Source organism: Lepidochelys olivacea (genome assembly GCF_965140295.1).
Source record: "Lepidochelys olivacea isolate rLepOli2 genome assembly, chromosome: 4".
NCBI lineage: Eukaryota > Metazoa > Chordata > Testudines > Cheloniidae > Lepidochelys > Lepidochelys olivacea.
Genome location: NC_140414.1, coordinates 133,420,307 through 133,997,022, shown reverse-complemented (window position 1 = coordinate 133,997,022; position 576,716 = coordinate 133,420,307). Strand labels below are relative to the sequence as shown.

Here is a 576,716-nt window from a genome sequence, read left to right as displayed (position 1 = left end):
TATGAGGGAGATTGTCAAAAGCACCAAGTGCACTTAGGTGCCCAACTTCCATTAAATATCAGTAAGAGTTGGACACACATCTCCCATTAGTCGGGGGGTACTACCAGGGGGCAGAACCCCAGAGAAAGGGGCACCGGGGGTCTGTAGGGGACACGGGGGCCAGAGCTATGGTGGCTCACCAGCCTGCAGAAGGCACTCCACGCTGGAAAAGAGCTAATTCCCAATGACCAGCAGGAGGCGCCGCAGGGGTGAATCTCCTTGTTTACAGTGCCATATGATCTTTAATGCTCAACAGTGATCAAGTCAGTCTTACTCTCACTTGAAAGATGGCATCTCCAACAACACAATGCCTCTGGCATCTTGACACAGCATCCGAACAGATTAACCTGGGTCACTGAACAATACTATAGAGGGAACAGTTTGTTGGTATAGCAAAGGAAACATTTAAAAGTAAAAAACCAGAGATTCCATTATAATAAATTAGCCATAATGGGCCAAATTAATCTTTTAGCATAATTCCACCAAAATTAGAGATAAATTTAATCCAGTGTTAATTTCTTCAAAGAACTAGATAGGAGGGGAAAAGGCAACACCAACCCTGTTAACTAAACATCTATTTGTGTTTAATAATTTCTAGAGATTGTCCAAAACACAGTTTATACTTGAGAATATATTCCTCTAGTAACGCTGCCAAGAACTTCCAGAGCATGGATTATCTGCTTTGGATGTGAGTATAATTTATGCACCTAGGGCCCTATTCCTGCACCTCCTGAGATCAATGGGAATTTTGTCATTGATTTTAATGAAAGTACAAGTAGGCCCCATGCTTTTGTGAAGATGTACTTGTTGTACTATTCACAAATTGATTTACTTTTACAGTTATGCCAGATGGCTTCTGTTCTTTCCCCACAGAACTGTCCCCTTTTCAAATGGCTATTACAGACTTCAGCAATATGCTGGACAAGAGTCCTGAAGTGCATTAAATCAACTATATGTTGATTACTTTTATTTTCACAATGGTTACACACTGGAGATACATAATACATTTTCCCATTCAATTTACAACTTGTTAATGTCCAGACCCTGTACAGAACTTTGTAAACGCAAAAAGCAACTGTTGTTCAGATCTTGTCACTAATGACTTTCCCAACTGTTGGCTGATGGTCAAGTACAGCTTGAACAGTATTTTGCACAATATGTGGAGAGCACAAACAACATCCATTAACTATCTTTTGCAACTCAGATATTATATTTTGTCAAGATATATAGCCCTTCCAAAGTCCATGTTCACAGAATGATCTGCTACCTTGTCTATATTACACTGTATGTAAACAGCAAGGATTTACAAGAGTATGCCTCATAAGAAGTTTAAAGAAACAAATACTCAAGAGCAGCTTGAAATATTTTATGGCTCACACATGCCATTGCATAGTAATGTATTTGTGAAATTTCCACAGAAATTACTCACCTGAGGTAAATGGTGTGTCACAAAATATTGAGCACAAAATTGCCCAAGCCAAGGAAAATTTTTTAGCCTGCAAAATGCTGAGCACCTTGCACCAATCTAGCAAAGAACATTCTTAGCTTTAAACACAGGTAGTTCCACTGATGACTACCCATGTACTTAAAGTTAGGCACATGCTTAGGTAATTTGTTCGATTGGTCCAGAATGTTCAATATCTTGCAGGACCAAGTCCATAAAGAGAAAGAGCTGGATAAAGTCCCTGATAGGGAAGTTATTGAATATCCAGAGCCAAGAAACAGATAGCTTAATGAAGAAGTTTCCTTTACTTCCCCACCTACTAATAAATCACTGATGTGTTTGCCGCACACAATGCAAAACAGGTAGATTTTGTCTTTTAAACTTCACACACACACACACACACACACACACCCTTTCTTTTTGCTTTGTGTTAAATATTTGACAAAACATTTTAACTTTGTACCATGTGTGTGAAAGATTCCTCTCTCACACAGCAATGGACTCTACCTCAGGAGAACAGACCCGGAAATGTTTGTTTTGTTTTTAAGGGTTTTTTTGTGGGGTGTGGGAGGGGGCTAATTAGGTAGATTTTGCAACACAGGAAGCAGGAAGTGGGTGCGAATATGGGTTAGTAAAGTAAAACCTTGTTTGTTTGCTTTTAACCGATACTGTAAAATTATGAATCCAGGTTATTGGGGTTTCTTCCCTGAAACTCCAATAAGTCAGAACTCATCCACTTGGCACAACTATGACTTTTAAAAAAATGTTTGTTTTGACTTGAAAAGATCACTGTTTGATGGACAGAGACAGGAGTTAGCAGGGTTGGATTAAAACACAGATAGAAACTAGATGCGATATAACCAAGTAGCCCTAATCAGTGCATTCAGGGCAGATGGGATGGCTGAGGAATGCAAGGTGATATTTTCCACTCTATAGAGGAGTTGTGTGTGCATTCAGAGACATTTAGTATCTACTTTCTTGTTTAGAAGGAAAATACTTTTAGATCCACTATATGAAATGCAAGTATAGTATTGCTACCCTATACGTATCCTCCATGAACTTATCTAGTTTTCTTTAATCCTGTTATAGTTTTGACCTTCACAACATCCCCTGGCAAAGAGCGCCACAGGTTGACTGTGCATAGTATGAAGAAATACTTCCTTTTTTTTAAACCTGCTGCCTATTAATTTCAGTGTATCCCCTAGTTCATATGTTATGTGAAGGAGTAAATAACACTTCCTTATTCACTTTCTGCACACAAGTCAATATTTTATAGACCTTTAGCATATCCTCTCTTTTCCAAAGTTCCAGACTTTGTAATCTCTCCTCATACGGAAGCTGTTCTATACCAGTAATCATTTTTGTTGCCCTTCTCTGTATCTTTTCCACTTCCAATATATCTTTTTTTTTTTTGAGATGGGGCAAGCAGATCTGCACTTAGTATTCAAGATATGGGCATATCATGGATTTATATGGACGTATATGTTCTGTCTTATTATCTATCCCTTTTCTAATGGTTCCTAACACTGTTAGCTTTTTTGATCACATGGAGTGGATTTTTCAGTGGGCAAAGAAAGGGAGGAAACTGTGGCCTGTTTAAAGTTCATAATTAACTCATTTGGTTACATGTCTTGTTACATAAATTCTATCTTAGGGTTTTCTATAGTCCCCGTCCAAGTAGTATTTAAGTACTTCCCAGGTAAATTACATCTGCAGGCCAATGTCCCTCCCTAGTGGACTTCATGGACTCTGCCACTTTTTTCAATTCCCTGGTATTGGAGTCCCTACATCTTTAATTATATAGCTCTAGCATGGATTTTACTGGCTTGTTAGTGATAGGTCACTTTAATAGAGAAAAAGGGATACTTCAACTAGATACATCTATTTTCCTATTTTCATTTCAGCTAATTTCTATTAATTTTTAGGAAAGCTCTTTGGTTCCATTCAGGGATTATTTTTGCAGCTACTTGACCTTTTTAAACAAACAATTTTAAGACAGGGCTCAGCACAGCTGAACCAAGTGAGGGAGAATCACAGAAATGCCCTTCTCTCCCCACTTCATCCAGAGTCCTCCAGATCTGCTCCCAGGTTAAATTATAGCAGCCCGATGAAAATCCCAAAGGATCTAGTTCATATTAATTAGTACATCCATGTCCAACTGTCCACCTCCACCTTTTACCAGCAGGAAAGTGGGGTGGGAGGAGGTATTTTTTCATGCTTTGTGTGTATAAAAAGATCTTCTACACTTTCCACAGTATGCATCCGATGAAGTGAGCTGTAGCTCACGAAAGCTTATGCTCAAATAAATTGGTTAGTCTCTAAGGTGCCACAAGTACTCCTTTTCTTTTTGCGAATACAGACTAACACAGCTGTTACTCTGAAACCTTTTTTAGAATGTATATCCAAAATGTATCAATTTACACCATTACTTAAAACCAACACCACCAACAATCTCCAGGGAGGGCTCCTCCCTTGTAGCCTTCCAAATAGAATCATAAAAGTGTAGGACTGGAAGGGACCTCAATAGATCTTCTAGTCCAGTCCTGTCCTGTGCGGACAGGACTCAGTATTATCTATACCACCCCTGGCAGGTGTTTGTCTAACTTGCTCTTAAAAGCTTCCAATGATGGAAATTCCACGATCTCCCTAGGTAATTTGTTCCAGTGCTTAACTACCTTTATAGTTAGGAATATTTTCCTATTGTGTAGACTAAATCTCCCTTACTGCAATTTAAACCCATTACTTTTTGTTCTGTCCTAAGTGGATAAGGAGAACAATTTGTCGCCCTCGTCTTTAAAACAACCTTTTACGTGCTTGAAGACTGTTATCACGTCTCCCCTCAGTCTTCTCTTCTCCAGACTAAACAAACCCAATTTTTTAAATCTTTCCTCATCAGTCATGTTTTCTTCAGTTATTTTTGTTGCTCTTCACTTGCCTTTTTCCAATTTGTCCACATCTTTCGCAATATGTGGGGCCCAGAAAAGACATCAAGTTGAGGGCCTTATCAATGCTGAGTAGACTGAAAGACTTACTTCTTGTGCCTTGCTTACAACACTCCTGCTAATATATCGCTTTTTTAAAACAGCATTACGTTGCTGACTCATATTTAGTTTGTGATCAACTAAAATGCCCATATCCTTTTCTGCAGTGCCGCATTACCATAATATTCCAAGAAACAAGAAACAAAATCAAAACAAGCCAACAGTCTCCACGGTGTGCTTTCCCTCACTACTTCCTTTGAAGCAGTCAAGGACCTTTGCTTTCTTCTGCTATTGCTTTGGAAATTCCAAGTCCAGTAAAAGTTTCAACAGAGAAAATCTACAGTAGTTTAGCTCACTCTTGCTCAGACAAAAGCCTATCATTGTAGCAGGGCTAAGGTTTAAAACACTTTTCTATGCTCACGGCAGTCTACTCCTCCTAACAGATTAGCCAGGTTACAATCATACTTCATCTCTAGTTCCGACATCCCATACTACTCCCAAGAATGTACCCACACCTTCTTATAATTTTCAATCTAGTTCTTTTTCCTTCTCCATATATTACATATACAAAATGAGCTCAAGCCACAAAATTTGGAGCATCCCTTTGTTCAGAGGTTTTCAAAGATGTTCAGATATCATGGTGGTGATGAATAAATAAGATAGATACAAACAAATGTAGTTTTTTGTTGAATACATCTCTAATTGGCGATAGTACAACAGCATCAGTTCAAGCTGAATGGCAGTCAAGCTGGTAGTGTCTGATATGGAGTAGAAGTTACTGTCAATCCAGAGTCAGGAGGTTTCCATATGTTCTATTGCCCTTTTAATTGGTATTCTTTTTCCGGAACTTTTGGAGTCTCAATTTATGACTCTAGCCACAGCCAGTTTCTTTAAATGTAACACCCTTGCATAATAAGCTCTTTTCATATTTTACTGCTGTTTTATTTGCATCTCATGGAAAAATGCCATTTAATATTTTTAAACCACCCCTAGGAAGAGAATCTACTGTCCTCAAGGCACCTCACAGAAGTTTGGAAAGAGAGCCCAAAAGTTCCAGCCACACCCCCCAGTACAACATAAAGCACTTTCTTTTATGGGGTCCACATTACAAAATACACAGCATGCCTATTTGCTGGCATATTTTAAATTATCCTTTTTCTGGATAAACACCTTTTTGAGGTGTTTGTGTTGCTATTTTGCCCCTGACACCACTCTGAGGTTTCTCCATTAAAATCCAGAGGCAGAGTGGGAAGCAGGCTGGATCCATAAATATTGCAGGATTAGCTTATCCAGCTCAAGCAAGCTCTTGAAACCTCACAAAGCAGCCTTCTTTCAAACAGTTGTCTCTCTTCCCCCCTCCCATTCTTACAGTAACAATGGCATGTATTTAGTATCCTACTGTCACTTTTCTGTGCCTATTTTCTGTCCTATCCTTTTTCTGATTTGTCTAAATAGACTGTAAATTCTTTATGTTTGTACAGAACCTAGCACAGTGGGGTCTTGATCTCCATTAGGCCTCTGAGTGCTACCATAATGCAAATAATAAATAAATATAATAATAAATAATAATAATGTTGCAAGTTAAAATACATATTCTCTTTATGAACTGACAATTTGCTGCCTGCACAAGATATTTCTGGGCCACTTGGCCCAATTTTTACTCCTGGTTGTGAGTTCTCCTATTAATATGAATTTGCAGCTCATGGGAAAGAAAGCTTAGACAGTGTAGCAAATACAAAGTCTTCATCCACGGAGCAGTGCCTGTAGATCCTCCTTCCCCCACTTAAATTCTTGCTGAGACCCATGTTTAGTACAGACATGTTTGACTTGTATACAACAGCAGTCTGGATAGTTGTGGTTGTGAGGCTTTTTTTTTGTTTTTGGGAAGTCAGTAAACATCAAGTGCAGTTCCCGTCATATATACAAGAAATGTAAACTGGATTCTATCTGGAAAATATCATTCTCACTGTGTTTAAAACAGAAAAATCATGTCATGATGATTCATTGTGACAATATATTCATTGCAAAAATAATGTATTATCCACATATTGCGCTAGCTAAGAGCTTGCAGGTGGCATGTGCCATTGAGATCCAGCTCATATATGCCATGCTGCCACATGGGAAATACTAGGAGGTATTCTATACAGAGACTACCTACCTTCTCCCCATTTCCAGTCATGGGCTCTGTTGGTAGCTCAGCTCTGTGGTAGGGATGTCTGCCCCTTCCTTGGTCCAACCCCAACTGAGCTGTAGGGCTCTGCTTTTATACTTCCTGTCCTGCCCTGGCACTTCCTGCAAAGGGGGTGGGGTTAGCTGCACCAAACAAGATGAGTTAACCCCCTCTGCACTGGGGTGGGGACACTCTGCCTTACTACAAGCCCCCATGCCCTTCTGCATACAGGCTGTAGTTCTGCCTGGCACTCAAGTAAGCCTCATGAAGGACAGGGTGAAAACATACATGTAAGAGCCAGGCAGGTTCTGACCCACAGTCCGGATTCAGATTCATTTTTATTCACCTTTTAAATTTAAAGTGAGCTTCCAGCTCATGAAGGGTCCCGACTGGCAGCCATCGAGGCTTTAGGCCATGTCTACATTTGAGCTGGGAATGGTGATTCCCACCCAACTAGAAGTAGCCACGCTGGCACTGCTTGAATAGCACTTTGTCTGCAGCAGCACAGGTGGCCACTTGGCCTCACCACCCAAGTACGATCCCAGCCGACTCCCCAGCTATGTTCTCAGGTGGCTAGCCACTGCCCATGCTGCTGTGGATGCACTACTGGTGGTAGGTACTAGCTGGCACAGAGCTAATTATCTTAGGGTAACATCTATGAGAGCTGGGAATCACACTCCAGCTCAAACATAGACGTAACCTAAGGTACTGGAACAGATAGCATATGGACAGGGTTAATACAGCACTGCCTTAATATCAACATATTCCAATCTCAGTAACACCAATGCAAATGTACAGTAAATTCACTGGTTTCAGAGTGGTAGCCATGTTAGTCTGTATCAGCAAAAACAACGAGGAGTCCTTGTGGCACCTTAGAGACTAACCAATTTATTTAGGCATAAGCTTTCGTGGGCTAAAACCCACTTCATCAGATGCATGGAGTGAAAAACACAGTAGAGAGGTATAAATACACAGCATAAGACTAACAAATTTATTTGGGCATAAGCTTTCTACTGTATTTTCCAATCCATGCATCTGATGAAGTGGGTTTTAGCCCATGAAAGCTTATACCCAAATAAATTTGTTAGTCTCTAAGGTGCCCGAGTAAACTCACTCACTCCAACAGTTTTACTCTGAATGGACGTGCAATTGCCTGTCCCAGTGTATCTCAATCCTGTTCTGGTAGGATCAGTACATGAGAGGTGAGGACTTTGCTTTCTATGCCTATTCAAACCTTGAACTCTCTGTTGAGATCAACAGTGCTCATTATGTTGAGAGCACCTCTCTACAAGGAACTAAACAGAGGTCATCAACTCATTCCCCATAGGTTAGAAAATAGATATCATTTGATAATGATCTTGAAACAATATTGAGCAGCAATGAATTCAAACAAACAACTTTGGGGACAAATTCTGATGTCATTTAGTCCAGTGTAAAGACAGAGTAATCACACCTAGTTACTATACCTTGGCAGTGGAGTAAATGACACCAGAATCTGGCCCTAAAGATAAAAAGCTACATAATGTATCCCATTACTAACTGCCCTCAGCCAACCAGGTCCTGCTCTTTGCTGCTCTTTATGATATATGAACTTTCATTGTTTGTTTTACCTTTCAATGGGGAAACTGAGAAAATATTTCTGAAACTCTTCCAGACTTTGACAGATGCAGAGATTAATATGTAACCCTACAAAAATGGAAGTAATGATGCTTGTCCTTCACTTCAGATGTAAAATTCTACATTAAAAGTATAATTATTGTTATGATTCAACTGCATAGATGTCACAGGGATAACATAATACAGTTAATCCATCTTATCTTTGTAATAATCATAGTTTACAGAAATGTTTCTGTGTAGTTAACCATCAAACTCCAGGGGTAGGATTTCAATAAAGTGCCTGACCAAGTTAAGTGTACATCTCCTAATGAAAAAATAAATAAATGAGAATTGGGTGCCTAACTTCTTTAGGCACTTCTGAAAAATCTCAATTTATATTAATTGTATTGTATAAAAGTATTGTATAATGGACATGGGTGTCAGAGGAACAGAATGTCTCTCAATACAATAGAGCATTAAAAAAACAGCTGGGAAGAGTGCCACATTGCCCTTTAAAAGGGTAACATACCCTACTGTGAGATATTGGATGAAAGATTCCATAACATCAAAGGATGGATTATTGCAGAATACAAATTCCAGTATTCTGCTGGAATGTATAACATACTCCACCCCCAAAGGCTGCAGAAGTGTAGGAGATGTCCTGAAATGGTTCCAATCCTTCCTTTCAGACCATCAGAGAACCTCATCAGCAGAATCCCTCCAGTCTCAATCCTCTACCCCAGCGATACTCCAAGAGAGGCTTGAGAGCCACAAGTGTACCTTTAATGTGTCTTCTGTGGCTCTTTGCAGAACAGGATATTAAAACACCATGTGATTTAATTATTAACCAGTCTAAGTTATTAACCAATCAGGATGCTTTTACTATGTTATTAACCAACTGTAGTTGATAAAATAATACCTGGATAGTTATTTTGCTGTGAGAATGTATATAGATTGATAGATAGTAAATGAAACAAATTCACACTACTGTGGCTCTTTTGAGATCTGAGAATCACTGAGCTACCCTGTATTAATCAACATGTGGATTAAGCCATTGGGAGAGGTAGTGAGACAACATGAGATGGGATTGAAGTACCAGCAGTAGACGTATAGCTCTCTTTTACATCATATGAAAACAGCACCATCTCCCAGATTTCTCAGTGATTAGCCTGGACTAATAATATCTGGCTAAAGCTGAACCCAGACAACACTGAGGGAATGCTAGTAAGAAGAAAGCCTTCAAAATAATTTTCCTCATTTGTATCACCCCCTAGTTTTTAGGGTACCTATCCTCAGACTGATAAATTGATGTATAGCCTTGAGGTCCTTTTGGGACTCCTCAATGCTACTGCAATCCCAAATAGGGACAGTAGCAAAAAACAGACTTCTGTCTGAGACTGGACTGAAGATCTCACTTATTATATCAGTCACAGACCCATCCACAGAGATCCACACATTTGTGACATCAGCTCCAGGCTTGGTTATTGCAACTCTAACCCACAAAAAGCTCCAAGTGTTTTTTTTTTAAAAAAGGCAACCTCCCATATGTTTAGCAACACAAGTTATGGTAAGCACCACCTTGGTACTTCACTCTACACCAGCTCATCATTGAATATAGAGGCCTGGATCAAAGTCTCGATATTCAAGGTCCTTCATAGATTTTACCCCAGCTACCTGAGATATCGGCTCTCCTCTCAAAGGACAGCTACATTCCAGTGGAACCATGAAACTACTGGCCACTAAAAGAAACGTCATAAACAGAAACAGAACTTTCACAGGGACTAGACCAGTCCTTTGGAACGGACTCCTACAAGAGATAAGCAAGTGAACCTCACCACATTGAGAATATGCATAAACAACACTATTCAATAATAAAACTATTTCTCCTAAAGATTGTGACAGAAAGAAGCAAGTAAGCAAGCAAATGACGTCCATTTTTAAATACTTGGCAGGTAATGGGATACTATGTTGACTGGGGATATCTAGGTAGGTGGACATATAGGGCCACAATTTTCTCTTTCTGCTCAGATGTGCTAGGTGCAGGAATAAGGAGATAGCAAAGATAGTTTTTAGACACAAACGTTAGGCTATGTTAGCACATATATGAATAAATGTGCTAGTCATTCTCAGGGCACCACTCTAGTCTGGGGACTTATCCCAAAGGCCAGTTTTCCCATTTACACTTCTGAGCATAATAAAGGGAACAGGAGAGACTGAAGAATCAAGCCCCACGGTATCAACTTAGATGATATCTAAAAGCATTTAAGAAAACAAACTCCTTTTATCAACTGGCGCTTAGATGGTCCATAACAAAGCTGAGTCAAAAGTTACAAAAATACAAATCTATCTTACAAATGCCCTCTCTTCCGATTCACCTTTTTTATTTTACTGTGCTGTGATTGTTTTATGATCCTTTGTGTTCCAGTTGTTGCAGGCTAGTGGGCTGACAAGGACTGTGCCCCATTTATGTCAGAAAATAGGCTGCATAGGAAACTTTGTAAGAATTTCTGCCTCATAGCTGCCCGTCTTCACTTTCTTCTGAGGGCAGATCTTCAGCGTACTCAAGTGAACTCCATGATTTGCACTACGAGTAACTGAAAAGCCTAACAATGATTGGTAATAGGCAATACTCAAGGAGGTCGGGAGCTTGTTTTTTTTTTTTTTTATTACAGGTGATTTGCTTTTAATTATCCTTTATTTTGTTGCTTAGTTGTTTTGCTTTACTTTTTCCTCTTCTGTAGTTTTGACTGCTTTTGCTGAAGTAAGAGTTTTCTTCTCTTTTCTTGTCTTCATAAAGGTTGCTGAGATGGAAGTGGTCTGATTCCAGAGAGAAGAGATTGAGTCCTGCAGCTCCATGAGCTCCAGTTAGTGTATGGTTAAAAAACCAAAATGAGTAGTGGAGAGCCCCAGTTCCAACATTTGTATTAGAAAAAGAATTTTACATTCTCAAAGTCAAGGGAAAAATATAAATACCATTTTATTTGTAATAGGACTATACTTTGTAACAGGACTAAGTGGTTTGGTTAAGATCAGGGAGAGTGCAAGTCAAAGTCAAGGCCATCTGAGTTCTATTTCAACTGCTCACAGGCTTGCATAGAACCAGGGCTTGGCTGTGTTGGGAGGTGCTGTCACTCAGCAAGGGACAGCAGCTTCGTGGGATAGCACTGGCTAAGTCAACTGCACTGCTGTAGCTCCAGCACCTGCATTTCTTGTCTACACTGCATTAATACAGTGAGAGTGGGCAGGAAAACAATGCTTGGCCTTGCTCAGAGCAAAAGCAACCCACAACACTTGTGAACAGCTGCAAGCAGGTGTGTATAGACATAGTATGTCACAGGTTTATAGAAGGTTAGAATGGTGCTGGAAACATCAAAATGCTCTCATGTAGTCAGACAAAGACTCACAAGACAGCAGAAGAATTAGAATGGAAATCTGTGAGTGCTAACTCATGGCCTTTTTAGCCCTTTGCATGGGTTATCCCTGCATGGGGTAATGTGGGACCCTAAAGGGACCCCCCTGCCCCAAGTAAGCAACACGAAAGATTTCCAGGGAGAGACCTCTGGGCGAGCAAAGCAGAATCCTTCTGTGGAACTACCAAGTAAAACTTAGATTTTTTTTTTAACAAATATTTGGGAATCATAAGAAATCTCAAAACACTGCCTCCATTTTATTTTAAGTGTAGTTTAGCTTCGTCTATGTATACTCATCTACTGCAGGAAGCAATTGACAACCATTTTCCAGAAGTTTAATAACCTGCAGTTTTTAACTTAAAATATTGACATATTTCCATTTAAGATAGGTAACTGCTAGGGAGGTGTGAAAGACTAGACACCAATATTTGAGATTTTAAATCCAGTATTTGTAGTAACTTGACTTTGGCATTTAAAAGAATTTGTTCATGTGATTAATTACTCAAGCTAAACAAGGTGGCAAAGGGTTTATAAAAGTATCAGAGTCTAAATAAGCTTATTCAGCTTATTTTACTATGTGTTTAGATGATGTTCCCTTTTGTTATCATTCAGTAGTAGTAGATGCTTTATCATCCTCAGGTTTGGTATGGAACCTAAGAGGGCAATGTAAAATAATACACTTTCCAGTTCCTTCAGTATCATTTATTTTCCTGAACATAGGATAAGTTTGAAAGGACCCGAGAGTTTTATTTGTTACTCTATACACACCAAGGGTCATAATCCCTCCCTTCCTTCCACATGTCTGGCACTTCAGAGGGCCAATATGGTCTAGTGGGATGAGCACAGGACTGAAAACCAGGAAACCCTGTTTATAATCCTGCAGCTGCCTGGGACTTGCTTTTAAACTTCAGGTAAGTAATTGGGCCCAACCCTGTGAGGTGCTGAAGCCCTCAGCTCCTAGTGAAGAAAATGGAAATTGGTGCTCAGCAAGTTGCAGAATCAAGCATTTAAGCTGCCCATGTCTCAGTTTCTCCATCTGTAAAATGGAGATAATTATACTGACCTCCTCTGAAAAGTGCTTTGGTCTTTACTGATGAAAAGTGCCAAATAAGAACAAGATATTATGAATTATTAGTATCTACAAAGCGTTTTGAAGACATAAATTACTCATTATAATTGGCCCAGATTATCCTTCAGAGATGCACAGATGTGGAGCACTCTACACACATGGATTTCCCCTCTCCCACACAGGAAGAGGGCTCAGTCACATCCACAGCACCTTCGCTTCCCGACCCTCTGGTGCCCAGGCTATGGGCAGGGGTAGGGGAGCACACACATTATCCCTTCTACTGCCCCTGTGGAACTGAATCAGAAAAGATAATATGGCTTCAGGCTGTATTATTTCCACGGGACTACACCCCTCTCCTCACCCCATCTGCATCCTGAAGCAGCAGCAGCCAAGGAGAGTCCCTTGTAGCAACTGACTTCTGCAAGAGAAGGTGGAGGCCAGAAATGGTGTGGATACACAGACCTACCATCTGGATGACCCTGGCCACCTTGGGATCTACAAGATTTGGGGACAGAGTCTGTGGCATTTTCCACAATGTGGTAAACCCCAGCCCCTGACACGATGATGGGTTTTGTTGTAGGAGGGGATGATCTAAATCATTCTTACTATGCCAATGTGAAGAATTCACAATGAAATTCAAAAGGCTCAAAATCTGAGCTCCTTTCACCCCTTTACTACTCTGCGCATTCATGAGTAAAATTTATTACCCCTTGATGAAGATCATAGAATCATAGAATATCAGGGTTGGAAGGGACCCCTGAAGGTCATCTAGTCCAACCCCCTGCTCGAAGCAGGACCAATTCCCAGTTAAATCATCCCAGCCAGGGCTTTGTCAAGCCTGACCTTAAAAACCTCTAAGGAAGGAGATTCTACCACCTCCCTAGGTAACGCATTCCAGTGTTTCACCACCCTCTTAGTGAAAAAGTTTTTCCTAATATCCAATCTAAACCTCCCCCACTGCAACTTGAAGATAGACTCCCTCTCCACATAGGCCTTGATTTTGAAAACTTAGCCACTCAGGGGGTGACCTGCTTGCTGTCTGTGAGGGGCCCAGGTTGGAAACTACAGCAGGAAAGCATTGTGAGGCACCCAAAGTTATAGGGCAGGTGGACATAACCACTCACTGGTCTGGATTGCTCCCCAGAATGTGATAGCCTTCTATTTACTTTGTTCTCTTTACGTAGTTTCCTACAGGATGGATTTGACACCCGCAGTACCTTTTTCTTGATGCATCTTGTTCTTTTAATGAAGTCACAATCTCTGTTTGCATTCACTGCTGCCCATCTACTATCAGATGTGGACTGCATTGCACCATTTAAGTAGATTAATGTTCTTGATGGACCTTACTACAAGTCCCTCTTCCAGCTGGACACAGTAATCAGGTTGACTTACACTAACCAACAAAAAGTTTAATCCTCAATTCCTACATCTTCAATAAATCTGTCTATAGAGAGCCACTGCTGAAATTCTTTGTAGTTTATGTCATATTTTATAAAATCTGTTGAGTCTGCCCCTTGTGTTTTGACTTTTTCTGAAGAACAGAGACTCTCTTGAGGGAAAATTTGAACCTTGGCATTTATCTTTCCATGCATTCAGATAAGCAGTTGTGAAACCTTCTCTCACAGGAATATCGTTCCAATGAGATATTTACTTTCTCTGGACTGACAAATGAGACAGCTAAATATTGATATCTTGCAGTGATAGTCAGCTGGAAGTCTGTTTGCAAATAAAGTGACAGGGCCTAGTCCTAACTCATAAGAACATGAGAACGGCCATACTGGGTCAGACCAAAGGTCCATCTAGGTCAGCATCCTATCTTCCAACAGTGGCCAATGCCATCTGCCCCAGAGGGAATGAACAGAACAGGTGATCCAATCTGTGATCCAAAGTGATCCAATCTGTGTCGCCCATTCCCAGCTTCTGGCAAACAGAGGCTAGGGACACCATCCCTACCCCTCTTGGCAAATAGCCACTGATGGACCTATTCTCCATGAACTTACCTAGTTCTTTTTTGAATCCTGTTATATTCTTGGCCTTCAACATCCTCTGGGAAGGAGTTCCACAGACTGACTCTGCGTTGTGTGAAAAAATACTTCCTTTTGTTTGTTTTAAACCTGCTGCCTATTAATTTCATTGGGTGACCTCTAGTTCTTGTGTTATGAAAAGGACTAAATAACACTTACTTATTTACTTTCTCCACACCACTCATGATTTTATAGACCTCAATCATACCCCACCTTAGTTGTCTCTTTTCCAAGCTGAAAAGTCCCAATCTTATTAATTTCTCCTCATATGGAAGCCCCTCCATACCCGTAAACATTTTTGTTGCCCTTTTCTGAATATTTTTCAATTCCAATATATCTTTTTTGAGATGGGGTGACCAGATCTGCACGCAGTATTCAAGATGTGGGCATACCATGGATTTATATAGAGGCAACATGATATTTTCTGTCTTATTATCGGTCCCTTTCCTAATGATTCCCAACATTCTGTTTGCTTTTTTGATTGCTGCTGCACATTGAGTGGATGTTTTCAGAGAACTATTCACAATCACTCAAAGATCTCTTTTTTGCATAGTAACAGCTAATTTAGACCCCATCATTTTATATTTATAGTTCGGATTATGTTTTCCGATGTGCATTACTTTGCATTTATCAACATTGAATTTCATCTGCCATTTTGTTGCCCAGTCACCCAGTTTTGTGAGATCTATTTGTAGCTCTTCGCAGTCTGCTTGGGACTTAACTATCTTTTTGTATCATCTGCAAATTTTGCCATCTCAACTCAAACAAATGTCCCACTGAAATAAATGGGAAGCAATGTATTTTATTGGATCAGCTTCTGTTGGTGAAAGAGACAAGCTTCTGAGCTCCACAGAGCTCTTCCTCAGGTCTGGGAAAGGTAACCAGAGTGTCACAGCTAAATACAAGGTTGAACAGACTGAGTTAACACAGTCTGCAAGAAGCCATTCAAAATGAAGTGGACAGTTAACATCTCTGCAGTCATAGGACAAAGGAGAGTTAGTGTGTTACAGATTGTTGTCATGAGACATAAAACCAGTGTCTTTACTGAGTTCATGATGTTTGGGATCTAGCAGACTTATGAATTTAATTTCCCAAGCTCATCCTTTGGAGGTGTTGTGCAGGTTTCCTTTGAAGATGAGGACTGATAGGTCCGATATGGAGTGATGGTTTTGTGAAAAGTGTTTGCCCATGGATGATATGGTGCTTGTCTGTTATCATTTTTCTGTGTGAGTTCATGCAAGAGCATAGTCATGGTTTAGCTTCACCCATATGGTTGTTGGTGGCGCATTTGATGTACTGGATGAGGTACACCATGTGTTACAACAGGCATGGGTAAGATCCATGGATCCTGAAAGGTGTGTTGAGACACATATTGATCATCATAGTAGTGGAGATATTGCTGCAGGTTTTGCAGCTGTTATGGCAGGGTCTGGTGCTGTGTTGAGTGGGTGTGTTCTGGTCTGTAGGGCTTGTTTGAAGGCCAGAAGAGGGGGGTTAAGGAAAGATTTCTTTCAGGATGTGGTCCCCTTCAAGTATGGGTTGGAATTGTTTGATACTCCATTTAGGGGTTCCTGTATGGGGTGGTAGGTGACAACTAGGGGTATGCTGTCAGTGGGTTTTTTCCCCTGTATTGAAGCAAGTTCTCTCAGGGTATTTCAATGGTCCATCCATGATGCAATCTACTTCTCTGGTGGAGTGTCCTGTTTGGTGAAAGGCAGTTTTAAATGTGTTAAGGTATATATCCTAGATTTTCTCTTCAGAGCATATTCTGTGGTATCTGAGTGCCGGGCTGTAGATATAATCATTCTTGGTGTTTTGGAGGTGGTTACAGGATTTATGAAGGTAGGTGTAGTGATCCATGGGTTTTTTGTATATGGTAGTCTGTAGGGTTATATTGTTGAAGCTGATCATGGTATCCTGGAAGTTGATGCTTCATGGAGTGTTTCAGAGTTTGATGGATGGGTGGTAGTTGTTGAAGTTATGATGGAAATCATAGAATCATAGAATATCAGGGTTGGAAGGGACCTCAGGAGGTCATCTAGTCCAACCCCCTGCTCAAAGCAGGACCCATCCCCAATTAAATCATCCCAGCCAGGGCTTTGTCAAGCCTGACCTTAAAAAATTCTAAGGAAGGAGATTCCACCACCTCCCTAGGTAATGCATTCCAGTGTTTCACCACCCTCCTAGTGAAAAAGTTTTTCTTAATATCCAACCTAAATCTCCCCCACTGCAATTTGAGACCATTACTCCTTGTTCTCTCATCTGCTACCACTGAGAACAGACTAGAGCCATCCTCTTTGGAACCCCCTTTCAGGTAGTTGAAAGCAGCTATCAAATCCCCCCTCATTCTTCTCTTTCGCAGACTAAACAATCCCAGTTCCCTCAGCCTCTCCTCATAAGTCATGTGTTCCAGTCCCCTAAACATTTTTGTTGCCCTACGCTGGACTCTTTCCAATTTATCCACATCCTTCTTGTAGTATGGGGCCCAAAACTGGACACAGTACTCCAGATGAGGCCTCATCAGTGTCGAATAGAGGGGAACGATCACGTCCCTCGATTTGCTGGCAATGCCCCATCTTATACAGCCCAAAATGCCATTGGCCTTCTTGGCAACAATTGCACACTGTTGACTCATATCCACCTTCTCGTCCACTTTAACCCCTAGATCCTTTTCTGCAGAACTGCTGCCTAGCCATTCGGTCCCTAGTCTGTAGCGGTGCATTGGATTCTTCCGTCCTAAGTGCAAGACTCTGCACTTGTCCTTGTTGAACCTCATCAGATTTCTTTTGGCCCAATCCTCCAATTTGTCTAGGGCCCTCTGTAACCTATCCCTACCCTCCAGCGTATCTATCTCTCTTCCCAGTTTAGTGTCATCTGCAAACTTGCTGAGGGTGCAATCCACACCATCCTCCAGATCATTTATGAAGATATTGAACAAAACCGGCCCCAGGACCGACCCTTGGGGCACTCCACTTGATACCAGCTGCCAACTAGACATGGAGCCATTGATCACTACCCGTTGAACCCGACAATCTAGCCAGCTTTCTATCCACCTTATAGTCCATTCATCCAGTCCATACTTCTTTAACTTGCTGGCAAGAATACTGTGGGACACAGTGTCAAAAGCTTTGCTAAAGTCAAGGAACAACACATCCGCTGCTTTCCCTTCATCCACAGAACCAGTTATCTCATCATAGAAGGCAATTAGATTAGTCAGGCATGACTTGCCCTTGGTGAATCCATGCTGACTCTTCCTGATCATTTTCCTCTCCTCTAAGTGCTTCAGAATTGATTCCTTGAGGACCTGCTCCATGATTTTTCCAGGTACTGAGGTGAGGTTGACTGGCCTGTAGTTCCCAGGATCCTCCTTCTTTCCTTTTTTAAAGATGGGCACTTTTCCAGGCGTCCGGGACTTCCCCCGATCGCCATGAGTTTTCAAAGATAATGGCCAATGGCTCTGCAATCACATCCGCCAACTCCTTTAGCACTCTCGGATGCAACGCATCCGGCCCCATGGACTTGTGCACATCCAGCTTTTCTAAATAGTCCCGAACCACTTCTTTCTCCACAGAGGGCTGGTCACCTCCTCCCCATGCTGTGCTGCCCAGTGCAGTAGTCTGGGAGCTGACCTTGTTCGTGAAGACAGAGGCAAAAAAAGCCTTGAGTACATTAGCTTTTTCCACATCCTCTGTCACTAGGTTGCCTCCCTCATTCAGTAAGGGGCCCACACTTTCCTTGACTTTCTTCTTGTCGCTCACATACCTGAAGAAACTCTTCTTGTTACTCTTAACAATCTGTGAGGGTACTTAAGTTGGCTGTCTAGAGGATGAAAATGTCACTGTATCTCAGGTATATCACTAGTTTTGTATTGCATTTTTCCAGAAATTATTCCTCAAGGAAACCCATAAAGAGGTTGTCATATTTATTTTGAATGGTTTCTTGCAAAATGTGTTACTTAACAATCTGTTCCACCTTGTATTTAGCTGTGACACTGATTAGCTTTCCCGGACCTGAAGAAAAGCTTTGTGGAGGTCAAAAGCTTGTCTCTTTCACCACCCTAATAAAAGATTATCCCACTCACCTTGTCTCTTTCATATCATGGGACCAACACAGCTACAACAAACACTGCTCAAAAAAGATGAGCTGAAGAGACAATGGGAGGGCTTTTCAAAAGCACGTAAGAGTACCAGTGACAATGAAGGTCCCTTTGGAAACCTGTGATCCCAAGTCAGTTAAGCACATTGAAAATCTTTTCCATTTTTTCAGATCTAGATTGGATTAAATTTCAGGCTAGAATTCAAAGTTAGAGGCCAAGAATGAACCAGGTGTAGGGCTCAGGCTTCCATTCAATTGCACTGAAATCTTTCAAACTGTACTTGTAAAAATTTGGCTCAAAGTGACAGAAATCATGTGAGATCAGATGTTTTGGCACTATTTTAGCCATTTGGGGAGGAGGCTATTTTTCTGGTTCTGAGCGTGTGATGGAACCAAAATAATAGGGACAGGTTGTTGGTTTTTTCGGCGGGGGCAGTGGGGAAATGAACCAGGGGTTCAAATCCAGACCTCCCTGAAAACTGATAGATTTAATAAGATTCAAGGTACTGACCCATCTCAAGTGAATAATGATTGCAGAGTCAGGTGCAAACATTATAGAAGTTCTATCCCAAAATTTTAACATTACTTGTGCCTGAGAAAGGAATGAGTAGGAACTCTGGGATTTGGCCCTCGAAGTTCATTAATAAACACTTCTAAGAGGTATTTGTACTTAAAATACAGGAAAAGGAAAATAATGCATAAGTGCACTAACCTCTTTTTGATAATCCTGAATACATATCCGGTGCACGAATCAATAATTCAGCACAACAATAATCAAACTTGTCAGCAAGTTAAAGAAGTACGGGCTGGATGAATGCACTATAAGGTGGGTAGAAAGTTGGCTAGATTGTCGGGCTCAACGGGTAGTGATCAATGGCTCCATGTCTAGTTGGCAGCCGGTGTCAAGTGGAGTGCCCCAGGGGTCGGTCCTGGGCCCGGTTTTGTTCAATATCTTCATAAATGATCTGGAGGATGGTGTGGATTGCACTCTCAGCAAATTTGCGGATGATACTAAACTGGGAGGAGTGGTAGATATGCTGGAGGGCAGGGATAGGATACAGAGGGACCTAGACAAATTGGAGGATTGGGCCAAAAGAAATCTGATGAGGTTCAATAAGGATAAGTGCAGGGTCCTGCACTTAGGACGGAAGAACCCAATGCACAGCTACAGACTAGGGACCGAATGGCTAGGCAGCAGTTCTGCGGAAAAGGACCTAGGGGTGAGAGTGGACGAGAAGCTGGATATGAGTCAGCAGTGTGCCCTTGTTACCAAGAAGGCCAATGGCTTTTTGGGATGTATAAGTAGGGGCATAGCGAGCAGATCGAGGGACGTGATCGTCCCCCTCTATTCGACATTGGTGAGGCCTCATCTGGAGTACTGTGTCCAGTTTTGGGCCCCACACTACAAGAAGGATGTGGATAAATTGGAAAGAGTCCAGCGAAGGGCAACAAAAATGATTAGGGGTCTGGAACACATGACTTATGAGGAGAGGCTGAGGGAACTGGGATTGTTTAGTCTGCGGAAGAGAAGAATGAGGGGGGATTTGATAGCTGCTTTCAACTACCTGAGAGGTGGTTCCAGAGAGGATGGTTCTAGACTATTCTCAGTGGTGGAAGAGGACAGGACAAGGAGTAATGGTCTCAAGTTGCAGTGGGGGAGGTTTAGGTTGGATATTAGAAAAAACTTTTTCACTAGGAGGGTGGTGAAACACTGGAATGCGTTGCCTAGGGAGGTGGTGGAATCTCCTTCCTTAGAAGTTTTTAAGGTCAGGCTTGACAAAGCCCTGGCTGGGATGATTTAATTGGGGATGGGTCCTGCTTTTGAGCAGGGGTTTGGACTAGATGACCTCCTGAGGTCCCTTCCAACCCTGATATTCTATGATTTTATGAAAGAAAGGTAACAACAAGAAGAGTTGCAGGGGTAGAGGCACAGAACCTAGCCATGCAAGACTTTGCTCACTTTTATCATTGCCACATAACACACACAGTTAAACAACTGAGCTACAGCCTTGGAAAAAAATGCCATTTCTTTTGGAACTAAACTTAAAGAGCAAAACAAAAACATCATGACTTTAGTAGCTAATCCCTATTCAGCCTGGATCTTTCCCTTCGTTCTGTTAAATGGGATTGAGTTCTCTAGTTCTGGTTAAGATATTTAGCTATTTTCCACAAGACAGCTTACCGTCTCATATTTTTTAATTTTGCCTGTCATCGGCACTTTTTTCTTGTTAACGTCAACTTTTGTATTTAAATAGGAAAATATATTGTCAAATTAATCCAAAAAAACAGAACTCCATGAATCACAAAACTGCTATAAATATTAGATCATGATTTACTCTCCAAACAGACTTCAGCCTTATTAAACAGAAGCAATAAATTAGCTCTTCAAATACAAAAAGAAAGTTGTTCTTCACATAAAATTGAAGCCTGATCAGGACTACTGCCTTACACCTAACCCAGATGATTTTAATTAGCAGCGCTACTGAAAGACAGGTCACTTCTTCAGTCATTCCTTTAAATCCAGCATGCCCTCTGGACGGATTAGCTGAATGAAGTAGTTCTTAGGAGGGGGAGATTGGCGCATGATTATTTTCCCCTTTCTTAGTAAGGCTGCCATCCAATGCCCACTCAAATCTTTGAGAGTCTTTCCATGGGCTCTGGGTCAGTCCCTAAATCAGTGGCACCGATCAGTGGGCTGTGTTTATCTGAAAGGAAGTGGTTCCTAGCAATAGAAGTTGCACATTATATCAGCTCAGGAAAAGCCCTGGAGTTCAGGGGTGCACAGTTCACAGGCACCAACAGACGTAAAAGAAGGAAGAGATCCCTCCCTCGCATGTGCAGTCATCGATCAACACTTAGCTATCCTGTCCTATGTGCTTATACAGTCCCCATTACCATTGTATCTGAGCAACTCACAATCTTGGAGTGTACTTATAATACTCCTGTGAGGTAGATAAGTTACCCCATTGCCAAATGGGGACAAAGGAAGAAAGAGACGAAAGGCCAGATTTTTAAGATGTAACAAGGCACCTAAAGATGCATCTAGGCACCCAGTGGAATTTTCAGGCATTAGGGGTCTAGCTGCATCTTTAGATGCCAAGATACCTTTAAAAAGCTGTTTGTTGATCATTTGCTCAAAGGTCACATGCAGAGTCAGTGGCAGAGCTGGGAATCCCAAGTACCAGGCTAGCACCCTGACCACTGATCCATCCTCCCTCCTCTGGCAAAAGGAACCTTAAAAACCAATACTTTGGCTTGAGTGGAACCCTAGGAAGCCTGAACAATGGAGAGGGATTAACTCACAAAATGTTCTAAATCTGCAGATGGTAAGGAACAGAACCAGTCTGGTATTCTCTCTCCACCCTAGGCCTTGTGACCACCCCTGAAAAACTACCGTGAGTGGAACTGGGGAGCAGCTGCTGTACACAACAGGCACTTCTCAAGATTCCCATGGATGCTCTCCTCCCCTTCTCCCCAAAAATCCATGCAGGAATTAATGATGCTAAAAGCAATACTAATTCCTAAAAAAATCCTCTCCCCTGCTCCTGGTTCTCAGACGCAGGGGATGTGGTCATCACAGCACCACCTTGGGATGGAAGGCCTACAAACCAGTGCCCTGAGGTAGTCATTAGGACAGTCCTATAGATACTGGTAAACTGCATAGCATGGGGGAAATGGTCACAAGGCTGATAACCCCTCACTCCAAGGGGATCTCTACAGAGAGCCATCATGCCAGTACCACAGATACTTTCATTTAGTTTTTCCACTCCCAGGAAGGTCACGTAGGTCCTGTAGTCCATCTCACCCTTGCTACAAAAGTATCTCAGTGGTTTGAGCATTGGCCTGCTAAACTCAGGGTTGTGAGTTCTGTGATTTATTCCAATATACTGTCTAGGACTTTGTATAGTCTACTTTTAAATGGCTCAAGCAGAAGGAATATATTGTTTATATTATCATTAAGTAAATGTTCCCAGTATTCAGCTACATTTTCCTCTGTTTAATTTTATTACTCCTATTTCCATTACTGCCTTTTACCAACCTAATTCTTGGTGCATACTTGTCAACTATTGTGTCCTCCCACCATTTAGCCAAGTGTTTTTAGGCTGAGTGTACATCAGCCAAACCCAAGATAAGGCTGGATTGAGCAGCCTTTCAAGCATTACTTCCTGGGACCGGCAACTATCTGAAAGGGGTTTCTTTTGTGAAAGAGGCTTTTGTTTAAAACTTTTTAAAGAGACAACAGATGTTGAACCAGCATGCTTATTTTGAGGACTTCACCCCATAGTGCTTGAATAAATAATATTTTTTTTTAAATGAACTCACAAGTGGCGTTTTGGAGATGGTGCCTGATGACACCCAACCCACAAAGAGACTGTGTAATTAAATACAAAGTTTATTTGTGTATTGAACGTGCTAGACGTGGTATTCAAATGTGTGATCACATGTTTCCATCAGCTGCTGGGTCTCTTCATTATGCTGAGTGCAGGCAGGTTAAATTCACTCAGTCAAAATGGTGACCTTTAGGATACAGAATGCCAGCCATGTCCAGCATTTATCATTTTAATAAATGGAATGGATCATGGCCCAAATATTAAAAAATGTTAAATTAATAAATAGTTATGGAGCTAAAGCTATATGTAGGCATCCAGATACTGTCAAAGTGGATTGATTTTCCAAGGTGCTGAGCACTTGCAACTCCCATGCACCTCTGAAATTCCAGGCACCTTTATTTAGATGCACAGCTTTAGACAACCAAGAGTGAAAATTTTGATCTAATCATCCATTCCTGTAGAGTATTGGCAATTAATTGACCTTTAACTATTCATGGTAAATAGGCCCAATGGCCTGGGATGGGATATTAGATGGGGTGGGATCTGAGTTACTACAGAGAATTCTTTCCTGGGTATCTGGCTGGTGAATCTTGCAGATATGCTCAGGGTTCAGTTGATCGCCATATTTGGGGTCGGGAAGGAATTTTCCTCCAGGGCAGATTGGAAGAGGCCTTGGGGTTTTTTCGCCTTCCTCTGTAGCATGGGGCACGGGTCACTTGCTGGAGGATTCTCTGCACCTTGAAGTCTTTAAACCATGATTTGAGGACTTCTATAGCTCAGACATAGGTGAGAGGTTTATTGCAGGAGTGGGTGGGTGAGATTCTGTGGCCTGCATTGTGCAGGAGGCCAGGCTAGATGATCATAATGGTCCCTTCTGACCTTAATATCTATGAGTTTATGAGTCTTTGAATATGGAACAGTGACATAGATCAGTCTCTGGCAGTACCACAGTCATTGCAAATCTAGTCTTGATCTGCAACCAGTCTGACAATGCAGTTATACAGTTGTCCTATTCTCAGATTCAGGGTTCAATTTTCAAAAGTCCCATTTTCAATAGAGACAGGCATTTAGGAGTTTCAGTCCCATTGTGTTATAATGTGACTTGGGCTCTTAAGTGCCTAAGTCTGTTTTGAAAATGGGATTTAAGCACTCCCAAAAGCACATAAGAGCCTAGGTGGTTGTGAAAATTTTACTCCAAAACTCTATTCAGTTGTTAGGGCTAGTGTTGTGTTACATGGTTCCGAGGGACATCTTGTGAATTGTAGAGTTGGGGGAGATTGACTGTACAGTTATAATTTTTGCCATTTTTTCCCAACTGACTTTTTGTATCCTTTACCATAACAAACCAGTCTCCTAGTTATAATACTACCACTCTTAGAAACTAAGGATAATATCTCGCATGCAGATGTCATAACACAATCCCACAGTTAAAGATAAACCAGTTTAATGCATTAATGATTTAAATTACAGCATAGTAGCCTAACATCAGATTCTAAACACTGAGATACCATCTACTATATACTGTGGAGTTCAGGGCCTGATCTAATTCCCATTGAAATGAATGGAAAGTTGGTTTCAATAGGAGTTGGATCAGGCCGTAACTGAATAAGCCAGCATACATCTTCTTTATATAGATGCAGTTGTTTTAGCCATTGTTGATTAGAGGATTGTACTACACATCATTTACTAAGGCAATTAGGCAATTTAATTGCTTCCAGTAACTGAAATCATCATCATAAGCCTGATCAGAACTAGTTCTTAGCATTAAATTGTAGACCATTTGGTCCCGATTTTTAAGCTAGCTCTCAATCTAGCTTCTGATATTGCCAGCACAATTTTCTGCCTGTAATGAAACGTGGGTGTAAAATTTCTGGTGCAATCATTTACATCCCAAATTGCATGCACTGAGATGTTCAGCAGTTTGATTTGCAGATGCAAATTGACACCTGTAGTCCTGATTCCATGTCTCTTAATCTAAGCACGAGACCATACTTTGTAACCTACAAGGAACATTGTCAAGGAGATGGTAATGGTCTTTTTGTTAGAAGACACTATTCCTTCTCTTCTCAAAGCAGTGAAGCATCTTAAAAAGCTAAATCTGGATTTCAAGGACCAGGGTGCAAGTAACACTGTAATTTCTCCAGCCAAAATGAAGGCTGTGGAAGTCTTTCCACTGATATTAATGAGAGTTGGAGCAATCCAGAACTACAACACATATCCATACGCCACGAATGACAAGGAGGCTAGAAGATTTTGAGACTTAAAGAAAGACGTGCTTGACGATGCTATGGAACCAATTGCTGAATGAACTGAAGTCTGTACCAGACAATGTTTCTATGAAACGTCTCTCTTCTTTTGGACTACAGTATGCTTTCTGATTCAGGACCCATCCTTTAGAAATGTTGATTTGTGTGTCCTGTATGTTTTGCTGGCATTTTTCTTGCAACTCTGTTCAGAAACAATGATCCGAATATTCTCTCTTTTTAAAAACTTTTGATTCTCTGTTTAAAATGACTCCTGCTTTGGAAGCCATTGCTGGCTTGGAATCTGTACTTCTTGTGAAATGATGTATTGCTATTTTTGTTCCTTATTTCCTTCTGTGCTGGAGGATTTGTTTATGTACGATGATTTGTTCCTGGTCACTGGATGGGGATTTAGTCTATTGAAGGAATATTTTCTGGAGTTGAGTGATATTGGGAAAGGATGGTCGTTTAGCCATACCATGCTCCAGATTTTGAGCTTCTGCTTTTTACATAACTGACAGCTTTTTCAAATCTAGCTGTTGTTGATAAGTGTACTATAATGTTTTACGATGTATCTTTGCTCTGCCTGGTTCCCTTACGATATTAATCTTTTATGTGCTTCCCCTTGTGTCCTTGCTGACCAGGACATTGACAAAAAGGTAAGTGGGTCTTCTGTAATACTTTATTGATTTATAGTTAGTGAGCAAAAGGATTATATTCTTATAATTGAAGGCTCTGTTTTGAGTCTGATACTTACATACAAACTAGCAATTTACACAAGCTGAGGATCTGCTCCATGCTGCTTTTGAAGTATATGCATTGAAGATTATGTTTATTCACTACTTGACCACATAGTGCATGCATTTAAAACTTATGATTTCACACAAATAAAAAAATGTGGCTATTGAGAAAAATATTCTAAAGCAGATAGAGTAGTTTTAAAAACAGCAGCTTGGAGCTTTAAAACTACGTAATTACCCCTTAGCTGTAGCAAAAGTTAAAGAAAGTAAAAGGTCTGGATGAAACTGGATGAAAAGGTGTTGCATCATGGATTCACCGTGAGTAATAGTAACATTAAAAAATATCAGTATCTCTCTTCAATTTAACCAAACACCAAATACCTAAAGTCAGAGGTTAGGACTTGTGAACAGCCCTTGAAAAGTCAAAATACATAAAATTATCCTCTTCAGAAAACAAAGAATAATAATAGACCCATGCACTTGACCAGGTGTTTTTTAGAAGCATCATTTAACTCTATGGTGTCCTTGGTAAAGTTAGCTAATATAATCAAGCAGAATACCGAATATATCCTCTGTGCAGTCCAAAATTTGATCTAGCAGGAGCATAGATAAGATGATCTAATGCATCTTTTCCCCTCTCTAAATACAATCATTATTATGTGACTATAATATAGATATATACACATACACACACATTTTTTTCTGTAAAGGAACTAATGTTTGGCCAATTTTTCAATAGCACATATCAGTAAAATCCCAAACATATCAAACTGTGAGCTGAAGTGGGTAGTGACTGAAAGATAAGGCATTCAGAGCATGTAAAATTACCTAAACAAAAATGTTATGTATGGCTCTAAGTAATGTTATTCTTTTTTTCCTAACCCTTAAATAGAGTCACTAAATGATACTTCCAAATTTAGTTATATTTACAAATGGACTAAAGTGCACAGTTACAGAGGGACACTGGCTAGAAATGAGGCGAGAAGCGCATAATTTAAACTCATATTGGTGCCAGCACAGACCAAATTAACTCAGTGTTCAAAGTTTATTACTGGGGTATTTTTGGTCAAGGGGAATTCTCTTCTTTCCCTAAGAGACAAGTCCAGAGAAAGAAAAGGAGTACTTGTGGCACCTTAGAGACTAACCAATTTATTTGAGCATGAGCTTTCGTGAGCTACAGCTCACTTCATCGGATGCATACCGTGGAAACTGCAGCAGACTTTATATACACACAGAGAATATGAAACAATACCTCCTCCCACCCCACTGTCCTGCTGGTAATAGCTTATCTAAAGTGATCATCAAGTTGGGCCATTTCCAGCACAAATCCAGGTTTTCTCGCCCTGCACCCCCCCACACAAATTCACTCTCCTGCTGGTGATAGCCCATCCAAAGTGACAACTCTCCACACAATGTGCATGACAATCAAGTTGGGCCATTTCCTGCACAAATCCAGGCTCTCCCACCCCCTCCCAAAAACCACACACACGTTTGTGTGTGTGGTTTCTGGGAGGGGGGTGGGGGGGCGAGAGAACCCGGACCCGTGCAGGAAATGGCCCAACCGGACTGCCATGCACACCGCGCGGAGAGCCGCCACCCCGGATGGGCCATCACCAGCAGGAGAGCGAATCCGCGTGGGGGGGGTGGAGGGCGAGAAAACCTGGACCCGCGCCGGAAATGGCCCAACTTTTTGTATGTGAAAAACGACCTTACTGTTTTTCCTACTTATTTAGGTGTGCATGGGACTTTAAACACATACAGCAAACAACAATGAGGTCACACTCCTTAGCATCCACATAAAGGCCTGAACATGAAAATTCTGCACAGAGAATGGCTGGACTTCTATATAAGACAGATAACATATAATGGCAACTGACCACAGAGATAGGGATTGTTCACAGGAAATAAGGTGAAGGGAAGACAGTTCAATATGTGGGATTTATGCATCTCCTCATTTAGCCATCGTAATCCTGAAATCCACGCCTATTAAAAAGCTTATTTCCCAGGGTCTCAGAACTGGTGTTTTTTAACCCAAGGCAGGCAGGATAAATGCCTCTGTTGGGGGTGGAGGGGGAAATCAAGAGAGCAATGGTCATTGGGTTTGGAGCTGGTTAATCTAAGCAAGCTCTGGCGCCCTCACGGGTCCCAGGTGGGCTCGATGCTACCTGGTCTGACTCAGCTAGGCTTGGCCCAGCATGGTACAGCCAAGCTCAGCTATGTTCAACCCAAAAAGAAAAGTTTCAGAGTGGCAGCCGTGTTGGTCTGTATTCGCAGGGGGAGGGGGAGTGCTTGTGGCACCTTGGAGACTAGCCAGTTTGTTTGAGCGTGGGCTTTCGTGGGCTGCGGCTCGCTTCGTCGGATGCGTGCCGTGGAGGCTGCGGCAGACTTTGTATGCACACGGAGAGTGTGGGGCGGTGCCTCCTCCCACCCCACTGTCCTGCTGGTGGTGGCTTGTCTGGAGTGATCATCGGGTTGGGCCATTTCCGGCGCAGGTCCAGGTTTTCTCGCCCTCCACCCCCCCACGCGGATTCGCTCTCCTGCTGGTGATGGCCCATCCGGGGTGGCGGCTCTCCGTGCGGTGTGCATGGCAGTCCGGTTGGGCCATTTCCTGCACAGGTCTGGGTTCTCTCGCCCCCCCACCCCCCTCCCAGAAACCACACACACAAATGTGTGTGTGGTTTTTGGGAAGGGGGGGGGGCTGGGAGAGCCTGGATTTGTGCAGGAAATGGCCCAACTTGATTGTCATGCACATTGTGTGGAGAGTTGTCACTTTGGATGGGCTATCACCAGCAGGAGAGTGAATTTGTGTGGGGGGGTGGAGGGCGAGAAAACCTAGATTTGTGCTGGAAATGGCCCAACTTGATGATCACTTTAGATAAGCTATTACCAGCAGGACAGTGGGGTGGGAGGAGGTATTGTTTCATATTCTCTGTGTGTATATAAAGTCTGCTGCAGTTTCCACGGTATGCATCCGATGAAGTGAGCTGTAGCTCACGAAAGCTCATGCTCAAATAAATTGGTTAGTCTCTAAGGTGCCACAAGTACTCCTTTTCTTTTTGCGAATACAGACTAACACGGCTGTTACTCTGAAAAAAGTCCAGAGAAAGTGTTTTTTAATAACATCCTCCAATTCTGGCATTCAAGCCTTCTGCAAGCAGTCAGGACAAGTCATCCTTTCTTTTAAAAATGCTAGGAAATAAATATGCAGCTGAGTTTTGCTGGGACAGTGATTTTCAAGATAGTTTGTATGGACCTCTCAGTTTTTAAAAACAATTTAAAAAAAGAATTAGTAGGTGTGCCCTGAAATATATGTTTCTTGCTAGAGGTTACTTAGAATCAACAGCACTGACCCCTTAACAAAAGCATCTTAAGATATGAAAAAGTTCATAATGAGATTGTCAGTTTTTATAACTAAAATCAGGAGGAGCATTTTCTAAAGATTGTCATTCTGCAGTCAGTTGTCCTATTATTCTCCAAAGAGTTCTCTCACCCTGGGATTTCCAGGGAGCTTTCTAACATCTAAGTACTTTGCTGTATAGTATCTGTCACATTGCATCCATCCCCTGTATCTGAGCAGAGAACCATTGTACAACTGTAGAATCTGAAAAGACATGCCAAGTAGTAAGTAACCTCAAGAAAATCAGATGGATGATCATGATTTATAGAAAATTAAAAAATTATTTTTGGCAGAAGCATACTGAAGCCTGTGTAAAACTGATCTGGGCAGGGGAATGATGAGTTCAGAAAGTAACATCAATCCACAGAATCACGTTTGGATTAAGACAAGCTACTGGCTTAGCAAGATTTTGATTTAAAAAAAAAAACCAGCAAGGAAGTATTGTAGATATTGCTAGATTCCATTGAGAGGTGCATCTGCAGCACACATGGGCATACCCAGCATGGGTGGTGGTATGGGCTAGCTGTCCAACTACAACCTACATACTCGACCATAACCTATGCCGCTGCCTATACTGTCATAGCTACACTGCTACTTTTAGCACGCTAGCTCCATCAAAGCTACACATGCTGCCCTCACCCCTCCTGACTGCAGTTTAGTGTGTTTAGAATCGCATCATTTCTATGAAGATGCTTATAGAATTCAAGCCAAACAAACAAGTGAGAACCAATAAGGTAAATCTACAGGGCTGTGTCTAGTTTTCATTTCTCGGTCTTTGCTTGGGAGGAAAATTCCCTACCAAATGACCTTTGGGCTCCAAAGCAGCATAGTTAGCTTAACTTTTCATGTCATGGTGCTAGTATTTAAGGGCTAAAACAGGATTCACAAGCAGAATGCCTGGGTTCTTTTCCAAAGGCAGTATGTGCCCTTGGGAAAGTCACTTAGGCCAAAATATTAAATCTCAGGAGTCTAATGCTAGGGCCCTAAATCCATATTTTGGGGGAATAAATAAGGGTCCTGCATTTTTCAGAGGTGCTGAGCACCCACACCTCCCACTGAAGCAACTGATGGTCTCGTTGATAAACTCTGCTGGAGTTGTGGATGCTCAGAATCTCTAAAAATAAAGAACCCTTATTTAGGTGTCTGACTTTAGACTCCCAATGGCTGACTTTCTCTGTGCCTCTATTTGTATCTATAAAATGGAAATAAAAATTTTAAAACTAAGTGAAGATCCGATATTATATAAGAGATGAATGTTAAGGATCTAAACCTGAAAAAAGGAGTGGGAGATTAAGACTTTTAACTCTGCCCTGTAGCGACACTAGAAGAGGAAAATGTATAAGAGACGGGGGAAGCTAATGTGCCTTTAAAAAGAAGTTATCTATCAGGGACCACAAACACTAACATTTCTTGATCATAATTGTATGATTATTGCACAGTGTCACTACAGGGCAGAGTTAAGGTTGTCTGGGTGCCTTAAATGAAATTCTGACCACATGGAAGTCAATGACAGTTTTGCCATTCAGTGCGGTCAGGATTTCACCCATACATACTTTAACATGTTTGGATTTTTTAAAAATGCAAATGTAACTCTGAATATCCTGGCTTTGTAATACTCAGTTTGGGTATACTTACAACATCCCTGTAATTTCTTTAATCTGAAGTTACTGATTTGGACTCTAAAAATTAATTCCATTTTTTCTCTTGGATATGTATGGATATAAATTACTTGATCCTGAGCTCTTAGAAACTTGTTGATTAAATGTAATCTATTTCATTTCCACATTAAAATGTAGCGTGTGTGAAACTTTGCTGTCTGGTTAACAGCTATTGGTCTCTTGTTTCCGGGTTTGTTTTTGTCACTATATTTCCTATATTTAGAGTTGCATGTGTTTTCTTTCAACAGTTCTCTAGATCTCATTTTGCAGACTGTTTTCACCAAGATCATGAATAATTAGGTATACGATAGTGGTTTTGTAACCTGTAATCAGAACTGAAAATCGTAATGATGTTGTTTGCACAATTATAGTTTAAGATTGTATCAGTCTTTCCATTTTAAGCCTCTACTTTTAAGAACTGATACCTGGGACACTGGTTTTACATTGGTGCCAAATATTTTTGCACGTTTTCAACAAGAAAGAATATTTAATTTTTAAAGTTGAAACAGTTACATGATCTCAGAAAAAAAAAACAAAAAAAAACCTCTCTCCTGTAACAAAAAATTTTCCCTGATTTTACATGCACTAATCATACTTCAGCCAAGGAAGGTTAGATGGGATTCCCTGCAAAGCCCTGTAGTGCTGGTCCTATAGGAGATTAAGGGATTAACTAGAGAGTGACTGAAAGTACTTCCTTTCCCCAGGAGCATATTGTGTTGCCTCCGAATAGCTCCAAGGTTTTTCCTGCCCTGAGGAACAAAAGAATCAAACCTAGATCTTTCATGTTGAAGAGCATTAATGATAGAACCACTATCTCACATACACTGTCATCTGAAATGTTGTAGACCTTGGGCCAGATTCATACGAGGGTCTTCTTCTAGCAGAGCTTCTGGCAGAAGACCCCAGTAGCAGGAAGCCCTCCAGGTGAGGTGGTTGCATAGGTGAAACTAAGCAAAAACTTCCATCTGCGGGAGCTGGAGTGCTAAGGGGATGGCAAGGCCTGAAAAAAAAACTTGGTAGGGTGTCCAAGAGATGTGCTGATGCAGGGCTACCCCTCAACATCTTCCACTTGTGGGAGATCTATGCAACCTGGTTTGTAAATCAAAGTTGCTCTCCCAACAAACCATCAACCAGAAAATGTTGCAAGCAACACTGTCTGCCTTCTCCTGTTCCTTCTATGCCTTTAGCAGGATAGAACCACAGTATAATTTCACTAAAAGTAAGCCCCCCAAACTCCCAAGCCTTCTGTCATTTGCCTAGTAGGCTTATTCAAATTCAGCCCATAAGAAGCAAGGCCACAAAGACCAGCTTCTACCCATTCAGCTAACCCTCTCCCTCTGCAATGCTGCTGGTTTTGCTGATCTCACTACTTAGCCTTCAGTATTCTTGACCTTTCAGATGTTTGCTCTGCTCTGTTTTAGGTCATTCTAATTAGGTTAAAGTATCCAAAAGTTAAAATGGTTGGTAGGGCACCAGCCTGGGGCTCGGGAGGCAGAGTTTCAATTTCCTGCTCCACCCCAGACTTCCTATAAATTGGGGACAATAGCACTGTCCTACCTCACCAGGGCATTGTGAGGATTAAATACATTAGATTCTGAGACTCTCAAATAATGTAGTAACAGGGGCCATATAAGTGTGATAGATATAAATCTCATCCAAAGCTTCATCCAAACTGCATGAGCCCCTTGGGTTTGTAAAATTAGGCAGAAACCTGGTGAGAATAGGCTTTCTCCTGAGATTTCCAGCATTTTTACTTCCGGTACCAGATGGAAATACAGCAAGACAGACTCTTGATATTTTGGCACTTCCAATTCTGGTCCTGCCTGGACAGGGAGTATGAGAGTTATTGTTTTTTCCAATCAATGTGACCATCTCTCCCCACCACTTTAATGAAATACTTGGTTTATAAAGCCCATATGCTTTTTATAAAAGAAGTAATGATGCTGCTATGTAACATGTGAGTTTGCCCAGGGAGAGAGAAATATCATGATGTCAATTTTTATGCACATTCCCACTGAATGCAATGACAGTAAAAGCACAAATCAATCAATAGCAGAATACTGCATAACCTTCTATGGATTTTCTCCAACTCTCTGTGTAGTATCACTGAAGTTAATATATAGGGAACATCTTCTGTGTTTGAACTAGATACCTTAGAACTAGGTTCTATAGAAATGCAGACACACAGAATGGGAATGGGAGTTGCAAGTAGTGTATAGCCCTCAAGCTGTAACATGACTTAATGTAACTGATCAGTTAGAGCACTAATAAAGATGACAGATAGATGTAGATGCAATGGGCCATATGTAAGCGGGGGAATAGTCCTGCTATTGTGGGGAATTTTCCTGGCTTCTGTACTACCCCGGTGAAGTGGGCAAGCAAAAGGACCTGAGTCCTCGCTCCCACTTCCTTTACCCAGTGGCCTCCCTGCCCTTGAGGACTCCCCTTCCACTCTCCTGTCTGGCAGAGTCCTTGTAACCCCAACAAGGCTGGGCCCAGGATTCCTGGGGGGCTCGACCCCCAACCCTGCTGTGGTCACCTAGGACAGGGGCTAGGGTGACCCCACTCCGGGGTACTCTCTCTGCACTGGGCACTTCTCTGACCCACTGACCATTACATACAAGTTAAAGCAAATGCAAGTTATTTAATCAACAATTAATTTTAAAAAGAATAAGGAAAAATGGGAAAGGTTAAAGGAAACACATCACCCCGCTCTGTGGCAGGGAACATCACAAGCAGGGTCTCTGGAACGTCCGGGCCATTCACAGTCTGCTCCTTGTAAGTCCCCGGCCTTCTTCTCAGGCCCTGGCTGTGCTGTAGAGATGCTGTGGGTTGGACACTTGCTCTGGTGGTGGCCACACGCTCTCAGGCTCTAAGTGGTAGGACCCTTCTTTCCAGGGTCGCCCCCGCCCTGTCAGGGTTATGATCCAAGCCTGGCCTGCAGAGCCCCTTGGCTGAGGCGTCTCCCTGTGCTGGGCCCGCTGCCCAGGGTCCCCCTCGCTCTCCCCAGCTGCTCACCGCACCCAGCTCCAGACTGCTCCAGCCCCAGCTCCACCACTCGGTCTCTGCACGGCTGCTGCTGCTCTGCCTCCAGCTCCCGGGGCTGCTTCTTCGGCCCCTCTGGCTCTGGTTGCTGCAGCTCTGCTCCCAGGACAGGTCTGCTCTGCAGGCTGCTTCTGTGACTCTGCTCCCAGCACTGACCTGCTTCCTGGTTGCTGCAGCTCTGCTCCCAGGGCAAGTCTGCTCTCTCTGGGCTGTGCCTCTGGCTGTGGGGCTGCAGCTCTGCTCCCAGGACAGGGGCTGCTCTCACTGGATCTGGCCCAGCTCTGTTCCCCAGCTCAGCTTGGACCCCTGCTTTCTCCTTAGCTCAGCCCCACTCTGTCTGACCCAGGCAAATCCAGCTCACACAGAGGACGGGACCTCCCTGGCCTCCTGACTCCCCGATTAGCCTGCCCGCCCTGTCATTCAGGCTGACATGGAGCATTGGCCTCTCCCCATTGTTCCTGGGGGCTGTCAGTCTCAGGGTCCTGATTCCCCATCGACCCTTCCCCCTTTTAGTACTGGGAGCTAGCCAACCAAAACATCCCCACTGAATATTAGTAAGGGGGCAACAGTCCCCTTACACATATACACCAGAACAATAGTGAATATTTGCTATATTTGTTTGGTTTGTAAAAATCTGGGGCCTGATTCTGCTTTCTCTAAGTTTTACAGTAGTGGGACTGTCCATTGGGGCAGAGCCTCAAGTATGCTCCAGTCACTTTGCACTGCTCCAGGGGTGCACCTCAACCCTAAAGCCAGCAAATACAGCCCCTTCAGATTTTTCTTGTGTAGGTACGTTCTCCAGCAGCATACAGCTGCCATAACAGTTCATGTGCCGCACTTCTCCCTGTCCTCTGTAACAGCTTCTGGGGTTTCTTAGTAGCTAGCACAGGTGGTAGCAACCTCATGGGTTTGCTTCACCCTATATTGTATCTAAGAGAGCGCCCATATTAAGGATAGTGTCCTGCCAGTCTTATTCATGCAAGTAGTCCCACTGATTTCACTGCGAGTAATCAAACTAATCAAAATCCATTCACTCCACAGAGAGCTAGCTCAAGTCCCGTTGCCTATTTAGGAGGTGCAAGGGTGGCCCATTGGCATACCAGCCACACAGGAGATGCCTCCACACCCTACGAATCACAGAAAGGGTCTCTAGCCCCACAGTTGAAGTAGGCTGGGGGTCAGGCCAGAAGATCCACAGAACCACTTTGGGACTGCTCCAGTAAACTCCTGACCCCATGCAACCGGTGCATAGGCACTGTGACCACTCTTCCAACTCCTCGACTGGAGTAGCTACTCTAAGGGGCAGTGCAGAAGCCCTGCTCTCTAATTCTGGGTTGGACTTCGCTAGCTGCGCTGCATTCCACGCGCATAGACCGTGAGCACCGGGGCTGTATGGTGTTGATTTCACCCTTAAATAAAGAATACTCTCCTAAGTAAAGCTTTGCAGAGGCAGGCCCTTAATAAGAGTAATTTTTTTGTCCTTTGCAAACTTTACAGGTGAAACCCTTGGGAATGTGACCCAATCTAAACAGAGAGCTCATAAACATTTGGGAATAGATTCTATACTTCCCCGTAGTTTATTGGTGAATTAATTCTAATATATTCAGATTACATCATGAAGTGCAATGTAAAAATATTTCAAAAAGTGTGTCTTAATAGGGAGTGAAAATCTGATGAACAGCAGTAATTCAGAGAAGGAACCCATGGTCCATCTTCTATTTATTTGGAAACATTATTGCCTTAAAAACCCTTAAATATATTGCTGTTTTTATGGCTCAAAAATCTTTATTTTGAAGATTTTTATTATTCTCTTACAATAAACATAGATTTACAAATGGTTTAAGCTAAAATGGATCATTTACTACCAACAGTGCTTCAGGCACATCATTGATTAATCCAAGTGTGATAAAACAACCTAGTGTTTATTATTCTCTTAAAGTCGGAGTTAAATCTGCATACTTGGAAACACTGAAGCAATATCTTAGTCCAGAGCTATTGGAGTATGAATTATTCAAGTCTAGTTTTTTTTCCTTTTACATTCATGAATCCCCAGAATGCTTTTGTAATATATATTAGTGCAAGCCATGTTTCTAATTATTAAAGAAAAAACAAATCAGAAGGCACTGTATATGTGAGGGGGGGGTCAATGTTTTATTTGTCTTCTTTTGAGAAGAAGTATGAATCTCCTTGGAAGTAAGTCATTCAATATTTGCAGTATATTTAAAGTTGTGGTCCACAGAGAGAGTACAGTTTGCATAGCAACATTCCTCAGTTCAAATCAGTTTTGCAAATAAACTTCTTCTTACATCCTGTTAGACTGGAAATACCCAAGATATACCCATTCAAGAGCAGCACTGGCAACTTACCAGAAGCCTGTGGGCCACAACTCATTTTGAATAAATGCAGCCAACTGCCAGAGTAGAAATCTTATGTGCATGTGTTCTCCAGAACAAGGTTCACGCAGCTGAGTTAAGTTAAATGCTTAACTTGATTGCACAAACATTTGTGAACAGGTCCATTGCCTTAACTGCTGCAAAATGGCATAGGAATGCCACAGAGGTACTTTGTAGAACAGGTCAAAAAAAGCAAACACACACAACAATCATGCTACTCCTGGATCCTATTATTTGTACTTAAAAAGAAAAGGAGTACTTGTGGCACCTTAGAGACTAACCAATTTATTTGAGCATGAGCTTTCATGAGCTACAGCTCACTTCATCGGATGCATACCGTGGAAACTGCAGCAGACTTTATATACAAATGATCTCTGTGTGTATATAAAGTCTGCTGCAGTTTCCACGGTATGCATCCGATGAAGTGAGCTGTACCTCACGAAAGCTCATGCTCAAATAAATTGGTTAGTCTCTAAGGTGCCACAAGTACTCCTTTTCTTTTTGCGAATACAGACTAACACGGCTGTTACTCTGAAACCTATTTGTACTTAGTGTCTTCTTCAGCAATACCTATGCAGCTTAGTGGTGCTCTCGATCAACCCCAGGGATTGAACTGAGAAAACATGGTTCAGCAGTAGAGCATTGGAAATTCAGAAAAGCTGGCTTCTATTTCTGGCTCTGCCACTGAACTGCTGTGGGACCTCATGCAACTCACTGCATCTACTGTACTTCTGTTTCCCGTCCACCCTCCTGTCTATTTAGATTGTATGTTTCTTCAGGGCAGACAATATTTCTTACTATGGGATTGTTCTAGGCACTATGCAATCAGACCTCAGTCTTTGGTGGGATTCGACTGTAATAATAACAAAGACAGAATTTTGAAAAATTCATCATCTGCCTGTAACCATTTCACTTCTTGCCTTTTTGCTCCTTAAAGTATGCTTGTTTTCCTTACCAATAATTAACGCTTAATACAAGAGTGACACTCATTTAGTCAGGATGCTATTGCATACATGGGGCTATGATCATAAGCATACAGAACATCAGTAAAAATACACCACCTTTTCTGTAATAATATAACAGGAGTTAATACTTACCAGATGGAAGGCAGGGAGATACAGCAAGCAGCAGTCAGTCACAAAATGGCTGCAGCTTCTTGGTTCTGCCCATTTTAAAGGGGCAGCCCCAGAAGGACATGCTGGAGAAAAGGCTCCTGTAAAAAGACAATTAAGTGAGAAGAGCTGATAGGGACTTAGGCCGAGATCCACAAAGGGACTTCGGTATTGCTACACCTAACTTTTAGGTGCCCTGAAAAATCATGGGAATCCACAAACCCTGGGTCTGGCACTTAGGCTCCCTATACAATGCATGAAGAGAGATAGGCATCTGAGAATGGGATCCACAAAAGCCGGCACACTAGATGAGCAGTCATCTAACCTAGCCAATAGCAGCCACCACCAAAGAGGGGTGTGTCCTTAAGCAGGATTGCCAACCCCCCTGGTTTCTCTCGGAGTCTCCCGGAATAGGGGTCTCTCTCCTGGAGACTACTGAAGCCAAACCGGGAGATTTTAGGCCACTAAAGTCTGGCGGCACAGCAGGGCTAAGGCAGGCTCCTGCCTGCCCTGGCGCCACGCCACTCCTGAAAGCGGCCGCCATGTTCCTGTGGCCCCAGGGGGGTGGGGAGGGGGATGAAGGGGGCAGGTGTCTCCACACACTGCCCCCACCTTGAGCCACGACTCCACAGCTTCCATTGTCCAGGAACTGCAGCTAATGGGAGCTGCGGGGGCGGTACCTTCAGGCAGGGGCAGTGCGCGAGATCCCTGACCCCCCACTCCCCGGGGCCACAGGAACGTGGCAGCCACTTCAAGGAGCAGCATGCGGAAGGGGCAGTGTGCGGAGACCTTGGCCCCACTTACCTTGGGCAGCTCCTGGTCAGCAGCGCAGTGGGGCTAAGGCAGGCTCCACCTCTGCAGCTCCCATTAGTCGCAGTTCCCAGCCAATGGGAGCTGTGGAGTCGGTGCTCGGGGATTGGGCAGTGCATGGAGACCCCTGTCCTCCTAGGGGCCACAGGGATGTGCTGACCACTTTCAGGAGTGGCACGAGGCCAGGGTCAGGGCAAGCAGAGAGTCTGCCTTAGCCCTACCGTGCTGCTGACTGGGAACCGCCCAAGGTAAGTGCCACCCGGCCAAAGCCAGCAGGACCAGGACCAGGGGAGTGAGAGGCTCCTGGCTGGCTGCTAGGACTGAGCCTAAGATAGTTTGCTAGCAGGGACCAGGGGAGCATTGAGGGAGCTCCTGGTTGGCTATGGGGACTGAGCAGGGACGGAGCCTGGTCAGGGCTACAGGAAAATAGTGTCTCCATGGAAGAAGCTCTGGGGATATGGCCCCATACCAGAACTGGACTGGTTTATAGATTGTGGCCACACCCAACCAGAGGGGTGCTCGTGAGAGGTGACCCTGTTACAGTAAGGGTGTCAGAATCAGACCCCTAAAATAATCTTGACATAGGATAATGGCTTTCAGATAGCACAGTAACAAGCTTAACCTCTATGTGGGCTTCATAAAAAGATGTCAAAACTAGAAATCCTGCCATTGACTTCAATGGGTGCAGATTCTGGCTCTGAATGATTGTGCGCCAAATTCCACAGTCCTTAACTGAGCACAACTCCCATTAAATTCAAGGGAGTGTTGCTTGATTAAGACAAGCAAAAATGGACCCTTGGATCTTAAGCCAGTCCAGCCTTCTAATAAGGCGGAATATTCCTAATACCAACTTCATTTGTTGAAAATATCAATTATTTTGTACCATATGTTAAAAATAATCCATATTGCTCTTGAGTTAAACTGAAACTAGTAAGTGAAACCTCCATTTGTTCATTTTATCAATGCCTGGGGAGCCTACCTGTATAAAAAGCAGGTGGTTAATTAAGCAAAAAAACCAGCCCTAAGGGCAGCATGGAATTCCCACCCCCCCCCCCGGCTTATTTATTGATTAAATCATCTCATCTCAATTCAAGGAAGGAAGACAATTGACCATTCAGGTCCATCTCTTGATTAATCCTTTCACAAGATCATTTAGCTTTACAAATTACTAGCACTTTAAACTGTAGGCTTGACCGGTCTCATGCAAAAATTTGGCAGCTGTTGGGTTACAAAGATTATAACTACAGGAAAGTTATTTCAGCAAGAATTTTTTTTAATTGAAAATTTATTTAAATATAGCATTATGGTCCGGGGATATATAATCTTTCCAGCTACCAAATGTATGAGCTAACATGACTGAGTTTATCAAGTTTACATCAGTATGAAATTGATTAAATGACCTGGCAAATTTTGTTACTCAGCTTGGGAGAAGAAAAGCCCAGTGCAATGTTTCAACAGCTGTTTCATTGCTTGCCCATTACTTAACAAATAAACTACAGCTGTTGGTATTGTTAGGCAAGATACAGATATTGTTTTAAGTTATGATTATAACTGGTAAATAGGCTTTGACTAAGTGTATGAAAGCAACATCATTATTTTCTGTAGAAGTGTTTAAATGTTTTTTGATTGGCTAGATAACTGACTGTTGTCCCAATGAACCATGCATAACTTGCCTGTGTACCATACGGTTAACAGCTGAAAGACAGATGTTATAAAAATATACTGTGAGAGAAGCACAGTAGTGGGTTGACTAGGTGACCAGATGCCAAGAATTCCAGAGTTCTGATCCTAACACCAACTTTCTAGTGTCCTTGGGCAAATTACTTAGTCTATGACTTTCAAAGGTGATAAGCACCCCCAGCTACAACTGACTTCAGGCACACAGGTGACAGCTCAGTAACTATGAAAATCAGGTCCTTAACTTCTCCGCTTGTTTTCCTGTCTATACCAGGGGAGAAGTTACCTTTACTAAATCTTCGCAAAAAAAAAAAGTAATTAATATTTGTAAAGTCAGCAGGTTCTGCTAGTTTTGATACTATAGTCTAACCATATTACTGTATAACATGTATAAGCCCCATTTTCAGAGGTTTATAACTCAAATTAATATACTAATTCCAATGTATTTAAAATTCTCATGAGAGATACTGAATCTCCTAACTAAACAATCTGTGTGTAAGCAGTGTCAGGATGAGCTCCACCCTGACATCTGGTGGTGAGGTGTGGCAAGTTGTGGAAAAGAACTTCAGGGGCCGATCTCATTTGCATAGGCACACCCACCACGCCTAGAATGAGACCATAGCTGCCCAAATGGTCACTTTGGCTGCTGTGGGATCCCCAGTGTCTCTGTTATTGGGGCAGGAAGAATAAATTGCTATTACCCTGATTATGGGAACTGTGCTTGGAACTGTACGTGGCCTTTTGTTATGATGGAGGGATTCACCATTAACTAAGTAGCACTCGCTAGGCAAGGGTCATGGGTTCCAAAACTGTGTGAATGGAGAGAGGCTGGGGACAAGTATTAATACTTGGTGGCATGGGCCCCTTGGTGAGGGCCTTACATGCTGATTGCACTTCCTCCTCTCTCCACTGTGGAATATCAGAGCTAATTTTGATTTCATTAGAAGTCTAGTTATAGGCTGCTGAGCTCACTTTGGGCTGACAGTGCACCAGCACTGGGGCTCCCCTACTATAAGCTGAATTCACCTAAGAGCTGAAATCACTGAGTGTTGTGTTAAGTAGTGGGGGAGCCTGAAGATATATTGTGGAGCAATTTGCGGGACGGCTGGTGAAGCAGTTCGACGCGGAGCAGTGTGTGGATGGCAGGAGCTGCTTGTGGGCCGTGGAGCTGAGTGAAGGAGTTCATGGGGCGGCTGGCGGAGCGGAGCGCAGCTGAGTGAAGGAGTTCGTGGGGCGGCTGGCGGAGCGGAGCGCAGCTGAGCGAAGGAGTTCGTGGGGCGGCTGGCGGAGCGGAGCGCCGCTATGGAGCTATGGGGCGGTCAGCTTCAGATCACGTAAGGTGCCTCTTACCCCTGTCCCATTTCCACCCAGATTGGGAGGTAAAGCTCCGCCGATAAACTTTCGAACTCTGGGGCTGCCCTGACCAGGGACAGAGACTTTTGGGGCATTGGACTTTTGGGACTTTGGGTGATTTGGGGTTGCTGGACTCAAGAACCAAAGGGAAAAGGGCATGCCCCAATTTGCCTGGGGTGGGGTTGTTTTTGCTCATGGGTTGTGTTATGAATCCTGTTGGTGGTGTTTCCCCAACATAATGCCACATTGTTTCTCTCTGTTATTAAAAGACTTTTGCTACACTCAGACTATGTGCTTGCGAGAGGGGAAGTATTGCCTCTTGGAGGCGCCCAGCGGGGGTGGTATATATTGGTCCCAGGTCACTGGGTGGGGGCTCGAGCCGGTTTGCATTGTGTTATTGGAATGGAACCCCTAGATATTGAACCCGGCCCTTGTTGCTGCCAACTCTGACGGGCAGAAGGGTTACATGTGCAAGGCCAAACTTTCAAATACTGATGCCAAAGTTGTGGTCACGAGCACAAAATAAATAGTTGCTCATGCAGTTACCCATTTCACAGACAAGGTCAGCTCCCAGACTGCTGCACTGAGCAGCACAGTATGGGGAGGAGGTGAGCAGCCCTCAGTGGGGAAAGTACAGGTTAAAGCCTATTTAGAAAAGCTGGACATGCACAAATCCATGGGGCCAAATCTAATGCATCCGAGGGTGCTGAGGGAGATGGATGATGTGATTGCAGAGCCATTGGCCATTATCTTTGAAAACTCATGGCAATAGGGGGAGGTCCCGGATGACTGGAAAAAGGCAAACATAGTTCCCATCTTTTAAAAAGGGAAGGAGGAGAATCTGGGCAACTACAGACCAGTCAGCCTCACCTCAGTCCCTGGAAAAATCATGGAGGAGGTCCTCAAGCAATCCATTTTGAAGCACTTGGAGGAGAGGAAGGTGATCAGGAACAGTCAACATGGATTCACAAAGGGCAAGTCATGCCTGATCAACCTGATTGACTTCTATGATGAGATAACTGTCTGTGGATATGGGGAAAGCAATGGACGTGATATATCTTGACTTTAGCAAAGCTTTTGATATGGTCTCCCACAGCATTCTTGCCAGCAAGTTAAAAAAGTATGGTTTGGATGAATGGACTATAAGGTGGATAAAAAGCTGGCTAGATCGTCAGGCTCAACGGGTATTGATCAACAGCTCGATGTCTAGTTGGCAGCAGGTGTCAAGCGGAGTCCCCCAGGGATCGGTCCTGGGGCAGGTTTTGTTCAACATCTTCATTAATGAACTGGATGATGGGATGGATTGCACCCTCAGAAAGTTTGCAGATGACACTAAGCGGGGCGCAGTGCGGGGAGGGGGAGAGAGAGGTAGATATGCTGGAGGGAAGGGATAGGGTCCAGAGTGACCTAAAGAAATTGGAGGATTGGGCTAAAAGAAATCTGATGAGGTTCAACAAGGACAAGTGCAGAGTCCTGCACTTAGGACCGAAGAATCCCATGCACTGCTACAAGCTGGGGACCAACTGGCTAAGCGGCAGTTCTGCAGAAAAGGACATGGGGATTACAGTGGACGAGAAGCTGGATATTAGTCAATGTTCCCTTGTTGCCAAGAAGGCTAATGGCATATTGGGCTGAATTAGTTGGAGCATTGCCAGCAGATCGAGGGAAGTGATTATTCCCCTCTATTCGGCACTGGTGAGGCCACATCTGGAGCATTGTGTCCAGTTTTGGGCCCCCCACTACAGAAAGGATGTGGACAAATTGGAGAGAGTCCAGCAGAGGGGAACAAAACTCATTGGGGGTTGGGGCATGTGACTTATGAGGAGAGCCTGCAGGAACTGGGCTTATTTAGTCTGCAGAGGAAAAGAATGAGGGGGGATTTGATAGCAGTCTTCAACTACCTGAAGGGTGGTTCCAAAGAGGATGGCGCTCGGCTGTTCTCAGTGGTGGCAGATGACAGAACAAGGAGTAATGGTCTTAAGTTGAAGTGGAAGAGGTCTAGGTTGGATATTAGGGAAAACTATTTCACTAGGAGGGTGGTGAAGCACTAGGGAGGTGGTGGAATCTCCTTTCTTAGAAGTTTAAGGCCCAGCTTGACAAAGCCCTGGCTGGGATAATTTAGTTGGGGTTGGTCCTGCTTTGAGCAGGGGGTTAGGCTAGATGACCTCATGAGGTCTCTTCCAACCCTAGTCTTCTGTGATTCTATGATTTCAGCACACAAAGGTTGTACATATACATTTTATAGGCTCAACCTACATTGCTCGCCATTAAAAACATCAGCCTTTGCCAACGTTTACTACTCAGCAATTTATGAAAAACCAATTATCCCAATATGTAGAATAGGAAAGGTATTACCGTCTTGTGAACACTGGCAAATCTCTACTATTTAATGAATGAGTCACTGATTGACTGCACATTGGAAAATTAGGCCAATGTAGAGTAGAACTAGGAGGAAATATTTTTAATCTAATATGGGGGAAAATATGTTGAAGGGGAGCATGGGGGGAGACGGGGAGTCAGATTTAAAATCTTTTCTCTCCTAAAATGCATTGTAATAGATTTAAGAGACAAACAGTATATTAAGTTGGCTGACATTTTGAAAGTTGCAGACTCAGCACGCTGCCTCAAGTTTCTTGCTGAACTTCGCACTTTTTTATTCTTTGAAACACGTCTATGATTCAGTGCAATAGATTTTAATATACAGACACCAGAGCAAGATGTTTCAGGAGAAAAACAACAACAACATTCATCAGTATAAATAACCGCTGCTCGCTAGTTCTAGAACACTCACTTTTCACATTATAATGAACAATAGCTTTCACTCCAGATTGCTACCATCTATTCAGAATATGTATTTATAATAAGTGAAATCAGAGCCTACAAAGGGATTATTTCCCCCCATAAGAAAGTACCATTTTAGATTGAAATTTTGACTTACTGCAACAAAATAAAATATTAGCCAGAGGGTGAATTTTTCATCACTTTAATACATTAAATTAAAAATTGAAAAAAATATAACTTTTGGTTAGACCCTGTGGAGATGGACACATCACATTCTGTAGAAAGCTCCCATTCTATTGGCTCTCAGTCTGGTTTGTGTCAGTCTCATTCACTGGGAATAAATAAACCAGTTCAGTGAGGAGGAAAACAATGGTACCTCCACTCTTACATAGACCTAGTTGTGTCTTTATTGACTTTTCCAGAGGGATTCTCTTTTTGTGTGTGGAGGTTTTTTTAAATACACAAACGTGTGTCAGCACATGCAAAGAGATGCTCTTTGGAACAGGTAGTGTGTTTCCCCTCTGCATGTGTACAGCACCTAACACAGTGCTGTCACAATCCTGACATGGGGCTTCTAGGTGCTTCCACAGATTATTTATTTAATAATCAAAGGAAAAGCACCTTTTGGTGATGTCAGCGTTGGATATAGCGAGGTGCCAAATTAGAAACTCTTTATGCAACCTCTTCTCCAAATTCTGGTGGGGAGGGAGCTGTGATTCAGTAGGCCCCCCTGTCTGAAACAGCTCCGTTCTTGGATTTTCAAGAACACAACGATCTAGAATTTCATAATTATAAAAAAAAAAACCACCCCACCAAACAGCCAGTTCTATCCATGATTTCATGTAGGATTTTATGTAGTATGGGCCCACTCCTACTCAGACCACCATGCAATTGTTTTGATTTCCACACGACTTGCAAAGGGTATGAGAGCAGAACTGATCCCCAAGGGAGTTGTGTAAAATGGTCGGTGCCCAGTTCATTGCCAGCTCAAGCACCCATAACAAAGTGCTGAGGTTCTTCCTCTAGTTACCAAAAAAAAAAAACAACCCCAAACAAACCCAGAATACAGTATTTAACCTCATGTTCATTCACACTCCTTTACTGGATTAATTTCTTAAGGCAGATACTGACACTCAAAAACTGTGCGAGCATGTAATTGGAATAAGGAACTGATCCAAATGAGAGATGCAAGGTACTTCACAGCTGTCATCATGCATAAATCTTAGAATCATAGAATTGGAAGGGACCTCGAGAGGTCATCTAGTCCAGTCCCATGCACTCAAGGCAGGACTAAGTATTATCTAGACCATCCCTGACAGGTGTTTGTCCAACCTGCTCTTAAAAATCCCCAATGATGGAGATTCCACCACCTCCCTAGGCAATTTATTCCAGTGCTTAACCACTCTGACAGTTAGGAAGTTTTTCCTAATGTCCAACCTAAACCACCCTTGCTGCAATTTAAGCCCATTGCTTCTTGTCCTATCCTCAGAGGCTAAGAACAACAATTTTTCTCCCTCCTCCTTGTAACAACCTTTTATGTTCTTGAAAACTGTTATGTCCCCTCTTAGTCTTCTCTTCTCCAGACTAAACAAACCCAATTTTTTCAATCTTCCCTCATAGGTCATGTTTTCTAGACCTTTAATCATTTTTGTTGCTCTTCTCTGGACTTTCTCCAATTTGTCCACATCTTTCCTGAAATGTGGTGCCCAGAACTGGACTCACACTCCAGTTGAGGCCTAATCAACACAGAGTAGAGCAGAAGAATTGCTTTTCGTGTCTTGCTTACAATACTGCTAATACATCCCAGAATGATGTTTGCTTTTGTAACCCTTCTGCCCATCATAGTTGGCAGCAACAAGGGCTGGGTTCAGTATCTAGAGGTTCCGTTCCAATAACGCAATGCAAAACCGGCTCGAGCCCCCCCCACCCCCCCGGGCGCCTCTAAGAGGCAATACTTCCCCTCTTGCCAACACAGAGTCAGAGTGTAGCAAAAGCCTTTTAATAACAGAGAAAACCAATGTGGCATTATGTTGGGGAAACACCATCAACAGGATTCATAACACAAACCATGAGCAAAAACCTACCCCAAGCAAATTGGGCTGTGTCCTTTCCCTTTGGTTCTTGAGTCCAGCAATCCAAAAGTCACCCAAAGTCCCAAAGTCCAGCAACCCCAAAGTTTCTGTCCTTGGTGAGTCCAGAGTTCCAAAGTTCATCTGCAGAGTTTTAGCCCCCCCAGCCTGTGTGGAAATGGTGGGGGAGTAAAGGGGCACCTTACGTGCTCTGACGGCCAACTGCCCCGCCTCTCCATGGTTTCTGTTGCAGCCTTCACCGCCAGCCACTCATCTCCACCAGCTGCTAATCTCCAGTAGTCATCCAGTGAGCCATTCTGCCAGCTGCTCCGCCCCAGTACCCGTCCTGCGAGCCGCTCTGCCAGCTGCTCCTCGCTGGTAGCCATCCTGTGAGCTGCTCACCAATATATCTTCAGGCCCCCTACTACTTAACACAGTACTCAGTGATTTCAGCTCATAGTAGGGGAGCCCTAGTGCACCATCAGCCCAAAGTGAATTCAGCTCTGCAATCTGTAACCAGACTCCTAGTGGAATCAAAATTAGCTCTGCTATTACACAGTGGAGAGAGGTGGTGGTGCAGTTGGCATTTAGGGCCCTCAGAAGGGGCCCATACTACAAGATACAAATACCTGTCCCCAACCTCTCTTCATTCACTGGGCGTTGGAACCCATGTCCCTTGTCTAGAGAGTACTACTTAGTTGATGGCGAGTCCCTCTGTCATAAAACAGTTCCACTGTCCTTGATTCACATAATCAGGGTAACAACACTTTATTCTTCCTGTCCCAATAACAGAGAAACTGGGGATCCCACAGCAAAGTGACCATTGGGGCTGCTGTGGGCTCATGCTAGGCGGGGTGGGTGTGGCTATGCAAAGAAGATCAGCTCCTGAAGTTCTTTTCCACAACTCACCACAATTCACCAACAGATGTCAGGGTAGAGCTCATCCTGACTCTGCTTACACTTTTTTTTGCAACAGCATTACACTGTTGACTCATATTTAGTTTGTGATCCACTATGAGCCCCAGATCCCTTTCTGCAGTGCTCCTTTCTAGGCAGTCATTTCCCATTTTGTATGTGTGCAACTGATTGTTCCTTTCTAAGTGGAGTACTTTGCATTGGTCCTTATTGAATTTCATCCTATTTACTTCAGACCATTTCTCCAGTTTGTCCAGATCATTTTGAATTTTAATTCTATCTTCCAAAGCACTTGCAACCCCTCCCAGTTTGGTATCGTCCACCAACTTTATAAGTGTACTCTCTGCCATAATCTAAATCATTGATGAAGATATTGAACAGAACTGTACCCAGACCCGATCCCTGTGGGACCTCACTTGTTATGCCCTTCCAGCATGACTGTGAACCACTGATAACTACTCCCTGGGACTGATTTTCCAACCAGTTATGCTACCTACCTTATAGTAGTTTCATCTAGATTGTATTTCCCTAGTTTATGAGAGGGACATGCGAGACAGTATCAAAAGCCTTACTAAATGCCAAGGTCCACTGTGCTCTACCACAGCCAGGGATGGTTCTGGCCTCAGGAGAGAAATGTCTCCTCCCCAGCATCTCCCGGAGTCCAGAGTAGCCTTTTTCCACCATGCTATATCGGGAATGTTGTATGGAAGATAGAGTACAGAGTGGATGTAGGCATTCATGGCCAAATACATTAGAATGCACAGACTTTTATGCAGAATTCCCTGAAAACTATGGTCAATACTGCAAATTGTTCTCTGCAGGAAGATCCTTAGTTTGCCAAGAGTTCCACTGACTACAGGATGCAGAATCAGGTCCCATTTTTGGAGCTCCTTCTAGTGCCTGCAGTGATAGGAACTACAGGAGACTGCTCCTGAAGTGAGAGAATCTTGCAGAAGGCTTTTCTGTCCCAGTTTCTCAACACTGAGAGAGAGAAAAAAATAATAAAGATCAGCTACAGGGAGCAGCGCCTATGTTCACAGAGTCAAACATTCCAGGCTATATCCCTGCTCTCTGGAGAGAATCATTCACACAGAGAAGATTAGTCAAACGGATTAGCATGCAGCAGGATTATCCACACACACAGTTTAGTCAACTAATAAAACAGTATCTCTCAGCCTGTAGGTTTCTCAAATCCCAGCATTTATCCCTTTAAGCACCACCATACTTTGTGGAATGCAGAATACACAAATGACAGATACATTTGCAACTGATCTCTCATGTTTGTGTCATCTCCAATCAGCCACAAGATGTCAGTGCTGCAGAACATTATTGTTCTTATATGTGAAGGAACATCTGTCTGTGTTGCTTTGGGTAGCTGTCAGTGCTGGGCTGTACTAGTCAGGGTCAGTGAGCGTACCCAGGCCGTAACAGTCTGGGACAGTAAATGAGATTGTGCTGCCTGATGCTGCTTGTTATTCAATTATATTTTTAATAATGCAGCACTCTCCTAGAGTGATGCAAAAGTTATTCTAGCCGCTTTCGCAGCTCCTAAACCAACTCATGGAAAACTTGAACTAGGCAGACATCAAGTGCGTAAGACACTGCTAAGTATGCACCAGCAAAAAAAAAATTGCCAAATTACACAGGACACCACTTTATGATAAAAAAACAGTAGATGTTCCAAACAAAGAAACCACCATTCTGGAGCTACTACTTCTCAGCTAATTGGGGAATTAGTACTGAAGACCACAAGCTATTAGAGTTTGAAAGTAGCCATACCAAACCTATTCACTCCCTACTTATGTATAATAGTGTCACACCAAGTTTTTCATATAACTTGGCTAACCTCTGACTCTTACTTGTTTACAAATAGGTTTGCAGAGGTGCCGACTCCATGCGTCTCCAAGCACGCTCCCTGGAAAATTACAAAGTCGGTGCCTAGGTTTGCATCACCAAATACCAACTTGACTTCCAGTCACCAATGTAGCAATGTACTTTTACATCACCGTGGTAATTCCTGTTTGCATGATTTGCCTGTGTAAGTTCACGTGTTCTGTATACCTGTTTATGTAAATTTACCTGTATAATCTTGGGGATATTATCTCTGCCTTCCTCTAACTAATTCATTTGAATCAAAAGTAAATGGTCAAATGAGTATTTTAAAATATGGTTTCACAGAAGGCAGCACAAGGTATCAGATCCAAAGTATCAGACTAAGAAAACAGTTTGGAGAACTAAGAAATCTAAAGGCAGCATGTGCATTGTGAGGCTCAAGGAAACAACAAAATCTACAGATGCAGCAGGTGTCTGGAGAGTTCTAGAGGCATAACAGACCACAGCTCCATCAATAATGAAGGATGCAAGGAACAAGAATCAGTCAATATGGCTTACCAAGGCCTGACTCAAAGATGCGAAGCTTATAACTGACTCTCCGCATTCCTGTTTGGTTCCTGCTCTTTATTTTAAGTTCCAATAGAAGTTGAATATATGGAGATAAACAGAGGTACAGATGTAGACATATACAGTGGCAATTTTAAAATTACACATTTGTATTGGCAGGGAGTTGCATACCATACATTTAATAGATCTTTTCTATTAACTTCTATGAATTTATCAGAAAAAAAGAACCTTCCTATACCCTACCCAATGTCAGGATCCAATATATTCTGGGGTGCCTCCAACCCAGGTGCTCTGGAGCAAACATCTGAAAGCGTCTAGCCAGCCTCGCAAAAACAGATACACCTGTTGACACCCTACAGTAGAGACCTTAGAGAGGAAGAGGTTGGGTGTCAGGAAAACTTCTGCCAAAATTTTAAGGTGTGAGGGAGTGAACAGGGGTTATCTGGTCCCGTTTATGTGCACATAGAGGGCAAATATCAGTCTGAGAATGCAGTGTCCTATGAATAGAGAGATTCAGAAACTATTTGAGGAAGCGTAGCCAGGAATGGAAGGGGGAAGGATTTAGTTGGTTTTGTCAATGCCTAGGACATGGATACAGATTACTGGCTCATAAAGTTTTATGCTTCCAGGGGCCAGACTCTGGCCTGAGTTATACCAGTGTAAAGATGAAGCAGCCCCATTAAAGTTAGTACTAGTGTAAATGGGATCTGAATCTGGCACCCAGTATTTCCCTGTGTCTTAGGTCTGCACGGTTTTTCGGTGAGCTGTCTCTTTTTTATCGCTCTAGGGTTTGGGGAGGTTCTTTTTTAGAAAAAGAAAAATCTAATTTAGATTTTAAATTATAAAAGGGCAAACTGACTGCATTGCTTAATTCAGTTTCACATGCAATAACCTTTCAAATGGTGCTTGAAAGTCAAGTCAAATTTCAATATAAATGATGTTGCCGGGTTAACATTAATGTGAGACACTGCCCTTTATGTTTCACTATCATCCCCTTGAATGTGTTGAATAGTAATTTTAATAGAATCATAAAAATCTTCAATTTCCTCTTTGTAGACTTAACCAAGGCCAAGTGCAGTACATGAAGTATACTTCTGTCTCACTCATAGGGCTTGTGATTATTTCAACATCTCATTTCTTGAAGCTCTTGTGTATGCAAATTACAGGACTGTTAAATGTTTTTTTAGAAATAGCTTTACTTAAATACTATCTAAATGAGCTTTTCCCTTGCTTATTTCTTCAAATAAATATATCAGAATTAGGGACCATAGGCAAGAAAGGGGGATTCTGCCAAAGGTATGTGTAACAATCTGACTTTAAGTGAACAGTTAGTACCATGAATTAAATAAGGTCCTTAGAAAGGTATTTCAGTGCTTATCAGTTTATGATACACACTTGCCTTTTTAAAGGAGAGATTTAAGTCCCAAAAGAATTTTTTTTGGGGGGAGGGGGTCGAGAAAGTGCCATCTCAGCCTTAACCATTGTGACACTTCAGTAAAGAAAGGAATACACTGAAATTGCAATGAAGGGCAAAATGAGATGCAAAAAAGCTTGTGGAAGGGAGAGCCAAGCTCAGTTAAGCCACATCAGTGGCAGTGGGCCTGATTCGTTGTTACCCTGCACCTCTTTGCACTCACGTTGCCATGATGTAAATAACTGAGGTGCAGGGCAATGGAGAATCAGGCCCACACTGTTCCCAGCTGGATGATGAGAGACAGTCCCTCCTCATCACACAGCAACCTCTTTTGACTAATTAACAAGCAGTATCGATCAGTGCAGAAGGGAATCTGTCTCATCCATTCTTCCAACACCAAAAATCACAAGCTTTCACATCGACCCCACGTAAATACACACTGTTCTGTAGCCCAGAGACGGAGTTTGAGTCGCTGACATACCAGTATATTGGCATATAAATTATGATCCATCCAAGTACTCAAGACAGCTGTGGAGGTAGGAGCAGGTTTCTAACATCCTTCCTGAACTTCTGTTTCCCACTTAAAAAAAAATAAATTTGCAGTGACTGACATATCTGTACAGAATAAATGCATCACACACAAAATTCTTTGTTCTATGTACAAGCAAGCTGTGACTACCTAGGCAGAATGTTTGTGATTACGAAGTACAGTAGTAATCAAACAAATTGGATTAATTTTAAAAACGGCTTTCTTTTCCGAAATACGTGACTGCAACATTTCTTGCCATCTGGGCAACTGTTTGGAGTATGAAATCAGCAAGCAAGAAATCTAGGTGTTATACAGACACATTCTACCCTCTGATATGCATGCATAACTCCCACTGGCCTCAGTGTGAGTTACATGGGTGCATATTTGAATTGCATATTTGGAAGAATTGAATCCAGAAACAAGTCATGCCAGTTATCAGTCACTTTATTGTGCCACACCAATATTCATCCCTTTGCTGGTGCTATGGATACTTCACTGAGTATCATACAGCTTGTCCTTGAGTTGGGCCTGTGGTTTCCAATTGCCTCCTGAGGTTCCTACTTCCCTCACAAGCTTGAAGGAGGAGTCTACATGTCATCATCTCCCTGAAATTTCATCTATTGCTTGCTCAGCTACACATACCTGTTTCTGTCTCACCATCAGGACTTAAAGCCGCTCCCTAAAAGGAGTAGCAGAGCTTAGCCTTCTTAAAAGCATGATAACTTTAAAAAGGGAAAAGAGCCATCACTCTGATTTGCCACTGTTCTCCATGAAATTCAGTCTTTAATTCTTTGTACTGTTGCAACACCATAATTAAGGTTGATTTCAGAAGGGAGTTAAAGGTCTGTTTTAGACAAGTGCAGGTAGCTATATCTATTAAGATTGCTCAACACTTTCCATTATAAGATCCTGAGGTTTAGTTGCTTGTAACTGCCAAACTTTAATTGTTGGAGCTGAAACTTTCCATGCCAGGTGTCTGCCTTGGACTGATTTTTTTCCACACAAAAACAAAGCAAAAACAGTTCAGCTGTTTCTAAGAACACGGTTAGGGGAAAATATGTTGTTTTGCCCATGTTAAAAATATTCTATCAATCATTTCACTGAGAAATTAACAAATCTATGCTTTGGAGCAGGAGCTTGAAATGTGGCAGGCGTGTTTCCCTGGGTTTATTGATCTGCCTTTTGCTGTCCCTGTGAAAATCTATCCAAATTTGGCCAAGTTATGAGCTTCTGAAAAATCTCAGCTTGCACATGGTCAGTAGAGACATGTTCGTGTTGGACAGCTAAACTATCCAGAAATTCTGTAGGCACTGAGCATTATATCACACCCATTTGTAATTTCAGACATCTCAATCAGCTAGCTTCAGAGACTTCTCTGGTGAGTTAGAATGAAATTGGCATCTCTTTTGCTTTTCTTCGTAAGTATTCTGAAAAGCTGAAGTACTCCTGGTTGCCCTAGGTGATTCGCTCAGTCACAAACATACCTCTTCTATAATGAGGTGACCCAACTGAACACATTGTGCTTTAATGAGGTCTAACTAGTCAGTGCTTCGTTTACATGATTAACCAAATTGATTCTTCAGATTTTTAGCCTATCCCTCTGCTAGTTCATACCAGTGGCCTGTCTGCATTCTTTATTGCAACCAGTGGGTGAATAGCTTTAAGGATCCTTCTGCAATAACCATTAAATCTCTTTCCAGAAGAATCTCTATGCAATCTAATTAATTTAGTTTCTACATTACACTGCAATTTTTCTTACCACTTAGTCTTGGGAAGTAACCACTACAGCATGCTACCACTATTTGCCATCTTACAAAACTTAAAATGAAACTCAAGAGCACACCCAAGTCATTTGGTGCTATATAACCTTTGACTAGCCAAGTGGTTTTGTGTCTTATGAAAGGTCCATGTTTGCCACAGCCTTAAATATAAAAAATGTGACTGGTTGTAGCAATCAAACACAAATTCCTCCTTCAGAATAAGGCTACATCTACAGATGATGCTAGGGAGGGTATTCCCAGTTCTCGCAGACATAGTCATGCTATCTCTGCTCAAGCTACGGCTCTAAAAATAGTGCAGCTGCAGTAACATGGGCCATGGCAAGTGATGGTATGGGCTAGCCACCCCAAGTACAAACCTGCCCAGACTCCTTGGGTACATTCATGGGGCAGCTAGCCCAGGCTGCTTCTGCTACCACAGCTGCGCTGCTATTTTTAGCATGCCAGCTCAAGTAGAGCGAGCACGGGCACTTCTAAGAAGGCAGGGAATCACCCCTCACTTCCAAATGTAGCCATAGTCAGTCTAACGCCAAGTTGGGGTGCCTGAATTTTTGGGTGTTCAAACCTCAGACACCTTAAAAAGTTTCCAGAAAGTGCTAAGCATCCACCCTTTGAAAATCATGCTTCTTTTAAGTATCTCAAGCTGAGCAACCAAAAGCGCTAATCGCTTTTGAAAACGTTGGCAAAATATACAGGAAAAAAAATTTAGGTTGGCCACCTGTCATGGGGGTCAAAAAAGGCAAATAATATATGATATAATATTCTATAAATCACTGGTGTGCCCTCACCTGGAACATTATTTCCATTGCTGGTCCTCACTCTCAAAAAAGTATACAGTAAAACTTGGAAGGTCCAGTAAAAAAGGGCATTGAAAATGAATAGCAGCCTGGAAACCGATCCATAGGAAGAAAAATGTTACAAAAATAGGGCTTAGGTTAGGAAGGAGAAAAATAAGAGGTGACAGGATAGAAGTATATAAAACAAATGAACAATTTAGAGAAGGTAGATTGGAATCACCTATTTCTAAAAAGAATAGGAGTACTTGTGGCACCTTAGAGACTAACCAATTTATTTGAGCATAAGCTTTCGTGAGCTCAAATTGGTTAAATAAATTGGTTAGTCTCTAAGGTGCCACAAGTACTCCTTTTCTTTTTGCGAATACAGACTAACACGGCTGTTACTCTGAAACCTGTTTATTTCTAGAATACAAGGACGAAAAGACCCCAATTAAATTTAAATGAAATAAAAATGATTCAAAGACATAATTGACACAATGTGTAATTAACTTGTGGAACTTGTTGCTATGAGATGTCATGAAGGCCAAGAGTTCAGCAGCATTCAAAAGATGACTCGACATTTACAAAGAAGAATATCTGCAGTCCCACTAACTGGGATAAAAATGGATAAAGGAGATCAATTCCCAGGCTTCAGAACAAAAAAGTCTATCACCGATTGCCTGGGGCCAGGAAGGAATTTTCCTCTTAGGCAAATTTAAAAGACTAATTGGACACACCCGTAGAAAAATGTAACAAGCCTGCATTGGTAAGGTGGCTAGACCAGCCCATTTAGTAGGCCTTTTCTCTCTCTTGAATCTTCATGACAAAGCTCTCTAAATTCACTTAATCCTGACTCAGTGCAGGAATGGACTGGATGACCTCTTAAAGTCCCTTCCAGCCCTACACTTCTATGGTTGCAAGCTGAAGCTGCTGTAACGTCATGTATTTTACAGCGGCTCCCTTAGTCGACTACTAAATAAGATAATACAAAGTCATATTTCCATATTTTGATATGTGCATACCTCATTCTTTATGCCAAGTTTCTCGATGTTATTTTGCAATATTTTGTGTTTTATACAAGCAGCTATAATATATATTAGTAAAATATTCATAGAGTTTAGAGATGAAAGTTTGTTGGGTATAGTTAGTCTGTCAGTCAACACAGGTTTTTTCCCCCAGTAGTATATTTTCTTGTGCCTTTTCCATAGGAAAGTATCTAGCATCTTGACTCAGGGTATCCTCTGGCTTCAATCCCAGCGAAAGGAATGGGAATTTGAAGCCATTTTGAACGGGGAGAAGAGTTCATGAGTTTGGTGCCAGAAATTAGATGGAGGGGAACCTTTTAAAGTCTGCGTGACAAGTGATGTCTTGGATGAAACTGGGTGTTACACTTTGGGACCCTCCAGAGCTAAAAGGCTGAGAGAGACATATCACAGGCTGACTAGTTGATTGCCTACTTTCTGTAGACAGAGGAAGCTCATCCCCAAGCATCTGAGGTCCAAACCAGTTTGAATCCTGGACAAGCCCCCACTTCAATGACAGCCAACATCTTACCTGAAACATCTGGGATTGAATCGAGGAACTTTAGAGCCACACTGCACAGCATGAGATGAGCATTATGAATGTGAATGGACTTGTTTTCATACAATGGAAGGAGGCACTATGGAGTACAGTAAGTACCTTAAAAAAAGCTAACATTTTGCACACTGCCGTATTCGCCTACCATGTCATTTGCACATTTCCCTGGGAAATGCTGCACATAATTTGGTAAATATGAACTACTACAGGTGGTAAATTACAGTTTTAATTGGTTGCATTGTATATGCAATGCACACACAAATCACCTGGCATATAACTGGAAGTCTGCAAAAATCTGACTTCCATGGGTTAATCATTCACACCGTTGGTGTAGCAGAGAAGTATTTTTAAGATTGCCACAGCATATGGTAATTTCCCATGTGCATTTCCTGCAGGTTTCCAAGAAATAGCCTCTGTCTGGCTCAAATGATTTTGCAATTGTTTACATAAATCCAATACGAAGTATCAGGGCCACATTGTTTAGCAAAGTCAAAGAAAATAATTTGTCATTCTGCTGTCTGAGGCCACACCAGCACAATTCCAGCATTAGCCAACTTGCTTTACTTTTTTGTTTTGTGGGGTACTGTACTACATGGCCAAAAAAAAAAAAAAAATCTAGAAACTTTGCTTGGCTAAGTCATTGTGCAATCTTTTGTACCCAACAGCCTAATAGAGTGTTTCTAAGGCATGAAATACAAAGATTAGCTTCATATCTTGTAAGCAGGGCTTGTTTTCTACCTTTTAAGTTTATTTTTCTGTTATTCATAAGTAATACAGCATAACCACTGAGAACTCAAAGAAATAAATACAGCAGATTCAATGTCAGATCCTTAACTCCATTGGCAAATTGTCATTAAAACAGCCTTTCTGGGGAGGTGCCTTGTCATAGAATATTAGGGTTGGAAGAGACATCTAGAGGTTATCTAGTCCAACGTCCTGCTCAAAGCAGGACAAACCCCAACTAAGTCATCCCAGCCAGGGCTTTGTCAAGCTGGGCCTTAAAAACCTCTAAGGATGGAAATTCCACCACCTCTCTAGGTAACCCACTCCACCCTCCTAATGAAATAGCTTTTCTTAATATCCAACCTAGACTACTCCCACTGCAACTTGGGACAATTGCTCATTGCTTCTCTCAAAACTGTGTGACTGGGCAACAAAATGGCAGATGAAATTTAATGTTGATAAATACAAAGTAATGCACACTGGAAAGCACAATCCCAACTATACATATATAATGATGGGGTCTAAATTAGCTGTTACCACTCAAGAAAGAGATCTTGGAGTCATTGTGGATAGTTCTCTGAAAACATCCACTCAATGTGCAGCGGCAGTCAAAAAAGCAAACAGAATGCTTGGAATAAGTAAGAAAGGGACAGATAATAGGACAGAAAATATCATGTTGCCACTATATTAATTCATGGTAGGCCCACATCTTGAATACTGTGTGCAGATGTAGTTGCCCCATCTCAAAAAAGATCTATTGGAATTGGAAAAGGTTCAGAAAAGGGCAACAAAAATGATTAGGGGTATGGAACAGCTTCTGTGCAAGGAGAGATTAATAAGACTGGCACTTTTCAGATTGGAAAAGAGACGGTTAAGGGGAGTTATGATTGAAGTCTATAAAATCGTGGCTGGTGTAAAGAAAGTAGATAAGGAAGTGCTATTTACTACTTCTCATAACATAAGAACTAGGGGTCACCAAATGAAATTAACAGGCAGCAGGTTTAAAACAAATAAAATGAAGTATTTCTTCATACAACGCACAGTCAACCTGTGGAACTCCTTCCAGAGGATGTTGTGAAGGCCAAGACCATAACAGGATTCAGAAAAGAACTAGATAAATTCATGAGGAAAGGTCCATCAATGGCTATTAGCCAGGATGGGGAAGAATGGTGTCCCTAGCCTCTGTTTGCCAGAAGCTGGGTATGAGCGACAGGGGATGGATCATTTGATGATTACCTGTTTTGTTCATTCCCTCTGGGGCACCTGGCACAGGCCACTGTTGGAAGACAGGATACTAGGCTAAATGAACCTTTGGTCTGAACCAGTAGGGCCATTCTTATGTTATTTTCTTGTTCTGGTATCTGCCACCACTGAGAACAGCCTAGCTCCATCCTCTTTGGAACCCCTTCAGGTAGCTGAAGGCTGCTATCAAATCTGCCCTCACTCTTCTCTTCTGCAGACTAAATAAGCCAGGTTCCCTCAGCCTCTCCTCGTAAGTCATGTGCCCCAACCCCCTAATCATTTTCATTGTCCTCTGTTGGTCTCTCTCCAATTTGTCTAAATCCTTTCTGTAGTGGGGGACCCAAAACTGGATGCAATACTCCAGATGTGGCCTCACCAGTGCCAAATAGAGGGGAATAATCACTTCCCTTGATCTGCTGGCAATGATCCTACTAATTCAGCCCAATATGGTGTTAGCCTTCTTGGCTACAAGGGCACATGGTTGACTCATATCCAGCTTCTCGTCCACTGTAGTCCTCACGTTCTTTTTTGCAGAACTCCTGCTTAGCAAGTCGGTCCCCAGCCTGTAGCAGTGCCTGGGATTCTTCCGTCCTAAGGGCAGGACTCTGCACTTGTCCTTGTTGAACCGCCTCAGATATTTTTTGGCCCAATCCTCCAATTTCTCTAGGTCACTCTGGACCCTATCCCTCCAGCATATCGACCTCTCCCCACAGCTTAGTGTCATCCGCGAACTTGCTGAGGGTGCAATCCATCCCATCATCCAGATCATTAATGAAGATGTTGAACAAAACCAGCCCCAGGATCGACCCCTGGGGCACTCTGCTTGATTCCAGCTGCCAACTAGACATTGAGCCGTTGATCACCACCACCGATGATCTAGCCAGCTTTCTATCCACCTTATAGTTCATTCATCCAAGCCATGCTTTTTTAATTTGTTGACAAGAATACTGTGGGAGACTGTATCAAAAGCTTTGCTAAAGTTGAGATATAGCAGTCACGTCCACTGCTTTCCGCATATCCACAGAGCCAATTATCTCATCATAGAAGACAACCAGGTTGATCAGGCATGACTCGCCCTTGGTGAATCCATGATGACTGTTCCTGATCACCTTCCTCTCCTCCAAGTGCTTCAAAATGGATTCCTTGAGGACCTGCTCCATGATTTTTCTTATCTCCCACTGAAGTCAATAGTGGGAGATAGTGACCAACACTGGAGTCAGTAGCAATTGAGTCAATCATCCCCTAGGTTTCCTAAAAGGACAGATTAGTGTCCTTCTGCCAGTTAGGCCGCCTGTCTTAGCAGGGAATCTCATCCTGGAGTTGACATGTTTGCCAGACTTGCCTTCTAAGCCTGTTAATAAAATAGCATTTTAAATTATAGTAACATCTTCAAGAAGAGTGAGTTGGCTGCACATTTAATGACTGATCCTCCTTTCTGTGTACCTCACTGGGGCACAGGTGTCCTGCATCTTATCTCAAATTTATATCAAAGTACTATCTGAACACCTCCTAAATCAGACCATTAATCGCCTGGTATTTTTTTCTGGAAGTTCTTTCTCACCAGGAAGATACCAGGGTTCAGATGGCAAAAGGGCTTTGAATTTTTATTTGGATCAGACTAACTTATTTAGAAAGCCATCCTAGCTATTTAGTAGCCTTTTGAGAGGAGTGTAAACAGAATGCCATTTACACTCTGTACCAGTCAGAGTGGCTTAAACTGTGCCTAGAGACATATTGGGTGAAATCCTGGCCTTATGTAAGTCAATCGGGGTTTTGCCACTGACTTCTATGGGACCAGGATTTTACCCACAATACGTTAGCAGTGATGATACACACAGCCTTTTTCTAACACTGTTTTAAGAAAGGTTCCTGAACATCTTCAGGGGCCACATCCCCCAAGAGAGACGACTACAGTTAGTATGTACTTCCATTCCAAGAACTTGTACAGCACAGTATAGCTGATTGCCACAACCCACGTATACAGTGAAATTTTCTTTCAAAATTACAAGAGATTTTACATACTATGAGAAAATGTTGAATTTTGTTTCACTCATCTAGATGACTCTGTCTTGACAGCAGAGAACATGGCATTACATAGTCCCTTCCTGTTTTTTTTCTTGCTGTCACAAGTTGGCCCCAATGCAGTTCTGAGAGCTGGCTCAGAATCACTTATAAAAAATAAACCTCTGTCTCAATAGATTATTTACAACAAAACTCTAGAAATATAACAAGTGGGTAACAGATGGTATAACTGACAGTCAGACTTTAAGGAAGCAAAGAGACCAGAATGTATCCTGCTGTCATGTGTTACACTCTCAGATAGCCTAAGTACTCATGACAGATATTGCAACCCCATGCAGTATCTTTGAAGACCATTGTATTACATTTATAAAGGACTGATGTATGATAATGGGGAAGATTTACCACAGCTCCTCCAGGAACCAAAAGAAGTGGGGGGGAGAGGGGGAAGAGGCCGGGACAGATGATCACTGCAAATCATTGAGACTAAACAACTCTAGGGAGGTTTGCGTAGACAGGTTCAAACTGGGCTTTCCAGAGACTCAAAGAAAGGGCTTTTGGTATGATAATGGGGCCTTCTTTCCAGTTCAGCAAATTATCATGAACTCCTCGTCCAAGTGTCCCCAATGTTGCTGAAGGGTTGCTAGGACTTTGGCCTAATAAGGCACCAATAGAAAGATGGGTGATGCCTGGTAAGCTTTTACACTGGGAGTTTTAACCTAGATTTCATGCCTGGGAATATTTGTTGGGGCTTCATAATATGGGGGTTAACTGCAATTTTAGCAAGCCCAGTCTCTCTCCATTCAGTGGTCAGAGTGGACAATCCCAACGGGCTACAGATGGGACACCACTTTCCCCCACTCATCCTGGAGCCTCTCAGAGTTGGCTTCCTTCCCCCCGTCCTCTGATCCCATTCCAACCCTGTCAGATTTTCTGTCAAACCCAGGCCGACTATCCACATAACGGTCTTTGACTATTAACCAGGGTGGCAGAGTTTATAGAATTGTTCTAAACCCACTAATTCATAGGCCTCAATGACCATGGTAACCCCTCAGCCAATTCCCCATTTTCTTATGTAACCCCTAATTTGGGATGACACCTCAGCATTGGTCATATTCCCTGTTTTCTGAATTCCCTGAAACGTCTGAACTCCCTGAAACGTCCTTCCCCACACTTCAGGGGTCAATTTAAACTTGTGACAAAGCTTTTTTTTTTTTAAACACAGCCTATAGCCTTTATGGTCCTTTCTTTCCATGTGGGTGAAAATGTTTAATGTCTTCATCCCCAACGGTAGTGGACCCAAATATCATACCATGTTCTCCTGCCCCACCTTGTTTAATTCACACCTCATTTCAAAAGCATTTAGAAACACATCCATGTCATCCCCTTCCCTAAAACAAGGGAATAATTTGGCATCTACACCACCTCCCAGGACAGACACCCAGGTCTGGCTCCATCTATCAAATTAGGGTTTTGCTGGCTGGCACAATATCTGGAATGCCTAAGGAAATTGCTTTTATGATTTCTTGTTAGCCCATGTGGTGAAGCAGAAATTTACTTTTGTTGCTGGTTTGGTATATCCTGTAGGGGTTAGCCACCAGTCTTGGGGTGTATCTGCCCTATTTTTCAGCAGTTTGTCCTGAATTTGGCACTCTCAGTTGTGGCCCACTGAGGCACGGTTACACTGACGCTCCTTCTCTACTCTCATTGCTTGTTGCTCTCTCTCACCTCATGCTGATGCTGCTTCTCCCAGTCCACTTCCTCTCACTTCTGGTCCACAAGCATCTGGGCTTCCAGACACAGGCTGTCCCTCTCCATCTGCAGCCTCTCTGGCTCGGTCTGTGGATGTCTATGGTCTCTGCTGCAGTCATACATTCAATCTGGATGGCGCATGAGTGCTGCCTCTGTCAGCCTCTTCCCTGCACAGAGGCATCTCCAAGATTTCTCCCACCTGCTGGTCTCTCTGCCAGTGGGCTGGATGTTCCCTGTGATCCTGGACCATCATTCCTTTTCTGGTCCTTAGAGTACAGCAGGTCAACTAGCCGGGCCTTCGTCTGCTCCTCAGCGTTGAGTTGCCTTTCTCTGCATATCTCAGCCAGCTGACTTTTTTTCATCTGTTCGTAACTCATTTCCCCCGTCTCTCTTTTCATTATTCCTTTCCCAAAGAGGCTATGAGACACTTCTCTCTGCGCCTTCCCCTTCCAAAGTACTTGCTTTCATTGCTCTGGCACTTCACTGGAAAGTTCCCACTGACAGATCACATGTGCTGCCACCATATATTTCAGAGTTTCCGGGCTAACTGCACCTTTGCCCTCTTCCCCCCAACTCCCTCCCCCCCGGGTTGTCCTCTCAAGCACCCATTTAAAGTTCCAGGCTCCCACTCCAACCATCACCTCTTTCAGGCAGAGACTTGTGTCTGTCTCACTCCAATCTGAGGGTTTAGATCCCTCTGGCACCTAACTGTGATTTTCCCAGCAGGTCTGACCTTACAAGACCTCACCCATCAGTCTTAGGGGCCCCAATAGGCCAACGTCCTTGCAACCCTTCAGCAGGATTAGAGCCCCTTAGACAAAGAGTTTGTCTTTTTGCCAGATCAGAAAGAATGCCCATGTTAGTTCAAACTCTGCCTTCTTATACCAAAAGCCTTTTCTTTGTTTGAGTCTCTGGAAAACCCAGTTTGAACCAGTCGTCTCTGGGGGGTGGTATTTCCCCAGAGTTGTTTAGTCTCAGTGACTTGCCGTAATCACCTCCCACTGTTTTTAGCTCCTGGAGCAGCTGTGGTAATGCTTGCCAATGGAATAGAATGCGATCATACATAAACTATTCATAAATTTAATACAATAGTCCCCAAAGATAATACATGGTGTTGCAATATCTGTCACTCAAACTAACTCAAGAATTTGATTACAATAAGATAGCCATCCTTATCTGAAAAGAATATACATGCGCTGTAAGTGCATAGTTATCCCCCTTTCCAGGGATTTGACTCTTTTGGTAACTTAAATAACATTGCAACATGAATCTCAGCCTAAACTTTCTCCCAAGCATGGCAGTTCTTCAGGTTTTCCCTGCATGCCCTGTCTGCCCTAGACAGTAGTTCATTCTGCCCCCGGAACAGGCCCTATTCCCTCTAAGAGCTAATGAATGAGTATGTCTCAGTAGTATTTACACAGCACCTTCATTGTAGGGTTTGAGGTCCTAATTATAGGATGACTCAGAAGAACCCATAATCAAATGTTTAGATAATATTCCTGTTAAATTCCCTATTCCCTTTCCCTACTCCTACCACATTTCTCTCTCTTCCCATAGCTGTGATTTTTAAGATACTATTACAGTCTGCAGTCTGTCCTACTATAGGTCCCCCTATTATTTCAAAACACTACCTCACCCAATATTCAGCCATTTAGTTAACAATTAGCCAAATGTATTTTTCAGTCAGTAGTATTCTGTACCAGATCTCCTAAAAATACCTGAGGTGTCTGTGCTGTTTGTTCTGAATGCTGGGAAATATGAATCCTTTTGTACCAAGTCTTGCAGCGCTGAAACTGCTTGGACACATGAACATATCATTGAAGCACACTGCCATCATTTTTAAGCCTTTTGAAGATCAAAGAGTCATCTCTAGCCTTTGAAGCTTGTCTCTTTTAAACCTAACTTCACAATTATTGGATAAGTCTTTCAAAATCTCTGGTTTTCTATCAGACCTTTGTGAATCTCTCTCCCCACCCCCACTACCCTAGTTCCAACTTTGGTGTGGCCACCACACACTTAAATGCAGTGGAATCCTACCACAGTGGTTCATAGGCTTTATGGTAGAGGTTTTTCTGTTCAGTTCCAGCGATCAGCCAGAGATGCTGGATACCATGGAGCTGTACAGGTTCACAGTGGGGTAGGAGTTATGAAAGAGCATGCAACAGCAGGGTCCATATGAACAGCTTTAGTACGTGCCTGCCACAGGGTGGTCTACTCACTGCTAGGTGGCACCTCCTTCTGGTGATTCGCTTCAGCCAGTTCAGCATCCCCTTTCTTCTCTTCCACCGTTGCCACTCTCCTTCTGCCCATGGAGGCACAGTACAGTCCTTTCGTGACTGGGCTCTCCAGCCGGGTCACTCTGTGTTTTTCCCTTCTGGGGGAGTCTGTTAAAGTCCCTCTGCACCAGCAGAGCTAGGCAGTCTTCACACCTGCCGCCCTGACAACATCAGTCCCACAGTGACTTGGGCATTCTTCCCATTCACTGCCCCTAGCGAGATCACTCTGCAGCAGCTGCTAGGGGAACCCAGGCCCACCCTCTACTCTGGGTTCCAGGCCAGGACCCTACAACAAGCCGTTAAGGTCTGTGGCTACTCCAAACTTACTGCTCTAACCCCGGACGACTTCCTACCATGTTTCTCCAAGCTTTTCATTCTCCAGCCTTCCTGGTCAGACAACTCTCTCTTAGATCTACTAGGTGATCTCTTTCTCACTAGGTTGCTGTCCCCTTTCCTTCTCCCTTACCTCAGGGAGAGAGAATCTGCAGGCTTTCCCCCTGCTGCCTCCTCACTGTTGCCAGCATCCTGACTTTATAGGATCCCTGCCTGTTCCCTCACAGGTGAGCTTCCTTCCAATTAGCACACTCTACAAAGCCTAAATCTTCCCCATGTGCAGCTTAATTGGCTGACTGGACGCACCTGACCTAATTCATCTCTCGCAGGGCCTGTGTTGGGAGCACACCCCATCACAGTGCCTTATGGGTCCCAGTCAAAAAGGAATTTCAAGGGGAGTTTCAACAAACTTTTTGGAGAGATGTTAATTATTATTTTGGAGAGACGGCAGTTTTGCAGTATGGAAAGCCAGTTTTTCCTCCCTGCTTTTCTGCTCCCTATATAAATCCAAATATGAATCTGATCTGAAGCTTGGTTTCCAACATGCTGAAAAATAAACCAGTCTCCAATGTAGTGATATTTTGGCCCTACTACAATGCATGGTCCTAAGTCACAGTCCTTCTCAGGCTGCATGGAACGAAACACAATGATACAGACACACATTTCGCATTCTGTAGCTTCAGAAAACGCCAAGTCCTGGGAATCCAAAAAGTGAACTGCAATTTAAACAATAAGAAATCATAACCACAAAGTAATGACGAAAAAACATAAAACTAATGAAAAAATACATTCTCCTCATATCTCATTAATAGCACTTTACACTGCAGAGCTAGACAATAATCCTAATTACATGTACAAACTTCTCTCTCCTTGGAATGCAAATGGGAATTCAAACCAATTTAACAATATGCCTGACACCGTGAAGAAGAGAATAGTCCCATCTATTTACATCTTGTATAAAACAGAACTGTGCTTTACAACAGTGGTTTTGTTAGTGCCTGAACAACTGGGAAACTGCCCACGGCTGCTTCCTTGAGAAAAGCCAGACGTATATAAATTCAGCTGGGCGGACAAGCCTATAGTCAGCAAATGCAGTTGCAGAACTATTACCTGTTTTCAAAAGACAACGCAGAGGAAGCATTTTTTAATTCATAGGATTCCATTATTAAAAAAAAAATTTGAAAAGGCACGGATGGCTCAGTATTATCCCTTTGAGAAAACACTCGCTTATGCAGAAGCTCTCTGCAAGGCGGAAATTCTCTCAGACTCAGTAACAAAAGGACATAGACACACAGTGACTGAAGAGGTTCTCCCTCAGAACAATTAAACAATAAAACCAACAAAACCAAAGTGAAAAGCTCTGGGAGTCTGAAACCACTGTCCCCATCCTCCCTGGTAAATAAAGGGTAAGTAATTACCTTAGCCTAAAGACAACATTTCACACTATATCATAGGCTGTAAACAGGAATTATAAAAACCTCTCTGAATTCTTGTGGATCCCGCAGTACAGTGCTGCACAATGTGATCCTGAGGGATTAAGAGAGAGTAATTATTCTCTGTGATAGTTTCTCTCTGAGGCCTTGTCTACACTATGTGAGGAAGTTGATCTAAGCTATGCGATCTGAGTTACGTTGGTCGACGTAGCTTAGATCTACTTACTGCGGGGTCCACACTGTGGTATGTCGATGGGAGATGCTCTCCTGTTGGCTCCCTTACTCTTCTCGTTACGGTGGAGTATGGGAATCGACAGGAGAGTGATCTGCAGTCGATTTAGCGGGTCTTCACTAGACCCGCTAAATCGACCACCGCTGCATCGATTGCCGTGCGTCAATCCCCCAGTAAGTGTGGACAAGCCCTGGGTTGCTTTGCTTTACAAATGCTGTAAGAACTGCTTGTCTCTCAATACCTGGAGTAAACTACTTGCCATAGCCTAGAACTCGTATCACAGTACAAGGCTACCAACAAATTAAGCTACTAGCACTATATGAAGTCTACTCTCACACCAGCTAATTGTAGAGGGGTGCATGTGTGCACGTGTGTGTATATATGTGTATATACACATATAACAAAGTAAATTTCCAAAAACCTCCAGGCATGACTACTGAACAGCTTTAAATGGTACAGAGGAATTGCTTATGTAACCCTTCTGCCAGGTGAAGCCAGCAGCAACCAGGGCCAGGTTCAATATCTAGGGGTTCCTTTTCAACAATACAACACAGGACCAGCTTGAGCCCTCACCCAGTAACCTGGGAAAATTACACACTACCCCTGGGCACCTCTGAGAGGCAATACTTCCTGTCACTGGACACAGACTCACCGGCAGTGCCTCCTGCTGGTCATCTCAGGGAATTAGCTCACCAGCCTCCGGAGCGCCCTCTTCAGGCCAGTGTCTCGCCTTGCTGCTGGCTCCCGTGTCCCTCCCAGGACCCCGGTGCCCCTTTAACTTGATGCTGCCCCCTGGCAGTACCCCCACACTTCTGGGTCTCCCCCTCCCAGGGGAACAACCCACCCACTATCCATACCTCACCTCAGTCGTAGGCTCCTGCCAGTCACCAGCTAGCCCCCGCGCCCTGGCCCAGACTGCAGTATGAGCCACTCATCACAGGCAAGGTTGGGTTTGGACCTGCTGCCTCTGCCTACCTATGGCTGCCCCTGCAACCCCCGTACCTAATAGACCTTCCCAGGCCTGCAGCCTGGGGCTTTCCTAGGCCAGGGCTCCCCAGCTCCCTTGGCCTTTCCCAAGCCCTGCTCCAAACTAGGTCCTCTATTCAGGTCTCTGCAGCCAGGTCCCTCCCTCTCAGAGCTAGAGAGAGAGTGCTCCTGGCTTCCCTGGCTTTTATAAGGCCTGCTGGGTCTGTTTGGAGCGTGGCCCCCAGCTGTGGCTGCTCTGCCAATCCACCCAGCTCTTCCCCTGTCCCAGCCCTCTCCCAGGGCTATCTTAAACCCCTCTGGGCCCGAGCAGGTGTCCACCCCACTACACTTCCCCACTCACACGCACAGAGTCTGAGTGTAGAAAAGAAACTTGTAATGAAAGGAGAGAAGTCACCCAACATTACTTAGGGAAGATGCCACAAGCAGGATTCATAAACATAAAACTGTGAGCAGGACACTCACCCCAGAGTGTGTGGGACAGAGTCTTCTGCCTCATGTTATTGAGTTCTTCAATCAAAAGTTCCTTTACTGTGCCCCCCTCTGCTTCCTCACCATACCCCACTGACACTGGTTGTCCTTGGTCAGTGAGGACCCATGGTTCAGAGGTGCATCTGTGTGAGTTCACCTCCCATCTGGGGAAGAAGGCACCTTGCTTGCTTTGCCATCTGAGCTCTTGCTCTACCTGGCTGCCCCGCCGGCCGCTGTTCCTTGCCGCCTGGCCGCCCCGCTGGCCACTGTTCCTCGCCGCCCCGCCAGTTGCTCCCACCAGCCGACTGCTTTCCACTTTCGCCAGCCGCCCATCAGTTACCTTCTGCTGCCATCTGCCTCTCTGCTGTGATCTCTGTAAGTCAGTCTCTTGTGATTTTTAGCTCTCAGCAGGCTGGGCAGAAACACTGCCCCACCATGAGTAATTTCAGCTCTTATTGAATACTTGACATAACAAAAGGCTCCTAATGAAGCCTATTTTGGTCTATCTCTGAACAGTGGGGAGGAACAAGTTAAACCAGACCGGGGACCCTTGAGACTTAGGCTCAGACTCATAGCCCTGGCCTACACTGGAGGGGGCGGGGGTTGACCTAAGATATGCAACTTCAGCTACGCTATTCGCGTACCTGAAATCGGCATATCTTAGGTGGACTTACCTGGCATTGAGGACAGCGGTGAGTCAACCGCTGCTGCTCCCCAGTCGACTCCACTTCTGCCTCTCGGGATAAATCGATCCCCAATAGAGAGATCACTACCTGTCGATCCGGTGGGTAGTGAAGACCGGCCCATAGACTTTAAGGCCAGAAGAAACCATTGTGATAATCTAGTCTGACCTCTCTGACTTTACCTGAATCCTTTTCAGTACCCCATCCTTGAGAACCCACATCACAGCTACAATCATCTGAGACAAAAAGAACCAGCTGGCACTTCCTCCGGAGATCATCATAATGGTGCCATTAATGGCAGGTGGGGTCATGGATCATCCTAGGCCTGAATCTTGCAACTTATGCATATGAACATCTCCATTGAAATAAATGCCTAGCCAGGCTGTGGCCTGTCAAATTTCCGTTTCTGTGACCAGGGGAAGCTTATTCTGTCAGGGATCCCCTCTCCTGATTGTCCTGCTGCCCATCTCTCCATTGCCTGCTGACTTCAAGGGAAAAAGCCTTTTGTGGCAATAGACTGGAATGCTGAATGGCGCTTCTGCAGCTTGTACTATGAGCACTCTCTTTAAAACTCCCACGGCTGGACACTGAAGCTTGTTTGATATGTGGAAGAGGTGGTGTCCCCCACTTCCTTTTTGCTATGGGATGCATCAGAAATTGCAGATTTATTCTCTTTTCACTCTTCTGGAGTTTATTTTCCCTGGCTCAGAACACATATCTGAAAAGTAGATGGGGACTGGATTTTATTGTATAGACTGAGGCCTGGTCTACACTTCAGGGTTAGGTTGATGTAAGCTGCCTTGCATTGACCTAGCTGTGGAAGTGTCTTCACTTAAATTTGGCTCCCACCAACGTAAGCATCTCTCTACGCCGATTTAGTAACACCACCTCCCCCAGCAGCGTAGAGTCACAGTTGATGTAATTAGCTCGATGCAGTGTCAGAGCAGATGACACTGCATTGCTTACATTGATTGTTACTGGCTTTCAGGAGTCGTCCCCCACTGCCTCACACTGACAATGCAATCGATACAAGTGCTCCTGGCAAGGACACGCTCCGCTGACACAAGGACCAAAGTGTGCAGGCACACACAGGCGATTTAATAACTGACATGGCTGTATGCCGATGTAAGTTAGGTCAACTTAATTTTGTAGTGTAGACAGTAGATGTGGGGAGAGGATGGCTAAAGGATCACCAAAGTGGCTTGTGCCTAGGACGGGTAACTTTTGAAATATCTCAAATTAATCTGCTGAGACTCTTTAGGAAGGACTAGTTTCTAAGACTAATTTAGATTAATATCCTGCCAGGTAGATCTACAGGTAGATCTGTAGTTCCCAGCATGTCCCCTGGATAGACGACCTAAGCACCCACATAGATTTCCACCACAACTTCAACAACCACCCACCCATCCATCCAACTCTTTCTCATCAACTTCCTGGACACCACAATCAGCTTCAGCAATTGATCCCTAAAGACAACCAGATACAAGAAGGACACCAACCACACATTCTTAGTTGTCACCTACTACCCTACACTGGAACTCTCATGAAGTATTATCAAACAATTCAAACTCCACATCCTGAAAAAAAACTATTTCCTGAACTCACTCTTCAGGCCTTCGAACAACCCCCCCCATGAACAAGCCCATGATCAGAAGTAAACTCCCCACAGACCAGGACACACCAACTCAAAGTGGCACCAGACTCTACCATAACAACAGATAGAAAACCCGCAGGCATGTCCCCAGGCCTATGATGATCAATGTCCCCCACAATACACCTTTCAAGATCCATGGGTCCTACACATGCCTATGACAACATGTGATGACCTCATCCAGATCATCAAATGCCCCAACAACAATAACTATGTCAGGGAAATTAGACATTGCTATGCTCTCGAATGAACTCTCACAGTGTGATTTTGTCTGTTATTTTTCTATCTCACATGAGCACTTTTCACAAAACTATAACTCCATATCTGACCTGTCAGTCCTAGTCCTCAAAGGAAACCTGCACAACACCTTCAAAAGAGGAGCAGTAGAACTTAAATTCATAACTCTGCAAGACACTAAGCACTTGTCTATGCTACGGCTTATGTCAATACAACTTACATTGCTCAGAGGTGTGAAAAAGCCACCCCCCTAACTGATGCAAGTTACACCAACTGAAGAGCTGGTGTGGACAGTGCTATGTCGGCAGGAGACGCTATCCCGCTGACATAGCTACTGCCTTGCATGGAGATGGAGTTCTCTCCCGTCAGCATAGAGCGTCTTCACCAGGTGTGCTACAGATGCACCAATGAAGTGCTTCTAGTGTAGACTAGCCCTAAATATCATGGTATCAACAGAAACACAGGTTTAATGACTCATTACAACCGGTGGTGAGCTGGAGTCTGTTCGCACCGGTTCACTAGAACCGGTTGTTAAATTTAGAAGCCCTTTTAGAACTGGTTGTTCTGCGAGGGACAACCGGTTCTAAAAGAGCTTCTAAATTTAACCAGCCAAAAGTGGCACCTTAGGCGCCGACTCCACGGGTGCTCCAGCCCTGGAGCACCCATGGGGAAAATTTGGTAGGTGCAGAGCACCCGCCGGCAGCTCCCCGCCCCACCCCTGCCCCCAGCTCACCTCCGCTCCACCTCCGCCCCCGAACGCACCGCCCCGCTCTGCTTCTCTGCTGTCCCCACCTCGCTTCCTGCGAATCAGCTGTTCATGCGGGAAGCTGGGGCGGGCTGAGAAGCAGGTGGCGGTTTCCTGCTCAGGCCCAGGGAGGTAGAGGTGAGCTGGGGCAGGGGGGCGCAAGGAGGGCCGCCCGTGCCGCAGCAGGTGCGCGCAGGGGAACCTCTCCCCGCCCCAGCTCACCTCCGCCACCCTCGGCATGAGCGGGAAGCCACCACCTGCTTCTCAGCCCTCCCCAGCTTCCGGCCGAACAGCTGATTCGCGGGAAGCTGGGGGTAGGGCACGGAGAAGCAGAGTGGGGCAGTGCGTTCAGGGGAGGAGGCGGAGGCAGAGCAAAGGTGAGACGGGGCCGGGGGTGGAGCAGGGAGCTACTGGTCGGTGCTCTGCACCCATCAAATTTTCCCCATGGGTGCTCCAGCGCCCCGGAGCACCCAGGGAGTCGACACCTAAGGCTCCCCACTGGGGAGCTGCCCCAGGTAAGCACCGCCGGGACTCCCCTCCTCGCCCCCCTGGCAGGTGCCTCTGGCTCTTAGGGGTGGGATGGGCACCCACTATGGTGGCCCACGAGACCTTCCTGCCCAGTTCTGGGGGCAGTCAGGGGACAGGGGAGGGGAGCAGATGGGGCAGGAGTCCCGGGGGGGGCAGGAGTGAGCAAGGACCCCCTCATGGGGTGAGGAGGGAACCCCTTGTTCAGATTTTGGCAGCTTATCACTGATTACAATCATATGTAACCTACTAACCTTCCTTTGTCATATGACTGTAGAGGTGTTAATTGCCCACTTCATTTCAAGTGGTTTCTTGCAACATGAATTAACCCCTGGTACATTTAACAATCCCACCTTGTATTTAGCTGTGACACTCTGATTACCTTTTTCCAGACCTGAAGAGCTCTGTGTAGCACCAAGCTTGTTTCTTCCACCAACGGAAATTGGTGCAATGAAAGATACCACCTCACCCACCTTTATCTTATTAGAATCAGGAGAAGTTAGGTACCTAATGTGCTTAGTTTTGGGGTGTTTTTTTTTAAATCCCACAGGGCATCTATCTGCATCTTGAAGAGCCTAAACACCCTTGGAAACCAGGTGCAAAGTCTTGATCTTACGCTCATTGAAATCCATGGAAAAGCACCCATTGACTTTAAATGGTGCAGGATCAGGGCCTAAGATCCTGGAATTCTCTGCCTCCTATTCAGCTGTGCATGCTTTAATCAGGCATGGAGGTTGGGATGCTCTATACTCCATTCTTGAGACCCTGTGTATAGAATCATATAATAGTAGGACTGGAAGGGACCTCGAGAGGTCATCTTCTATCTGTGTGTTTATCTTCAAGCCTAAAGATTTTTTTTAAATGCTTTCATTGGTTTGCATTAGAAGGTAGATGGTAGGATTAATAGCTGTTCTTCAAAGCTATAAACCGCCTGGTGTGTTTTCTCAGACTTTGAGCCATGAGTTACTGCTGTAATTATATCCAGAAGGAGAGACCATAATAACATTCTGACTTGATTTCCACTGGCAGAGCATTGATTAAAAGAGCTACATAATAAATGAAAGGCATTTCAGAATCACACTGTTGATATCTGTAATATTTTTATAATTAGAAAAGCCTACCAAAATTGTATATTATAATTACATGTATTATTAATCCTGCTCTGTTATTATAAGAATTATTCTATGATTGCAGGTTGCAGAGAGTTTTTCTGTAATTTTTTTAAAAAGGCACTGCAGTTTGGATTACAATACAAAGCCTTTTTACAGAGCAGATAAATTGGGCTATATTTTTTTCAAACTAATGCAAACCAAATGATCTATAAGCTGAAGATAGGCAAATTCAAAGAGGAACAAACAATTGAGGGGTAATGTTTTTGCCTGTTAGAAGTCTGCAGTGTAAGGAAAAGAATGTTCAAATAGCCTCTTTTATATGTTGCTTCCGAACAAAAGTCTTAAATACCTAACAGTCAAAGAGGGTATTTAATGACATTTTTGAACAATTTGTGGTTAGCCTCTTTTGAGTAAAGCCACATACATGCAGGATTTTATTCCTGAAAACAATTCTATTATACTCTAAGTTTAATATATAATTTTTTCAGCCCAATTCACCATGAATAGGAATACTGTACTTAATTTAGACTATACAAAGGTTCTCAGATTATTTACTGACAAAACATCCAGGAACACACATTACACTGTGATTTTTGGTTAGGCCCATGTTTTCCAGGGACCATGGCAAACCTAAAAGGTAAATTACAAGTTATATGAACCATAATGATCAGTTACTTACCTAAGTAGTCCCATTGGTGTCCATTGAATACTCCTATGAGTAACTGGCCACCAATATGACAAGTAGTCCCAATGGTGTCCATTGATTACTCTGGTGACTAACTGGTCACCAATGTAAACAAAGAGGTTGCAATCTGACTTTAAGTGATTTATCTCAGCTCTGATTTATTTCTAGTCTAATTCATTGTGGCTTGATATAGCAGATAAGATCCAGGCTCCATCATTTCCCCCCCAATTCTCTGTCCCTGCATTGTTAGATTAAGGGTAATTCAAAGTAACATTTTAAGGGAACATTATCAGAACAGCTCTCTTTCTGTCTCTCTTTTGCTGACATAAAAATATTTATAATAGTAAAATTAAATGTGATACAAATGTCAGTACTTGCATCTTTAACTATCCGGGGTTTTTTTACCCGCTATTTAATTACAGGAACAAAAGTTGATGGTATACATTGCCCTGAAAAAAAAATCCTCTTAAAAAGTAGAATTCAGGAGGATCTCACCTACTACTTTAGGTAGAATTATTATGTGAAGCCCAGTAGGGTGGATTTTACTCTCTCCACTAAAGGGTGTTTCAGGTTTGAACTAAATGGAATGACCAGATTGACACTAAGTAAAGAAACAGACCTGGAAATGGAAGCAGAGTCATTTGCAATGTCAAAAGCACCTTGAACCTGACCAAGTAGCACCCACAAACTTATCTCTATCACCACCACCCAAATTAAACAACCAACACCAAGCAAGAAAACACCTACTCAGCCAGAGCCAAGCATCTTAATCAGTTCTAACAAAGGCAAAACTACAAAGAGCCATTTTGTTATTAGCCACAAACCTATCCACAATTGTTCACTATGAGAACATGTCGCATCAGGAGGCCTGGAAGTGGAAAGGACAATCAAATGCAAACCTGTAATTTTCTCGTCCCTGTTGCTATTATGCATCATAATAATTTTGCCTTACTGGGAATGTCACTAGTGCACTAGGAACTTCAGCATTAGTTCTTCCCAGAACTAACACCAACCTGCCAGGACCACCCAAAACTAGCTATTACCAGAAAAGCTCCAGTTTGGCTACTGCAAGTAGGACGTCGTTCAGAGGATTAAAAACAATGGTTTTAGGTGGTTCTGAATTCATTCCAGGCAGTGAGTGTTGATTCTGGCAGGCATTGACTGACTCATGCTTGGTTCCATGCTGAGTCTGTGCATTGCAATTTAGGGTTTTGTTCCAGCTGGTTACAGATGATTTTGAATGGCTCCCAGCTGGTTAATGGTTTTTCTGCCTTGGTTACATTTGGATAAAGATTTCCACATCTTGGTTACAGATAATGGAAAGTGGTTTTTCTTAATGCACACCAGGCTGGATCGTGTTGTTTTCATCACAAGAGGAAAAGGCGTTGTGGCAAGTTATAGGAAGATTTCATGGGTTTATAGGTGATTCCCATTTTGACTCAACTCTTTACTCAACCCTATTAAAATGCCCAAGCCAGTGCTATGACACTACTCTGCTGATTTCATTCTTCACCACCCTCTTCCCTGCAGAGTCAGTGAACAGGCTTTTTTTTAAAAAAAACAAAAACTTGTTTGATGCAGCTTTGCCAAATAAATTTCCTTTCTGGGACAGACAGTCCACCACATTTGGCCTGCACCCCATTCCTCCCAGGTCTATCTTCACTAGAGCATGTCAGGAATTTTGCAACCAAATGGAAAATGCTAATTCACCAAAACCAGAACTTTTTGTGGGAAAGGCTGAGTTTTGAGGACACTTTTGCTGGGAAGGATTCTCAGGTCCAGGATGAAATTTCTGGTCACAACCAGAGAGAGACAGAGAGAGCGCGAATAAGAGAGAGCTCAGAACAGGTAATAGTTTGGTGGTTAGAGTACTTGCTGGGTCCAATTTGGAGCAGAGATTTGAACCTGTTTCTCTCACATCCCACTAGAGCACCCTAAACACCAGTCTGTTATCTGTTCTGGGGTGAGAGGGATCTGTTGTTTTTTGAATGAAAACATTTGAAAGGGCTCAGTTTTTGTCCTGATGCAGAACAGGATATTTTTTTGAAATCTCAAAAAATATAATAGGATGGGAAAAACCATTTCCCACCCAGCTCTAATCTTCACCCCTACGTGGACAATTCTCTGTTGGGGGTAAGAGAACTCATTTTTAAGGTCCTGATCCAAAGGCCATTGAAGTCGATGGAAAGACTCCCAGTGATTTCAGTGGGAGCTGGAATAGTCTTTAAGGTGATCATGAAGGAAGCATGGAGAACTTCCTGTGAATTCCCTCGGATGAATATACTGCCTAACAATCCTCATATCAATCTCTTTATGAACACTCCGGAAGCAGAGGACAGACTGAAAGGTAATATTTTGTAATAGAGCTGTTTCCATAGGCAAACCAAAGAAATTACAGGTAAAAAGGCCTGGTGGGAATCTTCCACCAACTAACTTCAGCATTAGATGGTCACTTGCAGAGGCTGCAGTGCCAATAGACGCTAACGTGTCCATCTGAATTTCATCTTCTTTATCAACTTATTCAGACTCTTGAGATCCAAGACAGCTTCAGCTACTCCTGACAATTTCCTTGCTATGGAATAGAACCCTGAGCACATTTCACCTGGAGGAAAACATTCTAGATCCTCGAGCTCTCACAGATGAGAGATTCCCTTCAGAACAGTTTGGTGATTCTTGTCATCCCTGAACATTACAAAGGGAATGAAGAAACAATGTGCAGAACATATCCTGTACCCTAGGTTTAATTCTGTGCTGGAAGGTGGCATTGCATCCATTTTCTGATCTAGGCTTCTCTCTAGTTTTTCTCCTCCGGGTCTTGCCCCTTGAATAAACTGAACCCCTTCTCCGGTATCTTTATTGGTGGTGGGAATAGAAAGCACTTCTGACCTTCTCTGAGGGCATGTAGCCTTTCCTGTACTTTGCTACAATGGGGCGTGAACATTTTTGTTTGTCTGTATTATCAGCCCCCACCTTACCAAGCTCCCTGAACAGAAGATTTGCATTCCACAGTTATCCCATGTCCACTTGGTTTGCACATTTGAAACCTATATTCTCTACCAATGTTCCTATTATGAACAAGAGACTAGGGTCCCACAGTACTGGTGAACATTATAGCTCATTTCACTAGTAAGTCTGATTTGATATTATCCCAGGGCTTAGGGGTGTTTTCATCAAAGACCCTGTGCAGATTAATGGGGGGAGTTTCCAGATTCCAGAAAGCATGCTCCTGGGCACTGCAGGGCAGTCTGATACGTTCACATTTTCTTTTCCACATACTGCAGTTTGAGCTCTAAAGGATTCTCTCATTCTTAAAGTAAGGCTAAGGCCTTGTCTACACTACCAAGTTTTGCTGACAAAAACTGCCTTTTTCCAACCAAACAGCGAATATGTACACACTGTGATGTGACTTTTGTTGGGAAAAATGCCCATTTTGGGTGACAAAATACAACCACCCCAATGAGAGACATACATCCTTTTCCTTTACGTCTTTCTTGACAAAGTGCCAGTGTAGACACCACGCTTGATTTCATCACTTTAATTGGCCTCCAGGAGGTATCCCACAATGTCCATCCTGACTGCTCTGGTCAGCAGTTTCAACTCCCCTGCCCTGCAGCCAGGTAAACTACCCTCCTTCCCTCCCCCTGGGAATTTTTGAAATTCCATTTCCTGCTGACTCAACGTGGAGAGGTCTCATCACATCTTCCCAGGTGACGATTGCTGGTTATCGCGCCAAACGATCTCCCACGTGGACCACTGCTGAGCTGTTGGATCTGATCAGTATATGGGGAGAGAAGGCTGCGCAATCATGGCTGCGCTTGAGCTGTAGGAATTGGGATACCTAATTGGGATAGCTATGGGCACATTTCTTGAGGTTTGTGTGAAAAGGGCTACGATCGGGACATGCTTCAGTGCAGAGCAAAGATAAAGGAGCTGAGGCAGGCAAGGGAGGCAAACTGTTGCTCCGGTGCTTCACTTAAGACCAGCCAGTTCTATAAAGAGCTGGACACTGTTCTCGGTGGCGACCCCTCCTCCACCGCCAAGAGCCCCATGGATACTTCGGCAGGCCTGGAGGTGGCGGAAAGAGGACCTAACCTGAAGGATGAAGTTATTGATGAAGAGGTGTAGTTAGATGATGATGTGCAGCTCCCAGCAGGGTCGCCTGGTGGGGCAGGCAGCCAAGAACTGTTCTCCATGCCAGAAGGATCTAGCCAGTCTCAGCAGTTGCTCTCCAGCAAGCAAGAAGCAGGAGAGGAGATGCCTATAAGTGGCTTGTGGTTTCTGTAGTGCGGAGGTGGGTTCAGGGTATAGAAATGTGGAAGTCTGGCTATGTTTCTGAGCTGTACATTTCCCTATGTAGCTCATCGGTACAGTGGAACAGGGTGTTGATGCACAATGAGATCTCACAGGAATCATTCAGAGAGATCTCCAGGAAAGTTTCCTGGAGGTACTCGGCCATCCTCTGCCCCAGGTTCTGTGGCAGAGCAGCTTTGTTCCTTCCCCCATTGTAGGAAACTTTCCTGCGCCATTTGGCAATCACTTGTACAGGGGCCAAAGCAGCACATAGGCGAGCAGCATAGGGAGGAGGGCAGAAGCCACAAGCATGAAGTAGATATACCCTCATTTCCCTGCTTACCCTTAGCAGTGAGATGTCTGCTAGAATGACGCCCCACCTGTGGAAAAGTGTGTGGGAATTTTAGAATTTTTCTCCTAGCATGCTGCACCATGACCCTTGCAAAGGGTGTGTGCTCTTTTCTCCTTGAGGAGCGACTCCCCACCCCCAACACTCAACATGCTTTGGTTGTTCGCAGAGATGCATGCCTGGCAAGAGTCAGAGAAAGTGATGGCAATGTCGCAAAAGGTGTATTTAACTGAAATGCTTCAATGTCATGTGTGAATTTAACAATTCTGCTTCTGTGCATTATCCCTTGTGCTTCGGCAGCTGTGGTCTTCAGGAACACCCCACGCACCCAGTGTATCCGCCAGATAAGAAAGTTCCCAAGATGCAGCAAAGAAGACATGTTCTGGGAGATACTGCAGTGTTGCGACGCAGAGAAAAGGGAACACAAGGCGTACTAGGAAGCTGAACGGCACGACAGAAAAGAGAGTCAGGAGTTTGTTAAGGACGCAACCGAGCGGATGATTAAAGTCGTGGAGGAGCAAACGCAGATACTGAAGTCCTCAATAATGCTGCAGACTGAGCAGATCCATGCTCGTCTTCAGAACTCTTTTCTTGTCCCACCCAAATTCCACCCACACAGTCCTTTCCACTCTCTGGGACTTCTGGGTTTCCCCTTCACTCCGCCCCCTCGGACAACTTTCACAATGATAGCTGGACCTACACCCAGCTGTGAAAGTCTGCCCTTCCCTGGTTCCTCCTTTCCCACCAAGTGTCTTTGTTTGTTTGTGTGTGTGTGCTGTTTCTTGTGCAATAAAAGCAAAGTTTTCGAACGGTAACTCATCTTTATTCGTTCTCTCCAGATTGAGATTGCAGGCACTACCAATACATGCATAAGCATGTTAATCATTTGCTTACTGGAATGTAAGGCCCCAGATGTCACCATTGCTATGGGCATTTCAACATCCCCCACTGTAATCTTCTGGTTTGGAAAGACAGTCTCAGCTTGTAGCTTTCTATACAGGCCGGTGTTCCTGAAGATGCATGCGTTATGCTCCTTCCTGGACCACCCCACGTTGGTGTCAGTGAAACGGCCATGGTGATCCACAAGCACCAGCAACACCATGGAGAAGTACGCCTTCATGTTGATGTACTCTGTCGCAAGGTGGTCTGGTGCTAAAATTGGAATATGTGCACAATCTGTCCCCCCGCCACAGTTAGGGAAACCCATTTCTGCAAAGCCGTCCACTATTTCACATGCATTTCCCAGAGTCACAGTCCTTCATAGCAGGATGTAATTCATTGCCCTGTATACTTGCATTAATGCAGCCCCAGTGGTAGACTTCCCACTCCAGATTGATTCACAACCAACTGATAGCAATCTGGAGTCACCAGCTTCCACACAGTGAGTGCCACCGATAGGGCAGCTCTCATTCTGGAGTCCTTGCACCACAGGTGAGCTCCATGCACAATTCCAGGAAGGTGGCTTTCCACATGCACAAGTTCTGTAGCCACTGCTCTTCATCCCAGACCTGCATGACAATACGATCCCACCATCCAGTGCTTGTTTCCTGAGACCAAAAGCGATGGTCTATTCTATCCAGCTGTTCTGTGAATGCCAAAAGCAATCTAAGGTTGCTTCTATCCATATCACGCAGGTGCCTGCAAATCATCTTCAGTTAGGAACTTCACGATTAACTGCACTGCCACGCATTATGTCTTCATGACAGTTAACAGAGCATAAGAGAACAGTGCGGCATCCATCCCTTCTCACAAAGCTGCCGGAGTGGACAGCAAAGAGGGCTGTTGCAAAAATGCCAGGAAAGAAAGCTGGACAGTGCTGGGACAGAAAGCAATGTATCATTGCAGTGCTGGGACAGAAAGCAATGTATCATGGGACATTGAGCCTGGTCCCAGGGTGCACCATGGTCTGCTCTGCCTTTCCACCACACCTAGCAACAGAAGGTGTCAAGCTGGACTGTGGGATAGGTACCCACAATGCATTGCTCACACTTAGTGCCCCCACTGTGAATGCGCTCTGCCAACAGAGGGAGCGAGTGTGAACATGAGATTCCAATTTTTAGTATGTTGACTTTTGGGTGTTGACATCACTTTTGTCGACAGAACTTGGTAGTGTAGACATGGCCTAAGTCTCAGTTTGGACCTAGGGGGTATGATTCCCAGGTAGCATAGACACACCTGTGCTAGCTCTGCTCAAGCTAGTGTGCTAAAAATAGCAGTGTAGCCGCAGTAGCACGGGCAGAGGCTCGCAGCAGCATAAACCTGCCTGGACTCCCTGGGTACGTACTCAGCCCTGATAGTCTGTACCACTGCTGCCCATGCTACTGCAGCTACCCTACTATTTGTAGCACGCTAGCGAAACAGTGCGAGTATGTCTAAATGAGCTGGAAATCACACCTCTATCTACAAGTATAGACACAGCCTAAATGGGGTAGCAGAAGGATGTAGATTACACCAGCATGCACACAAACTGAGTGAATCTACTAACTGATAATTGACTTCTTTATGAGAATCCATATTACACGTCACTATAGGAAGGTGTCCAATGAGCTGCTTCAAGATCAGGTCCTGGAGTACATAGTTATTGCCGGAACCAGAACTAATTTTATCGAAAGCTGTACTGACCACTAGTCTGCTATAGCAGTGTGTAAAGTGATTCACGTGACTACAGAATGTGCAGGCAGTTAATTCATTAACACTGCAGTCTCTGGGTGGGCAAAGGTATGGCAGATGAACTCATGTGTCTCGTAAATGCCAGGAATATCAGCATCCACTCTAAACAAAGTCATTGCAGACCCAGACTGCCTATCAATTCCAGTGTGGGAAGATAGGCCATTTCAGCAAGAATGTGACAGGCTTCATTCCAGACAACAGATTTGTCAAGACACTTTTCCTAACACTCCTGTCCTGAGCATGGGTTATTTCAGTACAATCTCACACCATTAAGAAACTGTTTTGCTCCTGTATGCTGACATTTGTACCCCGGGGGACATGTCGCATTCTACTGACACTAGATACTAGTCAAGCTATGACAATTCTGCCTGAATTGCTTACCAAAAATGGCTTCTATCATTTCTAAGACGTGCCCTCAGATCCCTTCTAGGGCATAGCTAGCAATATCTGAACTACCTTAGAAAGCGATCCTTGTGCTGACTTGTCTGAAGACACTGATGATTGTATGATATTTGCTGTATAGCTGCAAAGTTATGGTGCAAGCCAATATGCCTGTTATTTGAATAATTTTTTTTCATTGTTTTAAGCCTTCAGGTTATTAATGACTGTGGTTCTTCCACACCTGATCCTACTATTTGAACCGCTGTCCCCAACGGTGACAAGTTGCGCTGAGCCTGACATGTTGGGCTGTGCATCTCCATTCATACAGAAGGTAAAATTCAGTAGGAATCTAGGTCTTTTTACCGGAAAATCTCAGACATTCTCCTTTGTCTGTGAGGTGTCCCAAATGCTACAAAATGAGACAAACGTGAACAGGAAACAGATATATGCCATCATGTTAATGTATACAGAATTCCAGTGGGCTCTTTTGTAAGAATTGGTAAAAAGATTTATCAAAGGAAAAAAAGGCCCAGGTAAATGTAGTGATCAGCTCTGAATGTGAGGAGAAAGGCCCATTCACATCAGAACATAAAAATACGGAACACCGCATACCCCTACATTAGAAACAGAGCATCCATTTTCTCAAAGGACTGGACTATGATGCTTAGAGGTTGTCCTGTAAGACAGGACTACACCATTAGAACAGAAGAGCACATGCCAAGAGACTGTGAATGCATATGCATTACTATATTGATGTAAGCAGTGTCAGGATGAGCTCTACCCTGACATCTGGTGGTGAGGTATGGCAACTTGTCGAATAGAACTTCAGGGGCTGATCTCATTTGCATAGGCACACCCACCCCGCCTAGAATGAGGCCATAGCTGCCCAAATGGTCACTTTGGCTGCTGTGGCATCCCCAGTGTCTCTGTTATTGGGGCAGGAAGAATAAATTGTTATTACCCTGATTATGGGAATCAAGGACAGTGGAACTGTACTTGGCCTTTTGTTATGATGGAGGGTCTCGCCATCAACTAAGTAGCACTCGCTAGGCAAGGGACATGGGTTCCAAAACTCTGTGAATTGAGAAAGACTGGGAACAGGTATTAATACTTGGTGGCATAGGCTCCCTGGTGAGGGCCTTACATGCTAATTGCTCTTCCTCCTCTCTCCACTGTGGAATATCAGAGCTAATTTTGATTCCATTAGGAGTCTAGTTATAGGGTGCTGAGCTGAATTCACTTTGGGCTAATGGTGCACCAGCACTGAGGCTCCCCTACTACAAGCTGAAATCACAAAAGAGCTAAACTTACTAAGAGCTGAAATCACTGAGTGTTGTGTTAAGTAGTGGGGGAGCCTGAAGCAATATGGTGGAGCAGTTTGCGGGACGGCGAGCGGAGTGGCTGGCAGAGCAGAGCCCCACGGAGAGGTGGGGCCATCAGCGTTGGACCACGTAAGGTTGAGCTACACGAAAGCTTATGCTCAAATAAATTCATTAGTCTCTAAGGTGCCATAAGTCCTCCTTTTCTTTTTGAGGTAGTGGAGAAGCAGTCAAGTTCCTGGACCTCTCTGATTTATTTATTGTTGTGGATGTGACAGGGTCATAGGAATTGATTTAATTGTTGGAAACAGTCTATAATCATGAAAACAGGCTCACAGCACTGGTGTCACAGGACATGTACATATGAAGATGTGCCAAATGCTGAAGAGCTTTAGCTTGACAGGGTTGAGGAAACATCAGTTGGCAGGAGGCAGCTTTGTAAGGAAGAGGACAGGGGTTCCATCTGCATGTTCTCTTGTGGATATGCACAACATGCCAATGTGGTCTGCAGTCTCAGCTATGGTTGGGAGTGCCTTTTTCATGTGAGGCTGGTGAGAAAGCTGTGACCATTTCTCTAGGATGCAGGTCCTTGCCACAGTGATCCACATCATTGTCATCTCTGGGCTGTAAAATGCTTATTGTGTGCGTCTTTGGCAGGGTGGGGAGGTGGAATCTAGAAGCTGATGAAGAATGCATGATCATGAAATGTGTCTTGAGTAGGCTGGGTCAATGTTTTTAAGATAATGCTGGTGTCCTATGCGCTGCACTGGCTTCTAAATTACTTCTGGATGAAGTTCAAGGTGTTAACCATGAGCATCTTTGAAGTCCTAAAAAGAAAAGGAGTACTTGTGGCACCTTAGAGACTAACCAATTTATTTGAGCATAAGCTTTCGTGAGCTACAGCTCACTTCATTGGATGCATACTGTGGAAAATACGGAAGATGTTCTTATACACACAAACCATGAAAAAATGGGTGTTTACCACTACAAAAGGTTTTCTCTCCCCCCACCCCACTCTCCTGCTGGTAATAGCTTATGTATAAGAACATCTTCTGTATTTTCCACAGTATGCATCCGATGAAGTGAGCTGTAACCAGACTCCCCACACAGTCCATTAGACCCTGATTCCAATGAACATCAGGGCACAATTCAAGGCTTATATGTTCAAATAAGCGTTTGACCGCTTGGCATTTATCACCCACCAGTTCAATGTCTTTTTGTACATTCTGTGCTTTTATTTTTTATTTTTTGAAATAGCACCAAGGGTTAAAATAAACAAGCAACATCTTTATGGCTTTGCCACCAGTATATGTGGTCTTTGCCTCACTGATCTTGTCATCCCTTACTATTTGAAGAGAGAATGCAATGGAGTACGGTGCCTTCAAAAGCAAAAGGGGTCAACCCTGCAAACCTGATACTTACATGAGTAAAGGCTGCTCACATGAGGAAACAACGATAGGGGCATGTCCTTACTTTATTCCTTTTGAGCTTCTTATAGTTCAGTCACAGAAAGAAAGCGGGGGGGGGGAGAAATAACAAGACAAACAAATATAGATCTACAGCCCAGTCTTCACATTCTCTTTAACAAAGTTTATTTTCTTTTCCTAACTCAGTAGTGGCAGTGGCCAGTCCCCCACTTAGTTAACCCAGCAATGGTCTGTAAGTCAGGTGAAAGGAAAGTGATTTTTCTAAATCAAACACAGGGAGGATGATGTGATTACATTTGAGCAAATATTTGTTCCTATTCTTATAGGAGGCCCAGGCTTATTTCACAGAACAAAGCCTTTATGGGCTGAGAAAATGCAATTCACTGAAACTTACCGGCTGTCTCCTGTGCATACTACTTACCCCCTACTGGATGGAATCAGACCCGCTTGAGCATTTATGATTGTCTTTCCCTCTGGTGGGCAGTGAATCCTTATATTACTACAGCAAACAGAGATTCTCCTTTAGTTCAAGTGGTAGGTGCCTGACTTTTGGGGGGAAGAAGATCCAGAACTCTGACCTTGATACTGGGCATGGTGTGGTATAGCTGATGTCCCTAGGGTCTGACCACGTTTGCACACATGGATCATTAAAGTGCATACCATATGGGATAGCACGCTTCACATGTATATCTAAGTCAGGGGTGGGCAAACTACAGCCAGCGGACCACATCCGTCCCGCTAGCCAGTTTAATCCAGGCCTCAAGCTCCTGCTGGGGAGCAGGATCTGGGGCTTGCCCTGCTCCCGTGCTCCAGCAGAGGACCGGGGTCAGAGACTGCTCCGGGTGCCGCGGTTCCTGGAAACAGTGGCATATCCCCCTTACTGCTCCTATGTTTAGGAGCAACCAGGGAGCTCCGGGTGCTGCCCCCACACCAAGCACCAGCCCCCACAGTTCCCATTGGCTGGGAACTGCAGGCAATGGGAGCTGCAGGGGCGGCACCTGCAGACAGGGCAGCGTGCAGAGCCTCCTGGCTGCGCCTCTGCTTAGGAGCCAGAGAGGGACATGGTGCTGCTTCTGGAAGCTCTTTGAGGTAAGCACTACCTGGAGCCTGTGCCCCTGAGCTCCTCCCATGCCCCAACCCTCTGCACCAGCCCTGATCCCTCTCCCACCCTCCGAACCCCTCAATTCCAGCCCAGAGCACCCTCCTGAACCCCAAACCCCCCATCCCCACCCCAGAGCCTGCACCCCAAGCCAGAGACCTCACCCCCCCATGCACCCCAACCCCCTGCCCCAGCCGGAGCCCCCCCCACACCCTAAACTCCTCATTTCTGGCCCCACCCCAGAGCCTGCACCCCCAGCCAGAGCCCTCACCCCTCCTGCACCCCAACCCCAATTTTGTGAGCATTTATGGCCCGCCATACAATTTCCATACACAGATGTGGCCCTTGGGCCAAAAAGTTTGCCCACCCCTGATCTAGGTACTTCTATGGCCTTCATTGCCACAGTGCCAGAATGACTGACTTAGGTCTTTCTCTTACAGCACATCATTTACACAATTTGAGGAAATGGACAAAACTGAGAAAACGCCCTGTCTGGGACAGTACCACCTTTAAGCAGTGCATGTAAACTTCTCAAAACCACTGAATTTGGAACAACTGAGCCACATTATCCCCACACACATCAATATGCCCATAAGAAAACAGCAGGGAAATTCCATTTTTTAAGTTTTACCTTAATGAAACATTTAGTTAATGGGGCCTTGGAAACATCAGTGAGTACATCAGGCAGTACTATGCTTCCTGTGTGGAACAGGTTCCTGGAGGCATATTGCTCCAGATCCACACAGGTACTTAAGTGTCTAAACCCACAATTTAGGTGCCTAAGTATGGGGTTTAGGCACCTAAGTGCAAGTTTTAGGCTCTACTGCAATTCACAAAACTCTTGCAAAACCAGAGTAACCCACACCCAGGAGGAAGATAGGCATTCGCCTGCCTACCTCAGGTGCTGTGCCTGATCCAGGAGACATGCTGAGTGTCTGCCTATCAGACAGGGTCCCCTTCAAAATCTGGCAGGGGGATGAGATGCTGTCATTGGTGCCCACCTACCTTACTTTTAGGCCAGTGTTTAGAACATTTACCTGGGATGTGGGAGACCCAGTTTCAATTCCCCGCTCTACCTGAGGGGGAGAGCGGATTTGAACAGGGTTCTCCCACACCTCTCAGGAGAGGGCTCTAACCACTGAGCAATGGAATATACTGATGTGGGGACTGAAGAATCATTGGAGCAGGAGGACTGGATTCTGGTCGTCTCCATCCTCCCATGTGGGTGCCTTCACCACCAGGCTATAGAGTCACGCTCACTCTCTGGCCCAATGATTCTTTAATTATTTATTCACAATGGAATAGCTTCAGCAGGAGAGACTGAGGGAGCCCGGGTCAGAATATCCCATCACGCCATGGTTACAGACCCACACCCCTCTTTCTCCCTCTCAGACAGTGAACCTGGGTCCCCCACATCCCGTGCAAGTGCTCGAACTATGCGTTAAAAGTTATAGAGTGACACCCACACCCCTGTCTTCTGTGGAATTAGGTAGGAGCCTAACTTATTCTCACAAGAAAAAGCATAGGTGTCTAAGCCTTCTGACTCCTACACAAGGGTTCCCATTCATGGATTGCTAAACAGAGATAGGCACCTGTCTCTGGGAAAGGGCTTCGGATACACCCCTCCCAGCAATATATCCCACTTGCTAATGTAGATGGCTCCCCGGCTACCATGCTGGCATTTGTGGATCACATTGAAAGGCACCTATCTCTTCCCATTCATTGTATAGGGAGTCTAGGTGCCAGACTTGGGCTTTGTGGATCACGGCACTGGAACATCTAACTTTCAGGCACTTAAAAGTTAGGTGTTGCAATGCTTACAGACACAAACCAGAGCCTCTGCTGTGGGAGTGAGGGATCATCCTTCAGGATAGGTTGTCCTCTCCAGCGCATCATCAAGGATCTACAACCTATCCTGAAGGATGATCCCTCACTCTCACAGATCTTGGGAGACAGGCCAGTCCTCACTTACAGACAGCCCCCACAACCTGAAGCAAATACTCACCAGCAACGACATACCACTCAACAAAAACACCAACCCAGGAACCAAACCCTGCTACAAACCCTGGTGCCAACTCTGTCCACATATCTACTCAAGGGACACCATCATAGGACCTAACCACATCAGCCACACTATCAAGGGCTCATTCACCTGCACATCTACCAATGTGATATATGCCATCATGTGCCAGCAATGCCCCTCTGCCATGTACATTGGCCAAACCGGACAGTCTCTATGCAAAAGAATAAATGGACACAAATCTGACATCAGGATTCATAGCATTCAAAAACCAGTAGGAGAACACTTCAATCTCTCTGGTCACTCAACAATCGACCTAAGAGTGGCAATTCTTCAACAAAAAAACTTCAAAAACAGACTCCAACGTGAAGCTGCAAAACTGGAATTAATTTGCAAACTGGATACCATCAGATTAGGCCTGAATAGAGACTGGGAGCGGATGGGTCATTACAAAACCTAAACTTAATTTCCCCAATACTAATTTCTCCCTACTGTTACTCACACCTTCTTATCAACTGTCTGTAATGGGCATTATTCCCAAATATTAAATTAAATTGATGGCAAATGAAGAAATTACAATGTAACTATGGCTGATTTTCAGTACTGCACTGTCCTTTGATACAAGCTCTGGCCCCAATCCTGCAAACACCTGAGCACACACTCAGCGTTAAGGATGAATAGTGCTATTGAAGTCAGAGACACCACTCAGGTGAGCAGAGTTAAGCATGTGCATAAGTGTCTGCTAGAATGGAGGCTTAAACACCGATCCTGCTAGTCAGCTAGTGGATCTGAATGGGTAGACTTGCAGAGCTCTACATTGGTGCAAATGTCCATTTACCTTCATTAGATTGCAGGATTTGTTACAATAGTTAATATTTGTAAGATAGCAGCCGGAAAAAAGATTAAAATTATTTGCTAACATTCTAAAAACAGGTTTAATGGGAGCTACGAGTAAGGACATTTTCCTCTCATTTGCTATCTTTTTTTTCTTATGTTGGTCTCCAGCACAACAATTTATTATAAAAGCAGATTAGGTCTAGTATTCATCTGTTGCAGAGATGGTTTTGAATAACTGCCTAGCTGCCATATTTACATCCATTACATCCATCCCTGCTGCAGACAAGGCAGGGTTACTGGGCAAAAATTGCTCTTCTGTTTACTCAGACCTTTCAAGACTAATTCTCAAACTGGTACATTTCAACTAATGAAACAGAGGTTACAAAAAATAATATATGGGTTTAATATCAGATAAATGGATAGATAATCAAAAGAGTAGGATACAGCAGTTGCAAGGTATTTACGTGCCAGATAGGCTAAACATTCGTATGTCCCTTCATGCTTCGGCCACCATTCTAGAGGCCATGCTTCCATGCTGAGGACTCTCATTAAAAAAATAATGCGTCAATTAAATTTGTGACTGAACTCCTTGGGGGAGAATTGCATGTGTCCTGTTCTGTTTTATCCGCATTCTGCCATATATTTCATGTTATAGCCATCTCAGATCATGACCCAGCACATGTTTGTTTTAAAGAACACTTTCACAGCAGATTTGACAAAATGCAAAGAAGGTACCAGTGTGAGATTTCTCAAAAATAGCTGCAGCACTCGACCCAAAGTTTCAGAATCTGAAGTGCCTTCCAAAATCTGAGAGGGATGAGGTGTGGAGCATGCTTTCAGAAGTCTTAAAAGAGCAACACTCTGATGCAGAAACTCCAGAACCCAAACCACCAAAAAAAAAAATCAACCTTCTGCTGGTGGCATCTGACTCAGATGATGAAAATGAACATGCGTCGGTCCGCTCTGCTTTGGAGCGTTATCAGGCAGAACCCATCATCTGTCCTCTGGACGCATGTCCTCTGGAATGGTGGTTGAAGCATGAAGGGACATATGAATCTTTAGCGCATCTAGCACGTAAATATCTTGCCAGCTACAACAGTGCCATGCGAACACCTGTTCTCACTTTCAGGTGACACTGTAAACAAGAAGCAGGCAGCATTATCTCCTGCAAATTGTAACCGAACTTGATTGGCTGAAATAGGACTGAGTGGACTTGTAGGCTCTAAAGTTTTACATTGTTTTATTTTTGAATGCAGTTTTTTTTTGTACATAATTCTACATTTATAAGTTACACTTCACAATAAAGAGATTGCACTACAGTATTTGTATTAGGTGAATTGAAAAATACTATTTCTTTTGTTTTTTACAAATATTTGTAATAAAAAAAAATATAAAGTGAGCACTGCACTTTGTATTCTGTATTGTAATTGAAATCAATATTTTTGAAAATGTAGAAACTATCCAAATATATTTAAATAAGTGGTATTCTATTATTAACAACACAATTAATTGTGATTAGTTTTTTTAATCACGCGATTAATCATGATTTATTTTTTAATAGCTTTTCAGCTCTAATACTACATGCAAATGACATTGAGGGTCTCTTTTTCAACACCCAAAAGCATGGAAATTCAGACTTAAGACTGAATCTCTATTTCCAGTGAGCCTAGGTATTGAAGGGGCTTTAACCAGTGACAAGTGCTGTCTATGGAACACAGCAAGTTAGAGAGACAAAGTTATGAATTAAAGAGATGACTTCAACCTTATCTTAATTTTATGAGTTTTAATCTGGTCCTCAATGTTATCTGAAAACAGTGTTTATGGTTTAATTAGATATAGCTACAATTAGTCAAGCAAATAGCTAGTGTCACATTTTCTGACCTCAAGACTGGAAAGTTACTATAGCATCTAATTCAATGGCAGAGCTAGGATTCTACCTATATGTTCAAAAAGGCTGAAGGTTAGCACACTCTTCCATGTTTACAAATCTGCCCAGTGTCTGTATATCTGGTAATACCCAGAGATGTTTACATTCTGAAGTTTTAAAATAGATTTTTTTTTCTCTTCTCTAAAAACACATCTAACAGCTGGCAATTGGATAGTTTAAATATTTTTCCTTGTTTGTTAAGGTTGCATTAATTTGCACAGGCTGCTATGATTCAATCTGCACCTTATTGATAATGCCACCTAATGGTTTGAATTTACATAAAAATAATACAAGCATCAAAGGCTATCCAGGAGTTTGAAACATCAGAAGTAACCACAGTGCACTGAATAAGATCCTATGAATAATTCAGGGACTCCAACATCTTAGTCATGGGAGCCTTTAAGATCTACATGCACCAGTCTCTTCTCTGGAATTACAAGTTATAATAAAAACACTCTGTAAAGCACCACATTTAAAGCACATGAAGGCTGCTGTCTAGTAAGTTTATTTAACTTATTTGCATATAATATTGCTTCTCCTCTCAGCAACTGTTAAGCCTAAGCATAGATAGGTCACACGAAAACCGTAGCTTTTGGGCAACAAAAATAATGTGATAACTAACATCCCTTCCAAATCTGTAATCATCTGAGGGGAAAAATACAACAAACACCCCTCCCCATATTAACAATTAACAATATTTTTTTTTAAAAAAGTCCATTTTTCAACAACCATCTTTTCATTTTTAAAATGTTGACCAGCTCTATTATTAACCCCTCTTAATGTGGAACCAGGGTAGAGCACAAGCTAGGTCCCCTACTGCCTATCAGAGGCCATCCTTTGCCTAGTGTAAATGCTGACTTCCAAAATTTCCCATCAGTCCTCTCTTGAAGGCATTAGGTGCAGGAGCTATGCCATATTGGCGCTCTCTCCAATTCTTCTCTGTTACTCATCAGACACTCTTTCATACTCACCACCCTGCCTTCCAATGAGGTCCTGTTCAGTGCCCTGTAGAGTTTCAGAAGGCCTTTCCTTGAGTACTTGAGTGCATTTCTGCAGTGCTTTGGAACCTGTATTCCTCAATGCTTTACCTTCCATTTTCTTTGATTAAGTACTTTGATGCCTATTTTCTCAGTAGTTCAGCACCTGCCTTGTTTTTTTAGCTCCCCTTTTCTTGGTGTTCTTGCAACTCATCAGTGAATGTATGTGACAGGTTCCCCTCTGTGCTGATCAACGAAGGATACAAGTTCTTATAGCCCCCGGCTATTGAAGCTTGATTCTTTAGCACAAGCTATAGCAGTTTATGCTTCAAGCTCTGGAAGTCCCTGGTTCAATGTCCAGTGTGTGGGTTGTGAGTGCAGCTCTCCCGCTTTGATGCCTAGCATCCCAGAACCTGTTCTGGTTTGGTCTGTGCTGAGCAACAAGTGATATATTTAGAGATGGGCTCAAACTGCAAAATTCAGAGCTAGATCTTAAACTAGCAAATCGGGGGGAATTTGGTCTTGGGTATTGATGAAGCCCTCTCTCTAAATACATTTATTATAACAGATAAAGCAGGATCTTGTTTGAATAGATAGGAAATTAAGAGATAAGGTTGAAGCTCTAGTCCCTGATTGCCATTAAAAGAAAACAGGTTGCATGGTGAAAGAAAGAGAATTTCGGCCTCCATGTAGCAATGTCCCTCAAAAGCTTCTTTATACAATTATTTCTGTGCAGAATTTTGGCATTAATTTAAAGCAAAAATCATTCACAAATTGTTATAAAATAGCCATATTATGGGAACAGACAGATTGTAATGACTCATTCAGAACACACTGTTATAACCATACATTCAGACATTCAATGCCTGAGACAAATTGTGGCTTGGGGGTTTACAGAGGCATCCTGACAGCGATGGCAGCAGATTACAAAATTCATCCTTTAGACATCAAACGCCCAATTTCCAACATCATCATCATCATCATCATCATCAGGCGTGCTTTGAACAACAAAGGAGGAGTTGCTGTACATCATTTTTCATTGCTTGATAGATGGAGAATGATATGGTAGGGCATATTGCAACTGAACGCATTGATCTCTAAAGTCATTCGTAAACAAAACATCATGTTAAACACCCAGGGTGGCAGTTATTGCGTGAGAGCAGGGAGCTCGCTAAATCTTTGCATCCATGCACATTATTGGTCTTTGCATGGATGTGTGCATATGTTTCAGTGAAGACATGGATACACAGGGTATGTGCATAAGTGTGTGCTTATGCAACAGGAGTGCATGTAATATCTCCATGATAAAGCCATGGAAGTGTTAAAGGAATTGCTGACACCAGCGTGTTGAAATTAACCAGATCCTACAGTCCTAGCTCTGTCTTGACTCAGGTAATTGAGTATTTTAGAAAACATAACACAGGGGTCGGCAACCTTTGGCATGCGGCCCATCAGGATAATGCGCTGGCAGGCCACAAGACATTTTGTTTACATTGATCATCCACAGGCATGGCCCTGCCCAGCTCCTAGTGGCCGCGGTTCACCGTTCCCGGCCACTGACAGCTGCGGGAAGTGGCGTGGGTCGCAGGGATGTGCTGGTCACCACTTTCCACAGCTCCCATTGGCCAGGAATGGTGAACTGCGGCCACTGGGAGCTGCAGGGGGCCATGCCTGCAGATGGTCAACGTAAACAAAATGTCTCGTGGCCGCCAGCAGATTACTCTGACAGGCTGTGTGCTGAAGGTTGCCGACCCCTGAGGCAACATATTGAGTAAAGCAAACTAGAATAGTAATTTAAAATGAGACAGAGTTTAAAGGTTCATTGGGGAGAGGAGATTTAACAACAAAATAAACGAAAATGAAGACAATAACCAACATTGTCAAGTTGTCTGAGGCAGGGAACATTTTTTTGTTCTATGTTTATAAAGTGCCTAGCACAATGGGATCCAGGGCCATTCCTGATCAGCTCCTAGGCGCTTCGGTAACACAAATAATAAAGGGCTAAACTGTAGCTGTGACACAAGTATTGAGCAAGGAGCAGTGTCTAGCAGCACTGTCCCAGGAGCAGATTTACAGAGTGGGGAGTAATAGCTCAGCAGAAGCTGCTGCTCTCCCTCTCTCCCTGCCACCTATGATACACATAGCCAGCCCAAAGCAGTGAAGGGGCGCCAGGCACCACCTTTAATTTCCTGGACAGGTGCATTGGCGGAGCCTAAATCTGCTCCAACATGGAAGTCGTTTATAACAGATTCGAAATAATTCACACACAAAAGGAAGAAAATGAAACATAAAAGCAGCAAACACAGTGTCAGTACAAGACAGACCCAAACATGCATGAATGGATTAAATGAACAAGAAGGTAACAATTTAAGGAATTAAAATCATCTACTTCAAAGAACTCCCAAAGCATAAGAATGTTCATAACTGAAAACTCTAAATAATGTTAATGAGCTTTACCTCCCTGAAAGATATTACATTTTGTAATTTGAATTAAAAAAATACATTTACACTTATTTTAGAAACTAACTGGTGACAAAACAGGGCAGACAGTTAAATAGAAGCAATATTTGAATGTAAAGGTGGGTTTCCCTGTCCTGCATGTGTTTAATTTATTGCAATGGAACAAAACTGCTTCATTTTAAACAGAGCTGGTGAGATCTGCGCAGACTTGATACTGACTATTAAGGCCCTGAGTCTGTAATTGGATTGTCTGTTTGAACCCTCACACCAGTACGAAGCCCCAGTGACTCCAATGGGATTCTATACAGATAGGAGGCTTTGCCAACACTGATCTGATAGCAAGGTTAAGAGCTAAAACGTTTGAGAAGAGAAGACTTTTAATGGCTCATGAATTAATTATTTAAAAAGTTCCAACTTCATAACAAGAAAAGGAGTACTTGTGGCACCTTAGAGACTAACAAATTTATTTGAGCATAAGCTTTCATGAGCTACAGCTCACTTCACTGGATGCATCTGATGAAGTGAGCTGTAGCTCACGAAAGGTTATACTCAAATAAATGTGTTAGTCTCTAAGGTGCCACAAGTACCCCTTTTCTTTTTGCAAATACAGACTAACACGGCTGCTACTCTGAAACTTCATAACAGAAAACCAAAAAATGACACATGCTTTCACTATGAATGCACAATTAATGGTTCCAAGAGCACTTTGTTTAGCAGCAAACAAGCAGCTGACTCACAATAAAGTGGATGTGTAAGGTGGCAAATATACTAGAATGCCCGACAGAGGACAGAGCACTTAACAGAATTGCCCTAGTTCCCATTATTTAGTCCAAACTTTGCTAACTGCTGCTGAAAATAAATCTGAAGTACTGTAGTTACAAAGGCAGCTGAAAGCTCCTTACACTTCCTTCTGGGTGTCTCTATAGACAGTTATACATAATCCAAACTAAGCGTTCATACTCCACCTCTACATAACTGCAAGGGTCAGCAAAGATACAAACTATTTTTCAGCAGATGCTGCCTCCCTTCAACTGAATAACGGTTAAAACAATATTACAGGTTTATCTCATTAGCAGGTAGATGCTAATTCTCTGACACTTCTACATGACAGTTGAGATGTTTCTGAGAGGTATAGGCCCAGTTTTCCTAGGTGATTAGTGATTTTGGATGGCCCATTGACATAACTTTAAAATGGTGGGATTTCTAAGATGGTGAGTGCTCGGCATTTTCTGAAATTCAAATCCCTTTAAAGTATGTCAACGGCGGCACCCAAAATCACGAGTCACTTTTAAAAGCCATTGCTAGTAACTTTTATGGCTGCATAGGAGCTAGAGTTAAAGAAACAGATATGTAGGTCACAAAAATTCAAACATGGCAGTGACCGCTCTGCATCACGAACAATGCTCAGTGTGTATTTTGGTATGTGCCGGGAAAACGGCGTGCTAACCAAAAAAGTGCAAACAGAGGTCACATTCTTAACACAGGCATTTGGATTTTTGAATAATTGCAAAGGGCAGCCAGGTAAGTTTCAACTGAGAAAGTCTGAACCCTCTACACAACTGTGGGCGTGAAAGTTCCAGATGAAACTGGACTTTTCTGAACTTCCATCTGAATTCTCCGGGGGGAGAGGGCAGCGGGGGAAATGACAAGAAGATTATTGTGATTGTGGCTTCCTGATGCTGCTCTGCTTGGCCTCACTACAAATTAAGGTTGCTAAGGGCAACTTTAACTTATACCACTAGCATAAATGTTCCTGGATGTTACACGAGGTAAGACCTAAGCATTGTGAAGCAGCTCGTTCACCACATACCCTGCCTTTAACATGCACCACCGACATCTCCTTTGATCCACCTACTGTCTCTCCTTATGCTGGGCAGTGCAGCCCCAGTGGAAAAGGCAGGCAGGTGATGACACAGGCACAGAAGCATAGCCGCTTTCTTGTGCTTTACGGCAGGTGGAGATTCCCCCTACACAGGGGAAATTCTCCGGGGGGTTCTCTGCTGGTTTGAATTCTTTTTGCCCTGGTTATGCAGTGCCAGGGGAACTGAGCGGACCCAAGAATACAGCCCTTTGTGTTGTATACATGCCTGACTCTTTCAGAATGGCTGGAGGTGTCAAGGGGGAACTGACAGCGTGAAAAGTGAGCCACCAGATCTACTACCCCTCATACTGGTTATCCAGAAAACATTTACCTGTTCACACCCATAGTTCAACAAGAATACCCCATCCCTGTGTCGGGCAGGTATATGTATTGCCTGAGGGAAGGAACAGGATGAAGTCATTGATTATGTGACTGATGTGAACGCTACAATTGCTGTACATACTTATCTACTTCAACACCGCAAAAACAGAGAGCTTAGCAGAAAGTAGCCTTGTTGGCAGACACTTTTGATGCACCAGCAGTTACAGATTTCCCACACAGGCAAGTAATTAGGGTGAGGAAGACAGCATCACAGGAAAGTGGTTTTATATGCTACAGATTAAGACTCTGACTGAAAGGTTTAGTTGATAGGAATATGTCTGTGTGGGGCGGGGGGAAAGGAACGCAGGTGACAGCACTGAGAAAGTTCTCTCAGTTTCAAAGTATAACCCAAAAGCAGTGTTCGATCACAGCCTACCTGTGCTGGCTGCCCCTGTCAGCCGTGGTGTAGATATACCCTCACTTTGTACAGATGACAGACCAGGAGTAAAATTTTCAAGAGAACCTAAGTCATTTAGGAACCTAAGCCCCATTCTCCAAAGCGGTAACTACAGCCCTCTGTGTTTTATACATGCCTGAGTAGTTATCAGTGGTTCATAGTCATGCTGGAAGGGCCTCAGTTCTGGGTCCAGTTCTGTTCAATATCTTCATCAATGATTTAGATAATGGCATAGAGAGAACACTTATAAGGTTGGCAGATGATACCACGCTGGGCGGGGTTGCAAGTGCTTTGGAGGATAGGGTTAAAATTTGAAATGATCTGGACAAACTGGAGAAATGGTCTGAAGTAAATAGGATGAAATTTAATAAGGACAAATGCAAAGTTAGGAAGGAACAATCAGTTGTACACATACAAAATGGGAAATGACTGCCTAGGAAGGAGTACTGCAGAAAGGGATCTGGGGGTCATAGTGGACCACAAGCTAAATATGAGTCAACAGTGTAACACTGTTGCAAAAAAAACCAAACAACATTCTGAGATGTATTAGGAGGAGTGTTGTAAGCAAGACAAGAAGTAATTCTACTCCATGCTGATTAGGCCTCAGCTGGAGTATTGTGTCCTGTTCTGGGCACCACATTTCAGGAAAGATGTGGACAAATTGGAGAACGTCCAGAGAAGATCAACAAAAATGATTAAATGTCTAGAAAACATGACCTATAAGGGAAGATTGAAAAAATTAGGGTTGTTTAGTCTGGGAAAGAGAAGAGTGAGAGGAGACATGGTAACAGTTTTCAAGTACGTAAAAAGTTGTTACAAGAAGGAGGGAGAAGAATTGCTCTTCTTAACCTCTGAGGATAGGGCAAGAAGCAATGGGCTTATTGCAGCGAGGCAGGTTTAGGTTGGACATTAGGAAAAAATTCCTATCAGAGTGGTGAAGCACTGGAATAAATTGCCTACAGAGGTTGTGGAATCTCCATCACTGGAGATTTTTAAGAGCAGGTTAGACAAATACAGTACCTGTCATGAATGGTCTAGATAATACTTAGTCCTGCCATGAGTGCAGGGGACTGGACTAGATGACCTCTCAAGGTCTCTTTCAGTAGAACCTGGGAATGAGCGACAGGGAAAGGATCACTTGATGATTACCTGTTCTGTTCATTCCCTCTGGGGCACCTGGCATTGACCACTGTCGGAAGACAGGATACTGGGCTGGAAAGACCTTTGGTCTGACCCAGTATGGCTGTTCTTATGACTCAGGAACTTTGGAACCTGAATCACAGAGACAAACTCCTAAGGACCTCAGTAACTTATGAAAAAAGCACTTAGGCTCCTTAGAGGCATGTGGTGGGGTGTGTATAAACTGTGATAACAGGATCCAAAGGAAGAAATATCAGGATGCACAGCAGGACTGGTTCTGTCAGGCTCTGAAACATGTGGGAATGAGTGCCATGGGAGTCTCTCCTTAGACTTCTGTGATGCTGAGTCAGGAAGCTGAGCAGTACATGACCTGAGGGAGACGGACGAGACCTCCACCATGACTGCTCCACTGCCACCAAGCCAGTCAAGACTTTTTAGAGCTGTTTAAGGGCTTATAAATGTGCTGGGACTCCCAGTATGATACTTTATGTTGGATTGGGAGGGCAGAGTCATTTCCTCTCTTGCTTTCTGTCTGCCAAGCTAAAGATTGGCTACACTACACATGGCACCTCCAGGGCCTTTCAGCAACCATTGCCTGGATGCTGCTACAGCTGCGGCCCTCTTTATTTTTCCCTGATGGATTACACCGATTGTACCTAATAATGCAGCTTAGAATTCAGTTAATTGGCCAGCCCAGTTTGAAACTGTTCCAAATGTTTACACGGCTCTATTTTACATTTTCTGTTCATGTGTGGAAGTTTTTCAGCTGCAGTGTTCTTTTGTGCTGGGAAATCTCAAGATGTTTTCCACTGTAGCAGTTTCTCTCTCAGACCACTTGGAAACTACCCATTTGCATGATGGCATAATGTGTGTGTTAGAACATCTGGCCAATCTTTAGCTTGGCAGACTAAGAAGGTTACCAGAGATCACTCACAAACCAGGTCACTGCTACAGCACACCTGCTAGCCAGCTGCAGCTTCTCTTTCTGAGTTGTCGCACACAGAACATATCTCCTGAGTGCAAAGGGAAATCTCTCCCACACTCAGTCAACCACAAAATCAATATATATATAAAAAAAACTCAAACACATACTGAATTCCACTCCCACATATCCCTGAAATTCATTTATTTTGACTCATTATTTTAATCTTATGCTTGAAGAGTAAATGGCAGGATGTTGAGGTGGAAGTTAAAGCCAGAGATGCCTGTAGCACGAAGCATTTTCCAGTGCTTTCTCCACAGACAGCACCTTTTGCCTGAACCCAGAGCTATGGTGTACCAATATTTCATTGTTTCTGTAGCCCACTCCTCAGTGTATTATGCTGTGCCTGATCCAGGAGGCTATGCCTCTGCTGTGGCTCCCAGATAAGGGATTTAGCTTTGACTCTAGAGTAGTGGTCTCCAAACTTTTTACGCCCAAGATCACTTTTTTAATCTAAGGGCAACCTAGGATCTACCCTGCCCCTTCCCTGAGGCCCTGCCGCTTCCCCAAAGCCCCACCCCGCTCACTCCATCCTCGCCTCTCCCCCACCCTCACTTTCACCAGGCTGGGACAGGGGGTTGGGGTTCGGGAGGGAATGCGGGCTCTGGGGTGGGGCCGAAGGGTTCACAGTGGGGGTGGGGGCTCTGGGCTGAGCCTGGGGCAGAGGGTTGGGGTGCAGGAGGGGGTACAGGGTGCTGGCTCTGGGCTGGGGAAGGGGGTTGGGGTGCTTGCTCTGGGAGGGGGGTCAGGGCTGGGGGTTGGGGTGCAGGCTCCCACCAGGCAGCACTTACCTCTGGTGGCTCCCGGTCAGCGGCGGACACAGTGAGGCTAAGGCAGGCTCCCTGCCTACTCCATCCCCACACCACTCCCAGAAGGAGCCAATGAGCCCCTGCGGCCCCTGAGGGGGAATGGGGGGCACGTGGATGTGTGCACTGCCTCTTTCTGCAAGCACCACCCCCGCTGCTCTCCCAGCCAATGGGAGCTGCAGGGGCGGTGCTTGCAGGCAGGACCAGCACAAGGAGGGAGACCCCTGACCTCCCTTCCCCAGGAGTGGCATGGGGCCAGGGTTAGCAGGGAGTCTGCCTTAGCAGCAGCCACACTACACCACTGGAGATCGCGATCAACCGGTTGGTGACCACTGCTCTAGAGGCTCAAGCTTTCGCTGTGAAGTTTCCCAGTTTCAATCCTCAGGGATGGCCAGCACAGCAGCTGTTACACTTCCAATGCAGACACATGAGTATTCAAAAGAAAACCAAACTTATTTTTTAAAATTACAAAATAATATTCTAAACATCCATGCAGTACCAATCAGCAAACTAAAACACTGACCCATCAGATGGATCTTGCAGAAGAAACAGTCCTGAAATGGTCCATCTAAGCTTCTTCTTAAGGAAAAGAGCAGGTACAGGGCCTAGGTTCAAAGCAAAAAGCACAAAACAGAACAAATACCGACTGAATAGGTTACATTCTTTGTAGTATGTCCACACAGGGATTAAAAAATGCAGCTGGCCTGGGTCAGCTGACTTGGGCTCGCAGGGCTTGGGCTTCAAGACTGAAACATTGCTGTGTAGACATTCAAGCTTGGGCTGGACCCTCTCAGGTTCCCCAAACATTTACACAGTGATTCTTCAACTCTGGAGCCCGAGCCCTGCGAGCCAGTCAGCTGAACCAGACAAGCCATGGCCATGCTGCAGGTCTTTTGTCCCTGTTTAGACGTACCTTAAGGCTCTCGTATCAGAATACCCTGATGTAGGCCTGCAGCAATGTGTCTATCATCACCACTAAAATATCCTTCTAACTCCTGGGGCCAAACAGAGATCTTGGTATAAGCAGATTCTTGTACAGAAAGAGAAGGGATGGTACGGTAATTAGGATGCTAGCCTAGGACTTGGGAAAACAAGTTCATTTCCATGCTCTGTGACAGATTTCCAGTGTGACCTTGGGTAAGTCACTTCGTCTCTCTAGATCTCATTCACCATCTGTAAAATGAGGTGTAACCAAGCCTGTGAGAGTCACAATGGAGAATACCAAATTCAGGACAAACTGCTGAGAAATAGGGCAGCTAAACCCCAAAAACTGGAGGTTATTCTCCCATGAGATATACCAAACTAGCAACAAAAGTAAACTCCTGTTTCACCACACTGGCTAACAAGAAGTCATAAAAGTGCTTTCCTGTGGCATTCCAGCCCTTATATTATCACCGAAAACACTAGACTTAGAGATGTGTGGTTCTTTAAAACCAATCTCTTCAAATAAAAGGTTCTTCTGATCCCAAAAAACCAGCCACACCCAGGTCAATATATAACTCAGAACTTACCCAAAAATCATGCTGATGCCAATCCTTTAGTATCTAAAATATAAAGGTTTATTTATAGAAAGAAAGAAAGAAAGAAAGAAAGAAAGAAAGAAAGAAAGAAAGAAAGAAAGAAAGAAAGAAAGAAAGAAAGAAAGAAAGAAAGAAAGAAAGAAAGAAGAGTTAAAACTGGTTAAAAGAATCAAATACATAAAATAAATGCAAAATTCTTGGTTCAGGCTTGTAGCAGTGATGGAATAAACTGCTGGCTTATGTCAAACCTCTGACTGCTTCCAAATCATTGGAAGGACCTCAGTACCTTTGGTTAGAATGCTCCCATTATTATAATCCATAGTCCAGAGGTTTGAACAGGAAAGAGGCTGGGGCAGAAAGGAGGCAAAATGGAGGTGTTTCCAGGGCCTTTTATACCTTCTGCCATGTGGCGGGAATCCCATTGTTCTTACTGTGGAAGAGATGGTGGTTGGAGTCACATGGACAAGTCACATGTCCATGCATGATTTCACCTAGTCACAGCAGGAAATTCCATTAGGTGGACATAGGCATCTCCCATGATCCATTGTCAGTTAAATGTTCTTTTGATGGGCCACTCAATTTGAATAGTCCCTCCAAGATGTGCTGGCTAGCTGCCTTGTGGGTGTTACCCCAGGAGCAAACATTTGAAATCCAGGTATAGAGCCAATACTCATAACTTCAAATACAAAAATGATACCTGTGTACAAATAGCAAAATCATATTCAGCAAATCATAACCTTTCCACAGACACCTTACTTGACAACCTTTGTTCAAGATTTATTGCAAATATATAACAGTGGTTTCAACAATGATCTATATGGTCATATTTTAATCAGATAATGTCACATGGGGATAATATCATTTCCTTATCTCACAGTGGTGCTGTGAAGTTAAATACATTAAAAGATTGTGAGGTGCTCAGATGCTATAGAGGGCATATGAGTACCTAAGGGAGGATAGACACAGTGTTTCCTCCCATTTAACTGTGATAAATTTTATTTTTCTGTGTTTTATATACAGAAATTCTAGACTTATTTCTATTAGGGAAGCTCAGAAGTCCTAGCATTTGGGAATCAGGAAATTCTGGTTTCCAAACTAGTGACATTTGGGGAACTTTTAAATTCAAGTTTGGAAAAAGGCAGGGCATTGAACACAATGAAATGCAGATAACACCTACTTTACATTCAACATTCTGTATGAACATTAACTAATCAATCATATAATTAATCAGTCATGAAAATACAATGCAAAGCTGTGTATAATTTGAGGAACCTCTAGTGAGCTGGAGAGTAAGAAAAATGACACAGTCACAGTCAGGTACTTCAGGCTACTTACACCTTGATCCTGAAATTGGTCCTACAGGCTCCACATGAGCCCTTGGGTTTGCACAGATCCAGTTAAGAGAATGAAGGCTATTACTTCACTGCCTTGCAGACTGTTTTTGTTTTAATACCCGTATTAAAGGGCATCAGCAGGGTCCATTGGACAGAGCATCAGTCCGAGTCCAGAAACCTGGGTGTGATTCCTGGTGTTGCTCTTGACTTCTTGTGTGACATTAGGCAAATCATTTAGCATCTGTGTCATCTGTGAAATGCATAAATGTAATTAGCCCACTCTTCATAAAGCACTTTGAGATCTGCAGATGAAGTGTGCTGTACATACTAAACGTTATTGTCAAGGTTCCTCCCCGACTCTGAGCTCTAGGGTACAGATGTGGGGACCTGCATGAAAACCTCCTAAGCTTACTTTTACCAGCTTAGGTTAAAACTTCCCCAAGGTACAAATTAATTTTATCTTTTGTCCTTGGAATAACCACTGCCACCACCAAACTCTAACTGGGTTTACTGGGAAACGTAGTTTGGACACGTCTTTCCCCCCAAAATCCTCCCAACCCTTGCACCCCACTTCCTGGTAAAGGTTTGGTAAAAATCCTCACCAATTTGCATAGGTGACCATAGACCCAAATCCTTGGATCTGAGAACAATGAAAAAGCATTCAGTTTTCTTACAAGAAAACTTTTAATAGAAATAGAAGTAAATAGGAGTAAAGGAATCACCCCTGTAAAATCAGGATGGTAGGTACCTTACAGGGTAATTAGATTCAAAACATAGAGAATCCCTCTAGGCAAAACCTTAAGTTACAAAAAAGACACACAGACAGAAATAGTCATTCTATTCAGCACAATTCTTTTCTCAGCCATTTAAAGAAATCATAATCTAATGCATACCTAGCTAGATTACTTACTAAAAGTTCTAAGACTCCATTCCTGTTCTGTCCCCGGCAAAGCAGCATACCGACAGAGAGGCACCGACCCTTTGTTTCTCTCCCTCCTCCCAGCTTTTGAAAGTATCTTGTCTCCTCATTGGTCATTTTGGTCAGGTGCCAGCGAGGTTACCTTTAGCTTCTTAACCCTTTACAGGTGAGAGGAGTTTTCCTCTGGCCAGGAGGGATTTTAAAGGGGTTTACCCTTCCCTTTATATTTATGACAGTTATATCTGGAAATCCTGTTTGAGTAAAAATTCTGAGTAACTGCAAAAAGGGAGAAACTCTAGGACTCCAAGCAAACAGAGGACAATTGGAACTTACCTCTTGAGAAGGTTTCCAGCAAATGCAGAGGATCAATTCTGCAACCTTTCTTCAGCCAGCGTTGGTTGCCCCACAGGTGTGTTGGTATGTGGACTCCAAAGGGAAACACAAGAGCTGGACTGAGCAGGATCAGTGTTTAATTGCACTTGACTTGGTAATTCCATGAAAAATCTAGACAAAAAGCCAAAGTTGACTGATTTCAAAATATTTTAAGCAGCAAAACTCCTTAGTTCTAGACAGCTTAGAAATTCATTGGGGCATTATTTGAGCAAAACAAGATATCAGTGCAGTTTGCAAGCTTGGACAACTTAATTGACAGGTGATAATGTTGCTTTTTGGAAAAAGCAAGAGAATATAGAAAATGTTGTGAAATTCTGTAACTATACTGGGTGACAAGAAATCATATAAAGACACTGTGACAGTTATGGGAATTTGAGAGAACAGTTTACTTTTTTATAAGGCCTTTTAACTGTGGCTGGGGGAAAACAAAACATCCCTAAAACGGATTTGGTAGCTATAGGTGCTACAAGCCAGACACAGCTCTGGTATTATCAACTCTAAGCCATAGCAGAAGAACGTCATGAAGATCAATGGACTTAAAGATACGTTACTCAGGCTGAGTTACTAGTATCAGCATAAAGAAAAGGAGTACTTGTGACACCTTAGAGACTAACCAACAAGACTTCTTTTCTTTTTGCGAATACAGACTAACACGGCTGTTACTTTGAAATAGTATCAGCATGTTGTTTTCATAAATTACATTGCACAAACAACTCATCCCAACACTAAGTTTTAGCTTTGAGCTGCTAATTTAAAAAAAAAAAAAATTCCATCCCACTCCATTGGTGAATTCCAATGTTTCAAAATTTATTTTCATCATCAGGATGGAAAGTTCCAATTTTTTTTGTCTTGGTAATGTTGAAATTGTGGGTTTGTTTTTTTTGCTTGATTCAGCATTTATCTGTATCTCCCTGAGGTGCCATGGTAAGCCCTCTGTAATCAAGTGCCTGGGATAGACCACACAGATAATGCCACATTCAGGGCAGATTGCAAGAAACAGGGCAGACAATCCCCAGAGCTGGTGGTTTACTTTATACTTAGATTCACCAAATCAGTAACAAAAGAGCCTGTGCAGTACCACACTAGTTAACCGGAAGCCAAACACAGTCCCCTTTAGTCATTTCAGCCCTTGGCTCCATCCAGCCAATCCAATCTAGTATAGTGAGAGGTTATTGAAAACCTATTTCATCTAATGTGAGGTTCTTTCTAATACCAAAGGATCAGACAGATATCCTCAGGTCAATATGAATCTCAGGTCTTACTCAAATATCACTCTGTCAGCCAATCTGTAGTAAATAACTAAACATTTATTATTAAAAGAAAAGAAGAGAGTTATAAATGGTTAATAGATCATATACATACAAATGATTGCAAAGTCCTTATGTCAGGTTTGTAGCAGTGATGGGATAGACTGCTGGCTTGTAAAGTCTCTTTGGTAACTCCCCAAAGATTGGAAGGTCCTCGGTCCATAGTTCAAGATGCTCCTTTTAGCTTTAAATCCACAGTCCAGAGAATTAGAGTAGGAAAGAGGCAACAAGGAGATGTTTCAGGTGTCTCTTTATACCCTCTGCCATGTGCATGGAAATTTACTATCCCAAACAAAGCTCAAGTTACTGACCCAAGATGGAGTCTAGGGTCACATGAGCATATCACATGCCCTTACATGTTTTGCTGAATCACAGGGGGTGACCATTGGCTCCTGGCTGTCTGAGGCAGCCTCAGGAAGAGCTATCTGGACCGGATGAGTTTCTTCAATGGCCCATTGTGTGAGTGGAGTGCCCTTGAGAGGCCATCAACACGTAGCTGTCTAGCCTTAATGTAAATTTTATCGGAGGGGATGTCACCCAGGAACAAACATGTTGAAGATACAAGTACCTAGCCAATATTCATAACTTCACATACAAAGATTTATGATGTTGATTTAACCAGGATAATCTTACTTGGTTGATTGTAACCTTTCCATCCACACCTTACCGTGATACACTTTGTACAAGATTTATGGTAATTGTATAATGGTGACAGTGATATAAATGGTTATCTTTACTCATACAGCATCACACCCTCATTCTCCTATAAGGGCCAGGCTCCCTGGTTGGACTACATCTCTTTTATATCATGGTGGTTCAACTAGAAGGGAGATTGTGGTGCATCCTGGGAGATGTAGTCCATGCAGGGAACTTGCCCATAAAGGAGAAAACGGAATGAGGCACCCAAACTGTGTCTCCCTTTAAGCAGCACAACTGTTCAGGAAGACACAGATTATGGCTAAACTGATCCAAAACAAAATGTTGTAATTCAGGTCAACCCAACTGAAATGAAATATTTTGTTTTGATTTTACTGATGGAAAATTTATGTTTTTATTTTTGCAAAAATCTCAATTTTTCAGTAGAAATTATTGATTTTATAGAAACTGCATTTTCCAACAAAATGCATTTCAGCAGTAAATTCCTGACAAATTCTGCTGCTTTTTTTTTTATGTTATTCCTGTATGTATCAGCCTTGGTTTCAGGATATAGGCCATATATTCTCTTGGGCCCAGACCAACATACAGAAAACATAAAATCCAATTTTTCTCCAACTTCACTAATATTTCGATTGAATTCTGAGCTTACAGGCCTGCCAGTACTGAACTGATCCAGGGCCTCTGCTAATGTGCCCATAAGAATAGAGTTAGGTATCAGATGAACAAGTTACTGCATATTTGTAAGCCAAGAATGACTATGCCATCTGTAAACATTATATGCCCCAGTTAAATTAAACCAGCTAAGTATTTATAACTTTTAAAAAGATAAATATTTAGTTTAGTATTTTATCTGTTTTGGTGGCTGTTCATGTGGCAGGGAATGGGAATGTTTCAAACTAGAATGTAGAAGAGCATTAAGGTCCTCTGCTGTTTGCTCTTTGAGACTGTTGGATTAAGAGGATTAAAAAAAAAACCCACCTGAATACCATATTTCTTCCAATTATTTTGTAACAAAGGCCTTTAATCCCTTGTTTGCACCTTTCTACGTAGATTTAAATATACAAATATATAGAAAAATCAATGCCTATTTAGTGTGTTGTGTTTTACTCTTATAGTTGTATTTCATTGTTAGAATTAGAATAAAATAGATAGTGAAATTGTAAATGGATCTACTATAACTCACAGGACATATCTGTATGAAGGATTTCTGTTTCCACACAATAGAGTATTGATTAGAAGTTGCATTTACATCACAAAACCTTGTGCAGATGTCAGCTCATAACACTGAGGCCATTCAGCCTCCTCTAGCTCTAACCGGGCACTGACAGCAGTGCCGTCAGCATGCCTATGACCCAACAGGCAGAGTTATCCTCACCACTTGCCTTGACTCACTGAGGCCTACGCTCAGTTTCTCTGAAAACACTAGCCAGTAACTAAGGTCAGATACCAAATGCCAGGTTCTCAGTCCAATCTCAGTGAAAAGAAAGAAGTGACTATTGCCAATTTTGTAGAAATAAAGTGTACAGTCAGGTAGTTAAACACCCCCTTTAGGGTCTTGAGAATACCACTGCAGAAAGCATCACTACGTGCTGGTGATTCATTAGCAAGATGTAAGGCAGCGGGCAAACAGAGCTGAAGGAAACAGAACTTGATTCAACATGCTGAGACTCTAGTGTTTGTACAGTGATGGCCTGGCCCCAGTTTACGTCCCTCAGCCTGTGGAGCCATACCAAACTCGGGCCTTCCCTGAAACCTGACCCTCTTTCTCCATTTCCAAGCGTCATATTACAGCTAACAGCTTGAAGTTACAGACTGATACAAGGTTACTTAGATGTATGAACTGGCAGAGCTTTGGCTGGTTTCTCTGCCTCCAGTCAGAGCAGGGTGACCAGTCCCTTTCAAACAACTAGTGCAGTCCCCACTCTTTCATAGAATCATAGAATATCAGGGTTGGAAGGGACCCCAGAAGGTCATCTAGTCCAACCCCCTGCTCGAAGCAGGACCAATTCCCAGTTAAATCATCCCAGCCAGGGCTTTGTCAAGCCTGACCTTAAAAACCTCTAAGGAAGGAGATTCTACCACCTCCCTAGGTAACGCATTCCAGTGTTTCACCACCCTCTTAGTGAAAAAGTTTTTCCTAATATCCAACCTAAACCTCCCGCACTGCAACTTGAGACCATTACTCCTCGTTCTGTCATCTGCTACCATTGAGAACAGTCTAGAGCCATCCTCTTTGGAACCCCCTTTCAGGTAGTTGAAAGCAGCTATCAAATCCCCCCTCATTCTTCTCTTCTGCAGGCTAAACAATCCCAGCTCCCTCAGCCTCTCCTCATAAGTTATGTGTTCCAGTCCCCTAATCATTTTTGTTACCCTTCGCTGGACTCTCTCTTTGCTTATGTAACCCTTCTGCCAGGTGGAGCCGGCAGCAACCAGGGCCAAGTCCAATATCTAGGGGTTCCTTTCCAACAATACAACACAGAACCGGCTTGAGCCCCCACCCCGTAGCCTGGGAAATCTACACGCACTCCTGGGTGCCTCTGAGAGGCAATACTTCCCCACTCACAAGCACAGGGTCTGAGTGTAGAAAAGAAACTTTTAAGGAAAGGAGGAATATCACAAAACATTACTTAGGGAAAATGTCACAAGCAGGGTTCATAATCATAAAACTGTGAACAGGACACCCACCCCAGTGTGTGTGGGGCAGCGCCGTCTGCCTCATGTTCCTGAGTTCCACAAACAGCTCCTTTTCGGTGCCCTTCCCTGCTTCCTCATCATACAGCGGTTGCCCTTGGTCTGTTAGGACTCAGGGTTCAGAGTTGCATCTGTGTGAGTTCACCTCCCACCCGGGGAAGGAGGCTTGCTCTGCTATCTGCACACTTGCTCGGGCTGGCCGCCCTGCCAGCCGTGGTTTCTCTCCACTGGCTGCCCCGCCAGCCGCTCGTTCTGCTCACCACCTCACCAGCTGCTCGTTTGCCGGACTGTCAGTCATGTTCTCCTGCCACCTGCCTCTCTGCGGTGGACTCTGCACATCAGTCTCTTAGTGATTTTCAGCTCTTTGCAGGCTGGGCAGAGACACTGCCCCAACACAAATAGTTTCAGTTCTCATTTGAGCACTTTAACATAGTAAACGGCTCCCAATGAAGCCTATTTAGCTCTGTCTTTGAACAGCGTGGAGGAACAGACCAGGGACCACTAGGGAGAGTCGACACCTCCTGGCTGGGACACCTGTCCCCATCCCTCTTACTTTCACAGGGGTCTGGCATTCAAGCCCCTGACTTAGTGAGTACCCGGGCTCAACGGGTAGTGATCAATGGCTCCATGTCTAGTTGGCAGCCGGTATCAAGTGGAGTGCCCCAAGGGTCGGTCCTGGGGCCGGTTTTATTCAATATCTTCATAAATGATCTGGAGGATGGTGTGGATTGCACTCTCAGCAAATTTGCAGATGATACTAAACTGGGAGGAGTGGTAGATACGCTGGAGGGGAGGGATAGGATACAGAAGGACCTAGACCAATTGGAAGATTGGGCCAAAAGGAATCTGATGAGGTTCAATAAGGATAAGTGCAGGGTCCTGCACTTAGGATGGAAGAACCCAATGCACAGCTACAGACTAGGGACCGAATGGCTAGGCAGCAGTTCTGCGGAAAAGGACCTAGGGGTGACAGTGGACGAGAAGCTGGATATGAGTCAGCAGTGTGCCCTTGTTGCCAAGAAGGCCAATGGCATTTTGGGATGTATAAGTAGGGGCATAGCGAGCAGATCGAGGGACGTGATCGTTCCCCTCTATTCGACATTGGTGAGGCCTCATCTGGAGTACTGTGTCCAGTTTTGGGCCCCACACTTCAAGAAGGATGTGGATAAATTGGAGAGAGTCCAGCGAAGGGCAACAAAAATGATTAGGGGACTGGAACACATGACTTATGAGGAGAGGCTGAGGGAGCTGGGATTGTTTAGCCTGCAGAAGAGAAGAATGAGGGGGGATTTGATAGCTGCTTTCAACTACCTGAAAGGGGGGTCCAAAGAGGATGGCTCTAGACTGTTCTCAATGGTAGCAGATGACAGAACGAGGAGTAATGGTCTCAAGTTGCAGTGGGGGAGGTTTAGATTGGATATTAGGAAAAACTTTTTCACTAAGAGGGTGGTGAAACACTGGAATGCGTTACCTAGGGAGGTGGTAGAATCTCCTTCCTTAGAGGTTTTTAAGGTCAGGCTTGACAAAGCCCTGGCTGGGATGATTTAACTGGGAATTGGTCCTGCTTTGAGCAGGGGGTTGGACTAGATGACCTTCTGGGGTCCCTTCCAACCCTGATATTCTATGATTCTATGATTCCTTTCAGCTGAGGGTGACCCCCTCAACTGGGACAAGCTCAGCACAGTTCTGCTGACCTTTAGTCATAAAATGAAGATAACATTTCACTACCCCTGTGTTCAATATTAAAAAAAATATATAATGCACAGGTTTAAGAAAAGAGTGTCTGTACATCTGGGTATAGTCCTTAGATTATCCACAAATACAAAGTTTGTCTTTAAAGTCATAAGCTACATATAGTGAATAATCAGCAATAATTAAAGTGATTTGTAACCCAACACCAGCCAAAGCTGATTACTTGGAGCTACACAACTCCTGTCTGCTTGATACCTATGCAGAGTAGGTATGTTCATGTAAATGCAGTTTGCTCCTAAAGCCTCTCCCCCTCCTGAACTAGCTGTCAGGGGATAGTTCATTCAGACCCTCCTTATAGTTATAAACCACTTCTCCCATTTATGAACAGATGTCTGCCTTTACACAGTGTGGCTACTGCCTTGGTGTAATTCCCTATTCAATTTCTGACACTTCTTTGTATTGTTTATGAATCAAAACAGCACCCTGAGTCAGGCTGTGCTTAGCCTGTTAACCAGGCAGTTCCAGATGGGTGCTACCTTGCTCACAAACACCAACAGTTCATTACTTAGTCCAGAGAATATGCCAGGAGCATTCACATGTGCACCAGCTGTATGGCCACTGCACGGTCCTTGTGCCATTGAACACTGTGCCTCGTGTGTCCATCACGTGTCTTCGTAAAACACGTCCGTGTTCTGCCATGGGAGACTGTCAATTAATATGAACACTGTGATACCCCTGCTGCCTGCACTCACGAACGCAGCTTTGGTGCTCACTGGGGTCTCACGTGGGACTTCGAGAGTACGTGTCCGGCACAATCACTGTACTGCTCAGGTGACAGAATGGCACTGGTACCATTCACTGCTGTCTGCAGAGGATTTTTTGTTTAATACCAATAAATATGTGCTACTGCCAATCAGCCAGAAATCTCAGTCACTGTGCACTCCTACAACCAGGCTGAGCACCCAGAAGGCCCCTGGTCTCTTCCCAGAACTACTGGCATGTACCAGGCCGTTTCCAGCACTATGTAGGAGGGGAAACAACTCTCTTCATCCAGGACAGGTGCTAAGACAGTTACCCCAGAGTCCTTCAAAGTGAGAATTCAGGTTTCTTCTTGTCAAAGTCCTCCAGAGTAGGTAAACCCAACTAAACAATGCCCAAATGCAAGGCCAAGCAGAGACCTTTGCATCTCGGGACATTCCCCTCAAAACTGTAGAATGTTCTCTGACTTTCTCTGTCCTGAGCTGATTGGCTGTTTGCTCCAACCCTCCCCCTGTCCTTCAGTCTCTTAACCCCAACTTCCCTCCACACCTGCCCATCTGACCATCTTCTCTGCTGCTGTGACCTCCTCAGCCCCTTCCCTCCACTTTTCATTTAGTGATCCTCTCCTATGCAACACCCCCACCCCAAGAAGTTGTGGAACTAAAGTGATGTTTGCTGCTAGCCCATTGTTCATTCTGCTTGCACGTTCTGTCCCTACCCCTATGCTGTCTTCATCATTTATACTGTCTCATTGTTTCCTTGTCTCCTCCATCTGTCTATATCTATCTGTTGTTTCTTGTCTTATACTTAGATTGTAAGCTTTTGGGGCCGGAGACTGTGTGTTTTGTGTTGTACAGCACCTACCACCACAGGGTCCTGGTCCATGACTGCTGGGCGCTATGATACCACAAAGAATAATAATAAAATAAAAATCCATTTATCTTTATTAAAATTAGAGTTCTGGCATGTAACATAAAAGAAAAATCACAACACAAGTGATAAATATATCTGATCACTTACTATTACCAAAATGCACTAGATAGGCACAAAACATAGGTTACAAAGTACAGCTATATCACTTATAGCATAACTAAACTATAGCTGAACAAAGCTAGAATTGCTCAGTCTAAAGATGGACAGACTCGTGGCGAATGGGGGAAGTCCCGGATGACTGGAAAAAGGCTATTGTAGTGCCAATCTTTAAAAAAGGGAAGAAGGAGGATCCTGGAAACTACAGGCCAGTCAGCCTCACTTCAGTCCCTGGAAAAATCATGGAGCAGGTCCTCAAAGAATCAATCCTGAAGCACTTACATGAGAGGAAAGTGATCAGGAACAGTCAGCATGGATTCACCAAGGGAAGGTGTCATAAATATAAAGGGAAGGGTAAACCCCTTTGAAATCCCTCCTGGCCAGGGGAAAGCTCCTCTCACCTGTAAAGGGTTAAGAAGCTAAAGGTAACCTCGCTGGCACCTGACCAAAATGACCAATGAGGAGACAAGATACTTTCAAAAGCTGGGAGGAGGGAGAGAAACAAAGGGTCTGGGTCTGTCTGTATGCTGGGTCTTTACCGGGGATAGACCAGGAATGGAGTCTTAGAACTTTTAGTAAGTAATCTAGCTAGGTATGCGTTAGATTATGATTTCTTTAAATGGCTGAGAAAAGAATTGTGCTGAATAGAATAACTATTTCTGTCTGTGTATCTTTTTTGTAACTTAAGGTTTTGCCTAGAGGGGTTCTCTATGTTTTTGAATCTAATTACCCTGTAAGATATCTACCATCCTGATTTTACAGGGGGGATTTCTTTATTTCTATTTACTTCTATTTTTTATTAAAAGTCTTCTTGTAAAAAACTGAATGCTTTTTCATTGTTCTCAGATCCAAGGGTTTGGGTCTGTGGTCACCTATGCAAATTGGTGAGGCTTTTTATCCAACATTTCCCAGGAAAGGGGGGGTGCAAGTGTTGGGAGGATTGTTCATTGTTCTTAAGATCCAAGGGTCTGGGTCTGTAGTCACCTAGGCAAATTGGTGAGGCTTTTTACCAAACCTTGTCCAGGAAGTGGGGTGCAAGGTTTTGGGAAGTATTTTGGGGGGAAGGACGCGTCCAAACAGCTCTTCCCCAGTAACCAGTATTAGTTTGGTGGTGGTAGCGGCCAGTCCAAGGACAACGGGTGGAAAATTTTGTACCTTGGGGAAGTTTTGACCTAAGCTGGTAAAGATAAGCTTAGGAGGTTTTTCATGCAAGTCCCCACATCTGTACCCTAGAGTTCAGAGTGGGGGAGGAAACTTGACAGAAGGTCATGCCAGACTAATCTAATCGCCTTCTATGATGAGATTATTGGTTCTGTGGATGAAGGGAAAGCAGTGGATGTATTGTTTCTTGACTTTAGCAAAGCTTTTGACACTGTCTCCCACAGTATTCTTGTCAGCAAGTTAAAGAAGCACTGGCTGGATGAATGCACTATAAGGTGGGTAGAAAGTTGGCTAGATTGTCAGGCTCAACGGGTAATGATCAATGGCTCCATGTCTAGTTGGCAGCCGGTGTCAAGTGGAGTCCCCAGGGGTCAGTCCTGGGGCCAGTTTTGTTCAATATCTTCATAAATGGTCTGGAGGATGGTGTGGATTGCACTCTCAGCAAATTTGCGGATGATACTAAACTGGGAGGAGTGGTAGATACGCTGGAGGGCAGGGATAGGATACAGAGGGACCTAGACAAATTGGAGGATTGGGCCAAAAGGAATCTGATGAGGTTCAATAAGGATAAGTGCAGGGTCCTCCACTTAGGACGGAAGAACTCAATGCACCGCTACAGACTAGGGACCGAATGGCTAGGCAGCAGTTCTGCGGAAAAGGACCTAGGGGTGACAGTGGACGAGAAGCTGGATATGAGTCAGCAGCATGCCCTTGTTGCCAAGAAGGCCAATGGCATTTTGGGATGTATAAGTAGGGGCATAGCGAGCAGATCGAGGGACGTGATCATCCCCCTCTATTCGACATTGGTGAGGCCTCATGTGGAATACTGTGTCCAGTTTTGGGCCCCACACTTCAAGAAGGATGTGGATAAATTGGAGAGAGTCCAGCGAAGGGCAACAAAAATGATTAGGGGACTGGAACACATGACTTATGAGGAGAGGCTGAGGGAGCTGGGATTGTTTAGTCTGCAGAAGAGAAGAATGAGGGGGGATTTGATAGCTACTTTCAACTACCTGAGAGGTGGTTCCAGAGAGGATGGTTCTAGACTATTCTCAGTGGTAGAAGAGTACAGGACAAGGAGTAATGGTCTCAAGTTGCAGTGGGGGAGGTTTAGGTTGGATATTAGGAAAAACTTTTTCACTAGGAGGGTGGTGAAACACTGGAATGCATTACCTAGGGAGGTGGTGGAATCTCCTTCCTTAGAAGTTTTTAAGGTCAGGCTTGACAAAGCCCTGGCTGGGATGATTTAATTGGGGATTGGTCCTGCTTTTGAGCAGGGGGTTGGACTAGATGACCTCCTGAGGTCCCTTCCAACCCTGATATTCTATGCTTCTATGATTCTATGATTCAGACATCTTAGATTTTCAGAATCTCTGAAAGTCTAGAGCAAGAGAAACCTCAGTAAATGAAAATAGTTTTCCTTCGATGTGGTAATAAAAAGGTCAGTCATATTTCATTATGGTATGACATCATTGTTCTCAATTAACAGTAATACAAAGCTTTTTTTCTTGTTGCACCACTACATTTAACTTTCCATGTAACACAGGCCCCAATCCTGCAATGCTTTACACACACTTAATTTTACTCATGTCAGGAGTCCTACTGACTTCAGCAGGGCTTCTCAAGTGTGGGAAGACATGCACATGCATTACCCATGGCAGCATCTGGGCCATATGATTTTTGGCTGGCTTATTACTTCTCTTCCTGTTGCCGTTTTTTCAATAATATTGATTTGCATTTAATACAAATATTTTCCCCACACCCACCAAAGAATCCCAGTTAAGGAAAGCCACCAGTTCACATAACATCATACAAGAGAGACGAGGTGGATGAGAGAATATCTTTTGTTGGACCAACTGTTGGTGAGAGAGAGACAAACTGCAGGTCTGAAGAACCCTGTGTAAGCTCAAAAGCCTGTCTCTCTCACCAACAGAAGTTGGTGCAATGAAAGATATTACCTCACCCACCATGTGTCTCTAATATCCTTGGACCAACACTGCTACAACACTACATACACAAAATTACTCTAACTTTTCTCATTCTCCCAAAACCCTTTTTTGAGGTAACGTTCCTTTACCATAACAAATGGCAGTACTGTTATTCTTTTGTGGGCTGTTATACAGCATAATTTAAAGACTATTCTATAAACCCAAGGAGATTTCTATGCCAGGTCAAATTCACCTATCCCAGGATGCACAGTGAACTTCCCTCACTATCTATCAGGGCTGATATAGTATGAGAACAACAATATGAATGTAACTGGGGATAAAAAAAATTAATTCTACTGGACATTGAACATTTGGATAAACAAGGACTGGGAATCTGGAGAGTTTATGCAAAGGAAATCTCTCTCCTGAAGAGTCTGTAAACTCTGCAGACATAAATTATGAAGAACTTCAGTGCATTTAACATTTTTTCCCATAGATAACTTGAGACACTCAAGTTAAACTCTAGGGACCAGATAGAACCTTCATCAAACCAAGAGTTTTGATTAACTAGGGTCTGGATAAACATAGTTCTCTTGCAGTGGCATGGTTGTTGCCTACATGAATTAGGGTAGCTTTCTATCTTCCTACCCATGCCTGATTTACACTACAAATGAAGATTATTCTTGAAAATATCCCCAGGAATTACTTTTGTGAGAGTCAAACAGCTCCATGTTAGAACACTTGATTCAAATCCAAAACATCTGCACAAAATTGGAGGATTCCGTTTCAGCCCTGGATGTCTCAGATTTGGGTTTACACTCACCTCAAATTTTAAACAACAACAAAATCTTCAAGCATCTCTAGGTAACCACAAGTTATTGGGTACAATGCAGGAGCTGCAGTGTGAAATTTTGTGTCCTGCGTTATGCAGGAAGTCATAATTGTCCTTCTGGCCTTAAAAATCTATGAATCCCTGGCACCAAGGAGATGCAGCCTGAAAGGGCAGCAACAAGTTAAACCTCCATCAGACCATGCCCTATAATATTTTCATGAATGTTGCTGTTCAAACAAGCCAAAATGGAAAATGAAGTATAGAAGCACTACTGTATAAATGAGACACCATTAGACAATGCTGAAAATAAAACAAAACATCAAACCTGTGAACTCCTTAGCTAAGGGAGTAAGTACATGGAATGCAAGGGACCTAAGGTTGTGCCTAGACTTCTTTTTAAACAGGCTGGAAATCCCACAATGCAAGTTCCAAATAAATGAGTGGGTTTATCATATTTGGATCTGAAAAAGTACCGTTCACTCGTGACTCCTCACTTCCATACTATTTTAGGTACGCGGTGTGGAACCAAATGCATATGCAGATTGCTAGGTGCTGTGCCATTTTAAGCATTTTGTCAAACAGTAGTTGATTGTTGGAATCAGGGACCAGAGCCATGGGTCAAGAACTAGAGCAAGCAGGGCAGCAGGCAATGAGGGGTTCAAGGCAGGGGCAGGACAGAGGCAAGGATGGGTGACAGGGAGGAGCAGCAGGACCAAGGTAACACAGGAACAGTCATAGGGGTGGGTATGAGCACTGAGCAGCCAGTGAGCTGCTGTTGGCCTAAATGGCTGGCCTCCTGGCCCCTCCAGTCAATCAGGTGGGATGACCAACCAGACAGCCTGCTGCAGGCCAGCTGTACTGATGAGGCTGCCTGGAGGCTAGGCCCTTATTCCTGACAGAAAGCTCTTGGCTACCACTACTTCATAATCTTCTGGGCATAGGTCCAAAATAAGCTATGGATTGCAAACCTCTGTGACAAAGGACTAGCACAAATCTTTAGTCATTGCAAACTCCTCAGAGTCTTCTCCCTACCCACCAGCATCTCCTGGGTCAGTTAGCTTCAGCTACTTCCCCATATCCAGCCCCCATCTCATTCCATTCTTGACAGACAAGTATTTCAATATAAACACTATCATGGGACCATTGCCAACACCACACAATTAAATCAAACCCCGTGGGCTGTTGTACTGGGGTTCATTCTAACAATCAACTGCACTCTGCTGCCAACCATGCAGACAAGGAAAAGCTGGATGGCTCCACAAATAGGACACCTAATACATCCATTGGGGCAGCAGCCTTGTCTTCCTATGTGTGAACTATCCAGTGCACCCTTGCGTCCAGCTACTTAAGTGTGTAGAGGGTTAATTCCATTGAATAACACTGACTTCCTTAAAAAGAAACTGCCTTCCTGTAGGCCAGGCAAACTCTTTAGTTGCTTGGATTGTCTGGTGAACAATACATAGTGGCTCTAGTAGTCCTAAAAAATGACCTATTGCCCATGAGACTGGAACACATAGTAATGGCCAATCTTGACAAATATGCATGCCATGTTCCACGTCATGATATGGTGGTAAAGACCTCACAGTCTTGTCTTCACTGATGTTCCCAGTGGTGCAGCTGAACCAGTGTTATCACTAGAAGGAATTTGACATTAAAGTTTCCTTGTATAGACAAGGCCTTGGAGTGTTGCTATTGACTTCAAAAGAAGAAGGATTTAGTCCACCAGTTGGATCATATTAATGTTCTGGTACTGCAAAGGAATGCATCCAGCTACTTCAGCTGCTAATGGCTGATGCCCTTTGTAGGCTAGGAGCCTAGGCAGCGTAGTTCCATTTTGCATGACAAATTGGTTTGTTTCTACAGAACTATATTTATAAACTATCAGAACCAGCGCCTTCTTCGGTTATATCATGTCTGACTTTAAATCCTCTAGCAATTCCTAAGAGATTTGCTTTGCCATGGTAGCTATTGGACAGGGGACTGAAATTCCTATTGCACTGACTCTGCTCTGGGCACCGCTGCAAAGCAAATTCATTTAAGCAGGCCTAGTGGTAATTCAAGGTTGAAAGAGAAATCAGTCACCTGTAAACATCTCACGCTGCTACTTCTCTGAATTTTGGGTTGTGGGTATGTGTGTGCATGCGCACACAACTGTCTTGTTAAACTCTTAGGTAACTACAGTATACTGTATATATCTTTATATGTCAACACCCAACCATATTTTCTTCTTTCAAAATTCTTTGCCTTTGAAATACACTTTCTTGTGATATTTGGAACAGCATCTGATGCCAGCAAAAAGGCTACAGTGTGAAACTTCTATGGACTTGCCAAATGCGAACTAACTTCCTGCCAGGAAAAGTTCTAGGAAAGTAAATTTTTGACAATGTGATCAGCTGCTGTTAATGCTCAGTTCCAATTTCTAATATTTCTGTCAAGTGCAACAGGCTTATGTTAATTTTACTATGTCATGTCAGATATACATACCTTGCCTATGACATTCCTCCTTTGGAGAATCCTGCATGATACTGATTTATTTTAACCTCTGTTCTGTGATATATTTTTATTTCAATATTTGGCATGTTTATATGGAGAAAGAATTGCCTATGGGTTTATGAGCATGGAACACCCACTAAAATATTAATATGAAAAGTTACAATGTGTATTTTATTGGTCTGTTTAGTTAAGTGTCAAATACCATTGTTTTCCTCTTTGTAGGCATATCATTTTTTGCCTAGTTTAATAAAACCATTTATATTCATCTTTACCGATTCCACTGTCATTTTTCCTTCCTCAGCAAAGTGTATAATACAAACACTTTCATTGTGTGTTTGATCTGTACTATTTACCCGGATCTATTTATCATTATGATGCATCACTATATTATAAAGCATTCAGGCACATTTATCAACACGACTAAGCTTCTGCCATGTAAGTTTGCTCAAGGGAAATAAAGCAACAATAAATATTTTAATGCAGCTCACTTAACAGTGCAAATAATTATAATTACAAAATCCTTAAGTGTGCTTCCTCCATAAGTGGCACTTTTTGCTTAAAATTGCTTTCACAAATGTTGTCAAATTAATACTTCCGATTAATGCAGCCTCCTTGTCTTAATAGAAAAAAACTAAGTTCTCCTATTTCTTAATGTTTTCACCTGGATAATCTCGAGAACATTAGGGCCTTATTTGTGAACTCATTGCTATACTATTGCTAATAACACACTCTATAAAAAGGACTTGTTTATAAATAGCTTATATAGGGTTATCATCATCGTCATCATAACATTAATTCAAGTCCTGTGGCGATGGGCATGGTGAAGCGACAGGTGGAGATGATCACTGGCAGTCATAGCCACAATCTTGCATGTAGGCGGCCTTGGGACTAGTAGCCATTCAGCTCCATCCCGGGGCAGCGGAGAAGTTCGGCAGCATCCTAGGCAACCGAGCAGCCCTTTTTAGGGTAGCACTGCTCACCATTTTTAATGGAAGGGGCTAGAATAGGTGCCCTAAACATTGCCTGCCCCATACTATCTGGCCCGACTACCACAACTGGCAGATCGTCCTTCAGCGGTCAAAAAATAATAAAGAAGAAAAGACTCACCCTAGGAGCATGGAACGTCCGCACCTTTATGGACAGAGGTGATGCACAAAGGGCTGAGAGAAGAACAGCTTTTGTCTCCAGAGAACTTGCCTGCTATAACATTGATATTGCAGCAGTGAGTGAGACTAGGTTAGCAAGAGAAGTTTCCATCAGTGAGCTAGAAGGAAATTACACTTACTTTTGGAAAGGAAAAGCAGCGGATGAAGACAGGATCCATTGAGTTGGATTTGCCATAAGAACGTCACTCCTGAAACTACTTCCTGACCTCCCTGTTGGCCTGAATGAAGGGCTCATGAAACTTTGATTTCCCCGAATCCTTTACGGCATGTGTCAAGGTTCCTTCCCCACTCTCAACTCTAGGGTACAGATGTGGGGACTTGCATGAAAGACCCCCTAAGCTTATTCTTACCAGCTTAGGTTAAAAACCTCCCCAAAGTACAAAGCTTGCCTTGTCCTTGAACAGTATGCTGCCACCACCAAGCGTTTTAAACAAAGAACAGGGAAAGAGCCCACTTGGAGATGTCTTCCCCCAAAATATCCTCCCCAAGCCCTACACCCCCTTTCCTGGGGAAAGCTTGATAATAATCCTCACCAATTGGTACAGGTGAACACAGATGCAAACCCTTGGATCTTAAGAACAATGAAAAATCAATCAGGTTCTTAAAAGAAGAATTTTAATTAAAGAAAAGGTAAAAGAATCACCTCTGTAAAATCAGGATGGTAAATACCTTACAGGGTAATCAGATTCAAAACACAGAGAATCCCTCTAGGCAAAACCTTAATTTACAAAAAGACACAAAAACAGGAATATACATTCCCTCCAGCACAGCTTATTTTACAAGCCATTAAACAAAAGAAAATCTAACGCATTTTCTAGTTAGATTACTTACTAACTGTACAGGAGTTGTAAAGCTTGCATTCTTGATCTGTTCCCGGCAAAAGCAGCACACAGACAGCCCAAACCCTTTGTTCCCCGACCCCCTTCAGATTTGAAAGTATCTTGTCCCCTCATTGGTCATTTTGGGTCAGGTGCCAGTAAGGTTACCTTAGCTTCTTAACCCTTTACAGGTGAAAGGGTTTTGCCTCTGGCCAGGAGGGATTTTATAACACTGAATACAGGAAGGTGGTTACCCTTCTCTTTATATTTATGACAGCATGTCACTCTCATCTATGTCTAAGCACCTACACTGACCAGCACAGAGGAAAACAAGGAGCAGTTCTACTCTGACCTGGACTCCATCATCAGATCAACCCCTGCATATGACAAACTCATCCTGCTGGAAGACTTTAACGCTAGAGTTGGTAGAGACAGCAGTGACTGGAGGGGTGTGATAGGATGACATGGAGTGGGAAGGATGAACAGTAATGGACTCCTCTTGGGTAAATGTACAGAACACAGTCTGTTCATCACTAACACTATCTTTAGGCAAAATGATAAATATTAACCAACATGGATGCACCCATGTTGCAAACAATGGCCCTGATAGACTATGTTATTACATGCCAATGAGACATCCGCGATGTCAGAATTACCAGAGCCATACATGGTGCAGAATGCTGGACAGACTACAGATTGGTAAGAGCAATGCTGAACCTGCATATAATCCCTTCACAGTGCAAGCGTCCAAAATTTAATAGAACAGCCTTCAACATAGCTAAGCTCAAGCATGCCAACTATCAGGTGCAGTTTCAGCAGTCACTTGATGACATACTTTTTTCCTGCCCACCAACCACTGGCAACCACCAAAAAAAAGGGAACGAGTTTAAACATGTGATTATTGACACAGCTAAATCAGTGCTGGGGACAAAGAAAAGGGTACACCAGGATTGGTTCGACGAGAACAATGAGGACATCTCCAAACTCTTAAGTGACAAGCAGAAAGCATTTGTTGAATGGCAGAATGAATTCACTTCCATCTCAAAGAAAGATGGGTTTAAGTATCTACAGAGAAAGGCCCAATCTGAACTAAGGAGAATGCAGGATGAGTGGTGGGAGAGGAAAGCTGCAGAAGTCCAGCATTACGCAGATACAAACAATGCAAAGATGTTCTTTGACTCTCTCAAAGCAGTCTACAGACCATCTAAATCGGGCACAGCTCCCTTGAAGTTGGCGATGGCACAACCCTCATCGAAAACAAGGAGGGAATTGTACGGAGATGGGCTGAACACTTCAGTCGTCTATGCAATAGACCATCCACAGTCAATCAGCATGCCCTTGACCATTTACCTGAGAAACCCATCAAAGAGGATCTCAGTCTCTCTCCATCAGTTGAGGAAGTTATAAAAGCCATCAAACAACTCTGGAAAAACATCTGGAAAGGATGGTATCCCAGCAGAATTGTATAAAGGAGCAGGCCCAAGGGCTATCGGGGTGTTTCATGCCATCCTGAGTAGCATTTAGGAGAAAGAAGAAATGCCACAAGACTTCAAAGATGCTATTATTGTATCACTGTTCAAAAACAAAGGCGGTAAAGCTGACTGTGGAAACTACAGAGGCATTGCTCTCCTCTGTACAGCAGGCAAAAATACTAGCTCACATTCTACTGAACAGACTCATTGCAAACATAGCTGAGGAAAATCTGCCAGAAGTGCAGTGTGGTTTCAGACCAGGTTGTAGCACTATGGACATGATCTTTGCTGTAAGACAGGTCCAGGAAAAATGTTTAGAGCAGAACATGGACCTGTATGCAGTTTTCATCAATTTGACCAAAGCTTTTGATATGATCAACAGAGAGGGTCTATGGGCTATTCTACATAAACTGGCCTGCCCAAGAAGGTTCATACAAATCATCTGTTTGTTCCATGACCACATGACAGTGCAAGTACTCTCCAGTGGTGACTTTTCTGATGCATTTGAAATCTCGAGTGAAGTGAATCAAGGCTGCGTATTTGCTCCAGTGCTGTTCAACTTGTTCTTTGCTTGTGTCCTCAGCCATGCAACAAGGTACTTGGATCAGGCGATATACATCCGCTACCAACTCAATGGCTTCCTCTTTGATCTTCAAAGACTCAATGCTAAGACCAAAACACTGGAGAGGCTTCTCATCAAGGCACTTTTTGCAGATGACTGTGCCTTGATGGCTCATAGACAAGGCAATCTTCAGGTCATCATAGACCGATTTTCTGAAGCATCCCAGCTCTTTGGCCTCACCATCAGTCCTGGGAAGGCAGAGGTCTTGTTCCAGCCGGCACCTTATTCCAATGCCCCAGTGCCAGCCATCTTCATTCAAGGCATACAGTTGAAAAATGTGGATCAGTTCAAGTATTTGGGCAGTACCATCTGAAGTGACTGTTCCCTTGATAAGGAAATCTCCTCCAGAATTAGTAAAGCCAGCCAGGCCCTTGGCCAACTTTGAACAAAAGTTCTTAACCAACAAAACATCATTCTCTCCACCAAATTGAAGATCTACAATGCAGTGGTTCTAACATCTCTCCTGTATGGGTCTGAGATGTGGACTCTTTATAGACATCACATTAAACAGCTTGAGCAATTTCACATGCGCTCCCTCCACTCAATAATGAGCATTCGCTGGCAGGACAGTGTGACCAGTATTAAGGTCCTTGAGAGAGCAAACACAACCAGCACTGAGGAAATGTTATTGAGAGCACAACTTAGGTGGACCGGGTATGTCATCAGAATGGAAGACCACTGTCTCCCAAAACAGATCTTGTATGGGGAGCTGAGTCAGAGCAAAAAGAAAAAAGGGTCATCTGTATAAACTCTTCAAGATAATTGAAGAGTGGTCTCCAGTGGGCTGGCATCAATCCCAAAGAACTTGAGCAAATGGCTCAGAACAGGACTCACTGGTGGTCTCTGACAAGATCAGCATGTGACAAGTTTGAGCAGGATTGATTAAATTATCTCCAGGCTGCACATGAAACTGCATAGATGAGCTGCATCATCAAACAACATAGATACAGACTTTCCCATGCCCTCAGTGCAGCTGATTCTGTGCATCAGGATTTGGACTGTGGAGTCATATGCGTAGCCGTATACAAGAACTGCAACAATACTGTCATCGTCAGCGATGGACTACCAACATATAGGGTTAATAGACCATTAATAGTGGTTATAAGCATGTTAAGGTATAAGTAGTAGACCAGATGGCTATAAGCACATCAGAAGAAAGTGTTAGAGATGGTTATAGATAACCTATTGGACTCAGGAACAACTTACAATTGATTCATCTGTTATGAATGTATAAAGTTTACACCTTTATACTGTGCCCTTCATATAAAGGGTGACCACTAGTTCATGATGGTACAATACTATTTACATTCCCATAGCCTACTGATCTTTGAAAGAAAGACAAATAAGATGTTCTAGTGTAATTTCTGCACTAGCCTCCTTAATATGTTTTTAAATCCTTGGACAATCCGTTACTGCCTCAATGGTAACTTGCATTTCTATTGTTGCCCCAAGATCAAGCCGTAAGAGTTGGGACTGGGACCTTGGCTAACTTGTAACATGTGCGGATGCAAGATGTGATCCAGAAAGATATTCTTTGAGATGAGACTGGGAGTCCTTTCATCCAATCTGCCACCACCACGAATAGTCGGTTCAACTTCCTGAATGGTTTTGTGTGCTCGATGTAGAATGCTAGTACTCTCCGAACATCCAGTGAGTGCAGCCTCTGCTCTTGGGTACTGGTGTGAGGCTTAGGACAGAAGACAGGTAGAAAAATGTCTTGACCAGTGTGGAATTGTGACACTACTTTGGGAAGGAAGGCTGGGTGAGGCCTGAGCTACACCTTGTTCTTGTGAAAGACTGTGTAGCGGGGGCCAGAGGTCAGAGACTTTAATTCAGCCACCCGCATGGCTGATGTGATTGCTACCAGGAAGGACATCTTCCACGACAAATAGAACAGGGAGCAAGTCACCAGCAGTTCAAAAAGAGACCCCATGAGCCTGGAGAGGACCAGGTTGAGGTCCCATGTGGGAACCGGTTGCCTAATCTGTGGATATAGGCATTCCAAGCGCTTGAGGAAATGTCCTACCATGCAGTTAGTGAATACAGAGCATGCAGACATTCCTGGGTGGAAGGCTGAGACAGCAGCAAGGTGCACTGTAATGGATGCTGCAGTTGGCCCTGCTGTTTCAGATGCAGAAGCTACTCTGGGATGAGTGGTATAGACACCTGGAGTGGAGGTGTGTGTTGCTGGGCACACCAGCAAGTGAATCTCTTCCACTTGGCGAGATAAGTAGCCCTGGTGGATGGTTTCCTGCTGCTGAGTAGAACCTCCCTTACCAGCTCCAAACATAGGAGCTCCATAGGGTTTAACCATGAAGCTTCCAAGCCATGAGGTGGAGCGACTGAAGGTCTGGGTGATGGAGGCGATCGTCGTCCTGAGTGATCAGATTGGGGCAGAGTGGTAGCATGATCGGAGTGTCAACTGACAGCTCCAGAAGTGTGGTGTACCAGTGTTGACAGGGCTACACTGGGGCCAGCAGAATCACCTCCGCTTTGTCCCTCCAGATCGTGAGCAGCACCTTGTATATGAGTGGGCCAAGTGGGAAGGTATACATGAGACTGTCTCCCCAAGGTAGCAGAAACTCATCTGTGATTGAACACGGACTGTGTTTCTGGAAGGAGCAGAAGGCTGGGCACTTCTTGTTGCTCCCGGTGGTGAACAGGTTGACCTGGGGAAATCCCCACCTTTGGAAGATGGGATGAAGAACATCGGGGCGGACAGACCATTCGCAGTTGCAGAACGATCTGCTGAGGTGATCCACTAACTCGTTCTGCACTATTGGGAGATAGGATGCCTCCAGGTGAATGGAGTGGGCTATGCAGAACTCCCATAGTTGGAGGGCTTCTCAACATGGGGGGGGAAAATGAGCTTCACCCTGTGTGTTGATGTAGAATATAGCAGTGGTGCATCCATCATCACTGCCATGCTTTAGCTTTGTAGTCGGGACTGGAAAGTTTGGCATGCCAGTTCTCAGTGCTCTGAGCTCCCTGATATTGATGTTAAGGGAGAGCTCGTCCTGCAACCACAGGCCCTGTGTTCGGAGATCTCCCAGATGTGATCCCCAACCCAGATGATGTGTCCATTATTAGGGACAAAGAGGGCTTGGGCTGTTGAAGGGGACACCTGCGCATACCATCTGAGGGTTGAGCCACCACTGTAGGGACTCGAATATGTGCCCTTGCACCGTCACTACCAAGTTTAGCCTGTCCCGCCCCGGTCGGTATATCTGGGTGAGTCACCCTTGAAGGGGTCTGAGCCTCATTCTGGCATGCCTGACGACATACGTGCAGGCCGCCATGTGTGCCAGGAGACTCAGGCATCCCCTTGCAGTAGTGGTCAGGTATTGCCTGAGGCTTTGAATAATGTCTGTCATGGCCTGGAAATGGGTCTCTGGCCTTGCCTGTACCAAGTCCAGCTCCACTCTGATGAATTTTATTCTTTGGATCGGTGATAAGGTTGAATTGTTGAGGAGGAGTCCCAATCTCTGGAAAGTGGACCTGACCAATCATTCATGAGACTCTACCTGCTCCTTGGTACAGCCCCTGAGCAGCCAGTCGTCTATGTTTGGGTATACCTGCACCTGCCTCCTCTGGAGGAAGGCTGCTACGACTGACATGCACTTGGTGAATACTTCGGGGACTGTTGACAGACCAAATGGGAGGACCATGAACTGATAATGTTTGTGGTTGAGCGCAAACCGGAGAAAATGTCTGTGCACAGGTAGAATGGCTATGTGAAGGTACACATCTTTCATGTCAAGGGCAGCGTACCAGTCTCCTGGATCCAAGGAAGGGATAATAGTGCCCAAGGAGACCATGAAGAACTTCAACTTCACCATGAACTGGTTGAGTCCTCGCAGGTCTAAAATGGGTCTGAGACCCCCTTTTGCCTTAGGAATTAGGAAGTAATGGAAGTAGAAACCCTTGCCCCTTAGCTCCTGAGGCACCTCCTCCACTGCTCATGATGTGGAGCAATTGCACCTTCTGGATAAGATGTTGCTCATGAGAAGGGTCCTGAAGAGGGACGGGGAAGGGAGGTGGGAGGGAGGGGAGGAGCAGAATTGGAGAGAGTATGCCACTTCTACCGTGCAAAGAACCTAGTGGTCTGATGTTATTTGGGCCCCATGGTAGAAGTGGGATAAACGATTCAGAACACATGGCTAAGGATCCGGTGGTGTGACAAGTGCGCCATCCTCAGGCGCATCTTCAAAAGGCCAGTTTAGAGCCTGATGAAAGCTTAGACTGGCCATGACCTTGCTCCAAAGGGGGATTGGAAGGTTCCGTCTACCGTTCCTGCCCCTTCGTCTATAAAAATCCTGCCTCCGCCGATTGTGGTTGGGGCTTAAAGTACTTGCATTGGGTTGCTGGCGTATGCATTCCCAATGACTTCATGGTCGCCCCGCAGTCTTTCAAGCTGTGCAGCTTGGAGTTTGTCTCCTACAAGAAGAGCCCCATGCCCTCGAAGGGAAGATCCTGCAGGGTTTGCTGCACTTCTGGGGTTGCCCGGATGCTTGAAGCCATGATGTTCTCCTCATAGCTATGTCTGAGGAGAGACTACCGACGGCCAAATCCACCGAATCTAGGGATGCCTGTAGAGAGACTGCACTACCACCTTCCCTTCCTCTATGATGGTGGAGAATTCAGCCCTAGAGTCTGCAGGTATCAGATCTTTGAACTTCAACATGGAGGACCATGAATTGAAGTTATACCTACTGAGGATAGCTTGCTGGTTAGCCATCCTCAGTTGCAGCCCCCCCCCCCCAGAGGCACAGACCTTTCTACTGAATAGGTCCATCCCTTTTGCCTCCTTAGATTTGGGGGCTGGTCCTTGCTGTCCCTGACACTCTTTCTTGTTAACCGCCGACATGACCAGAGAGCATGGCTGCAAGTGTGAGAATAAATATTCATACCCCTTGGAAGGGACAAAGTATTTGCACTCCACACCCCTGGCCGTCAGCGGAATTGAGACTGGGGTCTGCCATAGGGTCTTTATATTGTTTTGATCAAAGGCTGAGCTATCCATGATGGACCTTCGGGAAAGAGAATATCCACCATGGGGTCCTTGGCCTGACCACATCCTCCGCTTGCAACCCCATGTTGCGGGCAATCTGCCTAAGGAGGTCCTGATGTGCCCTACGGTCAATCAGAGGAGGGCCCGAAGCTGACGCCCTTGTCACAGCTTCATCAGGGAGGAGAACAAGGTGGACAGAGGGGGTACGAGGCCCTCCTGCTTGACCTCCTCTTGGTCAGTGCACGCTCCTGTGGCAGTTACAGCCTCGGGGGCTGTAGCCTGACTCTGCAGCTGGTCCCGTGTCGGGGTCGCCTCTATCGTGACTGGAGCCTGAAGGGGTGGTTGGGACAGAGTGGCCTCGGATCCCTGAGGCGTAGGCCTGTCCCTAGGACAGTGGTGTGGCTGGTGATCTGAGGCTACCAATCTCAACATCCTTGAAAAGGTACCAAGGGCCTGATGTGTCCAAAAGGGGGTCCAAAAGGGCCACTGCGCCAGGGCCTGCCACTGTCACCTCTCGGACCTAGGTCGACTGTGCCTAGAGTAGGACGAGTCAGCATCAGACTCCGAGGAAGTGGATCCCAATTGCAAGGACCACGGTGGCAACAAGGGCCCATGCACCGACAACCGTACTGTGATGAGGCAGGAGACCGGTGCCTGGACGATCTCACTGGGGAAACAGTGATCTGTACATGTAGAACTGGTACAATTTTTCAAGCATTCAAGACAAGGGATTTCTCTCATTTCATTTGGTTTTTAATTTGGTTTTGCAGACAGGACACCGGACTGGCACTCAGGAGACCAAAATTCTGTTTGGGCTCTGCACTGACCTTCTCTCTGACGCTGGGCTGGTCATGTCACCTCTCTGTGCCTCACTTTACCTCAGACCATTTATCTGTCTTGTTGTCTTAAACTGTAATATGTTCAGAGCAGAGCCTGTCTCTCATTATTTGTTTGTACAGCACCTAGCACAATCCTGGTTGGGGGCCAGTAAACACTACTATAATACAAGTAAACAACAATAAAAGATCATTATTGGAAAGAGCAAGCAAGTAAACTTTGTGACTGGGCTGATAAGTTTTAATGACAATCTCACAAGGCTCCCCTAATAAATATTTTCTCTCTCTAACTTCTATCTATCCCTTTATACAAAGAAGCTGAATTCCCACAATGAAATAATCTTAACAAGATTTTAACTCCCAGATATCTGAATGGCTGATATGTAATTAGAAATGAGAACATTCAGAGATATTCTAACTCCATATACTTTGTCGGCAGTACCTAAATATGCCATGGCATCTTGTAAAACTACTCTTTATGGGGTAGCATAAACAGAGTTATAGACCCATTACCGCTAATTGATTGTCACTAGTTATAGTTATAATTTTACACAAAGTGTCTGTTTTGCCACCTAGTGGTTGCTATTGAGAAATTAATTTTGTTTGTACCTCCATCATTCCACTTCTGGACACAGACAAACACAGATAACCTGCTAAATCTGTAAGATTTTGGAGATAAGTAAAACATGAAACAGAAGTACATTCAATGAGCAGCAATTAGAGAAAAAATTACAGTTAAAACTAACTATAAAATTTAACATACACTGCACTTAAACACAGCACAGAAGTCCCTATAAGAAGCATTTGCATCCTTACCAGTGTTAGCAGATCAGAGCCTGAATACAGCCACAGGTTAAAACAGTCGCTAATCTCAAAGGTGGGAATTTTAGAAAGCAAGGATTCAGCATTCTGAATTTGTACCTGTTCTAACTAGCAAAGAGCTGCCTGAAAAAGAGTTTAGATCATGCCTCATAGTGAAGCCAAAGTTTTGGGGCTGCATTCAGCTCTGGTTTGGGAGATTCAGATTTCAGAGTCTGGTTTCGATGAACACAAGCATGCATAGCCTGATGCACCAAGAGTAAGAAACCAAGCGTAAGCTTTCTCTGGTTTGTTACTTTTTAGCATATTTAGGGTGTCAGACTTACAACAACATTGACTGACATCTCCTGCCATAGAAGTGCAATGGAAACACAAGCTTTCTTTCCTACAACTGACCTCAGCATTGAGAGATGGGTGCCCAATTGTGGTGATGTGGACACCTGTCTACTAAGAGATGGGCAGAAATTAGTTTCCCATCAACAAGTTGTTCAGAGATGTTGCATGAGGACTTCAGGGTTTCTCAATGGCAAGGCTCTAAAATACTGTCCCTTTAAACCTCTACACATCCAGCTGAGAAGCAGCTAGTCCAAACCCCTGCCAGAGCAACAAAATGTCCAGGTATAGTCCAAAATCCCAAAGAATCAACCTATTCTCTGGACTCAACCCTTTCGTGGGGTTCCACACTACTTTTCTCCATCTCTAGTATCAAGCACTCTCCTGCCAACCAGTCTGCCTGAGCTCTAGTCTTTGGTGCTTCAGCCCTTCACAGGAGCCAGCCTACCAATCTGTGCCCTGTAGCTTCTTCACCAGCCTAAACATTCTAGTTATAAGGCTCAGGTGTCTGTTGAGTTATCACCTGTTTTTTGTTTTTAATGTAGTCCCGCCCCCTCTGGCCACCCAAGTGAAGAAAAAGTCCCCCCCACCGCCATTACCCCATCACATGAGAGTAATTATTTATCCTAGGTGGCTGTTCTCTAGCATTTGGAATTTTTGGTAATAGATATTGGGGTATTTTCAAATGTGCTAGGTGATTTAGGCATCTAAGTCCCATTTTCATAAGTGCCGGAGTCATTTAGCAGCCTTTGTCCCATTGATTTCCAATGAGTCTTAGGCCCTTAGTGCCAAATTTTTAAAGGCATCTATAAGGCAGATATGTGCCAAGCAGGATTTTCAAAAGCACCTATAACAGGGTAGGTGCCTAATTTCCATTGGTTTCATTGAATGTCCCACTGAAATGGGAACTTAGGCTCCTAAGATCAGTAATGGCTGAAAGTTACCCTCAAACGGCTATTCAGTGAACTATGTGAAGAAAGATATTGGTGTCAGTCTAGACCTTAATTTACAGCTGTTGACATCTCAAACACATAACAAACAGTTGTTAACAACCGGTACCTTTGCTGACCATTGATCGGATCCCTCCGGGTCAGGAATGAAACCTGGTTGGGATCAGAGCAGTGTAGGAAATCTTGCACCACTGCCACCAGAGCAGGACATAATATATGGAGATAGTTCTTCAGTCTCTAATGATGGTTAAATACAGCTCCTGAACACAAGTGAAGTCTTCATTTAAAAGAGAATGACTGTATTGGCATTATAAACACATTTTATTTCAGGTAGCCTGTAAAAACTCAGTGTGGGGGATGCATGCAGCAATCCAGAGTGGACACAACAGGTCTCCCTTACAGAGGTTCTTATTTTTTCTGTGGGGCTGGACCCCTGTCTACCACATTAGTTACTTGTTACAAAGGTGTGCCTCTATATATTGGATTTACAGGTGGTGAATTAGTCTAAAAGCCAAAGTGTGTGGAGCAATGTCTTTTTTCTTTTTATATCCCTGTACTCCCTCACCCTGAGCCTCCTACAGCCTGGATGGAATTCAGTGACCAAAATGATTGGTCTGTAGAAAAAAGGCAACTCCCCAAACCTTGAATGCTGGTTCTCTATTTTTTTAGGTTACCTTTAAATCTATGCTCCCATAGATACATTTAAAATATATAATTTTTGCAGTTTTCCTGCCTTGGTTTCTCGAGCTGAGGTTTGTCCAGTTAGTATTTTCCAACCACCTTTTGTCCTTTTCAGATTGAATTTGAAAGACTAGGACAGATAAGCAGTTACAAACGTTTTGTAAGTACCATAAATTTTCAAGGGCTTGGCCTACTCAAAGAATAATCTACATTGTCCTGGAAGTGTTTCAGTGGATTGCCTTGCATTATCTAAACCGTATTTTACTTTGTATAGTATCCTTGATGTGCGGTGTCACAAATCGCTTTACAGAGAGAGCATCAGCAGAAACCTAAAGGTAAAGTTTCAGAGTAGCAGCCATGTTAGTCTGTATCAGCAAAAAGAAAAGGAGGACTTGTGGCACCTTAAAGACTAACAAATTTATTTGAGCATAAGCTTCCGTGAGCTACAGCTCACTTCATCGGATGAATGCATCTGATGAAGTGAGCTGTAGCTCATGAAAGCTTATGCTCAAATAAATTTGTTAGTCTCGAAGGTGCCACAAGACCTGCTTTTCTTTCTAAAAGCAAAGAAAGTTTCAGAGATTAAAGAGACAAAGTTCTACAAGGAGGGTTTGGGGGAGAAAGTTCCACAGTGATATGGGTGATTCCAAACGCACAAGAGGCTGGATGTGTGATCAGCGTGTTAGAGTGCAGAGAGCTCAGGGGGAGTTGTAAACCGGATCAATACTGAATTGGATTTAGAGATTGACACAACAATGAACATGATCTGTATGAATACTTTTCAATGAAAGTGAGTATTCTGATTGTAGCATTCCAGGTCTCCGGAAAATCAGGGAGAAATTATTTCAGAATAGTATGAGAGAGAGAATTGTAATAGCTGAGGCACAAAGTGATTGAAGAGAGGTGCGGTAGGGTTAAGATAAGGATGAATTCTTTTAAGAGTGCAGGGGTAGTGATAGGCAGATGCATAATCAAGGAAGATATGAGTAAGAAAAAGACTGAGGTCTAGGATAAAGCCACTACTTCTGGTACTTAAGCACATGCTGAAGTGCTGAACAGGATCAGGGCCAAAGTGATAATGGAGCCAGTCATAAGATTAAAGAGGGCTTTTTACCAAGTTTTTGAAGCTTGCATGACTTTGCAGGAAGTTCTGGTTAGCTGAGGAAATAACAGTCAATACTGTCTTGTAGGTAGGAGATATAGATAACAGCAAAAGAATTAGGAGAGATAAATTATATGATTTTGTTTGCATGTGAATAACCACAGTTAAAGCTAGATTCCAGATGAGAAGAAGGCCAAAACAAAAAAAATATAAAGCGGAAAGAACACTTGACACAGTGCATTTGGGAAAGAAAAAAAAGGAAAACAAGATGGAGTGTTGCCTTGATTACAATGTGTAAGTACATTCACTGTGAGAAAATATTCAAGACTGACAGCCTTTCGGAGAGGCAGATTTTAGTCACAGACAAGTTATTGGGCTCAATACAATGGTAAATGGGTGAAATGCAATGGCTTATGATATGCAGGTCAGACCAGATGATCTGATAGTCCCTTCTGGCCTTAACATTATATGAAAAATACCCTGTGCTAGAAGGCTTTTCAATTAGCAGAGAAAGGCCAAACAAGAACCTATAGCTGAAAGCTGAAGCTAGACAAATTTAAAATTGGATGGAGGGCATATATTTTTAAGTCAGGGCAAGTACCACTGGAATAAACTACAACGGGAAGTGGTGGATTCTTCATCTCTTGAGGTCATCAAATCAAGAGAGGATGCCTTTCTGGGAGATATGCTTCATTCAAATACAAGTTATTAGGCTCAGTGGAGGAGTAATTGGGTGAAATTCAATGGCCTATGTTATACAGGAGGTCAGGCTTCATTATTTAATAATTAGCTCCCTTCTGACTTTAAAATCTGTGACTGAATCTATGAATCAGCAAGAGAGGTAGGAGTTGGCTGAATAGAAGAGATGACTGGCAGTGCCATCTTTTAACTCAAGAAAAAGAGAGTGAGAGTACTGAAATATCTATCATTAAACATGAGATCGTTGCCAGAGGTAAGAAATAAGCTGTTAAGCTCTCAGAGCTGGGGCGTCCCCGAGGTGTGAAAAGCACGCTTGATTCATTCAAGGTGGGAATGCTGGATCAGAAATTAACAGAAGAACACTTCCTCCAAAACTTTGTTGAGGAAATGAAGCCCTGAAGTTGGTTATTATAGCCAGCCCTCATTTTTACACAGCAGGGTGTTTAGACTGTTAGCTCTGTAGCTACTGATGTTTGTAAAATAAATTTGTATTTTGTATTCTGTAAAGAACAGGAAATAACTAATTCAAAGATTTAAAAAAGCTAAAACTTAGGAAGCTTGAGGGCCTCTAGCTCACAGATAATTTACAATTCAACAACAAGCTAAAGTAATACATATTCGTATAAAAGAACTGAGCATTTAAAGAATGGAAAAGGAAAGTCTTACACACTGCATGCATCAGTGGATTTGCTTAGGCTCTGATCCTGAAAACGCCTTCTGCACAAGTTCAATTTTAAACATAGAATCACAGAACTGGAAGGGACCTCGAGAGAATATCTAGTCCAGTCCCCTGCACTCATGGCAGGACTAAGTATTATCTACACCATCCCTGACAGGTCTGTCTAACCTGCTCTTAAAAATCTCCAATGATGCAGATTCCACAACCTCCCTAGGCAATTTATTCCAGAGCTTAACCACTCTGACAGTTAGGAAGTTTTTCCTAATGTCCAACTTAAACCACCCTTGCTGCAATTTAAGCCCATTGTTTCTTGTCCTAGCCTCAGAGGCTAAAAAGAACAATTCTTCCCCTCCTCCTTGTAACAACCTTTTATGTACTTGAAAACCATTATCACGTCCCGCCTCAGTCTTCTCTTCTCCAAACTAAACAAATCCAATTTTCTCAATCTTTCCTCATAGGTCATGTTTTCTAGACCTTTAATCATTTTTGTTGATCTTCTCTGGACTTTCTCCAATTTGTCCACATCTTTCCTGAAATGGGACACCCAGAACTGGACACAAAACTCGAGTTGAGGCCTAATCAGTGCTGAGTAGAGCAGAAGAATTACTTCTCATGTCCTGCTTACAAACACTCCTGCGAATACATCCAGAATGATGCTTGCTTTTTTTGCAACAGTGTTACACTGTTGACTCATATTTAGCTTGTGATCCACTATGACCCTTCAGCAGTATTTCTTCCTAGGAAGTCATTTCTCATTTTGTATGCGTGCAACTGATTGTTCCTTCCTAAGTGGAGTACTTTGCATTCGTCCTTATTGAATTTCATCTGATTTACTTCAGATCATTTCTCCACATCATTCTGAATTTTAAACCTGTCCTCTAAAGCACTTGCAACCCCTCCCAGCTTGGTACTGTCCGCAAACTTTATAAGTGTACTCTCTATACCATTAACTAAATCACTGAGTATTTCCATTAAAGTCAACGGATAACATACATACTTGCTGTCAAGCACATGAATATTTGCAAATCTGCGACTTAATTTCTCCCTGCCGTGGATTAACTGTGTGCTCTAAACAAACTCTTTCCCCTGCTCTATATATTGTTGCCTTCATTTCCCTTTTGTTGGTCTATTTACTGATTCACAGGGGAAAAAAAATAACATTACTGGTCTAAAGCCGCATCCGAACGCATGGCCAATGGAGGTGTAAGATAGGCAGGGGCGCCTCTACCAATTTTGCTGCCCAAGCAGCTGCCGCTGAATTGCCACCGTGGGACACGGTCTGCCACCCCATTCTGAAAGCCGCCCCAAGCACCTGCTTGGAAAGCTGGTGCCTGGAGCTGGCCCTGAAGATAGGGGCAAGTCTTGATATCCCAAGGCCATCACCCTGACTGGGCCTGTCTGTGATTTAGTGCCCCCAAAAGTTATATATTTACTTTACTTTCATATATGTCAAAGCAACACTTGGAGATTTACAAAGGTTATTCTTGAGCATAAACTACTGGATTCTAAAACCAAAATCCTACTCACATCATAAGGCCCTGTGTGATTTTCTGCAAGTTCCTGGCCAGGAGATGAGTTGGAATTGTCTGTACCGCAGTAGCTTGCAGTATTACCTCTGTGCTTTCTTGTTATTGCCACGGTAAACAGTCTCAGTGAAATCCTGGCCCCACTGAATTAAAAAACTCCCATTGACTTCAATGGGACCAGGATTTCACTTTCTGACTTTTGATTTTCTCTAATCAACATTCTGGATAGTTCTCTGAAAACATCCACTCAATGTACAGCAGCAGCCAAAAAAGTGAACAGAATGTTGGGAATCATTAAGGAAGGGATAGATAATAAGACAGAAAATATCATATTGCCTCTATATAAATCCATGGTATGCCCACATCTTGAAAACTGTATGCAGATGTGGTTGCCCACCTCAAAAAAGACATATTGGAATTGGAAAAGGTTCAGAAAAGGGCAACAAAAATGATTAGGGGTATGGAACAGCTGCCATGAGGAGAGATGAACAAGACTGGGACTTTTCAGCTTGGAAAGGAGATGACTAAAGGGGGATATGATAGAGGTCTACAAAATCTTGACTGGTGTAGAGAAAGTGGATAAGGAAGTGTTATTTACTCCCTCTCATAACACAAGAATTAGGGGTCATCAAATGAAATTAATAGGCAGCAGGTTTAAGAGAAACAAAGGGAAGTATTTTTTCCACACAACGCACAGTCAACCTGTGGAACTCCTTGCCAGAGGATGTTGTGAAGGCCAAGACTATAAAAAGGCTCATGTAAGAACTAGGTAAGTTCATGGAGGATAGGTCCATCAATGGTTATTAGCCAAGATGGGCAGAGATAGTGTCAGAAGCTGGGAATGGGCAACAGGGGCGGGATCACTTGATGATTACCTGTTCTGTTCATTCCCTCTGCGGCACCTGGCATTGGCCACTGTTGGAAGACAGGATGCTGAGCTAGATAGACCTCTGGTCTGACCCAGAATGGCCGTTCTTATGTTGTTACACGTTTGCGGAGAATAAGGCTCCATGAATAAAATAGATATGGCTTAAAAAATTACTTTTAAGATTTGCAGTAGCTAAAAATAAAACCATACAAGATAAGATGCCGATTGGAAGGCATGAGATGCACTGTCCCAGGGATGGGGGTTCCACAACCACCGCTCCGAAGAGGTGGAGGCGGGTGGTGGTTGTCGGGGACTCTCTCCTCAGGGGGACTGAGTCATCTATCTGCCGCCCCGACGGGGAAAACCAAGAAGTCTGCTGCTTTCCAGGAGCTAGGATTCATGATGTGACGGAGAGACTGCCGAGACTCATCAAGCCCTTGGATCGCTACCCCTTCCTGCTTCTCCACGTGTGCACCAATGATACTGCCAAGAATCACCTTGAGCGGATCACTGCGGACTACGTGGCTTTGGGAAGAAGGATAAAGGAGTTTGAGGCGCAAGTGGTGTTTTCGTCTATCCTCCCCATGGAAGGAAAAGGCCTGGGTAGAGACCGTTGAATTGTGGAAGTCAACAAATGGCTATGCGGGTGGTATCGGAGAGAAGGCTTTGGATTCTTTGACCATGGGATGGTGTTCCAAGAAGGAGAAGTGCGAGGCAGAGATGGGCTCCACCTAACGAAAAGAGGGAAGAGCATCTTCGCAAGCAGGCTGGCTAACCTAGTGAGGAGGGCTTTAAACTAGGTTCCCGGGGGAAGGAGACGAAAGCGCTGAGGTAAGGGGGGGAAGTGGAATGCCGGGAGGAAGCACGAGCAGGTGCGAGCGAGAGGGGAGGGCTCCTGCCTCATACTGAGAAAGAGGGACGATCAGCGAGTTATCTCAAGTCCCTATACACAAATGCAAGAAGCCTGGGAAACAAGCAGGGAGAACTGGAAGTCCTAGCACAGTCAAGGAATTATGATGTGATTGGAATAACAGAGACTTGGGGGATACCTCACATGACTGGAGTACTGTCATGGATGGATATAAACTGTTCAGAAAGGACAGGCAGGGCAGAAAATGTGGGGGAGTTTTACTGTATGTAAGAGAGCAGTATGACTGCTCAGAGCTCCGGTATGAAACTGCAGAAAAACCTGAGTGTCTCTGGATTAAATTTAGAAGTGTGAGCAACAAGGGTGATGTCGTGGTGGGAGTCTGCTACAGACCAGCGGACCAGGGGGATGAGGTGGACGAGGCTTTCTTCCGGCAATTAACGGAAGTTACTAGATCGCAGGCCCTGGTTCTCATGGGAGACTTCAATCACCCTGATATCTGCTGGGAGAGCAATACAGCAGTGCATAGACAATCCAGGAAGTTTTTGGAAAGTGTAGGGGACAATTTCCTGGTGCAAGTGCTGGAGGAACCAACTAGGGGCAGAGCTCTTCTTGACCTGCTGCTCACAAACAGGGAAGAATTAGCAGGGGAAGCAAAAGTGGATGGGAACCTGGGAGGCAGTGATCATGAGATGGTCGAGTTCAGGATCCTGACACAGGGAAGAAAGGAGAGCAGCAGAATACAGACCCTGGACTTCAGAAAAGCAGACTTTGACAACCTCAGGGAACTGATGGGCAAGATCCCCTGGGAGAATAACATGAGGGGGAAAGGAGTCCAGGAGAGCTGGCTGTATTTTAAAGAATCCTTATTGAGGTTACAGGGACAAACGATCCCAATGCGTAGAAAGAATAGTAAATATGGCAGGCGACCAGCTTGGCTTAACAGTGAAATCCTTGCTGATCTTAAACACAAAAAAGAAGCTTACAAGAAGTGGAAGATTGGACAAATGACCAGGGAAGTGTATAAAAATATTGCTCAGGCATGCAGGAGTGAAATCAGGAAGGCCAAATCACACCTGGAAGTGCAGCTAGCAAGAGATGTTAAGAGTAACAAGAAGGGTTTCTTCAGGTATGTTAGCAACAAGAAGAAAATCAAGGAAAGTGTGGGCCCCTTACTGAATGAGGGAGGCAACCTAGTGACAGAGGATGTGGAAAAAGCTAATGTACTCAATGCTTTTTTCGCCTGTCTTCACGAACAAGGTCAGCTCCCAGACTACTGCACTGGGCAGCACAGCATGGGGAGGAGGTGACCAGTCCTCTGTGAAAAAAGAAGTGGTTCGGGACTATTTAGAAAAGCTGGACGAGCACAAGTCCATGGGGCTGGATGCGCTGCATCCGAGAGTACTAAAAGAGTTGGCGGATGTGATTGCAGAGCCATTAGCCATTTTCTTTGAAAACTCATGGCGATCGGGGGAGGTCCCAGACGACTGGAAAAAGGCTATGTAGTGCCCATCTTTAAAAAAGGGAAGGAAGAGGATCCAGGGAACTATAGGCTAGTCAGCCTCACCTCAGTCCCTGGAAAAATCATGGAGCAGGTCCTCAAGGAATCAATTCTAAAGCACTTAGAGGAAAGTGATCAGGAACAGTTAGCATGGATTGACCAAGTGCAAGTCATGCCTGACGAATCTAATTGCCTTCTATGATGAGATAACTGGCTCTGTGGATGAGGGGAAAGCAGTGGATGTGTTGTTCCTTGACTTCAGCAAAGCTTTTGACTCGGTCTCCCACAGTATTCTTGCCAGCAAGTTAAAGTAGTATGGGCTGGATGAATGGACAATAAGGTGGATAGAAAGCTGGCTAGATTGTCAGGCTGAATGGGTAGTGATCAATGGCTCCATGTCTAGTTGGCAGCCAGTATCAAGTGGAGTGCCCCCAGGGTCGGTCCTGGGGCCGGTTTTGTTCAATATCTTCATAAATGATCTGGAGAATGGTGTGGACTGCATCAGCAAGTTTGCAGATGACACTAAACCGGGAAGAGAGATAGATATGCTGGTGGGACACAGAGGGACCTAGACAAATTGGAGGATTGGGCCAAAAGAAATCTGATGAGGTTCAACAAGAACAAGTGCAGAGTCCTGCACTTAGGACGGAAGAATCCCATGCACCGCTACAGACTAGGGGCCGAATGGCTAGGCAACAGTTCTGCAGAAAAGGACCTAAGGGTTACAGTGGACGAGAAGCTGGATATGAGTCAACAGTGTGCAATTGTTGCCAAGAAGGCCAAGGGCATTTTAGGATGTATAAGTAGGGGCATTACCAGCAGATCGAGGGATGTGATCGTTCCCCTCTATTCGACATTGGTGAGGCCTCATCTGGAGTACTGTGTCCAGTTTTGGGCCCCACACTACAAGAATGATGTGGAAAAATTGGAAAACGTCCAGCGGAGCATAACAAAAATGATTAGGGGACTGGAACACATGACTTATGAGGAGAGGCTGAAGGAACTGGGATTGTTTAGCCTGCAGAAGAGAAGAATAAGGGGGGATTTGATAGCTGCTTTCAACTACCTGAAAGTGGGTTCCAAAGAGGATGGCTCTAGACTGTTCTCAGTGGTAGCAGATGACAGAACGAGGAGTAATGGTCTCAAGTTGCAGTGGGGGAGGTTTAGGTTGGATATTAGGAAAAACTTTTTCACTAGGAGGGTGGTGAAACACTGGAATGCGTAACCTAGGGAGGTGGTGGAATCTCCTTCCTGAGATATTTTTAAGGTCAGGCTTGACAAAGCCCTGGCTGGGATGATTTAATTGGGGATGGGTCCTGCTTTGAGCAGGGGGTTGGACTAGATGACCTCCTGAGGCCCCTTCCAGCCCTGATATTCTATTCTATGATTCTAAGAGGACACCTGAAAACAATATCGAAATAAATGCCAAGTGGCTCCACCCGAATCCAACATACTTTAAAACGGTTCTGCAGTTTTGAAGGAAGTATCGTCAGGGTTTTCAATATAATTTTGCCACGCCACACCTCTCCGTGATCATAAAGTAAAATAAACCAAACAACACACCATATTTATGTAGAACTTCCACAAAAGAAGTTTATTATTTTGTTACGGTTGTGCCCCCTCTGCTGTCTCCACAGCATAATAAATATTGTTACCATACTGTAGCTGATGATGCTGGTGCACAAAATGAGGAAGTAAATCAAAAGCTATCTTAATTTCAAACTTCATTAGAAACACAGGATAAAGATCAACATTTATGAAATGGAAAAGGGAAAAATGGTAAGGAAAGAGTTTTTATTTTTCAAGCTTCCAAGAGCGTTTTACAAACAACGGAGAGCAAAGTAAAGCTAGAAATGAAATACTTGACAGCATCCTTTTAAAAATTACATCTAAGAAAGCTAATAAAAGTTGAATAAACAAACAGATACTAGAAATAAAAATTTTTACACATATGATATTTGTCTGGGATTTTTATTTCTTTAAAATAATTCATACAAATGGTTACAGTCACAAACATGATTTTAACCAAAAATATTGCTAGCCTACCACATTACCGGGAAGGAATCAATGTAGGCAATGAAATGCTGCTACTTTTCAGTAGTCTAGTGCCTTTTTCGCAAACCACCAATAATATATACTTTAACTGGTGACAAAAAGCACAATGCTTGTTTATACAAAACCTTTTTTTTTTCCTCAAAATTTCTTTGCAATGTTGACTTCATTTTGAAATAAGGGAAATCATGCCAAAATAAGGAAAAACTGTTTTTTCTTTTGTTTACTAAATCATTCTAAAAAATAAGACAAGCAGGTAGAAAAAACAATGCACTGTGTGGCGTAGAAAGAAAAATGGGAAAAATTCATTGTCCTGAGAAGTTTGCCAACTGCCTCATTTTTGGGCATGTTTTAACATATAAAAGAAAGGATTTTAATCTCAAAATTGGTTTGTTGAATGTCTCCCTTATGTGTTTTTTCCTTGTTGACAGCTAAGCAAAACAAACCCTTTTTAATGTTCTAAAAACTGTACACAGACAAGTACATTCATGATATAATTAACTACTAACTTCTTTTGCTTAACAAAGAACCCATAGGACACAGAAACAGTGAATCAGTCCACTGGACAGGGACAAACTACAATTTATATGGAGGAAAAAACGTTTCCGAATCTTCTTTTTGTCTCCCACCTTTTCTTTTTATACTGTATATTGGACCAGTTTCTAAAACAATTATTGTCTCCTCCTGTAAGTTCATGGTTTTGCCTTTATTCAAAATCCAGATTTTTTCCACACACTCTCTGAAGTTGAAATCTCCAATGTTGGGAATGCTGTTTTCTTAGGCTACAATTGGTCACTTGGGTGGTCTCTATCAGCTTCTGGTTTGACTGTTTGGCCGGGGGAAGGAGCATGTGGTGGATGGGCTACAGCAGGAAGGCCGTGTGATAAAGACATGGGGTTAGGAACTATTCCTTCTACTGCCGTAGGTATGCCAGCTGGAGCCACGCTTACAACACCTGGGGGATACCTGCTAAGAGAGGAAAATGAGAACAATTAAAACTCAGAGATGGCTGACGGCAAAGCCCACCTGGCCCAGGAATTGTGCCATCTTCAAGGAGAATGGCAAAGATTTTTGTTTTGTGTATGTAAAGCTCAAGATGACTGCACCATATACAGGTGTTGTTAATTAAGGTAATCAACACTTTACTTTAACCAGATTAGAAATGGGAATTTGATAATTCCTTCATATTCCTGGCTTGCTGGTTCATCTGACAGCATGAGTGACAACATATATATCAAAAACATGAACTGAAAGAGCCATTCCACTCTAAAATTATGATCCTGATCCTTCACAGTCACTGGGAGTCTTACAATTGACTTCACTGGGTGCAATGCTGGACCCTATCTCCTTATTTTCCTTTCCTCTTGGCTTTTCTGAATTTCTCCTGTGGGACTGAAGCATACCAAAGGATTCTTTTGTAAAGTTTTGAAATCAGTTGAATGGGTTTCAAGATCATGTGAATCTGAAACAATGTCTTTTCTTTTAAAAAGAAAAGGAGGACTTGTGGCACCTTAGAGACTAACCAATTTATTAGAGCATAAGCTTTCGTGAGCTACAGCTCACTTCATCAGATGCATATCGTGGAAACTGCAGCAGACTTTATATATACACAGAGAATATGAAACAATACCTCCTCCCACCCCACTGTCCTGCTGGTAATAGCTTATCTAAAGTGATCATCAGGTGGGCCATTTCCAGCACAAATCCAGGTTTTCTCACCCTCCACCCCCCCACACAAATTCACTCTCCTGCTGGTGATAGCCCATCCAAAGTGACAACTCTTTACACAATGTGCATGACAATCAAGTTGGGCTATTTCCTGCACAAATCCAGGTTTTCTCACATCCCCCCCACCCCCATACACACACAAACTCACTCTCCTGCTGGTAATAGCTCATCCAAACTGACCACTCTTCAAGTTTAAATCCAAGTTAAACCAGAACATCTGGGGGGGGGGGTAGGAAAAAACAAGAGGAAACAGGCTACCTTGCATAATGACTTAGCCACTCCAAGTCTCTATTTAAGCCTAAATTAATAGTAGCCCGTTGCCCGTTGCCAATTGTGCCCACATATCTATTCAGGGGACACCATCACAGGGCCTAATAACATCAGCCACACTATCAGAGGCTCGTTCACCTGCACATCCACCAATGTGATATATGCCATCATGTGCCAGCAATGCCCCTCTGCCATGTACATTGGTCAAACTGGACAGTCTCTACGTAAAAGAATAAATGGACACAAATCAGATGTCAAGAATTATAACATTCATAAACCAGTCGGAGAACACTTCAATCTCTCTGGTCACGCAATCACAGACATGAAGGTCGCTATCTTAAAACAAAAAAACTTCAAATCCAGACTCCAGCGAGAAACTGCTGAATTGGAATTCATTTGCAAATTGGATACTATTAATTTAGGCTTAAATAGAGACTTGGAGTGGCTAAGTCATTATGCAAGGTAGCCTGTTTCCTCTTGTTTTTTCCTACCCCCCCCCCAGATGTTCTGGTTTAACTTGGATTTAAACTTGAAGAGTGGTCAGTTTGGATGAGCTATTACCAGCAGGAGAGTGAGTTTGTGTGTGTATGGGGGTGGGGGGGATGTGAGAAAACCTGGATTTGTGCTGGAAATGGCCCACCTGATGATCACTTTAGATAAGCTATTACCAGCAGGACAGTGGGGTGGGAGGAGGTATTGTTTCATATTCTCTGTGTATATATAAAGTCTGCTGCAGTTTCCACGATATGCATCTGATGAAGTGAGCTGTAGCTTACGAAAGCTTATGCTCAAATAAATTGGTTAGTCTCTAAGGTGCCACAAGTACTCCTTTTCTTTTTGCGAATACAGACTAACACGGCTGTTACTCTGAAACTTTTCTTTTAAAATAAACATACAAACTTAGTCAACTAGGACTGTGTCATAAAACACAGTGGAGTATCTTAGTCCATGAGTAGTCTCATTTAAACCAATGGGACTACTCATGGAGTAAGGTTCTATTCAGTCTAAGGGTGGCAAAATTGAGCCCTAAAAACTTGATTTGGTTTTTGAACTTCAAACTTGCTATAGACCTTCAGCATGTGGGAAGGAATGGGGAGGTCACAAACAAAGAACTGTGTTTGTGTTTTGTTACTTTTCCTGGGCAAGCATCATGGTTAAATATTGTAGGGGTTTGCAAGAGAATAACATTTTCAATCTGGTTTTATAGTGGCCGTGATATTATCAGGGCACCAAAAATGGCAAATTGGCAGCTCATGGTCTCTAGATTCTGTGCAGCTGACATTTCAACAACAGCTATGTGTGTCTATCCTCTTTTGTGAGGTTACCAATTTTTTTTTAATCTTCAGCCAAATGCCTCCAATTCACCTTTAGGGGTTCTCTCATACCAGCCACTTATTGTATCCTATAATTCTCTCTCCCACTCCAATCATAAGAACATGCAATTGTCTTTTGTTGTCCTCAACTGGCATTGTGTTTACCCAAGGGCCTTAATGAGGGTGTTTATTTTAAAAGTAGCAGTGTAATCTGCTGGCCTATTACTCATTTAGGCTAAATGGCAGGAATTACAATTGAAGCCTATTGAAACTTTTCTAAATATCAGGGTGGAATTTGGCTGGAATGGCCAGCAAACTCAGAGGAGAGGATGCAGTATGGAAGCAGCTTTTCTACTTCATCACCTAAATCCCACAGAAGATTCACGTCACAAACACCATACAACTAGAGCTCTGAATGGCTTTTGGGGAAGACATGGCAGGCCAGGAAGTTATCTGTTGGCCTGCTCACTTTGGTGGAGGCTCCCATAGATGTTAATGCTGTTCCTGCTGTTTGGATATCTGTTGATTTAGAGGATCATACCATCTGTCGGCCAACAAATTTAATTCCTCATCCCCCACCCACACGCAACAGAGTACCTTCCATGGAACTCTGCAAGTGTTAATTTATAGAGTAAAAAGAAAAGGAGTACTTGAAGGAGTACTTCATCCGATGAAGTGAGCTGTAGCTCACGAAAGCTCATGCTCAAATAAATTGGTTAGTCTCTAAGGTGCCACAAGTACTCCTTTTCTTTTTGCGAATACAGACTAACACGGCTGTTACTCTGAAACCAACAATTTATAGAGTGCTTCTCTGCCCCTCCAGAGAGTTTATTCCAGATTGAATTGGCAACTGAAAATGAAATTAGTTCCTACTTTCAGTACTTCAATTTGAATCTTATCAAATTTACTTCAATGCCTATGAATACCTTACAGTAGGGCACTGTTTTATTTATTCATATTTAATTTTGAAAAGGGTTTATTCAATAGTGTTTTGTACAAAAATTAAAATACATATCATGAGAGGACAATAATTCTCAAATTAAAAGACACTCCCAACATAGCAGCCCTTGCAACAAAGATTCTCCAGCTTCCAACATCAACCCCTCACCATCTGCCCATTCCTGAAATACTCATGGAAATACACTGTGCTGTCCATGTGCCCACACGGTCAACAAACTTGGGCTCTGACAAATCAGGAAGGGAGCAAAGTCCAAAATTGTGTTCTCTTCATAGAGAATTACCTTCCAGACAGCATCTCCCATTTAAACCATACAGGTTCTAGGTCAGGAGTCTCTACTGAAGAATGATATCAGTGTTTGCACAGTAATCCCAACTAATACTAGTAATGAACTATCTTGTGATCCAAATTCTGACCTTCAACCCCTCTTAGCAGAAAAATGTTTCCTATAAATCTAACATCCAAGAGTCATACAATTACTCTTTTGTCCTGAATCTAAACTGGGCGTTATATCAACCAGAATACTGATAACATGTCTCTTTGCTGATGCCGCACTAGTACTGCTCCTGTACTCCCAATTTATTTTGCCATGAACTTTTGGTAAATTCTGTCTCGTTATTTTCCCTAATTCAACTATAACAGTGTTATTCCAACCTTTTAATCAATCTTACCTTTAAACACATGTCATGTAAATTCAGCAATCATTTTATATATGCACCTGGCATTTGCAGCCCCGTTGCTTCACTGTTTCATTCTCTCTTACACTGTTAATCAGCTGATGAATTCTATCCAGAGTCTTACAGTCCCTCTCTCCCAACCCTTCATCTCTGGCATCAATAATCCAAAAAACAAGCCAGGTAATTGTGTCATAAACTAATCTAATTGCCCCAGCAGAACCAAGACATAGCTGATCTCACCTTTGTCAAGCTGCTCCTCTCCCCTCCGCCCCCATAGCACTTTATAACAAAATCTCTAACCTTCTGACCTGGGATTAACAATCAACTGTTTACCCATTTTCAATTTAATCCACTTTATTATTATTTACATTGTAGTAGTGCCTAGAGGCCCCAGCCCCACTGGGCTAGGTGCTGTACAAACACATGACAAGAGAATGTCTCCATCCCAAAGTGTTTATAATTTAAGTAAAGATTTACTCTTCCAGGCAGAGTGTGTGAATCACTCTTTAAATACTCTTTAACATGCTATTCATTGTATAATTTATTCCAGTACAGGTAACAACAATAATATCTAAAGTATGGTTATGCTATTCTTGTCTGTATCTGTTTGAAGGCAGAAGACATTTCAATATCTGTAAACTGCATGATCTCTGTGTCTACTGTGGGTCATGTCAATGTATCTGGCTGTATCTTGCACTTTGTGTCACAGTAAACAGAGGTGTATTATTTAATAAGTAGTCCAATAATGAATATACAACAATAATACACCACAGTGCATGCCTCTACTTTACCTAAGAATTAAGACTATTACATATAGGTTGGTTCCTTTCCATTTCTCTTACATAATTCATCAAACTTCTCAGGTACATCATTAATCTTTGCTTCTGGAACAGTAACTACAGTCCTCTTTGCCTGACCTTCTTAACAGACCAGCTATCCATGTTTAGCATACAATAAATGAGAGATTTCTTTTCTGCAGGATATTATGATTTTCAAAAGGCATTTGATCTGGATTATGTTCAGCTGGTAATTGCTGAACGTTCTTCTTTGCTTGTAACAACAACATATTTGATTCACTTAGAAGTTCTATCCCTTATCACTATTCAAATAACGATATTTCCAGGATTAAATGTTCTTGTTAGTTTTAGTCTACCAAAAGGCATTTTATACATATTTGCATTTTATACATATAAATGACCATCCACATTCTTATCCATATGGTTTTTAGCACATCTGAAAAATTATACTCCTAGTGAGAGACTGCACAACTCAACTGACTGAATGAAAGTCTCATAAACAGAAGATAAGACAGAAATACTTGTTTCAAACCATCAATTTAACTTTTGTGCTAAAAGCAGAATGGAATTTAACACTAGCAAGTACTGTTATTTAAATTAATTCTTTCATAAAGCCTCAGCTTCAAATCCATATTTTTTGTATCACCACAACCAATATGGCAATTGTTCCCATTGGCATTTCTTAAAGACTACCCTACATTGGTTTGTACAGATACAATTTATCAAGTTATTTCAGAAATCTTCCTCCAAATTAAGAAATTGTACAGTACTTTCTTCTCAGTCACTCAGTAGTATTGCCCTCTCTACTGAATTTAGAAAATCTTAACTAAATGCAAAAGCTGTTTGTATTTATGGAAATATTACAAATTTTCATAGATTCATAGATACTAAGGTCAGAAGGGACCATTATGATCATCTAGTCCGACCTCCTGCACAACGCAGGCCACAGAATCTCACTCACCCACTCCTGTGAAAAACCTCTCACCTATGTCTGAGCTACTGAAGTCCTCAAATCGTGGTTTAAAGACTTCAAGGAGCAGAGAATCCTCCAGCAAGTGACCCGTGCCCCGTGCTACAGAGGAAGGCGAAAAACCTCTAGGGCCTCTTCCAATCTGCCCTGGAGGAAAATTCCTTCCTGACCCCAAATATGGCAATCAGCTAAACCCTGAGCATATGGGCAAGATTCACCAGCCAGATACTACAGAAAGTTCTTTCCTGGGTAACTCAGATCCCACCCCATCTAACATCCCATCACAGGCCATTAGGCCTTTTTACCATGAATATTTAAAGATCAATTAATTACCAAAATCATGTTATCCCATGTTTTCCTTTGAAACTGGCAAATGAAGTTGTGAAATGTTTTAAACTTTTACTATCCTTTTGAAAAAAAATGAATGCATGAACTCGCTATTTTCCTATTCCTAAAAATATTCTTGATACAGTTGGTTTTGGTTACACTTCTGTACTTATATTACTCCAATTAAATACATATTAAAGCTCTGATCCTGTAAAGTCTTATGCATGTGTTTAACTATCCTCTAAATAGAATTATTCTGTGCATAACTTTCCTAAACTATGCTTAACCTTCTGTTGAGGCCAGTAAAAATAGCTTTATTCTTTGATATGTTTTGTTTTTTTACTTAGAGCAATAGATAGGCACATTTAACAAAAATAAATAAATTACAAATTGTTCTGATTTGTATGTATATATCATGATTTTGATCAGACAAAGTTAATATTTTCCTTGAAGCACAGAATACTTGCCAATATATAGATGATGACACTGGACCCTGAGGCCTGGATCCTGAAAGGTATTTAGGCACCTAGCTCCCATGGATTTCAAATACCTATATATCTTTCAGGACATGGGCCTGTCAGCCCAAAGCTACATTCTGATTGGCCACTTGGATCTTTCTGATAATGTTACAACTGTGCTTCACCCAGTGCACAACTAGGGCTTCAACACTGACACACACAGAGACATACACATACAACGTCCCTTCACTCATTATGAGTGAGGGGAAATGCTGATAGGGAGGGCAAAGAAAATAAACAGCCCTTGGAGCATGTGGGAGGAAAGGAACCTGGGGAAGATAAGGAAAAAAGTGAAGGACTGAAGAAGAATTATGACAGTTTTGAACTGTCCCCTCCCTCAAGACATTGCTTTTCAGCAGCAGTTTTGTGGCCTTGTAAACCACTTTAACTCAATTCATAGTGTAAAATCTCAGCTGGGAGCTGCAAGACTGGGCATCTGCTTTTTATAAGAGTAAATGGCTTGAAATTGGCTTGGAGCCATGAACAGCCACTGTTAAAGCATCAGCAGATAAAGAGATGGGAAAAAAGCAGTCAAAACAGTCCCAGGAACTTACAGAAGAGATAAAATAAGCAAAAAATAGAGAAATTCAAAATAGTAGTGAAATAATATTTATAAACTTCTGCCTATTTTATCTTATCAATGTACTATGAACTACTACTTACAGTGGGAGGATAAAATGACTAGTTCCAAAAATGCTTTGTAAAGAACATTTAAAAAAGAAATGAAATGTACAATTAAGACGACACTTTCTCCATATACATTTATAACAGCAAAGAGCTACTCCAGAAAGTGCATTGGTGGGCTTTTTGTACATATCTTAGGGGGTTAAAAGCAACTAAGATGTGTACCAATAGCTTACTAATGTAACCCCGCTGTGGCTTGCAGCCATATTATTACCTTCGGCAAAATGAACATTGGCTGCAATCAGTTCAGTGGAAGCCAGTCAGGACTGCTTCCCTTGCACATACAATCTGCACTGTTCCAAACACTGGCATTGGTGCCTTCCGAAGAGGTAATGAATAGAAGCATACTGACTTATTACATCACTGATTTCAGTCAATCATGTATGTAGCAATTATATAGTAATAAAACTCTATATATACAGGCCAAATCCAACAATAATTTCACAAAATCCTTTTATTAAATGGTGGCTCTTTCTTTCCTTTAAGCTAGAATAGTTGTCTCTGAGATAAACAGCTATTTCTTTTTCTACTTAAGTATCCTTACCTGTACGCAGCACCATTAAGCTCTGGATGAACTACTCCTGGATCCATGCTGGCCCAGTGTGTAGCTGCAGTCAAATGATCTTTGTTAACACAGTTTTTCAGGCTGTCTGGAATACGACCTAGAGAGTGGATATGAAATACAACATGGAATAAAACATGGATATATCATGTATACTCAATAATAAAGTTTAAGTATACTATATGGTATAAATAATAACATATATTACAGATCTCTGTTTCATTTTTGTTTACTCTCTCCCACATCCAGCCTCTTCCTAAATCCTGTCACTGATTTACCTGTGTCATCTCTAAAGTCCATCTTCCCAAATTGCAAAAACCTGTATCCATACTCTGGCTGTCCTTCAGCTCCAACACTGCAGTCTTCTCCTCTCAGTCTCTGACCTTTTCTTCCTGTATTCTGTTTCAGTAACAGCAAACACACACTTCTGAAAAACTGGGATGAAATCATACTTCCACTGCAGTCAATGGGAATTTTGCCATGGACTTGAATGGAACCAGAATTTCACCCCGGACTCTTATTTACCCTCTTCCTTACTCAAATTCCTCCTTAAATATCCACTGCACATTTTCACCTCTCAGTTGCCAAGTATTTCCTACGTTTCTAAAGGTAAATTTAAATACATCTGATGATTGCTCTCTCTCTAACCATTTCCTTCAGTATATTTGCTTAGATTTCATGCAGCCTTCAAGTTACAGCTCTTCAGCTTTTTACAGGCAGATGCAACATGAACCGAAGAAAATGGAAAGACTCCCAAATGATTTCAATGGGTGCTGAATCAGTCTTGAATGTCAGTTTTTGGGATGATCTTGGTTCCCTACTGTAAAATAGATTATAATAATCCCACTCCCATTGAAGTAAATGATTGTATTTCCATTGACTTTAATGGGATCTGGACTGGATCCTGTGTCTATTTTTGGCACCTATCCTGCAAGCATCTTCCTTCTTGGGAAATCCGAGACAAAGGGTTCATTTCATTTCATATATTGATCTTTTCAAATCGCTATATTAGCCTTGCTGCCATTTAGACACCCCACCAGTCCCCCTTGCTAACATTTATTTTGCACTTTTGTTTATTTTAAATGTATTTTGCAATCTTCTTTCAACTTGTGACTTTTACTTTTCTGTGTCACACTCCCTTTTTTCAGAGTGGATCTATATTCATATTCTGTAGGCTTTAGGTTTTTCCTTACCTGTGCTTCTTCCTTTGTACTTTTTTCTACAGCACAACCACACTGGTATTTTTATTTATTTTTAAAATTTGAATGTGTTTCTCTTCCAATGGCATGCATATTACTGAGACATGCAGTCATTTATTATGTGTCTTTTTCCAACTATTCTCTTTCTCTCTGTTCCTCCCAGGGCTTTCATCTACTCAATTTCACTCCACACTTTCTATATCTTTTCTACATTTGTTCTGCTGAAATCCAATGTCTTCTCAATACCCTAATGTTGACTTCACTTTAATCTTACTACAAATCACGTGCAAAAGGTTAAAGTGACAACAGCTTCAATATAAATCAATGCTTTCTAACTTTGATATCACAACCGTCCTGTTCCAGAGCCTTTCCTGTGCACATTTGTGTGTGGGCTATTGCAGAACTTTTAATATATGACCACCTGTTCCTCTGTAGAGCTAACTGATTCATATCCCATACCCCTGACCTAAGAACGACTCCCACCACCAATGCTGCCTCACTGATTGGCCATCCTAGAAATGCAAGGTGGTTTGCACATCCTATCCCAGAGATCAAGAATGTAACTCTTGTGCAAAAAATCCAACCTCCATTAATTTATGGCGCTAGAATCCCTGCCAGCAGAGTTTCCTGAATTGTACAGCAATGTGTTGGCACTCAACCACAGTGCAAGTGAAATAGATAGGTCTTAACATCTACAGAGCACTCAATCTGAACTGCACAGAGAAAAAAATGACCAAATTCTAAAGAACTGACAATAGTGATTAGTGAAACATTTTCCAGCACACAGAATGCCACCTTTTATTTTGGACTCTATGGGATTGAAATCGAAACCAAGTTACCCAAACTTCTCCTTATTTTATTAAAAACAACAAGGAGTCTGGCGGCACCTCAAAGACTAACAGATTTATTTGGGCATAAGCTTTCGTGGTTAAAAAACCACTTCTTCAGATGTATGGAGTGAAAATTAGACATTTTCACTCCATGCATCTGAAGAAGTGGTTTTTTAACCACGAAAGCTTATGCCCAAATAAATCTGTTAGTCTTTGAGGTGCCGCCAGACTCCTTGTTGTTTTTATGGATACATACTAACACGGCTACCCCCTGATACTTATTGTATTAGTATTTTGTATTGAAGACTTCACAGATTTTTCCTATATAAATAGTTAACATTTATATGGTTTGCTGTGATACTGGAGTTATTAGGAACTCAGAGTTGAAGTGATTTTTTATCCTTGAAAATTACCCCTTCAGATGTTGAAATGCAAGATGCATTTAAATACAAACTTGGATGAATTTTGGAAGGTAGAGAGAAGCCAAGAGAGAACAGAACAAAAGAAACAGCACCAATGATGATGAGTGTCAGGGGACATGTAAGACAGTCTACAAAAGGGTGGCTTCAGACCTAAAGCAAAAGCCATGGAAAAGGTCAGTAGACACACCTCCAGCAAGAAAAAGAGGGTGAGATTTTGGTCACAGGGGTACACTCTAAATCATTTGGAAAAATAATTAGTACTGTCAATTAACGGCAGTTAACTCAACCGATTAACTCAAAACAAATTAATTCAATTAAAAAATTAATCGCAACTAATTTTTTTAATTGACCACCCTGAAAATAATTACATCCTGTCTCGTTACTTTTGTTTATCACTGCAAAGTACCAAAACAATTAGTAGCGGTGGGTACAGAGTTGGTGGGTATCAGCTGGTCTATTTACCTCTTCAAGCTGGGGGTTGGGGGGTTAAGAAAACCCAGTTTGGCCCATCTCAACTTCTAATACTCCGACAAAGAGAAGAATCGATATATTTGTTTAATCAAGAAAACGTTCAGTGAAGGAACAAGTACGAAAAGTTAGTACCTGTGATAGCCCTACGGATCTCTCGTGCTGCTTCTTCCCGCATCTCAATTGAAGCTTGTTCACTGTACCAGGCAGCATGTGGGGTGCAGATCAGGTTTGGTGCATCCTTCAGTGGACCCTGACTAAAGCTAAATGAAATTTTAAAACAAGATCAAATGACAAAAAAAAGAATACGTGGGGGGGGGGATGGGGAATGAGGGGATTTTTGCATATCTTTAGAATTAACAGCTACAACCACAGGATGAACTGTACCAATATTTTTTGGGTGGATTTGTTTTTAAATTTTACAGTTAATTTGATGTATTTCTAGTTGTGTAAATAAGTAACAATTATTCTCCTTGGACTCAAGGGGTGGAATAAAAGAGAAAGCAGCACTAGATTCTGACCAGTGCACCTATTTCTAATCACTGCCACTCACAATCAGATAGAGAAAAAGATACGGTGAGCCCAATCCCAACATCTGTTCAAGAAACGACTCCATTTGGGTCCATTATGACAAAATTTATCATCATTTTTACACCCCTAACAAAGCTTTGTTTCTTTAAAGAGACACTGTTAGCTTGAAATCTAGTCAATTAAAAAAAAAAAAGAGTTAAAATTAGTTCCAGGTAATACACTTGCCTGCATCCCCCTGACAATTTTTCCTATTTCACATTTTCCTGTTTTTAATTGGTTTCTCTTTCCTGTTGCAGTGTGAAAAACCCACCTAACAATACTAGAGATGGACTAACTGACCGACTGACTATCCAGGGGAAGCAATGAAACCAACTATACAAAAAGTGCTGTCAAATGTACAAACTAAAACTGAGAAAATAGTGACACTTTCCCCCTCCAATTTCTTTCAGTTATAATAATCTTGAAGCGTTACTTGCAAGAAGAGGAGAGAAAATATTTTTAGACAGAAGTCTGCTCTCAGAGTTGGCAGCAATTCTTAAAGCGACAGACTTCATCTCTAGTTTTAAATACCTGCCAAAACTTTCTCCAATACAATATTTGCACTACAACGGTTAGTCTCTATGGACTAAATGCTGTCCTCAGACAACACACACTGAAGCCCAAGGAAACTATGACCCTGATCTTGCACTTAAATCTACCTTGATGGACCCTTGACCTACAGGGACTCCCCACTCTAGTCAATGCGACTTCTTGTGGGTGCAAGGATTTGCTTGTGCAGATCTGATGGCAGGAGTGGGGATATCTGAAAGCAGAATTTTGCCCCCTGGATATTAGACTGTGGTTTTGCTCACAGTATTGCTCTGTTGTAATGGTTACACTTAGAAGTAAACAAATGCAGGGCCAGAATAAGGATTTTTTTTTTGATGTGGCATCCTGTATACTACAGATGCAAAAACTCTACAGGGAAGGACCCTTTTTATCACTATTTTTAAAAGGGTTATCTCAGATGATCTCTCAGACATCTGATGAGCGGAAAATCACGAAACAGATGTCTCTATAACGGATCCTCAATTCCTGAATCTGTTCCTCTTCAAGTTATGAGGATTGTAGCAGTTTAAACCATCTAATAAGAAATGCAGGCTTCTTCCTGCCCGCACCCAGCAACTGCATGATTGTCAGTTCCTAGGTTTAATCCATTGCAAACCACTCCCAAACTCAGAGGTCAGGCTCAGGACTCATGGAAAGACTGTAATGGTGTTTTCTGTGTTTAAATCATACCACCAAAGCTACTAACTGGAGACACTGGTACATTTGTGGCTGCAACTGTGGACTACCTCATGGTATTCAGCAAACTAAACATAGTGTCACCAGCTCTGCTAATGGCATCAAAAATATCTGGACTCTGGTCATCTCTCTCAATTCCACAAACTTGCCTGCTTATAATTCTCAGGTACCCAGTAGAGAGAATCTGGGTGATGGATACGGAATCTATGCAATGAGGTGGGAGGGTCACACCCATACAGCTTCATAAAAGGATAGTTTTTCCCAAAAAATCTCAACTCCCCTCACCTTACTGAAAAGTACTTATACCACCACTAACTTTCCTCTGGCAGGGAGAGCTGGCCAGGGCTTCCCCCTATCAATGACAGGAAAGGAGTGTGTTCTTTTCCAGGCCATGAGGCACAAAGCCATGCCCAGCATTTGAACTTGGGTTCTTGGGGCAGGGCAGTGCACTTCACTACTGAATTACCCCATGACATTTTTTTAAATCTTGTATTTAACTTTTTTTTCTGCTCCCTCCTGACTGTGTACAAAAGCTCCATCTGCATTTGCATTAATCCAGAGCTGCACAGATGCAGATTGCTTTACTAAGGAGGATTCAACTGCTAGGTGGAAGGAACGCTTCTTTGCTTCATTGTTGTTGGATGCATCATGCACTAATACTTAAAAATAAGAAAGCGAACAAAATATAAAAAAAGAAAAAAGAAAAAAAAAAGGAAAAGCACCTGAATGGTTCTGACTCATGTACATCTAAGGCTGCCCCTCGTATCCTTCCTTCCTTCAGGGCCTGTGCAAGTGCTTTTTCGTCTACTAACCCACCTCGAGCTGTGTTGACCAGGAAAGCCCCTTGTCTCATCTAGGGAAAGTTAAAAACAAGGATGATGAAATAAAAATAAATGAAATAAAATCGTTGTGGCATTATTATTTACTCAAAGGAAGCATCCATTACAACAAAGGCTATTCAACTGGATTAACCTATCACCAGTTGTCTTCCCTTTTGGAAAGTACCACAAAATTTGATGCTTCAAATGTAAAACAATATTTCACAGCACTTATAACGTTTTGTTTCTTATAAGTAGGGTGTCTTGTAACAGAACCAATGCTTTACACACTGTGCAGTATACGATCAGAAGAGGTAAACATGCATATGAAGCTGACAGATTATTATTATTTTTTTATTTCACTGTGAAATTGTATGAGACGGAAGCTATTACACATTACTAACCAAAATCACATGTTGTGGTTTTTAAACTTTAATGCAAATGAAACGCTAAATGGATCTTTTAGAAAACTCAATGATTTTGTATCTTCCAAGACCTTTTGCTTTAGTTAACAAGATGTAGAAGATTTATACTTTATTTACTGCTGATACTTAAACTCACTTCCCCCTCCTCATGAGACTTTTCAAATCAAGACCCAGGAAATTCTCGTTTTATTCAATTAGAAGGCATTGGAATGGTATTGGCTGGGAATATTGTGAGCTTTGGCAAGAGTCTGTGCACTGCGTTGCTCAGATTAGCATTATGGTCCTCCACACTCAGCTTCAGCTACAAGACTTCATGCCATAATGTAATCGCAACATGAACACAAAATGGAGATTTAAATTAGAAAGATGAGAGTCTAGAATGAAGGTGGAAATAAAGACTTCAGGGTCTCACGTCAATCAGCACCAGTATTTAAGCATCCATAGCACGTTTCCCATACGTAGGCCCCGACCCTGCAAACATTACTCCTGGGGGAATTCTGTGCCAAAATGTTAAAAATTCTGCACCAAAACATTTAAAATTCTGCGCACAATATTTTAAATTCTGTAAAATGCTGCATGTTTTATTTGTCAAAATACACAATATAATCATGCTGGTTTCAATTATTTTGGTAATTTCTTTAAACTATAATACAATGGATGGAGAATGGGAGTGGGGAGCATTAGAGGAAATCTCCAAATCCCCTCTGACAGTAATGTAGCTAGGTTTGACCCTTTATTTCTAGTTATTAGTCAACAAATATATGCAGCCATATGCTCAATGTTACATCATAGGCAACTGAAGAGCAAGTGAGGGCTGAGGAATCAAACTAACAATTTATATTGGGTACTGACCATCTCCAAAAACGTCAGCAGCAAACAGTTCATGAAGCACATTTTGATCAGAAATTTTTTCAGTCCAAAAATTTAGACCAGTTCTAATCACTAAAGCACCATAAGCATTTATGAGGCCATACTGTCCTTTACACCACTCTGGCAATGTAAAGGAGCCTTAAAACATTTACACCTGTTTTATACTCCTGGGGGGAATTCACTAAGAACAGTGGGAACAATTTTCACTAAGCATTCTGCTCTGCCTGAGGGGGACAGAGCTTGCACCACAACTGCCTCCTCAGAACCCCCCCAAAATCCTGCCCTTCCACACCAAGCATGCTACAATAGCAAGCGAGAGGGACAGTGTGTCTCTTTCCATCTCACATGCATGACTGCCCAGCCCCGCCAGGCTTCCCACCCCGGCGGTGATTTATGTCTCTACCGGCTGCTCCAGGTGCCAGAACTGACCTGCCTGCACTGACCGAGAGCGGCGTATGACCGCTTTGTTTCCCCATCAGAAGTCATTTTTCTGTGGGAAGCAAAGAAATCTGCATGGCACACGAATTCTGCACGTGCGAAGTGACACAGAATTCCCTCCAGGAGTAATACATTCCCATGCATCAAACTGAACATCTGTAGAAGTGTTTGCAGGATAGGGGTCATAAATAAAGATGGGTGCCCAAGTCCCCATCTTGATCTGATCCCATCATCTCAAAAACAACAACACGATTTTTGAATAGTGAATGAACTCTAACAACTTATTCTAAATGGGAAAAGGATTTTTACAGGATCATCAGTCGCTCTTTTGCGACTAACGCCTTGGCTAGAAATGCCAAACTGATGCACAGTAGGAGTATTTAAAGGAAAAAGTGCAAGGAAAGGAATCTCCTCAAAGTTGTTTGGTAGGATGGTGGGAAACAAAACTAAGATTTACACATATCTGATAAGATCATAACAGAATTCATGTACTATATTGGCCAACCCACTCGTTCTAACCATGGTCTGACCCCTCTCACCTGCAGATTTTTAGCCCTGCCAGGGGACATCTATGGATTCCAGGGAAGCATACATGTGCACCGCCCAATTCAGCACTCACATTAGTGACAGGACGTATTGGCCTTAAGTATCGTGTAGAACATTTATATATCCTCTAAAAAGAGCTTGGAAATTTTAATCATAGTGGATACTGCTCAAATCCATTTTCCATCCACAAAAACCTGCCTTGACTTTTCATCTCCAGTGCTATTTATACAGCTGTAAAGCTAGTAGTAGGATAAATCAAAACCAAACAGAATGTGGATGTGTAACTGTATTCTAGAGGGAGTGAGCTACGTGAGTCACAGTCAACTGCAACGGTAGTTGCATATTAGGAATGACTCTTTTTTACTACTCTAAATTAATCCTGTGTAACTGCTATTATTATACAAGAGATATTGCCATAAATAAAATGTCTCCTTTACGAATTTGTAATGTGATGAACAGGTAAAGATGATTTCTGCTTCAGAAAAAGAGCAATGAGCACTCATTGCCCTGGACTCAGTTTACTTGAGCTACATAGGAGATGGAAGGCCAAATGTGCTGGCTGGGCAATACACCAAATAATTTAGAGGATAAGTCACCCTAACAAGGAAAGAGAGGCTCCTTCCTAAACTTTTCAAAGAGGTTCAAGGACATTCAATTTAAAAGATCCATTAACAAGCAGTTCAGGTTGTGACCTTCCCCTTTGTGTATATATAAATGAGACCTTTTCATTACATTAACACATAACACTGGATAATGTGGCATATTTTATCATTGAAGACATATAGACCAACTATGGCATATGTAGGTATAAAAATGATGGCTAATTTGATAATTTATATACATAAAAATTAAGTCAATTAGATAATTATGGAATATACCATTAGACTATAAACCATTAGAAGACACTGAAGGGTTAACCCTTTTTCATAAATTAAGCAAAGAATTTATATTTTGCAATTTATTTCAGCATAAGCTTTCGTGAGCTACAGCTCACTTCATCGGATGCATTCAGTGGAAAATACAATGAGGAGATTTATATACACACAGAACATGAAAAAATGGATGTTATCATACACATTGTAAGGAGAGTGATCACTTAAGATGAGCTATTACCAGCAGGAGAGTTGGGGGGGGAAGGCGGGGGGAGAAAACCTTTTGTAGTGATAATCAAGGGGGGCCATTTCCAGCAGGTAACAGGAACGTCCAGCTATCTTCGAGACACCACTGACTTCCTGAGGAAACTACAATCCATCGGTGATCTTCCTGAAAACACCATCCTGGCCACTATGGATGTAGAAGCCCTCTACACCAACATTCCACACAAAGATGGATTACAAGCCGTCAGGAACAGTATCCCCGATAATGTCATGGCAAACTTGGTGGCTGAACTTTGTGACTTTGTCCTCACCCATAACTATTTCACATTTGGGGACAATGTATACTTCAAATCATCGGCACTGCTATGGGTACCCGCATGGCCCCACAATATGCCAACATTTTTATGGCTGACTTAGAACAACGCTTCCTCAGCTCTCGTCCCCTAACGCCCCTACTCTACTTGCGCTATATTGATGACATCTTCATCATCTGGACCCATGAAAAAGAAGCCCTGGAGGAATTCCACCATGATTTCAACAATTTCCATCCCACCATCAACCTCAGCCTGGACCAGTCCACACAAGAGATCCACTTCCTGGACACTACGGTGCTAATAAGCGATGGTCACATAAACACCACCCTATACAGGAAACCTACTGACCACTATTTCTACCTACATGCCTCCAGCTTTCACCCAGACCACACCACACGATCCATCGTCTACAGCCAAGCTCTACGATACAACCGCATTTGCTCCAACCCCTCAGACAGAGACAAACACCTACAAGATCTCTATCAAGCATTCTTACAATACCTACCTGCTGAGGTGAACAAACAAATTGACAGAGCCAGAAGAGTACCCAGAAGTCACCTACTACAGGACAGGCCCAGCAAAGAAAATAACAGAACGTCACTAGCCATCACCTTCAGCCCCCAACTAAAACCTCTCCAATGCATCATCAAGGATCTACAACCTATCCTGAAGGACGACCCATCGCTCTCACAAATCTTGGGAGACAGGCCAGTCCTTGCCTACAGAGAGTCCCCCAACCTGAAGCAAATACTCTCCAGCAACCACACACCACACAACAGAACCACTAACCCAGGAACCTATCTTTGCAACAAAGCCCGTTGCCAACTGTGTCCACATATCTATTCAGGGGACACCATCCTAGGACCTAATCACATCAGCCACACTATCAGAGGCTCGTTCACCTGCACACCTACCAATGTGATATATGCCATCATGTGCCAGCAATGCCCCTCTGCCATGTACATTGGTCAAACTGGACAGTCTCTACATAAAAGAATAAACAGACACAAATCAGATGTCAAGAACTGTAACATTCATAAACCAGTCGGAGAACACTTCAATCTCTCTGGTCACTCGATTACAGACCTAAAGGTCGCAATATTACAACAAAAAGACTTCAAAAACAGACTCCAACGAGAGACTATTGAATTGGAATTAATTTGCAAATTGGATACAATTAACTTAGGCTTGAATAGAGACTGGGAGTGGATGTGTCATTACACAAAGTAAAAGTATTTCCCCATGTTTATTTCTCCCCCTCTACCCCCCACTGTTCCTCAGACGTTCCTGTTAACTGCTGGAAATGGCCCACCTTGATTATCACTACAAAAAGGTCCCCCCACCACGCTCTCCTGCTCGTAATAGCTCATCTTAAGTGATCACTCTCCTTATACTCTCCTTACAGTGTGTATGATAACACCCATTTTTTCATGTTCTGTGCGTATATAAATCTCCTCACTGTATTTTCCACTGAATGCATCCAATGAAGTGAGCTGTAGCTCACGAAAACTTATGCTCAAATAAATTGGTTAGTCTCTAAGATGCCACTAGTATTCCTTTTCTTTTTGCAAATACAGACGAACACGGCTGCTACTCTGAAATTTATATTTTGTCACAATAAAGCCAGCTAGTAGCATTGTAACTATGCCCTGGTCTACGCTGGGGGGAGGGGGAGGTGAAATCGATCTAAGTTACGCAACTTCAGCTACGTGAATAACGTAGCTGAAGTCGAAATACTTAGACCTACTCACTGCGGTGTCTTCACTATGGTGAGTCAACTGCTGCCATTCCCCCGTTGACTCTGCCTGTGCCTCTCGCGGCGGTGGAGTACAGAAGTCGCTGGGAGAGCGTTCGGGGGTTGACTAAGTTAGACTAGACACGATAAATCAATCCCCCCTGAATCGATCGCTGCCCGCCGATCTGGCGGGTAGTATAGACATACCCTATGTAAATATTAATAGCATCTCCAAATAATTATACTAATGACAACATTATTTTAAACAGTCATCAAATGTTAATGAAAATATAATAAAAATGGATGAATAACATGTTGTAGCCATGTTAGTGGATATTAGAAAGACAAAGTGGGTGAGGTAATATCTTTTATTGGACCAACTTCTGTTGGAGAGAGACAAGCTTTCGAGCTCACACAAAGCTCTTATTCAGGTCTAAGAAAAGCTCATCATGAGAGTGTGGGATGGGCGTCCAGTGCAGGTACTCTACAAGCTCGAAAGCCTGTCTGTCTCTCACCAACCGAAGTTGGTCCAATAAAAAAAGATATTCCCTCACTCACCTTGCCGCTGAAGAACATATTGTCTAAAATATGATAGGGACTGGAGTTCCTGTGAATTTGCTATATGAATAACAGCTATATTTAATATAAATATTATATAAAGTGAATTTTATATGTTATTACGAATATTTTGTTTTTCAATTTACCTAATACTTTTATGAATTTATACCATATCAGCTGTTAAAGCAAAGACTGTATAACATAATGTATTCATACTCTTTATCCAAACTTCCATTTTATTTGAAGTAACGCATATCTAATATTTTATTACAATTTCTATTTTCTCAATAGAGAGTAATAAATAACAATATAAATGCATTTGATAAAATGCCATTTAAATGACATACTTTCTTATTTAATTTTAATGTGTAGATATCATTCAGCTTTAATTTTTGCTTATGGCTTTTGTTTCTGTACACAGCAGACCAGACAGGTTTTCAAAGTACATACAACTTCTATATCTCAACACTAATAAGTCCTATTAACAAAATACATATGCTGGACCCAATCTCACAATTCACTGGAACGCTGGAGCACTGCTGAGCCTATGTGAAGTCCAAGTGATTTCAGTGGAGCTCCATGTGGGTGCAGATCACTTGCCTCCACAGTGCTTCTTAACACACTGAGACTTTTCTGCTCAGTATTATATGATAACGTAATGAAAAAGTAATCATAATGTACATGAGTGTAGTAGAAGAACCTATACTGAACAGAACAAAAGTCTAGAACAAAGACGTGACAGAGGACAGCTTTCTTTGCTCCCTTCATACTGCATTTCCTAGCTTTTGAGAGAGTTTTAAACTCAGATGATCTTGTACTTGGATTTTTCTACATACAGCCAATTGTCCAATTAAAGTATCCATTATTACATCTCATTAACATGAAGGCATGATCGATCCTATGAGATGTCGAGCATCCTCAACTCATATTGAAATCCCAGTGAAGTCCATGGGCATAGCAGGTATTGGGTATTTCTCAGAAGCTGACCAATCATCATCTTAATTCAGTAGAGATATCTTCCATAGAACTTTTGTGTGGTATCAAATAAATTAATACAATAAATGTATATAGAGCATCAACAATGCAAAATGAACATACATGATTTCTTAGTTCAATTTACCATTTTTACTTATATAATTGCCACACTCATACATTTAAAAAAGCTACACCTTTTAATATACATTATATATACACACCAAGGTTTGAGGCAGCAAATAAATACTGAATGCAAAAACCAAAATGTTTACCTTCTGAATTTCTCCAAAAAGGAACAATTGCTTCAGTTCTACACTTGAATATGTTTTAAGTATTTAGTAATTTTAGAATGCTTCATCTCAAGACCAAATCCATTTTATATATTATTTTCCCCAAATAACCTACTACTGTAGTATAAGCAATTATCAGGGAAACATTCTGCAACCATTAGGAATTAACACAAGAGGTCGCCAGTTAGTCATGATCCTTAAGTTAGGGATACAGAAACTCAAACTGTAATTGAAGTATAAAAGTGAAGTGCAACTTTTGTTACTAATATAAAGAGGATGTATGTACCTGAAGATACAACAGAAGTGCTTTTAAGTAAATGTCAATGAATCAAGCAACTACATCTGATCAGTGTTCAGCATAACACACTATTTCAACAAAAGAGAAATTAGCAAGTAAAATGAATAAAAAATAACACCGTATAAGATATCATCTATTTCTTAACTAGTTATTAACCTGCTTAACAAATAGTGAAATAGCAGATGGAAGAGAAAATTAATACAGATCTGAATTTGCATGTTTACACAGAGAAACTCTACAGTTTGCAGAAAGTCAGTAATTATAAAACTACACCCAGCCTGTAGGGTACATTTGGATGGTTACCTGTTTAATGGTGAAGTCATTAATAAGATGATGATTGTGTTCATTCAAGTTGCAGTGCAGGGTTACACAGTCACTGTGAAATAGCAGGTCCTGTAAAGTGCTCACCCGCTGCAGTCCAAGAGCACGTTCAATGCCATCTGAGAGGTATGGGTCATAAAAAAGAACACTAAAGCCAAAGGCCTTTGCACGTAGTGCGACTGCTTGCCCAACCCGTCCTAGAATGACACAGACATACAAACAAGAGAGAATGTTTCTGGTAGAAAGTGGCATATTTGTGTAACTATTGTTACAAAACATGTACGTGGTGCTGTAAACTTACATGCGATTTTACAGAACATAGGAAAGAGACATCCCATGTCCCATTAGAAATTCTCATTACATAGCTTTATATTTAAGGGTTGGTTTATGCCATCCCTGACCAAAACAAAGCAACAAGACTGCTCTATAAAATATAAACAAAATGGCAAGCTGTAATGCCAAAAGGTGGATTGTATGAGACCTATGGTAACCTGGGTCTGCTCAACAGGTGGCACTATTTGCTGGACGTGCTGACGACAAATCACTGACGTTCCGGACTGTTCCCTGCGGTGTAGTTGTTGCCACGCCAGTCCCAGGTATATGAGAGAGACAAGGTGGGTGAGGTAATACCTGAAGAAGAGCTCTATGTAGCTCAAAACCTTCTCTCTCTCACCAACAGAAGATGGTCCAATAAAAGATATTACCTCACTCACCTTATCCCTGCGAAGTACTCATTTTTCTCCATGTCTGCACAGTCAGCTCGAATAAAAGGTTGTTAAGTGAATGTTTGCAATTTCAGTTAATACGAAATAATTTCTTTAAAGTTCCCTCTCTGCCTGAATTTATGACACACTACACAGCAAGCTGTGACAACATGATTATTTCAAAAACAGGTCAATATTCAAAACATTCAAATTCTTGCAATTGCTATTAGCAGATGAGTCTACCCTCCCAACTTGTTTTCAGTTTATGCAGTCTTTAAAATCCTTTCAGCTCACCTGCCCTGCCCCCGCCCCCATCCCCATGTGCACTTTCTGAGATGGTACTTTCCACTTTTACATCCTTCTTGATGATGGACTTACTCTGTAATGCCTACAAGAAACCTGCCATAGGTCTTCTGTTTGTTCTTTGTCCATATAGCTAAACCATAAACAAAGGGGCTCCATCATAACATGCACTACTCCTGTTGAGTAGCTGCAGTGATAATCTTGTACTGCGTAGTGTCCAGAGGCAACACTGTGGTAGGCACTGTACACCCATCTATAATGAAAAGACAGTCCCTAGCCTAAAATAAACTCATAATCTAAGTAGTACAATCTACCTTATTGCCTTAGTTCTTCCTCATTTACCCTTTCTTACTCTTATTACTTCCTTAAGTCATGTTTTAAATTGGTTTAAGGAAAGGATCCCACCTTGCATGTGTACTGGGAGGTCCTTATCTCACTTATTATAAACACACAGATAAGTAATACTAAATCAAGGTCACAGGACTGGCATGTTCTGTGTGAAGAGAGTTTGGGAATACAAATGTTTTGAAGAAATACAACTATTTGTACGGTACTGTACTTTACATTCAGCTATCAGGTTGAGAATTTGAGACATAAGGATATTTCAGAAGTATCAGAATCACTAGACTCACCAGGAAAGCCAATGCTCAGTCTTAAAAATATCAACGGAAAGTTGTTTTGTAACATCTGTGTCTATTCAAAATGCAACAGAAGAAGATGGAAAGACATGGGATTTTCCTAACCGTGTTTTAAGGGATTTCCCAATGTTCTTCAGTTTTCTTTTTGAATAAACACAAGAAGCCACAAAAAGAGGTTTCTTCTTGACCATCTAACCTGAACACAGTAATTCTGGAGTGTCTGGTGATGGATACATTTAGAATATTGAGCAGTCAGTCAATATAACTGGTACTGTTTGCTATTCCCTTGGGACTTCTATTAAGACACAGTCTTCAAAACATATCGAAATAAAAGACTGTGTATACTAGTTGTTTACTTTTGAGGATCTGTTTATAATGCTTAATATGCAGCAAGGGAGATTTAGGTTGGATATTAGGAAAAACTTTCTAACTATAAGGGCAATTCACCTCTGGAATAGGTTTCCAAGGGAGGTTGTGAAATCGCAATCACTGGAGGCTTTTCAGAACAGGTTGGACAAACACCAGTCAGCAATGATCTAGGTTTACTTGTTCCTGCCACAGCACAAGGAGCTGGACTTGATGACTTCTTGAGGTCCCTTCCAGCCCTACATTTCTAGGATTCTATGAAAATCAGAAATATAGCAAACTTCTAGTGTAATTAAAATATTTTTCAAGATTTGGGACCTATATAGCTCAGTGTACATAATTTGTGAACAATAATTTCACAAAGAATAAAGTGTATTACATGTGCTATCTTCCTGTACCTCTCACCTTCGGAATACATTATGGGTGGGTCTATTGGAATGGACTGACCAGTTTAAAACTGAAACCTTGGTTGTAATCAACAGAATGTTGGTGTGTAGACTAATATATTAGAGCCTTCAAATGCATGTGTGGAACCTCCCACTGAAATCACCGGGAGCCACGTGTATGTGTTTGAGGGAAGAAACTGGCCAATGATGATTTAACTGGCCAATGATGATTTACAGTTTGCTGTAACTGATGGTCCAGATTTAACCATAATCTCTGTACATGGAACAGACTGCATCATGAATCAGCCACGAGTTTAAGAACGTAAGAGCAGCCATACTGGGTCAGACCAATGATCCATCTAGCCCAGTATTCTGTCTTCTGACAATGTCCACTGCCAAATGCTTCAGAGGAAAGTAATAGAACAGGGTAATTATCAAGTGATCCATCCCATCTGATCCATCCCTAACTTCTGGCAGCCAGAGGTTTAGAGACACCCAGAGCATGGGGTTGTGTCCCAACCATCTTGACTAATAGTGATTGATAGATCTATACTCCATGATCTTATCAAATTCTTTTTCTGAACCCAGTTACAATTTTGGCCTTCAAAACATTCCATGACAAAGAGTTCCACAAGTTGACTGTGCGTTGTGTGAAGAAGTACTTCCTTTTTTTTTTTTTTTAAACCTGTTGCCTATTAATTTCCTTGGGTTTACTTTTGAAATTACTGTCAAACAACACAGCACAACTCTACAGCCTGTGACAGCTTTCCTTTCTATCCTGAAAATGTTTCTAATAAATAAATCTAATTTAAGGAAATTACCACAAGGATTAGTTACTAACGAAATGTTGATGTACATTTTGAACAAAATGATAAGTGCAGACAGCATGGGCAACATTCTGTTCCCCCGGCCCTTGTTCACCTCTCTTAAGTATAAGGGGCTAGCAAGAGTGTTATTGAGGGGTGTGGTATTTGCAGTATGCAGATAATACTAACTGTATATTGCCACCTTGTCTGACATGGGCAATGCAACTCAGAACCTCAGACAACATCTAGCTGAAACTGGGGCACTGGTGAAAGCAAGCTGTCTGAAGCTGAATCCAGACAAGACCAAGAGGATGATGGAAAGCAGGAAACAGCCACTGGTAATATCATCCCCTTTGACTGAGGGAGTGCATCTGCTGCTGGTCACCAGGGTTTGCAACTAAGGGGTGATTTCCCAGTTACTGTTAAAGGATAATTGTAGCAGTAACCAGATTGGCTTTCTATTAATCCAAGTACTTCTATGCTCATCTTCAGGAATACCTAAACGCTTTTACCATCTGCAGCTGGCCAGGAGGTTGTGACCTATTCTTTCAGATATAAGCCTGGCTACTATTATCCATGCCTTTGTCACCTCAAGATTAGACTATTTTAACATATTCTATATGGGACTACATCTTAAAACCATTCAGAGACTGAAGCTGATGCAGAATGTAACAGCTCACTTGGGATATCGCATGTGCACACACACAATAATATAGTGTATATTATATGACACTATATATGACTACTCTAGAATCTGTAATGATTGCCAGTTGGTCTCTGGGTAAAGAAATAAGGTAACACAGAAAGCTTGGAATATATGGTATTATTTATGTAGCATTCAAAAGATGTTACACACTTTCTAATGATACAGAGAAACAAAAATCCAGGCCTGAGAAAATTACAGTCTGAACAAACAAGCAGATGAGAGATGGGATGCAAGAGAAGCAAGTGACTGAGCAAAACAGTTTCAGAGTAGCAGCCGTGTTAGTCTGTATTCACAAACAGAAAAGGAGTACTTGTGGCACCTTAGAGACTAACCAATTTATTTGAGCATAAGCTTTCGTGAGCTACAGCTCACTTCATTGGATGCATTCAGTGGAAAATACAGTGGGGAGATTTATATACATAGAGAACATGAAACAATGGGTGTTACCATACACACTGTAACCAGAGTGATCACTTAAGGTGAGCTATTACCAGCAGGAGAGTGGAGAAGGGGAGGGAGAATGGACACAAATCAGACGTCAAGAATTATAACGTTCAAAAACCAGTCGGAGAACACTTCAATCTCTCTGGTCACTCGATTACAGACCAAAAAGTGGCAATACTTCAACAAAAAAACTTCAAAAACAGACTCCAACGAGAGACTGCTGAATTGGAATTAATTTAAACTGGATACAGTTAACTTAGGCTTGAATAGAGACTGGGAGTGGATGGGTCATTACACAAAGTAAAACTATTTCCCCATGTTTATTCCCCCCCCCCCCCCCCACTGTTCCTCAGACTTCTTGTCAACTGCTGGAAATGGCCCACCTTGATCATCACTACAAAAGGTTTTTTCCCCGCCCCTGCTCTCCTGCTGGTAATAGCTCACCTTAAGTGATCACTCTGGTTACAGTGTGTATGGTTACACCCATTGTTTCATGTTCTCTATGTATATAAATCTCCCCACTGTATTTTTCACTGAATGCATCCAATGAAGTGAGCTGTAGCTCACAAAAGCTTATGCTCAAATAAATTGGTTAGTCTCTAAGGTGCCACAAGTACTCCTTTTCTTTGAGGAAAACAGTGTTGATCAGTGAACTTTTTGCTTGTTTTACTTCTCTCATTCTCATTATTACTACAAGCTGAGGAAGGGTGGAGACTGGTTATTAGGCCTTGGGGAAGAAGCGACTTTAAAAGAGGGACATGAAGGATGAGCAGCAGGAGGCTCAGCAAATCAAGTGAGAGTGGAGGTGTCAGAAGTAGGGAATTTGTATGAAAGAAGGCATAGAGAAAAGAGAGTGGGTGAAGGAAATGAAAAGGCCAGTGAGTGATGCAGCTTGGCTAGACCAAAGGGTGTGGAAGTGATTAGTTAGGGCTTTGGAAGGACTGACTATGTGGAGAGCCAAAAGAAGGAGCTAGTCTTAAGAGTTCTTTGGAAGTGAGAATAAGGAAGGGCATTTCTTGTGAAGAAGGCAAGAAGAAGTCAGTGAAAGGATGTTAAGAGACCCCAGACATGGTTAATGTGGCAGACACATTGTATTATCCATAAAGGACAACTTTAGAATGACTGAAGGTTGAGCTAAGATGATGATAGTGGAAATATATTGCAGTGGTTGAGGCCAGGGATGAATATGGACGAAAGTGGCAAAGACATTTTGGAGATGTAGAGAGCAACTTCAGCAGGATTTAGCAATGGCATCAAGGTGACATGGAAGTAGGAGAAGTTGGGACTACTTTATTTTACATGCACAGCATTTTCTATAGCAGCCTTTCATGATTCAGCAGTTGTGATGTCAACACATTTCAGTAATAAACTGAAACAAAACCAAAGAGGAGACAAAATCAACTAGGACTGGAACTGACAGCTATGAAAAGTGGCATCTTCTGCAGAACACAGGGTACCCTAAGGCCAATATGCTGGTGAACAAGATTGCAAATATATTTTAATCTAAAATTAGAGACAGATCACTCTTTCATAGAAATGTAGGGCTGGAAGGAACCTTGGCAGGTCATCAAATCCAGACTCTGCGTTGAGGTAGGACCAAGTAAACTTAGACCATCCCTTGCAGGTGTTTGTCCAACTTGTTTTTTTTAACCCCAATTATGAGGATTCCACAACCTCCTTTAGAAGCCTATTCAAGAACTTAACTATCCTTATAGTTAGACAGATTTTCTTAATATTTAACCTAAATCTACTTTGCAGCAGATTAAGTCACTTACTTCTTGTCCTACCGTCAGTGGACATGGAGAACATAATCAGCGTTCTCTTTATAAAAGCCTGCAACATATTTGAAGACTTATCAGGTCCCGCCTCAATTTTCTTTTCTCAAGACTAAACACACCCTGTTTTTTTAAATCTTTCCTCACAAGTCAGGTTTCCTAAACCTTTTATCATTTTGTTGCTCTCCTCTCCGCAGTTTGTCCACATCCTTCCTAAAGTGTGGTACCCAGAACGGGACACAGTACTCCACCTGGGGCCTCACCAGTGCCAAGCGGAGCAGGATAATTCCTCCCATGTCTTACATACGATGTTTCTGTTAATACCCCTCAATGATATTAGCCTTTGTCGCAACTGCATCACATTGTTGACTCAAATTCAATTTGTGATCTACTAGAACCCCCAGATCCCTTTTCAGCAGTATTACACCTAGCCAGTTATTCCCCATTTTGTAGCTGCATATTTAATTTTTCCTTCCTCGGTGTAGTACTCTGCACTTGTCTTCGATGAATTTCACCTTGTTGATTTCAGACCAATTTTCTAATTTGTCAAGGTCACTTTGAATCCTAATCCTGTCCTCCAAAGAGCTTGCAACCCCTCCGAACTTTGTGTCATTTGCTCATTGTGTCATTTTTATAAGCATACTCTGCACTCCATTATCCAATTCACTAATAAAAATATTTTATGAATCTTGAGGGACCCTTTCTGGTACGTTAAAAACAACAGTAGGAGGGAAAAATATGGGAAAAGTAGAAATGGTGAAATAAGCATTGAACAGCAAGTTAAATAGGATTATGCAATGTAAAACAGCACCAAATAAGGCTAATCTGATATTGGACTAATTAGTCAAGGGCCTCTATGATGGAACAGGGAAGTGATACTCCCTCTTTATATGATTCTGCAGCACCTGTGTGTCTAATTCTCAGAAAGATGTAGAGAAATTCAGGGTAGAACAACAACAAAATTAGATAAGTTGTTGGATGGACTGACTGGGTAGAAATATTAAGCGATGATTTAGGAAGGGGAACAAGGTAACTACCTATAAATATTTGAGAGTTATAAACACCAAGGATGGAGAAGTACTATTCACCATGATACAATGGAGTGTAATTAGAAGTAATGGGATGAAATTAAGAAGAGAAAGATTAAAACTATCAGGAGAAAACTATTAGATTTTGAAGTAGTCTTCTAAGGTAAATAGAGAAAGCCCCATCAGTTGGGGACATTTGTATTTAGCACGGGTATTGCTTATTCAGCATACAAGCTTGGACAAAGCAAATATGATCTAAGCACTGCAGGGGATGGCTTCCATGACTCTTCCATTTTCAATTTCCATAATTCTATCACAATGGGTAAAAAAACTGAAAACCAATTGTCTACTCAGAGTCAACATACCTAATCCAATAATGCCCAAGGTCTCCCCTCTAATCCTGGCAGCTCCAGAAGCAACTTCCCGAATCTGCTCAACACTCTGTACTCTTGTGCCTTCTCGCAAGGCCTGGTGAAGCCAAGTGGTTCGCCTGTAAAGGTTCAGGATGTGGCACATTGTAGAATCTGCTGTCTCTTCTACTGATGCAGCTGGCACATTACATACTGCGATTCCTGAAAGAAAAAGAAGATTATACATTTACTGAATATGTCACACACTCTTTTTTCCCCTCACTCAAAAGTCACCCTAGAAGTTAACGAGTAAATTATTCTAGAGTCAAGGATATTGTAGATTTAATTTTACAATCCACAGATATTTTCACATGCTGTTTGTATAAACATCAGAGTTCATGGCTTGAATGACAGTGGCAGGACTTCAATATGTTTTAAACTTCACAGGAGTAATGCACGAAAAAAATTCCAAAAGGAAAGTTACAGAAGAGATATTGTCTGGTAGTTCAGGCCCCAAAACCACTATTAATAGAAACATATTTATGACATTTCAAAAGTTTTCACAAAAACAAAAATTCTTTGAATGTAAACATCTCTGTGCAAACAGTGGAGCATCTGGCTAATGCATGCCAGAACGCAAGTGCAGCTTTGTAATCTATTTCCATTATCAAAGCTATTTGTTAAATGTATGATTTTTAATATTTTTTTAAGGAGGCTAGTTAAATGGAAATTAAAAGGAACAGTTCCAAAAGTGAAATGCTTGCAAGCTGCAGGGAAACTTTGTAAAAACACCATAATAGAAGCTCAACTAAATGAACACCCCAAATTAAAAGATTGCAAGGGGACTAAAAAAACTGCCACCATGGATAAACAACAGAGTAAATGAAGTGATCAGAGGCAAAAAGACATCCTTTAAAATGGGAAGTGAAATTCTACTGAGGAAAATAGAAGGAAGCATAAACCTCTGGCAAGTCAAGTGTAGAAGTATAATTAGGCAGGGCAAAAAACAATCTGAAGAGCAACTATCCAAAGACTCAAAAACTAACAGCAATTTTTTTTTAAAGCACAACAGAAGCAGGAATCTTGCCAATGAATCAATGGGACCACTGGATGATCAAGGTGCTAAAGGAGCACTCAAAGTAAATATGGCTGTTGCGGAGAAGCTAAATGAATTCTTTGCATTAGTCTTCACTGCAGAAGATGTGAGGAAGATTTCCACACCTGAGCCATTCATTTTAGGTGACAAATCTGAGGAACTGTCCCAGACTGAGGTGTCATTAGAGGTGGTTTTGGAACAAATTGATAAATTAAACAGCAATAAGTCACCAGGACCAGACGATATTCACCCAAGAGTTTTGAAGGAACTCAAATACGAAACTATTAACTAACTAACTGTGGTATGTAAATCAGCTTCTGTACCAGATGACTGGAGGATATCTAATGTGACACCAATTTTTTTTAAAAAGGCTCCAGAAGCAATCCTGGCAATTACAGGCTGGTAAGTCTAACTTCAGTACCTTGCAAATTGGTTGACTCTATATTGTAAACAACAGAATTATCGGACAAATAGATGAACACGATTTCCTGGGGAAAAGTCAACATGGCTTTTGTAACGGGAAATCACATCTCACCGATTTATAAAAATTCTTTGAGGGTATCAACAAACATGTGGACAAAGGTGATCCAGTTGATATAGTGTACTTGGACTTTCAGAAAGCTTTTGACATGGTCCCTCATCAAAGGCTTTTAAGCAAAGTAAGCTGTCATGGGATAAGAGGGAAGATCTTCTCAAGGGTCAGTAACTGGTTAAAAAAAAAAAGGTAGGAAAAAAGGGAGAAATACATGTTCAGTTTTCGGAATGGAGAGAGAGGTAAATAGTGGTGTCCCCCAGGGATCTGTACTGGGACCAGCGATGTTCAATATATTCATCAATGAGCTGGAAAAAGGGGTAAACAGTGAGGTAGCAAAATTTGCAGACAATAAAAACTACTCAAGCAAGTTAAGTCCAAAGCAGATTGCAAAGAGTTACAAATGGATCTCACAAAACTGGGTGACTGGTAACAAAATGGCAGAAGAAATTCAGTGTTGATAAATGCAAAATAATGCATATTGGAAAACATAATCCCAACTATACATAGAAAATGATAGGGTCTAATTTAGCTGACCCTAAAAAAAAAAAAAAAAAAAAAAAAGATTTTTGAGTCATTGTGGATAGTTTTCTGAAAACGTCCTCTCAATAGGTGGTGGCAGTCCAAAAAAGCTAACAGAATGTTAGGAACCATTAGGAAAAGGATAGATAAAACAGAAAATATCACAATACCACTATATAAATCCATGGTATGCCCAAACTTGGAATACTTCATGCAGTTTTATGAGGAGAGATTAAAAAGACTGGGACTTTTCAACTTGGACAAGAGACAACTAAGATGGGCTATGATAGAGGCCTATAAAGTTGTGAACGGTGAGGAGAAAGCAAATAAGGAAATGCTATTTATTCCTTCACATAACAAAAATGAGGGGTCAACCCATGAAATTAATAGGCAGCAGGTTTAAAACAAATAAAGGAAGTACTTCTTCACACAACGCACAATCAACCTGTGAACTAATTGCTAGTGGATGTTGTGAACGCCAAAACTATAATGGGGTTCAAAAAAGAATTAGATACATTCATGGAGGATAGGTGCATTAACAGCTATTTGCCACGTTGGTCACAGACGCAACCCCATGCTCTGGGTGTTCCTAGCCTCTCATTGCCAGAAGCTGGGAATGGGTGACAGGGGATGGATCATCTGATGATTACCTGTTCTGTTCATTCCCTCTGGGGCACCTCGTAGTGCCCACTGTTGGAAGACAGGATATTGGGCTAGGTGGACCATTGGTCTGACCCATTATGACCATTCTTATGTTCTTTTCATACTGAGAAATCCATACTAAGGCCTGATCTTACAAATAGTTATGCCCATGAGTAGTCTCATTAAGCTCAATGGGACTAATTCACGTATTAGTGTATGGAAAACCAGGACTATATGTTTACTTATGGCTTCTCAATATATTTTTGCTGGAGATATTTTATTAGCTATATAATGTGCTCTGTGTTTATATTAGCCAAGGCAAAGTCAAGACTTGTGCCTTGCACTGGCAACAAAAGAAGTGAGGTTTGTGCTGGTTCTTAGAGTTAAACCGCATTAGTTAGAATCATAGAAGGTTAGGGTTGGAAGAGACCTCAGGTGGTCATCTAGTCCAACCCCCTGCTCAAAGCAGGACCAACTCCTACTAAATCATCCCAGCCAGGGCTTTGTCAAGCCCTTTTATACAAGAAAGCTCTGTTTATATAAACTAATGATGATCTCAAACGGTTTTCGAAATATTAGTGAACGCTCGCCAGGCCCCCCTGGGGCAGGTATGATTATATCCACTTCATACATGGGTAAAGTGAGAGAGAGCTTAAAAATGGCTTGCTCAAGATTGCACAACTAGTCAGTAGAATTGCTGTGAACAGAAACAGAAGCCCTGACCCGCAGCCCCCAAGCTAACCAGTAAAGACACACCCTACCTAAATCTTCATATTGAGGTGTTGAGTCTGCTCCTACAAGGTGTTTGAAGATAATAGGAGTTTATGGTGCTAAGCACCTGACAATAGCTGGTCTGTAGTGAGCAAGGCATGGAGGCAAGAAGGTGAGAGAAAGTAATAGAGAAAATCATGCTAACTTCAACAGAAGTTGGATTGGGCACCAGAGATTGAATCCAAAATCTTTGTAGTGAATGGCAGTTATTCCCAAAAATGGAATAGACCCCAGGTGAGTTGGCTTTGCCACTATGGACACGTTTGCCACCTTGTAGTAGTTTTCTGAACAATAATTTCCTTGCAGTACTCAATATATGCTTCACAGTTAAGAAAACCCTTTTTTCTGAAATAACCCTAGCGAATGTTGTTGTTGTTTACTTTAAAAAGCTTTTGTCCTGCTTAAATGTTGCCTCTTCTCAGTTCCATGTACTGTCTGCTCCCTCTCTATTTACCAGCTCTGACTCCTGACAAAGTTTGTGTTCAGACTGCTGATGATTCCTGTCATACCTTTTAATGGAGATGAATATGTACTTTTTTCTTCATCAACTAGTAGGGCATTTTTCACTGTGGATATTTGTACATAAATAAAAATTAAATAAGCTGCTTCAGCTAACAAAGGAGGCAGCTGACCATTCACTTTGGCCTGAGAGAATAACGACAACCTAGCTTTAATATTATGAACTTCACATCTTATGAAGCAAGAGAGACAGAACAGTATTCTCTTCAATAATAGGAACAATGTCAGTAATTTGATAAATTATCATCTCAAACCTATTTATCTACAGTGTGAATCCAAATTTCTTTATTCTGCTGGCTTGCACCTTTATTGACTTTTGAGATCAATAAAAAAATCGATATAGGGAGGCTGCATAACTATTTTTCTTTGCTGTGCGGAATCATCTGCTGAGTCACTGCTCTTAGATTTACTAAGATAAAACAGCTTCCTTTGCTGGCATATCATTCTTGGCATCCTATTAGCATGAACTGTAGTATGAATCCCAACATTGTAAAAGAAAAAAGAAAGAGGCAAAATGAGTATCCTTGTTTAACTGGAGGGTAAAATTATGTTAAACCTATCATATTAAATGGCTGTATTTGGTTATACAAGAAAGAAGTGCCATTTTCATGGAACAAAAATACAAATTGCATGGGACAATATTAAAAGTCATAAACACATATTTTAATTCCCAGCATCTACCAAACGCTGCTTTCTACAGAGTTAGAAATGTTTCATTACATGTCTGGAGAAAGAAACAAGGAATTTCCACTCACCTTGCAGCTTGTTGGAGCTTTTCTTGCTCATCGTATAGTTGTCCCTAGAAGACTGTAGGGAGAAGGGTCACGTAACCTTTCACCTACGTTCTAGAGCTTCTTTTTCCCTTCTCCCACCTCTAAATAGTTTACTACATATAGGCAGCTGAAATAAGGAGCTTGCCCTGCGGGGTTATCCACTTGCAGCAGCAGGAGGAGGACAAGAACAAGGAGAAAGTGGACAAGCACAAGACTTACCATAGAGGGAAAAGGGTATGGCCTTCCCACTTACTGAGAAAACAGCACTATATTATTAGGGAGGGAGGGGGGCAGAATAGCTTCTGTGATTTCTTCTACACACCTTTTCCCCCCCACTGATCTCAGTGGTCTGGTCCACACACACACACCCCCTTAGAGAGCCCAAGAATAGTTGGCTTCACCCAAAGCCCCAGCCCTATTTGCCTTCTATAGGCTCATTCCTACCTCCCTGATTACATCCTCATCTCTCAGGTTTTTCTCAGCACATAAGCAGCAACTCACAAGTTTGTGGAAAAAGTCAGATTTTCAGGTTTTTGCATGGGAAACTCCTGGTTCCACATTTTTTGTGAAATACACATCAACCAAAAATGACAGCATGAAAAGAACGCAGCTGTAACCGTATCTACAAAAATATTTTTTTCTAAAGTGAAAAAATTCTCATGTGATTTCCACTAAGTAGGCTTCTGATAAAATACCTGGCTTCTTCTGAACATTGTTGCTACTACCACAAAACCTACTTCCACAGCACATTTCATCAGCAGATGAAAGTGTTTTACAAACAATAATTAACTCTCACATCACCTCTATCTATGAGGTATGTATTATTTATACCAGTTCTGCAGAGGAGAAACTGGGTGACAGGTAGGTTAAGTGATTTTGCAAGTAATGGTAAGTCAGTGGTTGAATCCCAGTCACTAGCTCTAGCCAGATGGAGCTTAAAAATAAAATCAGACTTTCAACTTTCATCCAGATTTTACTAACTAAAAAGCAAAACCGACAGTTATTTCATTGGGAGGGGACAATTTTATTCATTAAAGATAGGCAAGGATCAATACTTTGGATCCTAATTGTCCAGCTTAAATGAGTCTAATCAAAGCCTCAGACTTGAATGCTCAGAAATGTTGCCATTTAGCATTTAGATCTGAATCAAAACGTTCCCAAAGTCTGGGATGTTCAAGTTTGGACAGCTATGAGGTAGGTTTGAGTTGTGAACTTGTAACCCAGCAAGGATACCTGCCTGTATGTACAGATCATATTCTTGCCTGGAGTCCCATTTGCTTCAGTAGGATTCTGCACAAGTGGAACCTTCTGCAGGACTGGGTCTTAATTCTGAGACCAGAGTTAGGGTTTGGACCTGGTATTTTGCTTCAGGCCCACCTCTATGATGTAAGTTTACAAATGAACATGTCTGCGTTCATCACAATGAATGTGTCTAACCTTATTAATGTAAACTGGAGTTCAAGGTATGCACCAAAGGGAGAACAGTCCCCTAAACATCTTCAGATCTAACCTGCTCCTGAGGCATTTGTCACACTAGAAAAAAATCTATTTTAACTAACGTGTAAAAAATAGAAGCTAAGGAAACTGGTGTTGGGTGACTCACCCTTATTTACTAATAAACAACTCAGTACTACAACCACTCACTACTTCAGTGGGACGGACACTGCAATAAGTACTACACTAGGTAGTAAATGTTTGCAGGACTTAGTCAAAAGTGACAGGAAGAAAATCTTCAGGTAATTTGTTCCCAGTTTATTCAGAAAAACTGAAGAAATAAACTGGAAACTTGTACTTTGAGAATACAGCTTTGTTTTTGACTGTTGTGAAGCAAACAACAGTTCAAACCAGATTGCAGCTTTTGAATAATAGGAGAGTGAAGATCCTCTCCCCAAAATTCTCCAGCGGTTTAGTTTATTTTTCATGTAATTACAACTGATTCTTTGATAAAACTGATGTGCCTGATTTGTCTACCAGGAAAAGCTTCTGAACTAGATCTTACAGTCCAAACACAGGTGCTAGGGCTATTTGTTTATTTTCAAAACAAAATAGTATGCCATAATACTGACAGAATTATACACTGTAACTGGATTACAGTCTGTAGCAATTTAAATAAACAGACAGAAAGTCTCCTGTTTACTGTTTTAAAAAAAGTCTGCTCTTAGTCTTGAAATGTTTCTTGAATGGACAGACTGCCATACTGTCACAAATCCATTATCAGTTAATTAACTAATGTTAATATCACCATAATGATTTTTGAACACTCTGATGAGAAAATTATACAGTTTATATATTATGTTAGCACAAATTATACAGCAAATGTTGATGCAAAGACTTAGATGCTATCACATTTCTGGAGGCAACTATAACATGTTCAAATAAAACAGCGTCTTTAATAATCATACCTAAATCCCCAGCAGATTTGATGTCAATGTTATCAAAACCACTGCCAATTCGGACAATTATTCGAAGTGCTTTGAATTTCTCCAGGTCTTCTCGTGTTAAAGTGATAGTGTGATACATCAGTGCACCCACTGCTTCATTTAGTACCTAGAATTTAAAAAAAAAATAAAAAAAAAGAACAAACCTTGCTTTATGTAATCTGATTTTTTCCCCTTTTCATTGCATTTGGGTTTCATCATGTATTAAAATTTTGCAGGTCTGAAGGACTCTGTAATAATTACAAAAAATCATTTTTAAAAACTTTTCTCCAAATATTTTCAAGCATCTTGGTAAGCCATGTCTTTTTTCACTATAAAATTCAGAGAACAAAACACAGGCCTGATCCTGCAAAAGGATATGCTCATTAGGAGTCCTTGTGATTTTGATGGTACAAGTACTTTCAGGATCGCAAATCAATACCTGTGCACAGTTTAAAGCCTCGAAGGCACAGGTTGGACACCACTGCATTATATCTGGGCCCATTCAGGCTATTGAATGGCACTTGGAAGAGATTGGCTGGGGAGCTGGGAAACAGTTTGAGACATTTTTTACGGAACATGTGGCCCTTTGTTTAAAATAGTGATCTCTGTGTGTGTGTGTGCACATATTTATTTATCAGCCACATGGTAGTAGCATCAATGAAACAAATAGGTGTGCAAGTGACTAATCTTTTTATATTTTATTTTTAAAGTTCAGGACTCTCCTAGAGCTACGGACGACTTGGCAGGATGGTGATCTCCAGTTACTGTATATTATTTCACACTAACTTACTTTCTTGATGATGTTAGAACTCTATGCACCTAGTATACCATATGATTAAAATAAACCATTAAAAATCATGGTTAAGGAGGAAAATATTGAGCTCTCAAAAAGCAAACTGGAGAACTCCATATTTAGACAAAGAACTCCTGTGCTAATGTAAGTTATTAAAATTATTCATGGTTGTTGGATTTCACCTGAATAAAGCTCATCTGAAGTGCATTACAAACCGTATTGTTATTAATGGAAAAAGACTACTTACTAAGGAAGGCTCTTATGCTTTGAAAATACATGTAGAAAATACATTTAATGAAGGAGCTCACACATTACTGAAGTTACTTACGTTCATATAAAGAAGGCTAAAAGGTTGCAAATTGCACTAAAAATGAAGACATGTTTTTTCTACTTTTATATATAAAATATGCAAAAGATGAAATTATAATACAAAATAAATACAGAAGGCTTTAACAAAAAAACCAAAAACAACATTTAGAAAAATCAAACATGCTGCATACAGCTGACTAACTTAACTAGAGCATGTCTGCTAACATATCTGTAAAGTACCATGGGGACTATGGTGATTAGTGCCTTAGAAATAGATTAGTATAGCACAGCATACTATAGTATAAAGTATGTTCTGACTGTTTTTCAGCATTTCCTGTAAAGAGGTTTGTGTATGCTGTAATGTTCAGCTAAAGAAAATGAAGCTTATTCTAGGTACCGTAACATGCAGCACTAATAGTCAAAGACAAGCTGATGTAATTTTATTACAAAACCATCAGCTAGTGTCAATTTCAGTAAGATATGTAAGATAGAAAACTGGAATTTCACATCAGCTCAAATGTGGCAGTATTTTCTCACTCTTGCTCTCTAACATGGGCTTTTTTTTAACTCCGTAAACTAGAAATGTATAAAAATAGCACAGTTCCAGAAATGAAAGTGAATTAAAAAAAATGAAATGGCTCAAATGGTACCAATTAAGTATATGTCCATCTGCAGTCATTCTTGCATCCACCAGATATTTTATCCTGCCATTGTGCTTTTTCTAATAAAAGGTCAGCATAGGACCTTCTGTTACCTGACCTCTATTATAAGTCAGTATCTATTTATTTATTTCCCTTTCGTGGCTGACAAACCAATTTACGTCCATTAGATGCTGTAGCAAACCGCCTGCTTCAAAGTCATTGGGACATTCCTCTTTGCTCTGGCTCATACAGTTTGCTATCGGAACTGGGCAGCCAGGTCTTTCAACTCCTCCTACTTTTCCCCATAATGACTGCACCAGTTTCAAAATGTGTTAAGTCCTCACAGGCCTTAACAGATTCTGTGCCACAGATGTGGTGGACATTTATGTTTTACAGAGCTTTTCAAATATTAACTTGAGTGCTGACTACGTAAGGCTACAATTCCTCTTAGTTTTCCTAATTATTTGTAGTTATATTTTAGCATTGAACTATCACAGCCATTCTGGGTATCATCAGCTGTTCACCACCATAAGAGCTTTAGTTTGTAATTTTTTGGGGGGTGATAACTCTTAATGCTTCCCATTTATACAAAAAGCGAACAGTCTTAGCATAATGTGCTAAAAGCCTCAAATAACCAGGTTGGAAGCAGCACTCAGGACGTAACATAAACTTCAACCCTTATTTTTCTTTTTCTGGTGATCATATATTGCTGGATTCTGTTCAGACACCTGATTCAAACCTCATTTTAGTCAGCAGAAAGATTCCCATTGGCTTCAATGGGCTTTGGATCAGACCCAGCGTACAGAGAATACAGTCAGCAAGGGCTCAGCAGCACCCCCACATGGAGCTGGTCTGCAGCTGTAGCAGAAAGTCACCCTCTGACTCTCTAGCCCTTAAAGGGGCACACACCTTTTCCAGAAAACAGCCCCCACCCACCACTTAATGTGCGGTGAGGTCACTCTGCTGGCCATTACAGTTGCTTTACATGATTTAAAGGAGGTATTCTTTAAAGGAGCAGAAACAGGGTATGTGTGGGGGGGGGAGGGGGGAGGGGTGTTTGGGGCTCCTATGACTGGTGCGGCAGGGAGCCAACACCACCCTTTATATTCCCCCTTAATCCTCATCCCCCTTAACTGGGGGAGGGAGGCAGGGAAGGGGGATAGGTTCTTCAGGTTGGCTGGGGACCAAGATGGGAAAGGGGGATAGCTGGCAGAAGCCCTTTGGGCGTCTATTGAAATGATTATGGAGTTACCTGCACTGTACACTTTTATCTGCTGGGTACTTCCAGATATTTAAGAATAAAGTTGCGACCTAATTAAACCACATCCAATGTCTGGACAATGGTGCAATAGCTCTGAATAAAATTAACATTCCAAAAACTATCAAGAAGCACTACCCATGCAAGCAGGACCTGATCGATCACCAGAAAAACCTGTTAGTTCGTGTTGCCTTTTTATGGTTTCAGTTTTCCAATAAAAAACTAACATCTGAATGTTGATCTCAAATATAGATCTCTGCAGTGTCTTTCACTGCCAATAATGCACTTGCCCAATGATATAACTTTATGCTGTAAGGATCCAAACTAATGCTCACTGACTTCTGTTGATTAGTGGCACTAACTCAGGCCCTAAAAACTGTGACACTTAATGCAAACTATATGCACATGTATACACCCCTCACAACACACATTATGCTATATATAACATTAAAAGAAAACCTGCCTTTATGCTCTCATGTTTACAATATAGTAAAGACTTAAACTTTCTGTTTCTATGGCAGCTTTTTTTTTTTAAAACAAAAAACCACCAAAACAGTTTGCCTAAATTAAACCACTACTTCAATCCCAGAACTACTTGACAGTACATGCAACTGCTTTATCACTGTAGTCAATCTTAGATCAGTCTCTTAGTACACTTTTCTCTTCGTACATTTTATCGTGTTTAAAATAAAGAAAAAAAAAGCCCTCAGTTTTTAAGGAAAGTTCTTTTCAGACTACATAGTTTCTATGCATGGATTCACTTGTGTTTTCTATTAATAAATCTAGAATTATTTAACATTTAAACTCAATCTATTAGAAATGCAAGCTGGATTGAAACCATCTTCACTGGAAGATTCATTATGCCATGAATGTCACTGACAGTAACATATCAACACAATGAGCATGGTCTTAAAAATATTTAAAAAAACAAACAGAGATGCAAAAAAGAGAAATCATCATAATAATCACCAGCATTTTTGAAGCACTAGTGATCCATTGCAAGTATGGTACTGAAAGGAGCAGTGAGATGCTTGCTGATAACTAACTATATTACAGACTCCAAGCTGTCTGCAAGATTGATATACTGCTTCTTGGGCATGGCAGCACTTTAAGAGTTTTGACTTTTTACACTGGCAGCCTGCCCTGATGCACAGTGTTTCACAAGATCTGCAATGTTAGCACATGTAAATGTGACTGTGGCTGGAATTTAGGGGTGACTTGCTGTTGGGATACACCACCTAACACCTTTTTGTCTAATCTGACTAGATTTACTAAACTTTTCTATAATTGTTAAAAATCTTTCATTAGGGGCCTGAGCCAAAGCCCAACTAAGTTAATTCAAAGGCTCTCATGAACTTCAGTGGGCTTTGGATCAGATCCAAGCTGAAAATTCACCCAGCAATATTGGGGAAGATCCCCAATACTGTACAGCAAAAAGGCTGACTCCAAGCCTTCCCTGTGGGTTGGAGGGTGGTTTCCAACACTCTAAGCTATTTTCTCACCCTTAAGGTGCCAAAAGGCTCATTTCCCCTTGAGGGACTAACACAAAACTTTTAAACATGTCATGTTTCAAAATAAATCCACTCTTCCTTCTCCATTTTTAAAAATCATTATGCTTTCCTTGTTTGCTAATTTCTAAAGTATTTATGGCTCAAAGAAGGGCCAGCTACCACTCAGCTCATATTCTTCTAGTTTCTAATCCTGCAGTAAAATTATACTACAGTATCTGTGATATTAAAGTAAACAACAATGATGTTACAAATGCAAGATTATGGCTTCAAAAAGAAGAAGCTAGCGGTGGAGTAAAATGCTTTTATTCATACACAAATATAAGATAAAGAGCATATCAAAGAAAAATCATGGAGCAGGTACTCAAGAAATACATTTTGAAGCACTTGGAGGAAAGGAAGGTGATCAGGAACAGTCAACATGGATTCACCAAGAGCAAGTCATGCCTGACCAACCTGATTGCCTTCTATGATGAGATAACTAATGGCTCTGTGAATGTGGGGAAAGCAGTGGCATGATATACCTTGACTTTACCAAAGCTTTTGATACAGTCTCCCAAAGTATTCTTGCCAGCAAGTTAAAGAAGTATGGATTGGATGAATGGACTATAAGGTGGACAGAAAGCTGGCTAGATTGTCAGGATCAACAGCTCTATGTCTAGTTAGCAGCCGGTATCAAGTGGAGTGCCCCAGGGGTCGGTCCTAGGGCTGGTTTTGTTCAACATCTTCATTAATGATCTTGATGATGGGATGGATTTCACCCTCTGAAAGTTCATGTATGGCACCAAGGAGGGCTGGGAGGTGTGGGGGGAGAGAGACGAAGTAGATACCCTGGAGGGTAGGGATAGGGTCCAGATTTGACCTAGACAAATTGGAGGATTGAGTCAAAAGAAATCTGATGAGGTTCAACAAGGAAAAGTGAAGAGTTCTGTACTTAGGACGGAAGAATCCCATGCAGCGCTACAGGCTGGGGACCGACTGGCTAAGCGGCAGTTCTGCGGAAAAGGGCCTGGGAAGTACATTGGATAAGAAGCTGGATATGAGTCAACAGTGTGCCCTTGTTGCCAAGAAGGCTAACTGCATATCTGGGCTGCATTAGTAGGAGCATTGCCAGCAGATTGAGGGAAGTGATTATTCCCCTCTATTCAGCACTGGTGAGGTCACACCTAGAGTTCTGCATCCAGTTTTGGGCCTTCCACTACAGAAAGGATGTGGACAAATTGGAGAGAGTCCAGCGGAGGCCAAAGAAAATGATCGGTGGGTGGGGGGTGGAGGACATGACTTATGAGGAGAGGCTGAGGGAACTGGGCTTATTTAGTCTGCAAAAGAGAAGAGTGAGGGGAGATTTGATAGCAGCCTTCAACTACCTGAAGGGGGTTCCAAAGGAGATGGAGGTCGGCTGTTCTCAGTGGTTGCAGATGACAGAAAAAGGAGCAATAGTCTCAAGCTGCAGTGGGGGAGGTCTAGATTGGATATTAGTAAAAATTATTTCACTAGGAGGAGGAGGAAGCACTGGAATGGGTTACTTAGGGAGGTGGCAGAATCTCCATCTTTAGAGGTTTTTAAGGCCTAGCTTGACAAAGCCCTGGCTAGGATGATTTAGTTTGCGTTGGTCCTGCTTTGAGCAGGGGATTGGACTAGATGACCTCCTGAGGTCTCCACCAACCCTAGTCTTCTATGATTCTTTGACACAGTAGAATAATATTCACATCTATTTTTTATTGTATATTTTTGAAATGTTTGCTCCACAATGAAAGCTCTCCCTTAGGATAATTTTAGCTCAACTTATAATAAGAAACCTTGTTTTTTAAAATTTCTACATTGAAAATAATCATTACATATTTCTGAGTCCTATAAAAATGGAATTCAACTGAATGTTAACCTTTTAAACTTCTTGAGTTTTTACATTAAACCAGAAATATGGAAATGTAACATTTTTTGTAAGTGACTTTATTTTGTGCTTTTGACTGGAGCAATGAGATGCAACAGTTGCTTTCCAATTGAATTCAGTAGGATTTTGATGCTTGGATTGTATGCTACGTGACATAATAAAAGTCTCCTTTCCAAGACAGCATACAACTCTTTTTAACTTTATTGTTAATTATGTGCATACATTATAAGGAAAATCAGAGGCGATTTGGTTATTTAATTTTCAGCACAGCAGTCCACTTACTCAAAAAATCCAATATTTAGTAGCCTATCTAGGTAGCAAGACATATGATAATGCATAGTTAAAAGAAAGTGAGGAAGTTCAGTTTGAACTGAAACCTGAACCCCAGTCCAGAATATAAACTTTGTTCTGACGATGTGATAAATCAGTCCTTACTGCTGCCCTCCCACCTTCCCCTCTGTGGCCTGAAAATTTGTGGGGATGACTTAATTTCCTTCTCTTTTTGCTTGGCCTAGATTGTTTTTCTAGTTTCATATCTTACATGCTCTGAGGGCTTCCGTTTGGCACTACAAAAAGCACTCTGAGCTGTAAACTGTAACACAGTGATTGGGAAGCCCAAAAAGAGTAAAAAGTTAAGTTCAGGGAGTTCTAGGCACCCCAAAAGCACTAGGGATCTGTTTGACTCTGTAATTCTTTTAACGGGTACACAAGACACATTGTGAAAGTAGATGGTAAAAGATGACTCAGAAGTGTCATGTATGCCACAAAAGGGATATTAATGGCAAACAGAACCGAATGGGAAGGGGGATCTTGGAATTGGGAGAGAAGCGACAGGTTGCAGGTCTATAGAACAGGTTGGAAGGACGGTGCACTGCAACAATGAAGGAAGAGGATATTGCATGAGCCTGGAACATAAGAATGTGAGCAATGTAGCCTTTTGCATATGGAAGAAGAGACGGGAGACAAGGGAAGAATGCTGAATGGCTCAAATAGGAGAGAGGGAAGCTCAGAGATTCAGGTAATGTTCTGAAAGAATCTTTGGATAACCAAACCCAAAGTATTTTAAGTTAACCCACCACAAATTATATTCAGTGAAATCCCCTACTCCAGGGACGGAGAAAAACTGGCAGTTTAATGGAGGAGATTGTGGTCGAATACAGGTAGAGCAGCATTATATTTTGTACCTTTGGGAACACTTTGGGATGATTTCATGAGAGCAGAGACCACCTAAAAAGCATATTTCACTGCATAAAGAAATTAGACAGTTACTATGAATAAGAGCAATGCAAGTTGTTACAGATTTGTTTAATGAGCAATTGCTTAAAATCATTTTTACATCTGAGTGTGACTGAACTGAGTCTCCCCAACTGGATGCAAGGACTCTAGGTCCCAGTTATCACACATTCCATATTACTTGGTTTGAATAAAACACTGCCTTTGGCAAAAACATGCTGTTTAACTCCACACAGTCATTGTTTAGACAAGACTTTGTTCTCTATACTGGTAAGAAAACTCAACATTTACAATAACACGCAACTCAGAAATCAATGTTTAAACATGCTGACTGCCTGTCTTCCCAGCAGTAGTGATCCATGATGGTTAGTGAACATGGGGTAAAAAACTGAAACAGAAAATTCCGGTGTGCTGTTCTGTCATATATATTAACAATCTCTGAACAAACGTAATGAGTTTTCTAACCGCACATTGCATTTGATGCTTTAAAAAAAGCCTTGGGACATGATCAGTAAATATGGAATATTTTCCAGGAGGTGTGAAGCCCCCACTACTTCACTATCCTACCGGTCCTCTCAGGCCTGCCAACAGCAATTGCAGGCCCCAGGGCCAGGGCCATCCCTAGGGGGGGGTGCGAGGCCCAGGGCGGAAGCGACGTATCCTTGGGGCCCAGAGAGGTCACCCTGATTCGCCTTACCCTAGGGACGGCTCTGCCCAGGGCAGAACAATCAATGGGCCCCCGAGAAAGGTCCGCCTGACATTTGGGCGGTTCTGCGCCTGTGCTGGCTGGTGCCCAGGGAGCTGCTGCTGGCTGCACTGCTGGGTGCACTCTTCGGGCACAGCCAGGGCTTCTACATGCCCGCCCAGCTGCTTTCGCGGCTGCCAGTACCGCCCCGCACGCACTTAGGAGCCTTGCAGCCTGCCTGGGCAATTTAAAAGGGCCAGGACTCCCAGCCGCCGCTGCTGCTGCTGCTGCCGCAGTACCAGCAGCCAGGAGCCCTAGGCCTTTTTAAATCATCCGGGTCCGTGGGTAGTTGCCCCATTTGTTCCCGTCCCATCCCATCGGCAGCCCGGTGTCCTCCAAAGTAGCAACCTTGGGGGTTTGTGGCCCAGCATTTTGAGCATGAGATGAAGTATCAGGAATGCAGAGTTCTAATACCAGTTCATACACCAATTATTGCGGTCTTGAACAAGGCACTTAAATTCTGTACTTTAGCTTTGTTACCTGTAAAATGGGAATGAAAATTCTTAGACTATGTAAAGTGATCTGCTCAAGAGAAGAACTGCAGAAGAATTATTTTCAGTCATTACAGTTGAAAACTACTAGATTTGAAACTTTTTTCTGGTTTGAGAGGTTTTTCCTATATTAGTGTATGGGGAACAACAGGAAAATGGGTAAAGACTGGTAATGTTTACCCACTGTTTATTATTAACATCCCAAATACTGGCTCTCCTCCAATTCTGTTGCTCCTCCCTCACTATCTGCTCTAAAATCTTCCCCTCATATATTACACCTCTAATCTTCACCCTGCTCTCATAGCGGACCTTTGTGTCTTTCAAGAAACCAAGAAATATATGAAACAGAAATTCTGTTTTTATTGAGAGAAATGCTTTTTTGAGATCAGTAATTTACTCCCTTTTCCTGAGGTTTCTATCATCTCTCCCTCTTTCTTCCTTTCCTCCATACCCTGAAATGGTCTGATGTAAATACTTGTTTAGCATCAGGGTATGGTAGATGACAGATGTGAAAAAATACATATTTTGAATAACAGAATAATTTAGTGGTGCAGAGTGACAGTTGTTAGTATGCCCAGAAATCTGAATTTAAAGCGTGAAACAATTATTGAACTGTTCAGCAAATCACCTGGTAATTTTCTTTATTTTAAGCCTTTGTTTTTTTAAAATGGAAATACTGAGTTACATTAAGATATAAACTTCATATGTAACATTAACTCCATCCTAATATTGTGTTGTGTGTGAATTTAGTTTTTAAACATTTTGAGAGAAATATTTTTTGCTTGTAAAGCATCATAGCACATTATTAAATAATAATAGTAATAATATGGATACTGTTAGAGTATGACCCTGAGAGGTGTTGAGCTCCCTCCTGTCCCACTGAAGACAATGGAAATAAAGGATGGTCAGCACCACACAGTACTGGGCTCTTAATAAGTGATACAGTTAATTTCAGTGTTCCTGTAGGCAGCAACAAATTGGGATTTGTTACATAAATTCATTCTGTGATCCTGAATACTAGAAAACTCAAAATGTGAACTTTGACCTTTCCATCAGAGGTCACCAAAAGGTCAACAGTCTTCATCAGATTTCAGTCATTGGAGTGCCCTTTTCAAGCTATATTTTGAAACAAGTGCCCCTTTCAGCTACAATTTTGAACTTCTGAATGCTCATTCTGGCTGAACCATGGATTAGAACAAACACATTTGATATTTCTCTGAAACGTCATCAGTCTAACAATTTATACAAATTATATTAATTTCTTCCCTGGGGTGTTTTTGTTGGGTAGGAGACTTCCAATTTGGAGAAATTAAGGGCATTTATAGGTCAATGATTCTATTGATTGCATTTTAGTTAAGAAATCATTTGAAGGTACGAGGACTGCAGGTGCCAACATAAACAACCATGTCCAACTGAAGGGTGGACTGCTGTTATCTAGAAAAAAATGAAGTCTAAAGAATAGTTATGTTCTTTGCCCATAACATCTCCTCCTAGCTCCTTATCAATTGGATCCAGCTATTACCCCTATTAACTTCCTATGAAGATGGCTTAAGGTAGGACACAAAAATGAGGAGTTTAGAACTTTTTAAGGACAATTTAAAATAAATTTAAAGCAATATGCATTTCTTTGTGTTTTAAATATGGATGTACATAAAAATAGGAAACCCTCAAACTTGGTCAGGTTAATATATATTTTAAATTAAGAAATAAGAAATGGCCTTATGCGTGTCACAATTAAGCTCTTAGATCCTTAAAAATTAAATAAAATTTAAAAATGTAAATGCATTTTAAATATTTATGATGTTGTTTTATTCTTCTGCATTTCTCTCAAATCATCCAAAGAAGTCAGAATGGTAAATCTCATATTTGTTTCTAGTAGTTTCCAGTCAATTACACTTTTAGGTTCTCATGTACTTGCACTGTGTTGAAATGTCTGAGTTGCAAACACTACATGGAAATATTTATTTGTTTCAATGGGAAGTAAAAAGAATCATGACATCATTTCTGTTTGTCTTAGGGTTTTGTAAAATGTGATTATTGTTGAAAAAAGCTTATCACAAAACCTAAATTTTGGGACATATTTAAGTTGATATTATCCCTTTCTTCCAAAACATCATTGATTCTGCATAAGGAGAGAGAGTGAGTGTACACTAAGGGCCTAATCCAATGACCACTCAAGTAAATAGAAAAACTCCCGTTGACTTTAATGGGCATTGGTCAGGACTAAAAATTCATCAGCTCGGACCCTTGACTTATAATTTATAATCTTTTATTAAAAGATAACTCCTCCAGAAGTATACTATTTTTTTTTTAAAGCGGCTTCTACTCTGTGGGAAATCAACTGCATATTGAAGAAAGGACATTCAGAAAAATGAAATGGGGTCTCCTTTTTAGAATGAGGAATTTATTTCTCTTTCTTCACTACATATTAAGATTCCTTTATATCTCAAAATAAATAAATAAATAAAAATAAAAAATCAATGGGAACTGAGTCAGAGGAACTAAGACAACACTGATAGTGCAGGAAAACAATATTTAAGATAATTCTTGATAATGATTCTGACAACAGTGGACTACGGTACAATGACTTTTAAAAGCAAGACAGGAAGTCCAAGAATCCACAACAGAGAGGAACTATTTATAGAACTTGAGGAGTATGTAGCCATTCCTCTGTTGAACATTTCCATAAGGAAAAAAAGAACATTTCCCATAAACATGATAAGAATGAGGACTACAAGTCTGTACTGTTGATAAGACATAAAAAATCCTTTAGACTTCTCTTCATATAGTTACGAAACAGCTAGTCCACTATGTTTAAGGATATCATCAAGCTTTCCTTTATAAATTCTAATTTTCAAGAGAGTTTAAAACAACAAAAATCATTTTTTGAATAGAAATCTGATTGCCAAAGAAATAATGAACACAACAGTTGGTTGATTTGATTATACCAGAAAGGCACTGCATAAAATAGAAGTCATTCACTTAATAACTGAAAGGAAACTATTATTGCTTGTACTTTCAAGAGCTGTCTTTAATATATAGCCATCTGAGGGAGGATTAGGTCTTTCCGACATAAAAATGCTTGCCTTTTAAAGGTTTATCAGTGCTATATTTTGTAAGAATGTGGAGCAAATAAAGTTAATAGTTCAGTGATGGTTTCAGTTTCTATCTAACATTTGAAAAAAGAGCCATGAACTGTCACATGCCTAAATATTACAATAATTGGACAGGGACAAGACCAATAATATATTGGCAGAGGCACAAGAACATTAGCTCAATTCAATACACAGACTAAATCCCTAACATTTGGGACATATTCAGCTCTGTATTCACATAGCTCCATCTGCATCAGGAAGCTCACTGCAGCAGACAAAGAAACACTTGTTTAACTGCACCTACCTGGCCTGTCCATCAAGTTAGCATGTGAGCCTGCACTAGCCTGCCATTATACCTCCTTCTGATCTTCTGGGAGCAAGGAGGGAAGACATCCTTGTGGGGTGAATCCCCGTTTCCCCATCTAGTTCTCCTCTGCTACCATGCTCATTGTACATGGTACCGATTTTTGGTAGCTGGAAGATAAGGTTTCCTTAGTTCCCAAGTTGGCAATATGGGTCATATGAGGCCCTGGTCTGTTAGTGAGGAGCAAGAGCAGCAGGGTTTTCCCCATCCTATTGCTCCTGAAATATGGGAGTGAGGTGTTCTCCTCCCCTAGAAAATGCAAGGGAGCTTGGGTGGGGAGCAGACCTTACCATGACACCAGTCCCCCAACAGGGAATACAGGCATACAAGCCAGCTGACAGCCCTAGATAACTGTCTCTTAACAAACCTGGAAGGCCTCCCCTCCCCAGGCTGTTTCACAGGTTCTTGAACTTTTGGGGGAGTCCAGTGAAGTGGCTGATAGGAATGCCTGAATCGGAATAGCAGCTTATTCACCCAACCCCAATACTAATGAACCTTTTGCTAAAATTTGTTTCAGCAATTATTTACTGCAGTTTAAGTTCTCAGTGCATGAGGCACCCACTCAAAGCTTGAGGGACCTATGGCTGAGAGGGCAATCTTTATTGCTTTGTAAGTTCTCAGTTTATATGCTATCATACTAATATTTACAATATACATACTGTTTCTCAGCTACTGTAATTCTCTCTATGAATGAAATTCTACTACACCTCTACCCAGATATAACGCGGTCCTCAGGAGCCAAAAAATCTTACTGTGTTATAGGTGAAACCGTGTTATATCGGGGTAGAGGGATTAGAGTATACAAAGAAATGTGCTTCGAAATTTTACGAGGAAAGATATGTTTATTCCTTTAGGATAAAAATGTTTGTAAACTTGCAAACTAAATCATTTTTGTTAGTAGGGGCAGAGGGTCTCAGGCGGGGGCACGGGAGGGAGGCAGGAGCTGCGCGAAGCAGCGGCTGCAGCAAAACCGCCCAGCCCGGTGGAGGGGCCAGGGAGCGGGAAGCACGGAGCTGGGGCCGGGGCTGCAGCATGGACCTGCTCCCTCCGGTCACAGGCACCCAGGCTGGGGCATGAACTCCCAGCCATGAGCCCCCCCGCCACAGCCCCGCCGCGCTGCCCCTGCATGTCTGAATCGACCCCTGTTCCCCTTCCCCCCGTGGCCCCATTATCCAACCCATCTGCCCCGGCCCGGCACCCTTACTTAACACGCTGCTCAGAGCGGCGTGTGGGAGCCAGACACGCTGAGGCACTGATCCACCGGAGCGCGCAGCCCCACCCCCCAGAGCACTGCTTTACCGCATTATATCCGAATTCGCATTATAGCAGATCACATTATATTGGGGTAGAGGTGTATATGTAGTGGATGAACACAAGGCCAATGTCCCATCTAAGGCAAGGTGCCCAGGGCTATATTTCACTGTGTTTGAATAAAGGTATTATTCTCTGTTTCCCCTCTATATGAAGTTTGCCTAATTCCTGACCAATTTGGGTATCTTTTCAACTGTTAACCAAAATACTGTCACTTACATAATAATGTACATGTTCTCTTGTAACTGTAAAAATGTTTATATTATACTTGCCAACCAGGAGTGTGATTAAAATGTTTTACCTTTTCATGAATTTCTTGTGTGGACTGAGCATCACAAAATGCCACCGTGGCTACATCCTTCAGAATAGGCATTTCTACTGTACAATCCCTGCCATCCAGCAAAGCTACCAAAGGGCGTGGGTGCATGGGCCCATTCATGATCGGAGGTCGAATGCCTACAATGAAATAGAGAAACAGTATTATTTATAAATCGAGAACACCCATTTTTCAAAAACAAATTAAAGTTAACCTCTATATTTGTATGATAGCAAAGAAACATTTCAAGAGATAAAAGCCAGTAAATTAGGAACCGACTTGTTCTCAGCAGCAAACAATAAAAACAAGAAAATGCTGGGAAGCAGACACTTGACAGGTTTGCGTTGCTACATTCTGAAGCAATCGAGTAAAGTACTAGAGCAGCCTCAAGATCCTAGGCCCTGAACTGCAAAAGACTGAAAACAACAAGGAAATAGTACAGTCATTTGCTAAAGACAGGACCTCACTGCACTACTGAGTAGCATCTGTACAAAGCTTGGGTCAGGTGTCACTCTGACAGGATTTCACCAACTCTGAAATCTCAAAATAGCGCAACAAAAATATTCTGCAGGCAGGTGACAGTGAAATTTATAGAACAACGTAACATGCATTCAGTACACTGAGCATTCAGTTTATGATTACAGATAATGATCTGCCGAGACTGAAATCACACTGAGAAATAATTAATGCAATCCTGTGTGATTTGCTGAAGAGCCAGTGTAAAAGTTCATAATGCTGACCTAAAGAGTTCTCTTTTAAAATTTATGAATTTCGTAAAATTCTTCTTTGAGCTTTGTCAAAATTGATGCATCAGTACTTGGTTTTTTCCCTAAAAACAAAACCAATAGCAGCACTTAGGAACAACAGTATGATAACAAAGAAATATACATATTGAGTGGTGGGGGAAAGAATGAGTTAAGGATGCATTGTTATTTATTTTCAAGATTCCAAGATGCTAGAAATGAAAAAAATATTTAAGAAACATCATGAAAATATTTTGAGTATCTTTTTAATGGCATAGAAATTATAAGTACGCAAACCTGATTGAGGAAAGATTCCTGTAAACTTCAATAATATTAAATCATTACATTTATAGGAAAATGACTCTCTCAAAGAGACAATGAAAAATGAATACAAGAGGTAGGGAATACTGTAGTCTTTTCCACTACAGTACATACAGTTTGAACTACTGCAAGAGAAGCAGTCTTGAAATTCCTCATGTATCCATTATAATTTCTATACATGTGTTGTAGTATGAATTTTATATGCTTCGCATTTGCTAAACAATTAATCTTAAAGCTAATGCAAGAGAGCAAGGGGGGGATGAGGGTCCCTGCCCCCTGCACAGGTTCCTTGTTTCATGGGGCAGAGCGTGGGGGGCTGAGCAGCCTCTGTGGGACTGCTACTCAGTCTACTGTGCAGGTGGGTGGAAAACAGGGGAAGCCCTGACTATCCCGTGGAAAGTTGCCGGCCAAAAGAACCGAGTTGCTGTGGAGGGGGATCTACCACGGGCCCATACTAATAGTGGATTACTTCCCCACTAGAGCTGAAGTGCGGGGGAGTGGGAGTGGGGGAACCATTAAACAAATGGTGACTCAAAGTCACAATTCATTCTCTGGTCTGTTCCTGGGGCAGCGCGGCTACTTGTTGCCCCTTACTCGGCAGATTTAAATATACAGTCTAGCCCTACAGTATGATTTCATATTTAAGCCATTTACTTGCTCAAAGAGTATTTTGGTGAAAAAAAGTATTAAAGTCAGCAAAATTTAAATCCGCTTAATACTCTTTCCAATTATTCCTATATTCATGCTTTTTCAGATGGCACAAAATCCCTTGAGAGGCATCTAGAAATAACTCTTGGCTTCATTTTAAATATTACTAGATAATTTTGTCCTCTTTTCAAAAGCAAACAGCAGCAGGATCTCTCAAGCTTAAAGCAGGAGGGCAATGGATTTTACAAACCCCTTCGTATCTGGTCGCCGCCTAAATCTGTTTGGCCCCATTGCCTTCCCAACAGACTGGTCATGCCAATGGAGTGATATGATTACATGGCCGTCCAACATCTTGACAGATGAAAGAACGTGTGACAAAGTTAGTCTGATAGTGGTGCTTAGTGATGGCATGGGAAAAGAAAATGGAGTAGCAATGGCACTCTGTGGATGAGATGCTCATGAAAACCCTTCTCTCTCAAGAAAGGACCAAGCATATCAATTTTCATTATCAATTACAGTGGGTCTCCTCCTTGGTAAGACAGCAGGCTTCTATTTAGTGATATTTCTGGCACACACCACCAAGAATTTCAGTGCTCATTTCAATATACATATATTTGGATCAGCTTCAAAAATTAAGTATGATAGAAACAAAATGTAGAGCTTTTCTTTTTGGCTCTTCTTGAATCATGTATCTAGGATAGCCTAATAGTCATTTGCACCATCCACAAAGGACCATGCGTTATCCTTGACATTGGTAGTATTTTCTTATAAATACATCATACGCTAGTGCATGACACAGAACGTATAACTTAACAAATATATAACTTAACACCAGAAATTTACTTCCACTACCCTGACAACTACTGATCCTTTTCAATGGGAACTTCACTGAAAGCCCCCACTGTAAATTCACCTGGAACTTTGCCATGCTTTCAAAGTAAAGTAACTTACAGAATCCCTGCTGGTATCCTGATATGTAACCCAAAGTGCAATAAAGTACAATCACACTTTGAAAATGAACTGTAAAAATAGTAATTGTGGGATTCCAGGTTTATTGCCTTTCTTATCAACTGGTCACCTAACAAGTAAAAGATTTTTTTCTAACCACCAGTCCAGCAAACCTAGCCTGGGTCTGAGAGACAAATTGGATTCTTTTTTGGCTCATGCCTCATCACCAGTAATAAAGATACTTGCAACCAGAACTTTGGACCAAAACTACAGATGATGAACAAGCCAATATATATAACTCAGAGGAGCCCTCAAAAGTATGTCTCTCTCACCAACAGAAGCTGGCCCAATAAAAGATATTATCCCATCCACCTTGTCTCTCTAATAGTTTTGCAACACTAACATGAAAGTAACAAAATTTATTTTTGTCAGTAGGACAGCAGATATGACTCTGAATAAACACAGAGTACAGAATGGTTGAAGAAGAAAATGCCATTTTTACAATCACTTTCCAGACAAAGCCCATCTTAAGAGTTCACAAAATACTGAACTGCTAACTCAATAGAAAACCACTTTTTAAAACAGGGATTCCTCCAAAAGGCGATCACTAAAAAAATACACAAGGCCTGGTTCTGTTTTCATTTATGTCAGTGTAACAACATGGATTGTAACTGAGTTACACCTGACAGGTTTCAGAGTGGTATTCAGTATCAGCAAAAAGAACGAGGAGTACTTGTGGCACCTTAGAGACTAACAAATTTATTTGAGCATAAGCTTTCGTAGGCTAAAGCCCACTTCATTGGAGGCATGCAGTGGAAAATACAGTAGGAAGATATGTATATACATACACATACATAGAGAACATGAAAACTTGGGTGTTGCCATACCCACTGTAACGAGAGTGATCAGTTAAGGTGAGCTATTATCAGCAGGAGAAAAAAAAACCTTTTGTAGTGCGCCTCTTTAACATTGGCATAAGTGATGTATCAGACTCAGGCCCAAGATATAAAAGGAAAGGTACCAAAATTACGAAGTACACTTCTACTCTACAGAACTTCAGATTGGGTGTAGCCAGTAGTCCTCTCAGAATTTAAGCCTAACCAATGACTTTGACCATGAACACCCAGCTAATCCTTTGTTTGCCAAAGTGCTCCCTAAACTTCAGGCTAGATTTCCTGTTGCACAACTTCTCAGCATAAATACCATATAACTGAACTACAGACTAACTCAACACTTAAGTGAATTTACAGTAATTTCATCTTAATGGCAGTAACCATTTGAAGTTTACATTTGACAAACATGGTTTCACTATGAATCAGAGTCTTCTGAACAAGAAACCATTTCTTCCACCATTTGGGTGCATTCTGTATATATCTTATCTAGAAATGTCATGGTGTGCCATGTGTCTGGTCTCTGCAGCAAGCCCTCAGAGTGGCAGGATAAAGAAATGTGTAATCAAGAGCAATATTTTCCACGCTTGTATTAAAATAAAATATGCAACCTAATGCCAAAAAAAGAATAACTTTAATGTGGATAAAACGGGATTTTTCAACCACAAATACTAACTCAGATTTAAGAGCCAATTTTGCTTGGTTGGCTTTTGCAGGTATATGGTATATCATAGAATCATAGAATATCAGGGTTGGAAGGGACCTCAGGAGGTCATCTAGTCCAACCCCCAGCTCAAAGCAGGACCAATCCCCAACTAAATCATAATATAGGTAGAAGAAGAACTTTCAAACCATCTACCCCAGATCACAGCAGCTTCACAATGTATGATCAAAAAAAAATCTCAGTTTATCCTAACTCCAAACTTTCAGGAACCCCTACCAACCTGACATATTTTAATCTGAGCTTGATTTCCAGGATCATGAATTCGATTTCTCAATGCTTTACAATCTTCAGTATTCTCAGGGAAAATAGCATCCTGTCACTTGATCCTCATTTCCATGTCTTTAACTTTTCTTGCAGTCTCCTGTAATCTTGAACCAAAGCTTTTAAACTTCTTATCCACTGCAACCTCTGTAGCCTGGATCGTGTTCAAATTTTTACTAAAAATTAAACACAAAAAATACATTAAAACAACATTAAGGGTCTGACTCATACGCACAAAAGCGAGGAAATTCAAAGTTGAAGCTTCTCACGGCATCCTTACTTTTCCCCCTTTCACTGCTAGTTTTCCACCACACCTGCGCTGCCATCATCCATTAACATTCCACTGAAATCAATGGAATGTTAAGACATACATGGAACATCCAGCAGCACAGCAGGGGCACGCACTGTAAATGGACATACCTGGAATGTTCAGAGCAGCCATGTGATAAACTTTTTGCCTAGGTGTTGTAGGGTTCTGAGGACAGTTTGTGATCTCCTGTACCATACGGTGCTGGAAAAGCCAGACACATTACTGTGCATTAAAGATGGAGTGAGAAGACTTAACTCTGAATTTGCTGGTTTTGGTGGTATAAGTCAGGCCCTTAATGTTATCTAAATGTATTTAAGAAAAGAATCTTCTGCTAACAGCTCTAAATTCAACAGGCCTCATTCCAGCAATCACTGACACAAGTCTGTCTTGTCAATACATAAAATCATTAAGGCCAAAGTTTCAGCACCACTACAAGGCAATTGTGTCAACAACTGTTCATATTTTACTGAAATAAAAGATAAATAATACGACAGTACAATACGCATTCACATGCACAGTAGCTACACATGTGAAGAGTAACTATTACATATGGACACATAACAGTGCCTTTTAGAACTGAATATTAGGATGATTATTAAAAAAAACCAAAACACATTCAAATCTAGTGTGAAACCAGTTTTCAGTTACAGAATCAGACACAGGGTGAACCTAATACACAAGCAATGTGAGTGATTGCTTGGGTCTTCACACAGACTTGGGGATTCATGCCTGATCACCTGCTCTGGCACTAAGTTTGGAGAGGAAGGCATCTCATGCCCAATTCCCCTCATTCCTCTAGTAGTTGTGCCCTACAAATCATCCATCCAGCCCTTACATGAATCCACAGCATTTATTTTTCTTATTCTCTGGTAACTTAACAAATGGATAAGCCACCTAAAATTTGTTAAACAAAAATCCCAACACACACACACCCCATCGTTGCTGAACTAAGACCTTGTACACCAATTTTCAACGAGGGCTTTTTGGTGAAATAAAATGAAAGGTAGACGTAAACGCTGATGCTAAAATGAAAAATTCTCTGGGTCCTTAACAGACCATCTGTATTTTAGTCACTGATACTTTATTTTAAGCACTTTCTCAGCAACTATCACATAAAAAAAAACTGTAAGTAAAGTAGTCAGATTACACAAATAAAGGGAGATGTCTAATCAGGCTATCATTTGCAGCCATTCATTGGTGTTTAAAAACAACATAGAAGAAATAGAAGAAAAACAGCTATTAAGATTAACAATATTATTTTTACATTTGTCTGCCATTGCTTAACGTAACACTACAAGAATCATTAATTTTTGTCAAATAAAGCATCGATGTTAAAATGAAAGGGACACTGTCAGGTTTGTAGGCCTGAAATTTGACCTACCTTTCATTTTCTTATATCTGTTTGCAAAGTCCATGTAATTCTTTAAATGTGTTTTTCTTTTTTCAAAACAAATGCTTCAATTCTCTTTTTTCTGAAAAATATATCAATGCCAAAAAGCACAACACTCATGAGTAACCCTATAACAACAAACCAGAATGCAAGTGAAAAGGGGGGCAGGGAGGGCACTGGGAAGGAGTTTTTTCATTTTCAAGCGTCCGGGGGATATCATGAATAAGTATGTAAAATAATTATTTTATTATGAAAACTCCCTTGATAACGTCCTTTTAAAAGAATGTTTCCTATTACACTTGTCTTTTAAAATGGCAAAGTGGTTTTAATTTTAAAACAATAAAACACAAACTATTGAACTCCCTCCTCCCCCGCATTCAATTAATGGTAGTGTGGTGTTCTTTAACTAAGACATGCTGGGCAGTCAGGTAACTCATGAGCTTGTATCTGTAACCTGTGCACGTAGTTCTCTATTCCCTTTGGTTTCATCTCACCTTTTTTTCATCTAAATTGTAAATTCTTAAGCGTAGGGAATGTGTCTCTCATTTTTTTTTTAAAACATCTAGAAGACTTTTGGGCATTATAATAATAAAACCTTGGTAACATCATTACTTTCTTTAATTAATCTAAAACAAACAAAAATACATCTTATAATATGACTACAAAGTTGTCATAAATTAGGTTTGCTAATACGCCATTAGTCTTAAAATTAGTAGAAAAATACCAAATTTTACAATACTCATTTGTGGTCTTGCAAGACTAACTTGTAGGAAAATTAGAAATTTTGGAATTTATTTTGGGGCCACATCACTATGTGTTTGTAGGACATGTTCTTACATGATCCTGTTGCGTCCTGGTAAACCAAATTCTGAGAAGAGGTAAATGGCAATGTACTTACAAATTACATATTGCCTGGTAAACTGGTCAAAGAACTGGCTGTAAGAAAGAAAGAGGCAAAGTAGACTACCATGCACCATATGGATATTCAGGGATATGTAAAGTGCATGGAATTTACATACCATGAAATCATGGCCCAGTTGAAATTAATTGCAAAACTCCCATTGATTTCAGAGGGGCCAGGATTTCACGCTAAGGGGCAAGAAAGGAGATTTATCAAGGAAATTAGCAAATAGAAATACATAAGAGGAGGCAGTCGTGAGCCCCACAAATTTCCACTAGCTGGCAGATGAACTCTTCATTTCATTTCACTGGAAGTTCGGAGAAGTAACTGGTATATAGGGACATAAGGGTCAGATACGAAGCTTACTGAAATTGACGGAAAGAATTCATAGAATCATAGAATATCAGGGTTCGAAGGGACCCCAGAAGGTCATCTAGTCCAACCCCCTGCTCAAAGCAGGATCAATTCCCAGTTAAATCATCCCAGCCAGGGCTTTGTCAAGCCTGACCTTAAAAACCTCTAAGGAAGGAGATTCTACCACCTCCCTAGGTAACGCATTCCAGTGTTTCACCACCCTCTTAGTGAAAAAGTTTTTCCTAATGTCCAATCTAAACCTCCCCCACTGCAACTTGAGACCATTACTCCTCGTTCTGTCATCTGCTACCATTGAGAACAGTCTAGAGCCATCCTCTTTGGAACCCCCTTTCAGGTAGTTGAAAGCAGCTATCAAATCCCCCCTCATTCTTCTCTTCTGCAGGCTAAACAATCCCAGCTCCCTCAGCCTCTCCTCATAACTCATGTGTTCCAGTCCCCTAATCATTTTTGTTGCCCTTCGCTGGACTCTCTCCAATTTATCCACATCCTTCTTGAAGTGTGGGGCCCAAAACTGGACACAGTACTCCAGATGAGGCCTCACCAATGTCGAATAGAGGGGAACGATCACGTCCCTCGATCTGCTCGCTATGCCCCTACTTATACATCCCAAAATGCCATTGGCCTTCTTGGCAACAAGGGCACACTGCTGACTCATATCCAGCTTCTCGTCCACTGTCACCCCTAGGTCCTTTTCTGCAGAACTGCTGCCTAGCCATTCGGTCCCTAGTCTGTAGCTGTGCATTGGGTTCTTCCGTCCTAAGTGCAGGACCCTGCACTTATCCTTATTGAACCTCATCAGATTCCTTTTGGCCCAATCTTCCAATTGGTCTAGGTCCTTCTGTATCCTATCCCTCCCCTCCAGCGTATCTACCACTCCTCCCAGTTTAGTATCATCCGCAAATTTGCTGAGAGTGCAATCCACACCATCCTCCAGATCATTTATGAAGATATTGAATAAAACCGGCCCCAGGACCGACCCTTGGGGCACTCCACTTGATACCGGCTGCCAACTAGACATGGAGCCATTGATCACTACCCGTTGAGCCCGACAATTTAGCCAGCTTTCTACCCACCTTATAGTGCATTCATCCAGCCCATACTTCCTTAACTTGCTGACAAGAATACTATGGGAGACCGTGTCAAAAGCTTTGCTAAAGTCAAGAAACAATACATCCACTGCTTTCCCTTCATCCACAGAACCAGTAATCTCATCATAAAAGGCGATTAGATTAGTCAGGCATGACCTTCCCTTGGTGAATCCATGCTGGCTGTTCCTGATCACTTTCCTCTCATGCAAGTGCTTCAGGATTGATTCTTTGAGGACCTGCTCCATGATTTTTCCAGGGACTGAGGTGAGGCTGACTGGCCTGTTCTCATTCTCATTCACTTCAGTGGGGTTTGGGTCCACCCCTAGAAATGCAGATGCAGCAAAGTACTTAAGCACTTGCTTCACTTTAACCATGTAAGTCCCCCTAAGCCAATGGGGCTACTCATATGCTTAATGTAAAACACATGCTGAAGTGCTTTGATGGAGCAGCGCCTAGGTCAGGAGTAACAGTGATCTATGGGTATGAATGCACTCAGCTTTCTGTTTACCAAATTTGGGTAAAAATCAAGTAATTTTTTAAAAAACATAACAGACCTAAAAGGTGTGGTTTCTGGATCAGCGCTCACCTGATGATGTAGGACAAGTTTGCGTGACTGCTTTGTACATCCTCTTGTTAATTGTTTTGCCTGATACACACCCCATTCCTTCTCATTGGTATGTATATTACATTCATTTTCCACACCCAATGAATGTCACATTGGTGCAAATTACATTACTTTACCACTTACATCCAATATATGGCCAATGCCACCAAAATGTATGTCACTGCAATATTTGGCCCAGTGATTTCCACAGGATTGAGATTCACACACACCACAGCTGGATTTTGCCAGTGAGAGGAAGTTCCACCAGCACTCAGTCAGGCAGTGTTATACCAGACAGATGCAAAGGATATAATGACAGGACACTATGTGACTGACTACACGATACATTTTTCCTGTTGGACAAATCCAAACAAGTCGACTCAGTGGTCCTTCTTAAATAGACAATATTTCCACACAGTTACCAGACAACAGTGGCTGCGTCACTATGGACACAAAGTCTTCAGGCAAACTTGTCACAGGGTATAAAAAAAAATAATTCCCTCAACTGCTCAACATATTTTGCAGCCCATAAGCAGAACTAATGGTTATGTAAATAGGAACAAAATAATGGCCTGACAAAATATTCTGTTCATTAAACATTTACTTCAAACAGCCACATGAAATCTGGGCTGGCACCACTTTCACATCTGTCACCAAAATTCACACGTGTTAATGTCTCTGTGCTAGGTACGCTATGATGATATGCCCAATGTTAACTAGAGCTTTTCAAAACAAACCTTGAAACAATATGAATCACACCTTTGTACTGTCAAATTAATGAATGGCGATAACACAATGTGTGACCGAAGAGAATGTTTTAATTGTATATCACGATGAAATAACCCAACACACTCAGAAACAATTACATGAAAGAGACCGTATCAAAAATAGTAATAAAAGCACAGTAAACCAGCTAACTATAGTGTACGCTGAGTGCCAACATTCTGGAACCGCCATTTTGAGATGACAAGAACTTAAAAGCAGGCCTCATAAAAGCAAAACTATTTCAAGGACAGAGCTTTTCATGGACATGCAGGTTCAATGCCAATGCACAGTAAAGACTTTGTTAGGTTTTATCACTGACGTGAAAAGAGAAGGAAGGAAGAGAAGGACATTAGAGACTTTTGATATTTGTTATTTTGAGAGGTTGTATATTTGCAATAATGGCACGAATACGGTATTCGATTCGTGAAACTGAAGCTTTCTACATTTGTGGCCATTGTCTCACTAAACTATAGATTCATAGACCGCAAGGCCAGAAGGAATCATTGTGATCACCTAATCCAGGGGTCTCAAACACGTGGCCCACGGAGTTATTTGCTGCGGCCTGCCAAGCTCCCCGCGCCCCCCTCCTCCTGGAGTTATTTCCTGTGGCTGCCAAGCTCCCCTCACACGCCACCCCCTCTCCCCCCCCAGCACACCGTGTCCCTGCTACTCTGCCTACCTCCAGGCTCTTAGGGCTTTCCAGGAGGGAGGGGGGAGCCGCGCGCCCAGGGGAGGCGGCGGAGAAGAGGTGGGGCAGGGGTGGGGATTTGGTTGGAATAGGGGCATGGAGCGGGCAGAGTTGGGGTGGGGACTTTGGGGAAGGGGTGGAGTGGGGTGGGGCCAGGCTTTTGTATCTTTATATGAAAAGGTGTCAGTGATGCGGCCCTTGGGCCAATGTACTAGTCCTCATGTGGCCCTCGTGGTGATTTGAGTTTGAGATCCCTGACCTAGTCTGACCTCCTGCATAATGCAGGCAATGGAATTTCCCCTAGAACTAGCAACATGTCTACTCTACAACTGGAGCTTTTACTTCCTTAAACCCCCAAAAAACATTCCAATCAACCTGATGGAAAAGCTAGAGACTTATGAAATCACTTTCTGCTCCGAAGTCACAACCAAGTTTCCTATGTACATTACATGGGTCCCACCTCCTTTCTCTCTTCATGCTTTGACTTAATAAACTATTAAGATCTAGAGCAGGGGTTCTCAAACTGGTGGTCGGGACCCCTCAAGGGGTCACGAGGTTATTACACGAGGGGGAGGGGGGGTCACAAGCGGTCAGCCTCCATCCTGAAGCTTTGCCTCCAGCGTTTATAATGGTATTAAATATATAAAAAAGTGTTTTTAATTTATAAGAGGGGTCATAGTCAGAGGCTTGCTATGTGAAAGGCATCACCAGTACAAAAGTTTGTGACCCACTGATCCACAGGAAGACAGAAAAACAAGTTGCCTGTTCATTTTAATAATTATTAGGGCTATCAAGCGATTAAAAAAAAATTAATTGCGAATAATCGCACTGTTAAACAATAATAGAATACCATTTATTTAAATATTTTTGGGTGTTTTCTACATTTTCAAAATATATCAATTTCAATTACAACACAGAATACAAAGTGTACAGTGCTCGCTTTATATTTATTTTTGATTACAAATATTTGCACAGTAAAAAAAAAAAGAAATAGTATTTTTCAATCCACAATGCAAATACTGTAGTGCAATCTCTTTATCATGAAAGTTGAACTTAAAAAAATGTAGAATTATGTACCAAAACCTCACTACATTCAAAAATAAAACAATGTAAAATTTTACAGCCTGCAAGTCCACTCAGTCCTACTTCTTGTTCAGCCAATTGCTCAGACAAACAAGTCTGTTTACATTTGCAGGAGATAATTCTGCACACTTCTTGTTTACGTCACCTGAAAGTAAAAACAGGTGTTCTCATGGCACTTTTGTAGCTGGCGTTGTAAGGTATTTACGTGCCAGAGGCGCTAACGATTCATATGTCCCTTCGTTCTTCCATCACCATGCCAGGGGACACACGTCCATGCTGATGAGGGGTTCTGCTCAATAATAATCCAAAGCAGCTTTCTTTTTTGGTGGTTTGGGTTCTGTAGTTTCCGCATCAGAGTATTGCTTTTTTAAGACTTCTGAGTGCATGCTCCACACCTCATGCCTCTCAGATTTTGGAAGGCACTTCAGATTCTTAAACCTTGGGTCGAGTGCTGTAGTTATCTTTAGAAATCTCACATTGGTACCTTCTTTGCGTTTTCTCAAATCTGCAGTGAAAGTGTTCTTAACAACTTCTGCTGAGTCATCATCCAAGACTGCTATAACATGAAATATATGGCAGAATGCGGTCAAAACAGAGCAGGGGACGTATAATTCTCCCCAAAGGAATTCAGTCACAAATTTAATTAACGTTTGGTTTTTTTAACTAGCAGCAGCATGGAAGCATGTCCTCTGGAATGGTGGCCGAAGCATGACGGGGCATACGAATGTTTAGCGTATCTGGAACTTAAACACCTTACAATGCCAGCTACAAAAGTGTCATGCAAATGCCTGTTCTCACTTTCTGGTGACATTGTAAATAAGAAGAGGGCAGCATTATCTCCTGTAAATGTAAACAAACTTGTTTGTCTTAGTGATTGGCTGAACAAGAAGCAGGACTGAGTGGACTTGTGGGCTCTGAAGTTTTACATGGTTTTTGAGTTTTGAGTAACAAAAAAAATTCTAATTTGTAAGTTGCACTTTCATGACAAATAGATTGCATTACAGTACTTGTACAAGGTGAACTGAAAAATATTTGTTTATAAATATTTGCACTGTAAAAATTATCAAAAATAATATACACTGATTTCAGTTACAACACAGAATACAATATATATGAAAATGTAGAAAAATATCCATAATATTTAATAAATTTCAATTGGTGTTCTATTGTTTAATAGTGCGATTAATCACAATGCATTTTTTAAATCATGATTAATGTTACTGTTAATTGCAGTTAATTCATGCGATTAATCGACAGCCCTAATTATTATTATTATTTGCTGATTGTTAATTGCAGTGCGCGCTCAATTCTGCGCAAGTCCCAAATATCAAGACAGAAGAACCTGCCCTGGAGAATTTACAATCTAGAAGACAGAGGAGCAGACTTCAATGGAGCTATGATAATTTACATCAGCTGAGGATTTGCTACTAAAAAGGTAAGATGCACTGGAAGGCTTAGAGAAAGAGATCGCTTTTGATTACACTATTTCATCTCCCTACTTCAGTCTATTTGTCTTTTAATTTAAGTTTCTGGGTCTGGTGGAAGGAGTGGGTCTTTGTACAAGTCAGCTGGTGAAACTAGTTTTACAGATTAGTTGCAAACACTATTCCAAGATGAAGTCAGATTGTTTGCCTCCTTCCACGTGGTTTTTAATTTTAGGGCCACACTGGAGCTGGACATGCACTGCTGTATATAGAATGGGAGAAGCAAAAGAGTGCCAGGAACCCTTCATTTGCATCTCTATACAGAGGCCATTGCAGTGCTTTACTTGAGCATGGATAGAATAGTGCAACTACTAGCCATCTCAAAACTAGGGAGTGCAGCGAGGGCAGGATCATATCTCTGACTGACCAGAAGAGGCTGGCTGGACACAGATCATAGAATATTAGGGTTGGAAGGGACCTCAGGAGGTCATCTAGTCCAACCCCCTGCTCAAAGCAGGACCAATCCCCAACTAAATCATCCCAGCCAGGGCTTTGTCAAGCCTGACTGTAAAAACCTCTAAGGAAGGAGATTCCACCACCTCCCTAGATAACCCATTCCAGTGTTTCACCACCCTCCTACTGAAAAATTTTTTCCTAATATCCAACCTAAACCTCCCCCACTGCAACTTGAGACCATTACTCCTTGTTCTGTCCTCTGCTACCACTGAGAACAGTTGAGCTCCATCCTCTTTGGAACCCGCTTGAGCCCGATGGTCTAGCCAGCTTTCTATCCACCTTATAGTCCATTCATCCAGCCCATACTTTTTTAACTTGCTGGCAAGAATACTGTGGGAGACTGTCAAAAGCTTTGCTAAAGTCAAGGAACAACATGTCCACCACTTTCCCCTCATCCACAGAGCCAGTTATCTCATCATAGAAGGCAATTAGCTTAATCAGACATGACTTGCCCTTGGTGAATCTATGTGGTCTGTTCCTGATCACTTTCCTCTAAGTGCTTCAAAATTGATTCCTTGAGATGAAAGGAGGAAATGCATATTGCTTCCTACCTAAAGGTGGTGGAGCTGGTCTGGCAGAGTATAATCCCAGGGAGTTCTAGGAGGAATTCTGGCTAAAGTCTGCCAAATTTCTTACTTGCGACACGAGCTGCAGGATGGCTCTGCAACACCCACTCCTGCAAGGGCTGTGGCTTAAGTCACAATCTTGTTTATAACTAGCAGGAAACAGGGCTGATACAGATGCATAGCAATGAAATAATTAACAGTCAAAGGGCTTTACATTTGGTCTTTATTTTCTCTGTAGTCATAGTCACTTTCCAATTACTGATGAGTTTAAGTGTCCCAAAATAAAGAATTCAACAAGAACACCATGCCGCATGACCCAGAGACATCCCTGAGAAGCACCAAAATGTAAGCACTGTATCCCTTGTATGAAGCTATTGCCACTTTCCTGTAAGTGGAATACCTCTGCAGTAGGCTCAGAAATTGCATATTATATATATTAAAAACCCTTTATTTTAAAATATGATGTTTTTTTAGAGGACATGGTGGGAAGTGCACTTTCAGATGGTGGCACTAAGGGAAGTGGGCGTAACTTTCTTTTTCAAAGGTTAGGGAACTCCTACTGACATGAACAAGAAAAACAATCTGCTTTAACAACAGTACTAAGAGCAAAATGATTAGCTCTCCTAGTCGTTCCAACAACAATCTATATTATGCCAAGATATATATCAAGGCACTTTACCAAAGGAGTACTGGATGTATCCTGAGTCTCAGAAGCAGAGCCTTTCACCTCTAGGAATGTGGTTCAAATCTGACCCAGGCTGGAGAAGCATGGCTGAGTTTCTCTATGAAGTGAGAAGAGCTGGTGGTCTCAGTCTAGCTCTTAATGGCAACTGCCCATATCGCAAAACAAACAAGTAGCACTGTCCTCTACCACAGTGATTCTCAACCAGGGGTCCAGGGATCCCTGGGGGGGGGGCCTGTTTCAGGGGGTCCACCAAGCAGGGACAGTATTAGACTCACTGGGGCCCAAGCCAGAAACCTGAAGTCCTACCATATGGGGCTGACACCCGAGCCCTTACACCTGGGACTGGCATCGAGGCCTGGGCAACTTAGCTTCCTAGGGGCCCCCGTGACATGAGGCCCCAGGCAATTGCACTGCTTGCTACCCCCGAATGCCAGTGCTGGTTGTTGCGACACAGGTGAGCCTTGGGAGTTTTTTTATAGCATGTGGGGGGGGGCGACGGGGGCTCAGAAAGAAAAAGGTTGAGAACCCCTGCTCTATCACACCATCATAATTAGCACCCATTGCTGGCAATTGATGAAGACTGGGTGGTCATGTAAAGTGAATTCAGGATGCAACATACTCAGGAACCTTTGTCTTTTGATTTGTCAGTAAAACACCATATAAACTTGAACAACTGTGCAAATGAACAGAAAATAATAAACCTTTCCCTCCCTCTAAAGGTTATTCCCTCCAGAAGAGAAGTAAGGTATACAACACAGGGAAGTTTTCATTACCACTGCCTGGGCTGCAGGTATTTTGTGGATAGAAGATGTCAGTTTATAGGGCTGTCAACCCAGCAGCTTTCATGAGAACTAATTACACAGAATATTTTAAAGACACCACTGAAGAGGCACGACAACATTTCACAATCCCGTCTGTAATGATGATTATTCTCCTTTGTGCTTCTCTCTGTGTATATTAGGTATTGGACAGGGATGCTGTATCAGGCAGGGTAATCAAGGTGGGGACAAACATCAAAGGCTACTCCACCCCTCATCCCAAACACGAAAAGCAATTTCTACAGCAGCACACCTGTACTTTGACCTAGAACGTTAAGAGGCACTCCTTGTTTTTCTTATCAAAAATGTTGAGAATAAACAAATATGGGGCTTTACCAAACCAAATCAGTTTTACAATGTTGAGGGTTTTTCTTTTAAGATTAGCTGAATACATTGAAAAATAAAACTGAACTCTTTTTACATTTTGAACACTTAACTCTCGTCAATGTCTTTAAAATGTCACTTCTTAAGATTTTGTTTTTAGGAAAGCTTTCGTTGTGATTCATCTCCCCTTCAGCTAAATTCACACAGCTATTTGTGGCAGCAATCCTTCCAGTGAAAAAAATAATGACTCTTTTTTAGGGATGGGAGAAGGGAAGAGAAATAAAAATCTCTCCCCAAAGATTTACAACTAAAACTCTGAAAAATCCCCAGGCATTTAAAAAGATCACTGTCATTAGAAACCTCCACTCAATATAGTATTAAGGTTTCTGTAAATGAGGACAATAAACTCTCTCAAATTACACTGCATTATGCTCTTCTGCATGCCAAAGCAACTCCATCAACACTGATCCAGTACAAGGGGCTCTTTAAAGCTCCTTTAATCCCCCGCCCCCGAAGACAGTGACCTCTTTGCTCTTCTCTGTTAATATCTGGAAAATAGTTGATGATTATCACAAATCAGAGGATAGCTCAGTCTTTTAAAAAAATAAATCTAAGAATATGAAGGATAAAGGAATCAAAGACTCATCTTCCATCCAATATATTCTGTAGGCTAACTCATGGTAGCTGAGCTAAATCTTCAGTAAAGAGAATTTTTTAAGAGATGTTCATTCTGAAGGTAAGCAAACAGGATGTATAAAAATGACTAGTTCACTGAGACTGGGCCAGCAACAACAGTGTAACAGCCAAATAAAACAGGCAGTTTACGGCAACAGCTTGGTTTAGATTACCAAATTACATTTAATCACAATATAATAAATCATACCATGATGTGAGATAAATGTTCTAGTGAGTTTTTCTTCACATGCAATTTAGAGTTTCAGTTATGAAGGGGCTGGTCCCAGCACCAGAGTTAAAGTTGTGTTGAAAGTACAGTGAAAGTGGGGACCTATTCCCATGATTTGATGAGAGAAGCCAAACATATCCTTCTCACACATACCACTTTCTAAAGGGTTCTAGATGTGATTTTTGTGAATGTTTTAAGCGTTTCCACTGAATTGGTTAAAAGTCGGAAGTATTAAAAAATTATCTAATTTTGAATTTTTTTTCACTGGCTTTTTGATGTTTCTTGTAGTTCTTGATGTTCTCACATAGTTAAAAATGGTTAAAACTTAGAAACTTCCCTAATGGGACTAGTCACATGAGTAAAATTACTCTGTATGAAGGATAGGGGCCATGTAGTGTAAGCTTTTTAGGCCACAGATATTTACTTATTTCTGTGAAGTGCCTAAGACGTTTCTTAGTGTTTAAAAACCCAACAACAGTCTGGGAAAATCATGGAAAATGTGTTACCGAGGGCTTGTCTATAAAGTGGGATAATGCGCTCTACTGGGGTGTGATTTCTAAAAAACAATCAGCATGTTGCACATCCCTTGGTCTGTGCAGAACTTGCTGGTGCGTGCTAAAGGTTACCTAGTGTGCTTTAAGATAGCACTAGTTCACACAGCACTACGTTAAAGTGCACCTGCAGAGTTTACATAGACCCATTAATGGACATTACCCCACCAGGTAGACAAGCCCTGATTCTACTAAAATCAATTACAACAAAAGATCCATTTCTGGACAATGTGAACAATAAGCCTTTTCCCTTTCTATATCCTGCATTGCTTGTTAAGTTAAAGTTACAGCTACAATACTATATATTCTTGTTTTTGAGCCAGAAATCGGTTGTATTTTAACCCTGCTGGAACATGAAAACTGTCTAATTTGATTCAGAAACAATTTTGGAAAACAAATCCAAGACTACAATCCCTAACAAATAGAAGTTAAACTCTCAGTCAGCAGTATCATTCTGACATCTTCCCGTCATTTTTTATCTTAAAAAAAAAAACAAACTTATTACAGCCTTTGTGTCCACCAATCTGCAGACAAACACTTAGGAAATCTGCCCACAGCATACACGTGCGTCATATAAATGTCATCTCCCCCTCTCTAACTGAAACTTCTTCCTCCTCAGTGACAGCCTAAAACTTCTGCAGCATTAGAAAGGTTATGAAAAACAGAGGGCAGACAAAGCCTGACCTTAGTAACCTCCCTTCAAAATAAAGATTAGATTGGGTAGTAACTAGGTAGGATGCTAGAGTTATGTTACTAATTTCTTCCCAGTAGTTGCAAAAAAAGCATTTTCCAAAGAAAGAAATTGTAATTGGTCTTCTGCTGTATGCCTACATCACATGCTCCTCTGAAGCCAAGAACAAAATGTGGGGTAAGCAGGAAAAAACAACAAAAAAAACAATGCAACTCCAAAAGTTGCATACAAAAAAATAAAATTGGCCACTGCATTTCCAAAAAACCAAATTGCTAGTGCATGTACTCAAAAAAGTTTGGAATCTTTTGGTTATCTTCCAAAGGTAACCAAAACATCACCAATTTAATGGAAATCAAATCAAATCAGACTATTTGATACATATTTTTTAGTACTCAAAAAGAGCCACAGCAACAAGGAAATTTTGGACAGCAAATGCAGCAGTTTCCCTCCCCTTGAAATCTCAGGAAAAAGGGAAGGGGGAAAAAAGGCCACTTGGTTGGCCAACACAAGTGAATAATTTTCAGAAAATCCCCCCAAACCAGATTATTACCATCTTCTATAACAAACAAGAAGATGGTGAGGATAACCCTGCTGGTGAGGCCCAGAAGGAAGAGCAACAGATCTTCATCACTAATTTAATTTTCCATATCACTTTGGAAGTTCAGCCTACGATTAACTCTGAGAGAACAACTGAAATGTAACTGAATCAGCTAAGGTGTTTTCATGGTGGCACTTTACAAAGAAGGAGAGGGAAAAAACTCTGAAGTAAGTTAGTACGGCAGCTTTCTAGCATTAGCTGCATGCAATGGTTTTATGCTTACTATTAGGTATTTACCTTTAGTTTGAGACAACAAAATCCCTCTTCACCCCAGAGTAAACTCTGAGCCAGTTTTACCTCCTGTAGTGTTTTCCCCGTGGACTTTGACCAGATAGATTAACCTTTAAATTCTTTATGTCCCAAACAACTTAGATACGGGTGAAGAGCTATTACCCATCCTTTAACCTGTAGGGTAAAAACAAAAGAATCTTTGAGAATACCTATGGACCACCTTTCTCAAGAGAAATTTTTACATCTGTAGAGTGACTCAGAGGAGAAGACACTCATTTAACTAGGAAGTAGTAAAGGAACTGAGATGAGGGGACACAGAATTTACAGTGGATAACCTTGATAATGTAGTAGTATTGTCCAGTTGCTAAATGTTTCTGGAAGCATATTTCACTTCACTGTTCTTATCCCTTTGAAGCACCAGTTAATCTTACCCAGGATTAGCAGTTTTGGTTGTGATAACGGATATAATGTATTGTGAATACTAATCCTTTTTGGCCTCTCTCCACTAAGCTATTTCTCATTGCTAGAGTAGCAATCACTTTGGAATGGAAGGCTTCCACTGATATTCCATTCACTGAATGTACTTTCAAGTCCTGGAAGCTCATCATAATAAAAAATGATATCTTTTATGCAAATTATGAACAGGGCAACTCCTCATTCAACGTATCCAGCACCTGTGCCTAGAGCAGGAGCGGGCAAACTTTTTGGCCTGAGGGCCGCATCGGGTTTTGGAAATTGTATGGAGGGCCGGTTAGGGGAGGGGGCTGTAGCCCGGGCCCTACCCCCTGCTCCCTGTCCCCTGACCGCCCCCAGAAGCCCCGCCCTGACTGCCCCACGCTGCCCCATCCAACCCCTCCTCTCATTCCTGACAGCCCCCCCTCTCCCCCCGGGACCCTTGCCCCATCCAACCACCCCTCCTCTCTGTCCCCCGACTGCCCCTTGCCGCCCCATCCAACCCCCCCTCACTCCTGATGGCCCCCCGGGACTCCTGCCCCATCCAACCACCCCTCCTCTCTGTCCCCAACTGCCCCTTGCTGCCCCATCCAACCCCCCCTCACTCCTGATGGCCCCCCAGGACTCCTGCCCCATCCAACCACCCCTCCTCTCTGTCCCCCGACTGCCCCTTGCCGCCCCACCCAACCCCCTCTCACTCCTGATGGCCCCCCGGGACTCCTGCCCCATCCAACCACCCCTTCTCTCTGTCCCCTGACTGACCCCAGAACCCCTGCCCCTGACTGCTCCCCACCGCCCCATCCAACCCCCCTCCTTCCTGACTGCCCCCCCAAGACTCCTGCCCCCATTCAACCCCCTTGTTCCCTGCCCTCTGAGTGCCCCCCATCCACCCCCCTGCTCCCTGCCCCCTTGCTGCGCTGCCTGGAGCACTGGTGGCTGGTGGCATTACAGCTCCACCTCCCGGCTGGAGCCAGCCACGCCACCGCGCAGCACAGAGCACCGGGTCAAGCCGGGCTCTGCAGCTGCGCTGCCCCAGGAGCTCGCTGCCTTGCCGCCCAGAGCATTGCACCGGCGGCGCAGTGAGCTGAGGCTGCAGAGGAGGGAAAACAGCCGAGGGCAAGCCTCCCGGGCCAGTAGCTCAGGAGGGTGCCGTGGGCCAAATGTGGCCCGCAGGGCGTAGTTTGCCCACCTTTGGCCTAGAGGCCAACCAGGACAGGGACCCATTCTGCTAGGTACTTTACAAACATAGAGAAAAGTACAGTCCTGGCCCTAATACAATCTAAAATATATAGAATATCCCAAACCTACAGAAGCCAGTAGACTTCACAAATTTCCCCCCTTAATAGCATAATCTCTTTTCTGATAACTTTAATATTACTTTTTATATTTGTTTTTACACATCTGTTCTCTGGGCAGCCTCCAGAGTTCTGTTATAAACAATGCTATGTGATGTGAATCTTTTACCACATACTGACATTTAACTTACTTAAAAAAGATTAAAAATGGAACTAAAGAATAAAAAGAACAACTTTTGAGTCAAAAGTTACCTGTAGGACAAGGTGGTTGGTGGCTTAGTTCTATCAGGATCGATCCTGTAGTCACTGCAGTCCATGGGAGCGTTCTTATGGATATCAATGAATGCAGGATCAGACCCTGTCTTTCAGATCTAGGTACTTTGGTTCAAATAAACAGGGCAACTAAGTAACATGTAACGTTATTTTGGTGATTTTATCCTAATCTTTGGTAGGCATCTGCCCACATCATAAAATTACAACAGACTTGACATGACTGGCAGCTGTTGCTCAAAAGAAGTCCAGAAATATAAGGTGTATTTCTCATCAGACCTGAAGTGCATTTGGGAGAATTTTGTGGGTAAAACTTGTACAGATCTTGCTTGAACTATATATACATAGTGTATCATTCCCTCCCTTTCACAAGCATTAAATCAACTGGAATATATTTAAATACATATTTTTAAATAAATAAAACATACAGCAGAGACTCCTGGATTTATAATTTGATGACATATTCATGGAATCTACTTTTGTAAATATATGTCCAAAGCCATGCTGAATATAGTTACATCTATACAAGAGGTACACTACAGAATGATGACGTCAAGATTCCTTCAGCACTTCAAATTCACTCCTTCATAGTCTTACCCCCAAAGAAGTGGACGCTCCGCCACTAGAGCAAACTTAAATATAAAGGAAGCACTAGAAAACGTACTGTATTATTTGGTGAGTACTGACGCTACATGTTGTTCTCGAAAGAACATAAAGAAAGACAAAGCTCCTACCTCATGGAGTTTACAATCCTGCACTAAGATAGGAAGAAACTAGACAATGTGATCGCTTTTCCATCTCTAATTTCTAAGAGTTAGAGCTAAACAGAGGTTCCGGCCGAGTGCCACCTTCGCAGGAACACCAGCAAGATACTTCCAAGGGTGGAGGGAGGGAAGTAATTTACAGCAACCAAAAAAGGGGCGCATCTTACCTGACCCCGTACCCAGCTAGCTCCACTGGCCAGAGCATTGTGAGGAGAAGGGTGGAGCCATGTCCCTGACTGCTTCTCACTCTTTTCTGCATGCCCACCTGAGACTTGCTCACAGGGAGGAAGGGGGAGGAGGAAGAAAGGGGGAGCAGTGGTTTGCAATGCCAATCTCATGAGATGCAGTCAGTCACAGAGGAAGTTGCAAGACCTAACTTCTTTCACAGTCACATTAGCGCTAGTGAAAAATCTAGTTTGTAAAATGCTGTGAGCAAGAAAAAGAAGGGGGAAAGGTTCTTCCAAGTTTCTTCTGTGATTTCTGTCTTTTAGCTCTAGCAAAGCCAGTTTCAAAGATCTTCATGGAAGGCTCAGAAAGGCCTCAGAAGAAAGGTCTAGTATGAAACAAACTAGTATTTTTATTCAGATGCTACTGGGTCCTAAATAGCCCATATTCCTTTCAAGTTATTTAAACGGAACATTAAAACAGGTAAACTGGGGATTTTTTTCTCTTATTGTTTTTCTGAATAAACAAGTGTAATGATATGAGGGGAGGGGGATATGGCTAGGCAGAAATGAACCACTTGGTTGTAGGGTAATACCACAAAACTAGTAAAAAAAATAATATGGATATAAATAAAGAGTAATAATCATACACAGTGCAAACTTACAGTACTTTTATTGCAATCTGTCAAAATTCTAGACAGACATATCATGTGTTAACAAACTGGACTGAATAGCATGAAATTCAATTTACACTAATCAGCAAAACAGGAGGAGAGAATGAAATAAGTGGGACACGTGCATTTTATTTTATAGTACAATAATGCTCCTAAGTCAGATCACCTGATTAGTTATTACATGTGTAAAGCTAAGTGGAATATCTATATTATCCTTCAAATGTATTCATTTTCTGTTCAATGAGTGACCTTTATGGACCTGTCACTCAAATTACTCACTTGAAAGTTGAAATGGAGTGGGCCAGTGTGAATTCTTATTCTAAGAAGCTTATGCAATTCTTCAGCCAGTGACTCTCATACATTAGAATGAGGCTAAATTTCACCATAAGAAAAATATGTTTAACTCCACTGAAGGCAACAGAGTTGCACCTGGCTGAATTTGTACCTAGACGTTCATAAGACCTACCTCTAAAACAATGCCAATTCAAACAAAATTCATGAATGGCTTTTTGTCCAGCTTAATCTTAACAATCTTTAGATATGAATAAACAAATATCACTGATGTATCACTTTCTGCAGACAAGTGACACCAAAAATGCCATTCCAGACAACTTAAGTCAAGTTAAGTGGAAGGAAGCAAACTGGGTATCACTCACTATGGGACATAATGTAAATTGTCTGACAATTTCAGGAAACAGTGATCATCGTTACATTTGCAAGAGGAATGAACTATTCCCTATTTTCTCCAGTTCCCTGATTGTCTGATGGTGAAATCTATTTGTTTTTCCTGAGACGCAGTCGCTGAAGTGTTCCACAGTCAAGTCAGAAAAGACACTGCTGCAGTAATCATCACAAAAAGCCTGTCACACAAGTTTGCTAATGGCCATAAATAAGATATTTTTGGGAAAAGCCATTGATTTTGCCAAGAACCTAGAAGCCTATTTGGTACAAAAAACCAATCGTGATCATGGTAACATATTGCCGCCTCAATGAAGTGTCTCTGCGTAGGACCCAGTAACTCTTCACTAGAAAGGAGAAGTTCTTTTTTTAAGCCAAAAATGTAGGGACGGTTAACATCAGTAATAACAAATTAATTCATTAATAATAAATAATTTCATTAACTAGGTACTAATTTTCAGTGCAGTATCTCTGCATAACTAGGAAGCTCCATTTGCTTTCTGGGTTTAAACTAATTAAAGGGAAAAAACCCTACCCACACATCCTTCCAGTTAGTTATTCATATTAATTGTTTTATACTGTACACTAATTAATACAGTAATCAACACTCTGAAGAGTATTAACCTCTAATATTTTAGTCTTTTAAAACAAATACGATAATTTTCAAGAACAGAGGGAAAGGTAACTTTATATAGCACTGGAGAGCATGCGTACATTAACAATGGAGAAATGATGAAGAATATAAAGGGCTTCCATTTTCACATTCAAAAAATAAACAAGTAACTACATAGACAGTAAAAGGAAAACACCTATAAAAGAATCATAGAATATCAGGGTTGGAAGGGACCTCAGGAGGTCATCTAGTCCAACCCCCTGCTCAAAGCAGGACCAATCCCCAATTTTTGTCCCAGATCCCAAATGGCCCCCTCAAGGACTGAACTCACAACCCTGGGTTTAGCAGGCCAATGCTCAAACCACTGAGCTATCCCTCCCCCCTAGAGCACCACAACAAACTTTTTCCATGCCATTGGAGCACAGAAATGTATAGAAGTCAAGAAAAAGTAACCTGGAAGTAACCTGCTTTTATTATAAAAAGATAGATAGATAGATAGATCGATCACACACACACACACACACATACGTGTGTGTGTGATCGATCTATCTATCTATCTATTGCTCGTGATTCATACCTATTTTACAGTAACAGAAGAGGACTTGACTACAATGCAATTTATGGCATGTGTGGTATAGGACTAATGGCACTTTGCCATTAAAGTACTTTTAAAAGTTGCCATTTTCTAGTACAAAGGAAAATATTATATTGAACAGCTAAACTAAAAAAGGACTGAAGATTAACATTGATTGGACTTATTCTTACTGAGAGTTTTTACTTGCTAGACATGTAAGAATAAAATTGTTATTCAGCGCTCACAAAAATACCACACCCTACATGTGTTATTCGTTGAGATTTTATTTTTCTACCTCACATATGGCCTTACTTTCCTCCCTTATTTATGTTGAGAAGTACCTTACTCTGCAAATACTCAATAGGGTAACTCACTACGTTGGTACTGTGACAGGGTCGGGCCAGATGGCTATAGGAGAGTAATAGAAGGCAGATATATTAGCCCCAGGCTAAGTAGGTCCCTTTTCCCTGGGTAAGGTAACAGGGAAGGTTTTTTTTTTTTTTGAAACAGAAAGAAAATTTATTGGTAACGCTTACAGAATTACCAAAGAAAACAAAACAACTATGCAACAAAACAACGCAATCAGAAGGTATAACACAGCAGCTTTCAGGAGGGAGAAGTGTTCAGGCTAGCCTGGGCCCAGAGCGGGGGGGCTTCCTCGACACTCGTGGTCTTCCACCCTCCTGAGTTACCTGGTGGCCTAGAGCGGGGGGGCTTCCTCGACACTCGTGGTCTTCCACCCCCTCGAGTTACCCAGTGCCGCGCCCAGTGTCACCGATCCTCCCTCTCCTGAGAGTGCCCGGTAAGATGGGCACGGCTGCGGGGTGGGCAGTTTAGGGGGCGGTAGACACCCATGTAGTATAGGACCCCTCCTAGATGACAGGAATGATGGTATCCACAGCGGCAATGGCTGGGGCTGGCGTCTCTCGCTCTTCCCCTCAATCAAAGGGTCAGACGGAGGAAACCGGACGGGGTCACCGAGCAGAGAACCCCAGACAGCGCCCACCGCTCCTCGAAGGCTTCAAGGGAGTCGGTGGACGCCGCCCAGAGGAACTCCGCCCGGATACGTGAGTGTACTGAGGATCGGAAAACGGCCCCACAATCGCAGGACGTTTCATGGGCCAACCTCCTCTCTCTGGTTTTATAAATGGCTGTTTTAGCCAAAGCTAGGAGGAGGTTGACCAGAAGATCCCGCGACTTTGTGGGGCCACGGATGGGAAGTGTATAGATAAAAAGGTGGGGGGAAAAATGAAGCCAGAAGCATAATAGAATATTTGTGAGGAGCCGGAAAAGGGGCTGCAATCTGGCACACTCTAAATACACGTGCGCTAGGGTTTCCCTCACATTACAAAAAGGACAAGTGTCCGGAATGGGGGTAAACCGTGTCAAAAACACGCCCGTGCTCACAGCTCCGTGAAGGAGCCGCCAACTGATGTCCCCGACGGGCCTTGGGACCAGGGTGGAATACAGGCTGGCCCACCGAGGTTGCTCACCCTCCAAAGGTGGCAGGAGATCCCGCCACTTTGTATCGGGGCGGGACACCAGGGTGTGGGCGTGAAGGGTGTGAAGCGTAAGTGTATATAAGTATTTCCGTGGAGCAATTTGAAAGCTAACCGGCTGCAGTTCGTGCAGCCGGCTTGCAGTAAAAGGGTGAGGGGTTTGTTGGGATCTACGGGGTGGGGACCCGATGGAAAGGTCCGGCGGGCCTGGGGTAAGGGATGGACGGGGTGCGCCCTCGCACAAGGCTCGGCTAACATAAGCCCGAGCAGCGGGGGTCAAGGCGGCCTTCACCTCCTGAAGTACGCGCCGGGGGGTACGAAGGCTGGAGAGCCCCATGCGCCGAGCGAGCATCAGGGGATCCAGCCAGTCTCTCCGGTCGTAGTCCAGGAGGTCTCCGACCCTCGTGACTTCCGCCAGGACCAACCTCTGGCGCACCGAGCGGGACTCCGCCACCTGCACACGGAGCTGGGGGTTGTGTAGCAGGGGCTCCGTGAGGAGATCTGCCCCCACGGTGGCCGCCACGGACCTGGTTGTTAGAAACAATTTCCAGGTCCGGAGGAGGTCCTGGTAGAAGACCGGCAGCCCGGAGAGGTCTCGCGGAAAACCCCTCGGAGAAAGATAAAAGAGCTGCCGGTCATATCAAAGCCCTTGGAAACGGCGCAGGAAGGCGTGCGCCAGTATGCTCCACGCCGAACTACTTGCACTATAAAAGAGCCTCTGCAGGGCCTGGAGGCGGAAAACGCGGACCTGAGTGTACAGACACTTCAGGCCCTGCCCTCCTTCCTTCAGGGGTAGATGAAGAACTCCAACAGGGGCCCAGTGCATTCCTGACCAGAAGAACTCTAGAATCAATCTCCGGAGGTGGGTCAGGAAACCCGGGGCCGGGGCCAGGGTGTTGAGCCGGTACCAGAGCGTGGACAGGACTAGTTGGTTAAGCACCAGTGCTCTCCCTCGGAGGGAGAGACATCGGAGAAGCCTCGTCCATCTCCGGATCCGCTCTATCACCCCGCCCTCTAAATTTTGCCAGTTCTCCGGCGGGGAAGGATGCGTGGCGGAAAGGTAAACGCCGAGATAGAGCAGTGGACCCGCACTCCACCGGATGGTCTGAAGTGCGGGTGGGAGGGAGCTCACCTGCCGCCAGTCCCCTACCGCCAAGCCAGAGCTCTTGACCCAGTTGACTCGGGCGGAGGAGGCTGCCGAATAGATGGCTTGGCATGCCTCCACTCGCGCCAAGTCGCCCGGGTCCTGGACCACGAGGAGTACGTCATCGGCGTACGCCGACAGGACCAGCCGCAGCTCCGGCTCCCGCAGCACCAACCCTGTCATCCTCCTGCGGAGGAGACAAAGGAAAGGCTCGATCGCCAGAGCATACAACTGGCCCGAGAGGGGGCACCCTTGCCGCACTCCTCGCCCGAAGCTGACCGGTTCAGTCAGGGTCCAGTTGAGCCTAACCAAACACTCTGCGGAGGCATACAGCACCCGGAGAAAAATCACAAACTGAGCTCCAAATCCAAACGCCTGCAGAGTGCTCAGGAGGTACCCATGGTCTACTCTATCAAACGCCTTCTCCTGATCAAGAGACACGAGGGCGAACGATAGACCATCTCTCCGCCCGAGTTCCAAAAGGTCTCGGACGAGAAAGAGGTTGTCGAAAATGCTGCGACCCGGGACAGTATAGGTCTGGTCTGGGTGGACCACGTCCGCCATCACGGACCCTAGCCGCAGCGAGATTGCTTTCGCTACGATTTTGTAATCCGTGCTAAGGAGTGAGACGGGACGCCAGTTTCGTAGGTCGCGGAGGTCCCCCTTCTTCGGCAGCAAAGCGAGCACCGCTCGCCTGCATGACAGAGGGAGGACCCCGCTCTGCAAGGACTCAGCCCAGACGGTGACTAGGTCTGGGCCGAGAATGTCCCAGAACGCGCGGTAAAACTCCACGGTCAGCCCGTCCATGCCCGGAGATTTATTGGTGGGCATGCGACGGAGGGCTTCCGAGAACTCGGCCAGGGTGAGAGGCAGCTCTAGTCGGTCTCGGTCGCCCACGCTGACCGTGGGGAGTTCCTCCCAGAGCACCTCGCAAGCGTCAGGATCGGTCGGGTCCGGGGAGAAAAGGCTTGTGTAGAAGTCACGGGCCCTCCCACACATCTCCTCCGGACCCGTGAGGGGGGTGCCGTCTTCCGCAAGAAAGCAGGTGACGTGTTTCTTGGCCCCCCTCGTTTTCTCCAGGGCATAGAAGAAGCGGGAGCCGCGGTCCATCTCCCGAAGGAGGCGGATGCGGGATCGAACGAAGGCACCTCGGGCCCGGTGGTCCTCAAGGGCCCGGAGCTCCTCCCGCTTCTCCCGGCACGCTCCGCAGAGGGACGGGTCCTCGGGATCGGCGGCCAGGCGCCTCTCCATCTCTAAGACCTCCCGTTCCAGCTGCTCTATCGCCGCATTTCGCCGTCGGCTGGTGCCCCGAGTGTAGTCACGGCAGAAGAGCTTGGCGCGCACCTTCCCGAGATCCCACCATCGCCGCACCGAGGGAAAGGCACGCCACTGCTCTCGCCAGGCCAGCCAAAACTCCCGGAAGGACATCACAAAGCTCTCGTCCTCCAACAGGCTGTTATTAAAGTGCCAATAGGCCGGCCCCGGTCCCTCCGTGCAGAGAGAAACCGTTACAGCGACTAAATGATGATCGGAGAATGGGGCCGGCCGAATGGCGGAGGAGTGGGCCTGTGAAAGATGGAAACGGAATAAGTAAATACGGTCCAACCGAGAGTGGTGTGACCGATGGGCCTCCACCCGGACAAAGGTGAACGTGGAGGTGTCATCTGGGTGATGGTCGCGCCAGATGTCCACTAGGGAGTGATGGTCGACTATCCCTTGGAGAATATTCGCGGCGGCCGGACTCGGTTCGGCCCCTGAGCGGTCCCGTTCCTCTAGGGTGGTGTTAAAGTCCCCTCCCAGGACCAGGCACTCGTGCGAATCCAGGGTGCCGAGAAAGTCGGACACCTGCTGATAAAATTGTGGCCGCCTGGAGCTCATTTGTGGGGCATAGATGTTAACAAGATTAACCACGAGCCCCTCCATACGGACTCGAAGGTGCAGCACGTGGCCCGGCACGGCCTCATTGACCCCTAGCACCTCAGGCCGTAGGTTGGGGGAGAATAGGGTTGCCACTCCAGCCTGCCAGGTCGCAAAGTGGCTAAAGTATACCCCGTCCCCACACTCCAGCCGCCACCTGTCCTCGGCGGCCGGGTCTGTATGGGTCTCCTGCAGGAAAACTACAGAGTACCTCCCCTCCCGAAGGTAAGAGAGCACCTGGGACCTGCGGAGAGCCATCCTACAGCCCCTGGTATTCAGGGTCGCAATAATAAAAGGCGTCATACGGAGGGCTGGGGCGGTGGGGGTCTCGTATTGGCGGGGGGGTTCAGGGCCCCCGGAGGGTTGCACAGCAACCCATGACCCATCCCGTGGGTGAGTAGATCGCTTCGGAAGCTGCGGGCTCGCTCGTAGGCCGCAGCACCGCGCTTTCCTTGCCCCCTGCCCTCCTTTATAAGGGCCTTTGTGGCCTGGAGGAGTTGATCAAAGTCCCCCCATAGCCGAAGAGCCAGCTGTGCCCTATTGCGGGCGCCACGGGAGTGCTCTAGGAACTTCCGTAGCGCATGCCGCAGCTCATGGGGGGGTGGGGTTACAATTCCCGAGGTATTCCCTGATGGGCCTCTTAATACAGCCTCGTGGTCCGCTAAGGCAGGTAGACAGGGTGCGGACCACCGACGGGGCGTCTGACAGGCTGGGGTTATTAAATTCATTTCACGCCTTGGGGAGGAGGGGGATGGCAGGGGAAAAATTGCCACTCCTAACGGGTCGCGACTAGAAAGTGCAAAGACTGCTCCCTGGGGGGAGTCTGCAAAAGGCGGAAAGGAAATAACCCCAGGGGCGGCATTAACATTGCAGGAGGAGGGACCTTGGGCAGGGGCAGGGGTAAGGCTCTGGGGTGCAGGAGGTGAGCAGCTAAAGGAGAGTGCCTCCTGAGCAGAGTCAAGGGTTAAGGGGGAAGGGGAGGGGCTCCCAATAATGCTAGGTGCTGGCTCCATGGTGGTTTTAGCGGTCACGGCATCAGGTGGTGGACCGCCTTCTGCAGGATGCTCACCCGGGAAGGCAAAGAGGGGGAGGGAGCATGGGGAAAGGGAGGCTGGGGTAAGGCTGCCCAGCTCGAGGCCAGCCGGCAGCAAATCATCCCCTCCCTGAGTGACCGGGGTCAAATCTAGGGCCTCAATCTCCGCATACACGGAGGAGAGGCCAACTCCTGCCACCCCGGGGGCCTCTCCTCTAGGGCCCGCCTCAACGGCCGCCTCGGGGTCCGCGGGGGGTTTGGGTAGCGTCCAGGCAGAAGGGGTGTCCTCAGAAGTCTCGGAGGGGAGGGTTTCCCGTGGAGGGGGGATTCTGCCCTCCAATGCCAGTCCGTCTTCCCCTCCCGACACCGGCGGATGGATCTCGCTCGCGGCCGTGGCGGGAGGCTCGATAGCAGTGCCTCCTTTGCTGGTCTTCCGGGGGGCTTCTGCGTCGGGTGGATGCAGCGGAGCTCGGGCCTTCCGCTTGCCTCGCTTCCCCTGGACTAGGGTCCAGCCCTCCATAGCATCATCTGGGGGTTGGCTAGCAGGGGTCGTGTCGGGGGGCGGAGGCGATGGTTTAGGGGTTCGGGGAGGTAGCGGTGGGGCAACATGAGGGGCGGGGGCTTCTCCTTGGGGAGGGCCCTCTCTTATACCCGATAATATCCTTGCCACACCCTCCTCCATGGGCTCTATTGGGTTGGTACTAGCAAGGGTGGAAACCCCTTGCTCGCCTGGGCATTGTAGGGAAGGTATCTCTTGGGCCCGGACGGGAGCAGCGATGGGTCGAGTAGGAGGAGGGTTGGTTTCAGGTACTGGGCAGCCAGGGGCGTCGGCAGCGACGGGGCCGATGTCCTGCCGGGTCTCGGGGGTTTCGGGTGCCCCTCCCCCCCGAGCCAAAGGGCAGTCTCTGCGGACATGCCCCGCTGAGCGGCAGAGGTAGCACCGGGCCTCTCCGGTAGAATAAAAGACCCGATAGCGGGCTCCCTCGTAGGGGACTAGAAAGGACCCCTCAAGCGCCTCTCCGTCACGCGCCCCTGCCGGTGGTAGAAGCTGCACTTGCCGGCGGAACGAAAAAATGTGACGAAGGGTGGGGTCCTTGCAGCCCAACGGGAGAGGGCTGATGACAGAAACAAGTTTCCCCAGGGTGGAAAGAGCGGGTAACAGGGCAGCATTGGGTAAGAAGGGAGGAACGGAGGTAAGGACGAGGCGAACGCCCAGGTCTTCTAACGGTTCTAGGGGGACAAACACCCCCCCTACCGTCAGGCCCCTCTCCACCGCCTCCTGGGCGGCATCCTCCGAGGCTAAGAAGAAAACGACCTTCCCATACATCTTGGAGGCCGCCACAATAGCCGTGGGTCCTACCACCTTCGCCAACGCCTGCACGTATGTCTCCACGTGGGGCGAGGCGGGCACCAGGAGGCAACGGACGCCATGCTTCCTGGTCAAGGCGGGGAAAGGGCCTCGGCCGCTGGTGATGGTGGCGGAGGCGGGGGGGGGGCGAGATGACGAGGCGGCAGGCAGCGGGGAGCCCGCTGCCGCCCGGGCATACGTCCTGGGGGCCGGGGGAGGGACAATCGCAGAGCTGGTGGAGGGAAACGCTGGGAGGGGCGCCACGGTTGATGACGAGGCCGCAGCGGTGGGGGCAGCCCCTGCCATGGAGGGCTCAGTGGTTTTAGCGGGGCCCTTTCCTTTCCACCCGCCCTGGCCCTTCTGGCGAACCGGGGGGGGGTTTCCTAGAATCTGGGGGGGTGGTGGGTGCAGCAGCAGCAGCAGCAATCACCCTGGTGCCTCCTGCTACCGGTGCCCCAGCATGGGGGGTGGCAAGTACCTTAACAATAGTAGTAGGGGGGGGACCTTGGGGGTTGGGCAGGGGTGGTGGTGGGGAAGGGACAACTAATTTTATTAAAGCAGTCTCGCCCCTCTCGTTCCCCGCCATTGTGAGCAGGGAGAGACAGGGAGACACCGGAAGGAGGAGGGGGGAGGGGAGAAGGCGGAATAGCCCCTCCTTCCGCTGGCTGCGAACGGGAAGGGAAAAAAATGCCGAGGGAGGGGGGCTGGGAGGAGGGGGGGGGAACAAAATCGGGGTCCAGTAAAAGGGGCAAGTTGTGGGATAAGCAATCCGGGGGGGGGGGTGCAGACCCACACACGTTTGTCCAAAGAGTCTCGGTTGGTCGGTTGTTAGGTCCGGTCCGGAAGGCAAAGTTCAAAGCAAACAGCTGGATCCGAAGGGAGATGGCAGGTTGCCAGCAGGGACAGACTGCGGGGGGGCCGTGACAGTTGTAATAACGATGGGGGGGTAGGGGCACCGATGGATCGGGGGTGGGGGTCTCCACGCCACACCCCCTGTGCCGCCACAAACGTAAGTAATCACAGTCAAACTCCCCCCCACGAGAATATAATTCAGAAAGTTACTCAATCTTACGGCCTTCGTCGCGATGATTTATAATATTTCTTCTGTCTGATGAAATCTCCGTCTCCGGCTGTGTTGGCTGTGTTCCAAGTCCTCCGGTATGTTAAGAATGTTGGAAGGTCCGAGCTGCTGGCAAAACGGCTGGGTCTGGGGGCTTCCACTCCCCCCTCCGGACAGCAAAATCGGCAATCTTCCCCCCCCTCCTCCGGGGGCTCAGCTGAGGCAAATAGCTGCGCCCGAAAGCAGGCGTGGGGGGGGGTGGCTGGCGAAGGACGTAGACGGAAAAAAACACAAAAAATGAAAAGAAAAAACAAAAAAGCGTCTGGCCCGGTCGAGGGGGGACTAAGGCAGGTGCAAAAAGTAAGAAAAATCCGGGCCAGGGGGCTTTAGGAAAGAATAGAAAGCAGATAGCTGAGGAGCAAGCAAAAGACGTTCCGTTTCCCAACAGGGAAGGCTCCAGAACAATCAGGAACCTTCTGGAGACAATTAAGACAGGCTGATTAGAATATCTGCAGCCAATCAAGAAGCTGCTAGAATCAATTAAGGCAGGCTAATCAGGGCACCTGGGTTTTAAAAAGGAGCTCACTTCAGTTTGTGGTGTGTGTGTGTGTGTGTGTGTGAGAAGCTGGGAGCAAGAGGCACTAGGAGCTGAGAGTGAGAACGTGGACTGTTGGAGAACTGAGGTGTACAAGCATTATCAGACACCAGGAGAAAGGTCCTATGGTGAGGATAAAGAAGGTGTTGGGAGGAGGCCATGGGGAAGTAGCCCAGGGAGTTGTAGCTGTCGCAAAGCTGTTCCAGGAGGCACTCTAGACTGCTGCATTCCACAGGGCCCTGGGGTGGAACCCGGAGTAGAGGGTGGGCCCGGGTTCCCCCCAAACCTCTCAACTCCTGGTCAGACACAGGAGTCGTTGACCTGGAGTGTGAATTCAGAAAAACGGCCAAGCTGAGGGCTGCCGTGAAGCTCCAAGGTGAGCAAATCTGCCAATAAGCGCAAGACCCACCAAGGTAGAGCAGGAACTTTGTCACAGTACTCTACGGAGTAAGTGTAGCAAAATTAGGCCTGCTGTGAGTTGTCTAGAAATTATTAAATGACAAAACTGTAGCATTTCAAAGCCACAGCTTTTCTCTGTTACCCAAAGTAAGGAAGAGAGAATGTTAAAAAATTATAATTAAGATGTGGAATTACAAAATTATTTTATGTAGATGGATTAATAGGTTTTCAGTTTGCATGTTGGTGAAAAAGCACTCCCACTTGGTGTGTTACAAGAAAAAAGAATGTAATCTAAAAGTTCATTAATAATTTAAAAGCACAGCACAGTGTATCTAAACTAACTGTGGTTATTTTAAACAATGTTAAATGGAAATGAATGACAAAGATCTAAGAGCAGCAAATTTCATGGTAATATTGACATTTATAAGCAATATAGACAGAAGATTCAAATGTTTGGTCTTTACAGCCCAGAGAAATAAATAAATAAAAACCACCAAGTAAAAGATCCATAAAACTTGTATTATAAATGAACACAAAATAAAGACAAAATATTAAAATTTGTCTCTTCTTGCCCTCTTAATTTCTTTTCTCAAGAAAACAGCATAACTGCTTTTTTCCTCTATTTAGTTCTTGAGAACATATTAAAAGACATTACATTGAAAACTGGAGGAAAATTACAGTCGCAGAAGTGGCAGCTGGGATTTCCCGACATTCACTACTAATGCATTTTGCATGTATTTGTATTTTATTTTTATGTCTGAATTTTGCATGAATATTAAATGTCAGAAAATTCCAAATGCCGGCACTAATTCAAAGCAGGTTACTATAAACACACTCAAATGAACATACAGATTGTGTGTGTAGACACATTAAAATATATATACGTACACACACACCCCTATTGCAGACAAGAATTCAAAGTTTATATAAAATGTATTCTTTGATCCATTTACTACTTTAATCCATGCACATCAATAGATAGAAGGCATTAATTACAGCACAGAGTCTGTACTACCCCAAAATGCATACTTCATGAAAGATCTGGGGGATTACAAATGGACTTTTTGACCCTGGTAATTTAGAACGTTGTAGAATTGTATTAACCAATGACATTTTCTTGTTTTTCCCTTATCAGCAACAGGTCTAAAAATATTTTCATGAAAAGAGTTAGACTTTTTGGACAATGTGACAAAGACCTGATCCCAAGATGACGGGAGTCTTTCTATTAACCTCAGTGGGCTTTAGATCAGGCCCTAGATGACCGATCCATACTGTAGATTCACAACTTAGTGTGTTTGAAATGCACTGTAAGCCATTTTCCTTTCAATCTTTGACTGTAAGGACAGTCCATAACCAACCAATCAAACTCCACTGAGGGCTTTGAGGCACCTGAAAAATGACAATTTAATTTGGGAGGTGACTTCACCCCTACAGCTCGGTTCTGTCATTACGAATACTACTGTGTGGTGGTACACAGCACTCCCTATAAAATCAGCAATTTGCTATCTAGGGCCCTGATTTTGCAAAGACCTCCACACATACTCAATCGTATACATTCTGAGCAGTGCTACTGAAGTGAATCGGACTACTCACATGGGTAAAACTAAGCATAAGCGTAAGTCTTTGCAGAATCAGGGCCCAAAATTGTATCCATTTGTGCAGTATTATTCCAAGAGTTCAATGTGAAATGGAAAAAGGAACAACTTTGTTTCTGATTTCCTATTAAACATTAATATTTTTAAAGTGAATCTAATACTTCAGATAGATTTGATTTTCCAGCACTGTTATTTAGTGCAGAACGGGGACAACACAGGCAGCAACGAAGTAAGCCTCTACACGCTTCCTTGCCAAAATGTCTCCGCTGTGCTCTGAAAGGACCGCTTGTGCCAGGTAAGTGAGGTGTAAAGGTAGTTCAGCTTCTCAGCAATCTCTTCCCTGAGATTACAACAGTAGATTCCCTCGTTGACAAAGGCACCTATCTACTTGGCTTTTGACTGACAGCACTCGCCAATTCATATCAAACTGTACTTCAAACACTCGACAGATGATTTTGTTTTTTCACTCAGTACCACTTTGGGCAGGATCTGAACCACTGACCTAGATATAAAAAGTTCCATAATATTTACATATAAATACCACATACTAAAGAAATAAAACGTCAACTGTGCAGTAACTGGGAAGACAAACACCACAATTATACGTTCAGCTATAGTTCTAAAACAGCCTTTGATAGTAGAATCTATTTGTATAACTGAAAGAAAGAATGTTGGCCAGCAAATGGATAATATCACATAGAAAAGGTATTGTGGAAGCTCTCACTTTCTACTGACCAACATCCAAATGAAGACAGAAAGAACTGCAGGTGCAATTGGCGTTTCTGGTATTCTCCAATTATTTGCACTACAATTTCAGCATTAGGTATACACTGAACATTTTATTTGGGACTTGAACCATTTGTTTATGGCACAGAGATCACCGGACGACCAAGTGTGCTGTATTAAAATGAATTAAATGGTCTCAAGCTATTACCGAAAAGACAATCTGGACAATCTGAGTAGTAAACAACATTCAAAAGAGAGTCTTCTTGATTGCAGCTACCAGATACTGTGCCATGACACGGATCTGATAGAGGGTGTGACAAAAAAGCTCCTGATGTTTTTCTCTGTGTTCTGTCATGCGATCAATGAGGGGGAATTGTGTCCTGTTACGGATCCGATTCCTAAATTGGCCTTCATGTGTCCCTCTGCAGGAAGCAAAGCACAGGAGGAAGCCAGACGCAGGAGCTGTGTGGAATGGAGAAGATCCTAAAACTAAATCCTCTTCCCCCTATTAGACAGAAGCTATTTCTCCAGCCATTTTCCATTTGGTAAGTAAAGAGAGCTACTGTATCCGTAACAGTCATCTCAAAGTCTTGAAAGCTCATACAATGTGCAAACTCACACTACAAGAAATGATGTTCCCTCCTTTCCTCCCAGAGTTCAACTGTTAAGTAAAATTAGCATGTCTCCAGTCCAAATTTTTGCCTCTCAGCAGGCTTAAGAGTACTCACAACTAGCAAAACATGGTTGTAGTGCAGTCTGGTAACTTTTGGTTCCCTTGCATATTTGTCCTTGCAGCTTAATTGATGAGGTTCTACTTCTTGGTTTGAACATAAAGATCTTACCACCAAAATTTAAAGAGATGGCACTATAATGGTAGAAAGCACGTTTTCAGTTTGCCTTTGTGTGTGTATATATTATTTTGAACTGAATGTTCCGTCCTCTCTAGGGCATAACTATTTGGTCAGACCACAGCCTCACTTTTTGCAAACTGTATTTATTTATATTAATTTAGATTTAAAAACAGTCATATGCAGGCTCTGAGCACAAAAAACAAATTGCAATTTGTCATCCCCTCTACTAAGCAGCAGTTCTAAATACAATCATCCTCAATTCGTTTGTCAACACTACCATTTCTCCCATCTTTCATCAATGGCAGGCCAAAAGAAAACAAAAAGAAGAGCCATGAAGCATTCCACCTTATTATCCACCTTCAAATCCCTCCTCAAAACTATCTTTAGCCACAATACCGACAAAAAACTTGACAACGGTTAGGCTGCTGGTGTACTGTCACCAATATTGTCTCAATTTTCCTTGTACTCCTCCATCTGCCTATATCCATCCCTGTCTTTTGGCTCATCATAGATTGTAAGCTCATTCGGGCAGGGACTGTCCTTTTGTTCAGTGTTTGTACAGCTCCTAGCACAATGCTGTCTGGTCCATGACTAGGGCTCCTAGGTGATATGGTAACACAAATAAATACATAATTCCCTGAAAGTCAGCAAATGTGGCTATTTCAGACCTGGTGTGAGAGATATTCCAGAACCCCAGAGCTCACACAGAGAATACCCTGACAGCTTTGTACTGTACCCAGGGGAATCTAACACCACCACCACTGATGTCAATTGTGACAGCATATCACAGCACACTTCACAGGGATTGAAGCGAAGCTCATGTTTCAGTTAGACTGGGCAGGTCATGTGTTGAGGGTGGATGACACCATGCCAGAGCAGTCGCTATATGGTGAACTGAAAGTGAGCAACCATATCTGAGGCAGCCAAAAGAAGTGCTTCAGGGCCACCCTGAAGCACAACCTGAAGCATGCAACATTGATGATGACAACTGGGAGTCATCAGGAACAGACAGATCATGCTGGTGAGAAACAGTCAACAATGGGGTTACTCAGCTCGAGATTAATCACCATATGGATCCTGAGGCACAGAGGCCAAGTTGTAAACAGTGGCAGATTCAGTGGGCACAGGCTGTAATCCCTTCCTCGATATCAAGCTACATATGTGCTCAATGCAGAAAGGACTGTCACTCATGCCTCGGCCTACTTAGACACAATTATATTCACAAGACATAATACTGTCGTCAATTTTATCTTCAGTCACAAAGGACAACAATAACCAAATCACAAAGAGGCAGTCTCAGGTAGCCCAAACCCAAGAAACTGAAGGCCTGATTTTGGTTGAGGGGAGAGAGGGGCGCATAAGTTATTCAATAAAAAAAAGTCGGGAAGTAATTACCTTAGGTCTTGTCTACACAAGAAAGATGCACCAGTTAAACAAAATATGTTAATTTTATTTTACTTACTTATTTGCAACCTCCTGTATGGGTATGCTTACTCTGGTTTCAGAGCGGTTGATTTTGGTTTAGCTTAGACTGATTCCTAATCAATTTAAGGTAAACTGATTTAAGTCTGGTTTAAACTGAAATAAGAGAGTCAAAACAGGGGTTTGCACTGGATTAACTAAATCAGTTTGAACTCATACCTTTAGTTAAATAGGTGCAACCTTCTCATGCACACAAGGCCTTAGACCTGGGCTGAGCTGCCACAACACCTGAATAGAGCTACTCATTTACTGATCACAGAAGAATAATCAAGACTTAATATTGGATTTGAAAATACTTTCCAAATGTACATTTGAGAAGAAATCAATTACGCTAACTTTAAAGTCTTATTTCTAGATAAAAAATTAATCCCAAAAGAACCATAGTATACTTAAGCTATACTAGCAGAGGTAGTGGTACAGATTTTGCTAATACTGTACAAAAACTTTACATTATCCACGATACAGACAAAAGCTCTCTTTTATGTGCTTCTTTCTTTCTTCCTTCTTTCCATTTAGTGAACACAAAAGAATATTGTCCCCCTTCCAACAAACAAAACACCACTTTTCCTAACAGAGCCATACAGCTCAGAGTGTTCAGAAACAGACAGATTAAGAGGCTTAAAGCAGGCCAAGAGAGACGACACTCACGACGTTATTAAACCAAAAGTGAAGCTGTATGATGTTCACGGTATTTTAGGCACTAATCCTTTCCAGCTGCCCATTTACAATGCACTGTAATATTTATATTATTTGTTCAGGTCTTTAAGACACACAGACCAGTGGTTTAGGTGTCTCTATATCATTCCAAATTCTATAGCTGAATGAGGTAGCCAGTGCCTCAGTAGTGGGCCAAATTCATCCCTGGTGTAATTTCAACAAAATCAGTGTGTCACACCTGGGATAACTTAGCATGTCTGATCCTGTGCAGTGCTGAATGTCCTTAATTCTCAGTGACTTCATTGGGAGTGGAAGGCACTCAGCTTCTCACAGGATCAGGTTTAAAGTCTGCTAGGAAAGGTGAAGACGTGACTGCTCTTCACTGTCTCACCAAGGCCAATACCCAGGCTTATCAAGCAGCTCTGTCAACTGAATGGACATAGCAAGCAGCTAGGGTGCACATCTTGGACGGCTGCAAGATGATCGTGTGTGTGTGTGTGAGTGTGAGAGAGACACACTGGTGTAGAAGAAGAAAAGATAATATTTATTGAAAGGAACTCCACCTGGATATAAGGGGCTCAAACATGCACCCCTTGAACAAAGAGATGGTGAGAGTCTGGTCAGAGGACTAACAAGGATAAACAACATGCACTACCAACAGTGAACAGCAGCCTATTACAAAAGTTTCAAAAATTTTCAATACTGTGGGAAACTAAAACTCCCCTGCAGTACCCTCGTCATAGCTAATTTGTGATTTCCTGTACTCACAGTACTAAATGCACAATAGAGCCTCTATTGTGAGCCTCCTCCCGCAAGCATTCAAAAAAGCAACACATTCTTTTTATCTAGACAGTGGAGTCTCATATACATTATGCTCTACCCAGCTAAAAGGTTATTTTCTTAGCTGTTGCTTTTGCACATAATAAAATCTGCCATCTAGTTGCATCACTTCAAAGACCCCACAGGACAAGCAGCAATGGTGTTTTAGGAGCCAAACTGCTGACTACGAAGCACAGCAAGGGGAGGCTTAAGAAGCTACATAAATATTGGGAGAAGAACAGGAGAGGATTCTAATTGGAGAACTGTCCCAAAATTTAACACACTGAGATGAACTTCAAAACAGTAATGCCGCTGAGGGGGGTGAAGAATCAATGAGAGCCCCCTGATGGAACCAATGAACAAAAGTTACAGTAATATTAATTATGCATGTGCACAGAGGGGAGAATATGTCCTTTAGCATACAAGTTACCTAAAATATTAGAATCCTAGGCTTTGGGCCACCAGTTTTTGTAAAAACATTTTGAATACGAAATATTTTTTTTTAAAGATATTAGATTACAGAATAATACTTTACGTTTCTGAAGAATCCCAAAAGTACATTACAAACAAACATACAAACACACAAAATTGCTTCAAACACCACTAAAACATAGCTCTAGGAGCGGAACAGAGATCACTATAAAACAGTTTAGGACAGACAGTGAAGACTACCTTAAGGAGTAATTTTAGACTGGCAGAATATAATTGCCGGAGTTAGAATTTAGCCAGGGCTAACATGCCAAACAAAAAATGCCATGGGATCTTTGGCCAAAATCTTAATTTTATGTCTCATCCAGAAGGCATTTTGGTAAGAGGGAGAATGATGCAGCTAGCATATTCCAACCAGCACAGGAATGCACACATGCAACATCAGACTGCTGTCAACCAGTGAAATAATTTCTTTCAATCCTGCTCATTTTAGGAACAGGAAAAATCAACACAAGAACAGCTGTGATATACGTTAATGCTGTTCAGCAAAGTACAAAAAGCACATGAAGATGTTTAGTAGACTACAAATGTGAAAATGCTCATTATCTGGGTGAAAATGAACAGTTTAACACATCTGGTACAACACATTAAAAAGAAAAAAAAAAAACATTTAAAGATCAGTTTAAGGGTTTGGTGACTGGCTTGTAGTTATCTCTACAAGCAGTTTTGTCCTGCATGACTCTGCAAAGATTAACTGCTACGTACTGAACAAGGCCACACATCTAATGAAACATGACTCATTTGGTAACTCTGATGAAGTACTGTACACTACAGTTTCAGGTGGGAGACATTTTCTTTTTTCATTTTGAGATTGTTGCCCTGTGAACGTGTGAAGACACAAAGACACATTTTTATACCTCTCATATTACAAATATCGGGCCAATTCTGTAAGTTCATATTCAGGCAAAACTCCAATGGAAGCCAACAGGAATTTTGCTTGGGAACAGTGTGATTTCAAACAAAGTAAGGACATTTGGATTTGGACCAATAGCAACGCTGTCACTGGCTGCCGCCCCCAGCTGCACCCTGTGACTCTAACAGGAGTCACAGAAAGTGCAGTGCAAGGAAATGCTGCCTCAGGCAGCATTCACTTTCGGCAAATTCTCCTGTAGATCAGCCACAATCTGGCTGGAGAGCATACTTGAACATACCTTTTAGTGTAGCTCCTTCCTGGTTCATTTGCTCAAACTCTGGCTCACTCATAGGCCACAAAGACATTTTGCAAGAGTGAGGAAAAGTGGCTACATATAGGAGGGGATGGAAACTTCCTGCACAGCTGCTTCTCTCCTGGGCCTGGCCCCACCTGGCTTATTTTTTTTACATTATCTTCCCTGCACCCCAGACAGTGTGTGAGGTGGTTACCAGATAGGCCACTGCTTGTTTGTTAAATGAACGAGGAGTACATGTGGCACCTTAGAGACTAAAAAATTTATTTAGGCATAAGCTTTCGTGGGCTAAAACCCACTTCATCAGCTGCATGCAGTGTAAAATACAGTAGGAAGATATATATTGTGCACAGCCTCTACATAAATGTGCAACATGGGGAAGAGATTGCAAGCACCCTTTCTCCTTTGTGCCTGCTTTATATGGCTAGGCAGACTAGTGCTTACACTTAGGGAGCCCATGAAGTATTTGCATAACTGTTGATACGAACCTCTTCTAAAGGGGGGCCATGCCTGAGCTGGCCTAATGCAGAGGGTAATGGAAGGTGCACCTCTCTTTAAGTCAAGGGCAGAACAGTGACCATGCTTATATGGCAGTGTCCTGAATTAGGCTCAATGCCTCCACGAGCTCCTTCCAGAGTGGTGTACAACCATGCACCACCCCCCACAGGGCCAGATACAAATGCTACAGTTTGCCCAGAATCTTTAAATAAATATCGGGGCTCTTTAGGAAGCCTGTTACTGTACCATCCCACAATAACAAAACCTGTATTGTGAACAGGAACTGCGAATCCTGACTCAGTAAAGCAAGGAATTTTATTTCGTGCATTTCATATTTTCACATCAGAACCAACACATACAAGATATGAACAAATACTAATAAGTGACTAGTCTCAGAATGAATTCTGCGGGAGGCGCAGGGACAGAAAGCATGAACAACCTTCATTCCACACGTATGTAACTTTGCCAAGGGGGAATATAACAAATTTATTTGGGTACTGACAAGGGACACCCAGCCACTGACCTGTGCATATAGCTATTTTAAAAGAATACAATCCATTCCATAAAATATCTAACACCAAATACAATTACAGAACCACATGACTTAACTTATACTTAAACACTAAAAAAAACCAATCCCCATACCTCATGTATTACAGAAATAAAAGCTTCCTTTGAAAAAATTCAAGTTTAAAACCATTGTAAATGTCAGTGCTCTCAGCCAATGTTAATCTCAGTCTAAATGTTTTTGGTAAAAGAATAAGTACTGAATATTTAATTTGTTTTCTTTAGCTTTCCTCTATGTCTCATAGTCCTGGCAATCTTGCTTTTTACAAACTTCTGACCTTGATGCCTCACATCATAGTCACCATCTTCCTAGCTAAGGATGACTGGACTTAAGACTCCAAAGTCTATGGAGGAGAGGAGCCACAAAGGAACAAAGTAGATATTTCCATCTCCTTCTGAAGAGGCCTGATTGAGTACCCTTTATTTTATATTTGCTCAAAGCAACAAAATTTTCCTTGTTAAGTATCAGTAATGCACATCAAAATATGGGAAGTGTTATATACAAAATTAGAAAAACCCAATTATATCTATTAGCCACTACCTGGATAATTGCCAATTGGAATTAGATAGGAAACATGATGGCTACAGGTAAGATACGAAAAATGTTTTTTAAAGGAAACAAACGAGTTTATAGTTTTCGTCATAAATTATTGCTCTATTACAGCAAACAAATTTATGTTTCACACATCAAAAATAGTTAAACTTTTCATTTTACATAAATTCTTGGGAAACTGTGGTAGGTTTCTTATAAAAAGAGATTTATATAGATTTTCACTTCTTTACCTTGCTAGTTATCTTATTTCTTTACTAGAACAGTCACCTTTTTTGTAGATGCTACTTATTGTGGCAAAAACTTCATCACACCTAGGAAAAGGTCTTGATTCACATCCCTTTTTGGTCCAGTGGCACAAAGAGAGCTGAATCTGCCCCTCCAGAATACTCCATTTGCAGAGGCTAATTTAACACCTCTACGCAAATTCCCACCCTGACCAGGATGTATAGGGCAGGTTGGGGCAGGAGGGAGTATGGCCAAAGCACAGTTCACTCCAGCTATTCTCCGACAGTGTAATAGCTCATAGAGGACAGTCAGAAGGCAGTGCAAATTACTGGAGCCCTGAGGCTGTTTTAAATTGTGCTGGGGATTGGACAGGCCCCTGGCCAGGACCCGAATTAGGGAGGCTCGAAAGTGGTTTAACCAAATTAAGTGAAGTAAAGCAGTACCAAATATTCTGGCCTCCAAACTTTACAAACCCCTAAGCAAACTGTTAAACCTAGGGGCTCAGAACAAGCTCCAGCCCCCAACCTGCTCACAGTTTGAGATTTCCTTAGCTTTGCTTTCCATCAGATGCTGTCATCACAATGTTGTACATCACTTAAAGCCAGGAGAAACTCAAATGGTCATGGACTCCTAATCCACTCCCGTACATTAGTCACTCAAGAAGGTGGGATGAGAATATTTTGGAATGAAAAAAAATGTAGTTGAAAATATTACTTTTAGAACTTAAAAAAAAAACAAAAAAAAAACGCAACCCACAAACAATCTATAGTGTCCTAATGTTACTTTAAATTGCGAATTATGTTAGTAGGAGACAGTTTATATTTTTTATGTTTTGGCAATCTGAAAACGGCCTGTTTTATAATATGTAAAGAATTTCTGCTACACATTTCTAGTGGGATTACACACAGAAATCAGCTTAAAATTGCCATCTTCGTTTTTGAGTTGGTAAGAGAGGAGGATAATGAAAGTAACCATGAGTTTTTTCCTACCCCTCAGTAATGTATGCTCCAGACACCCTCATCTCTACAGTATGAATTTAGTTAATAGACTGGGCGCATAAGTGTATGGTAGGGAGATAAGGAGAAAGAGGTCTGTCCTATAATTTTTATCCTAACCTTACATTTTAGGCCATTTTTTATTCAATGTCACTCCCTCCCAACTTTCTCATTAAATAAATAATTACAGGGGCCAGACCGTTAGGCAGCCTTAGATGAAAACGCAGTGTTGCTATGGGATTTGAAAGCCTGACACATGCTGTAGCCCAGAGACTAAGAGTATCACCTCATCAATGTTCCCAGCTGGCCCAAGAAGCAAGAGCCCCTAATATTACTCTTGAATCTGGGTCTCTAGTTGTCATCCACCCAGAGTTCCTTACAGAAACACAGCTATTACAAACTAATAGTGGGTAAGAAAGACAAAATGGAAACTAGCAATTGTAGCCCAAAATATTCAGATGACTTTGAATGAACAAGGAATAGTGGTATTTTATAGAAGTAAATCAGAAGACAGACCGACCAATTCTTGTGTGTCTTTTCTTAAATACAACTAAAGTCAATGTCTTACCATATGCTCACTGGTCATTCAAAATATCTAATTAACAACCTAATAATATTTCATTCCCTTAAGAGCCATATAAACACACATTTTAGGAAAACACTGAAGTTTTCCCAAAGGGTACAATCCTGGCTAATTATCTAATTGCTGTAGATGTTCTTAGTTGACAGAGATGGATTGAAACCATGCTTAAGAATGTTGGAATGCATGATACAGTATCCATACGATAACACATTATGGTGGCAGCCTAATTCTAATCTCTTTAATGAGATTTTTGAGCTAAATACTGTGACTGCTGCGTTCACATTATAAATAAAACGATAACTCTAAGAAATACAGATTAGTATATTAAAGCATCAGGCATTCTGAATAGGGAGTTGCGACAATTACTCTTTGATGGTGCAAAGACCAAAGTTTTAAAAAAAAGGGTAAAAGTCAAACCAACTGACATATGTAAGGACATTTTTTAATTTAATTTGTCACATTATTAACAACTCAGATATCATAGCCCATATGGCACGTCACACTCCCTATAAGAAACACATTTGTATGCACACTGAATGTTTGCATGCTGCAGTTTTCCCAATCTACATACCACAAGATTGAATTTAAAAATCCACAAAACGAAGTTTATTTCAAAATAGTAGCTTCAGTAACTGAATTATATATTTAGTACTGTAGTTAACTGCAAAGAGGTAGCTCCTGTCTGGATGGCTAAAGTAACAAATTATATAATATTTAGATTATATTTTAAAACATCAAAAATACACTGGTGTAATTTTGTTGCCATAAGGAGGTGGAGGTCAATATAAAACAATAATATTACAAATAGCAAAATTAGGAGTTGGTGTTACTAATTTTACACAGATACTATGAGGAGGTTCATGATATGGCACAAATATGCCACTAAACTAGACCAAAAATACAGAACAAGCAGGTATATTGTGAAAACATTCTCTCTACCCGTGTAACTTTCTCCATATTAAGCTTATTTTACTCTACTTTTATTATTTACTAGGTAAGCGAAGGTATTCAGCAGATGCATTTAATGAGCTGATCCTTCCATCTAAAGCAGCAATGATTTATATATGTCTGATGTTTATTAGTGTTTTCTGGTTCCTTTTCTGCAGGAATATAATAATGAGATTGAAGTATTAAAATACATGGACCTGACTGCTTGCAAAGGGACTAGAATGCTAAATAAACATACTTACATTTTCTGAGATCCAGGGAAAGGAATCTCTGTGATGCATTAGAATCACACACATACATCCCAAATACTGTAATTCGTTTTAATTCACTGAAAAAAAAGTACACATTCACTACAGTCCTATTAAGCCCCATTAATTTAAATGAGGCTAAATGGGTGATTGCCTCACGGCTGTTACACCAAGGACTAAAAGCAAACATTCTTCTTAATAAGGACAAGAGTTGTTAAAATATGCACTGAAATTCAATTATTTAATTTAAGCCACAACAGGTGAAATTTTTTAAAGTACGGCTGGTAATGTCGATGGCTACATACAGTCTACTTCACTATCAAGAGTGCAAAGGCAGCCATCTGATTTTAAAAATATTTTTAAAAAACCCAAAGACACATAATAGACAAATCTACACAGCAAATGAAGTTATTATTTTGGCTCTATAGCTTTCTCTTTGGGAATCACTCGCTGTTCGATTCTATATTTTGTTGTTGCTGACTGAAGCAGCATATAACAGTTTTCAGATTAACAGAAACATTTTAAGCTGGCAGTTGAGCCAAATACTGTAACATCACCCCATGCGTATGAGCTGTCTTTACCCTCAACAGCAGCAGCAGCAATCCATAAATGCCTTTGCTAGCATTTTTTTAAAAAATAGGAACTCAAATTTGTGGAGGAAAGCCTTACCTCACAAATAAATAACCTATCCCCATACGTAGCAAAGTCATTTCAACATTCAGGCCTTAAACAGTTTTTTTTTTTTTAACAGTAATAAAATGATTTTAACTTCCTGTTTACTGAAAAATTAGCACAGCTTTTTCTACATGGCATTTTACCTGCCTTTTACTGCAGCTAAAAGCCAAGACACTGTTTAATCCCTGAGCGGGTGTATGGGGAGAAAAAGAATTAAAATCATGGATATAGATTTAAGGCTATTTTAGTGCAGTCTTTTTTTTTCTTTTTTTCTTTTAAAGGGTGAAATGAATCAACAGCCAAGTTCGAGTCCCTGAACTAGGCTTCACCCGAGCTTGCTGTTTCCATTTTTTTTTGTAAATTTTTATTTAAATCTCTCTATTCCAGCAGTTACTAGGCAAAGTTGCTCGACAGACAATGTCTGGCCACCCGCACCTCTCATGACAAATAACCTTATAGTCTCTAACAAGTCTAGATAAAAAAAAACAAACAAACCAAAAAACCCAAACCACTCTCACACACACAAAGCGAGCAGGCAGCGAAGGGAGGGGGAGGGGAGGGGAAGAAGCAGAGCGAGCCTTTATGTCCACACAGAGATCGATGTCTCTTTAAAGCAAGCTCACAGAGGAAATCGGAACAAAATAGACAGTGAAATCGTTACCTAGTGGCAAGCCCTTGTTTAGTAAATGAGAACTTCCCATTGAGATAGCTGTCCAGTCTCTCTACAAAGAGAACTTCAGTCCAGTATCACCACACACAAATATCCTAAGCATATGGCGGCTACTTCTAGTTCCCCCCGAAGTAACACACAGACAGACACACACACACACACAGACACACACACACAGCCCAGCGCTGCTGTCTCTGAAAGTGGGAGAGGCGCTGCAGGCGGAGCTTAGGTCCGACGAAGCTAATCTCTTGTTTCCAAGCTCGGAAGTGCCATCAAAAGCAAACGGACGGGAGGCAGAAAGCAATAGCTCAGGGCTGCGGCCCCTCTGTCAATTTTCAAAACAAAAGCAATTGGGGAACACGTTTTTCACAGTTGCTTATTAGCAACGGAAAGGGGGGGGGGGAACCACACACGCATTGAGAACCTGGAATTACTTTTATAGCGCAGTAAAACGGAGTTATTTAGATATATTTTAGCAGCTGAGCTGTTTGAAAAGTTTCACAGTGTAACTATATGATGTGTTTTCTCTTTAGACCAGGGGTTCTCAAACTGGGGGTCGGGACCCCGCGGGAGGTCGCAAGGTTATTACATGGGGGGGTCGTGAGCTGTCAGCCTCCACCCCAAACCCTGCTTTGCCTCCTGCATTTATAATGGTGTTAAATATATTTTAAAGTGTTTTTTAATTTACAAAGGGGGTCACACTCAGATGCTTCCTATGTGAAAGGGGTCACCAGTACAAAAGTTTGAGAACCACTGCTTTAGACCCACAGAACAAATTCTGATTAATGCCTTTTTATATTCTTGTATTTTATTATGCAATTTGGTTGACGATTTCCTCCCTCCCCTATACATGAAGGACAATTTTTTAAAATAAATAATTTCTTATTTTCTAAGGGCCCACACTAATGGCAAATAAGAAAAAATGTATCTTAGTTTATAGACCCCTTTCAGTGGCTCACACTGTAAATAATTAGGGCCCGATTCTGCTTTCAATTACCTTGGGGGACGTCGACTGACTGAAATGGGAATCCACCAGTCTAAGTGAGGGCAGAATTAGAACAAAAGGTATCTTATGAGCCAAATCCTGCCATTCTTCACTATCAAGCATATTCCACTAATTCTAAAATGATCACTGCGCTTTGTATGTCCCACCTCTGTGTCTGGTACCGGGTCTGTTACAGCTGTCATCTGGAGATCCTGGCTCTTCAGACCAAGCTTTATGAATTTATTTTCATGCTGCCCTGGTGAGATGACGGACTACTGTCCCCATTTTACAGATGGGGAAGTGAGGCACAGAGAGATTAAAGTAAAAAGTATCCACTAACTTTAGTGCTCAATTTGAGACACCTGGCACCTCGTTTTTCATGGTACTTAGCTTTATATAGCACTTTATATAGCTCCCACCGATTGCTCAGCCCTTCTGCAAATCAGACCCCAGGGTCTTAAATCAGACATCCAGAAAATTAAGAACACACGATTAGTGACTACCTGTGAAAAGTTTGGTTTAAGTAATTTGAGTGGTATCATATGGGAAATCTGTGGCAAAGGCATGGATAGAATCCCAGTTCTCTAAAGCAGCATTCAACTACCTTGATCATGAGACCACCTTCATTTTTTCTGTAGTCCCCTGCCTTCATTCACCACACACCTTCCAGCTTCCACAACAAATGAGGCAGGGGTTGACAGGCAACAGTGTCCTTCGCTATACAACACTGATTCAATCCAAGAGCAGGAGCTTCCTGAGAAATGAATGAGACAGCGGTCCTGTGGAAAAAAATACTATGTGATCCTGTAATTAAAGACTTTATTATAATGCATACATAGATGGGGCTGAATTAAGGCTGCACCGAATTTATCTGTTAAAATCTAAGAGGACTCTACTGATCATGTATGTAGTGCTGACACAAAGACCATCCCACCTGCCAAATTTCCTGCTACATAGCTTTCCAAATAAAAAGTTGTCGGAATTTTTTAACATTGGCAAAACAGAGAAACGTTTTCCCTTACTCTTGTTCTTAGAAATGGCTGAACCATTTTCGCTGATTTTTTTTCTTTCAAAAATGCCTGAGACAGACACCCAGCATGTAAAATTTCAGCCCAAATGGTTGAAGTTTGCCAAAGTTGTAAGCAACTGAAAACAGGGTGTAATAATGAGAAGTGTCCGGGGACCTTAATAACAACAAGTGGGGCTACCAGCCCTGACTTCAATATTAATAATGATGATGACAGAAGTTAGTGGGGGCTATGCAGAGGCACAGGGCTTCTGGAAAGATTCTGGAGAATGCACATCTTCGAAGAGTCAAATGCATTACCCCTGATGAAATTATCAAGCAGAAACTTTAGTAGCTGGAACTTGCAGAATTCCAGTTCTCAAATGAGGAAAAAACCCGCACACCTGATGAATTTGACTAGTGCCCTATACATCACATTACATCTATTACAACAACATAAAATTATGGAATATTTTCTCCAATATTTTGGGTCATAAATTAATCTACTGTATAAATTAGACAACATTTTAAATTTTCTTCCATTGTTAATTAAGTATTAAAATTTCAAAAAAATGTAAAGGACTCCACTAATTTGCAGATACAATAATAAACTCAAAATTAAAACTGTCCAAAATATTCATCATATCTTCCTTACCAGAAAGTTGCAATCAGGCAGAATTCATAATTAAAATATACCTAAGCAAGGAAAATGTTACCAATTAAATATTATTTTCTTCATCAAACAAGCTTAGGAGGAGGATGGAAAACTAAAGATTTTGTAAAGACTACTGCCTGGCTGGGTCAGCTGACTTGCATAATGCAGTACACACTAAACTGTATGTGGAAGGGCTCTATGAAGAATATAATTAACTCGCATAATGGCCGTGCACTTGCAGGCCTAATCATTTACTTGGACCGGAGCTGTAACCATGGATTTATATTCATAAATAGCTACTACCTTTTCTGGAATCCTTTTCTTTTTCTGCATACAAGTCAGAGAGTAGAGTCTATTATTTTAATCATTTTACAAACTTTAATTACACTATCAATGTAGCTCAGATTTCAAAATGCTAAATGTTTCAGCCAAGAACCAATGCTAGAAATGGAAAGATTTTCTTTTAACAGAAAAGTCTGACAAATGAAAAGTGACCACCCTATCGTTTTCCAAAAATAAACCACCAGGTTTTTATTTGCAGTACATAGCACTGTAAACAGGCTTCAGAAACCAGTTTCTGGAGTACTGTATTTTTCTTTCCCTCTGACAAGTGTGCACACACACACACACACACACAAAACAGGTTGCAGATTTTACCAACTTAAAGTAACAATCTACATTTTAAGGGTATGGAAAGGAAGAGGAAAATGTGTCAGGATTTGATTGGATTAAAATATAACTTTACTTCTAGTACATGTATGTGTCTCTGTAAAGACACACACTTGCAGTTTAGGGTCTGTTTCTGCTCCGACTGAAGTCTATGGCCAAGCTTCCATTGGCTTCAATGGAAGCAGGATCAGGCCATTAATTATCCAGGAACATTCAACTCAGATCCAGCCTCTGGGTTTCAGTGAGGAAAATCCATTCATTACAAGGAAGTGAGTTTGCTGTACATTTATCTCTGCCTGCTGTGTTATTCCATGTCAGCTGAATTAATCAAAGTTACTCCATCTCCTCCTATGCGATTTAATACTTTTCTGGGATGATCATTCTGATATCATTACTGCATCTTTAAACCTTAGGCTCCTGTGTGATTTAAAAATGCTACTGGGAAGGTGATAGACAAGATTATAGCCTTTTGTGACCACCTTCAATGCTTTGGAATGGTTTCATTGCACTGAGATGCCATGGTAATAGGTATATCAAAAGTACCCAACACAAATAGTCAGAAGTACCTATTAGGTAGTTGTCATAGTAATTTATTGTAGTTTGGTAATAATAACACAGCAAACCTGATGTCCAGATCATACTCCTATACACTCGGGGGGGGCTGGAAATTTTGTGTGGTTCCTTCCCCAGAATTTCTTCTGTATTCTTTTGTCCCCAGAGGAAAAAAGTGGGGGTCCAGCCTCCAAATGCTTTGGATCTCAGGAAACTGCTGGGAGCACAAGTGAAGCACCTAGGCTTCCATAGCAGGCCCAACTCCCTGGCCATTTGGCTCTGCCCAGACCCTGCTAGGTGACTCCTTGTCTCAGGGCATTCTCCAGTAAGGAGGAGAGCTCTACTAACTTTCCTCCTGCAGCACTGGGGGCCAGTGAGAGCTGGGCAGAAATGGCTAAAATGCATTCTCCCAATCCCAGCTACGTCCCGTTTGTCTATCAGTAGGGCACAATCTGGGCCCGAGTTATTCATGTGGGGCTTAAAAATGTATTTCTAGTGGTTAGGTGTTTTATTGACATTTGTGCATGTTAATAAATGGCAGAATAATGAAAATACTGAAGCAAATATATATCAATTTACAGATATAATAAATTGCAACATAAAGATAATATATATTATTGTTGCATCACTAAAATTACAGCATGATGAATTAAGTATTATGCAACAATACAAGCAGGCATTGCCAGACAGGTGTATTTATCTGTTACAGGAGTCTCTATGATTGCCAATATGGGTATGAAGATAACGTGAGGAATAATTAATAGCACAATCAACATCAGAAGTAGAATTGGAATTCAGTAATATTTTTACTAGGGAAACATGAGAAACAGATACAGCCAAGACCATTTTCTCAGTGGGGTTGCACAACTGGGCAAACGTTGTTCGAAAGTGGAACTGTTGTTTCAGGGAGGGGAGCGTGGTACAAAATATTATGACAAGGGGAGTGCTCTAAGTGAGGATAAGTTGGCATGAGGAACAGATGGAGTATTCAATAACAGGAGGTTATTAATACTACAGTTTGGTATTCTCTACACTACCTCACGAAGGGACTCATATGCTTGCTCTTTTCTTCTTGTTTGTAGGCAGGCTAGCAAATAATACGGATTGTAAGTAATGCTGTAATTTTTTCCACAGAAAAAGTTGCCTTTTTATTTCATGGAGGAAAATTTCATATTTCACAGGAAAACACCGAGGACCAGATCCTCCGTTGATGTAAATCAGCATAATTCCATTGGTTTCAATAGAGCTATGCTGAGTTAAACCTTTTGCGGAACCTAAATTTTGTAGACACATTTTAATGGCCAGTACCAAATAAAGAATAATGTACTAGAAAAGCATCATGATCTACCTGAAAAGAGAAACAAAGACACCTCACTCACCTTTTAAGTTATTAGAGCTTTACTTTATTAATAATCATGTTTTTTCTGAGGACTTGTGGGGAGGGAGGGTCAGATTCTTTTTTCCTCCTTTCTTTCTCTGGTTTGTTTGTTCTTTTGCAGCTGGAACAAGAAGCCAGTGTTTTCTTTTCTCTTCTCTCTTATACTGTTCTCAGTGGTCTGGTTGTAGGCTCCCTATGAGCAAAACCAGGAGCAGACCAGCTGACTCCAACTCAGGCTCCACATCTCCTACCTTGTATACGCTCACTGATCCTTCAATCACAGCCGCATCCCTCAGACTATAACCTGCACATGCCCCGTATATGAGAAATGTCCACAAAATTTAACATTTTCTGTGAAATCTTTGATGATTATAGAAATAGTATTTTGCAGTAGTGGATTCTGATATGGTAGTCCTATGGCATTTATTCAATGGTAGCGCTATTTAACAACATATTTAACTATATTTCAATACTGAGAGGTGTTGGATTTTCCAGGTCACCAAAATCAGTTTCTTTGCTTCTTAAGAGTCAGCTTTTTTTGCACAGTGAGTGCATATGCTGTGGCAGAATAATATATTGTTTAAGAGAAGTATATCTGTTAAGAGTTGTATGTTTCAATTATGCACCAGACATTCGCAGGAATAGATCTAATCACAAGGGCATGACCTTGGGGCATTCACAAATTAGAATGCACAAGTGTGCTTTCGCAGAAGGTACCTGAATGAGGAAGTTTTATGTATTGTATTTTAGCAGTGATCCAACATATTCTGTGATTAATTTTAATGTGAAGAATGGGGTTCTACAATGTTCTTAGTTTTTGTGATGGGATTTATTTAGGGTGACCAGACAGCAAGTGTGAAAAATCGGGACAGGTGGTGGGGGTGGGGAATAGGAGTCTATATAAGAAAAAGACCCCAAAATCAGGACTGTCCCTGTAAAATCGGGACATCTGGTCACCCTAGATTTATTTCAGATATTCCTGCCCCATGTTGAACTAACATGCAAACTTTCCTTATTCTATTGTGAGTATCAGTGCTGGGTATTTCACACAGGCGTCACTTTGCCTCACTAGAAAACTTGCACTGTTCAGATGAATTTTAATGTTTCAGTCATTTTAAGACTGTCACAAAATTTTGAAATCATGAAATTTACAATTTTTTATGATTCAAGCATCTCCCTAACAGTATTAATCTCAACATTGGAAAAAATGTCCCAATGCATAAAATCAGAAAGTAAAATAGGTTATTAATAAAAGTAAAACTGATTGGTCTATTTTCATTGGTCAAGCTGAGTGAAATGCAAAAAAGTAAGGTAACAGTATAAATGGTGAAAGTTAAAAATATAATTTCAATAATCAAAGATACTATATGCAATACAAATAGGACAATTTTTTAAACTTGTATGATTTTAATATGGCCATGTACTAAAAATTACACCCTGCCTCCCCACCAAAAAAAGCCAAAACTCTATTTTCTTCAGATTCCTTGATCTCTAACCTAACCCAATGGAATTTAATGGTTTTCAAGACCTTTCTTACAACACCAATAGGAAATTAGAAGCTGTCCCATGTAGATAATATGTGCTAACTCTAGTGACATCTAAAGAATAAAGGACAACTTCCTTTGAGAGAGAGAGTTTCTAACAGAAGGAAGTTAAGATTTTCTTGTTAACATGAAAGGGGATGACCATTTGGGGGAGCAATTCTGGAATGGTTCTGAGGATGAATATGTAAGGCAAAAAACGGAGGAAGAATAAATTACATAAGAAGGCCATTGACTCTTAAAAAGAGGTGTTAGCAATAAGAAAAGTCAATTTAGGGGTCAGACAATACAGAGGGACCTTGGCTAACTATAGAAGGGAAGGCTCAATGAATTCTCAGAAACAGATTAAAATTCCATTTGATGAAGATGAATTTCAGTTGTCTTAATTTAGTGTTAGCAAATCATCCAGGTAATAGAAATTGTGGATTCACTCCCTTCTCAAAGATGCAACGAATATGGCCAAGATCAGTAAATACTATGGGGACTCTTCTGGAAATATGAATTGCCAATACAGAACTGGAAATGCCTGTGATGTGCTGGCTGAATGAAGAAATGGAGTTATGTTTCCTTTAAACCAATAATCACAAAAGATTGTGATGTGAAGTTAAGTGCATTGCTAGATTAAGGGTCTCCAACCTCGATCTTGCCCTCTTCATAAATAAGTTAAAAACACAGGGTCAGAATGGGATTAAATCATCCACATTTATTGATTACCATGGAGTAAAAGGAATCAATTCACTGGGTAAACTCACCCAAGGGTACAGAGTATATAGCTCCAATCAAGAGGAGTTTGTGAACTAGGTCCAACAAGGCTTGTGTTCTGGTTGATGAAGAAGAGAAGACATGGCTGAGGGGGAGAAGAAAACTATAGAGAACCATGACTGGACGACATCCATGGCTCATCTGTTCATAGTGGAACAAGTCCAGACCTAAAGATACAATTACAGCCTGCCCCAGATGAGTGAGTCCCTTCTGGACCGGCAAATCTTCTTTGGGACTTGGTATTATTTGAGGCAGAGGAGAAATAGCATTTTCAACTGTACCTATGTCCAGAACTGAAGCACCCTTGGGAATTTAAAGAGTTAAAGGTATTTTGTAGCCTAGTGCTATCCCTGGAAGGTTTGTATCTCTGAGAGAACCAATTTTTATCCCTCTGCTGACGGAGAAACTGGAGCTTGTTCAAATCTCTATGAGTTGCAGAGACAGCAGACTGAGGCTGTTGGTGCCAGCAAAGCCCTTAAAGAAACAGGATTAGGCATTAAAAGGAAAAAAAATGCCTAGGATGAGCCCACAGTCATGTGGGTCTGACTGCCAATCCAGATGTCCAGTCCAAGACTGAAAACTCATATTAGAAAATTCTTTTACATATAATGAAAGAAAATGATACTTTAACAAAATGAATTGCCACTACATTTACTTCCATAGAGCAAGATTCTGGCATGCTAGCATTGAACAGTAGTTTACTTCTCATATATGACATCAGTGGGATTACTCAGCATAAGTATGGTTGACAGATCCAGTCCCACACTGATCTGTTTTCAATGTGCGATTTCTTTTTAAAATGACAACAGTGTAAAACAGATGTTCTTTGTTATGATGTACTCCATATACACAGAAATAGCGAGTAAAATAACATAAAGGCACAATAAAAAACTGAACCCATTTGAAGGGACTAAAAAAATCCAGAAGGTTTGTAATGGCTAAAACAACTCTAGAACCTCTACCTCTTTGAATTCAGTTCAGTTTGGTAGTAGCAGAAAGAGTTACTATCAAATGGCTGTTCAGGGGCCTATGTGGAATGAGTAAGTGGCCTCAAGGAAGTTCCCATTGGGATGTGTCTACAACTTTGTTGGTAGTCTCAGCAGAAACTGAGGACTCAGGGGACCCGGAGGACAAAATTTAGAAATATGTAAGTGGTGCAACTTAGTTTTTCTTATACTAACTTAGACTTAGGCCTACTTATGTCCACTAATACTCTTAAAGTTTAGTGTGACCAAATTCATATGCCAAGGGGCCAGAAGAAGGTAAAAGTTATAGCAGAGTATGAAATATATCCAACTGAAACTTCAGTTTGACTTTGAGAAGGCAGAATATAACTCTCCAATATGGAATATACATATATATGATACTGGTGTAAGTCCTCTACCCTGGTGAAAAGTACTTGGGATTCTTGCTGACCACATATAATCAAAATCTTGATTTTTCATCTTCCCTGGAAAACAGCTTCTCCAACAAAACAGTGCCCTTTTGATCAACAGCATTTCCAGCAATACAGTACTAACACTAAGTGGCTGCCAGCTATTGAATCATCACACCACTTCCTGAAACACCCTGGGTTTTCTTTGGCATTCTCCCTTTGAAGCACTGACTGATCAAGTCCAACCCAAAACTGAAATAATGATTAGATCACAACCTAAATCTGTATGGATGCAGAATACTGTCTGTGACTTCGCAGCTACCATTATTAACTCAGATATTACAGTAGACATAGCATATGTATTTGCAGATAAAGTATATATTTGACAGAGTGACATCAGTGTGTTTTGGTTATTTAAAATGACAATAAAACCCATCCAGAGATAATTACATAATTATTTCAAGTACTGTATTTAGTGCGCTACAGTAGAAATGAGTACTGAAATCTGATAGCACAGAAGTGTTTTACTAATTCATTTAATTTTTCCTTGCCTCTTTTAAAAAAACTATTCATAGATTATTATACACAAGCGCGAACATAATTTATGATAAATAAGAGAATTCTGAATCGCCCACTCCCCTGGGCCTAAATAAATAAATAAATAAATAAACAAACAGAAAAACCACACGGAGGCAAAAATAATAGCAAAAAAGCGGAATATGATAAAAGTCCAGTCTACAGTTATAACAGATGAGGAGGTTTAATATTTCATAGATATGCATACACACCTACTATTGTCTATATACACACACATATTACATAGTGTGTGTATTCATTTATCAGCATAACATATAAATATACAAGATTATACACACAGACACACAAACTCCTTGCTCCGCCCCGAGGTATTAATTTAGCCAGTAGTCAGGCATTCCAATAGAAGATATTTTCATGGGGAGTCTATCTTTCCTTTCCTTTCTTTTTTAAAAACAGGAACAAATGAAAGTCGAATCTTGTGTGACTTTTTAGCCACTCATCCCCCCCCAGCTGCTGCCTTGATTGCTGAAAAGGAAGCTAAGAGAAATGCTTACTGCTATGCAATACCACTAAGAAACAATTACAAACTAAAAGAAAATCAGTGTATACAATCATTTAAAGATGGTACTGTAACTCTGTGTCCTCCATGTATATTGAAAATGTTAGCTCTGAATTTTTGAATAATGTAATGAAAGAACTAAATAGGCTGCTATCCTACACAACCCTACAAACACAAGGCTTGAACTTGCCATTCTTACTTAGGTCGAGAAATGTCTTATTATGAAAGCAGTTCCACTGCAATTGGTGATCACTGATACCAATTTGTTTACTAGTAGTATTTATTGCCAAATACTCTATAGTACTTTGCATTAGACAATAACTCAGTTCATGAAGCGTTATCACTGCAGTATGTTAAGAGTAAGTAACACTTTTTTATCTTAACTTTATTACTGGATAAACTCTGTAAGGGCCTGTCTTCACAAAGCAAAGAAACAGCTGCAGGGATACTGATTTCATGAAGTGATTTGCTGAGTGGCTGTCCTTGCAGTCGTTTAGCTCATCTACACAGTAATGACAATTAGACAGAACTGTTTTGTTGCATTCACAGGCAGCGTACCTTATAATCACTGTTGTACAAGTGGCTTCTGTACTTGTGAAACCGCTGTCTCATAAAGCCCAGTACTGTTGGTGGTAACAGCAAATTTGGAGCAATTTTCAAAAATTAGGCACTGCAGTGTGGGGTGGATTTTGAAGAGTTTGTGAGCTGGAGCAACACTTGTGGTTTCCTATACACACTGGGGGGAAAAACACTAGACAGTGCACCATTCGGCAAGACGTAGGCTAAAAACTCGATTCCAGGTGTTGCAAAACTAACACCAAAATGCAAAATGCCTGAAACAACTATTGTTTGTGGATGCAAGGTTTTATACATGTGTTGCAAGGTGAAAGTGTTCCAAACAATGGTTTCTTATAACATTTTTCAGCTTAGTGTAGAGAGCTCTCAATAGAAAATTTTAATACTAGAGTTGAAATCTAGTATTCGAAACATACCAAATGTCTGGCCTGCTGTAAACAAAAAGCTGTAAAATAAATACCAAAAATATGAATATGCCCTTTAAAAATAATGTAAAACCAAGGAATGGTCTTAGCTTCTAAATACAGGTGTAATGATTGAACCATGCTATTTATCTTCCCGCTTACATTTTCTTCATGTACTTCTTCACTATAGAACTGATTTATTTTAATATACATGCTGTACAGTAATACAGTATATATTACTTTCTACTTGATCATTATAGGGGTGTATTAATGTGAAATGTTGCATGCCAGGTCACAAATATACATTATTAAAACAATTAGTATCCGCGGCACTAATGCCACTAACACACTAGTGAGTAAGTCAGTCCAGTATTTGAAAGATTTTAATTTAACAACCTGTTCTATAGAACATCTTAGAGCTCAATAGCTTTTACCTCTGATACCATTCCTTTCCTACACCAAATTCTGAGGTGCTATTCTGGCCCTATGTACTCCTCAGTCCAGAAGCGCTGAATGCCTATTGATTTGGGAATCACTCTGTTAATTTGTATTAGTTTGTACACAAAACTGTAAATGCTTGTACAGCACGATGGGTGCAGCAAAGTTCAGGCAACCAGACGTGCATGCATAAAAAGGAAATACTAGTTTGTCTTTGGGAACAGGTTTGTAATGTTTTTAATTAAAATGATTTGATATGCATGTCACACATTGTGACTAGTACAAGGTACCTTACAGATATAATGGTTAACTTATATATAAGTGTAATGTAGACGCATTTTTGGGAGACAATATATTCTACTGAATCTTAATAATAAATAAATGTATGTAACTAACATATACATGACTATATTAGCTCTTTCTGCAATGCAGTAGGAGACCTGGAAACAAGAGAGAACAGTTTGAATATGCTTGTACTGTGCTGATCTTTAACTAAAGTGGCTTCTGAGACCCATGACCCAGAAAGGTTAAAGTTTATGTCTTTCCCAGAGGCTGCACCTACATGATTAACATTACAGAGCAACCTACATCAGAAAGAATTATAACAAGAGAAGACTAAGCAATAATTCATGGAGATAATAAATGGTTTGTATAAGAAAAAAAACTATTCAGTTCAAATAGAGTAATTTGATCAATTTACCTTTTATGTTTGCTCCAAAACTCCCTTCTCAATTTTTTTAGTGGTTTGAGAAGAAAAAGGAGGATTTGTGTGTGTGTTTGTGCGCGCACACACACCCTTTTAAAATCAAAACCAGAGCCAAGGACTTTCAATCTAGTCCTGAACCTCTCCTGAAAAGAGATTTCCAATTGTGCTGAAATCTATGGAGGTTTTGTGATGTGGACAGATGTCTACCAGGCACTAGGTTGAGGTCATCTAACTCATCTCATTTATGACCCAAGTCTGATTTGAGTCTAGTCTCCAGACTCTAAAGGTCTGGGCAATTACCCTCTGCATCACCTACCTCCTTAATTTCTTTCTCTTTGAAAAAAATGGAAAGGGGAAAAATACAAGTCAATCATTTGCTTCACACAAAATTACCTGGAATGTTTTCCTAATCAACACACACTACTGCAACACAGGGATGACATGATGCTCATAGAACAGAGATATTTTTGGTGATTCATCAGAATTATTTCTCACAATATATTCTCTGGGCTTTCCATGTAATCTGACACTTAAAAGGTAATTGTCTATTATTTCCCAAACATCTAGCCAAAAAGATACCAAGTATTCATACATAAAATATATTCCAAAAGCAATTTTACTATATTAATTGAATTAAATTGCTGTAAGTTTTACATATTTATATAAACCATATTCTCAATAAATATTTTTCAACTACTTATTTCTTTAAACATTCAAAGTTAGATGCCATTCTGATCTGATATCATTTATACTGCTAGAGGAAAAGATAAAATTGGGTCTAGCAAAGCTGGAGGCAAAATACTGCAATGGATGACAAATATTCCTGGTGTATACATCAGTGGAACAACTGACTCCTCAGGGCACTGACTACACACTGCTGGGCACAGAATGGATTCAGAGGAGACTCCATATTCCTTTGTTAGAATCAGTACATGTAAGATCTGCAACATTCAACCAGCACATTTTACAACCATAGCTATCTGCCCTATTCTCCCTTCCCCGCACACCTCGCCCAAATAAAACCTGCCAAAGACGCATGAGTGAAATGTTTGCACAATGTGGCTCCATTTTTTAAAAATAGCAGTTTTAAGCTGCTGTATTGATTCTGAATACTAAATTTTCTGAATCTTTTCCCTTTTGGTGTGCTGCAGGATAGTCTAAATTTCTACATCTAATCTCCATCCATTGTTTTGATCGCCAATGTTTCCTTTCAGTTCTAAAAAAAAAGGTTTTGGACAGGAGCATTAGTAGCTTCCATTTGCCCTGTGGAGAATCAGGAAAATATGTCACTGTGCATTATTGTATTGTCTTCATAGATCAAGATTTCTCTTAGTACTTTTATAATTCCACTAACGGGAACAATTGCTTTGAGCATTTGCTACTTTGCCTGGTAAACTGTAATCATGTAGGACACTAGAATGAACTAATATTAACATGCTATATTTCACATTGTTTTTTTTCCTTATCTACGACTGGCGAAAGAAACGCACTGAACAATTTTTAAAAATAAAATTACATATTACACACAGCATATAGATAACACTAGAGGGAACTGTAAGATGTAAGGGTATGCAAGCATCAAGGGATTTATTTATCATCAAGGTAACTATAAAAAGGAATTACAAGTGGATTGTGATATCTGAAGTCTAAGATAGAGTTTTAGATTACAGTTCTCCTGCACTGTATTCTTACACACTGAATAAGAGTAAACTACAATTCCATATTCTGTTTACTGTATATACAATTGTTTATTTCCAGTGTAGAAGGACTGCTTTATGCCGAAAATGAGAAAAATCACAATTTAGGATTTTTTTTGAGAGAGAGTTCACGCCAAACACCGCCAAATAGAATTAGGAATAAACTTTCTGTATGGGCAGGTTAGTCCATAAGTGCCCACTAAACTCTTTCTTGAACCTGTCCTGCAAAAGATATTAGATTAGATTCATAGATATTTAGGTCAGAAGGGACCATTATGATCATCTAGTCTGACCTCCTGCACAATGCAGGCCACAGAATCTCTAAAATATCTGATACTGGTCAGCATCAAAGGCTACTGGCTTAGATGGGCCACTGGTCAGATTTGGTGTGCAAACTCCTCGTTCCTAAATTCCTTCCTTCGTAGATAGATGAAACGTAGAAGTTTTTCAGTTGCACTGTGAGTTCTGGTTCTGCAGGTGTCCAAACAAACTCAAGTATCTTGGTATTTATTTCAAGGACTTTTGTTGCTTCAGGGAACCACTTACAGAGGTCAAAGTAATACAAGTACTGGTATTTGGTATTCCAAAGTAGTCAAAGCTAGAAATTATCATTGAGTTGATCACCATGGCCTGGTCTGCATGCTGATGAGCCTCAGGTGGAAGTTCTGCTACCCATTTCTTATGGGTATGTAGAAGATGTGATGAATCCAGAAGGAATTTAGAGATACATACCATCTTGCAATTTGGGGCACAGATGGTTTCAGTTGAGGGTGAGGATATGCTGTTGGTTAATTCTTCAAATGTCAATATCATTGTCCTTTTGCTTGGGTTTAGCTCCACCATCTTTCCTTCATCCAAATTATCCTCTTACTTACACACTGGTAAACACCTGGGAGAGTGTACAGCTTTTATTGGACGTTTAGAGCTAGGTATTTTCCATCCATTTCTGGCATTTAATTTCTGACATTGAAGTTAATGACATCTCTGGATCTCTTCCTCTGGACTGAAAATGGTCTTGTAAGTCAAGGATCAGCCCCTCTGTTTCCTCCTACTATTCTTGGTTTTTTGCCACTTCATAAGCTCTAAAAAGACCCCACATTTAGCACATCATGTCCCATCTCTCAACTTCCTACAAAAACATTCCTTTCATGAATCCTTCTTATGTTGAACTCAGCTCCAAAACAGCCTCCCCAACTTCTCACAGTTTATTGGAATTTGACAATTCCTTCCGGAGGGCAAGGAACTTCTGTTTTTGTGATCTGCAAAGTGCTCTGTGCACTAACAGTGCTGTATACTTAATACTGTAGTTATGAGACATGGATCAAGGCACAAATGATGGATTGGTCCATGGTCATTCACAATCAATTCTATTTATTAAGAAAACAGTAGTTTTCTGTATTTTAGTGGGCTGTATTTTGTAGGCTAGAAAAATAAACATTTATTCTTTAAAGATCAAACCCCGAGTCCAGTGAATTCAAAGGAAGTTTTGCCGTTGACTTCAGTATGATCAGGGCTTGGCCCTGACATATCACATGGAAAATCTTCTATGAAATTTTGAAATTAATTATTTACTGTTTAAAATAACAATAATTAATTCAAGCTAACTTCAGCTTCTCAGATGCGAATTAAAAAAATGTAAGAACAGCCTACAGAAAAAAAAACAAAAATCACTATTATCCAGACAAGTGTTTTTCAGTCTGTAAAAATTAAGAGACGAAGGGGATTTTAATTAAGCATCTAACAAATAGGAGTGGACAGCATACATCTGTGTGCCAAAATGAATTCTAATTCACAGTTGCATTAGAAGGTTGAAAGATTTTCAGTAATATAAATCCATATTTTATTAACATGTTTGCTGTAGTTCAAGGAATAAAATATAGCTTCTTAAAACACAGTTTTAAATCAATGTACTGTACATTAACTTGGTTGCTGGACTATTTTAAAATTTACAATTGCAGATAATTACAACAATCTGATATAAATTATCCAGGCTAAATTATCCCATTACAATTGAGCTACTTGTAGGGGGTAGTGCAGAGGCACATCACCTCACCAGATGCTCCTGGGGCACAATGCTTTTAGGAACAGAGTGGCAACTGTGCAAACCTAAAATTGGGTGCAGCACACATGCAGCTTCACAGACCAGCATAGAGGGAGGATGGGATCATAGTTCTGACCCTTCCTCACCCTCTCAGGGGAAACCAGCATCAGCACTAGCCTAGAGCAGTCATCCTGCTCATGAAGTGTAAAGACCTTTTGCATGCAGTTACAAGGAATGGAGGCTCCTTGCACCTCTCCCACTTTGTCACAGGGACTGAGCACAGACAGGCCTCTTCATCCTGTTTTACATTTTACCAGTTAAAATTAACCAAATGCCAGTTAAATTTGATGACTGTTAAAGAAGCTCAGTAGATTTATTTGGCTAAGAAAACAAGTTCTTCATTAGCTGCATTTACATCCCCACCCCCACAACATATTCAGATTAAGGAGTTACTTTTAACAGTTATCCATGTTTAATATTTCAGAGATGCAGGGTTAACCACTTCTCATTAGCACAAAGGTGGTACAGATGCTTTCTTGGTCTTCTCCTGACTGGAGACTGATATAGGGATCTGACTAATAAAGTACCAACTTCAGATGCAACTTACAAATTCAGTCTCTCAGAAGAAATTTGGAATGACTCACAAGTATAGGTTTTGGACAGCCCAAAGAAATCTTAAAGTACTCTTTTTATTAGTGCATCACTAGATTTTTGTGCTGACTATCATGAGTAATCACATATGCTTTAATTTCTTAGTGTTAATTAAACTGGTAGCATCTAAAACAATAAGAAAAGGAGTACTTGTGGCACCTTAGAGACTAACCAATTTATTTGACAGGTTTCAGAGTAACAGCCGTGTTAGTCTGTATTCGCAAAAAGAAAAGGAGTACTTGTGGCACCTTAGAGACTAACCAATTTATTTGAGCATAAGCTTTCGTGAGCTACAACTCACTTCATCTGTCTTCTGCAGTTTCCACAGTATGCATCCGATGAAGCGAGCTGTAGCTCACGAAAGCTTATGCTCAAATAAATTGGTTAGTCTTTAAGGTGCCACAAGTACTCCTTTTCTTTTTGCGAATACAGTCTAACACGGCTGTTACTCTGAAATCTAAAACAATCTATTCTGATTTTACCATATTTATTCATGTATTGCATCTTTCTAAATCTCACTTTTGTAATGAAAGCTATTACTTACATGATGGGCTAGGTCCTCAGCTGATGTGAATGTGCCCATTTACATTCGCTGAAAAGTTATCCCTACGTATTTGCATATAAGCCAAAATTGATGCCAAAGCAAGGCAACTTTGGGTGGAAGTATGAGAAGAATCCTGCTATATGCAAGTCAAAGAGAAGACCACCAGTCCTACTCCAGCTCATGACAAACTAGCTACTCATAGTCTTTCCTCAAAGTTTTTTGAAATGTTGGAACAGGTTAGTATAAAAGGTAAAACTGTTCTCACATAGCTTTAACTTCTATGACCAGCATATATTAGCAAATCTATTGACTGATCTCACTGACCTTCGTAACAGCAAAGATATTATACGTTTACAGAGATTAATTCTTCACCAGTGTGAACATCTGGCAAATTGCATAAGGAGTGAGAGTGTGGATTTTATCTGATGTATGCTCATTGGGGAAGAGCGGGAGGCCTACTTCAATCTTGAGCTGCTATGTGCAGAAGACAGGGTGGGATGAACAGGGAAGTCTGTAGGCAGGTCATTGTTTTTAAGACGTGCTTATGCTAGAATTAGTTTTGACGATTTACACAGCATTCATACACGAGTGCATGCACTAATCAATATATGCTGTATAGAGATGCCTTAAATTCAGTGACTTTCAAGCCATGTTTTTCAATAAATAATCCACTATTTTTTTCGAAATGTGTAATATGACTTGTTTCCTGGATTTATGTATCTGATTAAATATTATACCAAATATTTTGTATTCAATTATACCAAAAATTGATTGCTCATATACCTAGTTCAGTCTCCCAATAAAAACTCGTTTTGTCTTGCATCTTTCATTGCTAACCTTCATACATCATACCATTTCATTTACTAAAGATCAAGTAACTAATTAAAAAATTTGATGCTCAGACTTTTTTTCTCAAGTCCTGTATATTTAGCCTGTTGGAAAACCTGGGCAATTTTAGTCTAGTGATCTATTTCCAGGTTTCATACAGCAAAAGAAAAAGGCTATTGTTACAAGATGTACTTTAGCAAAGTTTATAAACATCTACTGCAGTGCTTTGAGGAAAGGATGTTAGAGGCACCTGAAAGCCTATCCAAAGTGAAATTATGGCTAGTAAGAAGTGTGTTGGTGTTCAAAAACCAATTGGATAGCTGCTTAGATCTCTTTTAAAAATCTGTTACCTATATTTAACAATACAACTTAACCATTTTGTTACAGATGTTCACATAGCAATATCTGTTGTGATTCTTCCATACATGACACAATCTGGTAGATTCACAGAAATTAGCAGTATTTCCTAAAGCATCTCTATTAGCAAGCACAGAAATATCATGATTCACTGGTGTACTTAATATGTTCAAAAAGCACTTTTTGGAAAGCTTCAATATATACTAATTCACATACATGACATATTTTGCTCAACACCTGTACTGATACAGCAAGGAAGTACATTGCCCTTCAAAATTTGCTCCTTGGAAGCAGTGGCGGATTTCGAGTTAGTGGGGCCCTGTGCTCAGCTTCATTTTTGGGGCCTCCCCCGGGGGGGGGGGGGAGCATTCTCTCTTATCTCTTCCCCACCCTCGCCCCCGCCCCCGGTTTTTTTCATTCTTTTTTTCCCTCCATCCTCCTCCTGGGGCTCAGGGCTGGGGGTGAGGGCGCTGGGAGGGAGTTAGGATGCAGGAGTGGGCTGGAGGTGGAAGGTCTGGGTAGGAGTTAGGGTGTGGGAGGGGGCTCAGGGATGGGGGGGCTGGGAGGGAGTTAGGGCGCGGGAGGGGGCTGGAGGTTGGGGTGTGGAGCACTTACCTGGGGCAGCTCCTGTTTGGGGGGGGGGGGAAGGAGAGGGAGGGGGCTCCGCGCGGCCCTGCGCTTGCCTGCAGGCACCGCCCCCCACAGCTCCTATTGGCCATGGTTCTCGGAGCCGCCTCCGCCCCACCCCCCGCCAGGCGCCCGAGGCCTTCCCGCCCCTTTCGGAATCTGGCCCTGGGAGCGGCGGCCGGAGGACTCAGGAGCGGCCGGGGCAGCTGCGCAGCTGGCGGTCGGAGGGAAGCGGCCGCCCTGGGCTCCTTCTGAGTCCTGCGCCCGCGTTCCTGGCGCTCCCGCCGCCTGCACCGCCCGCCTGCTCCCCTGAGGCTGCAGGGGAGCCCCCTTCCCTGCTCTCCTGCCTCCCACAGCTTCTGCCCCCGCGGCCCCCCCCAACCCCTGCAAAGCAGCCTGAGTGGGGGGCCCCATGCCAGGGCACCCTGTGTTTCGTGGTAAATCCGCCCCTGCATGGAAACCATCTTCTCACGTTAAACAATCGTTTTTAAACCAAGGTTGTGCAGCAGCGTGTAGGTAACCTTATATTGGAAAACTTGAGTGGAAGTCTGACGTGTGATTTGTCACTCTAATAATTTAAATATAGTTTGAACAATTCAATATTGCTATAAAATAAAGATCAGTTTAAATTGCACTAATAATCACTGGTATTAATATAGCTGACATCTTAATAGAGATCAGTTTTAATCAATTTAAATAAGAATGTAACGTATTGCATTTTATCTGGCATTAAATAAAAACTATTACAAATGAAAAATGTGGCTGTGTGATTATCAAATGTTTTAACACAAATAATGTCTGGAAGTATTAAAGTAGAGATGGCATAGTTATAACTGATGGCATTTTCATTCCTAATCCCTATTTTTAGATATACTAGAATTAAAAAATAATTGTTTTGTATTAAATGTGTTTGCACTTTATCATCTCAGCCCCCACGGATCAAACTGCAGTACTGTTGTCTAAAAGAAGAAAGGATCTAGGTAGGTTCTAGTATAGGGCTCTGATCTGAATGGAAGAAAAATCAAAGACCAGAATGGCATTAAGGCTGGGGTATTTTTAAATTTGCAATTAGCATATCTATAATTTGCCAGGATGGATGGCTCTGGTATTTAAGCTTCTGTCTCTTTTACATGAAGGGGATAAAAGTGTGACTTTGCCATTTAAAATTGTAATGGAGTGCTTTTAAAGGTATTACCTAAAATCACTAGGAAAGCAAAAAAGGATGCTAAGAAATATGAATGTATGATCTTTGTTTTATCCATCCTGAACCACAATAAAAGGATTCATTTCAAATGGGCACCAAGGTTGCTATAATTTTGGAAAGATAGAATTTTACCATAAACAAGAAAAATAATTATGTTAACTTTCCACAGGACAGAAGATGTTTAATCAGGAACTTATTATATATGTTGTTCCAAAGTTAGTAAGATGATCCCCTGATGTACATTTAAAGTAACTTCAAAGGATAAAATGGATTAATCAAATGCTAATATGTACTTTGACATTTATTGCAAAAAGATGCACCTGGGAGAGAGAGAGAAAAATCTCCTTACTTCAAGGAACCCATCCCTAGGTTACATTTCTGATAGGCAGGAGATGCAAGAAATCAGCTTAACTGATGGAGTTAATTAGGTAACTTTTTCTCTTTGATATAATCCTCAGAGCCAGTTCTGAGGGCCTAACTGTGGATTCCTGTTAAAGCATGTATGTTTTGAACTATATTTATTTTATGCTTTCTCTCTATTCTGCAATTTGCTAATATCTCTGATTTCTTTATTTACAACACCTGCCTGTAGGTCTAGGCATTGTTACACAATTAAAACACACCAGTATCTAGACAAAAAACTCTACGCAATAAGGGTTAATGCACCATACGTAATGGTCTACCCATCTTCAACATAAATATAAAATAAAAACAATAGCACAAAAGCACATTAAACTGCTCCACTCCTTCTCTGAAAGCTCAAGAAAAGAATATGAGCTTTAAACCATCACCTGGATTTGTTAATCTTTAGGGTTTCTCAGACCAGGGAAAGGAGCAAGTTCCAGAGTTCAGGGCAATGCCCTGTTGCTAGCTAGTCCTTTCCCCTTTCATACCAGAAGTCTATTAGCTCACCTGGTTACAACTGCCGATATCACCTGGAAAGACAGGCAATATCTCATGTAAATATAGCCCAAACAATTTAGGACTTTATAGATTAACATATATACTGTTATATTTAAGCTAAACTGAAATAATATAATTTAGGGAACCCAACTCTACATTTCCACACTTTCTCCCATTCCTTTGTAAAATGTAACCTTAACTTTGAAGTGTTATCCTCAAGTAGAGAAAGCAAAAAAAAGCTTTAGATACATAAGCATCATCATCAAACGCACATAATCTACTGAGGCCTGTTGTGCCACCCAGAGTGACCTTGGTTGATGGCATCATACCAGGCATTGTAGAATGAAGTTCACATATCTGGCTCAATTCTGCAAATCTATGAATCTCTGTGGAAGCCCCACAGGTGATGCCAGGCAAGATCAGGGACTGACGGGAATGAGACTGGCTTATAGTTGCCACACTCAATGCAAGATCCTTTACACTGATGCCATCTTTCCATTCTGGTGGTACTCTGCCAAATGCCCACACTTTTAAAAACATTTAATGCAGGCCAGTGCTCACTGGTTCCAAGGCACCTGTAAGCAGCTCAGATGCAATACCATCAGGTCTAGCAGCATGTCCATTCAGTATCTTTTGGATGGCCTTTCGTACATCCTTGAGTGATGGAGGCTCAGTGATTGTCCCTGGGTCTGCAGCTGTACAGTTTGCCAGGTCATGTAGCTCTGGACAGTCATCATCAGATGCATGGTTCAGCAAGCTTTCATAATGTGCTTTCCATCTGTGCAGGACCTCATCCATTAATGAGCAGGGAGAGCCATCTGGTTTCATGACGGGAAAGGCTGTTTATGGTCGCCAACCAGGCATGTGGTAGCTCTGTAGGCAAGACGTAGATTGTTGTGCTTCAGGCCATCTTCTGCTTTGATGGCTAAGGAATTTATGTAAATCTCAGAGTCACATTTTGCCATGGCCTGGAAAATGTCTTTCAACCATTTACGTTGTTGGACATTTTCTGCTTGCATAGTTCTGCCCTTTTTGCTAATACAGCAAAGGCCTCTTCAGAAAGTCAAAGTTTGTTGCATTAGCTGATTGGTTCAGTGGCAGTGTGTGATATAGTATTACATATGCCACTGCAGGCAATTTCCACATTGTCTGACAGGGTACTGAGGGCACATATGTAATCTTTGTTGGCCTGTGTGTATTTCACAGCTTTAACAGGAAAGATGGAAAGATGCTGGGCATTTTACTGTTGGTGGACATCTGGCTTGCAAGGAGTTGGAAGATGCAGTGAAAGCTGATTGACAACTAGTCTATGGTCTGAATTTGTTGATGCTTCTGCACTGCCAAAGACACAATTTCACTGTGCAATGATTTCTGATGGGGATGTGCTCAGTTTCTTTCATGGCATGTCCACTGTTTGAAACCCAGGTTGTGTGATGGTTATTGAGGACCCCATAACAGACAAACCCTCGGCCAGCACACAAGGTCAGAAGCCAAGCGTCACTGTTATTTGGGGAATCCAAACCAAAAGAACTTATCATACCTTGATCACTGTCAGCCACAGCACTGAAATTTCAGAGCACTAGCAGGATGTCATGTGGCATTGACTAGATTTTTGCTGCTAGATGGTGATAGAATCAATGCTTTTCCGCAGATGATGGATCTTCTGTTGGTGCGTATGCCACAACAACATTGAGTGGAAGCTGAGCATAAAGCTTGCGGAGATAAGGTTCTATGTGGTTAAGATCTGTCCTAGAGATTGTCTAATAACCAGTGTAACACCTTGAAGTCTGGACGACCAAGTGGAGGAAGGTTGCTCCTTCCACAGTGACTTGATCACTTTGTGTCAGGCAAGCCTCAGTGATGCGAGCAGTTACCATCTTTTAGCAGATGAGTTTTTTGAGAAGGGCTGTCTTGTATCCAGTGCCATTTGGGACTAACACATTGCACACAACACAGAACACACTTCTAGATCTGGTTTGGACTTCCTGTGAGTTGAGGCTATCAAAGCTGCACCTTCCCTGAGGGGGGTTTGGGTCATGCCCAATGGTGAGCTGGAGCCGGTTCACTGGAACCAGTTGTTAAATTTAGAAGCCCTATTAGAACTGGTTATCCCACAAGGGACAACCGGTTCTAAAAGGGCTTCTAAATTTAACAACCGGCCAAAAGTGTCGCCTTAGGCGCAGACTCCGTGGGTGCTCCGGGGCTGGAGCACCCACAGGGAAAATTTGGTGATTGCAGAGTCGGAGCACCCACGGAGTCGGTGTCTAAGGCGCCACTTTTGATGTGATCAGTGGGGGAGCAGCCTCTCCCACTGCTCCCCCCCAGCTATGCTAACCCCAACCCTAGGAGCCAAAGGGACCTGCCGGATGCTTCCTGGAAGGCACCCCAGGTAAGCGCTGCCGGAACTCCCCACCTCGCCCCCCGGCAGGTCCATCTGGTTCTTAGGGGCAGGGTGGGGTGGGCAGCCACTACAGTGGCCCACGAGACCCTCCTACCTGGTTCTGGGGGCAGTCAGGGGACAGGGGAGGGGGGTGGATGGGGCAGGAGTCCCAGGGGGGCGTCAAGGAACATGGGAGGTTGGATGGGGCAGGAGTCCTGGGGGGTGTGGGGTGGGCAACGACCCCCTCGTGGGGTGAGGAGGGAACCGGTTGTTAAGATTTTGGCAGCTCATCACTGGTCATGCCTATCATATCCCACCCTTAAAGCAAAATTCTCTCTCAAGTCTAGGATTACAAAAAACAGAGGAATAAGTTCTATGCAACCACAGAGCAATATGAAAAAATATAACCTTAGATGTTCAAGGAGATCTGGTAAACTGTCTGATTTTCAACCAAGAAATTTCTTCATATATAAGCCTATTTTGTGTTGAAATTGAAGAAATCTTTGTGTTACTAATAAAAAAATCAATCTCATTCAATAAGAAGTTACTATTTACTTGTGCTTGGGGTTAAAACATATAAGGAATGCAGATCTCCAGAAAGTAAATGTTTTGCCTTTTGTTGAGTAATTGAGGTACTCTGATCTTGAAAATGAGATTTTAAGCTTCTGATATTAGGCTATTGATATATTATCATCAATTCATTGTATTGCAGTTGAGCCTCAAGACCCAGTTATGATCAGACCCCATTCTGCTAGTAGTGTGGTCAAACACATAAGAGGATTTTGGCCCTCCCTGTCTCAAAGAGCTTACAATTTAAAAAGTCAAGATACACAAAGAGAGAGAAAGAATGAAACGTACAAACAAAATGATCATGTGATAATAGACATATCTAATTAGTTCATGGTGTGGGTTTTTTATTTTATTGTTTGTTTTAATATAATTGCACCTCAGCTTACCCTTCTACTCAGCCATTAGCCTCTTCTTCTCTGCAGAAGAGAAGAATGAGGGGGGATTTGATAGCTGCTTTCAACTACCTGAAAGGAGGTTCCAAAGAGGAAGGATCTAGACTGTTCTCACTAGGAGGGTGGTGAAACACTGGAATGGGTTACCTGGGGAGGTGATGGAATCTCCTTCGTTAGAGGTTTTTAAGGTTAGGCTTGACAAAGCCCTGGCTGGGATGATTTAGTTGGGGATTGGTCCTGCTTTGAGCAGGGGGTTGGACTAGATGACCTCCTGAGGTCCCTTCCAACCCTGATATGCTTTGATTCTATGATTATTAGTTCCTTTTTGGTTTTTAAAAAAATATTTTGTCTCTTCTCCCTTCCCCCTCTCAAATGACCTGTCTCTTCAAGGGTACCCTAAGCAAAAGTTCTCTCTAACTTCATTTCCCCTTAGCTCTTTTCTCCCCACAAACTGAGTGAAAAACATCCCACCTATCAGAATATGGAAGAGAAAACTGACAATAAAGACCTTTAAGCTTCTGCAAGTCCTACTTCAACAGGTTCCCTTGGGGAGGGTACACTGAACCCATCAACCTCTGCAGCTACTGTGTTCCCCTATAAAGTGTACCTCCAGCATGTCCCCTATGGTCCCACTGTCCTTCCAGTTTCCTAGGAAGTATGCTGCCACAGCATTACCCCAGCAGGGATGAAGGGCTACTCTATACTCCTGAAAGAGTCTTCATGACCACCTCTTCCATTACCCTAAGTCACCTGATTCTGCTATCACATTTTCCAGGCCACCCTGCCCTCATAATATCCCACGTGGACTAATGCATATTAACATTATCTAAATATCATTATTAACATTGCTTAGATATTTGAGCTATACATATACACACTTTACAGGGTTCTAAATTAACTGTAACAACCCCAGAAAGGAACCTGGGTGTCACTGTAGTCGGCTCAATGAATACATCTGTTAAATATGCAAATATAGTCAAAACAAACACTATGATAGGATGCATAAGGAATAGGATAAAGAATAATACAGAAAATATTATACAAATTAACTCTACACTCTCACATGGAATAAATGTGCTGTACTGATCACCCTATGTCAAAAAGGACATTGCAGAATTGGTCAGGGATCAGAGAAAGGTAAAAGAATGACTATGGGAGTGGAAAAACTCTCATATGAAGAGAAACTGAAAAGATTGGGAATGTTTATCATAAAAAGGTATAAGAGGGGACATGATAAAAGTATGTAAAATAATGAATGGTATAAAGAAGGTAGATCAGGAGCTTCTGTTCTCCATGTTTCACAACACAAAAACAAGAGGACATTCAATCAAACTGAAAGGTAGCAAATTCACAACTGATCAAAGGCAATTTTTTATTCAATTCATATTCCTAGACAGTATAACCCATTATACCAGGATTTTGTTGAGACAGATAACTTAATAAGATTCAAAGAATAATTAGATGTTTACATGGATAACAAGATTGTCCAGAGATGTAACAGTTCATTATTAAGTATTATTATTATTTGTACTGTGGTAGCACCTTGTTGGAGCCATGGACCAGCACCCCACTGAGTTAGGAGTTGAACAAACAGACTAAAAGAAATTATCCCTGTCTCAAAGAATTTACAATCTAAATAGTTAGCGCAAAAATAATGAATAAAATAAAATAAATAGTTTTGATGGGATAAAAACTCCATGCTTCAACCAATCTCTAGGGATTAGGATGAGACCTTCATGGGGCAGATTGTTCTACAATTGCCTACCGCAGGATTTTCCTTTGAAGCAACTGGTGCTACCCGCTGTTGGAGACAGGATACTGTATCAAATGGACCATAAACTAAACTAGTCTGGCAATGCCTATGTTCCTATGTTCGCAAAGATATCTGCTTTTATGACAGAGCATGCTTTGTGGAATAGACAGACACAGAATAGACATACCTATCCTGGAATTATCATTCCAAATGGAAATAATACTGCACAGTGGATAAAGTGAGGTAGAAAGCTAGTTTTAAATAAATGCAATGTTTAGGTAATAAAAAATACAAATTCAATCAATGCTGAGTGGGCCATACCCAAGGATGTTTAAATAGGTATTTATCATTGTCATAGAAAGCAGAAGCATTGCATTTTAATTGCTAACTGCTATCATCAGATAAAGCACTTTTTCTAATAACTGAAAGCACAAGTGTAATGATTAAAATATACTTAATCTCACTAAGTACCAAATGCATTCAAATATACTGAAGTAATTTTTATTTCTAAACAATTTACTAAAGATATTGGTAAAAGGCAATATCTGAGTAATCCATACTTTATGCTGTAGGTTGTGTTTTCATTCTTACTGTATCAAAGAGTAAACCTGGGAATTAAATTGGCAAGATATACAATATGGTTCTTTCTAAATAGAAAACACCTCCACGATTTCCCTTTTAATGTTTCCAAAGTAAAGATCATGTTTAACACTTCCACAAAATACAGGTACACCTTTCTGAAAGTAAAGTATCTAAAATCCTATTGTCATGGATGGCAGTACTTTGTTGTGTTACTTGTGAGAACAAGAAACGCTCAATCTCTATAAATGTTTTTGCTGAATTTTGCAGCATAAACAGACATATTCTATGATGTATGGCAGATCATAAAAACACAAGAATGGCAACACTGCGGCAGACCAATCATTCATCTAGCCCACTATCCTCTTTTCTGACAGCAGCCACTGCCAGATGCTTCAGAAAGAATGAACGAGAACAGGGCAATTTCAAGTGATGCATCCCCAGCTGTCCAGTCATAGCTTCTGGCAGTTGGAGGTTTAGGAAAACCCAAAGCATGGGGTTACATCCCTGACCATCTTGGCTAATAGCCATTGATGGATGTATCCTCCATGAACTTATCTAATTCTTTTTTGAAACCAGTTATACTTTTGGCTTCACAACATCACATGGCAATGAGTTCCACAGATTGACTGTGCACTATGTGAAGTTGTACTTCCTTATGTTTATTTTAAACCTGCTCCCTATTAATTTCATGAGGTGATCCCTAGTTCTTGTGTGATGTGAAGGGGTAAATAATTCCTTATTCACTTTCGCTGCACTATTCATGATTTTATAGACCTCTACCATATCCACCCTTACTCATCTCTTTTCTAAGATGATCAGTCCAATATTTTTAATAGCTCTCTCCTCATATGGAAGCTCTTCCATACCCCTAATCATTTTTGTTACCTTTCTCTGCATCTGTCAAGGTTCCTTCCCCACTCTGAACTCTAGGGTACATATGTGGGGACCTGCATGAAAAACTCCCTAAGCTTATTTTTACCAGCTTAGGTTAAAACTTCCCCAAGGTACAAACTATTTTACCTTTTGCCCTTGGACTTTATTGCTGCCACCACCAAGCATCTAACAAATATATAACAGGGAAAGAGCCCGCTTGGAAACATCTTTCCCCTCAAAATCCTCCCAAACCCTACACCCTCTTTCCTGGGGAAGGTTTGATGAAAATCCTCACCAATTTGCATAGGTGAACACAGGCCCAAAACCTTGGATCTTAAGAAGAATGAAAAAGCAATCTTAAAAGAAGAATTTTAATTGAAGAAAAAGTAAAAGAATCGCCTCTGTAAAATCAGGATGGTAAATACCTTACAGGGTAATCAGATTCAAAACCTAGAGAATCCCTCTAGGCAAAACCTTAAGTTACAAAAAGACACAAAAACAGGAATATACATTCCATTCAGCACAACTTATTTTATCAGCCATTTAAACAAAACAGAATCTAATGCATGTCTAACTAGATTGCTTATTAGACCTTTACCGGAGTTCTGACCTGCATTCCTGCTCTGGTCCCGGCAAAAAAAACACACAGACAGAGAGAACCCTTTGTTTTCCCCCGGCCTCCGCTTTGAAAGTATCTTGTCTCCTCACTGGTCATTTTGGTCAGGTGCCAGCATGGTTATCTTTAGCTTCTTAACCCTTTATAGGTGAAAGGGTTTTTTCCTCTGGCCAGGAGGGATTTAAAAGTGGTTAGCCTTCCCTTTATATTTATGACAGCATCTTTTCCAATTCTAATATACCTTTTTTGAGATGCGGTGAACAGAACTGCATGCCGTACTCAAGGTGTGGCCATATCACGGATTTATATAGTGGCATTATATTTTCTATTTTATTATCTATCCTTTTCCTAATGGTTGCTAATATTCTATTAGCTTTTGTGACTGCTGCTGCAAATTGAGCAGACGTTTTCAGAGAAATATCCATGATGACTCCAAGATCTCTTTCGTGAGTGGCAACAGCTAATTTAGACCCCATCATTTTGTATGTATAGTTGGAATTATGTTTTCCAATGTGCATTACTTTGTACATATGAACACTGAACATCATCTTTAAATATATTTTATCCTGGAATGAATAAATATTACATTGAAATATAGTCACTGCTACTGACTAACACAAAATGCAGGTGAACAGATTAAAAGTAGTTCAACTGCTTGGATGTACCATAAAATACTGTTAAATAAATTCAGGGCCTGAATCTTGACTAGCCTATATGTAGTTTCCAGTCTGTATAATTTCAAAGTAAGCTACAGCACACTTCATATTTAAACTGTGGTTGATCTAATTTTTGTCTTGAGGGTAAAGTCATTTTATTAACAGTTATAATTAGAATACAATCGGAGTAAATCTTTTCAAAAACCAAAGTACTAACTTCAACCTATTTTTAAAAACAAATGACCAGGATGCATACAAAACAGTATCAGGTGAAACACTTCCCCTAAAATCAAACAAGGTTTGAGAAGAGTTCCTAGTACCATATCTAATCCTTGTGTGCTACCCAAATCTATGAAAGGAGAGGTTATTCACCTTGTGCAGTAACTGGAGTTCTTCAAGATGCGTGTCACTGGTGGTGCTCCAATAGGTTCACCTGCAACTTGCCACTTTGATTAGAGATTTTTGGTAGCCTGCGCATCATGCGCCCCACTCATCCACGTGCCTTGCACCAAGGTTATATGGGACTGCATGGGGGAATCACCTTCTCCAACACAAAGACCCACAAGGGAGACCTTGAAGCAGAGGGGAAGGAGGGCAGGTAGTGAAGCACCCATAAGGACACACATCTCTAAGACTTCCACTTACTGCACAAGGTCAGTAACCTCTCCTTTTTCAAGTAGTGTCCTGTGGGTGCCCCACTTCAGGTGAATCATGAAGCAGTACCCCCATTAAAGAAGTGGAAGGTTTGGAGCAGAGTCCAATAAAGAAGAGACAACTGCATTGCCTAAAGAAGCATCTGATCTTGGTACAAAAGTGTAACAGATGATTGTCAGTGAAAATGAGGTATGATCAGAGGCTAAAATAGGAAAAGAACAAGTTAAAAATTACTTAGACAAGTTAGATGTCTTCAAGTCACCAGGGCTTGATGAAATGCATCCTAGAATACTCAAGGAGTTGACTAAGGAGATATATGAGCCATTAGCAATTATCTTTGAAAAGTCATGGAAGGCAGGAGAGAGTCCAGAAGACTGGAAAGGAGCAAATATAGTGCCAATCTATAATAAGGAAAACCCGGGGAATTACAGACCAGTCAGCTTAACTTCTGTAGCTGGAAAGATAATGCAGCAAATAATTAAGCCATCAATTTGCAAACATCTAGAAGATAATAAGGTGATAAGTAACAGTCAGCGTGGATTTGTCAAGAACAAATCATGTCAAACCAACCTGACAGCTTTCTTTGACAGGGTAACAAGCTTTGTGGATGGGGGAAAGCAGTAGACGTGGTATATCTTGACTTTAGTAAAGCTTTTGATACTGTCTCCCATGACCTTCTCAAAAACAAACGAGGGAAATGCAACCTAGATGGAACTGCCATAAGGTGCGTGCAAAATGCTTGGAAAACCATTCCCAGAGTGTAGTTATCAGTGGTTCACAGTCATGTTGGCATAATGAGTGGGGTCCCACAGGGATCAGTTCTGGGTCTGGTTCTGTTCAATATCTTCATCAATGATTTAGATAATGGCATAAAGAGGACACGTATAAAGTTTGTGGATAATACCAAGCTGAGAGGGGTTGCAAGTGCTTTGGAGGATAGGATTAAAATTCAAAATGATCTGGACAAACTGGAGAAATGGTCTGAAGTAAATAGGATGAAATTCAAGGGCAAATGCAAAGTACTCTATTTAGGAAGGAACAATCAGTTGCACACATACAAAATGGGAAATGACTGCCTAGGAAGGAGTACTGCAGAAAGGGATCTGGGGGTCATAGTGCACCATAAGCTAAATAGAAGTCAACAGTGTAAACACTGTTGCCAAAAAAGTGAACGTCATTCTGGGATGTATTAGCAGGAGTCTTGTAAGCAAGACATGAGAAGTAATTCTTCCGCTCTACTCCACGCTGATTAGGCCTCAGCTGGAGTATTGTATCCAGTTCTGGGCGCCACATTTCAGGAAAGATGTGGACAAATTGGAGAAAGTCCAGAGAAGAGCAACAGAAATGATTAAAGGTCTAGAAAACATGACCTATGAGGGAAGATTGAAAAAATTGGACTTGTTTAGTCTGGAAAAAGAAGACAGGGGACATGATAACAGTTTTCAAGTACATAAAAGGTTGTTAGAAGGAGGAGGGAGAAACATTCTTCTTCTTAACCTCTGAGAATAGGACAAGAAGCAATGGGCTTAAATTGAAACAAGGGAGGTTTAGGTTGGACATTAGGGAAAATTTCCTAATTGTCAGAGTGGTTAAGTACTGGAATAAATTGCCCAGGGAGATTGTGGAATCTCCATCATTGGAGATTTTTAAGAGGAGGTTAGACAAACACCTGTCAGGAATGGTCTAGATAATACTTAGCCCTTTCATGAGTGCAGGAGACTGGACTAGATGACTTCTTGAAGTCCCTTCCAGTCCTATGATTCTATGATCAAACTGCTGCTCTACAGATGTCTGCAGTTGGTACATCCTCAAGTAAGGCAACAGACATAGATAGTGCTCTTGTGGTATGTGCTTTTATTCTTGAAGGGTGCTGAACATGAGTTTTGTCATAACCAATCTTTATACAACCAGAGATCCATTCTGATACCCTCTGTTTAGAAATTACCAAACCCTTGTTTCTGTCTGGAATGGACACAAACAGTCTAGGAGATCTTCTAAATGGTTTGGTCCTATCTACGTAGAAGGCTAATGCTCTCCTGTCATCTAGGGTATGGAATATGGTTTCTTGAATATTCCAGTGCTGTTTTGGGGAAAAAACTGGGAGATGAATGGTTTGATTAATATGGAATTGTGAGGACACCTTAGGTAAAAATCTTGGATTTGCCATAGCACCATTAAAGCCCCCAATTGACCCACCCTTTGGACAGAAGTGATTGCTACCAGGAAGGCTGTCTTCATTTATAAATCTAATAAAGAACATATAGCTAGTGGCTCAAAAGGATGTTTCATAAGGCAACTAAGTATAAGGTTCAAATCCCATCTTGGCATGGGATCTCTGATTTGTGACAAAGCCCTTAGGAATCTTGCTGTAGTTGGGTGAGTGAAGAGTGAACACTCCCCTATGTGTATGTGAAAAGCTGCTATGGCTGCTAAGTGAACCCTAAGAGGATTCATAGCAAGAACCAATGTTTTCAGTTCCTACAGGTAATCTAATACCCTGGGAAGAGGAGAGCGAGTCAGCAAAATCTGATGACTGTTACACCAAAGTTAATATTGTTTCCATTTCTGGAGGTAAGTATTTAATAAAATGTGTTGTACCTCTGAGAAGCAAGAAATCTCTATTTCCATGAAGCATCGAGGAACCATGCTTGGAGCCTCAGAATCTGCAGGTTGTGGTGAAGTCCTTAACCAGCATTCTGGGTCAGTAGACAAGGACTGATGAGAAGCCTCAACAAAGGGTGAGGGGTACAAGACCTGTCTTGGTCACGTTGATGCAATCAGTATAACTCTGGTTTGATCTCACTGAGAACCTTTAACTGTAATGGGTTGGTGGATACACAAAGAGAAGTCTTTTCATCCATGAGATGAGGAACACATCTCCTATGGATTGGAGTTGAGCCCCCACATCGAGCAATACTGGACACATTTTGTATTGGCTACCATGGAATACAGATCCACCACTGGGAACCCCCAGGCTCGTAATGTCTTGTAGAGGACTCCGGAGTTTAGATCCTATTCATAATTTAGAAAGAAATGTCTGCTGAGGCCATGTTCAATCATGTTTGAACTCAGTACCAAGTCTGTCTTAGATGACTGACTCCTCTTCAACTTTGCAGTGCCTGCCTCACTCGGAGTCTGCATTGAACTCCTCTTGGGACCTAAGGTCACTGTAACCTTCTTGTGAGACAGTGACGAAGATCTTCTTGGAGTTTACTCCTTACCGCCTTCTGCTTAGAGGCAGATGTAGATGAGGAGTTTGGTATCACAGAGTACTTGGTACCATGATACCACCCACCTCTCCAATAGTCTCTAGTAACTGAGATGTTGATGTAGGCGGGGCAGCAGCTAAACTGGGAGCTCTGTGTACAGAGGGGCCCTCTACTCCTTGATGCAAAACTGGGTGTAAAGCTTGCTCCATCATTAGGAGTTTCAACTTAATTTCTCTATTTTGGGGGAATCTATCTTTGCAGGAAGTGCAGAGCTTGCACTTATGTGGGATTTGAGTATCACTCAGACTGCAGAGGAGTGTCCGTCACTTACTGGAATAGCCTCCTGACAGGAGAGGCACCTCTTGAATTCTGTGGAGCCTGGCATTCCCAAGCAAAACTAATGAAAATTTAACCCCTAGAAGGGGAAATCTCTTAACTATTTAACTATTTCAGTGGGGGGGGGTTGTTTGCTTTTTAAGAAAAAACAAAAGGAACAATTGTTCCAACAATTATAATGCTAAAAAAGTAAGTAACTATAAGGTCAGTATCTGAGAAAAAAGTTAAATATTTGAGAACAGGCACACAATAGGCTCTGTCTTGGGACAAGGGCAGTTGAAAGGGAACTGAGAGCGGCTCTCCTACAGCCCTATGCATCCTCAGCGCAGGGCATGAGAATGTTTGGGACACATGCACAGGCCAAACTGACCAAAGGTGGAGCTCCCAAAGAAGAACTTTTGCTATCAACTTTGTTTCTGGTATACATCTTCAGCGCTACTTTTACTATTTGATTTTTAATTCATCTTAGTGGTCTGTCCTGTAAGTAATGAATATACCACTAGAAGGAGTAAAACACAGCATTTCGAAGGGAAGCAGCAATCTGATTGACATCATCAACATGATGATGTTATAGATGAAATTTTAACAATTTTTAAAAAGCTGAGAGGGTATAAGGGATGAAAAAACTAAAATCTAAGGGAAAGGAAAAGTAATGTCAAGAGAATGTGTAAAAAAGTGTACAAATATTGTGAGAATACAAGCTTGACTTACAAAAGATTTCAGATACCCTCTATTAAAGAGCAGTACAACATAATTCAAAGTTACTATAATATTTGCACAGTTACACCAGGTTCCTGATTGCTTTGAGACGACAAAGTAGCTATATGTGAAAGGAAACTGTACTTCACCTCACAGGCGCTTGGCTTCCTCTGGGCCCTGGGGGTGCTCAACCCCCCCTGCTCTGCCCCAGGCCCCACCCCCCTCTCCCAGGCCCCACTCCTGCCCTGCCTTTTCCTGCCCCCACTCCACCCCCACCCCACGTCTTCCCACCCAGTTCTGCCCCCTCCCCCAGCGCACCCCATCCAGCTCCTCCTCCCCCACAGTGCCTCCTGAACACCACAGAACAGCGGATCACAGCAGCATGGGAGTCGCTGAGAGGGAGGGGGAGGAGTTGATCAGTGGGGCCACTGGCGGACAAGGGGCACTGGGAAGGATTGGGGGAGCTGGCTGCCACGGGTGATAAGCACCCACAGATTTTTTTCCATGGGTGCTCCAGCCCTGGTTTATGATTTCTTTACTGTATGTAAAAATCCTTCCTGTAAGGCTAGTATGTGATGTATATTATTAAGCAGTTTTCACTCTACATAAACAACCAATCAGAGAACAATAATTAGTCCGAAATTGCTCCAACTCAGCCATCTCTTCCTAACTTGGCCCTGAAAGAAGTCCGAGGACAAATGAAGGATAAATGCTGTACCATAACAAGCTTACAAAACTTTTTTTGGTCAAACAGACTAGCCCTCCTTGACGTAACTATTTTGAGGATACAAAAATAAGTACTATGTCCATCCTAGACATGAAAATGGGGGTACAAATATGGGTTGAATACTGTAGTACAGCCAAACATCCATGAGGTTCTTCTTCAAAGTTTCTGTGCTGGTACAGAAAAAAAATCATTACAATTGCAATGTAATAATTTAGGCTGAAAGAAATATCGACCTTGGGGAAAAACCTAATGCACTTTTGCAATGGAAAAGTTTCCCAGAAAGTTTTGGGGGATAAGAATCTCTGATCAAGGCAGCCTGCAGCTCTTCACTTTCATTGCTCTGGAACAAGAATAATCATAAGAGAGTGACTTTGATTAATAGAAAATTAAATATGACATCTGCTTAAAGGTTCAGAGGAATGAAATGAAAAGTGAGCTGTGCAGGAATTTAACAAAATTCCATCAACATTAGAAATATATATATATACATTTTAAAAGAGGCACTCATATAACACCATACTGCCTATCTTCCAGTGCTTCTTTAGGGTTTCATGGTTAATGTGCATGGCCCATTTGACACAAGCAGGAATGGCTGTGCTGCTGAAACCCAATGTAAGCAATTTTTAAGCCAAATATAAATCTCTAAAATTAAAAGAAAATAAGGACTCCCCTTCACTATGTATTATTGCAAAACAAAACAGATGGGCAGCTGGCACTTAGCTACTCTGATTCCAGTTCTGGGGAACCCACAAAGTTAATCTTATTTATTTGTTAGTCAGCAACTACATGAACCAGTGAAACTAAATGTCCTGAACAACAAACTGAAACGTGAACACTTCTAAATTTCAGGGTTTTACGGCTGTTCATTTTTTTACTTCCATCATTGCCCTAGAGTCTATCTGTAACAATGTTTCTTTCTGTCTGATCCAGTCCTGGCACAATTCAGTGCAGAGACTGGCTTATTTGAGGTAAGAGATGATTAACAGTTTTCGGCATCCTGAACAATGAGATAATAGTCTTGGCATTAATAGTTGGTTTCATAAATGGCAAGCGTACAGAGCAGGGAGATACTATTGCTACTATTCCATATTTTTGCCTTTTTCTCCTGATAAGAAAGAACTCTAAAGAAGCTATTTTATTCTATTTACCTACTTGGCTTGGTATAATAGTTAACAAGTTCATGTGATGAGAATTGCTCTGAAGTATGCAGGCACTGTGAAATATAGTTGAAAATACTGTTTAACACTAATGTTGATATTTATGAGCCCCTTCTGGTAGTGGGCCATCCTGTTGAAGAGTGATATCGCTGACATTAACACTATGAGTTTATTCAGCATAAATGGCTGTAGATCAATTTTTAACCTCTTTCAGTACGGTCTTAAAACAATCAGAAGGGTCATTTTTAAAAGTTACGGTGTAAAAATTTTGTTTATATATTTACGTTATATGTGTTATTCTGTTTTGAAACCAGAATTAAAGCAGGACGAAAACTGGCTTACTGTGTTTTGTACTGAGGTTGTGGGACAACAAACATATTTACCTTTTTGTCAACTATTTTGAATAGCGCTCAGTAAAAAGTAATAACATGTCAGAGAGAAGACACAGAATAACTACTATATTTACTATTGGTAAAAAAAATAACACAGCCCAGAATTGCTCTTTTCTAAGGAGGATTGCAAGACATAAATCAATTTTACTGAGGTAGGTGTTTTAGAAATGCATAAACAGACAAACCGATTTTATCTCAGCTTCATAAGGTTTGTGTATCACTTCATTGTTTAAAGGAGAAATTTTAATTTTACCAGCGAGCCACAGACTTTAACCAGAAGTTAAATGGACTTGCTGAGGCAAGTAGGCTTGAAATAAGATCTACTCATTTTGTGGCTGTGGATATGTGTATCATGCAGTTCATTTTTGTGTCTGAAAGTTACAGGAATGTTCAAGAATCCTATGTGCAAATGCAGGCTTCTCAGAGGTTTATATGCCCTGACATTTCACAGGTGTAGAGCTTCCATGTGGTATAAAAAGTACTGTATAAGGGTGCTCATGTCATATATCTGCAAGTGAAAACAAATTTGGCAATCTGCATTTATTGCTGGCAAGTTGCCCAGCTGAGAAATAATATACATTAAACAGTCTATTAATTATTATTTGTATTCTAGCGGTGACTAGAGGTTCTAGCGGTCATCAGAGCCCCATTGTGCTCGACACTGTACAAACACACAGTCAGGCAGACAGTTACTGCGTTCAGTCAAAATACATAAGACAGGAAGGGAAAAGAGGCACAGAGAGGTGAAGGGTCTTGACCAAAACCACACAGCTGGTCAGTGGTCAAATTGAGAATAGAAGCCAGATCTCCAGAGTCCGAGACCAATGCCCTATTCATCAGACCGCTCTGTCTCCCCAACCAATGATGCCGAACAGGCATCTTGGCCTCTCAGATCAGAAGTCCGGGGTCTATGCTGGTGAGGCACTACCAGTTGAACAATCCAGGCATTACTCTTGCACATTTGAAGGACCTTCCTCATCCTGGGAAAGACTTATTATTACAGTGAAAGGGAAAGTGTCAAGTCCCCTTTTATTCAGTGTAAATCATTACTGATGGTGCACAATTCCAATACAAAACTTTGATTAATGCTAAACAAAACAATTTCTTTGGAATAAAATTTGAGGAGAAAATGATTGTTTTGTATTTTTGGAACCAATGTAAAGGCCAGGTTTTTGGGGATTTTCTTCAGGGGTAGAATTTTTCCACATATATCTGGAAATTACTTCTACTCCATCACAGGAACAGTGATAATGTTTCTTTTTAATTTCTTATTCTTAACCTTTTAACCATGAAAATATTTCACCCACTAGTTTGCAAAAGTCACCCAGTCAAATGTCTGAGACATTCTAGATTGGGAGTGAGCAATACCAGAGAGAAATGTCAGACAGTTTGGGTTGGGTGCTTTTTTAGCCAATTTTTGTTTACTGTTCTCACGTGCAGACAGTTTGGGCTTAATAGCCTGCATCTGAAAAACACTGATTGCTGTGAGCACAGCTCATTATATTTACAGGGCTGTCTTTTGAGACTACACCACTGAAGTTATTGGATCCCAACTTGGAGCAGATTTGGAATTCTGCAGGGCATTGGTACTCTCCAGCTGTACTCTCTTCTCACACAGAGAGGAGTATCCTTTTAGGCTAGAGCTGAGATGCCTTCGAAGGTAACTTGAATGCTAGCCGCTAGTGCAGTACCTCTTCTGTGGAGAAAGTGGAGGGGTAATTGGTTTAATAAATTTGTAGGCTATGGAAAAGGTATTGGGATCAAGAGATAAAATATTGTTGGCTGTGACACTGAAGTTCTTAATTCCAGCTTGAAAAATGGAGGCTATGGAACAGCATTTGGTTAACAACAGGTTATCTCAAGTGCTTATATACAAATGCACAAAGCCTTGGAAACAAGCAGGGAGAACTGGAGGTCCTGGTGATGTCAAGGAACTATGACGTGATCGGAATAACAGAGACTTGGTGGGATAACTCATATGACTGGAGTACTGTCATGGATGGTTATAAACTGTTCAGGAAGGACAGGCAGGGCAGAAAAGGTGGGGGAGTAGCACTGTATGTAAGGGAGCAGTATGACTGCTCAGAGCTCCGGTACGAAACTGCAGAAAAACCTGAGTGTCTCTGGATTAAGTTTAGAAGTGTGCTCAACAAGAGTGATGTAGTGGTGGGAGTCTGCTATAGACCACCGGACCAGGGGGATGAGGTGGATGAGGCTTTCTTCCGGCAGCTCACGGAAGCTACTAGATCGCATGCCCTGATTCTCATGGGTGACTTTAATTTTCCTGATATCTGCTGGGAGAGCAATACAGCGGTGCATACACAATCCAGGAAGTTTTTGGAAAGCGTAGGGGACAATTTCCTGGCGCAAATGCTAGAGGAGCCAACTAGGGGGGGTGCTTTTCTTGACCTGCTGCTCACAAACCGGGTAGAATTAGTGGGGGAAGCAAAAGTGGATGGGAATCTGGGAGGCAGTGACCATGAGTTGGTTGAGTTCAGGATCCTGACGCAGGGAACAAAGGTAAGCAGCAGGATACGGACCCTGGACTTCAGGAAAGCAGACTTCGACTCCCTCAGGGAACGGATGGCCAGGATCCCCTGGGGGACTAACTTGAAGGGGAAAGGAGTCCAGGAGAGCTGGCTGTATTTCAAGGAATCCCTGTTGAGGTTACAGGGACAAACCATCCCGATGAGTCGAAAGAATAGTAAATATGGCAGGCGACCAGCTTGGCTTAATGGTGAAATCCTAGCAGATCTTAAACATAAAAAAGAAGCTTACAAGAAGTGGAAGGTTGGACATATGACCAGGGAAGAGTATAAAAATATTGCTCGGGCATGTAGGAATGTTATCAGGAGGGCCAAATCGCACCTGGAGCTGCAGCTAGCCAGAGATGTCAAGAGTAACAAGAAGGGTTTCTTCAGGTATGTTGGCAACAAGAAGAAAGCCAAGGAAAGTGTGGGCCCCTTACTGAATGAGGGAGGCAACCTAGTGACAGAGGATGTGGAAAAAGCTAATGTACTCAATGCTTTTTTTGCCTAATGGCTAATTGGCTAATGTAGTGCCAATCTTTAAAAAAGGGAAGAAGGAAGATCCTGGGAACTACAGGCCAGTCAGCCTCACCTCAGTCCCTGGAAAAAATCATGGAGCAGGTCCTCAAAGAATCAATCCTGAAGCACTTGCATGAGAGGAAAGTGATCAGGAACAGCCAGCATGGATTCACCAAGGGAAGGTCATGCCTGACTAACCTAATCGCCTTTTATGATGAGATTACTGGTTCTGTGGATGAAGGGAAAGCAGTGGATGTATTGTTTCTTGACTTTAGCAAAGCTTTTGACACGGTCTCCCATAGTATTCTTGTCAGCAAGTTAAGGAAGTATGGGCTGGATGAATGCACTATAAGGTGGGTAGAAAGCTGGCTAAATTGTCGGGCTCAACGGGTAGTGATCAATGGCTCCATGTCTAGTTGGCAGCCGGTATCAAGTGGAGTGCCCCAAGGGTCGGTCCTGGGGCCGGTTTTATTCAATATCTTCATAAATGATCTGGAGGATGGTGTGGATTGCACTCTCAGCAAATTTGCGGATGATACTAAACTGGGAGGAGTGGTAGATACGCTGGAGGGGAGGGATAGGATACAGAAGGACCTAGACCAATTGGAAGATTGGGCCAAAAGGAATCTGATGAGGTTCAATAAGGATAAGTGCAGGGTCCTGCACTTAGGACGGAAGAACCCAATGCACAGCTACAGACTAGGGACCGAATGGCTAGGCAGCAGTTCTGCAGAAAAGGACCTAGGGGTGACAGTGGACGAGAAGCTGGATATGAGTCAGCAGTGTGCCCTTGTTGCCAAGAAGGCCAATGGCATTTTGGGATGTATAAGTAGGGGCATAGCGAGCAGATCGAGGGACGTGATCGTTCCCCTCTATTCGACATTGGTGAGGCCTCATCTGGAGTACTGTGTCCAGTTTTGGGCCCCACACTTCAAGAAGGATGTGGATAAATTGGAGAGAGTCCAGCGAAGGGCAACAAAAATGATTAGGGGACTGGAACACATGAGTTATGAGGAGAGGCTGAGGGAGCTGGGATTGTTTAGCCTGCAGAAGAGAAGAATGAGGGGGGATTTGATAGCTGCTTTCAACTACCTGAAAGGGGGTTCCAAAGAGGATGGCTCTAGACTGTTCTCAATGGTAGCAGATGACAGAACGAGGAGTAATGGTCTCAAGTTGCAGTGGGGGAGGTTTAGATTGGATATTAGGAAAAACTTTTTCACTAAGAGGGTGGTGAAACACTGGAATGCGTTACCTAGGGAGGTGGTAGAATCTCCTTCCTTAGAGGTTTTTAAGGTCAGGCTTGACAAAGCCCTGGCTGGGATGATTTAACTGGGAATTGGTCCTGCTTTGAGCAGGGGGTTGGACTAGATGACCTTCTGGGGTCCCTTCCAACCCTGATATTCTATGATTCTATGATTTGCACAAGAAGCCAGATAAGTTGGTTTTCAAAGAGTCTCTGCAAGTACACATCAGAGACACTTCTGCTCAGCCCAGAAGTATCTTTCTGCAATTCAGCACCATTCCGCTGCCTGATGGGACAAAAAGTACCAATGCAGTGCATATTGATGTTGTTTCATAGGCATCAGGGTACATACGTGTGGGAAGAAATAACAAACACTCCACTGCCTTCCTTTTAAAAAAACAAACTACTAATGTAAAGGAGAAAGATAGGAAACAATGGCCATTGCTTTAATCAAACTCCACTAATTAGCCCAACGCATACAAAATTTTAAATATATTGGGGTATAGAAACACACAGTATATTTAGGATATTTTTACACTGAAAGCACCTTTTATGCCCAACCATCATAGAAATCAGACCCCAAGTGCTGCAGTGCTACTGTCTATGCAGCAGCAGAGCAACTAAGAAACCTGATTACCTTGGGAGAAGAGCTATAGCATGGGAATACTGCTTTTTCTTTTGTAATTTATGAAAGCATGCTCCCGCTGATGGAAAATTATAATGGCTCTGAGGAAAGCAGCAAATCTCAGCAGTGTAAGAGCCCAAGGAAATCTGGTTTCATAATATTGAACAAAAACCAGAATTGGTATGTCCAAATGGAGAAAATCTACTGACTTCTAATGTGATCTCAAGTATAACCATATGATGATAGATTTTTTTCACACGCTACACAGAACTTTCTCTATGTCATTTCCAGAAAATGGAGGCAATCTACACTGTCACCTTCATCAGCGGTTTTTATTTTTTGCTCTAAAGAGTATATTCCATTGTGTGCGCATGAGAAAAACAAAGCAAGCATTAAGGGTTGGTGCAGTATTTTAAACATGTATTAAAAGTCATTAATTTCTCTTAATGTACCCTATTTAATCTCATCAGAAACTCCTTTAAAAATAAGAATACCTACTGAACTCTCTACAAAATGGCTCGCATAAAACTGTAAATCTACCCATAAAAACATCTAACTCACATGACTGACTCATGAAATGACTCTGTGGAATAGGTACAGAATTATACTGCAAGTTTTAACACCTTTCAATTAATAGTCAAATATGTAGTAAAGGAAGGATGAACATTAATAATCTACTTCAAGGGAAGAAAATTTATAGTGCATGTACACACAGAGAGCTAGTAAGATATAAAAAGTAAATGTGTTCAAGTGACACACACACACACACACACACTAAATAACTGCCAATAAAGTGTCTACTTAGGAGTGCTTTTTAATAGTGTGTCCTCACCTGTATCTGAATGCTCTGCGAAGAAGAGAAACTGACACCAGTATGGAAGATTTGGAGTACATCTACACTGACTAGGTAATTTTGACAACTGGATATGCCCTCTTTCTTGGCTTCCACAAATTATCCATCTGCTACAATTGATGTGATATGGCATCTACCATGATTAGCTTAGTGCTCTACCTGACTTCTCAGCCACTCATCACATGGCCTACAGGCCCTCCAAGCACAATTTACAACTTTTTTGGTTGGTTGGTTGGTTGGGTCAATAATTCCCTTTTTGCCATCACCAATGATAACTCAGCGGCATGAAAAAAGGATTTGGGTTCATCTACTATGTGCAAAGCCTAATAAAAGTTATTTAATTCTTCCAACAAACTTTCAGTAAGAATGTGACCATCTAGGACTAGTATGAATGGGTTAATGGTAGAAGCTCAGAGGGCTAAGTCACAAAATAAGGAAGTAAAGCATTAACTTGGGAATCTGATAGGTTGGGGGGGGCATGTTTGAACTGCAAACATGGAATGTGTCTGAGGCCAAGAAATCAAGTTGAGACTTAAAAAAAAAAAAGTGCAATGGTTTATCTCTTAAGAGTCTCCCAAAAAGAGAGTCTACAACTTTTTATTATTATCTGTCTGAACAACAGGTTGAATAAGAGTGAAATTAATTAAACTTAATAAAACAATTTTCTAGATTACAGTTGAAAGAAGATAAAAACGCATACAACCCGAAAGAACTATAATAACAACAACTTTCTGTACTTGGGTTTAAAGTAGGGGAAGAACTAGAGCACAAGACAAAAGTCTCTTTACCTAGCAGAATCTGAACAGAAAAATAGATTAAAAAAATGTGTGTCATAGTAAATGTCCACAGAGAAAGTAAAACATCTGCCTTCAGTTCCCTTTTTAATTAGACTGTATGGTTTCTAGTTTCATCTGAAGGGTGTGAATGGATTTCAGACTTGACAGTGTCTAGGCATGGTTGTGTTTTAAACAAAATGTGTCAGACCTGTCCCTAGGGACTAAAATCACCTTCTGCCTTCTTACCATGAAAACTGAGCCCTGCCTGCAGCTTTAACTCCCCACACACTATCCCCTAATCACACCAAAAAGGAGATAAGTCACCTTCCAGAGGGGGGACCTTTCCAAGACATACAGGTGTTTAAACACACAGTGTTAATATGTTACAAAAGTTCTAAGAGCCCAGACCATTAATGTCAAAAATAGATTTTAAAGAGAAAATGTTTTGGAGGCTAATCTTCTGAGACATTTTGATTAACGGCAAAGATGCCCCAGGGCTAAGATAGAGAGGTGAATGGGAACAATTCTTTAGATGAATTTCTGATGTATTCGAAAGGTCACATCAATGGTACAAGAACAATATTTTTAATAGAATGCTAGTAAAACATTTGCTAACTAATATTGCACAAAAAGAACAATACAAAACAACCCCCCCCCCAAACCCTGAAGGACTGGATGGGCCAGCGTATTGGAAATTGTATTGGTTACAGAGCCAAAGTCCACAGGGCAAATCTGATGTAGGCTGCTAGCGTACGGAAGACATTACATTAGCATATAGGAGGGATGTTCAGGGGCCTGTATTAAACCAGCTGTTTGTATTTTTGTGGCCTCAGTTCAATTCCTAGTTGACTGTTATGTGCATCACTGCAACGTTTTGAGGTTCAACCCAGACTAGTAAGGGGTTGTGTCGCCACCTTCCCTGTAACCTTGGGTGTCTCTGTGGTGTGCAGCCTTGATTCAGAGCCCTGACACCAGTAGCATGCTCACAGCACCATCCTGGCTTTCCCCAGCCTTGGTTACTCCTTGTAAGGCGACCCCAACATCCTCCAGTCCTGAATTTCCCCCAAACTGTCTGCCCTGTAGTGTCCAGCCCTCCCTTGGCTTGCTCACAGAAGTTAAGTTTGCTGTTCCTTTAAGGAGACAGTAAACAGAAGCTTGTTAGTTTAAATGGAGTTTGACAAACACTCTTATTACACTCACAGCACCATGTTGGTTTATTTTAAAAGTAAAGGAAATTTATCACTGAAGAAGGCATAGATTGATGTGATACCAAGTATCAAGCATAAAGATAGAAAGGGTTATAAGCAAGCAAAACTAAAAATATTCTCCTAATATTAAATCCTGATTTAACAAACTGAAGTCTCTTGTTCAAAAAAGCAGTGTTTCTCTCCAAGTCTCTTTTCTAGAAATGGCTGATCAGCCTTTCTGGATAGGAATCTTTAAAGAGTCCAAAGAGCTTGGTTTCTTTGTCTCTTCAGGTAGAAGGATAACTTAGGGGCTTACACCCCCTCTTCTTTACTGACCAGTAAACCTTTGAAATGTATTCTCAGATAAAGTTTCTTTTCTCCTGCTGACAAGAGATGCCATGCAGAATGGTGAAGCCTTCATGCTGGTTCCTCCCCCATTGGTGATAGTTGAGTGGTTATCTCCCTCCCTTGTTAGCTTGATGACTTTGTTTATCTTTTATGGGAATACATTTTCAGTGTCTCTTGATTTACCTTGGAGACATATTCAAGCAGGTAACCATACTCCTTTCTCTAGGATGAGGTACCTGATGTCCTGCCTGGCACACACTTTAAGAACATAATATCAACATGTTTGTAATTTTGCATATGTTGCCTGTACATAAACCACAAAATAATATTAATGATCAGAGAGTTATGAGGTTTCCAGTGATACACTACATGCCATCCTTTCGGTAAATATCACAACAACAGTGGGCCAAGTGTCACTGGAGTGCTCAGAGGGTCACAGTCACAAAACCCACCATCACAATTGGCTCTGTGCACTAGTTGGCAGTCTCAACAGGATTGAATGGGAATGGAGATTGAACTACCTTTCACTCTTAGTGGTCCTGCCAGCTCAGGGTTGAGATACAAGGGAGGGGAGGAGAAGTAGCTTGCATTGTTCTTTCTTGGACTACGAAAGAAAACTACTTCTTTTATATAACCTTACCAAGTCCAAGTTTAGTTATTAACCTAGAGTTTGTCCACATGATCACTTAGTTCACAGCAAGCTGGGATGCAAATCTACCCCACAGTAAGTATCCATGTGGACCCTGCTGCCTCACACTAAAAGTTCCCTCATGCATTTTAATCTACTCCCGTTTCAAAGCAAGGTAGATCAAAGCCCTCTAGGGAATTTTCAGTGCACGGCAGTGGGCTCTGCGTGGACACTTAGTGCACAGCAGGCTAGTGTGGAGTAGATTTACACCCCAGCTTGCTGCAAACTAAGTGTTCGTGTAGACAAGCCCCTGTTATTAAACAAAATAGCTGACCATGTGCATAAGTACTAAAAGAGAGAAGGAGAAGTGTGATGGTCTTCAAATACCAGAACAGCCTACCATAGCAATGAAACGGTAGAAGGCAGGTAAACAAGGGACGGAACTGTACCGGGAAAGCTCATGAACTCAAGGTACAGGTTATTGTTATTATATGAGACAGTGAATTCAGGTGAGAGATGGAGAGGACAGAGAAAATCCTGCCTACAAAAGGAGCCTTAATGGAGCTCTCCTGGCAAGATCCTTCAGTCTTCTTCATGTGACTGGAGATGTTCCTTGGCTTTGTCAGAACCCTGTATCTGCTGACTAGTTCAATATTAATGCAGAAGACTTGGTAAGAATTAGCTGTTTCTGAGGGCAAAGAGCCCCATTGGCCTTTTTGTCTGTGATGGGCCACTACGCCACAGATAAGAAAGAACCCATTCCTCTATACTGGTGGTACTGGAGCATAGAAAGTATTTCAGACGTCTTCACTTTGTAGTTTTTCTTAACATTATCCTGTTTCGGTAAAAGTGAATGGTTAATTTTGGGAAGGATGAGAAATGGTGAGAACACAGGGCTGTTGGTATGTAACTGCTGTGCCACCACTTAATTATTTTTTTTTCTTTTTGGTGAGACAGCACAAAAGTAACTTTGAAAACGAGGCCACACACCTGCATTTAATTTTCAAATACATTTTTACTCTCAAAATTCCAGGCATGTGAAATATCACTGTGCCCCTATTAACACGTGTTATGTAGGTGATGTACGTCCTTTCCAGCTTGTTTTAACCTATCAGCAATGCCACATGGACTGACCTTTTCAAACATGTGAAAAGCTTGAGAGAGTTCATGCAGCATCACAGGCACCAGTGCCACTGATGTGCTGATGACATCTTCATCTGTATCTTCTTCTCAGAGGACACAACCAAACACTGTTATAGAAATGCCCTGCACAAACATGTATTTATTGAAACCAGTAAATGGCTCTGCACCAGTGGCATATAAAGCCACAAATATTCACATTTCAAATGTTAAATATGATAAGATAGGGCTTGTATACATATACAATGTATGTATTATAAGTTCTCCCACAAAGATCTACCCTCAATGTATGTGTCTCTAATGCTTTATTTCTTTTGATTAGGGTCTTCCGAGTAGAGGAGGTTTGGGGTTTTTTTTGCTTTCCTTTTTGTTTGTTTTTAACTAAACTACTGTCTCCACATTTAGGTTTGCACACACCATGCTGGCTCAGTGGAAAGTCAGTCACAACCAAAGAATTTCTGGTCAAATGTGAGAATTTTGTGGGGAGAAGGATGGTTTGAGTATGGGTGTGTTTTCATACATTTTCCAAAATATCTTTTGATCCACCGCGTCCTCAAGCACACTCTTTAATAAATACAACTCAGACTTTTTCACGTCCCTAAACAATGTATTATAACCAGATTTGAACTTTAAATTTAACAACAGAATACAGCATAGTCAATTATTTTTAAGGTTGAAATATTTCGTATTGGGGTGTCCTACCACATTAAAAAACAATAAAAGCTATCCAGCTAATTATCCACAGAGGTAACAAAACTGTTAAACTGCACACAGATGTTGAGCTACACTAAAAGGACAGTTATTTTGCCAAAATCACTGCCAAATTAAAGTTCCTATTTGGAAACTTTCACACATTTGTGTCTGGTGCAGCTGCAGCTGTTTAATTGCACATAAATTTTGTTTTCCCCTTTCTGATTGTTATTCAAATGACATTAAAGTGCAATTACAGCAGAATGACAATAACTGGTCTCTTAAAAGTTCAAATTGTGGAAAAACTGTTTTAATTTAATTCAATAAAGTATTAGAATGATGAAATAGATGTATACGTTTGTATGCACAAAAATGTTCTCTTTATACACATGTATGTACATACAGTACAATACACCTACTACATATACACGGGGGACAATTTTCAAACTTGGATGCCTAAATTTAGACATCTGAAAAAGGCCCTGATTTTCCAAGATGCTGATCAGACACAAATCCCACTGAGTAAATGGCAAACACAGACGATGAGCAATGTACCTCTGAAAATGAGGCCAATTTGATTTGCCTCACATTAGAAACCTAATCACTCAATCCTGCAAAGATTTAAGCATGTGATTACACATATAACTAGTCCTACTGGTCTCTTATGAAAAGGCCCCTTTACACTTCTATAGCAGTGTAAACATGTACATTATATTGAGTATATATTGCTGTGTAAATGAGAGTCACAAGTGTACAATCACTCATGTCCTTAAATATTAAGTTTTAAAATGTTGTCCTGTACCCTTTAGACAAGTTAAAATAGTAATACAGATAAAAAAAAAAAAGATTTATGAGGCTTTCAACCATGTGCTGATATCAACATAAGAATATTTCAATAGAATTTTTAACACTTTGAGATGATAACATCACCATATAAATATTTCACATTTATGTTTTACAGCTTTTGGTAAACAAAAGTGGAATACTCATGTGTGAGTTCAGTATTAAAAATTTTCATGATGATGTTATGCTTTAAAATTGTAACATCTCAGTATACAAAAAATGGAAAAGCAAGAGATATTTAGCTACCTATATTCTTAAATTTAGGAAGTAAAATTAGCCCTTTAAAGGAAGATTTCTTTCTCGGGGCAATTATTTTAAAGCAATTACATACAAGACAGAAGAAGGTTTTTTTGGTTTGGGTATTTTTTTTGTTTGTTTTTTGTTTTTTTAATCTGAGCACCATTATCTGTATAATCCACTATAGTTTTGAGAGATGCCCTATTAATAGACCTTTTCTATTCAAATGCAAATACAAATAAAAGCAAGTAAAAAATGTGGGTTTATTCAATTTTAGTCAATTCTGCTATTTTCGGTATTTTGTATGCAACAGACCTACAAGAAAAAGACACAATGCTGTTGCATCTGAGAGAGACTCACACATTCCTATCTAATTTGCAAGATTTTCTAAATGATTACCGAGAGAGTTATTAATTACAGAGGACCCAATCATGCAAATGCTAACTCGCATGAGTTGTCCCACTGAACACAAGAGGACTGCTTCCTTGCACATTTATAAGTATCAGAGCCATGTATAAGTATTTGGGCACCAGTCTGAAGCATACCAAATCAACCCCATCCCCCACCTAAACCCCCAATACCAAGCTTTCTACATCATCCACCTATATTTTCAAATACTGTAACTCTAAGCAGACATTTCTTATTTTCTTTTCAGTGCAAAGTGGGGATTCCTCTACATTATCAACTTTTTAATGGCCAGGCTACAAGCTGTACCTCATTGAATATTTCCATTCCTATGGTTCTGCTTCCCAACTTATGCTGAGACATATTATCCTTCGTCTTAAAGCTTTACAACCTAAACAACAAAAAAAATTCTTTCAGAAGCCAGCTTGGTTTGGGCATCTTTCCAGTCTCTTCAGTATACAAGGTTAGCCAGAGATCAGATCCCAATCACAGTGAAATGCAGTATCAGAGACTCTGTCATATAGATCAGAACATTGGTCAGTCTAGTCCATATCCTACCAGGGCCAAACACATGACATTTGAGAGGCAAGGGAACTCTAATATTCTCCATGGAAGAAAAAAATTATTCCTGACCCACCTGGTCAGTCATCTTGTATCATAAAGCCTGAGGTTCTTGATCATTCCTATTATATTAGTTTCCATAGCTACTATGTTAGTAGTCATTAAACTATCCAGCTCTTTTTATCTGGGCCAGATTGTAACTACAATGCATGTAGGCCCCTATTTCAAGGGGAATATTAATGCTTATTGGTTGAAATGGATACTTACCTTACAGTAACTGACTCTTCTGGAGGTGTTGTCCATCTATATATTCCACTCTTGGTGTGCATGTGCCCTATGTGCCCAAGTTCGGATTCTTTTGGCCTACGGAGTCTGTTGGAGCCATACTTCACCCAGAGTGTCCTCGGGCCTCCCACCCGAGTGCATAAGTGGTGGGACAATCCAAGTATTAAAAGGCTCCATAGTAGCAGGAAAGGAGAGTGGGTCATGGACTATATATATGGCCAACCCATCTTGAAGAAACACAGTTACTAGAAGAAAAGCAACTGTTTCTTCAAGTGCTTGCTCGTATATACACACACACCAGACGTGGTGACTCACAAGCAGTGACAGGAGGTGAGTACTATGACTGTAAGACAGCTTTGCCAAAATGAGCATCAGATCTTACTGCCTCCACTTTAGTGTTAGGTAAAAATATGTACTGAACCCCCATGACGGTGCCCAGTAAATTTCTAAGATTCGAACACTTCTCAAAGAACTGGTAGAAGCTGCGTTAGCCCTTGTGGAGTGGCCTGTAACTTTCAATGGTGGGTCTAAGCTAGATATCTCATAGTATAATTTAATGCAAGTAACATGTAGTTATAGCCTGACCCTTTACCCAATCTGCATATGCTACAAATAACATAACGCTGAAAGGCTCAGTTCTATCTAGATAGAAGGATAGCAGCCTAAACACAGTGAAGGTGTGATATTTAGCTTCTCCTCTGTTGGAGTACTGCTGGGGAAAGAAGACAGGCAAGGGTATTATTTGGTGAAAATAGAGACTAGAGGCTACTTTTGGCAACAACTTAGGGAGAGGATTCAAGAGCACACTATATATAGAAAATACAGTTTACAGAGCTCCCAATACAAGTGCTTGTATTTTTCTCACTTTTCTAGCAGATGTTATTCTACCTGAAAGGCTGTTTTGATGGCTACGTGGAAAAGGGAACATAGAGCTAAGGGCTGGATGGCACATATGGGCTCAAAGGGTAAACCCACCAACCCTGTCAGCACTAGGTTGACATTGCAGGAAGCAGGAGGCTTTCTGATTTGGGGAATACACCTGTATACAGCCTTTAACAACAATTCTTTAACAACCAGTAGATGGTATCTCAGGAATCTAAACATCATTTGGAGATAATGGATATTGCTGGATCCACACAGTAAATCCCTTCAACTTGTTAGCGTATGTATGTCAAGTGAAGTCCTTTCTAATACGGATAAGCATATTCTGCACCTCTGAAGATTACATGTTGATGGAAAAGAAATCAGATTGGGTGTCAGTGTCCCTTTCAGAGCACTGAGGCCTAGGGTAGTAACAAATGTGCCCTACCTTGGTACTGTGCTGGAGGTAACTGGAGGTACAGTAGGTGGAACTTTTACCACCAGTAACAGAGGTGTCTTTGGTACCGCACAGAGAAATTTACCAGCACCATAAAGAATCTTGGTACTGAGAATGCTGGAACCGTGGGCAGATGAATGGAAGGCACTGGTACAGAAGACACTGAAGTGTTGGTACTGGATGAAACATGAAGCTCTGAATGAGTTAGTACTGGGGCATCAGAAGGACCCTTCTTGGGCCTTGAGCTACCCTTTTCTTTGGCAAAGTGAGAGAATTTCTCTCAGAGTTAGCACCCAGCCAGGGTGACGTGGATCTACCTGCCTGAGAGAAGCAGTGCTCCTTTCAACCCCTGACCTCAGAAGCTGTACTGGTTGAAGAGGAGGATTTCTCAGAGATATGACCCTCAGATCTACAAGCTCACAGAAACACTTTTTAAAGGATTTAAAGAACTATTGGTATCTCCAGTAAAAACAACTTTCTCTCTTGCTTTTAGTGTTCTCTTTGAGAACTTGCAAAAGGCATAATAAACACCAGAAGTGCCACCATGCAGGGGCATTACTGCCCCACAAGGAGGACAGTTTTTAAAACCTGCAGACTTGTATTCTGCAATAAGAACTCAATCTGCTACCAGGAAAGTCTCACCAAAATAAATAACTAAAAAAGGAAACACTATGAAACACACTGTGACTAAAGACTAATTAGTAATTAAGCAACTATCAAAAGCTATTTACTACTATTTACACAAGAAAAGGAGATTGCACAGTGAGCAAGAAACTCAGACACTGCTCAGGTTCCAACTCTTAGGAATGAGCAATAAGAAGTAACTAACGTTACTAAAGTTGGGGTTACCTTGCCCTCTGTTTCCTTGGGTGGGAGACACATGGACGCTCAGGACACTATAACAGGTTTATCCAGTAATTATTCTGCTTAAGGATATAATGTATGTTATCATAGATTTTAACTTCAGATTTCTTCACCAGTTATACATACCGTCTAGCACAACATTCAATGTAATCTTTATAATGAGTATGTTTAAGGTATTTATAGTACCATAATGGTTACCCTGGATTTTCAGAACCCAAACCAGTGGTAACTAACTGATTTTGGGTTTTTTAGGTGGTATCAGGAATAAATTAATGGGGACACAGCTTTTTTGTTTGATAAATGATTGGCACATAACATCTACCCTTCATAAACATGGATGGATTTTTAACTTTGTATTTATGACAAATTTTTAAGATCTTAGAACTCTAGGCAGGATATATTGTTCCTTAAAAGAAAAGTAAAAGCCTCTAAAACAAGCATACCAAGAGATAATTGCCTATTTTAATACAACTAAGGGGCATATTAATTCTTTTACTGTAATAGGGATTATAAAAATACTATTCTATGCATTTTAATGCTACCATCACTGTAGCAGAAAAGTGTTGCTCTGCATTGTTGTTTCAACCTCAGAAGACAGATGAAAAATACTGAATCTTAGCCAAAAGCTGAATACACCATTATCTCCTTTTGCACAGCTGCATACACATATCATAGGCTAGAGTGGTGTTTTCTACCATTTTGTTTAGGGCTACAAAAATATCCTAAAGGCACAGACAACCTGGAACTTTGCTCAAAGATGCATGTAATTAAATTCCTTTTCAAGACATAGAACTACTTTATAATGCCACATTACCATACTTGTAGTAAATAACGGACGGCTGAACTCTGAAATATTGTTGCTAGTTTTTGTTCTCTGCTCATTCCAGTTAGTTTAGCCAACCCCTGAAACTGTTAATCTTCTATTTTAATTTTTTTCAGACAAGATAAATAAATGAATAAAATGGACATTAATTCAAGCTAAATTTATAATGTAATTCATAGTTTTCTGCATAAATATCTACATAATGTCACAATGAATATTACCATAATGGAATTAATGATCTACTACTGTGTTCTTTACAGTATTGGTCAGTATCAAACATTTTCAAACTGAAATAACATTAAAATATTCAATGTATCTTTAATCAGTAACAAACTTGTCACTAGTTAAACCATCTACTTTTTCACCAAAAACTGCATTATTGTGAGTTTTTAATAGTTTATTCTTTGTATTGTATTTGTATTGTTTGTATTGTAAATACAAGTACTAGGATTAGGCATAGGACAGGAAGTTGGGAGATATGGCTTCTATTCCCAACTTTGTTTCTGACTCACTGTGCTGTCTTGGGCAAGTCAATAAACCAGTCTGTTTCAATTTCCCCATATGTAAAATAAGGCAGTAATAGTTATCTACCTAATTCAGAGGGTGGTTAATTAATTAGCATTTGTAAAGTGCTATATGAATTCTATGTACTGTTGTTAAAAAGGATAGAAGAAACGATTATACAGTGGATTCTGGTTATTAGCAATCCTTATCATCAACATTTTCCCAAGAACCAGTCCCATCCCACTGACTTTCATGTTAACAGAACTTGGATATTAGCAACTGGAATGCTGTTTATTGACAACTTTTTTAGAAGAGAGGTTCCACTTGTAATGAATTTTCTGGCTCTGAATCCAAGGCAGGACATGAATACTCATGCACATCTCCAGGACTACAGTACACAGACTACTGCTATACATGCACTGGATGTGCCATGTTTGTCTTTCTTCCACAGGACAGAAGCAACTTTGTGTGTACAAAGTGCAAGCTGGTCTCCATATTGGAAGAGAAGATTGAAGGTCTGGAGCAACAGATAACGACCCTGCGTTGCATATGAGAAACGGAGGATTTTCTGGACAAAAGTCAGGATATGCTTCTACGGGCACAAAGGTCTAAAGATTTAGAGCAGGTTGCACAGCGGAGCCAAGAGGCCAGTGAAGAAGCTTGGCAACATGTGACCTCCAGAAGAAGAAGGGGGAATGTCCGGGTTCCAGCAACGCGGACACAGGTAACTAACCGCTTTCATGTTCTCTCCACAGGTACCATTGCGGAGAGTCGACCAGATGATATGTCTGGGGGGAGAAAGCAGAAGTGGAGGTCCTGGTGATGTCAAGGAATTATGACGTGATTGGAATAACAGAGACTTGGTGGGATAACTCACATGACTGGAGTACTGTCATGGATGGTTATAAACTGTTCAGGAAGGACAGGCAGGGCAGAAAAGGTGGGGGAGTAGCACTGTATGTAAGGGAGCAGTATGACTGCTCAGAGCTCCGGTACGAAACTGCAGAAAAACCTGAGTGTCTCTGGATTAAGTTTAGAAGTGTGCGCAACAAGAGTGATGTAGTGGTGGGAGTCTGCTATAGACCAACGGACCAAGGGGATGAGGCTTTCTTCCGGCAGCTCGCGGAAGCTACTAGATTGCACTCCCTGGTTCTCATGGGTGACTTTAATTTTCCTGATATCTGCTGGGAGAGCAATACTGCAGTGCATAGACAATCCAGGAAGTTTTTGGAAAGCGTAGGGGACAATTTCCTGGTGCAAGTGCTAGAGGAGCCAACTAGTGGGGGAGCTTTTCTTGACCTGCTGCTCGCAAACCGGGAAGAATAAGTTGGGGAAGCAAAAGTGGATGGGAATCTGGGAGGCAGTGACCATGAGTTGGTTGAGTTCAGGATCCTGACACAGGGAAGAAAGGTAAGCAGCAGGATACGGACCCTGGACTTCAGGAAAGCAGACTTTGACTCCCTCAGGGAACGGATGGGTAGGATCCCCTGGGGGACTAACATGAAGGGGAAAGGAGTCCAGGAGAGCTGGCTGTATTTCAAGGAATCCCTGTTGAGGTTACAGGGACAAACCATCCCGATGTGTAGAAAGAATAGTAAATATGGCAGACGACCAGCTTGGCTTAACGGTGAAATCCTAGTGGATCTTAAACATAAAAAAGAAGCTTACAAGAAGTGGAAGGTTGGACATATGACCAGGGAAGAGTATAAAAATATTGCTCGGGCATGTAGGAATGAAATCAGGAGGGCCAAATCACACCTGGAGCTGCAGCTAGCAAGAGATGTTAAGAATAACAAGAAGGGTTTCTTCAGGTATGTTGGCAACAAGAAGAAAGCCAAGGAAAGTGTGGGCCCCTTACTGAATGAGGGAGGCAACCTAATGACAGAGGACGTGGAAAAAGCTAATGTACTCAATGCTTTTTTGCCTCTGTCTTCACTAACGAGGTCAGCTTCCAGACTGCTGCGCTGGGCATCACAACATGGGGAATAGATGGCCAGCCCTCTGTGGAGAAAGAGGTGGTTAGGGACTATTTAGAAAAGCTGGACGTGCACAAGTCCATGGGGCCGGACGAGTTGCATCCGAGAGTGCTAAAGGAACTGGCGGCTGTGATTGCAGAGCCATTGGCCATTATCTTTGAAAACTCGTGGCGAACGGGGGAAGTCCCAGATGACTGGAAAAAAGGCTAATGTAGTGCCAATCTTTAAAAAAGGGAAGAAGGAGGATCCTGGGAACTACAGGCCCGTCAGCCTCACTTCAGTCCCCGGAAAAATCATGGAGCAGGTCCTCAAAGAATCAATCCTGAAGCACTTACATGAGAGGAAAGTGATCAGGAACAGTCAGCATGGATTCACCAAGGGAAGGTCATGCCTGACTAATCTAATCGCCTTCTATGATTTGAAGGATCTGTGGATGAAGGGAAAGTAGTGGATGTATTGTATCTTGACTTTAGCAAAGCTTTTGACATGGTCTCCCACAGTATTCTTGTCAGCAAGTTAAAGAAGTACGGGCTGGATGAATGCACTATAAGGTAGGTAGAAAGTTGGCTAGATTGTCGGGCTGAACGGGTAGTGATCAATGGCTCCATGTCTAGTTGGCAGCCAGTGTCAAGTGGAGTGCCCCAGGGGTCGGTCCTGGGGCCGGTTTTGTTCAATATCTTCATAAATGATCTGGAGGATGGTGTGGATTGCACTCTCAGCAAATTTGCGGATGATACTAAACTGGGAGGAGTGGTAGATACGCTGGAGGGCAGGGATAGGATACAGAGGGACCTAGACAAACTGGAGGATTGGGCCAAAAGAAATCTGATGAGGTTCAATAAGGATAAGTGCAGGGTCCTGCACTTAGGACGGAAGAACCCAATGCACAGCTACAGACTAGGGACCGAATGGCTAGGCAGCAGTTCTGCGGAAAAGGACCTAGGGGTGACAGTGAACGAGAAGCTGGATATGAGTCAGCAGTGTGCCCTTGTTGCCAAGAAGGCCAATGGCATTTTGGGATGTATAAGTAGGGGCATAGCGAGCAGATCGAGGGATGTGATCGTCCCCCTCTATTCGACATTGGTGAGGCCTCATCTGGAGTACTGTGTCCAGTTTTGGGTCCCACACTACAAGAAGGATGTGGATAAATTGGAAAGAGTCCAGCGAAGGGCAACAAAAATGATTAGGGGTCTGGAACACATGACTTATGAGGAGAGGCTGAGGGAACTGGGATTGTTTAGTCTGCAGAAGAGAAGAATGAGGGGGGATTTGATAGCTGCTTTCAACTAACTGAGAGGTGGTTCCAGAGAGGATGGTTCTAGACTATTCTCAGTAGTGGAAGAGGACAGGACAAGGAGTAATGGTCTCAAGTTGCAGTGCGGGAGGTTTAGGTTGGATATTAGGAAAAACTTTTTTACTAGGAGGGTGGTGAAACACTGGAATGCATTGCCTAGGGAGGTGGTGGAATCTCCTTCCTTAGAAGTTTTTAAGGTCAGGCTTGACAAAGCCCTGGCTGGGATGATTTAGTTGGGAATTGGTCCTGCTTTTGGACAGGGGGTTGGACTAGATGACCTCCTGAGGTCCCTTCCAACCCTGATATTCTATGATTCTATGTGTTATGCTTTACAGCTAACAGAATGGTAAGAACCATTAGGAAAGGGATAAATAATAAGACAGAAAATATAATGTTGCTATATAAATCCATAGTATGCCCACAGAAAGACTGGGAATGCTCATCTTAGAAATGAGACAACTAAGTGGGATATGGTAGAGGTCTATAAAATCATGACTGGTGTGAATAGGGAAGTGTTATTTACCCCTTCACATAACATACTAACCAATGGTCATCCAATTAAATGAATAGGCTTTAGGTTTAGAAAAAAACAAAAGGAAGTACTTCTTCACACAATGCACAGTCAACCTGTGGAACTCACTGCCAGGAGATGTTGTGAAGGCCAAAAGTATAACTGAGTTAAAAAAATAATTAGATAAGTTCATGGAGAATAAGATGGTCAGAGGCACAACCCCATGCTCTGGGTGTCTCTAAGCCATTGTCTGCCAGAAGCTGGGACTGGATGACACTGTATGGCTCACCTGATAACTACCCTATTCTGTTCATTCCCTCTGAAGCATCTAGCAGTGGCTACTGGTATAAGAAACAGGAGATTGGGCTAGGTGGGCCATTGTTCTGACCTGGTATGGCCATTTTTGTGTTCTTATGCATGTACTTTATGCAGCATTCATAATACACTGTTGTGCATCTTTCCTGTATGTCATGTCTTCCAAACATATGGACCTGTCTCTTGCCGGTAAAATTTGGGTTCTGGTCCCTATGTGAGCTAAGCAAGTACAAGTAGCTGACAACTTTGATATCTCAAAATCTGTTCTTTTGTACATTCTAAAGAATAGTGATGACATTTTGAAGGAATACAAGATCAGCACAAGTGGAGGCTGCAAGCATCAATGTGAATGCAAGGAGATGGACACTGGTGAAGACCTGTGGCTCTGGTTTCAGCATAAACTTGGCCAAAGTGGTCTTCTCTCTAGGCCTACACTGAAACAAATAGTGACTCAGAGCTGGCAGCAGAGCAGGGGAAGAAGTTCAATCCTTCAGACATTGGCTCAGTCAATAGGAAGCCCAACACAACATGGTTCAACATATGGAAAGCAGCAAGAAACAAGATGCTGTTCTTCTGATAGACGCTGAATGGAAGTTAGAAATCCCTGCCCAGCATTCTGGATGAGTTTCATCTGTGTGACCTCTTCAGTGTTGACAAGACTGCTCTGCATATACTGGGGCTTTCTGGACAGAGGCTTTGCTATGCTGAAGTGAAGAGTTTGCAGGAGGCAAAAAAGCTATGTACCACATTTACACTGTTGTAGTGTGGAAAAAATGGAAGGGACATGAGAAATGGCCTCTTATGGTTATCTGAAAGAGTGAGAGCCCTCACTGTTTCCATACAGAACAATCAAAACTGCCTGTGATCTACAGGAACTCTGATAATGTCTGGATGACTAGTCATCATTTCAAGAATGGCAGAAGAATTGGAACAGGAAGTTGCACCTACAAGATGTCACACATGTCTGTTGATTGACAATTTTCCAGTCGATTCATTCAATGCAGAGCTGTTGCACAGTTGGTTGAATTTTTTGCCTCCCAACACAACGTCACTCATGCAGCCGATGGACATGGGTGTAATTAAAAACTTCAAAGGCGACTACTATGCTCATCTGAATGTCTATATCATTGCCTCTCTTGATGCTGATGCACACCTTTGGGTGCTGGATGTTGCAAAAACCACAGTACTCTTTGATGCATTTCATCTCGCTAAGGAATCTTGGGGCACTGTTCTCCCCCCGACTGTTAACAACTATTTCAGAAAGAGAGATTTTATTCTACCACATATAGTGCTGGGCTGATGGACGTCAATGGCGAACATTGCCGTTCCTGATAATCTGACAGCAGATTTGAGATCATTGTTGAGTTTAATGGTCATGTGGAGACAGCAGGTGAGCTCACTGCTGTGGAAATTTGAGATAGTAACAGCTGCTGATCACCCCCAGGTTGGAGAGCCACATGCAGATAGTGCATCAGCTGAGCAACCCAAAGTGCCTCTGCTTCAAGAGGAGTTTTATGCCATGGACATTTTCCGCAAAATATACCAGAATTGTGGCTTTGAAATTAGCTATAAAGCTGTGTGCAAAATTGATAGGGATTTACAGCTGAGGGTGCTTTGCTCACTGTAAGGACAACTGTAGTATATCATTGCATAATTGTAGAAATATATACAATTCTGCAATCATATACTGCATACAATGATATACAATGCATTGTAATTGAAATCAATATATTAGAAAATGTAGAAAACATCAGAAATATTTAAATATTCTATTATACAAGTATTATATTGTTTAATAGCACGATTAATCATGATTAATTTTTTTTAATTGCGCAATTAATTTCAATTAATTTTTTTAATTGTGTGACAGCCCTAATATATATATATCATGCTATTAAACAATATAATACTTATATAATAGAATATTTAAATATTTTTGATGTTTTCTACATTTTCAAATATATTGATTTCAATTACAACACACAATACAAAGTATACAGTGTTCACTTTATATTTATTTTTATTACAAATATTTGCACTGTAAAAACAAAAGAAATAGTATTTTTCAATTCACTTAATACAAGTACTGTAGTGCAATCTCTTTATCATGAAAGTTAAACTTACAAATGTAGAATTATGTACAAAAACAACGTACATTCAAAAATAAAATGTAAAACTTTAAAGCCTACAAGTCCAATCAGTCCTATTTCTTGTTTAACCAATCGCTCAGACAAACAAGTTTGTTCACATTTGCAGAAGACAATGCTGTCTGCTTCTTGTTACAATGTCACCTGAAAGTGAGAACAGGCATTTACATGGCACTGTTGTAGCCGGTTTCACAAGATATTTACATGCCAAATTTGATAAAGATTCATATGTCCCTTGATGCTTCAACCACCATTCCAGAGGACACGCATCCATGCTGATGATGGGTTCTGCTCAATAACAATCCAAATCAGTGCGGACTGATGCATGTTCATTTTCATCAGTTGAGTCAGATGCCACCAGCAGAAGCTGGATTTTCTTTTTTGGTGGTTTGGGGTCTGTAGTTTCTGCATCAAAGTACTGCTCTTTTAAGACTTCTGAAAGTATGCACCACACTTCATCCCTCTCAGATTTTGGAAGGCACTTCAGATTCTTAAATTTTGAGTCGAGGGATGTAGCTATCTTTAGAAATCTCACATTGGTACCTTCTTTTCATTTTGTCAAATTTGCCATGAAAGTGTTCTTAAAATGAACAACATGTACTGGTTCATCATCTGAGACTGCTTTAACATGAAATACATGGCAGAATGTGGGTAAAACAGCAGGAGACATAAAATTCTCCCCAAAGGAGTTCAGTCACACATTCAATTAATGCTTTTTTTTTTAAACGAGCATGATCAGCATGGAAGCATGTCCTCTGGAACGATGGCCAAAGCATGAACAGGCATATGAATCTTTAGTGCATCTGGCACATAAATATCTTGCAACACCAGCTACAGTGACATGAGAATACCTGTTCTCCCATTCAGGTGACATTATAATTCAGAAGTGGGCAGCATTATCTCCTGTAAATGTAAACAAACTTGTTTCTCTTAGAGATTGGCTGAACAAGAAGTAGGACTTAATGGACTTGGAGGCTCTAAAGCTTTACATTGTTTTGTTCTTGAGTACAGTTATGTAACAAAAAACCCTACATTTGTAAGGTGCACTTTCATGATAAAGAGATTGCACCACACTATTTGTATGAGGTGAATTGAAAAATACTATTTATTTTGTCTGTCATTTTTACAATGCAAATATTTGTAATAGAAAGTAATATAAAGTGAGCACAGTACACGTTGTATTCTGTGTTGTAAATTGAAATCAATATATTTAAAAATGTAGAAAAACATCCAAAAATATTTAATACATTTCAATCGGTATTCTATTGTTTAACAGTGCGATTAATTTTTTAATTGTGATTAATTTGGGGGGTTAATCGCATGAATGAACTGCAATTAATCAACAGCCCTAATACACACACAATTCCTTTTTGTTTTTCACATGTGTCATGTAAGCAACTGACTGGGAGGGAGCATAGAGTCTGAATGTGAACAGAATTTACCATATTTCGGCAATTACACAGGGTAAACTTATAGTATTAAAGGAAACTAAGTATTGTATGTTTGGATTTTTCAGGTTTATTTTTTAACACTATATCTTACAAAAATGTAATACATAAATGTATTTCAATGCCATGCTTCTATAACTACAGTGTATTGTTGTTCCACACATCTATATATACACAAAACTGGGGGGGGGGCAGTTGCTTATTGGCAACTTTTGAATAATGGCAACATTTTGCTGGGAAGCAAGAAGTTGCTAATAACTGGCATCCACTGTATTGTATTGTATCTGCTTGGATTACTGTTAAATTGTGGGAGAAAGGCCATTGTATTTTACTGATGAGGATGGCACAAGAAAACTACAATGAGATAAAGAGAAGATGCTGTGCAATCATTTTTAACTGTTACAGGCAAAGTCTTTATTCTTTCTAAGTACTTATACTATGCCATAGAAGTGTAAACTATCTCTTGTAGGAGAGTCTTAAAGCACTTTAATAACATCAGTGAAGTAATCCTCACAAAACTCACGTGAGGTGCATATAATTGTATGTTTTTTACATATGGGTAAACTGATGCATAGATACCAAATTTGGTGTCACTCTTGTATGGCATTCCATGTAAATACTTTAATGAGCTAATTTGTGTATTTTCCAATAATTTGTATATACCCATACATTTTAGTTAAAAAATTGTTGATTTTATGATTGTGTAAGGCATAAGCTTGACTGCCCTGGTGAATGAAGTCCTCTACAGGGCAGTAGCAGGGCAAGTTTCCCCTACACACTCTCTCATTGGCATGTCTTACCCTGAGCTTGGGGAGCGGTGAGGGTGGAGAGGGGAAGGTCTCCCTCTAGGAGAAACAGGGTTAATCTCAATCTTCCTGGTCCATACTGTCCTTAAGTGTCTTTGCAGAATCTGCCAATTAGCTCAGAGCTTATGGTTAATTTGTGATTAGGAGCTGGAAATGAGAGTCACTCAATTTATCTCATACAGAGACCACTAAACATCCATTAGATGGGGACAACTTTAATCCTTAATGAGCTGGTCTGGATTCAAACTGGTGAAAGACTTTGTAGCTCATTAGAAATGTCATTAGGCAACCAGTTTCCATACAAATGTCAGATATGAGGGGGTTCCGTGTATATTAAATGTGGCAAATCCCAGAATCCCAGATCCAGTTTCTAGCCACTTGACTGTACTCATGTGATACATTTTTATGTTAAAATATGTAGATTGTTTCATTTTACATCAGAGAATGAGAAAGAGGCTGTAACAATCACAAATACTTATTTCATTTAACAAATTTTTGCTCTGACTAACAAGAAAAAAAAAGCAGTTATTTGTATGCCTGTGTAAGAAATAAGAAGGCATGTGGCACAATCATCACGTGACCCATAATGTAATGGTTCTTGGTAGCTAAGTACTGGTTTTATTCATGTAACTAAGTTTTAAATATTTTATGGATTTTTTTATGACACGCCCATCAGCAGGTGTACACATTTGTGTACACCTTGGGCACATTTAAAAATAATTACTAATGCATGCAGTATGGACTAAAATATTACCCACGTCAGTACCCATCCTTCACTAAAACTATTCAATTAAACAACAACAAATTCCCATGCCCCAAAGACAACAGATCCCCTTCTCAAGATTAAATATATCAGTCTTACACACCATACTGAAGGTAGTCATACTCAGGCTTTGGTAAACCACAAAAGGAAGAGAATTCCAAAGCAATTACTAATATATTTACATATATCAGTATGAAAAAAATTGACTTAGTACCGGGAAACTGATCATCACCAGTCTATATAAAAATGTTTTACTGTTACCCTTCTCATCCTCTCTCTCTATTTTATTTAACACTCATTGCCTCTGGTCTTAAACTAAAATCTCGACCCTTCAAACACTTATGACATACTTAAGTTTACACATGAATAGTTCAATGGAAGTCAGTGGGAATATCCATCTACGTCTAGTTCAGCACAAGCAAGGTGCATTGATTTAAATCGCCCATTTTAATTGTGATTTAAATCAGCAATTTTAGTCATATTTTACATTTGTATTTTTCAGTTATTTTCCTAAAGAAAGCTTCATTCTCACTGGTTGGTAACCATTAAAATATGGTTATAATTAAATATAATCCTTACACTAAATGTGGTGCTTCTTTTTGCTAACCAGGGGGATACACTATATCTGTACACCTTTATTTAATCAATTATATAGCTTAACTTAAATATATTCAGATTCTTAAATTTTTACATTTTTTAGTGTGTTAGAAAATGGTGAATGATTCAGTTCTTATTTATAAGATGATTAATTTTTCACTTCCAATTTATGTCATGCTGTATTTGGATGGAAATTCCAATTCAATTTAAAATGCCCAAAACAGAATTTTTATTTTATTTTATTAAATAGAAACTATTTTAAATGTGCTAGATACATAAGCAAAAAAGTTTATTAAAAAGTTTATCAAAACATGTTTTGGATTTAAAATTAACTGACAAACAAAGGAAGTATTAACAGTAGTTAGTGAATTGAACTGATTGCTTCTGATCACTATGTACTTCAGGGTTTTAGAACTGGTAGATCTCATTCTCTGACACCATCTTTTTACTCATAGTTTGGAAGAGGAAGCCAGGCCTTCTGCTTTTTCAACTCCCAATTACTTTCTTAACTTTCAATGAAATAGAGAGACATTGAACTGAACAAGATGAATAAACTGCAGAAGTAGTAGCCTGCAGAAGAGGCTACTACTGTCAAAAACTCATTCAGCACTTTACCAAGCTTTGGCTCCAGGTGCTTAGCCAACAACTCAAGCCACTGATCTGGTGGAACTTTCTTTAAAACTCGGCAGCAAACATAAAATGATTAGTATATATTTTTTTATTTAATTTTAATAGATTATAATAAGTTTGGGCCTTAACATAGGTTCATAACACTGGTATTCACAAGAAAAATCTCTTACTACTATATGTAGTATGTTAATATTCTTTATCATGTCAATATTTTCCTTTTTAGTTGAGATTTTTCTATACTATACAGTACAAGAGAGAAAACCAAACTCAGGCTCAGAGGAAAGCACTGGTTTCCACAGTGAAATAATTCTGTTTATTGTCAGGGTTTACCAACAAAAAGGCCTCCAGTTATTCATGTTCAAACACCTATATTCAGTGGACTACAGCAAAATTTCCATTCCGATATCTATAGAATATGATCATGGATTACTTGAAACAATATTGCATCCATTTAAGTGGTCTCTGATATGCTTTTACAGCTATAGGCTAAAACAGATACTAACATTAAACAACTGGTTCAAATTACAGACGGAAACTTAAATAAAACCCTACCACACCTTTGTTCTCACTTCTGAGGGTAGGCTGGCTTTTATTCCAATACATGTTGTATTTTCTAGTTATCTCTTCTGATTTGATTAAGAATGATATCACTCCATTTTAGTTAAGCAGTTTTTATGTGTCTGGTTGAAAATCTGCTGTAAAATCTATCAGTTGCCACAAAATTGTGCTCCAAAATTTAAACTTTCCCTTAAGATAAAATTAGGTTTCTAGTCCTAAAGTCAAGAATGTTAACTCTTTTGCTGCTAATCCTTTTAGCAACAATATACAGCTACATGTGCTTATTCCTCTTAGGCTAACTCAAATCCCTTATCTGAAACCTTAAAACCTTCAGTAACTTTGGACCGGGCTCCATCAGAGACCACCTCTCTATTCATGACCAGTGAAAACAGTAGCACTCTTCTGAGTCAATGTAGCTAGCAGTATTCAGGCCAAAGGTTGAAAGAGCCCAAGATATGACATTCTTGGTCAATGATCCTGTCTATGGAAAAGCTGACTAGAAGAGATAAGAATGAACCCAAACCAAAACTGTTTTCAGAGCATGCTATAATACTGACCGTTTTGCAGAAATCTACCTGAAATAAAGACAAGCAATTACACTAATAGAGAGGAAGAGAGGAAGAGAAGCTGCCTAACCTAAGAGAGAAGAGCAGAGACTACTAAATCTTAATTACTGTATTAGGTGCTCAGGCATTAGTGTGATCTGTGTCCCAGAAATACCTCAGATAGAATCAGATCCATGACTATCAAGGCCCACTATGAGCGGGCCGAGCCTCAGAGTTAAGACCTGGGCTGAAGCCAGACGGCCGTGCTCGGGGAGCAGCCAGGGCTCTCTGAGATATCAGTGAGAGGTTACTGTCCAAAGGGAGAGCCAGGTTGCATAGTCCAGGGTGCAGGCAGGTTCAGCAGTTAGGTATCAGTCTGGAGGAAGGCAGTGGATGAACAGACAGGGCACCTAGACAGGCACATAGGTAGCGGGCAGACTAAGCGACAGGCTTGGCTAACCAGGGTTCAGGCGGGTCAGAAGAGTGGCTTGGGTAACCAGGAGTTTGGTCCCAAAGGAGGGTGGGGCCTGGACAGCAATGGGCCTAAGATTAGCTGCTCAGACAAGTAGTGGGGCAAAAACAAAAAGCTTTATTATACCAAGATGTGTCCAATCAGCAGTCTGCTGCTAGCCAGCTAATCCTGCTGAGTCAACACATGTAGACCCTGTTTGTACAATATAAACTGTAGTTTAGAGCAGTGGTTCTCAAACTAGGGCTGCTGCTTGTTCACGGAAAGCCCCTGGCGAGCCAGGCTGGTTTGTTTACCTGCCGCGTCCACAGGTTCGGCTGATCACAGCTCCCACTGGCCGCGGTTCACCACTCCAAGCCAATGGGAGCTGCAGGAAGGGCGGCCAGCGCATCCCTCAGCGCAGGCCGCTTCCTGCAGCCCCCATTGGCCTGGAGTGGCAAACCACGGCCAGTGGGATCCGCGATCAGCCAAACCTGCAGACACGGCAGGTAAACAAACCGGCCAGGCCTGCCAGGGGCTTTCCCTGAACAAGCAGTGGCCCTAGTTTGAGAACCACTAATTTAGAGATTTGAGTTTACACATGGTAGCACAGAATGTAAGGCTCTCATTTTGCAACCCAGTGGACCCGGGTTTGAAATCTATAGCACCTATGCATTTTGGTTCAGTCCATTGCAGAGAGTGGTCCATCTTGGGAATTCATATCTAGGTTTAGTCTCTAATCACCCATGGCAGCTAATGTCTTCATTTACACCTATGCAAAGTATATCTAGAATACAACTATTCTGAGCTGGTTACATATTACACCCATTTTGCACAGGTATGAATTACCACAAAAGTTGCAAGAAAGTGAAGAAATAGATGTATTTTGATTTTTAGTTCCAGCTCATCTCTAGTAATTTCTCTCTTTTTTTTAAATAAAACAATGATACACTTAAATGGACAGGATCAGAGCAGAGATTTAAAAATAGAAATGTTTACCAGAACTGAACGATTTCAGAATGAAGCAACCATTTACCTGAAAGACTGTTATATGCCAAGTCTGTCCACAGACAAATTATTTTTCCTGGAGGTGGGATGGTCTGAGAAACTTCAGGTTGTTTTCTGCGCAGACTATGAGCAACAGTCTTTAACTAAAGAGTGGACCTCTTTTCAAAGCCCTCGTCTATTTCTGAGCGCAGTAATGAAGAAACTTTGACTTTACAAAGTGGCTTGGCCTTTCAACTAATTTCTAGAATGTTTAAAGGCACTTGGGGTTCCAATCTCAATCAAATATCCCACGTAGAGACTGGCGCCTTTTAGGAATATCAGTTTTGTTCTTATGGTCAAATCCCTTTAAGAGATTACTGTCCTCAATACATCAGTTGAATGACTTTGGTATCAAAGGACAATATTATATTTCCAGATTAGCTGAAAACTAAGCTCTTGTTGAAGGAGGAAGTGAATCAGACCTTTGATGAGCCTGTCCTATGAGACAATCTGCAGGCATACAATTAATAGACAGTATAGGGCTTGGGACTGACTCAGAGAAATTCACTCCTGTACGGACAACTAGCACAAGCCCTATACACTACTTAAATACCCTTAAGACATACTTTTGAGGGCTTAAGTGGTACATTTGTACCTCTTCCATAGAGCAGGTGACTGTCAAACTCAGAGAGCACTTTCTGGTGAACAGAGCGCACACAGACTCCTCAATCTTGCAAACATTTACATGTGTATAATTTAAGCGTGTGAGTAGTCTCACTCAGGCCATGCATAAGGACCCTTGCCCATATATGACTGACATATACAGACACCCATTATTACAAGTGGGGCTGCTTGCACCACTTATTGTTAAAGTCACCCTACACTTCCCAATATAAGATCCTCTTTTCAATTGCTTACAATTTTGCCAAACTTTAACTGTTGGGCTGTAATTTTCCATACCATTTGTCTGTCAGGCTAATTTTTTTTCCTGAAACCTTCAGCCAAAAGAGTTGAGCTATTTCCAAGAATGAGGCTATGGAAAAATACGTTGTTTTGCAACATTAAAACATTCTGGCTATCTTTTCTTTGAGAAGCTCTACCATTCCCATGCTTGGGAGAAGGAAACTGAAATTTGGCAGAGACGAGGACTTCTTGTCAGGAACGTGCCTTTTGCTATTCATGTGAAAACCTTCCCAAATTTGGTCATGTCATAAGCCTCAGAAAAATCTCAGTTTGCACATGCTCAGTAGAGATTTAAAATCTAGCAGTTAAAATCTCTGAAGTTTCCATGATCACTGAGCATGCTCCAGTCCATTGTGCTTCCTTATGTTGACCAGACAGCACATCCACCATCCCCACTGAGCAAGTTTCATCCCCCTCACAGCTCCTACATGTGTTTGTGAACGTGTACCATCCACACAGAACAATTCACCATGCTCCACCTCAGGGCAACAAGAGCTCTGATTATTAATTATTAATTATTATTATTATTATTTTTATTAAATCAAACTTTTCACATGTGGTCACTAATTCTATGTTCTTCATTTTCTGGGTGTCTGATTTAAGACTCAGGGGTCAGATCTGAAGAAGTGCTGAGCACTCACAGCTGCAACTGAAGGTACTGGGAGCTGTACTTTAAAAATATAAAACACTAGTCATACCGATTTTGAGGACAGTTTGTACAATTGGGTCTTCATATGGCTCCATAGACCAATTCTGGAAGAATGACATTTATCTCACTGACCACAAAGCCATTTGCATGGTTGTGTTGCTTAAGCTGTGTGTTGTTTCCATACCCGCTGCTGTGCTTCCAGCTGCACAATGTGGTACTTCTCAAAATCATGAACGCCTACCCTTATGTCGTAGTGTCATTTGATGCAGTCAGCAACCAGTTGCTCGAAAGTTGAGTGAGAAATATTTGTCTTGTGCAGATTTTGTTTCAGAGTATTTTTGAAGTGTTTCATCTGCTCTCCACTCTTATGGTTGCCAGAACTTAAATTCAGAGTATAGAATCTGTTTTGATAGATGGGTCCCAAGCATACAAATTACACGTCTAGTCCATCTTAGTTGGGTGCAAATCTAATGAGTCTTGCTCGTGAACCAGCTTTTGCCAAAACTTCTATGTTGAACACCCGGTCCTGCCATTTGATTCCCAGCAGCCATCGTAAGTGTTGCAAATGGAAACTGTCAAGATTTTTAATGTGCCATTGATAATAAGTCCATCTGCAGAGCAATGTCATGAGGACAACAGTATTATAATTTTTTTTTTGTCTATGGACAGATTCTGTGTTGCTTCCAGGTTTGGTTATAAAGGCAACCATATGCGGAGCTCGCTTTCTTAATTTGTGCATCCACTTCGTGGTTCAAATATAAAGTGCTATAGCAGTGGTTCCCAAACTTGTTCCGCCGCTTGTGCAGGGAAAGCCGCTGGCGGGCCAGGCTGGTTTGTTTACCTGCCGCGTCCTCAGATTCGGCCGATCGTGGCTTGCAGTGGCCGCGGTTCGCTGCTCCAGGCCAATGGGAGTTGCTGGAAGCGGCGGCCAGTACGTCCCTCGGCCTGTGCTGCTTCCAGAAGCTCCCATTGGCCTGGAGCAGTGAACCGCGGCCACTGGGAGCCGCGATCAGCTGAACCTGCGGACGTGGCAGGTAAACAAACCAGCCCGGCCTGGCCCGCCAGAGGGCTTTCCCTGCACAAGCGGTGGAACAAGTTTGGGAACCACTGCGCTATAGAATGATAAGTGCTCTGAAAAAATAAGGTCCTAGGCGTCTCAAATTGGGCACCCAAAATTAGTGGATACTTTTGATTTTAATGTCTCTATTCCTCAGCTCCCCATCTGTGCATTAACCACTCAAATATTTTTTTTAAATTGAAATTTAAAATAATGTGCCATAGTCTAATAGCAACAAGCTATGCTGGGGTCTATGTAAAAGTGTTGCACTTCTTAGGTGGTTTATGGCATGAAGGCCATATGCCTAGTAGTAACACATTAGCACCATCAAGGATCATTATGCTAAGCATTGTAAAAGCACATAACAAAAGCAGTCCCTACACCAGAAAGCTTACAATGTAAGTTTATTACAAGATGCAAAGGGTAGATGAAGTAGGCAAACAGGAGTCAGAAGATGAGGGAAAAATAAAATGACCAGGATGTGCATAATAAGTTGCAGTCTCCCAGCTCATCACCTGCCAATACCATAGTTTTCTAATACAAACCTTGCTGTGTATTATTGTTATAAAGGTATTCACATTCACAGGATGTAGCTTAATTGAGGAAGTAACGCATTTGCTAGAATGATAGTCATTTGGCACTTTACTTCGATTCTTACGCAATAGCCAGTAATTTCTGAATCTGGATTATCACAATTTTATTAGGCAGTCTGATTTTCTTAGAATACCATGGAAGGGAGGGGTTCCTTTTATTTTTTAATCAAAGTTAGAATTTTATTTTAAAACTATCCTAAAAGTATGAACATGTTTAGGGAGAGTCTGGTCTAATACAGGCTGAAAATTCTGATATTTTTGTGAAAGTACGTGTGTGCGCAGGGGAGCAAGGAGGAGGGGGGTGAAGAGAACTGAGGGTGAAGACACAGAAAAAAGTTTTTCATAACTGATTACAAGTTCACATAGTTCACATGGTTACCCGCTCCTGCCCTGTGCGGCTTAAAAGCCAGCCCTGGGAGAGAGCTAGGGCTGAGGGCAAGGCTAGGCTGATTGGGGAAATGGCGGTGGCTTGGCCACGCCCCAATCAGGTCGCAGCTGGGCCTATAAAGGGGCTGCTAGGCTGAAGCTTAGCCAGTATCTGTCTCTGTGTTCAGAGAGGGAAGGACCTGAGGGAATACCTAGATTGGAGCAGGGCAGAGGAGGAAAGGCCAGGGGAGCTCCAGCTTGGAAACCCCCAGGCTGCAAGGCCTAGATTAGGGCCTATTAGGTACTGGAGTTGCAAGGGGGCAGCCCACGGGTAGACAGAGGTAGTAGGTCCAAACCCTCTGGCCCGTGATGAGTGGCTGATAGACTGCAGTCTTCCCTGGGGAGCAGGGCTAAGCGATGACTGGCAATAGCCAAGACTGAGGTGAGGTGGGGGTTCCCCGGGGAGGGGAGACCTTCAGGGATTGTTGGGGTTTACTGCCAGGGGCAGCACCCCAGTGGCAGGAGGCACTGGGTCCTGGGGCGGACTGGGGCTGGTGGTAAGGCAGATTACCAGATCGCAGAGGGCGCTCCAGAGGTTGATGAGCTAATTTCCAAAGACAACCAGTGGGAGGCGCTGCCGGGTGAGTGCAGCTCTATTACAGGTACAAAAGAGGATCAACTGAGAACTTTAAAGATTATAAACAAATTCTATAAGAGGGACTTAACTTCTTTGGAGATGGAGAGGTTACTTACTTTGTACAGTAACTGGAGCTCTTTGAGATGTGTATCCCTATGGGTGCTTCATTTCAGGAGCACATGCTCCCCATGTGCCTCTGATTGGGGGTTTTTGGTAGCAGTGCCTATTCAGCCTGCACATGAATTCCAGGCCTCCTTGTGCCCCGTACTGAGGATATAGAGCCGTGCAAGTGAACAGCCCTCATTTCCTTCTCTGTCACAAAGTCCCAGGAGACTGACCTGCAAGTGTGTACCAGGACATAGTGTGTTAGAAAGTGTGAACTGACACCCAAGTTGCAGATTTGCAAATTTCAATGTCTGGCATGTTTTTCAACAGCACCTTGGAGGTAGATTGAGATATGGTAGAGTGGGCAGTTACTCCAGAAGTAGGCTGAACATTAGCAGTCTTGTAACAACTTAGAATACACCCGGAAACCCATTTTGAAAGTTTTGCAAGGAAACTGAAGATCCTTTTGATCTGTCCATGAAGGAAAAAATAAAATCTCATTTTCTAAATGGTATCCTTCTATCTGGATTGAAGACTAGTGTAAGCAGAGACAGGGTGGGCTCCACCCTGACATCTGGTGGTGAGGTGTGGCAAGTTGTGGAAAAGAACTTCAGGGGCTGATCTCATTTGCATAGGCACACCCACCCTGCCTAGAATGAGGCCATAACTGCCCAAATCGTCACTTTGGCTGTTGTGGGATCCCCAGTGTCTCTGTTATTGGGGCGGGAAGAATAAATTGTTAGTACCCTGATTATGGGAACTGTGCTTGGAACTGTACTTGGCCTTTTTGTTATGATGGAGGACTCACCATCAACTGAGTAGCACTCACTAGGCAAGGGACATGGGTTCCAAAACTCTGTGAATTGAGAGAGACTTGAGACAGGTATTAGTGCCTGGTGGTGTAGGCCCCTTTTGTGAGGGCCTGAAGCACCAATTGCACCTCTGTCTCTCTCCACTGTGGAATGTCAGAGCTAATTTTGGGTCTATTAAGAGTTTTGTTACAGGTATTGTGCTGAATTCACTTCAGCCTTATAGTGCACCAGCACTAAGGCTCCCACTACTATGAGCTGAAATCACTGAGAGCTGAAATCACTGAGCACTGTGTCAAGTAGGGGGGAGCTGGAAGTTCTAGTGTGCAGTGGAGCCGGTCGTGAGACAGCAGTGTGTTCGTGAGACGGCGAGCTGAGCGGAGCCGGTCGTGAGACAGCGGTGTGTTCGTGAGACGGCGAGCTGTCCGGAGCCGGTCGTGAGACAGCGGTGTGTTCGTGAGACGGCGAGCTGTCTGGAGCCGGTCGTGAGACAGCGGTGTGTTCGTGAGACGGCGAGCTGAGCGGAGCCGGTCGTGAGACGGTGAGCTGTGCAGAGCGGAGCCGGTCGTGGTGGAGCGGAGCAGAGCCCTGTGGGGCAGTCAGCTTCAGGACACGTAAGGTGCCCCTTACCTCTTTCCCCCACACCCAGGCACATTTTAGCCAGATTGGGGAGTAACACTCTGCAGGTGAACTTTTGAACTCCGGGGCTGGACTTTTTTTGGACTTTGGGCGATTAGTGGATTGCTGGACTCAAGAGACGTTTGGGTTCTGGGACTCAAGAGCCTGAGGGAAAGGAGGTGGCCCAAATTTTCTGGGGTGGGTCAGTGTTCATGGTTTGGTTAATGAGCACTAGTTGTGGTGTTTCCCCAATTTAATGCTGATGTTGTTTGCCTCATGTTATTAAAGATTCTCTACTACACCAAGACTCTGTGCTTGCGAGAGGGGAAGTATTGCCTCCTTGAGGCGCCCAGGGGGTGTGTAAGATTTTCCCAGGTCACTGGGTGGGGGCTCGAGCCAGTTTTGCATTTGCTTTAATGAGAGGGAACCCCTGTGTATTGAACCCGGCCCTTGCTGCTATCAACTTGGCCTGGCAGAAGGGTTACATTTGTGGGGGCTCGTCCGGGATCGAGACTGGGTCAGTACCCCTCGCAAGCACATCTTAGGTGAGTCATTAAATTGGGAGAACCCAGAATCTGGTTGTTGTTGTTTTGATCTGTTATATTTGGGAAAGAAATTACAGTTTGTATAATGGCCCTACATTTGCTAGAGGATTGGTGCAAGGGGATGAATATTAACCCTAGGAACTGTGTCCTGGTGACCGGGGTGCCGGAGGCATTCGATGAAGGCTCAATAGAGCCTACCTTAAGGGCATCCACTGAGTACCTGAGTAAGTGTAAAATGCGTGGGCGCATATTTGTGAGGGAGGATGGAGATTTTGCTGTACTGTGTGAGCTGCCGTCGGCTGTGGACCCTCTACAGGTTCCAGGCACGATAGCAGTGGAAGATGGTGAGTGGAAGGTAATAACTACTGGGAGCCAGCCCTCACCGGCTCCTGCATCTGAAGTGGAGTTTTTAAAGAAAATGTCAGCCTTTTTGGGGGGAGAGGGGAAGACCTTGGCTGATATGCCGGGTCTGTTGGGCCTTGACCCAGGAGTCCCAACCCGGGAGGCTGCTCCATCACCTGATGAGTGGGTGAAGGCTTTGGGGCAAGCATTAGAGAAGGTCGTGCCACCCCACCCTGAGTCAAGCCCCTATCGTAAACTGAGGCTGTTTTCTGGGGGTCCCACCCCAATACCCGGGGAGGAAGCATTTGAACCCTGGCTGGAACACACCACTGAAATGCTGCAGGAGTGGGCAGTACCTGATGCTGAAAAGAGAAGGCGACTAGTAGAGTGCCTCAGGGGGCCAGCCCTAGATGTGATTCGCACCCTGAAGCTCAGTAACCCTGGGGTCAAGGTAAATGACTGCCTAGAGGCCCTTGATCATGCCTTCGGGAGAACCGAGGGCTCAGAGGATGTTTATTGCAAGTTCCTCAATGCCAGGCAACAAAAGGGAGAGAAAGTTTCTGCCTACATACAGAGGTTGGAGAAATTATTACAGAGAGCCATCATGAGGGGAGCAGTAGCGGTTGAGCAAATGGACCGGACTAGATTGGCTCAGATTGTGAGGGGAATTCAATATCAGAACCCAATCCTTCTCCACCTTCGATTAAGGGAGCGCCAAGACAATCCACCGGGTTACTCTCGACTGATAAAAGAGGTCCGAGAGGAGGAAGAGAGGCAGGCAGCTGGTGAGGTTTGGGAGGTTCAGCCACCCCAGGCAACTGCCACAACATCCATACGAGCGCCCAAGGCGCTGATGGTGAATCCTCAAGAGGAACTTACCCAACGAGTGCAGGTCCTGACACAGAAAGTGGCTGAACTAGAGAATACCATCGATTCAGCAAAGACTTCAGCGTACAAGGAACCCCCTGTTACCACGGTCCAGAAGACTACATTTAGAACCTCTGCCCCACCCCGGCAACACGGGAAAGGGCAATCCTTCTTCTGCTACCGGTGTGGCCAGGATGGGCACATTGCTGCCAGGTGTCAGAATGCAGAGAATCCCCCGCTAGTATACCAAAAGCTGAGGACCACCTGGGGAAAGTCGGGAAACGGCCCCAGGGCCTGGGAAGGGAGCCGCCTAGGCCTGCAGGGTTTGGAGGCTCCCCTGCGAAGAACCATGCCACCCGAATCCCACCAGGATTGATAGGACCTCGAGCTGAGGTCACTGTAAAGGTTGAAGGGACAGAATGTAGAGCAGTGCTTGACACGGGATCCCAAGTGACTATCATATTCCAGTCTTTCTACCAGCAGATGCTTATGCATCTGCCTATACAGCCCTTGACAGGGCTTGGCCTGTGTGGTCTCAGCATGGATGAATACCCGTATCAGGGGTATGTCATTGTACACCTGGAATTCCCAGAAGAGATCGCTGGGGTAAGACAGGAGGTGGACACTGCAGCTTTAATATGCCCTGACCCTAAAGGTGTCTCTGATGTGTCCGTGCTGATAGGGACCAACTCCAGCCTCTTTAAGGTACTTGCAGATTACTGCAGACAGCGAGCAGGGGACCAATACCTGAATACCTTGGTGATACACACACATTGTGCTGCAGCCTACAGAAAAATTGAGGACGCAAAAAGAGTGATGCCTGATTTGCCGGTGGGAGCACTGAGGTACGCAGGCCCGGTCCCCTTAGTGGTGTCTGCAATGACAGAAAAGGAGGTGATTGTCATGAGTACCTGCCTGAAAGGCAATAAGAGAACATTAGCAGTGGTGGAGCAGCCAACTGAGGGAGGGCTCCCTGAAGGAGTGCTGGTTCTTAGTGGAGTCATAACCCTACCTGCTGAAGCCCAGGAAGAGGTGACTATACTGATTGCTAATGGGACAAGTCGTGATATTTTTGTGAGGCGAGGACAAAAGATAGCAGACCTCTTTGAGCCTGAGTCAATTGTAACCCCCCAGTGTGAAACGCAAGTTCCGACGATAGACCCAGCAAAGTTTGACTTTGGAGATTCACCAGTGTCCGAGGAGTGGAAAGATCGCCTGAGGAAGAAACTTTGTGAAAGATCCAAGGTGTTCTCACTGCATGAGTGGGATGTGGGATGTGCAAAAGGAGTAGAACACAATATCAGACTACATGACTCTCGACCTTTTAGGGAGAGATCTAGGAAGATTGCTCTCTCTGAGATGGAAGATGTGCGACATCATCTTCAGGAGCTGGCTGCGAATGGCATCATTACAGAGTCCCACAGCCCATACGCCTCGCCCATTGTGGTAGTCCGTAAAAAGAATGGGAAAATCCGGATGTGTATTGACTACCGCACCCTAAACAGCCGTACTGTGGTCGACCAGTACACTATGCCTCGAGTGCAAGATGCCTTAGACTGTCTACTGGGAAGCCAGTGGTTCTCTGTGTTGGATCTTCGAAGTGGGTACTACCAGATCCCTCTGGGAGAAGAAGATAAGGAGAAGACCGCCTTCATCTGCCCATTAGGGTTTTATCAGTTCGAACGCATGCCCCAAGGGATTTCTGGAGCACCTGCCACCTTTCAACGTCTCATGGAGAGAGTTGTGGGAGACATGAATTTACTGCAAGTGTTAGTTTATTTGGATGACCTGATTGTGTTTGGAAGAACCTTAGAGGAGCATGAAGAAAGACTTCTTAAAGTGCTTGATAGGTTGGAGGATTATGGTCTGAAGCTTTCAATTGACAAATGCCAGTTCTGCAGAACCTCAGTGAAGTATGTGGGTCACATCGTATCCCAAGAGGGTGTGAGTACTGATCCTGATAAAATAGAAGCACTCACTACATGGCCACGTCCAAGTAACTATAGAGAACTCAAGACCTTTCTTGGATTTAGTGGCTACTACCGCAGGTTTGTGAAAAACTATGCTACGATTGTAAAGCCTCTGAATGATCTTACCAGGGGACATCAGTCCAGCAAGAACAAATCTAAGACCAGGAATAAGGGGAGGTTCCCAAAGCCTCCTGTGCAGAGAAACTATGGCCCCTTTGCACCATTTGGGCCACGGTGGGATGAGAGATGTGAAAGGGCTTTTCGAGAAATCATTACTTGCCTAACTCATGCTCCAGTCCTAGTTTTTGCTGACCCAAGCAAACCATTTATCCTGCATACTGATGCCAGTTTGGAGGGTCTGGGAGCAGTCCTGTACCAGGAAGTGGAAGGCAAACATAAACCTGTAGCCTTTGCCAGCCGAGGATTGTCTGATAGTGAAACTCGTTATCCCACCCACAAGCTGGAATTCTTGGCCTTGAAATGGGCCATCACTGAGAAATTTCGAGACTACTTGTATGGTGCTCAGTTCCAGGTGTGGACAGACAACAATCCACTGACCTATGTGTTAACAAGTGCTAAGCTGGATGCTACAGGGCAGAGATGGGTGGCCGCCTTGGCTAGCTATGAGTTTAGCATTCAGTACCGATCAGGGAGAAGCAATGTAGATGCAGATGCATTGTCCAGGCGTCCGCAGGCTCCAGAAGTTGCTGTGATACCTACAGATGGAGTGAGAGCTATTTGCAGTGTGAGTCGTCGAGAGCCAGAGGCCTGTGAGAGCCTTCAGGGATGTATTGCAGAAGCTTTGGGCCTGCCCCCTGAATGCATGCCTTCTGCCTCAGTGAACTATATTGCATTGGACCAATCTCCTTTGCCCATGCTCAATGCGGCTGACTGGCAAGAAGCCCAGCGGCAAGATATTGACATTCGTGATACACTACTTGCCAAAAGGGAGGGGCGAAGCCCAGCTGCAGTTGTCCCACCTAACCCGGAGGGTAAACTACTATTGAGAGAATGGACCAAATTAAAACTGATTCAGGGAGTGCTACACCGAATGACCACCGACTCTTTACAAAAGCAACGAGCACAACTAGTACTGCCAAAAAGGTACAGAGCCCTGGCCATGAGGGCCCTGCATGATGACTTTGGGCATTTAGGGATGGAGAGGACTCTGGAACTTATTCGTAGTAGGTTCTATTGGCCCCGAATGGCTGAAGATGTTCGCAGGAAATGTGAGACTTGTGCTCGATGTGTTCAAAGGAAAACTCTGCCCACGAGGGCTGCATATCTGAAGAACATCACCAGCAACAAACCTTTGGAGTTGGTATGCATTGATTTCTTGTCTGTAGAGGTAGACAAGAGGAATGTTGGGAACATTCTAGTAGTGACTGACCATTTTACACGGTATGCACAGGCATATCCCACACGTGATCAGAGGGCCACCACCGTCGCTCGAGTATTGTGGGACAAATATTTCTCAGTCTATGGATTCCCGGCTCGGATACACTCTGATCAGGGGCGGGATTTTGAGAGTCACCTTCTGAAGGAGGTGCTGAAGATAGCAGGAATTAAAAAGTCTAGGACAACGCCTTATCACCCCCAAGGTGACCCCCAGCCAGAGAGGTTCAACCGAACCCTATTAGATATGTTGGGAACTTTGCGACCAGAGCAGAAGGCAACCTGGAGCCAGCATGTCGCATTTCTGGTGCATGCCTACAATGCCACAAAGAACGATGCTACGGGAGTCACCCCATATCTTTTGATGTTTGGGCGAGAACCAAGATTACCCATAGACTTGTGCTTTGGTGTATCAGAGGATGGAGATAGCTATGAAACTCATCAGCAATACGTATCCCGACTAAGAGAGAGGCTGCAGGATGCTTATCGCTTGGCTACCGCTGCGGCTCGGAAGAACGCAGACCGCAACAAACATCGATATGATGCTAGAGTGCGTTCGCAGGAGCTCCAGCCGGGGGACAGAGTCCTGCTGCGAAATTTGGGTATCGCTGGCAAACACAAGATAGCTGACAGATGGAAGGCAATACCTTACCTGGTGATGGAAAAGCTGGGAGATCTGCCGGTCTACAAGATCAAACCTGAAGACAGTCCAGGGCAAATAAAGACGGTGCATAGAAACCTTTTGCTCCCTGTGGGGGAATTGGTAAGCACCCCTTATGAGATGGGCCATGACAGGGCAGCCGGGCAGAACAGAAGTGCTAGACCAAAGCTGCCATCCAACACAGACAGTGAGCCTCCTGCAGCTAACTTACCCCTATTCTGCACATCTGAGAGTGAGTCTGAGGAGGAAGACACAACCCTGGTGTATCCTGGGATGGAGACAAGATTTCAGTCTCGACCAGCTGAACCGAATGAGAGTTCTCCCTTTTCCACCCTAAACCCTATGGCGGAATTATTTAGGCCCCTTTCTGACACCCCTGTGCCGCTGATGAGACCCCCGTGTGATGACACACACAGGTTATTGGCCAGTGGAGACACTCAGGTAGAGGATGTCCTGGGCACCTTGGACCCTCCCGCGTTAGAACTAGGAGTGCAGGGGCCTACGCCAGTAGCCAAGAGACCCTCAAAGGAAGCCTCTCCATCCATCAATCAAGAGGACGTTCCCCTTACCTCAGCAACAGAGATTCTCAATAGACGAGACAGGGTGATAAGACCAGTAAAACGGTTAACTTATGATGCACCTGGGGTGACTAGTGAGGAGCCAATACATTTAGCACACAGGATTGTGGAAGCCAAAGTGGGCTTTCTGAGGCCTTTTGGAGGAAATCAATGAGTTGGTATAAAGGGAGTATGATTTGTCGGGACGCCAAATTCTCGGCTGGGGGGAGGATGTAAGCAGAGACAGGGTGGGCTCCACCCTGACATCTGGTGGTGAGGTGTGGCAAGTTGTGGAAAAGAACTTCAGGGGCTGATCTCATTTGCATAGGCACACCCACCCTGCCTAGAATGAGGCCATAACTGCCCAAATCGTCACTTTGGCTGTTGTGGGATCCCCAGTGTCTCTGTTATTGGGGCGGGAAGAATAAATTGTTAGTACCCTGATTATGGGAACTGTGCTTGGAACTGTACTTGGCCTTTTTGTTATGATGGAGGACTCACCATCAACTGAGTAGCACTCACTAGGCAAGGGACATGGGTTCCAAAACTCTGTGAATTGAGAGAGACTTGAGACAGGTATTAGTGCCTGGTGGTGTAGGCCCCTTTTGTGAGGGCCTGAAGCACCAATTGCACCTCTGTCTCTCTCCACTGTGGAATGTCAGAGCTAATTTTGGGTCTATTAAGAGTTTTGTTACAGGTATTGTGCTGAATTCACTTCAGCCTTATAGTGCACCAGCACTAAGGCTCCCACTACTATGAGCTGAAATCACTGAGAGCTGAAATCACTGAGCACTGTGTCAAGTAGGGGGGAGCTGGAAGTTCTAGTGTGCAGTGGAGCCGGTCGTGAGACAGCAGTGTGTTCGTGAGACGGCGAGCTGAGCGGAGCCGGTCGTGAGACAGCGGTGTGTTCGTGAGACGGCGAGCTGTCCGGAGCCGGTCGTGAGACAGCGGTGTGTTCGTGAGACGGCGAGCTGTCTGGAGCCGGTCGTGAGACAGCGGTGTGTTCGTGAGACGGCGAGCTGAGCGGAGCCGGTCGTGAGACGGTGAGCTGTGCAGAGCGGAGCCGGTCGTGGTGGAGCGGAGCAGAGCCCTGTGGGGCAGTCAGCTTCAGGACACGTAAGGTGCCCCTTACCTCTTTCCCCCACACCCAGGCACATTTTAGCCAGATTGGGGAGTAACACTCTGCAGGTGAACTTTTGAACTCCGGGGCTGGACTTTTTTTGGACTTTGGGCGATTAGTGGATTGCTGGACTCAAGAGACGTTTGGGTTCTGGGACTCAAGAGCCTGAGGGAAAGGAGGTGGCCCAAATTTTCTGGGGTGGGTCAGTGTTCATGGTTTGGTTAATGAGCACTAGTTGTGGTGTTTCCCCAATTTAATGCTGATGTTGTTTGCCTCATGTTATTAAAGATTCTCTACTACACCAAGACTCTGTGCTTGCGAGAGGGGAAGTATTGCCTCCTTGAGGCGCCCAGGGGGTGTGTAAGATTTTCCCAGGTCACTGGGTGGGGGCTCGAGCCAGTTTTGCATTTGCTTTAATGAGAGGGAACCCCTGTGTATTGAACCCGGCCCTTGCTGCTATCAACTTGGCCTGGCAGAAGGGTTACACTAGCATTCTTCTCACACCCAAAGCACGAAGAGCAGATTATTCCCTGGATTGGTGTGGATTAGGGAAAAACAGAAGGAAAATGTATGACCCAGTTAATGTAGAAATCGGATGAGATTTTACATAGAAATTTGTGATGTGGTTGTAACAATACCTTTTTCTTTAAAAAGTCTGTAAAGAGGAGATCTGCCATTAACACCTCTAATTCTCCAACCATTTTGGCAGAAGTGATGGCCATCAAGAATGCCATTTTCATAGGTAAGTGCAGCAATGAAAATTTAATTGATAGTTTAAATTGAGGCTTGTTCGTGAGGCAATTAAGGACCAAGTTCAAAACCTAAATTGAAGTAGGTCCTCTTATTTGTGGAAATAGCTTAATCAGTCCCTCAATGAACCTTGCCCTGTGAGATAAGCAAACCCTGAAAATCCCTCCACAGGTGAATGGAAGGCTGAGATTGCTGCCAGATGAACTTCGACAATTTATAAAGGTCTTGTCCTCTTAATTACAACAGGTAATCAAGAACAGGTAGGTGAAAACTCTGGTGCACAAACCAGTGATGAAATCTCCTCTACTTTTGAAGGTGACTAGCTCTAGTAGAGACCTTTCTGCTGTTTAATATGACCTGTTGTACCTCTGTCAAGCAGGAAACCTCTATCTCCAACAAACATTGAGGAGCAAAGCTCTGAACTGAAGAAAGCCCAGGTTGGGATGGAGAATCTGGCCAGACTACAGGATAACAGATGGCAAGCAGCTGGGAATAATAATGGCAAGAGCAAAGCATAACGAATCAGGTAAGGATACCATACTTGTCTTGGCCAAATTGGTGCATTTAGAAAGACTGCAGTTTTATCCTGCTTGATCTTGTTCAATACCTTCAAGAGCAGTGTCATCAGAAGACATGCATAGAGGTGGCCAAGAAGTGAGAATGATATTGATGACCCAAAGCCCTTCTAGTGCAGGAAATTCTGCTCTTTCTGCTAAAAGCTATTACAAAGAAGTCCACATCTGGAAACTTCCAGGTTAGGAAACTATGCTGGAGAGTCCAAGATTGGAGTTCCCACTTGGAATCCGAACATGCAGGCAACACTCCCTATCATGACTTCAACAGATTGGTTCTTGATGAAGGAAAGAAACTGTATGCAGACATTGCTCACTGCTCTTACTTCCAGAAGGTTGATGTGGAGGAGAGATTTTTGGGCAAACCATTTGTCCTGAGTAGTGTGTATCCCTAGATATGCTCTCCCCCCGAAAGGATACATCTGAAGTTATGGTGACAGCAGGAGGAACTGAGTAAAGGGGAGCTCTGTACATATTTTGGAGGGGTCCTTCCACCAATTGAGCAACTCCAGTACTCAAAGATGAATAGATGCCATTGTGATGGTTCTCAGGGTATCCTGAGAGTCACCTTGTTACCCCCTGCCCGCCACCCACATCATGAGGGAGATTTGCTTGTGCTTAATTGGGTTTCAGCTCCCTGACACCACCAACCTGTGAGCCACCCAAGCATTCTCCTATGGGCAACACTAGCCCTAGCTTTGCTTTGCAGGTGAACAATAGGTGCACCCAAGTCCCTTTGAAGTGTTCCCCTGTGATAGCCAGCCTCTGATATTGACTACCCATAGAATTAACAAGTTAGCTGTCCCCAAGGGACTAGAGTACACACTAGATTGTATGATTCAACTCAAGATCAGCATCTTGCTTAACATCACAGCACTTTCATATAGTGAAAAGGATAAGATGATTACCAAAAATTAAAGACATAGTGAGTCAGGTTGATGGAAACAAAAAGTTAATCATAACATGCTTTCTAGAGCTGAATCTTAACTATTAGGTTAATCTCCTGTCTTATAAAGTTTCTCCCAAAGCCTTTTGCAGCATCTTCAGCCAAGGCTGGTTGTGATTGCCCATTTTCTTCCTAGGCCCAAGATAAAGTGATGTTTCCTTTGCTTTCTATTTATATCCTCAAAGGTATCTGTCAGTTCTTAAATTCAGGATAACCACCCGTGGCTTATTTTTTCCTGTCTACTGCTTTCCTGTTGATTTCACATCTCTTTGACTTCATGTGTAAATGGATATCCATTGTGTTAGCTTACAATGCTTAATTTACTTTTCCCCAGGGAGACAGGTGAATAAACACCTCATACGATAGAAAACCATGGATTTTGTGAACCATGTCTTGATACAGACTTTAAAAACACACATTTTCAGTATATATACACATAGTACCTGCACCTACATTTCATAACGTTATTAAGGATCAGTGCAACCCCAGCTTTCTCTTCAGACCTCACATGACGTTCCCTGGTAAACCAGAGTGCACATACCAGAATCAAGATAGTCTTGTAGCCCCCCTTCCCAGCTGGCATTAAGGATTCTTGGGTTAAAGACATCTTGTCTAAACTCTGTTTGTATGGCCTCTCTCAGTTTGTATGGCAACTTCCAACTTATTTGTATGTATTATAAATCTTCTTACTGTATGTTCCATTCATCTGATGAAGTGGGCTGAAGCCCACGAAAGCTTATGCTCTAATAAATTTGTTAGTCTCTAAGGTGCCACAAGTACTCCTGTTCTTTGTTCTAGGAAAGTATATTTGAAAAAAAAAACAGTCAAAATTAGGTTATTTGGTAAGAATACAGAATGTGGCATGTGACAGCATAACACGATTAGTCCCTCTTTCCGCTACTTTTTAGAAGATAGGCTTGATTTAGAAGAGCATTACGATAATGCATCATACTGCATATACAGGTTTTCTGAACACTAATTGTAAATGAGGAAGGCATCTATAATGAATCAAGTCTGTTTCTGTTTTCCTTACACTTCTGGTACCCACAAAGTGAAGGGGGGGCAGGGGAATGGGGAAGAGGTAGGAGTGGATGGATGCCTACTGAAAACATTTTGATTTATTCAAAGACCAGAAGTTAAATGACAGTGCCAGTCTAGGTATTTTGAACTTGCCCTCAGACTGAACTCACATAATTATGATGTGACTCTCTTTTTTCAAGCTTGGTTTATTTCTAATAACTATTTAGTTGGTAAATGTTTATGGTATCTTTAGTACATTTTTTGTGAAGGGAAAAAACCCTATGTTTGGCTTTCCAATAAACTGATATTTTCATTTACACACACTTGAGTTTTGTTGTTGTTTTTTTCTATTTGGGACTTTTTTTATTTGAGAACTCAATAGCAATTAGCTTCAGATCTAAATGAATAATAATGCATTTACATTTCAGATATGTATGACAATTCATTTCTTCAAGTAAAAACTGGATTATTTTCTGTCCCCATTCCTAACCTCTGCAAATAGTTTTGCACTCATTTAAATCCTGAACACAACTGAGTACATGACTAGAGACCCAGGTTAAAACAATAACATCTACTTGCTTAGGAATAAAACACTTTTTGATCTGAATTCTTGCAGTAACAAAATCTAAGACACATTTAAAGGAAAATGGACAAATTGAAGTTGTAAAGCAGAAAAATTTTTGGTCCTTGGCTGCACTACTAATTGCTTTTGGACTTTGCAAGGTGACTGAAATGGCAGAATACTAAGATTTTTTTTCTCAGTGATATTCACAAGAAAAATATTCTTTATTATGACCACAACTCCAAATGTGCTGTGACTTATCACAGGGCTTTTAAAACTTTTTTTTTTTAAATTGAAGACATGGAACTTAAGCAAACTTACTTTGCTTATAGAATAAATCTTTTTTTTTTAATGAGGTGTTTGCACATATGGACTTTAGTAATATTCTTAGCCTTTGGTTTGGCAATGACTGCTAATGTGAATTTTTTTTCTACTATTTATATCTAACATCCCAGATCATTTATGAAGATATTGAACAAAACCGGCCCCAGGACCGACCCTTGGGGCACTCCACTTGATACCAGCTGCCAACTAGACATGGAGCCATTGATCACTACCCGTTGAGCCCGACAATCTAGCCAGCTTTCTACCCACCTTATAGTGCATTCATCCAGCCCATACTTCCTTAACTTGCTGACAAGAATACTGTGGGAGACCGTGTCAAAAGCTTTGCTAAAGTCAAGATACAATACATCCACTGCTTTCCCTTCATCCACAGATCCTTCAAATCATAGAAGGCGATTAGATTAGTCAGGCATCACCTTCCCTTGGTGAATCCATGCTGACTGTTCCTGATCACTTTCCTCTCATGCAAGTGCTTCAGGATTGATTCTTTGAGGACCTGCTCCATGATTTTTCCGGGGACTGAAGTGAGGCTGACGGGCCTGTAGTTCCCAGGATCCTCCTTCTTCCCTTTTTTAAAGATTGGCACTACATTAGCCTTTTTCCAGTCATCTGGGACTTCCCCCGTTCACCACGAGTTTTCAAAGATAATGGCCAATGGCTCTGCAATCACAGCCGCCAATTCCTTCAGCACTCTCGGATGCAACTCGTCCGGCCCCATGGACTTGTGCATGTCCAGCTTTTCTAAATAGTCCCTAACCACCTCTATCTCCACAGAGGGCTGGCCATCTCTTCCCCATTTTGTGATGCCCAGTGCAGCAGTCTGGGAGCTGACCTTGTTAGTGAAGACAGAGGCAAAAAAAGCATTGAGTACATTAGCTTTTTCCACATCCTCTGTCACTAGGTTGCCTCCCTTATTCAGTAAGGGGCCCACACTTTCCTTGGCTTTCTTCTTGTTGCCAACATACCTGAAGAAACCCTTCTTGTTACTCTTGACATCTCTTGCTAGCTGCAGCTCCAGGTGCGATTTGGCCCTCCTGATATCATTCCTACATGCCCGAGCAATATTTTTATACTCTTCCCTGGTCATATGTCCAACCTTCCACTTCTTGTAAGCTTCTTTTTTATGTTTAAGATCCGCTAGGATTTCACCATTAAGCCAAGCTGGTCGCCTGCCATATTTACTATTCTTTCGACTCATCGGGATGGTTTGTCCCTGTAACCTCAACAGGGATTCCTTGAAATACAGCCAGCTCTCCTGGACTCCTTTCCCCTTCAAGTTAGTCCGCCAGGGGATCCTGGCCATCCGTTCCCTGAGGGAGTCGAAGTCTGCTTTCCTGAAGTCCAGGATCCGTATCCTGCTGCTTACCTTTCTTCCCTGCGTCAGGATCCTGAACTCAACCAACTCATGGTCACTGCCTCCCAGATTCCCATCCACTTTTGCTTCCCCCACTAATTCTACCCGGTTTGTGAGCAGCAGGTCAAGAAAAGCGCCCCCCCCTAGTTGGCTCCTCTAGCACTTGCGCCAGGAAATTGTCCCCTACGCTTTCCAAAAACTTCCTGGATTGTCTATGCACCGCTGTATTGCTCTCCCAGCAGATATCAGGAAAATTAAAGTCACCCATGAGAATCAGGGCATGCGATCTAGTAGCTTCCGTGAGCTGCCGGAAGAAAGCCTCATCTACCTCATCCCCCTGGTCCGGTGGTCTATAGCAGACTCCCACCACTACATCGCTCTTGTTGCACACACTTCTAAACTTAATCCAGAGAGACTCAGGTTTTTCTACCGTTTCGTACCGGAGCTCTGAGCAGTCATACTGCTCCCTTACACACAGTGCTACTCCCCCACCTTTTCTGCCCTGCCTGTCCTTCCTGAACAGTTTATAACCATCCATGACAGTACTCCAGTCATGTGAGTTATCCCACCAAGTCTCTGTTGGCAGCCGGTATCAAGTGGAGTGCCCCAAGGGTCGGTCCTGGGGCCGGTTTTGTTCAATATCTTCATAAATGATCTGGAGGATGGTGTGGATTGCACTCTCAGCAAATTTGCGGATGATACTAAACTGGGAGGAGTGGTAGATACACTGGAGGGGAGGGATAGGATACAGAAGGACCTAGACAAATTGGAGGATTGGGCCAAAAGAAATCTGATGAGTTTCAATAAGGATAAGTGCAGGGTCCTGCACTTAGGATGGAAGAATCCAATGCATCGCTACAGACTAGGGACCGAATGGCTAGGCAGCAGTTCTGCGGAAAAGGACCTAGGGGTGACAGTGGACGAGAAGCTGGATATGAGTCAGCAGTGTGCCCTTGTTGCCAAGAAGGCCAATGGCATTTTGGGATGTATAAGTAGGGGCATAGCGAGCAGATCGAGGGACGTGATCGTTCCCCTCTATTCGACATTGGTGAGGCCTCATCTGGAGTACTGTGTCCAGTTTTGGGCCCCACACTTCAAGAAGGATGTGGATAAATTGGAGAGAGTCCAGCGAAGGGCAACAAAAATGATTAGGGGTCTAGAACACATGAGTTATGAGGAGAGGCTGAGGGAGCTGGGATTGTTTAGCCTGCAGAAGAGAAGAATGAGGGGGGATTTGATAGCTGCTTTCAACTACCTGAAAGGGGGTTCCAAAGAGGATGGCTCTAGACTGTTCTCAATGGTAGCAGATGACAGAACGAGGAGTAATGGTCTCAAGTTGCAGTGGGGGAGGTTTAGATTGGATATTAGGAAAAACTTTTTCACTAAGAGGGTGGTGAAACACTGGAATGCGTTACCTAGGGAGGTGGTAGAATCTCCTTCCTTAGAGGTTTTTAAGGTCAGGCTTGACAAAGCCCTGGCTGGGATGATTTAACTGGGAATTGGTCCTGCTTCGAGCAGGGGGTTGGACTAGATGACCTTCAGGGGTCCCTTCCAACCCTGATATTCTATTATTCTATGATTCTATGATCCCTGGGCTAGATCTTCTCCCCAAAAAACAACTCATTGGCTTAAAGTACAGAATAAAAATTCTAATATTGGGCATTTACCAAAAAAAGTCAACTGATCCCTCAAATATTTCATTGAGTGTATAGATTTGTTACACATAGGTGAACTTACTCATGTGAAGTGTTGCCAGGATCAGGTCCTTAGCTTATTCATTAGAATAACTTAGGCAGTAATGTATCCAGTCAAGTACACACTCACAAACTTTGCATTCTCCCTTACAAAAATCCTTTTCTTCTCTCTGTACATGTCACTAAGGCCTTGTCTACACTAGGAGGATATTGCAGACATAGTTATACCGACACAGCTAACCTGCAAAACCCTGTTAGTGTGGATGCAGTTATACCTATCTATGGTGACCAAATGGAACATGTGGGGCTGTTCCAAGCTACCTGGCATCTTCGCTCATACCCCACGCCCCTGCAAACATCTGTTCATACCTCCAGTTGAGCCAAGTAGTAGAGATGGGGGCAGGGAGGAAGAGGAATGTATATGGGTTGGGATCTGGACATCAAAGCACTGTGTGAGTACATTTGGGCTCAGAGCCATGAAGTGAAGTTATTGGACTATGATCCAGTTAGCAGTGTGATGCCCCTTTGGCTACTATTTCAGATTTTGGTATGGGGGAGGGGCAACTCCCAGCCAGTGAGGGGAGAGGAGCAAAGGGGAACAGATTGCTCCCAGCAGGTGAAGGGAGGTGGAGAGGAGCAAGTGATGGGTTGCTCCCGCCAGTGAGGAGGGAGAGGAGTGAGCAACAGGGGATCAGGGGTGTAGGGAATGTCACTCACACTGATGTAAATTTCCTGGGACAAACACCCAGTTTTGCCAAAAAAGTCGCAATGTCAGGGACAGGGCTTAAAAAGGGGACCATTCTGGTCAAAACAGGACATATGGTCACTTTAGTTATACCACAGTGTATAGGTGTCCTTTTACTGGTAAAGAAATCACACCCTAACTGCCATGGCTATATTGGAGTAACTTTTAAGGATAAGTGAATCTTAGGCCTGGTTTGTGTTAAGGAGAACTCAACTTCCTTTAGAGTTCAGTTAATACTGGTATCTGAACAGGTGACAGTGTAACCCAACATAAAGCAACCTGACTATCCTCTTATCAGAGTCTAAAATACACTGGGCCTGATGTATCCTGAGCTGATGTAAATTTTCCAAACCTCATTATCCTCAATAGAGCTAAGCTAATTTACTAAGGACTTTTTCTATTGCATCTTCCATAGCTTAAGAAAAATCATACCTGATCAGATCAATGGCCCATCTAGTCCAGTAGTTTTTTTTAATGTAATAACAAATGCCAGAGTACAGTATTCTCCTCTGCCTGAAGAAAGAAGGATATAATCTAGCTGGGATAAGCATTATAGTTTTCATTTGAAAATCAGTACTAAAAAAAGTACACAAAGCACAGTGTAGTAGACTTTTTCCTGCAATTAACACAGAGGTCTACTCAGGCCTAATTTTAAATCCCAATCTGAACTCGACTAGCCAACAACCAACCCAAATCCAACCTGAGCCCAAGTGTTGAGTTGTCTTCAGACTCAATCAAACATGAACCCAAACACTTGCCCCCCAAACCTCGGTCATTGCCACCTTATCACTGGGGCGCAGTCTCACAGGGGTTTTCCACTCCCCATGCTCTGTGGTCACAATCATTCTCTGGTTGCCTTCTGCCAGATTGGTTGATGCAGCAGTGACTGCATGCCCCACTCCAGCCCGCTGCTACTGCCTTGCTGCGCTGGAGAGTGAGCACGCTGATGAGTTGCACTGTCTTTCAACCCACAGCACACAGACCAGTGAGGCAGCAGCAGCTTGCAGGCACAGGGCATGCAGCCCCCACCGTGGTGACCCCACGGGCAGAAGGAAGCAATCAGAGACTACCCAACCAAATCCTGAGAGAGTGTTGGGTTGTTGTCAGACCCAGCTTCAATCCAACACTTGTGGTTGGGTCCCCTTGGGTTTAGGTCAGGTTGCAAGGCTCTAGTTAAGGTAAAAGTATTTCAAAGAAAGATAACATGACCCACTGTAGGGACCAGCACAGAAAATAAGCATACAAAATGCACAAATAATTAGCAGGTGTTCATGCAGCACCTAGCACACTGGGGTATTACTTTGTTATGAATATTAAATAATAAAAATACTGAAGGTGAAATCCTGACTATTGAAATCAGTGCAAGTGTTCTGGTGACTTCAATAGGGCCAGAATTACACCACGAATATATATGCGATATATATTGGTCTTTTTTCTCCATTCTTAATTGAAGATGCTTAATTGTTAAAATTAAGGCCTGCCCACTTAGCCATTGAGGTTTTCAGTGTCTGTCTACTTACCACCTTTGTATCTGAACACCTTGTAATCTATAATGTATTTACAATCATAACACCCCTCTGAAGTAGGAAAGTGTTATTATCCCCATTTTACATGTAGGGAACAGAAGCAAAAAGAAACTCAGTGACTTGCCCACGGTCACATGGGAAGTCTGTGGCAGAGCAGGGAATCAGACCTGGAGTCTCAGAAGTTCCAGACTAGTGGTCTAACCATCGGACCATCCTTCCTCTCAATGAATTGAGGGAAATAGGAAATAATTAGGAAAAAAACCACAACACATTCCTAAAGCAGAAAATGGACAAAAAAGAATCTACTGGCTAAGCAGTCACCCAAACAGGAACAAAATTAAGAGTGTTACTGGGCCATCTGAAGACTTCATTAATGCTCTGGGTAGAAAATCAGGGACACTCCACAGGACCCAGGAAGAAAAATTTTTTCCATACAAGAAGCAAAACCTAGTGATGTGAAATGAGTAGAATGTGTGATAAATTCATTCCTATATTACTTATTATGCATTAGTGTCTTTCTGTTACTGACTTGCTACAATGCTATTGCACTTCACCATTGCATGATCATCTTAACACACTCTTTTGCCTTAATTAGTTTATGTTTCAGTTTATCAAATATACTTTTGGTTTCACTGTTGCAGTCTAGTCATAGAATCATAGAATATCAGGGTTGGAAGGGGCCTCTGGAGGTCATCTAGTCCAACCCCCTGCTCATCAGAACCATCTAGCCTACTTCAGAGTGGAGCTTCTGGTGTAGATTTCAACAATGGAAATGTGGCAAAAATGGTAGTTTTATTCAATTAATAAGCAATTAAAGTGTTTATTTTGTATATTTTAATTGAATTCCAATTCCAATCCAAGTGCAGCTTGACACAAATCACGAGTAAAGGTTAACTAACTATTATCTAGTAAATAAGAAATACATCATTCACCATTTTCTAAAAATGTAGAAATAAGAATCTGAGTAAATATACATTAAGCAATAGAACTGCATAAATAAGTGTTCATGGTTACAGTGCATCCTTGTGGTTGGCAAAAAGAAGTGCAAATTTACTGTAAAGGCTAGTTGTAAATATTCAAATCAACATGTTCTAAGAGTTATACCAACCAATGGGAATGAATCTTTCTTTGAGAAAATAACCAAAGCAGTACAAACAGAAAACATAAATTATTTAATTCAGGGCTTTGGAGCGGAGCCCGGAGCTGGAGTGCGGAGCAGCTCCAGAGCAGTGGAGCTGCAGGTTTTTGCCTGGAGCTGGAGCGGAGCCGGAGTTCGCTCTGATTTAAAGCCCTGATTTAAATCCAGTTTTCCTGCTTGCGGATTTCAATTAATCCACCCTGATTTCATCAAATAAAAAGTATGTTTTCTAGCACTAATCATGTAATGTAAATGTATGGGTTTGTACCATAAATAAAACACTGTGTAATAGTGTCTCTTAAAATAAGCTTTATTGTACTTTTCATACTGCCATCCTTTTTTTATTTTTAAATGCAAGTGGCCACGCTCGCTATGTATGTGCAGAAGGATATGATGAAATAGGGAGTTACTAGCTGTGCCTTTTAGCTATGAACTTAGGTGGGTAAACTTGTGCAAAGTGCTTAATCAAGGCACCTATACAATAGGAAGAACAATCTGAGTGAGGAATTAGGACCAGTTTTCTCAAATCCAGTTGCAGAGCTCAAGGAAGTGAATGCCATCTTGCACAAAAACGAGATTTTAGTATACCTTAGGTACGTGGATGGCTGAGTCTATGTAGTAACATGACTATCACTCATTTTCATTTGTTAAAAAGTGACTAGTGATTTTGAGTGCCCAACCTGAGATATCTTAAAAGGCCTGTTTATCAAAAAGTGCGGAGTACCCATCCTCTGAAAATCATGTCCCTTTAAGTTGTCTCAAATTGCACACTCAGAAGTGCAGGCACCTCAAATTACTATTCTTCTTTCAAAACCTTGGCCCAGATGTAAATCTTAATACTGTGTAAATAACACTGCATTCTTCACCAGCCAATAGTGGTATTGGACTGAGTTAATAGACAGTCCACTATAAAGTTGTTGTAAGGAAATATTTATCATTCCATATTGATTAGTTCTTTTAATGAACAATATAAAAACATTTTCCTATTCTTACAATATTTCGCTAAAGATTTTTGAAGTCACCTTATTCTATTCCAACTGACAATAAATCTGTTGTTCCCCTAACTCAACTCAAATGGTTTCTGTGACAAACAAGCCTCTTGTCCACAATTCAGTTACAAGACACATTCAATCCACAGTCTGAAATAGCTCATTCTAGAAAAAACAACTTCATTTCTACTAAGTATACATACTCATTTCTCATTTCAAAAAGACGACTGGTATATAATTTAGTACGTATTGCAAAAAAAAATCACACTCATAAATGTTTTTTTTTCTTCAAAATATTCTTGGCATTCTGAGCTACAGAGGCTCATTTTGTCTAGTTGTAACATCTGTCATTTCAAGAAAATGAGTGTTTGTAGTAAAATAAACTTCTCTAAACACACTTTACCTGATGTACAGTGGATTATTTTCAGGATAATCAATTTAAAAGTATGTATGTGTCCCCATCTATGCAAATTAGAAGCTGGATTGGACAGTGAGAACTAAAGGACACCTAAATACACAAGAATACATTTACAAAACAATGCATGATGACTTAGATGTACAAGAACCAGTATCTTCAATGGGTTTGTGAAGCCAAATCAATAGGCACCACTTGGAAAAATATAACTCTCACTGAGAAGCTTGAGTAATACAACTACCTAGCTGTATCTTAGATCTTTTGTTTTCATATAAACTATAAAGACAAATCCTGATTATATGTGGGACTATACCCTGATTATTTATTAGAACTCTGTTTCACCCTATATGAATGGATGAGGTCCCCTATTAGGTTTTATTCCTATTAGGTAAAATTAATGTATGTGGTGTAAGCCAAATAGAAAAAAATGAGACCATTTTAAAATTGCCTAAGGTCACTTCATGGGCAAAACAATGTATTTAAACTGAAGAGATGACAACATGTTTAATATGACTCTATAGAAATTGCTTCCTTGATGACAATACATTAAAATCCTCATTGAATATTCATAGAATTTTTGACAAGACTGAATGACATATAATCCTAGCCTCGGTAAGCATTGACTTGATATTCTAACTCTCTTAGAGTAGATGCCACACTAACCAGGTCATCTTTGCATTTCTTACAAAGCCAGCAACAGCTGTACAAAAAACAATTCAGTTTCCAGTTTTTAATATCATGTTAAGCTGACACAGACAGAACAGCAGGAAGAAAAAAACCACATTCAGAACTTCACTATGTATGTGAGAAGGGGGGACGGAAGGAACACATTGTTTATCATAACTGTAAAATGATTGACCAGAATAGTAATAATTTATTTATAGTATGGCAACAGAGAATTATAAAAATAGCAAAAAGGATCCTTGAAATGACTTTCACTTATTGAAGTATGACCTGTGCATGATAAATAGGTAAGCAGAGTTTAAATTATGTGAAATGTGTCCATTCAGAATACATTAGGATGCCATTAAGAGACAGGAACTTAGACATAGGAAAAATATTAAGATGGATAGATCACTTAGCAAGAATAGGACAGAGAAGAATTTAGTTAAGGTATTGAAAAAACAATTTAATACCAATACCCCTGTAGATCTTGTGAGATTTTTCGTTCAAGAAGAAGTCTTAGTTATTTCTTTGTCTAGTTTGAGATCTATTGACTCCTCTAAATTATAATTACGTAGCTGCTTCTGACAGAAAACAACCTTTCTCTTGAGACTAATACTTTTCTATTATACACACAAAGTAAAAGTCTTGTTTGTTAAGCAAATAAGAAAATTAATTGCTGAGATGTCTACCTATGGTATTGTCGGAGTTTGATGAATACTGTGCTTCAGTCACATCCTACAAACTAATAGTGATAAGCTATTACCAGCAGGACAGTGGGGTGGGAGGAGGTATTGTTTCATGGTCTCTGTGTGTATATAATGTCTTCTGCAGTTTCCACGGTATGCATCCAATGAAGTGAGCTGTAGCTCACGAAAGCTCATGCTCAAATAAATTGGTTAGTCTCTAAGGTGCCACAAGTACTCCTTTTCTTTTTGCATCCTACAAACTGTGTATTGCAATTGGCAATTTTATAATATTGCAAATAGTGATTTCTAATATAGCCATTATGTTTTCATTCCAATGTCACACAAACGTTATAATATAATTTAATAGATTTTTGGATAGGGCCATAGTAGCAAAGCACTTATCTGTAAAATGACACATTCTGTGCTCCCCTTACTTATGCTGACTCCCATAGGTGCTGAATCCAGGGGTACTCCAGGGCTGGAGTACCCATGCATGGAAAAAAAACTGTTGGGCAGTGCCGCCAATCAGGGGTGCCACCAAACAGATGTTCAGAGGACCTGCCAAACAGCTGTTTGGCAGCTCAGGGAGCGGTTTGGGGGAGGGTGGAAAGCAGCGAGCGGCAGGCAGGCAGGGCCTCAGGGAGGGAGCGGAGTGGGGGCAGGAAGAGGCGGAGAGAGGGCAGGGCCTCAGGGAGGGAGTGGAGTACCCCAGGGAAAAGTAAAACTCAGCACCTATGCTGAGTCATAACTTATTCCATGAATAGTCCCACTGAAATAAACGGGACAAAAACTTGTGCAGTAAGGTACTATGAACTGTGAGTAAGGTGGCAGAATCTGGCACCAAGTCTCCAAAACAGCAAATTACATAAAACCACTCATAAAGGGTAGCATTTAAAATATACTACCATTTTGTCAAGCCTAGAAACAAACATTTTAAAATAATTGGACAAAAATATAAGATGGCATTGCAGAATAACATAGGCTCAGATGGCATTGTTCAAGAAGTGGAACAGTGGCAAGGTTCAAAACATCAAACTGATCTCATTATTTTGCATGTGAGCCTTGCACTGGCATCTGGTTAACAACTCTTGCCAATTTTCCCAGCCCCATGTTTAAAGCTAGTTTTGACAGAAGTCCTCAGTTGTCTATCTTCATTTTAAGACCTACTATTTACCTCTGTTTTCACACTATTGCCTACTCACATTTATTTGCCATCAAGGTACCTTATCTATGGCTACCATGCAGGAAGCTAGTAATAATCCAAAAACAGCCTGGCAGAGTGTATGCCAAGACTCTAGCGTGGCTAGCAATTCTCATCAAATCCATCATTTCTGCAAAGCCTTTAAACATGACAGACAACAGTCTAGAGATTATTCTTGAATCTGGGCCTCCAAAATGCCAGCCCACTTCAATGCCAAACAATCCTGCTGATCAAGAAGTGTTTGCATTACTTAATAGTTTTCCCAGTCCAAACAGCTTACAATAAATTTTTCCATTCCTTCTGAATATAAAAAAGTGTTTAACCTACAGTGAAGAAACATTTGGCATTAGAGGGAATTTTGTGAAGCTATTGCTCTTCCCCATGCATGTTGGTAATATATCTTTATTAAAAAAGTGGAACTCAGAACAAAACAAAACATTTAAAAATTAATCAGGGTGAGTCTTTTGGGACTCTGTAAAAGCTATGTATCATTTCAACATGCAAATCTGAAATGGTTCGGCCTCAGAAAAATGATGGTCCAGATCCCCAGGTACGGTAGGATTGGTATTGCTCCAGTCTGAGACAGAATAGATAGAAAATTATTTATATGTATATAAAACATGTATTTGATTGTATTGTAGAGGGAGATTTTGACAGCCCAGCAAAATGCCTAGAGAACTGCCAGTAACTGAAATATCAATTGTTACACTAATTGCCAAAAGCAGCTAAGCTACTAGGCCTTTCCAACAACCTTTGCATAACTAAGCAGGCCGGGAGGGGAGGGGGCGTGACCACGAAAAGTGAGCATGATCCTGTGCCATCCTGTTTTTCTTCTTTTAAACTGGTGAAATATGTGGCTTTGAAAAACAGAAGGAAGCCTGTTTATATTTGACTTCTGGTGTGTGTTTGTCAGGGCTGATAAGACTGCGAACTCTGCAAAAACACATCTGTTCAATTAATGGCTGAAAAATTCTTGTTTAACTTTTGCCTTATTTTTTTGTTTTTGATTGACAAGCTATGTAACACTAACATGCATAAAAGGGGGGAAGTCTGAGTTAAATAGACTCTTCGTGGACGCGCCTCAAGATCCCCAGGGGCAGAGAGAAGGCTGGCCACTGGAAATCTGTCACTGAACACTCAAAGACCACTGCAGACCTATGGGGTAACTTGATTTGGGGTGCTCTAAACCTCCACTCCAGACCTTTGGGGTAACTTGATTTGGGATGTTCTAAACCTGTTACTTGTGTGTTTATATGCTGGAGACTAAATAAAGTAAAAGCCTTAAGTGAAAACACTCTTGTTTGCACTGTTTATACCAACCACTTGACAGACATGCTGTGTCACCCCCCCCCCTTGATTTTTTTCCTGACACCGCTTCACAAAGAGTAAAAGTTACCAAGAGCTTTGGGTTCAGAGAACCTGGGGTAACAGTATCACCCTCCCTCACTATTTGTATTCATTTATTCTTTCAGACAGTAAGCTCTGAGACAGGTACTGTATCTTCATACTGCATTACAAATAATATCACCCTCATTATTATAATAATTTCTGTCTATTCCACCAAGTATATAGGTAGAGCCCTTCACAGATACAAAATTTGTATCTACATCTGATCCATGCTCTGTAAAAATATAGTCCACAGATTTGCAGGGCTCTATATACAGGTTCTTATACTACACCCATCACAGTAATATTTGGGCCTCTGAGTTCAAACAGCAGGTGTTTTTTTAATATATATTTCATTATTTGCTTTTGGTATACTTTGGAAATACACATAGGTTGATCAGGTAAGGTAAATATCAGCCATTAGTTTAGAATATAAAGGAAATACTTTTTTTTAAAAAGCAGTGACTAATGCTCGCATTATACACCATCATAAAAATCTGATATCGGTTGGGCCCCCAAAATGCAGGACAAATTTCATCTGACAACCTGCCCCCACAGCCCGGCTGGCAGCACAGCAAGGCTCAGGCAGGCAGGATGCCTGCATGCCAGGGCTGGTGGCCCCACACTACTCTTGGAAGCGGCCGGCTGCTGGCATGTCTCTGTGCACCCTGGTGGGGGAGAGGTGGCTCTGCACGGAGACCCGCTGCCTCCCTCCCCCTAAGGAGCATGCAGGAACATGCAGGGCTAAAGCGGCTCCCTACCAGCTCTGCCTCTCTCCCTCTGTGCTGCACGGCTCCCGGAAGTGGCCGGCATGTCCCTGCGGGGGGGATGTCTCTGCACTCCCCTGCCCCCTCTTACACCCCTGCCCCAGCCCGGAGTCCACACCCAAACTCCCTGCGTCAGCCCAGAGACTGCACCCAAACTCCCTCCCAGAGCCCGACCCTTCACCCAAACCCTCTGCGTCAGCCCAGGGCCTGCACCCAAACTCCATCCCAGAACCCAACCCCCACACTTCCTCCTGCACCCCAACTCCCTGCCCCAATCAAGGTACCTCACTTTATTTTCATTTACTTCCCATGACTTATAATATTGGAGGAGGAGGAAGAAAAAAATGGATGAAAAATGAGGGGGGGGGGAAGATGAGAGAATATGCTTTTTCTTGGCTGGGTCTCGAGGGAGGCCCCCCCCGAAAATGAAGCTGCGTACAGGCCCCACTAACTCTAAATCTGCTACTGCTTCTGACCTGTCCTTGGTTAGTCTGACCTACATGAAACTTGATTCCAACAATGCATTAATTTCCTACTGAACACGGCATTGCCTTCAATAGGGAGAATCTATTTAATAAATTGACACTGACAACTCTGCTTTAGGCTTAGAACAGTTTTTTAAATTAACTTTGGAAATTAAATTCCAACTTGACAAGAGAAAAACACTGATTTTAATCCAATTTTGGTTTCAGAATGAGTAAGTATTATTCTGTTTGGTAGAATCCACTAAAAACAAACAAACTCACATTTTCCTCAAACCAGTAAATGGTAAATTTAAAAAAATAATAATTATTATTTCTTTCTGTAAAGTAAGCAAAGTCTGCTGTCACATTACTTCTTAAGAATAAAGTTACTCATAATAGTTTCTGTGGCAGTGGAAGCAATAGTTAAGGCTGAGTTCCATTCAATATTGTAATCTTCTCAAATTCCTGGGTCTGAAATTTCTCCATGCTTGTATTATGGGCTGGATTCTGTCTGTTGATAAAGCTTATTTTGTATTACAGTAAACAGGGAATTAATGAAAAAAATAATCACTTTAAAATTAAGACAGACAATGAGTATGGCTTTATGGCTGTCAATATTTGCTAACTACTTATGCTAAACAGTCTGTTCCACCTTGCATTTTGCTGTGATGCTGGGAGTACCTTTCCCAGACCTGAAGAAGAGCTCTGTGGCTCGAAAGCTTGTCTCTCTCACCAACAGAAGTTGGTCCAATAAACAATAATATCTCACCCACCTTGTCTCTCTAATATCCTAGGACTGACATGGCTATAACTACACTGCATACTTCAGAGAAAGACAGTTGAGGACCCCTTGGGGATATGGTTCTATTATCATACAAATTCACTTTATTCTGACCCATGGGGATGCAAAGGAAAGCTGACACCTGGGCAGGTTTAAAGTGTTTTTGAAATACTGAAGGAAATTGAAAAAACAAACCTTGATTGGATGGTGCATGTATATGTTTTACCTTATAATGTGTCCAATGTCTCTAATATTGGGAAAGGGCCAGAGATTAGACATTGCATCTACATAAACAGAATGCTATGAATAGAATTCATGACTCCATAGAAAACATGCAGCTACTATGGTAATGTAAGAGTCATATACAACACTTCAAAGTAACATCAAAGATTGTTAGGTATATAAATCAGGAATGAGAGAAAGGAGGATGACACAGAAGTGCGCACATTGATTAGAGATGGGCTTCTGAGAGACGGTGATTCTAACAGAAGGTGAGTGGGAACTAACCTGAAGATGGAATGACATGAATCACTGAGCATGAGGATGTAAATAGTTACTAATTAAATCTTGCTGACGATACGCAGATAGTAGTTAACTAACTGCAAGACTGTACCTAATTTAGCCACACAGTTGCCCAGAGTTAGACTAGAAATAATTATATATGGTATATTTTTTATTTAATCTGTTTTTCTCTCTGTTGTCTAATAAACTTTTTTCTTAAAGATCTGTTTGGTCTTGGACTGTTTTAATGATAAATTTACTGTGATTCATCCTAATGTGCGGTAGAGGGGACTCTGGACGTAAGCATTAAGCTTGGCTTCTGAAAGGCACAGACCAGGCTCCTACTCCATAAAGGCTCTGGCTCCAGCTCTGGCATCAGTCAGCCAAAAGCACAGAAAAAGCCTATAGAACACAGATGAGAGGTGAGCTGGAAGAGCTAAAATGACAGCTTGTTCTCAACTCAAAGCTTTTGGGAAAGTCTGAGTAGGATCATTTCAGATATTTTTTTAATTATGAGTGAAAATAAAATACAATACATTCCACCTGAAATTGTGTTTACCCAACTAAAAAGGCTCAGCTTACAAATCTTACACTTGATTTGTTTTATAGAACTTGCTAAAGAAGGAACTACAAACCCAGCTGAATCTTTAGAAAACAGGTTTGAGATTTTTAAAGTACTGAATATTTTCTGCTTGGTCTTTCATGGGAACCTTAACATAGAGTATGTGTAATACTGTGCAGATAATCAGGCCTGAGACGGGCCTTCCTCAGGTAAGGAATACTATGTTAAAGATGCCTTTGTGTTTCTTACATCTTTTTACTTCTTTATTACATTAAAATAGGGACATTATAAACAAAAATTAACACATTAAGGTTTCAAAATTAAGTCAACAAATAAAACTTGCTTTGCTTAAATTTGACCCAACTCTATAATTGTCAGTTGAAAAGTTCAATTCAAACATTATTAAATTCACATTCTGCTAACCAGAGTGTGGGAAAAGGACTGAGGGTACTGGAAGTGGAAAACAAATAGAGGGAGATTAAAAGAAAAAAAAACAGAATAAAAATTCTAAGGTTAAAAACTGTTTATAGAGCACCAATTGTTGCAGCCTAATGCAGATTCTTTTGGGGGACTTGGATGTGTTCTTCTATCTTTAATACAAAACACAGATTTCCCTTTAGCTAAATACAACCGTTGGTTGTTTAATTTGAATTACCCTGATTTAAAAAAAACAAAAAAACCAGCTATGGGTTTAAATTACAATTATAAATTTTTTTTGTTAACTATGTGAATTCAAGAAATAATTTATGAAGATTACAAAAACTCCTAAAATCTAAGAGCTTATTTTCAGCACAAGAATAATTCAGCCACATACACAGTATTACATACATAGTATTTTCTAGTTATACTTCTATTGTTCACTGTAAATCTTTAAACACGATATTACTAACAAGCACCAGTTGTGCTAGTATATGAGTTAACGTTGCAGAGCCAGAAGTTTGTCTGCTTCATTACTAAGCCTTAAAAAGCAGCATGAATTTTGTTTATATATAACAAATATATTGTGTTATTACATAAGCAAAAAAGAACGAGGAGTACTTGTGGCACCATAGAGACTAACAAATTTATTTGGGCATAAGCTTTCGTGGGCTAAAACCCACTTCATCAGATGCATGCAGTGGAAAATACAGTAGGAAGATTATATATATATATATATTATATACACATACATACATACATACACACACATACACACACACACACACACATACCCCACATGAAAAAATGAGGGTTGCCATACCAACTCTAACAAGACTAATAAATTAAGGTGGACTATTATCAGCAGGAGGAAAAAAAAACTTTTGTAGTGATAATCAGGGTAGCCCATTTCAAACAGTTGACAAGAAGGTGTGAGTAAAGTAGGGGAAAAATTAGCATGGGGAAATAGTTTTTAGTTTGTGTAATGACTCATCCACTCCAAGTCTTTATTCCAGCCTAACTTAATGATGTCCAGTTGGCAAATTAATTCCAGTTCTGCAGTTTTTTGTTGGAGTCTGTTTTAGAAGTTTTTTTGTTGAAGAATTTTAGGTCTGTAATTGAGTGTCCAGGGAGGTTGAAATGTTCTCTGACTGGTTTTTGAATGTTATAATTCTTGATGTCTGATTTGTGTCCATTTATTCTTTTGCATAGAGACTGTCGGGTTTGGCCAGTGTACATGGCAGAGAGGCTTTGCTGGCACATGATGGCATATATCAAAAACAGACTCCAATGAGAAAATGCAGAACTGGAGTTAATTTGCAAACTAAAAACTATTTCCCCATACTAATATTTCCCCTACTGTTACTCACACCTTCTTGTCAACTGTTTGAAATGGGCTATCCTGATTATCACTACAAAAGGTTTTTTTCTCCTGCTGATAATAGCCCACCTTAATTTATTAGTCTCGTTAGATTTTTCATGTTCTCTGTTTATATATCTTCCTACTGTATTTTCCACTGCATGCATCTGATTAAGTGGGTTTTAGCCCACAAAAGCTTATGCCCAAATAAATTTGTTAGTCTCTAAGGTGCCACAAGTACTCCTCGTTCTTTTTGCTGATACAAACTAACACGGCTACCACTCTGAAACCTTACGTTAGCAAAGTTTGTCACTTATACAATGTGAAAACATAACCACAGTAATAGATTTAAGGTAATTTTAGCATCTGAGTTAAAATTTGTTGTACTGAAGAATAAAGTTTAGACATTTCCCTCCCCCTTCCCAAATAACAATAATAATAATAATAATATAATAAAAAAAATAAAATAAAAAATCATCTTCCTCACTTGCTTATACTGACAACTCAGAATGACTTTTCTTTGGTGGAAGTGGCAGATTACTGCATGTCTAATAAATTATCTTCAGTGCTTGTCCATGTGCAGCAAACTTTGGTTTGAATTCCTTTCTTATGAAAGGCTTAAAATCCATGCAACAATACATTAGAAATATATTAAGGGACTGAAACTAACTGGATATTGAGAAGTTTTCAACAAAAGAAAGGATAAATATTTCACTTTTATGCACGAACAAGCACTGAAAATGATAATGCCATACAGCTAAAGTTTCAAACACAGTCTATAATACACAGTGGATACTTAGATGTCCGTTTTCCATTATTTGCACCTGACTGATTGCAATGGCAAAATTGTGGGTTAAAAAAAATTACAGGTACAAGTTGAGGGGCCATATTGAGAACTGTGAAAGTTTGGTCCTTAACGTTCAAGAAAAAAAATCTATAGTTGCTTTATTTTCTCTTGGTAAGTGATGTCTCATCTATTTTTGAAATATGAGAAAGCATTTTGAATAATGTAAAATAAATATTGTTACCTAAATTCCAAAAACTGAAATGAACCAAATTCCAAGAAACACCCTCTTCCTGCAGTAATACCAACATGAAGGGCCAAAGAGAGTGAGTGAGTGAGAGAGAGACTGTGAGAGATACACACACACACACACACACAGTGTGCCTGAGAAAATGCACTTCACTTAGGGCTGGTCTTCACTAAAGGAAGACTGACTCTGCTGAAGTTGATTTAGCAGGTCTAGTAAGAACCACTAAATCCAGGGCAGGATTAAGGTAAGTCGACAGGAAAGCATCTCCTGTCAACGCAGCGCATTGAAGACACTGGGGTAAGTTGACCTGATCTACGTTGACTCCAGGAAGCCACAGCTCATCCCAATCATGCAATTTGTGGGGCTTCATAAAAAAGGGAATCCCATTCCATATAGACACACGCATCTTTCTGAAGGAATGGCAGTTCTGTTAGTCCCCTGCCATGCTGCCATTGGTCTGCCTGTGGCTGGTCAGTGACAACTTTAAAGGGAGACAATAGAAATCCACTGTATTACCTTCTGTCACAACATTCACAATGAAATCCTCAAGCTCTCCAGGATCAATACCTTGGAAAAGGGGTTCACACCTACTCCATTCCCTCCCTGAACCGTGCAGTTGGGCCTGTCAGGTTAACACAGATGGGAAATAGGGGGCCCAACTCACTTTGGCACCTGTAAGCCTTTTCCTCTGGAGGCCTGAGACAGTAACTGGTTAGTGACTCAAAAACAGCTTTGTCAAGACAAAGCATTGTTCATTCTTTCACTCAAAGATACACACCATGAAGAGTTAAAACCACAAATGGAAACAGGCAGGCTGAAGCCAAGAGATCCCACAGGGTTGCCAACTCTGACTGAAGCTATTCCAGGAGATTTCCCCCTCCTTTCCCCTCCCCCAACATGATTAATGTTGTTTTCTTAAAATATCCTGTTACAATCTCCCAGATTGCTTTCAATAGTCACTGGGAGATCCATGCTGATTCTGAGAGACTCCAGGCCAATCCTGGAGGGTTGGCAACCCTAAATCAAATTGTGGGTGGCCCGCATGCTTCCACTCAGAGTGATGTACAGGAAACCAGGCCTGCCAACCGAGGGGGCACTCAAGAAGAACAAAAAAGGTTCTGTGGTGCAGCTCACACAGTAATTACGGTAGGTGGTGATGATCCTACTGAGTGTATTTGATGCTACAGCCTTAGCCATTGTACACTCATAATATTCTGTATAATTCTGGCTATAGAATTGCCAGACAGATGGAAACCATGAAGCTTGACAGACAACATGCTCAACAGGATCTTCTTTCTTTCTTTATCCTCCTGCAACTTCAAGTGCAACTTCAAGGGCAGCTATCTGTTTTCAACATTTTGCATATTGCAGGGCTGGTCTGTTCAGGCTTCTGTGTGTCGTGTTGATGGATTGGGCTTTTTTCCTCAATTGTTCTGCATAATGTTTCTCTATGTCACCCTCTTTTTCTCTTCCCAGATGGCATCCACATTATCACTTGATGTGGAGTCATGTTGGTGGCACCCTTAAAGCGTGTTCTAAATATGCCTATCAGTCTTCTTACCATGTTTGGTGCTTTAGTTTGGTTTGCTCTGCTTAGTAGATATATGTATAGTATTTGCAGCGTATATACTGATACAATTCCAGTAATCTAGAGGATTCATATCAGTCATGAGGTGTTCACAGCATATTTTCACAGTCAAGCAAATGGATTACAACATACTTATTAAGTAGTAGTAATTGATTTATCTGTTCTGTTTGCGTCAGTGCCCAAGGAAGTTGCTACAGATCAACATTGGCATTGGTGGCAAATATTTGAAACTTGTGAGATTCTATTAATGCCTGTCCCTGATCTTTTCATCATATAGAAAGCTATCTGGTAAATCTATTGTAGGGGACAAGACTGGATTCTTTCTCATTTTCTTTGGCAGTGCTACTGATTATATTCAGGAAGAATCTCTTGTAGGGAAAACAGTACAAAACTTCACAGGGCAAATCAGTATGCTCAGCTTTACATACATCACATTAGTGATTTAGTAGCATTTGTTTATACACCACAAAGAGCCCTGCAAGCAGCTGCATGAAACATCAGAGAGCATAGTATAACACAGTGTCTAAAGTCTATTCTCTAAATTTGTAGTTAGTTCAGTCTGTAAAAGACTGGATGCAGAAGATGCTGCAGTTTTATATTTGAATTTGCTAGACAGGAAATTCCTACAGTTTGCCTTGGTTATGGACTTGAAGATCTAATATGTCTTTTCTATTTCTTTCTATTATAAGCCAACATTTTAAATGTCAAATGAAATGCCCATGAATTTTTGTCAATTCAAGCAGCCAAAGAGAGAGAGAAACATCTTCAACCTTTGAGCAGTGTCCACTGCATTAACTGTCGGGATAGAATAAGAACAAATCAAGAATGCAAGATTACTGGGAAACTTATGTAGACACCTAATGAAATAAAACCATTTAAGGGGATTTAAAGGCAATCAAACACCATCTATCCACAGCAGGCTAAAAATAAAAGTCTCAAATATTCTACAGTAGCTAACGGACAAAGCATAATGGCAGGCAAGTTTAGTTGTGTTATGAAAACACTGACCTTCCATTCAACTACCAAAGACAAACCACCATCAGAGACGGGACTCAAAGACTGAGATCATGGAAGCGCTACAGAAGAGAAAAATATAAGTCAGTCAGGGAAAATTCAAGTTCAAATCAGTACACAGACTCTAGTTTTTAAATGTTCTCACTTTCCCATCCTTTTTATCAACACAGGGGACTAGCTTAAGTAAACAGAAACCTTAGCCCTGATAAAACAAATCACATGTGTCTTCTTCCCTCTTCACCCAGCAGAAGCTTTAAGGAAGACATCTTCATATAGTCCAAAAGGCCTTTTACTTTTATGCCCTCTTAACTTTGTAGCCTTGTCTACATTAAGAGAACTTTTACAAAAATGTGCTATTACTGGAGAGAATCCTGAAGAAAGCAACAAAAAACAAAAATAAAAGCTTTAGAAAACCTGACCTATAAGGAAAGGATTAAAAAACTGGGTATGTTTAGTTTTGAAAAAAAGGAGACTCAAAAAGTCTTCAAATCTGATAAGTGCTGTTATAAAGATGAGTTGTTCTCCATGTGCACTGAAGGTAGGACAAGAAGTAATGGGCTTAATCTGCATCAGATTTGAGTTAGATATTAGGAAAACTTTGTAACTAGAGTTAGTTATTTAAGATCTGGAATAGGCCTCCAAATCAGATTGTGGAATCCCTATGACTGGAGATTTTTAACAATGTTTTGGACAAATACCGTCCAATTGTTTTCAACCTGTGGGTATCTACAGACGATGCTTAAGATTTCCAAAGGAGTCTACACCTCCTTTTGAAATTTTTCAGGGGTCAGCAAATGAAAAAAAGATTGAAAACCACTGGTCTAGGTCGATTTGGTCCTGCCTCAGTGCAGGGGGCTGGATTTGATGACGTCAAAGGGTTCCTTCCAGACCTACATTTCTATGATTCTACAGACTCCCATCCATCTATACATGATTAGAACTTCTAGTGTAGGTTCTGCTCCAGGTCCCAGAGATGTGTTCAGCATTGTGTCAACTGGAAGTAGGTGGGGAAGAGTCAACTGTGGGTCAGAAGATGAGATCTTTGTCTCGCCATCATCTAGATCAGTAATATTTGAAGTAGGGTAGAAGAGCTAGCAGTTTCTCATGCTTAGTGGCCATGCTGGCTCCTAAGACAGACTCCTAGACATTGTCCCTACTGGAACTTTGAGTGGATGTCAGGATATGATGCACCTCACTTGGATTTACTTGGGAAGCAAAAAGGGCAGAGTTCAGCCATCTCAAAGAAGCTAATTAGGCCTGATTCAACCAGGATTCCATCTCTGGTACAAAAATATCTACCCTGTTCCTAATTGTAGGCTGGAAGCTCTTTTGCTGAGAGGAAACTGCTCTGTTATCTGAACATCTTTCTGAACTGAGACATTTAAGTGATCTCTAGTATATATGGCTCCAGGAAGAGCCAGAGAAAGCCTCAAAAATCAGAGTGAAAATTCTCAGCTTGTTCAACCATGATTAGAAAGATCAGGTAACAGAGACGTAATAATTTTCTGCATGTGACACATCTATCGGCACTTCTTTCGGGTAGAACCCATCACAGCTCAGTGGATAAATAATGTAAACACGATAAATTGCCTTAAATGGTTCAAATATACAACAGAGAAAGATGGCAGAGCAATTTCACCCTGACTTCTTCCAGCATAGGAAGGAAGCAACACTGCCTATGGAGGAAAAAGTAAAAAGTGAGCCAGTAGGTGGGTGCCAAGAAGCTCAATTCTCATCAGTTGGTATCTGCCTATGAAACATACAGAGGATGAACTAATTCACTCTTCGCTAGTTTAGTGGGTCACAGAATGGAAACAAACATATGCACTCCAAACTTAGACCCTTTCCAACAAACCTTCACGGACACATTTTTAAACTATGAATTATAGGTACTATTCGAAGTTTATTTTTAACAAACATTAACACAATTATCTGAGATACTCTGTGATGATCCCTGCACATCTATATTCTGTACTACAAATTAAAACTACTTCTCAAGCATAAAATTGGGATTCTAATTCATAAACTGAATGAATTTTAATTCATGGCTAATTAAGTGAAATTTAATTCATAATTCATTTCATTTTAACTCACAAATTCTCATTTATAAAAAGGAAGTGTGCACCTGACTCCCATATCTCAAGTTAATATTGTTAATCCCTCAGGAAGTCACCACTAAAAAATCTCCTTTAGGGCTTGTCTATAGTACGGAGACGACAGCAGCACAGCTGCAGGGCCACAGCTATGCTGCACTATCCCCATAGTGTAGACAACTTACAGCAACCGAAGGGGTTTTTCCATCACTGTCGGTAATCCACCTTCTCAAGCCACAGTAGCTAGGTCAGCAGAAGCATTCTTCCATCGACCTAGCTGCATCTATGCCAAGGGTACATCAGAATAGCTGTGTCATTCAGGGATGTAATTATGTTGATCAAAATTTTAAGCGTAGACCAGGTTGTATAGTAAAATTGTCTACATAAAAAGATTTTAGCAGTAACATCTGCATAAGAGCTAAGCATGTTTCCAAACAGTTGTCAATGTGCTAATTCCTTAAGAACCAAAGAAAACTGATATTCAGGAAGTTTAGTCAGTGAGGCTGTTTTAATATTTCTAGCAGTAATTCTGGAGTGGTGAATCTGAATTTCTGAAGCTTGTATAAAGATTCAGAAGCTGCTAAGAAAATCAGGTTCAACCTTGGGTAACAAGTCTGATACCGAAAAAAGCACAGAAGGTGGAAGATGTGTGTATGTAGGTGAGAGGGATTTCTTTCCTTCTTTATGAATGACCTGATGAGACATTCAAACCCTCCACTGAATGAACAGTGGTCTCAAGTAGCAGGTTTGAGTTACTATAAATGGGCTTTATGTATTGTATACAAACAACCATTTTTGCAGATTTTTATATTTACAATACTGTCAATTAATATTTAAAAGAAGGTTTGGGCAGCTTGCATATTCAGTTATGTTATCTTGAAGGAACATTTACAATTAACTTTTCTTAAAATCCTGATGTTATTGGTTTCACCATATTATTCGCAAAGCACACTGTACAATCAGCAAGTAGAAGCTGGGCTAGGAAAAGCTTTTCCTGCTATGAGTCCTATGAATAACATAATTTATAATACTTTTCACTCGGGGTGAAAGTAAGTCGAGTGACTTACTGGTACTCTGGGGCCAGCTCTGGCCCCAGGAAGGGGCGGGGCCTAGGGTGGAAGGGGCGAGGTTGAGGGGGTCAGAGCCAGCCCCAGCCCACCCTGTAAGGTAAGTGCCCCCCCACCACCAGGGTAGCAGCAGCAGCCCGGGGCTCTGGGGGCTATTTAAAGGGCCCAGGGCTCCCCTCTTCTACTGCCCTGGCCCTTTAAATAGCCGCCGGAGCCCTGGAATAGCGGTGGCGGGGCTCCAGTGGCTATTTAAAGGGCCTGGCTGGTAGAAGCAGGGGAGCCCCAGGCCCTTTAAATAGCTGCCAGAGCCCTGCAGCCGCTACCCCAGGGCTCCAGCAGCAGGGCTATGGAGGCAATTGGTTCCAGCCACTGCTGGGAGCCCCAGGCCCTTTAAATTTTCCCCTGTGGAAGCTGGGTTGACCCAGTATGGTGCACCAGCTCTTGCCGGTACACCGTACTGGGGCGTACCGGCTTACTTTCACCTCTGTTTTCACTTCTATGTCATCCACACTTTATAAGCCCATGAGAGGTACAGAAGTATTACAATTTTAATTATACTGATGGGAAAACTAATAATTTGAATTGCTCACAATCACAGAGGAAGTCTGTGGCAAAGCTAGGAACAGAACTCAGATCTGCTGACCCACTGTTGTGCATTTTAACTAATAGATCTTTTTTTCCTTATCTCTGGCAGGAAACTAAGAAGTGACTGAGTCCATAATTCTTATTTCCATTTTGGTTGTTCTGCCATTTCTCCCCAGGCACAAGATTTTAAAGGGAGCAGATTGGTTCTGCTCCATTTCCCTATGTCTCCAACTCACCAGGTATAGTGGCTTGGGGATTCCTTTTTTTATTCTGGGATTGTATTTGAGCCATATAAAAAATCTCCACAAATTTGGCATGACTTCATAACACTGACAGTTTCTTCTCAAGAAAGTTCTAGAACTAAGAATAGTTATTTTAGCTAAGGGCTATTATCCACTGATGAGCAAAGTGAGGAAAGTTAGACAGCACCTGTCTCCATTATGCATTGATTTGAGCACAATACCATCAAAGCAGCTCACTTTCTTCATTACTAAACCCTGAATAAAATATTGTGTACAATGTTTTTACGTTTGGAGAGAGTAATCCCTGTGATTGTTTCAGGGAAGATTATATAGAGGGCTGACAGCTAAGGAGACAAGATATGCTATAACAAGGTACATAGAAAAATATTTAAATACAGAATAGCATTTCTTTTTAAAATTTTTGATTATTTACGAAATCACTATTGCATACTGCAATATTTTACTCAGTATGACATGATTTTTTAGATAAGATGGTCAGTCTAAAAATTACAGCATTTGAGCATTATAGGGCACTTTAGAACTTCAATAACTGAAAGTAGTAGTCATTAAAGATAAAATCTCCATGCAAATAATATATCAACAGCTGTATTTCTTTCTAATATGATTAAAATATTTACAGGCACCATAGTTTCAAATTTCAATGCAAGTAAGAAAATTTATGGAAGTAAAATGAACCTCATGTGCATAAATGCTGTTATTTTACATTTGACAGATTTCCATGTTTAAAACTTCTTTAAGAGTAGGTGCTTCTTTTAAAGTATTTTATGCTGCTTAGGGTAGTATCATTACTAATTTCATATATTTTGAGAGAGAAGAGAAATAGATAAGGTGCTATTTTTTATACATAGTGTATGTGTAAGTTCTTTGGGGGCAGCAACTCTCAGTCTATATATATATATATATATATACACACACACACACACAAAATATAAATAAAAACTTCGTTGCTCAGGCAGCCCTAGCTCGATGGAAACCTGACCACTCTCACAGTACTGTCCCAGAATCTGGAGCTGAAGTTATTTTGGTCATATTCATCTGCACCGCAAAAGTTATAGTCTAATTCAGATGAATATGATCAAAATAATCTCAGTACCACAGCTTCAGCTTCTGGAGGCAGCACTGTGAATGGTCTTCCCTCAAGCCAAGGCTAACTGTGCCACCAAGCTCTGATCAAAGGGTGAAAGCCACTGGAATCCTTGGTGAGCTTGTTTTTCTTATCCAACTGTCTTCAAGACAGAGTGAGGTGTGTGTGGAGTTTCCACCACTTCTTCATAGCTGTTCCAAATTAGGTTGCAAAAGCACAGCAACCTTGGTAGGCAGTACCAGCTATTTTCCTATGGGAGCCCTTGAAAGAACTTCATGTTTCCAAGAGATGGACCAGGCTAGTAGCGGAAAGAAAATATATGGACTACTCAGTTGTGTTACTCTTTGAGAAGGGAAACTGCTCGTTCTAACACATGTTTTTCATTTTCTGTTGTTACAGTAAATTGTTTTTGATGATGTTTTTAATTTTGCCTGGACCGACTCACTACTTCTGAACTCTGAAGCTGAAAAAGCAAACTGCCAAACCATGAGCATACCTGGTAAAGAGGTCTTGTAAGTCCAATGTCGCTTTACTTAGCTTGGATTACGCCTACATTTCATCATTTAACTGAGAATGCACTATGATCATTAAAAATCATTCTTTCTGATGCTAGAAAGCCTCTCCATACAACATATACATAATGTAAAAAACAGAACAATGACTGATCACCCACTAGCTGACAAATATGTTTAGTTCTTGGGAGTTAAAATGAGAAGGTGTGTTTCAGGCCTGTTTGCTTGAATGTAATTTGACTTGCACAACAATTTTTACCACTGTGATTCTCATGTATGGTACAAAAAATATCCTGCTAGGTATTGTAAAATGTGTAATTACCATGAGTTCATGTTGATTTAACTTCTATTTTAATGTTCAGAATCTCAGATTAAGGGATCTGGAAAAATAAAAAACTAAAAGCTTCAGTAATGTGTTTCTCATAAATGGAGTAAAAATTGCAACAAGTCTTTAATAGCTGCTTAAGCACTTGCAATGACTCAGTTAACTACAGCATAACATAGATGACAAAACATCGGTGGAAAAGGAATCTTTCCAAATATACAATACTTGGGAAGCCTGACAGACAAAGAAATTGCCAACACTCTTTAGGAAAGTTGAATCCAAGAAAAAAAACCTGAGGAATTCATAGAAACATAGAATATCAGGGTTGGAAGGGACCTCAGGAGGTCATCTAGTCCAACCCCCTGCTCAAAGCAGGACCAATCCCCAATTAAATCATCCCAGCCAGGGCTTTGTCAAGCCTGACCTTAAAAATATCTAAGGAAGGAGATTCCACCACCTCCCTAGGTAATGCATTCAGTGTTTCACCACCCTCCTAGTGAAAAAGTTTTTCCTAATATCCAACCTAAACCTCCCCCACTGCAACTTCAGACCATTACTCCTTGTTCTGTCATCAGCTACCATTGAGAATAGTCTAGAGCCATCCTCTTTGGAACCCCCTTTCAGGTACTTGAAAGCAGCTATCAAATCCCCCCTCATTCTTCTCTTCCGCAGACTAAACAATCCCAGTTCCCTCAGCCTCTCCTCATAAGTCATGTGTTCCAGTCCCCTAATCATTTTTGTTGCCCTCTGCTGGATGTTTTCCAATTTTTCCACATCCTTCTTGTAGTGTTGGGCCCAAAACTGGACACAGTACTCCAGATGAGGCCTCACCAATGTCGAATAGAGGGGAACGATCACGTCCCTCGATCTGCTGGCAATGCCCCTACGTATACATCCTAAAATGCCATTGGCCTTCTTGGCAACAAGGGCACACTGTTGACTCATATCCAGCTTTTCGTCCACTGTAACCCCTAGGTCCTTTTCTGCAGAACTTCTGCCTAGCCATTCGGTCCCTAGTCTGTAGCGGTGCATGGGATTCTTCCGTCCTAAGTGCAGGACTCTGCACTTGTCCTTGTTGAACCTCATCAGATTTATTTTAGCCCAATCCTCTAATTTGTCTAGGAATTAGCACAGTCCAGAGAACATTATTCTCTGGAGTCTTTGTAGAGACATGCTTTCACTAGGTCAGCAGGAACTCAAAAAGAAAAACAGACTAACAGAAAGGACTGTAAGTTCTAAAAGTTCCAAATGGAAGGAAGATTGATAAAAGATAAGAACATAAGACCAGTCATACTGGGTCAGACCAGTGGTCCATCTAGTCCAGTATTGTGTCTTCAAACAGTGCCAAATGCCAGGTGCTTTAGAGGGAATGAACAGAACAGGTAATCATCATGCGATCCTTCCCCTGCCCATTCCCAGCTTCTGGCAAACAGAGGCTAGGGGCACTTCAGAACATGGTTTTGCATCCCTTCCCATCTTGGCTAGTAGCCATTGATGGACCTGTCCTCCATGAACTTATCTAGTTCTTTTTTGAACCCTTTTAAGTTTCCTTTGGATTTTTTTTGAGGTATGTTGTTGTTGGTGATTGCTTTTGTTTGGTTTTTCCTTTTGTTCCTCTAGGAGACTCTTAGACATCCGATGAAGTGAGCTGTAGCTCACGAAAGCTTATGCTCAAATAAATTGGTTAGTCTCTAAGGTGCCACAAGTACTCCTTTTCTTTTTGCGAATACAGACTAACACGACTGTTACTCTGAAACCTTAGACACAAGAGTTCTCTATTTGCAGGTCCCAATGCCAGGGTTTCACAAACTGTTGGAATGAACAAAGAGTAGCGTTTAGAACAGAAAACTACAAGCAACAGCTGGTCATACTTTATGTCCATGAGATAAAATCGTTAGACACAGGACATGTAGAAAATGATCAGTAAGTAAACAGTTCCGAAGTAATCTCAAAGAGTAAACACACACAATAACAAAGATGGGATAACTGAAGTCCCAAAAGCATTCAAAAAAACCCATACAGAGGTTTCCATCATCTCTCAAGAAATGAATTAATCATGGGGACTAGCTTTTCCAACTGTATGCAAGGAACAGCATTATCATACCTTTGCATAACAGACCCTTATTCAAAGAACAGAAGGAAAGTCAAGAACAAATTCTATACATAAAAATGTCATATCAAAAATGGTCTTTCCTGAAACATATGAAAGAATTAGTGTAACAGCTGGCTCCTTCCAAAATATGAGGATTCATCAGACAGTTCACTCAACCAGCTGAAATGGAGATATTATCCCGTGTCAACCCTTAGGGTTTCTCAGTGCACTGTATACTACAGAAACATTTGTACTAACTGAATTCCCCAGTCAGGTTTAATATTTCAGTGACAACAGCCATCAATATGGGAAATTCACCAACATTTAGTCATCAACCAGATGCTGAAAATAACAGAATTCTTTATTTGCCTAAGCCGTTATATTCTATATAACTTAAATTTTATGATTAAATGTCAGAACATTTTAAAGCAAGGTGGTGGGGTGGCGGCAGAGGGGGGAAAGTCTAAGGTTTTAAATGCTAATAGTTGTAATTCCAACCTTTAAATCATATAACCACAAAGAACAATGTTGCAGATTACTGATAAAGTAGGTTAAAAACATTGATTAAATTTGCCATATATTACAAACCACAGTAAAACCAGCAACTGACAGGATTGTTGATGAATCTCTTTTACATGTACTGATTCATGCTGTGTGGGTACGATTTTTATTTCCTTTACTAAAATGATCTCTCTCTCTCTCTCACACACACACACTTTCTCTCGCTATGTGTTTGCACCAAACTAACAACACCAATCCACCTCCACATCTTTTTCTTCTGTCCACAGGTATTTCTTTTGTAGTAACCACCTTATCCTATAATTCTTAAATTAAACACAATAACCTGCAGCCAAGAATCAAAGAACTTCTCCCCTCCCATCTACAAGGATATTTTCTGAAGTCAAGGACTAGGCGTACCATAGTGTGATGCATATAAAAAAAGTAAGTGTTTATAATAGTATCACAAGTACAGGATAGCTACATTTCTCTCCTCTTTCTGATCTTGTCCTTACCCCTCTCGCTGTGGAACCTGTGTACACGACCTCATTCATATCAACCACTTATTGACCTGAAGGATCAACTGGCTTTAGGGCACCTACACTTCTTCCCTTTAGAAACCTGCAGTCAGTGATAAATGACCAACAGCTTTCTTAAAACAAAATTGTTTTATTTAATAGTTGGAACAAAGCATTAGCTAAAAAGGCATTTTAACACAACAGAAAACATGTGTATTTAATTCATAAACTTCAGGTCCAGAAGGAGTTATTAGATCAACTAGTCTGACCTCCCATATATCTCAGGCTATTAAATTTCACCCAGTTACTCCTGTACTGAGCTCAATACTTGGCATCTGACTAAAGCGTAACTTGTGTTTGTCAAAAGTATATCTTCCAGAAAGGCATCCAGTCTTGATCTAAAGACATCAAGAGTTAGAGAATCTACCACTTCCCCTAGTAGTTTGTTCCAGTGATCAATCAGCCTCACTATTAAACATTGATACCTAATTGCTAAATTAAATTTAGCTGGCTTCATTGGTTCTAGTGATTCCACTCTGCTGGATGAAAGAGTACTTTATTAAAGTAACAGGCATTTCCCTGCAAAGAACCAAAGAACGAATGCCTGTAAATGGTTGGCAATCATGTAGTCACCAAAAAGTTTAGTACTGTGATAAGATTGTCAATGATGGACATGGACTGAACATCCAGCTAGACCATCTTAAGGAACTAACTAGATGTCCATTGGGGTGGTGCTCAATTTGCAGGGAGGCTATATCCTTTTGGGATTTGCCTTGATGATTTCTCCTCATGAAGGTATTCACACACTGTAATCAAGTAACCTCTCAATCTTTTTTTCGATAAACCAAACAGATTGAGCTCTTTTAAGTCTCTCATTGTAAAGCATTTTCTTCAGCCCTATAATACTTGGCTCTGTTCTGCATATTCTCTAATTTTTCAACTTCCTTTTTAATAAGTGGAAACCCAGAACCGTAACACACTATTCCTGTACCTCACCAGTCATGCAGAGAGAGGTAAAATCATCTCCCTACTCCTATTTATTATTCATCTGTTTATACATCTAAGGATCACATTGGCCCTTTTCACCATAGCATCACACTGGAAGATCATGTTTAGTTGCTTGCCCTCTGTAGCCCCTAAATCTTTTCCAGGATACAATCCACCATTCTGTAGGTATCACCAGTATTCTTTGTTCCTAGACGTAATCTCCTCAAATCCTACAAGAAAAGGAGGACTTGTGGCATCCGATGAAGTGAGCTGTATCTCATGAAAGCTTATGCTCAAATAAATTGGTTAGTCTTTAAGGTGCCACAAGTACTCCTTTTCTTTTTGCGAATACAGACTAACACAGCTGCTATTCTGAAACCTGTCAAATCCTACACTTTCCTACAAATTGGATTAGATAATAAAGTTACAGGAACAGAACAGGAGCAACATTCTCCTAGCAAGCCCAGATCCTCCAGTGTAGGTGTGTGTTTGTGGCCCTCTAAATCGGTTTCCTTTTTGTTCAGACTGGATTGGGTCCTCTCCATGAGAGTGGATTAGAGGCATTCAGTCTACTCGCTTTGTAACTGTCTCTTAATGACCCTTAAGTATAAAAAGTTAGGTGACCATTACAAATGGCCATTTCTCTCTTTCCCCAGGTGGATAGGCTCTGCTATCCTGACAGATCCCTAAAATGAAATCTCCACCCCTTTGTACTACAAACGCAACATGTTAGTGACAGCTCCAGATACAATATTACTAATTATTAAAGAGCACCCCAACATTTGTCACAAATACATATCAATTCTGTCAGTACTAGAGTGCAGTCATTTTCTATATGGAAGACTGCAGCCTTTAAGCCTCTTAATTAACATGGTTAATGATCAAATATCACCCCTTGATTAGCAAGTTTTTTTCCAGTTAATATTATTTTTGCCATCTCAAGGTACATTAACTGGAAAATTGGCATCATTTATTATTATTCTAACAACAGAAAATGTGGCAAATTTAGCATAAGGGTTTTCCTGGACAGGTATCATCATCAACTCAGAGTCTACTTTTCTGCTATGCATTCAATCTTCACAAAAAAATTCATAACTTTAAATTTTCCTGCTGTCCGCAAAGATATAACAAGGGGTGAATGATTACCCACTTTTTCTGTTTGAACAGAAGTGTTCCAAGCAACAAATTGCACAAAGATAAAGCTCAGTAGACAAACAGATTTTACAATGAGTTCAATGAAATCTACCAAATTATGTTACTGTAAATATCATCTGTCATTAGAACAAAGGTATAAAGCTGCAAATGACTACTTCCAAAATTATGAAATTACAAATTTTATAATGCAGTTTGTTTCATATGATGACTGAAGTACACTATTAATCCAAACTCTGATAATAGACAGATATCTTGGCGATTTTTTTCTTGTTTTATTGTATTTTTGTTATATTGTTTAATACATGAAGGTGTCTTCAAATGGCACTGATCTGCATTTCTAGATAAATTCCCCTTGGTCTGTAATTTACCTACATAACCTCTGAAAACCCTGTAGTAGTGCATAGTAATACTTGATTGTTAAACTGGCTGTTCGGCTCAGGATTCTGTACTACCCCCTTGATATTGTTTTGTAATCTCTAATTCATAGAATCATAGAATCATAGAATATCAGGGTTGGAAGGGACCTCAGGAGGTCATCTAGTCCAACCCCCTGCTCAAAAGCAGGACCCATCCCCAATTAAATCATCCCAGCCAGGGCTTTGTCAAGCCTGACCTTAAAAACTTCTAAGGAAGGAGATTCCACCACCTCCCTAGGCAACGCATTCCAGTGTTTCACCACCCTCCTAGTGAAAAAGTTTTTCCTAATATCCAACCTAAACCTCCCCCACTGCAACTTGAGACCATTACTCTTTGTCCTGTCCTCTTGCCTCTTGCCTGTCCTAATTGCCTAGGTTCAACAAAGTAAGATATATTGGTCTGAGCTTGTACATTGTGGAAATCTGTACACTGTCATGAACCTGGAAAAACTGATTGTACACACCTTCCATGGATTTTACACACCTTCCTCAATGCAGAAACCAGATTAGATGTAAAAGTGCCTCCTTTCCTGATGTAAATAGCTATTTCAGAGTAATTTTCAGTTCACTATGTAGATGTCAGTTCACTGAAATGTCATGTTTATTTCTTTCTATACATCTAGGTGTTTTCACTTTGCCATCTCAGCAACAACGTCCAAAGCAGTATACAGTGACGAGACTGCAAAACACTCCTGTGTCTGCTGCTGAACCTCTCTCTTATGGCGGTAAATAACAACAAAACTGAGACTAATTAATATTGGGTTTTGCTGAAGTAATTTTAATGTCTATATTTTTTTAAGAACAAAAACATTTCACCAAAAATTGTTTTAAAAAGGTGGCCTAAAAAGGTCACCTGCGTAAGATTTTTAAAATACATAAAGAAATAATGTTTGATGTTTTGAGAAAGTTCTCTCTACTTAACCCCACGCCCCCAGGGAAGTGATAATATTAATTGAAATGAGTCAGAAATGCTGGCTGATTAAACCCATCATATTCAGTGACATCAGTGGAGCCTTTTGTGCAGCACTCCACTTACATTTAAGTCTTTTAAAAATAAATAAATAATTGCTTGCTCAACTCTCAATGTGACCCAAGAATCCCTTAATGCCAAGCGACAATGGGGTTACAAGAATGTCCTGATTCTGAGCTACATTCTGGTTCAACAAAGACTGTCAAGTGAGGTCTTAAATGAAAGTCAGGGTCACACTAGTCATAAATAATATTTTGAAATGTATGCACCAATACTCCATAAGGAGTTATGTGTATATACTGAAAATATGTTCTCAGAGTCTGCACCAGCAGAGGTGAAATAACAGGTTTTCTGTCAGACAAGAGCTGTTTTTTCACCTGACTCTCTGTTGGGATGTAAATTAAGCATTGCTAGCTAACACAATGTATGCCCATTTACAAACAAAGACAATGAAGGGATGTGAAGTCAACAGGAAAGTAGCACATCGGAAAAACAAGGGACGGATAGTTACACTGTCTCTGAGTGCAAAAAATGAATTTTGGGGATAGAAGAAGAAGCCAAAGATGACACCCCCTCATCCTGCAGTGCATGTACATTCATGAAAATGTGATCTGAGCCAGCCTTGTCTGAAAAGCTGTAAAAGACGTTGGATGAGAAATTTCTTCAGACAGGAGATTAACCTTTTAGTTAAATTTATTCTCTAGAAAACATGTTGTGATTTTGTTTTATATGTGACCATTTGGTTTCCAGTAGTCTTACTCATGATCATTTAAACCTTTGATAATACACTTATTCTTGCTTTCACTATAAATATATCTAAGTGCTGTGATATTATGCAAAGTGCTGATCCAGAGCTGAATCTTACAAGCAGATCCATTTGGGGGACAACAGACCTGGTATTTCCAAGAGTGGTCGGTGGATAAGGGAGTGGACACTACAGGGGATTGTTTCAAAGGGACTCAGGGGCTGGGGTGCACATACTGTTAACCTGCAAGGCAAAGTGAGGGCTGGCAAAAGCCCAGAGGAGAGTGCTTGAGTGACTAAAAGGCTGATGGTGTTAGGAAGCTGACACCCAGATTAGCACAAGCAAGAGTCCATCATGATGGAGGCAGGCGGTAACAAAATGACTCACTAGATCCCCACTCTCAGAAAACTTTAACAAAAGAAGTTGAGAACAAACACAGTGCCTAAGCCAGATTAAAAAAAAATAACCACATCAATATACTATCAGAACCTTTGTAACTCTTTTAGGCATTGGTTTAGCAGCTGATCCCTAGTCACCAAAACACTTAAGCACTTAAGTTTAAGTCCCACTAAAGTTAAGCAAGTGCTCAAGTGCTTTGCGGAATTCTGGCTTCAGAGAATACTCCCTTTTAGGATTACCATATATTTGCATTTCCTGCTCAAACATAAATAACCACCTCTGATTAGACTATATCAATAAGAGTTATTTAATACACAATATTTGAAGACCAGCACACATAGTTTATCACTAACATTACTTGGTTTTCTGCCCAAAATATCCCCAGTTAAATTTGAATTTTAAAACTTGCATAATTTTCTGTACAGAAGTCAACTACTACTTCTGGGAAACAATCACATTAAAAAAGGAAAGAAGACATGCATGTAATAAGCTAAAGCTAGTACCTGAGGCAACTATTTTTATAACAATTTATCTGTTTGCTGTCAATACTGTCCCTGATGCCCATGGAAAGTGACAAGTACCACTTTCAAACCTTAAGGGAACAAAAAGGAAAGCTTTCTCCTACTAACCTTTCCAAAAAATGTAAATACTCTATCATACTGCAAATAATTCTCCTCTGCGTGTATAGCTTAACCTCCATGAATAGAGAAATGGTGTTAATATACAGAAATGCTACCATGAGTCAATAAAACTAAACTATTTTCTTTCCCAATTCCTTTAAAGTGAAACTTGTAAATGCCTCGACATTTTGTAGGAGATTTCTTACAATACAATTAAGCCTGATGAAAATATAGAAAAAGATCATCTCTTTATTGATTATACAGCTTATAAACATACATGCATTTACTGAATGGAGTTTAGATTTTGTGGAGAACTATTATCTCTTATGTTTAAAAAAGGAGCAACAAAAGACTAATGCCAAAAACCACAATATGAGACTATCACTATCCACCACAAGTAACTTTCAGTTCTAGTCATTATCTTGTTTCAAGTTCAATATAAATATCTATAAACTATGATTGAAATTACCTGTTTGATGATGCTCAAAAGAGAAACCCAGTTAAAAAAATCAACATGTTGCAACAAGGATAAAATTCCTTAGATAAAGCCTAGCTCAGTACATTTCAATAACGGTGCACATTAATGTAGAGCAGTGGTCCCAAACTTTTGAGGGTCATCCCTCCCCCCTTACTCCTGTCCGTGCCCCCCTCCCAGAGTTGGGCCACGGCTCTGGGTGGTGGGACATGGACGGGGTAGGGGGGCCAAAGCTGGGGCAGCAGGTGGGGGTGGAGCTGGGGCTGGGTCGAGGTGGGAGTGGAGTCGCAGCTGAGCCTGCGGCCAGATGCGGATCCACTCCTGGCCCGGCCCCCAGCCTGGGCCTTGGGCCAGGAACGGAGCTATGGCCAGTGGCCGAAGCTGAGGATGGGGTGAAGACTGGGACCGGGAACATGGCTGGGTGTGGGACTGAAGCAGAGCTAGGGGGGGGAGGGGCTGGGTGGCACTCCCTCCCCACCCCACCCCCCATGTGGGCCGGCCCGGGCCCCTCCGCACCTCCCACCAGATGTTCCTCCATGCCCCCCTATGGGGACATGCCCACAGTTTGGGGACCTCTGGTGTAGAGCATTAAAGCACAATTTTAGAGAACAATTAAATACCAGAAGAATACATTACATTAAAATATCCAATAAATATTGAGAAAAGCTATCAAACCTGCACTCACATTTATAACAGCTGAACAAGTGCAATTATTGTATTACTATTGACCCCCAAATGAAAGAAGAATGGAAAACAATTTCAAAGTGCACCACTGGGTAATCCCTGTCTTCAGCAATAGTGTGACCAACAGTCTCAGAAATAAACATATGTTTAGATTAAAATGAAACAATTTGATTAACAATGGGACATAGGTTAAATGGTGCCAAGAAATAAAGGAAGAGAAGGTTAGAAGCAGATAAAATTGAAAACACAGATCTAAAAGATTAAAAATCTAGCAAGTCTTTAAGACGGTTTCATTAGCCAATTACTCTGGGTGCATGGCTGACTGTCTCTCAATCTGGATCTTCCACAGAAGTATGAGGTGCCAGTTTCCCTTGTCATCCTTGGTGAAAGTTTTCTCCTCTCTTTATAGTCCAGGAACCCTTTGAAAAGCATCTCTCTTAAAATGTGCTGATTCTGCTTCAAGAAGCAAGAAGGCTTCCTGGAGGTGCAGTCTGCATTCCAATATTGATAGTTAAGTAGTTCCCTCCTTCCCTTATTAGCTTGTTGGCTTTTGTTTACCTGTTATGTAAATTTTCCTTCATTGTCTCTGCCTGGCAACCAGGCTGGTTAGACAAGCAAATACACAATTCTTTATGATCCAGGCATGCGGACTCCACAGCTACCATGTGAGCTTCGATGATTCTGTTTACAGCATATATAAATTGCAATTCCATTTTCACTGGTCACCCTGCTTCATTTATATTCAAGACCTGGCGTGACAAGGTTTGAGTCACCACTGTGGTGCCTCCTGCTGGCTGTCCTGAGAATTAGCTTAGTCCACCCATGCGCCCTCGTCTGGTGACATCTCGCCGCCGTCACTACTGCTCCCAGATGCAAGTTGTCCCAAAGAACACAGTGTCCTCTTCAGGACACAGCCCTCTGGCTGTGTCACACTCTGTTCTCCCCCCTTCCAGGGGAACTGCTGTACCCAATGTTAAGAAACTTCATCATCAATCCCTAAAATGTTTGTTCTCTTTGGAAATTATACCTAAAAAGTTTAACCATTTTTATGGTGAATAGTGATTGTTCACTGCTGACTACTATTCCAGAAAATCACTGTGATATTTGATATTGGTAAATGGCCCAATTCAAGTGCTAAGAATGCTTTCTTACTGAAGTCCCCTAATTTGAAGAGAGTTAAGAAAACATGAGATGGAAACTGATGAACTGGATTCCCACAGCCACTGCCTTCCTTGGGGATATGCAGCAATATGAGGGAACTGTAGTCCACTGTCCAGCCACTTCCTCTGTGGCAAGTGGGAGTGAGCGAGGTACCCAGGCCCACCCACTACTCTGGGTCACCACCCAGGGACACTGTAGATGGTAGCCACATGTTGAGTCCCCTCCAATCCCACAGTCTAGTTCCCTAGGCCACTTCCCTGCAGCCCCAGCATCTTCTCCACCCTTGTCTCAGGGCCTCAGCATACCAGCAGTCAGCCAGGAGCTTCCCTTGGCTCCCCAGATCCTGCCCAGCACTGCTCTGTTCTGTTCCAGGTGCTAGCTGCCCTACTACAATGATATTGTACAAACTGCCCCTTGTGAAGTATCATTTGAAAACTAATAACTCACTGGTCAGTAATATCATTGTGGAATGTGTGTGAAAATGCAGCTTGTGAAATAAGGGATGTCCTGGGATATTATATTTTAAATTCTGTATTTGAACAAAGTAGAAACAGGTCTGCCCAGGTGTGATGGGATGTCTTCCCCACACTAGCCCAAAAAGGGTTAAAAGAATCCTAGGGAGGCTGCGCAACAAACAGCCAATTGGAGAGGACCCTAGGGAGGCTGTGCAGGAGACAGCCAATTGGAGAGGGCTACGAGGAGCAGCCAATCAGGGCTTGGCAGGCCCATATAAGAAGATGTGCAGACCAGAGCTGGTCAGTCACTCCCTGGAGCTCAGGGAGGAAGGAGAACTGGCTGTACCCCAGAGTTCAGAGTGGGGAAGGAACCCTGACAGTCTGAAGAGCTTTACTTCAGGTCTGCTTTCCTGTGACACACACACAATTGATAAATTGATGATTAATAGAAATTATCTGACTCAACTTTCCTCAAGATTGTACATGGATCTTTAAACCAGCTAAATAGTGACAAAAGAGCTACCACAGAATGCATCTGCGTATCCAAGCACTGAACTTATTAGCCACTTTGCAATTCTCAACTGGCATTTACAGAATCATTCTTGCTTTATAAACACAAGAAACAAAATACAATCAGGGAAAGAAAAAATCTGTCTCTAAACATCTCTGGGTTTTTCCCATTTTACAGAATATCCATATCTGAATATAGTTTCTCTCCACACACGTAGCAATACTAGGTGTAATAAGATGGTTACTATTGCCCCACTTTGAAAATATAATTAAAAAATCCTGAATGGGGTCTCCATCCAGGGCAATAGAGAGGCCAAATGTATGAAGTAGCACTGCTTTATTGACTAGCAGTGAAAATGAAATAGCATCACCATGGAAACTCATTTACTACCTCCTTCCTCAAGACAACAAGCAATTGCTCAGATAAGATATTTTAGGAAATCTATAAAAAGAGAAAATTGTGTTCTGTACTTTCCAGTTATTTAAAATGTGTCTGCAAAGTATGTTTTCAGGAAATGTGTGGACATCAGTTTCTTTCACAAAATAATTTTATCACAATACAATAAAGACTGCTGGTGAATGTCTGACATCAATGATTGTTCTGAAGTTTTAACTTCACACTTTGAAATTAGTCTTAACTACTCTCTAACAGTGCTAACTCTAGAAAACAGTGAGTTTCTAAAATCTTTTCTTAATGAGACAAAGATGACCATTTAAAGGGATACTGACAAATTAAAATCAAATTAGTGTAAAAAATGTGTTATAATAATTCAGATGTTATTCCTATTCCTCAGTCCCCTGACCAATTTTTGTGGTGTTTTCCATATACTCCTTGTTCCTCTGTGTCAAACCCACACAAACAAAAGGGGAACCTGACTGTACAGAAGCAACAGGGAAACTGACTTGACAAAGCACACAAACTGGGGAAAAATAGAGATTTTTTTCCATTAACCTCTTTTAGTCAGGATAACCTAAATGTTATTTGCAACCGTAGTATATGTAACATCTTCAGAAATAAGTTGATTTTTTTTAAGTTGACTGTTTCCCTTTAATTGAAAATAACTATATTTTCAGTGAAGATCCCATGTTTACACATAAATCTCTTTTCAGTAATAGATTAAACACAGTATGAAGCTATTAAAACTGTAATGCATATTATTTACAATAAGTGAAGGTTTCTGAATTAAAATTACATATTAATTAATCCATATATTACAGCAAACACAAATTCCTGTAGAAAATCTCAAAAACTATTAAAATGATTTGATTTTCATAACATCACCTCAGATCAGCTAGGAACGTAACCTAAAGCAGTTCCAGCTGCTGTACATACACTTGAATAATTATTGAAACTTACATTTTTGATGCACCCCTGAAGGTTCCCAGTTATATTGTAAATGTTTTTATTTTGGTTGGCAAAAGTCACTATGTACTCATTAATTTAGTATCAGCTTTAATAATAATAATCTCACTAGCATATCAAACAACCCATATTGCTGCATATCCCCAAGGAAGGCAGTGGCTGTGGGAATCCAGTTCATCAGTTTCCATCTCATGTTTTCTTAACTCTCTTCAAATTAGGGGACTGCAGTAAGAAAGCATTCTTAGCACTTGAATTGGGCCATTTACCAATATCAAATATCACAGTGATTTTCTGGAATAGTAGTCAGCAGTGAACAATCACTATGCACCATAAAAATGTTTAAACTTTTTAGGTATACTTTCCAAAGAGAACAAACATTTTAGGGATTGATGATGAAGTTTCTTAACATTGGGTACAGCAGGTTATGAAAACAGACAACATATGTGTTGTTTGGCTATGAATTTTTCTTTTTACATCCTGAAGTAGAATATTTATTTTCACAATACATCCTCGTTACCGTTCACCACTCCATAGGTATGTATGTTTTATAAGTATCAGAGGGTCTCAATTTTTTATCTATTTTCATAATGCAGACACTTTCCAAGTGGTGAGATTGTCTCCAGAGTCCCTCCCCTTCCTTTCATGACGACACAATGCATCTCCCTTCCCGACTTCCCATGACCCTATTTATGTATACACATAATCTTATACAGTGTTATATGTAACCCTTCTGCCGTCAGAGTTGGCAGCAACAAGGGCCGGGTTCAATATCTAGGAGATCCATTCCAATAACACAATGCAAACTGGCTCGAGCCCCCACCCAGTGACCTGGGACAAATATATACCACCCCCCTCTGGGCGCCTCCAAGAGACAATACTTCCCCTCTCGCAAGCACATAGTCTGAGTGTAGCAAAAAGCCTTTTAATAACAGAGAGAAACAATGTGGCATTATGTTGGGGAAACACCACCAACAGGATTCATAACACAACCCATGAGCAAAAAAACCCACCCCAAGCAAATTGGGGCATGCCCTTTCCCTTTGGTTTTTGAGTCCAGCAACCCCAAATCACCCAAAATCCCAAAAGTCCAATGACCCAAAAGTCTCTGTCCCTGGTCAGGGCAGCCCCAGAGTTCGAAAGTTTATCTGCAGAGCTTTACCTCCCAACCTGGGTGGAGATGGGGGCGGGGTTAAGAGGCACGTTACATGATCTGAAGCTGAGGCCCCACAGCTCCATAGGCCTTCGCTCTGCTCCGCTCCACCAACCGCCCCACGAACTGCTTTGCTCAGCTCCGCTCTGCAGCCCACCAGCAGCTCCCACCGTCCCACGAACTGCTCCGCGTCCCACCAGCAGCTCCCGCCATCCTATGAACTGCTCCACCAGCCTGTCCACAAGGCACTCCAGCCGTCCCACAAACTGCTCCACAATATATCTTCAGGCTCCCCCACTACTTAACACAACACTCAGTGATTTCAGCTCTTAGTCAGTTCAGCTCTTTGGTGAATTCAGCATGTAGTAGGGGAGCCTCAGTGCTGGTGCACTATTAGCCCAAAGTGAGCTCAGCAGTCTGTAACTAGACTGCTAATGAAATCAAAATTAGCTCTGATATTCCACAGTGGAGAGAGGAGGAAGTGCAATTAACATGTAAGGCCCTCACCAAGGGGCCCATACCACCAAGTATTATTACTTGTCCCCAGCCTCTCTCAGTTCAGAGTTTTGGAACCCATGACCCTTGCCTAGCGAGTGCTACTTAGTTGATGGTGAATCCCTCCATCATAACAAAAGGCCAAGTACAGTTCCAAGCACAGTTCCCATAATCAGGATAATAACAATTTATTCTTCCTGCCCCAATAACAGAGACACTGGGGATCCCACAGCAGCCAAAGTGACCATTTGGGCAGCTATGGCCTCATTCTAGGCGGGGTGGGTGTGCCTATGCAAATGAGATCGGCCCCCGAAGTTCTTTTCCACAACTTGCCACACCTCACCACCAGATGTCAGGGTGGAGCTCATCCTGACACTGCTTACATATATACGCCCCTGCTTGCTCCACAGACCCCACTGACCGTGTTTCCTCTCCAGCAAAGGAACTCTGCAATGCTGTGCAGCACTGTAGCATTTATGGGGTTCCTGGATTCAAGCTCCTTTCTCTCCACTATTCAGAACTCTCCTGACCACTTCCCACCCCTACCAAACACTCCCTGAGCTTCCCCTACCATTGCTCAAAACCCTTCTCTCATCCAAGCTCCCTGCATCCGCTGCCCCAGACTCAACTCCTCTCTTTTCTTCTGAAGGCCCCCTAGTTTTCCTCCTCTATCCAGCCCTGCTCCCATGACATGATCCCCAGTTTCAAGGTTCCTCACCCCCCTCTTTTTCCCCCACTCCAAGCACGAGTGACTTAACTTCTCTTACTCCCTTTCTGCAAGTCACAGCTTCTGCTATTATCTTTACTATTCTCCTGCCCTTAGCCCCAGTTCTGAATACCAGACAGATGGTGGTCTCTATCCAGCTTCATCTCACCATTATAAGCCATGTTATCTTCAACAGTACTAAGACCTCAGCCAGATAAGACCGGAGACATGGATGTTGCTTAAACCAGGCATAGATCCACATAGACTAGAAGATATCCAGAGTTGATGCTGAACTTACACATTACCAGGCTTCGCTGACTGGGCCTGAAGAGTCTCCCCCTTCAGTAGCACAGTGTGAAGCGGCCCACCCAGTCCTGAGGATGATCCAGACAACACCTGAGTCTGATGGGTACCATTTCTTCTTTTGTCTTCTACCTAAAATACTCTGTACTGTCAGTCTAACTAAAACAAAAATAACCCCTGAAAGGGCAGAAGAAAAAGAAAAAAAATCAATGAGGGAAATGTCAAGAAGACTGTGAGAGATCCAAGCTCACTGTACCTTTGGTGATTAACAAGGAACTGAAGGGCAGTGAGTCAGTTCCCCTTTCACATTCTTGGAATCCTTTATACGGGGTGGAGATGAGTGCTCCCAATGGACGCTGCTCTGATTCTGCAGCTCAACACCAGGAGGCACTGATCCTAGAAGTCAAACTATACAGAGGCCACATGAACAACAGGCAAATAATAGGTAAGTGACCAAACAAGTATATAGAAAAAATAATGGACTTTTCACAATTTTGCAAAACACTCAACACTTAAGGAAATATTTTCCCTGCAACACACAATGCTTTTTTTTCTAAATAGGTCCAACCAGATATTACTATCCAGAAATTTTAAATATAACTTCAGTTTACTGAAGTACAAAATACTGCATATTTTGATAGCTAAAAAGCTAATATATACATTAAAGTGTATCTTAGCTCTTCTGAGTTCAATTTTGGGGAAAAAAACAATGGCAAAATATGGATTAACCATCTCCCTCCGCTTTATATTTTTACATTAAATAGTTAAATTTAATCATATTCAACTCCTGTCATCCCCACAAGCCAGGAAGACAAGTCTGAGAACACCTCCAACTTCTGCTAACAGAGAATGTCAACACCTCCTTTGATGAGTGGAATCTACTAACCTCCCCAAAACATACTATAGCGTGATCAGTACTAAAGACATCACAAATTACCTCCCATATCCTAATCAAGAAGCTAACAAAAACAGCCTCTAATGATACTATCAGCTACTGGTATTCTGGAACCTTCTCAATAAAGCATGGCACAGAGAATATGTGTTGCTCTGATAGATGGCTTCCTCTTGTCCATTTTCAAGGGAATGCTATCTATACACATTCTGCTGTTTGTATCTGACATCTAACGCCATTCATCACCAATTTCTCCTCTTCTCCTTCCACGAGACTGAAGGGGTGAAAAGAAATAACCTGCAACAGCTTAGGTACTTCCTCTCAGACCAAAAATAGAAAGTCTTTATGGTGAAAAGTAACTCTATCTCCAAAACCCTTATTTTAGAATTCCACAAGACTCAACCATTTTCTCTCCCAACATTATTCAATGTCTTTATGAAACTACAGAGCAAGTTGATGAGATAGCATGAGCTGAAGTGCCAGCAGTACAGCTGAGTGCTGTCTGTGTACATCTCCTTTGTATGAACCACAAATAGTATCTTCTCCCAGCTCTCAATGCCTAGTCAAAATTAGTATGTTGATGAAGAGCAGCTGGCTAAAGCTCATCCTTGCAAGACTAAAATAATGCTGTTAGGAACAAAGAAGCACTTTGAAATTTGCCTTTTTTACAACATACTACAATGTCATCTGCCCTCAGACTGTTAAGTAGGTCAACAACCTTAGGTGCCCTTTAGGACTCATGGATTCTACTGAATACCCCATGAGCTATGGTAGCAAAAACTACTCACATCTGTGACTAGCCAGAAGATTGTGTCCCATCTTACTGGTCAGAGACCTAGCCATGGTGATCCATGCATCTGTTACATCGAGGATTCATTTTTTTTCAGCTCATTTTATTGAGGAAAGGAAGCCACAACCAAAAAAAGTCCACCTGAAAAACAAAGCAGCAGTCCCATCTAGTTACCAAAACAGATCACTCTAAACTCATCACCACAGTGAGGAATTCTCTACCATGGAACCCTGTGGAAGACTGAGTCCAGTTCAAGGTCTCTAACCTGATATACAGAGCCCTCCATGGGATTATCTGTAATGCCTATGAGATTGCTTCTTCCTCTGCCACCATGACTTCTGGGACAGTTTACTTTCTCCAATAGCTATCAACCAGTAGAGGGGAACTCATGGGTGTGGAAGACAGAACCTTCACAGGAAATTGTCCTAAACCATAGAACTTTACTATGGTAAGATATGAGTGACTATAAACCCCACTGCTTTCAGAACTAAATGCAAAGCTCATTTCTTCAACTTAGTTCTCCCTCAAGTTGTTCTCAATGCACAATCTACAAAGAGGATATAACACATACTCAGACAAATAAAGCAGGAACAAAAGACCCCATAAACTAATCAAGCTATTACTCGTACAGGCTGGAAACTAAGAAGAGACAGGTTATTCAACAGACACTCAGAGTTTATGGCAATAAGGGACCTGTCGATAAATAGATAACCACCACAAAAGCTCTCCTGCATGTAAAGCAACAACTATCCTTTCAAGGAAAAAGCCGTGGCATCTTTATTACCTCCAGGTCACTAAACATTCACACAAATCCCCAATATCCCACCTAATATGGTCTATGCGTTACTACATTTCCTGCATCAGTTAGTAATACAGTAATTGATCTTTGTGGATCTGGGATCTACTGCTTTGGGACTTGTCAGATTAATGATTTGATGGACAGTTGAGTCCCTTCCCCTCAGCCAATCAGATCATGCTGGGAGTGCAATTCAAGACAGGAGCCATCTTGCCAGGACTGGACAGTGAGGTAGCATCTGTGGTGCTGGGGGAGCAAGGGAAGCTCCTGGGATCTGACTAGTGGAAGGAAAGGACAGAGTATGGTGTCTTTCACCTGGGAGACAGAAAGGCTCTGGGTGAAGAGATTAAAGAGACCCAGTACACCATGGTTGAGTGAATAGAAGACTGACATTTACACAGACTCTCATCTCCTTGCTCTATGCCCCCTAGTGGTCACTCTAAACATTCACATAACACAACACTGGGGATCCAGCCCAGGAAAGGTAAAGCCTGTGCAATGCTTATAAGGAGTCAGGGAAAAAAGACCAGAAGAAGCACTGCAGAAAGGGAGTGCTGATGAGGAATCTTAGTGGAAGCCAGTTAACAAACAAAGGTAGCCAGGTTAGGGTTCAAGAAGGCTTGGGACACAGAAGTGAGCCCTCATCCATAGGATTGTAGCAGGCACTGGCTCCAGTATTGCCAATTACAAGTGCTCAAAAATCATGAGAGTCAGGCCACCCAAAATCATAAAGATTTTTTTAACTGTTTATAAGCCTTTAGGGTGAACTTCGGTCCCATTGTCAAGGTTTTCTCTGCAACTATGAGAGCTAGAAACTTATTTAAAAGAAACCTCCTGAGATTCTCACATAATCAGACAATTCCAGGAGCTGAGGCTTTAAGACAAGCACCGTATAATTTGAGACTTGAGATAAAAATCACAATTTGGCAACATGGCTGTTTAAAGTTCCAGCCTGCAAAGTGGAAAGCCTGGGGCGTAGTTATAATTTTGTTAATTGTGTTATTGTCTAAAAAGGTTATCTATGTGTTTTCAATGCTGTTTAATGTAATACCTTTTATTGAATTACCCAGTATTCCCAGTAGTCCTTTTCTAACCATCTCTCTGCCAGATTGGGAGTAAAGTTCCTTGTTTGTTTTGTGACCCCTGTATGTGAGTCTTATTCCTGTGTGAACCCATCAAGTGTTAAATGCCCACATGGCTCTAATAGTTGGTGCATTTTCAGTGCTTGCCTCTGGAGAGTTTATGCTAGTGTAGGTCATGGCTACTGACTCAAACCAATTTTGTGTGCACCACTGCTCATGCAGATTACAGCTTATGCCTTCCAAGATAAGGGGGGTCAGTTACAATACTTTCCTTTCTGATATTCCTCATCCATGATTTAAGAGATGTATCCATCAACTATTGCAGTTTACTAATTTCAGGTTCCTGTTTCTGAGCCGACCAATTCTCACCACTATTCTTCCTGTACTAACAGTATACCTGCCATTCTAAAACCTTCATTGTTTAAACTGGCATAAGGTAAATAAATTATACTTGTAGAAATAGTGATCTAAAGAGTGGACCTGGACTTAAATTGCGCCATTCAAGAAAAACTACAGAAAATACGGTTTGTCTTGCTAGCTAGCTAGTTTGTTGCCACTGTTTTGTTTTAAGAACATCTTGCACATTTTTTTCCCTCCATTAGCTCCTGAGTATTTCCTAGCGTATCCTTCTGGACTATGACTTGAGACAGCAATTTTTTTAACTCCAGATTCCAATTCTTTCCCCTACTCTGTCTAGATAACTGAGGATAATGATTTTCTCTTCCTATCAGTCCCCTTCTCATAGTAAGGCTTCCTGGTCTGTTTTTGTTTCCCTAGTTAGACTGGTGTGCCCTCTGTGCAACAACTGGCCTCCTACTTCCAAAACAGCAGTTGAAAATCTGAGGGCAGTCATCTCCTAGAATCCACTAATCAAAAATTTCACCATGTCTCTCTTACTCAGATACCACTTTTCTGAGTAGCAGAAACAGCACTAGACCAGCTCACAGAAGGGCCTTTCTTCATAGTCATTCTGTGATTTTTCCTCAAGGAGAGATGAAGAAGAAAACTTCCAAGCTGCCTGTCTGCCTGAACTTGGTCTCTCTTTTTTCAGATGGGTGTAAAAACGTCTGCTTGTTTAAAAAGGACCTTGATCCAGTTCTCTGGGTGGCCACAATACTATTCATAAAGCTGTACTGACATAATCAATGGTACTGGTGAATAAACAAAGTTGTTTTGTCATTATATGGCACTGTATAAGTTGAAGCCATAATTGGTAAAGACAGGCATGTTAATTTCGGCCCCATTCAAAATACAAGGGGGAAAAAAATCAATGTTTGGCAATTGCAAGAACACAAAGTCAGTAGATGAAATAACATTTTTTCAACCTTCTAAACCAGAATTACAAACAATAAGAATAAAAGTAAACAACTTAAAAACATTTTAGTGTTCTTTTAAGCGCTCAGTTTAGACAGACTACTTAATCTAAATAATATTTAATATTATAATAATGCTCCATTGCCCTCAAAATGTATTAAGACTATTAAATATGCATGTGAAGCAGTAGCTCATGCTGCTGTATATCCAGCATGAACTTTTTAAAATGTACTTCCATCTTTTCTACTTTAAGGAACAAAGATATTTAATACATAGATCAAATTTACAATCACCAACAATCATGAGAAATGCTGCAATAATTTGTATTAACTATTTTTATAATGGCTTACTATTAACTTTGCCATAAAAGGTTTTCCACCTCTATAAGGAACATGGGTATGATAAAAAATATTCCAGTGCACTGGAAGTGAGCACACAGAAAAGTCACTAGCCATCTGAAAGACCAGTTTTCTTCCTATTCTTGGTATGCATCAGTGCTCCAACATTGCAACGACTGCCTGGTAAAGTGCCTCAAAATTATACAGCACCCGTACAGCAGCCCAATACCCTAAAACAACAATATTTAAAGAAAATCTGCTACTTCTTCAATTTTCATACACAATTAAGTGTAAAAGTTAAACATCAAACTTTGGTTTCCTATAGATAGGAGTAAAAAGAGCACACATGCTAATTAAGAATTAGGACCCATTTCAGTGTTATTTACTATTTGCATTTTATCAATTTTATTTATTTTCTGTCAGAAACTATGGTCAGATAGTCCTTGAAAATTAAATGGATGGGATTATATAATTTCTCCTCTCCTATCTATCCTTTACCAAGGGATTCCCAAAGATGTCTGATGTCCCAAAGACCCCCTCTCACCTAACCATCTAAGAGGCTAATAGGCTGGTTGCAATAGGATGTACCTATGAAAGGATGAAATCTTGTGCATAAAAATCAAGACAGTTCATTATGAATTCTCCATTAATCCCTTATGGTCAATTTGTTATTATTCATAGGAGGTAAATTACACCCACTTTCCAACTACACATAAATTGGGAACCCCAGCCCTTATTAGCGGCCTACATTTTGACTACATTTTGACTACTACCAAACCAAAACACACAAAAACTTGCCACTAGAGGTTGCTAACACATTCCTTAGATTGCAGAATCCAGAAAAAATTAATGGATTTTCTTAACTAACAATGCACTGAATTAGATGGAAAGCCTCAATAACTACAAGTATAAATTCCATATTCCACTTCTCTGAAAAACTTTGAAAGCAAGACTTAACAGAAAATGCTTGTTGCTCTTTTACTCTTTCCACAAAACTCAGGTGAGAAGCAAAATTTATGACTAGGAAAATTATAAAATGTGTTTTGACTTGTGAAGGCTTGGAGCCAGAGACAGAGAAAGTTAGCTCAAATCTTAGATAAAATCTTATCGACAAACTGCTTTTCTACATGGGGACCTAAGGAGATCAATGACTCTAAAAGAGGACAAAAATGTGAAGATGCTTATATACTTTAGCATGTTTAATAGAGCTTCTAACACAGACAGCTAAAATGCTTTTAGTACTGGGATAGCTTTCTGACAGATTCCTTCTAAAAATATTAAATAAAACCTAAAGACAATAGCAAAATAAAACACTTCTTTCTTCAAGAGCACCAACAGTAAAACACTAGAGTAAATACTGCAATAGATCCACATCAAAGTTTGCTTTATATGGTTAACAGTGAGCACTATTCTGTAGGGGAAAAGTGTTAAAAGTTGGGAATGTTCATTATATTCATTTAATTTAGATCTGAGTAACAGTTATGCCTTTAGGACAGAAACACACCAAATGGAAAAGGAGAAAGTGGAATAATGTATAGGGATTAAAATGTGCTTTGATGCTTTAATCAATTGACTGAAGCAGCCCTCTGTGTCACACTTACCAAAATAACCTGTTCCTCGTAAACTCCACAAGGATTAGGTGAAGTTGAAAGGTATTTTGCCACAACTCCAGTTTCTCTAGGAAAGACTGTGCTCTAAAACTCCTACAGTTATGACAACATGGTTTGCTGAAAAATAATAAAAGTGCTTTGCACTTATTTAATACTTTACATTTTCAAAGCAGGGAAACTGAGGCACAGTAGGGCTTGTTGATTTACAAAAAGCCACACTGTGAGTCAATGGCAGAGTAAGGATTAGAAGTCAGCATTCTTGCCTGCCAGCCTCATGCCCATTTCATTAGACCACACTGCTTTTCAAATGCATAATAAGATGTTTATTGCAGCCTAGCCAAAGTTTCTTGAATATCTCTTGAGTCAATGTCTGTTTCCTGTATGCTGTTGGATGTTTATATAAGAGAGTATTGCTTTTAATCTCTATGTATTTGCTTTGTACATGCCTTGAAAACCAGTATACATGCCTTAAGAAAACTAGCATTTTTTCCCCACAAAATGAATCACTTGCCTTATGCCATTGATCTCTTTGTCTGTGTTACTGCAACAGAAAGGGTGGAAAAACATTATTCTTAAAGGTGTGACCTTGTCCATTTAGATTCTTTTAAATAAACATAGGGATTTTGAAATTTCAGTTATCCAAAACAGAAGATAAACTTGTCATTTTTTTCTTAGGCTTCTTAGGTTGAAAAGCAGGCATGAAAGGCATGAACTGGTAATGAAAATTATGTCCATTAAAATAAGTTACAAGAAAAAGTTCAAGAAATTGGAGTCCTGGAACAAGGAAGAACTTGTGCCTTCTAAGACCATGAAGAAATCCCTTCAGTGAAAAGATCAGGATTTTAGTTTCCATTTTTAAATACTGAGCAACTTCCTTTGCTTTTTCTGAGTGACAGAAACTGAACAGAAACAAAAAACAAGTCATCCTGTTAATATTATGAACGTTTCCTTTAAAAATAAATTGTAGTTCTTTTTATTGCTGTATGTAATGCTGTTCTTGGCCAAAAGAAAATGGAAAATTAATTATCAATATTCCCCCATCTTTCTTCCCCTCTGGGTTCAAAGGAAGAACCCATTAAAGAAGAACCCATTAAAGCTCTCAAAAACACCTCCGGATTTATTTCCACCATTTCCACTCCACTGAAACTGCTCTCAAAATATTAAATGACCTCTTCTTATGCCTCTACTACATCTTCATCTGCACACATACAAAATGGGAAATGACTGCCTAGGAAGGCGCACTGCGGATAGGGATCTGGGGGTCATAGTGCACCATAAGCTAAATAGGAGTCAACAGTGTAACACTATTGCAAAAAAAGCAAACCGTTCTGCGATGTATTAGCTGGCGTATTGCAAGCAAGACACGAGAAGTAATCCTTCTACTCTACTCCGTGCTGATTAGACCTGAACTGGAGTATTGTGTCCAGTTCTGGGCACCAGATTTGAGGAAAGATGTGGACAAATTAGAGAAAATTCAGAGAGCAACAAAAATGATTAAAGGTCTAGAAAACATGACGTATGAGGAAAGATTGAAAAATTTGGGTTTGTTTAGTCTGGAGAAGAGAGGACTGAGAGGAGACATGATAACAGTTTTCAAGTACATAAAAGGTTGTTACAAGGAGGAGGGAGAAAAAATGTTCTCTTTAGCCTCTGAGGATAGGACAAGAAGCAATGGGCTTCATTGCAGCAAGGGCAGTTTAGGTTGGACATTAGGAAAAACTTCCTAACTGTCGGACTGGTTAAGAACTGAAATAAATTGCCTAGGAGATTGTGGAATCTCCATCACTGGAGATTTTTAAGAGCAGATTAGATAAACAACTGTCAGAGATGGTCCAGATAATACTTAGTCCTGCCATGAGTGTACTAATTAATTAGTTCACTCATGTACATCTTTTCATGTACTATGTATATATATATACCTGCTACTGTATTTTCCACTCCATGTATCTGATGAAGTGGGTTCTATCCCACGAAAGCTTATGCCCAAGTAAATTTGTTAGTCTCTAAGGTGCCACAAGGACTCTTTGTTGTTTTTGCTGATACAGACTAACATGGCTACCGCTCTGAAACCTTTACCATAAGAAATCTGATCTTTCTCTGTCTGCCAGAGCACTGGTCAGAGTACGTCACAAGTTGCTGACCTAGTCCTGTTCAACAGAAAATCTTGATCCACCATTCCCCTAACCGTTCCAACAACAGCACAGACACACTGCACTGGACTAGTTCTGCAATTCCTTTACTCCACCACCTGTTGTATTTCCATTTTAACTCCACTCCCACCTGGTTGGCATGGCTACACAGAAGACCCCATTGCACATTCAATCTTGACATTCAACAGGGGGCTCCCAATTGAGTGGCTTCCTAGAATTTACTTAAATTGGCCTTCTTTATTGTGGTACCCCTCATCCCCAAAGCAACCAGGTTAAATTGCTGTTGTCCATCAGCCTGACCCACTTAATTGAAATAGTAGAATCTGGGGTGGATTAAGAAGAGGAGGGAAGCTGCATGCTTTGCTTCCTGGGTAACTCCTCTATCCTGTTTCTCTCCATTATTTTTCTCTTCCTTTCCTTTCTTCTGAACTCTTCTTTTCTTTCTTTCTTCAAAAAGAGTGATCAGATTAGGAAAAAGGAAAGTTGGATAGGGCTGAGCTGAATTGCTCCATGCTTCCGCAAGTGAGGAGGTAAAATGATTGAGAATAAGGATGTGGAGCACTGTAGTTTTTCTTTTCCGTAGGTGACTGTCAGTCTTTTTTTCCCTATGTGAATCATGATAACTTAGAGTAAGAACTTCTGTAGGATTTGGGTAAGGTTGAAAAAGGAGTGACATGCAACAACAATCATTTGAAGACTGAGAAGCAAATTCTAAAAATAAAATATGTAAAACAATGTAGACTATGGATTCTTCCCAGAAGTGAATTGTTTTATTTGAATAGACTACATTAAATCTGCTATTTATTTTTTCACAGATTAGTCAGTGTAGAGACTTCATGTGAAATTCATAAATAAAAATGTCATATATACAGTGGTGCAGACCAGCTTACAGATGGGTTAGAGTGTGTGCTTTTATAATAAAGAGAAAGGGCATTTAGCTCTGCCTCATGAAGCATGAAAGGGAATCTGAAAGAAATAAAAGCATGACCTTAATACAGTAACTTACTGTGTTATGGATGCTCTTGTCTAAAAATTCATGGACATTCCCACTTCAAAAATAATTTAAACCATTTTTAAATGCCAAAAATGGATACAAATTATGAAAAAATGGACTAAATTCTGCCATATATTTCAGAATTGTGTCGACATCCGGTTCAAATAAGAAAGGCCCTTAGTAATGAATACATATTAGGTATGCCTTCAAATGTACATATAGAGCTTAGGCTCTCAGATAGAGTTCTTCTTGATGCAGTATTGGAAGCCATTTCCCTGGTATTCAGGCAGAAAGCACTGTGGAAGAGGCTGCCAGAAAAAAAAAATCCCTCACCACTGTTTGTAATATGGCTAGTAACCCTTTCACCTATCACTCTTGTAAAAAACAACTCTGGAATCTGAATTGTTTAGCTGTCAAATTATGGCTCCTGAGATGTAATGTTGCAACAGTAAAAGTACATAAAGAAAGTATGTTTTAAAAATCAGGTCTTCATTTTTTTTCCTGTTTGTTGTGATCTTGAACAACCAAGGACTACATTTATTAACAGCCTTTGGTGCTGCTAATCTGCAGAAGCTAAATGGGTGATACACACGGACTTCTAACTTTCACCTTTCCCACTACCAGCCAAACCTAGTAATAAAAGTTTGTGTTTTTTAAACTGTTACTTTAAAGAATCAGTGTCCTTCAGTAAATGGTCTTTCCATCCCAGTAGGCTTTCAAAAGGAGCAGGGATCACTTTTATTTATTTGATGATATGCTGAGAAAGATATGGAAAATAAGCAGCATATAAAGAAAATTATTACTATTTGCCCGAGGTCCCTGCTTCCTAGTCAGTTACTCAACTTTCTATCTCCTGACAGGTTGCTGGGATTTTTAATGACTTTCCACAGTACACTGACTTTTTCTCTGAATACACTGGTCTCCCAAGGAGCTATGATCCTGAAATTTTGGGGTTGCAGTGACCCAGAAGTCCATGGAAGAACTAAAATTGACCCTATATGTTCTGTTCAGAAAATGAATAGTGCTGTAAACAGGGTAATTTAGAAAGACAAGAATTTTTAAATTAGTCTCTGAAAAATCTTAACATTGGTCAGCTGGATAAGACAACAAAAATCCTCTCCCCCGCCCCAATTCGTTCTGTTTCAAAACACGGGTCAAGATCCTTTGTTTACAAATTAAGTCTTTTAGCCAGGATATCCCACAAAGGGAAATCAGGCATTTCACATCCATATATAATACGTTATACATTTTCTTTATTTTCTAAAAGGAGATATATATATATATATATATATGCACATATATATATATATATATACACACACACACAAACTTACAAATGAAAGGAATGCAAGCAGCCATGACAAACTGAAAATTGCTGTAACAGAAGCAAATTCAGTCTTCCCACAGGACAGAGTCTACACTAAAAACATAACACAGAGAAGAACAAACCCCAATCCTCTGGAGTTCAACTAGGAGACAGATGCTGAGGAAAATACATACAAAATATAAGCTACCAATAAAGAACCAAACTAACCTGGGTGCTAATCCAAAAAAAGAATAAAACAGTTTGAAATGAACTATATTAATCTTTGAATCAATCTTCTACTACTTTGTGAAGAGGGGGAAAACAGAAGGGAATGGAAAGAACAGCAAAATGAACAGTTATTGAGTTGAATTTATCAAGCTTTTTGCAATGGACTCTGTTGAAGCTTTATGGGAAGCAAAATATGTTTCCATAAATCTAAACTGGGCTCTTTTCTTTACAAAATTAGCTTCAAAATTAGCTACAAGTCTATTTCAGCATGTTATTTCTTTAAAATCACAACAACGAGACTCGCCGCCCCCACAGTCTATCAAAGGGGTGGAGAATTTTATATGGAAGAAAAACATTTCTAAAATTATGAAGAGAAACAACAGTTGCTAGTTAGTTATTGTGATTCTCATAAGCCTGTTAAATTCCCTGATGTTCTGAAATTTGACACTTTGTAGCACTAAAAATTTATGTAAGCAAACTTTAAAAGAATATTATTGAAACAAGAAGTTATTTGCCATTTCTTTTCATTAGACAACATTAGAAGTTGGATAGTGTAGAAGATTTAACTGTATTATATACAAAAGCAGCGGCACACCAGTGAGCACTTCATTAATTAAAAGCCAGAGAAGGAAGTTTGCTAAACGAAGCAAATGTTCTTATCGCTTCTATCTATATTCATTAAAACTGACAGGAAACCAAATATCACCATCTGTCTACTTGCAATAAAGACACTAAAAACAGCTCCAGGCTAACAGAATAACATAAAACAAAGTATAAAACTGCAGACTTTAAAGTTTCATTTGTAAATGGATGAGAGAGAAACTGACTTTGAGTTGGGGAGGAGGAATGAGGGGTCATGGAGGGATTTTGCACAACACTGATAAAGGATTAAATATTTTAGAATATGTTCCACTGCTAGTCTAAAGCTCTGCTAGGTCAAGTATGAACTTAATACTTGCTTGATATTTGTCATTGAGATCAATGGTTCGGCAGAAAGACAAGCGTTATATATTAGCTCATCTGCCCATTTAGAGACAACCTTTAGCAAAACCATGCCTGAAATTATAGTAGACGCATATGAACTGTAAACTTTCTCCTATCTGAAAGCTAGAACAGACCCAGATAATACATTTTTGTAATTTTGTTAGGTACTGACACCTTATGTTTACAGTTACAAGATAAGAAGGTACAATTTATTAAATTATTCATGTTTTTTATATCATGGTGATGCAGCAGCTCAGGAAAGAAACTGAAATATGATTTTATGAAAGCAAAAGAGGATCACAAAGGTAGTGACTTATATTAGAGCAAAATAAGGCTCACACCAGCAGTCACAGAGGTCAACGGAAGGTCAATGCTTTAAGGTAGTTTACAGCAGTTGTATACTTCCTGCATTCTAGTAATTGCCTTTTTTGGCACTGTAGGAGAGGAAGGGAAAAATAAATAGATGGTAATAAGATATTTAATGAAGGAAATGAAAATAAACTACTGCTCGTATTTTAAACACTCGTACTTCAAATACCATAGCTACATATTGTAAATTCTGACAATGCTCTGTCTGCATTTTCCATAGCAATAAAAAATGACTTTAATTCAATCTCAAACTTGCATTAAATATTATCTCTATGTACACATTTTAAAGACTAAAATGGTTAAAATAATGTAAAGTTGATGCACACAAAAAAACCAGGAAAATTAATTTTTAAGACTGCCATTCAGTCTTCAACTCAGCCCCTGTTGTGCCTCGGTATTGAAGCACATACTGCACCCTGTGCTCAGATTTCTGTAGTACCTACAGTTGACATAACTGATTGGGGTGGGAAAGGAGGAGTAACGGAGTAAAGAGCAATGAGTTTTACTATTATGTCTCTCAACCCTAATATTATTGTAAATTATTTTTGTGGTTTAATTTTCTCTTACTTAACAGTGATTCATACATTCAAAAAAAAGAAGAAAAGGCTCTCATTAATATCCTGTGAGACCAAAGGCTACTTTCTGATACAATTTCGTTGGACCAATTATAATTCTTCCACTGATATTTTAACAGCACTAATAGAGCCATTAAGAGCTCAATGGAAGTATGTGAGACATTTCAATGTGCCAGAAGTACAGTATTATGCATGTTTAGTAAAGAAACCACTAAGAAATTATACATCGTAATAAAGTCTTTGGGTGTAAGGTACTACTGTAAATCAATGTGCAAATGCATAATCTATTTTTCCCTCAGATTCAGGAATTTTCCTTTGAAAATGCATTGACTCTATGAGCAGTAGCAACAGTAAAATTCTTTCACTGAGATTGTAACAAGGTATGTGAAAATGGAAGGGTGAATACTTTCATGTTAAGAATAGAATGTACAGACACAATACATTTATTAAGTCAGCGCCAATGAAATCATATTAGGTACTTTAAAAGGATATTTTAGGTGTTAGGCCAACACTGGGATCACAGGAGATTATACACAGAATCACTCTTAAAAAGATTCTCTAAAACCTTTTCAAATGCATCCACTTTATTTATTCTTTTTAAAAGGTTGAAGCTGGTGGATGTTTGTTAATTGGATTTTGTATAATATCCCAATAAACAGAAGAGAATATTGTTATTGTAATCCCCCCAAAAATATGCATAGTGTTTTCAGTACACTGGTTCTACCAACCTATGGCTAAGAATTTACACAGTAAAAATAGTGAACACATATTCCAGAATACTATCCCTTAAAATATTTTATTTTACTCTTATACACTTCTTTAGAGCTCAGTTATTTTTAATAATTTTAATGTGAGAGAGATGTTGTGGAAACTGTTTTACACAAACTCATGTTTAATCACTCCCAGAAGTCACACACATCTCAGAAGCAGTTACAATTATGCAAAAGGAAGATCCAGGTTCTTCAGAGATGCACAAATACAGTGGGAAAGCTCAATTTCCTCAAAAGATATTAAAACTTTCATCTTAGAGAAACTGCATTTCTACAAATAATGAGCCTGATTCATCCACCAGCATAAAACTGCCCCAAAGCCAGCATAGACTGCTACAGTAGGAATCCCCCAATGCAGAAGAATTTTTGGGGACACAACCAGAGAAAAGAACTAGGAGGAGAAAAGGATACCAGGGTTGCCTTAGGCCTATTCCCAGCTGCCATATTGGCCTCTTGGGACTATTAGCAGCCGGTGTAAATTAGAGCAGCTTTTGCGCTGCTCTAATTTATGCTGGGAACCAGACTGGCACCAGGACAACCCCCAGACCAGAGAGCCCAGAGGTATCTTAAAGCCACCTTTGTTCTCTCCTTTCCTAGACTGTATTGAGAATAACTTGTCACAGCCAAGGAGCAGGCTCAATATGTTAAAGCCGTTGAAAAACGTACTCTTTTCACCTTCCGGTAACCTGAACCATCTTCCACCCATCTATGATCCTGATGCATGCAATAAGATCCCAATAACCAGTAGCAAACTCCATAAAATTGCATTATTTATTCTGATAAACATATGGACTACCCTACTACAGCATTTCTGCACAAATAACATTCTTGAATTCACTTTAAACACAATAAATAAGACGGCAGTTTGTAAACAGTCAAGTAAAAAACCCTTCAAAACCCGGTTTATAAATGCTAGAGTAACAACTTACTACATATAAAAAAATGGCCCTCCCACATCTCCGTGACTTAAAACATGAAGAACAGTAGCCTTCCATCTACATATTGATTGGGTGCCAATAACAATGATATCTAGGCACCATATTATTTTTCTCACTGCCTTATAAACACTGACAGAGAAATAGTTTCTCCTAATCAGACCTTTTAATCTAGACAAAGCAAGCAACAAATCATTTACTTTGTACACTGTTCTTTCAGTATATTGAAGGTATTTAGCTGTCCTAGAAAGTAATGGCTGTAAAGCTGTGCATCAACCTTAATGCAGTGTCACTGAGATACCAAAGCAGCACATCTAAGAATACATAAGGTCTTGGGCTTGTGAAAAGCATCAGAAAGACTGTGTGCAGAATCAATGAAAAACTGCAGAAAACACTCTCCTCGTGTGGGAAGCCATTCTACAGAGGCCAGCTGTTTTACTATTCTCACAGAATCTCCTTCATTAGGCATTTCACAAATTATCTCCAGCTCTATAGGTCTTCTGTTTGTCAGATAATAAAACTAATAATTGTAAATTGAGCTCCCAGCTTTGCTTCCCCTCTCATGTCCCTTTTTGTTATCCACCTCCTTTTAAACACTAACCACTTTTGTCCATGAAGGAATGAAGTAAAAGAGCTGTTTGAAAATGTTGTAGGAATAGAGCATGGCTTAGCTACAGTTCAAGATGAGCAGCATCTATCCATCATCCTTTTAAAAACCCCAAAACTTTACTGGGCTACTTTATTATTATTATTTATATTACCCTATCCCCTAGGAGCCTAGTTATGGACCAGTTCCCTGCTATGTTAGGTAATGTAGTGTGGTCTCTGCCCCAAGGATCTTCCAATCTCAGTATAAGTCAAGAGACAACAAATGGATACTGACAGACTGGGGAGTACAAGGAGCCAGCCTGATAGGCAGTGGTTTCAGTACACCAGCAGTTACTACAACATTTTAAAATTTCAAAGTACTCCCTTCCACCTATTTTCTTCCCAGCTTCTTCTTCATTTATTTTTATTTCCCGCTACTCTATACCCTGATATGTCACCGCCTCAGTCTTTTTCAGATGTCTATTTTCCTTCAGTCTTATTTTTCTATATTGTGCAATAATCATTCCCTCTTTCCTCTTCTCTCCTGGTCTCCCATGTCCATCCCTTTCTTCTTTCTTTCCCGTGTTTTCCATGCTCCCCTTCACATTTCAGTCTCTTCCTTCTTTCACCTTCCTATCAACCCTTGGGAAGCAATGGAGCCGGGAGTGTGTTTCTGGAGTGGGTAGTACAGAAGAACCAGTTAGGTGTTAGGCTGCACAGCATTGCTCCTGATAATTATGGAATCACTGCATAACTGTCCTAGTAAGAGTCTCTGAGTTTAGTATCCATTAAAACAAGTGTTTCTGTTTAGGTATAAGGAAATCAGTGAGAAATATGAAAATTGTAGAAACCTGGATTTTCTCATACCTGCAATTATTCCAACAGTTTTAGTTATGTGGGAATATTTATACCTGTTTTATGCCAATCATACGAGATCATTACAGTGGTCTCTTTTGGCCTTATGATCTATGAATGTGTAACAGTCTCTCTCTTTCATCATCCACACATTAGGTTACTATGTGCATGTCTTCAGTTCTGGTGAAAGTGAGAATCAAATAAAGAAAAGGAGTACTTGTGGCACCTTAGAGACTAACCAATTTATTAGAGCATAAGCTTTCGTGAGCTACAGCTCACTTCATCAGATGCATATCGTGGAAACTGCAGCAGACTTTATATATACACAGAGAATATGAACCAATACCTCCTCCCACCCCACTGTCCTGCTGGTAATAGCTTATCTAAAGTGATCATCAGGTGGGCCATTTCCAGCACAAATCCAGGTTTTCTCACCCTCCACCCCCCCACACAAATTCACTTTCCTGCTGGTGATAGCCCATCCAAAGTGACAACTCTTTACACAATGTGCATGACAATCAAGTTGGGCTATTTCCTGCACAAATCCAGGTTTTCTCACATCCCCCCCACCCCCATACACACACAAACTCACTCTCCTGCTAGTAATAGCTCATCCAAACTGACCACTCTTCAAGTTAAAATCCAAGTTAAACCAGAACATCTGGGGGGGCCGGGGGGGGGAGGAAAAAACAAGAGGAAACAGGCTACCTTGCATAACGACTTAGCCACTCCAAGTCTCTATTTAAGCCTAAATTAATAGTATCCAATTTGCAAATGAATTCCAATTCAGCAGTTTCTCGCTGGAGTCTGGATTTGAAGTTTTTTTGTTTTAAGATAGCGACCTTCATGTCTGTGATTGCGTGACCAGAGAGATTGAAGTGTTCTCCGACTGGTTTATGAATGTTATAATTCTTGACATCTGATTTGTGTCCATTTATTCTTTTACGTAGAGACTGTCCAGTTTGACCAATGTACATGGCAGAGGGGCATTGCTGGCACATGATGGCATATATCACATTGGTGGATGTGCAGGTGAACGAGCCTCTGATAGTGTGGCTGATGTTATTAGGCCCTGTGATGGTGTCCCCTGAATAGATATGTGGGCACAATTGGCAACGGGCTTTGTTGCAAGGATAAGTTCCTGGGTTAGTGGTTCTGTTGTGTGGTATGTGGTTGTTGGTGAGTATTTGCTTCAGGTTGCGGGGCTGTCTGTAGGCAAGGACTGGCCTGTCTCCCAAGATTTGTGAGAGTGTTGGGTCATCCTTTAGGATAGGTTGTAGATCCTTAATAATGCGTTGGAGAGGTTTTAGTTGGGGGCTGAAGGTGACGGCTAGTGGCGTTCTGTTATTTTCTTTCTTAGGCCTGTCCTGTAGTAGGTAACTTCTGGGAACTCTTCTGGCTCTATCAATCTGTTTCTTTACTTCTGCAGGTGGGTATTGTAGTTGTAAGAAAGCTTGACAGAGATCTTGTAGGTGTTTGTCTCTGTCTGAGGGGTTGGAGCAAATGCGGTTGTATCGCAGAGCTTGGCTGTAGACGATGGATCGTGTGGTGTGGTCAGGGTGAAAGCTGGAGGCATGCAGGTAGGAATAGCGGTCGGTAGGTTTCCGGTATAGGGTGGTGTTTATGTGACCATTGTTTATTAGCATTGTAGTGTCCAGGAAGTGGATCTCTTGTGTGGACTGGACCAGGCTGAGGTTGGTGGTGGGATGGAAATTGTTGAAATCATGGTGGAATTCCTCAAGGGCTTCTTTTCCATGGGTCCAGATGATGAAGATGTCATCAATATAGCGCAAGTAGAGTAGGGGCTTTAGGGGACGAGAGCTGAGGAAGCGTTGTTCTAAATCAGCCATAAAAATGTTGGCATACTGTGGGGCCATGCGGGTACCCATAGCAGTGCCGCTGATCTGAAGGTATACATTGTCCCCAAATGTGAAGTAGTTATGGGTAAGGACAAAGTCACAAAGTTCAGCCACCAGGTTAGCCGTGACATTATCGGGGATAGTGTTCTTGACGGCTTCAAATCCAGACTCCAGCGAGAAACTGCTGAATTGGAATTCATTTGCAAATTGGATACTATTAATTTAGGCTTAAATAGAGACTGGGAGTGGCTAAGTCATTATGCAAGGTAGCCTATTTCCTCTTGTTTTTTCCTCCCCCCCCCCCCCCCGCCCCCCCAGATGTTCTGGTTTAACTTGGATTTTAACTTGAAGAGTGGTCAGTTTGGATGAGCTATTACCAGCAGGAGAGTGAGTTTGTGTGTGTATGGGGGTGGGGGGGATGTGAGAAAACCTGGATTTGTGCAGGAAATAGCCCAACTTGATTGTCATGCACATTGTGTAAAGAGTTGTCACTTTGGATGGGCTATCACCAGCAGGAGAGTGAATTTGTGTGGGGGGGATGGAGGGTGAGAAAACCTGGATTTGTGCTGGAAATGGCCCACCTGATGATCACTTTAGATAAGCTATTACCAGCAGGACAGTGGGGTGGGAGGAGGTATTGGTTCATATTCTCTGTGTATATATAAAGTCTGCTGCAGTTTCCACGATATGCATCTGATGAAGTGAGCTGTAGCTCACGAAAGCTTATGCTCTAATAAATTGGTTAGTCTCTAAGGTGCCACAAGTACTCCTTTTCTTTTTGCGAATACAGACTAACACGGCTGTTACTCTGAAACCTGAGAATCAAATGTGTCACCTCAGAGGGAAGTAAAGCACTCTGATTTAAGATTTCTTTAAGAGTCATAGGTCATCATAGGTTTAGGGAGCCTCAGAATAAATATACATGTCCAGCTGACAACAGAGACCGCTTGAGCAAATACTGTGTCTGTGTGGATGGTAGAAAAGCATCCTTCCCATTAGCATAACAAAATACAATTTTCTTTATTCCCAAGGAAACTTTTATAATGTAACATATTAAACATGTAAATATTTTTCTAAATTTTTAATTCTTTTCAACAGAAACAGAATGGATAGTTAGTGGTTTTATCTGCTGACAGATTTTGGCATGAGCCTATTGATATCCATTTTGAACACTGATTCTCAAAATACAGTGTCTGTAGCTTCTGAACAATTAATTTACAAGGTAAACTGTTTGGGAAATTACTATTGCTTGATCCATTAAAGGATCTAGCATTTATTTAATTAAGATTCCAAGGAACCTCAGCAGAAAATTTCCTCAAAAGCTATATTCAGTTCTACTTGCCAAAGTCTTTGCACTCTGCATCCAGTCGTAGATTCTAGGTTTAAGCAACACACTGCTTTTCAGCTCTAGTACACACAACAAGTCAGATCTCACCAAACTCATATGGAAAACGGCCCACACTGATGATGCCCAAAGGACTCCACTGAACATTCTCAAAAAGAACATTGATACCTATGGCAACACGCCCAGAACCTGACTCTTGCAGCTCATTTTTTCTCAACACACACATGCTTCTATGCTTTTGCCTGTGCTTCAGTAAGAACATTTTGGTGGCTCTGGCATAGGAGGGCCGCACTCAGGAGAGTAACATTTTTTTCCCTACGTCACACGATTGTATTTATCTTTTATGCAGACTGCTTAGCTAAAATATCTGTTCGTCTAGAATGTATAACTGATTTCAAGAGTTTAACAATTAGACAACAAGCACCACAGACAGAGAACCACAGGCACAGTACATAGGTACAATACTGCATTAAATACTTTTGAACGCAATGTTCCCATGTATGAAGAGTGCAACAAACATTTATCATGAACTTCTGAAACAGTTCAATCCACGCTGAGCTGGATTAACTCTTTGCCCCTGGAAACGCGCTTTTCTCAGCATGTATTCTGAAGGGAACAATGGAATGTGCCAGAACTGCTGGGAACAAGCAGTTAACTGAATGAAAAAAAAAAACAGTGAAAAAAAAATCAGAGAGACAGTTTTTGGCCCACAAGAATCATGTGAACTGGTGTATGTGTGAGTGGGTAGAAATCGTTTTAATGAAGTCTCTGCTGACATCTTGGTTTTTGAACTGGGCACCTATAGTATGAGACACATGAAGATTTTGCATGACTTAGCAAACTATAGTAAAAATTTTGGGCAATGGGAAGGAAACCTGATTCTTGGTCTTCAGTTTAAGAGTATGGTACAAATATATCACAATGGAACTCGGACGTTATCGTTCATATTCTTCATAAATAGGTACTAGAAACTAGGAAGATATGAAAGCTATATTTCACATAAGATAAAATTAATTTCAAATAGTAATTTGACACTTTTTACAAACATATTATGTCAAAATACAAGCAATAGAGTTTAAAATCCTAGCTTCCAAGTAATTGCCTTTAGGCCATTAAGAAAAAAATACATAAAATAGTTCTTCAGCCACAGTTTTTTCTTTATTTGTAACAAATAAGTTTATATCAATTTTGTCCAATATCTGTAATGCTATATAATTTTAAATCACGTATCTAGTACTCAGTGACACCATGGGAAAGCACAAGTTAATGCAGTATTAATTAAGTTCCTAATCATCCATGTAGATCCATACACAGGGCAGAACCTCTGCATGTAGATCTCTCCCTTCCCAAATTGAAGGGGACTGCTCAGCCATGTGTACAGAACCATCCTTCTGCCCCTGGATCCCACAGAGGACACTGTTTATCATTCCTTTATGGGAAAGACTGGAGACGATGTGGGCCAGAGGGAAGACTGGGCAGTCCAGATGTGGAGGGAGAATCTATATTGCTTACCCTTCAGCCCCACAGGTTAAGCAGAATAGACAAGACAGCCCCTTCACTGATTTCCATTGCCCCATAATGTTGCCCAGGGTCCTCAATAGCACATGGGTGTATTTGGCAGTGTAGCTCCACTGGGATCCACATGGAGTTGCTAGGGGCCAGAGATGTGGAGTTACGGAACTTTGGGGTGGTTTTAACCTGTTACAGATCTTGAGCAGGCCCTGCAGCTTACTCCATGGAGGTGCCAGGCAAACCCCACCCCCACTTATCCTGATGGGACACTGTGGGAAGGATCTCCCCAAGGAAATCCCTCTAGGAATTTTTGCCCCAAAACTCCTTCCTTACCATGGGAGGGAATAATCTGAGTGTCATTTTTTCAATCTGAAATGTAAAGCAGGGGGTGGGGGTGGAGACCTGGGGCCAATATTTAGAGGGTAAAGTTGTCCCATAACTGCTTCTATATATTTTTAGAAGGAGGACAACAAAGGAAGGAAAAATTTCAGGAAGTCTCATGACTATCTAATGTTCCTGCTGCTAATGTCTATCAATTATTTTCAGGTTGCTATTCTTAGTACCATTTCTAATAAACTATAGCAAAAGGTTAAAATTATCAGCTCTTCCATGCTTCAAGAGAGGTTAATACTCCTTGTCCAAGAATAATTTTACAAATATTCATCATACCCTTTGAACATACAGCAGTGCGGTCACAGTCTAGAAACATCTTCAAGTAGATGCTCTTTATATAAAATACTGTTGGAACAGCCACACCTCAGTTTGTTGACTGAAATTATAATCTGTATCTTTTATTTTCACAAGTATCTAGTATGTCAAGGTGGGTGAAGGAAAGTTTTATTTCCCATAGTCTTTGCATCCCACAGCAAGATACTCATATAATACTCTAGAAATCTTGCCAAGAATTATTTTTTATGTTTACTGCTATGATGTTGTTGTCAAAACATTGACCTGTAAAATAATATATTAGTAAGAAGAGAAATAATAAAATGCAGGGTGGATTGATTTAAATCAAAATAATTTAATACACCAATTGTAATCATTATTTAAATCAGCAAGCAGGAAATCCTACCTCAGCACCTCATCGCCTCATCGTGGCGCCGTGGTGACCCTGGCCGTCTGACAGCTATGGTAGTGGGCCATATGCCCTGGCAGGTCTAACCATGCTACAAAGGTATCGGACTACCCAATCCAGGAAGGGGATTGCTGTCTCAGAGGAAAGAGCGCTTGTCCTTCTCCTTAGAGGTCTGAAGGCTAGCTAAGCTTGAGAACGTACGCATGCCTGCCTGCCCAGCCAGTGGGATGGCTTGAAGTCAACAGCTAAAACAACACAAGTAAATGGGCCTCAGTTCCCTGCGTGTACGTGCAGAAGAAAGGCAAGAGTGTGAAAACAATGGCGGATGTGTTGTGATCGGTGCAGTGTTAATAACAACTGAAGACCGATCGATCCAGGTGTGACTTCAAAAATAAAAAAGGCTAACAGTTTCATGACCCAACAAGAATCCACTCATTAACAACTCCATAGCACCTCCAGAGGATCTCAAAGTATACCAGAAACATTAAATAAGACTTATAATACTCCTTTGTATTATGATTATTCCCATGTTACAAATGGGTAAATTGATTCAGAGGGTGGTTAAATGACTTGCCCAAAGTCACATAGCAAGTCAATGGCAGAGCTGGAATTTAACTCAAAAGATTTTACTCTTTTTCCTGTGTTTTAGCCACCAAACTAAACTACCTCACGTATAACATATGATGAAACTTCATTATAATGATGACTACATGTTGGACACAATTTTTAAGTTTGACACATCAATTAACAATAATTTGCAAATATCAATAAAAAAACACTAGCAATAAAACCCGCCTGTCAATAGTCAATGGAATACTAAACTAAATATCTGAATAGGTGTACGTATTTTTCCCTACCTCCTTTCATCATGATATAGTGAATATAATTTTAATTTTATTTCAGTTGCTGAAATCCCAAAGTAAAGATCACACAAAAGAGCCAAATACTCCCACACTTTCACTGGAGAGAACCTTATTCGATGAAAGTATCCTCCTTAATTCCACTATGAGTAACGGTGACAGAAATCGTCTCACGGTATCCAGCAGTAAGCACCTAGATTCAACAAAAGAAGCTAATATGGGAAACTCCTCCGTGTTCAAACTGATACTGTTCCTTTAGCTTTCCTGTGCTTATATACTGTATTGTGAAAATCCTGTTGCTTAGCTACTATTACAACAGCAGCAAGCAAGAGAATACAAATGAAAAAATAAGTCAATAACCATGTGTTATAAGACGTTCTGGGTTTGAGCAAAATATCTAGTTCATTATGGAATATTCACTAAAAACAATTAAGAAAACATTTAATTGGATGTTTAAGTAGTCAAAAGTCAGGAAATAAAGTTAAGCCTATACATGCAACTGTAACATCACCCCTTCGGTGTATATATTATAACATAGCCTTTAATTTCATGATCACATAATATTTTTTCAAATTATACAATGTATCATACATATTTTTCATTCTTGAATAATGATCAAATATATGGACAATGTAAATCAATTTAGGTTGCTTGTGTATAACAAAATCATATAATTATTATCCTATATTATTTTATTTAAATAATCTGTAGCCTTGCAGATAGTTCCAACTGTGGAATTTATCTAGTTGGGTATCACTGGAGTGCCTGACCTTGAACAGTTTAGTAGTTCCTTCGGAATAAAACCTACTCCTCTGAACACAAGGATCTGCACAATGCCAGAACCGGGCCCCTTTTCCACTGGAGCTTATAGATGCAGACCTGCTAAAGACTGTGGAAACAGGATTTCCTGCACTCCTTAGCAGGCAGTGGTGGATTAACCCAGGGGCCCTGGCCAATTTGGGGACCCCTGCAGGAGTGCTGGAACCTGAGTAGAAGAGGAGGGGGCCACCGGCACCAGAACTGTGGCTCCCTCTGCGGTCCCATCCCAGCCAGGCCAGAAGCCAAAGCCAGGTCATGGTAAAGAGCCGCCTAGAGAGCCCTGGTCGCTGTGGGAAACCCTGGACCTTCCACCTGCCTGGGGTGGGAGACCGGAAGGTCTGAGAACAGTCCCTGGCCTGTGTCCCCGCTCCCCGGGGAACACTACCCAGGGCAAGTGAAGGGTCCAGAGCTGCCCACAGAAGCCTGGGCTCCCTAGGCATCATCTCTTAACATGGCCCAGCTCCGACTTCTGGCCTAGTCATAGGGCAGAGCCTCTGGGGGGAGAGGAGGAGCAGGAGGCAGGGCCCCATGGCAAAGGAGGAGTGGAGGACCCAAAAGTTCTTTTTGCCCAGGGCCCCAATAAATTTTAATCCACCTCTATAAGCAGGCCTATAATGAAGGTCCATAATGAAGACTATGAGGAGAGGGCATGGGGTAGAGGGAAGATGCAAGGCCAGTCAGGGATCAGGGATCTTCTGGGGCCTGAAGGATCAACTAATATTGAAACTAAATTCATATTGGAAAATATATACATCAACTGCATCAAGTTTTCTACAACATGAAAATCTTTACACATAAGATGAATAAAAATTTTCCTGCAACTTGGTTTTAATTCCCCTGGCTCCCCAAACTTCCAATCACCTTCATACCTGTTGAGGTGTACCACTCCTGCTATAATGCTTTTGCCATAATGCTCATGCTTTGCAAACTAAGCAATCACAGAGAGAAACACAGGTCCCCAAAGTTTCTTAAACACAGTAAATTGTGACAAGAGGAGTGTAAAAATCCTTATACTCTCAGACTATTTCTTTACTTAAAACAAATCTGGCAGCATAAAAATCTGCACATTGTACTTCATAATAAACTAGCAGCAAGTGATGTAGAGGTTAGTGACAACATTAACACGTTACTACTAAATGAAAATCACAAATCTTTAAAAACTCTTCATCACCCTTGTTTTCTGTGGTCACTGAAAGTATGCATTTAAAATAACTGCAGAGTGCAAGTACTGAATTAGACTACTACATCAGTGACAAGAATACTGTACGCTAACTTTATAACTTCATATTTAAACAGATCTAATTTTTAAATTGACATTGCAGCTAAAAGTTAAACTTATCAATATGTGGCAAGACAGTACAGACAGAAACAAGTATCTCATAGAAATCATTTACCGAGCAATTCCTTCCCATTTCTAGCAAGAAAACACTGTATGACTCGTGGTTTGAATTTAAACACACACACAGACAATTAAGGCCCTGATCTCCAAACACTTACACCTGATGAAGTAACTTGAATCATGTGAGTAGTTTAATGAGACTATTTGTGATGAAAGTTATGCATGTGCTTAGGCCCGGATTCTGCAAGGACCTCTGCAGGGGCAGACCCTTGCACCTGCATGCAACTCTTTGAAAGTCCTGCTATTATAATAAGAAAAATTATCAAGATTGTAAAATTGGCTGGGAACATCATTATTTTAACCTGTGGAAAACAAAAACAAAACAAAAAAATCCAACCACAACAACGACGAAAAATCTTTATTCTCATGTTCGATCATTTGGAGAACTAGCTCTCCAATTTAACTTTTTCCTTTTAGATACTTAATAAAAGGAGGGAAAAGATTCTAACTCATCTGGAAAATAAAGGAAATAGTTCACATTTAACAACAACTTTCAATAAATAGAGGGCTCAACAGTGGGCTAGCCAGGCGCACAGAGTAAGAGGCCTCAGGCTGCTACTCTGCCCCTGGAGCATCCAGTTCCCTTGCTGTAAATTGCACTGGGACTATACCTGGTGCAACACATGCTGGTGGGCATGTTGTGGGAGGGAGCAAGGTTCTGTCCCTTCCACTCACCTGTACCGGGGGGGGAGGGGGGGAATATCAGCTCTGCAGAGCCTGAATCCCTCTCCTGTGCTGCTGCGCATGATGTGTGGCGCTCCCATGATAACCTGGCCACAGTTTGGCCTAAAATGTTTAGAATTCCATCATTTTCTATTTGCACTCAAAAATCCTCAACACGTATATAATTCTATGTAGTATTATTCTTGTTGTTCTATGAAGAAATTCTGAAAGGTTTACTTTATATAATTATATAGTCAAAATCAATGTCCATGTCCATTAAAAATCAGTAAAAAGATTATATGTAGTATATATAATCTTTTAAACACTTTAACTAATGAAACACAGTTATATTTTCCTTGAAAGCATGTGATATATGCATAAATACCAGATTAAAGAAATATTATCAGTTCTATTAAATAAAACATTTCATTCACAATAAAAAAGAGATTTTATATGAAACCAGCTGAATTACTTATGTATACAAATATTCATGGTCACTTAGATATAATAGGCTATTAACATTTCCACTTTTATATAAATTCAATCGGAAATACGTAATTTCAGGCAAAATAATTGAACTTGCATTATATTCACTGATGGGAGGATATTGACCTTTCCTTTGCATTTGTGGACAGCCCTCGTGCAGTGAAATGGGTGCAGTTTGTGTTCTTTATTATTAAGATTTTGAGACCCCATACTGGGAACATGCAGCCCTCCTATACATTCTGGCTTCCTGTGTAGCAGTACACAGCTGAGACTGGGTGATAGGCTAGGAACAGTGGATTTGCAGCAGTGCAGATCCTCTGGCTACTTCTCATACGCTGCTCGTGGCAGGGATCAGAAATGTAGATTCTGGTCCTGCTCTGAGGCTGGGCTAACAGCCATGGAGTAGCTCCATTAGTACTTCACAGTATTGGTAGGAGAGGAGGAGGAGTCCTTCCTCCCCAGCACCGGAATAACTCTCTAGTGTTTGGCCCAGGATGTGGGCCAATCTAAGGTTTTAGGCCGAGAATAAACACTCAATAACTAGGGGTAAAATTTTGGCTACAGTTAAATCAACAACAAATCGCCCATTGTCTTCAATGGGAGGGGTAGCTCAGTGGTTTGAGCATTGGCCTGCTAAACCTGCAGTTGTGAGTTCAATCCTTGAGGGGGTCATTCAGAGATTTGGGGCAAAAATTGGGGATTGGGCCTGCTTTGAGCAGGGGGTTGGACTAAATTACTTCCTGTGGTCCTGTCCAACCCTGATATTCTATGATTCAATGGAGTCAGGATTTTACCCTACATATCTACTCTAACATGGACACATTAAAGGCCTGATTTCAATGAAAGTTTTGCCTGAGAAAGATGTTCAGGCTCTGGCCCTTAACCTTAAATTAGACACCTGGTGGCTTAACATTTGCTGTGAGTTACCTGTGTCATATCGAAGTCAATTCGTGAATGCAATGCAACTTCAACTATTATCCAGTGCTTGGAAATACTACTGAGAGTGGGAGTTTTGCCTGAATAAGGAATACAGAATTGAGACTACATTTACTGAACAGAATACATTTTGAGGATACGCAGTTAGCCTATTGCAAGCTTTCACATTATCCCAATCGTGCAAGATAAAACTAAAATGCTGAAAAAATTACTATGCCATAAAATATTTGGGAACTTGTTCATTGCTAAAAAGTATCAAGATCAGAAGTAACCTTCCTAAAATTAGACATATTAGGGAAGCTTAACGGTTAAAACTTTCAATAAAAAAAAAACATTTATTCATCTGAAATGCATGCGGAAAACACAGTATAAACAGACGACTGCAAGTTTACCAAGCAATTCCCCTGAAAGGAATGACAAGACCAGAGATACGATACAAAAGAAAATAAATGCAATACTTTTCCTGAAACTATAAACAAGAGTATTTGCAACAGGTCAGGAAAAAATCTGCAAATATAAAAAATAATCCTACTCTCTTTTAACTTCATTTTTATTGTTTGTTTAATTTAAATAAAGGTGAAGTCAAACACGTTCAGATGATGAAACACAAACATGTTCATTTCTAACTAACTATAAGTTGCTGTCTGATATTGCAGAAAAAGCATGAAATCGTGAAACCAGTTTTCAACAGTTAACGGATTTTGCTTTTCCAGCAAAGATGATGATCTAATTAGATTCTAACTTATTGTTTTTAATAAAGCGTACAAACCTCAGTTTTTAAATGATTAGATAAATGCACAGCACTGATAAACTCAGCCTTCAGTTTATTTTGGTCAATTTTCTACTACTCAATAACACATAATGAAGAATATACATAAAATTCAAATCCCAGTTGCAGTCTCTCCTCAGGACACTAGTACAAAGCTGAACCAAATCAAAAGAACACAGTTTTGTTTAAAAAATAGTGACAATTGCGGCTCAAATAAAAACAATTTTATCAAAGCTCTGCTTTTTGGCATTTCACATTTTAACAGTGTGTGCTCTAAACAAGGAGGAAGAAATCAGCTCCTGTTATCATTTTTACATGGGGCTGTCCCAGTCCTGCCCTCGAGGCAAGCTCTCTGCACAAACTTCTGCTAAACAATAGCCTTTGTATATCCTCATATGGACATTTACATAAAGGGTTTCTATTCACACAACAAAGAATCCCTTCAAAAATCGATGCATTTCCAAACATATGAAAAATATTTATGATCCCTCATTCACAACAATAGAACAAATCAGGATGTGTCATTTTGTGCTGATAAACCTGTGTCTGAGAGTTCAGAAAAGCAGAAAACAACAGCTCAATCCCGGCACAGCTTGTGCTTATTAAATATACAAGCCACCCCCTTTTCATCCTCTCATAACACACTCGCAGGAGAACTGCCCAGCGTGGGATCAGAGGCACCCCACCCAAGGCTTTTCACATCATAAAAATGAATCCAGCCTCATTATGACAGTCACGGGAGACTATTTAATATTTTCTGCTGATTATGTGGATGAAAGAATGAAAGGAAAATGAAAGATGATACAAACCTTGCATCCCCACCTTCAGGTTTTCAACCAGAATATGCTAGTGCTTGTGAAAATATGAAGCAAAGAGGCTCAAGACCAATCAGTGTATACAGGCATTCCAAGTTAGCCAATCACAATCACCTACCATTGGATGTTAGCCAACCATATCATAGCTCATTACTCAGTCAGACAGCAAAAGGCTGGGGGAGGGGAAATAATAATAATAAAAAACCCTTTCAGAGATGGCTAATATAATATAAACTAGTCAAGATTAAGAAATAAAGGCTTGTCTTTGTGTTACACAGTAAGATTTCTTTTTGTCTGAAAGAAGCAGTCAGAATGCAATTTTGCATTTTCTAAAATTTAAATTATAAATTAAAACTTTAAGAGGCCCTGCTGCAATTGTATTACCTCTGTACAGAAAGGGACTGAAAATGAACATGGGTTTCCATTTAGTGTCAGAAAAGGCAAATATTTAGAGAGTCCAAAATGTTAGTCCCAATTAAAAAACAAACAAACAAACAAAAAGCTTATTCCTAATAAAATACAGGATCAGAAAGGAGAAACAGAGTGGCTGTTTACCAACAATTTTTTCATATATCAAAATGTATACAATACATAAAGATTCTAACAGATCGTGCATTCATATTGTGAACCCAACTTGGCCTTTTTGAAAAAAAAAACGTTATAACCACACAACTACATTTGGCACGTTAAGATTTACATTACCTTACTATGTGGAAAATTACCTTATTTATGTGGAGAATTCTAAAGCAAATGTAAATTATCCTCTTAATCAGTAAGCCAAATCCAACAACTTTAGAAAAAATAACTGCATTATCCCATCAATTCTCCTTTTCATTTTTATAAATTAGACACTAACCATTTCAACATTAGAACCCTTCTCTTTAAAAACTCATTCGCTAATATCTAGTTCTAAAAATAAACGATTGAGTCCACACAGGTCACTATCAGTAAATCTTAAAACCAGAAAGCTAACTATCATAAATGGATAAATAGAAAAGTTCATACTGTTTCTTTGTGCTTCACAGTCTATGACCCCAAACTTTCATAGGTTTGAAATTAACAAAAAAGAATGAGAAAACCGGATTTTCTCCTTTATGATGCAACACTTCTTTCCATCTTCTCTCCCCAAAAAATAAAAATCATATTTGTTGCAAACTCTTGCTTAAACAGGCCATGTTATTCATTTGTTCATTGTGTTTTCAGAAGTCTTGAGGACAATCTACAGTAGAAAGGTTTTCTTTTGCAGATCAAGAAAGACATATTTCTAAGGTGCCCCAACAGCCAAGAACTCTGTGGTGCTAGAAACTGCTGACAGGCAACCAATAACAGTGACAAATTATACATTCATGGCATCTGCAACAATCGATAAACTGACTCACCAAATTAATAAAATATAGATCACAAAGCATACATTTTTATTAAAGAATAATTTCATGATAACCAAGTACTGTGGATGCTTCCAAGCATAGGATTTAATTACATGCTGAGCAAATCTGGCATTTTGTGATAAACTGCAAAAATAGTCTTTGCAACAGCAACTGGGAAAGAACATTGCTGACATAGTCTATAAACATGTTTTATAAAGCACAAACCAATATAAAAAAAATCACTGAATGGTAGTTACAGAATCCTCTACCATATCCACAATAATAATTACTTTTTAGAGTTCCCTTGTTCTATAATTTATTTTTGCTAACATCTTGTTGATTTTTGTGTTTAAAATCATTTTTAAAATTATTACCTACCAAGGGGCATTATTATACTTCAAATAAATTCTTAACAAATCAGACTTCTTAATAGGGATCATTACTGGGACATACACTTTCTTTCTAGTATAATTATTATAATGAGAATACATATTTCATAGATTCCAAGGCCAGAAGGGACTATTGTGATCAACTAGTCTGACCTCTTCTATAACACAGGGCCACAGAACTTCCCCCAAAATAATCCCTACAGCGTACCTCTTAGAAAAACTTCCAATCCTGATTTTAAAATGGTCAGTGATGGAAAATCCACCATGACCCTTCATAAATTGTTCCAATGGTTAATTACTCTCACTATTAAAAATTTACTCCTTATTTCCAGTCTGAATTTGACTAACCTCCAGCCATTGGAATCATGCTAGATTAAAGAGCCCATTATTAAATATTTCAGAGTAGCAGCCGTGTTAGTCTGTATTCGCAAAAAGAAAAGGAGTACTTGTGGCACCTTAGAGACTAATCAAATAAATTGGTTAGTCTCTAAGGTGCCACAAGTACTCCTTTTCTTTTTATTAAATATTTGTTCCTCATGTAGGTACCTATAGATAGGGGACCAGATGTCCCATTTTTAAAGGGACAGTCCCGTTTTTGGGACTTTTTCTTATATAGGCACCTATTCTCTCCCCCCCCCCCGTCCCATTTTTTCTACAGTTGCTATCTGGTCACCCTATCTATAGATCATGATCAAGTCATCCCTTAACCTTCTCTTTGTTAAACAAAGTAGATTGAGCTCTTTGAGACTCTCACTTTACAGCATCTTTTCCAATCTTTCAGTCATTCTTATGGCTCTTCTGTGAACCCTCTCCAATTTATCAGCAGCCTTCTTAAATTGTGGGTACCAGAACTGGACACAGAATTCTGGCAGCAGTCAAGCCAGTGACAAATACAGAGATAAAATAACCTCTCTACTCCTACTCTAGGATTCCCAGTTTATGTATCTCAGGATCACATCAGCCCTTTTGGCAACAGCAACACACTGGGAGCTCATGCTCAGCTGCTTATCCACCACAACCCCAAATCTTTTTCAGAGTTACTGCTTCGCAGGATAGAGTCCCTCATCCTGTAAATATGCCCTACATGCTTTGTTCCTAGATGTACAGATTTACATTTAGCTGTATTAGAATGCATATCGTTTGCTTGAGCCCAGTTTACTAAGTGATCCAGATCTCTCTGCATCAGTGACTTTCCTCTTTATTATTTATCACTTCCCCAATTCTTGGGTCATCTGTAAACATTATCACTGATGATTTTATGTTTTCTTCCAGGTCCTTGATAAAAATGTTAAATAGTGTAGGGCCAAGAACCAATTCCTGCAAAACTTGACTAGAAACACACTTGTTCAATGATGATTCCCTGTTTACAATTACATTTTGAGACCTAGTAGTTCACCAGTTTTTAATCTATGTAATGTGTGCCATGTGAATTTATCATTCTAGTTTTTTACTCAAAATATTGTGCAGTACCAAGTCAAACACCGTACAAAAAAATCTAAATATATTATGTCAACATTATTAGCTTTATCACCCAAATGTGATATCTTTTTTCGGTGAGATTACAAGTTAGTTTTCCAAAAACCCATGTTGATTTGCATTAATTACATTTTAGTTTTATATTAATCAAGTCCCATATCAACTGCTCCATTATCTTGCCCATGATCAGTGTCAGGTTGATGGGGCCTCTAATTACCCTTTTTAAAAACTGACACAGCATTACCTTTCTTCCAGTCTTCTGGAACTTCCCCAGTGCTCCAAGACTTATTAAAAATCAACATTAGTGGTCCAGTGAGTTCAAAATTCTTGGATGCAAGTTATCTGGAAATGCTGATTTAAAAATGTGAAACTTCATAGCTGGTGTTTAACATCCTCCAGAGAGACCAGTGGAATAGAAGTAATTTTATCACCATATGATGAGAGTAAATCACCTGTTTTTTCTCCGAATATAGAACATAAATACTTATTGAACAGTTCTGCCTTTTCTAAATTATTATGGATAATTCTACCATTTTCACCTAGTAATTGACCAATACAATTGTCAGGATTTTTTTTGTTTTGTTTCTAATATATTTTTAAAATCCTTTAATTATCCTTCACTGCTGGCCACAGATTTCTCCTTGTGTCCCTTTGTTTCCCTTATCAACTTTCTACAATTCTTAACTTCTGATTTATATTCATTACTATCGAATTCCCATTTCTTATATATTATTTTTTATAGCTGCTTTCTCTTCCCATCTAAACCAAGTCAGTTTTTTAACCAATATGGCCTTCTTCCTTGATTGTGGGATTGTAGCTTTTTGGGTATCTAGTAAAGTGTTTTTAAATGATTCCCAATTAACATTTTTTTAATTAAATGCTTCCTTCCAGCTGATTTGTCTCAGAATTGTTTTCAGCTTTGTGAAACTGGCCCTATTGAAGCACAGAATCTTTTTAGACATTGAAATTCAACATGAACCAATACTAACCACTTCAAGGTAGGAAGTAAAGATGACAATAGCTTCAGCATCACATCTGAAGTTTGTTCGGCTACAACTGTTTTGTCACCATAAACCTCCATTACAAACTCAAATCAACAGTTATTTAATGTATAAAATGTCTACAGTGCAGACTGATGTCTGTGGAACTTTCCAGCAACTATAATTCCTCAGTGTAGGCTCTGATACTGTGAACATTTAGTACATGCTTAATTTTAAACTCATGAATAGTTCTATTAAAATGACAATTGGGCCCTTAAACAGACTTCATCCAAAGTTAGAAATCCTCTTCTGACTTTAAATCCAAATCAAAGACAGTTTTTAATGCTACTGCTCATAAATATCTGAAGATTATCTGTATAGTGCCCTGGACCTGGGTGTGACAAACGGACTTTTTGTTATTGTACTATAGCCAACCGTATGGATGGTACTTCTTTTCATTAAGGGTGAAATGACCATATTTTCATAGACTTTTAAGGCCAGAAGGGACTCATCTAGTCTGACCTCTTACATGACACAGGCTGTAGAATTTCACCTAGTAATTCCTGCATCGAGCCCATAATTTGTAACGTGTACTCTGACTGCGATGGAACTCTGAAAATCCTAGTTGTCCCCTCTTAGTAACAGTATCTCACAAGAAATAAAACATTTAAAATGTTGGAACTCCTGTGGTGTGAACATTACCAAATAAATCTATTGCTTGATCTTATTGTTGTTACTCTTATTCTCTCTTCCCCATGCCAGTGCTAATAATCAATCTACAACGTATGCCTTAGCCGCTGATTCTACTATGGGTAGACCCCTGAATCTAAAGAGAGCCCCACTGACTTTAATAAAGCTGTGTGGGTGGAGGCGGGGGGTACCCCAAATAAAATAGCTTCCAGGAGCAGAGCCTTAAAAAGCATGCTTTATACATAGGCATGCATATTATGCTCATTATTGTGAGTTCTGAGAAAATTTATGGCAGAAACCCTTTTATTCATCTATTAAAGCAGCATATTTATAGTGTTATATAAATAACAAAGTAATTCAGTTGGCATAGTGAACAATATCTGCAGTCGTGCACACTATTTTTTCTTCTCATTTATTTGTGTTGTGGTAGTGCCTAAAACGACAACCAAGGAGTGGCACAATCACTGTGCTATGATCTACCTCAGGGGTCGGCAACCTTTCAGAAGTGGTGTGCTGAGTCTTCATTTATTCACTCTAATTTAAGGTTTCATGGGCCAGTCATACATTTAATGTTTTTAGAAGGTCTCTTTCTATAAGTCTAGAATATATAACTCAACTATTGTTGTATGTAAAGTAAATAAGGGTTTTAAAATGTTTAAGAAACTTCATTTAAAATTAAATTAAAATGCAGAGCCCCCCAGACCGGTGGCCAGGACCCGGGCAGTGTGAGTGCCACTGAAAATCACCTTGCGTGCCACCTTTGGCACATGTGCCATAGGTTGCCTACCCCTGATCTACATGTACACATGTAACAAACAGACTGTCCTCTCCCAAAAGAGCCCACAATCTAACAGGGGACTACAACAAGCTGATGGGGGCAGCGGGAGGAGAGGGAGAACAAGATGCTACCAAGACAATTATGATTAATATAAGCAGCAGCAGTTATGGTCTTAATAAGTAGGGCACATGACCCCTGCCTTACAGTACTTTGAGAATGACCGCACCACACATTTAACCAGGGGTCCATTGTCCAGTTTGCTGGAGGAAGGTGTGTACCTCTTTAAGAGTGACAGAGTGATTTAGCAGCAGTTTCAGAGTCGGCTGTGGGCACATAGATCCATCCCCCTGAAGAGAAGGGAGGTTACATAAATACATGCTGGGCAAGGAAAACTCTCTCTTACCTGGACCCTCCCATCAATGGAAGTGGTGAAATATTAGTTGGGTCAGGATCTACTGTGGGCAATGCACTAGTTGCTCCTTTCTCAGGGCGTTGGGAAGGAATATTTCCCTCACCAAAGGGGGGGCGGGGGGGCGCGTCCTCCCTCCCACAGCAGGTTCAGGGGGGCTTAGTTGGGACAAACATGGAACTGGAGTTAGGCTATGGTGTCACAACTCATTATATTGATGTGGAACAGATGTCCAGTGTAGGTACTCCATTCGGGAGGTATACAGTGATCAGATAAATGGATTGGTAAAGGATTTAAAGGAGGCATTTGTTAAAGGAGTGGAAATAGCATCGTGCAGGGCTTGTACAACTAGCACGGTAGAAAGCCAACCCCCCCACTCTTTTATAGCTGACCTTAACCCTCACTCGAGGGGAGAGGGAATGGTAAGGTCCCAAGCACGGGTAGACTGGGGGCCAAGATAGGAAATGAGGAGGGCTGATGGAAGCCCTCTGGCTATATTTGAAATGATTATGGAATTACCTGCACTGTACAGTTTTACCTAGCAGGTATCCCCAGACAGTTAATAATAAAGTTGTGGCCTAATTAAACCACATCCAGTGTCTCTTGTCCATTTTCTGGCATAGCGGGAAAATGAAAACATAATTGTTAAGAGAGAAAATATACTAATGTCTCTCCACACAGATTTTAGATGGTGATAGAATTCATCACCATACTAAATAGTCTCAAGACCTTCTGATCCCAGGCCCATGAGCAAACACTGTTCATAAAGTCAAAATCTGTTGTATGGAAGAATTAAAAAGATTCATCCTTTACTTAAAATGCAAGTTTGGGGTAGAATATACTCATCATTTTGCAAAACTGCCAACACCAATGACATTCCTTCTTTACTGCCATAATCTTCATCAAAATCTGAAAATATGCATGGTTAAGATAGCAGATATTGCAGGGGTGTCATTTGCATATCAGATGGGAAAAAAGATTCACAGTAAAAATATATGAATAAGAAAACAAACTGATGTTATACTGAAATTTAATGTACTCCTTTAAGAAACCACAAGTTTAATCAGAACAGCAATTGATAAACATAGTAACACTCTAGAAATAACAGGGGAGATATGGCCTATGTACTACTCCCTACATTTCCCTCTCTATTCTTTGAAAAAGACATTTATGCTTGCAATTTTATTAAAACATTCCATATATTAGTGACCTTCCAATTTAAAGGTATTTAATCTCATTGGGAAACAAACAAGTATGTTTGGGGAAGGGCTACCTTTTTGTTCTGTTCATATATTGCAATGGGATCCTGGTCCACTACTAGGACTCGTAGGAGCTATGGTAATACTAATAAATAAATAAATAATAATAATAATAATGAGGTCTTCATTGCTTTTCCCCCCATGACACAAGAGGCAAGATGGTGGATATGCAAAGGCTAGACTATGGCATTTGGCTTTAACCCATATTTCTGGCTAACATCCTTAGAAGAAAAAAAAGATGTCTGCATTTTGTGCAAAACTGAAGGTAAAGTCTTTTGCACAGAATGATATAGAAGTAAATTATTTATCATGAGATAAACTGTAAGGTAATTTTATGTAGCTAGCTCATAATGCCAGCGGCAACAGCTCTGAATAATCTTATCTAAACAGGAGAGCAAAGATATATATGCCCAAATTCAGCCCTGGTACAAATGGGTACAGTTAACACTGAAGTCAACAGAAGTTGCACTCATGGACTCCAAGGCTGAATTTGTCCCCCTACTTATAAAATCATGGAGCATTCCAACCCAGATTTTCATAAGTAACATGTTGTTAAGGTCTTTGTATTATTCTTAACTTTTGATTCTGCTGCATGGGTTCATTAATTTTCATAGGCAAGCAGTACACTATACCTCAGTTTGCTTCTGCACTTCTCTTTGATTGCTTCCTGTAGTTTATAAATCAGATGTCTGTAATTATCTCCAACAGTATACAGTACCTTTTAGGAGGCCTGAATTAACCCAGATTTAACTTGGCATTCCAGAAAATTGACAACACTTGTATCTGCTGACAGCTGATCTGTAGCTTATTTGGAACTGGATAATCTTGGTATTTCAAAGAACTGACTGTAGTTTAGTAATCAGGACTTCACTGATAAAGGCAAAAAAGGCTTACTACTGTATACAGCATATCTGCCTTTGGCACTTTATATTCCCTGAAATTCCTAAAAACCAGTTCCGTTAAAAAAAGTAAAGTGTTCTTAGAAGCATTGCCAATACGAAGACTTTAAACATAGTGTTCTGCTTGTACCTGTCTGTCTCTTCGTAGAATGATCAAGCAGAATCTCTTTAAAGCAGTTCAAGAGAGTCCTTAATGTTCAGGATCTAAGAACAGCAGTTCTGAGGGCAATCACAACACACTCAGTGAACAGCTTGCCCCAAGGGACAAATCCTGGGTTTGAGTAGTCCAATGTGAACATGTACTTATTACCAAAAATATGGGTTTTCTGGGTAAGTATGGCCAGTGACCTCAGGGCTTACATTTAGGTCTATCCTTTAATATGCTACATTTAAATTTAGAAACAATTTATTGTATGGAGCCTGAATGTTTCATTCTGAACAGTTCTGCAGGCCCAAGTCTGACACGCATAATTCAAGCCTAACTAATGGTAAAATTAATCAATCTTCAGATGGCAGTTTTGCTTTCAACCTGGCTGCAGCAGGGCAAGAAGTTACAGTTCAAACGAAATAAACAGTGAATTTTGACACTACCCAGCAAAACCTGTCTGATGTATTGATATTTGTATAGTTTTGTATGTGTTGAAAGAGGAAAAGTGAAGAGACTGCTGGCCAATGCAGAGGCTTTAGACATTACTCATCAGCAAATCAGATGGCTTTAGAAGTGTGTGTGTGAGTGTGTGTGTGTGAATATACACGTGTAATCTTCTGTTCTCTTTGTTTTTCAAAACAAAAACTTAAAAAAAAGTTTCATTCTACCAAATTTTAATGTACACTATTTCAATAACAATAGTCTTAAAACAACATTATGGATCTATCTTAAGTCTACAAAAGAAATTATATCCAGAGTTAAAGATGTTTCATTTTCAGTTCTTGTTATGCCTAGGCGAGGAACTACCAGATAGTTACAAACAGTGGATAACATTAAACATCTCCACATCAATTACAAAACAACTGAACTCTGAATTCCTTCATTTACACCCATAAATACTCAACTTTATTTTATTTATTTGTATACAGTAATGCTCAGCTACTACAATGATGCATGTAGCTTAAAAACTTGAATAGAAAATAAAACATCTGAATGCTGAGGTCCTCAGAAATTGCAAATAACATTATTCCTAATCAAAGTATTTCTAAATATAAATGAAAACACTTTTATTTTCTTTCCTATACAAAGTTCTAATGAAAATAATAGACTAGGAGACCAAACCATTGCAATTAAAAGTTGTGTAGTAACGTTAATGCCAGTATGGGGAGGGGTCATTTAAACTGAGAAAGGTAACCTAAGGTAGGAGCAATCCCTTTCTGCTTCCTTTGTCACATAATAACATAAGAACGGCCATACTGGGTCAGAGCAATGGTCCATCTAGCTGAGTATCCTGCCTTCTGACCGTGGCCAATGTCAGATGCTTCAGAGGGAATGAACAAAACAGGTAATCATCGAGTAATCCATTCCCTGTTGTCCACTCCCAGCTTCTGTCAAACAGAGGCTAGGGATACTCAGAGCATGGTGTTGCATCTCTGTCCATCCTGGCTAATAGTCATTGATGGACCTATCCTCCAGGAATTTATCTAGTTCTTTTTTGACCTGTGTTATATTTGTGACCTTCACAACATCCCCTGGCAACAAGTTCCACAGGCTGACTCTGAATTGTGTGAAGAAGTACTTCCTTTAGTTTGTTTTAAACCTGCTGCTTATTCATTTCATTCGGTGATCCTTAATTCTTGTGTTCTGTGAAGGAGTAAATAACATTTACTTATTCATTTCTCCACACCACTCAAGATTTTATAGACCTCTAACATATCTCTCCTTAGTTGTCTCTTTTCCAAGCTGTAAAGTCCCAGTCTCCTCATAAGAAAGCTGTTCCTATCCCTAATAATTTTTAGAGACTAACCAATTTATTTGAGCATAAGCTTTCGTGAGCTACAGCTCACTTCATCGGATGCATACTGTGGAAAGTGTAGAAGATCTTTTTGTACACACAAAGCATGAAAAAATACCATAAATTGGTTAGTCTCTAAGGTGCCACAAGTACTCCTTTTCTTTTTGTGAATACAGACTAACATGGCTATTACTCTGAAACCTAATAATTTTTGTTGCCCTTCTCTGCACCTTTTCCAATTGCAATATATCTTTTTTTGAGATGGAGCGACCAGATCTACATTCAGGAGTCAAGATGTGGATGTACCATGGATTTATACAGAAGTATTATGATATTTTCTGTCTTATTCTATCCCTCTCCTAAAGGTTCCTAACATTCTGCTAGCATTTTTGACTGTCACTGCACATTGAATCCAAGATCTCTTTCTTGAGTGGTAACAGCTAAGTTAGACACCATCATTTTGTATGTATAGTTGGGATTCTGTTTTCCAATGTGCATTACTTTCCATTCATCAACATTGAATTTAACGTGCCATTTCGGTGCCCAGTCACACAGTTTTGTGAGATCCTTTTTAACTTTTCACAGTCTGCTTTGGCCTTAACTATCTTGAGTAATTTTGTATCATTGTTTATGAATACGTTGAACAGCACTGGTCCTAGTACAGATCCCAGGGGCACACAACTATTTACCTCTCTCCATTCTGAAAACGGACCATTTATTCCTAACTTTTGTTTCCTATCTTTTAACCAATTACTGATCCATGAGAGGACCTTCCCTCGTATCCCATGACTGCTCACTTTGTGTGAGAGCCTTTGGTGAGGGACCTTCTCAAAGGCTTTCTTAAAGTTTAAATGAACTATATCCACTGGATAACCCTTGTCCACATGTTTGTTGCCCCACTCAAAGAATTCTCATAGATTGGTTAGGCATGATTTCCCTTCATAGAAGCCACCTTGACTCTTCCCCAACAAATCGTGTTTATCTAGGTGTGTGATAATTCAGTTATTTACTCTAGTTTCAACCAATTTGCCTGGTACTGGCTTACTGGCCTGTAATTGCTAGAATCTACTCTGGAGTCTTTTATAAAAATTGGCATCACAGTAACTATCCTGCAGGTATCTGGTACAGAAGCTGATTTAAATGATAAGTTATACACCACAGTTAGTAGTTCTGCAATTTCACATTTGAGTTCCTTCAGGACTCTTGAGCAAATGCCATCTGGTCCTGGTGACTTGTTACTGTTTAATTTATCCATTTGTTCCAAAACCTCCTCCACTGGCACCTCAGTCCAGGAAAGTTCCTCAGAATTGTCACCTAAAAAGAATGGCTCATGCGTGGGAATCTCTCTCATATCCTCTGCAGTGAAGACTAATGCAGATAATTCATTTAGCTTCTCTACAATGGCTTTATCTTCCTTGAGTGCTCCTTTAGCATCTCAGTTGTCCAGTGGCCCCACTGATTGTTTGGCAGGATTCCTGCTTCTGATGCACTTTAAAAAAAATTGCTATTAGGTTTTGAGTCTTTGGCTAGTTGCTCTTCAAATTCTTTTTTGGCGTGCCTAATGATACCTTTACACTTGACTTGCTGGAGTTTATGCTCCTTTCTATTTTCCTCCATAGGATTTAACTTTCAATTTTTAAAGGATGCCTTTTTGCCTCTTATCACTTCTTTTATTTTGTTGCTCAGCCACTGTGCCACTTTTTTGGGCCTATTACTATGTTTTTAAATTTCGGGTATACATTTAATTTGAGCCTCTATTATGGTGTCTTTAAAAAGTGTCCATGAAGCTTGCAGGCATTTCACTTTTGGGACTATACCTTTTAATTTCTGTTTAACAAACATCCTCATTTTTGTGTAGTTCCCCTTTCTGAAATTAAATGGTGGGCTTCCCTGGCGTTCTCCCCACCCCGACAAGGATGTTAAATTTAATTATATTATGGTCACTATTACCAAATAGCTCAGCTACATCAATGATTCTCAATCTATTTACCACCATGGGGCGCATATGCAGCTCTCTGTGTTATGTGGGCTGCATCCACACAATATATATTCTACCTGTATGGCCCTGAGGATATCACATTGGACACAGTTGTGTGCTGATTGCACACCATTGAGCTACATTCATCTCTTGAACCAGATCCTGTCCTCCAATTAGGACTAAATCAAGAATTGCCTCTCCTCTTGTGGGACTTCCAGGACTAGCTGATGCAAGAATCAGTCATGTATGGTGTCAAGAAACTTTAATATGAGACACTCTAGTTCACCCATCTTAGTATTTAGAATTCTATCGTTTGTATATAAGCACTTATAAAATTTGTCACTTTTTAGCTGTCTGCCATTATGTGATGAATGGAATGAGACTCTCATTTGACTGTTTCTCATCAGATCCTACCTGCACTTTATCATCTTCCATCCTCTCCTCCTTATTACGATATAGAGATCCCCATTAATAGATCCTCCCCTAAGGGATGTGTCTATCCGAACTGCCTGCTTCTCTGCACCTGTTAGCTTTCCCCCAGCACTTAGTTTAAAAGCTCCTCTTGGATTTTTTTAATTTTACATGCCAGCAATCTGGTTCTGTTTCAGTTTTAGGTGGAGCCCATCCTTCCTGTATAGGCTCCTCCTTTCCCAAATGGTTCCCCAGTTCCTAATAAATCAAAATCCCTCCTCCCTACACCATCCCCTCATCCATGTATTGAAACCCTGCAGATCTGCCTGTCTAATTGGCCCAGCACATGGAACTGGAAGCATTTCAGAGAATGCTACCATGGAGGTCCTGGACTTCAATCTCTTACCTAGCAGCCTAAATTTGGCCTCCAGGACCCCTCTCCTACCTTTCCCTATGTCTCTGGTACCTACATGTACCACGACCACCAGCTCCTCCCCAGCACTACACATAAGTCTATCTAGATGTTTCGAGAGATCTGCAACCTTCACACCCGGCAGGCAAGTCACCATATAGTTCTCCCAGTCATTGCAAACCCAGCTATCTATATTTCTAATGATCGAATCCCCCATTACTATTACTTGTCTCTTTCTAATAACTGGAGCTCCCTCCTCTAGAGAGGTATCCTTAGTGCAAAAGGATACCATGATATCTTCAGAAGGGAGGGTCCCAACTATGAGATCATTTCCCTCCGCCCCAGTTTGATGTTCTCGTTCCCTGAGACTCTCATCCTCCTCAACAGTACAAAGGGTGTCAGACTGGAGGTGGGACCGTCCTACTCTGTCATGGCAAGTCTCATCTATGTACCTCTCTGTCTCCCTTAGCTCCTCCAGTTCAGCCACTCTGGTCTCCAAAGCCTGTACTCAGTCTCTGAGGATCATGAACTGCTGGCACTGAATGCACACATACACCACCCACTTATCAGGCAGGTAATCATATTGTGGGGTCCAGGAGTTTATTTGCTGATCCACAATCAGTGTAGTCAACCCTTAGGTCTGGTTTCTATCTGATACATTGTCCAGTGAATATAATTTGTAGAAACATGTCATGTTATCCAGCTTTTAGAAGTTGATATTGTAAACGTTAAGCAAGCTTTATTTATTTATGGCAAGGTCACAGGATGGTAGCCCTGAGGCCTATCTGCATCTTGTGTATTGGCTATGGCTGTAATATATCTAGTATGGTACTATTTACCTGTAAACAACATTACATTGAAATGGAGACTCTTAGTGGACGTAACTTATTATTTCGTGCCTATTGTCTCAAGGTATAATCAGCAAAATGAAACATGTGAGTTGCCAAGAGTCTACACTATTTGTAAATAGAGTGTCTACAACTATTAGACTTTATAACTGACTTCCCCATGTGGGGTCTAGAGGATTCCCCTTTTTCAATCCAATAGAACAGCATATTAGCTCTTTTGCTGCCAGATGAGAGCTAATACGTTTAGTCATGATTGAAGATAATGAAATATTACAAAATACACTATTATTAAATTCTGTAGAGAAATTATCTATTTAAATTAATTGGTGTGTTAGCAACCAAATATACAGTTTTGGACAAGTTAAAAATTAATCTTAATATACATTAAGGTCTTTAAAAATCAAATATCCCATTAAATTTTTTAAAACCGGTAGGAACTATATAACCGCTGCTTAGAAATATCTTTAAACAATACAGTATGAGAAGAACATAATACACACAGTTTTGTTTGGTTTTGTATATAATTAAATCTTAGAAGTCCCTTTTCTAATGTACAACAGTAAAATGAGAATTAAAAACAAAGAATCTCTCTCTCTCTCTCTCTCTCCTCTGCTACTGCCCCACGCCTGCCCCATTCATTTTGCTCCCTCCAGTGGAGGCTACTATTACACTTTCCTCTTCCTACAAGACAAAGCACTAGAGAAAAGACTGAATAAAAGTATTAGCATGATGTTTCTGTTAAACTGAACCCCAATTAAATACTTATGTTGATATTTGCATTGTTGTCATTTGTGTTTCAGTGTTAACAACCATGGGGATGAAGGAGAGCAGTTTATGTCTCTCAGAGACTTTATCTGTTTGCAGTCTCAATACAACACTGTATAAGTATAATTTGGATCACATTCCGAAGGTTTTTCTGTGTATGGGGTGTATGCAGGTGTATGGGTTGGAGATGTACAATCATAAGGGTTAGAAACTTTTAAAGATATATACAAAAGTTTAAATTCTGCAGACATTTTGGGGGCCAACAGGGAAGTACTGAAATAGTGTTGTGACTCACCTCAAGTTCTCAATATTTGTACAATAGTGACAAGACACTGCAAAAAATTTCAAGTTTCAAGTTTTTGAGGACATATTTTAAAGTCCTGTAGGATAAAAGGTTTCTAAGTGCAACAATCTAAAAGTGTTGTTCCAAAGTCACCGTTTTAATACTACATACATCGCTCCCACTGGTTCCTACACACTTCTGTTCTCTATCTGCTGAATGAAAGATCAGTTGATGAGGAAGAGCAGCCTCCATTGTGTCTGAAGACTCTCACAGCACTTATAGTACTTGGATTTTGACAGTATGGTTAACTTTTATTTAACACAGAAGGAAAAGTCAACTGAGTTTAAGAAAACAGTTAAGCAGTCAGTCTAAGTAGCAAGAGATGATCTCTCTAGTTCTCAGAACAGATAGATATCTTACAGACAAGCAAACTATTATAAAGAAATAGTTTCCAGATTAAACTAGTTCAAACTAGAGTCTCAAGGTGCAAAGTAAACAACTTTGCCTTTTCAATAACCCTAGCACTTCTAGTAAAGTAATAGAACAAACACATGCCATTCAAAATAATGATATTAATACTTTATATTTCTGCAGCATCTTATATCTGACAAGCTCAAAAGAGCTTTACAAACAGATACGTGTGACCTAAGAAACTATTTTTATTCCTGTTTTACAGGTGAGGAGACTGCTGCACAGAGCGATTGAATTGCCTTTGGTAATACAGAAAGGTTCTGTCAGAGCAGAGATTAGAACCCAAATCTCCTGATTCTAAATCACATACATTCCAAAACTAATATTGTGAAGAGCACATACTTAACAGTTTCCAATGAGCATTTCAATACAGTAAGCTACCCACAAGTCAGAACAAGAGTCAGCAAGATAACCATAGGATTTAACAATAAAAGCTATTTTAAAAATAAAGGAAGAGGAAAAAAAGGATTAAAGTTAGTGTTGTCTTTAACACCAATAGGTTACTGGTACATCAGCCAATCTACAACTGGATGTGCTCAAGAAAGAAACTTGAACTACTGTAATATACATTAATGTAGGTTAACATTACATAATGTCTACATATAACACTGTGATATTGACATGGGTGATTCTAGGACAGGTTATAATTAGAATTGCTTTTAATTTTATTATTATGAAATGGATTTATGCAATTATAAGATATTATTGTGTCATCGTGACATATTTTCCAAGAAAAATTTATGAGGCTAACAAAATAAAAGTACTTCAAAAAAAAGGGAGGGGAAAAAAGAAAAAAATATTCAATATGCCAAGATGACTCTGCTATGAAATTTTATGGCATCATAATGGGAGAATATAATTCTATCATGTAACATCAGGCAATTCAAACTTACTCTGTGGAAAAGTTGGTGATTAAGGGGATTCTCATGAATTTTCCTGTATACTATGGAATTGAAGCTTTCGCTTCAGAAACATGTTTCCAGCCCTTCTGTTTGCACAATAGATTTCACAACATATATTGATGCACTGCTGTCTTGAATCTGAAGCCAAAAAGACTGAAGCAATAATACCTCCTGAGATGTAAACCTCCTGTGCTCATTAACCACTTTTCTGCTAGATACATGTGAAAAGATAAAATGCCCATTCAGGCCTTCTGGATACTACTTCTACATTTTTGTTTCCTTGGGCATTTTTTGCAGAGTTTCTTGAACACACCCTATCACTAATCAAAGGCAAAAGAGAAAAAAGTTTTTTTAAAGGATTTTTAAAAGATTTAAATAAAGTGACTGACTGAGTGTGCATATTTTATAAAAAGTGACTGACTGAGTGTGCATATTTTATAAAAATGGGACGACACAGGTGACAGTGGGATTCCAACCTCGGACAATCATCTGCAAAGGATGGGGAAAAGAGAGAGAAACAAGGAGCAAGAGAATAGACAGACATAAAATACTAATGTTATGGAGATTTTTGAAAACAAGGGAGTGTGATTTTGAACTAGTATACTGTTACAGTTGCAACACTGATACTATCCATTGAGAAATCATATTTAATGCAGATTAATATTGTTAAGATATAAGGAATTATTGAAAAATATATTCACTTTATAATTAAGGCAGAGAGTAGAAAGCAGATGGATGGATAGCCTTATTGTGACTTTTCAGGAAAAGATAAACATTTAGTATGTCAGCAAACTTCATTGTGACCTTGGTGCATGAAAAAAATAAAAAAGTAAATGTAGATGTTTAATAGATTCAACTTACCTTTGAAATGCTGAGGGATATGGGAGAAAATTGGAAACATAACTAAACTAGAGAGTTTTTTCCAGTGATCATGTCCAAAAAAAAAAAAAGTGCTGGAACTCAATTCCAATACCATCATTCATACTGTACTGGAAATACCTTATTCAAGCTCCCCCAAAAAGTGCTGGAATGACAGTCTAGTCCCCCCCAAAAGTGCCAGAATGGCATTCCAGAGCATTCTAGCATATCTCAATTCCTATATTTTCCCCTCTCAATTACTATAACATACCATTGGCTATTATATTTGGAAAAGGGACAGAGATTAATTCACTTCTTAAGGCACTAGGACAAATGTAAATATTAATTATGTTTTCTGACTCTATGATAATGAATAAGTTGACACTTAGCCACAGAGAAACTGGAGGGTATAACCAGTGAAGCACATCAGAAGCTGAAGAACCAGTTCCTTCAGTCACTCCAGGTCTTTGGCAGCACTTTGGCGGCATGTCCTTCAGTCACTCCAGGTCTTTGGCGGCACTGAAGGACCTGCTGCCGAAGTCCCGCCAAAGGCCCAGAGCCAGTGAAGGACCCGCCGCCAAAGTGCCGCCGAAGCTTTGGAGTGCCGCCGGGTGAAAATTCAGGGGAGCCTCCCCAGCCGAGAGCTCAGGCGGGATGGACAGGATGGTCCCGCGGGCCGCATGTGGCCCACGAGCCGGAGTTTGCCCACCCCTTTAACAACCAGTTCTAAACCGGCTTCCAAGTTTAACAACTGGTTCATGCGAACCGGCTCCAGCTCACCACTGGGTATAACTGAGGAAATATAGAGAAAAGGGAACCTATGCTGAGGACTGCTGATATGAGATACATCGTATCATGGAGAGACTGAGGAGTCTAAAAACGTCAAGAAAAGGACAAACAAGAACTATTGTGTTATCATCATATTTTCTGGTTTCTCTCCTATAACTGCAAGGGTTTGGGGCCAATGTGGGTGAGGGTAGAGAGTCTTAGACCAAGGCATGAAACTAGGTATAATTATTTTTTTATTTAATTTGATCTTTTCTCAATTTTTTTTAATGTATACTTTAATTGATTTAAGAAACTTATGGATCTTAGACTATTTATGGGACACACTACTACAATCTAGCATTTGGAAAGGGAAAAGATCCCTCTCTCTCAGAGGAAAGGATATGAATGGGGAATCTGTGTTTAAGCCACACTCAGATTCTCAGTCAAATGCATGAACCAAGAAGTTCGCCCTCTAAAAGTGATCTGGCTGCAGTCAATCCCGAACCTTGACTTCTGTCTGTGGTCTTTGCAGGGTGAAGGTGACAGAAAGAGAGTCTATAAGGATGATAGAGGAGAAGGGTTATGCTACCTGGAATGAGGTAATAGTTTGACTGCAGCTTTCTGGTCATATTAAAATTTGAAGAGGCAAAACTTTGGTTCACATTTTCACTATTATTTAAATACAACCCAAAAGTCTAATTGGTGTTTTGCAAACATATCATAGATTAGTTCCTTGTCTCAAAGTGAGTACTGTACAATCTAGATAGATAACATACCGACACAAGAATAGGAGAATGGATGCAATTTAAGATTTTCTCCCCTTTTACTTCTTATTCTCCATTTTACTTTTTTTAAATAGCATCATATTTAAATCTGTTTTCTCCCTTTCATAGTTTAATTAACTCAAACATATTTTCCCCTCTTATTCTTCACTGATTCACGTTGTGTAAGCAGCACCTCACCAATCTTGGAAGATCCGGCCCCACAGGGAGTCCTATTGGAATCCCTAATGCAGTTGCTTAATTGGCTCGCACCCATTACTTAGGTCAGGAAGTGACTGGGGTGGGCTGTCCAAGCAGTTGCACAACGTTTCTGTTGCTGCTGCATCAGACCCTGCTCTCACCTGTCTCCTCCAAGTTGTTCCTGGTACCTGTTCTGCTCCCATCCTGTTCCTGGTCCCCACCTCGCTTCTGCCCTTGCCCTCAGCTCCTGCCTTGTTCCTGCTTTGTGCCTGATCCTTGCTTCATCTCTAGCTCCTGACCCTATGCTCTGCTTCTGACCAGTGGGTGCCAGTTCCAGTTCTGACCTTGGCTCGTCTCTTTGCTACCCTCGCCAACTTGATTTCCGACCACAAGGCCGAAACATCACTGCTCTGACCACTAGGCATGATTGCCTATGTCTAGGTTTCTAACTTTTTCGTGTTTCTCCAGCTTTCTTTTCACACTGCTCTTCTGATAGACACCTCCTTCCCTTGCCACCCTTTGCCCTTCAAAAATGACCAACTGTCCGTGGAAGAGGGGATCTGCTGACTTAAGTGGAGTCTATAGGCAGATTCCTGAGGTTGTGACACAAGGTTACCATCTTGTTCCTTCTGCCATTACCAGTTTCATCCTCCTAGGAGTTGCATGGATTCTTTCATAGGCTTCCTCTGGGAGGCTGGTACTGACTCCTGGCACCTGTGGGGCTTAGTAATTGGGTGATCTTGGGACTTGATTTTCCAGCTGAATCTAGGCCCAGTGGAGGGGTTGGCTGACTTGATTTCTTGTTTCTTTTTATTCCTACTGCCTCATTATTAACTCTTGAATCAACTGCTTACTCTTTGAAGATGCCTGCTAGTTTAGTGAGCCATCTGGGAGGCCTTTTAGATTTGGAAATATCCTTGTATTTCCAGGTTTCAGAGTAACAGCCGTGTTAGTCTGTATTCGCAAAAAGAAAAGGAGTACTTGTGGCACCTTAGAGACTAACCAATTTATTAGAGCATAAGCTTTCGTGAGCTACAGCTCACTTCATCAGATGCATATCGTGGAAACTGCAGCAGACTTTATATATACACAGAGAATATGAAACAATACCTCCTCCCACCCACTCTGATTGATCTTGTATCCTTGAATTCTCATTTGGAATTCAAAGCTGTATAATTTGACTACATTTGAAACTACAATTTTGGTTCATGATTCAGTCATTTTCCATCTTGATCATGGCAATGGGCTTTCTTACAAGGCAACTCCCCCAAAATATTGAAAAAGTCCACCTTATTTATCACTACTCTCCTAAAATTTACATTCACCTACTATTTATTCAATTACATTGGTTTCCATTGAAACCAAGGCTTAACTTTAATACATTATTGCCAACTTAAACTTTTAAATCCTTGAAACTTTGACACTTTTCTCATAATTTACATATGGCCTCCTGCCTCTCTTTATATTTTCCATCTTTGCCATCTGCCTTCTGCTCATATGGCACCGATCTTGTGGAATGCCTTACTCTGTGATATTCAATAAGCTTATAATATAAAAAAGCATGGTTACTTAACTTACAGTAGTTGCAATTCTTTGAGATGTGTTGTCCACATGGATTCCACTACCAATGTGCATACACCCTATAAGTGAGAGATCAGGTTCTTTTGGCCAGCAGTGTTCATTAGGACCATGCCTGCACTGTGATGACTGCCTTGTCAGGTGAAGCGGAAGAAATTGCCATTAGAATCAGTTGACATTCCATCTCCTCCTGCTGTTCTTTCTCACTGACACATTCCTGTTGGTGCTAGTTGTGGGATTAGGATAAATGACCCTCTTGAGAAAATGCAGTGGCTTCTAGGGGAGGAAGATCTAATACTTGACGGGGGGAAGTACAAGAAGGTTTCCTAATGGGTGCATACCCAAGGGAGCCCAAAATGGTCTGTGCCCATAAAAGCAAGCCCCGAAATAGTCTTCTCTAACAGAGGAGCTACCTATCAGATTTCTTAGGGCTCTCTCAAAATCCACTCACAACTTTAATAGGAGAGCTTGTCAGTATCACCGTAGTATTAATAATTGGTAGAGTGGCAGTAGTACTTATAATGGCAGATAAAGAAAGTAAGGGTAACTCCAGTTGTGTGGTCCCTGAGAGATTACTTGGTACAGAGAGTGTCTTGGGCACCAAGAAAGTCAGTGCCATAAACATCTGGACCACTGAGATCGACATCTGACTCATGGGCCAGTGAGGTTATCGGTATCCAGTGTGGCAGTGTCAACATTAATACCAAGGAGCTGGTACCAGGAGAAGTGGGGACTATGGATTCAGGTGGCACTGTGGATACTCTGTGATGAGCCAGAGCCAAAAGGCATCAGAGGAACCTGATCTTGACCAAGAATTGCCTTTCAACTGAGCGGCACGAGCACATACAGAGACATGATGGGTCTTCTCTGTCACCTGACTAGACACTAGAGAGGATGACCTTTATGTATGCTCACTCTGGGAGTGATGCTCCGGTAACAAATATGGCAATTTCCTGTAATATAATTGGGAGATTTTATTGAATTAACTTTAAGTATATTTGGGGTCCATTGTGTTAAATAAACGTTTTATGTATTATTGTGAGCGGGGATTGTATATAACCTGTCTCTAGGTGGAAAGATGGGATCTGAAGCCCAGGAAGTGTTATGAACTTTAAAGTACTATCTTGAACAATGTGTCAGGCAAGAGTGGGCTTTTGGGACAAACATTGTCACATGGTTTGCCTGGGGAATCTCTAGTAACAAGTGAATGCAAATTCTCCACCTTCCGCTAAAACCCAACCTTTTGAAGCTATACTTTGAGGAAATGACCATTGTTTGCTAATTACACGTTCCCAGAATCTACATATCAAAGACACAAGCTACAGAAAGGAAGTACTTGTTCTGGTTCTGAATTAAGGCTGAATTACTTGTAACCATAGAAAAATCCCTCGGTGGGGTTTGAAGGACTGACTTCTACCAGAATCTTTCTTGGAGTTGGAGCGTGATCTCTGGTAAGCTTATTAGCATGCATATAGGTTCTTTTATTGTTTTAATATGTTTTTCTGTAATGCTTTTTCTTTAGAATAAATGTTCTTGCTTAGAAAGTGCTGTGTGATAACTTAACTGCAGGCAAGTAAGCTGTTCATAGCCTTCAAAGAAAAACAAAGCACAGACACTGACCTGTTTAAGCATTCTGGCTTGCTCGGAATATCACAGTTCAGGCAGGGAACTATGCAGTGTAAAAAATCCCCTGCCAAAGAGAGGGAGAGAGAGAGAGAGAGAGAGAGAGAGAGAGAGACATGATTCTTTACCCAAGAGAGATGATGACTGAGGAGCCAGGAACCTAGAGTGAGTGCCCTTAAGGGACCTTGGAGAGGGACTACAGTTGCCCTGAGCTGTGACAGCTCCTTCCGAACCCTTTCTGGTGACAGACTGGTGTTGCAGATCTTGACTGTTCTGCAAGACTCAGTAATTGAGAGATTCAATCTTTCTGATGAAGAATGAGCCTGGGATGTCACCGTACAACTGCAGTTCACATGAACTCAAGTTGAAAGTGACTGAGCAGGCTTGGCAGGATTTTTAGCCTCGGGGTCTGAAGAGACACTTAATGAATACTCTTTAAAAAGAGAGAGAGAGAGCTTGTATTGGGCTTTCCTGGCTTTCTGAGTCCATTTGGAAAACGAATGGCAATTGAACATGTGATCCTCCCTGAGGCAGAAGAGGCACCTGAAGTGTCCAACTTTGAGAAAAATAGCAACCTCGCAAGAGGGATACATTTTAAATCCTGGGGATTTAGTCTCAGCCATAGAGTCTAACTATTTGTTACCAGGGATAACTTCTAATCTAATAGCTAACAATAATAAATTAGGATTTGATATAACAGGCATAAATAAAAACTACTAACCACAATAACTAATAAACTAGCATAACAACTAATCACACAGGATGCAGGGAAAAAACATTCACTGCAGGGGTTCTGTCTTGCTGCTACAGGCAGTAAAAAAAGAACTAAGGGAAGGTTAGGCCTGTTCTGTCCTCTATGTGTGAAGGACAGGTGGTGAGGACATCCAGGGTGGAGTGGTAGCCCTAAATGATACTATGCGTCAAAAGAGTCCAATATCATGCCCATGGGGCACATACATACCAGAAGTCGTATCCATGTGGACACATCACTCACAAAACCTGTAAATTCAAAACTTAGAAATTCTTTGTCAACAAACATGTGGACAAAGGTGATCCAAACAATGCAGTGTACTTAGACTTCCAGGAAGACTTTGACAAAGTACCTCACCAAAGGCTCTTAAGCAAAGTAAGCAGTCATGGGATAAGAGGGAAGGTCTTCTCATGGATCTGGTTAAAAGACATGAAACAAAGAGTAGAAATGGTCAGTTTTCAGAATGGAGAGAAGTAAATAGTGGGGCGCCCCAAGAATCTGTACCGGGACCAGTTCTGTTAAACATATTCATAAATTATCTGGAAAGTAGAGTAAACAGTGAGATGGCATAGTTTGCAGACAGTACAAAAATACTCAAAATTGTTAAATCCGAATCAGACTAAGAAGAGTTACAAAGGGATCTCAAAAACTGTGTGACCGGGAAACAAAATGTCAGATGAAATACAATGTTGACAAAGGCAAAGTAATGCACATTGGAAAACATGATTCCAACTATACATACCAAATTATGGGGTCTAAATTAGCTGTTACCACTAAAGAAAGAGCTTGGAGTCATTGTGAATAGTTCTCTGAAAACATCCACTCAATGTGCAGTGGCAGTGAAAAAAGCTAACAGAATGTTAGGAACCATTAGGAAAGGGATAGATAATAAGACAAAAATATCATAATGACACTATATAAATCCATGGTATACCCACACCTTGAATAGTGTGTGCAGTTGTGATTGCCCCCTTTCAAAAAAGATATATTAGAATTGGAAAAAGTACAGAGTAGGGCAACAAAAACTATTAGGAGTACAGAACACCTTCCATATTAGGAGAGATTAAAAAGACTGGAAATGTTCAGCTTAGAAAAGGGTGGGGGTGGAATATGATAGAAGTCTGTAAAATCATGAATGGTGTGGAGAGTGAATAAAGATGTGTTATTTATCTCTTCACATAACATAAGAACTAGGGGTAACCCACTGAAATTAATAGGCAGCAGGTTTAAAACAAACAGAAGGAAGTACTTCTTCACACAATGCACAGTCAACCTGTGGAACTTGTTGTGAGAGGATGTTGTGAAGGCCAAAAGCATAACTGGGTTCAAAAAAAAATTAGAGAAGTTCATGGAGAATAGGTCCATCAATGGCTATTAGCCAAGATAGTCAAGGACGGAACCCCATGCCTGGGTGTCCGTAAGCCTCTGACCTGCAGATACTGGGAGTGGACGACAGGGAATGGATCGCTTGATAATTGCCTTGTTCTGTTCATTCCCTGTGAAGCATCTGGCATTGGCCACTGTTGGAAAACAGAATATTGTACTTGGCTTGATGGACCATTGGTTTGACCCAGTATGGCCATTCTTATGTAATCGCTTTATAGCCTTAAAACAAATACAATTATTTTTCAACTATAAATGGAAACAACTGCTCCTTAATTAACTCTCAGAATCAATTAAAAGATATCCCAATTGTAACATCAGAGAATTTAAATCATTTTCCACTAGATTCAGGAGAGAGAGCAAGGAATCTTGATACACTACTTGACTGCAAACATACTTTAATACAGCAAATTTCAGCAACGGTAAAAAAAAAAAAATCATGTCATCATCGCAGAAGTCTTGCCCAAATTAAGATATATCTCTAACACTTGAGGCTCTGAAAAACAGGTTCTTGTTTTTATTTCCTCTTGACGATATTGAAGTAATGCCCTTCCAGCAGACTAGGTTAATATCTATTTATTGACAGCATCCAAGATTGTTAAAAATTCAGATAACATAGCGATCAGTGAAACAAAGAAATATGATGCTATAATCACTTTCACTGGGCCATTTGTTGAGAACATAATTAAAATTACAAATATGTATTTTGACATTTAAATATATTACATATTAATTATATATATTGAGCTCTGGACTATATTATGTATTTGCTATGTATGTTACAAGATGTAGGTTTGCTTTTTGTTCCCAAAAATAGACATGGTTGGATCTTCTCCCATTATGTGCCAGTACTCTGGAACCCACTGCCACTTTGTGCGTGAGTGAGACAAACTAACTTCCTATCAATATTTATTTGTTTTTATTTATTTATTTTTATTTATTTGTTGTCCAAACCATTATGTTAAATATTTGTGATCTTAGAATTTGTCTCCGTATTATTTGGTTTTACTGTATTTTTCGCACAGTGCTTCAAGGCACTGTGCCGAGAGGCAACATGAAATAAAGCTTACTGTTTCCATTCTCATGCAATTCTTTGCCACAGAAAAGAATGGTGAATGTCCATCCGCCACGTGGTTTGGTTGGGGTCAGATAAAAAAAAAAGGGAGAGTCCCAACATGTCAACTATCATTGAATAGGGCCATGGATTAAAGGGAGATCTGGAGATCTCACGATGATTCATGCTCAGAGTCAGATGTTCTACCTCATCCTTGTACATACATGAAAATGAAGACTGAAGAAGGTAATATCACAAGAAAGGGAGGACAGCTGTGGCTTAAGCAAGGTATGCAGGATCTTAGTGTCTTTGCCCTGGACATTGACCAGCACTGATGACTGACACATATGTGAACAGGAGGTCCTAAAGGTAACAACCAAAGTCAGAGATTTAAGCTTCATAGTCCCTTTTAGGGGAAAACAGTGTAAACTTGTCTACTGGGACTCTAAATTGTACAGGGATTAGTCTTTTGTACAATTCTACTGTAAATGGAAGCATGCAGCTGAGAAACTCAGTACTCTTGGGATACGTGCCCTTCTGTATCTTTTTTCATTTGTGGCATGTCCCAGTTGTTAGACCTGTCAAGTTCAGGGTATAAATATTCTTAATTTATGATTTTCTAAGAGAAACAGGTAGTGGAAAAGAAGAATCTTTCTCCATTTTGTGGGGGTTTTGAAGGAGAAAGGGGGGTTCTTTTAGAGTGTGATAACTATTCCTGGTTTCCCTTCAGAGACCTCAGAAATTATCTTCCTTTATCAATCCAGCAATCTAAATATCTTAATGTGAGTTATCCCTCATAAGTCTAAACTTTAGTGCCTCGGGTGAAGATCATTATTGGTTTACTGACTGACTAACAACAATATATTCCACATAATATATTCTGATGAAGAACCGCTTAACATTTTGCATTGATCATTTTTAGTTTCTATTGTATTTCATATTTTAATTTTGTAGAACAGACATCAAAACAGTAGCAATAAGCATACTAACCTTTCAATTGCAATACCTCATTTCATCCAAGAAACATTTTCTGAGCTTCAATTCAGAGAACTGAAGAACTGACCATAGACCAATCCAAGAAAGAGGGATTACTTAACAGTAACTTTGTCAATTACTCTGGGTTTTGTTTGATTACCAAGGAGAACTGACAACAATAGTTCCTTTGAAATGGTGTCACAGACGTGACCTGAAAAAAGTTATTTACACTGTTAAGGAAACTGTAGAGCAAAATCTATATACAGATATGAATACTCTGATGTCTGAGACAGAGAAGGTCAGGATAGCAAGATTGTCTCCCTCTCTCTATTTGTTTTTAAGTGATGCTTTAAAAGCAAAGTATCTTATGATATTTGTGGCTAATTGGACTAATGCAACAGAACTGGGATTTGTCCTGTGAAAAGAGTTGATATAATGACAAAGTCACCTCACGGATAGCAGTTTTCATAGGCTGTGTTTGAGGAATAGCACTTTTGCCACTTCCTGATGGTATCCAGGGTTGTGAGGCACCTCTCTACCACTTGCCCTGAGCTTGAGGAAGCCTCATCTGTGTCTGCTTTGGGCCAGCTCCCCAACTCCACCAACCACGGGCAACACAAGCACTCCCCTCAGCCTCTCAGGCCTTCATGTTGTTTTACACATTAGTGATTGCATACCTCAAAACTCTAGCTGTCCAAGCATCTCCCTGGAGCGTCCAACCGCTAGTCCACTGGACACTTAACAGTGTTCACAGCTTGCCAGTTCCACCTGAGATCACCGTTTTGCTTTACACACAGCACTTCTACATGCTTGTAGTGAAATTAAGTATACTTTTTTTAACAAAGCATAGACAATCAAGTAATAGCAAGTATTGGAATCAAGTGGTTACATATAAAATAAAATCATAACATGCATTCTAGAGTCAAGACTTAATTAACCAGTTACTCTCATGTCTAACCAAGTATTGCTCACCCAAAATCCTTACAGCACTTTACAGCCAAGCTGGCTAAGACCCTCTTTTCATGAGATAAACATGCTGTCAGCTTGCCTTCCCAGTATAGGACTCTGTGTATATAACAGAACAATCCTTTTTGTTTGTGAAACAAATGGGAGGGGATGTCCTGTTTATTCATAATCTCTTATGTTGCCTGTGGCTCAGTGTGCAAATAGGCATACATTGTGAGGCATACAATATACAAATAACCAGGCAGGGACACAGAGATGTCTGTTACCTCAGAAATGTTCCTTTCATGCAGAAGGTATGTCAGCTTCTGGTGACTTCCCTTAAGTCCAAGATCTTAAGAACATAATTTTTAGTTTAGATACATTTTGCGATGCTTATGATGACCAGTAGGCTATTAGGTCTCAGTAGAGACCTCACTCCACCCTTTGGTGAACTATTATGCATATATCCGACCCACAAAATCCCTATGCACCCCCTGGGCCCTCTCCCAGTTGGCTTCAAGGGGTTCCTGGATCACAGCACTACACATCAACAACTTCAAAGAATTAGCCTTTTTAATCTCAGTTGAGACTTCTAGATTTGCAAGTTAAGTGCTTTCCCATTGGGCACACAAGTGCTCAAGTTCAGGTAAATTCATGGGAAAATCATGGAGCAGGTCCTCAAGGAATCCATTTTGAAGCACTTGGAGGAGAGGAAGGTGATCAGGAACAGTCAACATGGATTCACCAAAGGCAAGTCATGCCTGACCAATTTGATTGCCTTCTATGATGAGATAACTGGCTCTGTGGATATGGGGAAAGTGGTGGTGTGATATACTTTAACTTTAGCAAATCTTTTGATACGGTCTCCCACAGTATTCTTGCCAGCAAGTTAAAGTAGTATGGATTGGATGGCTCAACGGGTAGTGATCAATGGCTCGATGTCTATGTAAGCAGTGTCAGGATGATCTCTACCCTGACATCTGGTGGTGAGGTGTGGCAAGTTGTGGAAAAGAACTTCAGGGGCCGATCTCATTTGCATAGGCACACCCACCACGCCTAGAATGAGACCATAGCTGCCCAAATGGTCACTTTGGCTGCTGTGGGATCCCCAGTGTCTCTGTTATTGGGGCAGGAAGAATAAATTGTTATTACCCTGATTATGGGAACTGTGCTTGGAACTGTACGTGGCCTTTTGTTATGATGGAGGGATTCACCATCAACTAAGTAGCACTCGCTAGGCAACGGTCATGGGTTCCAAAACTCTGTGAACTGAGAGAGGCTGGGGACAAGTAGTAATACTTGGTGGCATGGGCCCCTTGGTGAGGGCCTTACATGCTGATTGCACTTCCTCCTCTCTCCACTGTGGAATATCAGAGCTAATTTTGATTTCATTAGAAGTCTAGTTATAGGCTGCTGAGCTCACTTTGGGCTGACAGTGCACCAGCACTGGGGCTCCCCTACTACAAGCTGAATTCACCTAAGAGCTGAAATCACTGAGTGTTGTGTTAAGTAGTGGGGGAGCCTGAAGATATATTGTGGAGCAGTTTGCGGGACGGCTGGTGAAGCAGTTCGACGCGGAGCAGTGTGTGGATGGCAGGAGCTACTTGTGGGCCGTGGAGCTGAGCGAAGGAGTTCGTGGGGCAGCTGGCGGAGCGGAGCGCAGCTGAGCGAAGGAGTTCGTGGGGCAGCTGGTGGAGCGGAGTGCAGCTGAGCGAAGGAGTTTGTGGGGTGGCTGGTGGAGTAGAGCACCGCTATGGAGCTATGGGGCGGTCAGCTTCAGATCATGTAAGGTGCCTCTTACCCCCGTCCCATTTCCACCCAGGTTGGGAGGTAAAGCTCTGCAGATAAACTTTCGAACTCTGGGGCTGCCCTGACCAGGGACAGAGACTTTGGGGGCATTGGACTTTTGGGACTTTGGGTGATTTGGGGTTGCTGGACTCAAGAACCAAAGGGAAAAGGGCATGCCCCAATTTGCCTGGGGTGGGTTTTTTTTTTTTTGCTCATGGGTTGTGTTATGAATCCTGTTGGTGGTGTTTCCCCAACATAATGCTACATTGTTTCTCTCTGTTATTAAAAGGCTTTTGCTACACTCAGACTATGTGCTTGCGAGAGGGAAAATATTGCCTCTTGGAGGCGCCCAGCGGGGGTGGTATATATTTGTCCCAGGTCACTGGGTGGGGGCTCAAGCCGGTTTGCATTGTGTTATTGGAATGGAACCCCTAGATATTGAACCCGGCCCTTGTTGCTGTCAACTCTGACGGGCAGAAGGGTTACATCTAGTTGGCAGCCAGTATCAAGCGGAGTGCCCCAGGGGTTGGTCCTGGAGCTAGTTTTGTTCAACATATTCATAAATGATCTGGATGATGGGATGGATTGCACCCTCAACAAGCTCACTGATGACACTAAGCTGGGGGGAAAGGTGGATACGGTGGAGAGTACGGATAGGGTTCAGGGTGACGTAGTCAAATTGGAGGATTGGGCTAAAAGAAATCTGATGAGGTTAGCCAAATACGCTAATAGCATGTTGGGCTGCATTAGTAGGAGCATTGCCAGCAGATCAAGGGAAGTGATTATTCCCCTCTATTCGGCACTGGTGAGGTCACATCTGGAGTATTTCATCCAGTTTTGGGCCCCTCACTACAGAAAGGATGTGGTCAAATTGGAAAGAGTCCAGCGAAGGGCAACAAAAATGATTAGGGGTCTGGGACACATGACTTATGAGGAGAGGCTGAGGGAACTGGGATTATTTAGTCTGCAGAAGAGAAGAGTGAGGGGGGATTTGATCGCAGTCTTCGACTACCTGAAGGGGTGTTCCAAAGAGGATGGAGCTAGGCTGTTGTCTGTGGTGGCAGATGACAGAACAAGGAGCAATGGTCTCAAATTGCAGTGCGGGACATCTAGGTTGATAAAGCCCTGGCTGAGATGATTTAGTTGGGATTGGTCCTGCTTTGAGGAGGGGGTTGGACTAGATGACCTCCTGAGGTCTCTTCCAAGCCTCATCTTCTATGATTCTAAATTTCAAACACAAGAACATTTCCAAGGCATGTGTGCACAAAACAGCTTGCCTGCTACATCCAAATGGATGACAGAAGTCAATGGTTTTCCCGATACTGCAACAAGTAGGTTCCAGGAATAAAGAACTGGGGTTGCCATCAGAAGGCCCACTCCAATCAAATCAGAGTCCTTTAGTGTTAAGGCTGTGTGGTCTCAGAAATGACTGCCATGTTTTAAATTGTTGTACCCTGAAGGTCAGGGGATGTCAATATGTGGCAGATTGCCCATAGATAGAACAAGTCTGCAGATCCAGTGACCCAGCATTGGCAGATGATAGTAGAGCAGGCTCCAAGAAAACTCTTTATGGCCTGACTTCAAAAACAAGGCATTAACCAGTATTTAGAACCTAGATGTCTTAAAGGAAGAATAGCCTTGTATGATTTCGAAGTCAATAAGTGGTGCAGCACTGAATAAGTCTCATTATGTAGGTTTAGAGTAGCAGCCATGTTAGTCTGTATCTGCAAAAAGAACAGGAGTACTTGTGGCACCTTAGAGACTAGTGGGGCTTTGTTAATCAGCACCTGGGAATAGGTTTCCAAGATTTCAGTGCTAAGGATGTCTCAGCACCCAAGGGCACCTAGGTTAAGGAACCCAGCTAAAGGGTTTCAGAGCCAATAAAGGTTATGCAGAAGTTCCTACTAGAAACCCCAGCATGGAAAAGTGAACATTTCTACTGATTTTGTCCAGTAGGACTCTGATAAAATCAGCACTAAACCCAGTACAACCCTGTGGGACCTGGGAGGCTCAGCTCAGAGTTAGTGATACCAGAATTTCAGAGCCAATTTAGGTTAAATTGGAGGATCTGGAGACTTTGGTATTGAATAGGGCAACCAAAAAGGACTCAGGGATCTCAGCACCACATTGATGATAGCAGGAGCTCTGCACCAAATTTAGGTCTATCTGCAGACATCAGTGCCAGAACCTCAGTGCAAAATCAAGCCAACTTGAGGGCCTGGTTCTGCTTTGACAATGCTGGGACCTTGGGACCAAATTTACGTCTTCCCAGCGGTACCAGGAATCTTGGTACCAAATTTTGCGAATCCTAGGACCTCAGCAGTACTGCTTTGATAATAGCAAATTTGGCCAACTTGCAGACTTCAGGGCTGCTTTAATGGTGCCAGTACATTGGAACTTGTGAGAAAGACAAAGCTGTGAGAGCCAAATTAGGTGAACCCAAGGGGAATCCAGAACCCTGAGTGCTGATTTAGGCAAACATGGGGGGAAATGAAAGCCCTGCACACTGGACTCACCCCAATAGAATTGGGGATCTGAATCCTGGTTTATCTTGGCACAGAGTCACTAAGACTACCAGGTGTCCAAAAGACCAGACTTACACATTGCCAGATTGAGTTGACTGGGTCTGCAGAGCCACCTCCATCAGTAGGGATATGTGAGTAGCCCTCCCACTCCTATGGGTCATCCAGATCATACCCATGCCGGACTCTTTTTTATTCTTCTGACTGAAGAAAGCCTGTGTTGTTTAACTAACAAGAAAAAAAAGCCTAACAGGGCAAAATAAAAGAAAGAAGCCAATGAGGAAAGCTTGAAGACACTGTGTGTGATTCAAGCTTGCTGCACCTTCAGTGGTTAAAAAGGAACTAAAGGGTGATTGGAGCCACTCCCCTTTTTATTCCACCAAAATCCTCCTTGAGTAGGGGAGAACCAAATGGCAAAAAGAGACATTGCTTGCTAGAAACAGTCCACAGCTTGACGCTGAGGCACCATATCCCCCAGGTGGGAATGTGCAGGAGCCACTCGACAAACACAACTTGCCTTCTATCTATCCAGTACTTACATAGGTCTCATCAGTGTAGAACCTGAGTCTCTTCAAGACAATTTTCTTCTTTATCTAGGGAACTTACTGACACAAGTGATACAACATCAGAATTGTAGATTGGCCAGTAATTTTCCATTAGTTAAATATTAGTGTATGCTTCCCACTGCTTCGTACAGTGAAATAGTATTTGCTCTTCAGTGGTTAACTGGTACTTTACTCTAGGATTACTCCTCGTTTACATTTTGAAGTTAATCTTCCAGTGAATATTTATTAAATCTTATCATTAACTGTCATATCGCATTAAAAGAAAACCCTATTATCAAAATGTGAAACTCTTCTTATCTGTACATGTACTAGCATTAACAATTTGCATAACAAAGGTTAACATTAAATTTTCTCATTTTTTAAACAAAATTGAGATATGCAAATTATAAGACAAAACCATGCAATGTTTAAAAATCTGAAGTCTGCATTAAATTATAGGTAAGAAATTACATTATTACTTCTTTATAATAGTGTTGGCATATGAAAAATTAAACATTCTACATATTGTATATGATCCTCAGAATTCTTCTCAGTACCAAATATTTTCTTTAATTAAATGATTGTCCAGTTGCTAAGGTGGGATAGCAGCAAAAACAGAATCTGAATAAATTCTGGGCTCAAGCTCTTTGGGCCAATGAAGAATGAGCATGTCAGTGTTCAGCATTGCTATTAGTCTCTATAGAGGGATGGAGAATACTCATCGCATTATTGCATAAGCATGGCTGTCCCTCTCCTTTGGTCTAAAACAACTGATCAGGGAGTTTGCATGTTTCATTCTTCCTGATGCAACTGAGTGCAGACTGGTGACATTTTTCCATGGGGAGGAACATAAACAATCTCTGAGTAAGTCCAATGTGGGGGAAATTGTTAGGGATGACTGACAGCTTGGGTTCTGATGTCAAAGGACAGGGAAAGAGGGCCACCAGTAAAGTAGAATTAGAAAAACAAAAAGGGTTTTGATGTCAGATAGCTCGTACTGAAAGAAAAAAGGGGGTGGGGCAGAAACCACAAAAAGCTACTATATGCGGAGTAGCAAAGGAAGAAGGAAAGGAAAGTGTGTATTTCAGAAATGCAAATATTTTAATATTTCAGGAAGGCAGTTATGAAAACTGAAAGGATGTATTATATATAACTGAAATATACAACTGTGAACCACAAAAATGACTATGCTCAAAATAATAGATAAATAGTTACAATCACCAACCATAAGGTTTCAATTTAACTGTCATGCAATTCAGCTACTCAATATTAAGGTGTCAAACCTTTAAAAAATATTCTTAATGAGGAATACAAAAATCATAATGAGTTCAGAATGTACATTTCGACAAAAAAACATAGGCAGTGAATTTTGTTTCTTTTCCCCCTGTCTTAAAAGTGTGTACACTTAAGGAAATGTATTGTTTATGAAAAGTGCTGAATTAAGTCACGGAAAATGAAGTCCTCTTTATAGTTACCAAGGTACAACACATGCAGTGGTAGTTCAGGACGTCGTACGTTGCCATGTTAACGTATTTTCACCCTGACCCAGAAGGACTGAATTCAGGAGGCAAAGTGTAACTCAGTCTCCATGCCCACTAACTCTTGGCCTCTGTTAACACCACTACTAACATTACCAAGGGTTTTTTGGTATTTTTTTTAATATACGTGTACATTTGTAAAACACTTCTAGAAGTCTTCACAAGAACAAACTCCAGATGAATGATTTTTATATTTGTCACTATGTGAATTAATGTCAAAGTTTGGTTACTTAAGACAAAGATAAGAAAGTTATCTGAAAAGAATGCCAGACAGACTACAGTAAGGTAAAAGTGAGTGTGGGGCGGGGGGGAGCGGGGGGGGGGGGAGGTGGCAGACCTAAATTTCACAAAAAATATGTTGCATTTCTATGCTGCAGATACTGAGGCAAAGCCAAAGAGGCCAATCATGTTGAATCTATTCCACATCTCATCACCAGCCAGAGATTCCAGCTGGCAGGAGCAGCTAAGGAAGCAGCCAAAGCAGGATCTGCTGCACTGGAGAGGAGGGGGTAAAATGGAGCCCAGCCAGAGCTACTCATTGGACACAGCACTGTGCAGGGGACACACTCCACACACATTCTGGGGAAACTAGCACCCAGGTGGCATCCCCAATCCTCTCCCCCACCCCCGATGTAGTCTTGGTAAAAACAGCAGAGCGGAATCAGCCGGAGATTCCAGTCCTGTGCGGATTGGCTCTTTTCTCCAACTCTCTCCCTTCCTCACAGTCTCTTCACCTTAGCTTCACTTCATACCTGCCCTTCTTTTCCCCTGCCCTGTCCCTCTCACCCTGTCCCTTTAATGTCTCCTCTTGCCTTTGCTTTTCTTTCCATTTACCTGGTGTCCCCCTAAATAAATCCACCCACATAAATAGATACATACATTAAATAAATAAATAAATAAATGTGGAACTCATTATGTTTACACCACTCACACAGAGAGAAATTAGATTTAAAAAAATCTCAGAACACTCTTGCTGGAAGGTTTCAACGTAATACTTTATTTCCTAGAATTCAGAACAACACACAAAGACCAAAAACAGAGGGAGACCAAGGAGGCCACTCCCTAAAACAGAGCGGTACCTTACTCTATGTGGCTCTCTACAAAGTGACTGCTGCTTCACCCAGAACACATGCTTCCCTAAGGAGTCCCCAAGGCTGCAAGAAGGATTAGGAAAACCCTTGAAATTTATCAGTAACAGCTTGTAGTTTTACAAAGTTTTTAATACACCACAGAACTAACATAACATCTGCTATCATCACAATGTTCATTCTACTCATGTATTATCCTCTTCCCTCACCCTGCATCGATCTTGTCTATTTAGATTGTAAGCTCTTAATGGCAGGGACTATATACTACTCTGTGTTTGAATAGTGCCTAGCACAATGGGATCTCACTCTTGGTTGGTTCTTAAGCACTACCATAGTAACCATGATTAATAAGAACAATAATCACAACTCTCTGTGGTTCCTCCATTACACCACAGAGTGACATATTAAACCTTTTAGGCCCTTAAAGTCACTTAACTTACCAGTTGTTTCTCCAGTCTCATTTCCCTAACTGTTCTTCAGCTGACCAGTGCAGAAGAAAAGGTTCAGAATTTAAAAAACAAACAACCTATAACTGCAATGTGTTATCTATCAGAGTGTAGACATTCAAAAAATCTGCACTCTCAGAGCATGCAAGCATATATTTATGTGAGGGCACACACAACACTTCACACAGACAGAGTTTACAAAAAGAATATTGAGGAATAAGTGATTTTGGGGAGTGGTGAATGTTTAAAAGGGTGGCAATAACTTTAACTTTCAATTTTTATAGATTGTTTGTCTGCCCAAAAGTTCTCATTAATGTCTTCTCCCTGTCGTATGATCCCCAGTTCAATATAATATGTCGACAATTACAGTATTTTAAACCTTTCCCATTGGCAAGTCCCATATGAAACTATGGCAATCACTGTCCTGGATTTGAAACAGTACCTCTCTTACTTGTTATCCAGATCTGCAGATGTTCAGTTTAAGGATGATTTCCTATGAAACATCAATTTCCCGTGTCTTAATGAAAGTATCATCACAGGAGAAATTAACTCCATACACTAATCCCCCAACGTTTAAAAATTGTGCCATCTTAGAGAGTTCTAGTAATACGGTTCATGTAACCGTATCAGAAAAGCATTAAAATCAACAGAGGGATATTACTATTTGTTTAGTAACAGCACTTATTTTACATCTACAGAACATTGTAACAACAAACTAAAAGCCACTTATTTCACCTTTGATTACTACAGCCTTAAAAAAAGCTTTCACTCGTAAAACTGCTGTGAGAAGAACTAGTTGTGCTGCATCTTTTTATTGATGCAGTTTATAATCATCATCAGTTAGAAACTTAGTGTTTCTATATTTAACTAAAAGGAAGGATGATATTCTATATTACTATAGCCAACTCACTGTCCAAGAGAGCTGTTTAAATTACTATAAGCTGACAGCATATTTGAAGTCACACTCAGTAATGTAACAGTAATATCCTGTAGCAACCTCTCAGGGATAAAAGAATCCATGTCCTTTACGCATGATAAAATCTAGTGACACAGCAAAATATTGCTACTGCAGTGTCCTCAAGGTATGCCCTTTGAAGAGTCCTATACTGCTTGCTCACAAGTGCTGCGATAATCCATTAAGTAAAAATCATTTACATGCACAAACCAGCCTAACTGCTGAATCATGAAGTGAGCATACAATAATGACAGTTTATGGCTTTTTAGCACAACTATGGCATTATTTTCTTTCAAATTTTCTATGTAAGTACATTTCATTTATTTCTTAAAACAGCAACAGCAGTCCCTTGAATAACCAACTACGAGTTCTAAATGTTATTATTCAATAATACAGGAATAATAGCTGCAGCAATTATATTTTGCATATTCCTATCACTTTCCATCCTGTTCTAAAATAATTGTATAAACATTAATGAATTAAGCCTGACAATGTAGGAAAGTATTTTCCTCATTTTATATCTGGGTCTGTAAGCATAGTCGGTTAATTCTGTCCAAATCTCTGAATCCAAGTCCTGTGCTCTAACCACAGGATCATCCTTCTGATATATCAGATCAGTATGGATGTGTTAACAAATACACTCACTTCTGGGGCTTCAGAGCCTGATCCCAAAGGTCCACACTGCTGTTTTTAGTGCTGTAGCGTGAGCCCGGCCATCCTGAGTCTGTAGACTTAGGCTCTGAGACATGCTGCTGTGGGTTATTATATTGCAACACCTAAAATGGCTTTTTAAACTATCTCAAGGGTGCCTCAAGCAAATGGATCGGTACCCTTTTTAGCAATTCTATAAACCGAAATAAATAATTTAAGATGATCTTCCTTGGATAGTTTCCATTTCTATCACCTTTAAATGAGATTGTCAATAGTGAATGTAACACTATGGGGGATGACTTTTATATAACGCCATTATAACATTTTTTGTTTATTTTTATCCTGTTTTTAATTCCGCCTAAAATTGTTCTCCATTTTACTACTACTGCATATTGAGCAGAATTCTTCATTAAGTTTACAGAAAGTATGTATCAATGTGTACAAAGCAGATGAAAATATTCCTTCCACTGTGCACTAAATTGCATCTATTTAGGCAGAATTCTTTAGTTTTAAGAAGATTTTTCTGCCAGTACCAACTGTGTTAATGAAACTTCTTCAAATGGCTTACAGATCTTAAAGTATCTACACCAATTGCTGAAGCCATAATTTTGCCAGTATCTGCAGTTGCTTCTGCACATATTTGCCCAGTGTTACTAGCAGCCACTTAGATCCCTCCATTGTTAATATTTCTTACGTTAACAGGGTCCTGTACAAAACCAGCATCAGACAACTATAACTCCCTTAAACTTCTGTGAAGATCAAATTAGAACCACTTTGAAATTTGTTGGGTGGAAACCCTAACATTAAAATATAAATGAGTCAATGGCTCCAGTTTGGATTTAATATTTTTCACACACATTTAAAAATAATGGTATTATAGGATGTCCACAAAATGTACAGAGTTAGAATTACAAATAAAGATGCATATTTGATATATCTGGTACAGGGGGACTCTTTGTGCATATGTTTGAAAGTACCTGGATTAACATTCTGGCCCTATTGAAGTCAACAGCAGAACACTCAATGGGGCCAAGATTTTATTCCTAGCCTTAACAAGTCCAAGGTAGATGTACATGCTACAAGTAATACTACCCTTTGGATGTGTATTCTATTGACACTAAATCCATTTTCATTGGAAAAAAATCCCTAATGTTTGAAACTATCAGAAGCTCCTATAAACTTGTTTGACTGACCAAAAAAAAAAAAAAAAATTGGAATAGCCATTACTGGAGAGCACCAAAAGCTTGATTCACAGAGGAGCAGAGAGAATAATATGCTATGAATGCCAAGAATATGTCAATGTCATTAGTTTGCTCTTCTACACTGTTCTGCTTCATTTGTGCTTTCCTGGCTCTCTCTTTCTCTGAGTCTTCAGACTTTCTCTGTGGAATCACTTTCCCCCAAATTTGCTATGTAATCCTGGTTTTTAAATAAATCAATTTACTTTAGAATCTGCAGTGAAAGCACCTGTGCAGTTTTTCATGGGTTTTGTGGGGACTAAGCTTTCATGTAACAAAAATAAAGATACCATATTGTGCATATTAATCCAGGTGTGAATTTACTTCCTTTTCTAATCCATTCAAACCTCTAAGCACACTATTCAATGAGGTGTTCTCTTCTAAACCAATTTGGGACCATATAAATGCTGGCATTTTTAAGCATGGACAATCTAAATTACTGTCTACAGCAGACTTTGAACTATGTTTGAAAACCTATAAAACACTAAAAGAAAAAATACTATGGGCCTTTTCCGCCATAAAAAACCTCTGGGTGCCTATAACGTCCCAATTAGACTACTGCTAAAACTATTTGATAGTATAAAGCAAGCTCTCTTACTATATAAGATCTATGGGCAGCCCAATTAGAACTTCAAAATTTTATGGAATGTGATAAATACCCAACAGAAATCCTCATACGTGCTGGAACTAAGGGTGCTGCTGCATCCCCTGGTTTAAAGTAATTTTCTTCATATATAGGGGTTACAGTTTGATTCAATGATTCTCAGCACCCCCACTATAAAAATTGTTCCAGCACACCGTGGAAACCCTGCAGTTCTGTACACAAGTTCTTCTAAATCATTTCTTTACCTATCCCATTTATTTTATAAGTGAACTGCTGATCTAAATGGAGGAAGGAAGACAAATGTTTTTGGGGGCAGGAAAGGAGCAGTATAAGGACAATGGAACTGACTGGTTTGAATTGGAGAGGGAGGGTGGATGGGGAAATTTAATGTGTTTACTTTAAATGAATGAATAAAGATATGAGCCTATGATCACACTGATCACTTTGCTTTTATGTTGTACCTCTTTCCCCTAACCTTCACCTGCCTTTGTCTTTTTAGCAGACTACCTTTATACAATAAACTGTACAAAATACAGACTCTCACCAAAGACAAAATTAGTGATCAAAAATTAGAACTAGAACTGAGAGTTACAAACCACATGGGAAACTCTCAGAGGAACAACTATGCAATAGGTGTGACAAAAGAGATTGAAATAGAGACATTTTCTACTCCAACATACATAGGAGTGTGAGAAAGAGTCTTCCTAACTAGTCCAGGAAGAAGAAGGGGGTAGTAGAAACAGCACCAAGATGTAATAAATTGCCAATAAATCAGAAATAGACTGAATAATAGACTAAAGGATGAATCAAACATATTACAGTGAAGCCCAAAGAAGGCAGATACTTCACATATTGTATCATCCTCAAACAGATGCTCTAAGGAACATCTTTTGAACTCTGGCAACACTTGTATAGATTGTCATGTCAAAGTTTTGAATTTAAAAACAGAATTTGTACTCTGTTTCAATACAGCTAAAGCTAAACTGATTTCAGATATGGTTTGGCTGATCACTGCAGCCAGAGCCAAACCCTTTTAAAACTATTTCAAAACTACCTTTGAGTATCAAGTGAACAATCATTGTTTTATGTATAACAATTTACATTTACATAGAGCCTTTAATCCCAAGGGATTCCAAAACTCTTGACAAACTATATAGCCATCGTATAACACCACTGAAATGCAGCCACCTCTGCAATGGAGGGCTGTAGTCAAGTGGTAGTAAGCAGCACATTGAAAACTAATAGGAGGACACAGACACTTTTGGTCCAGGACACCAAGGAAAAGTTACATGCTTACAGTAAGTTTTGTGGGATCTTTAAAGTCCACCTAGAGCAGAAATTAACTTTGTTTGTAAGGTATTATCAGAAATACACACACACACACACACACACACACACTGACAGATAATTATGTAGTATTCCACATATTGGCTTTGGAACGGTGAGAGACTGAGGTAATCAACCAGTATTTGAATCTCTGGTTCCAGGTATTCCAAAGCTGATGTTTAGACAGTTCTATTATAGCTTCAGGCTACCATATGATATATTATCACATCTAACTGTGATTTGTTAAATATATATCACAACAGGATTTGACTCTTACTTTCACTGGGTAAAAACAGATATTTGGCTGGTAATCTTCAATTTATCACAATAAAAAGTCTTCAAAATCTGATTTTAAATGTAAAAAACTAACCTTAATAGCTTGATTGTGTGTTTAAAAAATAGTTTTCTTAAAAAAGCATCTTTTTCATTTTTTATTTTTTTGTGTGGAGCTGAGACACTCCTACTAGTAAATTTTGAAAGCATTCCAAAACAGTGCAACTTATTTGTTCAAACTTTTAAAATGAGGCATGTTACATGTGTGTAAACGTACATACACACACGTGTCATACACACACACACACACACACAAAACCTTATCTGGGACTACAGTTATGGTATATGTTTTAAAGCAAAAAGTTGAAAGATAATCACATCCAGCACCTGGAGAAATAAACATTACAACCTGGAGCACATCACTGTATGATAGTTTGTGTAGAGTAGTTACACTTAAAATGCTCCTTCTGTTTTGAATAATAGTGGCAGCTCCAGTGGAATTCCCCATCTCAAGGAAAGAGAATCTCTTTCAAACCTGTATGATCTTTCAAAGAGGAATAAACTTCTCAAGTGCCAACACAGTGTGTATCTTTGTATTTGTGCATGCCAAATACACAGAGAACAAGTGCCTCATTTATACTTTCACACACTTATTTTTTTTTAAAGTACATAGAAATGATAGGGGACTAGATTCTACCCTTATCAACATGCCAAGCTAAATCTGAAATAAAAAAAACAGACACAAAACCAATGCTTACTGTAGTTATAATCTATTTACTAAGCAGGATTTTGTTATGTCAGGGTGGTCTCTGCTCGTAGGCCTTTGTTTAGCTAACTAGATATCCTGACAAAGGAGGGCCAAACACAGCCCGTTCCATAGCTAATCAATGACTGGGGATGCTCAACAGTCATGAAATATGGCCACTCACCGAGGATCTGAATTCACATAACCTGCACTGTGTTGCTATTAGGCTGTTAAGACATTCCAGGAATTTTATGCTTTTATTTTGCAGTGACTAAGAACAGAACATGTTTAAAAATGATATGACTAACAGTAGAAGCTGGTGACATCTGAAAGTGGGTAGGTTTATTCCAAGGCTTGTGCAAACCACTGAAGCACAAGGCAGACATTGCCTACCCTGCCTGCTCTTGATAAGCACTCTCTGTTATTCAGCAATTAGAAAGTATGAAACTAAAATAGCAGAATGGGCTAGTGATGTTGGGGATGTTTCTAAGAACAGCAGCATTTGCCAAAACGAGCTTAAAGCTTTTATTGTCGCTGTTTTCATTCTTTTTTCTTTTTAAAACATCACAGCCTCATTCTAAAACGCTTCCCCACTCTCCACTTATGCATCTGTTACAAATTTTCTGATCATTCCTAATCCGAGTCTCTGCAGCAATAGTTATACACTTTGCAAGGTGGTGCCGAGTCCACGATGCTGTCGGGAAGGCAGCATTATTTACATTGGGACCAGGACTGAACCGACTGAATGACAAGCACCAGAAACAAGGGTACAAATAATAAACCAGGGAAGAGTGGTAAAGAGTCTCTACATAGATCACAGGAAAGAAAAAAAATTAATTTGCTGTTAGGTAACAGACAATTTCAGCTTGCGTTCACACATGGTAAGTTATCCATAGAGAGAACCACATATGGGACAGTCCACAAAGGTAGATGATTGCCTCTTGATCTGGCCACCACACATCTTGCACAGGTCATTCCTTACCACTGGCAGCATGCAGAACCACAGGCTGATGTGAACATAGGGTATCTCTGCACTACGAAATTAGGTCAGATTTACAGAAGTCGGTTTTGTAGAAAGTGTTTTTATACAGTCGATCGTGTGTGTGTCCCCACACAAATGCTCTAGGGGCATGTAGTCGGCGGAGTGTGTCCACAGTGCGGAGGCAACTGTCGACTTCCGGAGCGTTGCACTGTGGGTGGCTATCCCACAGTTCTCGCAGTCTCTGCCACCCATTTGAATTCTGGGTAGAAATCCCAGTGCTTGATGGTCTAAAACATTTGTTGCGGGTGGTTCTGGGTACATGTCGTCAGGCCCCCGTTCCCTCCCTTCCTTCAGTGAAAGCAAGGGCAAACAATCATTTTGCGTCTTTTTTCTTGAGTTACCTGTGTAGACGCCATACCACAGCAAGCATGGAGCCAGCTCAGCTAACCGTCGCCGTATGTCTCCTGGGTGCTGGCAGACGCGGTACTGCATTGCTACACAGCAGCAGTTTATTGCCTTTTGACAGCATACAGTGCAGTATGACTGGTAGCCGTCGTCGACGTAGTCCAGGGTGCTCTTTTAACCAGGCGCCCGGGTAAACATGGGAGTGACTCAGCCAGGTCATTTCCCTTGTTTCGTCTCATGGCAATTGAGTCCTACCGGCAGCACACTGTCTTTTAATCTGCAGCTAGCAGAAGACGATGGCCAGTAGTCATACTGCACCGTCTTTTGCCGAGCACCCAGGAGATGACGATGGCTAGCGGTCATACTGCACAGTCTGCTGCCAGCAAGATGTATAAAGATAGATGAAGTAGCTCAAAACAAGAAATAGACCAGGTTTGTTTTGTATTCATTTTCTCTTCCCTCCCTCCCTCTGTGAAATCAATGGCCTGTTAAACTCAGTTTTGAGTTCTATCCTTGAGGTTTTGAGTTCTATCCTTGAGGGGGCCATTCACTTTCTCGCAAAGCCACTCTCTTTGTAGATTTTAATTTCCTGTAAGCCATGTCGTCACTCGTCCCTCCCTCCATCAGGGCAACAGCAGACAATTGTTCCGTGCCTTTTTTCTGTGCAGACGCCATACCAAAGCAAGCATGGAGCCCGCTCAGATCATTTTGGCAATTAGGCGCATATTAAACACCACACGCATTATCCAGCAGTATATGCAGCACCAGAACCTGGCAAAGCGAAACCGGGCGAGTAGGCGACGTCAGCGCGGTGACGAGAGTGATGAGGACATGGACACAGACTTCTCTCAAAGCACGGGCCCTGGCAATGTGGGCATCATGGTGCTAACAGGGCAGGCTCATGCGGTGGAATGCCGATTCTGGGCCCGGGAAACAAGCACAGACTGGTGGGACCGCATAGTGTTGTGGGTCTGGGACGATTCCCAGTGGCTGCGAAACTTTCGCAAGCATAAGGGCACTTTCATGGAACTTTGTGACTTGTTTTCCCCTGCCCTGAGGCGCAAGAATACCAAGATGAGAGCAGCCCTCACAGTTGAGAAGCGAGTGGCAATAGCCCTGTGGAAGCTTGCAATGCCAGACAGCTACCGGTCAGTCGGGAATCAATTTGGAGTGGGCAAATCTACTGTGGGGGCTGCTGCGATGCAAGTAGCCAACGCAATCAAAGATCTGCTGATATCAAGGGTAGTGACCCTGGGAAATGTGCAGGTCATAGTGGATGGCTTTGCTACAATGGGATTCCCTAACTGTGGTGGAGCCATAGACGGAACCCATATCCCTATCTTGGCACCGGAGCACCAAGCCGGCGAGTACATAGACCGCAAGGGGTACTTTTCAATAGTGCTTCAAGCACTGGTGGATCACAAGGGACGTTTCACCAACATCAACGTGGGATGTCCAGGAAAGGTTCCTGACGCTCGCATCTTCAGGAACTCTGGCCTGTTTCAAAAGCTGCAGGAAGGGACTTTATTCCCAGACCAGAAAATAAGCATTGGGGATTGTCACGGTTCCTCCCCCACTCTGAACTCTAGGGTACAGATGTGGGGACCTGCATGAAAAACCTCCTAAGCTTATCTTTACCAGCTTAGGTCAAAACTTCCCCAAGGTACAAAATATTACACCTTGGACTGGCCGCTACCACCACCAAACTAATACTGGTTACTGGGGAAGAGCTGTTTGGACGCGTCCTTCCCCCCAAAATACTTCCCAAAACCTTGCACCCCACTTCCTGGACAAGGTTTGGTAAAAAGCCTCACCAATTTGCTTAGGTGACTACAGATCCAGACCCTTGGATCTTAAGAACACTGAACAATCCTCCCAACCCTTGCACCCCCCTTTTCCTGGGAAATGTTGGATAAAAAGCCTCACCAATTTGCATAGGTGACCACAGACCCAAACCCTTGGATCTGAGAACAATGAAAAAGCATTCAGTGTTTTACAAGAAGATTTTTAATAAAAAATAGAAGTAAATAGAAATAAAGAAATCCCCCCTGTAAAATCAGGATGGTAGATATCTTACAGGGTAATTAGATTCAAAAACATAGAGAACCCCTCTAGGCAAAACCTTAAGTTACAAAAAAGATACACAGACAGAAATAGTTATTCTATTCAGCACAATTCTTTTCTCAGCCATTTAAAGAAATCATAATCTAACACATACCTAGCTAGATTACTTACTAAAAGTTCTAAGACTCCATTCCTGGTCTATCCCCGGTAAAGACCAGCATATAGACAGACACAGACCCTTTGTTTCTCTCCCTCCTCCCAGCTTTTGAAAGTATCTTGTCTCCTCATTGGTCATTTTGGTCAGGTGCCAGCGAGGTTACCTTTAGCTTCTTAACCCTTTACAGGTGAGAGGAGCTTTCCCCTGGCCAGGAGGGATTTCAAAGGGGTTTACCCTTCCCTTTATATTTATGACAGGGATGTTGAAATGCCTATAGTTGTCCTTGGGGACCCAGCCTACCCCTTAATGCCATGGCTCATGAAGCCATACACAGGCAGCCTGGACAGTAGTCAGGAGCTGTTCAACTACAGGCTGAGCAAGTGCAGAATGGTGATAGAATGTGCATTTGGATGTTTAAAAGCGCGCTGGCGCAGTTTACTGACTCGCTTAGACCTCAGCGAAACCAGTATTCCCACTGTTATTACTGCTTGCTGTGTGCTCCACGATATCTGTGAGAGTAAGGGGGAGATGTTTATGGCGGGGTGGGAGGTTGAGGCAAATCACCTGGCTGCTGGTTACACACAGCCAGACACCAGGGCAGTTAGAAGAGCACAGGAGGGCACGGTGCGCATCAGAGAAGCTTTGAAAACCAGTTTCATGACTGGCCGGGCTACGGTGTGAAAGTTCTGTTTGTTTCTCCTTGATGAAACCCCCCACCCCTTGGTTCACTCTACTTCCCTGTAAGCTAACCACCCTCTCCTCCTCCCTTCGATCACCGCTTGCAGAGGCAATAAAGTCATTGTTGCTTCACATTCATGCATTCTTTATTAATTCATCACACAAATAGGGGGATGACTGCCAAGGTAGCCCAGGAGGGGTGGTGGAGGAGATCAGCACTGGGAGGGATGGTGGAGGAGGGAAGGACAAGGCCACACAGCACTTTAAAAGTTTACAACTTTAAAACTTATTTAATGCCAGCCTTCTGTTGCTTGGGCAATCCTCTGGGGTGGAGTGGCCGGGTGGCCGGAGGCCCCCCCACCACGTTCTTGGGCATCTGGGTGAGGAGGCTATGGAACTTGGGGAGGAGGGCGGTTGGTTACACAAGGGCTGTAGCGGCGGTCTGTGCTCCTACTGCCTTTCATGAAGCTCAACCATACGCTGGAGCATATTAGTTTGATCCTCCAGCAGCCTCAGCATTGAATCCTACCTCCTCTCATCATGCTGCCGCCACCTTTCAGCTTCAGCCCTCTCTTCAGCCCGTCACTTACTCTCTTCAGCCCGCCACCACTCCTCCCGGTCATTTTGTGCTTTCCTGTGCTCTGACATTGTCTGCCTCCATGCATTCGTCTGTGCTCTGTCAGTGTGGGAGGATAGCATGAGCTCACAGAACATTTCATCGTGAGTGTGTTTTTTTCACCTTCTAATCTTCGCTAGCCTCTGAGAAGGAGAAGATCCTGTGATGCTTGAAACACATGCAGTTGGTGGAGGAAAAAAACGGGACAGTGGTATTTAAAAAGACACATTTTATAGAACAATGGGTACACTCTTTCACGGTAAACCTTGCTGTTAACATTACATACATAGTACATGTGCTTTCGTTCCAAGGTCGCATTTTGCGTCCCCAAAACACGTGTCGAGCCCCTCCACCCTCCCCGTGGCTAACAGCAGGGAACATTTCTGTTCAGCCACAGGCAAACAGCCCAGCAGCAACGGGCACCTCTGAATGTCCCCTTAAGAAAAGCACCGTATTTCAACCAGGTGACCATGAATGATATCACTCTCCTGAGGATAACACAGAGAGATAAAGAACGGATGTTGTTTGAATGCCAGCAAACATACACTGCAATGCTTTGTTCTACAATGATTCCTGAGTACGTGCTACTGGCCTGGAGTGGTAAAGTGTCCTACCATGGTGGATGGAATAAGGCTGCCCTCCCCAGAAATCTTTTGCAAAGCGTTTGGGAGTATATCCAGGAGAGCCATGAATGCCTGGGCAAATTAATCATTAAACATGCTTGCTTTTAAACCATGTATAGTATTTTAAAAGGTACACTCACCAGAGGTCCCTTCTCCACCTGGCGGGTCCAGGAGGCAGCCTTGGGTGGGTTCAGGGGGTACTGGCTCCAGGTCCAGGGTGAGAAACAGTTCCTGGCTGTTGGGAGGGATAGCTCAGTGGTTTGAGCATTGGCCTGCTAAATCCAGCATTGTGAGTTCAATCCCTGAGGGGGCCATTTAGGGATCTGGGGCAAAACTTGGGGATTGGTCCTGCTTTGAGCAGGGGGTTGGACTAGATGACCTCCTGAGGTCCCTTCCAACCCTGATATTCTATGATTCTATGATTCCATGAAAACCGGTTTCTCCGCTTGCTTGCTGTGAGCTATCATCTTCCTCCTCCACAAAACCTGCTTCTGTGTTGCCTCCATCTCCACTGAAGGAGTCCAACAATACAGCTGGGGTAGTGGTGGCTGAACCCCCTAAAATGGCTCATCATAGAAGCGGCATGTTTTGGGGTCTGACCTGGAGTGGCCGTTTGCCTCTCTGGTTTTCTGGTAGGCTTGCCTCAGCTCCTTAAGTTTCACGTGGCACTGCTTTGCGTCCCTGTTAGGGCCTCTGTCCTTCATGCCCTGGGAGATTTTGACAAAGGTTTTGGCATTTCGAAAACTGGAACGTAGTTCTGATAGCACGGATTCCTCTCCCCATACAGCGATCAGATTCCATACCTCCTGTTTGGTCCATGCTGGAGCTCTTTTGCGATTCTGGGACTCCATCATGGTCACCTCTGCTGATCAGCTCTGCATGGTCACCTGCAGCTTACCACACTGGCCAAACAGGAAATTGAAATTCAAAAGTTCACGGGCCTTTTCCTGTCTACCTGGCCAGTGCATCTGAGTTGAGAGTGCTGTCCTGAGCGGTCACAATGGAGCACTCTGGGATAGCTCCCGGAGGTCAATACCATCTAATTGCGTCCACAGTACCCCAAATTTGACCCAGCAAGGCCGATTTCAGCGCTAATCCTCTTGTCGGGAGTGGAGTAAGGAAATAGATTTTAAGAGCCCTTTAAGTAAAAAAAAAAGGGCTTCATCGTGTGGACGGGTGCATAGGCCCATATCACTGTTGATTTCACAGCATTAGTGTTTTCTCTATTCCCAGTTTATAGGAACATGGTTTGTAAACAACTTTGTGATCTTTAGCTGAAAAGGACTTCATAAATGTCAGTCAGTATAAAACAATGGTTCTCAACCAGGGGTACGCGTACCCCTGGGGGTACTCAGAGGTTTTCCAGGGGTACTCAGCTTATCAAGATATTTACCTCATTTTACAACAGGCTACACAAAAAGCACTAGCAATGTCAGTACAAACTAAAATTTCATACAGACAATGTCTTGTTTATACTGCTCTATATACTATACACTGAAATGTAAGTACAATATTTATATTCCAATTGATTTATTTTACAGTTATATGGTAAAAATTAGAAAGTCAGCAATTTTTCAGTAATAGTATGCTGTGACACTTGTATTTTTATGTCTGATTTTGTAAGCAAGTAATTTTTAAATGAGGTGAAACTTCGGGATACCCAAGACAAATCAGACTCCTGAAAGGGGTACAGGAGTCTGGAAAGGTTGAGAACTACTCGTATAAAAAAACAAATTTTTAGTAAAATTAATGCAAAAAAAGAGACACGTGATACTAAAATAATGGCTTTTTAGGAAACACACTAAGCGGTGTGGGAATAAGATAATTATAAGATAATTTTTTGGTTCAGAAGAGAATAATGAAATGAAACTGAACAAAACAAAATTTAGGTGGGACATTGAGAAAAAAATCAACAATAATGGTCAATTGGACACAGGTGTCCAAGAAGAAGTGGTGGATGCCCCACTTGTCCACCACCAAAGAAAAATGCATAAAACAATCAGAAACATTCTCTAGGCCAGGGAATAATCCCAAAATGGCAGGGGATGAACTAGTGGGCATGAATGTCAGTTTCTATTAATGCAACACCACAACACGTCTCAGAATAAAATATCAAATAGTAGATATAACCAAAAAAGCCACTTTTCCCTCCTACATTTGGCTAGAATAGTGTCTCCTTTTCTTTTTGATGGATATTACTACCATTTCCATTCCTTTGTCACCTTGCTGTAATGAGCACAGCAAGGGGTGCATAAATGTCTCATTCAGGAACTCAACTACTGAAGAATACTACTGCCTGCTTGTTGATTAGTGTATCAGTCAGGGAGCATACAAATTGGTGCTCCGTTAACACAAATGATAGGGAGATGCTGGCAGGAAGTCCTCCATGAGGGGTCCTCAGCTATGAAATACACTTCAAAACTCTTGGATTTTTTTTAACCTTCTGGACATGCAGCAAAACTAGTTTTTTCTTACAGGCATTTTGGGGAGGATGGAGGTCTATAGAAGGAGGGGCTCAGATTGAAACATGATGTGGCAGGGGAGTGTCTTGAAATATTGCTGTGTATTATTATTATTTCTCTTACACCAGTACTCAATCAAGGATCAGGACTCTATTATGAGATGCACTAGCACTGGCATTGAACAAACTGGTAATAAGAAGACAGCCTCTGCTCCAGAGAATTCACAATCCTGATTTATTAAAGAAAGGTGCAACAGGTGAATTAAAAAGACAAATGGGACTGGCAGTGCAGCTGAGAAGGCAAGGTAATGGTAAAACAAGCATATATTGTGTCATGTGCAATGGCCTCAGGTTGCCCACCATTCTCAGGTAGCATGTTCTGCAGGCATCATAGATGGTAGCCTTGTGTAGAAAGTTTCTGTTTTTTCTAGTGTGAGTCTACAAATTGGTATATGTATAAGTGGAAGTTTGTATCATGATATTTAAGCAATATATTTTAGATTTTTATTAATTTTTTTTAATATTGGGAAGTGCCTAGAGCTGTGGAGATGTGCCAGGCCAACAGAATAAAACGAATAAATAAATAAAATCCAAGCCTATCTTAAACTGACTGAACTTATAGCAGCCAGGTTTGTGCTATATCCAGGAAATATCTGGAAAATTGTTTAACGCAAATTAATAACAACATTTCAAAATCATAAAGACATTCCTATAATATAGATGCTTCTAACACCTTTCACATTTTTTTCTGGGTTAGTAGACGTAAGGGAAATTTATTTATATATATATATATTGTATATATATATGTACACACACACACAGACAAACTCTCTCTTTTATTTTTATTGACTGGGGATGGGAGGGGATTTCCACTGAAAACTTGAGATAACTCCTGAATCCTCTGAACTGTCATGCTAGGATTCCCAGTCACAGAAGCACAATGGCAAGGTGGTAGGTAGTGATATACAAGGTGGTTTGCTATTCAATGCAATTATGCAGGCAACATCTTTATGTGAGCTTCTGCGGTTGTCTTTGAAACTCATAGGTGCAAAAGAAAAAAAGTGGAGAGGAAAAGGGACCATCACTGCTATAGTCCAGAAACAGTAATCTATGAAAATATGCCATTTAAGTGTAGGCACTACATGAGTTGCTAGGCTGCCAAGAACTGCCAAGCAACAAATCACAGCATGTACAGTTTAAGACAATCTTATAACAGAGTGTGCTAGGCATGTTTTATTTTTAAGAAATCAATAATCTAAATTGCGATAATTAAGTGCAAAATATGATCATATTTTTCCAAGGGGGAAAAAAGTAATAAATCATGATTAGTGCATTTTCAAAGTAAAATTCAGACCTATTCTTCAATTCACTATAAAAATCAAATGAATTTCAATATTAATGAACAAAGCCACTCACACTGCACAACATGTAATTAAAATTCCTACTACTTCTATTCGAGCTCCCTCTATTCACTGCCCCACCAAATTATTAAAACAAAGCAGTTACTATGGTAACTAATTCGTTCTTTGCATTATTATCCTGTTTCTAAACATCACAGCCTCACCAGTCTGACTTACATGCCTAAATTCCAGTTTGATATTCTGAACTTTTGTGGTGATTGTCAGAAAAGCCTTTTATGATCTATGCATTCATGCAGACAAGGATAGCTAGAGTGCAGCTGCTTTTGTTTATTGCAAGCAGAAGTAACTGTTACTAAATTATTTGAGTTTGATAAATTGATCGTGCTCACATGCAAGTGCCGAACAACACTTAGGGAACAACCATGGGAGTTCGCAGAGCACTAAACAGAAAGAGGCAAACATGACCATCTGCAGGTTAGATAAACTGGAAAAAAAATAAAAAGTGCAGCTGGCACATGTTGTGCAAACTAAATAACACCTGCCTATGTGGTATTTGATACCCAGAAAACACATGGGTGTGATTGATTCAATCTTCACAAAAAAAAAAAAGAGAAGAGTGAGTCAATGGAGAATGAGAAACAGTAATAAAATTTCAGGGGAAAATATCTTATTGGCATTTTAATAAAATTCCATTATTTAAATGTATATAAGTGGCTAAAACTAAAGATCTTGATAGTGTGGCACTTTGATCAATCATGCTTCCGCTTATTCTTTTAAATTCATGATAAGTGCAGTGTTAATTTATATTTCTTTGTATTCTGTCATCAAATATTTAAAATGTCTGCCTCAAAAAATCTGATAGGATTAGAGGAAATCAGTCTTTCCCATTCTTCCCTCTTCTATCCACATCTGCATTTTTTTGATTTCCTAATGCAGTTAGTTAGCATGTCTCCAAGTATTCACCGAGTCACCAGTTTAAAAGTCTCCAGTGCTAAAGCCATCTTTGCTGCTGTTGTAACTCATCTATATCAGGTACTTTTGAGAAACAAGCTTATTTGAAGCAGTAGCAATCACAAAATAGGGCACTTTATATGAATTTACCAAAAATTTCATTTCTTCTGATAAAGTAGCCTACAATGGGTGTTCAATCTGCTAAAACTTTGTGGGCAGAACCAGGTCTATCAGCCATGAGAAGAGGGGAATAACTCCTTGAGATATATAGAGGATAGGAAGTCCCCCTCTGGAGACAGTTACCAAGATGTTTCCATTTTCAGCTTCAGTGTTCTGAACAATTTATTTTAAGAATTTTAAGTCTCAAATAGTCCTCTCCCATCTTTTTTTTCTTGAGAACCAAAAAGACTATTGAGTACAGACTTTTCTACTGTCCTGTCTGCAGGAGGAGCTTAATAACCTACTCTTATAAAGAGAAATAAAATGAACAGAGAGCTGCTGGTTTTATGAATGAGTTTTAAAACACTTAAAAACTATATTTCATTATATCATAACTATAAAATCTAGTCCTCTGATTATATCATAGCTGAAAAAAAGTTTCCCTTTAACTACTACAACTTAGGATATTTTCTTCAAAATATAAATATATACTAATTAATATATTGTACAGTACATAATATGTAAGCTGATTGATATACATACACAATCTTTGCTCTTCATTTTTTCTTTAAAACTTCTGCAACCTAAACCAACAATTTGAATGTTTCAGTAAAAGAGAAATCTTCTCAGAATATGCAATGTTCATTTTGGCTTTTTCCTTTAATGTTTTTCTATGTTTTCTTGTTAAAACAATACTTTTCTTTCCATTAAGGGATGCTGTTCAGCACCATTTTGGGCAAAATGGCCATTTAAGCCAATTTTCTTTTCATACTAGTAGCAATGCAACTTGTAATAAGTTAGCAACTTTGTAATAGCTTAACTATTTGCAAATTCTAAATCTCTCTTGAGGTGGCACTTAATGAAGATTCAAATTACAAAACCGATTTAAAGAGGCAATCTTCATCCAAAAGGGTGATGAAACCATCTTTCTCTGTGAAATGTGACTAGATACTGCATATTAAGAACACAATCGAAAATCACATGCTCATGCACTTAAACAGTACCATTATATATATAATGTTTGGACTGGGAAGAAAGAAGAGCATGAGGAAAGGTAAATGCTCACTAATGAACAAACTAAAACTATTTTACCATTCTGTTCTCAGCCTACTCATACTAATAGCATACTCATTGTATTAAGAATTCCAAAATATGCTTTACCTGAGTTTATTGCTCTGAATCTCTTTGCGGCAATCTGAATTCAACTGGGCATTTTATGATGCTTATTTTGTCTAAGTTTAATGACAACATATTTACAGGTTTCAGAGTAACAGCTGTGTTAGTCTGTATTCGCAAAAAGAAAAGGAGTACTTGTGGCACCTTAGACACTAACCAATTTATTTGAGCATGAGCTTTCGTGAGCTACAGCTCACTTCATCGGATGTATACCGTGGAAACTGCAGAAGACATTATATACACACAGAGACCATGAAACAATACCTCATCCCACCCCACTGTCCTGCTGGTAATAGCTTATCTAAAGTGATCATCAAGTTGGGCCATTTCCAGCACAAATCCAGGTTTTCTCACCCTCCGCCCCCCCCCCCCCCACACACACACAAACTCACTCTCCTGCTGGTAATAGCTTATCCAAAGTGACCACTCTCCCTACAATGTGCATGATAATCAAGGTGGGCCATTTTCAGCACAAATCCAGGTCTTCTCACCCTCTGCCCCCCCCCCGCCCCCGCACAAACTCACTCTCCTGCTGGTAATAGCTTTTGGATGGGCTATTACCAGCAGGAGAGTGAGTTTGGGGGGGGGGGGGGGCGGAGGGTGAGAAAACCTGGATTTGTGCTGGAAATGGCCCAACCTGATGATCACTTTAGATAAGCTATTACCAGCAGCACAGTGGGGTGGGAGGAGGTATTGTTTCATGGTCTCTGTGTGTATATAATGTCTTCTGCAGTTTCCACGGTATGCATCCGATGAAGTGAGCTGTAGCTCACGAAAGCTCATGCTCAAATAAATTGGTTAGTCTCTAAGGTGCCACAAGTACTCCTTTTCTTTTAACATATTTACAGATTCTTACGGGGAAATGAATCTAGGAAAACAGTTTGGAGTTGCTCCAAAGTGCTCTGAAAGCAGTGTGACATCAGAGTGGAAAAAACTATTAGTTTACACAGTTTACTTTTAGAGTAACTTGATCACAAGTGGGCTTGAACCTGAAACTGGGTTATTCATTGAAAATTCAGATTGGCTTATCTACAGAAAATTCAGATTGCCTCAAATATCTTCATTAGTTACAGTCGAAGGATTTGATGGCTATTCTACAGGGAAAGATTTCTGCAGCTTTTACTGTCTGATTTCCAATTTAATTTGTATTGGGTTGCTGGAGGAAAGGGACATTTTTCCAGTTCAGAATTTTTACTTATTTATTAACTAAGGACATTTAAGTTTACAAGATGGCATTTTTGTGTAGGTTAATTGGTACTTCACATGGAGGAGCAACTTTCACTTGGAAAAAAACAATAAAATATTAGGAATCTTCTAGCTCCCCCTGCTGCCCTGATCTTTCAGTAAAGCTTCGCCAGTTACTCAGTCAAAGAGCATCACAACTAAACATTCCACCGTAACGTTTTCAGGAAAATGACATTTACTAAATATGCAACGCAAATTCACAAGAATAATATCTGTCAATGTGTAACACCGTGATCACTTTCCAGTATGAAGTTTTAATCTAACTTGCAAATTGTCTACACATTTTGTTTTTTCATTTATTTTATAATAATCTGTGTGAATTTACAAACTAGAAAACCTAGTCAGTACACACGTTAAATAACTACCTTGATTCTGTAAAACCTATTCTTATTCCACAGAATATAAAAATGTTCAAGTGATCAAAACTGATTTAAGAAAAGGTGGAAAAGTAAATGAAGTAAATTGTATAGTAGATTTCCTTTTTCAAAACTTTTAATTTATTTATTTTGGTATCTTACTGTACAAATTTTAGCAATTCTGCTTTGATTTGAGGTGGAGCATATATAAAAGGAGTTCCCTAAGAAAAATATCTGCAAATTTACCATTATTCCATCATTAATACATATTAACTTACACTCATTTAAGGTTGGATGCTTTCTCAGCTACACACAGTAAATAAAGTAATTCCCATAAGCAAACATTTGCAAATTTGGATGCCTCAAGTTGGGCAGCTCGGTGCATACTGGGTAACCTAAATAAGTTGTCTGTTTTTCAAAAGTGCTAACCCATCTGCAGCTTCTGTAGAAGTGAGTAAGAGGTATGAACACTCAGCACCTTTGAAAAATCATCCCACTTTTATTCATGTATCTAGTTATGTACTTAGGTGCCTAATTTTAGTCAACCAAATTAAACTATATGAATGAATCTGATTTTTGATAATCAGAGGCATCTCTCTCTCTCTCTCTCTCTCTCTCTCTCTCTCTCTCTCTCTCATCAATCTGGACAAAGATACTGGCCTAGGTCCTAGCTTCACATCTCCAGTTGGTGGTTCATAATATAAGCAGCTCAAATAGTCTCCATCAGTGGTTAATTTTTAGAGAACATTTGGTATTTGGCAAGTCTGATGCTTATTACTCATAAGGAAGATGCCACACACTGTTCCATAGATGCACAAGAAAAAAGCCTGGATAGGGAATGTTTTTAACTTCAGGTGCCCATCATTCAAGAAGAGTAGAGTATTGATAAATTGCAGCACGTTCAAAGAAGAGCCACAGGAATTATTACAAGGAGTGGGAAACATGCCTTATGTCGACAGACACAAGGAGCTCAATCTATTTAGCATAATAAAGAGTACGTTAAGGGGAGATTTGATTACAGTATATAGGCAACTACATGGGGAACAAATATTTAATAAAGGGCTCTTCAATCTAGCAGAGAACGGTATAACATGTTCCAGAGGCTGGAAGATGAAATTAGACAAATTCGGACTGGCAGTAAGGCAAATTTCTAACAGTGAGAGTACTTAACCGCTGAAACAACTTATCAAGGGTCATGGTGGATTCTCCATCACTGATCATTTATAAATCAAGATTGGATGTTTTTCTAAAAGATCTGCTCTTGAAATTCTTCTGGGGAAGTTCTATGGCCTGTGTTATACAGAGGTCAGACTAGATTATCACCATAGTCCCTTCTGGCCTTGTAATCTATCAATCTATGAACCAGGCTCCAGACAGGAGACCCAAAGACTACAGATCCCCTCTCCTAGACCCAGTCACCTCCAGCTGCCTCCCACCATGGTCTGTTGAGTTCCCAGCAAACTAAAAATATCTTGCCAAAACTGGCATATCATTGTGACACTCCAGCAATGGACAGTTTTAGAATGTAAGCAAATATACTGCACTGTTTACAGTTGTTACAATATACAGTACAATAATAGCCTAATTAGAGCTAACTAGCCTACAAGAAGCCAAGAAACATATTTAAAATTTTCCAAATTACACAAAAATGAACATATTTTATTTTTGCACTGTGACACTCTTCCAACTGTTTTGCCAAATGTATACTATTTTCAACTATTCCGTGCAGAAGCCAGTTTCATGGAAGAGGGGGACAAAGGACAATATAATTGGTAACTAATTAATCTTTCACATCCTTAAATATCCATTTATCTTCTAGGAAGAAACTGCTAAATGTTACCTCACAATTCTGTAATGTGAGTCAACACCTAAAGGTTTCCAACAGAGGCTACTCAGACTGCACACAATTATACATGTACGTCTAAATGGCATTCATAATTACAATGCAGTGGGTAAAAGGCCAGAGTTTAACTTTAATTCTTTGGCTTTTTAAACCGACAGTATTCCAGTTCTGTCATTTAGAGATATAACAGTAATTTATAAAACAGCATATAAACTGGAATGACCAAGTACATATTAATACCATCACTGTTTTGAAAAGTTATTCAAGAGAACACAGCATGCCATTTTACAAATTGTGAGCATCTAATTTTGAAAATCAGGCCCACAAAATTAAATCCACTGTTGTCCCTCCCCCAAAACTGAAGACCTGTAAACTATTTTTGTCACATACAAATCTACAACTAGAACACTACTATTCTATCATTTTAGAGAACATTTCTTCTCCAAGTACTGTCTGACACCAATGCAAAAGTACATTAAAATTAGCATGTTACAAAAACAACGTTTGAAATGTCACATAGCTACAACAGCAATAACTAGAGACATTATCCTACACTTAAGTGGATTTGACAGTGAAAAATAAATAAGAGTTTAAAAAATAATATGAAAATATCAGATATTTAGAAATAAATATAATAGAGAAAACAAATAAGCACATTGGAACTGATAAGGAAGAAAGCTGACAATGAAGATGAACAATCTTTAAACAGCTGTGTAACAACAGTTTCTTGAACTCTGTAAAACATCTTACACATTTTTGCAAAATGTTAAATATTTAAGTAGTTCTATAGAACGCCAGCATGTCCCTGACAAAGATGTAAAACTCTGTGCATTTAGCTACTGAATCTTAATAGGGCCACATTTACTTTCTCTTCTGTCCCACTATTCACTATAATTCACAAAATTGCATGGATAGTGAACAGCACATAGAAAATTCAACTCTCAAAAATGATCCACTGACAAACCCCAAGATACATGCAGTACCTCAAGTTTTCAAAATACAACTCTGATGTTTTGAAAAGCAAAACTGAATTTCTGTAACCATAAAGATGTGGGAAACTACTTGTGCCTCAAAGAGAGGTTAACATTTTTAACATAAAAATTCAAGCATCCCTCATCTTTTTGGATTTTTCTGTTTATAGGTATTTCATATAAAACCACTGCACAAATTTTCTCCCAACCTATTCTGATGTGAATCAAAAAGCACAAAACACCAGTGTAGTCTCAGACATTATATAAGAATAAATTATTTGTGGCATGAGATAGACTGCCTGATCCAATTGACTAAAATCCTTCCAAATGACAGGCTGGCTCTTTTTTCTAGTACTGATCATTTAAAATATATTTCACATCCTGTGCTATCTGAAGAATCAGACAGTTTCTTGAATTTATTTGAATTTAACCTGTAGAAGAACATCAAAGAAACCACCCTCCTTAACAAGCATGTCTTAGCACTCAAAGTAAAAAGAACCTGCTGGTTCACACTATAAGATCTATCCTTTTGCAAGGTTTGTACAGAATTTACTAAAATATCAAGCTGGTAATGGACTGCCTTTAATGCACAACAATAACATTGGCGCTCAAGCACTAGATGTAGGTTATATGGCTTTCATCTCAAAAGAATAGATGTGCAGTTATGATAATCTCAGCCAGTCAGTCAGTGATTGTGAGTCTATCATGAAAAGCCCTGACTAATTAAAAAGAAGTTTAATTACTGTAAGAAACACAGTTCCAACCCCCAGGAAGATCATTAATTCATAAAATTGGTTAACGCAGTCACGTTTTAGATTGCAGTATCTAACCTTCAAATATGCGATCTAGGCGTTGCCGCTTCACTTTGTGTTTGTCCATAAGAGACATTAGAGCTGAAGTTCAGAGAATGTTACCACGCAGTTTGCTGCCAAGCTCTTCAAGAATCAGCCACAAATAAAATTACTGCTGTATGTTTTTCAAAATGTCTGTTCACCTGCAAAAAGAAAGACATATCTGAAACTACAAAATGCAGGTAAACATACTCAGATTTTTCATCTTATTCCAAAATTAGTGATCTAAATATAAATTTAGACAGGTCAGAAAACATACAAGATTCTTAAAATATATTAGATAACTTAATATTTCAAAATAACCTTACTTTTGCAACATGTATAATTTGTAAGTGTACAAATAAAAGCTTAAAAACTCAGGATGGGAAGAGTTCACAGAAAGACAATTCCTCTTTTACTCTCATTTGGTTGTCTAGTATGTATTTTTACCCACCTAACACACACTCTTTCTCTACACATCTAGGATAGATAAATTATTTTAAAGCATTTACAGGTCAGTCCAGTAAGTCTCAGGAACATATTTCCCAAACAATTAATGAAATTACTATTTTCAATGCTCACTCGCAATGCTGAGCATAGGCATTCCATGTGATAACATTTACAAGAAGCGAGGACATGAACCTTTCTTGCACTGACCTTTTAAATCTTACAATAAAAGGGTAAATCAGAGTTCAATATATAGACACTAAGGAACCAATTTTAGGGCAAATTAAATAAGAGGAAATGCAGCAAAATGACAATGCAGAATACCAACTTCTGTATCAGCTCAAATGGCAACTAAGTGCCAACTTTATGCATGATCAGATAAATTATCTGGTAACTAACATGACTATCCACTTTTAAAATTCTGTGTAACTGAGTAAAGATATGCAAATAAGAACAATCATTTTCAAATATTTGCAATGTTGTTGTAGCTGTGCTGGTCCCAAGATGTAAGAGAGACAAAGAAGGTGAGGTATTATCTTTTATTGCACTAACATCTGCTTGTGTAAGGTACAAGCTTCTGAGCCACACAGAGCTCTTCTTCAGAACTGGGGAAGGAAATCAGAGAGTTCAGACAACTCTGATTTCCTTCCCCAGACCTGAAGAAGAGCTCTGTGTAGCTCAAAAGCTTATACCTTTCACCCGCAGAAGTCAGTCCAATACAAGATATTACTTCACCTAATTTTGAGACTAACAAATTTATTTGAGCATAAGCTTTCATGGGCTACAGCCCACTTCATCAGATGTAGCCCACGACAGCTTATGCTCAAATAAATTTGTTAGTCTCTAAGGTGCCACAAGTACTCCTGTTCTTTTTGCGGATACAGACTAACACAGCTGCTACTCTGAAACCTTCACCTAATTTGTCCCTCTCAATACTTAGATATAACTACATCTTTCTGTTTCTGTGACATTGCAGCAACAGTCTGCATCTTAAGCCAAATCACACAGAACAGAAAAAAGACAACAGGAAAAATACCTTAACAAAATGTAATCAACATGCTACATTGCATGAAATTCATCTGAATAAGCAGAAAAAGTATGGGAGGTTGACTATACAGAGTGTGGTAATGCTATCATGTTGATTCCTGCTTTCAAATACTAAAGCGCACATCAAGTGCCAAGGTTACAGAACATTATGTCAAGAGCATAGCACAGCCGATGAGTTAATGATTAGACCTTTTCCTGCTTCTTTATATTACTAAACCAACAGCTTTGAACACTGTTGGATAGCATTACAGTCATCTTCAGAATTAATGATTCTAGAAATAAGTCTATCTGCTCACTGCTTTCTAAAGGTAAAACTTCTTTTTAAGAGTATAAAACTATTGTGCATATTTCATCAACTAGTCATATGAAGAGTTCATGAAATTGGAGACAAGTAATAAAATAAAGTGAATTACTTTAAATGTAAGAAATTACACTTATTTGAATTAAAACATGTACAGGCATTTATCCAAGATGTTCTGAGTACATCTAGACTGAAACAAACCGACTTTATTAGTTATTAATAATTATTATTATATTAAGCCCTTTGCTTTCACATAAAACAATTTCAGGAATAAGTGTGCCTATCATCCTCCTTGATCAATTTCTATCCCCTTCTTCACATTCCTCCAGTGGTTTCCTCTTGCTTTGACGTCAGATTCATGTTCCTTGTCCTCTACTGAACATATGCATAACACATTCCAATTCCAATTTGGAATCCCACATAAGAACATAAGAATGGCCATACTGGGTCAGACCAAAGGTCCATCCAACCCAGTACCCTGTCTACCAACAGTGGCCAATGCCAGGTGCCTCAGAGGGAATGAACCTAACAGGTAATGATCTAGTGATCTCTCTCCTGCCATCCATCTCCACCCTCTGACAAACAGAGGCTAGGGACACCATTCCTTACCCATCCTGGCTAATAGCCATTAATGGACTTAACCTTCATGAATTTATCCAGTTCTCTTTTAAACCCTGTTATAATCCTAGCCTTCACAACCTCCTCAGGCAAGGAGTTCCACAGGTTGACTATGCGCTGAGTGAAGAACTTCCTTTTATTTGTTTTAAACCAGTTACCCATTAATTTCATTTGGTGGCTTCGAGTTCTTATATTATGGGAACAAGTCAATTTACCTTATTTACTTTCTCCACACCACTCATGATTTTATATACCTATATCATATCCCCCCTTAGTCTCCTCTTTTCCAAGCTGAATAGTCCTAGACTCTTTAATCTCTCCTCGTATGGGACCTGTTCCAAACCCCTTATCATTTTAGTTGCCCTTTTCTGAACCTTTTCTAATGCCAGTATATCCTTTTTGAGATGAGGGGACCACATCTGTACACAATATTCAAGATGTGGGCATACTATGGATTTATATAAGGGCAACAAGATATTCTCTTCTTATTCTCTGTCCCTTTAATGATTCCTAACATCACGTTTGCTTTTTTGACTGCCGCTGCACACTGCGTGGACGTCTTCAGAGAACTATCCATGATGACTCCAAGATCTTTCTCCTGATTAGTTGTAGCTAAATTAGACCACATCATATTGTATGTATAGTTGGGGTTATTTTTTCCAATGTGCATTACTTTACATTTATCCACATTAAAATTAATTTGCCATTTTGTTGCCCAATCACTTAATTTTGTGAGATCTTTTTGAAGTTCTTCACAGTCTGATTTGGTCTTAACTATCTTGAGCAGTTTTGTATCATCTGCAAACTTTGCCACCTCGCTGTTTATCCCTTTCTCCAGATCATTTATGAACAGGTTGAATAGGATTGGTCCTAGGACTGACCCTTGGGGAATACCACTAGTTACCCCTCTCCATTCTGAAAATTTACCGTTTATTCCTACCCTTTCTTCTCTATCTTTTAACCAGTTCTCAAACCACGAAAGGATCTTTCCTCTTATCCCATGACAACTTAATTTATGTAAGAGCCTTTGGTGAGGGACCTTGTCAAAGGCTTTCTGGAAATCTAAGTACACTATGTCCACTGGATCCCCCTTGTCCACACGTTTGTTGACTCCCTCAAAGAACTCTAATAAATTAGTAAGACATGATCTCCCTTTGCAGAAACCATGTTGAATTTTGCACAACTATTTATGTTCTTCTGTGTCTGACAATTTTATTCTTTACTATTGTTTCAACTAATTTGCCCAGTACTGACGTTAGACTTACCGGTCTGTAATTGCCGGGATCATCTCTAGAGTCCTTCTTAAATATTGGCGTTACATTAGCTATCTTCCAGTCATTGGGTACAGTAGCTGATTTAAAGGACAGGTTACAAACCATAGTTAATAGTTCCACAGTTTCACATTTGAGTTCTTTCAGAACTCTTGGGTGAATGCCATCTGGTCCCGGTGACTTGTTACTGTTAAGTTTATCAATTAATTCCAAAACCTCCTCTAGTGTCACATCAATCTGTGACAATTCCTCAGATTTGTCACCTACAAAAGTCGGCTCAGGTTTGGGAATCTCCCTAACATCCTCAGCCAGAAGACTGAAGCAAAGAATTCATTTAGTTTCTCCACTATGACTTTATCATCTTTAAGGGCTCCTTTTGTATCTCGATCGTCCAGGGGCCCCACTGATTGTTTAGCAGGCTTCCTGCTTCTGATGTACTTAAAAAACATTTTGTTATTACCTTGAGAGTTTTTGGCTAGCTGTTCTTCAAACTCCTTTTAGGCTTTTCTTATTACATTTTTACATTTAATTTGGCAGTGTTTATGCTCCTTTCTATTTACCTCATTAGGATTTGACTTCCATTTTTTAAAAGATACTTTTTTATCTCTCGCTGCTTCTTTTACATGGTTGTTAAGCCATGGTGGCTCTTTTTTAGTTCTCTTATTGTGTTTTTTTAATTTGGGGTATACATTTAAGTTGAGCTTCTATTATGGTGTCTTTGAAGAGTGTCCATGCAGCTTGCCATGTATGGTATGGGTGATGTAATGTCCATGAAGAGTGCTGGAGCGCAACTATAAGAATAAGTCAAGTCTTATTTCCAATGTTATCCAATGTTTTGGAAAGAGTTTTTTAAATTTTCATTTTATATCCCAAATGGAATAAAATAATATTGATTATTTCTCTTATGTGCAGGATTCAGCATTCTTAAATAACAGGTGTGACTGTATCAGCAGACTGCATGTCCAGGCATTACACCAAATCCAACAGAGACAGCATGCTGCAGCAGGTCTACAGGCTTTGAAAGAAGCAACAGCAAGAAAAGCCGCTTAAATTACGAATGTGATGAAGTATCCATTATCCTATTTATTTGGGCCATCCAGCAACTATACTGAATACTAAAATGCAAAATACTGAACTTTCTTTAAATTTGTAGATCTTTGATGTCAATAAACTACAGATACATTGTGTCCCCAATGCCAGCATAAGCAATCATAAAGCCAATGTAACTGACTAGAAAAGGCTCTCTCCCATGTAGAAGGATCCTCTGGTGGTGTAAAGTTGGCATAAAGGCTCTCATGCCAGTCCACTCCTTCCTGCTGACAGAAGAGACTTGTCTGGGGGGTTCCCTATAATCTCTGAATCCTAAACTGCTGCATTGGCTCATTGGGGCCGTTAGCAGCTGGCATAATTTGGCACAGCTCTCAGGCGGCTATAATTTACGCCAGGGTACCAAGCTGACACAGCAGACTCACTACTGGGGGAGTGCAGCAGCCACTTTTGCATCCTGCCCTGAACTGTGCTGTACGCTCCACATCCTGAGTTAGAGCAATAGGCCACAAACTATGACGCTAATCCACTGCAATAGCATATCCATATATACTGTGTGCACAAGATGTGGGACCTGGATTTCACATGTAAAATGTAGAGCAAATAAGATACGAAACTTTGAGGAAGAACACACTTTTATTATTAAAACCACTTCAACACACCTTAAAGCTTAAGGAAGGTGAAACTGTAAACGAGAAACATGGAAACATAAATGAGCCAGTACCAAAGTGTTAGGCAACACAAAACAATCAGACTTACATGAACTCTATGTCTCAGGTTTCATAGCAGGGGGTTTGGAAACCTGATCCCAGCTTTGCCACAGCTAACAGAAGCCAGGTATGCCAACATGTAGCCAAAGCTGTGGAATATTGTGGCTGAAATTATGATTGACCTGTATTACCTGCTCCACATACATCCTCTGGGGCACTAGCCTCCTTCCCCACATCCTCCCCAAATGGGCTGTGAGAAGCAAAGAAGAATCTCCTCCGGGCAGATCCAGTCCACAGGAACAGACAGGACTTGACTAGGAGCAGTGAGTGAGGAAAGACCTAGCTAGGCAAATAACTAACTAACATATTTTTAAAAAGAAGATGCAGTTTTTTGACAGTAAGGGTAATTAAGCATTGGAACAACTACCAAGGTACATGGTAAATTCTCCATAACTTGGAGTCTTTAAATCAAAACTGGATGTCTTTCTAAAATATATATGCTTTGGTTCAACCACAAGTTTCTGTGCCACACAAGTAACAGCAGGTAGCCATGTTAGTCTGTATCCACAAAAACAACAAGGAGTCTGGTGGCACCAATGTGAAGAAGTGGGTTTTTTATCCACAAAACAGTGTGCCCAAATAAATCTGTTAGTCTTTAAGGTGCCACCAGACTCCTCATTGTTCTTGTGCTACACAAAAATCACCGGGTGAAATTTTATGACCTGTGTTATGCAGGAGGTCAGATTAGATATCATAATGGTCCCTTCTAGCCTAAAAATCTTCGAATGTGTTTATCTGTGAAGTTGTGCATCTTCTCACTGATCACTTTGCTTGTATATTGCATCCCTGTCCCTTGGCCTTTGTCTTTCTTGTCTGTTTAGACTCTAATCTTTGGAGCAGAGATGGTGTCTTTTGTGTGTACAGTCATAACACAATGGGGTACTGATCCTGCTTGGCACCTCTGGGCACTACCAAAATACAAATAAATCATACGTTTTAAAATCCTAAGGATCTAGGCTTTACCATGCTTAAAAACTTGTTGTAAAGTTATACCTTTTTATGAATCATTCTATGTAGGATCACAGGCCTCATGTTTAAAATATTTAAATATTTTCTTTAACTTTTATTTTGAATGATGGTTCTTCTTCAAACAAAAATAAATCTACTGGCCATGACAGAAACAAAAATAATTTCCTGCAAATGCCAGCCATGGCTAGATGTTTAGTCATTCTGATAATTTCTATAATTTATTTAACTTCCCACCTCGTGAACACATATGTACCTAGTCCACATTGTATTCTTTCTTTTGTTTAGCTATCCACAAAAAGCTTTTTCTTCTGTAGTCACTCTACGTAGGAACCTGAATGACAATAGTGAAAACAGACCATCTGTAACCCGTGATCTACAGTTGATGCTGGTTGAAAGTGTTACCCAGCTGTTTTCTCTCTTGCAGCAGCTCCAGTACTTAAAAAAAAAAAAAGTCTAAATCATCATGTTAATACTAGTAGTTTTTCTTCCAAATATAATAAAAACAAATGAGCCAATATGTTTTAATAGGTAACAAGTTGTCACACGTTTTTTTAAAAAATGTTTTGATTAAAATTAAATGCTCACGTTAACAACATAGTTATAATTCTACACCACTGCCCGAGAATGTAAAACATAATGAGACTAACACACAAAGAACATGACATCGGAAGCATTTTCAGGCAAAACAAAGTTGTATAATTAAGAGTGCATCAGTTACTGCAATTACTAAACCACAACATAAATAACTGAATTGGAGAAATTAACAAAAAATGCAAGTCACACTGAATTGAGCCATAATGAACTGAGACTCAGACCACAAAACACTAAATAGTATTTAATAGTAATACATTTCTGTTGTTCAGTATTACAAGACAAAGAGTAGATTCGAAATGACTCATGTCTACACTGGAGCTTGAGGTGTAGTTACTAGCTTGGTTAGATATACCTATGGTAGCTCTGATTGAGCTGGTGCGCTAAAAATAGAAGTGTAGCCTTGGCAGCATGAGCTGCAAGATGGGCAAGCCACTCCAACTACATACCTAGGGTCTTGGATGGGATTGTACCCAGGGTGGGTAGCCCATCCAGCTGCTCTTGCACAAAATATATCAATGTAGCTATAAAAGCACTCACTTGATCAGAGCTTGGGTATGTCTATTCGAGCTCAAAATTACACCTCCAGCTCCAGCGAAGACACTTCAGGAAGCACATTTACAAGAATTTGATACAGAAAGACATTTAGGGTTTGAGCAGGCGTGCTGCACCAAAAAAATTTAGTCTAATTTAAATTTGCTAAAGATTTCTGGAGATTTCAAATATGTGTAAGCAGTGTCAGGATGAGCTCCACCCTGACATCTGGTGGTGAGGTGTGGCAAGTTGTGGAAAAGAACTTCAGGGGCTGATCTCATTTGCATAGGCACACTCACCCCGCCTAGAATGAGACCATAGCTGCCCAAATGGTCACTTTGGCTGCTGTGGGATCCCCAGTGTCTCTGTTATTGGGGCAGGAAGAATAAATTGTTATTACCCTGATTATGGGAACTGTGCTTGGAACTGTACGTGGCCTTTTGTTATGATGGAGGGATTCACCATCAACTAAGTAGCACTCGCTAGGCAAGGGTCATGGGTTCCAAAACTCTGTGAACTGAGAGAGGCTGGGGACAAGTATTAATACTTGGTGGCATTGGCCCCTTGGTGAGGGCCTTACATGCTGATTGCACTTCCTCCTCTCTCCACTGTGGAATATCAGAGCTAATTTTGATTTCATTAGAAGTCTAGTTATAGGCTGCTGAGCTCACTTTGGGCTGACAGTGCACCAGCACTGGGGCTCCCCTACTATAAGCTGAATTCACCTAAGAGCTGAAATCACTGAGTGTTGTGTTAAGTAGTGGGGGAGCCTGAAGATATATTGTGGAGCAGTTTGCGGGACGGCTGGTGAAGCAGTTCGACGCGGAGCAGTGTGTGGATGGCAGGAGCTGCTTGTGGGCTGTGGAGCTGAGTGAAGGAGTTCGTGGGGCGGCTGGTGGAGCGGAGTGCAGCTGAGCGAAGGAGTTTGTGGGGCGGCTGGCGGAGTGGAGCGCTGCTATGGAGCTATGGGGCGGTCAGCTTCAGATCACGTAAGGTGCCTCTTACCCCCGTCCCATTTCCACCCAGGTTGGGAGGTAAAGCTCCGCAGATAAACTTTCGAACTCCGGGGCTGCCCTGACCAGGGACAGAGACTTTTGGGTCATTGGACTTTTTGGGACTTTGGGTGATTTGGGGTTGCTGGACTCAAGAACTAAAGGGAAAAGGGCATGCCCCAATTTGCCTGGGGTGGGTTTTTTTTTTTGCTCATGGGTTGTGTTATGAGTCCTGTTGGTGGTGTTTCCCCAACATAATGCCACATTGTTTCTCTCTGTTATTAAAAGACTTTTGCTACACTCAGACTATGTGCTTGCGAGAGGGGAAGTATTGCCTCTTGGAGGCGCCCAGCGGGGGTGGTATATATTTGTCCCAGGTCACTGGGTGGGGGCTCGAGCCGGTTTGCATTGTGTTATTGGAATGGAACCCCTAGATATTGAACCCGGCCCTTGTTGCTGCCAACTCTGACGGGCAGAAGGGTTACATATGCAATGTTGGAAAACAATATTAAGGAGAAAAGGAGTACTTGTGGCACCTTAGAGACTAACCAATTTATCTGGGCATAAGCTTTCATGAGCTACAGCTCACTTCATCGGATGCATACTGTGGAAAATACAGACGATGTTTTTATGTTTTATACAAACCATGAAAAAATGGGTGATTATCACTACAGAAGGTTTTCTCTCCCCCCACCCCACTCTCCTGCTGGTAATTTTTTCATGGTTTGTGTGTATAAAACATCATCTGTATTTTCCACAGTATGCATCCGATGAAGTGAGCTGTAGCTCACAAAAGCTTACGCTCAAATAAATTGGTTAGTCTCTAAGGTGCCACAAGTACTCCTTTTCTTTTTGCAAAAATACAGACTAACACGGCTATTACTCTGAAACCTAATATTAAGGAGCTTTTCTTTCTGTTTCAATTTAAGCACTGATTCTGATGTTTACAAACATTTTTCTAATAAGACAGGGCACTAGGAATTGTAACCTAGTGTGCCCTGCAAAAGATTTTTACTCACGCTTAGGCTTAGATGCAGTATAATATACTCATGCTTAGACCCAGAAGGAGACTTAGATGGATACAACATTTTCGAGGGAAGGGACAAGCAACCCATAAATTGGAATTTATTGCATTTAGGGTGCAATAACAGGCCTCTGAAATCCAGAGTGTTCCTGCACTGTGCTCCTTGTGTTTGGAGAAAAAAGTAAAGATCCTGAGAATGGAATTTAGCCTAATAAGAATCCAAAGTAGAGGAGAAAAACTCCAGTTACTGTACAAGGTAAGTAACCAGACCACCTTCTTCGAGTGATGGTCCCTATGGGTATTAAACTTAAGGTGACTCACAAGCAGTATTTAATAAGGAGGAGGGCACAAAGAACCATACTGCATTACAGATTAAAGGATCACTCTGCTGAGCCAAGGGAATGGAGAGCTTTATGGGACACACTTGTGGATGCCAGCTCAGCTTTACCTATAAGAAAATTAAGCTGGCCCACAATGAGTTCTCCAACTATCCAAGGAAAACAGTTTCAGTACTCAGAAGCATTGAAAAAATATTCTGCAAAGAACAGACAGACAGCAGGAGAGTGTGCTGCCTTCCTGGAACCAAGACATGAGACATAACTCTAAGGCTATGTCTACACTACCGGCTAAATCGGCACCACTGAGATCGATGCAGTGGTGTTGATTTAACGGGTCTGATGAAGACACACTAAGTCGAAGGGAGAGCGCTCTCCCATCGATGTCTGTAATCCACCTCCCTGAGAGGTGGAAGCTATGTTGACAGAAGAGCATATCCCGTTGACATACCACAGTGTAGACACCACTATAAATTGACCTTAATTACGTTGATTTCAGTTGTGTAACTTACATAACTGAACTAGCATAACTTAGATCAACTTACAGCGTTAGTGTATACCAGCCCTAAGATTCGATAGGCTTCTGAAGTCAATGGGCAAGGATCCATAGGTGATGGTTTATATTGGCACTAATGACACTATGTCATGAGATCTTTCATAGATAATGGATAACTTACGGGAACTGGGAAGAGTGTTGAAGAATGTCCAGGTGAACTTCTCTGAGATCCTTCCTATCCAATGAGAGAAGGAAAACAGAGGATTCTGGAAGAGAACTGCTTACTAACTAGGTGGTGCGGGGATTTAGTTTTGTGGAACACTGGTCCACTTTCTTTGGAGCTAGGGAGCTGTATAGTCTGGATAGGCTCCACATCAGTAGAAGGGGAATCAACCTTCTCAGGGACAGGCTGGCTAAAGTAGTAAGGAGGGCATTAAGCTAACAACAAAAGGGGAGGGTAAAAAGAGGGAAGATATGTGCACTTATTTACCAAAAATAGAGACGATGAGAACAAACTTAATCAAGGAACCAAAGGACATGAAGAGAATTCTTGAATTGCCTATCCACCAATACTAGGAGCCCAGGTAACAAACAAGAGGAATTGATACAGATCACCAAATCATACTAGGGAACAGGATGATTGGCACCTTACACACCTATCTATAATGTGCAGGGCAGGGTGGGGAGAAAGCTGCATGATCATGGGAGACTTTGATTTGAATGACATATGCCAGAGGTTTCATGCTGCCACTACTAAAATATCTTTGAAATTCTAATTATAGATGACAATTTCCTAAGTCAAAAAAAGCATTACAACCGTCATGGTGGAATTCTATTTTAGTCCTCACCATGTCAGATAAAGAAGAACTGATCACAGAACTTAAAATTAATGGTAGCTTAGATACAAGTGACCATGACCTGATCACATTTATAATGTGCAAACCACTTCAGATAGGTCTAGCAGGTCAGTATGGAAAAGTAAAAACTCATTAAATTTTAATGCAGCTTTTTAGTATAAAAGCTGATATTTGATTAGCTCATAAACTTTTAGGTCGAGAAAACTTTTTTTAGAGGAAATAAAGAATGAAAAACCTATGAACTGGACTATTTACAAGAATTATCAAAATGCTAGTTTTATAGGGTCCAGATACAATGAAAAAAGTACAAAACAGCAGAAACTTTAATTCTAAGGGACTTCCATAGAATAGAAACTGGACTATTTTTTGAAGCAAATTTTATCAGAGAAAAACAACTTCTGAAGTAAAAATGCAGGTAGTGCAGGTATCCATACAAACAAATCTCCATGTCACAAATAACTGAACAGCGATAGAGATTAGCATTACTGTTAAGCCATAAGTTTTATAATACTCCTCAACATCAGTTTAAAATACAGTTACCATCAACTGAAAAAGGAGAGGAAAAATAAAATCTCAAATAAAATCAACAAGTGGGAGAAGATAAGAAAATAAATAAATGTTTTAAAAAACGGAAGAAAAAGATGGTTTTATTGCTATGAAACCTAGCATAATTTGGTATATCATCATGCCACTGTATAAGTCCATGGTGCACCCGTACCTTGAATACTGCGTCCAGTTCTGGTGCCCCATCTCCAAAAGGACATAGTGGAACTGGAAAAGTTCAGAGAAGGGAAACAAGGATGATAGGAAGTGGCTTCCCTATCAGGGGAGACTAAAGATTAGGGCTGTTGAGCTTAGCAAAGAGACGACTAAGGAGGGATATGGTAGAGGTCTATAAAATCATGAATAATGAGGAAAAGGGGAATAGAGAAGTGTTATTTACCCTTTCCCACACAATACAAAATGAAATTAATAAGTTACCGCTTTAATACAAACAAGAGGAAGCACTTTTTCACACAATGCACAATTAACCTGTGGAAATCATTGCCATGGGATGTTGTGATGGTCAAAAGTATAACTGGGTTCAAAAAAGGAAGTAGATAGGTTCATAGTGGGTAGATCCATCAATGGTTATTACCCAAGATGGTCAGGATGCAACCACATCCTTCGCGTGACCCTAAACATCTGACTGCCAGAAGGGGACGACAGGGGTGGATCATTCCAACTGCCCTGTTCTGTACAGTTCCCCTGAAGCTCTAGTGCTACTGCTGACCACTGTCAGAGACAAAATACTGGACTAGATGGACCATTGGTCTGAGGCAGTATAGCAGTTCTTATGTTCTCCTTATGTTCTTAAACTTAGGGATGCCAACCTGATGAAGCCAAAACATGTAACATGGGATTTTATAGGTGTGAGAAAGGCAAAAATGGGATAAGAAATGATCAGAGGACATTTCAAAAGCCTGGGATAAATGTCTTTATTGTTCAAAAGAACTCTACAACTGTAATTTCAAGATTCTGCATTTCTGATGTGAATAATGGACAGTAAAACAATAGTACAACATGGAGTTTGTATGGAACAAAAGAACTTTGGGTCTGAAATGAGTAATGCTTTCTCATAATGGGAGATAGTTAAGAGGTATCCTTCTATAGTTCACTGAAATTATACGTGATGCATTACATTCAACAAATGTAATAGCAATCTAAAATTAAAAGTAGCATTTAAAATTGAAATATTAAAAATTGATATTAATATTACAACTAAATTAATATTTTGGTGCCTGAAATCTGATTTCTTAATTCTGAATATTAATGCATTTTCTATAGTGTTTATTAATTATTAATTATTATTATTATGGGTTCTGAAAGTAACATTTTTTTTAAATCTAGTAAAGCACCTCAAAATAGAGGAAAACAAAGAGTGCTTGTGCCATCTAAAAGCTAACAGAATTTTACTAGCGTATTTCTCAAAAATGTGGTGATCTCAAGACTGCTAACACAATTTAACATTAAATATTTTGTTCTTAAATTTTCCAGAAAGGCCCATTTCATTATTGTAGTCTCTTTTGAAGACACTATAGTATGCTTTCCCATAAAATCAAAACAAGCCACAATATAAAATTATCACACTGTTTATGATGTACTGAAAAATTTTCATGTGAAACTTTCGGTGAGGCATAAGTAAGGCAAAGCAAGGCATAGTGAATAGAATAAGCAACTGATATCTGCTGCTGAAGAGTAAGTGTTCAAACCAGACTTTTGTGAGAAACTGGAAGGGACAAAAAGACCACAATCCTGTCTTGCCCGAAAAGCATACTGTTGGGAAGACACACACAAGTCCCTGCTTGATACACATACAGAAAAAAGACATTGTAGTTAAGCAACTTTCCCTTACCATTAGATGTCACTACAGTCAAAGAGAAGCTATGCAAGAAGCTTCAGCAAACTTCAGGATCAATAAATTAGTTAGAAACAAAACTAAAAACTGTTGACAAAAACACTCAGAAGGGAGTGAGACCAGCAGGAAGAAAGGGAAGAACTTCCTTCACTCTATCTAAAGAGGTCAGTTGCAAAAAAAAAAAAAAGTGGGAAGAGTGGAGAGAGGAAGAAGATATGTACTAGCGAAAGATCCTTCTTCCTCCCAGCTGTTCCCAGCCCCCGCTCAGTGTCTTTGTAAACAGTGCAAGCTGTTGTGTCCCTAAGCTAAAGGCCTTTACTCAGGTTAGCCCTTTACCTGTCACAGCCCATAGATAGGCTCTGCATGCCCCTTCAGAGACAAAACAGAAAAAAATAGGTCCAGAAGAAATATTAAAATATTGAGCTTTTCCAGTGGAAGTTAAATTAGAGAATCCTCAGATTTAATGAAAAAAGCACTACTCAAAGTGCTGGACCTTCTCCCAAATTTAGTAGGATCTGAAAGGGCATAAGTCGCTGGCCCCTATATTGACATCACAGCTAATTGCAAGGATATTTATTGTGCGTTTGTCAGGCATCAGAATTAAAAGTTATATTAAAAGTGGCAAGCAAATTTGATTACAGGGTCAGCTTGTAACATTGAGCAACAGCATTTCCAGCTAATTTTTTTATGACCCCAATGTGACAGAACATACCTGTGTCCACACCCTATTGTAATAATCTTTGTATAAAGTATGCATTGTAAGATATCATCTGAAAACTCATAATTTGCTGGTTAATACTGTCCTGATGAAATATGTGTGGCACCATTGTACATGAAGTTATAGGATTCCACTGAATGGTGATCTTAACACATGTTCCAAACGGAGGACGGCAAACAGGTCTGTCTCAAACAAAGGAATGTGTGCTCTCCTTAGTTTGCATATAAGCAGTAAACAGAGTCATGAAACAGGAAGGGAAACAAAAAGTTCCAATAAGTGAGGAAGAGCAGCAGGGAAGATCCTTTCCTTTAGAATCTCTGTCTCCTGAATCTCAGCTGAAAATGTTTTCCAAGGGGGGGAGTGACACTATAAAAATGAGCGACAAACACCCCAAGGCACCCCTCCTCTCTCTCTCTGTCCATTGATTCACTGCATGAGAAGGGAAATAGGAAGAAGCCATTAAACAGACGAAGGGGTCCTGGCCTTAGAAGTCAGGCCAGTAAGACAGTTGAGAGCATGTCGTGGGAAAAATGTTGCTTTGAATTTAACATAGTTTGTTAAGTTAGGCATTAGCTGTGTTTTATCTTTTTTTTTTGTAACCATTTCTGACTTTTATGCCTCATCACTTAATCAATCTCTTTGTAATTAATAAATTTGTTTTATTGTTTTATCTAATTCAGTGTGTTTAAATTCAAGTGTTTGGGAAACTCCTTTTGGGATAACAAAATGTGTGCACATTATTTCCACTAATGAAATAAAGGACTTATATAAATTTGTATTGTCTAGGAGAGGGCTGGGCAATACAGGACATACATTTCTGGGGGCAAAAATCTGGGGCCTGGAGTGTGTTGTGGTCACCCTGTGGTATAATTCAGGCTGGTGAGAGCCTAAGTGTGACTCACAGGCTGCAGTACACACACACACACACACACAGATATAGCTTGGAGTGATTAGCATACTGAAGGCTGTTTGTGAACAATCCAGACTGGAAGCTATCGAAACAAAGCACTGTAAAGGGCACCCCAGGGTGGAGGGCAGGGGTGACACAGCCACTCATTAGTCTGGATTGTACCCTGGGTATGTCACAGCCAGTTCTTGATAATCCTTGCAAACGTTGTGCAGTGAGGCTCAACTATGTTAGGATCACATCTGTACACAAAGTTTCCTTGCACAACACACCATTTTGAAGCTTTATGGGCCAAATAAGCTGAATTTCATTACTAGGATGAATATTAAGAAATATGGGTCAATTTAAAAGTAGTCAACATGAATTTTAGAAAAATGTAAGAGTGGACTTAGCTAGCATACACACCAAGCTTTTAATTTTCTTTTATCTCCCATTATTGCATTAAAAGACAACACAAAGGACTGCACACATTTTAAGGAAAAATGTCATGAGTTCCATGCTCACTTTAAAAAAAAAAGTCTACCCTTTCATGCAATTTTAAAAATCATTTTCTCTAAACTTAACCCCCAACTAGACTCCTATGAAAAGTTTCCACAGTGTGCAAAACCTTGTTTAATATTATTGTTTGGTTGTCAAGGTAAATTTTTAAAAAATCTATAGTATGAAAGTAATGAAGTTACTGTTCTAAAATTGTTGATTAAAAGAAAAGTTTAGAATATGTGGGTGGGAGGGGGTTCTTCTAACTTGGAAACTTTTGTGTGTACTAAATCCAATTTATAGTAGTGAAGAATAACATTTCTCTCATTTAAGAAAACTCACAGGATTCTGCTTTTATGTTTAAGCTGTTATTAACATTATGGTAACTTACTTACATGTCTCCACCTGTTGAAAAGAGATTACCTAGATATTTACACAGCTATGTAAATGATATATTCCATTATGCATATTGGAAGTTCTCAAACCTTTCCATAGTGTGGCCCGCACCTTAACAGAGAAGTTGTTTTGTGGACTCCTCCCCCACTATTCATGACCACACACACCATCCCCTTTACCAATCTTCTTTGTGTGGACCACCTTCACTCCCTTTCACAGCTGCATAATATCACTGTCACAACAACAATTGCTATGTGGTTATGCTTATGTGGAAAATTAACAACAGCAGCCTTTAAAAAATACGATTTAGCCTCTTTTAATGTGAGTAAGTAGGTGGAAACAAAGTTAGCACCATCTGACTGGCTAGCTCTCTGTGGACCGGAAACTGAGAACCACTGATATACATTACAATGATTTATTGTACCCCATTTTAAAAGTAGACTAGTTATGGTGGCTAGACTCAATATTTGAGATCACCTGTCTGCACCCTTATTCAATGGATGAGTAGACAGAACAGGAGAAGACTAGAGTCAGTCGGTGTGATGAGAGGCCTTCTTAGGATGGAATCTTGACCTATCCTTTCCTTTACAGGAAGACTTGCGGATGGCTATTTGTAGATTAATCTTCTCCTCTTTTACCTGCACATCAGTCACTATGAGACAGAATTCCCAGGGAAGCAGAAAAGATCTTTCCTTATGATGTCCTGAGGGAGGAAACAAGGGCTAGAGGAATGGCATTTGTCAAGGTTCCTCCCCCACTCTGAACTCTAGCGTACAGATGTGGGGACCTGCATGAAAACCTCCTAAGCTTACTTTTACCAGCTTAAGTTAAAACTTCCCCAAGGTACAAACGATTTTACCTTTTGCCCTTGGACTTTCGCTGCCACCACCAAACATCTAACCGGTATTATTATTATTAGGAAAGAGTCCGTTTGGAAACGTCTTTCCCCCCCTCAAAATCCTCCCAAACGTTACCCCCCACCCCCGCTTTCCTGGGGAAGGCTTGATAAAAATCCTCACCAATTTGCATAGGTGACCACAGACCCAAACCCTTGGATCTTAAGAACAATGAAAAAGCAATCAGGTTCTTAAAAGAAGAATTTTAATTAAAGAAATGTAAAAAGAATCACCCCTGTAAAATCAGGATGGCAAATACCTTACAGGGTAATTAGATTCAAAACATAGAGAAAATCCCTCTAGGCAAAACCTTAAGTTACAAAAAGACACAAAAACAGGAACATCCATTCCATTCAGCACAGCTTATTTTTCTCAGCCATTTAAAGAAATCAGAATCTAATGCATATCTAGCTAGATTACTTACTAAGTTCTAAGACTCCATTCCTGTTCTGTCCCTGGCAAAAGCATCACACAGACCGAGAGAGAGAGGCTATGTTTCTCCCTCCCCCCAGCTTTTGAAAGTATCTTGTCTCCTCATTGGTCATTTTGGTCAGGTGCCAGTGAGGTTATCCTAGCTTCTTAACCCTTTACAGGTGAAAGGGTTTTTCCTCTGGCCAGGAAGGATTGTAAAGGTGTTTGCCCTTTCCTTTATATTTATGACAGCATTATGTACCCATAGGCTCAGAGGTCACAGCCCAGGGGTCCTAGACTCCTCAGAAGAGTGGTTCACTTTGGCCTCTGAGGACCACCTCATATGTGAGAGAGACATTTAAGAAGTGGATGGATCACAGAGAGGAAAAGACCACAGAATGGACTCAGACTGGAGGAATCCGTATTCTAAAAATGACCCAATTTGAAAATTGGGAGGTGGGCAAATAGGCCAGTTTTTCACCACATGCACAGCGACCATTTTGATAGGCCTTGTGTCAAACCCTAGAAAGTCCTTTCATGCTTGCTGGCTTCAGGGTCCACAAAAGGCCCAGTAGTTGCCAAGGTCCCTGCCCACACATGACATAAGTAGGGTTTAATCAGTGGGTTCCCTTCATCCAAGATATTCATTCTATTCTATGTAAGTTCTTATGCTGCCCTCATCACCATAGTATCAGCATGCCTGACAGTAGCACATTAAGTGATGTGACAGACATCTGTCACATGTGGTTTGTTCTCTCTCTCAGCCTCTTGCCAGGGGGAGAATTCTATGTGCAGTGCAGTGTTTTATTTAGCTATGGTTTTGGTTTTAATGTTATATGTTTACGCTGGCGAAGACAGATTGGAGAAATGCACCTTGCACTTGGAGTGGAAGGTTGTGAGGTTTGTGATGGTCCTTAGTTCATTGGGGAGTTCATTCCACTGACTTAGGCCAGCCGCTGAGAAAGCTCTATCTCCCCTGCACAGCTGAGCTTAAAACTTTCTGCCATAAAGTTTCATTCTGCCTCAGGAGTGGAGTTGACGACCATAGTCTTCATCCAGGCGCTTTAGGCAATCTTTTAGATATCTTGGGCCCAGGCAACTGAGCACCTGGAAGATTAGGACAAAGATCTTTAACTTGACATGATGTTCTACGGGAAGCCTGTATAGAGAGCAGAGAACAGGTATGATGTGCTTGCAATAGCCTCTGTTACTGAGGAAGTGCACTGCAGCATTCTGCATTTGTTACCAGGAACTGAGGGCTTCAGGCCCAGGTAGAGGTAATTCCTGTCATCCAGATGGGAAGTGTACAGGTGTGTACAACTGAGGGTCAGTGTCACAAATATAAAGGGAAGGGTAAACCCCTTTAAAATCCCTCCTGGCCAGAGGAAAAATCCTCTCACCTGTAAAGGGTTAAGAAGCTAAAGGTAACCTCGCTGGCACCTGACCAATGACCAATGAGGAGACAAGATACTTTCAAAAGCTGGGAAGAGGGAGAGAAACAAAGGGTCTGTGTCTGTCAGTATGCTGCTTTTGCCGGGGATAGAACAGGAATGGAGTCTTAGAACTTTTAGTAAGTAATCTAGCTAGGTATGTGTTAGATTATGATTTCTTTAAATGGCTGAGAAAAGAACTGTGCTGAATAGAATGACTATCCCTGTCTGTGTGTCTTTTTTGTAACTTAAGGTTTTGCCTAGAGGGATTCTCTATGTTCTGAATCTAATTACCCTGTAAGGTATCTACCATCCTGATTTTACAGAGGTGATTCCTTTACTTCTATTTCTATTAAAAGTCTTCTTGTAAGAAAACTGAATGCTTTTTCATTGTTCTCAGATCCAAGGGTTTGGGTCTGTGGTCACCTATGCAAATTGGTGAGGATTTTTAACAAACCTTTCCCAGGAAGTGGGGTGCAAGGGTTTGGAGGATTTTGGGGGAAAGATGTGTCCAAACTACGTTTCCCAGTAAACCCAGTTAGAGTTTGGTGGTGGCAGTGGATATTCCAAGGACAAAGGATAAAATTAATTTGTACCTTGGGGAAGTTTTAACCTAAGCTGGTAAAAGTAAGCTTAGGAGGTTTTCATGCAGGTCCCCACATCTGTACCCTAGAGTTCAGAGTGGGGGAGGAACCTTGACATGGAGGCAGAGTGGTGGGATTAACCTGAAATCATTTTGAGATCAATTTGAGATTTTTTGAACTAGAAATACAGATTTTAAAAAGGAATTTTTTTTCCTTTGGAGCTCCTGGAAAGCAGCTTGTTTTTTCTCTGCTTTGGGGCCAGAGCAGAGACAAAAGGGGATTATCTTTCTGAATTGCAGGTTTTCTTTGCCTGGAGGCAGGGTACTTAACTCCTGCAGGGAAATTCACAGTCTTCCAAACCAGAAGTTTTTTTTTTCCATAAAAGTAAACGGGGGGGGGGGTGTTTTACCCATTTGCCTGGAGACAAAAGTGGCAGGGGTTATTTTTTTAAGGTTTTGATTTTTTTACAAGGAGCACCAGTTTGAAAAGGAATTTTTTTTCCTTTAGGCTGCTGGTAAGCAGGTTTCCAAGTAGTTGGAGGTTTTTTGCTTTGATTTGGGGCCAGAGCAGAGACAAAGGGAATTGTCTTTTTCTGTAGGCTGACAATCACTATCAGAGAATATGTATCCTATTCCAGCACAGCAAAATTTTACAGCCAAGTTTTGTTTATTTCTAAACCTCGGGTGTAAAGTTAGTTAAAAACAGCGAGGTTAGGATGACAAAATCCACAGCTCGACAAAAGCTGGAATTAGCCAGATTTAGGCTGAGGAAAAACAAAGGGAACATGAAAGACAGATAGAACTCATGCGGCTGAAGAAGGAAGAGAAGGAAAAAGAGAGGAAGCATGTGGAGGAGGAGAGGGAAAAAAAGAGGAAGCATGCACTGGAGATGGAGAAGGTAAAGGCCCAGCAGAATATACCAACAAACCCTAGCAATCCTTCTCCAGGTACCACGCCCCATCCCAGAAAGTTCCCCACCTACAAGGCAGGCGATGATACTGAGGCCTTCTTAGAAAACTTCGAAAGGGCCTGCCTTGGGTACAACATCTCTACTGACCAATACATGGTAGAGCTGAGGCTGCAGCTCAGTGGACCCTTAGCTGAGGTAGCAGCTGAAATGCCTAAAGAACACATGAACAAGTATGAACTGTTTAAATCCAAGGCGAGAGTCAGAATGGGGATAACACCCGAGCAGTCTCGTCGGAGGTTCCGAGCCCTAAGGTGGAAACCAGACATGTCATTTACCCGACATGCCTACCACATTGTGAAACATTGGGATGCCTGGATATCAGGAGCAAGTGTTGAATCTCCAGTAAATTTGCCCTTCCTAATGCAAATGGAACAATTCTTAGAGGGGGTTCCTGAGGAAATAGAAAGATACATCCTAGATGGGAAGCCCAAAACTGTAATCGAGGCAGGAGAGATTAGAGCCAGATGGGTGGAGGTGGCAGAGAAGAAGAAAACTGGTCGCAGTTGGAGCGGAGACCAGAAGGGACAACGCCAGACCACACCCTATTACCGGGGGCCACCCAAGGCCCCACCTACCTCCCAAAGAACCCTCCAGACACCTTATCATCCCACCACCCTGTTCTCCAGTGACCCGTCAGCTGGACGATGTTTTAAATGTAACGAGCTGGGGCATGTAAAGGCCAGCTGCCCCAAGAACCCCAACAGATTACAGTTCATTGCACCGGAATCACACCAGAGGTCCGCAGGCCCAGATACCTCCCAGATACCCTTGGAGCAGAGGGAAACTGTGAGTGTAGGTGGGAAGAAGGTCACCGCGTGGAGGGACACCGGAGAACAAGTGTCAGCTATCCATGCTTCCTTAGTGGACCCCAATTTAATCAACCCAGAGATCCAAGTGACGATTCAACCCTTCAAGTCAAACTCTTTCAATTTGCCTACAGCCAAGTTGCCTGTCCAGTACCAGGGCTGGTCAGGAACATGGACTTTTGCAGTCTATGATGATTATCCCATCCCCATGCTGTTGGGGGAAGACTTGGCCAATCATGTGAAGCGGGCCAAGAGGATGGGAATGGTCACCCATAGCCAGGCTAAACAAGCCGTGAGGCCTAGCTCTGTTCCGGAAACTTCTATCAGGACCCAGTCAGAGGTGATGGACCCAGACCCCAGGCCAATGTCTGCAATAGCAGTAGTGGATCCAGTCCCAGAGACCCAGATGGAACCAATCCCAGAACCGGAACCAGCCGAACAACCAACACCAGACCCATTGCCAGCACTGAATCCAGTACTTGCAACCTCAACACCAGAGGGCCCCACCGAACCTGAACCGGCAGCAGCCCATAACCCTACACAAGAGGCTCAGCTGGAGCCTGAATCCCAACATAGTGCACCAGCGGAAAGCGGTTCACAGTCAATGGAAACAGCCCCATCCCCTACATCATTTCCAGAGGGACCAAGCATAGGTCCACAATCCAATGGGGAACTGATGTCTCCAGCATCAAGGGAACAGTTCCAGACTGAACAGGAAGCAGATGAAAGCCTCCAGAGAGCTTGGACGGCGGCACGGAGCAACCCACCGCCTCTCAGCTCTTCTAATCGATCCAGGTTTGTTGTAGAAAGAGGACTTTTATACAAGGAAACTCTTTCTGGTGGACACCAGGAAGACTGAAATCCTCAGAGACAGTTGGTAGTTCCAACTAAATACTGGGCCAAGCTCTTGAGCTTAGCCCACGATCACCCTAGTGGCCATGCTGGGGTGAACAGGACCAAAGACCGTTTGGGGGGTCCTTCCACTGGGAGGGAATGGGCAAGGATGTTTCTACCTATGTCTGGTCTCGTGAAATATGCCAAGGAGTGGGAAACCCCAAGACCAGATCAAAGCCCCTCTCCAGCCACTCCCCATCATTGAAGTTCCATTTCAGCGAGTAGCTGTGGATATTCTGGGTCCTTTTCCGAAAAAGACACCCAGAGGAAAGCAGTACATACTGACTTTCATGGATTTTGCCACCCGATGGCCGGAAGCAGTATCTCTAAGCAACACCAGGGCTAAAAGTGTGTGCCAGGGTAGGCTGACCCTCCGACATCCTCACAGATGCAGAGACTAATTTCCTGGCAGGAACTATGGAAAACCTTTGGGAAGCTCATGGGGTAAATCACTTGGTTGCCACTCCTTACCACCATCAAACAAATGGCATGGTGGAGAAGTTTAATGGAACTTTGGGGGCCATGATACGTAAATTCGTAAATGAGCACTCCAATGATTGGGACCTAGTGTTGCAGCAGTTGCTCTTTGCCTACAGAGCTGTACCACACCCCAGTTTAGGGTTTTCCCCATTTGAATTTGTATATGGCCGTGAGGTTAAGGGGCCATTGCAGTTGGTGAAGCAGCAATGGGAGGGATTTACACCTTCTCCAGGAACTAACATTCTGGACTTTGTAACCAACCTACAAAACATCCTCCGAACCTCTTTAGCTCTTGCTAAAGAAAACTTACAGGATGCTCAAAAAGAGCAAAATACCTGGTATGATAAACATGCCAGAGAGCGTTCCTTCAAAGTAGGGGACCAGGTCATGGTCTTAAAGGCGCTCCAGGCCCATAAAATGGAAGCATCGTGGGAAGGGCCATTCACGGTCCAGGAGCACCTGGGAGCTGTTAATTATCTCATAGCATTCCCCACCTCCAACCGAAAGCCTAAGGTGTACCATATTAATTCTCTAAAGCCCTTTTATTCCAGAGAATTAAAGGTTTGTCAGTTTACAGCCCAGGGAGGAGACGACGCTGAGTGGCCTGAAGGTGTCTACTACGAAGGGAAAAGTGCTGGTGGTGTGGAAGAGGTGAACCTCTCCATGACCCTTGGGCGTATGCAGCAACAGCAGATCCAGGAGCTGTGCACTAGCTACACGACAACGTTCTCAGCCACCCCAGGACTGACTGAACAGGCATACCACTCCATTGACCCAGGTAATGCTCGCCCAATTAAAGTCCAACCTTACCGGGTGTCTCCTCAAGCTAAAACTGCTATAAAACGGGAGATCCAGGATATGTTACAGATGGGTGTAATCCGCCCTTCTGGAAGTGCATGGGCATCTCCAGTGGTTCTAGTTCCCAAACCAGATGGGGAAATACGTTTTTGCGTGGACTACCGTAAACTAAATGCTGTAACTCACCCAGACAACTATCCAATGCCACACTCAGATGAACTGTTACAGAAACTGGGACAGGCCCAGTTCATCTCTACCTTGGACTTAACCAAGGGGTACTGGCAGGTACCGCTAGATGAATCTGCCAAGGAAAGGTCAGCCTTCACCACACATCTTGGGCTGTATGAATTTAATGTACTCCCTTTCGGGCTGCGAAATGCACCCGCCACCTTCCAAAGACTTGTAGATGGTCTCCTAGTGGGATTAGGAGAATATGCAGTCGCCTACCTTGATGATGTGGCCATATTTTCAGATTCCTGGGCAGACCACCTGGAACATCTACAAAAAGTCCTTGAGCGCATAAGGGAGGCAGGACTAACTGTTAAGGCTAAGAAGTGTCAAATAGGCCTAAACAGAGTGACTTACCTTGGACACCAGGTGGGTCAAGGAACTATCAGCCCCCTACAGACCAAAGTGGATGCTATCCAAAAGTGGCCTGTCCCAAAGTCAAAGAAACAGGTTCAATCCTTCTTAGGCTTGGCCGGTTATTACAGACGATTTGTACCGCAATACAGCCAAATCGCCACCGCACTGACAGACCTAACCAAAAAGAAACAGCCAAATGCCCTTCAGTGGACCAAAAAGTGTGAGAAGGCCTTTAACAAGCTTAAAGCGACACTCATGTCTGACCCTGTACTAAGGGCCCCAGACTTTGACAAATCGTTCCTAGTAACCACAGATGCGTCCGAGCATGGTGTGGGAGCAGTTTTAATGCAGAAAGGACCTGATCAAGAATTCCACCCTGTAGTGTTTCTCAGCAAAAAACTGTCTGAGAGGGAAAGCAACTGGTCAGTCACTGAAAAAGAATGTTACGCCATTGTCTATGCTCTGGAAAAGCTACGCCCATATGTTTGGGGACGGCGATTCCACCTGCAAACCGACCATGCTGCACTGAAGTGGCTTCACACCGTCAAGGAAACTAACAAAAAACGTCTTCGGTGGAGTTTAGCTCTCCAAGATTTTGATTTCGACATCCAACACAGCTCAGGAGCTTCTAACAAAGTGGCTGATGCACTCTCCCGTGAAAGTTTCCCAGAATCAACTGGTTAAAATCGTCCTTGAGATGTGGAAAATATTGTTAGTCTTTATGTACTTGGTAGTATATTTAGAGATGCATGTGTCTTATTAACTCTGTTTTTCCTAGAGCTCCAGGAAGAAATCCCAGCCAGTGTTTCACCCTAGCTGAGATTTGGGGGGCGTGTCATAAATATAAAGGGAAGGGTAAACCCCTTTAAAATCCCTCCTGGCCAGAGGAAAAATCCTCTCACCTGTAAAGGGTTAAGAAGCTAAAGGTAACCTAGCTGGCACCTGACCAAAATGACCAATGAGGAGACAAGATACTTTCAAAAGCTGGGAAGAGGGAGAGAAACAAAGGGTCTGGGGCTGTCGGTGTGCTGCTTTTGCCGGGGATAGAACAGGAATGGAGTCTTAGAACTTTTAGTAAGTAATCTAGCTAGGTATGTGTTAGATTATGATTTCTTTAAATTGCTGAGAAAAGAACTGTGCTGAATAGAATGACTATCCTTGTCTGTGTGTCTTTTTTGTAACTTAAGGTTTTGCCTAGAGGGATTCTCTATGTTTTGAATCTAATTACCCTGTAAGGTATCTACCATCCTGATTTTACAGAGGTGATTCCTTTACTTCTATTTACTTCTATTTCTTTTAAAAGTCTTCTTGTAAGAAAACTGAATGCTTTTTCATTGTTCTCAGATCCAAGGGTTTGGGTCTGTGGTCACCTATGCAAATTGGTGAGGATTTTTAACAAACCTTTCCCAGGAAATGGGGTGCAAGGGTTGGGAGGATTTTGGAGGGAAAGACGTGTCCAAACTACGTTTCCCAGTAAACCCAGTTAGAGTTTGGTGGTGGCAGTGGATATTCCAAGGACAAAGGATAAAATTAAATTGTACCTTTGTGAAGTTTTAACCTAAGCTGGTAAAAGTAAGCTTAGGAGGTTTTCATGCAGGTCCCCACATCTGTACCCTAGAGTTCAGAGTGGGGGAGGAACCTTGACAGTCAGGTTATCATCTGTCAGTCTAGAACAAAATCAAGTGACCGGCTAAAGGTGGCAGAAAGTATTACTCATGGAAGCTGCTACATCGGGGTTTAGTGGCAGAGGAAGCCAGGAACACTCCTAAACTATAGACTAAGTTGACTAATTATGAGTGTGTGTCTTGAAGGAGACCACATCATGGCTGCAATCTCTTCAAAGTAATTTTCTATTCTCCCAAGTATAACCTCATCTTGCTCAGGTTCAGCTTCAACCAGCGGTTCTTCATCCCTGAGCTGAACTTATATAAACACTGGGCCATTGTCAAGGTTCCTCCCCCACTCTGAACTCTAGGGTACAGATGTGGGGACCTGCATGAAAACCTCCTAAGCTTACTTTTACCAGCTTAGGTTAAAACTTCCCCAAGGTACAATTTAATTTTACCCTTTGCCCTTGGAATTTCCATTGGGTTTACTGGGAAACGGAGTTTGGACATGTCTTTCCCCCCAAAATCCTCTCAACCCTTGCACCCCACTTGCTGGGAAAGGTTTGGTAAAAATCCTCACCAATTTGCATAGGTGACCACAGACCCAAACCCTTGGATCTGAGAACAATGAAAAAGCATTCAGTTTTCTTACAAGAAGACTTTTAATAGAAGTAAAGGCATCACCTCTGTAAAATCAGGGTGGTAGATACCTTACAAGGTAATTAGATTCAAAACATAGAGAATCCCTCTAGGCAAAACCTTAAGTTACAAAAAAGACACACAGACAGAAATAGTCATTCTATTCAGCACAGTTCTTTTCTCAGCCATTTAAAGAAATCATAATCTAATACATACCTAGCTAGATTACTTACTAAAAGTTCTAAGACTCCATTCCTGTTCTGTCCCCAGCAAAAGCAGCATACAGACAGCCCCAGACCCTTTGTTTTTTCTCCTTCCTCCCAGCTTTTGAAAGTATCTTGTCTCCTCATTGGTCATTTTGGTCAGGTGCCAACAAGGTTACCTTTAGCTTCTTAACCCTTTACAGGTCAGAGGATTTTTCCTCTGGCCAGGAGGGATTTTAAAGGGGTTTACCCTTCCCTTTATATTTATGACAGCCATCTTGGTGGTAATGGTATGGTTGTATCTGGCAAAGGATAGGTAGAGCTGTGTGTCATCTGCATAAAGCTGGCATTTTAGTCCATGTCATTTTACCAATTCATCTAATTGCTGCAAGTAGTTGTTGAATAGGACCAGAGATAAAATTGATCCATGTAGGACTCCACAGGTGAGGGGGTCTCATGTTGGAGGTGCAATTTCCCTTCACTACTTGTTGGGTGTGTCCTTTCAGGAAGGCCTCAAACCATTTTAATGCATTACCCTGGACACTACCACCTTTCTCAGAGGAGACAATGGTATTTCATGGTTGACAATGCCAAATGCTGCAGAGGTCCAGGAGAATGAGAATGGACATCTGTCTACTATCCATTGACAGAAGATCATCCATCAGTGCCATTAAAGTTCTTTCTGTCCCATGTCCTGGCCTGAATCCTGATTCTGTGCTGGGTCTTAGACATTAGCTTCAATTAGATAAGCTTTTTGTTGGTTTTTGGTTAGCTTCTCTGTGAGCTTGCTCAGTAACAGGAGGTTTCATACTCGGTGGTAGTTATTTAGAACCAATATATCCTGGTCATGTTTCATAAGTGTTGGTCAGACTATTGGCCATTATCTTTGAAAACTCATGGCGATCGTGGGAGGTCCCAGATGACTGGGAAAAGGCTAATGTAGTGCCCATCTTTAAAAAAGGGAAGAAGGAGGATCCTGGGAGCTATAGGCCAGTCAGCCTCACCTCAGTCCCTCGAAAAATCATGGAGCAGATCCTCAAAGAATCAATTCTGAAGCACTTATAGGAGAGAAAAGTGATCAGGAACAGTCAGCATGGATTCACCAAGGGCAAGTCATGCCTGACTAACCTAATTGCCTTCTATGACGAGATAACTGGCTCTGTGGATGAAGGGAAAGCAGTGGACGTGTTGTTCCTTGACTTTAGCAAAGCTTTTGACACGGTCTCCCACAGTATTCTTGCCAGCAAGTTAAAGAAGTATGGGCTGGATGAATGGTGGATAGAATGGTGGATAAGGTGGATAGAAAACTGGCTAGATTGTCGGGCTCAACGGGTAGTGATCAATGGCCCCATGTCTAGTTGGCAGCCGGTATCAAGTGGAGTGTCCCAGGGGTCGGTCCTGGGGCCGGTTTTGTTCAATATCTTCATAAATGATCTGGAGGATGGTGTGGACTGCACCCTCAGCAAGTTTGCAGATGACACTAAACTGGGAGGAGTGGTAGATACGCTGGAGGGTAGGGATAGGATCCAGAGGGACCTAGAAAAATTGGAGGATTGGGCCAAAAGAAATCTGATGAGGTTCAACAAGGACAAGTGCAGAGTCCTGCACTTAGGACGGAAGAATCCCATTCACTGCTACAGGCTGGGGACTGACTCACTAAGCGGCAGTTCTGCAGAAAAGGACCTGGGACTTCCAGCGGACGAGAAGCTAGCTATGAATCAACAGTGTGTCCTTGTTGCCAAATAGGCTAACAGCATGTTGGGCTGCATTAGTAGGAGCATTGCCAGCAGATTGAGGGAATTGATTATTCCCCTCTATTTGGCACTGGTGAGGCCACATCTGGAGTATTGTATCCACTGGCGAGGCCACATCTGGAGTTTTGGGCCCCCCACGAGAGAAAGGATGTGAACAAATTGGAGAGAGTCCAGCGGAGGGCAACGAAAATGATTAGGGGGTTGGGGCACATGACTTATGAGGAGAGGCTGAGGGAACTGGGTGTATTTAGTCGCAGAAGAGGAGAGTGAGGCAGAATTTGATAGCAGCCTTCAACTATCTGAAGGGGAGTTCCAAAGAGGATGGAGCTAGGCTGTTCTCAGTGGTGACAGATGACAGAACAAGGAGCAATGGTCTCAAGTTGCAGTGTGGGAGGTCTAGGTTGGATATTAGGAAAAACTATTTCACTAGGAGGGTGGTGAAGGACTAGAATGGGTTACTTCGAGAAGTGGTAGAATCTCCATCCTTAGAGGTTTTTAAGGCCCAGCTTGACAAAGGCCTGGCTGGGATGATTTAGTTGGGGTTGGTCCTGCTTTGAGCAGGGGGTTGGACTAGATGACTTTCGGAGGTCTCTTCCAATCCAGTCTTCTATGATTCTATGTTTTTTGGTCAGTAAAGCAGGAGCAGATCCATGCTGCTTGAGAAGTCTTCCTGAATATCCATGGTATTTTCAGCAAAGTAGGATGATAGCTCTTTGCAGCACTTGGAGCCGAGTTCTGTTGTGGACTATAGAATTCGAGTGACCAGAGAGATTGAAGTGTTCTCCGACTGGATAATGAATGTTATAATTCTTGACATCTGATTTGTGTCCATTTATTCTTTTACGTAGAGACTGTCCAGTTTGACCAATGTACATGGCAGAGGGGCATTGCTTGCACATGATGGCATACATCACATTGGTGGATGTGCAGGTGAACGATAGTGTGGCTGGTGTTATTAGGCCCTGTGATGGTGTCCCCTGAATAGATATGTGGGCACAGTTGGCAACGGGCTTTGTTGCAAGGATAGGTTCCTGGGTTAGTGGTTCTGTTGTGTGGTGTGTGGTTGCTGGTGAGTATTTGCTTCAGGTTGTGGGGCTGTCTGTAGGCAAGGACTGGCCTGTCTCCCAAGATTTGTGAGAGTGTTGAGTCTTCCTTCGGGATAGGTTGTAGATCCTTAATAATGCGTTGGAAGGGTTTTAGTTGGGGGCTGAAGGTGACAGCTAGTGGCGTTCTGTTATTTTCTTTGTTGGGCCTGTCCTGTAGTAGGTGACTTCTGGGTACTCTTCTGGCTCTATCAATCTGTTTCTTCACTTCAGCAGGTGGGTATTGTAGTTGTAAGAATGCTTGATGGAGATCTTGTAGGCGTTTGTCTCTGTCTGAGGGGTTGGAGCAAATGTGGTTGTATCATAGAGCTTGGCTGTAGACAACGGATCATGTGGTGTGGTCTGGGTGAAACCTGGAGGCATGTAGGTAGAAATAGCGGTCAGTAGGTTTCCGGTACAGGGTGGTGTTTATGTGACCATCGCTTCTTAGCACCGGAGTGTCCAGGAAGTGGATCTCTTTTGTGGACTGGTCCAGGCTGAGGTTGATGGTGGGATGGAAATGGTTGAAATCATAGTGGAATTCCTCAAGGGCTTCTTTTCTATGGGTCCAGATGATGAAGATGACATCAATATAGCACAAGTAGAGTAGGGGCATTAGGGGACGAGAGCTGAGGAAGCATTGTTCTAAGTCAGCCATAAAAATGTTGGTATACTGTGGGGCCATGCGGGTACCCATAGCAGTGCTGCTGATTTGAAGGTATACATTGTCCCCAAATGTGAAATAGTTATGGGTGAGGACAAAGTCACAAAGTTCAGCTACCAGGTTTGCCATGACATTATCGGGGATACTGTTCCTGACGGCTTGTAGTCCATCTTTGTGACGAATGTTGGAGTAGAGGGCTTCTACATCCATAGTGGCCAGGATGGTGTTATCAGGAAGATCACCAAAGGATTGTAGTTTACTCAGGAAGTCAGTGGTGTCTTGAAGATAGCTGGGAGTGCTGGTAGCGTAGGGCCTGAGGAGGGAGTCTACATAGCCAGACAATCCTGCTGTCAGGGTGCCAATGCCTGAGGTGATGGGGTGTCCAGGATTTCCAGGTTTATGGATCTTGGATAGCAGATAGAATACCCCAGGTCAGGGTTCCAGGGGTGTGTCTGTACGGATTTGTTCTTGTGCTTTTTCAGGGAGTTTCTTGAGCAAATGCTGTAGTTTCTTTTGGTAACCCTCAGTGGGATCAGAGGGTAATGGCTTCTGGAAAGTGGTGTTGGAGAGCTGCAGAGCAGCCTCTTGTTCATATTCCGAACTATTCATGATGACAACAGCACCTCCTTTGTCAGCCTTTTCGATTATGATGTCAGAGTTGTTTCTGAGGCTGTGGATGGCATTGTGTTCTACACAGCTGAGGTTATGGGGCAAGTGATGCTGCTTTTCCACAATTTCAGCCCGTGCACGTTGGCAGAAGCACTCTATGTTGAAGTCCAGTCTGTTGTTTCGACCTTCAGGAGGAGTCCACCTAGAATCCTTCTTTTTGTAGTGTTGGTAGGAAGGTCTCTGTGGATTAGTATGTTGTTCAGAGGTGTGGTGGAAATATTACTTGAGTCGGAGACTTCAAAAATAGGATTCTAGGTCACCACAGAACTGTATCATGTTCGTGGGGGTGGAGGGGCAGAAGGAGAGGCCCCGAGATAGGACAGATTCTTCTGCTGAGCTAAGAGTATAGTTGGCTAGATTAACAATATTGCTGGGTGGGTTAAGGGAACCATTGCTGTGGCCTCTTGTGGCATGCAGCAGTTTAGATAGAGACTCACCAGCAACCACACACCACACAACAGAACCACTAACCCAGGAACCTATCCTTGCAACAAAGCCCGTTGCCAACTATGTCCACATATCTATTCAGGGGACACCATCATAGGGCCTAATCACATCAGCCACACTATCAGAGGCTCGTTCACCTGCACATCTACCAATGTGATATATGCCATCATGTGCCAGCAATGCCCCTCTGCCATGTACATTGGTCAAACTGGACAGTCTCTACGTAAAAGAATAAATGGACACAAATCAGATGTCAAGAATTATAACATTCATGAACCAGTCGGAGAACACTTCAATTTGTCTGGTCACTCGATTTCTGACCTAAAAGTGGCAATTCTTCAACAAAAAGACTTCAGAAACAGACTCCAACGAGAGACTGCCGAATTGGAATTAATTTGCAAATTGGATACAATTAACTTAGGCTTGAATAGAGACTGGGAGTGGTTGAGTCATTACACGAAGTAAAACTATTTCCCCTTGTTTATTCTCCCTCCCACCCCCCGGCACTGTTCCTCAGATGTTCTTGTTAACTGCTGGAAATGGCCCACCTTGATTATCACTACAAAGGGTTTTCTCTCTCTCCCCTCCCCCACTCTCCTGCTGGTAATAGCTCATCTTAAGTGATCACACTCCTTACAGTGTGCATGATAAACACCCATTTTTTCATGTTCTGTGTGTATATAAATCTCCTCACTGTATTTTCCACTGAATGCATCCGATGAAGTGAGCTGTAGCTCACGAAAGCTTATGCTCAAATAAATTGGTTAGTCTCTAAGGTGCCACAAGTACTCGTTTTCTAGTAGCTGAGTAGCTAGTCAAACTGCTGAACGCTAATGCAATAGCAGTTTTGCCCAACAAAAAAAAATCAGGAGTGTATATGTATCACGCAGCTCGTCTCTATTGTTTTTAAGCCTGGGATTGTGAATTTGCTCCAACACTATTTCTAGCTGTAATTCTATGTACTCTAAAATGGGTTTAATCAAATTGCATTTCACATGTGCTCATTCAGTTGATATCATAAGGATAATTATCATGCTTACATTTTTCCGTGTGACTGCTCACATCTGGGTTTACATTCTGAAGCAGTTCTAACCCGTGTTTCCAATCCATAGCATCAAGAGTCTGGTTGTATTTTCATCAAATACTATTATTTTGTTTGTTGTCTTGCCCAGTATGAAAGAAGCCAAAAATAATTCTATGGCTGCAAAATGTTTTTTGACTATACAGTTCAAAAACCAAAGTTAATGGACATCTACAATCAATCATTTGTAGGAGTTACATATAGGTCAAAAGAATCAAGACTTGATGCAGAGAACATGTATACATCACAGTCCTATCTTGAAAAAGTGACAATGATCTCCACTTTAAAGATATGAATTCTTAGTGTATTACATACCAGAATAAACTAACTTGAAAATAAATTAATAAAAAGTTATAAAAACTGGGTGTCCCAGAAAGTATGCAAATTAAGACGTTAATGAATGTTTATACTAATTGGTTGTTTTTAGGCTGTTTTTGCCTGATGATTTTATTTGTCCAGTAGTAGCTAAGAGAGTGTCCACAAAGAATAAAACCCCTAAAACCTTTCCCCGAACAATTCTAATATTGTTTGAGAACAGCCTTCTTTATATAGAATACCTTTTGAAATAAACAAGATTAGGAGTTTTGTGTTCCAAGACTGGTGTAGTCCCATTGATGCCCTTACCATTCTAAAACAAAGGAAAAAAATTACTTAGGATAAATGAAGTCTTAAAACAGATTAAAACATCTGCTGTATTTTATCTGGTGAAGTTCTACCTGGTTTGAGGTATTTTAAAATGTCTATTTAAAGTTCCAAAGAATTAGCCTTAAACAGGGAGTAAAATGCAGAATTCCCAGATAATTCAAAATTCAACAACAGATGGCACAAACTATGACAAGTGTTCTTTATTTCCTTCCCCTCTTTCCCCTCCCCCACCCCCCACATCCAAACAGGTCTTCTCAAAAGGTACTGTTCCGTAAAAGAATGCTAGAGGATAGTCAATTCTTCTAATCTTTTATCAAATGACACTGGCAATGCATATACTTAATAATGAATTACTATTTAGAATTTAGAATGAATTACTATTTACTATCCTCAAACAGCTTCAATCTAAAATCCAATTTGTAATCTGATGCTTTAAATTTATTTAAAATTACACAAGCAAAAAGAAGTACATGAATTTTTGTATGTATAATGTGAAGAGAAATGAAAAATTCAGTTATGTTTTGGGCAAACTTGACAACGCCTCTTTAGAGGAGAGTTCCAATGATTTTTAATTTTTTTAAATGGGTATGAGATTTCAAATCACTAATACCTGTGTAGACTTAAAAATTGCCAAAAAATACATCTAAACGATTAACTGAAAAATTTGCCAAATCTTAATATAAAACCTTCAGGGTTCTTTATTTCCCCTGCTACAGCTGATGACATTACTAACACCGAGCAGTGTAAAGAACACAGCTGTGCTCTGTTTTAGGTGTTATTTATATCATCAACTCTGTCAGGGGAAACACAGCACCCTGAAGCCCTAAAAATAACACTTGGAAAGTCTTTCAATTAATCTATCAAGGTATGTATTGGCAATTTAAGTCTACACATCTATTCTGTGTGAGACAGAAAATCAACCGTTTTTAGAATTAATCCTTTTTAAAGAAACGCTTCTGTTCATGTTTCTTTTTGATTTCTAATTCTGCAACAGAGAATCATCACTGATATGTAAGCTAATCGAGAAATATATTGGTCAGACTCATGGTAATATAAATTAGTTTTCCTTCATTTCTTCTCCCAAACTGTTGTATAAAATAACTCTGCCACTTTCTGCCCCAGTCAGCACTTTGAAGGCTGTTATTTCTGTGACAATACAAATAACGCTCATACTATAGTGGAGCAATTGTTATAGTTTTAAAAGCTGAATAATCATTCCCATGAAAACAGGGTTAGAATTTATTCATAATGTTCTGAAAGTGACCAGTGATTTTTTACAATTCTTTTATTAGGTTCCCAATTTAAGATAATTACAGGCACCTGATTTTCAGAAAGCACCGAGTACCCATCCTCTAAAAATCTGACCTTGGTGTCTCAAGTTGGGCTTTTGAAAATTTAGGTAATTGATGTCTACCACAAAACGAATATTTTGAAATGTTTGAGCAACCAAGGAAAGGGAGAAATGTGCACTTTTCTCATTTTAAGTGTTTTTGCAACCTCTTTTTGAAAACTTGTTCAGGTGAAATAGCTGGATTTATCAAGTTTAAATTTGATAATAAAACCGCTATGTTTGAGGGTACCATTCCTTTGACTGCTCTGGTAAAAAACTGGTTTTGATTTAATTTAGTTATGACATGTTCAAAATCACACTTTGTTCATAAACAGTTTACTTTAAATGAGGATTTCTCACTAAGCTTGCAAAGCACATAGCTGAAGAGAACCAGACTATATGTATATGCATAGATTGTTTTCAGTGTACACTGAAAACAGAGAACATAGACAATGACTGAAAGAGCCCTTGTAAAATACACTGCAAACCTGACAAGGTATCCCAGGGCTTTCCACTGATGTGCTGCCAAAAAGTTCCAGATTATGCCATTTATTTTTCCATTTTTATAGACTTTACTCTGGCCCTCTGGGCATATGCATTATGATATAGTCTTTAATTGCAAGAGCATGTATTTTTCAAATACAAAATCTAAATAATATTTTTTCTTACAACCTGAGATATGTTGAGAATATCTTTTTTTCATCATCAAGCTGCTGGATAGCATATGGCTCTTACCTACTGGGCCACAGTTCCTGAATTCAAGTCCCTGAGGTGCCATGCCTGGGGGACTGAAAATAATTTTTATTGTGACAGGGCTACTGGTCTAGTGGATGGGGGAAAGAAGTAGATGTGATATATCTTGATTTTAGTAAGGCTTTTGACAGTCCCACATGACATTCTCATAAGCAAACTAGGAAAATATGGTGTAGAGCAGACGAACTTACTAAAATGTGGGTGCACAAGTGGTTGAAAGAACATACTCAATGAGAAGTTATCAGTGGTTCGCCATCAGACTGGGTCTGGTACTATTCAATTCTTTCATTAATGACTTGGATAATAGAGTGGAGAGTATGCTTATCAAATTTGAGAATAACCCCAACTTGGGAGAGGTTGCAAGTACTTTGGGGGACAAGATTACAATTCAAAATGACCTTTACAAATTACAGAATTTCTCTGACATCAACAAGATGACATTCAATAAAGGCAAGTGTGAAGTACTACATATAGGAAGGAAAAACCAAATGCACAACTACAAAATGGAGAATAACTGGCTAAACTAGTAGTACTGCTGAAAAGGAAATGAGGATTATAGTGGATCAAAATTGAATATGAGTCAATGATGTGATGCAGTTGCAAAAAAAGGCTAATATCATTCTAAGGTGCATTAAAAGGAGTGTTATATGTAAGACATGGGACGTAACTGTCCCACTCTAGTTGGCACTGGTGAGGCCCCAGGTGGAACACTGTGTCCAATTCTGGACACCACATCTTAGAAAATATGTGAACGAATTGGAAAGAGTTCAGCGGAGAGCAACAAAAATTATTAAAGGTTTAAAAAACCTGACCTATAAGGAAAGGTTAAAAAAAATGGGCATGTTTAGTCTTGAAAAAAGAAGATTTAGTGGGGACCTGACAGTCTTCTAATATGCTAAAGACTGTTATAAAGAGGATAGTGATCAATTGTTCTCCATGTCCACTGAAAGTAGGACAAGAAGTAATGGGCTTAATCTGCAGCAAGGGAGATTTAGGTTAGATATTAGAAAGTTTTCCCTAACTATAAGGGTAGTTAAGCTTTGGAACAGACTTCCAAGGAAGGTTGTGGAATCCCTGTCACTAGAGGTTTTTAAGAAGAGGTTAGACAAACACCTCCTAGGGAGGGTCTAGGTTTACTGGGTCCTGCCTCAGTGGAGGGGGCTGGACTTGATGACCTCTCGAGTCCTTGTAACCCTACACTTCTTCAATTTTTATTATTAGTTTTGGAAACACTATTTTTCATTCTCCTAATGATCCTGTACCTTTAGTGACTTAGACATTTTATAATAAGTTCTTTTCTCTCCAATGTATTTAAATAATTTAGTCTGCAGCATATACTATACCCTTTTATATTTAACTAGCCTTGCTTAGGTGTATTTCAAGCAAGGAAGCAGTTACAATGAAGGTAACGCAACTGCAAACCTACATGTATACATACAGCATCAAATCATCAGTATTCTTCTATACTGTTATATAAAAATCGGTAGTGTGATGATTACTTACCATTTACTATGTATTTTTCAGATAAATTACTTTGATGGATTCTGTCTGGCCTACACAGAGTAGAGCACAGTACAACATATGCAAATCCATGCACAAGATTGTAAAAAATTGCTATATGAAGTGTTGTTGTAGTCATCTTGGTCCCAGGATATGAGAAACAAGGTAGATAAGGTAATATTTTTAATTGGACCAACTTCTGATGGTGAGAGAGATAAGCTTTCAAGTTTAAGAAAAATGCTTTGGCACTGTTATTTGAGAAACAATATTTGGTCCTTGTAATTAAATACTGCTTCATAATACATATACAGAAGAGTAATAATCATGAAGATAAAACTACCAGAATTAAACATTTGGTTTCTCTTTAACAAAATCTTATAAAAAATACACACCTTTGCAAACAAAATAGTTAGCAAGTTTGACAATTTTGAAGTAAAGAACAAAAGAATAAGAATAGGGTAGACAGTAGATGTGCTAACAAATGGATGCATATAAACCTTATATGCAATTCTGAATTATGTAAGCTAGGACATACTTTTCACTGCATAACCTAATGACTAAAATAGCTGTGGCATGAATTAATAATAGGAGTCTATAAAGGTTGAATTGATACTGACATCTGGCTATTACTACTATAAATGACAGATTAATGGACAAAGGCATGAGATCCCCAAAGTCTTTTTAGATATTTAATTACAAAGGAAGTAACTTCAATTACCAATAATCATATTAATTAGCACAGTTAAAAATCCCATAGAGCAGTAAATGATTTCACAGGAAATTTTGGCTATAACAATGACAAGTTAAGTAATAACTTACACTGCTGCTAGCACAGAATAAGTGATTTAATGATCTACATAGAAAGTTTTATTGTACCGAGATCAATATCTGACCCCTATTATAGACTAAAAGCCTTGCCTAAAACCAATTATAAGAACCATTGTTGGGAGTCTCCATTACCAAGATACTTCCTCCTAAATTGTCACTCAATAACAATTAAATAGATAATGTAAAAAAGTTTATTCTTTCTGCCTCCCAAGAGCATTATGACTGTTGATATTTAATGTTGTTTAAATCAACAGCAAATCTTTAGTACTTGACATTTTGGGTGATGGAAAAGAAGACAAGACATTCTCTATTAGAATCTCTTTCCACACAGAACATTGCCTTAAAAATAATTCAATGAGCATGAGTATTAACTAACAATATGCTATTTCCTTTACAATTAATGTGATAATTCAACAAAGATTGTATATGCACAGTTCTTTCCAAGCTAGGTACTTCCAAAAAAGCAAGCTCTTCCCCCTTTCAAAACGTAAACTCCATCTAATTCCATTTATATACTGCAATGCTAATCAGTTAGAAGGCTAAGTGATCAAAGATAATGGTTTTAAACTAGTGGTTTAATCCCACCCTCCATTTCTCTCAAACAGCAACACTAACAGGAGTAATAATCTAGCACTTCCATTAAATCCATCTTTCTCCAAAATTCTTGCAAAACAAGGAGTTATTACTTGAAAAGGTAGGAACAGGGGAACAAACCAATCCTATCTCAACTGCAGAACTACAGAGGCAATTAGGTGGGTCCCCAGAGTGGGTAATCTGTGTCACAAGAATCTGATTTCTATGTAAGAAATTACTCTAACCACACATTCACCAACAAGATTGGAAAAGCTCTGCACAATGGTACCATTTCAATCATCAACAACAAAACAGTGAAAGAAAGGGGGGAAATGGTTACTCACCTTCTCATAAGTGTTATTTTTCAAGGTGTATTGTGTATGTCAATTATGCTGTAGGTGTATGTGTGCCATGTATGCCAGTGCCAGAGAGTTTTCCCTAGTGGTAGCCACAGAGGTGCCCCGTACCAAGCTCCTTCTGCTCACTAGTGAGGGTAGAAAGGGAAGAGTCACCCTACCTCTTCTTCAATTCCTTTGCACCAGAACCAATAGTTGACTCCAATGCATCAGGGAAGAAGGGTGAGTCACGTAATGTACATATGCAATATATCTCGAAGAGTAGTTACAAGAAGGTAAGTAACAATTTTTCTTCAAGTGCTTGCATATGTCCAATGCACTGTAGGTGACCCCAAACTGTTACTCCAGAAAGTGGGGCACAGAGTCTCATCGGAAGAGTGACTGTACGGCTGCCTTCCCTATATTTGCATCTTCTCTCGATGCAGTGGACAGTATGTAATGTGTGAATCGAAGACCGTGTTGCTGCTCTACAGATGGCCATAACTGGGACATGTGCCACAAATGCTGCTGATGTTGAATGTGAGTTTGTCACGAGCTGTTACTCCTTTGTCAGCGTAACACATTGCAACGCAGATGGTGTTCAATTTTAAGAGCCTTTTCATTGTGATTGGATGGCCTCTCATATGTTCTGCATAAGAAACAAAGAGCCCGGAAGCCACCTAAAAAGGCTTTGTCTTATCCAGACAAAAAGCTAATGCTCAATGAATGTCTAAAGGTGTGGAGCCTCTGCTTGTGCAAATGAAGTTTTGGGAAGAAAACTGGTAGGTAGACTGATTCAAGTGGAAATCAGAAACCACCCTTGAGAGGAATTTGGGGTGTGGTCTCAGCTGAACCTTTTCCTTGTAGAAAAGTGTGTATGGTGGATCAGTGTCCAATGCATTCAGTTCTCCCACGCTCCTGGAGCAGGTGATGCCCACTAAGAAGACTACAAAATTACTAAAGATATTTAAGACCCAGGCAGACTGCAAAGAGCTACAAAAGGATATCTCAAAAGTGGGTGACTGGGCAACAAAATGGCAGATGAAATTTAATGTTGATAAATGCAAAGCAATGCACATTGGAAAGCATAATCCCAACTATACATATAAAATGATGGGGTCTAAATTTGCTGTTACCACTCAAGAAAGATCTTGGATTCATTGTGGATAGTTCTCTGAAAACATCCACTCAATATAATGGTTTGCCAAAGGAAGTAAGGCAACATCATTAGAGGACACAGAAGTAGACTAGACAGACATATCAGGGTTTAGAATACAACATTGCTACACTAATGAAGGATGATGTGCCAGATGACCCAAGAGGCCATTTCCAAACTTTTCACCAATATTTTTACCATCAGAATTGGTAATTCCACCAGATCTGTAAATAAAGGGCATGCTCAGTACACTGCCATCTTTAGCTTACACAGAAGGGGGTTTGGCCAGTTGCATTCTTGAGAGTATCCCACTCCCAAAGTCTGTGGTACCCTACATCTGCATATGGAGAGGAATGAGGGAAGGGCTGCAGGGTTGACCATCATTATCTCAGAATCTTTTGGGGAACATGCTGAAATGGTAACGGAGCCCCAAGCTATATTTACTTTTGTGTGGAATCACTCTTTGAAAAAGACCACCTTCTCACTTTAAAAGGAAAGTCTAGAGACAGCCATCTGACAGTCAGGAGAGCTGGGGCACCAAAGTTCACAAAATCTCATTGCCCTGAATTATGAAGAAACCGCATGAGAGAAAACTGATGAATTCTATCCCTCTAGTCCCTTCCCACAGATTTTCTATGAAGTGGAGGACTTCCTCCCTCCCTCCCCCACCCACCCAAGCCATCCAGGAAACTTTTTGCAAGAAAACTATTAATATGATATTAATGTTCTACAGTTAAGCAGCCAAAAGTCAGAAAATGTGAAAATTAAGGTTGATCATATCTTAGCTTTCCCCTTTTGAACATACACTTTGTGCTAGTTACATGATTACAGTTTATGTTCAATGCATGTATAAATCTAATGTCATACAATATCTATATTGTATTGCCATTATTTCTTGAGAAATAGTTTGATCACAAAATTGAAGCCTATAGCACAATGCATATGTATGTGCAAAGGACAAAGTTAAGATGTTTTCAACCTTTACTTTTGACTTTCCTGACCTTTGATTACTTAAAATATGCAAATTGAATATAAGGTACACATGTTGAAAAACTGGTGCCTAAATTTCAGCTCCTAAATTTATATTTCTGCAACTAAATAAGTAAACTTACAAAATAACTTTAAAAATCAGTTTCTGATTTAGGTGGATAATATTTTTAAAAAATATTGTTCTAAGATTTTTGCCTTTAATAATAAAAACTAACCCTCTTGTCACACTTTTAATCCTCAAAGCACTTAATAAACATTAATTAATCCTCATAAAACCCTTGTGAAGCAGGTAAGTATTATTACCCATTTTTCACAGATGAAGAAATGGATGAAGAGAGATTAGGCAATTACCAGTGCCGTAGAGGAGTCAGTGTTGGAATACCAGAGCAGGGATTAGAATTTAGGGAGTTCCTGCATTCCAGCACTGTGCTCACATCAACAGAGAGGACCTCTCATTAGAAAAGTTGTCTGCTCCTTTATGGAGTAGCACAGCTACCAGAAACTTCCTGTTTAAATGATATGTCTACGCCTTCCTTGTTTATTTGATCAGACCATGAGGTCCTGTGTGTGGAATACTTTTCATGTGCAGACCTAGATCTAGTTTAGCCGTGGAATTTGACAACACCATCTTCCATCCCAGTATTTTAAAATTTTGATTTCATAAATTTTGGGACTAAAAACTTTCCTCTTTTGCTCCCATTCTACAAACTTTATTTCAAATGCACATCTTAAATTTTGTATCTTGCTTACGGGAATCTCAAATAAAACTAGTACACAGTAAAATAATTAGTATATTGAAACTAGATTTATGGATAGACAGAACTACACTGTAACACAAGAATGTGTAAGTTCAGTCCTGGGGAACACTGAATTTTAAAGTGTTCTGAGACAGTATGAGAACTGCAACTTGCTGATTATCAGATCAAAATCCACAAACTTGGATGACTTGGATTCATGCTGATTAACATGGAAACCTGCTATGCATATTTTTTAAAAGCACTAATTGAAACTAACTGAAACTAGAAGATCAGTTTTAACACTACTCCCTGAAGTGGAAGATTATTTTGTGCAATATCACTTTCTAATGGAATGAAAGAAAATGAGAGAGCAAAAAAAGATGTGTGAGGTAGACAACCGAAGTTAGCTTTTCTTCGTTTAACTTACACAAGTTACACTTGCAAGGAAAAATCTTTATCACTATGATAAAGTGCAGCATATGATATTATAAAGAGAAAACAGAAAAAAGTACTATTAAAAATAGTGAAAATAATTTATGCCAATATAATTAATTTATCAAACTGGAGTTAATGAATATCTACTGTGAATGAATATGCCACATAATAGTTCTTGGAAAATCAAGTGTGCCATTTAAATAGTTTAATAGAGTGTTGAACAGAAAATCAATTACAACTACCCTGAAACAACAGGCTGCATCATCAGGAACAAGTAGGAAGAAATAAAATGTATTACAATTAAATGATAAGTCTAAATATTAAAAAATTGTAAACACTTAATATACATTTTAAAACTCTAGGTAAAAATTTTTTAAAACACCTAAAAAAGCCTAAGTACCATTTTCAAAAGCTACTTAGGCACCCAGGCTTCAGTCTCATATACAGTCAATTAGACTTAGGCACTTTTGAAAATTGTATCCTCTATAATTTATATTATTTAAATGCAGGAACATTATTTGAATCTGACATTATTACATCATTTGCTTTATACAAGCACATATACCATTGTTCCAGCAAAGTCATCTGCCTCTCAAACACTGCCCAGAAACCAAACTGTCACCTACCAAAAGGCAAAAAGTGTTAATCAGTCTGTTTCAGTATCACTGCTGAATTAGCACTATCCAGCCTCATATTTCCTTTCTGTGAGCAACCGTTTCTCAAACAATTCTGTTAACGAGTTTGCTTTTATAAAATTAAGATTTTAGCTTAAAGAAATGCTTTCAAGAACAATTTTTACTCTTTTTAGTTCTAAAGTATGCAAACTCAAACTAAGACTTTAATTTATGAATACATCTGGCCAACAGTTAGGGAAATATGTAAACATAGTATGCAATACATCATAACAGAATAAAAAGCCAAAACAATGAACGAAGAATTAAATGGGGAAAAAGTTCCTCCATTTTCTATTGGATAATAAAAAAGTAAAATTTAAAACAAAGGCACAATTATGAGTTTGAGATAAGCAAGGGCCTTATTTCAGTGGTGCCCAAACTTTTCCTGTCACCCACTCCCCCCTCCCCCCACCCACACACACCTCTTACCAGTAAAGATATCTGTCCATCTCTCCCCACCCCCTTACTGCCCGGTTGGCTCAGCAGAGGAGCTTGGGGCTGAAGGCAGAGAGGACCCGGGGGCAGAATGGGGCTGGGTGGCGCTCTCCCCCCGCCACTTCCACCACCGTGGGGTCTGGCTTGGGCCTCGCTGCCCTCCCCAAAAAACACTGAGGGGCACACCCCACAGTTTGGGGTCTACCGGCCTATTTCAACAATACTGTAAAATGCATTAGAGTTCTGTAAAACAGTGCAAAGTAGGAAACGCATCAATATACACTATAATTGCAAGGAAGCAGAGATCCCCTACAATATCAGAGGCAAGCCATGTGATTAATCTAGGGAGAGTCTCCTCCATCTCAGGCTCAAGGCTTCCCCCTCTGGCGGTGGGGTGTCTGGAATAAATCAGCCCCACTCCAGACAGTGTTCATTTTCCCTCTTGAGGTTTATTTGTCAATATTTTCCAGGTAGGCCTCAGGGCAGGCCCAAGCAGTACTCCTCCGCCAAACAAAAGAAACAAATTCACAACGCAAATCAAAGGGGAATAGCTTTTCTTACCCCCGGGGAGGCTGCGGGTGTGGGAGGCAATGGTAGCTGTGTCATTAGCCCCATGGCAGTCCTTCCCCTGAACAGGCAGTCAGGTAGCGTGTCCCCTTTCTCTCTCCCCCCCCTCTGTTGCCACTAGCCCTGCAGCAGCTCGTCTCTCTTCCTCCTCTCTCACCAGAGGAGGGGTTTTTTTAGGTCTCAGGAAGCCTTTATTTGGACTCATATGTCCCTGAGTTGACCTGAGGTAACCCCTTTTCAGCCTATAGGGGAAAGGGACTTTAATCATGCTCTAAGTAAAACATTCAGATGTTATTAACATTAAACATGATAAACTTGATAAAGAAATATCAAAGGTAACTTCCACATTTGGAAGAGGTTCGAAATAATGTTTATTATTGAAAATAAGGGTTAACAATGAAAGTATAGTTACAGCACCTTAAAGAGACACTCATACCACATTGAAAATCTGAAAAAAAGTCTATTGAAAAGGATCCTGCATATTTATCATTTCAGGTGAATGAGAGGACAGCTTTCCTTTTCAAAAAGTAAAACTTCCATGAAAAAAACCCTCTGTTTATTTCAAGATCATCATTCCTGCTTATTCCAAACCTGAAATTATAATGCACAGTTTGTGTCTTCAAAATAACCTCTGGAGCATCTAATTGTGAAGTTACACACCGAACATTTTGGCATCAAGTTTAGCATAAGAATTAGAAGCAGATGAACTCTTAAAGGGTGAAGACATTTTCATGCAAAATTTCCCTTGTTATAAAAACATCAGAAAAGAGATTTAAAATATACATCTTTTATAGAATATATTTGGTACCTATTAAAATATGTACAGCATATTATATATATATATATATATATATATATATATATATATATATATATATAATACTCATTGCATAAGTTATAGTTAAGATTCTAAACATAGATTCATTTCAAGAAATTTTAATTCATGACTCCTATACAACTGGACAATGGGCCCCATGCATATATGTAATATTTTGGTGTTGATGCTCACAAATATATATATATATATATTAGGTAATGAATATAGTAGGTAATGTGGCAGCATATGTAACTTCTGTGCATTTAGTATCTTTATGGATTTAAGACCACAAATATAATGTATTTTAACTTAAATTACTTTTTAAACTTAATTTTCTTGGTGTGTAAAAGAAAATGATTGATTGATTGCATATTCAAATAAACATACCACCTATATGTATTGAATGTGCAGTGTAAGATTCAAATTAACAGAGTTAAAAGCACTTGCCCACATTGCAAAGTCTGTACGTAGCAAGTGATATTTTGAAAAAGATTATTTTTAAATAATCTAAATACAAAAAGAGTATCAGAATATCCCTTTGCTGGGAAACAAACCAACCAACCAGTTACCTACCTTTCCGTAACCGTTGTTTTTTGAGATGTGTTGCACATGACCATTCCACTGTAGGTGGGTGCATGTCTTGTGCACAGCCATCAAAGAGCTTTTTTCCTCAATGATGCTCATTGGTGAGGGGAGGGAGAGGGGACTTGAGCACTCTGCAATGAGCTGCTGAGTCCACCACATCCAAACTGTCATGAACAGCTGTCCTTGCCAACAGCTTACCCTCCTTTACCATGAAAATGAACTCCTGCCTGAAATCCGCCAGTAGCCTGTCCTTAAACTTTAAGATGTTTTCCAATAGGATGAAGTTGTACAAACTTAGGAGGGCTTTTTCGTTAGCAATTCTAAGCGGTAGGATTGATGCTTTGTGCCCTTGCCTGTCCTGCTTACTAGCTACTGTCACCACCAAAGAGCACTGGGGCTAGGTGAGGGTGGAGGTATTCAAAGCCCCTAGAAGGGACCCTATCTCCGCTTTGCCCATTTTGCTGTAGGTGGGAGGAAAGAAGGCATCTGTCAAAGTGTTTTAACCAGTCCTCCAATTGCTTCATTAATTGGAACTGGTACTCTTGAGGTGCAGCAGATGCTAAGATGTCCACTAGCTTGTGGGATTTCTCACAGACCTCCTCCGCTTGAATGTCTACAACCAAAGCCACCCTTTTAAGGAATTCTTGGTGAGCCTTGTAATCCGCTGGCAGTGTAAAATCGCTAACCATCTCTCCAGTCTCATCTGGTGATAAAAATGAGTATACTGCGGCAATGGCTGGTCTGTCTCTTGCGGAGAAGGAGCTGTTTGAGCAATTTCCAGTTGCTTGGTCCCAGTACCATGCATGAAGGAATGTTATGTGTGGTACCAATGATCCTGGTGCACCCTCGAAGAAGCCAACTCGGATGTGGAGAGGTCCTAGTGGGAGGGGGAACGGACACCTTGCGGCGTCTGGAACAGCCACGGATATGGTGATGGTGAGCCCCATGGTTGTACAGGCTATTGCCCATTACAGTGTGCCCACTGCTAGAGCTATTGAGATGGCTCAGATGGAGGATAAGCTTCCCATCTGGTATGGGACACAACCGACCCAACTTCAGAATCTGATGAAGATGGCTGAGTCCTGTGACTATGGTGGAGTGGAACCCGTGGGGACAGGACACAGGTAAGGTGAACCCAGAGATGGCAGTACTGGGATTGTTAGTGGTGGCTTGCCCCTGAAAAGTACCAGCCTCTGAGGCACCAGAAGTGGTATCAGTACTGCATGTTCCTGCAGGGCTGGTGTAGGGATGACAGTTGCCAGTACTGACTGAAACCCTTCCTGCACTGCCAGTGACACCAGTACCAAAAGATTGAGTGGATCTCTGCTAGCAGCGTAAGCTTCCAGTGTCATCAGTACCAGAACTGGATCCTGAGTTTGGTGAATAGAAACTTCAGGGTTTGGCCTCCACATATCTGGCAGACATTCCGGAGTCAATGAACCCCCTTTGCTGCAGAGAGCTCCAGGGAATGCTTTCCCTCCAAGTCCCTTGCAGAGACCTTGCTTTTAGCTAGCCACAGTACCGAACGTCTTGCTGGGTGAGGTATCATGTCTTTGGGAGATCTGTGTCTCTTCTTTTGTATCAGAGACATCAAACATGGAGCCGAAGACATTTCAGGAGGCATACGCTGTGCTGATGGTGCCCCATTCGGTGTGTGCTCTGAACCCAATAGCTCCAATGGATAACCCTTGCCGCTGTACCTTTTTTGGAGCATGGCTTAAATCCTCAACTAATATGACACTTATCACTGATGTGGGACTCCCACAAACATTTTCAGCAGCTGGTGTGTGGATCACAGACTGGCATCGGTCTAGCATATGACCTGCTGGACTTGAACCCCGGGTGAGCACAGATGTACCAGTGCTGGTATCAAAAGTCTAATTTGGTCCAAAATGGACCTAACAGCGAAAAACTTAACAATAATGATATACTAAATCTGACTAAGTACCAAACATGAAACAGACTATATACAAAGGGTGAGGGAGATACCCTTGTGACACCAAGAGTGGAAGCGCTCCAACAACCATCACTGGCAGCAAGAAGGAACTGAGAGGGGTTGTAGGCAGCTCCATCCTGTTATATCGGCATGCAAGGGTGCACTGTGACAGAGGGTGCTCAAGCCATCCCAATGGGGACCAATGAGGGAAAAAATTCTGCAACAGCTGTGCATGAGGCATGCATGCATCTACAATGGAATGGACATGTGCAATCATTCGAAGAAGAACATTATTTTCCCCACACACAGCTCACTCAGAAAATAGCTCAGTGGAATTTTACCAAACAAAAAGAAAACTTCACCTTTTTGACAGAGAATAAGCATGAGAAGCTGCAGTCAGAGGACAATTAAAACACGTTATTAAAAACTAGCATCTTATAAAGGAATTGCCTGCTCAGCTGTAACTACAATAATGCTAACACAACAGTATAATCAGTGGAAGACCACATCTTAACAGAGGGATTGTTTCATGGATTCCTCCTCTCCTGTTAGCAATTGTGCAGACCACCTGCCCTCCCATTCATGATAGAACAATTACTTTCCCTACGGTAACTGAAATTCTTTGAGATTAGCTGTCCACACAGATTGCAGTATTGGTGTGTATAGGTCCCAGGCAAGATAAAAAAAAGGCACTCCAGAAAACATCTAGCCATTTGTGTATCAAGTGGAAAAAAATCTTTCCAAACCCCTGCAGGTGGCCAGCTGAAGCCCTGAAACATGAAATTTGATTACAGTCATTAGTTTAATGCAGAGCTGCAACTGTTATGAGCATGTTGAGGCAATGCAGGCAATCCCATTTTCCCTATGGCCCATGAAAGAAAGGGATGAATCCTGGGGGTGGGAGGGAGGGAGAAGCCATAAACCCACAGACCCCAAGGACAGAAGAGGTCACTCCAACCATCCAGCCCAACCACCTACACACAAGCTGCAGAGCCTCTCCAAGAAGCTGGCACAAATAATATTATTTGGAAGGATATTTGGTCTTGTATATCAGTCTGGTCAAATGTTTTCTGTTTAGTAGCAAGATGTCTTGAACTGCAGCAGAACAACTCCTGCATGTACCTGTCATCCAGTCAACATCCCAGGCTGTGAGGTGCAATGACATCAGGTCCGAGTGCAGAATTCAGCCACCAGTCTGTGAAACCAGGTCAAGCAGGATGAGAACATAAAAATGACCATACTGGGTCAGATCAAAGGTCCATCTAGCCCAGTATCCTGTCTTCCGACAGTGGTCAGTGTCAGGTGCTTCAGAGGGAATGAACAGAACAGGTAATCACCAAGTGATCCATCCCCTGTCGCCCATTGCCAGCTTCTGGCAAATGGAAAAGGGGTTTGGCCTCCTTACCAACAGATTCAGTAGATCCAAACACCAGAATTGTCTGGCCCATGCTGGGACTATCATGATGATGCAGGTGGTGCCTTGTCTCAGTTTCCTCAGCACCCTGAATATAGGTGGAAAGGCACACATCAGACTGGGAGTCCATGGAATGAGGAATGTTGAGTTCCTTCCGGAGCAAAACCTCTGGCATTTTTTCTAGTAACGTGTCAGAAACAGGTCCACTTGCGGAAACCTACATCTGGAAAAGATGCTGTGGAGGACTGGTCTTCAGGGACCATCCATGATTCTTAGATAAGTATCTGATGAGTCGGTCCGTGAAGGTATTCTGTAGCCCAAGAAGGTGAAGGACCACTGGTGTGACCTGACAACAGACGATGACAACAATAATGTCAATGTTGATGTCAATGTACGTGACATATGTGCAAGCCCAGAACAATCTGAGAACCGCAAACATGGTTACAAGATGCAGGCTGTTGTATCCTTGCTTGGCATTGTTCAGGTTTTTCACACAAGTTGTTAATGTTCTTTGCCTCAAAGCGGTTAAAGGTGACAAGACAAATCTGCTACCACCATGCTTTGCCATGGACTGTTGCTTCCCAGTTGCTAGGGTCAACCTGACATGCTTTCAAGTTTGACTTCAGCATGTCTTTAATGTTTGTACTGGCCACCATGAGAATGGGTCCCTGGCTTTAGCGGACCATAAAATATGATCTTGGGAAGTCTCAAGTTGGACATATGGATAAGATGCCCACACCAATACTACTGAGCTTTTACAAGCATGATTTGAATGCCAGACATCTGGCAACAATTAAGGATTTTCATACTGGGAATCTTGTTCTATCACTTGACCCTGCAAACACACTGAAGACAGTGCATCCAGAACTGATCAAGTTTCCTAATGTAGCAGAGATATGTTGTCCATGTCTCACAACCACATAGAAGCACTGTAAGCATGACTGTCCAATAGACATTTAGCATAGTGCTTTTGATTCCCTATCATTCCACAAGATGTATGACGCAACTTCAAATGCAGAGCAGGCCTTGCCTATGTGATGAGTAATCTCACCATCAGTTATGTCATTCTGTGACAGCATACTTCCTAGGTAGCAAAACTTCTCCATGGATTTGAGGAGCATTGTTGATCTTAATAATTGGGCAGAGTTCTGCATCTCCCGGTACAGGTTGGTACAGTACTTCAGTTTTCTTTGGGCTAATTGTGAAACCAAAATGATTGACTACACAAGTGAAGTAATCAGTTATAAATTAAATTTCAATTGAGTGAGCAACCAGTGGACAGTCATCAACAAATAAAAGCTCCTCAATAACTAAATCTGCCACATTCATATGAGCACAGAAGTATTGCAGATTGAACAACTTCTCATCAGTACGCCACTGGATAAATATTCCTTGGTCAATGTCATGAAATGCATCCATAAGTAAAGCTGAAAAAGGGTGGGGGGAAAAAAAGAGCATAGAAGCCAGCATGCAAGTTTGTTTGGTGCCATGGGGACCAGAAAGGAGAAACATATCTCCCCATTTTTCACCACTCTGGCCATCATCCCGTCATTGAAGGAACAAATGACAGAAAAACTTTGCAGGGCATCCAAAGAGGAACAAAAATTTCCAGAGTCCGATTTACTGAATCAAAAGCTTTAGCTAAGTCAATGAACTCCATATAAAGACCACACTTTTGCTCCCAGTACTTTTCCTGAAGCTGACATGCTGTGAAGATAACGTCTATAGTGCCCATGCAGACCAAAATCCACATTGACACTCAAGGAGAATGGCTTCCACAAGATAAGTGGAAAGTCTATTCAATATGGCCCATGAAAGGATTTTCCCAGTCACAGAGAGTAGGGAAATGCCACAGTGATTATCACAGTTTCCCCATCACCCCTATGTTTATAAAGGTGGACAATGTTGGCATTCTTGAAATCCTGTGGTAATGACTCTTGCTCCTAGATAATGAGGTGTTGTGGAAGAGTTTTAATTGCTTCCTCAGAAAGGTGATTAGAAAGCGAACTGAAATGTTCCACCCCATCAGTCAACTATTTCTTTTTTAAAAAGAAAAGGAGTACTTGTGGCACCTTAGAGACTAACAAATTTATTTGAGCATAAGCTTTTGTGAGCTACAGCTCACTTCATCGGACGCATTCAGTGGAAACAAATTTATTTGAGCATAAGCTTTTGTTCCCACTGAATGCATCCGATGAAGTGAGCTGTAGCTCACAAAAGTTTATGCTCAAATAAATTTGTTAGTCTCTAAGGTGCCACAAGTACTCCTTTTCTTTTTGCGAACACAGACTAACACAGCTGCTACTCTGAAACCTGTCATATTTCTTTTTTGTCAGTCAATTGCCATTCAGAGTGCATGAGGGGATTATACTGTTGCATCAGGGGCCATACGCAGCACAGAGGCCAGCAAAAAGTTTCTGCTGCTTTGTGGTCTGCTGCCAATATTAACTCCCCCGCGTTTCTTTCCTTCCACTGGTTTTTCATTTACCAAAGTCTGGTCTGAGCCATCTGTTTTGCTTGATGATATGCAGCCCTCCTAACTGCTGAAGCCTTGTCCGCTCTGTAGCTTGATGGATAGCACGCAGTGAGTTCCTACAGCCGACATATTTTGGGAACATTCTCATCAAACCAGTCCTGATGTTTCCTCTTAACGAAGCCAAGAGCTTTAGTAGCCATATTATATGTCATGTCCAAGAAATGCGCTGATGACAGAAGCAAAAGGACCTTTAACAAGGCTGATGTGAAGAAGCATAAGCCTGTCGTAAGTGACTCAAGTTTGAAGGCAATTGAAGAGCAGATGGAAAACCCCACACCAGAGAATCAGTGTTCATCCTCAGATTTGCCAGTCCAGTAAAAGGTGTAACCAGCACCCACATCTTCTAGCTGTGACTAGCCAGCAAATCTTGTCTCACAGAGTGCAGAAATGTTTACACTGTACCATGCCAACACTCAACCGAATATAGCAGTTCTACACTCAGGTCCAGCACTTCTATCAAGGAGTGTACAAACATTCCAACTTGAAAAATTTATTTGGATCTTCTCTATATTTAGACCACAGAAAAAGCTGGATGACCCTTCATGTGCAGCACTCAGACAGGTTTGGGTGAAATGAGCTTTATTTAGGGATCTTTTCCCACCCCCTTCCCAGTTTGACAAAAGCAATGCTGTCGTTACATAGGACTTCTCTGACACCTACGAAGGATACAAACATGGCTTCTGCTCCAGCCTACTATGAATCACCATCAGTCCCAGGCTGCCTCTGTGCAGATTCTAACTAAGGACTTCCAGCAGCAACCTCTGTCTGTCCCCTATCACCACAAGTCTTGGATTAAGAGGCTGCAGAGCCAGTGTTGCAGGGCTGAATCATCTGCACTGTGACTGGATTATATTGATAACATATACACCAACTACAAAGATGTATGGCTTCCTGGCAGAATGGAGAGAACCTGGATCCCCCTCATCTGTTCATCAGTGCACCACTGGGGCACTGTCTGCAAGCACTTTCATTGTCAGACCCTGGATGAGGGGCAGAAAAGTCCCACACGCAAGCCAAATAGCTCTGAGTTTCAGCACATTTATGGATAGTATAGTCTCCAGAGGGAACCATTTTCCTTGAATTCCCAAGTAGTCAAAATGCACTCCCTAGCATTGCATAGAAGTATCCCATCATTAGAGTCCTTGTGTCACGTATTGCAAAGGAGTTAAAGAGTTGCTATGGGCTGGCCCTGCCCCTCCAGACCTGTCAATCACATCAGGGGTGGAGTAAGGGTGTAAAAGCAGGAAGTTCCAGAGAGCTGCTGGGCAGATCTGGGAGAAAGTGGAAAGCAGTTCTACAGCTCCCAAGAGACTCCAGGAACATTTCAGGTAAACTGCCCTCAAAGTCACACTGATCCAACAGGGAGACAGCAGACTCCAGTATTCTGGCTAGTAGGTTCGTCAAGCCCAGAGGCAAGCCATTAAATGGTCAGTACTGCTATCCTCAACCCACCCTAGAGATAGAAAATCTAGATTATATTGAAAAGACTTGGGGAGTGACAGCGAGGAGCTCCATCCTCTTCAAACACAGTCAAACTATTCTGCTCAATTTAGTATCACTGAGATTCTTGTTTATGGAGATTGAGGCACCCTATGGGTTTTGCAGCACCCAGACAGCTCGAGGCATCCATCTGTAACCCAAGAACTGTGACAAATGGTAGAGAACGCACGTCAGGGATCACCCCTGAGATAAGGGGAAGGCTTTTTTCAAGTTACACCCTTTGGTGGCCTAAGCAAGATGGACTTTTCTTAGCTAATAAACCTATAGTTAGTTTACTACAGAATTGGCTACCAGTGTTGTCTTTGGGGTGAGATCTAGAATGCAAATCAACCTGGGTGAGTGACTGGTTTCTTGTGACTGGGAGTAATCTGGAATATTTGTTGATTTTTGATATAAATGACCATTTATCACTAAGTCCAATTTGTCTGGGTAACAAGATAGACTAGAGAGTCTAAGGGGATTGTCTGCAACTACCTGGTAAGACTGTTAGGATCCAGGAGTTCACATTTGGTACTGGCTTAGTGAAATCTAATTATAGAACACACCACCAATTTGGGATGTCTGCCCTGCTTCTGACAATCTGCCCTGAGATAGGCACTCATGGTCATGAGCCACTCCAGACAGCATGTCATGTGTTCGTGGAATGGTTCATGCACATCCTACTGCTGGGTGAAAGGCCTAGGTGTTAAAACATTGCCCAGAGATGTTAGCGGAGGGGGTCCACCCCATGGAAAATTATATGGCTACAGATGGCCTACAGACAGCATCATGCAGCAATAAATTAAAAACCAGAGGACCTGACCAAACAGAACCTGGCACTGTTAGCAGAGACACACCAGCTCAGCATAGACCCCTAGAAAAAAAAATTACAAGCCCGGGTCCTGGTAGGAAAATCCTGCAAGTCTGTAAAGATGAGTGTAGGATTCATACAGGGTTCAAGCGCTTGGCAACATTCAGGGCACACCCGGAGTGTTGTATAGGAGCTGTGCACACACAGCTCCTCTCAAGGGCATGAACCTTGGAATCTCGCCCAGATGACATGAACTGTGGGAAGCCTCCCAGGACTGGGCTCAAGGCCCGAGAGCAAGGAATGCGGTAGATAGAAATTGGTAAATAAGAATGTTAAACAAAGCCAGTGTATTCCTTTTATCTGTTGGAGAATGTAATGCACGGGGGGAGAGAAAGAATAAAGGAGAGGGTGGAAAGCTGACAGGCAGAAGCCCGTTGGCAGACCAGCCTGTTTGCTTGCTTAAAGCTTTGTGCTGTCTTGTATTTGAACCACAACAGATGAGAAAACTTTACAACCTGATCAAAGGGCACAAGTACAACAACCTGTGGAATTGTTCCCTACAACACTCTTGTCTGGTCCAGAAAAGTCCCCTCTGATCCCCCATCACATTGGAACAAAACTAGGACAAAAAGGGGAAAATGTGGGATGTTGTTCATCAGGAATTCAAGCAACGTTAGCTCTGGTAGTCATAAAGGTGTCCTACAATGAGTGGAGGAGCCCCACAATCCTCGTCCTTAAGCCAGACAGGATGGTGCACTTCTGTATCAATTTCTGCAAACTCAATGTGGTATCTAAATTTGATGCCTACCCCCTGCCAAGGGTGGATGAGTTGCTGGAGCAGGTAGGGGTGAGTGTACAGATCTGCCCCCAATCTTACCACAGGGTACTGGCAGATCCTCCTGATGCCAGATTCCAGGGAAAAACCAGCAACTGCAACCATCAAGCTCTAGAAGGATAAAAACTTGCAACCTCATGGGCAATTTGCCACAGCCCATCTGGATGACATTGTCATCTATAACCGAAGTTGGGAGGAACACTTGGTGGCATTACTTCAATCCCTCGTGAACGCTGAACAGCCAATCTCATCAAATGCAAAATAGAAATTGTGAAACTATGTACTCTGGGTAAGTAGTAGGAGGCAGCCAGCTGTGACCCTTGGTAGACAAGGTCCACACTTTGATGAACTGCCCTACTCCTTTGACAAAAAAAACAAATGCAACAGTTCCTGGGATTAGCCAAGTACTACTGATGTTTTGTACCAGGATTTGCCACCATTGGATCCCTCTTGACGGAGTTCATGAAAGATGGACACCACAGGAGAATTCAGTGGATGGAAACATGTGACAGGGCCTTTAAGACAGTCAGAGTGCTCATGTAGAGAGCTGATCCTTTTTAATACAGATTTTTAAAAGAGTTTCTGTTGCAAACTGGTGCCTCAGACGTGGACCTGGGGGAAGTGCTTTCTGTGACACACTGCACCCTATGTAACACCTTGTACCCCCATATTCACCACTTTTGTATGGTTAAGGATATATTTTGCACAAAGTATGCCTTGTAGGGTATCATTTGAGAAGTCATAATCTGGTGAACATTATTGTCTTGTTAAATGTGTGTATCAATATTGTATATGAAGTTATGAGATTTTGCTATATGTTTGTTACTGAAACATGCTGTAATTCTGGGGAACACCCACCACTTAGCTCCTCAGTGTCAACAAAGGACTGGCCACAGGTGTTAGAAAACTATTAGCTACTGAAGCAACCATTTGCCATCAAGGAGGCCTGTAAACAAAAAAAATTTGCATTTCATCCCCAAGATATTTCAAACATCATGTACACAGAAGGCGTGAACAAGAAATGTACAAATCACCTGGAAATCACTTTGAATCTCACACATGCTACAGACTGATTGTCTGCACTGCAGCAGGGGGGGTAATCCTCAAAGACAAGGAGGAGGGTATAAAAGAAGAGACAATGGCTTCCCCATGACCCCTCCTCCCCATCTGTATTCATGGGAGCAAGATCATTTGAACAACAAAGAACCATCATTGAAATGGGGTAAGTGTTCCTAACCGGAATACTTTCCAGTTAGCATGGACTGCTGAAACTTTTTGGGTGAGACACACCGTTTTGCTTTCAAATCTTATTCAGCTTGGCAACATTTAGGAATCAGATTGCAGTTTTATCCTTTTATTTTCTTTTTAAACCAATTTTGACTTTTATGCTTATATTACTTAGAATCACTTAATTTCTCTCTCTAGTTAATAAACTTATATTAATGTTTTATCTAAACCAGTTTGGTTTTGGTTGAAGCGTCTGGGGAATCTCTACTCAGATTAACCAAGGCTGTAACAATAATTTTCTTTGATAAGATGACAGACTAATTAATGAACTTGCTCTGTGCAGTAATGTGCTGGACAGTGCAAGATGCACATTTCTGGGATGCAAGCCTGCGACCGAGGGACATGCGTGCGTCCATCTGTGTCTATTCATGAATGGCTGGGCATCGCATTCACGTATTCAGCTGGGACTGATTTTGCATGCTGGTGGCTGAGAGTGAACAGGGACTGGAGGGATTTGCTGTTCACTAGCAACGCATTCTAAAAGACAACCTAGGCTAGAGAGCTAAAGGGGACACAATAATACAATAGGTCAGGTTTCACCCTGGGGGATGACAGTCTCTCAGAAGTTCAATGGGGAGGAATATCCAATACTATCTATCAGTAGGAAGCTATTTTTCCAGAGAGAAAGCATACTCAGCCATAGAAAAAGAGGTTCTAGCTGTGAGATGGGCCACAGACTCTGTTGGGCAGATACAAGGATTTCAGCTGTTCTTGCAAAGGTCAAAGGTGAAGTCTAGCATGCTGCATGACATAAGTGCATGTCACTATATACACCATGACTCTGAAGTAAGTCCTTACTAGTGTAGTGGGATGAGCCTGGAATAGCCTAATGAAGTCCATCATAGTCAGGAACCTCTGTTGAGGTAGGTATGCTTTTGCTGACTTGTAATGTAATATAGTTCCAATTAACTGTATACTCTGAGTTGGAGACCCAGTGTGGCAAAGATGCTTTTGTGTCTTTTGAAGGAAGTTACACATTTGCTGTCAGGATTTTCTCCATACAACCCTGTTATCAACACCGAGATGCACCTGGATTCCTGGCCTCCTCAAGTGGGTACCCACCACTACCAAAATTTTGGTGAACACTCACGGGGCCATAAATATTCACCACTTGGGAGAACAGTAAAGCCGTGGTTGATAGAGGTTGGCAGCGGGACAGGGGCAGGTTCCCTATGACTCCCAATTTATCTTCTGGAATGCCTCAAGGATTCCCCCCTCAATTCTACCAGACTCCCACTGTTCCATCCATGGGGGTGAATGGGTACGTTCCAGGGAGGAAGTTCTGCTCTGTCCTTCTGAAAGAGAAGGAAGAAAATGAAAGCACCTCTTCCAGCAGACATGCAGTTCTGTCAGGCATACCTTGTCATGGCACCAGCACCAGGGGTGCTTTGGTAATGACCTCCTGTAGCTGCTCTGGTATTGCCCACTGAAAGGTGTCTGGACATCATGTAATGCAGAGATGTCAATGTACAGAGCCCTCAAACTACCTAGGGCAAGATCTCAAATCAGTACAGATGAGCTTTTTGGTACTGAAGTACTAGTTCTGGTACTCAATATCAGAGCTCCCAGTACCACAGGTATGGTGACAATAGCAACAGTGCTTAACTGTTGGCACCAGAAGCAGAGCGGTCCTTGGTGTAAGACAAGACTGTCAGAGACAGTTTGGTTTTTGGTGCAGGTGCACCAGGGCAGGACTCTACTTTCAGGCTTTTTGAAGAGTGAGCCTGGGGAAGCTTTCTGTCCCTTGTGAGGAGAGAAGGAATAGTGCCTGTCCTGGTCCCTAGAGCAGTGCTCCTTGCAGACCCTTTTTAAAGATGTCAGCAAGATGTTTCATGACTGGGCTTGTTAGAAGTTACCCCTGAGTTTGGGTGGCACCTCAGCTCACCAGGGCACTCAAATGTGTGTGATGGGTCCAGTACCTGGAGCTTCTCAGAGGATCTGTAAGGGTCTGATTAGACTTGCATGGACCTCTTCAGGAGAAATAGTTTCAAGTTTTTCTACCTTTCTTTTTGAGTTCTTCTGGAGAAGCACTTGCAAATCATATACTGCTGTGGGGCATGGCCCTCTCCCAGGAATAGAGCATGGCTATCGTTCACTGGCATCATTATGTTGGAAGAGGGACAAATCTCAAACCCCAGCTATTTTGTGTAGGCCATTTTAAGTTCTTGTGGAGGAGCAGCCCTTGCAGCAGGGGCACATACAGGCATAAGGAAAACCTATGACTATTCTAAGTTTAGAGGTCGGGGGGGGGGGGTGCATATGCCAACAGGCAATGAAAATTTACTTAAAATAAACTAACAACAATAACTAGTCCTAACTACAGAACTGATTCAGCTAAGGCCTGATCTATACTTACAAATTAGATTGACCTAGCTACATTACTCAGAGCTGTGAAAAATGTCATGCCCTGAGCATCCTAGTTGGGTCAACCTAATACCCTGTGTAGATGTGGCTAGGCTGATGGAAGAGTTCTTCCAACAACCTAGCTACTGCCTCTTAGAGAGATGAACTAAATACAGTGATGGAAACCCCCCGTCCATCAACGCAAGAAGCATCTGCACTATGGCGCTACAGCAGCAGCACCATAGCCATGCTGCTGTAGGTTAGACATGCCCTAACTCAGTGGTTCTCAACGAGGGGTATGCAGAAGTCTTCCAGAGGGTACATCAACTCATCTAGACGTTTGCCCAGCTTTACAACAGACTACATAAAAAACACTAGCAAAGTCAGTACAAACTAAAATTTCATATGGACAATGACTTGTTTATTCTGCCCTATATACACTGGAAATGTAAGTACAATATTTATATTCCAATTGATTTATTCTGTAACTATATGGTAAAAATGAGAAAGTCATCAATTTTTCAGTAATAGTGTGCTGAGACACTTCTGTATTTTTAAGTAATTTTTAAGTGAGGTGAACCTTTGGGTACACAGATCAGACTCCTGAAAGGGGTACAGTAGTCTGGAAATGTTGAGAGCCACTGCCCTAACACATTTGGAGAAAAGGATGTGGATACTACACAGTTCCATTTTGCAAACAAGGGTGGTAAAAAGGAAATGAGTGTGGGTTGCAGCCTCCCCATTCCTCATACACTTGTCTATGGGAAACAAGAGTGTAGCCAGGGCAAAGGCATAGCCCCAACAGACACTGCTATTCAAAAGAACCTCATCTTGTGCATCACTCAAAGAAAAACAAATGAAATACTTGCCCTCTCTTTCACAATGAATGACATCCCTATGACAGATAGCAATTGTTTACTTGGAAAAGTTATGTTAGGAAACTGTGTGTATACATATATTTGCTGCTTTTAGTGTGATACGTGTTTTGATCTTTTTGAAATAGTTAATCAATGTCTACTTTTGTCCCTTTCTCCTCTTCCTCCCATCTATCTTCCTTCTCTGTGCTCAAAATAAGGTAAGTCAGCAACATGTTACCATTCAATTCTTTGCAGACAACCAGCAAATGCTTTAATAATCACAGTTTCAGGATCTCTGCTCTAATCAAAAGTTTTCTATAGACATCTGTCAGGGTTCCTTCCCCACTCTGAACTCTAGCGTACAGATGTGGGGACCCTCATGAAAGACCCCCTAAGCTTATTCCTACCAGCTTAGGTTAAAAACTTCCCCAAGGTACAACTTTGCCTTGTCCTTGAACATTATGCTGCCACCACCAAGCGTTTTAAACAAAGAACAGGGAAAGAGACCACTTGGAGACGTCTTCCCCCAAAATATCCCCCCAAGCCCTACACAACCCCTTTCCTTGGGAGGCTGGAGAATAATATCCTAATCAACTGGTTACAAAATCATCAAATACCCAAACCCCTGGATCTTGGAACAATGGAACAATCAGTCAGGTTCTTAGAAGGAGGGTTTTATTAAAAGAAAAGAAAAGAAAAGAAAAGAAAAGAAAAGAAAAGAAAAGAAAAGAAAAGAAAGGTAAAAATCATCTCTGTAAAATCAGGATGGAAAATACTTTACAGGGTATTCAGATTCAAAACACAGAGGATCCCCCTCTGGGCAAAACCTTAAAGTTACAGAAAACAGGAATAAACCTCCCTTGTAAACACAGGGAAAATTCACATAAAACAAAAGATAACCTAATCTGCCTTGCCTGGCTTACCTATACTGGTTGCAATATTGGAGACTTGGATTAGGATGGGTTGGAGAAGATGGATTTCTGTCTGGCCTCTCTCAGTCCCAAGAGAGAACCACGTAAACAAAGAGCACAAAAGAAAAGCCTTCCCCCTGTCCTCCAAGATTTGAAAGTATCTTGTCCCCTTATTGGTCCTTTGGGTCAGGTGCCAGCCAGGTTAGCTGAGCTTCTTAACCCTTTACAGGTAACAGGATGTTGCCTCTGGCCAGGAGGGATTTTATAGCACGGTATACAGAAAGGTGGTTACCCTTCCCTTTATATTTATGACAACATCTGTGAAATGTCTGGAGTTCCAAAGCTACAGTTGGCTGTACTCTGCTCTTAATTACATATCTGAAGCCAGGAGGTAACAGTTACGTAGATGTAGCGGAGAACAGAATCTAGGTCGGTGATGCTTGCAGGAACTTCCATAATTAGGCTACTGGAAACTGCCTCAGGTTGCCCATCACCAGAGTTTCCAAGTGTCAATATACTGGTAGTTCAGAACCGCTCTGACAGCAGTAGTCTTAGGCACAGGAAAAAAATGTCTACTCCAAAAATGTGCAAAAATACGAGCAAATACTGGAGTGGACGGATCCTATAATCATCAGACAGACTGACAGTCATAAAATGCAGTTGTAAAGGCTGTTTCTAGTGGGATCCCACAGAAATCAGTTCTTGGACCTACACTATTTAACATTTTTATCAATAACCTGAAAGAAAACAAAACTGATGAAGTTTGCAGATGACACAAAGATTGGGGAGTGGTAAATAGTAAAGGAAGACAGGCCAATACTATGAGCAATCTGGACTGCTTGGTAAGCTGGCGTAAGGAAACATACTTTTCAATATGTCCAAATGTAAGGCCATACTTCTAGGAGCAAAGAATGTAGGCCATACTTACAAGACGGAGGGGACTAATCAGGGAAGCAGTGCCACTGAAAAGATTTGGGGGTCATAGCTGATAATCAGCTGAACACAAGCTCCCAGTGCAATACTGTGACCAAAAGGGCTAATACGATCTTCAGATGCAGAAACGGGAGAATATCATGCAAGAGTGAAAAGGTTATAGTACCTCTGTATGTAGCACTAGTGCAACCGCGACTGGAATACTGTGTCCAGTCCTGGCTTTCACAATTCAAAAAGGATGTGAATACCTTGGAGAAAATTCAGACATGAACCACAAGAATGAATAGAAGGTTATGTAAGCAGTGTCAGGATGAGCTCCACCCTGACATCTGGTGGTGAGGTGTGGCAAGTTGTGGAAAAGAACTTCAGGGGCAGATCTCATTTGCATAGGCACACCCACCCCGCCTAGAATGAGACCATAGCTGCCCAAATGGTCACTTTGGCTGCTGTGGGATCCCCAGTGTCTCTGTTATTGGGGCAGGAAGAATAAATTGTTATTACCCTGATTATGGGAACTGTGCTTGGAACTGTACGTGGCCTTTTGTTACGATGGAGGGATTCACCATCATCTAAGTAGCACTTGCTAGGCAAGGGTCATGGGTTCCAAAACTGTGTGAATGGAGAGAGGCTGGGGACAAGTATTAATACTTGGTGGCATGGGCCCCTTGGTGAGGGCCTTACATGCTGATTGCACTTCCTCCTCTCTCCACTGTGGAATATCAGAGCTAATTTTGATTTTATTAGAAGTCTAGTTATAGGCTGCTGAGCTCACTTTGGGCTGACAGTGCCCCAGCACTGGGGCTCCCCTACTATAAGCTGAATTCACCTAAGAGCTGAAATCACTGAGTGTTGTGTTAAGTAGTGGGGGAGCCTGAAGATATATTGTGGAGCAGTTTGCGGGAGGGCTGGTGAAGCAGTTCGACACGGAGCAGTGTGTGGATGGCAGGAGCTGCTTGTGGGCCGTGGAGCTGAGTGAAGGAGTTCGTGGGGCGGCTGGCGGAGCGGAGCGCAGCTGAGCGAAGGAGTTCGTGGGGCGGCTGGTGGAGCGGAGTGCAGCTGCGCGAAGGAGTTTTGTGGGGCGGCTGGCGGAGCGGAGCGGAGCGCCGCTATGGAGCTATGGGGCGGTCAGCTTCAGATCACGTAAGGTGCCTCTTACCCCCGTCCCATTTCCACCCAGGTTGGGAGGTAAAGCTCCGCCGATAAACTTTCGAACTCTGGGGCTGCCCTGACCAGGGACAGAGACTTTTGGGGCATTGGACTTTTGGGGTTGCTGGACTCAAGAACCAAAGGGAAAAGGGCATGCCCCAATTTGCCTGGGGTGGGTTTTTTTTTTTTTGCTCATGGGTTGTGTTATGAATCCGGTTGGTGGTGTTTCCCCAACATAATGCCACATTGTTTCTCTCTGTTATTAAAAGACTTTTGCTACACTCAGACTATGTGCTTGCGAGAGGGGAAGTATTGCCTCTTGGAGGCGCCCAGCGGGGGTGGTATATATTTGTCCCAGGTCACTGGGTGGGGGCTCGAGCCGGTTTGCATTGTGTTATTGGAATGGAACCCCTAGATATTGAACCCGGCCCTTGTTGCTGCCAACTCTGACGGGCAGAAGGGTTACAGTTAGAAAAACATGCCTTATAGTGAGACTCAAGGAGCTCCCCCTATGTAGCTTAAAGAGAAGATTAACGGGTAGTCTGTAAGAACCTACATGTGGAACAGCAATTTGATAATAGAAGGTGTCACAGCCTTACTTGAACTCCCACAGCTGGACACTGTTAGGCTATAGATATTCAGGCCTGTCTGTAAAGGCCTATACACTAAGAATTTAGGTGTATTCTTATCACTTTGCTAGTTATAGAGGTATAAAAGAAAGAATCAAAATCATTGTCTGCCGGTGTAAGGGCCTTCTCTTACTGTGACAGTCTGAGGCCCTGTTCTTAGGCTGAGATCTCTGGCTATGCAGCAGAGGCAGCCATAAGCTGGGAAGCCACCGGTCACCTCCTCACATTCCAACCTAGTCCCATTGAAATAAGGTGCTATTGAGCTGTTAGGAATACAATCCTGTCCTGATAATGCCTATCGCCTCCAGAGAAAGGGAAGTGCCTAGAAAATGTAAAAGGAAACTTAGTTCGATAGCATCCTGTCTGGCAAGAACTCACTTATCAATAGCTGGGATGTGAAATCCTCACTTCTGTATTGTTTTGTCGTTATAGTTGCCACTTTGCTATTATTTGTCTGCATAATCTGTCTGGTTCTGTGATTGTTTCTGTCTGCTGTATAATTAATTTTGCTGGGTGTAAACTAATTAAGGTGGTGGGATATAATTGGTTACATAATCATGTTACAATATGTTAGGATTGGTTAGTTAAATTTCAGGAAAATGATTGGTTAAGGTATAGCTAAGCAGAACTCAAGTTTTAATGTATAGTCTGCAGTCAATCGGGGGGGGGGGGTTTGGGGGGGGAAATGGGAACAGGGAATGGGGGTGGGGAAATTGGAATCATGTTTTGCTAAGGGGGGGAGAATGGGAACAGGGACACAGGTGTAAGCCTCTGTGGTGTCAGAGCTGGGAAGAGGGACACTAAGGAAGGAAACTGGAATCATGCTTGCTGGAAGTTCACCCCAATAAACATCGAATTGTTTGCACCTTTGGACTTCGGGTATTGTTGCTCTCTGTTCATGCAAGAAGGACCAGGGAAGTAAGTGGGTGAAGGAATAAGCCCCCTAACCAGGCAACTGTGGTTTTGGCCCGACCACGTTGTCCCATGTGTTCTTAAGCTTCACATCACCTGAGTAGGCTGCTCTCTCTCAAGCTTCCTGGGCACAGGCTCTGTCAGTTTTCCTTCATGGAAATGGAATCCTGTGGCTCAGCTGCCCTAGGCACCCAGGTCCGGCGCTGAGTTTCCGCACCCACACTCCCCAGTAGCTTAAGCACATCCGCCCTGGAGCTCCAACCTTCGAGGCACTGTGGGTTTACAGTTAACCTCTTCAGAGACATGTGATTATGGAAGCAAACAGACAAACAAGCTTTGCAAAGGGCTCCAAAAACCAATCACTCTTTACTTTAGCTAGCATACAAATACACACACCTAGACAATTTCCTATGATTACACTAAAGCAGTTTTACTCAGGAAATTTATATAATGGATTTATTTCAGTCTTTCAGTTGCATGTGAGGATGGGTTACACATGCATTTGGCATGATGGTTGCAGAAGGTTATTAAATAATTAAGATCACTATTAGATGAAGATCAGCCAATCAGCTTCATTACTAACTGTCAAACAGCACTGCTTTTACACGGCATGAGAAGTTTTTAAACCAGAATGAGGACTTACATTTTAAAGTTACATGTTTAATATTTAATTTTCTAGCACTGAGAAGATTTATCCTTGTTACATTACCTCCATTGTACATTTCCCAAAAAGGAATCATCTGACACAGTCATTTAATTTTGTCTCTTCACACATTAAAGGATTTAATTTAAACCAACTAAATATGTATGCACTTCTTTATGCAGAAGGCAGGGTAGCAGAAAATACAACCTTAGTGCTTAATCAATGAGCCCCAGTAATTACACTTGTATGAGAGTATTTTTCAAAAATAAATAAAATGAATACCTGTACTCCAGTCTGTCAAAGTAGTGGGGTTTTTTAATTCCAAATATTTTATATTCAGCAGTTGCTAAATACATTACAGTATATACTGTATTCTATATATAAACACATACCATACAAAACAATTTGTAACTCTTCAAGGGGTCATTATACTCATCCTGCCATTTCACTTCAGAAATGACAAGCTGACCTAGCTATATCCTTGCAAAAGGAGTTTTATCTGTTAATTAATAGTATGATTATACAGAAATGATGCTAATGTATTTACATCATTAGCCTTTGTGTAAAGCCAATCATTTAAGCCTCAGGAATAAGCCTAGTTCTGTGTCAGCATATAGGCTCCCACAATAAAATATAAAATTTAAAATTAAACAACATTGTTAAAACAAATATTAGAAGAAATTAGTTGAAAGATTATGTTTCATCCATAAGACCTTAGTTAAACTGGAAAAATTTCAAGAAGAGCTTTAGAAAAGAAAAATTTGGTACAAAGAAAGAAAATGATTAAACAAAGAGAATGGGAAAATAAAAATAAGGGGGGAGAATAGTATAATGGAAGGTCAGGTGCACTAAAAAGTAACTAAATGGATCTCAGGGTAAAGTATTGTTTGGTACTCACCAAAGGCCAAAAAAAGAACACCTCAAGGACGAAAGAGTGATTCTGAGAGAATAGTCGTGTGGTAATTTTAAGTGGTTTGTATGAAACAGCTCAAGAATGCTGGAAGAGAAAAGAAAAGTAACACGAAACTCGAAATGTGTAAAAAAACTACACACAAGGAAACACCTAATTAAAAACCCCAAAAGTAAAACATGAGAATATCTACTGTGAAGTCTATCATTTAATATGATGGCTAACTAGTTTATATAATATAGTACTAATCAAAAGTATCAAACTTGACATAATTAGCACAAGAGAACAATAAAACAAACCAAATTAATTATAAAACTAAGTATTAAAGAAGAAAGTTTTAGAACACATTTGAAGACTATCACAAAATTATTACAGGTAATGCTGGGTAAAATGTTACATCAAGCTGGCTCAGGGCCCAGTCTTGTAATTCTTATTCAGGCAAGATACACAGTGACATTATACTAATGACTACAGATTCAGGTTCAGAGGTGCTGTACTTGGAAAGTGCAAGTAGAAAGACTAAGCCTAATGAAGGCTATAAAATATTAGAAAGATTACAGATCTGAACAAAATCCTGCCCAAAATAATAAAATTACTAATAAAAAAAGGAAACACGAATCCAAGTTGGAGATCTGGTTAATGTGTTTTCTTGCCACCTTAACCTGAGTAAATATTAATTTGCTATTCTGATCTAAAGTATCCTTCAAATATTGTATACTACACACACTCACTCAATGCCACAACATTTGTGTTGAGCACTTTAAGACATTAAATTTCAATGTTTATAAAAATAAATTTAGCAAATGTAGCAATAATACTTCTAAAGTACATAACAAAGTAGCAGAATCACCACCAATTTATAAGGCAAACAAAGAGATCCCACTGGAGAAAGTTGTTGTAGATTGAGAGGACAATAGAGAAACTGATCTCATCTGAAAACCGATGCTTTCAGCACCTAAAACTACTTATCCCTGTCTTCAAAGTTATAATCAATTAACATTGATGATACCTACGGCTTTGAGAACCAAAGCTAGTAAAAACACAACTCTCAAAAAACCAACATCAGTCATTATGTAAAAATCAGTTCTTAGAGCATGTACTTGCAGTTAAATGATTATAAATTATGTAAAAGTTTGCTTACAGTTTAATATGAAGACAATATGTAAAATTAGAGAAAAAAACTGACACACATTCCACATACAATAAACTCTAGGGTTCTACCTACTTAGACTGTAAACCCTGCAGGACTAAGACCACTCTGCTTTCTGTGTTTGCAGATTACCCAGCACAATGGGACCAGTGACCAATCAACTAGCAATTCTCATTTCATAGAATATTAGGGTTGGAAGAGACCTCAGGAGGTCATCTAGTCCAATCCCCTGCTCAAAGCAGGATCAACACCAACTAAATCATCCCAGCCAAGGATTTGTCAAGCCAGGCCTTAAAAACCTCTAAGGAAAGAGATTCCACCACCTCCCTAGGTAACGCATTCCAGTGCTTCACCACCCTCCTAATGAAATAGTTTTTCCTCATATCCAACCTAGACCTCCCCCACTGCAACTTGAGACCACTACTTCTTGTTCTGTCATCTGCCACCACTGAGAACAGCCTACCTCCAGCCTCTTTGGAACCCCCCTTCAGGTGATTTCCTCTTTAATCTTTTTACTTCTCCCCTTGTGTCCATTGGCTGCAGATTTGTGGTTTGTGATTGGGGAGAGCAAACACCTTTCCCCATGCCCTGTGACCAAACACTCTAGGGGAGAAGGAGCGGTGTAACTTCTAGAAACTCTTTATACTTCACCAACTCTCCTTAGAGGTTATGGGGCTCTCCTGTCCTCAGGAATGTCTGTACAAAATTACTCATGCAACCATAATCTTAACAAAAACAAATTTACTAAAAACAAAGAGAAAAAATGGAATTACAAGAAAAGAAACAGTTTGCTTAACATATCTAGACTTATACTTCTCATAAGCTAAACTAGATAAAGCATTCTTAACTGAGTTGCAGAGACAAAAAAGAAATGTGACTAGATAACACCCCTTGCAAGCAATCCCCTCTGACTTCTCTTTTGTCAGCCTGTTAACATCACTTAGTGTTCAGAGAGCAACTCTCTTGCTGTGTCCTGTACCCAATTTTCAAGTCCCTGTGACTGGGACATCTTGCATGTTCAGACATACAATTCCTGGCCACTCATGCATGCCTCGTGATATAATCCATTAACAAATCAGGATGAGGTTGGATTAAAATTTACATGCAGGATCTTTTCTTGTTTAGGAGAAAAGCCACATGATTAGTGCCTCCTAATCACTTCTGGGAGTTTCCCCCGCCTTTCTATCTCCGAGGCCAGTATGTCAAAAGACCTAATGATTTCCATTTGTTTTGATTAAGTACGGTGATCAACTTTGATCTGTACCATTGTTCTTTTCTATAGGGGTTAGCTCATACATTCAAGCTGAATACTCTTGGTCTCCATCTCTGCTAAACAGAGATAAATAAATTTTTAAAGGGTCACATCAAAGTTTATTAAATTTACCTTACCATAAAATGTAAATTGACAATCCTTAGATCCTCTTGTCAAAGGCACCACTCCCAGTTACGGCCTTTGCACTAGGACCATATAAATATGCATTACTATTGACTGAACAAAGATCCCAGACTACTTTTTATTAGACAACAACAGGGTAAGGCATATCTATACTACATCTGGAAGCTTCTTCACTGGAGGTTTTCAAAAGGAGGCTGGATAGTCATCTGTCTTGGATTAGACACAACAACTCCTGCATCTAGAGCCGTGCCAGGAGGGGAAGACAGCCAGAGCCAGACGGTGGGGCTGCAGCTGCCAACCCTGCCAGGTGGTACCCCAGGGGCTGACAGTTGGAAAACTCAGTGCAGTGTCCACAATGACACTGCATCAACCTAACTACACTAACCTAAGCTATGCCTCTTGTGGAGGTGGAGTTAAGTCAGTGTAGTGGGTGATTTACATTGGCAGAAGTAACATTGTAAAGTAGACACTTACAGAATTAGCTTACGTCAAGCTAATTCTGTAGTGTAGACCAGACTAAGTCTTGATTTCCTCGACCAAAATTTTCTATCCCTCCTCCTACACTGAATGCAGTATGTTGTACATTGGCTAACAATGTGACTAGAACCCTCTGCTCCAGAGGAAGCTGCAGTAGTGGTGGTCTGTGCACTTGAAGCAACTATCACCATGGTATCTAAGAACCAAAAACCAAATGAAGCAAGTCCCAGAAACCAGGAATAGAAAAGCAACAGCCATATCAGCAGTAGCATACTTTCACAGTCTCCTGGAAACTAATGATATTGTCAGATTCTGACTTGTTAAATTTTAGCACTGGACTCTATTTTCTGCTCACTGATTGGCTATTTGCTATTACCTCCTCTTGTCCCATAACTCCTAGCTCTCTTCTTGCTGCCTACCAAGCTCTTCACTAATCTTCCCCCCACTGAAATTTTAATTTTAATTGAAGGTCCAATACATAATGCAGATTATAGAGCATTTTTTGGAATCTGAGAAAATAAGGCACCATATAAATTAAAATTATTGAAAAAAAGGATCTTTTTTAACCTCATAAAATTTCAGACATGATTTGCCTAGGTTAATCCCCCACCTTTTATGATTTTTAAATGTTTGCTCTTTCTCCTTACCACCTAACTTGGTAACAATAGAAAAAAATTCTCTGAGATGCTTCTATAACAGCCCAGTTCTGCTCTTGATCTACTTTAATGGCGTAGCACTGGACCCTATTTCATTTCTACATCTATGCATAAATTTCTGTTGTCCAACTGCAGTTAATTAAAACTGGTATATCTGCCCTTGGGTCAGATGTACTCATGCTGGCCCAGAAAGAGAGGCATTTCCCCCAGGAGAGCAGAAGGTAGCGTTGTTGCTGCTCTATGAAGGCTTCCATAGGGTCCAGGGGAGCAGCTTTAAGTTCTTCCAGGGGCATCACAGGAGCTCCATTCAGAGAGGCTGCTCAGGTGATATGCGGAACTTGTGCATCTCCTGACTAGCCTGGCCACTTTTAGGACTGTGCTGGACTTCTGCACCCCCACAGCCGCCATAATCTTGCCCAGTTAACTTTCCACACTGAGGGCACTACCGAAGCTCTTGTAGCCCTGGACAAAATCCAGCCCTTCTTCAAAGGTCTAAGAGTAGGTTAAGTCAATCATTCATGATCAAATGCAAATATACTGAATGGATTTCTAGTGGGATACACTTGTTTCCACGTGCGTACACCAAACACAAACTTATGCCAAACATTCACCTCAAGACGTTTCCAACCCCTTTTTCACTAATGTTTTGGCAGAAGTTGATATATTATGTTTAAAATATGTATTTTAAATAAATTTAAATTTCACCACAATTTTTTTTAAAAAATGTGCTTCTCTGCAGTTGGAGAGTATAAAAACATCCTTAACAAAAAAGAAATATGGTCAGATTTTGTAGTCTTTAGTCTTGTACAACTCACACTGAAGATAAGGGAAGTTCTATCTGAGTAAAATCTCATATGCAAATCCTTCCTCTGATCATTTGCGGCTCAAGTTTGCCACACTTACATTGACTGGTACCTTATTCCATGAGTAGATACACTTATTTCAGTTGGACTTTGAATGGAGAAAGGAACTTGATGTGAGTAAGAGTGGCAGATTTGGACCAGTATTATTTGATAACAATTCTCTAACAGTTGTTCCCAAGATTCTGCTGGTTCCTAAAGATATTGTCTCATGGACACCTCCCTTCCTATTGGCAATTGTACAAATCATCTCCTCTCCCAATGGTAATCATGTAACCTCCTTACATCAGCTACCGGAGTTTCTTACTTAGAAAAGTAATAGGAGGAAAGTATGTTTACAACTTCAGTGATAAGTGTTTACTCATTTTTGGTAAAAGTTAACCACACCATTGCTTTTGCTTTCTATTATCTCCCCCGGTCCCATCTATTCTGTTTTTACCAGGTGGAAACAAAGTAGAGATCCAGCACTATGTGATCAGCCAGCTGTCTGCAGGCCAGTTGGAAAAAGCTGTGATATGGTGTTTTTCATTTCTTCCTGTCAAAATATTGTGTAGCATTGCTGGGCACTGTTAAACTACTGCATTTCACTTCAGAAATGCCTGTAGTTTAATTCTGGCAGAGTGATTCATTTCTCTGGATGGATGGATATATTTAGTTCAACCTTGCAAAATAGTCATGAAATTTTATTAGCTCAAGCATAAAAAAAAAATTTACTTGCCCTCCCCTACCATGATGAAAAAATAAAATGATAATTTAGTCTCCTTCATGAAAATACAATTATTCACCCCAAGCAAGCAGAATTTTGCAAGGCCAATTTAGAAGTATCTAATACATACAGGTCTCCAAGAGCGACGTTCACCCACTGTGGTTAGTCCCATTAACATGAACAAAACTATTTACGTAAGTAATGTTCACACATCTGAGTAAATGTTGCAGAACCAGGGCAATAATTTATATATAATATTTTACATAAGGTTTGAGAATAAATTCAAATTCTGTGGAATGATGTAATTAGGATCCAACTCACAAGAGACCTGTATGTTTTAATTGTAGCTTCAGGCAACTGGAAAAAACATAATGGCCAAAAATTATGACCCAAATATTCAAAAGAGCACATGCCTAAAAATGGCCACAAGCATTGACTCACATGAGCAACAAATAGGTTTTGTGGTCTGTGTATATGCATACAAAAACATGCAACCGATTATGAAGATTTGGCCCATTTCATCTATACATTTATCTTACTGGCACTAGTTATTCAAGTAAACACTGATGTCTTTCCAAATATATATCCATCTCCCTGTTACAAATTACTTTGCACTAGATTTACTTTAAAAGAAGGAAAATACTACCCAAAATACTTCAAACATTTGAGCTGAGAAATTCTGATTTTAGGCTAGTCCTTATCATACTTGTTCGCGGTAGAAAAGACCTTTTAAGTCATCCCAATACAGGACTGTTCCCTAGAGTGTATTCAGTTGTGATTCATTCCATTGCCTCTTGTTTCTGGGTGTAATAAAAGGGTTACACAGTACAAGCTGCAAATGTGCAAATATCATATAATACACATTTTGGAATTATTGGACCAAAATGTTAAACAGTACAGTACCACAACCAAAACACAACATAAAAATGGAGCAAAATCCTGTATATTTTTTACTTTTAAATCATAGAATCATAGAATATCAGGGTTGGAAGGGACCTCAGGAGGTCATCTAGTCTAACCCCCTGCTCAAAGCAGGACCAATCCCCAACTAAATCATCCCAGCCAGGGCTTTGTCAAGCCTGACCTTAAAAATATCTAAGGAAGGAGATTCCACTACCTCCCTAGATAACGCATTCCAGTGTTTCACCACCCTCCTAGTGAAAAAGTTTTTCATAATATCCAACCTAAACCTCCCCCATTGCAACTTCAGACCATTACTCCTTGTTCTGTCATCAGCTACCACTGAGAACAGTCTAGATCCATCCTCTTTGGAACCCCCTTTCAGGTAGTTGAAAGCAGCCTTCAAATCCCCCCTCATTCTTCTCTTCCGCAGACTAAACAATCCCAGTTCCCTCAGCCTCTCCTCATGAGTTATGTGTTCCAGTCCCCTAATCATTTTTGTTACCCTTCGCTGGACATTTTCCAATTTTTCCACATCCTTCTTGTAGTGTGGGGCCCAAAACTGGACACAGTACTCCAATACTTGTAGTGTGAGGCCTCACCAATGTCGAATCGAGGGGAATGATCACTTCCCTCAATCTGCTGGCAATGCCCCTATGTATACATCCCAAAATGCCATTGGCCTTCTTGGCAACAAGAGCACACTGTTGACTCATATCCAGCTTCTCGCCCACTGTAACCCCTAGGTCCTTTTCTGCAGAACTGCTGCCTAACCATTCGGTCCCTAGTCTGTAGCAGTGCATGGGGTTCTTCTGTCCTAAGTGTAGGACTCTGCACTTGTCCTTGTTGAACCTCATCAGATTTCTTTTGGTCCAATCCTCTAATTTGTCTAGGTCCCTCTGTATCCTATCCCTACCCTCCAGCGTATCTACCTCTCCTCCCAGTTTAGTGTCATCTGCAAACTTGCTGAGGGTGCAATCCACACCATCCTCCAGATCATTAATGAAGATATTGAACAAAACCGGCCCGAGGACCGACCCTTGGGGCACTCCACTTGATACTGGCTGCCAACTAGACATGGAGCCATTGATCACTACCCGTTCAGCCCGACAATCTAGCCAACTTTCTATCCACCTTATAGTCCATTCATCCAGCCCATACGTCTTTAACTTGCTGGCAAGAATACTGTGGGAGATAGTGTCAAAAGATTTGCTAAAGTCAAGGAACAACACGTCCACCGCTTTCCCCTCATCCACAGAGCCAGTTATCTCATCATAGAAGGCAATTAGATTAGTCAGGCATGACTTGCCCTTGGTGAATCCATGCTGACTGTTCTCTTGTTGGAGTCTGTTTTTGAAGCTTTTTCGTTGAAGAATTGGAACTTTTAGGTCTGTAATCGAGTGACCAGAGAGATTGACGTGTTCTCCAACTGGTTTTTGAATGTTATAATTCTTGACATTTGATTTGTGTCCATTTATTCTTTTACATAGAGACTGTCCAGTTTGACCAATGTACATGGCAGAGGGGCATTGCTGGCACATTATGGCATTTATCACATTGGTAGATGTGCAGGTGAACTAGCCTCTGATAGTGTGGCTGATGTGATTAGGCCCTTTAATGGTGTCCCCTGAATAGATATGTGGGCACAGTTGGCAACGCGCTTTGTTGCAAGGATAGGTTCCTGGGTTAGTGGTTCTGTTGTGTGTTGTGTTGTGTGGTTGCTGGTGAGTATTTGCTTCAGGTGGTGGGGCTGTCTGTAGGCAAAGACTGGCCTGTCTCTCAAGATCTGTGAGAGTGATGGGTCGTCCTTCACGATAGGTTGTAGATCCTTGATGATGCGCTGGAGAGGTTTTAGTTGGGGGCTGAAGGTGATGGCTAGTGGCGTTCTGTTATTATCTTTGTTGGGCCTGTCCTGTAGTAGGTGACTTCTGGGTACTCTTCTGGCTCTGTCAATCTTTCTTCACTTCAGCAGGTGGGTATTGTAGTTGTAAGAATGCTTGATAGAGATCTTGCAGGTGTTTGTCTCTGTCTGAGAGGTTGGAGCAAATGCGGTTGTATCGTAGAGCTTGGCTGTAGACAATGGGTCGTGTGGTAGAAAATATTGAAAAAGCAGTATGACTTGCCCCATAACCTCAGCCGTGCAGAACACAATGCCATCCACAGCCTCAGAAACAACTCTGACATCATAATCAAAAAGGCTGACAAAGGAGGTGCTGTTGTCATCATGAATAGGTCGGAATATGAACAAGAGGCTGCTAGGCAGCTCTCCAACACCACTTCCTACAAGCCATTACCCTCTGATTCCACCGAGGGTTACCAAAAGAAACTACACCATTTGCTCAAAAAACTCCCCGAAAAAGCACAAGAACAAATCCGCACAGACACACCCCTGGAACCCCTGGGGTATTCTACCTGCTACCAAGTTCCATAAACCTGGAAATCCTGGACGCCCCATCATCTCAGGCATTGGCACCCTGACAGCAGGATTGTCTGGCTATGTAGATTCCCTCCTCAGGCCCTACGCTACCAGCACTCCCAGCTGTCTTTGAGACACCACTGGTGTTCTTCCTGAAAACACCATCCTGGCCACTATGGATGTAGAAGCTCTCTACACCCACATTCCACTCAAAGATGGACTACAAGCCATCAGGAACAGTATCCCCGATAATGTCACGGCAAACCTGGTGGCTGAACTTTGTGACTTTCATAGAATCATAGAATCATAGAATATCAGGGTTGGAAGGGACCCCAGAAGGTCATCTAGTCCAATTCCCAGTTAAATCATCCCAGCCAGGGCTTTGTCAAGCCTGACCTTAAAAACCTCTAAGGAAGGAGATTCTACCACCTCCCTAGGTAACGCATTCCAGTGTTTCACCACCCTCTTAGTGAAAAAGTTTTTCCTAATATCCAATCTAAACCTCCCCCACTGCAACTTGAGACCATTACTCCTCGTTCTGTCATCTGCTACCATTGAGAACAGTCTAGAGCCATCCTCTTTGGAACCCCCTTTCAGGTAGTTGAAAGCAGCTATCAAATCCCCCCTCATTCTTCTCTTCTGCAGGCTAAACAAGCCCAGCTCCCTCAGCCTCTCCTCATAAGTCATGTGTTCCAGTCCCCTAATCATTTTTGTTGCCCTTCGCTGGACTCTCTCCAATTTATCCACATCCTTCTTGAAGCGTGGGGCCCAAAACTGGACACAGTACTCCAGATGAGGCCTCACCAATGTCGAATGTCGAGGACTTTGTCCTCGCCCATAACTATTTCACATTTGGGGACAATGTATACCTTCAAATCAGCGGCGCTGCTATGGGTACCCGCATGGCCCCACAGAATGCCAACATTTTTATGGCTGACTTAGAACAACGCTTCCTCAGCTCTCGTCCCCTAACGCCCCTGCTCTACATTGATGACATCTGCATCATCTGGACCCATGGAAAAGAAGCCCTTGAGGAATTCCACCATGATTTCAACAATTTCCATCCCAACATCAACCTCAGCCTGGTCCAGTCCACACAAGAGATCCACTTCCTGGAAACTACAGTGCTAATAAGGGATAGTCACATAAACACCACCCTATACCGGAAACTGTTTCCCCATGGTTATTCCCCCCATTCCTCAAACGTTCTTGTCAACTACTGGAAATGGCCCACCCTGATTAATCACTACAAAAGGTTTTTTTGCCCCCGCTCTCCTGCTGGTGATAGCTCACCTTAAGTGATCACTCTTGTTATAGTGTGTATGGTAACACCCATTGTTTCATGTTCTCTACGTATATAAATCTTCCCACTGTATTTTCCACTGAATGCATCCAATGAAATGAGCTGTAGCTCACGAAAGCTTATGCTCAAATAAATTAGTTAGTCTCTAAGGTGCCACAAGTACTCCTTTTCTTTTTGCAAATACAGACTAACATGGCTGCTACTCTGAAACCATTCTTTAGGAAGAACTCTACACAGAATATGCTTCTCTTATACTCTAATGGTAAGATTTTCAATGAGTTTAAGGAAGTTAGGTGCTCAACTCTCACTGAAAGTCCATGGGACTCTAGCACCTTATTCTCTTAGGTGCTTTTGAAATTCTCATCTAAAGTTATATTAGTAGTACATATTTTAATCTTTAGCTACATACAAAGTGAAGGCACTCATACATTTCTTCCTTCTCTCTCTATTAAGTTACTAAACTAAATAAACTATATTTGTCAAAAAAGCACAGAACACAGGGGAGTACAATAAACCATAGTAATGGAGAATTAATGCCCATCTGTAAAAATATAGTTTGGAGATCTAGTATGAGAGGGTAACCAAGAACAGGATTTATATTTCTGTGCTTTGCAGTATCTCAAGTCCGGATATAACTGAAGTATTGCTAAACATACTTAGGATTACCTGAATAAAGTCAGTAAGAATTTTGCATAACCATGAGATAAACTTCCTCCACAATCAATGGTTAGCAATATTCACTGTGTCCACAATTTCACCCTCTTACAGGTGGTAAACAGAATAAATAGAAGTTACATTTTATCCTGTTTTATCATCACCAATTTCATTTGGTGTAAAATGGCAAAACCGCACATTTGAAAAACAAACATTAAGAAGTTACTGTGCTGTTATATCATTTTCTGTTTTTTATTTCCTCATTGTTTATTGCTAGGGGACATTAGATTATGTCATAAGAAAAACCTGTAACTTAAAGTGGAACGTAATATAGCAGGGAAAAATGAATACAAGAAACAAGATGACTCTGCTTCCATGAACATATTACTAGTAATGAAAAAAAGTGGGAAGACAAATGCAGAAGATATATAAGCAGAACTATCTCCATATATTTAGTAAGTTGCCCATGAGGCATCATTAGGTGTTTAAATAATAAATATATAATATTTTATATAATAAATATATAAATATAATTATTTATATAATAAATATATAAATAATGAATAATAAAGCTTAGATAAAATGTTAGAAATGATAGTTAAACATTTTTTGAGTTTATACTGCTGTCCCTATTTACTTTTTGTACACATTTTGTTTCTCTCTATTGGTTCTCAACTGTAATTATATTATCTGCAGTCATGTGGAGACATTACATTTCTGGGCACGACAGAAAAATGTAAGATAAACAAACTAGGACAATCTGTCTAACTATTTTTGCTACTGATGTTATTTCCACTAGACTAGCATAGTGGATGGATCATTCAGCAAGAAATCAGTTAACATTAGGAGCATGACTTCAATGCGCTTTGGATCATGCTCTATGGTAATATTTGTCCTGGTACTCTTGTTAGTACTCTGCAACCTCTACGAGACAACCATAAAGTACACTACAATGACGAAAAAACAAAAACAAACCTGAAACAAGCAAGAGTCGCCATTACAAAGTAGTTACGTGCCAATTGTTACCATACAGTAGTATCTGAGATTTCCTTTTTAAGTATAGGGGAAAACTTTGGTAAAGTATATGTGGTAACTGTATAGCAATAGTTAGCAAATGTAGACATTTTTAAAATTGATTCTATTATGTCTATACATACATAGTAAGAAAGACAAGGTGGGTGAAGTAATATTTTACTGGACCAACTTCCATTGGTGAAAGAGACAACCTTTTGAGCTTACATGGAGCTCTGAAAAAGGTCTGAAGAAGACCTCTGTGTAAGCTCAAAAGATTGTCTCTTTCATCAACGGGTCCAATAAAAGATATTATCTCATCCACTTTGTCTCAAATATCCTGGGACCAACATGGCTATAACAAGACTTACATATAATATTTGAAAACTTGGGGTATTTGTAGGTGTCTGCCACACACCACCAAGTCACACTAGGATATAGAATGACTGGTGCCTTAAGCACCTATCTATAATGTGTAGGAAAAAAGGCTGTGTGATCATGTCAGACTTCAGTCAGAGTGACACATTCTGGAGGTCTCATGCTGCCAGCAGGCAAACATCCTTGGAATTTCTAATTATTACACATGAAAATTTCCTATCTCAAAAAGTGCTGCATCCAACAAATGGGAATTCTGTAGTAGACCTTGTATTGAGAAATAGAGGAACTGATCACAGAAATTAGTGGTAGCTTAGGTACAAGTGATCATGATTTGATCACATTTATAACGTGCAAACAAAATAAAGTCCAGACCAGTGATATATATACTTGGTGCTTTAAAAGAGCCAATTTCATAAAACTGAAAACAATTATGAGCTAAATGAAAAGGAAAGAAGAATTTAATCATTAATGTGAATGATAATTCAGAATTATTTAAGAACACTTTACTAGATGCCCACAAAGCACAATACTACAATTGAGGGGAAAGGGTCATTCATTAACAAAAAAAAAAACAACAACTTTATTTAGAAAGTGAAGGCAGCTATAAAGAAATAAAATACAACCAATGGAAGAAAGGGGAAGTTGACAGTAATGAATATAAATTAGGAGCTAGTAACTGTAGAAAATTGTTAAGGGAAGCAAAGGGACACAGGGAGAACTCTATGGCCAGCAGAGTTAGAGACAATAATAAGGAGTTTTTAAAGTATATTAGGAGCACAACAAAAAATCCTGACAATGGTATTGGTCCCTTACTAGATAGAAATGGTAGAATTATCAGTAATAATGCAGAAAATGTTAAATAAATATTTCTGCTCTGTATTTTAGAAAAAAGTAGATGATGTAGTCATATAATATGATGACGCTCTTTCCATTCCACTAGCAGTCTCAGGAGGATGCTGGACAGAAGCTACTAAAATTAAACATTTTTAAATCAGGTCCAGATAACTTGCATCCAAGAATTTTAAAACAACTGGCTGAGGAGCTTGCTGCACCATTAATGCTGATTTTCATTAAATCTTGGAACATCAGAGAAGTTCCAGAAGACTAGAAGAAAGATAATGTTCCAATATTTTAAAAAGTGATGACCTGGGAAAGTGTAGTCCTGTCAGCCAGATACTGATCCCAGGAAAAATAATGGAATGTCTGATATAAAACTCTTAATAAAGAATTGAAGGAGGCTAATTTAATTAATGCCAATCAACACAGGTTTATGCAAAATAGAACCTGTCAAACTAATCTGATTTTTTTTATGATATTATAAAATTTGGTAGATTAATGGTAACAGTGCGGATGTAATAAATTTAGACTTCTGTAAGGCATCTGACTTGGTCCCACGTGATATTTTGATTAAAAAATAGAATATAAAATTAACGTCACACATTAAATGGATTAACAAGCTGGCTAACTGATGGGTGTCAAAATGTAATTGTAAATGGAGAATCTTCGATTGGGTGCATTTCTACTGGAGTCCCACAGGGATCTGTTCTTGGTCCTATGCTATTTAACATTTTTCATGAATGGCCTGAGAAAAAACAAAATGATCACTGAAAGTTTTCTGATGACACAAAAATTGGGGAAGCATAAATAATGAAGAGGACAAGTCACAGATACAGAGCGATCTGGATAGGTTGGTAAGCTGGACACAAGCCAACAATATGCATTTTAATACAGAGAACTGTATATATGCATCTAGGAACAAAGAATACAGGTCATACTTCAAAGATTTGGGTGTGGGGGGGGTCTCTATCCTGGGCGGGGGGGGGTGGATAATCAGCTGAACATGAACTTCCAAAACAATGCTGTGGTCTAAAGGGTTAATGCGATTCTTGGATGGATAAACAAAGGAATCTTGAGAGATTTTTTTTTTACTTCTATATTTGGCACTGGTGTGAAAGCTACTGGAATACAGTGTCCAATTCTGGTGCCCATAATTCAGAAAGGATGTTGATACATTGAAGAGGGTTTAGAGACGAGGCACAAGAATGATGAAAGGATTAGAAAACCTGCCTTATCGTGAGAGACTCAAAGTGCTCAATCTATTTATCGTAACATAGAGAAGGTTAAGGAGGTGACTTGATCATAGTCTATAAGTATCTACAGAGGCAACAAATACTTGCTAATGGGCTCTTCAGTCCAGTAGAGAAAGGTATAGCATGATCTAATGGCTGGAAGTTGAAGCTAGACAAATTCAGAGTGGAAATAAGGCATACATTTTCAACAGCGAGAGTAACTCATCATTAGAACAATTTACCAATGGTTGTGGTGGATTCTCTGTCACTGGCAATTTTTAAATTAAGACTGAATGTTTTTTCTAAAAAGATATGCTCAAGAAATTTTGGGAAGTTCTCTGGCCTATGTTATACAGATGTCAGACTAGATGATCACAATAGTCCCTTCTGGCCTTGTAATCAATGAACCAGGCTCCAAGCAGGAAACCTAGAGACTACAGATCCCCTCTCCCAGACCCAGTCACCTGTAGCTGCCTCCCACCATAGTCTGTTGAGTTCCCAGCAAGCTAACCATAGCTTGCCAAAATTGGCGTATCATTTGTAGCCAGCATCACAAGATATTTTACTTGCCAGACATGCTAAAGATTCATATATCCCTGCTTGTTTCAACCACCATTCCAGAGGAAATGTGTCCATGCTGATGATGGATTCTGCTCGATAATGATCCAAAGCAGTTCAGACCGAAGCATGTTCATTTTCATCACCTCAGTCAGATGCCACCAGCAGAGGGTTGATTTTCTTTTTTGGTGGTTCCGGTTCTGTAGTTTCCACATTGGCCTTTTGTTCTTTTAAGACTTCTGAAAGCACGCTCTATACCTCCTCCCTCTCAGATTTTGGAAGGCACTTCAGATTCTTAAACCTTGTGTTTTGTGCTGTGGCTATCATTAGAAATCTCATATGGTACCTTTTTTGAATGTTGTCAAATCTTCAGTTTAAAAGCGAACAATATACGCTGAGACAATCCAAGATGGCTATAACATGAAATATATGGCAGAATGCGGGTAAAACAGAGCAGGAGACATACAATTCTTCCCCAAGAAGTTCAGACACAAACTTAATAAATGCATTTTTTTTTAAAAAAAGTGTCATCAATATGGAAGGATGTCCTCTGGAATGGTGGCCAAAGCATGAAGGGGCATATGAATGTTTAGCATATTTAGCACATAAATACCTTGCAATGCCGGCTACAAAAAGTAGCATGCGAATGCCTGTTCTCACTTTCAGGTGACATTGTAAATAAGAAGCAGGCAGCATTGTCTCCCGTAAATGTAAACAAACTTGTTTGTCTCATCAATTGGCTGAACAAGAAGTAGGACTGGGTAGACCTGTAGGTGAGAAAGTTTAACATTGTTTTGTTTGTGTGTGCAGTTATCTAACAGTCGTGTGCAGTTGTGTAAAAAAAAATCTATATTTGTAAATTGCACTTTCACGATAAAGAGATTGCACTACAGTACTTGTATTAGATAAATTGAAAAATACTATTTCTTTTGTTTTTTTACAGTGCTAATATTTGTAATCAAAAAAATAAAGTGAGCATTGTACACTTTGTATTCTGTGTTGTAATTGAAATCAATATATTTGAAAATGTAGAAAACATCCAAAATATTTAACTAAATGGTATTATTGTTTAACAGCACGATTAATTGCGCAATTAATCGTGATTATTTTTAATAGTTTGACAGCCCTAATTTTATTTAAAAAATACAAAGAGGGGCTCTCTCTTTCCCATTTAGCTGTTTCTTCCAAACCCTCCAGCATAAATACAGACAAGAGAGATACTTCCTTGTACTAATATGTTTGGGCTGATACAATAAGGTATTTAATGCAACTGCCTTATATTGGTAAATAAAAAACAAACAACCAGAAGACAATGTCTAATATTAACTAGAAGTAAAACTCAAACAAAAACAGAAGTGGAATTTTGGCCTGAAAAAATAGATTAGATGGATAGATATAGATATAACAGGTAAGATATTACACTTCGCCAAGTTTCCCTAAATCAATTAAGACACGTGAAATTTCACATCAATAAGTAGCATAAGCAGGCCTTGAAAAATCCACTTGCCCAGCGCAAGTAGAAATCTTCCATAGGTAAGTGCTTCTTTATGTTTTGCTGAATCTAAGTTTTTAGTGTAAAAAACCAACAAAACAAAAAAGGTTTTGAGCTCTATGGTTGAGAAAAATACCTTTCAAATGTGAACCAAAAATAATCTGTAAAGTGATATCTTCCCAAGTCTGCAGAGGAACAGCTTAATTGCTACCATTCTTAGGGAGTTGGAGGGCAACTGCTACTGTTAATGTACCCAACGTACAAGGCGCAGCCGGGCATAGTTTGAAGCAGGATGCCCTAGCATAGGGCTGTCCTCCCACCCCTCCCACCATCTGAAGCAGGGGAGGCTATGAAAGTTACTGCTATTTGGAGCGGGGACCCAAGTGAGACCAACTATCCCAGCAGAAGGCTTTGTATGGCAAAGGACTTCAGACATTGCAGAAAAGGATTCTGGAGGGTGCTGCCTCTAAGCGGAACCGTCTGTTGAGGAGTGGTAGTATGGACATTCACACACAGGACCCTCTGCCTGGGTGGCAGGAGGGGCCCACATGCAGAGTCCTCTCTGCCAGGGTGGCAAAAGAGGTCCAACTCAGACTTCTCTGCCTGGTAAGGTAGTGTTGGCAGGGGCAGGCAGACCAGCACTTGTGGTCTTCAGGCTGGCCAGACCATCCCTAAACTAGAGCCCACTTTTCCCTCATTTTGGACAGGCTAGGATCTGGTCCTGGAGGAGACAATCCTCACCCTGCCCCTTTTTTCTCCCCTCCCCCCCGCAGAAGGCTCCATTTGTGGGGCCAGCATAAACTGATTTATTAGGGAGAGGATTTTCAGTATTTGATAGGAGTGCTGCAGAATTAATTGATTTATTGGACTCTGGTAGCCTTGCATACACTGGGTTGTTTTTTTTTTTTTGAGGGGATAGGGTCAGCCCAGCATTAGTTATTGGTGGAATGGGCAGCATTAAGTTAGAGAGAGAATGGGGGGAGGAAAGAGAGGATTAACTGCGGAGTAAGAGTTCAGCCACTGGTAGACATGGGTTTTAGGGTCCAAGTAGTGGGGAGCGCCTGACTAGCAGTAGACTGGTCGTCCTGGCTCAGGTTTAGAGTGTCCCTTGGGGGCCCAATGTATTTTGGTCTGAGGAGCTGAGCTTCATCATATTCCCGCCCCCCAAGCAGGATCCAAGTATCCACATTTCTCCTGAATATTTTTTTAAACTTAGAAGCAGTTATTTCACTTGAACAATATATTTAACAGAAGCTGAATAATAGAACAGCTAAGAGCTTGTCTGACCCAGTTCTGCAGTGGTCTGTCCTACTTTCCCAAATACCAATCTATTCCCCTTTTCAGAACTACCCTCACCTTATGACTGCCCCCAATTTCAGCACTGACAAAACTACATCATAGAACAAAACGAAAGGAACACAAGGCATAAAACACTTATTGCCATGATTATATTTTTCTTCTACAGTGTCTATCAGGAGATCTCAATGTGTTACAAATATGAATTAAACCTTTACAACCAAATGAGTTAAGTGATCTATTGGAGAGATCAACTGAACAATGGAAATGCAATCACCTATGGGGTGAATTAAGCAGCACAGCACACTGTACAACAGTATGGAAATAGTTAAATATTCCTTTGCCTAGTCAGGGCACTTACTTGGGTGGGGGGGCAGCAACCAGATACCAGTCCCTGCTCCAATGAATATTTACATAAAGTGAAACAACTATGTTAGGAGAAATTGAGAGAGATCCACCCCAGCATACTCTATAGCTCAGTGGTTAAGGCCTCTGCAATGTGGGAAATCCACACTTAAATCCCTACTCCAAATCAGGCAGCATGGGGACTGGAACCTGGGTCTCCCACATCCTGACTAAATACTCAGACCATAGGGCTGAAGGGTAACAATGGTGGCAATGGTACCACCACCGCCTCTAGTGTTTTCAAATTACCTTTTAATAGCAAAATAGTTAAATGCCCCATACTCGAAATCAAACATTTAATTTCAGGTCAAATGACATTTTGTTTGACCCACAATGATTTTTTCAGTTGTTCCACCTAGACAAACAAAATGCCTCAACCTGAACTTAAATTAGTTTCTCCCCTCACTTCCCTGCCCCACTTTGGCCAGTGGACCACAAAACTGTTTAGTCACACAGCTCTAGTCAGGACCCTATTTTCAAGTATAATCCAAAAGACATCACTTCAAACGCAGCCCAGTGCCCATACCTGGGCACAAGTATGGACTCAAAGCAAAAATGCTACCTACTTCCTGCAACACCTGCATGTTCTTCGGAGGTCTGACAGGATCAGAGCACAAGATGATAGGTTCCAGCGCACACTTTATAAAATAGTCCTCAAATGAATATAAAGGGTTTTGAAAAGCCAACAGCTAAGAAGTTTGACCAATACTGATCCTTGCAGCATCTTTTCCTATTTTATCCTTCAACTGATACTTTCTAGTTTGCTGTCTCCCTAAGATATAATCCTCTTTCAGTTTTCATTCCTGAAGCTCTTCCATCTGTTTTGACTGAATTGCTATATCAATCTTTCTCTGTGTTACAATATCAAAAGATTTCTTGGATAATTTATCAGTCTCTTGTACATGAACTTTGGTCTCTATTCGGCCTCTGACTATTAAGACAGATTTCGTTTAACCTCTCAGCATGAACAATCACATTTTCAGAGTTAAGATATTAATGGATGTAGAAATGGAGATTCTCTGTCCTCAGAGCTTTCGTGAAAATCGACCCACAAAGTAGTGTTCTAGAGCCTAAATTAATTTGACTGATTATAATAATTTTTCTTTTTCACAATGTTTCTTGGTAACAAAAAAATGGCACCGCACACACCACCAGAGATCAAGTTGGACCTGAGAATTTTTCTCTGGATTTTATGTCACCTATAGCAGAAGACATGTTCAGATGGATACTAAGCAAGAAGGATGGAACCAGAGTCACTCTAAATTCAAACAAGTGATTATATTCTCCAGAAACAGTTCTGATTTTTTTAACCTTTAAATAAAGATCACCCCCCACTCCCCCCCCCAAAAATCTTGTTTTACCTGAGTTCTGATTCCTTGTGGTGTGTGTGTGTGTGTGTGTGTGTGTGTGTGTGAGAGAGAGAGAGAGAGAGAGAGAGAAACAACATCTTAGCTAACCAACACTTTACACCCAAATTTACCTCTGCTCCATTTAAACCTGATCCTCTTATTTATTTTAGAATTATATATTATTTACACATATACACGTCAGGAAGACCAAATAACTTAAATTTGGTCATAGAGCTTGCTCAAGATATTAATCCCATATAATTAAGGATTTCAGCGGTATTCTAAATCCTCATTTGGAGTCTTTTTCACATTAAAGCCTCAGCAATTTCAAAGGTATGATGAGCTTTACTGTTAAAATGCCAGAGCTTGTCTGGATTTAGAAACTGGAGTACAGTATCTCTGCCACACTACAACTTTTACTGGAGGCAAACACAAACTATCCTTTTGAGCTTTTAAATCAAAGATTTCAAGTGTGACCCTGAATTTTTAGAACTTCTTAGTCTTGATTTGGCCTATTTGAGTTTGGATCGTCAGAGTCCTGTTGCTTGTTCTGCTGAGCCCCCTTCCTAGTTGTGGTCCAGTTTTTAATCTTTTCAGGTCTGTATAACAAATAGCTGAATACAGATATATAGGGCTTGATTTTCAAAACTGGATTTCCATTTTTGTAGGCAATGAATTGTCAAGAAAAAGCATGAATGAACTGCAGGTACTGTTCACTAAAGCAGCAAAATCAGAGCCACACACTATGAAAAAAATCAACCATTGTGAGAACAAAAAGGGAAAAAAAAGTTACAGTATTTTACACTAGAATCCAGAAAAGGCTGTTAAAACTTTGCAAAAAAGTGTTGCTAATGGTGAAAGTTTAAGTTGATATTTCCTTTCTAAATTCCTATTTCAAGAACCCATAACTTGTGTCTCAAAAGGACAGTGGATTAAGATGTGACTAAAATGGACAGTTGATTCCAATTTGATTTTTCGAAGATGTTCAACAGATCACCCAAAACCTCTTTTCAGGTTTCAAGCAAAAAATAATTGTGGGTTTCAGATTTAAAGAGTTGGTTGAAAAACTAAAATATTTTAGATACTTACACCAAGATTCTCATGAATGGGTATGTAGAGTTCTGTACATTCTGAAGACACCAAAAAGAAGTGGCAAAGAAATACCAGTTTACGCAGTAGAACCCACGAGCAGTGGAACTACACTGAAGAATGTGATAGTCTTGTTTCATACTAAATCCATAGTTAAGGCAAGCTGCTTGAAGACCACCATAAGTCCATGAATAACATTTTTATAGTCAGTTGGTCCCATCCCCCTTTTAAAGTAGTCCTGTCTCCTCAAAATAATGTTTCAAATGAAATTATATTAAAATAATTTAATATTACATGGCCATGAGAACACGCTAAATATTTTCTAGCCATTTAAACAGTTACAAATTTTACCCCCAAAAGTTTTCAATCTCAGATCCTTCTTTTTCAACCCTTTACCCTGTCTGGATAGCAAGGTTCACTTAAATATTACTTGTCATGGTGTGAATACCGGGATTGCAAAATGGCTGCCACCTCTGTACTCCACTGCTGCCAGTCCTCACACCAAAATGCAAAAATGACCACTATGTAATAAAAGCAGGCTCTAAACTCAGATTGGTCTTCTTTAAGCAAGAGGCGGGGAAAAAGCATCCTTTAGAAATGAAGGGAGGACAGATTCACTCACTTTTGGTCTAACCTGAGACAGAGACCTAATTTCCCAAAAATAAATAAGTGTAGTAGGTCTATGATCTTCTGTGTTAGATACATCCAGTACTAGAATCTTCCTGGAAGTCCTTATTTTTGGTCCTCCCACAAGTTGAGGTGTCAGCTATTTTGAAAGCTTCTTTTGAAAAGTCAAGCTATGCTGAGGTAAAAACCTGGAGAATAAGTGAGTTGCAGACTAACTTCTAGGGTACATTACCCCTTTAGAGATGTGCCTTGGGATACAGAACTGCTGATTATCACTGATCAAAGAGATTGATCATTTTTGCTGTCATAATGGAAAGAAGTTTAATGCCTGATTGTTCAAAAGCCCTTCGTAAAGAAATGTGTACACTTATAGTACACTATCAATAATGCTACTACTAAGGGCTTGTCCATACAGAGACTTAGTGTGTAGCAAGCCAGGGTGTGAATGTATATCACTCTAGCCTACCACATACTAAGTCACAATGTGGACCCTACTACTGCACATGAGGGAGCTTTTAATGCGCGATAGCAGAGTCCACACGGCCACTTACTGCACAGCAGGCTAGAGTACTATAGATTTACAACCTTGCTTGCTGCAAACTGATTGTGTAGACAAGCCCTAATAAAGGAGCTGTGCTTTCAATCCTTGCAGAGCAAGTAGTAGAAGAATTGCCAACTAGTAATCAGACTGCTTATGTTTACATTCTGAAACTGACATCTGTCAAACAAAAATACATACACAAAAAGAAATAGGAAAAAAAACTGTTTAAATGACAACTATGAAAAATTTCCCATAGGCAGTACTAATATATTTTTTCCATTTATATTTAAATTTACTATTTTTTCCTACATATTTCTATTTGATTCCACATTTATGTTGTCAAACCTACAAACAATATTTGAAATCTTCTTAAAAAGTCAAAGAAACAGTTTCATGTTAGTAAAACTTAAATTACTTATATCAACTTGCCAGCAGTCATGACATACATTTTATTATTATACATTACATTTATACATTTAAACCCTTATTTTACATTGGTTAGCTCTTTTACGTAAGAACGGCCATACTGGGTCAGACCAATCGTCCATTTAGCCCCATATGCTGTTTTCCGACAGTGGTCAATGCCAGGTGCTTCAGAGGGAACAAACAGAACAGGCAATCGTCGAGTGATCCATTCTGTTGTCCACTCCAAGCTTCTGGCAAACAAAATCTAGGAACACTCAGAGCATGGCGTTGCATCCTTCGCCATCCTGGCTAACAGCCATTGATGGACCTATCCTCCATGAACTTATCTAGTTTTTTTTAACGGTGTTGTAGTCTTAGCCTTCACAACATCCGCTAGCAAAGAATTCAACAGGTTGACTATGCTTTGTGTGAGAAAATACTTCCTTTTGTTTATTTTAAACCAGCTGCCTATTAATTTTATTCGGTGACCCCTAATTCTTGTGTTCTGTGAAGAACAACATTTCCTTATTCACTTTCTCCACATCAGTCAAGTTTTTATAGACCTCTATCATATCCCCTTAGTCGTCTCTTTTCCATGCTGAAAAGTCCCTGTCTTTTTAATATCTCCTCAAATGGAAGCTGTTCCATACCCCAATCATTTTTGTTGTCCTTCTCTGTACCTTGAATTGCATGCAGTATTCAAGACGTGGGCATACCATGGATTTATATAGAGACATTATGATATTTTCTGTCTTATTATCTATCCCTTTCCTAATGGTTCCCAACACTTTGTTAGCTTTTTTGACTGCTGCTGCACATGGAGCAGATGTTTTCAGAGAATTATCCACAATGACTGCAAGATCTTTCTTGAGTGGTAACAGCTAATTTAGATGATGGTAACCCCATCATTTTGTATGTATAATTAGGATTATGTTTTCCAATGTGCATTACTGTGCATTTATAAATATTGAATTTTCTCTGCCATTTTGTTGCCCACAGTTAATAGTACCACATACCACAGTTAGTAGTTCTGCAATTTCATATTTGAGCTCCTTCAGAACTCTTGGGAGAACAACATCTGATTACAGTAACTTATTACTGTTTAATTTATCCATTTGTTCCAAAACCTCCCCTAATGACACCTCAATCTGGGACAGTTCCTCAGATTTGTCACCTAAAAAGACTGGCTCAGGAGTGGGAATCTCCATCATATCCTCAGCCATGAAGACAGATGCAAAGAAATCATTTAGTTTCTCTGCAATGGCCTATCTTCCCTGATTGTTCCTTTAGTACCTTGATTGTCCGGTGGCCCCATTGATAGTTTGGCAGGCTTCCTGCTTCTAATATCCTTAAAAAGAAATTGCTATTACTTTCTGACTCTTTGGCTAGTTGCTCTTCACGTTGTTTTTTTGCCTGCCTAATTATACTTTTACACTTGACTTGCCAGAGTTTATGCTCCTTTCTATTTTCTGCAGTAGGATTTAACTTTAAATTTTTAAAAGTATGTTTTTTTGTCTCTAACCAATTTCTACTTTGTTGTTTAGCCATGGTGGCACTTTTTTGGTCCTCTATGTTTTTAATTTTGGGGTATACATTTAATTTGAGCCTCTATTATGGTGTTTTTTTAAAGTTTCCATGCAGTGTGCAGGCATTTCACTTTTGGGACTGTACCTTTTAATATCTGTTTAACTAGTTTCTCATTTTTGTGTAGTTCCCCTTTCTGAAGTTAATGCTGTGGTGGGCTTCTTTGGTGTTTCCTGTCCACCCTCACAGTAATGTTAAATTTAATTACATTATGGTTGCTATTATCAAGCGGTTCAGCTATAATTTACTTCTTGGACCTGATCCTGAGCTCCACTTAGGATTAACTCAAGAATTGCCTCTCCTCTTGTGGGTTCCAGAACTAGCTGCTCCAAGAAGCAGTCACTTACGGTGCCAAGAAATTTTATCTTTGCATGCACAAAAGCACATTTTTAAAAAGGGAACAGAGTAGCAGACTCTCTATCCAGGATTGCAAATTACCTTCTTCCAGAAACTGATGCCTATAAACTCCAGTATCTAAGAATAATGACAGGTTTCAGAGTAACAGCTGTGTTAGTCTGTATTCGCAAAAAGAAAAGGAGTACTTGTGGCACCTTAGAGACTAACCAATTTATTTGAGCATAAGCTTTCGTGAGCTACAGCTCACTTCATCGGATGCATACTGTATGCATCCGATGAAATGAGCTGTAGCTCACGAAAGCTTATGCTCAAATAAATTGGTTAGTCTCTAAGGTGCCACAAGTACTCCTTTTCTTTTTGAGTATCTAAGAAGGCACTTAAAAGTGATCACAAGTGGTCTCCACAAGTGGTCTCCCTGCCACATGCAGGGGAATGAGACGATTTTAGCTCGGCAAGTAGAATCAGTGGGAAAGTACTTGTACTCAGGAGTTTCACACCAATCTATGTATTGTAAAGCTGCCAGTCAATTTAAAAGAACAATTCAAAAAGAGAAGAATATAGAGTTTAGAAACTAATAACTCATTGGTAATTAGTTTAAAAACTACAACTCATCACCAATGGGCAGTGAGGGTGGGAGACAAACTATAAAGTGAGCGCCCAACATTTAATTTCCTCATTCTGATGGAAAATAAGCACTAATTCAAAAAAAGTAACTCTTTAAAGAAAGATAATTGTGGTCTCAGTAATTGAAGAATAAAGAAAGGATTGAAAGCAAACATGAAAATAAATTTATGCATACTTCAATAAAATAAAATATACTTCAATAAAAAGGTGCTGACCCGGTCAAACTAGGAGTTGTATACAATTTTTTTTAAAGTAATCAACAGTAAAAGGTACAAGTTAAAAACATTTACTAGAAAGAAGAACAGGACAGATTAAAGAATATGGGCAGTATAAAAACCAAAGAGGCCAATGTTGCTGCTAATTCTTATGAGGAATTCCCAATGTCATGGTCCCCAGAGATACCCAAAGTTGTGAGGCACTGCACTACTCCCTGCCATTAGTGTGCAGCAGTCATGTCTGTGCCTGCTGTGGATCATCTCCCGGAAGCCACCAGCCTCTGGCCGCACAAGCACTACTTTCCAGGCGCCCACAGGCCTCACTTTCTGTACAGGAGCGAAAGGTGCACACCAAGCATTCCCTGTAGCGTCAAGCCCCTTATCAACTGAGCACTCACAGAATTACCAGGCCTGCGATTCGCAAGGGAACAGTACACACTAGCTTGTAAGACTAAACTCCATCACTTTGCTGAACACCACAGCACTGAGATCTATTTATAGTGAAAACAAAAATAAGTTTATCAAAGAACAGAGATTCAACTTACAGTGGGTAACAATATTAAAAACAAACGGTTACATAAAATAAAATCATAACAAGCTTTCTAGAGACTAAAAACTTTAACAAGCTACTCTTGTTGAAAGGTGCTCTCTTAATTTTGCTTAGCTTTTTCCAGCATTTTCAGCCAAGCATGTCTGAAATCCCTTTTGCAACGAAGCAAAAATTGCTGCCCTTTTAAGTCCTCAGTGAAGGATGCCAGGGGGTCTTCCCTATTCCCCAAATATAGTAAAACAAACCTCTTAAGTGCACCTCAAGATAAGGCTCTCTTCCCCTGCTGATCTTCTTCTCTTCCTGCTGATTTCTTACTGAAGTTCCGTCTTACAATCCTTCATTTACATTCATCTCAGACTGGTGATAGGAAGCCCACTGTGAATGAGACAATACTTAATTTACATGTAAACAGATGTCTAAACATCTCTGGTCTGACAGAAAACTGGGTTTTCACCTTTGCTGGTGACCAGCCCCCATACTTAGACTTTAACAACATATTTTCAGTCTACATACATAGCTCTTTACACAGTGTCTGTACATACATTTCACAATGATACTGATGACTGGTGAGACACTGGCTTGCACTTGAGGCCTCACATGACATTCTTTGGTGAAATGGAATACACATACCAGAATCAGAAGATTCCTGAACCCTTCTGCACCTCCTTGCAGTTGGCATCAGGAGGTTCTTGTGTGACACCCAAGTACTTCAAATGAGATTTTTACCCAAAAAAGGGCTGCAGAATAAGAAAAATCAAAGTCAGTGAAACAAAGACGTTACCAAAGATTATTCTAAATAAGACAGGATGTTATAACTAAAATAAAAAAGAAAGGTTAGTGATGCAGGCTGTGACTATATATGATGGTAAGGGTAATCTGACAGGAGAGACCTGTTTTTAAAAACAGTTAATTCTCTTTGCCTCTATTTGAGAAAAATGAGAATTTAAGGCAACCTCCATCAGTAAGAATGAAAGGTAAAAACAAACAGGCTTTCGACATGAGGAATGATAAAGTTCTGGTAGAAGACAGATGTACTATGCAAGCCATTTCTCAAATGCAGTTGTACCACAGCTATGTAGAACTAGATACTATTTATCCAAAAGTGTGTGTTTTAAGGCAGAAAAGGCATTATGGTTCTAGATCCCTGTGGACACTGTGGCTCTTGAATATATGTGTGCAATCCATGTAGTGTTAGAGGAGGAAGAGTGTATTAAAGCAGAGGTCAGAATTTAACTCTCACTGAATCTGGTTTTGAATAGTGATGCCACAAAGCTAGTTCCTGAAAAAGTGGAGGGAATCAGCTTAGATGGTTTGGACATGAGTCAAGAAGCTTGGAAGAATGTATAGGAAACAAAGTGCTAAATGAAGAAGAGAAGGGTTGGAAGAACCAAAACTAGATGGAGGTCATACTAAAGAATGTGATTAGCTGCAGTTTGAGGAACTGCTTCAAGACAGACTGGAATGCAGAAGAACTCAAAGAGCTGACCCCATACAGATGACGAAAAAAATGGGGGGGTAGTGGTGAAATGTACAGTCAAGGTTGTGATATTCCCCAGCCTGAAACGATTTTTTTCCCCAAATTGGGAGATAAAAACAAAAGCTGATATCCTGGATCAACACTGAGCAAGCTGGAGTGGTCTTCTAAAAATTGAAAAAAATATATACATATAGCTTGTGCTCTGGGTAGAATGCTTCTATAATTTTGGTGCAACTAACTAGAACACAAAATCCTTCAATGAAAAGGGATTTGGGGTGGAAATCAGGACCTTTAATTTTAAGTGCTAGAAGAGAAAAGGAACTCAGGATTAGGTTTCATCAAGCCATACCTCAGCCTCTTTTTCCTCTTCTGGGCTCAAGATATGGTCTTTGTATTTCAAATTAGTTAAGTTGGCTAAGTAATGGGAAGGTCCCATAGTTTCAATTTGTGCTTGTGTGGTTCTAATTAATAAATTGGAACACCACAGATTTTCTTTGCCACGTCGACAGTGGTGTTACCAATTTGTAATCTGTCAAGATAAAAAAAGCCATTTGAGAAGATTTTGGGTAAGTTTAATACTTATGTTTTTGATCCAAGTCCTTCTTGTGAACAGAAGAAATAACAATAAGCTTCTTGTAACTATATATTAATGAGAAAGAGAGAGAGTGTGAATCTTCTTGCAAGCTTCTCCAAGGGCAATTGGGGAATCAATACTTTTTTCAGTCAACCAACCACGAGGCTGATAGCAGTTGCAGAGGCATTTTTGAACTTCCACAATAGGCTTTAGGATTCTGTTTCATATTACTGCTTTCCCAGTGAGGTTTTAATAGCATGCTCAGCATCCATACTTCAGAAGTTTAGGATGACTTCACCTGAGAATCTGTGTCATACTGTTCTCTGGATTCTTATAAGGGACCTTCAGTAGTTTGGATATAATATTCTGCACTTTTCTTTCAGTGTAGAATCACTAGCGTTAAGTTGGGGCACCTTTTCCCCCATAGGGATGCTTGCAGATATTTCAGTCATTCCTCAAATTTAAACCCTCTCCCCCGGCCCAAAAAAACCCACTTTGCTTTAATTTCAATTTTTTGGTTCTTCCTTTAATTTTCTTCCATTTCTTCATTTGCAGCACCTAGCAGTCGACCTGAGAGTTTAAAATCCATCTGTAGGGATATATCCAGGACAAAATGCTTCAGTCTTTTCTTTAAATTGCCCATTCTGTGCAATGTTTCACATAACGTTAGCGTAAAAGAGGTTACAACTTTCTTTACAAGTTGAAGTTTTTGCCTTTCAAGTTTTTTTAAATGGCAAAATTGCTGATTGACATTTGCTATTTTTGGGTGCTAGAAAAGAGAGCACTCAGGAATAAAGTAAATGTTGAAGAGAAACAGGAAGGCATCAAAAAGGGACTTAAATTATCATTCTGGCTACATTTTGAAAATGTCTCATTTGCACGATCAGACTCACCAATGTTCTGTTCTTCCACTTTGTCTATTAAAGTTTCATTCAATGGCATATTTAATCTTTAAGAACGAAAAGAAACCAATTTTCTGCACTTACTGAGATGAGCATGTCTCTTTTCAATCTTGTTACTTAACAACTCCTGACAACGTTTACAATTTTTCTTTAGATAAATTATCTATTTTCATTACTTCAGTACATTCAGTCACTTGTTTCCTACCACTTCAACTTTTGGCAAGTTGAGTCACATGAATTCATACCCTAGTGCTCGGCAATCAGTAAATGCTATTCACAAGTTTGCAGTATCAATAAGCAGTTTTCACATTTACTAGTTAGAATGAGAAACAATCACCTAGTGAATTAAACCCTGTGAAGACAAACATAAGATGAACTATTAAGTTTTATACAGAGCCATATTGCTGGATGCCCTTGCGCACTTTCAAGAAGTATCTAGATCCCAGCAAACCAATCCTTGAATAATACACAATTTCACCTGCTCACCTCTTCAGCACTCAACACTGGAATCTGCCTAACAGACAAACCCTCTCTCCAATCACTGGCTTCACCCACTCTTCTTCTATAGGCTTCTAGACAGTTTTATAATTTTTATGGTCTCCTAAAAAGGCATAATTCATTACTTCCATAGTAATATTTTAGAATGTTCTTTTAGAAACTAAAATTGTGTTTCTAATATTAAAAAAAACCACTTTCAAATATACCATATTCATGTAAATACTTCCAAGTGACATAAAAGTTCAAAAATGAAACTCCCATTTAATTGTTCCCCTCCCATTTACAAAATATTAAAATGCAAACAAACAAAAACCACCACAAGCCAACACCATCACATTTGTTTTTTTACAATCCTGTAGGAAGTTTTAAGTGCCATTGTAATTTTTTTTTACAAGTCCAAACATAACAAGCTTATAATCCTTGCAATAACAGAATAGTAAAAGAATAGAATATCAAGCCCAGGACTTTTTATATTTTACTTTATAAGAAAAAGCTCTGTTCTAGTAAGCACTTAAACTGAATTCAAACTTATTTATGAGGGAGACAGATTTTAGTTGTAGAAAAGAAAAACAATTAATACATTTGAGATTTAAGTATTTGGTTCTGTAGTTTCCCTGTAGCCATTTCCATACTCGGGATAAAAACCTGGTAGGAGTCAAATTCATGAGTAATCCCAGTACTACAAGGAGGCTTACAACATGCAAAGACATTTTAGAAAAAAAACTCCGTCCAAAATGATTCTCTGTTCCAGCTCCCTTAAAACATTTGGCGCAGGGCACCGGCAAGACAACATAAGCTGTAATTTAAGACTCACTAAGTAACTGTTTATGCAGGTGTCTTTATACACTGTACCAAGTTTCAATTCCAACACAAGAATGGTAACAAAAAATGCTAGGGAAGGGAAAACAATGAGATTTTCCTACTTGTAATTTTATTTTGTTTGAAGTCACTTGATGTCAGTGTGGACCAATGTGCTGTCCGGCATCCCCTTGATTCATCTATCTGCCTGGTCACCAACAGTCACAACTCTTCCTGCAAAGTAGCACTTAGTGGTTGCTGTGTAAGACTGTCTCCAGTCAACTTCAGACATTACTAAATATATTAATTTGTTAATGAACACTGCAATCTTTGCAAATGCTAAACTGAACTATTTTCTGGTCCAAGTTGGAGAGCAATTTAGACTTGTGTATGGTATCAGAGTCCAATCCCAGCAAGGACCAATGTGAATACCTACTCTCACCTTCTGTAAAACACAAGCCATAGAACTTCCGCAAAATAATTCATACGGCAGATCTTTTAGAAAAAACACCCAATCTTGATTTTAAAATTGCCAGTGATTGAGAATCCATCACAACCCTTGGTAAATTGTTCCAGTGGTCAATTATTCTCACTGTTAAAAAATTATGCCTTATTTCCAGTCTGAATTTGGCTAACTTCAACTTCCAGCTATTGGATCATGTTATATCTTCTTCTGCTAGACTAAAGATCCTATTATCAAATATTTGTTCCCCCATGTAGGTACTTAAAGGCTGTAATCAAGCCACCCCTTAGGCTTCTCTTTGTTAAGCTAAATAGATTGAGCTTCTTGACTCTCTCTCTCTCTCTATACAAGGCAAGTTTTCTAACCCTTTAATCATTCTCATGGCTCTGTTCTGAACACTCTCGAATTTATCAATATCCTTCTTGAATATTGCACACCAGAACTGGACACAAAATTCCAGAAGCAGTCACACTAGTGTATAGATATGCAAGCACCCCCTTGGCTTGAAATGGTTTCCATCATATACAGGGTTTACAGTTTTGTTCAGTGGCTTTCAGCACTCTTCCCCCACCCCGCCCACTATAAAAAAAAAAGTGTTCCAGCACCACTGCATTAGTGCCAAATACAGAGGTAAAATAACCTGTCTACTCCTACTGAAGATCCCCCTGGTTATCTATCAAAGGATTACATTTGTCCCTTTTGGCCACAGCATCTTATTGGGAGCTCATGTTCAGCAGACTATCCACACAGGCCCCCAGATCTTTTTCAAAGTCACTGTTTCCCATGATAGAGTTCCCCCATTCTGTAAGTATGGCCTACATTCTTTGTTCCTGGATGCGTACATTTAGCCATATTAAAAAAAAAACACATTGTTTGTTTGTGTCCAGCTTACCAACCTATCCAGATTGCTCTGTATCTGTGACAGACTTCATTATTTACCACTCCCCCAATTTTTGTGTCATCTGTAAACTTTATCAGTGATTATTTTATGTTGTCTTTCAGGTCATTGATAAAAAATGTTAAATAGCACAGGGCCAGCCACCTATCCTTGCAGGACCCTACTAGAAGCACACCCGCTCAATGATGATTCCCCATTTACAATTACATTTTGAGACCTAGAAATTAGCAAACTTTTAATCCATTTAATGTGGACTACATTAATTTTATATTGTTCTAGTTTTTTTAATCAAAATGTTATCTTATAAAAATCTACATATTACAACAATATTACCTTTATCAACAAAACTTGTAATCTCATCAAAAAAGGTATCAGGTTAGTTTGACAGGATCTATTGTCCATAAATACTTGATTAATAAAGAATAAAAAAAGTAAAATTATTGGCATTAATCAAATCCCCTATCAGCCATAGCAACCAACTCTTGCCTTGCATCCTCTGGCAATCTGTCCTTAAAGTTTAAGATATTGTCCCAGAGGTTAAAATCATAGCATTCCAGAAATGCCTGGTGGTTGAGTCTGAGCTGCTGCCCAGCTGTTGAATAAAGTTTCTGTCAAAGAGATCAAGCTTCTTTTCATCTATTGCTTTTGGATAGGTGCCTGCTGACACTGGCATTCTCTATCATTGTCAGCTCATAACACCAACAACCCCAGAGAAGAGTGCATGTAAAAAGTTCAAACCCCTGAGAGGGAACGTAATATCTGCACTCAGACCTTTTTGCTTTGGGAAGAAGTGAAGAGGAAGTTTGCCACAGCACCTTGGTGGGCTCAAGGATAGCATCATTAATTGGGAGCACCACTCCAACAAAAGCTAAAAATGACAGTCTCTTGAACCGCGTCCACCCACATATCCAAGGTGGAAGCCACCCTCTTTAAAAGGTCCTGAAGGCTTTATAATCATCAGGCAGAGGTGAGGAATTCTCTGACAGCACTTCCTCATCTGGTGGTGAAGAGGAGGAAACCAAAGCTGAATGCAAAGGAGCCTCCTCCAATTCCTCTATGGGAAAATTCCCCAGACCACTTTCCTCTTGCTTGGTATCAAGCCCAGTACCAGGAGTAGTTGCCTGCTTCACTTGGTAGAGTGGGTCTTGATGGCTATTAGATGAATTAGAGTGAGCAGGGTGCAGAGATGACCTTGAAGCTGAGATTAATCCCTAAGTGTTTCAAAACGTCATGAAGGCCCTGGTGCCCAATTTCTTTCACGCCATGGATCTCTACTGGCTGAGCAAGATGGAGCCTCTAGTGGGTGGAGGGAATGGTGAGGTACATGATGTGACTGACACATATGCGAGCTGACCCCTGAGTCAGAAGATTAATCAGTTTCCTCCGACCAATGGGGAGGCTGTTCCTGTTGGTGCCAGGTATTGATGTTGGGAGCCCAGAGAAGACAGCATTGGAGAGATAGTCATAGCTTTCTGTCTGGAAGGCACTATATTCTGCTGAGACAAAGAAAACAGCATTGTACAATGAGACCCTTGAGTGTCCAGAGGTGTCCATAATGCCTGGAGGTGATCACAGTGCTGTATGCTGGGATGAAGCAATTGACAAGGTTTTAGTAACAGCTGACAGTACTGGGGCAAGAGGACTCTTGGACTGCCAACAAAACTGGTACAGAGACATTCAGCAGATCCATCGCCGCAACATATATTGGAGGAGTTGATGGCACTGGGACAGTCTTTTGCTGCTGAGACAAGGGGGACAGCACTGCTGAACTTGATGGTGCCACTTTGGCTTCACGGAGACCAGCCCCTTGTACCAGATCCAGCATTGATGGTCATGTCTGAGTAGATGACCACCTTGGGGAGTGCCTCTGCCTCAAGTACACTCCTCTTTTTCTCAGCATGTTTGATGGAATTTGGTGCCAGGAACCTCCCTGTCCTGGATACTGAGGCTTTCAAAGCCAGATACTGGTGCCTCTTCCTCAGGATGCAGCCAAAACAGGGGGAGCACTCCTCATGGAAGTGGATGTGCTCAATACCCACTCCAAAGGGAGGCTCCAAGAGTATGTACAGAGCTGCCTCCATCAGAAGAAATTTATGTCTGGCTTCCCTGTCTTTTTTTGGTCCTTGGATCTATATTCCTACAAATTTAGCACAGATTCCTAATGTGAGTCTCCCTGAGACACTTCAGGCAACAGAGCATGGGTCACTCAATGGCTTTGTTTTGCAGGAATGGCAGGGCTTGAAACCTGGTGACTGAGGCAAGCCCCAACAATGGTATAGTACCCAATAATGGAAACTGAAGTATATATAAAAACAAAACAAAAAAAATGCAAAAAATCTGCCCCCCCCCCCGACTTATTACGTAAGTAATATGCTGCGTAATGCTAAAACAGACTCAAAGAAAATGAGTACCAACTAAATACAAATAGAGTGTGGAAAACTTGTGATAGCAAGATAATACGCTCCAACTACTGTCTCAGGTAGTCAGAAGGAACTGAGGGTGGTTGGGGGCGTCTCGGCCTTTTATACCATCGCACAACAGCGCAAGACCACAGAGGGTGCAAGTGCTGTCCTGACGGGTACCACTGAGGGAAATCTCCCCCACAACAGTGCACTGTGAGCACACATGATCATTCGAAGAAAAATGGTGTATGATGCTGAAGCAAGACACAGCCAACCCAGAATTATTTAAATTACATAATACTGTAGGTTTGATATCCAGCTGGCTTTGAAAATTACTAGTGAAATATAAAAACCAAATAAATCTAAAACAGAAAAAGCACCTGTATAGTTTCAGAACAGACAATTCGACTTCATTCACATGAAAGCATGAGCTCTAGATTTAGACACCTGCTATCCAGAGGCTACAAAAGATTACGCCCTTGAGAATGGTACTGGGGAAGTACACTGCTGGAAAATCAAGTACTAGCTTCTGAGAACTTGGCTTTTCACCTGGGTGCTGCACTTAAGTAGTAGTTAGTCATCTTGTATAGTAACAATGGTTCTTTGAGATGTGGGTCCCTATGAGTGACCCACTGTAGGTGTGTCTGTGTCCCTGCGCTGCTGATCAGAAAACTTTGGTAGCAGTGTCTGTCCAGTCCATGCATGTGCTGCTCCTTGCCTGCCACGAGGCTAGCCAGCATGAGTGGGTGATCCCTCCTCAGTTCCTTCTCTACCGCAAAGTCAATTACTAGAACTCTGAAGTAGAGGGGAGGAGGGTGGGTCATCCATAGGGACACATATCTTGAAGAACCATCTTTACTGTACAAGACGAGTAACTTCAAGAAATGTCCATATGGGTACTCCACTGTAGGTAATTCCTGGGCAGTACCCATCACTGGAGACTGGAACTTCAAAGTGGAGTCTGATATGGATAATAGTACTGTGGCACTGAATTTGGCATCTGCAGCAAAATCCCCCAGGATGGCATAGTGATCTACAAAGGTGAGTGCAGATGCCCAGGTAGCTGTTCTGCATATTTCTGATCTAGAGATAACCTTGGAGAAGGCGACAGAGAGGATTTGGAGAACACTCTGGGAACCTATGAGAGGCCAAAAGGGAGTACTCTGTATCAGTAGTGGTCTTGGCCTACTATGAACCTGAGGTAATGTCTGTGGATTGGTATGATCGAAATGTGGAAGGTATGCATCTTGGAGGGTGAGGGCAGAGAACCAATCTCCTTTTTCTAATGCTGGAATGATTATTGATAACATGACCATCTTGATCTTCTGAGCCTTGGTGAATTTATTGAGTGACCTGAGGTCCAGTATGGGTCTCCAGCCCCCATTTTTCTTCAGTATCAGGAAGTAATGAGAATAGAAGTGTCTGCCCCTTAGATGTATGGGCACTGGCTCCATGGCTCCTACTCTGAGGAGATAATCTCCTGATGTAGCAGGCTCTCATGAGAAGGGTTCCTGAAGAGGGATGGGGAAAAGTGCTTGGGAACGGGAAGGGAGGAGAAATGGATGAAGTATCTATCCTGGATGATCTCCAGCACCCATTTGTTGGTTTTATCCATTCCCAGGTGCTGCAGAATGGAGAGACATGGTCCTTGAAAGGATGGGTGGGGTTTTCCATTGTGATGCAGCGGTGAGGAGAGTGTCCTAGGGGCAGCTCAACCAACCCATCAAAATTTCTCTTATAGGTGGAGAGTTGACAGGAAATTTGCAGAGATCCCAACATCTTTTACCTGGGGAACCTGGGCTGCTTCTTTTGAGGTTCATAGGGTCTCTTTTTGAGATGAGTACTGTGATTAATGAGGCTTGAATGGTAGCTGAGGGCTATACTTTCTTTTGTACTCAGGTGCATAGTTTCTGAGGGTTCGAAGAGCGGCCCTTGAATCTTCTAATGTGTGAAGGGAGACATTGGTCTTATCGGCAAATAATTTTGTCCCTTCAAAAGGGAGGTCCTCCACTGTCATTTGGACCACCTTTGGGAAGCCATATAGGTGAAGCCCCAAATCCCATCTCATCACAATGGCAGCTGAGATAGAATGAGCTGCCATGTCAGCTGCATCAAGTGCAGACTGGAGAGATGTTTTAGCTACCAGCTGGCCCTCATTGACTAAAGCTTTAAATTGCTCCTTATGAGAATTGGGGAGCTGCTGAATAAGAACTAAGCTTGGCATAGTCATATTTAGGCAACAAGACTTGATAGTTCACACTCTGAACTGGAAGATGGCCAAGGAGTAAGCCTTCCTGCCAAAAAGATTCAGATACTTCCAGTCCTAATTGTAAGGGGTGGACTTGAATTGGTGTTGGCGACTGTTAGAATTAACTGTGTCCACAATGATTAAATTGAGAGCTGGGTGTGAGAATAGAAATTCTGGCACGTAATATTTCTTGTCCACCCACTTGCAAGTTGGACGGATGGATGCAGGGGTCTGCCATATCATCTTGGAGGGGTCTAGTAGAGTCTCATTAACAGGGAAGGCCGCTCTGGAAGAGGTGGAGGAATGTAGAATGTCCACCAGCTTGGGTGTGACTCAGTCAACTCTTGTAGATGTATTTATCGTGCCTCTGCCACCCTCTGTGCCAAGTCTTGGAACAATTTAAAATAATCCACCACAGATGGCGGAAGGGCCATCACCACCTTGTCTGATGACAATGCCAAGAAGTGAGCTTGAGGAGTGACTTCTTCTTCAACTCCGGTTCCTCCCTTGCCTACTCAGGGGGTTCTGAGGCCCTTGAGGCAGCAACTGAAGGAGAGTACTTCCCCAGCTGCTTGTAGGCCACACTAGCGGTGATGAGGGCCTGTTGCTTTTGGGCCTGCCAAGGGTCCCAGGATGGCCATTGTGATGGGAAGGAGCCCACAGTTGCCAAAATCAGGGAGAGTATGGGTCAGAGGTGCAGTATGCCAGATGTCCATAGTGGAACTGGGCTCTGTACGGTGGGTGAGAAGAGCATTGGGAAACAAGGTCCTCTCGCTCACTTTCTGACTCTAATGAAGTAAAGAATGATGCATGCCAGGAAGTCAGTGAGTCCAGGGCTCTGGGTGAACTCAGTACTGGGACCCCGGTACTGAGCAGAGGAGAATCCGGTGCATCAGACACCAAAAGATCCATTGCACACCAGAAATCCATCTGTATGGAGGCCGAGAGGCTCTGTGTCTAGCCAGGGGCAGTAGAGAAGGAACAGGGTGGGGGGTGGGAGGATCATCTGTTCACGCTGGCTAGCCTTGTGGCAGGCGAGGAGCAGGGCATGTGTAACTCTGCTAGACCCCAGTTGTCGGCAGGCGGGAATCGAACCTGGGGCCTCTGGAGCTTAGTGCATGAGCCTCTACTGCATGAGCTAAAAGCCAACTGGCTGTTATCTAAGGTTGTAGAGAAATCTCCCCCCACCCCACTAGAGGGGACAAAACACCACACCCAGGACATGTGTGGGTTACATACTTCCCTACCTGAGAATGCACATCCCGAGCTTCAGAGACTTCCCAGTTGAAATCCCGGACAAGCCCGCACTTGTAACTCTACTAGATGGGACAGAACACCACAGCCAAGAAGTGTGTGGGTTACACGTGTGAGCTGGACAGACACTGCTACCAATGTTCTCTGATCAGCAGCACTGGGACACAGACACACCTACAATGGAGCATCCAGAGGAACACTACTCAAAGAAAAATGAGATTCTTCATTTTAGTTTTCTTCCAGTTAATAGCAATCTGGTAAATTTTTGAAGTCCTGATGGGAGTGCAGATGTGTCAGCGGGTTAGTGGAAAAGTGAATTGGGAGAGAGCCTGATGGGGATATTTTAGAAAAGACAAATGGATTATTGAGAGGTTTTTTCTCTGTGGGGGGAAGGGGGCAGTATGGAAATGGAAAAGACAAAAGAAAGCATATTACTATATATGAGGAAACATAAGGAGATAGGTAGGAAGGAAAGTGGCATGACTTGATTAGTTTGTAAGTACCTACATGGGAGACCAAATACTTGATAATGGGCTTCTGTATTAGCAGTGAAAGGTATAACATGATCTAATGGCTGGAATTTAAAGCTAGAAAAATCCTGACTGGAATAAGACATTTTTAAAAGTGAGGGTAATTAACCATTGAAACAATTTAAGCAATGGAACAATTTACCATGGGTTGTGGTGGATTCTATGCTACTGGCAATTTTAACATCAAGATTGGATGTTTTTCTAAAAAAATCTGCTCTCTGAATTATTTTGGGGAAGTTTATGGTCTTTATTGTATAGGAAGTCAGACTAGATCAGTAATTTTCAACCTGTGGTCCACAGACCACAGGGGGTCTGCAATCTATGTCTAAGATTTCCAAAGGGGTCTGCACCTCCATTCAAAAATTTTTGGGGGTGGTGCATAAATGAAAAAAGTTGAAAACCACTGGACAGGATGATGATCACAAAGGTCCATTCTGGCCTTGGAATCTAAGAGATTCTTTAACTCCATAATTACAGTAAACTCACGAGGACTGAGGAAATATCTACACAACTCTAGAGATAAGACAGCAGGCCAGCCAAGATAAGAAGCAAATTCACGTCTGTAGATTCAGTATGCCCAAAAGCAGTGTGTTTTGGTCCTTAAAACCAGCATTTTTTTTAAACTAGCAACAGTTTTCTAGAAAGAGCTAACGTGCTCTGGGGTTGGGGGGGGAGGAGATTTTGTATGGCACATAAGGCATTTAAGAGCACAAATCACACTGGCCTATCAACTGATGCTCCTAAATCACTTAAGTGCTTTTAAAACTCTCTCCCTTACATAACCACATACAAATACCCATGCGCAGATTTAGAAAGCAGAGAACAAGCTGAAGGGAGCATAAAAACTATTTGATTCTCAGCAAATGAATTGATGGACCCAACTTGACAACTTACAGCTTCATGACTATAAAGTAGTGGAATATGCAAATTATTGTTGGCATGGTAGCTGCCCAAAAATACAATGTGGTTATGTAAGGGAGAGAGAAAGAATAACTTTGGCTAAAAGTTTGTCATTACAGATAACAATGCAGATCACCAAGAGACTGGACCTTCCCCCCTCCCCCACACACGCACCTGGCCTACATGATGCATGACAACTTGGACAACTTATACCATACAAGTTGCAATGAAGATGGAAATCTAGGGAAAAGTGACCAAAAAAACCAAAATAATGAAACCAGGACATATAATAAAGATAAAAACATAGAATAGTCTCAAATCTACTTATAAACAAAATTGGAGGACTGGTTGAAACATTGTTATTGAGGCAAGAAGCTTTGATCTCAAATTAAAATTCATGTCTGAAAATATTAGCACCCCTTCTTGTCAACTGTTGAGAATGGGTCACATCCACCGTAATTGAATTGGCCTTGTTAGCACTGACCCCTTCACTTGGTAAGGCAACTCACATCTTTTCATGTGCTGTGTATTTATACCTGCCTACTTTTTTTCACTCCATGCATCTGATCAAGTGAGCTGTGTCCCACGAAAGCTTATGCCCAAATAAATGTGTTAGTCTCTAAGCTGCCACAAGGACTCCTTGTTGTTTTAGCTATAGTATTATCCTAAAGTACTAAAAAGAGTGAAGGAATGTTTTACCTGGATGTGATTTACCTGGATCTGATCAGCAATCGTCATTTGCTAATGATTTTCATCTAGGAGAGCCACAGATAAACTAGATGCTTTTTTCTCCCTATAATTATTTCAATAACTCAGGCAAACTCCATCATAAATTATTTCTTTGTGCACTATTCCCAAACCTAAAATAATCATAATAATAGACAAGCTATGAATAGAGAGACGAGGTGGGCGAGGTAATATCTTTTATGAGGCCAACTTCTGTTGGTGAGAGAGACAAACTTTCAAGCCACACAGAGCTCTTCTTCAGATCTGGGAAAGGTACTCGAAGCCCTGGTCTACACTAGGAGTTGAGGTCGAATTTAGCAGCATTAAATTGATTTAAACCTGCACCCATCCATACGATGAAGCCCTTTTTTTCGACTTAAAAGGCTCTTAAAATAGATTTCCTTACTCCACTCCTGACAAGGGGATTAGCGCTGAAATCGGCCTTGTTGGGTCGAATTTGGGGTACTGTGGATGCAATTAAACAGTATTGGCCTCCGGGAGCTATCCCAGAGTGCTCCATTGTGACCGCTCTGAACAGCACTCTCAACTCAGATGCAGTGGCCAGGTAGACAGGAAAAGGCCTGCGAACTTTTGAATTTCAATTTCCTGTTTGGCCAGTGTGGCAAGCTGCAGGTGACCATGCAGAGCTCATCAGCAGAGGTGACCATGATGGAGTCCCAGAATCGCAAAAGAGCTCCAGCATGGACCGAACGGGAGGTATGGGATCTGATCACTGTATGGAGAAAAGAATCCGTGCTATCAGAACTCCATTCCAGTTTTCGAAATGCCAAAACATTTGTCAAAATCTCCCAGGGCATGAAGGACACAGGCCACAACAGGGACCCGAAGCAGTGCCATGTGAAACTTAAGGAGCTGAGGCAAACTTACCAGAAAACCAGAGAGGCGAACAGCTGCTCTAGGTCAGAGCCCAAAACATGCCGCTTCTATGATGATCTGCATGCCATTTTAGGGGGTTCAGCCACCACTACCCCAGCTGTGTTGTTTGACTCCTTCAATGGAGATGGAGGCAACACAGAAGCAGGTTTTGGGGACGAGGAAGATGATGATGATGATGAAGTTGTAGATAGCTCACAGTAAGCAAGGGGAGAAACTGGTTTTCCCGACAGCCAGGAACTGTTTCTCACCCTGGACCTGGAGCCAGTACCCCCCAAACCCACCCAAGGCTGCCTCCTGGACCCGCCAGGTGGAGAAGGGACCTCTGGTGAGTGTACCTTTTAAAATACTATACATGGTTTAAAAGCAAGCATGTTTAATTATTAATTTGCCCTGGCATTCGTGGCTCTCCTGGATATACTCCCAAAGCCTTTGCAAAAGATTTCTGGGGAGGGCAGCCTTATTCTATCCACCATGGTAGGACACTTTACCACTCCAGGCCAGTAGCACGTACTCGGGAATCATTGTAGAACAAAGCATTGCAGTGTATGTTTGCTGGCATTCAAACAACATCCGTTCTTTATCTCTCTGAGTTATCCTCAGGAGAGTGATATCATTCATGGTCACCTGGTTGAAATAGGGTGCTTTTCTTAAGGGGATATTCAGAGGTGCCCGTTCCTGCTGGGCTGTTTGCCTGTGGCTGAACAGAAATGTTCCTCACTGTTAGCCACGGGGAGGGGGGAGGGGCTAGCCACGTGATGGGGGGAGGCAAAATGCAACCTTGGAACGAAAGCACATGTGCTATGTATGTAATGTTAACAGCAAGGTTTACCGTGAAAGACTGTACCCATTGTTCTATAAAATGTGTCTTTAAATACCACTGTCCCTTTTTTTTCCTCCACCAGCAGCATGTGTTTCAAGGATCACAGGATCTTCTCCTGCCCAGAGGCTAGTGAAGATTAGAAGGCGAAAAAAACGCACTCGCAATGAAATGTTCTGAGCTCATGCTGTCCTCCCACACTGACAGAGCACAGACGAATGTGTGGAGGCAGACAATGTCAGAGTGCAGAAAAGCACAAAATGACCAGGAGGAGAGATGGCGGGCTGGAGAGAGTAAGTGGCGGGCTGAAGAGGGGGCTGAAGCTGAAAGGTGGCGGCAGCGTGATGAGAGGAGGCTGGATTCAATGCTGAGGCTGCTGGAGGATCAAACTAATATACTTCAGCGTATGGTTGAGCTGCAGGAAAGGCAGCAGGAGCACAGACCGCCACTACAGCCCCTGTGTAACCAACCACCCTCCTCCCCAAGTTCCAAATGCCTCACCCAGATGCCCAAGAATGCGGTGGGGGGGGAGCTCTGGCCACCCAGCCACTTCACCCCAGAGGATTGCCCAAGCAACAGAAGGCTGGCATTCAATAAGTTTTAAACTTTTAAAGTGCCGTGTGGCCTTGTCCTTCCCTCCTCCACCACCCCTCCTGGTGCGTCTCTCCTCCACCAGCCCTCCTGGGCTACCTTGGCAGTTATCCCCTTATTTGTGTGATGAATTAATAAAGAATGCATGAATGTGAAACAATGACTTTATTGCCTCTGCAAGCGGTGATCGAAGGGAGAAGGGGAGGGTGGTTAGCTTACAGGGAAGTAGAGTGAACCAAGGGGCAGGGGGTTTCATCAAGGAGAAACAAACAGAACTTTCACACCGTAGCCTGGCCAGTCATGAAACTGGTTTTCAAAGCTTTTCTGCTGCGTACTGCGCCCTCCTGTGCTCTTCTAACCACCCTGGTGTCTGGCTGTGTTAACCAGCAGCCAGGCGATTTGTCTCAACCTCCCATCTTGCATTAAACGTCTCTCCCTTACTCTCACAGATATTGTGGAGCACACAGCAAGCAGTAATAACAGTGGGAATATTGGTTTTGCTGAGGTCTAACCGAGTCAGTAAACGGCGCCAGCGTGCCTTTAAACTTCCAAATGCACATTCTACCACCATTCTGCACTTGCTCAGCCTGTAGTTGAACAGCTCCTGACTACTGTCCAGGGTGTCTGTGTATGGCTTCATGAGCTATGGCATTAAGGGGTAGGCTGGGTCCCCAAGGATAACTATAGGCATTTCAACATTCCCAACGGTTATTTTCTGGTCTGGGAATAAAGTCCCTTCCTGCAGCTTTTGAAACAGGCCAAGGTTCCTGAAGATGTGAGCATCATGTACCTTTCCCGGCCATCCCACGTTGATGTTGGTGAAACGTCCCTTGTGATCCACCAGTGCTTGCAGCACTATTGAAAAAGTATCCCTTTTGGTTTATGTACTCGCCGGCTTGGTGCTCCGGTGCCAAGATAGGGAAATGGGTTCTGTCTATGGCCCCACCACAGTTAGGGAATCCCATTGCAGCAAAGCCATCCACTATGACCTGCACATTTTCCAGGGTCGCTACCCTTGATATCAGCAGATCTTTGATTGCGTTGGCTAATTGCATCACAGCAGCCCCCACAGTAGATTTGCCCACTCCAAATTGATTCCCGACTGACCGGTAGCTGTCTGGCATTGCAAGCTTCCACAGGGCTATTGCCACTCGCTTCTCAACTGTGAGGGCTGCTCTCATCTTGGTATTCTTGCACTTCAGGGCAGGGGAAAGCAAGTCACAAAGTTCCATGAAAGTGCCCTTACGCATGTGAAAGTTTCGCAGCCACTGGGAATTGTCCCAGACCTGCAACACTATGCGGTCCCACCAGTCTGTGCTATGCGGTCCCACCAGTGTGTTTCCCAGGCTCAGAATCGGCATTCCACCGCATGAGCCTGCCCCATTAGCATCATGATGCCCACATTGCCAGGGCCCGTGCTTTGAGAGAAGTCTGTGTCCATGTCCTCATCACTCTCGTCACCGTGCTGATGTCGCCTACTCGCCCAGTTTCGCTTTGCCAGGTTCTGGTGCTGCATATACTTCTGGATAATGTGCTCCTAATTGCCAAAGTGATCTGAGCGGGCTCCATGCTTGCTGTGGTATGGTGTCTGCACAGAAAAAAGGCGCGGAACTATTGTCTGCCATTGCCCTGACGGAGGGAGGGGCGACTGATGACATGGTTTACAGGGTTGGCTTACAGGGAATTAAAATCAACAAAGAGAGTGGCTTTGTGAGAAAGTGAATGGCCCCCTCTAGGATAGAACTCAAAACCTCAAGGATAGAACTCAAAACTGGGTTTAACAGGCCATTGATTTCACAGAGGGAGGGAGGGAGGAGAAAATGAATACAAAACAAATCTGGTCTATTTCTTGTTTTGAGCCACTTCATCTGTCTTTATACATCTTGCTGGCAGCAGACTGTGCAGTATGACCGCTAGCCATCGTCATCTCCTAGGTGCTCGGCAGAAGATGGTGCAGTATGACTACTGGCCATCATCTTCTGCTAGTTGCAGATTAAAAGACAGTGCACTGCCGGTAGGACTCAATCGCCATGAGACGAAACAAGGGAAATGACCTGGCTGAGTCACTCCCATGTTTGCCCGGGTGCCCAGTTAAAAGAGCACCCAGGACTACGTTGACGACGGCTACCAGTCATACTGCACTGTCTGCTGCCAAAAGGCAATAAACTGCTGCTGTGTAGCAATGCAAACCATGTCTGCCAGCACCCAGAAGACATACGGTGATGGTTAGCTGAGCGGGCTCCATGCTTGCCATGGTATGGCGTCTGCACAGGTAACTCAAGAAAAAAGGCGCAAAACGATTGAAAGCAAGGGCAGACACGGAGGGAGGGAGGGAATGGGGGCCTGACGATATGTACCCAGAACCACCCGCGACCATGTTTTAGCCCCATCAGGCACTGGGATTTCTACCCAGAATTCAAATGGGCGGCAGAGACTGCAGGAACTGTGGGATAGCTACCCACAGTGCAACGCTCCATGCGGGTACCCATAGCAGTGCCGCTGATCTGAAGGTATACATTGTCCCCAAATGTAAAATAGTTATGGGTAAGGACAAAGTCACAAAGTTCAGCCACCACGTTAGCCGTGACATTACTGGGGATACTGTTCCTGATGGCTTGTAGTCCATCTTTGTGTGGAATGTTGGAGTAGAGGGCTTCTACATCCATAGTGGCCAGGATGGTGTTATCAGGAAGATCACCGATGGATTGTAGTTTCCTCAGGAAGTCAGTGGTGTCTCGGAGTGCTGGTAGCGTAGGGCCTGAGGAGGGAGCCTACATAGCCAGACAATCCTGCTGTCAGGGTGCCAATGCCTGAGATGATGGGGCACCCAGGATTTTTACATTTGGGGACAATGTATACCTTCAGATCAGCGGCACTGCTATGGGTACCCGCATGGCCCTACAGTATGCCAACATTTTTATGGCTGACTTAGAACAACGCTTCCTCAGCTCTCGTCCCCTAACGCCCCTACTCTACTTGCGCTATATTGATGACATCGTCATCGTCTGGACCCATGGAAAAGAAGCCCTTGAGGAATTCCACCATGATTTCAACAATTTCCATCCCACCATCAACCTCAGCTTGGTCCAGTCCACACAAGAGATCCACTTCCTGGACACTACAGTGCTAATAAACGATGGTCACATAAACACCACCCTATACCTGAAACCTACTGACCGCTATTCCTACCTGCATGCCTCCAGCTTTCACCCTGCTCACACCACACGAGGAGAGTGGGTTTGTGTGTCTGTGTGGAAATGGCCCAACTTGATTATCATTCACATTGTAAGGAGAGTGATCACTTTAGATAAGCTATTGCCAGCAGGAGAGTGGGGTGGGGGGAGGTATTTTTTCATGCTTTGTGTGTATAAAAGATCTTCTACACTTTCCACAGTATGCATCCGATGAAGTGAGCTGTAGCTCACGAAAGCTTATGCTCAAATAAATTGGTTAGTCTCTAAGGTGCCACAAGTACTCCTTTTCTTTTTCCGAATACAGACTAACATGGCTGTTACTCTGAAATTTGTTATGCCTAAAATCTTTGGAAACATATTTTTTACAGTTGGTGAAATTTCATAAACATGTTTATTGTTATGGAGATCACAAAAAGTAAATTAGTGTTCCCTTTTTCTAAAAGCAATGAACATTGTTACGAACACACTAAACCTCTGTGACTGATTCATTTAAAATAATGTCTTTGTTTCAGTAAGTTAAATATGTAGTAATCTGGAATGATTACTTTATGAAGATTTAAGAGTACATTTAAAATATAATATCAGCTTAGAAATACTGATTAAGAAATTGTAAAAGAGAGAAGAGCTGTATCATGTATTCCATAATATTTAATGTTGTATTCAGCAAGACAGCTGACTTGCCCTTACGACAAAGTTTTTGCAAATAAATCTCTGACAAACTTCAGGGCATTTCAAAAAACCTGTGACTGACATTTTTTATTCCCAAGTTTAGTGCTTTTAATTAGGTACCTTCTGCATGTCCATTCTGCGTGAGGGAGAGGGTACGGGGATCTCTGCAGGGAACTGTGACTCTCCACCACTGTGAGGCGGGCTGGGCTTCTGGCTATCCTTTGCTGTTTCATCCCTCACCCACGCCCCACCCCTGGGGCTGCAAGCCTGGGCTGCCGTCCGACATAGGGGCACCAGTATAATAATACTGCATAGGGCCCCATAAATCCTAAGGATAGCCCTGCAAAGGAGGCCAACTGTTGCTTGGTCAACTCCGAGGACAAAGTGGCAGACAAGGTGGTCAAATTGGAAGAGGATGTGGGACAGGCTCATCCAATGGTGTGGGAAGCCAGGACCTCTTTTGGACTCTGATGGGGTCTAGCCAGTCTCAGCAGTCCAGGTCTGGCATGCCTGAAGCAGGAAAGGAGAACTCAGGTAAGTACTTTTTCTTTGATGGTGCATGGTTACATGAGGTAGAGGTGTCCTCTATTTGTTACATGGTGCATGTAGCAAAAGGGATAGAAATTAACAACACTAGATACTGTTAGCATCCGCTTTACATTACCCAGTGCAGCTACGCAGTGGGGCCCTGCAGAAAAGTTTGTTAATGCACACTGAGATCTCCTGGGAATCCTCTATAGAGATCTCTAGGAAACTTTCTTGCACATACTCTGCAGTCCTCTGCCAAAGCAGAGCTGCTTTGTTTCTTGCCCCATTGTAGGAAACTTTGCTTAACCAATCAGCAGTTACTTCTGCAGGAAACTAGGCAGCGCACAGGCACGCAGCATACAAATCCAGTCTGAAGCTGCACGCATGCAGGAAATGCACACTTGCATCTTCAGTAACCCTCAGTAGTGTGATTTCAGCTTCAATCCCTCCCCCCCCCCCGTGGAAAATGGTGCCAGTATTCAGAATACTGTCCTCAGGTGCTGTACTGATCCCCTTCTGAAATCACCCAGACCCTGTCTTATCTTACACCCCCTCCTCCAACTCAGGCAGAACTTACCATGTTTAGCACTCAAGCCGTGCTGCGTACTTGCCAAGTGAAAGTGAGAAAGAGGTGTATGTAATTTTTATGATTCAAGTCTGTGCGTGTGCACCAAATACTCTGTATTGTTTCTTTTGCTTTTGCAGATTGTGCCCTTGAGGGCCAGCTTCTACACACTGGCGGAGTGCCCCAACCAGACAAGGAGGAGAATGAAGAGGAGTAAGAAGGCTCAGGAATTGCTCCAATCGTCAGATCAGGCCAATAGTGAGCACAGAGTGTGGAGAGAGACAATAAAAGAGAAACTACAAATGGACAGCCAAGAGAGGAGACAGGGTCAGGAGCAGATAATAAAGTTTATGGAAGATCAAATAGAGATGCTGAGGTCCCTGATTGAGCTGTAGGCAGAACACATGCATGCTTGACTCCCACTGAAGTCCATACAGAATGGCATTCCTTGCCCTCCCCAAACTCCCCACACACATTCCTCTCACATTCCTGGCCTGTCGTGGTACCCCTTGCACTCCACCCCTAAGGATATTTTCCATTAGGACAGCTGGACTTACATGAAGCTGTGAGATCCTCACTTCAGCAAGTGCTGCTCACTGTCACATCCCTTGTAAGAAATCATAGACTCACAGGACTGGAAAGGACCTCGAGAAGTCATCTAGTCCAGTCCCATGCACTCATGGCAGGACTAAGTATTATCTAGACCATTCCTGACAGGTGTTTGTCTAACCTGCTCTTAAAAATCTCCAATGATAGAGATTCTACAACCTCCCTAGGCAATTTATTCCAGTGCTTAACCACCCTAACAGTCAGGAATTTTTCCTAGTGACCAACCTAAACCTCCTTTGCTGCAATTTAAGCCCATTGCTTCTTGTCCATTCCTCAGAGGTTAAGGAGAACAATTCTTCTCCCTCCTCCTCGTGACAACCTTTTATGTACTTGAAAACTGTTATGTCCCCTCTCAGTCTTCTCTTTTCCAGACTAAACAAACCCAATTTTCTCAATCTTCCCTCATAGGTCATGTTTTCTAGACCTTTAATCATTTTTGTTGCTCTTCTCTGGACTTTCTCCAATTTGTCCACATCTTTCCTGAAATGTGGCGCCCAGAACTGGATACAATACTCCAGCTGAGGCCTAATCAGCTTACAACACTCCGGCTAATACATTCCAGAATGATGTTTGCTTTTTTTTGCAACAGTATTACACTGTTAACTTATATTAAGCTTGTGGTCCACTATGACCCCCAGATCCCTTTCTGCAGTACTCTTTCCTAGGCAGTCATTTCCCATTTTGTATGTGTGCAACTGATTGTTCCTTCCTAAATGAAGTACTTTGCATTTATCCTTATTGAATTTCATTCTATTTATTTCAGACCACTTCTCCAGTCTGTCCAGATCATTTTGAATTTTAATCCTATCCTCCAACGGCTGCACTTGCAACCCTTCCCAGCTTGGTATCATTCGCAAACTTTATAAGTGTACTCTCTATGCCATTATCTAAATCACTGATAAAGATATGGAACAGAACCAGACCCAGAACTGATCCCTGAGGGATCCCACTCGTCATGCTCTTCCAGCATGACTGTGAACCGTTAATAACTACTCCCTGGGAACAGTTTTCCAATCAGTTGCACCTACCTTATAGTAGTTACATCTAGGTTGCATTTCCCTAGTTTGTTTATGAGAAGGTTATGTGAGACAGTATCAAAAGCTTTGCTTAAGTCAAGATATACCACGTTTACTGCTTCCCACCTATCCACAAGGCTTGTTACCCTGTCAAAGAAAACTATCAGGTTGGTTTGACACGATTTGTTCTTGACAAATCCATGCTGTTACTTATCACCTTATTATCTTCTAGATGTTTGCAAAGTGATTACTTAATTATTTCCTCCATTATTTTCCGGACACAGAAGTTAAGCTGACTGCTCTGTAATTCCCCTGGTTGTCCTTATTTCCCTTTTTATAGATTGGCACTATATTTGCCATTATCCAGTCTTCTGGATTCTCTCCTGTCTTCCATGACATTTCAAAGATAATTGCTAATGGCTCAGATTTCTCCTCAGTCAGCTCCTTGAGTATTCTAGGATGCATTTCATCAGGCCCTGGTGACTTGAAGACATCTAATTTGTCTAAGTAATTTTTAAGTTGTTCTTTTCCTACTTTAGCCTCTGAACCTACCACATTTTCACTGGCATTCACTACGTTAGACGTCCAATCACCACCAACCTTCTTGGTAAAAACCGAAACAAAGAAGTCATTAAGCACCTCTGCCATTTCCACATCTTCTGTTATTATTTTCCTCCCTCATTGAGTAACAGGCCTATGCTGTCCTTGGACTTCCTCTTGCTTCTAATGTATGTGTAGAATGTTTTCTTGTTACCCTTTATGTCTCTAGCTAGTTTGATTTCGTTTTGTGCCTTGGCCTTTCTTATTTTGTCACTACATACTTGTGTTATTTGTTTATATTAATCCTTTGTAATTTGACCTACTTTACACTTTCTGTAGGACTTTTTATTTTTAGATCATTGAAGATCTCCTCGTTAAGCCAAGGTGGTCTCTTGCTATGCTTCCTATCTTTCCTACACAATGGGATAGTTTGCCCTTGTGCCCTTAATAATGTTTCTTTGAAAAACTGCCAACTGTCTTCAATTGTTTTTCCCCTAAGACTTGCTTCCCATGGGATCTTACCGACCAACTCCCTGAGTTTACTAAAGTCCGCCTTCTTGAAATCCACGGTCTTTATTTTGCTGTTCTCCCTCCTACCATTCCTTAGAATCATGAACTCTATCATTTCATGATCACTTTCACCCAAGCTGCCTTCCACTTTCAAATTGTCAACCAGGTTCTCCCGATTTGTCAAAATCAAATCTAGAACAGCCTCTCCCCAGTAGCTTTCTCCACCTTCTGAAATGAAAAATTGTCTCCAATACATTCCAAGAACTTGTTCGATAATCTGTGCCTTGCTATGTTATTTTCCCAACAGACGTCTGAGTAGTTGAAGTCCAACATCACCACTAAGTCCTGTGCTTTGGATGATTTTGTTAGTTGTTCAAAGAAAGTCTCATCCACCTCTTTTTCCTGGTTAGGTGGTCTGTAGTGGTCACTACTATGACATCACCCTTGTGTTTTACCCCTTTTATCCTTGCCCAGAGACTTTAACAGGTCTGTCTCCTATTTCCATCTCAACCTCAGTCCAAGTATATACATTTTTAATATATAAGGCAACACACCCTCCCCTTTTTTCCCTGCCCGCCTTCCTGAGTAGCTGTACCATTCTATACCAAGATTCCAGTCATGCATATTATCCCACCAAGTCTCTGTGATGCCAGCTATGTCATAGTTGTGTTTATTTATAGCATTTCGAGTTCTTCATGCTTATTCCCCATACTTCTCGCATTAGTATACAGACTTCTAAGATACTGATTTGATCCCCCCACCCCCAGCAGTTCTGTCTTGTCTCTCCTTTATCGCTGCTCTAACAGCCCATGCTCGCCCTGAAATTCTGACCCTTCTCCCAGGTCTCCATGTTTTTGACTTACCTGTGGACTTTGGTCACCTGCCCTCTTTGAACCTAGTTTAAAGCCCTCCTCACTAGGTTAGCCAATCTGCATCCAAATATGCTCTTCCCCTTCCTCGATAGGTGGACCCTAGCTGTGTTAATCTGTGTATTGCTGTTGAATAAAAATTGAGTCTTACAAAGACAGTGATTCTTTATTTGTGATCTACACAGGATGTTTGCAACAGAAATTCAAACACAGTGGCATCTCAGCACTCCACCTCTGGGGAAACTTTTCCCCCTTCACTTCACAAATATGATTCAGAGCAGGCTGCTATGACCATGGAAATATTTTCCTCATTGAAGTCTAACATGCCCAAAAGGCAGCACCAGTGACCCATTAATCTCCCAGTGCACATTCTACAGTCATTTGACACCTGCTGAGCCTGTTGCTGAAGTGCTCCTTGCTGCTGTCAAGGTTTCCGGTGTATGGTTTCATGAGCCATGGGAGTAATGGGTAGGCTGGGTCTCCCAGAATCATTATGGGCATTTCCACATCCCCTAATGGAATCCTGTGGTCTGGAAAGAAAGTCCCTACATGCAGCTTTCTATATAGGTCAGTGTTCCTGAAGATACGTGTGTCATGCACCTTCTTAACCACTCCAAGTTGATGTCTGTGAATGACCCCAGTGATCCACCAGCACCTGCAATTCCATAGAGAAGTAGCTCTTTCTGTTGAAGTACTCTGTCGCAATATGGTCTCGGGCCAAAATTGGGATATGCATGCCATCTATCACCCTGCCACAGTTAAGGAATCCCATTGCTGCAAAGCCATCCACTATTTCCTGCATTGCCCAGAGTCACAGTCCTTTGTAGCAGGAGGCGATTAATTGCCCTACATACTTGCCTCACCGCAACCCCCAGGGTGGACTTCCCAGCTCCAAACTGATTTTCCATTGACCGGTAGCAGTCTGGAGTTGCCAGTTTCCACACTGCAATCACCACTCGCTATTCCACTGTGATGGCAGCTCTTATTTCGGTGTCCTCGCGCTGCAGGGTGGGGGCAAGCTCTGCACACAGTTCAAGGAAAGTGACTTTGGGCATACGAAAGTTCTGCATCCACTGCTCATCATCCCATACCTGCATCACAATCCAATCTCACCACTCGGTGCTTGTTTCCCGAGCCCAGTAGCAACAGTTTGTTGCAGCTGCTCCATGAAACTTGCCAACATAAAACTTGAATTGTTTCTTTCCATGGCACACAGCAGGACAGGCACCATGGATTCCTTTTGAGATTCGCAGCTCATGAAATACTGCAGGATCAGCTGCACTGTGTTCAAAACACCTATCATAATAAGACTGGTGAGTAGTTCAAGATCTATGCTTTCAGGCAGAGATAGCAAGTGCAAAGTTTACAGGGACAGTTAAAGAACGCCATGACATGCAGTTGGAAGACCTTGGAATTATGGGACAGAAAAGATGCCCCCATGATGGAGGTGATCCGGCCCCATTAGGCACTGCGATCCAATCCCAGAATTCCTAGCAGGAGAAAGTGGCGATTTGCATAGTGGAATAGCGACCCACAGTGCACTGTTCTATTGGTGCTAGAGCACAGCTGCGGACATGCTCCGCTGACACAAAGGAGTGTTGTGTGACCATGCACAAGAGATGTAATTACGACAGTTTATGACAGTTGATATAACTTAATTTGACTTAACTCTGTGGTGTAGACATGGCCATAATATGAATATAGTATCTAAATTCTCTATTGCTGAAAGTACAGATATCTCAAATCCTTCCTTGTCAGGTTAATAAGAAAAACAGTAGACTAATGACATTGACTCTTAAAGTTATCTTCATGAATTGGATTTTTTTCAATATACATATACAAAAAACTACATTAAAAGAATATTAAGGTTGCAAAGGAGCACGGTACCAGCCCACAGCAGAGCACAGTCCTAGAGCCTCCGCCTCTGCCCCCTACTGCCCCCGGTGCTCTGTGGGGCACTGTGCCTGACTGCTCCTGAGTTGCCCAACTCTACCAACTTTTCAGGAAAGGCTGAATGTGGTGTGCCCAGCCTCCAAGTGAACCCTGCTTGACCCCCAAGCAAGCCATAGGCACTGCCAGCAGGTCCACACTGTGCACAGCTAGCCCCAGCCCCATTGCGAGTGCCCAGTGCACTGAGCAAAGTTTTCATGGGCATATGCAGTACACCATGGAGCCCAGACATTTGCAGAGGTCCAGGTGCACTGGTTGCAAAAGCACTCCGTGGGGACTCTTTCCTTCCCACAGCTCTTCTGGGACTCCAGCTCTGGGATTCCAGTATTCACCACTGCTTTGCGAGGTAGGTATAATCCCCTTTCCTATACCTCAGTGCTTACCAGCTGCCCTGGGTCAGGAAGGGGCTGTTCAGGGGCATCCTCCCTCTCATTAGCTTTCTTTTTACAAAAAAAAGTTATTTATTTTGCCACCTTTTGACAATAGCAAAAAGGAGGAACACACTTCAGCCTGCAGTAGCAACAGTCAAAACACAACATAGTGATTTATCATGACTCCATTACTTCAGTGAAGAATAAAATGGAGATGGGTTTCTTGTCTGACAAGAGGGCACTAGACAGGGCATCTTAGAAAGGCAAACAAATGTATTAAGAATGCAGCAGAAGTTGCAAGGATTCTCTACTTGCAAGAAAATTAAGATAAACGTTATTGTCAAGTAATTTAGGCTCTGAGTTTTACCCATGTAACAAATGTTATAATTTACTAGGTCCAAAGTGTGATCTGGATTCTAATTTTTAAAGCTAAAAGAACTCCATCGCTTTCTTACTGAGAAATCTAAACAGCAGCCACTATTTATATAGGATAAATAATGCTTTTCATATTACTACTGAACTCAGATTCCAGGAGTTGTGCAGACATGGCTAATATTGTTGTACAAAGAAATTTACAAAAAATTTAGCCGTGTTGGCTTGCTCACCATAAGAAAAAAAAGTCTGCTAAATGGAAAATTAGTGGGAGAAAATTATTTTCAAACTTTTAAAAATATATATATATAAACAAGTTAGAGTCTCCATTTAAATTATTTCCAGTTGTTGCAAACTAAGTGTTGCAATGATAGCAGTTTCAACTAGGGACCAAAGACTGATTCTATCAACAAAGATCAAGACAGTTTTGACAGATATTTGAAGCAGAATGACACAAAAGGAAACTATGGAATCTTCTTAAAATGCAGGGAGTCTTTCAAACCATAATTTCCTAACATTTTACCATTCGGTTTTGACATTCAACTGCTTCAATCTGGCAAAGGGGCATATTGATTAGGACTGATCAGTCCTAAGCAATCATAAACAACGAGTACTGTTGTAAACTATGGTAAATGACCATATATTAGATTAGAACTGTACAGGCTGAGAAATCAGTCTAATGCTTTTTAAGCTGTTTGGTGCATACTTCTTCAAAATAAAATTATCCTGCATACTTTTATATCCAGTCTAAGATCAATTTACACAAGACTCTATGATGTACAAATAGATGTGGATGAGCACCATTCCTACTTCTTTCCTAATTGTCTTGGATCATATATTTAAAGTGCACCTAACCTAAGGGACAGCTTGTAACACTTCAGAATGTCAGTTCAGTTTGACTGCCATATCCATTCCATATGATCAAGTTACAGTAGAAGACACTAAGAAGTACAAGATTGCAAAACTTTATCATGTTCTTACTATAAGCACTTGAGCAGACACATTGACTTCAAAGTGTTGACTATTTAAGATTAAATACATGCATAACTATTTGCAAAATCAAGACCAAAAAGATTCAGTAATCCAGTATAGTCAGCGAGCAGAAATTGAGAAGGCCAGAAGTTGTGGAGCAGGCGGCGGGGGGGGGGGGGGGGGGGGGAGGAAGGGAAGGAGCAAGGGGATGAGGGGTTGGGAGTTTTTTTGTTGTTGTTCTTTTTTAAACATATTTTAGCCTACAACAAATTTATTGTTAAATTTACTTTTCTAGCACAGAGTCTCAGCCAGCCAATCTGAACAAGTCAACTAAAAAATTCATGGGTTTTAAATTTTAAAACAAAATAAGTCTTTGTTATTACAGAGCTATTTGGAGTTGAGGAAATACACCATTTGTTATTTCATTTTAAAAGTACTTATTGGATTTTTAGAGATAACCCCCCCCAACGTCCAAATCCCACTCTCACAATTTCTCCTTTAAATCCAAGTGTCAAAATTAAGATTAAAAATCCTGATTGCACACACATCATCATTTTATCTGGGCTGTTTGCTAGTGTGTCATCAAACCACTAGTGACTGGACATTTTAAATTTTGGATGCCAGCCCAGTTGCAAATAAAAAGCCTTCAGATGAACCACCACCAAGAAGTCACATGAGCTCCATAGGCGGCATGTATAATAGGCCAGCGGAGGCTAAACCTCCCCTAACCTAGCCTGGGGCCCCCTCCCATGCTCCACCTCAAGATCCCACCCTTGCTCCCCCTCTCCCTCTAAGCCGGTGTGGTCTGAGCTTGGGCTGGTGGCCTAGAGCTTGGGGCTCGGCTGGTGGCCTGGGCTGGTGCTCAGGCTGGCCAGAGGTCCAGAGCGGCTCGGGTTGACCCAGGGATCAGGCTGGATCTCAGGCTGGTGGTCAGACTGGACCAGGGGTTGGGACAGTTTGGCTGGGGCTCGTCCTGCCATGGGGCTGGAGAGGCTCAAGGCTCTGGCAGGCAGGACCTTGGGTGGAAGGGGCAGGGCCGGGGGGGGGGGGGCTAGCCTCCCAAAGGGGGGGTGGTTCACCCATCGTCCATGATGAGTGCATACTAATGAGAAGCCATCAGAGCTTTCCATCCCATTTTGTCAATAAATAATAATATCTAGCTCTTACATTGCATTTTTCATCAGTAGATTTTCAAAGTATCACTGTCCCTATTTTACAGAAACCAAAACTGATGCACAGATAAGTGATAAGATTTGCCCATGTCACACAACAAGCCAATGACAGAGCCAGGAAAAGAATTCTGGTCTCCTGAATCCCATTCTATTGCTCTGTTTACTAGGCCATACTGCATCCCTTTCTTGACATATGTCAAATATATACACAGTGTTGTTAAAAAACAAACAAAACAAAAAAAAAGATAGTGTATATTCTGAACAAAGCAACATAATGAAACGTGAATTGAAGGTACAAGTGATTATGTATGTCAACTCATTTGAGTACAAGATGTATTTGAAATTAATTTACCTCCTGGGACAAATAACCAATTTCTACATAAAACTAGCAACTTTTACTTAAATAAACATTTATGTCTAAAATAAATAGATAAGATACCAAACTAAAAATAACTAATCATTGCTATTGTACTATATCACCTGTGGGGTTACTGTTTTTTTTTTTTACTCCCACTCCTCAAATAAAGAAAAAAAACAACAAAAAACCCCCCATATACAGCCGCCTCTCCCTCCCCCCCCCCCACTGGTCACTAAGAATAAAGCATGTAGAGCATAACACAACTAATGGTATTTCTTAAATGCTTTTGTGGAACTGCAATAACTGTGTTAAATATTATTTTTATATTGTAATACAGTTTCAGCAATATAACTCACACTAATTTGTAAATATATTTTAATAATTCTGAACAATCTTCCAATCTAAGCAATTCAGTTTCATGTGTTTTCACTGAATGGTGTTTCATCAAGATAATTCAGGGCTTTCTAACCACAGGTTTCATAACAGATACAAGGAGTTGGGAGGAGAAAGAGTGGGATTATGTCCTGACACAGGAGGCTGAGAAAGAGTCCCAATAAAACATTTAAAATGCTTATAAGATTTGCTATTGACAAATTCCAGGATGGACTATGCTGAACTACTAGTTCTAATGTGTACTTTAAAAAGTCAAATATTCCACCAGTACATTAGAAGTATATATATATTTTTTACAAAAAATATTATTTGTAATAATAATGTTTTCCCAAAACTTTTTCACAATAAACAATTAAAAGAAAAATTTTCACATTCTTTCCATATTCCACACAATTAATCAGTAACCAGTATCTCCACTTAGCCTCTTCTTTGTCCCAATCCTTCAAGAGTCAGTATGATCAGCAACTTTTCTCCAAACAAATAAGCATGACTTTCCTGTCCATAGGAAATGGTCTGCTTCATCAGCTGAAACACTTTTGCAAAAAGTGTAACATAGCATCTTAACTTCTTCTCAGCTGAAGCAGGAGTAGGAGCATGGTCAAAGTCTATTAGGCTCCATTCTTAATTACCACAATAAAGACTGACCACAATATGAAATTTCTGGTTTTATTTAAACTTCTTTTTCCGCGTAGGCCATTTTCCATTTGATACTGTCAAATTTTAGAAAGCAATCAAATATATATATACACACAAGTATCATATTCATGTTTTAAAATGGGGAAGCCGTTCAAAGCTTTATTTTCAGACAAGAAAGAAAAACGCTTTATTTCAGAAAAACAAAAAACAAGTGGATACAATGCATAGAATGACATGCTTTACCCATATTGCTACTTGGTGACATAAAAATCTATGCAAAGTTTTTTGTTTTGCTTTTGTTGGGGCAGGAAGGTTCTTTATTATTATGAAACATATAAAAGATTGATTCCATTCACTTATGTGAACACTTATACAATTGGCTGGTGATCATTCAGAACCAACAAGAAAGATCCATTTCTAGAATTATTACGATTATACACTACAACAAAATGTTTACCGCAATCCTGCCCCTCCTTAAAAGCCTCTTCAATGTTAATTCCCAGAGTAAGGCTACAGGTCTTCTGCTAAAAAATTCTCTAGATTCAGTAATCCTTTTCTCTTTAATCTCCAGCCTATGAAGAGAGATTATGAGATCCACATATGCATAGTGAGCGAGGATTTAAGTAACTTTACATCTCACCATACGTTTGATTTAAACAGTAGCTCTGGACATTGAATCATTTTGTCCTTTAAGATTTAAGGTTTTATAGGTGTATGTCTTGATATGTTCAACAAGCATGCAATTTTATAAACCAACTGTTTGTATGTGGTTAATAGACAAAATTACATTTCAATATATCAATGTATATGACATTAAGATTCATCATTCATCTCTGCAGGTTATTTCTGGGGCGGGGAGGGGGGAAGAGAGCGAGCATTTTCCAGGTTCATCCGTGGCTAAAAGGTTTAAATGTGTTACTACTAATTCTGTTTAAACGATTTTTCCCACTACTACCATTCTAGGAATATTTCTAAAGCAATTCCTTGTTAACGTTTTCATTAGTCTGTTTAAACTATTCTATTATACTTTTTTGTTTCTCATGGTAACCAATTTTATTTGACTTAACAGAAGCTGTTCAAATATTTAAAGGCACTAGGAGATGGCAGGAGTTTATCTAGGAGCATACATGTTGTGTCACATATATTCCTTTCCTCGCTCTTATTTTTATCTCCCCCCCCCCCAGAAATAGTAACAACCAAAAAGGATACTAACTGGACATATTGTATCAGGAATGTGTTCACTTCATCTGCTTATGTTAAAATCCAAGTTACAATGGGCACATTTAGAAATTACAAGCTCCGTAGTTAAAACAGATGCTTCTGACGTTCCTTCGTATGTACTGTGTCCCTCTGCCAATACCGTCAAGCGCAACGCAAGAACTAAAGTATAAACATCTGCAACACCTCTCTGTTTTGTTAACATTCTTTCACACATTTTACTGCTAACTCCAAAAAAGGAGGATCGACAGTGTAAAAACAGTGAAATTGGAAACATCTGTGAGATAGCTACGGAAAACGGAATGAAACATGAATAAACAAAAACATGGCGAAAGTGGCCTGGGGTTGTTACACTGTCAGATCATTTTTCCAAGCCCAACATCAAGGCTTTTGTTACAACCAAAGCGGTCATTTGCATGGAGAACCAACAGGGTTTCTTCTTCTTCAGCGTTTCCCAGATCGTAACACACTCGCTCTCTTCCATACACACACAGGCAAATCTTCCCCGTTGCAAACAAACAATACAGCTAAACACACACATTTTCGCAACTGCGGAATCTACAGATTACAAACAACACTCCGCATACTTAATAGTTTGGTGCTGAGATGTAATTTATCCATAAAATAACAGACAAACCTTTGGAGCGCTGCCCCAGCCGGAGTTCCTCTCCTTCTCCCTCTCCCTCTGCTCTGCTGTTACTGACAAGATCAGGCTGAGATTAACAAGTCTATGCTACTGAACAGTTTTACTCCTCAGGTTATTCCACGCACTTTGTGTGCTCTAAATAATATCAAACTTCTCAGAAAGTTTAAAAATAGTGAATTAGAGAGGAACAGAACACAGTAATGGGAAAGCAGAAAACACTGTCCGGGCAATTATTACAGCAGCACGACGGACACTGCTCTATAGTTCAGTCTGTGTCAGCACTTCCATCCTAAACCTCTATTTGCAGGGGGTTATAACTCAAGCCCGCAAAAAATTGCTCCTAGCTAAAACAGGTGATTTTTTAAAATATTTTTTAAATATCCATTTAGACTATTCAAAAAGTTTTAGGGACACAAAAGTACACCCATTTTATCAGCTCTGGAAGCCTTATTTGCACTTTTCCAATATAAATAAAACATTCCTTTTTAAAAATAAAATTTCACAGACCCTTTGATCTACAATGTGAATCTGGTGCTTTACTTTTTATAAAAACACATTAATAAATATTTATTAATATTTGAAAACAGGGTAGTCTGAATACACAGTAACTTTTAAATAACTTTTAAGTGAATTTATTGGATAGTCCTGGAGATATTAAGTTGTCTATTCAAAGAACTGGTCAGCACAGACAGTGGCCCTTGACAATGTGTGTCATCGCTAATCCTCTAAGGCAGCTTTGTAAAATTCTACTCACACCACTTGCTGGAAGCAAATACTTTTTCTGACAGGCAAGTAAAATGCCCTCATCATCATGGTAAGGTGGCTGAACATAATTTTTGTTTGCTCTGCAATGGCTACTTTACAATGCTGCTGGACGGGGTGACAAGGCAAGCCAATCTGTACACTTATTCAATCTTTGACCAAGTCAATGAGTCAGTGACTGAAGTGGTGATGGTTTTATGGCATGGATAACTGACCCATGGAAACTGCACTAAGATGGACAACTTATTTAATATAGATGACTAAATAGCCAGGACATAGTGCAACATTATAGCTTTTGCTTTTAATGTACATCTTTACTAGGATTGTTCATCCTATATACATATAGCCAAGGAACAACAGTCATTTCACAATTACAAGTCAACTGTCACAACTGCAATACAAGCATTAAATTCTATTCACATACTAGTACATTTTTTTTGTAAAATGTAAACATACATGGATTGACAGGTCAAAGTAAAAAAACATGTCAGACAAAGAAACCAAAGTGTACATTCAGTTATCCCTCAGTTCAACAGAATGCATATAAGCCAATATAGCCCTCATCTCACTAATGCAGAACCTCAGAATATCACTATTAAGTCATTCAAATTCAAATTTTGCTTTCTCCCAGTCCCTTATTCTGAAGCATTATTTTTCATTTTAAAATCCCCTTCAAATTAAAAGATATATTACAGAAATAAATATGTGGCTAAAAACGATAACAGTCCATTCCTTGGGGCTATATTCTCCTATCAATAGGCAGAGTTATTGAATTCAAATCTACTCAAACGCTCCCTGTTAGCAGTCCAAGGGGGGGGTGTGGGTTATTATTTCTCCAAATACTATTCCTCCCAACTTCCCAAAAACATAATGGTTGCTTGAACATAAACCAAGAAGTATGTCAGATCCATTCTGCCTCTTCTCTGCCACATATAAACACTCTCTTACTACCAAATCATTGTATATGGCAAGTCACTCTAGTATGGACCATGTCTCCATGTTATGTATAACGTTGTGCATACAGTAAATATTATTTGTTAACAATTTCCACCCTAGAAAAAGTTAGATCTCCCATCCTCCCATATAGCTCAGATTAAGCCAACTGGATGGCCATAAATATACACTTTAAATATATAATTAGTTACTTGTCAACAGAGTAATAGTGAGGTTTCTGTTTTAGTCTACTAGGTAGTATGTAGAGTAGTTAAGATTTTTAATAGGGCTATCAATTATTCGCAGTTGTAATTGCACTGTTAAACAATAGAATACCAATTAAAATGTATTAAATATTTTGGATGTTTTTCTACATTTTAAAATATATAGATTTCAATTATAACACAATATACAAAGTTGACAGTGCTCACTTTATATTATTAATTTTTATTACAAATATTTGGACTGTAAAATGGCAAACAAAAGAAATAGAATTTTTCAGTTCATCTCATACAAGTACTGTAGTGCAATTTCTTTATCGTGTAAGTGCAACTTACAAATGTACCTTTTTTTGTCGCATAACTGCACTCAAAAACAAAACAACGTAAAACTTTAGAGCCTACAAGTCCATTCAGTCCTACTTCTTGTTCAGTCAATTGCTAAGACAAACAAGTTTGTTTACATTTACGGGCGATATCGCTGCCCACTTCTTAATTACAATGTCACGTGAAAGTGAGAACAGGCATTCGCATGGCACTTTTGTAGCCGGCACTGCAAGGTATTTGCATGCCAGTTATGCTAAACATTCATATGCCCCTTCATGCTTTGGCCATTCCAGAGGACATGCTTCCATGCTGATAATGCTTGTTAATAAAATAGTGCATTAATTAAATTTGTGACTGAACTCCTTGGGGGAGAATTGTATGTCTCCTACTCTGTTTTATCTGCATTCTGACATATATTTCATGTTATAGCAGTCTCGGATGATGACCTAGCACATGTTGTTCATTTTAAGAACACTTTCACAGCAGATCTGGCAAAACACAAAGAAGGTATTAATGTGCGATTTCTAAAGATAGCTACATCACTGGCCTGAAAGTTTTAGAATCTGAAGTGCCTTCCAAAATCTGAGAGGGATGAGGTGTAGAGCATGCTTTCAGAAGTCTTAAAAGAGCAACACTCCAACAGTGGAAATTATAGAACCCGAACCACCAATAAATAAATAAATAAATAAAATAAAAATCAGCCTTTCTGCCGGTGGCATCTGACTCAGATGATCACAGAATATCAGGGTTGGAAGGGACCTCAGGAGGTCATCTAGTCCAACCCCCTGCTCAAAGCAGGACCAATCCCCAACTAAATCATCCCAGCCAGGGCTTTGTCAAGACTCACCTTAAAAATTTCTAAGGAAGGAGATTCCACCACCTCCTTAGGTAACGCATTCCAGTGTTTCACCACCCTCCTAGTGAAAAAGTTTTTCCGAATATGCAACCTAAACCTCCCCCACTGCAACTTCAGACCATTACTCCTCGTTCTGTCATCTGCTACCACTGAGAACAGTCTAGATCCATCCTCTTTGGAACCCCCTTTCAGGTAGTTGAAAGCAGCTATCAAATCCCCCCTCATTCTTCTCTTCCGCATGATGAAAATGAACATGCGTTGGTCTGCACTGCTTCAGATGGCTATCGAGCAGAACCCATTATCAGCATGTACGCATGTCCTCTGGAGTGGTGGTTGAAGCATGAGGGGACATATGAATCTCTAGTGCATCTGGCACAAAAATATCTTGCAACACCAGCTACAACTGTCCATGAAAATGCCTGTCCTCACTTTCAGGTGATACTGTAAACAAGAAGCAGGCAGCATTATCTTCTGCAAATGTAAACAAACTTGTTTGTCTGAGCGACTGGCTGAACAAGAAGTAGGACTGAGTGGACTTGTAGGTGCTAAAATTTTACCTTGTTTTATTTTTGACTGCAGTATTTTTTGTACATAATTCTACACTTGTAAGTTCAACTTTTATGATAAAGAGATTGCACTGATGTAGTTGTATTAGATGAATTGAAAAATACTATTTCTTTTGTTTTTTACAGTACAAATATTTGTAATCAAAAATAAATATAAAGTAAGCACTGTACACTTTGTATTGTGTTGTAATTGAAATATATTTGAAAATGTAGAAAATATCCAGAACTATTTAAATAAATGGTATTCTATTATTGTTGAACAGTGCGATTAATCATGTGATTAATTTTTTTTAATCGCATGACAACCCTATTTTTTAATGTATACTATCCAAAGTGATTAAATAGTTGGATGTGGTGTCATTAATTACAATGTTCATTCCTATTGATAAACTATTTGAAAAGGACGATCATCAAAACCTGGAAATACAAATTCAAAATAAAAAAATTAATCTAACATTTCTTTCTTATGTCATCCCGCTAGAGGACAGGGAGAAAGCAACAAGTTATGGCCACACACATCCTTCTTAATATACTCCAAATTTATACTTCTTGGCTTTTGTAAGAATTACACAAAGATAGTACTTAAGAACTAACCATTGTATAAACAGACTTGTTTTGCATTAATCACAACTCCGTTAAAATTAAACTTGGGCTCCATAATTTTGGAAGGGGGGGGCGTAATCAGCGGAAACTTGAAAACAAAAAGATTATTATTTTATCATTAAAATCAAAGGCCCATTTCTGTACTTGAATGTTTACAACAACATCATTCATTGATTTTAATTTCAGCAGGAAGTTACTGACCACTCCATTTTCTTTAACATAAATTTAAATATTTGAGAGATTAGATGATTAGTTTAGTTCTAGTCCACACTCCCTCTATGCCACTACTTGCATGAACTAATAGTTGCAACAACTTTAAATTGAAAACATGCCAATAATGTACATATAGGCTGTATAAATATTTAACCATGCCACCTAGAACATAACTTAGTTGACATTCAACAATTAAAGCTCTCTCTCTGAAGCTGCAATATTTAAAGGTTAAAGATTAGACATGCTCCCTCTTGTGTTAAACTAAGAATGCATGCTGTTTCCTGTGACATGATGATGGCTCAGCCATCTGTTTCCATTGAGCAAACCTCTTCAACTTTGACTACTAATTTCTGACAAACATTCACCAATAGTTCTACAGGACAAAGGTTGACTCACTTTGCACACATATGCCTATGATCACTTTATATTTGTGAAATATGGTCATTTTGCATATTGTTGAAGTTCAACATTAAGCATAAAATTACATATGGAAAATATGGTACAATTAAGATTAGTAGACGTAACTAAATATACAAAGCAAAATAAATTACATGTAAATATATATCTAATGTTCAGTAGCTACATATTTCACACATTAGCCTAATAATTTACAACAAAATATCCACCCTTTGCTAATTTTTCTTTCCATGTTCTTAGTGCTAATTAATTAACTACTGAACTCACATAGTCTAGAATAAAACTTTCTGTTTAAAGAATCTTTAAAAAATGTGTATGTATTTCATATCTACATGAAAAAAATAGGAAGAACATGATAGTGCTCTGTAAATGTGTGTGTACATACTATCTACCTAAGGCTTCAATAGTTCATCTTGACACACTGAAACCTCTATATCTGCATGGAGCCTCAGTAAAAGTCAATCAAGGTCCATCCATGCAGATCCAGTTGCAGGATCTAGCCCTTAGGCCAGTATTTTGCAAATATGGCCACCAAGGGGTTTTCCTGCGGCCAGGATAGCCTCCTCAACAGAGATGGGGGAGAGGGAAAAGTATTGGCCCCTGCCAGCAGTGCCCAGGGGAGGGCTTCAGCAGACCCCCCACTTCAGCCACTGGACTCTAAGGGAAGGCTTCAGCCCTCCCTCCCTCCCTCCCCCACCAATTCAGCTGATGGGCTCTGGGGACAGGCTTCAACCCAGGGCAGTGGGCTTTCAGCTGGGCCAGCCTTACTGAGCGCCATGGTCAAGAGGCAAGAAGTGGGGCGAGCCTGGGGTGCGAGGCTGTGGAAGGGAGCTCAGGGCAATGGGGAGCCCTAAGGGGGGCAGTGGGGAGCTGGGGGAGGCAGCAAAAAAAACCCCTATATAAATAAATTACAATTATTTGGACATGTATATGTACATATTTTTGTTTTTTCTAAAGTATTTTAGGAAAATTTGTCACAGCGACCAGCAAGAATTGGTGGCTGCACTCTGAGAAATTAACAGAAATAATGCAGCCAAACTTTAACCAGGAAGGGCAGCAAAGTCACTGTCACTACCCATGGACATTTCATATACATGCACTTTTAAACCGTGGACCATCATGTTCATCAATAAGGTGCACTTCTCAAAGTATAAGGGTCATACAAGATTGCTTCCTGCACCACTGAAGTCAATAGTTCTGCCACAGATGTCAACAGAGTAA

The 576,716-nt window shown here is 41.4% G+C and overlaps 1 protein-coding gene across 17 annotated transcripts; it reads right to left on the bottom strand.

Annotated features, from left to right (window-relative positions):
• Positions 1-138,874: 138,874 nt before the first annotated feature.
• Positions 138,875-570,746, bottom strand: CTBP1 (C-terminal binding protein 1). Of its 17 annotated transcripts, none has more exons than XM_084626461.1 (12): positions 570,592-570,746; positions 538,283-538,412; positions 512,958-513,056; positions 448,834-448,997; positions 189,916-190,070; positions 175,958-176,102; positions 168,716-168,922; positions 161,177-161,391; positions 153,232-153,362; positions 150,830-150,957; positions 147,758-147,875; positions 138,875-139,937 (listed from the first exon to the last, which is right to left on the bottom strand). In XM_084626461.1, exons 4-12 carry the CDS (start codon positions 448,889-448,891, stop codon positions 139,754-139,756), a joined length of 1,341 nt encoding a protein of 446 aa, XP_084482587.1. In that variant the 5' UTR covers positions 448,892-448,997; positions 512,958-513,056; positions 538,283-538,412; positions 570,592-570,746; the 3' UTR covers positions 138,875-139,753. The 17 variants fall into 17 exon arrangements, with proteins under 17 accessions (XP_084482587.1, XP_084482584.1, XP_084482577.1 ...); XM_084626458.1 differs by having other exon boundaries at positions 138,875-139,940; positions 570,592-570,743; XM_084626451.1 differs by lacking the exons at positions 448,834-448,997; positions 512,958-513,056; positions 538,283-538,412; positions 570,592-570,746 and adding exons at positions 196,157-196,247; positions 208,984-209,151; positions 237,196-237,400 and having other exon boundaries at positions 138,875-139,940.
• Positions 570,747-576,716: the final 5,970 nt, after the last annotated feature.

What these genes read in the sequence shown, in the direction of transcription:
- CTBP1 (XM_084626458.1), bottom strand. Translation starts at nt 448,891, where the DNA reads ATGTCTCTTATGGACAAACACAAAGTGAAGCGGCAACGCCTAGATCGC. An exon ending in ATGACTTCACCATTAAACAG is followed by an intron (nt 153,363 to 161,176) that starts GTAACCATCCAA and finishes AACTTTCCCTAG; the next exon opens with ATGAGACAAGGGGCTTTCCT. An exon ending in GATCCGTAGGGCTATCACAG is followed by an intron (nt 147,876 to 150,829) that starts GTACTAACTTTT and finishes TCCACTCTCTAG; the next exon opens with GTCGTATTCCAGACAGCCTG.